A 536,392-nucleotide genomic window follows, 5' to 3' on the forward strand; every position below is an offset into this window, starting at 1 on the left:
TTAGCGGGATCTGAAGACTGCTGTTTTATCACACTCTTTTGAGTGTTTTACAGTCATATTCAGCTGTAATAATGAATAAGTAACATTTACATACTGACAGTTTGTTCTGACATCGAAAAGAAATGCAAAACACAGTTGTGTTTAGTTTCTGAATGATTCAGTGTATTTGAACAAATCGGTTGAATGAATCATATAATGACTCAGTTATAGTCATGCTGCATCCAAACTTGCATACTTCCCTACTAGTAGGTGAAAAACAGTACATGACAAAAGAAATATGTCCAAATTCACAGTACACAGTTTTTATAGCCGTCGCTAAATAATTACGCAGTTTCAGATGCAGCCTCAGTCGTGTTTCGTTCCTCAATGAATCAGCATTTGTGAATGCATTGCATGAATGAATGATTCAGTGACTCAGTCATAAAGATCTGATTTGTTCCTGCATGAATCAGATTTAAACGAAATGAAAATGAAAAAGATTTAAACGACTCACTCATAAAGTCATTTATCGCCACCTACTGGTGCATCGATGTAACCTACAGCACTAAAAAATGAGGGGGAAAAGCCATACAGTTTTGAAACGACATTAGGGTGAGTAAATGACAGAATTTTCTTCAATTTTTTGGGCAAACGATTCCTTGAAAAGAGGTTTGTGAAGCTGTTTATGGAAATGACATTTTCACTGCATGAGCTGTTTGTGATTCAAATCTGATTTATAGTTTTGTTGCACACGATTACAGAAGGACATTATGTAGTTTTGTGTGTACCACAGTTTGGCATTTTAGAACCACAGGGTGAGAGTTACCTGTAGAAGTGACAGAAGATGACACAATTTTAAGTGTCATTTTGTTGCTCTTTTTGTTTCTTCCTCATCTTCTTTTGCTCCTTCACAATGGGCATTTTTTCTGGACTGTGTTTCAATCAGCCTTTTTTCTGCTCCTCTCAGCACTCCTCCTCTGCAGGAGACAAACAGCACAACATAAAACCTTCTGCCTCCTGCTACTTCCCCTCTCATCTCATTCTTTTCTTCTTCTCATCCTGGCATTTTGTCATAAGCTGCAGTCGGAATCAAATCCTCCGATTGCCACATCTGCATCAGAAAGGAGGACAGAAGATTATCTGTGTAACAGTACCGTTTTGGATACAACAGGTGCTCAGCAGTAATGCTAAAATCTTTGTTTGGTCTTTGCTGAAGAAATGTTTACCATACAGAAAAGTTTGGAAACTCTAAACTAGGTTTTTACACTTTTCTGAATTATATATGAGTGGTACTTGATACAAAACTCACCAAATTGAAGCTAGGGTGTTGTGATTGGTTGGGAAGGTGGTGCTAGGGTTCTGTGTGGTCGCTAGGGCGTTGCTATGCAGTTGCCGAGTTGTTCTGAATTGCTTTTAACATGTTGTTTGCAGTTGCTCAGGTGTTTTGAATTGCTTTTAACACGTTGTTTGCTGTTGATGAGGTGTTTTGAAAGGTTTTAGCAGGTTGATAGGTTGTTGTTTTGTATGGTCACCAGGGTGATGCTATGCAGTTGCTGAAGAGTTCTGGGTTGCTTTTAATATGTTGCTAAAGTGTTTTGAAACATTTTTAGCTGGTTGTTATGCAATTACAGTGTTCTGTGTGGTTACTAGGGTGTTGCCATGCAGTTGCTTAAGTGCTTTGAGCAGTTTTAACACATTGCTATGCATTTGTTATGGTATTTGTGGTCGCCAGGGTGTTGCTATGTAGTCGCTGAGTTGTTTTGAATTGCTTTTAACATGTTTGCTGTTGATGAGGTGTTTTGAAAGGTTTTTAGCAGGTTGATATGTGGTTACTAAGGTGTTTTGTATGGTCACCAGGGTGATGCTATGCAGTTGCTGAAGAGTTCTGGGTTGCTTTTAATATGTTGCTAAAGTATTTTGAAACGTTTTTAGCTGGTTGTTATGCAATTACAGTGTTCTGTGTGGTCACCAGGGTGTTGTCATGCAGTTGCTTAAGTGCTTTGAGTGGGATTTAACACATTGCTATGCATTTGTTATGGTGTTTGTGGTTGCCAGGGTGTTGCTATGTAGTAGCTGAGTTGTTCTGAATTGTTTTTAACATTTTGCTTTGCAGTTACTTTTTGGGGTGATTACTCACTGGCCCAGATCAAAAATCATTGATGTGGTGCTGGATTAAGTTATGTTCTGAAATGTATTATATGAGTTTGAAGATTGTTCAAATCTCTATCACTAATTATGAGCAATAATAACAGTGATACTTGTCTTAGAAAGCAGTCAAGGTCATTTCTCTGGGCTTTTTCCACTGAGCAGTGTGATACTGAATATATCATTCAAGTTTCTTTGAAATGAAAAATGAAGTCTGTCAGGACCTCATGCATTGGAAGATTTTATACACTATCCTTATGCTACCAATCTTGAACTTTAGCTCATAATGATACTGTGTTATTACAGCGAAAAATGGTTTAAAAAAATACTTATGTTGTTCAGTCAATGAAGTAATTATTTATGTGATATTTGGGGTGAGAAATGTCATGAACTTCACTGCAAAGTTGTTCATTGAGCAAATCGTGAATTATTGAACATTCAATTTTCCAGCCAGCCATACAAAGCAGTACAACATCTAAAGAGCAGTATAGAATCTTGTTGTAAAACATGGTCATGTAACAGGTTTCACTGATTTTTTTCTGCTTTTTTTCATTGAACTGGAAGGGGGAGACAGCGAGTCTCTTGATAATGTGCCTCTGGGCATTTAGACAGCACCTGTAGAGATGTGGCTCCTCAGTGACACCGTCCTCTGTAGACAATAACCTGCTGCAATATGACCTTCAGGCCCCTGAACACAATCTGTGTGTAGCTGTGTTCCAAAACATAGTGAGCTGCCTGGCTGACTACACCCTATTGGTAGGTGTTGATTTTACTGTAAATAATTTTAGTAGAAAAAATGTTAAATGTCAATAGTCAGAAAGAGGGTGTAAAATGGTCACATAAAACTAAATTACAATTGCTTTTGGAAGAAGAAACCAATATTATAAGTGCACCCCAAGGAAAACAAAAATGTATATGATATGATAGAAGATGATACAGACTGTATAGATTGCAACATTTGGGTTCCAGAAGTAAAAACTAAGGAAACTGATTTTGAATGATAACTTTCAAACCTTTAAAGGGTTAGTTCACCTAAAGATGAAAGTTCTGTCATTAAGTACTCGCCCTCATGTCGTCCCAAACCCGTGAGACCTTTGTTCATCTTCAGAACACAAATTAAGATATTTTTGATGAAATCCGAATGTTTCTGAACCACACATAGGCAGCAACGTCATTGCACATTTTGAGGTCCAGAAAGGTATTAAAGACATCGTTAAAATAGTCAACATGACAGTGGTTCAACCTTAATGTTATGAAGTGACCAGAATACTTTTTGTGTGCAAAAACAAAACAAAAATGACTTTATTCAACAATTTGAACTGTTGCCAAAAACAGTTGATGTAGTGAACGCAGTTCAGCACTTCCGTGTTTACGTCCGAACGCTGGCTCAGTATTGGCCGACATTGTACACGTGAGCAGCACGACTCATGCATGTGATGTTGACGCAGGAGCCGGCCAATAATGAGTTGGCATTCGGACGTAAACACGGAAGCGCTGAACTGCGTTCACTATGTCAACTGCAGTGGAATTCCCAATACCCATGATGCTGTACAGAAAATTCCACCAATCAGAGATTTAAAAAAAAGCAGCGCACTCCAAAATATCTCTTTAGCTCCGCCCACTCCCATGAAGCACTGCGAATGACGTAATTGAGTCGATCTCTCTACGCTCTCAAAATACTGAAATGTTTTTATATATGCATATATTGCTATAAACTTAAAATATATTGTTTCATGTTTTTATACTTATAATCAATGTTTGTAAATTAGTAGTTTTATATTTCTCCATTGTTTTTAATTTGTCATTCGCAATGTTTCATGGGATTGTAGTTCTTTCCTTCTCTAAAAGTACACAGTCTTGTACCTTTGTCCGATTTTCAAAACATTTCTTGCTTCAAATCAAAGTTTGTAGTGTTATGATTCACCTCATAGCTGATTGGCTTGGTTCATGGCTTATAACTCTTTAATGAAGACTATTTTAAAAAATGAATAAAAAACAAATACTTCCGGAACCAGCACCGCTGAACAACGGGATTGGCACTGTTGCACTCTATTTACAGTTGCATTTTTGCTTTTTCCACTGAGGGCTTTTGGACAACATCTAAAAAGACAGCTTTAATATCGTAAAAAACTAGTGCATAGAGGTAAGCAAAAAGCCTGTGAAATGTGTTTGGCCTGATGCTTCCTGACTCTTTCACTTTATCAGCAGCTATGGCCTGCCTAGCCCCACTCGTTCTCCATTCCCTTCTTTATCAGTCACTTCTTCTCAGGGGTGGTCAGACTCACCAGCAAACATTCGATCTAACTATACGCCACTGCTGCTACTACTACCTGACACTGATCGAGCCCTGAGAAGATTTGTGAGCGAGTGGAGGAGCGACAGCTGGAGAGGGTGCTGAAAAAATTGAAAAAGAGCTGAAAAAGGAATATTTGGAGACCTTGTCACCAGGAGAAGGACATCATAGGGCAAGGGAGGGAAAACAAATAGTAAACTAGATCTGTGACATTATCTGAAGAAAACATTGCTAGAGTATTGCCGTGTAATTGATAAGAGGTTCTGGGTGGTTGTTAATGTGTTTATTTTTCATCCATTCCTATGTAGTTCTGTATCATATTTCTCTGTGATCTTCTGGTCCCTAGATAAGGTTTGCGGCCCTCATTTTTTAAATCATTAAAAGTAATACACTCCTTATCAAACACCCATAAATAAAGCAGAAAGATATAGAGAGAGAGAGAGACAGCACGAAAGAAGTGGTAATTACATTATCCTCTCACTTTGGATGTCTGATAGAATTAAATTAAGCCGGGCAGCTGTCACCTGTTGGCTGATTTGCGGATGATATTGCTGACGTGATTTGATGCTTAATGATTTTACAGCAATCTACATCTGATAGAGTACCGCCTCTGTAAAAAAACAATTCGGCATCTATGCCTGTTGTTTCTCAAATCTGAATGCCAGCCCCCTCAAAGTTGCATTTTCATGCCTTATTAAACACAGTATGCTAATGAGAGGAATAACTCATCAAGAGGATTTGGAATGGCAGAAAGGAGAAGGAAAAAATAAGCGTTTGAATGATGCATGATTCAGTCTGATTTGTGATGGTCATTGAATGTCACAAATGACAGAGATGAGATCACAGTGAGAATGTCTCAACAGTTTCTCATTGACAGTAATGAGATTAAAAGGAGACTTTTGCTCAAAGTTGGCATAAAATGGAAGTTGTGATTTTTTCCTCACTATTGTGACATATATGTGAGTGAAACAGCTTCTTAAATAAGAAAACAGTTGTAGGGCAGGACTTGATTTTGTCCATTGGGAATTGATTGGATGGTTGTGGTTTTCTATTGGTGGATCTCATGTGAGTGACAGGTTGCCCCACCCTCGCAACAGAAAGCACATCATCAGAGAAGAGAAGAGATGTGAATGCAAGAGGGAGTGGAAGTAATCTTTTATATTATAAAATGGTTAGTTCCTTTCCTTGATTCTGATTGGTCAATAGCTGTGTTTTATTCACGATAAAACACGGCTATGACTGCTTCACCCAACGGTTCTGTGTATCACTACACAACACCCTTAGCAACCACTCTTAGCAACGTAAACTGTATGTTCTCAATTGATATTGTTCATTAAAATGTACTGTATTATGTAGAAGAGTATTGTGAGAAAGAGATCGAGTGAGTGAGTTTATTACCTGCATTCCGATTTAGCATTTTCCTTCAGGTCAGTCCTATGTTCATAATAAAAAATCTGTTTAAATGTTCGATGTATTATCTTGTCCTTTTAACAGTTAAGGGGTTTTCCCGTGACTGACAGCGCTAGTCAAAGCATTTGTCAGTTGCATCTTGTTCCGTGTTCACAACAGTTCAGTCTTTTCAATGTAAAAGTCTTCGCTACTGACTGGCACACTCATAAAGACAATCTTTGCCACCATCTAATGGTGTAATAATGTAACTTCTGTTGCTGTTCACGGTCAGAGACTATTTTTTTCCGGCGGAAGGAAGGCTTTTAGTGACAATTTATGTCATTAAAGTTGCACTGATACATATTTTTGGCTTTAATATTTGTATTGTGTGGTAACCTTTTTATAAAAGCAATAAGGTACTCAAGGCTAGTGCTGTATCGTGAATAAGTCACAGCTGAAGGAGTTGCCCTTATTCACGATACAGCACAGCCTCTCGTACCTTATTGCTTATATAAATACTGTAATATTTCATAAAACAAGAATTTTTCATTTTTTATTTCATGGTGACTTTAAGAAGATATTTCTCCTGATAAAAAAATCTAATCAATTAACCTTGTAATTACTTTGAGAAGTATATTTCGTAACCATTGATATATTTGTAATGTTTAGTTGTTGAAAATCATATACACACAAATGCATGTATCCATCCATATTTTTTCTATAAGCACAAACCCAAAAGATGTCTTTTTTCCTCTCTTACACAACCAATCAAAAAAGACAGGAAATTACCCTTCACCTAAAGCCACTTCTGTTTTGTAAACAACAACAACACTATCTGTCCTGTGTTGCTCATGATGGAGTGCTCCTTAATACATGTGTGTCTTCGTGCATAGCTGTCTGTCTGCCAGTGAGTGTTACACACGTGTGTGTGTACGTTTGTGGGGGCCTCTGGATTGAAGCTCCTATCTCTGGTGTGCAGCTGTGAAGCAGGTCGTAGGGACACATCTCCAGCCTGTAAATATAGCACACACACGTACACGCACAAGCACTGCCAAACCAGATTAACACCCAAATAAATCACCTTCAGAGATGCTCTGCTGAACATAAAGTAGAGGATCAGGCTAAAAAAAACCCTCTCTGTACTGTCCTCACCATCACGGCTCGCTTCTTTATCTCGTCTTAGTTAGTAGTGCATTTTGATAAGTTTGGTTATGAGATGTTTTACTTGTGTTAGAAGTATGTGGCTATTTGTCATGTTGCAGATGTGCAGGGACAATCTCTCTAGAGCAAGTAAAGTTTAAATGGTCTATTCAGTGGTTGTTATGTTAGTAGCCTTCCAGCAGTGGTGTGTGGTGGTGTTTTAAAATGAGGAGGCTCACTAAAACCCCCCGTCATCATGTTTTCAGACCATTTCAAGTTTGATTTTGACATGACATAAAGCAGTGATATCTAAGTGACAGTTGTTTACTTACTTTTTAAGAAGACAGTTGTTTACTCACTTTTTAAGTAGTCTTCCCATTAACGCCGTCTTCATTCGGGCCAATTTGACGAGAATGCGCACAAAAACAAGAGGCAGGATTTATCGCACGAGCCAATCATGTCCAACCATAACCGATCATATCCAATCATAGCGCGATGCCGGCACTGCCTCCTCTCACGTGACTTTCCCCCATTCATTCTCAATTACCCCCCACCAAACCCACCGCACACTTTAGGGGTTCTGCTTTATTTCTATGTAATCAAGGGAGGCACTAGAGATGTAGACTCCCCGCTGTAACTTTACCTGTAGGTGTCGCTGTTGGACAGTGTTTCTTTAGAAAAACGAGTGACTTTTACACTTTTTAATGTCAAATTTTGTAATATTTGCGTTGTTTTATTTTTGTAATATCGATTATTTTCTCATCCAGTTTTTTTGAGGAAAAACCCCTGCCTTCCAGTATGTGGTTTACTCATGCATGGATCAGACCATAGATTGTAAAAAAGATGGACGATGCACCTTCACTCTCTTCCATTGTAGTAACCGAAGCCATTAGTGTGCCAATATGGCGCTGACATCTTGAGTCTCGAGTCTGCGCATAGTGAACTTGGAGCCCGGGGTCCAAGGGTCCCACCCATATTCCCGCAGAATCGGTTAATAAAGCAGAACAACTCATTATGTCGGTGTGAAATAAACAGTTTTGGAAATGTAGAAATGAAAGTTAAAGCTCCAATCTCCTAATAAAGATCCAGAAAAAAGTCTGTTGGTGCTTTAGTGACTACTTTGCTCAGAGAAGCTCTCAATCTCAGCTGTCAATCATGACGTTAAATAGCATGACATGTTTTTATAGCATCACATAACTAAATAAAAACAAACTTATTTAAAGAACAAACACTTTAACTAACATCAGCATGATAAAAACTGCCTAAAATGACCATCTTTGGAAAAAAAAAAATATTTTGATGAGTAATTTGACTGTTTAGTTTGTCTCACGTCCCATTACATTACATTTAAAGGGTGGGGTTTATGACCTGTACTGCATCCAGACACCTGGGGGCGATCGAGATGCTTTGGCTTCACTTTTCAGGACTCGTGTGGCACGCTTGGATCAGACCTGTAAAAATTTTATTGTAACCTTTAGATCACCATGAGTTCCATGTGGCAAAAATGTGGCAAATACTGAGAAAACTAAACAAAAACAAATTGTCATTCCTATTCCTGTTTTAATGTCCCCATGATATGTTTATATTGGATAAAATATAAAATAATTTTATAATAATTTTTAAAAAAAATATTATTTAAAATAATTCCTTATAAAAAGGGCAATTTATAAATATTTTTCCCCCCTTTCTCTTATCAAAATGATACAAACAAAACATGTTTCCCTTGGAAATATTCTTTTAACTGGTAATCAATTTCCATTTTTCTCTCTGTGTCCTCAGTATCACTTTTAATCACATTAGTTGTTTGTAATATCCCTTTAATGGTGATGTATGTAATTTTTTGGACTGTACTAAAGCATAAAATACCATAATATGTTTGCAATACAGCCAGTTATTCTACTTTGAAATAAGCATTCCATGTCGGAATGTCTGTTTTTGTTTTGGTCTGTGTGATTCTGCCCACTGCCAATTTACCTGGGTAGCCAGTTGGCAGAAAACACAACGTATTACAGCCATGAAAGCCTGTAAACGAACTGAGTCAGAGATCGACAATTTTACCTGACCTAAAAAGCCTTGGCAATAAAAACTTTGCAAACGTATACATTAGTTGATCAGCTTACAGTGTAAGGCTTGTTGTTTCCCATTGTCAGTTGCGCACGTTCCTGTTGCGTGTCCTCAATCTGGCAACCCGCGTGAGTGTCGAGTCTGAAGAGGAGGAACAACTCTCTCCAATATTTGAATTCTGACTGCAGTACCCATTTCAAACACCAGCTATCCATATTACACACTACACTTTAACAAAAAGTCATATCCTTAATGACGTCATCCTCCAGGAAGTCACATAATTTTGGAGGGAAGTCAACAGTACAAACGTGAGTAAGCATTAGCAATGTTTTTTTTTTTTTTTTCATTCTCGTTCCCCCAGTGAGCAGTGGTTAACTTGAGCAAGTTACAATTAATACTTTTTAAAGGCCAGAAGAACATCCCAAAGTCTTGTAACAAAGTGGATTTATTCATTCCAAATAATGTGGGTGCTTTTGTGCAGTTAAGCAGCATGTTTGGCAAATTTCACTTCTTGCTACGCTCATCTTGAGCTTCATGTTTTCTCATTCATTGTTTTCCTTCACAAATCCGCCATGAATTTAAAGCCCATGTAAATGCTGCAGCTTGTGTATGAGAGTTAAGAAATGTTTCTGAGGAATTTCGAACACCAGTCACTGATGTAATTACATTTTCTGCTTATGTAATAGTAAGACTTTGCGTTTGAGTTCAGTATTCTTGGCTAAAACCTATGCCTTGCATGATTGCAATTTTCTAAAATGGCTGATTAGCATATATACTGTAACATAAAAACATCCACAGTGTCTTTGAAAGAGCCCCTTTATGTTATATGCCTTGCCCAGATGTCAGAACTACACTACTATGTGGGCAAATGCATCTTTCTTTTTCATGACCATAGCTGGAAAGTATATGCAATTTGCATCAAACTTCTAGAATTCAGTGTAGTGTGCTCTTGCTGCTTATTTTTCACTGTAATGGAGACCTAGAACATTACAATTTAATACAGGGTCACATCATTTTCAGACTCAAACTTCATATGTCTAATTCAGCTAATTACTGCACCAAAATTACATTTCGGCCATGCACAACTGATCACTTGGCTCTCTTTGAGTAAAGAATTTTAATTTTCAACTCATTTTCATGGTCGAGAGGTTAGTTAGTGAATGCGCTGCGTCCAACTGATAAATTATGCTTTTCTAAATTAGATGTTTTAAAAATTGCTTTAGGAAAAAAGGCTCTTATTTCATACCCGAGCACAGATGGTGTCAACCAGAATGAGAACTGGGAAATAAAATAGCTGACAATGGAATTAAATATGCTACACAGAGAGCCAGTATTCAGCAGCTGTAATTGTCTGATTATACTGTATGATTCATTACAAAATACTGCACTCCTTTTATTGCATTTCCTCTAGTTGAATATTTACAATTATTACTATTACTATTATTAGATAATACGTATAGAAAGCCATATTTGCTTATAAGAAGAGAATATTGCTCACCATTATTTTACATGACATTTTGAGATCTGCCTTACTGTAGCAGCAGCATCATTCAGTGATACTGCCAAATGGAAAACCATGGTAATGTTATCTTTAAAAGTCATTCATTATTTTGCCATTCTGTTTTTGTAAGCTTTTGTAAAATTCAAAGGACACCACGGTATGAACATCAGATGGCATTCATATATGAATATCAGTATAGTAATACAATAGTATTTGTGTGCAAGGCAGCACCTCAAGCACTTACAGTAGTTCAGTACTGTAGTGGTACCATGGTACTGTTATATCATATGGTGATATACTGTATAAACCACTGTACTTCAGTACAATGAGTACTGTATTCATGCACCATGGTATTTGACTGATAAAAGATACAAAATACAATTGATGTTTATACCACTGTAGCTTGAATACTATGCACCAAGGTACAGCATTAAAAAGAATATGATGTTACTATAGTTTATGTATGAAATAATACATAGTATTACTATTGTACCAATGTCAAAACATGGTACTAAAGTAACTATGATGCAGCAAAATACATCCTCACTTTCAGCAGAATGAGTGTGTTTCTAAATGCACTGCGTTATTTTCAGACAAATTGCTTTTCTTGAAGCTTCTGATCATTTGGAGACAATAAGACACTCAGCTCAGGTGAGGCTGCAGTGGGGAGAAAAAAAATCAAAATAAAGTAAGAAATTTAGCATGGATTGGATACCACAAATTCCTTTTTTGTTTGTAAAACAAATGCTGATATTACAGTATTAAAAAGGCATTGAGGTTTAACACGATTTGTGGTTTAAAAATGAAATAAAGCCCAAGCGAGCACAGCTTTATTGCAGAGAGAGGAAATTGTGCTCCCCTATCCCCTCGCAGTTCATTTGCAGTCATTCTCCACAAAATCAATTTTCAATTTCCTCCATAGGAAAGCACCTTGCTGTACACGGCAACAGCCATGCTATTTACGCTTCATTAGCCTAGCCCTACATTAGTTTTCTTTTTTGTGAAGATTGTGTACTTTAAAAGCAATTTTGAAATTTTTCACAGCTACGTGACATTACTTAAGCTAATGTCCACTGGGTGATGTTTCGCATGGGTTCTGAATTTCACTTAGTGCCAAGGCAACTTTAGCTAATGTTTTAGCCTAGAGTGCAATACAAGCATTTACTGCTAACTGTGTTCTGTGTCTTTAGTAGAGGTGTTTATTGGATGTGAGTATCAATGACTGTGACATGAATTGTTATAAACTAATGTGTATTTGAGTGTGACATAAGCATGCAAATAAACATGGTAGATAAATAGCTAAGACTTAGAAGATGCTTTTATTGAAGTGACTTGCAACATAGTTATTAAAGGGAGCAACCCAATAAGAGAATTTGCTGAAAGTCTGCATTACCTTGAGAAAGCATTCCCATTCATCTCAATGGCTCATCTCAAATGCGATTTTAAATGACTGATCACTATATGTACATTTACATCCAAATGCACAGCTTTTGAAGAAACATACATTTTGCAAGCATAATGGTGTAGTTACAAGGGCTAACTGGACCTTGCTAACCAGCCAAACCTTGACCTCCTGCTTGGACTGATTTTATAAAAAAAGAAAAAAAAGAAAGAAAGTCCAAATGAGAAAAGGTGTTTTACTTGGCATGCCGCATTTTAAATATTTAACACTGAATTGCAATTATGGAAAAAAGGTGAATTCCTCGGATCTTTTTGTCCTTTGGAACTCTGTCAAGTCTGCTTTTGGTAATTGCTCTGAAATAGATGGGAAAAAGTGCTGGAAGACATTTGGTTTTCAGGAGGAAATTGAGAGTCTTTCTTTCTTTCCTTTTGAGATGCTGAAACGGCAAGAACAGAAATGCACAGATGAGCCCTGATGGTCTATTCAAGTGGGAACATGAAATGGCTTTAAAAAAAGACTATATTTCTGGAAAAGACAGTAGGCTATTGGTAGAAAGTTGAGTCATGTAAGTGCTGTGTTTTGAATTTGGGCTTATTTGAATCAAATTAATGACATGGCATGCTGATTAATTGCATATGCAAATATTTGCAGAGGAAACAATGACATTAATTCAACAAGATTACATTATTGTGGCAGATGCATTAAAAATAGAAGTCAATTTATTGTTGTTTGTTTCCATATCTATTGTCTATAATTTTTTCCTCAGAAGTTGCCCTTTTGTCCATGTGTTGTATATTGAAGTGCATTTCCTCTTAAAAGTGTGGATTTTGTGACCTGAACTGACAGGAAAACCATCTAGCGTTCATTAAATCTGACAAGTAAAGTAAACAAATAAATACATATATGCATACATACATACAAATAAAACATGACAGAAAATGTTACAAGGTTGTCTGCTGTAAGTGAATCAGAAATTTTCTGTAAATAATAAGAGATGCATGCACCGCCTGCTGCATTCATTTCTGTATGCTAGTATGCTCTCTTTTTTTATTATTTTTATAGAAATAAGTTGGTCTCTTTGAGCAGAACCTCCAGGAACAGTTCCTTCCTCATTCAGGCTCTGCTGGTACCAGTTTGCTGTAGATAGAGCCAGCTTATGGCAAGAAAGAGAGACAGAAGACAACAAAAGAGAAGTTCTTAATCCAGGGAAAGCCTGTTGTATTGCTTTGGAGTGGAACAGAGTGAGACATTTTTGGCACATTCTGGGGAGACGCCGCTACATTCTCAGACCCTGCTAAAATAAGACTGCTGAGGTAGTGAAAGAGATGTTTTGAGGCTCTATCAACATTTGTGGCAGAATTTTGATGATCATGGACACAAATTTAACATTTTGTCCCTAAGATCGTTCTTTAAAAAAAATCAAAAATTGTAGTTTAAATAATGCACTCGGAAGTAAAAACTAGGTTATAGAAGCAGATATATGGAGCTCTTTTTTGTTAACACTTGAACTACTTTGTAAACAAGTAACTTGCTTCTTAACTGGTATTGATTCAGGACTCAATCTTCTTTTTATTCAGGTTTTTTGTTTGTTTTCTAGCAATAGTCTCTTTCTGGTCTCTTTGCACATATCAGTTGTCGGGTTCATGACATTGAATTTGAAAGACTGGATGTAACTTTACACAGACAAGGTCAGGAAGCGATTCTATCAAACTAGTATGATGCCAAGACTTGTAATCTTTCAGTTTAAAAGAGCCTTTACATGCCTTTCATTAGATATTGTGTAGGTAAATTTGATTATGCCGTTTAGAGAAGAAGGAACTAAGCACTAATGCTTAAAAAAAATCCAGAACAAATAGAAATCATTACATGAAGATCTACATAAAGAAGTTTTTAAACAATTGTTCAAGGTTCATCCATCCATCCATCCATCCATCCATCTTTTGTCTCTCTCTCTCTTTCTAGGTCCTCCTCTTTATCTAAAGGGCATTATATTCAAATTCACCCACCCGATATCTGAAGAGCACAGCCTGTTTAGGTAAAGCAAAGTGCCTTTGTTAGAGTCTCAAAAGCCACTGAATGGCTAAGCTCAATAATTCAATTTGATAGATTTGTGATTCACTGGTACGATTAAACCCAGGTGATGTGCGCGACTAAAGATCCCAGCCTTTGTGAGCGTTTTGAAATGAAGAGGATCAGAGAGGCGCAGGCTGATCTTGGACCTGTCAGCCCAGCTATGCCATCAGCATTCCTCATTTATCTTTAATGGGCTCTCGCTGACACGGGTCCTGTCAGATCTGACTTCTCAGCTCGGTATTAGCTCAGCCACACTGTTTCAAAGAGAAGCAGGACCTGGAGTGTTTGATCAGGCCTGTCAGGCCGTCGGTACACAAGCGTTGCAGAGCTAGACCTGAAACGAGTTCAGAGGATGTGAGGGGCAGATAGAGCTCCACAAGCATGACCAAGCACAAATTCAGAATGAAAAAAAAAAATCATACCGTAATGGGCATCCCTACATTTACTTGTTTTACCTGTCATACCTGTAGTTTTACAGTATATGACTATTTTAGCATCTACTTTTTGACAATATATTTAGTAAAGACTTAATTGAGAGACACTATACTAATCTATAATAAAATATTTAGATTTATTTTTGTATTTTGTGTCATAATATGTATATATTTTATGTAATATATATATTTATTTATTTGTTTGTGTATTTTCCTTGCAAAACTGTTTATTTGAGCAGGATATATGCCTACTTTTCAATGGACAAAGATGCGTGTGTTATTGTTGTTACACTTTTGTAGTCATACGTTTTGTTTTTCGATAAAATATTCTTTAAATATAGTCAATATTTCAGCATATCAGTCATTAACTTAAGTCAATTTTACTAAAAGGGCATCTAATTTGAGTCAATAAAAATAATATTTCAGTTGATGAGAAATGAATTGAGTGCAAAATTAAACTAAATATTGAATCATTTTATATATTTATTTAAAATATTTGAATATTTGAGCTGGTAGATAACTACCAACTGTCCTATGTTAACAAGCCAAATCTTCACCAATGTGCCTTTTAGTCCCTGCTGGACCTTTAAAGGGTTAGTTCACCCAAAAATGAAAATGATCCTATTATTTACTCACCCTCAAGCCATCCTAGGTGTATATGACTTTCTTCTTTCATCCGAAAACAATCGGAGTTATATTAAATAATATCCGGCTCTTAGTTCAACCAAAAATGAACTATTCCTTTAACTTGTCATTTTACTATAATTTATAATGTTTTGGAAATTGTAATAAGTATCGTGTTTTAGAATTATTCCAGAACTTCTGCAAACATTACGGTGTCACATAAACCTGTAATCACACACCCATCTCTGTTTGAAATCCATTAAAGAACAAAAGCAAATGGTTAAACCATTCACTTCAGTAATGGAACATAAACCTCACAAATGCTCCCTGTATCTAACTCGATTCCTAGGAGCTGGTGTGTTGAATAGTTTCCATGTTTGAAAATGCATTGTACAGCGCTTCCCAACACCTCAATAACTGTGCAATCTTGCAAATTGTATCCAAAACGATTCTCTATGGATGGCGTTTCTTCTTGCAAATCCATTCAATCAGCGAAGCCTTTAGCCTACTGTCTTTATAGAATACTAATGAAACTCAACTTGTTATCATATAAATAAGAGACACAATGGGGACAAATCATAGGTGTTTGTCTATACAGCGCACTGCAACAATCCACTCGCAGGTGAAGACGTTAAAAACATGTTCTTTTGCTGCATAATCACATCCTCCTTCAGTTCTTACTGCTCAGACAGTGGTCGGTGCTTCTGCAAGCTAATAAATATTTTGTTATGAAACGAAAAGTTCAGGAACTTGGTAAAATAATCATTGACGTGCTACAAAAAGTGAGAGATGCCTGTCTCATGAAAATACATAAACCCATCACATCTGTTCTCCCAAGGATAAACTTGTCTTGTAGTGCCTGGGAGAATTGATGGTTTTCAAGCTGCCTTACCCGCATAAATCCTATCTGACATTCATAATTTATTATTTAAAACCTCACAGTTACAATTACAGCCTGTATAATGCAGCTCTAAAAGTCTGCGATCTTTCCTCAAAGCTGTTGAAATGAGGTAGATGTTAACATCCAACGGTGTTGGGGAAAATATTTCAAAATCCCAGCTTCCCAAGCTACTCATACTTTAAAGAACTTCAACTTAAACTACGCATTTGAAAAAGTAGTTAGATATACTACAAGCTACTAAAGAAACATTATTTGCTAGATTTAAGCTATTTAAGGGAGAAGTATCCAAACCCGAATGACTGTCTTTCTTCTGTGGAACAAAAGATGAGATATATCGATATTTTTAAGTGTTTTCCCTTAGCTTTGTGTGAGGAACAGACTGAAATTTTCATTTTTCATCAGCAATCTTCCCCTCAGTGTGCTGTTAACTCAAGAACTGCTGTGACTGGAATGAGTCTGTGAGTTAAAATCAAATGAATCTAAAGGAATCAATCAGTCCATTCATCAGCTGGTTAATTTAAAAGAACCAGCTTAAATGAATGATTCATTTACTGATCCAGTTCCAACTTGCTTCAGAAGACCTATAGCATTTACCGACTTTAATCTGTCCTTTAAAAAAAAAATAAAGCGATGCAGGTTTGGAAAAACATGACGTTGAGTAAATGATTACAGAATTGTATTTTTACATGAACAATTCCATTAACTAAATATTTTGCTAAAAATATATATAAAATGACTCAAATGAATCTGTTGATTGTTTATAGACTGCTTGATTTACATGATCCACGATTCACTAAATTTGAGAATATGACAGATAGGGTGAATTCAGGTTGATTGGGACACTTTTTCCCAGTCATCTCAATGACAAAAAGTGTCCCAATCAACCTGAATTCACCCTATGTGTTTAGGAGAGTGTGGAGTGGAGTAATGATAAATTATGTTTTAAAATATATTAAAATAGAAAGCAGTTATTTTAAATTGTAACACTGTTTCACAGTATTAATGCTTTTACTGTATTTTTGATCAAATAAATGCAGCTTTAAAGGCACAATATGTAGTTTTTCGCCGCTAGAGGTCGCTTATTCAAAACAAAGGCGTAGCTTGATTTTGCGGAATCATGGGAGTTGTTGTCTTCACGTCTACAGCCGGTGGAAAAGAATCCGACGGGACTCGGCCAGAAATCATATTTATGGGTGAGCTAGTGTATTAAAGATTTATTAACATTACTGTAATATGAAGCAGGGTGTGGCTGAAAGCAGTGGAACAAGGCCGCTGGAGCCATTGCTAATGAGAGACGAGCACAACACACAGCTCGAGAGAAGTGGAGCTTTTATTATGCTGCAGATGAGCTCTTTCGCTTCTTCTGGTCATGCGTATGTGGGGCAACATAGCGCTGTTTTATCATATATACACATTTGTGTGTTGAAAGTTGTTATAATGCTACTTCGCTTGGCGGCTACTGTGAGACACTTGTTGCACACTGCAGTAAGCTAGATCGATATTAGGCATGGTAAAACATGGTATTCGCGGTAAATCAAGAAAACAAGATTTAAACAGTAAGACTTACTGTGTTGAGCTATATAACAATGATTAGTTTTCTGTCGATGTTGACAGTTGCTCACCTGTCTAATAAAACACAAAATGTATTAAAGTGTCTTTGGTGTTTCCATGGTTTCTACAAAATAAAACTGGAAATCGAGGGTAACGCAGGTATGATATCATTGAAAGGGTGATGCTCGAACACGGTCCGTGTCCTGGTTAAAATTGCTTATTTCTCTGGATTTAAACATTCTTGGAAACATTTGGGATAATGTAAGTACACAAATCAATAAAATATATAACACTGTACTAGTGGTTTTTGGATATTTTAATCCAAAAATCTTACATAATTTTATATATTGTGCCTTTAATTGATGAGCATAAGAGATTTTTTTTTAATTAAAAAATCTTTTGAACAGTAGTGTCATTTATGCCACTACATTTAGTTAGCAACTTTAAGACCCTGACAGGCCCACTCGTTAGCTGATTTTCTTCTTGTTTTGTCGTCCACCCCTCTGGTTATACAGTCGATCTTCGCTGCTGCTGTGGCAGTTCCCTTCATATTTATAACTTTCACAATTTCACCCCTTCACACAGAAACCAATAACAAATTCAGCGGGAGAAGCCCATGATTCAATTCCCTTTAATATTGTCTTATTACCCACACCGCTGGGGTGTCAGTGCTTAGAGAGGGGGCGGCGCTCATTCCCTGACCTTGTTTGATGAAGTCACAAAGGACAGTAGGTGGCGGCAACCTCGGTTACTCAATGACACTGTGATGAAACCCGACCCCGAAAAGCATCATCGACCGGCAGATTTAAATGACATCAGAGCAGCGAGACACTCCAGCTCCGGCAGGGCAGAAAGCTCGACGGACGCTCTGGTCATTTTTCAAGGGCAGCGAAGTGTGATGAGGAGAAGAGGTGTGAGAAATTGCAGTGCTAAGAACACAGGAGGGGAGGATGTAGACTCCATCCTCAAGAGAACAGACCCTCACCTCAGATTTTTTGTCACAATGAACTATATAGTTCAGATTCATATGGAAGACTACTTACCAAAGCACCAAAATGGTTTAGGTGAGTAAATAATGTACTAGCCAGTTTGAAAATAATATCTTAAAATCACAATGAAATCAAAATTGACAATCCATGTTTTTTTTATGGAATATTGGAATTTATTATGAATGATTTATCTGTGCACAAAAATATATGTGCCTGCATAATATTTAATCAAAATAACTTCCACTTCCTGCTTGCATTCACATCTCTTCTCTGATGATGTGTTTACTGGCGCGAGGGCGGGGCAACCTGTCACTGACATGAGATCCACTAATAGTAAACCACAACCATCCAATCAATTCCCCATGGACAAAATCAAGTCCCACCTACATTTGTACTTGTTTGAGAAGCCGTTTGTCAACTAATGCAACTTCCATTTCATGCTGAATATAAGGAAATGCAAAGCAGCTTTTCCTAAGCAGCTAACAACATTAGGCTGGTTTATGATGTATTTTGTTTCATAAATATCCAGTTTTCAAGTTGAATCACATCACAAAACAACAAAAATAGTGAGAAAAGAGCCTTACAGTTCAGTGTTGTTATTGTTAACTAAAACCACAAACTAAAACTCTTAAAGATATGATTTTGGTAACTGAAAAAATAAAATAAAATAAAATAAAAATAATATAAAAAAAATATATATAAATAAAGTATAAATATTAGATAAAAACCTAAAAGCCTTGGCAACTAACTGAAATAAGTTTAAGTACACTCAAAAAATATTTAAACCTATTTTAAGATTTACGAATTTCAATTGTATAGTAAAATTGAAATTGAATTGAATAATCCTCATATATTATTAGGGGCCAAGCACCGAAGGTGCGCAGGCACCTATTGTATCTGTTGGCGTTCTTTTTTTTTTTTTTTCGCTCTGGAAGTCTATGGCAGCCCATAGAACCGTATGGTAAAAAGTTGTGAAATTTGGCACACAGTTAGAGGACAGTCTAAGCTATGTCCATAGCAAATTTGGAGTCTCTAACTCAATCCTTCTAGCGCCACCAGCTGTCCAAAGTTGCACTTATGTTTATATTAATAACTTTTGAACCGTAAGGGATAGAAACAAAATTCTTTTTTCCTCTGTCCACCCTATGACGTCATTTTCCGTCATGAAAAATTGTCCGCCGTTTTGAATTTTCTAAAAAACGTACTTTTTCGAACTCCTCCTAGGCCGTTACTCTGATTTTCACGAAAATTGAACCAGATCATCTTCAGACCATGCCGACAAAAAGTTATGGAATTCAAGTTGATTTCTCAAACCGTTTTCGCAACACGCAAACAAATTGTACGTAGCGCTTGAAAAAATAGACATAAGGCTGTATCTCTGCAACGCTTTATCGTATTCAGACCAAACTTGGTACATGCTATCACAAGCATGTCCTGAGGCAACATGCAGCGTTTCGGCGCAGCGCCACCTACTGGTCTGGAGATACGAAAAATGGGTATTTTTGCTTATAACTTCTGATAGGTTTGTCCAAGAATCATCTCGTTGGATTCAGGGCATCATGCCGAGTCGAATGATATCCAATTTTCCCATATCGGCCATTTTGAATTTTGTGCTAAAATGCTGTATTTTACGAATGCATTAGCGTATCGTTACGAAACTCGGTATGGGTCATCAGGACAATGCCCTGAAGGAGGCTGAGAAGTTTCGGACCAGCGCCACCTAGTGGAGAATTTTTTATCCATATGCTTATAAGTTTTGATCTGGTTGACTTTTTTTCACGGGACTCACGTTTTAGGACTCCTGAATCCTTGACGAGTCCAACGATACCAAACATTATAGGTTTTGACTTACGGTTTGTGCGGCGTGTTGATTTAGCGCTTAAAAAACGATTGCAAATATCTTCGAAACTGTTAGTCCGATCAAGACGAAACCAGCATAGGAAACACAAAACCTAAGCTGGTTAACTATATGTCACAAAATTTCGATAGGAAGTGGCAAAAAAATCAAAACAAATTTGTTCATGGGTCATTTTTTATGATCTCATACATATAAATGTCTATAACTCCAAAACAAAATGAGATATTTGCACCAAATTTGACACACACATGTATGGGGTCACCCTGAGGACACATAAAAAAATTGGTTGGATTGTGCCTCTTGGTGGCGCTATAATTGAACAAAACATGAAATTTCCATTAACTACAATACAGTATTATGATATAAAATGCTATATTATATGAATGCATTGATGTACCATTACGAAACTCAGGATGTGCCATCGGCACCATGCTCTGAAGGAACACAATAGGTTTTGAGACAGCGCCTCCTTGTGGTCAAATGTTATAATGAAATTTTAAAAAATGCTAATATATTTATATAAATGTGGCCTTTTTTAATTAGACTGATCTTAACTAATTCTGTGGGTCATGCTGAGAACATTGATGCCAATTTTGCCACAGTCAGCCAAACTTCCTGTGAGTCATTTTGATTTTCTTTAAAATCATACTTTTTCTAACTACTCTTAAACCGTTGTTCCAATTTTCACCAAAATCAAATCGTATCATCTTTAGACCATGCTGGTAAAATGTTTTGGATTTTGTGTTGATAGACGAAACCTTATTCATTTACCACAGCAACAAATTAGAGGCTTAATGCCAAAATGACTCTTGAGGCTGTATCTCTGCAATGCTTTTACATATTGACACCAAACTTTGCGAGTGTCATTGTCACCTCACTCTGACCATACCTCATTAATTTAATCACAGTGCCACCTATTGGTCAAAAGTGATAAACCAGTAAATCTTTATTATTGACTGTATTTGTGATTTTTCAGCTCTTTTGCCTAAAATGATCTAAATAGGTATTATTGCTCACTGATGCACTTGGTCTGATGCCCACAGCCGTGTTGGCTGGCTGGTTGTGCCTTATTTGTGCTTGGCCCCGTAATTGCTGCTTGCAGCTATATTTCATATTATGACTTGAGAAATTTAAATGAGTAAGAGAAACTAGAGCTTAAGGTGGTATGTCATTCTGAGAGGTGTTTAGAGCTCACAGGATGCGCTACCACTCTTTTTACATCCTTTATTGAGGTTTTTACATCCTTTATAAAGGTGGTAGTTCATTCTGAGAGGTGTTTAGAGCTGACAAGATGTGCTACCACTCTTTTTACATCCTTTATTAAGGTGGTAGTTCATTCTGAGAGGTGTTTAGAGCTGACAAGATGCGCTTAACCCTCTTTTTATGTCTTTATTAAGGTGGTTGTTCATTCTGAGAGGTGTTTAGAGCTCACAGGATGCGCTACCACTCTTTTTACATCCTTTATTGAGGTTTTTACATCCTTTATTAGGGTGGTAGTTCATTCTGAGAGGTGTTTAGAGCTGACAAGATGTGCTACCCCTCTTTTTACATCCTTTATTGAGGTTTTTACATCCTTTATTAAGGTGGTAGTTCATTCTGAGAGGTGTTTAGAGCTCACAGGATGCACTACCCCTCTTTTTACACCCTTTATTGAGGTTTTTACATCCTTTATTAAGGTGTTAGTTCATTCTGAGAGGTGTTTAGAGCTGATAAGATGCACTACCCCTTTTTTTACATCCTTTATTGAGGTTTTTACATCCTTTATTAAGGTGGTAGTTCATTCTGAGAGGTGTTTAGAGCTCACAGGATGCACTACCCCTCTTTTTACATCCTTTATTGAGGTTTTTACGTCTTTTATTAAGGTGGTAGTTCAATCTGAGAGGTGTTTAGAGCTGACAGGATGCACTACCACTCTTTTTACATCCTTTATTGAGGTTTTTACATCCTTTATTAAGGTGGTAGTTTATTCTGAGAGGTGTTTAGAGCTCACAGGATGCGCTACCCTGCTTTTTACATCCTTTATTGAGGTTTTTACATCCTTTATTTATAAAACATTTTGTATAAAAGTGAATGGACCATTTCAGTTAAGATTTATGCAAAATGTTTTATTAAGCTGTAGTTTCTTTTACTGATGCACTTGGTCTGATGCCCACAGCCGTGTTGGCTGGCTGGTTGTGCCTTATTTGTGCTTGGCCCCGTAATTGCTGCTTGCAGCTATATTTCATATTATGACTTGAGAAATTTAAATGAGTAAGAGAAACTAGAGCTTAAGGTGGTATGTCATTCTGAGAGGTGTTTAGAGCTCACAGGATGCGCTACCACTCTTTTTACATCCTTTATTGAGGTTTTTACATCCTTTATAAAGGTGGTAGTTCATTCTGAGAGGTGTTTAGAGCTGACAAGATGTGCTACCACTCTTTTTACATCCTTTATTAAGGTGGTAGTTCATTCTGAGAGGTGTTTAGAGCTGACAAGATGCGCTTAACCCTCTTTTTATGTCTTTATTAAGGTGGTTGTTCATTCTGAGAGGTGTTTAGAGCTCACAGGATGCGCTACCACTCTTTTTACATCCTTTATTGAGGTTTTTACATCCTTTATTAGGGTGGTAGTTCATTCTGAGAGGTGTTTAGAGCTGACAAGATGTGCTACCCCTCTTTTTACATCCTTTATTGAGGTTTTTACATCCTTTATTAAGGTGGTAGTTCATTCTGAGAGGTGTTTAGAGCTCACAGGATGCACTACCCCTCTTTTTACACCCTTTATTGAGGTTTTTACATCCTTTATTAAGGTGTTAGTTCATTCTGAGAGGTGTTTAGAGCTGATAAGATGCACTACCCCTTTTTTTACATCCTTTATTGAGGTTTTTACATCCTTTATTAAGGTGGTAGTTCATTCTGAGAGGTGTTTAGAGCTCACAGGATGCACTACCCCTCTTTTTACATCCTTTATTGAGGTTTTTACGTCTTTTATTAAGGTGGTAGTTCAATCTGAGAGGTGTTTAGAGCTGACAGGATGCACTACCACTCTTTTTACATCCTTTATTGAGGTTTTTACATCCTTTATTAAGGTGGTAGTTTATTCTGAGAGGTGTTTAGAGCTCACAGGATGCGCTACCCTGCTTTTTACATCCTTTATTGAGGTTTTTACATCCTTTATTTATAAAACATTTTGTATAAAAGTGAATGGACCATTTCAGTTAAGATTTATGCAAAATGTTTTATTAAGCTGTAGTTTCTTTTACTCATTCAAAATTCTTAATTCATAACATGAATCAATTCAATTTGATGGAATTTTACTATAAAATTTACATTTGTAAGCTAAATAGAACTATTTAAACTAAATATGAGCTAACTGAAAACAACTAATTTAATAATTCAAATAAATCAATAGCTATTTTTTTATGCCATCAGGGAATCAAATCAAAATCATACTAACTGTTAGTGTCAGTGATTGTCACACATCTTCTCAAAACTTTTTTCTCACTGGGAAATGTTTCATGTTCAATTTTCATATTTCTACTCTTCCATGTGGTGTTTCAATACAAAAATATGATGAAGCGTTTGTTTTAGTGCAAGATCCCACAAAGATGAAGTGCAAATGCACAAAAGAAAAACAGCTGAATATGGAAAACAATATGTGTGATGAGTAATGTACAGTCATCTGGTCATTATCACAAAATAAATCCAGCAGAGAGATCTTGCTGACTGCAACCCGCTTATCACATGGCTACTTAGCAAATAATAAACAAATGCTCATTAATTATTAATGTGGAGTTAAAATAACTTCAATATGTGAGAGGAAAGAGACTGTGGAGTGATACGAGAGATGTGCTATGGAGGAAACCAAATATACAATCTAATAAAATATGTATTCAATGAAATAATGTAAAATTCAGTTTCATCCCCTCTTTAGGTCACTGTAAAATGATGAGTGTGTGAAGTGCTGTAATTGGATCTTCTTAGAGACCTTTCGGAGGACTCGTGCACCATACAATTTAATCTAGTCACTTTGCAACCATCAGCCCGTCAACAAAAACATTTCATCAACGGTTTTTGGAGCGCCACAAAACAAGCCACATGTATTTACACAATTAAATTAGCACGTCCGTCTTTGAGAGGCAATTACTTTGGGAATGGTAATGCCTGGCAAAATTGTTGCCTAATCATAGCAGATGCATCACGACTCGAATCAGACGCTGACCTTCACAGTCGGCTTACACGACTTAAAATTAATCACAAAAGATTGTGTTCAAAGAAAATTGCTATCTTGTGGCACATGCAATTATTGTGTTGCAGAACCATTATCAAAGTGACCTTATACAACACGGCAAAATGCTGCTCTTGTCGCCTTTTATTGGAGGTGTGAAAAGCTCGCCGGAGCCACTGTGTAATTGTATGTATGCTTATACAACGTGGCACTTACACACTGGACCAAAGAGTGTATATCAGGGAAGCACGAACCTTTGGCAATTTTGCTAAATTACATTGTGCTTTTTGTCATCTAACCCATGTGATTGGCCCTGTTAGAGGAATAGCAAATAATGACAGAAATGTACTGAGAAATGATACTATTAGAGGGTATCTGGGCCGTGCTGTTTCGAGTTATCTTGGCTGTCTGAGGAAAAGGGATTGGAGTTTGGCTTTGATTTGTCTGGACATGTGATTGGCCATCAGACCTGGTCCAGCTGTCTCTTTAGATGTTATGTGTATAATGTGGGTTCAAGCCGAGGTGGTGCTGCCCAGAGGCTTTAATAATATCATGATGATCATCATCATCATCTTTGTTCTGCAATGAGCTGGAAACAAGAACATTGGCTTTGCCACAGCGATTGTCTGTATTATTTAGAGCCAGTTTTGTCTTTTCCAATCATCTTATGCAGTATTATCCAGTGCTGGGAAAGCAAAAGTTTGGAGTCTGTAGGATTTTTTAATGTTTTTTTAAAGAAGTCTTTTATGCTTACCCGGGATGCATTTATTGGTTCAAAAATTATGGTAAAAACAGTAATGTAACAAGATTTCAATACAGTATGTTTCGTCCTTTTACGAGATGTTAATAACAATTGGTTTTGTTCCATTACAAGATTTTAGTGATGGTCGGTTTTTTTCCATTATAAGATTTCAATGACGGTTGTTTTTTGTTTTTTCGATACGAGATTTCAACGATTGTCGGTTTTGTTCTGTTACGAAATTTCAATGATGGTCGATTTTTTCCGGTTAGGAGATTTCAGTGATGGCCGGTTTTGTTCGATTACGAGATTTCAATGACGGTCAGTTTTTTTCCCTCACGAAATTTCAATGACAGTCAGTTTTGTTTTGTTACGAAATTTCAATGATGGCCGGTTTTGTTCGGTTACGAAATCTCGATGACAGTTTTTTTCCCTCACGAAATTTCAACGACAGTTTTGTTTTGTTACGAGATTTCAAAGGTCGGTTTTGTTTGGGTTGATTTCAAATATCAACAATGTCCAACAGCGTAGTTCAAATACCACTTACTGCACCTTTAATGACAGTTGGTTTTGTTCCATTACGAGATTTCAGTGATTGTCGGTTTTGAATGGTTATGAGATCTCAATGACGGTAGGTTTTCAGTGTCAGTCAGTTTTTTTCTGTTATGAGATTTCAAAAACAGTCGGTTTTGTTTCGTTACGAGCTTTCAGTGACGGTCGGTTTTATTCGGTTACAAAATTTCAATGACGTCTGTTTTGTTTTGTTATGCGATTTCAATGCTGGTCGGTTTTGTTTGGTTATGATATCTCAATGACGGTAGGTTTTCAGTCTCAGTCAGTTTTGTTCTGTTATGAGATTTCAAAGATGGTCGGTTTTGTTACTTTGTTCTTTTATGAAATTTCAAAGACAGTCGGTTTTGTTTTTTTTACAAGATTTTAACGATTGTCGGTTTTGTTTTGTTACGAAATCTCATTTATGGTCGGTTTTATTTCGTTACGAGATTTCACCGATTGTCGGTTTTGTTCGGTTACGCGATTTCAATGATTGTTGGTTTTGTTCTGTTATGAAACTGTTACAAGATTTTGGTGATAACCAGTTTTGTTCAATTACGAGAACCTTAAATGGATGCTGCCTTATTGGGAGAATAAAAACCCACCCTTCACCTTCCCCTAACCCTACCCAATAAACACTTTTAATATTATTAAACACTCATTCGCAGTTTATTTCCACTTTTAGAACATTATTTTGATTTTTATTGAAAATAAATGCGAACTCTGCAAAAGGCAGATTCGAACCCGCGTTGATCGCGTTAAAGGCCATGTCTGTGAACCTTACTTGCTACTGTTGCGCCACTGAAGATGTTGAACTCCATGAGTTTTTTTTTTTAAAACCTGAGTGGCCCAACCAGACATCGGTGGGCAGAGGTAGTGTAAATAGCGTTTGACAACAAAGGACGCTATTTTCACTTAGTGTAAATAGACACTCCGTTTTTATTTTTCAGATACCATATATTTTGACAATCAAATACAAGGATTATGCAAGGATTAGTGTTTACTACTACTGTTGTTGTTGTTGTTATTGTTATTGTTATTATTATTTTTATATTATTGTTGTTGTCATTATTATTATGCACAGGTTACAGACATACATTTAAAACATGGTGTGTATTGAAATCTTTTTGCGAAATTATTTAAAAAATATTTTGTAACAATATAAAATTAATAATTTTATTCAGTAAGGATGTGTTAAACTGATAACAAGTGATAGTAAAGGCTTATATTGTTAGAAAAGATTTCTGTTTTGAATAAATTCTGTTCTTTTTAACCTTTTATTCATCAATGAATCCTGAAAAAATTATCGCAGGTTCCAAAAGATATTAAGCAGCACAACTGTTTCCAACACTGATAATAAAACAGCTTTGCATCACAGAAATAAATAATATTTTAAAGTATATTAAAATAGAAAACCAATTTTTTTTAAATTGTAATAATATTTCACAATATTACTGTTTTTCTGTATTTTTGATCAAATAAATGCAGGCTTGATGGGCATATGAGACTTCTTTCAAAAACATAAAAAAATGGTAATGAAAAAAAAATAGAGTGCTTCCATGTAAATTGTAAGAACTAAACAAAGTACTATATTATTTGTGATGTTAAACTAACTAACTAACTACCTGTAATGTAGGGATTATTTTTTGCCCCAGGGTTACACCCCTTATTTTCTGGGGTTCATTTTAACCCTTTATTCAGTACAGTTTATGGCGACTGTACTGGGGCGTTGGGCAGTATGTGATGTGCTGTATGGACTATTTTACACCAGGGTTACACCCCTTATTTTCTGGGGTTTATGTTAACCCTTTATACAGTATAGCTTATTGCGACTGTACTGGGGCGTTAGGACCCACACAGGCAACAGGTTGATCAGACCCACTGGCCTTTCTAACACCTCTTCCTGTAGCTACCCAGTCTCCCAGAAGGTCTCCCATTCAGACATAGACCGGGCTCAACCCTGCTTAGCTTCAGTGGGTGTGCAGGTGAAAGCTTAAGGTTGACCGCTGCAGGCGGTCTATATATGGTTATATATTGATACAACATTTAGACATGAAGACAAAATAAGTAATTTGTAAAATTCAGAAAGTTGTGTTATTTCATGTGTTTTGTTCAATATTAATACAGGGGGAGATCTGTTAGTGTTTAATGTTATATTAATTTAGAATTGAAAATGTTTTTTGGTATGTCTGAGTTTTTGGGGTTACCATTGTGCTGAAGAGTAGAGCCTGTGGTTAGGATTAAATACTTACAAACATATGTTATTTATGTAAAAACATAAAAGGTTATGATTGGCTTTTTGCTGAATGGTTTAATAAATGCAGGTGTGCTTGTGCTATTGTTAACTAAATGTATAAAACGTATGTAATGTTAAAATTCACAACATATAAAAGGTATATTGCTGTGTGTATGTATTATTTATATCAGTGTTCTCAAATTCGAATTTTGGAGAGCCACAGCTCTGCACAGTTTTGTTCCAACCCTAATCAAACACACCTGATCCAGCAAATCAAGGTCTTCAGGACTTCTAGAAACTGTTTAGGGCAGAAACAAGAAACAAGATTTTTTCTTACCACATTGGCAGATAATTTTGCTTGTTTTAAGCAAAAACTCACTCCATTATGATTTTTCTTCCCCCCAGAATACAAGAAAAACATCATGTTATTTTATTTATCTTATCTACTTATTTAGTCTAGAAACAAGGCAAAAATACTAAATAAGAAAAGCATTTTTTTTTTACAGTATAATACATTTATGTTACAAACCCTATGTTACTGCAACATGAGATCACGCTATATCGCAGAAAAAAGAAAAAAAAAAGCCTCCTAATGTGAAACACAGAGACATCAAGAATCAGCACATGAATCTCAACAATGGTGACAATCAAAAGTGTCATGCCACAATGCATGCTGGGAAAAATAGTACAAAACTCACAGCATGCATCACAGCATGAATAAATTATGCAGCTGAATTGTCCTATTATTTTCTTTAATTCTATTCTATTTTTTGCCGTGGTTTTTGTACTGTCCTTTAGTGGCTTTTGTGATGTCCAGAGTTGATCTGATTGTCGGAATATTTTGTTGTCACCATTGTTGAGATTCATATGCTGATTGCTCATATTTGTGTTTGTCAGCCTAGTTTATTGTTTTCTGCTCATAGTTTTTATTTTCAATCTTTTCATTGATTTTTGTAACACAGTGTGGTCTCATGTTGTAGTAAAACAGGGTTTGTAATTCAGTTGTGTTAATAGTACAACACAATTATTATATTCAAGTGACATCAGTGATTCAGACTACTCCATGACAATTACAAAACCATCAATAGCTAAAAATCATCATCTGGTTTCATTTCTGCTTTCTTTGTTAGTGCAAATTTGTTTTACAAACACACTGTCACAGCAACCAGAGAAGACATTTCATTAGTGTTAATCAAACAATTGTGGAATCATGGAAAATAGTTGAATATACAGTATGTATTTTTCCTATATATATATATATATATAGCAACCATGCCTTAAATCCCTGGTAATAACACCAAATTTGGCACAAACCAAGTCAAAACCCATATCTATAGGAAAAATATATACTATTTATATATAGCAAAATTGCAATAGCCAGTGGTCGTAATGCATTTACAATGTATGGAAAGAGCAGGTTTGACATTTTGATAATATCTCTTGTGTTATTTTGTGTTCCATAGGGAAAAAGTCATAGGGAAATGTTTTGAGTGACAAAATAATTTTCATTGTCCAACTGAGCCATCGTACATGCTGCGAATTGGAGCTCCGTTCCCAGGTCTGTGGATACATGACGAAATTTTGTTAGTTCAATATATCAAATACATAAAACAAAAAAGCACTGGTTTGCATCTACTTAAAGAGCTTTTACTTTACTTTCTTGTCGCTCCTTCATGTAGTTACTTCCCAACTCTAAGATCACCCAACAACATTTCCTTTGTACAGCTCTGTACTGTTTGAGAGTCATTTTCAACCTTTTTTTCCACTTTCTCTCTCTCTCACCTTCAGTCTACTGTACATGTCTGTTTTGCCCCTTGTGGTCTCTCCTTTCCCAGCCTGCCTCAGTCTGCCACTCTCAGAAATCAATGGCGTCTGACTTTCTGAAATATCCCCTTCTCTCTGCTCTCCGTGTAGCTCTGTGAGCACAGGGCCATTTCTAAATCCGCTGACCTCCACTTGTATCAGAATCCACCACCATCTGCAAGGCCCGCAGCCTTCTCAGTCCTACAGTCGTGCGCAGCCTACCTCCGAGCGTCTCCAAACAGCCCTGACTCTCTGCCAAGAGCCTCCGCCAACACCAGAGCCTGACAGACAGGGGCACCTCCCGTCTCTCTGACCGCTTTCCCAGCTTTCAAGGTCGGAGAGAGAGGAAAAATCTCTGTACTTGACCCAAATTGGTCGCAATCTCGTGCCACTCAGTGTAATGTTGCCATTATGTGCCAAATGGGTAACCTTTACAGATTAAATGTGGAATTCCCAGTGGATGTCTGTTTCCTTGTTGCGAGCCCAGATTTAAAATTGAATTTGAAATGATTGACATTAACGGATTGGCAGAGTAAGGATTCCAAATTGTCTTACAAATGACTCTGAACAGATTGTCATTCATAAAGGCAGACTAATGTATTCTAATGTAATCTACTTTATCATGGCCTTAACTGTAATGTCTAAAATGCATTTTCATATTGCTTTTTCTAAATCTATTAAGTATTAAACTTTGGGGTGTAACTCCTCCTACATTCTTCTCCAGAGATGAATGATGCTTAAATCATAAGCTAGAATATTAAAAGTAATCAAGCACTCAGAACCCACTAGGATTGTGGCGACCATCACCACGTTTCCCTCAGAAAAGGTATAAATCGAACTGTTGTTATGATTTTGGTTACTGTACTGAATGACAGCTGATCTGATCATACTAACTCCATCATCACCGGGGCATTTACTCCATTTAACTCAGCCTGCAGGTTTGTGTTAATGTCACGACCATTAGTTAATCATGCTGGATAAGGTTGCAGTGTGTGCCAGCCAGCCCTGCCCTTGTCTGATGCCATCATGTCAAGTTATACAAAATATGAATGCAGAATACGAATCATAATATGTATATTTTACAGTGAATATAGTAAAAAATATAGTAAAAAGTATAATATTGTGAAATATTACTACAATTCAAAATAACTTTTATATTTGAATATAGATTAAAATGTAAAATATGCCTGTGATGGCAAAGTTGAATTTTTATTTTCACTACTCCAGGCTTCAGTGTCACATGATCCTTCAGAAATCATTCTAATATGCTGATTTGCTGCTCAAGAAACTTATCAATGTGGAAAACAGTTGTGCTGCTCAATATTTATATTGAAACAGTGAAACTTTTTTCAGGATTCTTTGATGAATAGTTCAAAAGAACAGACTTTACTGGAAATAGAAATCTGTTTTTTACATTATAAATGTTTTTCACTTTTAACACCAAACTCTTGAACCGTAGTGTATATATGTGTATATTACATGTCAGTGTTGGGGAAAGTTACTTTTAAAAGTAATGCATTACAATATTGTGTTAGCCCCCTAAAAAGCGTTACTTAGTTACTTTTTATGGAAAGTAATGCGTTACATTACTTAAATGTGTTACTTTTTGTCATCTGGGCTGGGCTGTTTGTTTGTTGGTTTGTTTTTATAACAACATATAAGTTCTACTTTAGGTAAATGTAAAGGCCCTTTCACACAGAAAGTGAAATGAATAAGCCTGTAGGAAATGCAAATTCACGCCTTTACAGTAGAGGGCGCAGTTCAAACAAACAAGCCTTTCAGCTGTGCTACCATTCTGGAATACAGAAGAATAGGATGCAGAAGTAAATGAGTAAATGTATGTTCACATTTAGTCTAGAGCTAGTCTAGAATACCCATCATGTTCACACAGCGCACACAACGCCTCTGCACTTACTCCCGATTTTTCTCAACATAAGGACAGGAGAACTGTGAGTCAATTCATGGGAAAACAAAGTAACTTGTGTTACTTATTTGAAAAAGTAATCTGATTACGTAACTCATGTTACATGTAATGCGTTACCCCCAACAATATTAAATGTAAACATCACTACATTCACATTTTTATGAAAGGGAAGCTGATCTTCCCATGCAGTCTTAAAGCAATTAATACTCTTGTTAAAGGTTCATTCAATTGTGGTTATTTAGTATATTTTTCTTCATCTGTTCAAGCCTGTAATCTATAATTAAAGCAAGATCAATCAAACGCAATTCCACATGTGATTTTCTATGAGATCAAAGCATCAATTTCTTGATTTTCCCAGCCTCCCCAAGCGCAGCAGTGCAGTCCAATCTTCTGACAACCTTGGGTGTGCTTTACTTTGAATGATACCGCTGGCAGCAGCTCTCCATAGGTTCCTCACATATACCACAGGTGTGAAAAAATAATGTTTATAAACAGTGTTAATAATTCATCGGTGCTGACCTGCCTCGCAATGGCCTTGCTGCGAGAGGGGGATTAATAATTTGTGGATGTGAGAGAAAAAGCCCGCCGGCAGACAGAACTGACTGACAGACGCTATGAAGTGATCGCTGCGTCAGACAGACCGGAGTACCGGACCACTGCAGCCTTCTAGCGATGGACCGACCACCATTACAGCACCGCCTGTGGCTGGAGCGCTGCATTTTTAACCTCTTGTAGTTTCTCAAACCAACTGAGAAACCCTTGGAATACGATTGTGTGTCTAAAACACTTTGCTTTTTTTTTTTCAGTATTTTTTTTTTTTTCAGTAAATAAAATTTGCAAAGTCTAAAGCCCAGGAACACAGTCCCAGATGAAAGATTGCCATCGTGAAACAATCGTGCCGATTTCTGTGATCGTGTAATCAGTGGTCCTATGTCATACAGTGAAGAGGTTCAAAGACTGCTGTTTTCCCGATCTTGCGACCAGTCTTGCGACGATAGCCTACGATTATTTTCTGACAGTGTCAGAAATTCAGCATGATCATCTCACAGTGTGTTTGCTGCTCTGACCTACGTCTACTGACCAGCCAATAAAAATGCGACATGAAATCAAAGGGACATAACACTTAAAACTGCTTACCTCAAGCTCTTTTCCATTCTTCTTTGGCAGCTTCCTTTTTTTTCATTACACATAAAAACTACAACTGCCAAAGTGTGATTCAACATAGTGTTTTGTTTACCAGTAACGCATGCTGATGACGTTTTATTCTTCTATAGAAACTTGCATCGTAGCCTACGAGTCAACAGGTGTCATGATCGTACAGTCTACATGCATGTCATACCCAAGTTTAGTAGATCCATGTCATACAGTGTGATAAAGTAATGATCTTAAAGGATTGCCAAAATCGTGCAGTGTATCCCGGGCTTTAAAGGGAAGTAGCTATGTGAGTTTGAGCTTGGCCTACATCATGGCCTACATCATTTCCCTTAAAGGGATAGTTCACCCAAAAATGTCAATTCTGTCATCATTTACTCACCATCAAGTTGTTCCAAACAAATCCAAAACAGTTGATCAACCCCATTGACTTCCATAGTATTTATTTTTTATTTTTTTCCATACTATGGAAGTCAATGGGGTTTTGTTACCGACATTCTTCAAAATATCTTCTTTTGTGTTCAGCAGAAGGTTCATACAGGTTTGGAACTACTTGAGGGTGAGTAAATGATAGAATTTTCATTTTGTAATGAACTATCCCTTTAATTTAAGTCATTATTCAATGAAAATCATGATTGAATTAATTTTTTATGGTACCTTTTTGTCCTTTTCATGGCTTTTGGTAGCCACCACTCCCAATGCACTTTTGTTGTAAATTGCAGTGAGTTTTTTTTATTTTTTTATTTTTTAAGGAGTGAGCTCTTGCTTTAATTTGAATCAAGATGTGCTTGTTAGTCTTGCTGCAGTGAAATTAGAATTTAAGCATAGCACGCACTTCTTTTTTTAAGAAGAATCTTTTACCTCTTCATTTTAACGAGTAACGCTTTTCCAGCTCATGAAGGAGCATAATTGCTGTGTTGTGTGTGAAATAGCCAGAACAGTTATAATGGTTAGTCCTCAACACAGAGAACACTTCACCTATTAGCCCACACAACAGGCTAACAACACACTGATGTTTATTCAAGGATTACATCTCTTTACTGTGGCCGGAAACAAATTTGGTACACATGCTCTTTTTTCATTCCAGTCAAAATTACTTTTTTTTTTAAGAAAAACAGCCCCTGCTGAGTCTTGTGGAAAATTACTTTGGTGTGAAAATTACCCATACAGTAGGTATATCTTATATTAGCTAGTGCTAATCATTCAAGTACAGTGGCTTTGTGCACACGCTGCCCATGAGTTTAGGTAATTGTTGGGAACGCTGTAGTTTGCTACAGTTTACTATAAGGTTACCACTGTGGTGAACAGTAGAGCCTGTGGTTAGGTTTATTGATGTCCGTTCCATAAATGAAAGAATCTTTTGTACAGGTTCTTTTTAGTGAATTGTTTGAGTCTTGTTCAGCAAATTGGGCTGAGCTGTCTGAAACAGTTCATAGCTCAAACCAATACAGATCTGCAAATTATGTAATTGAAAGTCATTTTTGATGTGTTAGATAATTATTCCAACTCAAAATGAGCCAATGTCTCAAAGTATATGATCTTATGGGGCCGGTTTTCACCATCTCATTCTGCACTCTGGTTAGCCTCACTGAGAACAGTCTTTTGGAGATACACGACATGCTGAGAACTGCCTGCCGATGATTCATAAAGAGGGCAAAATGTATGTTCATGATGTCTTTTGCTGAAAAGCATGTTTGGAAATATAACAGTGATCCAATGGCAGTAGTTCTCGAGTCAACAGCAGTGCAATGATATAAGTTCTCTCTTGAGTCAAGAGTCGGTTAATGGTTATAAGTAATGAGTAAATGAGTCACCAGTATACTGAACTGAGGAAACGGTTCGCAAAAAATGTCTGCCAAAAATGATGAGCTGTTGATACAGCATGTGGAAACCGAGCAGTTTAAAGAAGGAGAAATTAAGCAATTTTATGTAAAAAGCTGAGTTGATCAAGACTAGTTTATTCATTTCATATGCCTTAGACTTGTAAAACGTCTTTACATAATCATTGGGTGCTTTAATTATAGAATTGTGTAGATGTGATGTTGTTATGATTACAAAAACAAACCAGTTCAATGAAACGAACTGGGGTGTGTTTCCTGTACAACGACATAACTCACTGCTTTACTACCATAGTATGATGCACTGTTGAACAAATCAATTAGCTAATCACGACTGTTTCCTGAAACCGTATTGTCTCAAACCTGTCGTTCAGCCAAGTTGGTGAATGATGTCACGCAGGTGGCAGTAATAACTTCTTTAAATGAATCCGTTTGAGATTGAATTAATGCTAGATTTTTTGCTATAAACTACAGACATGGCATCTGAGGACTAATTCCCATTTTTCTCAGTTATTTTACTTTATTTCCAGATTCAATCATAGGATCATTCTTATGTACTAGAGCACGTACACACATGCGCGCTCTTCAAAAACGGTGCTTAAAATCTCTTGACAAACTAAAATATGTAAATGACATTTGTATATATTGGAAATAAAAGATATACATTGTGCTTATTGTCAGCTTGTTTATTTTGCTCAAAATAATGATTTTTTAAATCCACAATGTCATACAAACAAGAAACTATCCTTCTAACCACAGCTGGAGAACTATCACTCCAACCACACAAGTTTGCAAATGTTCACTTGAACTGTGGTTTCAGGAAACACCAAATCATTGAATTACGTTAGTAATGATACAACTTGCAATGTTAATTGGTTAACAATGCTTTTGGGAAATGCACCTCTGTCTGATAAAACTAGCTTGAGGAAGGAAAAAAAAAAATTCTCTACATTAACTAGATTGAGAAGAAAAAAACAAAACAAAAAAACAAACAAACAAACAAACAAAGAGTCTTAGTAAAGCTGCATGTATGAAACATGCTATGAACATTTCACGGTTTTCAAATCCTGATAAGTGCATCCTCAGCGTAACCACAGGCTCTACTGTTCACTACAATGGTAACTTTCAACACTGCAACAACAGAAGCCCCTTTAAATCTATAGCATAACAGAAGATCTACATCTGGAAAGCTACGGGCAAGACGTATATGGTGTGCTTGAGGAGACCTGCTGCACAAGCCAGCAGCTAACCTGAAGCTTTCGCCTGTACACCCAGTAAAGCTAAGCAGGCTTGAGCCTGGTTAGTACCTGGATGGGAGAGCTCCTGGGAAAACTAGGTTACTGCTGGAAGAGGTGTTAAACTTGCGATAGATGTGAAACTCGCGATAGCCAACGAGAGCGAGCAAGTTTCACCAACCAGATGTTGCGTGCTTCTATAGCTGAAACTTGACGGCCAGAAACAAGCCACAAAAATGGAGTATTGAGAAAAAAAGATGATGATTGAAACTGCTCTTATGTCTGTGGTCTCCCACAATTTTAAAATTGGTTAAGATTTGAAAATTTTCTAGTGTCCCAGGCCTTAGATGAAATCAACCGAAGATCTCAGCAGAGGATGATTAAACAACTCCACAAACAGCATTACCAGTTTCACTTATTACTGACCAGTTTGACTTTATTTCTCTCATACATCTACAGAAGTTTTTCTTGAGATTATTGAGGTTTAAATGTTGATGTTTTATTGAAAATGTTTCATTTGAAGTCACCATTATCGAGATCAGTGGTTGCTTTTAGTTGGGCTCTTGACCCTTGACCATATGTTTTTTTTTTTTCTTTTTTCCTGGCTGCTGTAACTGAGTGTTTGTAAGACACTTGTTATGGAGAAAAAAAGCTAAAAGAAATTGTGACCAGGTGTTGTTGGTTATGTTTGGATAAAGACATAGTTATCACATAGCGAGCTGAACCCTGGTCTTCAAAGTCTGATCTTTGATTATATGATTGTGTTAGTTTTGTATTATCGATTATAATAACCCTGATATTTTACAACATCTCTGACACTGTTAAAATAATTTAAAGGACTTTTAAAGGTTATTTTGAAAAACAAATTCAAACTATTTCAGCATTTAAACACAGACATCAAGAATCAGCATATGAATCTCAACAATGGTGACAATCAACATAAAGCCTATTGCAGTGCATGCTGGGTACAACCAAACAAACTCATCCATGGCTCCCAGCATGCATTGTGGCGTGAATAAATTATGCAGCTGAATTATCATACTATTTTATTTTATTCTTACTTTTTGCTTTTATTTTTTGTTGTTTTTTGTTTTTTTTTTGTGACTTTTTAGTATCTTGTTTTGTGATGTTCAGAGTTGATCTATGTTATTGATTGTTACTATAGTGAATGATAGTGTGATTTCAGACACAGTCTCTGAGTGTCGACTCTGAGCACTGTTAATATACAGTATTTTGCTGTAGACTATATTGTCCAGACAATGAAAAACAGTTTTACAGTGTATATACAAATAAAATTGCTAGTAAAGTACTGTAGATTTTATAAGTTTTTGCAATTGTACTGTAAAAAAAAAAAAAGCCTTGTTTTTACTGAGTTTACAGTATTGGAAAACACAAAAATTACTGTAAACAAACATCATACTGTATTTCTAGTGCATATGTACTATGAAGGCACCCAGCATGCAATGCAGCACAGCAGTAGAGTTCTTTTGATACATGTTGGTTTTATCTGTGCTGCTGAACTTGTTTTCACATTTAACAGTTTATGTTGCTGGTTTATGTCGCATGTTCGTTTTTTTTTTTTTTTTTTTTTTTGGTTTGTTTTTTTAATGTATTTGTTGAGTGTCACCATTTGACTTGGCTTGACCAGGTCCATTAGGTCTAAGATCCCAAGCAAAGGAAACATTAATCACAATTATGGTGACTTCAAAACTGTGCCAGAAAGTCCAGGGCCACTTTTTAGTCCCAGTCCGCCCCTGGGGAAACTGATTTGTAAACAATTAGTTACTTATTAGTTTCAGTAAGATGTAATTAAAATAGAAAACAGGAGTAAAAATTAGAAAGATGTTGTGCTGTTTTCTATCAGATATCCTCTGCTTATATACTGTATATGACATCAAAGGTTATTTCTGTACTTGGCAGTCTGGAGTGGATCTCAGAAGACTCGTATGCCTTTATGAGTCTCTGTTGTAGTCTGGGTCTTGACTACTTAAAGAAGCACCTTCACCCTTCAGAGTTCTTGTTGTCTTTGATGTCGGTCCTGTTCATGTGGGCAGAGGAGATGAACACAGTCTACTGAGCGCATGGCCCATGCAATGGCCTTTTGTCTATCAGAACTATCAAAATCATTTTCTATCAGCTTTTTTTTTTTTTTTTTTAATTTTTTTACATCTTGACTTTCTTTTTAATAGTACATTATATGCAGTATGCGAATGTTTTAAACAGTATCGTTTTAATGTAGTCATATGACCTCACTGCATTGTGTATTACGTGTTCAGTCTATGGGCACGTAGTGTTTCTTTACAGTCTATGGCCTGGCATCATAATACAGCATTTTTTGTCAGTTTCGCAGATCCGTGTGAACGGGGATCATTTTGACAATGTTGTCGTCTGTATGCGGAATGCAAAGGAAAAACTTTTTCATTTTTAGTACATAATTGTCCTGTAAACGGACCCTAAATGTTAAAAATCTTGTTGGATTTTGCATCCAGTTCATGCAATGCATTGGAAATGGAAGGTCAAGTCGAGTGCCTTGCATTGTGGGATACAGCATCCCATCTATTTTAAATGAAATGATTAAACGAAATAAAATCCTCCCATGTGTGTAAAATTTTCAGACACAGATGGCACTGTTTCCGCAGAATGACCCCATAACAGTTTAGTTTCCACAGTGTCCGATTGTAAAGTGCTGCAGATGTTCAGCTGTCATTATTGGAGACTGAGGGATAGTAAACCAGAAACAGAACTTCAGCGCTGGAGGAAAGTTGCTGTTCAACATTTTGGTCCCTTTATTTATGTTATCACAATTCCAAGCAACAGAACCACCATGGTCATGAAATCACCAGCTCTACATACCACTTTGCTAGACAAATAATTGATAAATAATCATTGAAAAAAAAATTAAAATTAAAAATACACATAGTGGTCAAACAAAAAGCAGGCAGTGAATTCAATAAAATTAAAAAAGATTAAAAAAAAAAAAAAAAAAAAAAGTGCCATTGCCTTTGTTTTCAGTGAAACATTCATATATTCTTCTGCAAAATACATTTCAGCATTTCAGAAACAAATATCACAGTCAAGTCACAGTTTTCGTGCAAAACTCTTGGATTTACAGTTAAATTCACTTGCTTTTTATCACACTGAAAACATGTAGATGCAGAGTTTCGGAAAGCTTGAGGAGAAAAGCTTCTCAACCAAATTCTGGTTTAGAAAAAAAGTTGTTGTGTTCAGTTGCCAGCTGTTTATTAGTCAAAATGGAGCTACACAATGTTCCTGATATGCATCTTGTCTATGGTTTGGTGGCAGTCCTTCAGTTTAATGTGAGAGTATGGCACTTCAAATCAAATGATGCAACAGGATTTACAAATACTGTAGATACAAATAAATGGGGGTGAATCTCACAAAAAAGTTCCAGGACATATTTTACAAAAAAAAAAAAAAAAAAGTACATGATTTTATATAAATTCTTGTTTTTTTTTTTTTTTCCCCTTCCATAAAGCAAATTTTTAAGTCTTTATTTTTTTTATTTTTGACAATGTGATTTTTTTTTTTTTGGCCTTCCAGTAGACAATTAACAATTAGGCAATTAATGGTCCTAAAATAGCCTCTATTTTCTTGATTCTAAATATAATTTCTTATTATATATACAGTAGTATATCATTATTTGTGAGATTCACCCTTGGAGGTAACAGACATAAAGTGCAAATGACAAACAGAAAATACTTTAGATACATTTTTAATCTTTAACGTTCACTGCCTACTAGAAACCAAAATGGCAACATCTAGTTTTAGTAGAATAAACACTAAAAGAAAAGACAGAAACGGCAATAGAACAAATATTACCCAAAACTTTCCAACTTTCGAAAATCTTTACGCTGGTCTGTAGGCGAGCGGCGTACGTGTGTGAGAAAGCAGGCAGAGTGAAAACGCACCAAAGGGAGGAACCACGAAAATCATCAGAATAACAAAAATATCCGTCCTCACGTTTCTCTGCAAATTTGCTTAAGCTTTGTTTTATTTATTTATTATTTTTTGAATTTTCTTTAAATCTGTACAGAGCTCAGGGAAAGTCTATTTGGTTGATCCCAGCTGGCATGTAGAAAGAAGCTTTTTTTCACCGTTGTTCTTTACATTGATGGGTAACATTCAAGGCGTATAGCTAAAAAGGAAAAGGACTGTACAAGATCACTTCACGGTCCAGGATACACGCTCTGATGCTGGACATTGACAGAAGAAGAAAGAAATGGCAAATCATGTTTTGTTTTATTTATACAGTATTTTACAGTGAAGGGTTGAACTTTAGTTTCCTGTTCTCATCACAGAAGCTCAGAGGAAAGACTGAACAATGAGTTTGTGATGAGATGAGATGTCATTCTGAGGAAGAAGAGAAGATTGCTTTGCTTGTTTTTCCCTCTTCTTCACCTTTCGTATGTTCAGAAGGCATTCAAGCTCTCCAGAGCCACCTCGTAACAGAATTTGTACTGCTCCTACACAAAAACAGAAGCGATAGCAAACTGTCATTAGCAGTTCAAAGGCAGACGACGCTCAAGGGACATTTTCCCTATAACCCCTGCATTAATAATGCAGTATGATCATTATACGGTCACTTTTATTAGAGCAAAAACATCTGCTTATAATGGGGAAACAGGGTCAGCAGCCATACCTAGTTAATACATTATATATATATATATATATATATAAAGAAGAAATTAAAGAAGAAATAAAAATATATATAAAGAAGAAATAAATTATTTAAAATTCAAAATAAATTCGTTTTAAAAAATGTATTAAAAATACTATTTTTTTAAAGCGAGTATAAATAACAAATAAACACAACAGAAAATTCTATGAATTTCTATTTATAAAGATTAGTTTCTTTTCGAGGCCCGGAAATCTCCCTCTTACTTCCAGGTTTTTAATGGCCAAGAGTAACCTGATGTTCTATTTTTGTCCAGGATCATATCAGATGCACAGCTGTGGAATTGTTCAGTTTTCTCCAGCTGAGCGAGATGTTTCAAGTGCAATCAGTGGAAAGGTACAGGACAGATGTCTAACTGCGCCTGCAACGGCCTCCAATTGGATGCAAGACGTTCTTTCAGAATTGCAGAAAGTGCAGCTGTCTGTCTCAGGGGTTTGAGGTGAACCAATAATTACACTCTTTTTCTGCCTCAGAGCGATGAAGAGCAGCAGATACGTACGCTGAGGGCACTCGAGGAACTGTTGCTTCAAGTGGAACAAATTTCCTGAGATAACTGACTATCCGTATATGTAACCAGACCACAGCCTTCATCTGGTCTAGAACTTTATGGAACCATATGATGGTAAATAAAAAAATAAAACTGGAGGAGACTGGAACTAGTGTAGAGGAACTACTTGCAAATGACTAACAAAGAAGTAGCCACTCATGTTAACGGCTGTAACATAACAAGTCTATTGGCATTTTTTTAAAAGGCCATTTAATATGTCCAGCCATATAATACTAAATATAAATACACAAAAATAATTATACTAATTTATGTGAGTCAATTGAAAGCATAGTAATGAACAGCAGATATAAGTGTAGCTCACCATCGTCTCCACCATGTTGGCTTTGTTGTTCCTCAGTGTCTTGACTGTGTGGAACACGTCCACAATGTTCTGCTGCTGGATCATCTCACAGATGCTACAGATGGCACAAAACGTCCCGCTGCGTCCTCCACCAGTCCTGAAGAGATCAACAACAATAAGCCATGAGAAACAAATCACACATCCCATAATGTCACAGATAAGCAGAGTTAATATCCCATAAAATCACAGCTTGACTTTATTTACGGCTACATTTCTGAAGACCGTAGGCCTCACAGCTCTAACCTTAAAGCTGAAGTGTGTCATTTTATTTTCATGTTAAAATAGTTTCTCGTATGCCAGTGTAATGTGCAGCCATTGGCAGGTTGATTCCCTTAAACAATACAAACATTGGTGCCATATTATGCACGGTTTAGAAGAAAAGTCTTTATCAGAATTAAGATTACTAAAGCAAAACGGACTGAGGGTTAGTATTTGAGTCTGGATGTCTATTTGAACAGAGGACATTGCCGAAATAACGTTAAATCAAATAACTACCACTGATCACGGGCCAGTTTTACACATGATTGGTATCAGTACAATAATGTGAGATAATCACATAGAGAATCATCTTCAAAGTGAATCGTGCGGTTTGCAGAATGTCAGCATTACTGTGACATTTTTAAATTATTTCTCTCGGGGAAACTGCTCTGCATTCAACAGCTGAACTTTTTTGACAGTGATGGGAAAGTAATGAAGTTGTCAGATCTTTTGTATCTCTCTGGCTTTAATTTGTGACGGTGATAAGATTGTCCTTGGCTCAAAGGCTGTGCGGTTTTATCCTTTAGTCCTTTTAAAGCTGCAGTTTTAATCTATGATTCTGTATCGAATGGTGTAAGGTGCACACAGACTTAGATGAAAAGCTATGAGACACACATCTTGAATGATCAAAATTTGCTGTATTAAACTTGTACAAGCTATAATAAACAGTGTCTTACATATGACAAAACTAAAGAGAAATCAGTCTGACATTAAGTACATATATTGTACAATTGTGATATGATCATAAATGCATTATATTTCAGGTTTATACAGCACATACCATATAACATTGTTCTACTATGTGTTTTTCTCAGTTTTATTAGTCAAATCTGCTCCTTACAGGGTTTCACCAACCAAGACCAACTCATTCATACATTTACATGTTTATGGGTTTGTGCATAATAGCTTTGTGTTGTGGAGGTCACACTCACAGGCAGTGGACCACCGTGCGTCCATCTCCTCCGTCATACTGCTCCTGCCACTTGGCCAGTCGTCTGACCAGCTGCAGGATGGAGCGTTTGGACAGCGGCGTATCTCTGTACGCTGGCCAACCAATGAACTGGAAATGCTGGACCAGCCGGTAGCCATCTTGAGGCTGGAAGCAGAACAGGAGACGTTTTGAGAACATTTATCCAGAAACCATTAATGTCAACTCATGTTTCACAAAGTACCTACATTTCCTGCCGTTACCGAGACTCGAACCCACGACCTTTGGGTTACAAGTCAGATTCTCTAACCAAAATGCATTTTCATGTTGACTTTAACATTGTATTTGTTTCTCCAATAGCAGTTGGATTAAATAGGCAATATTATGCCCTTTTACAGTTTTGATGTTGTTTTGGGGGTCTGAATAGGTTTTGCTTGAATGTTCAAAAAACACCTATATTTTTCCACATATTTGATATTGTTGCAGCACCTCTCTTCCCAGTCTGTCAGTAACGCTCTGTTTAGTTCCTGTCTCTATGACGCCCCTCCTTCAGAAAAGTACAATGCACTCTGATTGGTCGGCTGGACCAGTGTGTTGTGACTGGTCAGCCACTTTGAGCATGTTTGGGAAATATCACACCCCTCACCATAACCTTTTCAACACACTATTAACGCAAGTAAACCAGGCCTCATTCCTTTTATTTTGCATATGCTTTTGGGCTGGAAGAAAACTCAAGACTACAATAAAGGTGTTTCAGGGAGTTCAGAAACAGTGTGCACTGATATAGAGAATAACTCCCTTTGGACTGACTTTGTGCTTTATAACTTTTCAGACCTTTTTCATGCTCAGACAGAAACATTACACACTAAAGAAAGTTGAACATGTAAAAAAAACCAAAAACATAATAGGTCCTCTTTAAATGGAGTTCAAATTGAGACTTTTGCTTAAGTCTACTAATACTCCGATTGTTCTTCAGATCACAACATGGTCTCAAACTGCACTTAGATCTGCCAAGATACCAAAGTCTACAATCCATTAAAGATCTCAATTTGAACTCATACATTTCTTATCAATCATCTTTCTAGGCCAAATGATCTGAGCTGCTATTCACATATAGCTCTATACTCTTACTGGATGTCAACTATTGACTCATTTATGTCTATTTTTATCTCTCTGTTTTTTAGGAGAAACATCTGAAACAAAGTTGATAGTCAAATTAAAAATAACTGAGAACTCAGTTAATTCTCCTGAGCTTTGAAGGAGCAACCTTGGAACAAGCAACTGCAAGCTGGTAAACGATTGTAAGCATTTTGTCTGGATATATAACACTCACAGTACCTCCAATTCTTGCAGTGACACTGAAAAGCATAAAATAAAACATCAAAACAGAAGCGAAAGCAAACAGAGACGTCAGCTGGATACTACAGTCAGACCGGATCAGCTAAATGAGAGTCATATTACACACAATTTGCCATCGATGGAGCCATTTCATGGCAAATTTGTGATGCTGTGGCACTTATTTATTTTGTGCCGCTATGCTGCGCTGGCAGTGATTAGCTACCCGGTAAACCTCGCCTGTCACCAGCGGTTAAAGAGAATGGGGGGAAGAAAAGAGAAGGGAAGCAGGAGGAGGCGGGATGAGTCTTGGAACACGTCAAGCTTCAGTAATGACTGCTAATGTGCACAAACAGAACGCTAAAGCTGGAAAAGAAGAAAAATGACGATCTGCTGCACAAAACTGATCCATGGCTTATATCAGCTGTGGCAGGATGGTGGTCAAATATTTATATGATTTTTGTGCTCATGCACATGTGGCTGGCAAAACGAATCACGTTCAGAGACGCATGAGATGTGCTGAGTGTTGAAATCATGTGGATTGAGAAGGAATATAAAGTCGTGGCCCCTTTTTGGCTTAACTTAATTTCTCACTTCACTAACTCAGGGTCATAATCTCAGCTGCTGTTGATTTACTGTCGCATTAGGAGTCAAATCAAAGGGACTTAAGTGAATTTTTAGCTGTAGGAGTTTTGCTTTACAAAGCGGTTTTATTTTAGTAAGTCAGTAAGGATTGTTTGACAGTGGACGTTCACCTTTAAAAAGTTTATTTTTTATATTTTTTTTTAAATCAAAACACTAAAGTTTAGTGTTTTTTTGATAATGACAGTACTTTTTGACAAATTGTTTGATACCGATACTAAAAGGGATAATTTGGTCATCTTACTGTTGCTATGGTTTCCTCCTCAGGTGAACGTGACTTCTGTTCACAAGAATCTATTTAGCAGCAGCAAAAAATCTTTTGTTGCTGAAATGTTGTTTGAAAAGTTCTTTATGAAACTGATTATTTAAGAAAGAATTTAGTCAGTCATTATCACAAAATAATCCCCAACGTACACTAAATTGCCAAAAATTTTGGGACGCCTGCCTTTACGTGCACATGAACTTTAATGACATCCCATTCTTAATCCGTAGGGTTTAATATGGAGTTGGCCCACTCTTTGCAGCTCTAACAGGTTTAGGAGTGTGTTTATGGGAATTTTTGACCCATAATTTGTGAGGTCAGGCACTGATGTTGGCGAGAAGGCCACTCCAGAGAACACGTCTCCACTGCTCCAGAGTCCAGTGGCGGCGTGCTTTACACCACTGCATCCGATGCTTTGCATTGCACTTGGTGATGTAAGGCTTGGATGCAGCTGCTCGGCCATGGAAACCCATTCCATGAAGCTCTCTATGCACTGTTCTTGAGCTAATCTGAAGGCCACACGAAGTTTGGAGGTCTGTAGCTATTGACTCTGCAGAAAGTTGGCGACTTCATGCGCTGATCTGCTCTGTGATTTTACGTGGCCTACCACTTTGTGGCTGAGTTGCTGTTGTTCCCAATTGCTTCCACTTTGTTATGATACCACTAACAGTTGACCATGGAATATTTAGTAGTGAGGAAATTTCACGAATGGACTTATTGCACAGGTGGCAACCTATCACGGTACCACGCTTGAATTCACTGAGCTCCTGAGAGCGACTCATTCTTTCACGAATGTTTGTAGAAGCAGTCTGCATGCCTAGGTGCTTGATTTTATACACCTGTGGCCATGGAAGTGGTTGGAACACCTGAATTCAATGATTTGGAGCGGTGTCCCAATACTTTTGGCAATGTAGTGTATCAGGGGTATATCATATTTTGATCAGAAACCAAAATGAAGAGGTGTTTATTTTTTATGTAAATATTATATATGTATGTTCACACATATCATTGCTGTCGGGCGGAAGCATTGTTTCTCCATATTTCGTCATTTCATGTTTATTTTTTTCATGAATCATTACTATTGGTCACCCTTTATATCTGTCTGTGGGTTTTGCAAATATTTAACCAATGAAAAGTATTAAAAGGAGCTTGTGACTAAACCTCATAACTCCACCCGCTTCAATCTTGAATAAAGTTCCTCACACATTTTGGAATGTCTTTGCTTGTTAGCAATGCAACGGTACATAAAGAACTGGTTCTTTGAATAAGTACAATGTTTTCCTTACTCAATAAACATATATATATATATATGAATGAAGGCTAATGTTTTGTGTATTTAAGAAGTGCAAAGAATGTTTCAGTCTAGCATTTGTCATCAAATCATAGCCAATGCTGTCTTAAATACCCTGTGTGTGCATCTTTAATGACATGAGATTTGACATACAATGACATAAAAAACTGAGTGCCCAGATAGCTGCAATAATCTTTATAATCTGTTAGTTGATGAAAATGTAATGCAATGCAATTACTGTCATTCTAACGACGGACAAAACACGCATGTCAGAAAATATTAGTAATATAATGATACATGCAAGTGTCTGACCATATAAAAAGCCACAATATCGACTTTGACAACACAGTGTTTATTTATTTTAAAAATACAGTGATTTTTTTCATTTCCTAAAAAGTTTTATTTTATGATACATAAAATATATTAATAAATATATTAACAATATTACTGTTACATATGTATTTTTGATCAAATAAATGCAGTCTTGGTGAGCACTTCTTTCAAAAACATAAAAAAATCTTACAGACCCAGAACTTTTGAATGGTAGGGTATGTATCAAATTTGCACCGTGGTCTGAAATAAACACTGACACCACTCTGACAGACCTGACTGGAGCTTGTGGATCAGCAAAGGATCAAATGACGGAGTGAGAGGCAAATCAATGAATCAGTCACACAACTGAGTCCCAAAGAGCCATATTAAACATCAACACCCAACAGCGTCTTCCCTGTGCACTGACCCCACTTACCCGTGCCATGTTGCAGATCCTAAAAATGCGATTGATAATGTCCTCATCAATGTCAGCGGAGATGAATTCAACCTGAATGGGGCCGTAGCAGCAGGAGCCTTTCTCTGGCCAGTACTGCATGCAGAGCTGCAGCAGGGGCAAAAATTACAGCAAATAAGTACACTGAACAGAAGTTCACATCCAGACAACGTGACTCAATAATGTACTTAGAGCTCATGAAGCTGAAATCTAAAGAGTGCAGGAGAAATAGAAATAACTCAATAATTTTAAAGTCCACTAATCTGAACTCAAATTGCAGTGTGCCAAAGAAATCTTTTCCAATGATCCCTCACTTACTCACTCAAACTTAAATGAGTCACATCATGATAAATCAAATTTCCTTTGATCTTCTGAGATAAAAGAGTTTGTTATACTATGAAAATATACTGTAACTTTCAGAACTCAAGAAAAAGAATGAAGAACTAAGTGAAAAAAGACCATTTATTGAAACTAAACAACTGAATCATCTCATTCTGAACTTCTGCAAATTTCTGACAGAAAACTAAAATGTAGACAATGATGGAAACAATAATACAATCAGTTTATATTATCATATTAAAAAGTTATATTTCATATACTGTATACTGTATATGAATGTGTATGTTTCATATACACACATACACTACAGATCAAAAGATTTTTACGCTCCCTGAGGCTGCATTTATTTGATCAAAAATACAGTAAAAACTGTAATATTGCAAAATATTACAATTTTCTATTTGAATAAATGTGAAAACAGTTAAATTTTCAGCATCATTACTCCAGTCTTCAGTGTCACATGATTCTTGATTAGCTGCTCAAGAAATATTTCTTATTATTATCAATGCTGAAAACAGTTGTGCTGCTTAATATTTTTGTGGAAACCAATTTTTCAGGATTCTTTGATGAATAGAGAGTTCAAATTAACAGCATTTATTTGAAACAGAAACATTCTGTAACATTATAAATGTCTTTACTGTCAGTTTTGATCAATTTAATGCATCCTTTCTGAATAAAATGCATCCTTTTTGAAAAAAAAAAGAGTAGTGTATATTTTATATAAATTATTATATTAATACATGCATAAAGACTTTTTTGTTTTAGATTGCACTTTTGGATTAGCCCTCCTTTTCGGATTGAGAATCATACCCAAAACACAATCCAACACTACGAGGAAAACAAATCTTATCATCCACCACAAGAATTGCAATAGAATACAAATGGAGGCGAGGGTCAAGTACTTCACATACCTGTGCAGCATCCATTTCATTCAGCATCACAATGGTGGAGCAGTTGTAGTCGAACACTAGCCTCCAGAAGTCGGCCACGGTGTTGGGCAGAGGGTGCTGCGTTACGATGAAGGCTGCCGGCTGTTTGTGGCTCTAGAGCAATCAATAAGAGAACAAGTTAACTCTTCCTTCCAGCACTGAAGATGTGCCTGGACCCAACACATCCCAACGTGCCTCACATGTGTAATGACCAAAACTAAATGGAGACCTGCAGAGGGACAGGAAGCACAGAGACTGAGTGATAACCTTGCCAGGGTATTCATTGACATGGACTGCCGAGTCTCTGTTTGAGACAAACGCACGCACTCTTCTACCACGGGTTGGCCGCTCAATTCATTTGCTGCTTATCTTCTTTTTTTCATCTTGTTGTTCTTTATCTGAGGTGCGTGTCTTCTGTCTTGATTATCCTTTTTGGATGCTGCGTGAAGATGCTGGTTTATGGTACGAGTGTGATTATGATCTATGTGTGGAGATTACGGAGATGTGATCTAATCTTGTATTTGTTAAATTGGCTTGTTTATGAGATTGTCACTGTGTGATCTCCTGGGCGTTCTGCTCCGCTTACCTGAGATTTATCAGAGTGCACTATGGGAAGTGAGGTAATATATTGTTTTTTAGTTATTTACTATAAAAAATTGACTTTAAAAAATACTTCTAAGTTTTAGAAATCTAAAATTCCTTCTTAAGGTCCGTTCACATCAAAAACGATATAATGATAACCATAACTATAATGATAACTATATTGGCGTCCACACCAGCAAACGATAACATTCTGTTTCTAATAAGCGTGAGCAGAAGTTTTGTCGTCTGCCGCTTTAAATGCTTGAGCTCTTTAAAGAAGGATAGATTCTGATTGGCTGTCAGTGTTTTTATCGTTCATCAGCTATCTTTTACTCTGTGCCGTTATGGTTACAGTTGTGGTGTGAAGTCGTTATAGTATATTACACTTTATACAACAGTTCTTTCTTGTTCTCGAATCTGATTAGCTGAGAGCCGTGCGATATTCTCCCAGTATCAGCACTGGTACCGTTTCACCATTTGTATTACTCCGCTTGCGGCGACTGTCATGGCGGTCGAGCAAATCAACCATATTTTTTTATAAATACTACTGTTATTATGCCACGAAATGTAGTTTAAAGAGTTTTTAGGCGAGAATGTAGTTATTTATACTTCAAACATGTGACTCATATATTAACATAGTGCCTATTTTACTATTTGTTTTGACGCTTTCACCGATGCGAGCTCCAGGCCGATAGTGGCCGTTCAGTGCTCATGTAGCCGCAGAGAACAGCTTCATCTTGGTGAGTCCTTCGGGTATTTGCAGCTGGCTCTTATGTAGATAGTGGTTAAAAATATCAGCTATACTAGATTTTTTACATTCAACAATATAGGCCAGGTGACACCTTACAAAGCACTCAAACTTACGTCCATCAGTGCTGCATTGATGTAATTGCTAGACTCGCCATCAACAGAAATGAGGAAAGGCAGGCAGCGGTCCACCGCGAGGACGTCCATGCTGCGGTTCTTATCGTGGTTACGCGGGAGCAGACCCACGCTGCAGTCCTCTGGACGAACACGTGGTGTCACTATATTCAGAGTCTGAGGAAGAAGACATGAAGCACTGTAACATACACCTATAAAACATAGAAAAACAAACTGATCTCTAACATAAAGCTGCTCTTGATCTTACATGGGGAAAAAATGGTGCATTTATAAAAACCGATTCCACTCGCACTGTTGGTCCAACCACAACCAATGCAAATATTTTAGTAAACTGAAGGTCAGTCATTACTTATGTATAAGACACACTGAAGAACATAAAGACATTGAGAGAGAGAGGCAGATGGAAAGAGAGACAGACAGTGAAAAATGGCTTACAAGAGAGAAAGATGCAACGCTAGATAGAAAACGAAAGATCTGGGAGGAAAGAAAGATAGAAACATATTCATCATATTTTATGAGACACCTCACAGATCTGAAGCTTTGCTTCCCCTCAGACGGCAGCAGCTCGCTCATTTCACAGGGAATACAAAACATAAAGGCACCATGAAAAGAAATAGCTCAGCTCTGGGCTTTATGGGGCTCTAGCAGCTCGGCGTTGGCTCGTAAAAATGCGCTTTCTCCCCCGATGTCTGAGTCACTGTGTCTTTACTCACCTGCCTCATCTAAATGCATTAAGGAAGCCACCATGCTTTGCCGATTGACTTATTTAAAAGCACTTTGAATTTAGGAGAAATCATGATGAAATCACACCAGAGAGCTTGATAAAGTTGTTAGAAATAGCTGCGAGGCCTTCAGCCATAATACAGTACTGCCAATCGACAGCAAAAAACCTTGGAGGATTCAGTAAATTAGGCCTCCATGTGGGCTGCTCACTGATTATAGTTTGAGAGCTGCAGGAACACAAAACATAAAGCTTTAAAAACACGTATGCGCCAACTATTTTTAAGACTCAATGTCTCAGTGTCTCAATTGTTCCTCCTAGATTGAAATGAGATTGAATTGAGAGCAAATGGAGGACGATATTCTGAGATATCGGGAGTTCTTCCAGAGGAGATTTTAACAGTTCCACAAGCTATGTTTCCATTCACCTATTTTTAAACAAACGTTGGGATATTGCATGAAAAATGTTGGATGGAAAGCCAAGATGCCAAGCATTCTAAAAATGTGCATAAATGCACGCACTAAATTATGGTGGATAATTTTTTATCTAACAAAAACACATGCATGAATTACATTGGAAACACATTGACTGAATAAATCCCTCGATGCTCAACAAAAAACTCACGTGACTTTGCCTCAACAGAGGATGTGATTGGATAGCTGGACTAATCAGCAGATCAGTTTCATTGCACAGCATCTCAAATGTTGGTTTGGTCATTCTCAAATGCCTGAGCTGAAAGGTTTTATGTGATATTCCAATTTTGTGCATAAGTTAATTTTGTAGCATTAAATGGAAACTTAGCTACAGACTGTGCTCAAATCTGCAATCAAATGTGAGAGATCTCAATATGAACTCAGTCGTTTCTAGTCAAGTTCTTATAAGACCAAATGATCTGAGCTACGCTGTTCACAATAATGTTTTAGGTCTGTACTTTTACTGTATGTCTACAATTGTCTCATTTGTGTCTCCTGAGATAGGAAAGATCAACCTGTAAGAAATAAGCTTTTTGTAATTTAGACACAGTAATGCAGTAATTCTTGTAAAATCATAACAATTTTGTAAAATACATTCAAATGGGATCTCCTTCAAATGGTGTAAGAATTTTTTTTTTTTTTTTTGCAAATACCAGAAGCTATCTACACAAAAAAATACAATGCATTTCTAGTGGAAATGGTTTATCGTGGTCCATTTGTGTAGATTTCTCACCTGAAACTCATCTTTGATCTGGCTGGAGTTGGTCTGAGGGTCCAGTCTGCTGATGTTGTAGTAGATGGCTCTGAATTCACACACTGGGATAGCTGTGTTTCCACATAAACAAGCTTCCAGAATGGCATCATGCACAAACACATACTGCTCCTGCAGAGAGAGGGATACAGATAGAGATCAACACTTACAAAAAAAAATACTATGGTACAGTCATGGTAAGAGATGATACTGTCATGGTGCTTCTGAAATTCAGTATTATGGTGTATGTGTGTGTATATATATATATATATATATATTCTGGTTTGCCTTGTCATTTCTCCGCTGTGTAATAATATTTAACAATCTTACACCTTTTATACATATATATATATATATATATATATATACACAGTATGTGTGTGTGTGTGTATGTATGTGTGTGCTAAAAATACATTTACATTTTATTTAATCAGTTTAGATTTAAAAGTAATGCAATATCAGAAGGCACTTTTTAATTATCTCGCTGATTCTAAATTAGTGTAGCTGCTCGTAGGCCACATGAGAAAACCTCCCTTTGGCATTTTAGTGCTAATTTTTAATAATAAAAACAATAATCACAGCTCTAAAATAATTAAGGGTTTGATTTAAACTTTTACATCTTCAAACCAGCCAATCTACATAATTCATGAACATCCAAACACATATATGTTTCAAAAGCCCAAACTTAAGCTGAGAGTGAACGCCGTACAGCATCATTGCAAATCTCCAGGGAAATATGGAGTCGATACCCCTCACAAACGTTCATATGGAGCAGTGCATGAACATTGACGCATGAAGCGCAGTTTGCTGAAGGGGAATGACTCCTGCCTCAAGGATGTTTTACATGGATTTCAGCATTGCAGCTTCTGATGCTAAAATCCTGCGGCGACAACAGCGTTCCTCAAAACCGCTTCAACTGTGGCCTTAAAAATGAGATCAAGGGGGCACTCAAACACCGTCCCCATCCTGCAGCTAATATTAAACTCCTTCCTAAACCACAGCCTCACATATGGGCTGGAATTATCCATATTTTAGCTCAACAATGCCTCCGGCTTAAAGGTTTGAATGCTAATGTAGGCCTTTGATCCACGCTAAGCTAAAGTCAAGCTGAGCTGACCTCTCGTACCTATTACTCCATAACCTGGTGAGCACTTCTGCAGAGGGCTGAGGACAAAAGACGAGGAAAAAGCCTTTTAAAAGATTAATTGCTGTGTGTTGTGTCTGTGGAGGATTATCTTTGAATGGAGCTGCAGGCTGACACAAAGTGCCTCCCAGAAGCCATTATCACCGCCACTGCGTTTAGTGTTAGTCTTTTAAAAGCATGCTATCCTCACTGCAAAAATGTGTAATATCAGAAGAGATTGAATAAAACAGCATGTTGATTTGATGTAGCGTGTGATTTAGTCATTTAGTCATTTATTATTATAAATGATTTATAATAATAGTAAATTTTATATTGATACAATTAATAAAATGTATATAAAATGTTATTATTATACATAATAATGATTATAATAATTGTACTAAATAATTTTGTACAACAGTAAGAATTTGCTTGAAACTCAAGGCTTAAAGAGTTTTTTTTAAACAGTTAACAATAGTGTCAAAACATGGAATGTAAAATAAACCATTTAATAATTTATATTTATAGTGTATAATAACAGTGCAATACTAATTTTCATTCACCAGTAGGGGGCATGACTTTAAATTCCAATATTCAGTAAATACTGCCTGTCATAGTCTAGGCAATTTCATTTTATGGCTGTTTTGATGTTATAGTGTGGAGATTAATGTAGGGAAAAGAAAGGTTATCTAAGTTTTAAGTTGAAAATAGATGGCTTCAGTATCATCTTCACAGACTGGAGAGCTTAGTAAAAAGCTATGTAAGCGAGTGAGGTTGCAAGTGTTTGACTGACAGTGTTGGAGGTAACGCATTGGGGGTTACGTAATCAGATTACTTTTTCCAAGTAACTAGTAAAGTAATGGATTACTTTCAAATGTAAAACAAAACAAAAAAAACAAAAACAAAACAACTGACAGCTTTGCTGTCCTCATGTTGAGAGAAATCGGGAATAAGTGCAGAGGTGTTGTGTGCCCTGAGTTTTATTCATTTCACTTTTGGTGTGAAAGGGCCTTTACATTTGCCAAAAATATAACTTTTTTTGTTATTAAAAAACAAACAAGCAAGCTCAGCTCAGGTGAGAAAAAGTAATGCAAAAGTAACATAACACATTAATTAAAAGTAACACAATAAAACACAATATTGTAACGCATTACTTTTAAAAGTAACTTTTCCCAACACTGATGATTGAGAAGTACAATAGTGAAAGAGATAGTAAATGACTGTGAGTGAAACTAAGAAAAGTTTAGTGAGTGAATAATTAAGAAAGTGAACAAATTAATAATTTAGCAAATGAGTAAATAAGTAAATGAGTGAGTACAAACTCTGAGGTGAAGTACACGATCATGCGAAATATATGGTTAAACAGTGCTGTTCAAGGCTGTAGGGCTGCTCACCTCGGTCTGGACCATGTTGACTCTCTGTGAGCGCAGCTCTCTGATGCAGTTGAAGATGTCCACCACACCCTCACTCTCTGCCATGTCCAACATAATGTCCACTGCAATGAAACAGCCTGTTCTTCCAGCACCAGCACTGCGGAAAATACAGAAGTTCAGGCTTATGTGATTCTTCTAACCGCATGATAACCTTCCACCAGCTCCATTTCTGATGTAAGACTACATTGTGATGGAGAGGACAGATTTAAATTCTCATTTTAAAATATTAAATGAAAAGACAAATTAATAAATTCATATTAAATTATTTAAAACGTTATATTTTATATTAATTTATATTAAGACAATATTAATAAATAACAGCAAAAATTTAATTCATTCATTCATTGTTATTATTACAGCTGAAAAGCAAAAATGCATTTGGTTTGGTGTCGTGGTGGACATTTTCCATTGAATACTATAGTTTTATTTTCTATTAATGATATATATATATATATTGAAGCCTTCCTCAGTCAAAAATGAGAAAACGATACTGAATGAATGCTCTCCGCACATAGTATATGTTCATCAAATTATATATATATATATATATATATATATATAAACCTCTAAACCTAACCTACAGGAACTGATTTAGCTTTTCTTTTTTTTTTTCTTTTTTTTTATGTGTTTATGAAGGCATGTGTATTTAAGGCATTCTTCTCACAGAAACTGCTGGTCTCCACAATGTACATGATTTAAGGTTTTACTATGCTTCTGGGGACATTTGGTCCTCACAACATGGGTAAAACCTGACCCACACACACAACACATTCGTAAGGCTGAGATTTCTGCTAGGATCCAAATGTTAGGTGTTAAGAAAACAAGGTTCTGGCAGACCAAGATGCTTGTGTGTGTGAGAAAGACCATTTGGACAGAAGATGTGCTATCAGTCACTCTAAAACGACTCGCACACACAAATACAGAGCAACTCCACGGTGCCACAGATTGGCCGTCACTCACAGTGATTAATGGTGCGAGTGGTAAACAACTGACAAAAAGAAAGCAAGGGACGGAGAGGGAGAGACAGGGAGGATGTCCTTTATATCTCACATCCTCTGTCAAAAATTGCCATAAGATACTAAGTGTTCATTAGTTCAATGCGCTACATTGCTTTTAATCAAAGGGCAAAAAATGACAAATTTCATCTTTAAACAAAGGATAAATACTTGCTTGCGTTCCTTTTTAAGGAATAATACATCAAATTTTCTGTCATTTACTCACCCTCATGTTTTAAACCTGTAAGACTTTCTTTCTTCAGTGGAACACAAAAACATATGTTTAGTAGAATGTCTTGGCTGCTCTTTCAAGTACAATGGAAGTAAATGACAGACACTAAAGAGTAGCAAAAATGACAATAGAGCTTCATAAAAGCACCATAACAGTAGTCCATATTATTCATACACTGTATTATAAGTCCTCGGACGTCGTATGATAGCTTTTTGTTACTGTCCAAAATGTAACATTATTCACTGGTAATCTTTTCCCCTGTAGATCTCAAATTTTATATGCACTTTTGTATAGTACAGTTAAATATGGTATATCTGTTTGAACAGGTTTGAAAACCTGTTGCGAGCAGCCAGGACATTCTGCTAAAACTCCTTTCATGTTCCATGGAAGTAAAGAACATTTGTAACGTTCTGAAAAACTAGCTTGAATCAAAATCTTAATCTCTACACCAGGAGCACTTGACACTTGGGCTAATCCGCTCTGGAAGTTTCTTTGTCACATCTGCTTCGTCTCTGGGATCGTAAGGCCGATTGCAAATTTACACTGCCACTTCACAGTCTCCTGCTGTCACCTTTCATTCCCAAACCTTCTTCGCACACGTCCCCCAATTACTCCCCACAATTCTGAGAGCGTTTCTGTCTATCCATGTGTCCATGTTGCAGACAGATTCATGGGTGAATGTCTATCCATGTGCCGAAATGTTCTACATTGGTGAATGTGTGAGAGCACATGAATATGTGTGAAAATCATCTTTTCTCTTGTAACTCCCTGGGTTCTTTTCCTGTTACATGAAAAATGAGTTATGCTGACAGAAAGTGTTCTTCTGGACTGCCAAACATTTCAGACAAAATAAATGTCCTAATTACCTAATTTCACATTAAAACAGTTTCAATTTGTTCTGATCTTTTACTTAAGACTCATGGGAATAAAATAGCAACAGTATCTGTGTTCAACACAAACACAATAATCCTGTACTCATACTCTCGTTTATCAGTAAATGACGGAGAAAGACCTTCTGAAGGGTAATGTTTGTATGGTGGTATTTAACATTATGGAAGCTCGAGACCAGAAAATTAAAACACTTGTGAGTGGCAGTGTTATTTTAATATCATTTATATACTATTACAATACTTATTAATATTTTGAATTAGCTTTTATTTTTTATATTTTCATTTCAATTTTAGTTTTAGTAAATTTGTTACGTTTCATTTTTATTACTTTAGGTGCGTCCCAATTCGCGTACTTATGCACTATTCTATGATGTTTTTAAGTACAAATAGTGCAAGTAGTGCGTTCACACAGAAAATTCCAAAAAGAAAAAGTGCACTTTAAATACCCGGATGATGCACTAAATTAACGGAAAAAACAATGTGTGGAATGTTGGACACTTCATGCACTCAACTGTTGCAGCTTTAATTACGTAGCGGAGGGGGAGGGGGTATCGGACTCCGTTGTTAAATGACAAAATAACCTTATACAATTCACGCACTACATGGATGAGTACATAGTGCATAAGTACATAGTGTATGATTGCATAGTGTATAGTGCGTCATTTGGGACGCAACTTTTGTTTTATTTTATATTTCTTTCTTGCTTTAATTCATTTTTATGTTTCAGATTTAGTCATTTTAGCACTTAAATTTACACTTTAAATTGATGTTTGTTTTTCATCTAATATTTATTTTAATTTTATTTCTAATAATTAAAATGACTTTTAATAGATTTACCCTAGCAAGTTTTATTCTAAAATTTGAGCAAATTCAAAATTATTTATTTTTATTTTTTAAATATAAAATCATTATTTATTATTTATTATATACTGACATCCATAATAAAAATAACACTTTATGACATCACCTTGAAGACCAGCCCAAACTAAGACTAGTAAACAAACCTACAGCATTTGAAAATATTACAGTATATTTCTAGCAGCCACTGAAGGGAGTATGTTTGATTTAAATAATCAATGGATCTCTCATTGTAGATTCATAATCACACAACAGCCCAACTTTACACCAGAACCTTACAGTAAATAAGAAGAGTGAGAAAGTTACAGACAGGAAAAAAACAAAACAAGATAAGAGCACACCTGCAGTGCACCACGATAGGCCCTGCGTCTGGAGGATTGAGGAACTTGACCTGGCGGATGAAGCCCAGCAGGCCTGTGGCGTAGCAGGGAACGCCGTGATCGGGCCAGCTGGTGAAATGGAACTGCCGGATTTCCCGAATCTCGTGATGACCCTTCTGCAAACAAGAGCATGTGGTGAGCTTAATATCTACAGGTGTCATCATCTGAGGGTAACGGGTATGTGATTATGGTAGAAGATGGGTAGGATTACGACACCCAATAAGTGCATGCCAATAACAATCAACACCATGTGGTGTATTTTGCAGTGTATACAGTGTAAACACCATGGTATATTACAAGGCTCAACAATATGGATGATACGGTTTTGGATAAAAAAAAAAAAATTAAAAAATTATGTCAAGGTGACACTGTAACTTTTATAATTTTTGTGATTTTCCTCAAAATGAGTGTAGAAAATGCACTGAAAAGTCAGTCAGGGCCTTGGTCAATGTTTGAACCATGGCACAACTACACACGTGGTTCGATCTGTGCGAGCACTGAGGCTTTTCCACACACAGTGTTGTGTTACAGTAGAAACCTTTTCCCATTACTTCCTTACTAGCACTTAATGCTCTGATAAGCTTTTAATTATAATTTGGGATTGAGAGCGCTGTAATCCGTGCCTGGAGGTGCTGATACCACCAAGCGAGGACTCGTGTAGCCGTTTAACGCAGCTTGTGTGCACGTGTGTGTCTGGAGAGTCGTAACTGAGCTGCTATAGATGACGAGAGGTACTGAAAGCTGGGAAAAAAAAAAGGAATACGCTCTGACGTCTAACACTTGGGGATGAAATGCATACCTAGACACACAAGGGCACTCAAGAATGATCTTAAGAAAGAGTAAGAGTTATTCTTTTTTTGTGAGAAAAATATCCTTTTGAAACTTTATACATTAAAATAACGAGCTTCCGGCAGACGACCACACATACTGTGCAAGTTGACTTGTGCCACAAGAGTAACCCCTGGTGCCATGTATGACGTAGGATGTAGAAGTAACGCAAGCTTAGACGCCTCTCGCGGTCCAAACAAAGAGAGCTGGGCAGCAAACTCAAGCTCCTCTTTTCTTATATCGAAATCGTCCAACATTTGTCTTTAAATATTCTTGTTGTAGACTTCTAATTCCTGACCGGTGTTTTGTTTTGCTTTGTTTTTACTCTTCCGCAGCAAATCGATGCATACGGCCATCTGTTATAGTTAATAAAGTTTTAAATATGGATATTTTTCTTATAAAAACCCATCGCTTCGCTTCAGAAGGCCTTTATTAACCCCCTGGAGCTGTATGGATTCTTTTTATAATTGATGGATGTATTTTTTTCAAAATGTGGCCCCCAGTTCACTACCATTATAAAGCTTGGAAGAGCCAAGATATTTTGAAATATATCTCCGATTGTGTTCATCTGAAAGAAGATAGTCATATACACCTAGGATGGCTTGAGGGTGAGTAAATCATGGGATCATTTTCATTTTTAGATGAACTATACCTTTAAGGAGAAATTTCGATGGCCTTTTCTCTGGAGAAATATCTTAAAATTGAAGAGACTTAAGCAAAAGTCCCTGTTTGATATCCATTTGATCTCATTGCTGTCTAAGCGAAACCAAAAAACATCTCTTGTCATTTCTGCTCCCACTCATTATGAAGCACAACTATGCGCTGGGAGGAGGATGTACCCTAACAACTCTCTTTTAAAGTTGAGGAAGCGTTTAAGAGGCAGCAGCCTCGTGAGACAGATGGATTGAGTGATTTAAGAAAGTTGCTGATGACATGCTGTTCCATACCGCGCTCTCCCCCTCAAAAACGACTCCCAAACACTAATTTCACCCACTATCAAAGCTTCCCTACATCTGTTCTGTTTGGATTACAACATTCAACAAGAAAACTCTACCGGTCCTAAGAGCTTTCTTTGCAGTTTGCTTTCATTGCAAAATATTGTCTGTTGGCTTATGTTAAGATCTTGTAAAGTTTGTTTGTTAGAATATTGTGGTTAGTTTTTTTTTTTTTTTTTTTTTTTAATTTATGCAGATCTGACGTCAAGCTGTTCCTGTATAATAAGAACATTAAAAGTGAGAGATGCATAATGGGCTTAAACACAAGCTGATGGCTCATATGGTATGGATGAACATAAGATTGGATGAAGAGATGCATGCAGACAGAACTGTTTTTCAGATGCATGCAGACAGTGCTGTTTCAAAAGTTTATATTTTTCAATGTGATGTACTTGTACAATGTAATGCATGAGTTTTCATATCTTGAATCATGTTTATTTTAACTATCCCATTGACAGTTTTAATTGTTAAGAAATGGTTTTATAAATAAATAAATATTTTAATTTATAGTAATTAATCAATATTTTCTTTTTTAATATTTTATTTTATTTTCTATAAATGCTATAACATCACATACAGGCACTATATTATCTACCACCTCCCTGGAAATTCCATTTTTGAAGCATTTATATCTAAACTGACACAAAGAAACTGAGCAATCTGAGAGACATTTCATTTAAATGGGATATGGATGGAGGATGAGTTTTTACCTTTTGAACAGTAAAAGTCCTGATCACATATTCTGCAAGAGGTTCCGTTTCGATCAGCGTAACTTTGATGTCTCCGTACACCTCGGTCTCATCAGGCCAATACCGGACACATTTCACCTTTACGGACACACAGAAACCCACATGTACACATTATAACACAACACCTGCATCTTAATTTGTCTCAGTATTACTCTATTTTACAGCAAGGTCTAAGTCAAATTGGCATTTGCAGAAACAGTATTATCAAACAAGTCCCTGATGACATTTGAAAACACAGAGAGGTGTAATTGGCCACCTGTCAGAGAGGATGTTATCTCTGAATGAACAACCCCTGTGGTCTGAGTTCACTGGAGCCAATCATTGAACACCGCTCAATTATACTCAACGTGACATCAAACAGCTCTCGTTGGGATAGTGTGAAGGACTTATGCACCTAATTGTGCTCGATTTTAGGATGTCCTCCAAAATGTTTGACTCACTCGTTTAAAGTTTCCTTTATACAGAAACTTCCTGCTTTATGATTTGTGCTTGCATTTACATTAATTGATAGATCATTCTCACAAACCATGCTTATAAATGTATTTAAATATGACATGTTTTGTGGGATTCACCACACAGTGAAGATGAGTGAAACCCACAACCTTGATGTCACTTTCTATGCCTTATTCTTTGAGATACAGAAACATATTGCACGTTTGCATGGATTTCTTACAAGATGTTACTTCTAAAATATTCCTACCTTACAGATTTCTATATTTGCATGTTGCATTTAATGTCGACACACTCCGTTTAACCGCTAGACCGTAGTTAAATGTGTAGCAATTGGAGGAGCGCTTTGTAAATAACATTCTTAATCCTGTGATATTTATTAAGGAAAGAGATAATTACAAGAACCCTACCCTGCCCTACTTCCACCAGGTTGGTTACCATGACGATACTAGCAGAATTCTCTTGCCAAATCATCCTCCAGAAATCCCTCACGGTCTCCTGCATGGGGCCTACAAGAGAGGAGGAGGGACAAATTTAGAAGCAAACCACCACCAAGACCATGAAACACTCACAAAACAACTAGAAATAAGATGCAATGTTTCTTTATGGAATCACAAACAGTTCCTGAGGGAAAGAGCATCGCAGATGTCAACAGTAGTTCATGCTAGTATATCCTGAGATGGTTGACCAATACAGGTTAAGTTAATTAAGCAGAATGGTGGAATACAGCACACCAACAGTAAAAGCTACTTTAAAACTAATCTAATGTAGTTATTATTGCAATTTTACAGTTGTAGTATAAAATCAAATTACTTTTAATTAATTACTAATTTTTTAAAAGTTTCACATAAATAGTATTATTGCAATCTATTTCTTATTTTTGTTTAATATTTTTTATTTAATATAAAAAATACAGTGTATATGTGGCCTATGAAAAATCTATTTTTAATTTATTCAATGCAGATGCACAAACTCCAGTAAAAAACTAGTTAGCTACAATGACAATGATTAACTACTCTGAGACTATTTAAGCAGGCAATTTTATATCATTTCCAGCAATGCTTGTCTGATATTTAACAGTGCTTACCTTGCATACAAACAAAATGATCTCAATTAGGGTGACATTTCACTTAATTTACAAATATTTTACACTAAATACAACTAATAGAACCAGAAAACAACCTACTTTATAAATCAGAAGCCTATGAAGCACAAAATAAACTGCATGCACAAACAATGTGGCTCAGAGTACTTTTAGTTAGCATTCAAAACACAACATATAGTCTTGAGAAATCATGAGAAATCAAATTGGCATTGATTTTTGACATATAAGAGATCTTTGTGCCATTAAAACATCCTCTTCATTAAAAAATAAAGCTTGTTTAATCAAGCTCCAAAAATGGCTTGTTTTGATTTTGAGGGATCTGTGATGTCACATGGGCAAATACATTTGCATATGACTGCCTCCAGAGCAAGATATTGACGAATCCATTCATCAATCTATACATCATTGCACCATAGGCCCCTCCCACTGGTATTTAGTAGCTTAATGGCTGAAATTTGCCTACATTGGATGTAAGCATCGCATCAAAAGCATATAGAAAACATTATAATTACTGACGCTGTCTACACTGGATACAGTATACAGATGCGCGTTCAGTTTGTGACATGCTCCATTCACTTGAGTCTGTTGACAACAGGACAAATGGAAGAGTGAACGAATATTGCTTTGACGCGTCCAGTTTAAACAGCTCCTTTGTGTAATGGAAACTTTTGTTTAAAGATGAAGCAGCCAACTGTATTGGATCTGACAGCAGCTGCATCACAAACTGCATCGAAGGTAAATGTTTTCATAATGCTTTGTCTGTAAGTGGTGTTTTTTCTGCATACATATATTTGGGTTTTTTTTGTGCAAAAAACTTTACTAACATTATAAATGAACCTTAAAATGACAAAAAATCCACGTCATGATCCCTTTAAGCTAGGATGTTCTAATTAATAATACTTTTTATTTTGGATATAGCGACATAGATGTGTAGATTGCGTCAGAAGAATTCTCTTGGTTTCAATGAAATGCCTTTGTTAATTACCTTGCGTGGCTATGTAGTGCCTTGGTCTGTGGTAGCCCTGGGAAACAGAATAAAAAAGGAAGATGAAAATTATTCAAATGAAACTAATTTCTATACCTGCACAACCCACATGCAACAATGAACTTGCTTAAAGACTTTGTTTGAATCCAATTCAGCACTCAATGAGACATTATAATTTCACCTTTGTGATGTCTTGGGTTCATTAGCATTTTAACCACTGTGAAACAAACTGGCAACCAATGTAGCTTTGCTCCTGTCAAGCTTTAAAAGCACGGCTGCAGTTTACGACCGGGTCTGTGGTACGACGGAGAACATAATTGTTTTATTATCAGGAATGAGATTGGGTGGCCTGATTATAGCTGCTGCGGGGCGAGAAGCCTCGCGCTGAAGCATATCTGCACATGTTTACTTCCCATTTTGTAATGATCACAATCATATCGACTGTGTCATTATGGTGTTTAGATCAAGTTAGTGGATTTAGAGCAGCCAGGGAAGCACTTTCATTTGAGCTGTCGCTAGCTGCGGACATGGAGCAAAGAGTCATTTGCAGCAACTCAGAAGAGCGTTTAAGCGCAGAAATCCACCGTATCCTTCATTCGTTGTAAGCGAGGCTCTCAGGAGTGTAACACATAAATGATGCATTAATCTATTAAGCCCTTCTTTGACAGCAAAGAGTGAAGTTGTTCTGACATTTTAAGGTGGTTACGCAATACACACACTTTAAAGGTCATAAATACTATATTCAAACTTGAAGATCATTATTTCTTTATCAGTATATACTAAGCTTGTTTGACGTTTTAGTCAACATGAAGAAACAAACATATAATGTAATTGATTTTTTATTTTTAAAAGAAGTCTCTTATGCTCAAATAGTAAAAAACAGTTAAAAAAAACAGTAAAACAGTAATATTGTGAAAGATTTTTTACATTTACGTTTTCTATTTTAATTAGAATTTTAAAATTTCATTTATTCCTGTGATGCAAAGCTGAATTTTCAGCATCATTACTCATCAGTGTCGCATGATCCTTCAGAAATCAATCTAATATGATTTGTTGCTCAAGAAACATTTCCTTTTATTATCAATGTTAAAAAAAGTTGTGCCGCTTAATAATTTTGTGGAAACCATCATTTTTTTCAGGATTCTTTGAGAAATAGACAGCTCAAAGGAAAATCAATGCAGTTTGGCGTTATTTGAAGTTCAGAAAATACACAGTCATGTTTGGGTGAATGTGAATGTTAGTACAACATGTTCCTGGATCAACATCTTTGTTGATCCTGGAACAACATTCCAACCAACCAATCAGATTTGAGGATTACGTTTACAGTTAATGTCATGTTTAGGCTTACAACCAAGGTTAGGTGCTTCTACATCAGTGTTATTAACCTATCATTTCCCCCTGATTTTAGGTTTAGGACTAAATTTTTAGACAGGAATGTTGTTCCAGGATCAATAAAATATGTTACTTGGCAAAATCACAATGACTGTCATTATCTGCTGGATGCAAATGCATCATACTCACGTCTATATAGTTGGCGTTTATGTAGTCAGAATGGGGGTCTCCCTCCAGCAGTTGCAGTCTGACACGAGTGTGATCGTCTGTGGGGTCAAATATTCACAGAAGAGCCGGTCTAAAGTTACACATACACTTTAAAGGGGAGCTACACACACATGAGCTGTCCAGGAAACAACTGTTGTATTGACAATGTCATTTACATTTTTGAGTGTGAAAAAAATTACTTTTGGGCAGATAAAAATGACAAACTATACAAACAAATTTGCAGATTTAAATATGTTTTTGTTTTTCACTAGGGTCAACAAGAATGTCAGTTTAAGTATACCACTTTAATATATTAGGCATGAGTTCTATGCCAGCAATCCATTTCAACAAAAGACAACACATTTAGTGTGATTTACCAATGGGGAAAATGAATTATATGTTTTTTTGAAAAGACCTGCAAACCTCAGCATAAATTACAATCTTTTTTAAAAATATCTATAATGATGGGGAACACTTTTTTTTTTTTTTTTTAAACACTTGTTTCTAAGCAACTCAAGTCTGGATGCCCCAAGTTCAGCATTTCACTCTGAATTAACAATGAGGATCAGACCATTTTCCCCATCCAAAGAAGTGGATGTACAGTTGGCCAATGATGTAATTGATTTAATTACTCCAGGACCGCCAATCTTCATCTTGTCTTCGCTATAAACACTTGACCTGCACATGTTTAGCATAGTCACAGTGTCTTTCCACCCTTGAAAGGTGAAGCTGCATGTCTTGGCAATTACGACGACACTTCTGGAAAAGGGGAAGAGGGTGGAAACGGAAAGAGAGGAGGGGTAAAGGAAAGGTCTGACACTAGCTCCGCAAACCCGCGTGGCGTTCTGCTTTGATCACATGGAGAATGCAAATGCGCTGTTGAGGCATGTCGACTCCAAGCCAGCGGATGTTCTCTGATGGCAGGCAGCTCCACAGAATCCCTCCAGATTTCTCTCCGTCTTTCAGTTTATTTCATTCCAAGGAGAAGCAGGTCTGTGTCTAGAGTTGTAAGCGGGTCGTGAAGGTTGTTTACTTTCAGACAGCCCCTCCTTCCTGTCCAAACCTGCTGCATTTCTTATTCGATCTGCTCAAAATTCACCAACTTATATTTTTTAACTTCAGACTTTCTTTATTTACTCCTTCTCTCTCGCTCGCCTCACAAACATCTCTGCTGTCTCTCACCGGTGCTTTCGTCTGTCTGCTGACCTCTCTGCTCCCCAAAAGGAAACATGCTTGAAGGAAGCAGAAAAGAGGGAAATGGAGGGATGTGGAAAGAGAGCGAGATGGGGCTAATTAGACGCCACTGAGTCAGTTGTCATAACAGCAGGGTTCTTCTCCGCAGTGAGGGGCCAGACACAAAGCTCTAATTGGGAGAGAATGTCCGGACTACAGACGAGTGCCGTGACGCATAGGTACAGTAGTTCTGAGTCAACCCTGCAAAACTATCCAGATGTCTGGATGATCACCTGAGAGACGTTACAGTGACGTATGATGATGAGTAGGGTTGTATCAAAGATTGAACTTTGTACTCTGCACTGTTTGCACCACAGACATAAGTCAATGATACCTCAAAACATACAGTTATTAGAGAATAGGTGTGTTTTTACTTTTCTGTGTGGTTAGAGGTACATTTCTAGACTTCTTTTCGCCTGGCAGCCTATAAAACAGGCCAGCAGCATAACAATGTGCTAGCAACCAACCACAGGACACTCCAGCAACCGCATAGCAACACCCTAGCAACCACCCAGAGCACCCTAGAAATTTCAAAGCAACACTCTACACTCCAAAAAAAGAGGGAAAAAAAAGAAAGAAAGAAAAAAAAAAGGCTGCCAAGTTGGGTTGAAAATGGACAAACCCAGCAATTGGGTTGTTTTAACCCAGTGTTTGGGTTAAATGTTTGCCCAACCTGCTGGGTAGTTTTATTTAACTCAACTATTGATTAAAAATTACTGTATTGCTTGCTTAAATATAAAATGAACCCAAAGTATGTTGGAAATGAACCCAAAGTATGTTGGAAATTAACATTTATTAATATCTTTAATAAATTAACATTTATTAATACGTTTAATGAATAATTATTAAACAATAAACATTTACTAAATTGCTTATTAATAAATGTTCACCTTTTGATTAATATTGTTGCCTCTAGTAATTATGTGTCTGATTTTTAATTTCCAACCTATTTTTGGGTTCATTTTAAGCCAGCCATATAGTAATTTTTAAACAATAGTTGGGTTAAATAAAACTGCCCAGCAGGTTGGGCAAACATTTAACCCAACCGCTGGGTTAAAACAACCCAATCGCTGAGTTTGTCCATTTTCAGCCCAACTTGGGTTGTTTTTAACCCAGCATTTTTTAGAGTGTAGTGATGCAACAACATAACACAACACGTGGCATTAGGCTAAAATCTCAGACATGATGGATTTCAGGTGCAATGTTGACATTAAAAATCTTCTCTTTTTATGCACCTCATCATAAAAGTAACTGAAACAGAACCTGGTACAACCTGGTACTTTTGTTTGTTTAAAAGTACCGCCCCAAAAATGTTAGCAGTCTCTTAATCAGCGCTCTTAAACCCGCGTCCTCTCTGCTGCTCTTATATATAACCTCGGTTTGTCGTCAGCTGGCCCCAGTGCATTATACACCTAAACAGCCTATTAAATCCCTGCTTGGCAGAAAAGAGGTTCCTGTGTCAAATGGGCCAAGTGCTGTCGCACACACCTCGTGGCGTGAGAGCGAGGCACTCTAATCCAGTTTAATCCATTTCCATCCGCTCTAGGATAAGACGCTCTGCTCATGAAGTCTACCTGAGAGGGTTTTAGAAAGAAGCAGAAGTGTTTATGCGAACGCTTGAGCTTTGAGAGCTTGGTGTTAGGACAAGTGTCATCCTAATCTGAAAGAGATTCATTTCGGATGGTTAATTTGCACCAACGGCAGAAAGGATCTATTTAGCCACATACACAGGACTTCTTATTAAAGAAATTAATTTCCATTTGTTATTTGCATCGTTTTGAAACCTCAGATTGCAATGAAGTGATCCTATTAGTTTAAATAACTAGCTAAAGGATAGAAACATTACAAGTGAAACCCATTTAACATCTCAATTTGTTTCTCCTAGACAATAATGAGATTAAATGGAGCTCAAATGGAGAGTTTTTTACGTTTTGAACGTTAAACTGAGAAAACGACCCCATCTCACATGTCTTTTCTAGAGATCTCTTTAATATCCCAAATGTTTTTTCTCTTTGGAAAAGGGCCCACATAATCTCACAAAAACTGTTCTTCTGCAATCACAAGGCAGAGATTTGTTGATAGGCAGGTGAAAAGTTGATACTTGAATGAAGCATACGTGCGTTTTCTGAGCTATGAAAGAGCAACCTCTAAAGATGATGCCTAAATCGACTAATCATTTTAATGTAAATAAGGTATGAATCTGACTAGATGTTTATTCTTGGTTAAGAGCATTAATCGATGACGATAAACAAACAAACAAAACCGAGGGCATAATACACTACACAGCTCATGTGAATGCTAATACTCTAGCTTTGGTCAATAAATCAGAGGACTTTTTTTTTTCTTTTTTCAAAAAGACTTCAAGGGAACCTGATGATTCTGGCAGCACTACGTGAAGGGAATAAATGTCAAAATTTGAGGAGCTCAGAGAGAAGAAATGAGAAGGTGTCTTCATCCAGATACACGGATCCACACATGCAGAGCACTTAAAAGAGCAAGACACGCTCTCTTCTGTGTTTGGACTAATGAAGACGAACAACCTGGACATTTATTATTCAGCGGGTGCCTTACCTTGCATATTTTAACCTCAGATCCACAAAGGCAATGATACTAACTGGTTAAAATGAGTGACGGTTTGGATAATGAGCCAATGTGTGCTGGTTATCCGTTGGGGGTTTCATCCCTCTTCGTGGGATGATTGTGTGATGTTAGTGTTAACTACATGAATTGCATCATGTGAGTTTTATTCTGTAAAAGAACTGAATTTAGCTCATACTAAGACATAAAGGATTATTTCCTCTGCACTACAAGTAAAACTTACAAATAAAGTGACAGCAAAATGATGCTGCCAAAAATAAAGATGATGTCTTTATGTGCACGTGCTCACCCTCATGTTGTTCCAAACCTATATGACTTCTGTTCAAATTAACATTGGACCCATTGACTTTCACTGCAACACTGATGCATTTTTCAAAATATCTTTTTTGGAAGTTAGACATGTAGGTAAGTAAATGATGACAGAACATTCATTTTTGGGTGCACTATCCCTTTAACTATTCCCCCTCATTCTGGCAAATATCTAAGGCAGCATTGCATGTATCTTTTGTTGATAAGGCAATCCCAAAATTGTGATCTTACAAATAAGAAGTTTATTCAAGTGTGCTAAAAGTATACTTCTTTCAAACTAAAAATATAGGAACATTCCTGTGATGCCTATGCCAATTTTCTTCTGCTTTAAAGATCTGAGGTTCATCTCCCAGAGAATGTTTATAACTTGAAATTCAACATTAAATTCATTAAATTCCTGTAAAATACTTCAATTTCAACTAAGTACAGAGTTGCTATCTTGTTTTTTTTTTTGTTTTTTTTTAGGTGCTGTTTTAACATTCCATTACCAAGCTCTCTCGTTTCTCTTTCTGTCGTGTTCTCTGTGATGTCATTGTCCTCTGTTTTGGGATCAGACCCTTAGGTATGCTGTGACTCATCCGTTCTCTTTCAAACCTGCTGCCAAAGCATTTACTGCAATCTCAGTCCAAACAGAGCGTGCGAAGGGGCTCAACAGCATGCATCTGTCAAACGCCCTATGCCAAATTATAGTATGCTCACTGTCTGTATAAAACTCCCTCCCGACCATAATTGACGAAATATAATAATGAGGAATCATTTGGAAAAGATACAAAAATCTCAGTGTACACAGAGAAGAAGAAATTGGTTTTGAAGGTGAGCAGGAGTAAATACGAGCCATTCGTCCCAATCCCCCCACCACCCCCTTCTCATTCTCTGATATGTAAATGTTTGCCAATAACAGTTTATTTTGGGTGTAGAGTCTCGTGAATTATAGATGACCATATGGGCTTGAATGGCTGACACTGCCTGCTGAAACACTGAAGGGATGAGCGAGACCGGACAGATGTCTCTAATTGAAACGGCTTTCCTCATCTCCCATAAATTGTCAAAGTTAATCAAGGAATGCACGGCCAATTTTGTTTGTGGGTTAATTTTTTTCTTGGCTCAGTTTGTAAGACATCGCTCCAATTTGGGGTGGTTAAACATGCATTCACATAATGAAATTATTCACAAAACAACTTCCTCCTTTGGCTGGTTGACTTGAGACTTTTCAGTTACTTAAAAATCCATTATCCAAGTCCAAATGCAATGCAGTTTGATATTAAATGTATAGTCACAAGTTAGTTGTTATCATATACAGTAGGATGGGAACTATTTTTGGCTGTTTTTTGTGGTACTCTTCTAGTCAGTATAAGCTAGCTATTTAGCTATTAATGGAATGTTATGTTAAATGCAGTATATTATTACAGGCTAAAGTCACAGTTACAAGCAAACCAACGCCCTAGGCGCCTGTTGTTAAATAAATCCATCACCCTCATCTCCTTTTTTTCACCATTTTTCCACAAAAATGATCCTTTGTACTGATGAACAGCCTGATGGACAGTTTTCATTAGCAACTTGTATAATTAAATGGGCTTAACTAATAGCAAATTCATCATAATACCCGCTGGCCATCAGTGACTGACAGGTTATTTCATTTAGCCTACTGTTTCATCTCATTTTAAGAGCACTGTGGCAGTGACAAGTAAATGATGTAGAAGAAATATATGTCAACATCTAGATATTACTGAATGCTGCTACATAACAAAAGAATCACCAAAGTGTACAATGGCAATACCATGTTTTGACATTCGAAAGTATTCTTTGAAATACCTTGGGAACACCTTTTTGTTGGAAGTGGTACAATATTGTGCAATAATGTGGTTTTTGGACATGGTACTACCTTAAAGGGGTCCTTGTTTATGACTTCACTTTTTTAACTTTAGTTAGTGTGTAATGTTGCTATTTGAGCATAAACAACATCTGCAAAGTTACAATGCTCAAAGTTCAATGCAAAGGGAGATATTTTCTTGTACAGAAATCACTTTTTAAGGACAAGCTTCTTCCTATGTTGGTGACATCACAAACCCCAAAATTTACATAAACCACACCCCGAGAACACGCAACAAAGGGGGTGAGGCCATGTTGGGCTGCTTTAGAGCAGAGGAAGAGTTGTTGTAGTAGAGTGTTGTTGCCATGCTGTCATTTTACGCCGGACTGCTTCACAAACGAGGGTCAATTCAATGCTGGATTTGCAAAAAAGATTAACATGACGGCACATGCTATTTGACTTGAATCAACTCCACAGCAACTACATAAATGTATCCACTAACCGTTCAGAAACATCCAGTTTCATTCTAAAAGTTGTAACTTCTTCCTGAGTCTCTCCATCAGTGTCGACTCCGGTTTGAACAATGTAAGGCTGAACACTGTTACTGACAATCCTCATTTTAGCTGCGTGAGATTCTCCAGCTTTGTTGTTGTTGAGCAACTGAAGCGCAAGCTGTTAAAGCTCCGCCCTCTTCTGGTAAGGAGGCCAGGAGCAGCAGCTCATTTGCATTTTCTGCTCACACCCAAAGAGGGGCAAATTTAACAAGCTTTAATACATGATCTGTGGGGTATTTTGAGCTGAAACTTCACAGACACATTCTGGGGACACCAGAGACTTATATTACATCTTGTAAAAAGGGCATTATAGGTCAAAAGCACCATGATATTACTATCTGATATCCTGATAAGGTGCAGTTATCTAGGTAAAAGAACCCCAGAATTTTAGAACAGTATTTAGAATCCTTGTTGTTTCAGTACTCACAAGCGATGATGTTACCGTAGCGATTCTTGTTGCGGTTCTCATCTTTCTTGGCAGTTTCCCATGGGGCCGTTTGTCCCTCGGCCAGACCCTGGAATCAAATCAAGAATATTTTCAAATCCAAATGTTCATCCATTATAGAGACTGTAGTGCATATGTATATACTTATATAGCTAAAAGACATATTATAAGTTAAACTTTTCACACTTTGAGGTGCTTTTCTGAAATAACAGGTCAGGTTAGGTGCCTCTTTTTCTTTGATATCACTGAAAGACTCTTGTGTGTAGAAGAGTCTGGTAATTGTAGAGTCATTCTTTAGCCTTGGGGCAAAGACAAGACTCTGAAATGTCAGACAAGAGTGCTGAATGGTGGCCACTTAAAGCCGTAGTCCAATCTTCATCCTGTCCACCACACACACAAGACAAGCCATTTACTGTGACAGATCAAGAGAAACAACAGCAGTCTGCAAAGTGTCTGCATTAAAGAAAGTCTTCATGGACAAAGTGATTCAAAACAAGCACATTTTAAAGATGAATTGGAGGGTTGATGGCGCAGTTAACTGAAGGCCTGTGAAATAACAGAAACAGACAATTTCCATAATTGATATTGTTATTGACACGAGCTCACACACTGTCAGTCAAAGAACTCATTATAAATTCATTACCAGTTTGTATAATTAAGCGGGTTTAACTAATAGCAAATTCATCATAGTACTGCCGGCCATCAGCAACTGACAGGCTATTTCATTTGGCCCACTGTTTCATCTCATTTTAATACTGACAACCATATCTTTTAGGAAAATATAATGTCAATAACCAGATATCACATAGTGAATGTGCTGCTGCATTAATAAAAAGTAATACTAATTACCTATATAAGAAAAAAATGCAAGTATTAAAATATTGATTTATTTACAAAATTTAAAAATAATTTAATTATATAATTAAATTTAATTTAAATATAAAAACCAGAAATCAGATAATGACTTGTTGCATTAATAAAAAAAATAAATACTGGATGTATGGATGGATGGATGCATTTTATAAATAAAATGTATTTCATTTTAATTTTTTATAAGAATGAATTGTGATGCTTCATTAAGAAAAGTATGTCAATACTAAAAAATAAAAATACAAAAAGTGATATAAAATTAAAAAGTAAAATTAGTATTATTAAAATAAAATATTTTATGTATATATATATAGAGCTCAAAATTCATAGATCTTTTTATATATAATATTTTATATAAAATGTTATAACACAAATTTTTTTATAACATACATAAAAAGATCTATTTTTGTTCCATCATGAATCACTTTTCATAGAGCGGATTTTAACTAGTAGACAGTTTTGGTTGGGTGAATCGATCTGAATCAGATGGGGTCATGTATGTAGAAGAAACTTCTCTCTCCCAAGGCTGTATGATGCATCCCATCTGGAACTAGTGAAGCATAGAAGCCTGAACATACAGACCGTATCATCTCTGTTGTACTGTTCCTTCATGTGCATTAAACATGATCTGGCACCTGTGAAAATCGAAACCTTACAAAGCCTCATTTTTGTTGAACCTCTCTTTCATGTGTGAAATAAACATGAACTGGCAACCCTTCCAATAAATCAGTCACATTTCACTGCAGGGATACTGGGATCTGGCAACTCTGTCCATGGTCTCATTATAATCGCGGTACATTCAGGGTAACTGAGTCAGTTATAGCCAAACTCTCTGTCTGCCTGACAGAATGTGATGCTAAAACTGTTTGAGGGCTTCTTAATGATACATTTTGAGACATCCGGAGAGAATCACTACACAAAAGGCCTTAAACTTCTGTCTTCTGGCAGTGAGCTAAACTTAGTCTTCATTTGTTCTGTACCGGATTCCTCATCCACCCTCCAAAATTGTTCTCACCGGAGCCTCTCTCGTCTTGTGATCTTCTGTTTTTGATACTATTAATACTTCATAGAAGTGATGAGAAGACATTGAACAATAAAACGAACCTCCTTATGTGTGTGGGCACAAAGACAGCAGACACACTGTCAGACCTCTTCCTATACTCCACATGATAACCATCATTTTCATCTCCAATACCAAATATTTCATAATCCTCTTCACCATCTACACTTTCTACTGTTCATCACTTGTTATTTTGTTGCATTATGTGATGCCATTCTCACATTAAACGTGCCTTAAGTGTTCAAATACTTTATGGGGCCACTGTAACCTTCTCTGTATTTATACGTACCATTAACTTTTTCGTACAATTTCACTTTTTCTTCTCACTCTAACATGAGCACAGATGCAGGATCACACATCTGTCAGGCTGAGATTAATGATGCGATTGTGCTGACATACCCACACAGGTGGCCGTCATCAGCTTTTACCAACATGATCAGATCTGCATCATTCACTTCTTGTCCATCATATCTCATTCGTATCCTCTCCATCCCTTCTGTCTCAAATCTATTTGTTTGTCCCACTTTACATATCATGTGAAATTAGAAGGGAAAGATACTAATGCTCTCAAAAAAAAAAAAAAAAAAAAAAAAAAATCATAGCATAGGAAACCTTGTATCTCCAAAAAAAGCAGTAAAGCATAGCATCCAGTTAGAATATATATATATATATATATATATATATATATATATACACACACACTACAACCACTAATTTTAAATGATAATATGTCAAATTTAAAATATGAACTTAAATTAAATGTTCTTGTCTACTTATGAATCGTGAAGTCCAGATTCAAAGCATTTTATAACACCTATCTGTCATGTGAGTGGATTTTAATTCATTAGCTAATTAGCTCGTCACTCTATTTGAAAGTGTTAAAAGGCAAAGTTAAATTATTGAGTACCAGTAACATTAAAATCTCATTTGCAGTAAAAACCAGTTCTAAATTCACAGTAAAACATGCATTATGGGAAACGCAGTATTTGCCGCTAATGTGCTCTCGCTCATATCAGCCAGTCACAAGCCAGTAAGCAAACACTCCATTCAACTCAGTGTAAATGTATTGAGTTTCTCCTCCTTCACTGCATATTAGGAAAAATGACTTATTTTCGGCGGCAAGGATAGAGATGGGCTGATGCAAAAAGCTGCCAACTTCATTTGCAGGAGGCTGAGAGGAACTTGTGAGGCAAATCAGGTTAGAAGAGAGAGGCGATAACAAAAAGGCGTTATAAAAACGTCTGCCTTGATGAATGACCCCTTAAACATGGAGGCACGAGCTCTGGTGCTATCAGACTGCCTATGACAGGCATGAGCTGCCAGCAATACATCTATCTCATGTTTACCTCTACAATTCAGATGGCCCAAAGCAGCCTATATGGCTGGCCTAATCCTATTCCAATTGTGAAATTAGGCTAGACATATCCTAACTCTTAATAATCAAGTGATCCTGAGAAAGAGAAGAGGTTATGGCTGACCTCTTTAAAGTCTAGATCTCCTTTAGGCATGGTGTGGAGCCACATTATCCTGAAGGCTAGATTTCTGGCATTTGTAATGTTATTTGTGAATAAGTAAACTGGACCAAATAGATTCCACAAACTGTGTACTGCAATTTGTTATATGCATTCTGTTGTCTCTGAATAGTAAATCAGATGATGACAGACATAAATGTGAGTCATTCTTTATAAATGAGAGTTTCTTCTTTAAAAAATGCAAGTCTTTGCCCTTTTAAAGATGTTCTTAATCCAGGTGATTGAAAATTTGGACGCAGAGAGCATCCAACCCTCTTTAATTCACTGATATCTCTTGTTGCCAGAGCTATTCATCAAGACTGGGTCTGAATACACAATAATAAGCGAAATATGATTTACTCATACTTAAATAAAGTTCTCTGCTGAATCATGTTTATACACTCCTTTGATAGCCTACCTAAGACTATTCCTACATTGTTAAGCATGCTCCAAATAACTGATTCCAGACAAGAATCCATATTAGAATTATGAATAATTTGTTTGCAAGCAAAAATATTCCAAATATGCCAACAATGCTTTCCAAGCATCACTAAAAATCTAATAAGTATGATCATACTACAGTAGTTACTACATGAAAACCATCGCTCACATCTTGGGGGGCCAAAAGATTGAAAGTATTTTATTTTTCAAGAAACACAACTCACTCAAATTAAAGGAACATATGGCACAAAAATGCAAAATTACATCATCTTTTACTCATCTTCACAACGTTTTGGTCTGCTGGTCACACAAAAACTACTTTATAGCCTCAGAAGACTTCTATATAGCTCAATATCCAATTTTAAGGTGCTTTTTTGATGCTTTAAAGCTTCACTCCCAATTCATTTTAATTGCAAGAACAAGAACGGCCAGATATCTCAATCTTGTGTTTCACAGACGAAAGAAAGGGTTTGGAATGACACGACGGTGAGTAAATGATGACAGAATTGTCATTTCTGGGGGGTGAACAACCCCTTAATGAAAACAAATCACAAAGTAAAACTGGAACTTACACAAAGCAGCTACTTCAAAGCCACAATTGGTAGGAAATACTTTCAGAGGAAAAATAAATGACCTTATCAAAAGTCCATTTTGATAATCTCTCTGTTGTTAGCGGTATCTTTCCTCTAGCACAATTCAAGTTCTAAACAAACAGTGCCAATGCACGCTTTCCAATCGTAAAACAGTTTACCCAATTAAAACATCTGAACCTGAATAATGGAGAAAATCCACACACATACACAAAAAACACATCTTTCCTTTCAAATGACAAGGAGACAATCTAACAGAAGCAATTTCTATGTTGTTGACCTTCGTGAATAAGCAAAGGAATTTTATTAAAGCGAGCAAATCGTGTGTAGAGACTGCAGAGATAAGTTATCCTTCAAACTCGAGGTTAGCATGCTTTTTTAAAACTAGAGTACGACATGCTATTGACACAAAGGTCTTTGCATATTCCTACCCATAAAGGTTTAGACAGTGAAAGATAATTGGTTTTATTGTCACGGGGGTTGATGTTTTGTGAACCACTGTGTGTGCAGATTTTTCCAAGATGAGTTTTGTATCTCACGTGACCTTTTCTGAACAAAATGCCAGCATGTCATCGAGATCCACAGACCTGCTTTTTTTAATAAGCACAGAGGCGCTTCAATTAGTTATTCAAATGTTTAAGAAAGAAAACAATATATATATATATAAAAAAACACATTGAAAGCTAGCAAAAATTAATTATGGAATGATTAAAAAAAAACATGTTTGACATTTTAATAACCCCCTCAATAAAACAGTTTTAAGATTCATTTCACATCAATATTTTTGGGCTTACTGTGCATAGAGGCAAAAACAAATTTCATAGCTGCACGGCTGTTATAATTACCACAGAGAGGCTTGGTCTAACAAATTCAGTGTATTAAAAAGTAAGCAAATTATATTTGAGAGCTACAGCAGAGAAAAATTTTCAGCAAAGTCTCAAATAAAGATATTGTATGGCTTCATTCATGTATTATCGTAAGACTTAAATATTGCATGCAAATCACTGTCAATATTCTTTAATCTACTTTTGTGTTTGGGAAGAAAGAAAGCCATTTTGAAAGCTTCATTCTTGTTGATGTCAATCACTCAAGCTCAGCACACAGATTTCGTTCTTACCTCATACTCCTCTTTAAACCCGTAACCCTGCCCACACTTCATCTGGGTGATGTGTTGGAGCAAGTCTGCCACTCTGATGGCCGGTTGGAACTGGCCCGCCTGGTAGGACATCTCCACCGACTCACAGCCTCCATATGGGTACGTCTGGATGGTCATCGAGGGCTGGGACATCTCACTGTGGCTGCCATCTGTGGAGGAACAATTCAAAATCCTTGAGTACCCATCACCAATGTCCAATTGCCAACTGGAAGGTTGCTGGTTTGATCCCCGAGCCATGAGCAAGGCACCAATCCCTGCAACCTGATATCATGAAGAAGCGCACCTGAGGGAACATTTTTGCAAAATACATACCAATACGTACATATCACTGCAGTTTCCAACAGAAAAAAACACTAGAGGCAGTAAAACAGCAAAAACTTTTAATCGTTTTCATACACAGTTATGATTACAGGGTCAGATTATGGATTAATAAAGACTTGTTTTCACATTGAGAGAGAGAGAGAGAGAGAGAGAGAGAGAGATCACCTGAGCGAGCATTACCTGTGTCTGATATAACATTGATTCCTCAGGTCGATGTCCATAACATTATGTCCATTATAAAAATCTGTTTGAATGTCCGCTAAGGAAAGCGATCTTTGTATTTGTCCTTTTCACAGTGCTAAATTGACGTCCTTTGTTTACAAAAGTCCTTTTCAATTTATAAGTCTCTCGAGTCGACTGACTCATTCACTCGTAAAGTTTGCCGCCATCTAATTTTGTATTAATGTAACTTTCACTCAATCCATGTTACGCACTAATGGACCCTTTCTTAATACTAAATACAACATGTTATTTATATAAAAAAATATTTATTGAACAACAATATTTAGATTAACAACACTAGCCATTATAAACGACAATAGGAAATAAACACAATTGTACAATTTATTCAAAGGTACAAAAGCAGTGCTCTACAGGATGTAAGTTAAATATAGCCTTCATATTAAATTATTAATTTTAACATAGCCCAATTTGATTTGCTCAGGAACAAGTAATAGATTAATAAGACCAACGATTGCCCATTTTATGTACCCAAAATGAATATTATCTTATGTTTAACCACTATAAGAGCCAGCGGCAAATCCCAGAAGCACTGGCCGAGATGAAGCTGTACTCGGTGGGTACACGAGCACTGAACGACCGCTGACGGCCTGGAGCTCACATCTCCGAAAATGTCTAAACAAATAGGTGCTATGATTAAAGATGAGCCACATACTGTATTTCAGGTCTAAACAACTACATTCTCGCCTAAAAACTTGTAAAACTACAGTTTGTGGTACAACAAGTGTAGTATTTGTAAAAGATATGGTGGATTTGCTAGGCCGCCATGACATTCGCTTCAAGCGGAGTGATACAAATGGTGAAAAGGTCTCCTACCTCTGTTATCACTAGAATATCGCACAGCTCTCAGGCAATCAGATTCAAGAACCAGAAAGAAGTGTATATATATATATATATATATATATATACACATACATTTAAATATAATATATATGCTAGCTTATAGATGAGCACAAAGCAAACAGACGTGGACTAAAATACACTAAACTTCATTTAGTTTTTATGGGGAGTTTAATTAACCTAATCAATCACAGCACACAGATACCACATAATCTGTAGAACTGCTCAAAAAAAAAAATGACAAAAAAAAAAGAAAAAACACAAACTCGCAGTCCAGGATATTATGTTGCTCTCAAAAAAAGCACAACTTTGTTTACTGTGCACTAATACCTCTCAATCAAGACCAAACCCCTGAAAGCTCAGCTTAGACCTAGACTACTGTGTCACAGACTTCAGCAGACACTTATAGATGACAATACACTGAGATGCAGACAGTGCGTCCTTGCAAACTCTTTTATTAGAATAAGACTGGGAAGTAGTTTATTGATGTTAATGAGTTCATTACCTAGAGGAATGGGGGAAGCAAATGATGGAGAATTTTTTCATATGGCCTCCTTTAACCAGCTAAAGCATCATTCAGATGCATAGAGGGATGGAATATTACTCAACAAATTATTAATGTGGCTATTTGCATCTTAATCGCCTTGAAAATTCATTATACACTTTAAAGTAATTCTGGGGCTAAAAAATTTATAATCCACACCAAATATCTACGATTTCGACATGGCAAAATATGAGTAATTTTGCATGACGTGTTAGTGCCGTAGCATTTCTAGCGCCAGAAGCAAAAAGTTGAAAGTATTAGCGGAGACAATGTATTATGAAGAAAACGATTATGCCAGAATTGTAGCTTCAGGAGGGTCTTTTTAAAGGGCACAAATAGTAACCAGCAGAGAGATGCTGAGGCTGCTCAATGAAACTGAACGAGTTCACAACCAGCGCAAAAAAACAACAATTTATATCTTACTGATCAGTGCACTTTGATGTTTGTTTAGCCTTCAAAACCTAGTTGCCTACATAGGCAGCTACTTATAATGCAGCAAAGAGTTTCAGTTCCTATTGACTTGGAATGGGATCTGAAACTGTTTAGTTACCAACATTCTTCAAAATATCTTCTTTTACATTCTATAGAAGAGAAAAAGTCTGGAATGACAGGAGGGTGAGTAAACAATAATAAGGGTTCATTTTTGGGTGAACTATCCATTTAAGCTACTTATTTACAGAGACCAATTATTATTATTATTATTTTTTTTTTACAGATTATCACACTTTTCCAACAATAAATGGTTGATCTCTAAAGAACAGCACCCAGCAATGCTATTACACCAAGCTAACAATTAAAGCCATCAGCCAAACATTCTCAAGTGAGAAAAGCGTAGCATTTTACGCTTAAAAGTAAAACAGATTTAAATAAAGACATTTTTTTCTTCAAAAACTTTGTTAAAGCACACTATCATGCACAAAATCGTGATATTTAAACATTCCAAGTCATTCCAAATATGATATTCATATTGGATTAGGCAAATTCATAGTGGAAAAATATGTGCTTATGACTTAGATGGCAACATACAAACAGTAAAAGAGAAAAAGAAAGTGTGTGATAGAGAAGTATACACTAGAGACTCTAAGGTCTCTCAATTTACTGCCCCTCCTTCTGCCTTTCTCCTTCCCTCTATCGCTATCAATTTTTTCTTAATTAATTATTCAAGTGTTTTTGTCTCAGCAGCATGAAGCGAATCCCAGAGTGGCGGCCCAGTGGGTGTATTATGTTGTTAAAACAATGCATCTGCTACATCCAACCCAGAGAAATATCGAAGAACTAAAAAAGGTCAGCTGCACATTGTAGGTGATCTTGTATATGAGACAAGTTATATATGTAGATTATGGATAAACTGTTAGATTTTGTAGTTTTGAATGTTTTGACAGTTATGAGTTGATACAGTACAGTTCATAAAAAAATTATACTAAACCATTAGCAGATTCTACTGTGAGGTAATTTGGGATTTGTTTAGTCCTACAAACACCTTAGGATGATGGGAACATAAAACCATGTCCAAAAACCCATATGGAAAGACAATATAAATAAAGAACAAGATTCTTATGTCCGTCCTTAAAGGTAAAGTGTGTATTTTCTGTTTCAAACAGTAAAATAAATAGATTTTTAAATTTTCTGAAAAATGTCTTTAATTGTGTGAATGTTGTGAAAAATGAAAAAAAAATTTCATAGAAGTTTCTGACTTATATCTGCATGGGTAACCACTATCCATGTGCATAAAAGTACTGGGAAAAATGTCTTTATTTATATTTCTTGAAATGATAAAACAATATAAATACTGTTCAAAATGAATGAAGGTAGAGTGAGTGATGTGATGTGATGTGATGTGATGAACTAGACAGCTTTTTGAACTTGAGGAGAACTGACTTCATTCAATAAAAATATTAAATAAGAATCATCGATCTGAGAGACATACAGATAATGTGTTTGGTGGTGTCTCATGCATTTAATGCACATGCTACAGCACAACTCAATATTACAATGCGTGTATCGAACTATATTATTAAGCGTACTATAGTTCATGTCATATATCGAGTAAAAGACAGAGAGAAAGATGTATGCCAAGTAACTATTCTATTTTCTCATTTCAGTTCTGTTCTATAATGGCTTCTTTCATTTGAGCATGAACTCTTTGTGGCTACTGCATTATGTGCGTTCAGATGTAAACAGCTAAAATCACATTAAAGCTCAATTATCGGCATGCACAATTACAATACAATAAACTACTATGGTGTTTGCCATTAACAATAATTACCTGACAACTCACAATAAAGCAAAGGTGTCTAAATAATGACATTGCAAATTACTTTCAAATGTCAAATGTGAATGGGTCTTGTGTGGCTGTGGTTATATAGAAGAAAATACATGTATACGTACACAGTGCTGTCAGGTAAAAAGAAATTAAAGTCATTATTATTATTTGCAAAATAGTATAATAAGCATTACCACTGGCATTGCTGCAACACATAAAACATGCAATATGAAGTTTTGCTATTTCAAACTTTTTGTCCTTGGCTACAAATACCGCATGTCAAACAACTGTCTCGTTTGTGTCTATTTTCTATTTTTAACACACTCCATTAAGTCTTGTGGGCCACACTGTAAACCCTAATAAGTTGCCAGAACTCAAAAAAAGTTGAATAAGATTTATACATTTAACTTAAAATTATCAGGTTATCTCAATGTAAATATTGTGCTAGCTATAACAAACTAATTCAGAAAATGCCAACTTGCTAATTTGCTAACATGTTAACAATACCATGGTATAACACTTACTGAATGAGTACAGCGACTTAAAACATGTAACTACCTGCTCTCTAACCAAGCAGCATGCGCCACTTGTCACCATGATGGTAACTCTCCAAAAAACCCACATGAAACTCTTCTGAATTAGCATAACAAAACATTAATCACTACTAAATCTCCCTTACCATTAATCTTGCACAAAAACCATTATATAACTCTTAATTTTAGAATTTACTCTCCCTTTTGAGTGCCATGAGCAAAGCATGCTGGGAAATAGAAATACCAGCCCAGTTTCAGTTAAACTTAAGTTAGTCTAAACGAAAAGAAATGAGTTCATACATCTCAAAACAATGAAACAGTTCAGTTTAAATATGTCAGTGCTGTGAACTCAAAAGAAAAAGAAAGATCTAAATACTCATAACAGTTAATTTAACTGAACTAATTTGTTTAATTTAAGTTTGTCCTACTCAAACCAATTAAGTATTTTGAGCGTTAGGGTTTACAGTGAATGAAAGAGCAACCTCTGAGCAATGTTATTACGCTGAATGTCATTACGCTGAGTTAAGCTGGAGTCGACAGGCGTCTTTCAGATAACCAGCAGAATCAAGCCTGTCCCTTAATGGGTTATCCATTTCCAGCCTCTTAAAAACTATTGTTTCTCCATGAAACAGAACCCTTGTCTCTCTCTCTTCATTCCCATCTCTGGTCCTCCATTCTGTGTTTTTTTTTTTCTTTCGTTTCCATCGATCCTACAGATATCTACCCTCCTCTACAACATCTAAATCCTTTACTTTTTATCTTGCTCTAATACACTGCACATGCACCTTTTCTCTACCATTATCCTCTCTTTCAAACACAATGTCCTCTCTCTCAGGTGTAAAAAATGTTCACCATTGGACTACTAATCAGATGCACTGATGATCATCATCTCTGCGTGGGTTACTGGAGAAATGATTTTAAGAAACAGTCGGCTCGAGTCTTCCCTGACAGTTCCTGTATGCGATTACCAGGGCGTTCACCCCGCAACATGATCGATAGCCTGTAAATGAACTGGAAGCCTCACATAATAGGCAGGTTTATAAATGATTAGGGGCCGCCAGTCCTTCTCAACCTCGTAATCTCAGAGACATCGTTTCGGCAGGGAGCATCTCAAGAACAGAAATATGACCGTCTCCGCTCGGAGCGAGTGATGGAGTCTGTAAAACAGAATGAAAAGGCCTTCTTCCTCATTTAATGCCCCATTCTTTTATCTGCACTGGTGGCTGTATTTCCTGCTATCTTCTCTCCATCTCACTATCTTTACCCTCCACTCGATTTCACCTTTTCAATTCTTCTTTACACAATCCCTTCTTATTACAGTGATTGTTAGACACTAGAATCCATTCAACCTTGGTAGATTATTTTAATCTCACTGTGACTGCACATGCGTATTGGCTGGTCCAGCCTGAAAAATGCAGTTTTTGTTATGATTTGAGCATTTAGAAACAAAATTTATGAGACAGTTGTTGTCAGATTAAACATAAGCTTGGTGAACAGTTTTGGAGAATTTGATGTTTGCCCCATTTCAAAGAGATACAGAAGCTGTACTTGCATGACTGAAATAGCTGCCCGAGAGGAGTTTAAAAGATGGCCGCCAAGTGAAATGACTTGTCTTAAAGGGACTTTGTCTATAGCCATAAAGACAGTTTCGTATTATGTGTTAATTCCTATGCACAGCAATACAGGAGCACAATACACCGAAAACACTACCTTTCAAAAGTTCAGAGTCAGTAAGATTTTGTTTTTAAAGAAATAATAGGACTTTTACTTTGTCAAATAAATGCTGTTCTTTCTTCAGAATCCTGAAAAAACATATATCATGGTTTCCACAAAAATATTAAGCAGCACAGCTATTTTTCACATTGATAATAATAAGAAGTGTTACTTGAGCTGCAAATCAGCATATTAGAATGATTTCTGAAGGATCATGTGACACTGAAGACTGAAGAGTAATGATGCTGAAAATTCAGCTTTGCATCACAGGAATAAATTACATTTTACAATATTCAAAAATAGAAAATAGTTATTTTAAACTAAAATAATAATTATATATTTTTAATCAAATAAATGCAGCCTTGGTAAGAATAAGAGACTTCTTTAAAAAAAAAAAAAAAAAAAAAAAAAACCTTTAAAAATCTTACCAAGCACAAACTTTTGAATGGGAGTGCATATACAATAGACAATACTGTATATAATATTTATACAGAATCAAAGCCTGAAATCTAAACACTACTTTGGCTTGCGAGTGCCTAGTATTTGCTATAGCATATCTTCTGACATGCCAGTGTCCACTCTAAGTTTTATTCTTTTCCTCTGATCCATTCCTTTCTTCCTCCATCCCAATCCTCCATTAACTCCTTCTCATTGCAGTTCATCTCTCCTCCTCCATCACTCCCTATTGCGCTCCCTCAATTTCAGATTTTCTACTCTTATTTGTCCGATCATCTCTTGGCATCACTGCGTCAGGTTGGGAAGAATCTCTCAGACAAGAGCTTTGAATGATTGTTGCATATTCCACGTCCAGTTTACAAATATCTCACAGTCCAAATTTACTGCTTCAATTGATAAATGCCTAAATCAAGTACCCTAGTGCTTGATGTTTTTTTTATCCACTTTGCTCTCTCTCTGCTTTAATACACCACCTGTGTGATCGCCTTGCACTAAGGAAGCCATCTCCACCTTCATAACCTCTGTAAATGCGTTTGCTCTCAGTGGTTTATTGGCGTTGAGTGCGTACGTGTATGGGGGAGTCACAGTCTTCACTGCTGAGTGTATCTTAAAATGAGAGTTTTCAAAGTCCTACTAGGAGCTGCCTGGATCAGAGGTGCGTGTTTAGAGACCCCTGCATCTGAGCCTTTTAGAGTGAACCTTTGAAATGAGCTTTCGGACTGACTCTAAGCCCCGAGCCCGCCAAGATATCTATCAGAAATCCCTTTTCAAAAGCTGCCTGTAAAGAACGCTTTCAATATCTTCTGAAGAATGAGCTTTGGCGTGACCAGGAAAAACTTGAAAATGTCAGCAGTTGAGCTGAAATACTGTAGTTTACTGTAACTACTAAAGTGAGTCCCTGGTATGTTTTCATTCATCAGACAATAGTCAGCGAAGGCCATGTAAAATGTCCAAATCAAACCCATTTGACATCAGTGGTTATTTCTGTGTTGATGGTGGGTTATTGCTGTAAATTTGGGACATTGATAAAATACAATTACTGTTTGATTTTACAATTCACAAAACATTGTAAAGGGCCACTTTGCAAGTGTTTCTCAACGCTTTCAATTAGGGATGCACTGATACCGATACTAGTATCGGTATCGGCCCGATACCAAGCTTGTGTACTTGTACTTGTACTCGTAAAAATACCCCCGATACCAAAGACTGATACGTCACGTGACGTAACTGACAAAATTTTCCATGCACAGAGACACCGGCGGCAGCAGCAGAAACAATGTCCTCAAGGGAGTTGAAATACTTCAAATTAATGACAACACACACATTGTGAACTGCACGCTTTCAATCACAATTCGTTAATGATTAGTGAAGGCGGGATAGGCAGAATCGTGCTGAATGACACACACCAGAAGCGCTCTCTCTCTCACGCGCGCTCTCTCTTTCTTGCGCATGATCCCAGTTCTCTCAGACAGCGCGCGATCAGTTCTCCTTGCGCCTGAATGGTCAAATGCACACATAGTTGTCAAAATGTCCATCGTGTGGAGTATCTCACGTAAATACAGTCGGTTATGGCTTAAGTGGACGTATTGGGTGAAACATTTGGGTGAAAACAGGATATGTGTCAGTATCCATGGATTCGGTCTTAAAGGGACCGTAGCCTATATTCGTCATTAATGTTAATAAAACAACAAAATATGTTAAATAAATGTATACATGGTAAATAAACCTACTGTATCTGAAAAACAAGTTTATTTAATTTGTATCTCTATAGTATTTGTTGTATTGTTTGTAATTTGTTTGTAAATTTCTTTTTATATAACAACAATTATATATATATATATATATATATATATATATATTGGTAATTATGCCCCTATGCCCTGAAATTTTTGTTCTTTAAGTTTGTGACAAGCACACAAAAATTATAAATTTTTTCATTATTTTCATTAATAATAAAGAAGCTGTCCTACATTCATTAGTCTCACTGTGTTGTGCTTGGAAAACATCACCAAAAAAATAAAAAAATAAAAAGAGAGAGAGAAAGAAATTAATAAATGTACAGGCATCGGGATCGGTATCAGCAAGTACTAGAAAAAAAATATCGGTACTCGTACTCGGTCCTTAAAAAATGGTATCGTGCATCCCTTCTTTCAGTGAATCAAGTGCTGCTGAGATTAAGAACTGGAAATTATAAATAATGACGAAAAATTGTGATAACTGGAAAGAAAGAAAGAAAACTGGAAACATACAAATGAATTTTCAAATGAAAAAAGAAAGATAGAATGAAAGGATGGATGAAAAGAAAGAGGGAAGGAAGGAAGAACAAATTAATTAAAAAAATGAATGGCAGAAAGGAAGGAAGGAAGGAAGGAAGGAAGGAAGGACAAATAAACAAATATATTAACAAATGAATAAAAGAACAAAGACAAAAAGGAAAGAATAGAAGGAAGGAAGGAAGGAAGGAACAGAAAAGAAAGAAGGAAGGAAGAAAGAAAGAAAAGAAAAAGGGAATGAATTAATGAACAATCAAAAGAAGGAAAGAAGGAAGGAAGGAGCAAACAACTGAATGAAAGACTAAAAGAAAGAAAGAAAGAATGAAAGAATGAATTAGTGAATGAAAGAACAAACAAACAACAAAGAACAGAAGAAAAAACAAATGAACAAAAAAAAATTGAAAGGAAGGAAGAAAACAAATGGACTAATAAATTAACAGGTTAATGAAAGAACAAAGAAAAAAAGAAAGAAGAGAAGAAATGAAGGATGTATGGATATGTCTTTATTATGAGCTATTGCCATTGGTTGTGAAATGGTCAAACTGTCTTTGAAAACATGTGTCTGTGTCTGTGTGTCTCTGTGTGTGTGTGTGTGTGTGTGTGTGTGTGTGTGTGTGTGTGTGTGTGTGTGTGTGTGCGTGTGCGTGTGAGTGAGCAAAACTCTCTGTCACACCAATCTGCCAAATCTGAAAATTAGCATTCCGACAGCTAACGATCTGATTCAAATCACTTTCCACACATTGGGATATAAACATAGACTTTGTTTGAACTGACAGAGGGCTTTCATTCCTCTAATCTTGCTCAGCGTGGGACGGACGCATCAGCGTGTGGAGGACGCCGCCGACTCTTCACTTAAACCACATTTAGCTGCCGCAAAATTACAAGCTGCAATTAGTTTGATCGGATGGGAGCGAAAGTCTACAGCGCCTGCTTTTGACTTCAAAGGTCAATGTTCTGATCTTTCATCATCTAAACTTTATGACTCAGAGATGTTTCACAGATACACATGCAGGTTTGGAATGGAACTGCACACTTGATAGTGATTCGCCTCTGAATATTCATTTTGTCTAAGATCAGCTTCCTCCTACATTCAGATCAAAAGATACAGAAGAACGCTTTAACGTAATCCACATCTGTAGGACTGAACAGCGTGATTTATAATAAGTAGAGGAGGAAAAGTGTCTTACCTATAGATGCTGTGGCAGGGACTGGCTCCTTAGAAACTGCAATTAAAATCAGAACAAAACTGAAACCCAATTTTTGCTTTGACACAAACGCAACACAGCTATTGTTGTAGAGTATTTCTTTCTTATGCTGTTGTTAAACGTTGTTATCATGAATCACTCTTTTCAGTCAGATCTTTTCAGTGAATCACTTGATCCAGTTCACAAAACCAATCTGGATGATTTGGTTCTTGAGTCTGGTATAATCTATGGTATTATCTATTATCATAATGCTTTTTTTGAAGTATGATAGCTTTTTTTGAAGCAGGATTTTTTTCCATATAGTGGATTTCAATGGCAACCAACAGGTTGAAGGTCCAAACTGCAGTTTCGTTGCAGCTTCAAAGGGCTCTACACGATCCCAGATGAGAAATAAGGGTCTTATCTAGTGAAATGATTGGCCATTTTCAAAAAAAAAAAAAAAATTATACACTTTTTAACCACAAATGCTCATCTTGCACTAGCTCTGCGATGCATCACGCATTATGTAATCACGTTGGAAAGGTCAAGCGTGATGTAAGTGGAAGTACCGAGCAAGTGTTTACAAAGCGAACATGCAAAGAAAAGGCAGAGAAAATGAGATGGAGTTTTTCGCCCTACCGTGGTACTTCCACACGTGACATTTCCAATGTGATTACGTAATGCGTGGCGCATCGCAGAGCTAGTGCGAGACGAGCATTTGTGGTTAAAAAGTATATACATTGTTTTGTTTTTTTTGAAAATTCCTCAGCTGGGATCATGTAAAGCTCTTTGAAGCTGCATTAAAACTGCAATTTGGACCTTCAACCCATTGGTTGTCATTGAAGTCCACTATATGGAGAAAAATCCTGGAATGTTTTCCTCAAAAACCTTAATTTCTTTTCAGCTGAAGAAAGAAAGACATAAACATCTTGGATGACATGGGGGTGAGTAAATTATGAGGAAATTTTAATTCTGAAGTGAACTAATCCTTTAACTACTATGCCACACGGACCTAGTCAACACAGAACGCTACATACCTGAGTAGTAAGAGTTGAGAAGGGTTTTGCTCTGAAGGGCTTTACCCTGAATGGAGAAGGAGCATGGAGAAGAGGAGGCTGGGAAAGAGAGAGGAGAACACTTAGACAATGACTTTACATACACAGCAGAATACACAGAGTTTTAAAACACTACATCACGTTTCGATTAATAGCAGGGCCGCATTGTGACAGTATCAGTGACTTCAGAATACTAGATTTTTTAGGTCACTTTCTGCAAAGGAGACAGATATCTCACTAATAGACTGCATCTTGCCATAGTCGGCAGGACCTTTAAATGTCACAGACTATTTTGAACATATTCTAGATCAGTATGTATTTTTCTGAATGATGTCTGATTTTTGAAAACTCACACACAGAGGATTTGATGAAGGTCACAAAAACACACTCTGAGCATCACACACTCCAGTAAACTTTACTCTTCTCAGCTGATGGAGCCCATCCTTTTTACTTTCCATTTTAATCGCCTATCACTCCAGATCTCCATTTACACAAATCCCCACATCTCACATGTGTCGGCGCATACGCGTTCACTCACATAAGGATCTCTACAGAAAATGCTTTCACAGCAAAAGCTCATGGGCCAGTGAGGTGAGATCGAGAGCGTCTGGATGAGAGAAGCGTGGAAGGTTAGAAGCAGGTGTCTCTGTGTTCATTTAAATGGTAATACAGCTAAAATGCTGAGTGTGTAGGCTGGGATCGCTATGATCTCTATCTCACACATCTTACACTGAATCATCTTCAAAAAGCCCTGATATAAATATATATATATAATGTGTGATTGTAACTGTGGAGCCGGTGAGAGGAAGGTCTGGATATAAACGAGAAAAATGTCAGTTACAATATGAGATATAAAAGCCCACAAGAATTTGGTGCCCATATTGGAAGACACGTCATTCACAAAGTTCTATTCTCTACACCAAAGGTTTTCCTCCCGGAATCAAAGCAAAAAATGTGAAAAAAGCAGTCGATTCCACCTGGGCCTTGTCATGCACATAGAAACAAATATAAAACTCACAGAAAAATAAATAGGAACAAAAACACAGTAAAGCCAGCTGTGGACTAGTGGTTAGTACACATGGTCTGACCGGTTAAGTGACCTATAACGTTAAAAAAAGAAAAGAAAAAAGAAACACTTGTACTAAAAGAGATACTTTGATTAGTCTATATTTAATAACTTTTGTAATGTCAAGATCATAAGGAAAAATAGGATGTGCACTGCAAAAACAAAGTAAAAATAAATAAATAAAATTAAGCAAATAAAAAAAAAAAAACATTTTCTTAATCATACTTTGTTTTGTTTTTCCAGTAATATCATAAGAGTACACTCTAAAAAGTAATTCAGGGGACCTGTGACCAAAACTTAAATAAATGCATAGTTGCAAGTTAAGTTAATTCTATCAATTGTTTTAATTAAACCTTTTAAGTTGCAAACATTATTTTGTTGACTTCTGTTGACATAATAATGTTGATCATTACATCAAATTAATATTGTCTGTTATTTAAACTCAATAACAGTATAACTTTCTGCGTTAATTGGCTTTTTAATATAATTAAGTTGTAGTAACATAATGAAATTGTCTTGATAACTTCGGAAATTAGGCAGTGGATTTCTAGTTCCCAGCATGCTTTGCATAGGACTGGATAAGGAAAATAAATGGTGAAATTAAGTGTTAATTTATTTGTTTTTAGTGAAGGGAAAGACCTGTTAGTGTTTAATGCTGTTATGTGTGAAGAGTTTCTGTAATGTTGAAGTTTTTGTGGTTATCATTGTGCTGAAGAGTAGATACATGAAGATACACACTACATTGACTCTATAAGCAATGACTGCGCTAATGCCAGTGACAAGTAATATCTTACTTGTTCACTAAATATACATGTTAAATAAGTTAGCATGTGCTATGATAGCTGTTGACTTGAACTGAAATAGATCAGATTAATTGGTTCCAGGTACAACTCAGGTAATTGGAGCAACTTTTCTTGAGTAATCGACCTAATTTGTAGCATAAACTGTGTTAATGCTACAAATGATTAATTTCCTCTAACTCAGTGTAGCTTGTTGGTTGAACGTAACTTCACTCAAAGTTGTCATAACTCAAAAAAAAAAAAAAATGCAAACTATTGCATCAATTTTTTTGTAGAGCCAACACATTATTTTTTAGTGTATGAATGAGTAAATTTATCTTATTGTAAGAATATATTTGCCTGAAAAACAGGACAAAATATTAGGAAAATGATTTTTACATATAAAAATATTTAGTCAGAAATTACCTGCTGCATTTAGCACTCTTTTTTTAAAAAAAGAACTGCTTACAAACAGCGATGAGCTGGGTTGAGTTCTAGATTGTTTTGCTCCAGCGCCACAGCTGAGATTCATGTCTATAATAAAGAGCCCGCACTTGTGCAATAATAGTGACTCTCAGACCATTAGATAAACAACAGATAAAATAACAGTCTCCAATTACTCCGTGCCTGTAATGATCCGAAATAAACATACCAACAAACTGCATTTGCACATCAACTGACCAATGACATTCAAAAGAGCTGAGAAACACTAAACATGCAGAACACATTGCCAATCAGTGTTGATTTTAAAGGAAATAAATGTGATCATTATGCATAATGACATTCTCTCTCTCTCTATGCATCTTGCTCTTACTCTCCGTTGCCTCCTCTTCTTCCTGCTCCATTCAAATTATTCTGTACACAAAGGCCACAGTGACATTTTGTGCAGAAAGCGACTCAGAAAGACCCATCCTAATTACAGCCCCTTCACAGCATGCCAGAGCCCACTTAAAACTGAGAATGAAAGCAAGAGAAAGAAAAAAACGCCTAGTCCAAATGCCACTTGCTATTCTTCTCCAGCGCCTCTTAAAGCAGCACGTCAATAGCGAAGTCTCTTGATATGTAGAACGCTTCGGTCCATGCTGTTTAGTGACAAAATAGCTCTCTGTGGTTAGCAATGCTCAGATCTGTGACTGGCAGGTGTGAGACGGTAGCGTCCCAGCATTTGGTTTCCTGATGGACGCTTAGTACAGACAATCAAGGAGAATGGTGAGTTGAGTTAAAATGACAGATTGTTGACCCCTTTTGACACCTTTTAGAGCTTCCAGAGCTCATCACCATGATGGTGGGACGTGCAGGAGGTTTGTGCGATTGCAGTAATGAGTCCTGAGATTGGCGCACACACACAGCGGTGCTTCAGAAGACTGTGGTATTTGGGGAACGTGGCTATTTTATGACCTTTGGACTTTGACTTTTGAGATTAGTGGAAAAGAGCAAGAAGTGCTCTAAAGAGAAACAGTGTAAAATGTCGGACTGAATATGAAGCTATTGCTGTATATTTCAAAATACCTTCTGATGTTCATTTGTGTTTGTTTTCTGCTATAACTAGTAGTAAAGAGGAAGAGGAAAAATGACATTTCAAAAGTCATTCATTCATTCATTCATTCATTCATTTGTTAATGCCAACTTTCCTCTCTAACTCATGTTGTTATCAGAGCACAGGTACATTTGAAATAAACAGGTTATATGAAAAAACAGGGCAGCACAATAATGTCACAGCACAATATTTGCTGAACTCACAGAATCCGTTGAGGTCCTGGTTGCTGGTGGAGAACGGATCGTCCTTGTGTAATGTGCTGACTTTTCCTGTGCTTTTATCCGCTGTGCCTACGGGTCCCATCTCTCTCTGCGTACTGCTGCTGGCTGTCTCCTTCTGTTTTTTAGCTAGTTTCCTTCAAATTCATCCACAACAGGACAAGTTTATACACATGATCAAAAGGGGAAACTTCAGTGTGTCGTTGCAATGCTTTTGGCTAGAGCAAACTGTTTCACTGTTTTCCAAGCATGCTTACTGTAAATGTGTGAAAGTAATGATTTTTTTTTTTTTTTTTTTTTTTTTTGACAAATGTAGGTTATTAAAATCAGTTATAAACTTAGTTACTGCCAGACTTGTCAGTTTTAGGTTAGACATATATGCAAAACATAATAAGAGCGCTAAACCAAAGCACTGCCAAAACACTGCTGAAAAATTGACATACAAGATATACAAGACAAACACACACTGACAGACACTGGGCACATAGTGGAAAAGAAGTGAGAATGGCTTTTGCCTATTCAAATGGCATTGACTGCAAGATTTCTGTAATATAATATAAAAAAAATTCTGCAGTGATATTTGCCAGTAAGAGATAAAGAGAGGAAAAAAAAAAATCAAACCTCAATTCAAAAGAGAGAAAACTCAAAACCTTGCCATGCAGAACAAAGCCAATTGGACACTATAGTCTATTGATCAGGAAAAACTTGTACATAAACTCATTCCCTTGTAGACACTGCAAACAAATACATTAATATATTTTACAACAGTTGCAAGATGCTATATATATATATATATATATATATATATATATATATATATATATATATATATTTCAACAGTTCTATATATGGCCATTGACACTGGATAATAGATGCAATATTTAATTACCTACAGATTGTACTGCTCCTTGAAAGCATTTTAACCTGATTAAAACTGTGGCATGTGACCTAGCTGTTAGTCCTCACATTAAGAGACACATTAAGCTCTATTGTTCAAATCTGTTTGCAACATGTACTGATCTTATCCCACCTCTTCACCTTTAATTCCTTGCCTTATTATCCATATAAAAATAAATAAAACAAAATAAAATAAAATAGAAAAAATCTATAGCAGTTTTTATAAAGGCAGCACACTTCTGCTGGTCTTTGATTTTTGATTTGTCTGGCAGTTCATAAGCTGGAGTCTCCCCACACGTTAGTACACAAAACTTCAAGGAAGATATTAGTGTCAGCGATGGATTGGAGTCATCCAATAAAATGACTCTTTGATTCTCTAGGTCCCACAGAACACCATTTGACCTCAATATGTGCTCCCTTCTCTTACGGGGCCGTGCTGATAATAACTCTTTGTTTTGTTATTTTCTCTGCTGGGAATTTAAAAAAAATCAAATAAAGTTTCAGCTTCCAGAGAAACCAGGCCAACCTTTTAAATTGGGGCCATTTTACCTAGGTTGGAAAATAAATTCAGTAACATTGGTTTTTAGTGACTGAGGATCAAAAGAGGACAAAAACTGTTCAGAAGCAGGTCTCAACATCAAGAAGCAATAAGAGAAGGGTCACGACTTTCCAATTAAGCAGCCAAGCATCAATGTGATGGCTATAGTGCTGAGATTTCACTGTATAAACTGCAACACACAAACTCTACACCAAAACCTAGTGTGCTCTCTACCTAGACAGCACTTTCAGATAAAAGCATCAACAAACTATCAGCTCGTCGCACTACGTGTGCTGAAGGTCACAGCCATAAAAAAATAAAACTCACTGAATATTGCAGTAATGGGTCTCATTTCAAGTGCCACAGAATCTGGACATATTGTAAGTGGCATAAACTATAGATAATCCTTATTTAATGAATGTCAGAGAAGCACTTCATTAAAAGTGAAGGCTTTACTATAGTTAGGGCACCATAAACAGTCTTTATAGCACCAACTTTGTTAATGGCATATTGTAAAAGAGAGAGAGAGAGAGAGAGAGAGAGAGAGAGAGAGAGAGAGAGGTGGGGAACAAGAGAGACATAGCTGTAAAATAGAGATATGGTATGAGGTATGAAAAATTTGTATCAATTTTAGTGACCAAAATAATCACGGTTATAAGTTTATATCGAAAACCAACAAACAACAAATAAAATTAGGAGCACTATGCAATTTTTGCTTTTCATAAACATTAACAATGACAGCCACACTTTTAATTAACAAAAAATGTTGGTTGGGTGGCTTATGACATAAAATATTATACTAACATGAACATACTACATGTTTAAATAAAGTTTTATAAAATTATAAACCTCACATTTCAGCCTTTAAACCATTTTTAAGAAAAGGGATGAATCAAAATGATTAATGATTATATGTATTTTGCTCCATGAATAATTCTAGATAGCTTATTATCCAATTATATTATTATTATATTATTGCTTTGATTTTTAGAATGCACACTGGTTAAAATTTACAACAGTGCATAAAAAATTCTGTACGATTTTCACATCAAAGTAGGGCTGTAAATACGGTTTTAATGATAATTAAAGTATGAAATTGTAACACTAACCGTTGAGAATTTTGGTAACACTTTACGTTAAGGTGACGTAGTTACACGTTACTACATGTACTTACTATAGTAATAACAGTAAATTATGCATAATTATGAGTAACTAACCCTAAACCAAACCCTAACCGTAACTCTATATTAAGTACATGTAGTTAATTAATATTACTCAGTACTTATTTGAGTAATTACAATGTAACTACGTCACCTAAAAATAAAGTGTAACCAGAATTTTATCATGGTTTATCATCAAACCAGTAACCGTTTCATCTCTACTGTAAATTTTTTTTTTTTTTTTTTTTTTCAGGGTAAATTTTTCTCTTCATTCATGCTTGAAATTCACCAAATGTTCATTGATACAGAATTCACACTTGGTTGAGCTAAAACTAGAATGGTGGAAACAGCACAAAACATATGCATTTGTGACATAAAAACATCCAAAGGCAAGGCAGCAAGCCAGGAAGTGCATGTCAAAGCAGTATTAGTAAGCATGCAGAACATCTCAAAATGACCTTTACACTATCCCCTATTTTTCAGTTGCATGTACGCGCAAGGTTGCAGTAGGTTAACTTGTAGGGCAAGGCATTAGCCAGGACAAGGTCATGGGTTTGCTTCCCAGGGAACAAAGTGTTAAAATTGTATTAGCTTCTTCGAATGTCACATTGTATGAAAGCATCTGCCAAATGTGTAAATGCATGCACACACAAATTTAAACATGCTGATAAATCAGGAATTAACATTAACAGCATGATGTATTATGAGTGCTATGTTACTATACCATCCTAAAATCATAGTACATTAAAAATAGTAAGCTAAAAAGCGGACAGTGGTATTGGTTTTATAACAGTATATGCTTACACTAATACGTAATATCTTAGTACATACTTAAAAGTATGAGATTACATATTGTAAGTTTTTATCAAAACTTTTACAATGTGAAAGAGATCTTTGCTAATGGTAAACTCAGTTTGTGAATGGGCAAGGGCAAAAGTGGATCACTGATTGCAATACTAAATCCAAATGTGATGACCTCAACATGCTGAAAACATCACTTAATTATGCCCATAACATAACCTCATCGAAACTGAGAAGGACTCGCTCTCCGGATTTGGGGAATATATTGGCGTCACGGCTAGCTTTAGCCTGTAGCTGTCTGTTTATGCCCTTCAGATGATATCCTTTTGAAAGAGCTCCTCCTGGCTGTGTTCCCACTTTCATCTATATTTCAGGAGCGGGGAGAGAGCAGTGAGAATGTACATAGTAGTCCGACTGTGAATCTGAGCTTTTAAATCCTTTAACGCGTGAGGTAAACATCCTGCAGCTAGGCTCTGTTGCACACAGTGCAAATTAAACAATCCCGCACAGTAAAATGCTGAGGCAGGCATAACAGTCGAGGTAATAGTAAATACTTTAAGCGTAACGGAAAAGTAATAAAAAGTAGAGGTGGAGTCCGCAGACCAAAGGGAATAAGATAACAGTGGAGCCACATCAAGTTATGTGCACATGAGGGCAATTTATAACTGTAGGCCTGCTAATATTTCAATGCAAACCGAAAAACTGTAGGTATATAGCACATAAAATAGTTTATGGGTGTAAAATTACTTTGTTTGTCGGAACATGGAAGAATAGCGAAGTTAAAACATTGGTGCAACGTGTGATGAGGTATAAAACTGACTCAACAGTTTACTTCACATTAAAGTTCTCTTCATTTCCAAAAGCTTTGTTCGTCATGGCAAAGTTAAGAGACTTTTGGTCCTAAGATTAATTGTCACTTAACTCTAACTTGATTTTCATTTAATTCTTTCATTCTCTCACCTTTTTCTTTTAATGAACTAAGAAAGTTTTAAAATACTTCTCAGAAAGTGGCAAAGGTACTTAATAGGAAAGCATAAATTTAAGACAGGGATTGTTGATTAGATGTTCTGTATTTAATGCTACTTACAGGTAATAAGAGTAGGAATACGCATTTCTTCTGGAGCAGCAAGATGAGGACAAAAAAATAAATAAAATAAAATAAAATAAAAATTGAGCAATTGTCAAATAAAATATAACAACATAAAATATTAAAGTATCAGTGAAAATATCACAAAATAATAACATAAAATATCAATATAATATGTTAAATAAATAAAATATAATAAAATAAAATATAAAAATTAAAATAACATGAAAATTAAAACAAAATAAAATATAAAAAGTATTAGTGAAAATTTCACAAAATAGAAAAATAAAATAAAATAATAACAAAACAAAGGAACAAAAAAGACAAACACATTGATTAGTGATCAGTATTATAAATAAAGAGATATTTAATGCTAAAACTAGTAAAAAACTTGCCACTGTTTCATGTGCTAATGACCACGTAATGTTTTAATTAAACTAAAGAGTGCTACACAGCTTCATGTAGATAAGCTATGGATTTCTGCTACCTGAGGCTGACTGTGTTGCTCATTTCAGGTAAATTTATGTTCCTCTGCATCAGTAATAGATAGTAATAGTAAAATGACCATTAAGCGATAAATGAAATATATGAAACTGCACATCTGGCTCCCCTTCAAGTGAATAAATGTGTGAAAGGGAACAAAGAGAAGGAAGCGTGTGTGTATACTGTATACATACAGGGTATAATGGGGCTAAAGGCACACCTCAACAAAAATGTGCTTTTCACTACTACCACAGTGTTTGACTGCAGAAAATATACACATTTGTATTGGATATTGATGGAGCAACAGGTTTTGTGTGAAAATAAATGGTTTGTTTTGTTTAAAAACTTATGAGGTGTATGAGGTGGCAAGCTTGGTCTTTTACCCCACACACGGGCTAAAAGGCTCACCAGCATGGGGCAAAAAGCACAAATGCTTGATACAAATACTTTAGCTAAAGTAATATGGTTTGAATAATATCCAAGATAATACTTGTTCAAAACAAATTTTTACTATTTTCTGTTTATTTTGATAAATAAAAGAATTTATTTTTGTTCAATAATCATACTGTCATTAAAATATGTTGATTTTAAAAACAGAAAATTATTTTAAAAAGTAAAGCTTCTGAAAGCATTAAATGAGATCCCATAAAAATGTTACATAGCTTTACGGTAATAAAAGTAAATATGATATTTTATTATATGATATAATGTGAGGTTTTATTATAAATATGGTGATTATCTCTAAGGTGGACACCCAACTTAATATATGATATCTACCATCTGAATCTAACCATGTCATGTCAACAAATGGAAAAGTCAGCCAGCCGGTTATTATCATGTTAATTATTGTGCCTTTCGCCCCAAAAGCAGGTGTGCTTTTTACGCCAAATACCATATTTTTACATATTCCTCAGTTATTGAAAAACTGTTGCTTTAATTACCTTGAACAAAAATTACATTAACAAGACCTTTGATTCAAAATAGTCAATTTTATTGATTCTCATTTGCTAAATAAATCTACAACACTTTTAAAAACATTAAATATTGGATAAAATTAGCGCAGACTCAACTTTGCGTTGCTGTCTGTGATCACGTCAAGGATCAGCCAAATTTCCACATGCACAGTCAATAGTGGTTGTTAAAAGTGCTGAGGTGAATTTTTGTGCCATCTAGTGTTTTAAAGGTGTGCCTTTAAATGCACCTTTTACCCTGGTGTGCCTTTAGCCCTGTTGTACCCTACTGATGGGAGTGTGTTTGGACAGCTAAAGGGATGGACAGGAATGGTGGGTGTTTCACAGACATATTGTAGCTCTGTTTTCTGTTATGAGCTTAACAGAGACAGAAAGAGAAAGGAGGAGGAAAAGAGACAACAAAAGCAGTTGGCGAACACATCACGCTTTTGCTACTCCAAAATGAGGCCTTGTCATCAACGTTTCTTAGTGTTGACGTCTCTGTGGACCGGTTCTTTCCAGGTAAAGACAGGAGGATATGATATACAGCAAGCCAGGACAGCAATAGCAGCCTGATATGATAATAAAGACCAGATGGTGTGTTAATGGCAATTCGATTAACTGTAATATTGGTGATGACATGCAAGTGAAGTTGTCAATTAGCGACTTCGTGGCCGTCTGCTTCCTGACTGCACTCACTGCTTTTTATCATTCTCCTGGAACATATCTTCCAGAATTTTTTTTTTTTTTTGCAATTTACAAATAACCTTCAGATTTGTCACTTTGTGCAAATCTTTATGCTTGAACAAACCCATTAAAGGAATCATGTATTAGCCTGTTTTCACGCTAACAATTGACAAACAATCTTTAAATTTAGCCACTTTAATTTTTTTTTTTAATAATAGAAATTAAGTTTGTTTTTTCACACTAATGTTATAAAAATATCCTTCACAATTTGCCACTTACTGTAGCACAAAACAAACCTACCAAAGTAATGATGTTTCAGCCTGAGTTATCGCATTTACTGTAAACAATATGCAAATATCTTTCAAAAGTTCCCAGCATGTATAAACCTTCATGATGATATGAACCTGCTTAAGAAATCATATACTAGCCCGAGTTATTAACATGTATTTCACACTAACGATTTGCAAATAATCTTCAAAACCCGCCACTTAGCACAAATTTTTACAATGATACAAACCCGTATAATCATGCATCATCCTGTCAGAGTTACTCTTTGGCACATAGAGCTGCATTAAGTCACACACACACTAAATCCCGTCTGTACGCTTCCTGTATCATAAAAGCAAGCTATAGCACCCAAACTGCTCGCTTTATCGCTAAAGCAGCACCAAAGTAAATATATTTAATGACCCTGTGACTTCTCTGTAGGCAATAAAAACACAGTTTGGATATGGGCCGTTATGGCAAATGTGTTTTGCGGCGGGCTGACGGTGCTAAAACAGATGCAAACGGTCGATGCATTCGGCGGCATGCATATGCAGCGGGGGCATCCATCTTTGGCCATTTCATCTCAATGGCCCTTTAAAATGGCCTGCTGACATTGTTCTGATGATATTAATAAAAGAGAGCGAAGTGAAGAGCACCACGGCGGGCGAAGGTGGCCATAAATATTAATAGAGTAGAACTGCGAGGAGCTCGCAGCATAAGTGGCCTCTTTATTATTTTTTTGGGCTCTCCCATGATTTATCATCATTTCTGGTGTGAGGAGAAAGTGAGATACCCACAGTGATGTTACACGCCTGTATTGTGACTTTACATAGGAAAGAGGGAGGGTGAGGGAAAACAAGAAAATGTTTGTTAACTTGACAAAGGTTGGTTTGTTTAACAAACTGCCAAAGATTTTGTACAACTTTATTTCAGCTAATGACTGTAAAAAAGACGCTCTGGTTTATTAGATCATAAAATTGTTCACTCATCCATTCAGGCTTGAAAGCATACGCACAATCATTAGCTGACAAGCATTAGGAAGTGTGCACACATGGATAGACGCGCACACCTACTCTATTGAATTTCTATCTATCTATCTATCTATCTATCTATCTATCTATCTACACCTGTCTGGCTGTCTGTCTAGATAGATAGTATATAGCACCATGGTAGCTAAATCTGACATCCTCAGAAGTAAAAATGTATATATCAGAAGTATTATATTATTATTTTTATATATGTAATGATATCAGATGGCAATACCCTGGTACTTTGCTATATACCACAGTACTAAATGATTATCATGTTCACATATTATGGAATTTACATGACACTACATGGTGTAGACCAGGTGCGTTCCTCTGACGAGGCAAGGGAGGCAGTGTCTCCTCAAAAAAACTGGATAAGAAAATAATTGATATTACTAAAATATAACAACACAAATATTACAAAATGTGACATAAAAAAGAGTTAAGGTCACTCGTTTTTATAAAGTAACACTGTCCAATAGCAATACCTGCAGGTGAAGTTACAGCGAGAGGCACGCCTCCTCTCCCCTCATTGACTTTTAACAGAGCCCCCAAAGATTGCGGTGGGTTTAGTGGGGGGTAACTGAGAATGAATGGAGGAAAGTCATGTCAGAGGAGGCAATGCCTCCATCGCACTATGATTGAATATGATTGGTTCATGCCATAAATCCCGCCTCTTGTTTTCGTGTGCGTTCCGCATTTGCAAATCGGCCTGAATGAAGACATTAATAGGAACACTAACTAAAAAGTAAGTAAACAAGCCAATTGACACGTCAAAATCAAACTCGAAATGGCCTGAAACATTATGACTGTGGGGTTTTTAGTGCACATTCAGCTTGGGGAAATTAAAGATACATCTTTGTGTCTGTGACCAGTGTTTAAGCTTGATGACTGCTGAAAATAAGTTGACTATTAAAAAGAAAAGCTGAACAATAGTTCACAAATAATATATATTGTTTAATTGTTACTGCCTTTAGTTATTATTTTGGAATAAATGTAAAAAAGCATAAAAACACAAATTTACATTTGATATATATATATATAAAATTGAGGACTTTGCCTCCTCATTTTAAAATACCACCGCACACCACTGGTGTAGACCATGTACTATACTACCATACACCAACTACCATGGTACATGACCAAAACATGTTTTTACCTTGGTAAATGTCCAAAAACAAAGTATTACCATGCAATAATATGTACCAGATTATAGTAACAATTATGTTAGTGTTTGCATGGAACTCCAAGGTACTTCAAATGGTACCAATTAATTGTGCCTGTATTATTTAGAAATACTATGGTACTTTCATATGCACCATATCATTAAATCTCTCTCTCTCTCTCTCTCTCTCTCTATATATATATGTTAAGTACCGAGAAAACCGAGTCCTGATCCGATACTTGTATTTTCCTAGTGCTTGGTTATTTGTACAATAAGCAGAATAAATGCAACAAAAAGAAAAAAGTGGAGATAAGGATTAGAAAGCATGAAGCTCGCAGTGTCAGAATGCCAGCCAGTCAATCCAAAGCAAGACAGTCTGACGGTAAATGAAACTAAACATATACAAAAAATATAGTGTTTTATGCTATCACATTGCCCTCCTGTAGCAATCATCTATTATTTATGTCAAATTGCTTTATGTCTAGGTCTGCCATTGATTGAAACCACAGATGTGCAAGAGCATCACTTCTGAGTGTTGAGTGCAGGGCCTCACTGAAATCTCTGTGCCCGTGTGTGTGTGTGTGTGTGTGTGTGGGTGGGTGTTTAATGGTCTGGGACTGAGTAGTGTCCGAACGAATTCTGTCCAAGATTGACTCCCTCATCGCTCCATCATAATGCTGACCAAGGTAGAAATAGACCAACACTTTGTGAAATAGCTGTGCTGCCTATGCATATGATTACACACTGAATCATCACATCCATCTTTTTTCAGCAGGGCCAATCATAAGCCACTATATTTCACATATAATATATCTGCACCTCATGAGAACTCTTAGCAATGAAGCACTGATCTGGAATCAGATAATGCCTCTTATGCACTTCTCGCTTCATGCTAAAAAGTAAAACGGATCCAAAACCAGGAAATCTGATTGAAGGTATATTTAAAGGGGTCATGTCACAAAAAGTCCAATCTTCCTCAATATTTCGGAATAATAGGGTTCTGCGCAAATGAAGGATCCAAACATTAGGAAAGTTTATTTTTAACAAGGTATTTAAGCGTTCAGGCGGAACAAGAGCAGATCATTTCAGCATGGATTGTTCTATGAATCTGTCACAAAGAGTCTGCAAAGATGATGATACTGAAAGATGGGGCAGAGCCAATTATTTTACCTGACAAATGCACTGATACTTATTTCACCTGCAAAGTTGGTAACCAATAAAAACAGAGAATACGTCACCGTCTTTGCAGATTCTTTGTACTGTGGAAATAAATAATTGTGGAAAAAAAAACTTTTACTTTAATTTGCAAGAAAACATGACTAAAGTACTGTTGGAACCTCTGAAGTGAAATTTACAGAAAAAGATATGAAACTTTTGTGTGTGCAAGAGGAAGTTTTGATAATACTTTACTTAAAGCCTTTATGTACATTATAATGCATTATAAAGGTATTCATAATGTAAGTTATAATGCATTATACCTTTTCATAAATAATTGGAACCAAAGTTAAAATGCATTCTAATATTTCTAGATTTCTTGTTACATCTGAAATTGGTTGTTTGTCATGTGTTTTAATGCATTATACTTTCTAAAGGTGTAACATAAGTATGATAATGTATTATAACTGTGGTTACAATTATTCATGAGACCATAAAATGTATTATACGGTGCATTACAATGCATTGGAGTGCTACCAAATTTTTGTTTGTGTTAGAAATTTTTATGTGCAGATTCAAACATTTTAGATATTAGATATACATGAACTGCACATTTTAATATTATTTTGGTTTGGTTTGTTTTTTTCAGGAAAACAGCATTTCAGTGCCTTGAAACACAAGACAGAAATTGCTATTAAAAGGGGCTGATGCATGTCAGCTTATGGAATATTGCTATAAATATTTCAGTGCTGGTATGTTTAAGGATTTCAAAGAGACCTTATTTTTAATATTGATTTATGGTGCTACAACATTCTATTTAACAGGCTAAAAAGAAAACCCACAACGCATCGGTTTCCAAAGAGCCACTTTAAAGCCTATACGATTCCAACAAGAAAATGCACCATAAACCATAAATCGTTTACCTGTTACTGTTGCCCTCTGTAATCCAAGCCAAACGACCCTAAGCACTGCCATTATAATGTCTTCTCAGTAATGTTGCAGTTGTGTGGATTTTGTAAGATTACAGAAAAGACCTGGCAACCTCAGAGCTTTAAGCTAAATCCTCTATACAGTTGGCTGTGTAGGTGGCTTGGCGTGGGAGTAATCATCCTTTGCCTTCATGAACATAACATATTAGCTTAACAGCGTAGTGCGGCACACGAGGCAGGGTTGTGACAGTATTAAAGAGGAATAATTACCAGCTAGCCCGGATTGTTGTATAAAGTGTCGTTTGAAGCCACTCTCTGAGCGAACAAGAGCAAATGAAGTGCCCTTTTCACTGTAATTGTTGCACCATGGGACATATGCTAATGCTATTTATGAGAAGGTGATCTAACAGGCAACAGGATTCACTATAGAAATTAAACTTATTTTAATATGGTAATGTAGTGACATTTGAACCGCCCTTAAATTTCCTGGCACAAATCACTGCAGATTTCTCTAACATTTAACAGCAACAATGCACAACAACAAGCAATTAAAATAAGAGTGAGAATGCAGAAAAAAGCACATTAAACACAGGCCACACTGATAGCGAGCAAAAGCGTAATACTTTCACAATTAACACCAACAACCACCGTTGCTCTGCTCCAAAACCTAGTGAACTGCCTACGGAGTCAACATTTTAAGGACGCTCAACAGCCTTATAAGACTCCTTGTTTTTAATGAGTCATTGATGTGTCCTTCACATCATGTATACATTCAATGCAATCCCAGAATGTATCATGAGCTCATTAAAAAAATAAATCTAAAATGGCAATGAAATTGACAATTTTTTCAGTATTGAATAAAAAATATGAGCTATTTTAGGCTATTTAGAGTATTGCATGGTAAATTCTATTGAAATAAACATTCTGTATGACACATGGAGTTTTTGCATATGTACAACGTTCCAAATCAATCAGCTGTTTTAGATGGCAGGTGGCTAAGTAGGCAGTAGGCAGTGAGGCAGCTCACTAGGTTTGGGAACAGAGCTTATATTTCATCACTAATACAAACAAATCAAGATGATAGTTTCCGTGCATGTGCCAAAATGTAAATGGCAAAAACAAGCTAAAAAAATTATTTAAAATAAACGAAGATACGTGTATAACATGACACAAATGGGATCAAATAAAACAGAATGGTGTGCGAATGGGCTCAGGATGCGTACTGTGGCTAGAATTAAACATACAATACCCCACACTTAGAGTTCTCCAGGTGTGGATTTCTCTAGCAGACGTAGCCCAGAGGAGAAGAAATAAAAGACAGGGTATGAGTCTAGAGGTTAAGTAACATACGCTCACACACGCACACACACTAACATTACCTCTTCATACTTCACAGCATATAATACAGCATCTGAGGGTTTCCTGTGTGGTAGGCCAAACAGTGAGTGTATATATTGCGCTGCATGCAACTCATAGTGAGTTTTGACTAGCTGAAATGGAGAAGCTTGAGTGAGCAGTGAGAGCTGAGATGGAAATGTTACGTTGTCCCATGCCTCACATATAAACGTTTCAGCTTAGCACTTATTATACATCAATCTACATTATAAATTTAAAAAAAAACTGCACCATAGCCAGTATACCTAAAAAATGCAGGTATATGACCAGTATACATCTGATGTGAGGTTAGTTTTGAAGTGTCAAGGACATGTCTCGGTCACATTTCACCCCAAAATCAAAAGGAAAAATAAGGACCTTTCAAGACAATTAAAGGATTAGTTCACTTCAGAATTTTAATTTCCTGATAATTTACTCACCCCCATGTCATCCTAGATGTTTATGTCTTTCCTTCTTCAGTCGAAAAGAAATTAAGGTTTTTGAGGAAAACATTCCAGGATTTTTCTCCATATAGTGGACTTCAAGAGGGTAGAACGGGTTGAAGGTCCAAATTGCAGTTTAAATGCAGCTTTAAAGGGCTCTACACGATCCCAGACGAGTAATAACGGTCTTGTCTAGTGAAACGATCGGCCATTTTCTAAAAAGATTTTTTATACTTTTAACCACAAATACTCGTCTTGCACTAGCTCTGTGATTTGCCAAGTTTTATGCAATCACGTTGGAAAGGTCACGTGTGACGTAGGTGAAAGTACCACGGTAGGGCGAAAAACTCATTTTGTCCTACAACTTCAAAATCGTCCAACGTTGCTTTTTTGTAAAGGCTGTTTGTCTTACTGTAGTCTTTTCACATTCGCTTTGTAAACACTTGCTCCGTACTTCCGCCTATGTCACACGCTGCACTGAAACTGTAATTTGGACCTTCAACCCGTTGTACCCTGTTAAAGTCCACTATATGGGGATCCTGCAATGTTATCCTCGAAAACCTTAATTTCTTTTCGACTGAAGAAAGAAAGACATAAACATCTTGGATGACATGGGGGTGAGTAAATTATCAGGAAATTTTAATTCTGAAGTGAACTAATCCTTTAAGATTTGTATTTATTTATTTTTTAATAAGGATGAAATTCCCATTACTGCAGCACAAAAAAACAAAACAAAAAAACATCTAATTCTCATTAAGGTAATGTGGAGAAAAATATTAATATATAAATATTTAAAATATACTGTATATATAAATGAAAAATATTAATCTATGCATGATAATGGTAAAGTGCTAATGTATTCTGTGTATTTAAAAATTAATGTATTTAAAAATTAATAAACAATCACCATAATAATGCAAATTTCTCATTTCTAACATTGAAATGTTACAGTAATGAGAAAATGTTTTTAATCATCATGAAAATTGTCACAATGCAAAAAATAACCCATAAAAGGCTTTTTTTTATTACAAATACTTTGATTTGGGTTGAAATGTGACCTAGACCTGTTCTTGACAGCTTTTATTAGACAAGGAAAAATATGGCCTCTTGCACATAACAGGTAACATACAGAAATGTGAAACAGCACATTAGACTTCATGAAGTACCTTCACCCATCCATGTACAGTATGTTTAGGTATCCAAACTGAACGGCACCAGAGCCAAATCTCCTGTGACTCAATGCAAGACGGCAGCCACAATTCCAACTTTTAAAAGATATGCGAGCCATCCATTATTAATTACAATCTATCCTAGGCTTGGTCAAAGACGCCTGAGGGGACATTTTATTACCAAGTAAAACATCAATTTGCCATTAGACTCAGCTTGTCCACTCCATTCATCCTTGTATTATTAGTTTAAAAATGAAGTCCATCTCTCCTGCCTTTAAAAAAAACATGCTTTACACAAGCTCTGAGAGATAAAAAAGCATAGCTTATGAGCTCGCAAGCATTTTTGACGCCACAGAAATAATTCATGGTGACTGAAAGACATGTAAAATGCTGCAATGCATGAGACATCATTGCCTGACTTAAGTGCTGGTGTCAGTGGCTAAAATATGAATGATCAAAAGTAGTTGAGGGATAAGCAATTTTGTCTTTTCTCCCGAAAACAAAATGCGTTAGTGAGCAACTAGAGAGCAGACATCTACAATCATCGTAAATTGAATTCTTCAGTTCTCTGATGCTAAAAATGCACAATTCTAGTGCCCTAGAATTGGTTCCATATCCCTAGATGCCTCCCTAAATGGCAGAATTTTTACTCAAAATTCACCTCAACATATTTGAAAACGAAAAATGTGAGTTATCTATTGACATGGCTGATCTTATAAACAGCAAACTGAACATAGATGACATTGTGGCATGATAATCAGAAAATAAAGTTCCAACTGAATTTCTGAATTTGTATTGAGGTGGAAAACAAGATGCAGAATTGCAACACTGCCTGATATACTAGTCTTTTACAGACTTTTACTAGTACAGAAAGGTACTTAAAATGGTAATTAAAAACTACTTTTAAAAGGTACTGAAAATATTTAATCCAATGGGCCCTATTTTAACGATCTAAGCGCATGGTCTAAAGGTGCTTTTGCTAGTTTAACGACAGAAAAAATAGTTGGTGCGTCAGGCACATGATCCAAAGGGTTGTACCTAGTTTCTTAATGAGTCATTGGTGTGTTTTGGGCATAACATGCAATAAACCAATCAGTGTCATCTCCCATTCCCTTTAAAAGCCAGTTGCTCTTGCACCATGGCAGATTGCTATTTACATGGCGGAATATAGACACCCTCAACCTGACGAGTCCGTTTGAATATATGTGTGTATTGCCACGATTGGTCAAATAATTTCATTCGTCATTACAGCAAATAGGTAATGCAGTGACTATCCATTATGACAGGCATTTTTATCTTTATGTACACAATAATAATCTTTTACATTGTAATCCTTTTATTTTTAATATTTGACATGTTTGTGTGCTGCTGCACGTCCCTGTGTGTGTAACAAGCAGAGTGTACGCGCTTTGTGCACCCGCATATAGGCGCATATTAATGTGCTCTTTAAATAACAAAAATTAAAAAATTAAAAAATACTGTGCCGTCATTTTCAGTTGCCTCAAAATAGCAACACGCCAACAATGCGCCTGAACACACTTCGTTTTCAGACCAGCACACCCATGGCGAACAGATGGGCGCGACTGCATTTGCTATTTAAACAATGTGGCGCTGGATGTGACAATGATATCTGTGTCAGGCTGAAACTAGCAAAAAACACTTGTGTCGTGTCTGGCGTCGCAGTGCGCCGGGTGCATGATAGGGCCCAATATGTGCCTGTGCTATATATTTTTTTGTGTTTGCTAGCTCAGCAAACTCTAACTGACTGCCTTAAAAGGTAGTTGCCTACATAGATATCATAAAGGGAAGCAGCTCACTAGGGTTCAGAACACAATCCTACAATACACTTGTGTCTAAATGTATGCATGATAGCTATGAAGTTTTCAAACCAACCACAGTCTGAGCTATTTATGTGAATCCAGACTTGGGGAACTATTGTATTTGCATATAACTTCTGCCACTGTGACTCCCACGCATCAGAAAACTGACAAAAAAGCACAAGCTATTATTGCAATATTCAAGCTTCAAGTTTCTGCCTTATGAATAGAAGTGCCCTTCCTTCATCGACTGTGGAAGATGAACACCTACTAAGGCCATTCATGGCTAACCTTTTGATTCCCACTCTTTTAATAGCGAGATCTATCATTAAGTTTCAATTCACACTGCTCCAGACAGTGATGCATTAACAATGGTGCTGTCAAGCACCCCTTTACAATTCATGGTAATTAGAGCTTAATGATTTAGCTGGTGGTTTTAACCACTATTGTATTTCCGACTGTGGCTTGTATTGGCAATGTGCTGTGCACTCTATAAGGTCCCCGTCATCACCTTGCCCTTGTGAACAATCAAACAGGTTTACTTAATCAACTATTTGAGTAAAGCAGCATGAGTGTGGACCCTAACTATGCCATGAAGAACAGGAATGGTGTGTCACAGTGGGATTCGGGTGTGATCTAAAGGTAATTTACTACTGCCCTTGTAGTACTGGACAATGTGCAAATTATATAATGCCTTTCAAGGATGTCAACTTTTTAAAAGAATTTTCCATTGGTTCCCAGCATGCAATACACTTCATTTCACCATCTCGGTTAACTATAGACCCAATATAGTCCGACTATGAGTAACCCACTTCTAGTCAAAATAACTTTTAATTTAGTTACGTGTCATTTTTGCCAAAATAACTTGCGAGATGTATGATATTCCATCATGTAAGCAAAGTCAACAGTGATTACAAGGTGTTTGGCTTCATTTCTTTGACTAGTCTATTCTTTGATGACATTCAAAATTATGCTTGCTGGGTTCTTAAATGTGTAATCCATGTTTTTAAAATGTTAAAATATCTTCTCCAATTATAAGTAAGATAAGTATGAGTCAATTATAAGTAAGATTTGAGTAAGTAAGGACTCAAGAAGGACTGTGTAACAGTATATTGAATTAGGTCTTAAAGTGACAGCAGCCTAATAAACCTGCTGCAGTCTGTTAATCAAAGAACAAAAGGAAAAGTGAAAATCACTTACTGCTTTTAGACTGAATAACTTTAGTAACTTCAATTGCAACAATTAATCTGTTTTTTTGTTTTACAATGAAGACTATCCAGTGTTTTTACATTTGATTTCTGTAATATTTCTTTACTGAATACTACGACAAATATAACAAACTTGAAGCACTGTTTGTATAATTTGTATCCATATTCTATTGTATTTATTTGTGCAACTACTTGTAATTTGTTTGTTTGATCTCGTTTGATTACTGACTGTTTACTGAATTTAATTCAAAGTTTGAAATCAAGCTTCCTTGTGCTATGTGTAAACAAAATTACCCAACTGTAAAAACACAAATACACTGAGTGAGCAAACATTTAGGTGAGATAATAGTAATGCTATGATCAATGTTTATATGTGAATAAAAGGCTAAATTAAAATCTGTTTATCATATTAAGCAATCGTGTCTGTTCTGAAAACTTGGATTAAACCGCTCGATTCATATGTATTACTATTATATTGATTGACTAGATTTTCAATGGATGGACCATTCCCCGTGGTGTCCAAAATCATATTAAGTATCGATATTTTTCAAGGTATCGTATTGAAGTTAGAAATTCCAGTATCATGACAACACTAGAATATGGTATATTTGTTATAATATTAATATTCCTAAATATTAATAATGCAAAATGAGGCATGTATACAATTTCTAAAATATTTAACCCTATTTACTGAAAATTCAGAAAAATCACACAATGGTCAAATATCGGCTTATTGATGGCTGAAATATCAGTTTATTGCTGACAGGATCTTTTCAGCCGCATCCCATTTATCTCAATCTCTAGTTTTGACTTCAATTTAAAGGGTTCAAGCCTTAAATAGCAGGTCAGACAAACACCCCTGTAATTCCTGCCTAGACTAAATAAACTGTTTCACAGACAGACGAGGAGTGTAGAGCTGCGTGAGTGCTGGTGTGCGGCAGGGATGGCAGAGGCACTATGGGAAGTGGTGGGCTCTTGTAAGGCACAATGATATGAGGGGGTGTGTTGGGGGGTTGGCGGTAAAGTAGGTGAGAGGAAGTGATGTAATGAAAGAAAGCCAGTGTGCATGTTTCACCAGGAGACACAAAAGCTGGTTATGTCAAAAGCAATGCTAACTAACACCCTCAAATTCCCCTGAAAAGAAATGTGCCTCAACTATTGTACATTCAAACATGAGCAACTGTATATGCATACATTCTATTATTCATTGTAATGTTAAGCTAAAAGTGTGTGTGTAAGCGGTACCTGCGTTTGAAGGTGAGAAGAACACCCAGGAGAATGATGACAAACATGAGGATTCCCGCAATGACGCCTGCCATCTTTACAGTGCTGTCCACCTGTTTTTCAGGCTCTATGTCATTGGAATTCTGGGTAGATGCACCTTTAAAGCAACAAGTACATCACAAAGAAGAGAAAGGGTCTTTAACTAAGACAAGAGCTGTCAAGAGTGCTCTACAGCGACACACACAAAACCAACACATACAAGAATCAAATGAAAACACATAAAAATGAAGTCCATTCAAGCACGTCCCACATTCACACACTTTCATATGCACAATCAGCCCAAATGAAACAAATTCAAAAGACACACACATTCAAAATTAAATTAAATGCATTTAAATTTAGACAAAACAAATGCACAAGTGACACTGATCATTACTGTGTGGCGGGTCTATGGCAAAGGGGAATCGTTTATTGAATGGCATTAATTAACAGGCAACAGACAAAAAAAAAAAAAAAAAAAGACCTTAAGGAGTCTTTTAAATACTGGATCACTGTCGTGAAATGAAACACTTTAGGGCCTTTGGATTTTGGGTTAGAGAATGCAAATAAACCAAAAGACAATTCAATGCGAGAAATGCAGGCATGAAATATGGATACAAGAATGATTAGCCAAACAAAAAGAGGATGAAGGCAGAGAACGAGGGTAGAGATTCATGCAGATGTACAGTATGTGCGTGTTTGTGTACATATGGGTGTTGCATACTCGCATGCACCACATCTTGCAGGACGTTTTGTTGACGATAAATTGTTATTTTAATATCTGTATAAAATCTGTACAACCATGCATGACTTTTAGAAAATACTGTTCAGATTAGCGTGGCTCCACACCAAACGGCTCATCTACCTTCATCAGGCATGTAATTCTACTGTGAAATTGCCATTATTTCTATGAAAGAATTTCAGCTGCTTGCTGTTGCCGTAATTCACTGTTGAAAAGATCATAATCATCTTGTTGATTTGATTTTTTGCATTTTATTTTCAAAACATGAACTAAATGAAACATTCCACCATATAATAATCTACATCAATCTTAATAATGCAAAGAAGAAAGGTTGTATAGACTTCAAAAAACGTATAGATATAAATAAATGGTTGCATAAAATATCTACAGATACACAAACCTTAGAAAAGCATGTAATCCCTGCCTTCAATGATTAAACAATTATGTTATTTTTACCTTCATTTTGCATTTAAGGGAATATTTTTTAACCTGCCAGTGAGACATCTTTAACAATCTGCTGCATATTAACACATTGATCTCTCCATGTGGGTGGTTTGCTTTCATGTAAGCTCAATCATTTGATTTATTTATTTCCCTCAAACCGTACAGTTCTTTTAAGCATGAGAAGATTAAACATTCAACCAAAAAGACATTTCTGGAACTGTATGCTGAAAACCTAAACCTAAAAAAAAAAAAAAAAAAAAAAAAGTCCTTTTATTAATCAGTATTTTTGGCTTGTTTTGCAGTCCAAAAAATGTAAATATATAAACGCCAATGGTGTAAAACTCGTTCAAGAAATATTCACTGAAAAAAGTCTCACTATTTTATGGAGTTGGGCTTCTCAAGTAAATTTCTCTTATTTTATAGATGTTCAGATATTTTCGCAAGAAAACATGGCATAAATACTGCGCATATGTGCTGACAGTGATTTGCAGGGACCTAACAATCAGATATCATTCATTTCTAGTGAGTTTGCAATCTAAGGGAGCATTCACACAGAATGCATTTTTGCGGTTGGAAATGTGAGACGCAGGTCAGTGGAGCGAAAAAAAAGAAGCAGCAAGGTTTAGATACGTGTTTTGCACGAGATTCTGCAAAAAGACGCGAGACACAAGCGCAATTGCTAAAGACATCCATCTAATGTCTGTTTACATTCAAAAACAATGGAAAAGTAGCGCAGTGGAATGGAAAAATGCATTCTGTGTGAACTGGCCCTAAAGCAACATAAGCAAACCCCTAATGCTGGGTCACGGTTGCGATGTCAGATATGCGATTTTGACTTCTAAATTCTTGTCATGTCATGGACAAGAAACATGTCCGTCTTTAAAGATTTGCATGATGTCACTGAAAAGGTGGAACACTGACTTCCGGAAACAAACAATGGCTACCGAAGTGGCGTGTTAGCTTAATGGTAATTTCAGTAATCACCAGGTTGCTGAAGAGCCTCTGCTCTCATTCGCCAACATTTATCGTTTTTCACTCTGTCGTGATAGTCCCTCAACGAAACATCATAAAGGCAGGAGTATTGTTGCCATAGCTCCACCTTTCCTTCATCACATAATTCCATCTAGCAGTAGGGTTACCAGGTTTTCACAACAAAACCCACCCCTTTGCTACTGAAATCTAGCCCAAAACTTGCCCAATCATGTTTCAGTGGAGGGTCCACCAGTAAAAATCGCGTACTGAGGAGTAAAATCCGCGTTTTTGGCGGGGTTCCCCAGCAAAATTTGCATTCCAGGGGCTAAATATCATGTTATTTAGGGTCGCTTCAACCTGCAGACATGAAAAACAACCCGTAGGAACAGTGTTAAAGTAGCCCAATTCCGCGAAAAAAACTGCAGACTTGGCAACACTGCCTAGCGGCACCAATAGCATCATCTCTCTTTCATTTCTCCCTGTTTGAAAGCTGTGTATGGAAGAGCTTCTATGCTCCTATTGATCAATGTCACAGATGTGACATTGGAGGACCAAAAAAACATGCTAGTCTTTCTGTTGGGACGTCGTGAAGCATCGCAGACATGGTGACGGTTGTTGTCCACTATGACACACTATACGAGATGAGATTCTTGTGTCCCAACGCATTGTCATTTACGAATCATGACGACAACCTACGTCAAATGAATCATGCCAAAATTGGGCTGATATTGTGTGGTCTGAACACGGCAAGCAATCACATATATCTGGGACTGTACTTTGAAAACGATCACAACTTTAGTTTCTTCTGACCTTTGAAAGAACACTGAGCCAATCTCTTCTAACCTGGAGTGTTTTCTAGCCAAACACTTTTTTAGATCCATCTAGAGCTGTCAGAAGGTGAAGGCAGCGCTATGGATGGCCTACGCGGATGGACTATGTGCTCTCTTTTGACTCTATCAATGTGGTAACTGAACTCCATGTCCTCCAGTCTGCTCTGATCTGATTGGGTTCAACAGTTCATGATCCACACACACAAACACATTCACACACATCCTAATAGACACTTTCGCCATGATGTTCTTTCAGCCTATTTTCTGATATCATCCTCCCGACCAGTACTATCTTCACGGCAACAATATTAATCTTGACCATCCAATTGACTCATTTTACCAACCCTTTAGGACATCACAAAATCATTTCTCATAGAGCTCTATATGCCAGGATACACCTAAAAAACAGATGAATTTTTAGCACATACATTTAAAATACTGATCAATTTCAATTTGTGTCCAATCTACCCTCAAAATGCCATCTGGATAGAAAATGTCCCTCCACCATAATACCATCTACTTCTGACCAGTAATAGCAAGCATCATAGTAAATCATAGTTTCAGTAGTTTGTCTTGAAGTAAAATCTATTGGCCAATAGGGGAAAATCCCTTTGATGTGTTGCAAGAAAACAGATTTTCAAGATGAAGTGTGTAGTTTCTGCACTGCTAGCTTATCCAAGCTAAAATTGCAAAGACAATGTTTCCTAATACAATTCCACAATGTAAAAGATGGCCAATAAAGTATGGAAACATTACACACTTCAGCTTTAAATTGTGATTTTTACAACAGTTCATTCCATACCACCCACAACCTAGTAAGGCAATGAAATAGCGATTCTATGTGTTTATATTTGTATCATTTTGACATATTACTGGTTCTAATGGCTCTCACACCTATCTGAATCATAAGGATTTTAGCAATCATGCAAAAGTGCTCTTATAAGACATATGCTATTTCCTGCCCAGCATAAGATAATACAGAAAAACACAAACTGCCCTTGATTAGAAACACTCGCCATGCATTTCCCTTCACCCACTCTACAAGCTCTGCTTGTATGCCCAATGAAAATATGCGAGTATGCAAATCCTTTCATTTTGATAGGGTAAAATTAAGTATCAAAGAGGAATTATTATCAAAGCCCATCATATTAAAACTTAATCCCTACCATATACAGGGGGCGTTGGAGTGGGTGCGTTTTCATTGCCGACATTTTGCGATACTCTGTGGTTCTGTTAGCATGTGAAAAAGATACTTTTGTATAACTTTATTTAAAGCAGGTCTGTAGGCCGAGGGATTATGCAAGGGTTTATGGGGGTGCATATCACTGCTGATATCTCCACGGCTATTGTTCGTCAGTCGACAGGATTACAGATGCATCGTTGGATGCATCTAACAGGATTATAATCTCAAATGGACTCAGATTAAGATTAGGCATTCATGTAAACAACCCATGATGCTAATGGCTCAAAAAAGCATCCCCCTTTACCAAATACAGAGGTTAAAGGGTGGATTTTAAATACATTTGACTTAAAATCCCCTTTGTTTCTAATTCACAAGTGTATTTGGGTTTAAGCATTGCTGGTCCTTTTTGTTAAATTGTGTTAAATTCCAGATGGGAGCATTGAGAAACAAAGGGTATTTATGTAAACTGCCAATTGATTTCAAGCTCAAAGTGTACATGAATAATGCATGATGTGTTGTGTCTGTTTCTTTTGCTTGTTTTTGGAACTGTTGGGATAATGCAGAAAACACAACTATGTTTTGCTTTTTAATGGTTAGTGAATATTACTGAAAAGTGTGTTTGTACTGTCCTTCTTTACAATAAATGTCTGATATTTTGCTATGTGTGCATATTCAAGTTTCAATTAAGTGTGCAATTACTTTTTGGGGCCAGTGTGCACTCAAACTGAACTCTCAAAACATAATTATGATCCTTATAACTGCATGTCAAAATATATATTTAAAATGTAAAATGATGACTTTAATCTGCATAATTCAGACGATTAAGCATTGTAACGGTTCACTAGCTGGCTAAAAGTCAACTATCTCCTGTGCAACGCAGATATCCTGCAAGACCCTTCAGAAATGTAAGACATTTTAGTGCAAGCAATTTGTAATTTCAGTCAGGGCAATTGAACATTTTGTATGTGACTGTAGAGTGAAATGGAGAAGCAATGAGACGTGGACCATATTGCACTGGAACTAAAGAGCTGAAACCTGTGCATGTGTGTGTGTGCATGTGTGCAAGGGCTTGACATCTGATCTGAACAACAAAATCTATCCTTCAGTATATAATAGAAGAATTATATGAACATACAATAAGCAAATATAACATAATTGTAAACACACTCAATACTTCCACACACAGGAATATATATCTGGAATAGTAAACACACACAAACATCCAAGCATACTAATGTACACAAAAACATGCTGGCAAACACACTCACATGCACACACACACACACACACACACACACACACACACACACACACACACACACCGGTTAGGCTGGCAGGGTCAGAGTGTATGACTGGGGTCATGTTGGGTGAAGCGGTCACATGTAAGGGGTGGAGTGTTGAGGTAAGGCAACATATATCACTTTACGCTCACATTTTGCTCAGAAACTTATTAAGCTCTACTGAATTATATCTTTATGCATATCCAAACATTTAAATAATGGTCTGAATTAATAAAAAATAAATAAAAAAATAAAAAAGGATTAGTTTATATATATATATATATATATATATATATATATATAAACTAATCCTGATTATATATATATATATATATACACACACACACACACACACGCATATAAAGCCAGCCATAAAAAGTATATATATTTTCCCCAGTAAACAACAGCTCATTTAAAACAAGATTGTAATTTCTAAGAAGGCAGTATTCTTTAAAAAGGAATAATTGAAATAATGAAATCAGTTTTTCAGAGCATAACAAGGTCATGAGCAAAACTATAGTACAGAGGGGATATCTGTTGTTTTTAAACATGAAATATTAATATTTAATGTGATCATTTATAACATGTGGGCGGCACTGTACATTCTCAGGGTCTCAAATTACAATAGTGTCAATGAAGTCAATGAGAACCAGCTAGACTGTTTAGTGGACCAGACATGCAAAAAATGCATTAAGATGACGATGGAGAAAAGCAGATTAAAGGAAAAAGGTCTGGGGGAAAAAAAAAACAAAAGAACAAAAAGAGAGAAGGAAACAACAGCGGAAGAAATGTGGATGAAAAGAACAAAGAAGAAAGAAAAGTTTGACTATGGTATAATATTCACCTTCACTGGGAATGACAAGTATGTAGGGCGTGGTATTTTGTCCCCTACCTATTACCACTAAGACAAGGTTTTACGTTCCAGGCCGGCATGCATGAGAGAAAAGAAGGAAAGAAAAAATAGTCTAAAGAATTATGCTTTCAACTTGATCATCTGAGCTTCCTTCGAGTGAGTAACATTTGGCTGGAAAGGAAACTGAAATGTATAGGATACAACAGGTAGGCTAATTCTGAAGGGAAAATTAGTTTTATTCCAGAATCATCTAATGGAACCGACAGGATAGACATAAGAGTTAGAGAAAATCTTATAAATAGATTTTTTTTTTCTTTTCATATGAATGCTATTTTTTTTTCCAAGTTGAGGCCTTATGTGGCTTTGGAAAATTGTTCTATTCTGATTCTCCAATTGTATGAAAACTGAAAAGAATAAGAAAGATGTAATCAAAAATGCTTTGAAATAAATACATTTAGGGGGAATGCACTAAGACTGAATTGCGTCTACTGTCGTTTATTTGCATTTGCATTGTTTTAGCACTTGATTCGATAAAGTAATTATAGTGACTGTGCTAATGACACTAGACAATTTGTGCTGAATTCAAAACTGCATATCACAATTCCCCATCTTGTATGTCAGCTCAGAGTACTAAGATGTGGAGGATGCAGCAGATTTCTGCATTTTGACATACTTAACTGGTACAATAAATGACTGCCCCACCACTGTGACTCAGAATTGGTTCTTTAAAATACAAAAAGTGCACTCTGTGATCACTAGAAAATGGAGGCAAACATATCTTAATGATATTTCGCTTACCGCTTACTTTACGTGGGAGGTAATATTTCCACATTAATCATACCAGAAACAAAGCACTGGGTTTCATGAATGAGGCACAATCTTAAATCAGTCTAATGCACACAGTAGTGTGTTGCATTTAAAAAGTAATTGAAATTACTTAATTTAAATACAGTGCAGTGCTATTGCATTCTCATGAAACTAGATTTTAGGTAGTAAATGAATAATATGCAGAGGTTTTGCTTAAACAGCATGTGCAAAAATCACGCAACCGTTTTAGTGAATTCACCCTGTAATCTAAACCTATTAAAAACTCCAACATTAAAACACAAGGAAAGGTCGAGAAACCTCAATTGTCTGTATTAAAGGCATCACAAAGTTTCTAAAGCAGAAACACAAAAGTAATTGGTTTTTTACAATCATAAGAACCCAACTCAGGACGGATCTATCTGGGATATGAAAGGAAAACAGGCCATGAAAGAAAAAAGAAAAAAAGCCTGACATGAAGCAAAATAAAATGAGTTCAGCAAAACAAACAAACAAACAGGTGTGGGCAGAAGCAAGCTTATTGAATAAGATGGAGAAAAAGCCAAAAGGTATGAAAGAAACCTGGAAAAGAAAGAATGGGAAAGTAAAAAATGCGATGAGTCTGTAGCGCTGCACGGCTATAGTGTCTCTTTATCCGTGATGTCCATTAAATAATAGAAAGTCTCTTGTGATTGCTCTGTTCCTGGAAGTGATTATGTAAAAGGGTCTTTTTACGTAGAGAGGGGGAAATGAAATGGAGCAAAAGAAACTGAACAAAATTGTTGGCCAGAGGCAGATAATCATGCAGGTAAAATAAAATGGGATTTCAGATTTTTCAATGAAACCGGGAGCGCTAATCTCAGTCTGATGCAACTGAGGTTTTTCAGACAATGAAAAAGACTTCGTCCTTTTTTTTTTTTTTTTTTTCTACCTCATCATGTTTAGTAATGGGTTCCACTAACATCAAAGGTCTAATAAGAATACAGAGGAAATAACATTTCTAATATTACATCTGCTTAATTCCAACCAAAACATGACTTGAGTTTCATTGAGTGTGTTGGGCTACAGGAACTTAAATTATACGGAACTATCCAAATATCAACCCAGCCAAAGAACTTTTTCAAAGCATGTCTCATCTGAATATACAAAGACACAAGCAAAATAAGTGAATAAATCAATAATAATAATAATAATAAAATGTGTCATTCATACAAGCTAACAATAAGTGAAACAATTCTCATACCTTTGGTAGCTAGTCGCACACAGTTGATTTTGGTTTCCTGGAAGAAGAGAGGAAAGTTTGTGTTTTAATTAAATGTCAAAATGAAACTGTATTGAGGAACATTGTTTTTGTCAAGCTACAGTGATCTTAGTAATTGCAACACAATGAAGTGCGGGTTATTTTCATCATGAGGTGCGTGACATTAAGAAACAGTTAATTATATAACCGCATTTCTAATGATAGTGAAGGATTCACACTGCATTTGTTTGCTGAGGTCAGAACAGAGAGAAGCCAACATTATTTACTTTTCACATGCATGTAAAGTCACTACAGCTAAGTTAAATAAAGGCATTTAAAAAGATATTTCACCCAAAAATGAAAATTCTGTCATTAATTATTCACCCTCATGTCGTTACAAACCCCTAAGACTTTTGTTTATCTTCAGAACACAAATGAAGATATTTTTAATGAAATCTGAGACCTTCATGTCCCTCCATAGACAGCTACACAACTACCATTTGGACGCTTCAAAAGGATCATAAAGAGACCGTAAAACTAATCCATATGAATTGACTGGTTTAGTCCAAATTTTCTGAAGAGACTCAATATGCTGAACAGATTTAATTTGGGCTTTTATTCAAATATAAACATTCATCAACACACAGTGTTATGTTATCAGTTATGGTAAATGGAAGCTCAAGCATGTTCGCATGACGTGCAAGAACCAATGAGGTTCATTCTCATGTGTTATGCAGCACGTTTGAGCTTCCACAAGAACCAATGAGGTTTGTTCTCGTATGTCAAGCAGATTTGCTTGAGCTTCTGTTTATGTTCGCTGATCAATGTTTATGGTGAACAAAAGCCTAAATTAAATCTGTTCATCATATTAAGCGATCGAGTCTCTTCAGAAAATTTGGACTAAACCGCTCAATTCATATGAATTAATATTATGATCTCTTTATGAACTTTTTGAAGTGTCAAAGTGGTAGTTGCATAGCTGTCAATAGAGGGACAGAAATAGCTCAGATTTCATTAAAAATATCTTCATTTGTGTTCCGAAGACAAACTAAAGTCTTACAGGTTTGGAACAACATGAGGGTGAGTAAATGATGGCAGAATTTTCAGTTTTGGGTGAACTAACCCTTTAAGGTGTTAAAACTTGTACAATTATACCACATACTACCTGTTTTGATCCTAATCATTTAAATAATAATATGAATAAAACTGTTTATTTAGGTGACAAAACATTTTTCTATTCTATTCTATTCTATTCTATTCTATTCTAAAGCATTCATGGCTGCCTGGAATGCCAGTTATGATGATAAAAATCTCACTTGCATCCTTCGAATGCAATGTGTGGCGTGACAGGTGTTAATTAGTCGGCAGATTTCAGTGTGAAGTCTGCATGGAAGTTTAGAGCTCTGAGACAGGAAGCCAGATGCTACCATGTGTTTCTGTGAGCGTTTACAACAGCCACTTGTTTTGAATAGATCTGCTGTCCTTGTGCATCTCATCTCAGTAGGCACGTAAACAATAATGCCTTCACATCACAGGGCCTTGAAAGGTTTTGCTAATATCAATATTTCATTAAGTTATATTGTATAGCAGCCTGTGTTAAACATCTGAAAAGTGTGCCAATCTCAGCGTTGCCACAGTGGGCTCTATAGCATAAATTGTTTTCTTCTATGCTCATCTTTCTCTTTTAGGTAAACTACTGTCATGGCGGAGCAACAGTTTGATGAGAATCTTGCTAGCTAGCTACCGGAAAAAAACATCTGGTTTAATAGCACAGACATTTGAAGGTAAATCTATCGTTTGTTACCAACACAGCAATGCAAGAACGAGCATTAAGTTGCATTTGCAATGCAGTAGCTGAGCATTCACATCTGTATTTGCACACATGCCCAGAGTATGCTTCTACCCTAATAAGAGCATTACAGGTTGCATCTGCTAAATGACAGCCTACTATAAATAAACCTCACAAACACATATTTTTCGAAATTCACAGCTATTTTTTTGCTTTATTTTAGCACCACTCAATATCACTTTGCTGTATTCTGTATAAATCGTTCAAATTAATCTGCAAACTGATTCTTATGTGGGAAAAAAAAAAAAAAAAAAAAAAAAAACGACTAAAAATAGTTTGTTACCATGGTAAATACTTGGTCTTTGCTGTTTTTGTTACAAAAGTAACACATGGAATAAAAGTCGATGCTATATGTAGTATGTGATCACTAAAAAGCTGCTAAAATGTTGTTAGGGTATTCTGGGTGGTTGCCACATGGTTACTTACTGGCCCAAGTCAAAAGAGTCAATCCTAGAGTCTATGATATTCTGACCTCTAGCTAGCTAGATATGGCCCCAGTCCCTCAATCAATGTAAGTCTAGGGGATCTATCGTCCGCCAGCTGAAAAACATACATCTGGTTGCTTAGAAAAGTAAAAGCACACATCTTCTCAACAGGATCTGAGGTATCATTTGCATGTTTGAAGGTAAGGGGCTTGAATAAACGACTAACACTAACCTAGCAGTAATAAAGCTCGGCTTAGAAAACACCACTAATAAATCAATCAGAAAAAGCATATTGAAGAGGCAATACAGGCAGTCTCTCTCCTAGCATTTATTTTATAACTTCACTGTGCCATTATCAGTGCCACTCTTCAGAAATATTAAAAGTCCCCTTGGCAACACTTCATTGCACATATCAATTTGGCTCACGGGAATCAAAACCAGTTGCTCAAATACATCCAATGCTGATGAATGCAAACACAACACCGACCTCAACTCACACTGTCGACACTGAAAAATTAACCGTCAATGCAGTGGAAAAGGGCAACCACTAACATGTGACCTTGCTGTCAGTGGCGGTTTGTCCCATCTGATTGTGGCATTGAAGCAGAGGGTGGATTGACACAGCGAGGCAAAGAGGGGTCCATATGTGAGCAGACCATCTGTCTGTCACAGACTGCTATCGGACATGCAGGGTCAAACACACTGGCCAACGTAAAATGGGTGAAAATAATACTGTTCGAGTTTTAAGAGGATTGTGTATGCATGGAGGGAGGGAGGTATATATATATTTGGAAGTATCATAGTACAGTGATGATATCAGATGGTAATAGTACACTACCATTCAAAAGTTTGTGGTCAGATTCATTTATTTTGAAAGAAATTAATACTTGTATTCAGCAAGGATGCATTAAATTGATCAAAAATTACAGTAAAGACATTTATAATCTTACAAAATATTTCTACTCCAAATAAATGCAGTTCTTTTTTAACTGTCTATTCATAAAAATAAAAAAAAATGTATACCTACAAAAATATGAATATTAATATTAAAAGCACAACTGTTTTCAACATTTATAATAATAAGAAATTTTACCTGAGCAGCAAATTAGCATATTAGAATGATTTCTGAAGGATCATGTGACACTGAAGACTGGAGTAATGATGCTGAAATCACCGGAATAAATTACATTTTAGAATAAATTCCAATACAAACAGTTATTTTTTTTATGTTATTATTGTAACAATATTTCAAATTATTACTGTTTATACTATAAAAAAATCTTACTGAATCAAAACATTTTAACAGTAGTGGTATGGTTCTCTGAAATATACCAAGATTCTGAAATTCTATGGTACTTCCAAGAATACCATGATTGTACCACGGTACTGTTGGTGAACTAAATAATAAATAAGGTGAACTAAATAATAAATCATCAATCGTCGTGGTAAATAAATTTCAGTACCATGGTACATGGTACAAAATTCTGATACCATCACTGAACCATGTTACCGCTCCAGTACGTTTTGTAAGAGAAAGGGTGAGAGGAAGGAGGTGAGGGCCGCATGGTAACGGTGCTTCATTTCTGAGTGCAGCCCGAGCATTGGGACTTGGGGAATGGAATAATAGGAGGGGGTCTCGGCTGATGGGAAACATCACTACAGGAAGTGACAGCTGAGCTATACTGTCTGCCCCTCCAGTCAAATAATTCACTGACAGACTGTCAAAGGCTTTTTACGATGACTGTGTAATGACGGAGAGAGAAAGGCCAAGAAAGATGAAGAAAGAGGAATGAAAAAGAACAAATCTTTGCTGCAAGGTGAGAAAAGAGACTTCATGTAAACATTTAACTCAATTATTACTGTTAGGCTACAATATTACTGTTAGCAGATCGCATATCAATACTGGATTTTCTAAAGGAAAGGTAAGCGGTGCAGGTCCGTGCAATGATGCTAAAGTGCTGTGGCTCGTTGTCAGGATGTCGCTAAGGTATGCCGAGTTGCTCTTAGCACATTGCTCTGCGGTTGCTATGGTGGTTATAATGTTCTGAAACAAATTGGAAGCAAAAAAGAGAAATGAAAAAAGAATGGGACATGCATGACAGTTTGGAAAGAAAGTGAAAGCAAAAAGAGAGAAAATAAGCTAACTCTCCACAGACCAATCCAACCGACTGCACTTTACTAAGCTTGAATGACAAGTTTGCATTGATGTGTTTAAAAAGAACATGGGACTCTTATGACAAATGCTTAATGGTTAGCCAGAGAAGTTAAAGAATATGGATTTCGCGTCACTGTCCAGCTTTTTGCCATGCCTTCTAGAGCTAATCCATATGACAGCAGATTTACAGTCAATACGTTTTTCTAGTTGGTAACTCACTCAATTTTGAAGCATGTTATGGATTAGTTAGCCATTACAGCAGTTTTCTTGACACACTGGCCACAATTCTCTCCTGATGACAACAGCTACTGCTGGAACCCAGGAACACATGTCTATCTATTAACTAGGTCAACAAGTGCAAACATATTGTTTTCTGCCAAAAACCACAAAGCAACCACCCAGAACTCACTACAATCACTAACAATGCCATAACAATGACAAAGCAACATTTAAACCATTAGCAATTATATCTTGTCAGCGAGACTTGAGCTCTTTTGACTTGAGCCAGTAAGAAACTTTCTAATAATCAACCAGAACAGCGAGTTTTGGTTGAACAGGGTAACAGGGCAGTGAGTTCTGCACGGGCAAGCACTACTTGTTTTTTGTTTAACCAAAAGTAAAAATCTAGTTGTTTTCTATTTTTAAAATCTATTTATTTGTCATAATCAACTGTTGCATGTTGCACAAACAGGCTGATCAAAAAACATCATTTCCTAGAAGACGAACAAGAGAGAGATAAACAAAATCACAAATGAAAGTGTATCACAATTTAAGCTGAGTTCACCCAGTTTCCGCAGCATTTTAAACAGATTGTGAAATGGATGCTTATAATTATGAATTATGAACATGGGTATGAATGATTACAACAACCTCCTGAGGCAATCATCTACACATTAGGGGCTCGGGAGGAAAAACGCTCCAGTGAGAATGAATAAAAGAAACGTGCAGTACAAAATGACAAAAGAAAAGTGGCATCAGCCAGTCGTCTGGAGGTATTTGAGACAGCGGCGCTACTATTTCAGGAGCTGTTGCTTTCGAGAGTAACACCTCCAGTCTGGTGAAGTATTAGCAAGAGGGTTAGGCAAAAGAAACCAAAAAACAAAACAAAGAAACAATGACACGAGTTGCTTTTGCTGTCTATAGTGTTTCCATTCATACAGAGCACTGTTTTTCATAAAGAACAAAGGAAAGCATGACAGCTGAGTGTAGCGTTAGGTGTAAATGAAGAAAGAAACGGCAAGAGATTCACAAAAAAACGTGTGAAACAAGTGCGAGACGCTTCAAAAACACTCCCAACCGCCACAAGAGAGAAATGTTTTTGTCTCCATCTAAGAGTATCAATGTTATCAGACGCTGATGAACTGTGCAGAACAACAGGAAGAGGGTGATACACTAATTAACCCTTGATTAAGGCTACTCCTATTTCATTTATGTAATTAAGAAGCAATTAATCATATTCATGAATATATGAATACTGCAAAGTATTTCATTGCACTTGTAACCAGCCCTACTCGACCTGCTCCAAGCAGGATTCGAACCGGCGTCTCTGGCATGGGAGGGGGGCATGCTAACAAGGACGCTAAAGACCGCAGTCTCTAGTGTCAGCTGCTTGTGCACCTTTTGAGGCCAAGGGAGTGAGGTTTACTCACACAGCTCTTACTAGCTGGCCTCCATTACATGCACCCCCAAACCTCACTCCCATCCGGGTCACGGCACCAATATAACCGGTCTTACTCGACCAGCTTCAAGCGGGATTTGAACCGTCGTCTCCGGCATGGGAGGTGGGCATTTTAACAAGGACACTAAAGACTGCAGTCTTGAGCATCAGTCGCTCGTGCGCCTCTTGAGGTCAAAGGAGTGAGATTTACTTACACAGCTCTTACTAGCTGGCCTCCGTTACACAATGACCAAATGAAAACTCTATTCAGTTTTTAAATGCAAACTATTATTCCTATTCTAATTATTATTATTGAAATTCTAAAGAGCATCTTGTAAGGATTTGCACTGTAATCTGACCTTTTCTTACAATTTGATTTAGAAATAGTGCTGCTAAATAAATATTTCTTAAATAATTATCTTAATTTATGTGACATGCCAACTGACCATTTAACACTTGACCAGGGGGGAAACATTTTTAAAACCTTTTTTTAATGAAGTAGTCCAATAATAGCTGCCACACTCCAACAAACAGTGGTTTCACCTTTGACAGGTCGTGGCATTTAAATGCAAGTTGCTTTCCTCTAGAGTGTTTGTTCCTATTAGAGATACACGTCAGTGGAAACAAAGTGCCACAAACTTGTCCTTTCACCTGCCACACACCAAAGACAGGACGTGCTTTGCGGGTTCCATTTTGTTAAAAGCTGCATGTGTCTGTTTCAATCTCTGTCTAGTGTGAGTTCAGCCACTTAAACGAGTGAGTGCCTCTTCACAACTCTGTATCCCTCTTTCAGAACAAAAGACGCCTGCAGCGGCAATTACTTGCTCTTTTAGCCTGAGCGTCTGCGGTCCTGTTCACAAACACACCGGAGGGACAAAAGCAAGCAGAGGAATCCTAATTTAGCTTAGAACAGTTTGAGACCACTATTCCCTTGACTGTCCCTCCCTCTCTCGCCATCTTTGGCAAGACCGATGTGATAAAGTTTATCAAAAACGACCTGGTGCTATTAGCAGTGCCAGAAGAAACTCTGTGGGCAGCGGCGCTCTGAGATGCCATCGTTTATGGACTGCTGCTACACTGTGAGAACAAGAAACAGCAGTATTTTTTGTCTTTAAAGGTCGACTTGAAGATGCAGAGGAAGCAATCTATGATTGGCTTAAGAAGAGATAAGAAAAAGTATTTTAACATCCCCAAAATTACATACTTCATCTTTAAGCTAATGAAAAAGCCTTTAAAAGGCATGCTGGCATTTCGCCTCTACGGAAAGTGATAATGATGACTAGCAAATTTAATGTGGACTACAGTTCCCTGCTCATGCTGACATTATGGAGCAAAGATCGTTCATTAGAGAGCATTGCATTGTATTACTCATTAGAAATGATGTTCTGCTTTTGTGAAGTAACTTTTACAGTGACCCCAACAAGTACTTGGAGATTTAATTGACACTTAAACATCTCTAAATGTTTAGATACATTAGGATACAAAGAAATGTGCACTTGGTGCAATATTTTGTTATGCAATGTAATCACATTTAGACATTATTAAGTGTCACTTTATTGTCCCAATACATTTTGGGGACACTTTTTTATGCATAAATATCATTTACAAAACCGCACCAAATGCATCAAATCAATAAATGAATTTACTAATGGCAACTGCTACATCAAGCCAGTTTGAATAGCTATCAATATGACAGGTAATCTCAACACTGAATTGCATTGTGAATTTATTTGTTACTTTGTGGAGCGTAATAGAAAAAAAAAAAAAATCAAATGGCACACATTTATACCGAGCGTTTCTCGAACACACTTGGAACAAGGTAAGTTGAAAACAAATCTGAACTACCAACCTAAATCCATATTTTATGCATGAATCTCCAATCAAATTATCTGGGTCACGGTCTGAGGTTGTTTTTGAGTGCTTTTCTCCAGCCGCCTGAGACTGAGAGATTGAATTGAATCAAATCCAATCAAATCGGGAACCACATACTTCAAAACGCAGAGCAATGCAGCAGGCCCAAGCGGAGCCTTTACAGAGCGCATTATGCCTGCTAAACGCTAATATGTGAAATTTATATATCTAAATATTATTAAAATATCTTTATATATATATATATATATATATATATATATATATATATACAGACACTGTAAAACCCGATAAGTTACAGTAACTCAAACCATTTGAGGAAACTGAATGCCTTAAACCATTTAAGTTTTAAAACCAAGATGTATAAGTACTGTAAACTCATATACATGAAGTTAAATTCACTTATATTTTAGTGTTGGTTTAGTCAATCATTAGAGTAAACTCAACTTAAAGATTTTAAGTTTATTCCACTGATATAGATTGAATTCAGGTAACAAATCTAACTAAGTCTTAAAAACGATATAGCTACTTAAATGGTTCGAGGAAACCGATTGCCTTAAATGGTTTAAGTTCACCAAACTTAAAGTAATAAAGTTACATAAGACTAAGCAAAAACTAACATTGGTACAAAGCAATGACAGAACAGGAGATATATATATATATATATATATATATATATATATAATTAAATTATAAAAATAGTTTTAAATAGTCAGTTTTAATCTGGGGTGAAATATGACCCAGCCAGGATTCGTGAGATTCACTAATCAATACTCAAGAGTCAACCGTTATCAAGAACAATGAACTGGTAAATGAATTAAGCAGTAAATGAAATACTCACCCCATTGGCTTTGCTCAGGGCCTGAAAGTAAATACTGTAGCTTTTGGCTGGTGACAGCGGTGCGTTCCAGTAGCCATTATATGTCTTGTTGTCTCCTATAGTAAAGGGCTGTACTACAGCAAGGCTAACAGGGGGAAGTTCGGCAGCAAAATAGTGAGGTGAATCCAAGATGGAGGCGTTTCTGAAACTAACAGGAATGGAGAAACACTCCAACACATCAGTGGCTCTGCGAACTTTCTTCTTCCGTTCCTCTTGAACCACCACTTGATAAGCACTGGAGAAAAAATAAGTTGCATTAATGTACTAAATATCAAAACAAGGACCTAATATGTCATAATTGTAGTTAGGTTCTGATGAGGCCTCAGAAATATTAATGAAGAGGCTCAATTCAAATATGTTTTTTTAAGTAAAACATGAAACCTCTTCACAACACATTTAATTTCTGTAACATACTGCTGAGTGAAACAAGATATTCAATAAAAAAACAGTAGGACATGACTTGATTTAATCCACTGGGAATTACAAAAACTACTTTTTGTCTTAAGAATAACATGCACTGATGAGTTGTGCACAATAAGACCAGCAGCATGTATTAGGAAAAGTAAAAAGATTTCATATTTCTTTAAGCACATGTTTAAGCATACTGCAGCCTCTTGATTTGGGAAATATCTTCAGCTAGTGATGGCACATCCAAAAAACAGAGAGGCAGTTGTGCCCGAGGCAATTTAATGAGCCATTAAAACCATCAAGAACATCTCTTCCCGTAGCTTTCTAAGAATCACAGAAGGCCCTGTCAACCATCAAGAATTCTCTAACGCTAACAACTAGCTGCTAAACATCTCTATTAAACTCTTTTTTGGGAAGAAAAAAAAAACTTTTTAAACCTGCATGAGACCCAAAAAATACACAGCTTCTCCTCATGAGAGAAAACTATGAAGCAGGCGATGCGGTAGAGTGCCAGCAGAGGGAAATCTCTACTACGGTAATTAGCTCGAGGGGAGGTGTGCATGGGGCTTTTTGAAAGTGCTCATCATGGGGAAGGATTGAAGAGAGGCATGTGTGTGTTTCAGTACACGGTGAATAGATAAGGACATTTTTTGAGCTCCCTGTGCTAATAGTACTTGTTTGCAATTATGTGGTCTTACGCCAAGAACATACTTCCCAATTATGTGCAATTAGGGAAATGTATGTTTCGCCGAAAAGACGTGGCAAATTATCCTAGCCTCTAATCTGGCATCTTTCATAAGGGATAATTTCCCATGACCAAAGAGGCCTGCCTGCTTTTCTCTTTCAAATACACAGGATCTCCATTTCAAACTAATGGCTTTAAGTGCACACTGGATGTTGTGTGTTGTGCGTCCGCTGTAACCCCGGTCGAAAGCTTCTGTAATTATAAACAATTTTCAGTTGCGTATTTTTCATAAAGACACTTATGGATTGCCAGGGTCATATGCTTTATACAGCACACTAACAATGGAAAAACATCACTAACAGTAGCAAAATTATTTTCCCACTTGCTTATTATAAAACCTGCATCAGTTTTGTAGGTTTTGGTTTTTACCCTTAAATATATATTAAATATAAATATTCCAAAATGAACACCAATTATAAAAATAATTTATAATATAATATAATATAATATAATATAATATAATATAGTATAATATAATATAATAATGCCCAATACAAAAACAACTCAGAATAGTGCATGCAATCAAATAATTGTCATAATTACTGATGGGCTCCCATTGCACATCAACTGTGCTGTTCTTCCAAGTCAGTGGCGACTTGCAATTTCGAGAATTTGCCAAAATCTGCTGCACATTCACAGACTGAATTTCCACACAGAGAAAGACTCTGTTTGCGTGCCAAAACACAGCCAAATGGACCAGGATCCCCTTGAAGGCTTAGCATACAAATGATGCTTATTTGAATGACTGCATTTAAAAACCCTCAGGACCCCGAGTGAATCAACAGTAATGCACTTCTTCATTCAGACGATGTGCTGGACCCCTCTTGGATGATTGGAGAGAGGAATCATGGGTAATTTAGTGTATTCTTGCCTTTTAACATGCTTCGTATCTGTCTGCAAATTTAAAAAGAATTCTTAAAGGATTTTTGTTTTTTTTAGTTTGACACAATCAGCATGTCAACGAGTATCTGCAGCTGATGTTTGGTCCAGCATGCTTAAGGGGACAAACTTTCAGACTCCTAACATCATTCATTTATTAACAGCAAATTACAATTTTAAATTTGCTCATCATATCCTGTCTTCTCTATATTCACATTTGAATAAGTACTTTCTTAGATAATGTGTTAATTGCATATAACATCAATCAATGTAAAAGCAAAATACTTTGGACTGGCCAGTGGCATGATGAGAGGCAAACTCACCTGACAGGGGCCCCTCGTGACTGGGCGGGTTTTAAAAGGACGGTGATTGTTGTGTCCGTCTCATTGAGCGGAGAGTCGGTCTCATATTCAGGCATGGATGGAGCTGCAGACACAGAATCTTGTTAAAGGACACAGATTATAAAGAAATAAAGGATATAAAGAAAGTACGTACTGTATAGCTCAGAAGACCTCATTTCAAGTGACAAGGACAAATGGATGAGAAACAGATGTCTAAAAAGCTTTTTTTTTTTCGGTTTATGTAACACAAGCATGAATTAACTGTATTTGCAAGTATACAGTAGTGGCCAAAAGTGATGTCCAGCCTACGAAATGTGACATCCTCACCAAATATTATATATTAATATAAATGATTATATAATATGATTTTGTAAGCATATTGCATAGTTGTGTTTGGTGCCAATGGTTTTATTTGTGATAACACAATGGAACATGCCAAATTGTGTGGACATTTTTTGGCCAGGCTGTCAAACAATGAAATTATGAACACATGCAAGAACAAGACAGAACTAACGAAATATTAATATCTGATTATACTGTAGTCAATGTATGCTTTTTTCTGTGAGCTTTTTGTTTTTCTATGCAATTTAAATTTCTATGCAATGGCTGTTTTTATAAACTGTGGTATACGTCAAAATTGTTGTCTGTGGCAATCAACAGCATGTTACAGAATTTAGAGTTTAGCTTATAATGAAGCCTGAACTCAGCTGCCATTCAAACACACAGAACTATGTTTTAATATTATGTATAATTAATATTCATGCTTTTGTAAAAACATTCATTTCACAGTATTTACTCCTATGAGAAAGTATACCGTTTGGAAGCCTGACTCAGAGGTCATTACCATGTAATCATACTGAAAATGTCACTCTCTCATTACAGTGTTTAGATTCAGTGAACAATACGGTTTTAATAAATGGTGTTTGGCGTGCTGCACAAATGCCACGTCATTATGAAACGGAACGAACTGACAGCCGCAGGCCACAGAAATTGGGCTGAACTTGTGGAGGATGTTGTTTACGATTCATGTTCTCATTATTCCGTTCACTTTACATTAACTGTATTCCAATGATATTTATGCCAATAACACAACACGCTAATGAGATTTTCGCTCCAGCAAAGCTTCTTTAAGATACAAGAAAAAGTCAAAATGACAAAACTAATTATGCAAATTTTAGAAATGCAAGAGATAATTATGTAAGCAATCAAATTAAGCTTATTTAACCCCATCAGTTCATGTTCCCTGAAATAATTTCATACATTATCATCAGTCTGTCCAACGTGAATACTTCATCTCCATAAAGAACAAATGTCTGTCACATTAACTCAATTAAACTGGAACTTGAGGGTCTGTTTTACTACAATTGTGCATAATTACCACTTCGCATACCCAACAATCTGAGCTGAACCCTTGCCTGAAACTCTCACCTGCGATCTTGGTGGCTATACGGGTGGTTACGGGTGGGCCAAAGCCTTTGTTGGTGCTAGCTTTCAGAGTGAAGTAGTACGTGGTGCCAGGATATAATCCAACGAAGAGATGATGTGTCTCATTTTGGAGTTTGAAGACCCGGCCACGTTGTGTTGTCAAATCTGCACTGGGGTCCAAGGAGCCAAGAGCCTTATAGGTGATCTAATGAAAGAGTCCATTCGATTATTACAATGATACCTTACATTATGACATAGTTTGTTTGCCATTATGACATTCCAAACCCGAATGACTTTCTCTCTTCCATAAAATGCAAAGGAAAAGGTTTTGAAAGCATGTATTGACCAAAAGCTGTCAAACTTCAAAGAGAATAAAAATAAAAAATTTAAAAAGCTTACATATATATATATATATATAAGCTTTAGATTAGGGTCCAATTCTTACTATTAAAGCCATTAGAGGTCGCAAAACAAAGGCGTACCTTTATGATGCCTTGAATTCGCGGAATCATGGGAGGTGCTGTCTTCACCTCAAAGAATCGGGATGGGACTTGGGCAGAAATCATGTTCATGGATGAGATTATTAACGCTACTGTAGTATGAAGCAGAGCAGGGCCAAGTGCTGTGGAAGTGGAACAAGGGCACTGGAGCGATTGCTAATGAAAGACGAGCGCGACACACGTCTCGAGAGCAGCAGAAATTTTATTATGCCACAGACGAGCACTTCTGCTTCTTCTGGTCAAGTGTATGTGGGGTAACGCAGCGCTGTTTTATCATATTAGATACATTTGTTGTTATAGTGCTACTCTGCGTTCGCTTTGCGGCTACTATGAGACACTTGTTGCACGCTGCAGTAAGCTAGATCGATATTAGGCATGGTAAAACATGGTACTCACGGTAAATCAAGAAAATGAGATTTAAACAGTAAGACTTACTGTATTGAGCTATATAACAATGATTAGTTTTCTGTTGATGAATGTATCCAAACAGTTGCTCACCTGTCTAATAAAACACATAAAGTATTAAAGCGTCTTTGGTGTTTCCATGGTTTCTACAAAATTAAACCGGAAGTCAAGGGTAACGGGGGTATGATGTCATTATTGGCGACGCAAGGACACGGTCCATGTCCTGGTTAAAATTGTTAAAATTGAAACATTCTTGGAAACATTTGGGATAATGTAAGTACACAAGTCAACAAAATATATAACACTATTCTAGGGGTTTTTGGATATTTTAATCCAAAAATCTTACATACTGTGCCTTTAACTAACTATTAACTAAGACTTTTGCCTCAATAATATCCTAATTACTGCTTATTAATAGTTGGTAATGTAGTTGTTAAGTTTAGGTATTGTGTAGGAATTAAGTAGGATTAAGGGATGTCAAATATGGTCATGCAGAATAAGGTATTAATATGTGCTTTATAAGTACTAATAAACAGCCAATATCCTAGTAATATGCATGCTAATAAGCAACTAGTTAATAGTGAGAATTGGACACTAAACTAAAGTGTTATATATATATATATATATTATATGCCAAAGTGCTTTCAATGAAAAAATAAAACACTGTTTAAAACATCTTTTGTTTCACTGAAGAGAGAAAGTCCTAGGTTTGGAGCAAGATGAGGCTAAGCAAATAACAGAGTTTTCTTTTTTGGGTGAATTTTTCCTTTAAGTATAATTTTTCTTAATAGCATCAACCTTTTGAAACATGAAGAGTAATTTAGCACTGAACATTTTTGTTTTACTGGATCTCTTTCAGTTACTTTGGCTTTTCTGCATTTCTGTTCTCTCTAAATATTTGAGAGAATTTCAGTGACTAGAAATGCAACCCAAAAACAATATTATGATTACAATGAATAACAAGCACATTCAGTGCACTGCGCTGTAAATACAAGCTGCCTATTAAATCACTTTTACGAGGAACTGCTTCAAACATGTAAATTTTGGAAAACAATATCCAGTTAAGAATTAACATGGCCCAAAACAATTACCAAACTAGGCTACAGATAACCATTATCATGCTAAGATGCACATACGTCACATCTCAGAGGAGGCTGATGGAAATTGATGGCCACAGTGTATATGGGTAATCAAAACATTTTAGCCCTGACGTTTCACACTTCATAACTCCATTCCACAATTCAAATCAAATAAATTGACAGCTGGGTGCCTGGCAGGCCCGCTGCCTAAAAGCTTTTCATGCATAGTGGAGTGATTCAGAATGCCCTCTAAACACTCTCACTCATACACACAAACACACACACACACACACACACACACACACACACACACACACACACACATCCGTGACTGTCCACTGACCACAGGCAACAAAACAGTCAGGAGATCTGCACAAATCTGCACATTCAAACCAAATATCACTCCAGAAAATCCACACACAGACACAAACATGAGAGAAAGACTTTTCAGACATCAACATAAGACTTGTTGTCATTCTAGTGATTCTGAAATTAAAATAATGACATCTACATGCTGCTTTTATGTCAATTTTGGAGCTTGGAACCCTTGGTATATACACTACCACTATATACAGTGTGTATATATAAAACATATATAAGACATGCAGTAGGTTTTCCTTTTCAAACTAGTATCAGTTTAAACTTTCATGCTTGTTGTTTGATTTCATGTCAAAGGATTGTTTATACTGGCATATTTTTTATGCTTTCCAGCGGCAGAGTTTTGATTTAATATGCTATCATGTTTCATGTTCGGTCAGTAAATCACACAGTGCCACTGAGGTGTGGCGGAGCAGCCTGATGTAATATACTGCCAAACACAAGTTTACATGTTATGGATTATAAATCAGTCTTAATAGAGAATTACAGCCTGAATTTTGCTTTTAGAGCTGACAATTTACTGTATGTGGACTGAAATGTTTAAACCCGCCTGTTTGGAGAAACAGGTATTTCTCTCTCACACTGTTATAATCAAAACGCTCAATTCAAGACAAAATCCCATTATTAATTTTGCTCTTAAGTCCAGTTTGGCCTTGCAAACTTACCAGTTTGATAGTTAGATACTTTGTTTTAAATTCACAGGTTTTCCTGTAAATGAAAGGGCATTAGAGATTGATAGCAGGCCTTTTATTAAAGGGGCTTTTAAAATATCATCTATTGCCTTTGGCGTAGCTCCTCTGTAAATTTGTGCCCTTGTTCGGTGTTAATATACTCAGCCAACAGCGCGTCCTATTGTTCTTTACAGCCCAATGAAACAGAAAGCGTGAGTTGGCTGAAGGGTATTGTTCATGTAATATAAAGGCAGCTGGATAATTCAGCTGTAAACTGCACACAGGATGTTATGATACAAGTTTATACATACAATTACAAAGTATCATATTTCATTTTGAACAGTCTATCATTTGTTTTAACCTTACAAAATGTTTTGCTTAAAATATGTTTTAAAATGACATTTATTTTGTCATCTTAAGTGTCAAAAATAGTCAGACAGAAAGACAGACAGACAGACGATAGATAGATAGATAGATAGATAGATAGATAGATAGATAGATAGATAGATAGATAGTTAGTTAGATGCAGATAGACTGCAGATGTTATAGTGAGTTTGAATGTGTATTTTCCATCTTAAAAAGAGAACACTTGGTCACTCAATTTATTATATGTCATTAAAATGTACTAATACCAGTCATTTCACTTTTGACAATGTGTCCTGCACAAAATTGAGCAATTTTTCAATATTCCAGTCACTAAATGGAGAGAGAGAAAAAAACAAAACAAAACAAAACAAAAAAACCCATAAGAGCTCAAAGGCCAGCATGGAGATCAATAGACCTCCAATTACTCTGTCATCACTTAAATGTCCTGATGGGGAAAAAACACAAGGGATGATCAATCCTGTAGAAGACTGAAAGTATGAAATGAAGAGGCGAGGATGGGGGGATCTATCTCTCGTTCTCGTCTGTCCTCCCTCTCACTTTTCAGACTGTGTTGTCAGGGGAGACAGGAAGTGTTGGCCAGGGGGCATTTGATGCCACGCGACAGGCTGCTAAAAGTGGCCTAATGCACTACTGAACGCACTGTGGCTCTCTGTTAAAAGAGCCGCTTGAGTTTAATTGACCACAGCTGATTTGAAAAGGGTTCATTTCCCAGTTCAGTTTGGCAGGGGAGATGGGAATACGAAAAAAACAGCCCTGTTTGTGGGAGATATTGGATTTATGGCTACTTTGCTTCAGCAATAAGAAGAAAAAAAAAGAGAGAAATGCTGTTCCAAAACGTAATGTGCTGCCTTTTAAGGCAGAATTTTATGGCATCATACTGTATGTGCACTAGCAACAGAAAGGTTCCAAAGGCAACTTAAGTACGCTGCCTCTTAAGGTACCTTGTTTTGGCCAAATGCATTGTGATGAAAAATACAAAGCTAAATAAATTAATAAATAATCACTAAAATAATTCTGTGTACTTAAAGTTGAGGATTATACCCATTATTTGTGTTTATTTTTATGTTTTATGCTTATTACAGTATACCATGGCATTAGCAACACGCTCAAGTCATCTCAAGTCTTATGAGTCGCTGCCTATATAAATTGTTCCTAAAAGTAGGCAGCTCACGACACTTTGGTACAGGGATAAAGTCTCTTATGAGACTGTCATACAGTATTCCTTTTTGTCATGTAAAAAATAAAACTACAGTGACAAAAAAAGGGCACAAACAAACAAACAAACAAACAAACGTGCAACCACATTTACATACATCTGTCACAGAAAAGTACATAAATGAAGCTCAATGCAATTAAACATCTAAAATTCATCCTGTATAGACATTCAACCCTTCAGAAAAGATTGTAAGAACTTAAAATCCAAGGCAACTCTTATCAAAGGTTATACAAGCAGATATGTAAAATGCAAAACTAAAAACCCATGCTGGATTGGTTAGTAATTCCTCGGCAGGAGCCTCGTTGAAGCCAGCCATCTCCTGAGATTTACAGTTGGTAAACAGACATGCTGAGAAGTCAGAATATTTAGTATTTTGTAAGTTTGAGGGTGAGTTATGAGAGTTTGGGATGCCAGAAAAAAAATAGGTTACACAACATTTGGTGTAGAGAATAATATATTATATTCCAGTCAATTCTGCAGGCATAAAATAAAATAAAAAATAGAAAAACAAACAGCACTATACAAATAGTACTAATATAATAGTAGTAACAATCTCATTTAATCAGACTTAAAGGGATAGTTCACCCAAAAAAATGAAAATTCTGTCATCATTTACTCACCCTCAGGTTGTTTCTTTCTTCTGTTGAACACAAAAGAATATATATTGAAGAATGTTGGTAATCAAACAGTTGACTGTCTGGTTACCTACATTCTTTATAATATATAAAATAAAGAAACTCATACAGGTTTGGAACAACATAAAGGTGAGTAAATCATGACAGAATTTTCATTTTTGGGTGAACTATCCCTTTAAAGTCCACATTACTGCCAAATGCCCACTGATGATCAACTACAACACAATGTGTTTTTTTACACAGGGTTTGGGGGATTGAGTCCGGGGACTGAATTTCATAGGGGGACGGAGTTCCAGTGCAAAATGTAGAGGATCATTTTGTCCCCCAGTGAATCTTGGCAATTTCCTCACTGGTTTCACATGATGTTTAATGGTGAATAAACCTTAAAATAATGATAACAGACGAATAATGGTGCAAACAGGTGTACAACAATCAGAAATTAGCAGAAAATATCTACAGACTTTGTGATACAAATTTCTGTCCCCCTAAAAGTAAAAAGTACACATTACTTTACATATGTGACTCAGAAAAAGGCAGAATGCACAATATGCTCATGAATATTGTGTTTGCTTGCTACTAAAACTCTGAATATCTTTCAAAGATGCCATAGACCTGACAAACCCAGTGACTACAGATCATTACGTCAACCTGGTACCTTGTCAACACGACTTCTTTCCTGCCGACTACTAGCAATGATACACTAATGTCTGCTGTTTTGGACAAAACAAGGGTACTTGAATCTCACCGTCTCATGATACACGACAAATGGTAAATAAAAACCGCACTCTCAACATTAACCCAGATTTAGACCTCCCTCCAGCTGTCTCTAGACCACACGTGCAGGACCGTGAGCCCATTAACCGGGTTTAGCTGCTCTAGAGAGCTAGGGGTTACTGCTTCTCTTAACTCGAGTGCTTGCAACTCCACCGTTTATTGATGGAAATGAAAACAACACCATGACGGGAGGGGGGTGGGATGTGCACAGGTTTTCCTCCATCCCGTAAGGGCAGAACAGGCTGTTTATCTTCGTTAGAGGTGAAAACCTTCCCCACTACATCAGCACACAGAACGACAGCTCCTTAGTTTGACTTATTTAGAGAAAAAAATAAGTTTTTTTTACTTACAAAAAACTTTTATAGTGGTACCATGGTACATCAATGCCAAATAATAATACCATGGCATTGAATTATAATTTTTTCCTATTTGAAAATATTTTAAAATACAATTTATTTCTGTGACGCAAAGCTGTATTTTCAGCATCATTACTCCAGTCTTCAGTGTCACATGATTCTTCAGAAATAATTATAATATGCTGATTTGCTGCTCAAGAAACATTTCTTATTATTATCAATGTTGAAAACAGCTTAATATTGTTTGTGGAAACCACATTTTTTTACGATTCTTTGATGAATGGAAAGTTGAACAGAATAGCATTTATATGAAATAGAAATCTTTTGTAAGATTATAAATGTCTTTACTGTCACATCATTGCTGAATAAAAACATTTGAACGGCAGTATACATGCCAATACTATGGTAATTACCTAAAAATCATGAATTACCGTGGTATCATGACCCTTACAAAGAAGTACATGGTACATTGATGGTATCTGATGGTAATATGGTACTTTGAAATATACAACATTACTGGTTTTTACATGGTACTCCATGGTACTTTTTTAAGAATATCATGGTGCTACCATGCAAGATGTCTAAAATACCATGATAGTACCATGGTACTTTTTTTGCAAGTAGTGCAAAAAGCCATGGTATGATACCATTGTACATTTTTGTTAATGAATATTCATAATCCATGGTATTTACGTGATTCTTCATGTAAAGGGTAATACAATGGTATATAGTGCAGTATAACTTAAAAAACGATGTGAAACTATGCTACAATGGTGCAAAAACATGGTATAAAAATATGGTACACTCAAAATCAAATTTCATCATTTTTATGTGTGTTTAAACATAAATAACAGTACCCGCAGAGAGTGTCAATATCCCTGTCCATCACTCCTCCAAAGCAAAAACCACCAGACATGTTCCCTCTGTAAACAAAGTGGGTGGTTTGTTTCCATGTAACTCCAGACAGGAAGCCATCAGAAACGGCATACGAGACACAGCGGAGGGGGAAGACATCACGTCATCGCAAACTCACAACATGTCACGCAAATTAAACAAAACAAAGATCAAGAACTAAACACCCGGAGTGTGTAGAAATGTTCCGCTATTTACTCTTCCTCATTTGCATGGAGATAAAGAAAAATAAAGAAGCAGGAGGACAAAAGACACCTTCCTTTTACACATCTCAGTGTTGATTAATAAGGAGCTGTTGAGGATCTTCTCTGTCTTACTTTCCCTGAGCTTTTCATATGCACACTCTTATTTTGTCAGCAAAGCAATTAATTTCTGAAAGGCTTTGATGGTTTGATAACAGGAGGCTGTTGTGCAGAGAAATGAAGGGAGAGGAAACATACAGAGAGAGAGAGAGAGAGAGAGAGAGAGAGAGAGAGGGGAGGGGGGTGTTTGATCAAAAGTATGGATTTTGATGCAGGACACATCCCAGGTACACAGAAACTGATCTGAAATCCACTGCAATGTGTGTATCATACTTTGCAGGCAGCTGAGCTGTTCTTATAAGCAAAGATCAATGAACCACCCAGGACTTCATTGCATACAGTATATCTATGTGTGGCTGGTAACCAGAAGGTTGCTGGTTCATGCTCACATTAACTAAAATTAATGTACCATGGTTTTAATATATAGTACTACCCAGGTAGAATACTATGGTACAGTAGAAGTTTTAGAGATATATTTAATAATTTAATAAATGTATAGTTACATTTATAATGTATGTAAATTGATTATTGGTTATTTTTATATAAAAATATGGTAACACTTTATTTTAGGGTCGTTTAACTAGTTGCTTATTAGCATGAATATTACTAGAATATTGGCAGTTTATTAGTACTTATAAAGCACATATTAATGCCTTATTCTGCATGACCTTATTCTACATTCTTAATCCTACCCAATACCTAAACTTAACAACTAATTTACTAACTATTAATAAGCAGTAAATTAGGAGTTTATTGAGGGAAAAGTCGTAGTTAATAGTGAATACATGTTCCCTATACTAAAGTGTTACCAAAAATATATACAAATTTATATATTGTATTGTTATAAAGTCATAATCTATCAATCTATCTATCTATCTATCAATTACATAACACATATAGCAATTAAAGCAATACATATTTATGTTATACTATATATATGTATATCAACATGTTCTCCAACCAATACGCCTATCTAGGTCGTTTGTCACTTCCCTGAAATACAACCCATAGGAACATTTACTAAAGTTGCGCCCCATCGACAACATATTTCGGGTTTCGCATAGCTCAATTGGCAGAGCATTGTAATATATAACAATATGCAATCATGTGATCATGCGATCGTGGGTTCGATCCCAGGGAATGCATGTGCTCATAAAGTGTATGTGCACTATAAATCACTAAGGGTAGGTTTAGGGGTGGGGTTGGTGTAGACATTAATAAAAAAAGATGAGTTTTGCTAAATGGAAATAGGACAAATGGTGTAAAAAGTCCACAGATTGCATTTAAATGAACACGCATTTAGATTGGTAACGACAGTCATACGTCATTTCATGACAACAGACGTAACACGACACTGTCATTATTTTTACGCCGGCTAGAGGGCGCATGACTTTAAAACGTAAATATAGGTCGTAATAAGGTGGTTGAAAAACGACCTATAGGGTAGTTTTTTTTGGGAGGACAGTCTCATGTATATAGTGCATATGATATATACAATACTACATATAAAAAATGTTTAAAATATTAATGCTATCATATACAGTATATTGCAAATAACTTTATCACACTATCAAAAACAAAATAAAAAAAAACGTAGCAATTTTTAATGTTTTTATTGCTATTTGTTGTACCTCTATTTTATTTCCTTCTTCGTGAGTTTAGACTTTTCTAAAGCTGTGAATCAAGAAACTTGCTTGTCACAAACAGGGTATTTTTGTGAGCCTTCCACTTCATTCATCTCCGCACCTTCCCTTTCCTCCCTCTGAGCTCTTTGTCCTAAGTCTAATTTGTCTGAATCACTAAAAGCGAGGAGATGAGGCATACGGCTGCTCAGATCTCCCGGATAATTCTATTGGACGCTTCTAATTAAATCAATGAGGGCTATTATAGCAATTATCTGGCCAAATGGGACTGCATTGTGTCCGCTCGATACATTTAGTAAATTCTGTCAATCTTCTTATCACCAAGATGGCACATGCAGTAACCCCATTTTAATGATGCACCTGAATATGCGCAATCTCTCGCATGTGGTTTGTCGTCCTCATCAAATCAAAGAGATTGTGAGGCTCTTTTGTGCCTCCAACCCACTCAAACACACAAATTAAAGCAAAATCTAGCTGTAATTTGTTTTTGTCATGCTCTGACTTCATTTCTCTGATTGTAATGCAGATATTCTATGCATTGATTGACTAATAAATAATTAGTTCTAAAGAGTATATATATATATATATATATATATATATACACACATATAATTTGCAATATTTTTGCCAAAATGTATACTGCTGCCTAATTTTACCACAGAATTACACAAAGAAGATACACTGTACTTTGTGTTAACAAATCACCATTGTGCCCTTGAGCCAGGGACTTAACCTCAGTTATTTTATAATATTATTTTATAATATTATAATATATTTTATTTTATTGTGTGTCAATATAGGAAAAAACATTCAAGATGCTCAAAACCTTCACCTCTGCTGTAGATCTTTATAAATACACACGCACACACACACACACACACATATATATATATATATACACACACACACACACACACAAACACACACACACACACAAGCAAATAAAATAAAATAATAATCTATATTATATACAATATTTTCATAAACATATTTTATTATTTAAAAAATAAATACATTTATATACAAAAATATATAAAATATATATTTAACATTTTCTCACCTCATAGAGAGTAATGGCTCCATTAGTTTCATTCGGGGCCTTCCATTGCATGAAGATTTTCTCCTCGTATGGGCCTGTCTGGACGGACTCCATAGGAATGGGGCCAGGAACTAGTGTAGACACACAAACACACATTCAAACACATTTAGCGATCTAGGTTACATTTAAACATGTTTAGTCAACAGTATTGTGTCTATAATTCAAATACTCCACCATTACATCAACACCTTGATACAAAACGTAATTGTTTTGAGAACAGGGATGACGTAGGGTGACAGAAATGGCTTGTGTTGCTGGGTAGAAGGTAAAGTGAGGCGAGCAGAGATTGGCTGACTAAAGAAGTAAAACTATGTCAAACACACCTCAGCCGCAATATTCGAAGTGTGAATTGTAACAGCTTTGCTACCCTTCGGTACCGAGAGGTGTTAACAAGTGCTACGAGTACCACTGCGCGCATATGCGTGTGTCTATTTGCATATTTTTGTGCGCACGTCCCCTCTGGCACACACTGCAAGTTTTCCAAATATACTTGCTAGAACATCATTAACACCCTAAAAACCTGTTTTCAAGATGTCATCATCCATACACAGCTTCATCCTGCTCTCATATGCCAGCATAGCATTTTCAAAGATGCTATGACTTGACAATTTTATAAATCAACATGCAAATGTGCTAATTTGCACCAGTTTGACAATAGCCAATACATTATGTTAACTTGAGGCTATAGTTGTCTTTCATTTCTCAGTCTGAGTTAGTGTCTTTGACTTGACTGTTAGCGATGACACACTAATGAGTCAGACTGTTCCTGACAGTGTGTGCAAAAAGAGCTAATGACTTAGCTAAAAGGCCGTTTAGTCCAACTTAGCAGCCCTAGCGCTGTTGTTTGCTTTGCACTTAGTCGTGGCTAATTGGGAGGGCAGATTAAAGAGATGAGCGTAGCAGGGCCGTAACGGGGCGAACGCGAGAGGCACCCTGGGCACAAACAGATTAGCTGGCGGTCATCGAAGAAAAGAACTAAAACATCTATTGTTCATGCAGCATTTCATTTACACGGAAACAACACATAAACCTAAACCTTTGACACTATTATTGTTAGGCAAGCACTGCTTTTTCCATGAGGAAAAGCTAATCTAGCTGTACTTTTATTTCCACTATATATTTATTTCACAAAAGATAACGTTTCTTCAATCCCATTCCATTCTTTCTGTTTAATTCTTTTGCATGTAACTAAGTTCATCTTCAAAATGTACCAAGGTTGAGATGTTTGCCCTCAATCATTATTAAAAGCTGAATAGTCTTTGGCATTTATTCTTCAATGGGAAAAGATTTGAGCTAATCTAACATCTTAAAATACAAACACTTTTACTGTGAGCTTTACAACTGAGATCTGAGAGGATGCATTATTAACTTCTTTTAGCCACAATGCTCCAAAGTTTGGAATAGTCTACCAATTGAAGTAAAAGCATTCATATTTTTAAAAGAGAAGGTCAAGACATATCTTTTTCAAGTTCCTTATCAATATAACAATATGGAAGTGAAGTTGTGTGTAAGTCAGTTTTGTTTTATTTTATCTTCGGATTCTTTTATCGTTGTTTTATTTATTTTATATTGATATTGAGGTCAAACTATTCTTTATTTTACATTCTGAACCTTTTATAGTTGTTTTCGAATATTTTTATATTGATATCGTGTGATTGTATTATTTGATTTTATGCTTGTGAAGCATTTTGAGTTGCATTTTATGTATGAAAAGTGCTATACATGTTTTTTATTATTATTATTATTATTATTATTATTAAATCATGAAAATCATTCCACAAAATTATTCATTCCCCCAAAAGTTTCACCGTTACCGAACAACAATTTAATGTGCATATGAGTTTTAGTTAAATATTGATTGATTTAACAACAGTACTGGTTTGCTTTATAGGTAGAAATAACTTTCCTGAACTAATCAACTGAGAACAACTGCAAACATTATGTTTCACTATAAAAATGATATGAATATAATCAAAATTAGAGTGAATACAGATCATTTGTCATTGGCGTTGTACTTTTATTTTGGAAATCTCACTTATGCCGAGAAAGAATTCAAATTCTCATTGAAATAATCTCATCTCATATCATGCTTTTTGATTAATTCTATCACGACCAAGTTCCTCTTCAAAAGGTAGCGAGGTTGAGATATTTGCCCTCAAACGCTATTAAAAGCTGAACAGTCACTGCCATTTATTCTTCAATGGGAAAAGAATTGAGCTAATCAAAGAAAAGGTGAAAAACACTCTCTCACTGAGGTGCTGATGTCAGATATTGTACTGCAAAGTGAGGCCAGTTAAATTATATTTCCAACAATTCTTCAAATAGCTTGATTGGGCACTAGCCAACAAGCATATTAAATCACTGTTACAATGAAATATAATTAGATCCAGTCTTCCGTCCACTATCTTTTCCACTATATAACCATGCCTGTGCGTGGAATTCTACTTTACATATTAATCCAGCTGATTAGCTTCTTGTGGGGAGACTTTGAGTGATGTTTCATTAAGTTTGAGGTGCAGGAAACAATTTTTCCTCTTTTATGCTTGCCCCTCTCAAGATACAAATATCTTTTAATAGGTTTCTTAATTGTCACACGTTCCATTTTTCTCTGAACCTTACTGATCAGTTTAATCTCTGAATAAATCACGAACAACATACTCGCTCTTTTCCTGTTTATGCTTGTTTACGGGCGAGCAGGTTTCCGTAGGTACAGGGTTCTGCGTTGTTGTTGACCTTATAAGGTAAAAATTGTCTGCAGTCCTCATGTTAATTTCACCCTCCTGCAATTATCACCATATAAGGTTACACAGAGAGACAAAACTGCTTCACTATTGATATGTTGCAGCTGTCTGTCAATTTGCTAACACAAAGGACAGCAATTATAGGTTTTCATATGCAAAAAAAACATAAAAAAGGAAAAACATCAGTGCGGCAGACAAGAGCAGATACTGAATAACCAAAAGAGTTCTATCCATATCAAAACAGACTCATCAGAACATGAAAATGAAAATCTGAAAGAAAATGAGATGAGTTTGAATTATACGCTATAATCTAATAATCTAAGGCCTGACAACAGGCTTTATTTTCACACGGTTTTATAGCACAGCATTAAAAACAAGCTGGGAGAAATTAATTGTAAATGGAGGCTGAGAGCTTCCCTCTGGGAAATTTTCAAATTAAGCGCCGCTTGCAAACCTTCTCTCCGTCTGAGAAACATTGTGTCTTTTCACAGACTGTGAAGCTTTAACATGCTCCACGATAGGATTTCCTTTTAACTGCAACACATCAATGAAACAGATGGATTAAAGGAGGATGGCTTTCATCATCTTCGTTTCATATTTGTTGCTTTTCTTTAGGAAGAGCAGGGCAGTACTATGGTCTAACAATTCTGTTTCCATTTACTTCTCTGAGTGAATCTGACTTTTATACAGACCTGAAGTAATCTCCAAATACACAATGCTGACAATCTAATATCTTTTAATACAAACACTTTCACTGTGAGCATTACAACTGCTGAGATCTGAGAGGATGCATTATTAAAACATGAAAATCATTTCTACAGCCAATGTTCACAAAAGTATGAAAGTATAGTAAGTAATTAAGCAGAAATAACTTTCCTGAACTAATCAACAACTGCACCAAACTGTTAATAGTACTAGGAAATATAATCTAAATTAAGAGTGAATACAGATCATTTGTCTATGGTATTTTTTAAAATATGATTTAGCCCCTCACAAAAATCAACATTACTGTCTAGAGAAAGGAAAAATGCTAAATACAAAAACTTGGGGTTAAGTGTCCCACTTTACCTGCTTCTAGTTATTTAATTATTGATTTTTTTTTTTTTTTTTTTTTTTAAGAAATGAATTATTCAGGATGCATTACATTGGTCAAAAGTGACCAATACATTTACAAATCTCTATTTTAAATAAATGCTGTTCTTTTGAAATGTCTATTTATCAAAGAATCCTGAAAAAAAAGTGTCGATGTTTTCACACAAGTATATAGTAATAAGAAATGTTTCTTGATCATTAGAATGATTACAATTAGGGTGAGAGTAAATTTTAGATTTTAATAATATTTCCCAATATTACCATTTTTGATCAAATAAATGCAGTCTTGGTGAGCAAAAGACATTTTTTTAAACATTAAAAAATCTTACCGACCCCAAACATTTGAATAATGTATACCTATGTAAATAATCAAACTCGATACTACAGGCAACTAAAACTTAGGTTTATACAAACTTGACCACAGCCAAAAACTAAACTAAATTTTAAAAAAAAAATGATTCTCTTTTAGGAATAAGTGTTGCCAATAAATTTGCATAAAACTATGTGTGTGTATACTGTACATTCACACATATAGTTTTATAAGCAATTAAACAACCCCAGAAGCAATTGCAAATCTGATACTCTAATTACAAAATGACATCAGTGAGATTATAGTTTAATTAAAGGCAAAAAGCTTTTTTTTTCTTTTGTTGTCACTAAAAACAGGACTTTTCTTTGTTCTTTTCATATTTGTTCTTTGTTCTAATCAATGCTCTTATAACATCTAAAAAATACTGAAAGTCAGTGAAAAGCAGTAAGACTCCATCTTAGGCTATAAATGAAACAAAGAACAGCATTTGCCAGCTTTTAAACCACTTATAAATAGTTTATTTTTGACCACAGCACAAAAGTAAGATGTTTTGAATGACCTCTATTGAATAGTACTTTCCAAAAGATCACTGAATTTCCATCGCTGCACTCTGACAAAGCTTCAGGATTGCATTCAGCCGGAAAGAACATGTGAGCGTTTCAATACAAAGACTTGATAAACAAAACCAAAGGCCCTTCAATCCTCAAGAACTGGAAGTAAGAGTCATTAAAACATGGGATAATTTAAATAATAGGCTGGGATTCCCAATTTCACATTTGAGGATGTGGAAATGGCCAAGGCATGTTGTGAAACTAACTTGCCAAAAGCTACAACTGTCAACATTAGCATTAGTCCCTGATGCAAAATATTGGCTATATGAAAGGATGTTCTCACCTGCTGTGTTTTATTTCACTGTACAGAAGCATTAACCTCCAGCTTTTCTGTACATGTGCCATTCTTCCAGCGAAGGTTAGTAGTTAATACACTTGTTTAATTCAAATATCTAGTGAGATTAAATGCCGGAAACCAGTGTTAATGATTTCTGTACCTAACAAAGCTCCATTTAAAAGGTTTCTCAAACAACCTTCAAGTAAAAAGATATCATTTCAATGAGAAGAAGATAATCAATGTATTTTTAATGCTCACAATGCTCACAACAGGCTAAACCTGTGTTTTGGTATTAAAAATCAAGAAAATAACAATTGCTATTCAATTTCAAATATAGCTGTTTTGAGAGTTTTGCTGTCAGTATACAAATAGAAATATATATTCCCATTCTCCGGAATGAGAATGGGAATACAACATTGGTTAAATGTTAACATTCAAATAAATGCACAAGTTTCATTAGAGAGAGAACGAGTATGAAGATCTTTAGAAAAAAAATGTTAGTAAATGTTAACAACACAATAGTTGTACCTTGCAATCAATTTCCTACTAACTGTTTCTTTTATGTTTCTCATAGCACTCCACGGTCTCTTTCTTTTCACAATATAAAATAATTTCCACTTAAATCAATATTACATGTCCATTTATTTATTTGTTTATTTATTGTTAAGTACGTAGCCATGGTAATGTTCAGTCAGGTCTTCTTTTATAACTTCTTTTACAAGAAATGAACCATGTGAACCATGTAAACATGATTAATGCATTTGTAATTTGTTTAATTTGTAATGAGACAAAATGGATTCAATTGTAGACAAGAAAAAAAAAATATTTTGAATGTTTGTTCACTTATCTGTGAACTCAATTTGACAGCATTGACAGCAACACTAAATTTAAAGTGGTTCTTGATTATGATTTCACTTTTTTAACTTAAGTTGGTGTTGCTGTTTGATCATTAACAACATCTGCAAAGTTACAATGCTCAAAGTTCAATGCAAAGGGAGATATTTTCTTTTACAGAAATCGCTTTTTAAGGACTACAACAAATGGCTGGTAGGGACTACAACAAGCTTCTTCCCGGGTTGGTGACATCACAACCCCCAAAATTTACATAAACCCTGCCCCCGAGAACACGCAACAAAGAGGGTGAGGCCATGTTGGGCTGCTTTAGAGCAGAGGAAGAGTTGCTGTAGTAGAGTGTTGTTGCCATGCCGTCATTTTACGCCGGACTGCTTCACAAACGAAGGTCAATTCAATGCTGGATTTGCACAAAAGATTAACATGACGGCAGATGCTAGTTAATTAGTTGAATCAACTCAACAGAAACTGCATATATTTATGCACTAAACATTCAGAAATGTCCAGATGCATTCTAAAAGTTGTAACTTCTTCCTGAGTCTCTCCATCAGTGTCCGGCTCCAGTTTGAACAATGTAAGGCTGAACACCGTTACTGACAATCCTCATTTTGGCTGCGTGAGACTCTCCAGCTTTGTTGTTGTTGAGCAACCGAATCGTGTATCAATTTACAACCGGATAGACAGTATGGCATGTTGTGTTGTCCATCTGCTAAAGGTTGATGGTTTCAGAAATGAAGTCATAAGTGATCATCAGTAATGTGATTACTGTTAAGACACAGTAATTAGTGAAGTAATCTCATTATAAACTGGAAAGTCAAGGTGCAGATTGTGGAGGGTTTGGTGGGTCTGACCCCCCTTTATTAAAGCCGGAATCCCACAGGAAGTAACAATAAAAGGTTTGGTATCTTACAACATCTATCCTATTCCATCATCTCGTTTAATCAAACTCACCGTCTTCCTCTGTCTGTTTGACGATCTCCTCGCTCTCCTTGCTGCCCTCAGGGTTGGCCAGCACCAGCCGTAGTCTGACCGTCACGAAAGGCCTGAGTCCCCTCAGAGTGTAATGAGAGGAGGTTGGGATCAGCTCCTCAGCGGCAAACTCCTGCTGGTTGAACACATACTGGTACTGTACGGTCAGGTTAAAACTGTGGCAGCGTGTCACAGCATATCCAAAGGTCTCCCACTGCAGGGTCAGCTGACGGGCACGGATGTCCACCACGTTCACGTTCTGGGGACCGTTGACTGGATCTGTGGGGAGAAACAGGAAGAAAGGGAAGATCAGAGATAAATTTGACGGGACATTTTGATTACAAGGTCATCTTGACATTGGGCCAATATACCAGAACAATTATCAAAAGAGATATTTTTCCTCTTTTCCTTGTTCCATACTCTACCAACAGACATGTTGAATGGATAATGTACATTTTGTATGTAATATATGTACACAACATTTCAAACGTTTGGGGTTGGTAATATTTTTTAATGTCTTCTTGAAAGAAGCCTCTTATGCTCATCAAGGCTGCATTTATTTGATCAAAAATACAGTAAATAAGTAATATTGTGAAATATTATTAAAATTTAAGATACATTTCTATTTGAATATATTTAAAAATGTGATTTATTTCTATGACTTCAAAGCTCAATCATTACTCCAGTCTTCAGTGTCACATGATCCTTTAGAAATCATTCTTATATGCTGATTTGGCGATCAAGAAACATTTCTTATTTTCATCAGTGTTGAAAACAGTTGTGCTGTTTAATATTTTTTGTGGAAACCATGATAGAAGTTCAGAAGAACAGCATTTTTGTGACAGTGTAATGTTGGTTTTGAACAATTTAATGCATACTTGCTGAATAAAATATTAATTTCCCAAATTTTTGAATGGTAGTGTATATATTTTAAAAAGTATAATGTCTAAAAACAACTAATTGGAACTCATTAAATATTATAATCACATGGTTCTCTGAAATACTTGATTCTGACTGATCAGTTGTTGCAGTTTGCAGTCAAATTTCTATACAATCCTCCTCATAAAACAAAATAATTGTAAATAACTGTAATCAATATTTCACACCATTATTTATATGGTAAGTATGGTTATGTGAGATAATAGATGGTCATAAGACAGAGTCATTTTCATAAACAAACCATAATGACTGTCTCACTGCACAGTTAACTTACAGCATAGGCATCCCTTATAGCTCAGCATTATTTGGACAACATGTTCTTTAGATGTCATCAAAGAGCTTTGAAAAACAGTTTCAGTGGAGCACCACTTTTTTAATAATCAAAATTGCAAGAACTTTGAACAAATAAATACTAAAACTAAGCATTACAACTATCCTCTGTTGTATATGAGATCCTAGAACAATATTGAGTAATAAAACAAACAGTATCAGAGGCTCGCCAGTGGATCCAGTGGGGTTGTTGGACAAAATCTTGCACACTAATTCCTCTAGATTAGAAGAAAAGCATAAAAGAGGCATGCGACTGGTTTTTGACTTTGGCCTTGGATGAATCTTAAGGGAGCAGAATGTGAAAAGGAGTTTTAACGTCTTAAGATAGTTTACATCGTGGCAGCTCTCTTAGGGCGCTTTCATTCTCAAAGTTCTTAGAGTTTTTGTGTGCAGAGCAATTTGAGCATTGTGAGAATTGTGTCACGTCTAGGACAGACATCAGCGTTTTTCAGCTTCAATGGCTCAGTCATCAGTGGTTCCTACACATGGGAGTCTTAGACTTACAAAGTTTGAACTGCATTGTGTTCAACTGCATTGTGTTCAAGATCAAGAAAACCAGACAGATTGGTAGGAAAGTCAAACAAAAAAAGAAAGAAAGAAAGATCCATAACTGCTTTGTTGTCTGTTATTAATAGTAAACAGGAAGGCAAAGCCTCATTTTAGGCCCTCTGTGGGACATTTGCACTGTTGGTAAACTCTTTTGCTTAATCTTCGCTGAGCAAATTACTGAAAAACAACAACAAATGACCCCAAACCCCAAATCTTTTATTCCTGAAAGCCAGATTACAGCTAATCTATGTTTAATCAGAGTTGGTTCTTATCTAAAGGTGTCATCTAAGCAGATTTGAGACTGTAAATCCTACATGGCTAAGCCTCACTAGAATGGCTATAAAAGTAGAGACATATGTCCAACAGAGCAATATTTAGTCTCTCGGCCAGCGAGGGTCCATGCCCAACATGTAGCCCCCTGTTGAGGGGAGGTGTTGGAGGGGTAGGGGATTTGCCTGGTGGACAGGTGAGGGGTAACAGTATCATCATTAATCTGACAGAAAGAGGTGAATATGTAAGAGCATTAGCAACACGCTAATGCGCGGCCGCGGGGTACGCCGTGGTGCCATAGGTGGGCTTTTGGAGCCTGGATGAGGGCTGGTATAGTTTAGCACGGGGAGATGCTGATGGATGGCGAGCGTAGAGGGTCATTAATCGCAGACGTTGGGGAGAATTGCATAAGAGAAATCAATCTTCAGTACTGCTGCTGCGCTGCTTTGGCGCGATCTCTTCAGACCCAAACGCCCCGCAACATTTATCACACCTCCACCATCCCTCTCGCTCTCTCTGGAACGAGAGAGGAAACTGCAAGCAATAAACATATCAATAGGTGTCCACCATACCCAGCTGCGTGGGTTTTTTTAAACTGAGATATTCAGATGAGGGAAAAACAGAGGCAGGGAATGAACAACAACAGAAAAACAACAACAGTAAAAAAATGAAATAAAACAAAATGGCTCATTCGCATAATGAAATAGTATCATATATCGGCCAACAGCCACTCTGCTTTCTAGATATCAGTATAGAGCATTGAAAACGACATTTTTCCAAATAAAAGCATTTTTAACAGTTATTTGCTGTATAAAACAAATGGAAAAACAACTGTAAAAAATAAGATAAAATAAAACAAAATAAAAAGGAAAGATAAATAAAATAAAAAAATGAATAAAAAATTATTTATATAGTAAAATGATTTTAAAAATTAAAAAAACAATGATTTACTGAATTATTTAAAAATTACTTAATACCCATTAATACTTAATTACATGTTTTTAAAATTTGTTAAATAAAAATAAAAAATACTTAATTACAATAACACAATACAACACAACACACAACATAATGAGAACAAGATTTTTTTTATGTAACTGTGGGCCGAGGCCATATGAGGCGTTGGGAGTCTAGCAGAAAACAAGAACCAGCAGGCTGACAGATGTATTATCACAGTCCTAAAGAGTCTTTTCTTGAGTGAAAATGTTCTGATATTTGTTCAAGGTTGCATTTTGCCTTCAAAACTCTCTAACCTTCCCTCGCACCATCAGTTACATAAAAACATGACCAACTTTCAAAAACATCTCCATCCAGTTGAAGAAAAAACCCATCAAAGGTTAAAAGTCAGTGTAGATGGACACAAAATACTGTATATAAGCTTTGCTCCAAAACCCAGTGAGCTGCTTTGCTGTATATTGCCAAAGACTGCTGCCTTGATATAAACAAAGACAAGATATCAGTCATAAGGGTGCAATTCAAGATTATCTCAATAGAGCATGACAGGTGACTAATAATGAAACTGATCCCACACATGATGCCTTGAAATGCTGTCTTGGTAGGCATCTCACAAGGATTTGGAACAAAGCTATAATCATTGCAAAAAAAGAAAAAGAAAGTGTTCACAGCACATAACACAATTAAAGAATATTGGATGTGGACAGGAAGTATGCATTGTGTGCCATTAATGCATTTATAGTATTTGATATCCAAAGTCTCCTGAAGACTCGAGTCACCCCATGCAGTGACATGACTCAAATCAATTAGATTAACACTGGGAACAGATGTTGGGTCGTTTCTCTCCAGAGTGTTTTTTAATTACTGTCTGTTTTTTGTTGATGCAGTAAACAATACTTAGCATTTAACTCTGGATGTAACTTTAAAACTTCTCTCTTCAATTAGGTGATGCATATGAAACTGTTGTACTTTGCGCAGCGTGAAGCGAGAGTTTGTGAATCACGCTGGGACTTGACGTTTATGTCGGGTTACATTTACAGCTACGGCTGCAGAAGTCACAAACACTGAAGACAATTGACATCATATAGAAGTTCCTCATACATACTGGTTGAGCATAAGCAGTTTTCACCTTCACTACAACACTGAGCACTAAAACACTAAGCAAAGCAAAGTTCTGCCATACTGTGCTACTGCATTTTAGCCAAGGGCATGCTGAAGGATCCAGTGTCACTGTGTGGCAAAGTTGAACATTTTAAAGGGCGTTATATAAGAGGAAAACTCGATTTTCATGAGGATACTGGAAAGGATGCTTCCTTAAAGTGCTGTGTTGCAATTTCCCACGATTCAGTACATTCAGTATGTGAATAGAGGAAAGAAGTGGAATTTAAAGGGATAGTTCACCCAAAAATGATAATTTTGCCATCATTTACTCAACCTTTTGTGTTCCACAGAAGAAATAAATTCATACAGGTTTGGAACGACAAGAGGGTGTGTAAGTGGTTTCATCATTTTTGGGTGAGCTATTTCTTCGAGCGGCAGCAGCTGGCAACATCAGCAACAGTTTCAAAGGCAACAAAATACATTTGGTTTGAAGACGTTGCGATTTCACACTGATGATCTTGAGGGAAAAAAGTGGAAGGGGAACAGGGGAAATGGAGAGATAGACTCGGCAGATCAAAAGGAATATACTCTCTGTGAGGCCGACACTGCCGTCTGTCTGGTTGTCCCTTTGTGGGTTTGCTGTTGTTGTGGTTTATCCTGTAGTACACAATAACCTCCAACAGCCACTATACTGTCTATTCCATAGTGCTTGCATTTATCTAAACAAATTAACCCTTGATTACATCCTTTTTCCTTTCCCTTTTCTACCTAACTTAAAATGTATCAGCACTGTGGTAGTACTGGACATGTTTCATAAAAATATGATTTTTTTTCTTTTATTTTTTGGAACATGTATCATAATGGTACTATGGTAATACCATGATATACACTACCATTCAAAATTTTTGAGTCAGTTACAAAAAAAAAAAAAAAATAATGTTACAAAATGTTCAAATAAATGCTGTTCTTTTGATCTTCCTATTAATCAAAAAACCCTGAAAAAATGTATCACAGTTTTCACAAAAATATTAAGCACATCACAACTGTTTTCAACATTGATAATAATCATTCTTAAACAGCAAATCAGCATATTACAATGATTTCTGAAGGATCATGTGACACTGAAGACTGCAGTAATGATGCTGAAAATTCAGCTTTGCATCACAGGAATAAATTACATTTTAAATGTACTAAAATAGAAAAAAGTTATTTTAAATTATAAAAATATTTCATAATATTACTGTTTTCCTGTATTTTTGATCAAATAAATGCAGCCTTGATGAGCAAAAGAGACTCCTTTCAAAAACATTGTACTTACCCCAAACTTTCCAACAGTGTTATTGGTTAATACTTACATTTTTGTATATGAATATGGTAATCATTCAGTAGCTTACTATATATTAAAATATTATGGTATTATCATCAGGTACCATTAGAAATCACATTTTTAAAAAGTTCTCTCTTGCTTATCTTTGTTCTTTCCTTCTATATTTGTAAAAAATAAAATGATCTACCTCTTCAAATCCCCAAATAACTGAGATTGCTTTGTCAACCAAACAATTCACTGAAAGACAGGAAGACAAATCCACACTGAACACTGAATACAAAGAAAGAAAGCTGAAGAAAATGCTGCCACAACTGAAAGATGTTGAGAACAGCAGTTGGTCTGAAAGGGGAGAAGCAGCCTTTGCATTGACAAAAAAAAAAAAAAAAAAAAATTATATTATTTTTTACAGAGAACAACTACAACAAGCCAGTGTGAAGTAAGGTGATGTACTCTGTTGTTCTCAGGTTACCTCATTGCCATGGGAACTTCTGAGATGATTAGAGGAGGTCGGATGGATTTTCTCACTTTACAACACAATATTTCAGATGACCCAACTTGATATCATTGTCATCTGATCTGAAGACAGTGTTGTGGCCTGTAGTTCAGATGTTTAATTGTCCTACAAACATTTTCATTGGTTTCACCACCACAATAATTTTTATATTTTAAGAAACATATTTTATATGCCTCAAATTAAATTAATTTCACAAAGCTCACACTAATTTAAGTTTTAAATTTGCAATAAAAGTTGAAAATGACCCAACAATAATGTAAATATGAAGTCATAATGAAACCAAAGGTAATGCAAAATATTAGTGATTTTTGGATATTACTGATTTTTTAAGTCAGTCTTATAATATTGAAGGTCATATAATATTGAATTGAATATTTGAAGATTTTCTTGTCAGATGCTGAGTACAATTTCCCACAATTGCAGAAAACAGCCATTTTAACTTTCATCCACTGGTGCTTGGTGGTCATAAATGGGTTAAAAATGGACATGGAGCAGAGAGATGCATTGCTTCTATAAAAATAAACAACAAAAATGGAAGAAAATCTGTAGAGAGAAAAAACAAAACAAAAACAATACACACAGAGGGGTTATAAAACAAAAAGCCATAAGACACCCTCACACAATCCATTCCCCAAAGATGCCTCCAAGTCTGTCTTGTTATTGTTCAGTCTTCAACTGGTTGCTGGACAGGGAAAAAGCAATCACCCTTCCCTCTTCCCTAGTCAATCATAAGCTCCAGGATTCCAATCATTTAAACCTTCCAAGATCAAAACAGTGTGAACTGCCTCGCTCTCCACTTCCTGCCGTAATGACTTCATGCAACGAGGATCATGATATATCAAACGGCGGGCGGCGAGGAGAAGAGCAGATCGGTGGGAGTTGGGATAAGAGTGGAGGGGAAAAGTGCTTATATTCATGAACTCCGCAGGAGGTTTCAGGACATTATAGAAAGAATGGGAGTGCTTGTAAGCAATCTATTGCAAAAGGGGGGAGACGGAGGGCGATTGTGAAGAGACTTGGAGAGCTTTTGAATCAGAAAAGGTTGGAGCACGCAACAAAAAAGACGTACGAGAGCTTGCTTGGTGGTCGCTGGTGTGTTTTTGTGTGGATTTCTGGGGTGTGAACAAAGTTTAACTAACATTTAGAACTCCAATTCTACAGACCAAGAAACTGAACAATCACATTCTGAACCCACAAAGCAATTCTGCATGCTTGTGCATGACAATTTGACTGTCGTATAAAACAAAATTGAGCTTTGTCTCCTCACAGAGGTGATTGCTCCTTTGCTTTTTGTTCAGGGTTGAAGTGATTTCTGGCCTAGGCTTCATGAAAAGCCAGGAAATAAGCAACTTAAATTACTACAAGAAAACTGTGAAAGCTGTTCACTGCAAAAAAAAAAAAAAATAAATAAGCCAGTCACATGCATATACAGTATCAGCCCACTGTGATGCAAAGATGAGAATAAATCCAAAACATCACATTATTCAACCCATTTACATGCATATTCAATGTCACACTATTTAATTCCATCATCATGATTGTTTTCTCTACACTGCAAAAAGACATTATAATTAGCATAAAGATATTAATGCACACATGCGTAATCTTCTCAACATATGCTTGGCAAACAGAAAGTATAATTAACATAGATGCTTTATGGCTCAATATAGTGTTGTCAAAAGTACTGGTACTTCGGTACCAAGTCGGTACTTAAATTTTGAAAACGTGACGATACCAGCATTTCTGTAGTATCGTGCCGAGTATCCGGGTACATTCGGTACCCACTGATAGGGCTGTGCCAGTATTTTACGTGAATATGACACGAAATAGGCTAACAGGTTAGCAGTTAAATGTGACATCGCAGCTATGGAAACATTTTGGTTCATGCCGAATGAGAGAGGTATGTGAGTCCATACATTTAAGCTTTGCCGGCCTTGTATTCTGTTTTGCGAATCGCGATCTTGTCACCCGATGAGCAGAGAATTGAATGATATTCCATTAGCTATTCCACTGAACATGGAATCTCTGTTTCTTTTCCCAAATCTTCACTCACACAGGGGATTATAAACGTTTCTTCCTTTGGTTCGCTTTTAATTTGGCCTATTATATTTGCATTCTTTACTGTGGTAAAGTAGAAAAAACACAGTAGGACAGAAACCTTTTTGCTTGCATGTCAATTTGTATTTAACACAGTTTGTGCTTGTTATTAGACTTCATAAGGTGCGTCAAGTTTATTTGTATAGCGTGTTTCACACACGCCGGTGATTTTTACTTTCGCTTTCTCTGGCAGCACAAAATCAAACATAGCCTGAATGTCTGAAGATAAAACTCGCTCTTCAGACCTTTTACAACAAGTGTCAGTTGCTTGTAACATCAGGAGATAACATGAAGATATTATTAAAGAGATATGGTCTCTTTTTTCTGCTCGTGTCCCACATCCCTCTCAAAGCGCAGAGCGGCTATATGATGCATCTTTGTGTGGAAATAAAAAACAAATGTTTTTTAGAATAATACTTCAATTTCTTATTATTTAGGTTACCATTATTTACTGATATTTATTTCACAGTTTTACGGGCTGTAGTGTGTCGTTTCACTGAAGGAATAGCTCAAATAAACACGCACGTCTGTTTCAAAATAGATGTTTTTAGCATTTGTTTATTTCTTTTTTCATATTTCAAAATTTATTCCATTGAGGTATATATACACACACAAACATAAACACACACGCTCCAAATATTTATATGTATGATTACCATCATATTTAATATGTTTTTAAAAATAGGCTAGTTAAATAAAATAGTAAAATAGTTTCAACAGATTTTCCTGTGGTACCGAAATTGGTACAGAGAACCGTAAAATTTTAATGGTATTGGTACCGACTACTGGAATTTTGGTACCGTGACAGCACTACTTTAATACAGAGGTTCTCAAACTTTTCCATTCCAAGACCCACCGAGACATGTATAATCTATCTCAAGACCCAACAAAATATTTGAGATGGGGGGTGGTCTAGAAGTACTTCATCTTAATCAAAAGTTTTATATGACAGAATTGAGTATTTAATAATAATAATAATTTTATTTTAAAGTAAAACTGTAAAATTTCAATACTAATATTTATATTTTAATTTCTTCATTTTCAGATGTTAAATGTATATGAGTGTCTGGATATGAACTGTAATGCACGCTGTGAGAGTTGTTAAGCTCATGGCGGTGTTCAGCACAGAAAACGCTCTCATGCTCGTTGCGTGTGTGTACACGTGAAATGCTTTTTGCAGACTGAGACATATTTTCCATATGTGCTGGTAGGTATCCAAATGTAAACAAAGGAATGCAAACAACAAACTCTTATGACCATGTCTCTGAGAGACAACAGCGCTGTGCTTCCATTGGAAACAAGTAGCGCATGTATATCTATAATTAAATTGCAGCCTTTGCAATTTGAAAATCTAAGCACTAAGCAATATCATGATTAGCTCTGTGACCCACAATTTGAAAACCCTTGATTCAATTAACTGCATTAAATTTGCATATCAGCTTATGACACACTTTGCACTATTTCTTGGCAAGCACAGTATGCAAATTGTCATGCATCATTGACCTATGTTCTTTGCAAAAATGTGTAGTATACTGTATCCCAGAATGCACTGCGCTCAACTTGACCTTCCATTTCTAGAGTGTCAAATGAAAACTAAACTCATTTAATTGGGCTAGAGATGGGTCGAGATAGTCGACTAGTTGATTAGTTAGGTCAAGTAGTTTATCTAAGTTTTCTCTTCAAAAATTCACAACAAAAGCCAAACCAAAGACTTGACTACAATAAGAGGACATCTTCAGAACATGGCTGCATTTCATTCAGCTCACTGTTAGACTGAAAAACTAAAAACTAAGGAATTTGTGCATAAAAGTGCAGATTGTGTCATTTCAGCAAACATCTCATTAGTTGTTATTATTTCTGAAGAAATAATGTACTTAGGGACAAATACTTCAGCTGCAATGGTGCTAGTATGAAGTTACATGATATAAATTTTAATTGGCCGTTCAATCAAAGGCTGAAAAAGGTTACAATATTGCTATTCCCCTCCTATCGAGAGAGAAAGACCTTTCTGTCTCAGATGACCTCGACTGGAAAAGGCCAAGGAGCACATTGCTATGCGTGAATTATGAAGTCACTCTGAGCAGTCTGAGTCTCAAAGGACCCAAACGCCTCAGTAGATAGTAGATCTGTGATATTAACTCAAAGCTCTAAAAGAGTAATAAAAATCAATTGTAAAAAATGATTGCATCTTTATAGCAGTATCTTTGTTACAATCCACCAAAATGTGTGAAGGAAAAAACTCTGGGTTTTCAGAATCGCAGCTCAATTTTCCTTATGATGTAAAATTGTTGAATAAAGTGCAATGAACAGAAACTACAGCAGACCCATAAAGTATTTGGACACTTGTATGCCATTGCGTTAGATACTGAATGTGATATAGAATGGTGTAGTCTTTTTCATGAACAAATGACTCTCACAAGTCTTTTTAGTGAATCAAAAACATATGGTGACCGGTCTCACCCAATTCCCAAAACAAATGACTCTTATGAGCCGGTTCTTTTAATCAATAGTTCAAATAGACAAGTTACCAGTTTGAATCAGTCAGAAAGACTGTTTTCTTAAATTCAAAAGTATGCTTATGCTCATTTTCTTTTTGAAAAAATGCCACTTGGTTTGCTATTTGTATTTTATATCTAATGCAATGACATTTGCAAGTGTCCATATACTTCTGGAGTGACTGTAAGTTGTAACTTATACCACTTTGATTTTATTCAAAACATTTCATGCTGTTTACAGTGCATGCAGCATTAATAATAACATTATACGGTTTTGAAATGTTTTACAAGCCAACAACAAACAGAATTTCATTTTCACTGCATTCTATTTATTCCTGTCTGCTGAGAAGGAAACTTTCACATTTCTTTGTTTCCCCTTCTCTGTCATTTTTGGACACACTTTAATGGTTGTGCCCAACGTCGTGTATTTTGGAGGTGTTTCTGGAAGCCTGAATGAGGGGGGCAGCTCCACCTGTCAGCCTCCTCTGGTCAGCATGCTATCTGCAGCCATGCATGTCAAGACAGGGTGACAGCTCCAAAGGGAACTAAAGAAGAGGGCTGTGCTCGCTTTTCCCTTCCAACTCTCTTTCTTCACATTGTTTTCCTGCTCTCCAGTCAAACCGCTCGTCATCCAGCCATTCCCCTCAAGGTAAGCCCCCCATCTAGCATCTCTCTCAGTCATTTGGAGATCTAACTCTCTAATCCCTGCACAGATCTGTTGATCTTTAAACAAAAGGTCGATTCAGGCAAAAGCAACATGAACAAAATGCACCATTAAAATGAAAGAGAACACCAGCTGATATGTCTTACGAAACATCATCCTCTGTGAATACATTTCACTTTTCCAGACAAAAAAATCTGACAGTGCAGCAAAACTCTCCACTTGCAGCCCCCCATGCTGCACCGCCTCGTCTGCATCTCTCTTTTAACTCTTCTTCCAGTTCTTTCATCAAACTGAGATCATTACATTTAAGATAGGTTGCCTGGAAACAATTCACAGAAGAGTTGACGATTAAATCATTGTTACTCTTTTAATGTACTGCAGTGAACGTACCACCCAAGTCTGCCTGCGCTGGTTAATAATGATTCCTCATTTTTTGCATGCTGAGAATCTGACATTGTCATTGACAGCTTATGTACCTGCTCGCTAACGTCTCATTTTATAATGTGGCGCACCAAAACCCATAGTGCATCTGGTTGACGGGTCCAAATATAGTCATGCAGAGTAGAACGGAAGACATATATAGAGAAAGAAAGACTAAAAATGTTACTTTATCAATGTGGATGAAGCCAAATTTATCATTCCCTGCTAACTTCCCTGCTGATTTCATGGTTGATCTAATGAATAAAAATGGCATCATTTCATTTTTAAATTCATAACATTTTTAACAGTGGTGTTAGCTAAGGTGATCATCACAATTATATATTTCAAAGGTGTAATTAGGGATTTGAAGATATTAAAGGCAAAATAGCAAAATACATTTGGTACTAATGTTCATTTTTGAATAAATCTGAAGAATTCAAAGTCTACCTTTCAAAAGAGACCAAAACCATGCATATAATCCAAATGGTTCAAGAACAGCATGCAATTTACTTTGGGTATGCCATTTTAGGTGTTTTAGGCACATTTTACAGGAATGCTAAGGGGTAAATAAATGTTCACCTTTTGATTATTACTGTGTTGTTACTTGAGTAATTCTGTGTGTAATTTTAATTTTCAGCATATTTTCGGTTTATTTTAAGCCAGCAGTATAGTAATTTTGGTAACACTTTATTTTAGGGTCTTTTAACTAGTTGCTTATTAGCATGCATATTACTAGAATATTGCCTATTTATTAGTAATTATTAAGCACATATTAATGCCTTATTCTGCATGACCTTATTCTACATTCTTAATCCTACCCAATACCTAAACTTAACATCTAACTTACTAACTATTAATAAGCAGTAAATTAGGAGTTTATTGAGGGAAAAGTCATAGTTAATAGTGAATGTTCACATGTTCCCTATACTAAAGTGTTACCACTAATTCTTGATTCATTATTGTTTTTTACTAATATTTATAAGACCATAGCAAATCATTTTTGCAAACTTAGCCAGCTATCTATATTAGCCAGCTAATTATCTTGGTGAAAAATGAAAAGAATTGGAATCAGTAATGTAGAATAAATCACAGAAAATAAAACTTTTAAATTTGCAAGGCATAAAAAAATTTAGATGTACAAGATCAATGAGTGAAAACTTTTCAGTGGCAACGCAGGTCTAGGTCAGTAGGACATCCTTATAGTTGAGCCCTATTAAATGACTTATTGACTGGAATTATGGACTGTTTTCAAAATAATTGCTGTTTTCACTGCATTTTTGATCAAATAATGCAGTCTTGGTGAGCATAAGAGACTTTGAAAAACACTGGAAAATCTTAATGACCCCGAACTTTTGAACAGTGTAGATCTAGAGACTCAATTTCCGCACTAATTTGGGAAGAGGAATGCTGCAAACAAGCTCATTTTAAAGCAACTGATAATGACCCCAAGATTACTGAAAGCCTTCATCTGACAAGCAAAGCTGCATTATTCATGGACGAGTAATTAATGCCACCCTCTTCTTCTCTCTCTCTCAAATTTTTTCATTATTCTATGTTTGTAGGCCCATCAAAATGGAAAGATGGCCTAAGGCCAGGCCTACAAAAAAACATGATTCCAGTCTCGAAAAACATCTGGCTGTCAGAGAGGCTAATGTGAACACAGTGCTGTAAGTCCGAATCACAGTGGGATATAACCTAGAGCTACATCACAAAGTCTGCTTCTCCTGTAGATACGGGGGTCCTTTGGGGGCTATTTTTGGTATTGGAACTCATAATCATGAGAAGTTCATTAAACGTCACCCAAAGCTAAACACAGCCTCCGTATGTTGGTGCCCAGTGGGCGCTACTCTCCCAACAAGCAAACCGCCTCGTCCTCCCTCTATAAGACGTTCAAATTAATTAAGGAAAAGTACATTTTCCTCTCATTTCCATTACTGAAACAGTGGCTGTATTTCCAAATTATTTGAAATTCTTCATTTATCTCCTTCTCTCTAGAGCAGTCTTGTGTGAGACTGAGATATCTGTGGCTATTTGCAGCAATTACACTCATAATTCTCCTTGTTTGATATATTGTCATCTATTTCATTTCCAGCATTTTATTTTAATATGCAATGCAAACAAATAAAAGCTTGACAACCACTTTGGAGAGAAAAAAAATAATTTCATTTAAACAACAGTGCAACTAGGAGAAAAAAAATGGACTGCGGATCATTTTTAACATGGTTTCCCGCTCTCTTTCCAATGTGTTTACAATAACCATTCTATATTTGTCCCTTGTAGTAAACATATTGATTTATTCATTGTTAATGTTTGATTTATGTCCACAGATGCCAGTTAAATCCAATTTGTTTGAAATCAACAAATGTGGTAAATCCACATTTCCCATGATCCAGAGGGATTGCTGTGATTCTGTTTTGAAGTATTCCATGTTAATATATAGAGGCAGGATATGAATAACAACGGTATTTGAGGGGAATTGGATTCCGCTGAGGATCCGATTGGGTCACTTTTGTTGAACAAAAGAAAAATTAATATTTATGCTGGATGTTTTTCTTCTCCTCCTCTTCTCTCCTCAGTATTTCTCCCTCTGTTTCTCACCCAAGTCTTATGTTCAAGTCAAAACAAATTCACAATAACATTCATTAGTTTCTTCAAAATGAATCTTTGAATAATATCACCTGATATTACTGAGTACCAACTCTTACCAGAAACCCCCAAAACTTAAGAATAGGGGAATAAAACCAAATAATATACAACAAACAATATATCTGCTACTCAGGGGACGAGTTAAAATAATGAGTTTTTTTAATCAGGAATTCCTAAGGTTCAATATAAGTCACTGATTACCACAAAAAGTCATTTTAACAGACAAAAATCACATTTGCAATTATTAGAGCAGAATAAAGGATTTACAAAACAATGATATTGTGTATTACAATTTAAAATGACTGCTTTCTATTTGAAAATATTTTAAAATGAATTTTCAGCATCATTTACTCCAGTCTTCAGTGTCACATGATCCTTCAGAAATCATTCTAATATGCTGATTTGCTGCTCAAGAATTGTGATCAATGTTGAAAACAGCTTACTTTTTTGTTGAAACCGTGAATCCTTTTTCAGGATTCTTTTAAGAATAGAAAGTTTAAATGAACAGAATTTATTTAAAAATATTTTTTTATATAATTTTATTTGTATGTATATTTATATTTATAAGTATATAATTTACATATTGTCAAAGACTTAAACACAAAATATAATATATTTTATTGATATAAAAATATAAATATTAATATAATGCTAGTGTGATAAAAATCACTTACCAACCTTGTCTTTTGTAAGTTATGTGCAATATTTCAACTCCCGTCATGACCATCTAAAGCCAATAAACCTGGTAACTTTCAAATGATATGTGCAAACACTGTTTACATGGAGAAAAATCACAGGAATTGTCAATTCATCCACCTAGAAAAGTAGTCCCACAACCTAAAAGATAATTTAGAGACAATTCAAAAATAACAAAAATAATTTTTTGCATATTTCTTTTAAACCCTCTTAAAAGCATCAATAGGCTTCCATAGTAAGTGCATTACTGTACAGTTTTTGCTTGTTTTTACAAACTGAGGGACACTTCATAATTATTCTCTGTGCTAATCGTCTATGGCATGTTACACATGCTGTCAACAGAGCTTAGGTTGTTTTGAACCCGGAGCATTCCTTTAAATACAAGTCTTTTAGGAGCTCAATCCCTTCAGTCCCACTCATTCGGAAAGAGAGATTGTGATGACAGAGTGAGAGGGGAACTACTACAGCTGATGTAAAATACAGAACAGCAACTGTATTGTAATTCAGAGAACATCTCCCAGAGGGCAATCTGAGGGTGTGATCAACCATCAAAAACTCGAGCAGACATACAATGTATTCTGATGTTGCTCAGGGGGGCGGGAGGATACCGTGTTTGGCAAATGGTGTGTGATGGGGCCTCAAACGTGGCACAAGAGAGATTTACAGCTCCTGTTAGTATACTGTGAGCACTTAAAGTACACAAGCTTACTGCATTACAGAAACAGGTGTAGAAAGGCCTTATGCATGCTAAGAGGTCTGTAATATTATATGGACATACTTTTAAAGGCACAGTTCACCTGAAAATGACATTCTATCATCATTTACTCAGCCTTATGTTGCTCCAAACCCATATGATTTTCCAAGTCTTTTGAAGCTATAGCTTTGTGAAGAACAGACCAAATTATATATATATATACATTCTCTAAAACTGTTCTGCTCTGCCATAGCACTCAAATTATATTTGCATACATTTGAATACGACACATCAAGATGCATGTCAATATTAACCAATGAGGTTTGATATCAGTGACTTAGTGTTCATTTTCTTCATTTATTTCTTTTTTTTAATTTAGTCTTAGTCTTGGTATTAGTTCTGTGTCAATCAAACAAACAGTTGAGGGTAGCTATTGACTTCCAATGACTTCCATTGACTTCCACAGTAGGAAAAAAAATACTATGGATGTCAATGGCTACCGTCAACTTTCTTACCAACATTCTTTAAAATATCTTCTTTTGTGTTCAACAGAAGAAAGAAACACCAGTTTGGAACAACATGAGGGTGAGTAAATGATGACAAAATTTCCATTTTTGGGTGAACTATCCCTTTAAACATAATCCCTGCCATAGGCTCCGCTGCCAAGGCCTCACAAAACCAAATCAACTTTAGAATCACAAAAAACAAAGTTTCTATCTCTCTTTCTTTCCACACTTGTCTATCTCCATCCTCTCTCTCTGCCCCCTGTGCATTATTCACCATCTCTGCACCGTGACCGCCCGACGTGCTAGGAAAGACAATACAGCGTATCTATGTGCCTGCTCTGTTCCGATACAGAAATCTCCTCTACTTTTCTCTCCTGCCTCATTAGCTTGCCTTATTAAAAAGAGACAATTCACTTTAAGAAAGCTGGATGCATAGAACATTTTTCTTAAATAACAACATCTCTAATATACACCACCACAAAGAAAACTACAGTGATCAAGAAATAAAAATGTCCATGCTTTATAAATGTAAGGTGGTTACTAGGTGATCATTATTAGATCATTATTACTACAAACATGTACAGTAGCTCCGCCCCCAAACTCATGCCATTGACTAAACAACAAACAAACAATGTTTTTGTCACAGAACACTCTTCAGGCAGTTAACATAGAAATGTCTTACATGAAGTTGTCTATGCACATGATAACTGTGGTATTAACATTAAAAATACTGCACCACTACCAAGACAGTCAACTTTTATTACCATTCTGTCACTGTAAGGTTCCACTCACATTTTATCATGCAACTGCATTTTATCCTAAAGTTGAAAATCCATTACAAAAACCTCCCACTGATAATGATAAGGCTGTGTTTTCCTTTACTGGGCAAACTCCTATTTTCATTCAGTTAAGACAATAGTGCACAGGTATGTCATCCGCTGACGTCCAGTGATACATGACAAAAGTCCCATTGAGACTGTAATTGGTTTCCATGAGGTCATTTTAGTATCTACAGGAGCTAATAGGTGATTTTATTGCTGCCTGAAATTAAAATGTCCCCCTTTTTACACCCATTATGCAGGGAAAAAAGTCTATGCTGATTTACCTACACCTGTTTGATTTAATTCCCATCTGAATTGCCAACTCTGAGTTTAAGAGGAAATGGGCAAAACATTTTTGAAACTCATCTTTGACTTCCGATAAGTGCCACAGGGCTACTATTTGAAACTTAGCCTGATAATGAGAAACTGGATATTTGGCACAAAATTGGCTTGTTTCAGAACAAATAAAATTGTATTAATTTTAATTAATTTTAAATCAAGTACATGAAAAAATTTCAACATAGACTCATTGGAAAAATGTGCCTCTAACTACATTTTTTCACAAAAAAACGCATTACAAACCACTCTTTTTTCCTGGTTTGATAAAATGACATTGAATTACAGGTATTAAACATTAAACATTAGACATTAAAGGTATCAGCCATAGATACCCACTGATTCCATACAAACAGTGCTAAAGACAGTAAAGGACATTTCAAGCTGCCTGAATCTCTGCATATATATAATATCATTAACTGATGGAATGCAGAGTGCAGATATCTCAGAGCATATTCGTTCATAATGTTAGGACATAAGCCAGAAGACACATTAGGCCCTCTAACTCAGAAATATGTTGGTAATTAACTCGTAAAGCGGAGGTGTTTTAAAATGTCGTAAATTTAACAAAAAAGAGTCCCAAAGGCCACAGCAAATCAAAGAGGTTCTTTATGACAGGCTTTATCTCAAGGTTTCAGGCTAGAGAGGGGACGGTAATTGACCTTAGACATGTGTGCGTGTGTGTGGACGTCCTGCTTTTCCACAAAAAGCAGAAAAGGATGATTAAGAACGGTCCTTTACAGGTAGAGTAAATTTGCTTTAAGATCTCAGTGTAGAATTTATAGCGAGGGATGAAAAGATGAGATATTGCCACTGAGAGCTTTTTTTTTTTTTTTGAAAAACTGCTGTATTAAATATTAAGAGCAGCACAGTCACTTCAATGGATATTCAGCAATTAAGAACACACACATTATCACCTCCATCTTCCTGCCCCTGCAGAGGATAAAGATTTATCATGAGCGATGTGGAAATATATTCAAATAAATACACTTTGCTGGAGAGTCAAGCAGAGGACTAAAGTCTATCCATCATTTGTACTGGATGGAAGAGAAAGAATGGACTGACGAGAGATCTTCACACCTGAATATGTCTGTGCCACAGAGGGTGATAGAGCAGGACAAAAAACAAAATGGCAGAGGGGAAGATGTAGAATGGTACAAAGAAAGCAGGCGTGGAAGGAAGGAAGGAAGGAAGGAAGGAAGGAAGGAAGGAAGGAAGGAAGGAAGGAAGGAAGGAAGACTAAATTAATGACAAAATTAAATGGATGTATTAATAAACAAAAAAAGACAGCATGATAGGACAGAAGGAAAAAAGAAAAATGGAAGAAAGAGCAATATTATTTATCTTTCCGTATGAATCCTGCTATTAAGTCTGTGAAACTGCAGATATTTCCCTGAAGGATTGCAGCAGTGCTGTGGATGAGAGGCTGAACTGCAGGAAAGTTATTGTAATAGATCCCAACTGTCAACAGCATTTTCATCTTATCCAAAACTTCCTCCACGCGAACAATATTAATATTACTGAGTCAATATCAGATGGATATTGGGTGCCTTTCTTTGATCATGGCCTACTTGAGAGGCCAGATTAGTTGGCATAAATCTGAGGTATACTGGAATAGATAACCTATCTATAGTAATATTGTGAAATATTATTACAATTTAAAATAACTGTTTTACACTTGAATATATTTTAAATGTAATTTATTCCTTTGATGACAAAGATCATTTTTAGCAGCCATTACTCCAGTATCACATGATCCTTCAAAAATCATTCTAATATGGTGTTTAAGAAACATTTCTTGATATTATCAATGCTGAAAACAGTTGTGCTGCTTAACATTTTTTGTGGAAACCACAACGCTTTTTTAAAGTATTCTTTGACGAATCTAAAGATGACAAAAAACAGCATTTATTCAAAATAGATCTTTTGTATCAATGTAAAATTCTTTACTGTTCAAATTTTGATCAATTTAATGGATTCTTGCTAAATAAAAGTATTAATTTATTTTAAAATTACATTTAAAATTTAAATTAGAAACAAACGAACAGTGACTTTCTACAAACTTTAATGGGGAAACAGAAAAATACATAATCAATGCTCGGGTTTCTATGGTTTAACACACTTTTAAAGGCCCTGGAATGCCCAGCATTTTTCAATGTGTTGACGTAATTTCCACTGAAACAGGAACAAAGGGCGGGGCATATCGAACAGCTCCTCCCTTTTTTTTAAATAGCCAATAGCGTTTAGTTTATATCACAGCTCAACCAGAGCTGTTGAGCTTGGTAAAGCCTCAGTTTCCTTCTAATATCTATCCGTTTCTCCTCCTAATCCTCCAAATCGCTTTAAAATACAGCATTCTGTGCAGAATTCAAATGGTTCCAACATGTTTTTGTGATCTGCGCCGACTTGCGCATATCATCTGCTCCATGCTATCGTGTCTCTGGACCGGAGCAGACTGTGTGTGCGCTGCGGCGGTTCGCATGACACTAACGTGAAACCAGACTTCATTCACCTCAATGGAAAGCATATTTACACTGTCTGAATCGTTCCCTATCCCCTACATAGTGCACTATGTGCCATTCACCATGTAGAAAACAGTAAATGTGTGAACAAGTGACTGATATTAGCCACAGCTTCAGCGTTTATTTGTAATGTAGGAGACGAGAAGCTATAGATTCTAGAGAGCATTTGATTGGACAGAAAATCTGATGTCATCATGTCATGTGCAAGTGAAAGACTGTAAGTTCTGAACGCTTAAGGCTATACATATTCGTACTAAAAGCCAAAAAATTTTAATTTCATGGTGACTTTATATAAAATTCTCTAGCGTGTGTCAGTTTGACACCCTGCATTGACTCATGGGTAATAATAACTGAAGCATGTCCAATACCAAAACAAGAGCCCTGAAGAGTGTGTGCTCATCCTTTGTCATGACCCAGTAACTTTCCTGCATCACACACACAAACACACACACTCACTTCCTCAAGCAGGCCTCACCTGACCAGCACCTCCACACCTGTCTGCTCTAATCAGTGCTGTGTGACAGATGCGCACCACTGTGTGTGCGCGCATGCGTGTGTGACAGGTAGACAGTGCCGTCACTTCATAAACACATGTTCTTTCCGTCACGCTTCACCTCTCGCCAATCCCTCTGTCTGTCCTGTCCTCTCATTCCTAAAATGCCTCCCTGCCTGATGCGATGAAAGCTGACAGTGGATTTCACATTGATCTCCACACACAAACGTGGCTCACGAGGCTTTGATGGGTGCTGCAATCAGCCTTATCATTGCGTTCTTTGACCTCTCCCGCTCTTATTTTCCCTGAAACTCTCCTGCTATATCAGCAATTTTAGACAGTGTGGATCTTTAATAAAGCTGTAGACATTTTTTTTGTGGTACCTGAATGCCAACTGGACCCTTATACTCCAAAAGTTGAAGAACCCGTTGTGCTGCGGGCAAGAGTCAGAATCATGTGAGTTAGAAGCGTGGCTTCCAGCTCATTAGGTGGGCTGCAGCTTGAATCTCAAGGGCAGCGTGTCACCGGTGACAGCAGCGGTTTTGTTCCATTAAAGAAGGAGTATGAAGGTAAAACACAAACATTAGGTGTTGCAGGGTCTGTGTTTGTAGGGTCTTGTACAATATAAAGTGGGGACATTGCTTGTAAACATACACACAGGAAAATTAAAGAGAATGCATTATGCAGTTGCTAAGGTGTTGTGAATGATTGACAGGTCATTGCTATGTGGTTGCTAAGTTGTTCTGATTATTGTTACAGGGTTGGGGGTGTACAAATCCCTGCACTAAGTATAGCAGCCGTATTGTTTACATGTAATAGCATCCTTGAATTTCTGAGTAAATATTGAAACAGAAACTCAAGATGTATGTGTGTGTGTTTCTGTACGCATACAATGACACCCTCCAGTCTGCTGGTGTATTTTAAAGAGGACACACTTCTGTGTGACTGTATTAGCATACCAATAGAGCTCCTGTGCTGCAGAGCGGAGGAGAAAAATTGAATTGGAAGGACAAGGAAGATCAGTGCTGTCGGCTGGAAGCAACTTCATTGGATCAGAAATGTGTGCGAGTGTGTGTATATATTTAATAGACGGCTACCTGCGGTGAGCTGGCATGAACACACTGATTATGCAGAACAGTCTCACCTGGACAAGTAAAAATGTGAAACAAGCACACACACACATACATACACAACACACACACATATGCATGGCTAAATACTCTAGAACAATTAAAAAAAAAACAAAAAAAAAAACAAAAAAAGAACAGAAAAGGGATGGTGAAAATTCTTTCATCAACACACCTTCAACTTTACTACACATTTTTTGCTTTAATACAACCAGAAGTGCAGTGCACATCACACCAGAACAGGGATTTTTAACTACTTTTTTGAAATATGGATTGTCCAAATCAAATTGTGACATTTTCAAGGTAATCTTCACATCTAGCACTTTCGAAGCCTAACATGTTATAAAAAACAGAGGCCAAATTTGAAGGGAACAGAGTTGTGCAAAATTCAGAATTGAAGAATTGGCTCCCTTTCAATTCATGACTTGAAATGAGTTGAATCAATCAGACAATCAGTCAATCAATCGAACAATCAATCAATCAATTAATCAGTCAATCAGTCATTTAATCAGTCGTCAGTCAATCAATCAATCAATCAATCAGTCAGTCAGTCATTCATTCATTCATTCATTCATTCATTCATTCAGTCAGTCAGTCAGTCAGTCAATCAATCAGTCAGTCAGTCAGTCAGTCAGTCAATCAATTACTCAGTCAATCAATCAATCGGTCAGTCAGTCAGTCAGTCAATCAATCAATCAATCGGTCAGTCAGTCAGTCAATCAATCAACCAACTATCTGTCTATCTGTCTGTCCTTGTAACTTCAAGATTTTTAAACTTTTTTCAAAAAAGTATTTGTCAAGCCAACATTCAAGTTTAACAAGTTTGTCTTGACAAAGTTTGTTTTTCTTTGACTAGGAATCTAAAAGTAACTCTCAATTCAATTCTGAATGACCCCGGACATCCATCAGTTTCAAGCTGAACTTATGCGAGACAATGTGTGAGCACTTGCACATGCACATACATGTATGCATGCTCATGTCAAAGAATGAAAACATCTGAGGAAGTAAGGTGGAGGAAAAGAGAATGAGGGAGTGTGAGAGGAGAGAAAGGAACCCCTCTGGATCTCTCCCACTGTGTCATCAATGACAATCACCTGGATCTCACTCTCACACACACAGTGACTTCCATCACCTGGATCACAGACTTCCCTACTTCCTAGGGCTCTCTCATCTGCTCCCATCATCTCATTATCTGTCACTTTATCAGATCAAGAGTGTCTCTGTCTATTTGAGCACCGCTCCACATGCCACCCTACTGCGCTCATAATTACGACCGAAAATTTTCCCACCTATAGCCTTTGTCTTTTCTCCTGCTCCCCGCCATCTTTCTGTGGTGGAAATGTAACAATCTCAATTATCATTACAACTAACACCTTCACCCCCTCATAAATCATATCAAATCATCCCAGTCTCTCCCTACATCTCATCAGGAAACTAGACAATAACATGTTCTCATTTTGCCACTTTGCTATCTTTTCTTTGTAGGTATCTACTACTGACTGATAAAGAGTACTTAAGTGCTGTCTATTCACTCACCCTGCCATTACTCCAGTCTTCAGTGTCACATGATCCTTCAGAAATCATTCTTTATGCTGATTTGCTACTCAAGAAACATTTCTTATTATTATCAATGTTAAAAAACAAAACAAAAACAAAACAAAAACAAAAAAAAAACAGTTGTGCTGCTTAATATTTGTGTGGAAAACGTGATACATTTTTTCCAGAATTGTTTGATAAAAAGAAAGTTCAAAAGAACAGCATTTATTTTGAATAAAATCTTTGGTAACAATGTCTTTACTGACAATTTTGACAAATACAAAGTTCTAGCATGAAACTCTAATGGGCAGGCTAATAGGTCCTTTAACTCAACCTGCTCGTAATCACATCGTTATCTATAGGACACTGATGATTGGTTCCTGCTGTATTAGTAGCCAATGAGCTGCGTGCTCAATCTTTAAATACATGAGTAGCATTTGCCTTAGCAGTGCAGCGCGCTTCAGAAACCCTCCACCTTCCCAAGCTCCACCTGTATAGATCTGCTACGGGTAACTCATGTACGCTATATTGTGCAGCAGCAGCATGTCTTACTTGCTCACAGCAGCGTGTCGTGTATGTATTGGCAGTAGCAAGTCCTGTACTTGCTCTGCAGCAGCAGCAGCTATAATCACCAGCAGCAGCAGCAATAAAAGCAGCAGCATACCCATGTCATACCCATTACCATGCCAAACACTCCGAGAGTTGTCATGACAGAAATTTAATGCATCCTTGCTCAATAAAAGTATTAATTTCTTTTCTTTTCTTCAAAAAACAAAAGATCTTACCGTCCTCAAACATATGAACGGTAATGTACTGTACGAATAGTTGATAAAACAGTCCATTTTAATATATATGTAGTGCTGGGAAAAATCCTAACAGTTCGTTATTAAAAAAAAAAAAAAAAAAAAAAAATATATATATATATATATATATATATATACATTAACTTCAAAATACTAGCTGTACATATTGTTTTTTGAGTTATTGTTTTTTTCATGTTATGTAAATTAATTCTAAATAAAGGCTTGTTAAAATTCAACAAAACTCAAAAACATCATACGCAAATATTACACAAGCTTCTGGAAATTCAATAAACTTTCAAGTAACATTCAAATAATTATTATATTAAACAAAAAAAACAAAAACATTAAGAAGGGCTCAATTAGATCTCACAATTACAGTATAAAATAGCATCTCTTCCAGGTCCTGGGTTCCAGTTCTACCTCTCCCACCACTACTTTCATATATACACTATAATTTCCTATAAATAAAAGACATAAATAAATAAAATTTTAACTCTACTTATTATTCCATCTTAATCTCTTTCTTTTATCATAGAAAGTTACCATGTATGAGACTTCTAAACCTTTGCTTTGAGTCTACATAGCTCATTTCTACAATTTAACCACCAATAACACACAGCTCCTGCTTTTACAGTAAGAAACTATAACACTCTTAGATGCTTTAGGTGAACAAACACATTGCACTTAATCACAGTGATTGAGTTTCCTTTGTAGAATGAGAGAAACACTGAAGAGCAACAACCAGAAACATGTATGTTATTGTTAAACTGTCCAAACATTGATCGATTACATTGCTCATCTCTTCGTATTGTGTTCTGTATACAGACACTTACCAGCACATTTGGTCCGAGTGATAAGGGGCGGTCCCGGAGGTCCAGTGCCACCCTCCCCAGGTCGGGTCAGAAGAACTTTAATTTCATACTCCACATCTGGGTCCAAATGCCATAGCTTGTAAGTTGGCGCATCTACGACATGAGTCTCGGCCCAGTTTCCTGTGGTGGTGCGGTACTCCACCTCTTTCAGGATGATGGGGCCATCGCCGATGATGGAGTTGGCGTTTGGTTTGATCCACAAGTAGGTAGCACCAACTGCGAGAAGCTCAGGAGGAGCAATGGGTGTGGGGGGCGCTGAAGAAGAAGAAAGAAAGTTTACATCAGGTGAGTTTGGTTATCATCAACAATCTTTAATTATCACCACACAACCAACTTTCATGCATCAGAATCATAGAATGGCAAGTCTTTTTGCCATTTTATAACTATGCTGCCTTCAAGTCCTTCTGGGAAGTTACAAATTAGGATGTCATAATTATTGAAATGTGTTGATTGACAGAATCAAAAATATTTGCTGGGTTTCATATTTCTTTTTTCTCTTTTTTTTGTACTTCACAACGAAAAGCTTTTTATGATCAGTACCAAATAGCTTTAATATATGAACAAATCCATATTTAAAAGAGGTGGGAGAAGCAGTAAAAAGAAATAAAGTGACTGCACTGAAATTCACGAGCCATCTTGGGCAATAATTTTTCAGCAAATTTAAAAAGTTGTTGAAAGAGCAATTAAGGGCTGTAGCGAGTAATCTCACTTCACTATTACACTGCATTCAGCCATCATTTCATTTGCTTTTGTAGTGCAAAATGGTGAGAGGAAAATGAAGGCTGGAATTACAGCGAAGCGTGCGGCCGAAGCTTTGGAGCTCATTAAGGGATATCAGACAGACTTGCTTGGCCGGCAGAATTGTTAGAATAAATGGAATGAAACGTTTCCTGGAATCCCAGTTGAGAAGGTGGGCTATAGCTTTTCCCTAAACACTTAGCTAAGCTCTCTCTCTCTTCCTCTCTCTCCATCTCTTCTAACCCACTCACATTAAATCCACTGGAGACAGCTTATGGCTTGCACTGCATTAACTTCCTGTCTCTGCCTGTCTCTTCCTTCTTTGTCTGATTGCCGTTGAGCACCTCAGATTTACCCTCAAACCTGTGAAAGGTAAACAATATTCCTTTGTTCCTTCCATCTTTCCTTCCTTCCTTTTTCCCGTCTTTCTGCTCATTTTCTTCCTGCTTTCTTTCCTTCCTTACTCCTTACCTTCCTTCCACTCTTGTTTTCCTCTTTTTAGGATACTTTCCTTATCCCTTCTTCCTTCATTCCTTTCTTCCCTCCTCCCTCCCTTTCTTCATTTCTTCTCTCCTTTTCCTTCATTCCATCCTTTCTTTCTCCCTTTAATCATTATTCTTTCCTTTCTCTCTTTTCTTCACGTCTTCCTTTAATAATTTCTTTTATTCTTTTCTTCACTCCTTCCTTTCTTTTCTTCTATTCTTCCTTACTTTCTTTCCCTTCTCCCTTTTTCTTCGTCTCCCTTGTCCTTCCTTCCTTCCTACCTTCTTTTCTTTCTTTCTTTGTTTTTCTTTCTTTCTTTCTTTCTTTCTTCTTCTTTCTTCCTTCCTCTCTTGATTTCTTCCTTCCATCTTTCCTTCCTTCTGCTTATTTTCTTCCTGCTTTCTTTCCTTCCTTACTCCCTTCCTTCCTTCCAATCTTGTTTTCCTCCTTTAGGATACTTTCCTTATCCCTTCTTCCTTCATTCCTTTCTTCCTTTCTGTCTCTCTTTTTCCTTCATTTCATCTTTCCTTTCTCCCTTTAATTTTCCTTATTTCCTTTCCCTCTTTTCTTCATTTTTTCCATTACTAATTTATTTATCATTTTTTCTTTACTCCTTCCTTTTTTTCCTCTTTTCTTCAATTCTTCCTCATTTCTTTCCCTTCTCCCTTTTGCTTAATGTCTTCCTTTTTTCTTCCTTCCTCCACTGCTCCCTTTTTCCTTCCTTCCTTCCTTATTCCTTCCACTCTTGATTCCTTCCTTCCTTCCTTTCTCATATACCGATGCTCTAGCAACCTCTCAGAGCAACTTAGTAATGACCTGGCAACCACCCAGCCACCCAAACTAACATTTTCTTCATAAAATGTAAAAATTCAATCAGTTCAAACATTATTGTTTCCAAATTCATATTTTATGTCCCTAATGCAAAAAAATAAAAAATAATAAATCTAATTCATTTACTTTATTTTATTCTTTTTGTTTTATTTCTCCGTTCCTGCCTCCCATCTTCTAATCGTCTTCTTGGCACTCTCTCTCAGCAGGAGAGGGGGCAGACAGACACTAATCCAGGGTTAGAGGTGAGTAGCGGTGCATGAAGGGTTCATCCGAGCATGGAAGAGCCACCCAGGCCCACTCTAATGAGAGGCTGCTGTCTCTACTGTGCCATGTAATCAACTGAGCCAGATTACCAAAGCCCATTTACCCACAGCTGATAACCACTGACTCCCTCAGCTGCCCGGAAAGGATACGCTCTGGCTCAGAGAAGAGAGTTTAGACGTGACCCGTCAACCTCCGAAGCTTAAGAGTGTTTAGTGCTTGAAATGAAAATGAAGGTGGGAGAAAATAAAAACGATAACAGGAAGGAAGGTGGAATAATAAAAAGTAAACAGAGATTACCAGAAAAAAAGACAAGAAATGAGGGAGAGCAATAAGTAGAAGAACTTTGTATTTTACATTTTCTGCAGAAACTGTCTACTTATAAAAGTCTCTATGATATTTTGGTTTTTAGACTCAAGACTCATTTAATGTAAATTTAAATAATTTTGCTCATTTTATTGTCTTAGAAGACTAATATACATGAGCTATAATTTGCTTTAAGCCCCAGTAATAATGACTGCAAAACATATCTTAAACACTTTAGTGTGAAATGAGATATTGCTCATGGACAATGTCTTATTTATCATATGAATGAACTCCAGCGTGTTGTTCATCAAGGTAGCTGTCACATATAAATTGCAGTTTTGAAATAGTGCTTTTGTTCAAACCATTAATACACTTCCATCGTTTAATGCACTTTCAACAGTCTTTATGTCAGCACATTGTCCTGGCGTGGGCATTTATGGTCCTGCAGTTGATAAACTCAGCGATTAGTGGAGTGTTTTTGGATTGCACATTTATGATTGCAGCTGGATTGAAATGAGATTTGGATGCTGTTGATGACTGGCTGAATCTTGATGATTGCTTGCTGATGATTGGCTGAGTGTTATTGTACTCCGGATGATTGACAAACTATTTTGAGCTTCCAGCCCGATGGTGTGTATATATAATGTTTTTGTTGATTAGCACAGTGGTTTGTGGCTACGTCGCTAGAGAGATCAACAGATGTTCAATATGGGAAAGTTAAAACATCTGATGTCTATTAAATACATCGTAGTGCCATTCGGGTCACTTATTACTTAGGATGAAGCAACAATTTTGACAAAGAAATAAGATATTTTAGTATCATGACAAACAGCAGCTAATAATTGAAAGAGCAAGAAGAAGTGAGGGAATGCTTGTATATAAATACTCTGGTAGAAAAAAGCAAATATCAGAATGACACAAAGGCTTTAGTTCATCTCAGCAATTTCTTAAATTCTCTAGTTCTGGTGTCAGTATATTCTCTCAAATATTATGATACACACAAGATGAGAATAAATAAGGAAATATGCTAGGCTCAGACAGACTAGACACACACAGTGCCACACAGTATGGATCCAGATAACAAAAGTAGCATTACCCATTCACCAGTGGTCCCTTTCACTCCAGGAAAAACCCATTTCCTACAGACATAAGAGGTTTCCTGCACACACTATTTCAAGTGTATAAGTTTATGTGCATGAGAGAGCACAATTCTAAACACTCTCTCACATCTTTTCTTATCAAATTCCCTTGATACGTAAAGTTCATTCCTATTTCCACTGACACTTTGCCATACGTTCAGGAATATTAGCAGCAATGTGGTTATTGGAGTCGGCTCGAAGCCCCCGTGCAGGTGTGTTTGTGTCCATGTGTCCAAGCACCCCTGTAATTTTATCCTTTATCACCTAGTGTCCACAGGGAGGGTTTAAAACCAGCTGGATTTGCGAGAAATCTCCAGAAATCCGACCCCGCTATCTGATCAAAGCCCACCGGGTCTGTCTGATAGCGGAGCTGGGGGAGAGAAAGATGAGATCCACCGTCAAATGGGAATTTGTAGCTGTGAAACAACAATAATTGCAATCTGGTTTTTCACCTGTCGGAACAACCAATTCAGCAGAGACCAAGAAATAGAGAGAGAATATGGCTACAGTATGAGAAAGCTAGATTTAATCTATAACTGGAGTGTTTCTTAATAGCCACATTTCAACTGATGCATAAACAGAAAAAACAAAACAAATGAAATTTCTACATGAAAAAGTTAGTTCAGGCAAGAATTTAAAAAACAAAGTTAATTCTATATTATTACTCAATTCAAGCTTGTAGAAATTATGCTTTAATTTCTACAAGCTTGAATTGAGTACTAATATAGAATTTACTATACTAGATATAACGGTATAAAATTAAGTAAAACCTATTCAACTTTTCTGATATTGGTGTTCCCATTATAGTAACTTGCAATTTTTGACATCTGGAGTTCATTTTCTGCTCAACACGACACATTCATATATTCAAAAACGATCTATCGAATGTTACCATCATTGTGTACCCAGTATTGAAGTCTCTGTGTTCAGGTGAGTCCCCCATTTCATCTATTTTGTAGATATGGTGTCTACACAATTTCTATTGTATAATTTCTTTAGGGAAGCATATACTTTAAAAGCATGGTTTAATTCAATGTTAAAAAGTTAATTTTGTTAAATTTACTTAACTTAGTTAAGTAGATTTTACTTAATTCTATATGTGAAATTAAATAAATTAAGTAATATTTACTTAATTTCTTTATGAATGTTAAGTTCAATAGTAAGTAGATTTTACTTGATAATAACAGGTAAGTTGTACAGAGCATTAGCAGTAAAAATTAATTAAAATTTGTTCATTCGTGCAAATCGTTACAAGGATTTTATCAAGTAAATCCTGGGTCAATGACGTGACAGGTAATTTTTTTGTCCAAAGGCCTTAATTATAATAAAAACAAAGATATGACATCCAAAGTATGTAAGGTAGTACAACTAGATCTCTTTTATTGAATCCAAAAGGTTTTAATTATATTTTGCTACATATAAAAGTATTTTAAAGATTTTGAAGTGTCAAAAGGTCATTTGGTTTAACCATCCAAAGGCCAAAACAGCCACTTCATTTGTAATTAAAATATCTTAAAATGTAATAAATATATATATATTTTTATTCTAGCATGATTTTATAATATCGTATATCAACATGGTGCAAAATGGTATTAAAATTATGTGTAGAAGTAATTTCTTTGTTATGAGAAAGAATGTCCAGGAAAAATGAATTTCATTTATGTCATTCGGAGTAACCGATATAAAGGGAGCATTTTGGATCAAGTCATGAAGTCAATATCATGTGACAGGATGTGACATCATTCAGACACCTGCAAAGGACCACATGGTCGTGAAGCAAAGTAACTAACTCTCTTTTAACTGTTTGAAAAATTAATGTTTTCACTTGTTCACACGCATGTCCCGAAACATCAGGTCATTCGGTACAACCGATATAAAACATGGAAAATGTTGTAATATTTTAAAAAACTTGTATTAAATATACAATTTTTGATTGTCCTTTTGCTAACTAGCTAGCAAGCTAACCAACTAGCTAGGTAGATATCAGCCTGTTAGCATTGTTTGAAAATATCGTTATTCGGTGTAACCATTTTTTTTTTTTTTTAATCTTACTGACCCCATACATAAAATATTGTCAAAAGGCTTTTTTATTTCATTCAGTTGTATCACCCAGCTCTGATACACAAACAAACACAATCCTTAAACCTCAATTTAGCATCATGTCAAGCTTTTCCACATAAGATCAATTGTTGTGTTTATCATTGAAAAACAATGTTGTTGTACAACCAGAAATCGCATCAGTAACAACAAAAATCCTATTGAGCAACATCCTCAGTTTCGATTTAGGAATTGCATGATATTATGCCAAAAACCACACCACCAGAACAACTGCAAAACTCTCAATAGGACTAGCAAGCTCTCTGCACACCTATACATCAGACCTAAGCAGCACCCACAAAGATCCTACATCCTCCATACCTGCAGTCTCATGGGAAACACTTCTGAGTGACTTAGACAGTTGTTTCGACTCATTCTCTTTATTGTCTGGATCAAACCTCGGAAGAATGGCTCAGGGGAACCGGATGAGAGATGCCAGGAGAGATGCTGTCTGTGCCTTTGACCTGACCCTTATCCCTTGATGCAGTATCTCTTTGGAGGTTTGATTCTCTTTGTCAGGGCGAGGAACTACATTTCCCCCTTTTTCTTCCTTCCATCTAAAAACTAATTCCCTTCTATTTTTTTATAGTTGTGCATTGGTCTTAGAAAGGTTTCTGCTGAATGCCCTTGCAGAATGCTTAATCAAAACACCATATTGAGCACTGTGGAAGAGCAGGGAACAAGAAAATACAGAGGAGGAACACTGTAAACATACAAGCGCAGTAAGAACAGCGTGAGAGGAGTGAAGGCTCTTCAAACCCTCTTTCTGAAGAAGTACATTCAGGTCTGGACAAATAAAAGCAATGCACGGGGAACGGATGACAAGAAAGGGAGAGAGTGAAAATAAGGGAGGAGGTGTCTTTCGCTAGACTGAATTCACAAACCCAGCGCTGTTCAAAGGAGGCATGCTGAGGACACCTGTGCATAAAATTCAAAATTCTGCTCCAAAAAATCTCTGGACTCAGTGAGACGTAAATCACGCACGCACACACACACACACACACACACACACACAAAATCTCTGTTCCAAAACCTAGTGAGCTGTCTTACTGTCTGTCTACTGCCTTCATAGACCGAAACCTAACTGAAAAGGAGCCCTTATAAGGCCTGAAACATATGCAAACACAGACATGAAATACAAAACTGACTGCAGAAGAAGACAATTGACATTAATTTTCACTAAAATTAAAGGATTAGTCCACTTTCAAATAAAAATTTCCTGATAATTTACTCACCCCCATGTCATCCAAGATGTCCATGTCCTTCTTTCTTCAGTCGAAAAGAAATTAAGGTTTTTAATGAAAACATTCCAGGATTTTTCTCCTTATAGTGGACTTCAATGGTCTCCAAACGGTTGAAGGTCAAAATTACAATTTTAGTGCAGCTTCAAAGGGCTTTAAATGATACCAGACGAGGAATAAGGGTCTTATCTAGCGAAACAATCAGTCATTTTCGAAAAAAAATCTAAATGTATATGCTTTATAGGCACAAATGATAGCATCACAAGTGCTTCCACCAGACTGAAGAAAGAAGGACATGGACATCTTGGATGACATGGGGGTGAGTAAATTATCAGGAAATTTTTTTTTGAAAGTGAACTATTCCTTTAACTAAAGAGTGGGTCCCACTTTATATTAGGTGACCTTAACTACTATGTACTTACATTTAAAAAACGGAAACTTTTGAAAACTGGTTTTAAAATGCACGTTTTTGAAAACAATACGTTATTGTCTCCGTGTAAACTACAAAAACGCGAAAGTGACATCGCTAACTACTGACCTGGCATATATAATATACAGCGTCTTTAGTCGTTTTCGCGGATCTGTTTGAATGGGGATTGTTTTATTTTTAGTACATCGCTGTCAAGTAAACGTACCCTTAGATTACCACAATGCTTTCTGGGATTGCATTATTCATAAAGTATATGCATAATTCTTCCTTAGAAATTATCGTTATTGTAGAAGCCACATAATTGTGTTTTTAAGTCAGTTCACTATGCAGCCTTCTTGGCTATTTTCTACTTAGGTAATATGCATATAAGTACAACATGAAGAAAGGTCAAAATCTCCTAAACTGTTTTATTTAAAAAAATTCAGTTGAGCAATAACATCTAACAACAATGGTATAATAAATTAATCATAAATGACTTTCAGTGTGTTCTAGAGAAAAACATGGGCTCTTTTAACTGAAAGGAGTAACTTAAATTTATACAGCCGCCGTATTGAGTGTTATGATTCTTCCCATTTATTATTCTACAAATGGTCCGTCTCATATTTCTTATACTCTCTCTGCAGCCTCTGTATCGGTAGCTCACCTGCAATGCCTTAAAGTGCTGTCTAGGTAGGCAGCTCACAAGGTTTTGGAACAGAACTACTGTATTCCTATGACTTGGAGATTCTGTGTCCAAGAGCTATGTATTTCAATGCACATATACGGCGTATACTTTGAAGTGCCGGGTACTTGGAGAGCAGTGCATCAAACTAAATAAATAAATATTCACACAGACAAATAAAGTGACTGTGAGTGTTTGAAGTGCTAACTCCTCGGCTCCTGCTTATCTGGGCTGTAGTATTACTGCGCTCTAATCCATCTCTGTAGTGAAGCCCACTCGCAGGCAGGCTACGGACACACACACAGACTTCCAAAATCCTTCACTAATACTTCTCTCTGTCTGTGTGTAGATAACTCAGTGCATCACCATCACACACATAAACACCTCTCTCAAAAAATGCACACAGACCAGACAGAATTGCTTTGAAACTCTACATGCTCAATCTGTATTTCTATCCAATATCCTGAAACCACACACGAGCTCTGTTCCAAAACCTAGTGAGCTACCTACTTAGATAACTGCCTCCTAAGGCAACTAACATGGAACCTCATAAATAACTGATTTGGAACACTCTACACAGGCCGAAAAATACTCACGTCACAAAGCAGAACACAAGAAATGTGACTCTTAATTGATTCCAATAGTTTGATATTAGCATGTCGCTTAGCTAATGGTGTAATATTTTAATAAGCATGAAAAATGCACAAATATGGTTTTTAATTAGACTGAGCTCTTTTTATTAACACTTTGCAATACTGATTAAAATATGAGTATATTTATATATAAATAAATAAATAAAAAATAAATTGTATATATACACCGATCAGGCATAACATTATGACCACCTTCCTAATATTGTGTTGGTCCCTCTTTTGTTCCCAAATCAGCCCTGACCCATCGAGGCATGGACTCCACTAGACCCCTGAAGGTGTGCTGTGGTATCTGGCACCAAGATGTTAGCAGCAGATCCTTTAAGTTGCATGGTTCATCAGACCAGGCCACCTTCTTCCATTGCTCCGTGGTCCAGTTCTGATGCTCCACTGTTGGCGCTTTTGGCGGTGGACGGAGTCAGCAATGGCACCTTGACTAGTCTGCGGCTATGCAGCCCCATACGCAACAAACTGTGATGCACTGTGTATTCTGACACCTTTCTATCAGAACCAGCATTAACTTTTTGAGCAATTTGAGCTACAGTAGCTCGTCTGTTGGATCGGACCACACGGGCCAGCCTTCGCTCCCCACGTGCATCAATGAGCCTTGGCTACCCATGACCCTGTCGCCGGTTCACCACTGTTCCTTCCTTGGACCACTTTTGATAGATACTGACCACTGCAGACCGGGAACACCCCACAAGAGCTGCACATTTTTCCTGCTTCTAACACATCAGTTTTGAGGACAAAATGTTCACTTGCTGCCTAATATATCCCACCCATTAACAGGTGCCGTGATGAAGAGATAATCAGTGTTATTCACTTCACCTGTCAGTGCTCATAATGTTATGCCTGATCGGTGTATATATATATATATATATATATATATAAAAAATAGAATAATTGTGTCATGTCAATTAATTGCCAAAAAAACAGAAATTAAAAGTGAATTGAGAAAAATTCTGCAGTCTACTGCACTCTTTTACAGTAGGTTAATATTCCCTACATGTCCTTCATCAACTACACGGACATCATACTAAACAGAGACTATAGAGAATCGATCCAGATTACGCCCTGGAGTACAGTCCCAGATTACAGCTGTCACCTGTCATTAGCACCTCTACCCGAGGCCATCCCTCTGTCTATGAATCCATTAGCTATATCAACACTATATTATTCTTTTTCATTCACCCTCACATGAAAGGTCCAGTGCTGACCAGCAGCATATCAATAAGGCCATACTGGACAGACCTTGCTATTATTCTGCTGATGTGAGTCTGTGGGGAGAGTGTGGTGTGGAGGGCCCTGGGGGGCTCCTGTCTTGTCAGAGGCAGAGAGGGGTTTCATGAACCACGGGGACGCCAAGACCTACATATTAACTAGCCTAGCGCACATCGTGAGGTTACAGCGCACAGGCCCGGGATTCAATGAGAGATAGTGAAAATTCAAGAAAAGGTGGTTATATCTACATTAGAATACTCAATTCAGTCAGTCAGATCATTTTATATCTATGATGAACCAGATAAAACGGTTCCCTCCAAAATCCCAATTTAACCCATTGATTTTTTAATAACCTGTGCAAAAAAAACATGTGCATACTTTCTCCTAGAACGAACTAAAACTTTTATTTCTCCCACATCTCTCACCCTCTGACACTGTGATGCAAATGTGTATAAATGGGCTAATAAGGCACAGAGGGTTTTGGGTTAAAATTGCATCAGGGTGAGATTGTGAGAGGACATGAGAGAGTGAAAAGCGACTGTCAGAAAGAATATTACTTAACACAGATTAGCATACATTAAATATGAAAAACGGGAGAGGTTTGACACCACATAGGCTTGGAGTAGAGATAAAGAAAACAGAAAAGGAAGAGAAAAAAGAAAAAGATGATAATGCAGGCAGATGAAAATTATTGTATGTCGAAATATGTCTGAGACAGAAACTAAGAATAATGACAGGATAGTGCTGCCCACAGGAAAGATAAATCACAAAAGACATCTCAATTGTTTCTCACAGACTATATTAAATAGAGAGCAAATTGAGAGGTCTACTTTTTCCTCCTGAAAAAAGTAATCATCTGCTTATGTTTGTCTTCTGGAATTTCATAAGAGATCTCAATAACGTCTCAGAATGTGTTTAATTTGCCAAAGAAAGCCAAAGAAAAACAGATCTCAGTGGCCACATACACACTGCAGGTAAATTCTGTTGTCAGTTCATCTTTCGGTGCTTTAGTCCCATTGTGTACACACACAGTTCAGAAATTTACAGGCGTGACAAACGCATTTTACAACCGTATTAACTACTAAAAAATGCAGGGAGTGACAAACACATTCACAGTACAAAAATTCTACGCAGTGTGTACAGAACCAAACTGAACAGATAACTCATTTAAACCCGAATCAGAGATGTGTCTCTCTTCTGTATGTGCACACTGCAAGAAAACCACAGGGAAAGTGGTACGAGCCTTGACTCATTTGTGTTGCCAGATCTTGCTAGAAAAATAAGACAGCGAACAAGAATAAGCCCATAATAAACTGAGATAAATCAAAATGCTTTATATTCAAAACAAGACCAAAATATCGCAACCCACACCTCCACAAACCTGATCGCTTTACGAACCAAACCCAAAGCCCAAAAACACTTATAAAAAGTGGCCATGGCAACATTTCAAGAGCATGCTCTGCAAAGCAAACATTAACAAAACACAACGTCTCGGTAGACGTTGGTTTAGTAAAAATTGCGGAACATGATGAGTCTTTAGTTGCCGTAATATTACTTTGTCAAAAATAGCGGATAACAAACACATGAGATGCCAGAATGTTGCTATGGTTACCATCCTGTCAATCACTGCAATTTTCGGGAGTGAGTCGTGTTCCGTACACACACGGGACTCCTTATTTAAATGCGGTTGTCACTCCTGAAAAGTTACAGTGTGCACATGGCCAATATGAACTCGGCAACATTTCTCATAACATCCTTCAGATCTGACCTGCTATCCACATTCACTTTATAGCTCTGTACACAACAATTATCTTATTTGTCTCTATATTTATTTGCCTAAACTAACTTTAGAAGAAACATCTAAAGCCGCTTTTCCACCATCGGGCCGAACAGTTCTTAGAATGGTAAGGAACGGTTCCTGTTGTGTTTCCACTTGAGCCTGGTATGGCCCGGCACTATTACAAACCGTTCTCGGACCGGAATTCTCGGCACTGTGTCTAACTGTGCTGAACTGTGGTAGAATGGTAGAATCCGTGAAGTGACGTCGCCACTCAGGATTGGTCAAATATATGATCATCCTCCATAACTTGGTCATTATTTACATCTCATATTATCAGTAAACTGTTGCATAACCACGGCAACGACTGATGCTTTTATCCAAAGAGCGGCCGTTATCAGCCCCACAGTGGAAAATGAAACTGTAACCGTACCAGCTGGCCCGGATCGGCATGGAATGGAATGGTTACGCAATAAGAACCATTCGGCTGACGGTGGAAAATCAGCTTAAGAAAAAGTTAAAATTTTAAACTACATTTGCATTTCCTTGCAAGGCAGTAAAAGTACAGTGTTTAAGTTGTTAAGGTAAGTTTAGGTTTATATATATATATACATAAAGGATGCCTCATCATTATGCAAGAATGTCAAACCAATCACAATTCAGTATGCAAATAAGTGTTAGAAAGAAAACCAATATAAATGTCTCATTCATTCATTCATTCATTCATATGTCAAAAGATTCAGGCTCAATTAGTTGCAGAAGTTTAATATTAAGGTTAGGAGTTTAGAACAAACTTAAGAAAAAGCTAATAATTAAACTACATTTGCATTTCCTTGCAAGGCAGTAAAAGTACAGTGTTTAAGTTGTTAAGGTAAGTTTAGGTTTCAGGTTTTGGATATATATATATATATATATATATATATAAAGGAAGCCTCATCATTATGCAAGAATGTCAAACCAATCACAATTCAGTATGCAAATAAGTGTTAGAAAGAAGACCAATATAAATGTCTCATTTATTCATTCATTCATTCATATGTCAAAAGATTCAGGATCAATTAGTTGCAGAAGTTTAATATTAAGGTTAGGAGTTTAGAACAAACTAACAAGATTGTTTGAAGAATATCTACACCACTGCATTCCAAGTACTCTAATAAAACATAATTGTGAACTCATTAAAACTCCTGAGCTATGAAAGAGCAACCTGTGAGCAATAAACTGTTACTGTGGCTGAGAAAGCAATCAAAAAAGGGGACACGTGCATGCATAAGGGAAACATATTTACAAAGAAAATCCCAAGAGAGTCAAAGCAAACAAGAATAAAACAGCGATATGAGAAGAAAATGACAAATAATGGGACTTTCTCCATGGTCACCAGTAGCAACATACCCTCATATCACAATTACTACCACTCTGACTGTCTTTGTCGCTATCTCTCTCTCCTTGCCATCAGCCGGTGGTTATTAATGACCCCTGCACCCTTCTGTGAGCACCCCATTTATAAAACTCACTGTTTTAATCTCTCTCGGTGTGTGTTACTCCCCCGCGCTCCCTCAGCCTCCAAACACACTCATACATTCAGCGGCTGACACCTTTCTGGAGGATTGAGAAGGCAATGGCCAGCACTTACAGTTCATTCACCTGCCCAAAACTGAGCACACTTTCTCGTATTTACACACAATCCTTCCCTCTCTCTTTTTCTGTCAGTTGCGTAACCAGTTATACAACTCATCCACAATGTTCCTTAAACTCCCATAAGTCTTTTATGGTGTTTCCCTGCTTTTTGAAACTTGATTGATGTGTTAATGCACATTAAATATGAGCTGTGTTAAGATTCTTGTGAACTTTCTATTCATCAAAAAAAAAAAAAAAAAAATCCTGAGAAAACATTGTATTACAATTTCCACAAAAATGTTAATTTGCTGTTAATTTACTCACCCTCAGGCCATCCAATATGTATCTGTCTTTTTTTTCTTCAGTAGAACTGTAAAGAAGATTTTTAGCTGAAACCGTGGTCCTTGGTGATTTATATAATGCAAGTCAATGGATACCGTCACTTTAAGAGTAAAAAAATGCATATAAAGGCAAAACAAAATGAATACCAGTGGCTCCTGATGATACATTTAGGTCTTATGAAGCAAAACAGTCAGTCTGTGCAAGAAGCTGCACAAATAATGCTGTAAATAATGTGCAGTTTCTTGCACAGACTGATCATTTTACTTCATAAGACCTCAGTGGAGTCTGGAGCCATGGGTATTCATTCTGTTTTGCCTGTATATGTTTTTGTTTTACTTTTAAAGTGACCATAGCCATTGACTTGCATTATATGAATCACCAAGGGCCACGGTTTCAGCTAAAAATCTTCTTTACTGTTCTACAGAAGAAAAAAAAAACACACACACACCTACATCTTGGATGGCCTGGGGGTGAGTAAATTTTCATTTTTGGGTGAACTATACCTTTAAGAAATGTTTTTTTGAACATAAAATCAGCATATTAGAATGATTTTTGGAGGATCATGTGACACTGAAACCTGGAATATGAAAATTTAGCTTTGCCATCAAATAATAAATTACATTTTAAAAACAGATAATAATTGGCCAACAAGGTATGAGGTACTTAATCAGGCATGATTTTACTTCTCCAGTAAATTAATTTTGCATTAAGAACGTTATTTTTCTACAGGTCCACTTAGTCGTCTGCATTTCTTCAGCTATAGCGGGTCAAGCTTTTGGCCTTTCGAGCTCAGCTAACATGAAAAGTTACGCCCCCAGCAAGTTCTCTTTATTAATTGTCAGTGTCTGGCTGGAACGGTGCCACTCATGCCATACACGCTGCTGCCGCCACCCCCTCCCCCTGGACTGAATCCCTGGCACTGCATGCATTAATTAATGCATATTTCATTTAGCATGCCTGTGCTGTGCAGCATATTGCCTTGCACTCTATTCATTTCCCCAGGGAAATGATGTTGTACATCACCCCTCTGCTGGCTCTCCTAATCACACACATATCCAGACGCATCCACACACCTCTGAATTCCCAGGAAGACACTGGAACCTCTAAACACCTGAGGCGCTCACAGCCTGAGGGATATTGCCCCATCGCGAAACACCCCTCCCAGGACATGCTCGGTAAGGCCAGATGGCAGTGATCGCTGGCAAAATAAGCAACAAACATGCCGCTCGAGTAATCATGCAGCCACTATAAGTGACACCTCTGTTAGCGTCTATATTTGGCATGTTAATCAGACACATACTAATACAACAAAGATTGGTCATTACTGTACAAGAAAATCTGTTTTGTTGAGTTACAGAAAATAGTCAATATGTAAATGATAATACTCTAAATCAATATACAATTTAACATACTGAACTACTGTATATTACTTGGTAGAAAAAATTGTTTATCGTAACTATAATTAATAATAATAGTTATTTAATGAACATGGTCATCTTATTTCATGTTGTTGCAAACATTTCATAAAATCAATAAACCATTAGAAGTAAAAATTATTTTTACCATAGTTAAGAGGTTTAAAGTTGATTTTGTGCCCAAGAAAAAAACCCTGTTTGGGTTCCTTTGTTTAGGTTCACTGAATATTGAATTGATATATTAATTTAAGCACATTTCTAATAAATAAGATTTATATAAAATGCTAATCAGTGCTGAAGCGTTAATTTAACACAGATATCCTCGACACACACTTAGTTTGACTTTGAAAATTTGAGGGGAAAAAAGTGGATACTGTACGTATCAGTCTAAATTCAGACTTTAAAAATTTTGTGCTACAAATAAATTTTACGCAGAAACAAAGGGGTGATGTTGAATTTGAATTTTGTAAAAAAAAAAAAAAAAAAAAAAAAAAATTAACAAAACCATTTTACTATGGTTAAGGGGATGCATCAATTTCAAAAATGTGTAATTTTGCACATCCCTAATTTGGTGTAGCTACTCTGAAATACAAAATGTGATCTGACCGTTCATTTACATATTAGTGAGCTTTAATTAAATTTGCTATTTCAAGCTTAAACACTTGAAATGACACATTTGACAACAGCCTTGAAAACAGTTTAACTGCATGCCTCACATTGTATCACAAGATAATATTATGTTGAACTTACTAGCATACTTGCAAATGCTCAATAGATAACTCTACTATCCTTTATAAATATAGCTTCATAAGATGACCATGATAAGAGATTGTGTCTATTTGTATTTGAAATCCATATCATGAAAGCTATCAAACAATAAATCAAACACTGTTGAAAAGTTTGGGGAGAATGTTCAGAATGTTCTTGAAAGAAGTATATGCCCATCAAGGCGGCATACAGTATATTTGATTTAAAAAAATGCAGTAAAAACAGTAATATTGTGAAACATAATATATTTTAAAATGTAAATATTATATTATATTATATGCTGATTTACTGCTCAAGAAACATTGATTATTATCAATGTTAAAAACAGTTGCTGTTTAATTATGTTGAGGAAAACGATTTTATTAACTTTTCTTTAATTAACAGAAATTCAAAAGAAAGAAAAAAAACATTTATTTGAAAAAATTTTTTAAATGTTGATACCGCCACTTGAAAGCATCCTTGCTGAATAAAAGTATTAATTTAATAGTCTAATAGTCTAATAATGAATAATGAATCACATCACGTATACAGTTTAAAATGTACATATTTAATTTATGAACAGTATATGCAAACTATTCAAGGTATTAATAAGCAATTGAATGAATGATGATTGTTGTTTGACTGAAGTTTTTACTTGGTTCTTGGGATAAAGTTTCTATTATTTTCCTTTTTGATACTGGGACAAGCAGGTCTTGAAACTGTCCCGCAGTGTTCACTCTAGCAGCGACAGCAATGCTAAATCATCTGCAAAGAGAAGCTTTAGATTCGCTATCATGCTGGGTACACCTGGGAACTCGGGTGGTTCCAACTGTAATGCAGGTTTGTCAGGCCTTAAACTTACTTTTACTGTCTGAGTCAAAGATTCATTTCTTTTTGAACGGTGCTTTGATAATAATACACAAGTATTACTATATTATAACCATATATACACACACACACACAATTATAGAGTAGTCATATGACTTCTCGAAGTTCAACCAATGTTGCTAGTTTGAGACGGGACAATCTGTTTAGTCTAATAATGGCAGAAGGGGTTTGAGAAACCTATTTGAAAATATTAATTATTTCTGCAATTTCACTAGTGACTAGTGCCACACGAATTACACACTTCACCCTAAATGAATAGTCAATTAAATCTTAAATCCACCAATTATTGCTCAGTCTACCTTAAACATAATTTTTTTAGTCATCTCATTAGTATTCATAGACATTCATTCATTTTTTTGCATTTCAATATACATTGATATATCAAATATAAACATATCGACGACTTTTTATGCATGACTTCATGGTACCCTGTGTTTAGGTTCAAAGAATATCGAACAGGTAGATTAATTTTAGCGTATTTCTAATAAACGAGATTTATTAAATATGCTTAACAGTGCTGAAACGTTTATTTGAAAAAAACTTTGAAAAACGTTAATATATTGCGTATCTGTCTAAATTCAAAATGAACAAATTGTATGCTACAAATGCACTTTACATAGAAATAGAGGGGTGATGTTGAATTATTGGCCAAAAGATTTTCTAGTACTTTATAAAAAGCCAATTTAACTAATCTATTGCTATCTGAAATTAATAATAACACCTTCTAATAAAGGCTAAGGACAATTAGCACTGATGTCTCTGCAGGGATTAAAGGGTTTAATCATGTCTTTTTCCAAAAACAGCAGTGAGAAACTGTTGGATTTGAACTATTTCTACTTTTTCTTTCCAAGTGCCATATGGGCAGACATGCTTGAGTCCCAGGCAAAGCTTATCAGGGGTAAAGAGCACCACTAAAGGTGTTTTTGGCCATGCTAATCACACACAGCACAGCTACAGCCAAACAGATGATAGCAATTCTCTCAAATCCAGTGACCACAGCCACACGCTAACAAGCCTTGCAGAAATGGACCAACAGTTTTTGTTATTTCTGCTTAAGTGGTACAATGTCTCTGTAGTGAAGCTGAGGCTCTACCCCATTATCTTAAGAAACAGAGAGAATCAAGGCCTCTGTACTAGTTGTTAGCAATGCTAGCTGAAATAATGAACACTCTGTGGGTAACAATTCAGGAGGAATCCTGCTGCTGATGGTTGAAGCCAGTCATAAGTGCTATATTGTGGGCTGTGGGTTTGTGTGTGTGTGTGCGTGCGTGTGTGTGTGTGTGTGTGTTTGTGTCTGTGTGTGTGTGTGTGTTTTGGTGAGCATCTTACAGCGTGCACACCAGCATTTGAAAGCCAATGTCCCTGAACAATAGGCCACATTTATGAAATGTGAGTTACAGTAATTTGCATAAAATCAAAGTAAACTTTCTGCATACATATACGTTTTTCAGGGAACAGGCAAGAATGCAAAACGTAAATGTAAATATATTTGCATCATTATAGAAAAATCCTTGTTTTCATTTAATTATTTCAGCTTGATTTTTCAAATAAAGCAATTAAAATGGTCAAGAAGCGCAATGAACAAATGCTAAACTAAATCAAATTTTACTTAAAACTTAACTAAACTTGATAAAAATTATAAATTACACTGTACAATAATAATAGTAAACTGTTGTTGCGATATTTTATTTAAAATATATAATGTATATAAAACAAAATGATGAATATTATTAATATTAATAATAATAGTTGTTTGGTTATATTTAAAACATACTATTACAGTGCAAATGTTAATATAAAAATGTAATATAAATTTGTTATTAAATATTCATTTCATTTAATATTAATTTTAAAAAAAATTATACAATTACGAAATATATATTTTTATTAACATTTGCACTTTTTTTTAATATAGCCAAACAACTAGCCAACAAACCTTCTTTTTCCTTTGCTGTGATTGGCTAATCAACATGAGGAGGATGGCTCTTGTCTTAGATACTGCCTGTCAGCCAACAGAATTGAGTAGATTTTAATGTGGCCAAGTATCAGCCAGACTGATGAAAATTGTTTTCGACTATTGAAGAGCTTATCAAATACTATATGAAAACAAGACAATTTCATAGGCCCAAAAGTAATTGGATTATTATTACAAATTCCCAATGGCCGTTTGGAAAGGGCAAATCCTTTAGAACCATTTGCATACATGCTTTCAGGTGTCCATACGCACCTTTGACGCTCAGCTCAGCATAGTTGGACACTCCAGATCCTCCATCGGAACGAATCACGCAGCGGTAACGGCTGGTGCTCCGCTGTGACGTGTCCGTTACGCTAACGGTGGCGGAGAATCGCCGATGGTTCACCACTCGGGTTACCATGAGAGACGTGTCTTTACCGTTCCATTGCTGAAAGACAGGAAAATAATCATCGTTGCAATACCTTATAACTGATAATAAGCACACATAATATGTTTAAAAGATATTTTACAAGATGGTCCATAGTGTCACATCAAGACAGATGCACAAGCTCTGAAAACACAGTGTGAACTGGTGTTATATCTTCATGTCTCAGAGCTGTAGCACAGGATTGATGGAGGCTTATAGTCTCCAGCCAAGGGAAAAAGTAATTTTATCCTAGACTTCATGGACACTGACACTGGCTTAGAAATCTTGCTGACAAAAATCTCCAACAAGTTATTAAGTTTCCTCAAGCGATGTGTCTCGAGACCAAGGTTCAAAACCTCCCAATGCAAATGGTATGAATGTTACACGCACACACATAATAGAGATGCTTAGAGATTTAAAAAAACATGTTGAGCATGTATAATCAAACCAGGTTTGGTGTTAATGCTTCTATAGGTCTGTTGTTGTTCCTTTGTGTGGGATTATATGTGTGTGAGGTTGTGTGCATAACTCACCTGTAGCCAGAGTTTGTCATGTTGTGACCATTTGCCTCCAGCAATACACTGGAAGGTTGCATTCTGTCCCACATTCACCTCAACATTCTGCAGCCGCAGAAAATGTGGTGTCTTGCCTATTAAACAAAACACATATATCTTCAAAAAACATCCTATAGCGCCCATGAAAATGAAATAAACCACACAGACAGCAACTCTAAAACAGCAATGAACAACGAACATGTTCCACTAACATTTGATAATCACAAAGTGTTCAAAAACTTTTTAATTTTGATTAGTATACTGTTTTTGGCATATAATTTTAACTTTTCATACCTAAAAAACATCTTTTTGTCAAATGTTTAGCTTATAAAGTGTACTTGTGCTATCTTTCCTTACAAAATATCAAAACAGGCATCTTTTATTGTATTTAATGCAATGACATTCTGTTTTTTTAAGTGTCCAAATGCTCTTTTGAGCTCTTGTATATGTTTTATACATGGTTTCTGTCTGTTTTTTCTGATTGTACATTTAAAATCACCATCTGAAAACAAGAAATTGGATGGAGCTTTCATTGTATTCAATAATATTTGCAATAGACGTTCTCTCCTTTGCATGTACAGGTGCATAGAGGTTTACAGATGCCATTTGTCTTTTAACAGCACTAGCTGAACTCACTACAGCAGTCTCCACTCACACTCCCTGCCAGCTTTATTATCTGTGAATGTGAAAAGTCCAGTAACAAACATTACTTGAACTCGTCAACAGCTCGTCACAATTACTAGGCGACAAGAGCAATCTTTTATAGGCTAGACCATTCCATTTAACAACACTGGACATTGGTTCGACCAATAGCTGTGTCCATGCCTTCGAAGTCCACGTCCTTTGAAGGATGCAGCCTCTGAATGCAATAGGTCATCTGAATGAAGGCGTGATATGCTTTTCACTACCCATTTTACCTCTGTAATTGGACATAATTTTCAACATGAAAAAAAATGCTTTTGAAAAAAATATCAAGTCAAATTTTTTTCTGGAATAACATGCAATAATGAATCATACACATTTTGACCTCTTTAATACGAATTAACCTAATTTCCTCACTGGCACTAATGGCCTTGCATTAATGACAGAGAGATCTAGGACAATGGAAGTCAAAGGCTAAAGTTCTCCTGTCACAACAAGAATGATGGGGGCCTGAAGTCTGAGCACTCAGCTCTACAATCTGTCTCCCTCTCTCTCTCTCTCATCCACAGACTTGCTTGTTTGCTGGCCTTTTCCATCTCTGTTCAACCCTCGATCCACATGAAGTGCTTTTCACAGTAGTTGACAGACTGAACTCCTACAGCGTAGCCAAGACTGTGAAAGTAAGCAGGCGCTGTGTGTGTGCGTGTGTGTGTGTGTGTGTGTGTGTGTACTCACGGCAAGGGTGGGCCAAAACGTGTATCTCATCCACTGCGATGAACCCAGGATGCCCTTGTACAGATACTGCCTCAAAAATAACCTAAATGAGAGAAGAGGGGAGAGGAAACCAAGCGTTTAAATCAAGTCAGCTTTTTTCAGACTGAACTAAGGTGGTCTATTTATTTCAGGCAAGAAAAGGATTGAAAATATTCAAATTGGCAAGTCAACAGAAAAAATCTGTGCTAGCATAAACTGCTTAGACTAGTCTTACAAGTTAGTCACATAATTTAACTTTAACTTTAAGTCAGTTACATAAAAAGGTAGATTGGTCTGATTTGAATCTGAAAAGTAAGAGTTATTAATTGCTAGTTGGCCAGACTAGTCTTAACTTAGCTGCTATGTTTATGCAACTGGCCCCTGTTCACACCAAGGACACCAACTATAACGATAACGGCACAGAGGAATGATCTCGTTGGAATCACTTTCAGAATGAATGATTAAAATATTGACAGCCAATCAGAGTCAACCAAACCATAAAAAGTTCCAGCAAGACAATATAATCTGATAATCTGCACTGAAAGTCTCAAGTGCACACATATGGGACTGGCATGGTTTGCATGGCATACTGTACATGCCATGTGGTGAAGACATGTGTGGTCTGAACAATGCCCTCTCTCTCAGAGCTGCCAAACGCTGGCACTAGAATGCCAAAACCTGGACACAGGACGCACTCGAGTCCCTGGCTTTCCAAAAAGGCCTCACTGTGACCAGTCAAGAGGCTGAATCGTATTGCCCAGATTCAATTCTCACCATGTTATTCAGGGTGAGACTGTAGAGACTAAAGGTGTGTGTTTGCACAAACCACAACCAGAGAATTTCCCCTTTCAGATCAGAAATGTTGGGGAAACTACTTTCAGTAGCTTTAGCTTTGTGTTGTTATTTAAATTGGTTCTCGAATCCCAACCTTACAAGAGAGAATTGTGAATATCCATGCTCAAGAAAGTCATACCTGTTTGGAACAACATGAGGTTGAGCAAATAATGACAGTATTTTCAATTTTGAATGAGCAAACCCTTTGCATTGTAATTTTATCAGCCTTGCTCCTACTCAAGGACATTGCTGCATTCATAATTTATTCACATTATGGCAGACTCAAATGATCTTTAAAATTGTCATGACATGGGAAAAAGACCTGCTTTTTTAAAATGTACCATAACAAGTTCAAAAAGAGACAGAATTCATTTGCCTTTTTTCCTTTTGCATATCATAAAACTTTACCCTTTAAACACTGTCACGTTGAAAGTGGCACCCCACTATTTAAAATGTATCACGGTAGGAAACAAGTCAATTAACCCAGAGATTCGTTTTGGCAAAATTGGCCACTTATCTGGCAAATTCGTTGCTCTAATCAAACTCTTAGTGGGATATTTTTCGGTATAGTTTATGCTCCCAGGGGCAGATTTTCTAGTAGATATTAGTTCTCGATATTTAGCATGCAATTTAATAAGTTCAACTCAGCAAGAGAAGCGAGTGCTTTGAAAAACTTTAAATGCCGTTTGGTGTACACAAACTGGGAACAAGCACGCAGAGTGTGAATCTCACAGTTTTTGTCGAGAACAGGTCTGGGTCATATTTCAACAAAATAAGAAATATAAAATTGAATTTTAATATTTTATTATAAATTGTAAAATGCCATTTTTATTGTAAAAAAATCTTAAATTTTAAAAAACAAATCGAAATCAAAATTATAATATTTATAATATGCAATTACTACCATAAACTATATACTAAATAAATAAATAAATGTATATTATTGTTATATATACTTATTGATTATATTTACTTGCAAATGTTTTTGAGAGATTCACCCCAAAAGCACAAATACACACACACATGCACAAAAGCTCTGATATTGCCTGCTGATCAAATAGATGCCCTCAGCAAATATTGCCTTTAGCAAATATTAGTCTGCTGTTTGCCAAGATAAGTTCAGTATTCCCAGCACAGGCTAAATATTTGCTCTTCTCATTAGTTAATTCAATTACACTGCTAATCTTATGAGGGTATTTCAATCCACAAATTGACGGATGAATCTATAGACAGAAAGAAGGAAGAGAATAAGAGGCAGAGAGAGAGAGAGATCTGGGTATAAAGAGTGAGGTAATAAGCAAAAAGACAGATCTAAAATTAACAGCTAAAAGCTTATTCACCAGGGCCATTTGTGGGTGAGATCAGGGGACAGTGATTGCGGTGGTAATTGGAGTAGAGAGCAATCTACTGCCCCTCTCTGCAGTTCAATTGGAGCCATTCACCACGAATATAAGGCAGAAAATAAACTTTAGTCGATTTCAGTGGCCAAGGGGACAAAATTTGCAGTATATTTAGCTGCTGTTCTATGCCTGCTATGGGGCTCATTCTGCTAAAAAATGACCAAGAGAAGAGGGCAATCATTTACTTCACTTCTATTGTAAGTGCATAAGTGTCAATAAATTTTTTTTTATTTAAACCAAGATTCCTGTTTACATATGCAGATTCTCTGAAACCCATGACTTTGGTATTGTTATCATCATACTTACCTGGTAGGAGTTGGGCCAAAAGGTGCTGATGGCGAGTTCAGCCTTCACCCAGCCTTCAGTGACGGGTGCTGAGGCATTCCAGATAGGATTCCCCTGTGGTCCACCATCCACTTTTATGTAGACATTGAGGGTTCCGGGACTCGTCCCATCCCGGCTGGACAAAGAGTAGTGGAAGTCTATGCAGTGGGTGTCATTCTCTTTAAGTGTGGGGAGAAGCAGGTGAGCCTTCTGACCTGATGCACGACCCGAAGCATTCACCATCATGAAGGAACCTAGAAGAGGAAAACATAGTGTACAATAGGTCAAACAAACTCTCAGAAACTTAACTTAAAATTGTAAGCAATAGAATAGAATAGAGTAGAATAGAATAGAATAGAATAGAATAGAATAGACACTCGCCACCCAACCCCCCCAAAAAAAACTCTTACTGAAAAGGATGTTTTGAATAGAATACAGTAGAGTAGAGTAGAGTAGAACAGAATAGAATACAGTAGAGTAGAATTAAATAGAATAGAATAAAATAGAATAGAATAGAATAGAATAGACACCCCCCGCCCAACCCCCCAAAAAAGAACTCTTACTGAAAAGGATGTTTTGAATAGAAAAGAGTAGAGTAGAACAGAACAGAATAGAACAGAATAGAATAGAATAGAATAGAATAGAATAGAATACAGTAGAGTAGAGTAGAATAGACACCCCCTGGCCAACCCCAAAAAAAGAACTCTGAAAAGGATGTTTTGAATAGAATAGACTAGAGAAGAGTAGAGTAGAGTATAATAGAATAGAATAGACACCCCCGCCCCACCCCAAAAAAGAACTCTTACTGAAAAGGATGTTTTGAATAGAGTAGCGTAGAGTAGAATAGAATAGAATAGAACAGAATAGACACCCCCTGGCCAACCCCAAAAAATAACTCTGAAAAGGATGTTTTGAATAGAGTAGCGTAGAGTAGCGTATAGCCTATAGAATAGAGTACAGTAGAGTAGATTAGAATAGAATAGAACAGAATAGACACCCCCGACCACCCCAAAAAAAGAACTCTGGAAAGGATGTTTTGAATAGAATAGAATAGAATAGAATAGAATAGAATAGAATTGACATCCCCACCCAACCCCAAAAAAGAACTCTTACTGAAAAGGATGTTTTGAATAGAGTAACGTAGAGTAGCGTATAGAATAGAGTACAGTACAGTACAGTACAATAGAATAGAATAGAATAGACACCCCCACCCCACCCCAAAAAAGAACTCTTACTGAGAAGAATGTTTTGATTTTCAGTATCTTATACTCTTTTTACACACTGAAGGCTGCACTGTCATTTTACACAACACAATCATGTTCATGGTCTTTTGTGCCTTTGTAAGCAGAATACAGCACATAACTGGGTAACTGCCTGCTATAAAACCACATTGAGACTGTAAGTGCTGAGACACTATTTATGAAATGATTCTGCAGACACCTTTACATCTGTTTTACTCCAATTTTATGGGACAATGTGCTATATTACAGCCGTATGAGTGGTTTTGTACAAGTCTCTACTAACAATGGCGCTGCATTAGAAAAAAGAAAGAGTGCAGGGCTTTAGAGGATACAAAAATCATAAAAAAAAAAAGGTGCCAATCACTCATCTTCTTCAGGGAAAAGCATTTAGTTAAGCTAAAGGCCCAAAGGTGGCATTTTTGTATAAATTATAATAATTAATTTTGAGTTCTTGAAAAATCCTCACAAAAGACTTCAACTCATTCATGTCGGTTAAAAGGTTTTAGCCTTAACAAAGGTGACAGCCTAGTTATCAATCTAAACTCTGGCTATTCAATAGCGTTTTTACAGCAATTATAGTGCTGCCCTGTTCATGACTAGGTGACGCAAAGACCTTAGGAACATTTCAGAAGCTGTGTGCATATGCAGGTCCTTTCGCTAGGGACTATTCTAAGCTGTGACATGCAAATATAGTCAATATATCGCAAAAATGTCATTTCATTTCGAGCTACTTCTGAATGCCTGCCAATGCAGAACCAGGCTTTTTGGATCCAGATTGTGTATATACATCAAGCTATGTGCATATGTTAAGGGCTAGGTTAAAACATCACCTACGTAGGTCAAAATCAGCCCCAATTTTCCTGACACCTTTCTGCCTGGCTGTGCTAAATCACCATGCATAATTTGCTAGGTGAGCAGAGGAAGCCATTGCCATAACACCCTATTCATCACAAGTATTATCTAAGACATGACCACAAGACCCGGGCGCATCACAGCTATCAATCAACACAACCTTGAGCCCTGGGATGAGGCCAATCAATTCCGCACACTGATCCAATCTAGCGAAGGCCCCCTAAACAGCAGGCTGGTAGTGAACTCGCCTGATTGCATTTCATATTCAACCCTCTCGGCCCACGTGCATTTTCCATCAGGTATTCCGAGCAGACATCTATATATTCCCTACCGTTGATGATTGCCAATATATATGTTCGGGCAAAACGAGGCCTTTGAACTGAGAGGCAATTTAGACCGAACCTACAAGCATGCAATCAGTACTACCACGGTCAATACGAGTGTCCTCAATCACACCATCGGCCGCTTCAGTAGATTACACTGTCTTAAGCTGAGCTAATGTGAAATGGGATGTAATGGTTCTATGATAAATAATTCAACACGTTTTATTCCAGGTGGACTGTTGGATGCACAAATCACTCTTGATAAATCAGCCCGCACAAGCATGACAACACTACAAACATGGCTGTGATTGGCACAGTCTTGCGGTGGGACTTTGCATGAGAATTTCAAATGGAAATTAGTGTTTACATCACGAAGAATGCAATGTTGCCGCAGCTCTCGCAGGAAAACCGATTAAAACATGTAGCCTCTAAATTGCTTCAATGATATTACCTGATTTCAATTATTTCCTGGAGTCCCAATGCATTGGAGACACTCACATTCACTGTACATTTCATTTCTAAATGAGTTCTGGGGTGAATCAAAATATTATTCAAAGTCATTTTTTATATTTTGAGAAATACTTGAGCATGATATACACCTTGTTATGCGCATTCTCAAGGGGCAACACTATCTGGATGATAATTCTTTTTCCTAGAACTGTGGGCACAGATAAACACAGATCAATGATGAAGATTTCTCTCAATACTTACTGCAGAATGAAAACGGCTTCTGGAGTAAAACGCAGCACTTGGCAATCGCCTTTACTAAAATCGATAGCAATATGAGAGTCTTTCTCAGCTATCAGCAAACGCGCCATCAAAATAGAGTCCTCAGAAGCTTCACGGAATCACAGCTACACTACTGGTGATTTAATGTTGTTGACATCAACTAATAACCAGCACATGGTTTTCGAGACCAACGACGAGACAGATCCATTACTGTTTTTCTAGGACAGCGCAACAGTCTGTAAAGCATCTTCATAGGGGCCACACAAGACAACCCGATAAGGTATCGCTTCAGTGCCGCTTGGTTGACAGCTGTCACCTCTGCGTTAATATGAAGAGATGTTATGTGAATTCATTTATGTCTAAACGCCCTTGATTGGAAGATTTATCGGTTCAAACATCTGAGACGCAGTTTTAGAATGCCGTGCAATTCACATCAATCTTCGAGACGCCTGGCCCTTGTGCGGCAATTTCAACTCATTTTCTCTGAGAGGATTCTTCTGCGCGTGGCTGCAAAGTACCGAGAGGACTTGCCGGTGAAAGTCATTATTCCCTCTGAGTATTTCCACAGGGAGCTCTTTGCACTAAATGTCACATTCCCGCCATCATAATATGATCCCCACATGACAAATAGCAAAAACTCTGCAAGTTGTCAGTTTAATATGCAATTATGGCAGGTCTTTGTACTTTGGGCCCTCTGCTGCTTGGTCTGATAAAGTCACGACATTCCTCATTTCTGCCTGGCAGTTTTATCCCGGGAACAATAAAGTACTTATTTACCACTGAGCCAAGCAAGGGCGGTAATCTGCAACGTACCATGGAAAAGCTAATACGTTGAGAGGAAAAACACAGGGAGGAATAAAAAGGAAGTGAGGAAAGAGCCTCAATAGGTGTGACAGCATATATCGTAGACCATGGATTGTGCTGTGCATCCGCAAAAAATTCAGACAGTACAAAAACATTAAAAATATATACATGCATTCAAAACATTGGGTTCAGTAAGATTTTTTTTTTTAAATAAATTAATACTTTTATTCAGCAAGGTAGCATACAATTGATCAAAAGTGTCAGTACAGACATTTATAATGTTACAAAATATTTCTATTTCAAATAAATGCTGTTCTTTTGAACTTTATATTCATCAAAGAATCCTAGGGGGAGAGTATCAGTTTCTACAAAAATAATAAAGGGCTAGTTTACCCAAAAAAGAAATTTCTTTCATTAATTACTCACCCTCGTGTCGTGACTTTCGTTCATCTTCGGAATGCAAATGAAGAACTTTTGATGAAATCTGAGAGCTTTTTGTCCTATATTGCAACTTTGACGCTTCAAAAAGTTCATAAAGAGATTGTAAAACTAATCCATATGAATTGAGCGGGTTAGTCCAAATTTTATGAAGAGACTCGAATGCATTTTATGATGAAAAGATTTAATTTAGGCTTTTACTCACATATACATGTGTCACATATTATATATCACATATACTCACATATACTCACATATTACATATCACATATACACATAAACATTGGTCAGCGAACATAAAACAAAAGCTCAACCGAACCTGAATGACGCTCAAGAAAAATTACAATTGCAATTGTGTAGGCTGTCTAGGGAGGGACAAAAAGCTCTCAGATTTCATCAGAAAGATCTTCATTTGCGTTCTGAAGATGAATGGGTTTGGAACGACACAAGGGTAAGTAATTAATGACAGAATTTTCATTTTTGGGTGAACTAACCCCTTTGATAATAATAAGAAATGTTTCTTGAGCAGCAAATCAGCATATTAGAATGATTTCAGAACAATCATGTGACACTGAAGACTGGAGTAATGATGCTGAAAATACAGCTTTGATCACAGGAATAAATTTCATTATAACATATATTCAAATATAAAACAGTTCTTTTAAATAACATTTTACAGTATTACTCTTTTTACTGTCCTTTTGATCAAATAAATGCAGCATAAGAGACTTGCCAAAATCTTACCAACCTCAGAGATTTAAATGGTAGTGCATTTATTGAAATATTAAATCAAGTAATACTTATTTTTCATCTTTGAACCACTTTTGTCTTCTTTGAGCCCACTGTGTTTTAATTGAGGTCAAGTAGCGTGAATGTGAGGGGGAGAATTGCAAAATGCAGGCGAAAAGTCACATGATAGGATTGGCTGATTACACTGTGAATTAGATAATTCCCACCTATCATGTTCACAACTGATCCGCAAATGACCTGAGAGGGTTAAAGTGGTGGAAATGGACAGACTAATTACAAAGTAAACAATTCACCCACTCGGACATTACATTTTGAGTCACATCCGAATGAACCTGAAATTACTTATGAAACACACAATGAGTCAGTTTGTAGTGACTTCTCAGCTTGGTTAAAGGGGACCTATTATGCCCCTTTTTACAAGATGAAATATAAGTCTCTGGTCTACAGAACATTTATTATACCATGTTGTAAATGCCCATTTTTGAGTGGAAGGAAAAACATGCTGTTTTGTGCATGTATCTTTAAATGCAAATGAGCTGCTGCTGCTCCCCACCCCGCTTTCCAGAAGAGGGCGGAGTCTACAGCTCTTGCCTCTGATACATCTGTTTGGTTTTGATTATCATCTCTATCGCGATCACACTCACGTGACATTGCAGTTCTTCGTTATCATGAAAGTTTATTATCTGCATGTGTTTTAAAGCCATATCAGTCTAAACTTCTGATATATGGTTTTCTGAGGGCACACACACGAAGCACGTGCACAGAAAACTGGCTGTCAGATGGCTGACAGAAACATTGCAAATAAAATTCTGTGATGATGCAAGTTTGAGTAGTGTGCAGTATTTACTTTATAATAAATTACTTAATAGATGTGTAAACATCAGATGCATCTGGAACATTAATTTACATAAAACTAAATAAAAACCCACACAGTTTGCCTCCTCATATCAGAAGTCCACTATACAGCCCTGTTTCGGAGGAAATGGTGATGTGTCAGCTGCAAACATTTCATTTGGAGCAGCTGCGAGTGAGAGAAGATGCGTGTCTGATGCCCTCCCCCCAATGACAGGCTGCAGATGGGCCGACCCATTATAAACGCATACATACTTTTCATAGGGGTCCCAAGAGCACAGTGGATCTGCGCTGTGGCCCATTTGACACATTCAAGCACAGTAAATTCCCAAAATCCCTCCTCACCTCATCCAGGGTGTATATGTGAAAGTCAGTGTAAAAGGAATGGAATGGATGCTTTTATGGCAGAGAGGCAGGATGGGAGACAGTTGGGTACTTCAGCCAGGCCCCATATGTTTGCTGTCCTGGATGTGTAATGGACCTTCATGATGTGACACTATCCATGTCCTTTCCTCCTCTCCGAAGCCCTCATTATTACTTCTCACACATGCATGCCCATTTTCCATCTCAACCAGAGCAGAAACAGCCTCGCCCTGCTTGTCGCGCCAAATGATACGTGATTGGCGTAGAGTCAACAAGACCCACCGGCTGTATGCCGCAATTCGTCATGGCCCTTTGAAATCACGCCAGCTTTTACTTCCGATTTCCTTTTCCCATGAGCTCTCACGGCTATTTTCAAGCAGACAGTGGACAGTGTCACAAACCCCCTAGACTGTGATAATCTGATAAGTGGAAAATCAATAATTGAAGTGTCATTATCAGAATGAAGAAGCCACGGTTGGGCACGTTAATGCAAATCAGTGAATCAGCCAATGGCAAATCCAATAGATACAACTTCATCTGTGGTTAAGGATTCCAGCTCACACTTTCTGCTTCACTAGACTTTTTCTGATTGGCTACAGAAGACTATTTAAATTAAGGGTAAATGCATATGTAAATAGGGAGCCCACCAACTGTTATTTAACAGAACAGACATCTAATTAATATTACACAATAAGGATGAGTTTTGAAAACATACAGTGGACCCAAGAAGTATTTGGACACTTAAAGGGATAGTTCACCTGAAAAAAATTCTGTCATTTACTCACCCACCTGTATGATTTGCTTTCTTCTGCGGAACAAAAAAAGAATATATTTTTAATAATGTTGATGTCCAAACAACATTGGACCCCATTGACTTTCATTGTATGGACAAAAAAAGGCACTGATACATTATCTACAGTATCTTCTTTTGCGCTTTTCAGAAGAAAGATAGTCATAAAGGTTTGGAACAACATGAGGGTGAATAAATAATAATAGAATTGTCATTTTGAGGTGAACTATCTGTTTAAGCCACATTTACATCATTGCATTATAAAACAAAATATCAAACTAAGTGGCATCTACCAAAAAAAATCTGCATGATTTTTAAATGCGATTTAGTTTTAATAACTGGTGAGCAGTGATTTTTAGTAAATATATGAAATCACAAGGCCTTTCTTTATAATAAATGTCACTTGGTTTTTGTAATAATGCAAGGATATTCATCCATTTTTAAGTCTTTCCGGATACTTTTTGTGGACACTGTGCATGCATATTTCAAGAATGCTGGTCCAATCTGTTATGTTTATTTTGGCATTCTTTTGAATGTTGCTTTCTAAAACTGGGCATCTTGGCATTTGAATTACTATACAGTTATTTGAAATGCTGAAATCTGCATTTCAGCATGGAAAAGAAAAAGGATTCATCTGTTTCTTATTCTACTACATTTGTGTGTTCATTTTGGAACAAAGGATGGCCTTGTTATCAGTTCCTAGTCTCAATCTCTATCAAACTAAGTGGCATCTACCAAAAAATTCTTCATGATTTTCTCAGAACTTTTTAAATGCCATTTAATTTTAATAACTGGTGATAAGCAGTGATTTTTAGTAAATATATGAAATCACAAGTTTATCACATACACTATGAACATGTTCCAATAGTGTTTGAGAAAATACAAAGGTCCAAGTACTCTTTTTTAACTTAATTTTAACTTTCTGTAAAACTGCTTAAGTGGCTTTTCTTTATAAAAAAAAAAAAAAAAAATGTCACTTGGTTTGTGTAATAATGCAATGATTTTTATACATTTTTGAGTCTTTCCAGATACTTTTTGTGGCAGCAGATTTCAAAAATGCTGGTACAATTTGTTATGCTTATTTTGAATGTTGCTTTCTGAAACTGGACATCTTGGAATTTGAATTACTATACGGTTATTTGAAAAGGATTCTTCTGCTTCTTATTCTACTACTTGTGTGTGTTCATTTTGGAACAAAGGATGGCCTTTTATCAGTTCCTAGTAAAGTCTCCCTCAGTGGGCAAGTAGTTGAATTAGACTCAGGTTGCCTCAAATTGATCGTAGTCTGGCTATTTATTATTAGCATCTAAAAGGAAAGGACTGAAAAGATCCAAAGGTGGTCAAATTGCCTGGTGAGATCATAGCTAGACTAACAAGGGAGAGGAAGAAGAAATACAAGAGGTAGAAAGATAAAGGCAGATGCAAGAAAATCCAATAATGTCTAAAAACACATTCTAAATAGATACACATCTCCATGTCAAAGCTTCATATTTGCTGCGAAATGATCCGGAATAATGAATCTCAGTTGACAGACTGCAGATATGTGCATGAATGTGGAACCATCGAAAACAAAAAATAAACTGTCTAAAGTGGTGCAATTGTGACAGTATTTTCAGAAGCAGAGAAAGACAATTTCAACTCAAGTTCCATTTATACTCAAGTAACAAGTAAATTTAGCTGTAGGTGAACAGATTTTTGTCAAATTATGAGTTGTATTGGACAGAGAACCTGCTTGCTCCAAATTCACAGTAGCCCTGGCCCTACTATTGCCGGCCCACGTCCAGGTTCATGACATGAACAGGTGGCCGAGAAGAGGGGCACAACAGCGGCGCCCTGCTGGCAGTGTGCAACGAGGTGAACTTGATGCTTATTGCACCTTGTCACGCCGCCATATACCTAGTATCACTTCTATTTTGTGCTGAGACTGGTCTTTCCCGTGCATAGACCAGGTGTCCATGAGTTCCAGGCATGGTACAAAAGGAGAGCATAGTTAGGGGTGGATGATAACCTGGTCGAAAAGATAAACTTCTAGAAATTGTGAACTTTTAAATAAAGACTTCTATAACAGTTGAGCAAAAAAAAAAAAAAAACCATTACCGTAGTATTAACCTCAGCAAGGTTCATCCTGCCTTAGATACTGCTCCTAACACTACAAAGCTTTCCTACTAGCACCTACTTAATAGTGTGAATTAAGTGAATTACTCTTATAAAATAATTAGTGCTGTCAATCAATTAAAAAAAAATAACTAATCACACATTTTTTCTGTACCTAACATTATAGTTTTTAATATATTTTTATATTGTAATAATTTTACAATTAATCTCCAAATTAATGTAGAAAAAACAAAGAAAGTATATTTTAAATATTTGATCTAACAGGTAGGAAATATACAGAAATTGAATAAAGGTTTATTAGGCTGCTGTCACTTTAAGACAAGAAGCACATGACATGGATCTGATACAGATTCAATGTCCCCACAACTCTTTATGGTCATTTAAGACTTTATTTAACTAATTTAAGACTGTGCTTATGAGGATACTTGACAAAGCGGGCATTTTGGCATAATTGTTTTTTTCCGTTCAAGTGCGAAAGAGAATTGCATGCGTTAACGCGTTAATTCTGACAGCACTAGAAAAATTTTTTTATTGCATATAAACCATGAAATTATATGTAGTGTGTATAATTTATATATACACACAGTACATATAAATTCTGGTTTATATGCAATAGAATAAATATAATGAATTTATGGGGGAAAACGCTTTAGAATCGAAGCAAACATTTAATCACGTTCACCTAAAAGGAAAAAAAAAAAGATTGTATAAACAAGAATTTTTCCACTGCAATGTATACTGACTGTTTAAAAAATTAAATAAAAAAATTTGGGGAAAAAGAAAGAAAAGCTGACTTCAGTCAGTGAGTCACATTTGTTTATAAAGCACATTTAAAAACAAGTGAAAAAGAAGTGTATAGTCCAATATATATTGTCATCGACCAAAACTGTGATAGGTTTGCTTATATCATCCACCACTTATCATTGCTCTGCACATCTTGACACCTACAGAGATTTGTCTTGCCAGTTTGCTAGAGATATCTTGGCTTCTGTTAACTGTTATGGTGGGCAGAAGTCCGTAGCTGCTTAAGTAGTCCCTGTTACTGCTCCCTCGAGAGCAATTGGACACTCTCGCCTATGCTGCTGCTATAAAATATTTCCAGCTGAACTCTTCAACCTCACAGAGGGAAGTGCAGTCCTGGGCCCTTGAGAGTGAGCCACAAGCGATTTTGTCAGCCGGCTATTTGAGGTTGTCCGTATGCTTTCACACAGGGATGGCCACTGAAAGCCAAGCTGAGGCACTCAAATCCCAGCGACAGACAAGACGTTCACGAATAACAATCAGGATGGGTCCACCTTGGGTGAAAATGAAAACAGAAGCAGCTTTCGTAAAGTTGGAAATAAGACGTGTCCGATGTCCACAGGGTTTTCCTGAGGAGCGTTATGAAGGGTGTCGGAGCAGCAGGAGGAAGATCAGTGCAATGTCTGGATAAGGAAATCTTCCTTCTGCCTTTTAAAGAAATTTCTAGGTCATTTACATCTTAATACAGTCTATAACAGTATTCCGTGGCCTACTACTGATCAGTCAGTTTGGCAAATCAGAAACAAATGGAAAACATGTTTACAGAAACACATACAATGGTTGTCGAGTCTGTGACTTGGACTCGAATTGCACTTAAAAAAAACACTTGCGACTTGACTTGGACTCTTGGACAACTGACTCAAGACTTGACTTGAACTGAACTGAATTAAAGACAGAAACCCAAGTCATTTTAGTACGGCATTCCCATTACGTTCTCTTTTTACTACCCCACATGACAGCATGAAATACCACATTTTACTATTCATTCCACATTCATTCATTCTCTACAGTATCAATATGTGCTGCAGCTGCAAATATCACAACAATTCATCTCTAAACACAACAAAACAGTATTATACACATGACACAACTGAAATCATGCATGTTCATCACTGGCCTGTATGGACAGACACTTCCATGTGCATTTTATGACCCTGTCTGATTCATTTCCACACATCAGTTTGTTGATTCGGGATGTGTTATTGTGTTATATATGATAGATTTAAAGTAATAGAACTATTACTAAAAATGAACAAAAACTTGAAACTTGACTTGGACCCCAAAGACTTGAGATTTGAAAAGAAAACTTGAAGTAGGATGACTATGGCACTCTTTCGAATTAAAAAGCCTTTATTATCAGATGGCTATATACACAAAAATCTAAAAACTCTCCAACACATTTCGGCCCATGCCTCCCTCAGGGAGAGCAACACAACAAACTCAGCAACAGGTGAAAGCAGTATCATTCATTAAGAAATCTGATTAGTTAACAATTGTCATGTGACCAACATCTCTTTACAACATTTAACATTCACCAATACTATTTACAGTATTTCCAAACTCAAAAACACCACTTCACATATCAATGTGAACATATCAATTACGTCAAAAACGTAACTTACGCAACGCCATGACTAATTACGCTACGTGCTACGTTATACGTCACGTAAGTTACGCTTTAGACGCAAGTACAATCCGTATGGCCGTTTGGCTAGAAGCTAGTTATTTTAAATTATAACATGTTAAATATGGATATTTTTCTTACACAAACGCATCACTTCACTTCAGAAGGCCTTTATTAACCTCCCGGAGCCGTGTGGAGTACGTTTATGATGGATGGATGTACTTTCTTGAGCTTCAAACTCATGAACCCCATTCACTGCCATTATAAAGCTTGGAAGCGTCAGGGTGTTTATTAATATAACTCTGATTGTATTCATCTGAAAAAAGAAAGTCATATACACCTTGAGGGTGAGTAAAGCTTGGGGTAATTTTCATTTTAAAGTGAACTAATTCTTTAAGAATTTATTAAATTAAAAACATTACATTTAAAACTAGATTTAAAGATTTAAATTAAATTAAGTTAAATAAATGATTAGATTAAATTAAATTAAATTAATTTTAAACATCCAAGAATAATTTTTTAATATACACATCCTGAAAGGTGCAAAGATAGGTAGATCTGTTACAGAGCTAGACAAGCCAACAAAGCTGTAGGGCATAAAGTATAAATAAGTATAAATAAAAGCCAAAAATAAAGGGTAAGAAAGATTCTCTCGCCTAGATGGTGGCATCAAGATTACTTAGTAGAGTGTATTAGTCAGTGAAAGGGAAGTGCACTTGGCAGAAATCAGGGTGTATGGCATAGGGGATAATGACCTACAACTGGAACATCGCCCAGTGCTCTGTTCTGCTTCAGTGGTGGCATGGAGAGCATCACGAGCCTGGGGTTTACAGCACTTCAGGACACACACACACACACACACACACAGTCATGATACAATGGTTCACCTGGAACCTTACACTTCGTTGGACACGCTGCATCATGCAACTGACAAGGGCTAAAAACACAGTGTGTACTGATATCGATCCAGACATGCCTGCACACACACACTTTTTTAGTAGCCTCTCTGCTCACACACACATGTGTGTGTCCTTTATTAGTGTCAACAGATACACTCGGTGGTGTAAACCAACAAAGCGCTAACCTTTTGCTGGTTGCTGTGTGTTGGATGTGCCCGAGATCATCTACTAATGATGAGGTCACAGACACCAACACAATAAAAACTTCAGCTGAGAAACTTTGGTACTGAAAACAACATTTTATTGCTCAGAGATTGCTGTTGGACATTTCAAGATATGTTTCAATATTTTCTCAGGTGTTTATTTTGATACAACAAGAATTTGATGAGAAATGTTGAGTTCATATTGAGATTTCTGACTTCTTAAAGGGGACCTATAATGCCTCTTGTACAAGATGTAATATAAGTCTCTGGTGTCCCCAGAATGTGTTTGTGAAGTTTCAGCTCAAAATACCCCACAGATCATTTATTATAGCTTGTCAAATTTGCCCCTATTTGGGTCTGAGCAAAAACACACCGTTTTTGTGTGTGTCTCTTTAAATGCAAATGAGCTGCTGCTCCCGGCCCCCCTTTCCAGAAGAGGGTGGAGCTTTAACAGCTTGTGCGTCGGTTGCTCAACAACAACAAAGCTGGAGAATCTCACGCAGCCAAAATGAGGATCGTCAGTAACAGTGTTCAACCTTACATTGTTCAAACCGGAGTCGGACACTGATGGAGAGACTTAGGAAGAAGTTACAACTTTTAGAATGAAACTGGACATTTCTGAATAAATGTATGTAGCTGCTGTGGAGTTCAACTCATCGACTAGCATGTGCCGTCATGTTAATCGACCCTGGTTTGTGAAGCAGTCCGGTGTAAAATGACAGCATGGCAACAACACTCTACTACAACAACACTTCCTCTTCTCTAAAGCAGCCCGACATGGCCTCACCCCCTTTGTTGCATGTTCCTGGAGCAGGGTTTATGTAAATTTTGGGGTTTGTGATTCACCTACATGGGAAGAAGCTCGTTGTAGTCCCTACCAGCCATTTGTTGTAGTCCTTAAAAAGCGATTTCTAAAAATATCTCCCTTTGCAATGAACTTTGAGCATCGTAACTTTGCAGATGTTGTTTATGCTCAAACAGCAACATTACACACTAACTAAAGAATTTTGTATCTTAGTAGAATTTTTGTACAATTTGAGACATTGTTGAGAAACATGAAACATCTGAGAATCCTTCCATTGAAAATCACTCCATCTGATCTCACTGCTGTCAAAGAGAAACAACTGAGATAGTAAAGAGATCTCATTTGAGATTCTTCTTTCTTACATTGGTACTGCAGAGAAAAATAAAAATAAGAGCTTTTACAAAAAAAAAAAAAAAAAAAAAGCATCTCTTTTGCTTTTCACTAAATTTAGACATCAAAAAATTAATATAACTGAAAGAGATTGAGGCAGAAGCAAAGTTTTGGTTATCTGCCATCACATTAGCTAATTTTAGATTGTGACAGAACAAATAGGACAAAAGGAAAAAAGGAGGCAGGCCTTTCATACCAGAGGCTATCTATCATTAAAAACCCTACTGGGTATAAAAATATCCCTGAGCAACAAAACTGTCATTGGTCCTGTAGGCTTGTCATTTATCAAACTCTGGCCAATTGTTGTGAGGCCAGGAGGGAAAATGGGAATTCTGGGAGACATTTATCCTGTTTTGGGGCAGGATGCTGTTTTTGTCTCTCTCTCTCTCTTTCTTCTTCCTCTGGTTTGATGTTAGTGATTTCTCTTCACAGGTATCTAGAGTGAGAAGCAGAAACCCAAGGGAAAATATGACACCAGCAGAATGTACGTTATCCTATCTTTCAACAGCATTGCATTTTCTAGCTTGTGAATAGAACAATAGTAGAGGTCAAAGGCAATTAAAGGAGCGTTACATTTTAAAATTTAACATTACATTATAAAATTTAACGTTACATTATTATGTTACTCCTAAAAAGGTAACTAAGTACTAAGCTTTTGTAATGGGAACAATCTAGTTTTGTCACATTGTCGCCTATAATTACAGGGCTGATATGGTGTTAGATGCCTACATGACTACATGACTACTTTATGAAAAAAGAGACTGCATTTATCAGTAAGTACATTTACAATTCTTCATTTAGCAGACCATTTTATCCAAAAATGACTTACAAATGAAGAACATCACAAGCAATTTGTCATAAAAGCCAACAATATTCATGCTATACAAATAAGTTGAATTAATAGACAAGTAGCAAATATTACTTGTTTTCAAATTGCAAATTTGTTTTTTCTGCCACTAAATAAAAAAATAAAAAAGGTAATTGTGAACTTTTTATCTCACAATTCAGACTAAAGTCAGAATTACATGATATAAAGTCAGAATTGTTATAAAGTCAGAATTGCAAGATATAAAGTCACAATTCTGACTTTTTCTCGCAATTGCGAGTTTTTATCACGCAATTCTGACTTTATAACTTGCAATTCTGACTTTTTTTCTCAGAATTATGAGATATAAATTCACAATTCCGAGTTATAAAGTTGCAAGATATAAACTTGCAATTCTGACTTTTTTCTCAGAATTGTGAGTTTATATCACAATTCTGACTTTATTACATGCAATTGCGAGTTTATATCATGCAATTCTGACTTTATAACTCGCAATTCTGACTTTATAACTCACAATTGTGAGTTTATATCTCACAATTCTGAGAAAAAAAGTCAGAACTGAGATATAAACTCTCAATTGCAAGAAAAAAAAAGTCGCAATTACCTTTTTTTATTTTTTATTTCATGGTGGAAACAAGCTTCCATAGTTTATAACATTGTTAATAATAGTAAAAAAAAAAATAATAATTTTTCTTGAGCAGCAAATCAACATATTAGAATGATTTCTGAAGGATCATGTGACACTGAAAACTGGAGTAATTCAGCTTTGCCATCACAGGAATACATTTTAAAATTTATTCAAACAAAAAACAGTTATTTTAAATTCTAATAATGTTTCACACTATTATTGTTTTTAATATATTTTTTGATCAAATTGCTCTAGATGGTACTTGGAATGTGGCTCTTGGCTCTAGTGATAAATTGCTTCTGATGTTCCTCTTATGTAAGTCGCTTCGGATAAGAGTGTCTGGCGAATGACAAAATGTAAATGTTTTATGTGTGTACAGTGGATACCTGAAGCCTGATCTGAAGATACAGTAACATCCAACCATGTGCCGCCTTTTTGCGTCAAATCTCAAATCTCGAGGCTTGATGCAAAATTTCCACCATCATATAATTCAAAGAGCTTTCAGGGCTCAATCCAGGTGTCTACACTACAGAACAGAAAGGAAAAGAGTGGACAACTGTCCAAAGGTAATATTTAGTGTGCATTAGCCTGTCCAGATGATTTCCATCAAACGGTCATGGCAGCACACAGATTCACTGTTATTTATATATAAAACAACAAATATTACAAATTGGAGTCTAATATAACACAGGCAAGACAGTATGCTATGTATAGTTAACACTGGGCCTTGTGCACTAATCCATAAGTGATCAAATCATGACCATAATTAGCTAATGGCTCCAGCAGGCATCTCTCATGAAGAATGCATGTAACCACAACTCTAATGATATTCTGTCAGGGAGCTTGGAGGAACGGAGAGCGAGAGAAGGTGCAAGATACACTCACACATTGAAATAAATCACCTGTCTGCCTTAAACAAATGCACAAGCGTAATAAATATCAATATTGCAGATTTATGTTCTTCAGACATAATTAGATCTTGAACAGTGATGTAATTCTCAGCAAACACACATTATTTTGTTCTTTACTGACTCTTGAGGATGAGAACACTTTCATTTTACATATATTTCAATACAAATATAATCGCTGATTCAATTTAGGAGGAAAGTGTTCTGAATACAATTGTAATCTCAACAACAAACATCTTGATGTGTTCAGAGGTACATGACAGCTTGTTAAAAATCAAATGAATAACAGAGAGAGTGTTGTTAATCTCCTTTTCATTCTTTTAAATTAATCTGGAATAAAATAAAATATAAACATTAGATGAAAACTTAAACATAATGAAAACATAAAACATACGTCGAAGTACTAAAACTAGCACTAAAATAAAGATAAATTAAAGGTATATAGCAATATTAAAAAAACAAACTAATAAAATAGCCTATACAAAAGCATAACAAAATATCTAAACAAACTAAAATGAAAATGAAAAATGAAAATACAGAAAATAACACTGCCAAGAGATTAAATCAGGCTTAAAATCAACATTAAAGGTCATTCACAACCTAAAAGTTAAATAAAATATTCAACAAGAAAAAAAAAGCCAGCGTTTCATACCAGGGATGCATTGAGACTTTCTGAAGGGTGAACTTTTGATTTCCTCGTTCAAAAGCCTTTTCAAAAGTGCATGCTAAGTCCTTTACTACATTTGTTAATAGTTGAACAACAGTTTTACTGACCTTTCACTACATGAATTAACAGAATTAAAATGGATTGTGAATGAAGTTTCATGTTGACATGATTTCCAGAGTACTCCAACTTAAACTCAATGCAACAGGCTATAAAGACCACATGCAAAAAAAAAAAGAAAAAAAGAAAAAATTACATTTCTTGCTCTTATCAAACATTTTTGTCTCTCAAGTTATCCAGACACACTTTCAACGCTTAGAAGATTTGAGGATTAGGCTGACAGGAGAAGATGAAAAAACAGCCAGCCCTAAGCGAAAAGGTGTGGTGGTATTATTATTATTTTTTTAAACTCCTCCACATCCCCTGGATTTGACATGGTGAAGATAGAAGTAATAAGCACTCACACTCTCTCTCTCAATCACTATAACCATCAGAGCAGGAACGAGAAAGAGGAAAGAGAAAAGAGAGGAATTCAGTTGTAAAAAAGTAGGTCAAATGATACTTTATCTTTGATAGAGGTGAGGAAAGAGAATGGAAGTGATACGGAAGTACTGACAGACCACGTGCCGCTGTGCAGGAAGTCTTGAGGACCAATGAAAAGGCTTCTTGAAGTAGATGCACTGCACTTATTTCCTTAGAATAACCCGTGAGGGCCTCCATTTGCTAAAATCAAAGGAAATAGAAAATAACAGCTGTATCTAGCCCAGCTTTTATTGTGCATGACTAAAACCCTGTTACAGAGGATTTAGTAAAGCCTTGGTTATACTCGCATATTATCACATTTTTTAAGGATGCACAATTTGAAGTAGCTGGAACAACAAAATTAGCACACTATAAGCACATCACCATGTGTAATGAAACATGTATGTTAGTAGTAACAAATCTAAGATATATGATTTAACAGGCAGATAAATTACAGTAACAATAACGCTAATATAATAATTATATTAAAAGCTGAAGTTTTTAATACAACCAAATCATAAGAAATGCCACATGTACAATACTTCAAATGATTTCAAATACAGTAAAATCTTGCAAAAAATAGGTTTTCAACTATGTTGTCGAGGTCAACATCAAACAATGTTTGCAATTTTTATTTACAGTTGGATTTATGGTTCCCTATTTCGGTAATAACTGTCTCTTCAACTGTCGTAGACTTTTATATATATATATATTCATATTTCATATTTTTTCACTGTTATTTTGAGTTTTTACTTTTCTGTTGTAATGGCTGATTGTTTGTCTTTGTCATTTTGTATGTTAAACTATATCAAAACAACAATAAAAAATGTATAAAAAAAACTGTTTGCATTTTACTTCCGTAACGTGATTATTTCCATATATAATAGGATATTCAAAAAAAAGTAAAAATAAAAATAAAAAAAATAAAAAATAAAATTAATATACAGCAGGCATTGATTTTATTAATTAGGAAATTATTGGATCGTGAAATGAGGGGAGGGGTTGAAAAATACAGTAAGATGTCTTGGTGATGTTAGCAAAAAAGGTATGGAGTGGAACAAAATATTTATATTTTGATTATAAATAGAGTGCAAAATTTCCAAGTACACCAAGACAGGCTAAGAACTGCAATGGGGCAAATACATTAGCATTGGATGGTGAAATGTTTGCTAAACCTGTAAAACAAAGGAGAAGTGCTCATTTAATATCAGAGGAAGCTTTAACTGAGACAAATAGAACTAGTAATTTTCTGCAAAATATCAAAGATGACATCTCAGTCTTTCCCCAAAGGCTGCAAGCCTCCCAAATGCAGGCTTTCTCTGTGAAACGAGAATGATTCAAAGCACACTGAGGCAGTTGACCTTCCGCTAACACAATACAACAAATGTGGGAAAGAGAGAGAGGGTGAGAGATAGAGAGAGGTAAGAAATAAGTGTGGGGGGGAGCAGATGCATAATTGTCCCCAAGGTAGAAGCAAAAGTGAAATCTGTTGTTGGTTTGGCAAAAGAAAAGGTCAGTGCTTTCAGAGGGCCTATTCAATATCACACATACGCCCAGCCTGGTGGTTTTGGACGGCCACTCTTGAATCAAGCTTTTAGATGAGCCTTCATTGTTCCCTGAGGGCTGGAGAGAAATGCTCCATCAACAAAGGCCACGCCAGGGTCTGATTGCAAGGAGGACAAAGAGAGCATTCAGCTGGAACCACCATATTATATCTGCTGATAAGCAACAGTTACAGTCTAAACACACACATGTGCATGAACACACACAGAAGAAGATAACCAGGCTAACAAAATGGTAAGGCAGGACAAAGACTTACGATAAATGACTTGTGGCAAGCCTTATAGAATGAGGTTTGTGTTGTGATATAGGATGCTGCTGTTGGTCTTGTACAGAGATCAAGAACAGAGATCTAAGGGCAAAATAAATGCTCCTTTCTGCTGGAAACACTATTTCTGTGCTTTGAACTCCCATAATGAAGTTGTAATACAATCAGCAAGTCTTTCTAAAAAAGAGTAGGGAGAAAAAAGAGGCCGGATGGTGTCCTTTTCTGGCAAAGCCAGAAAAGGAGTTTGACTGTTTTGTTTGGCCTTCCTGGCTTTCTGTACTACAAACCCAACTACACTCACACACGCAATATACACATAATAGGAACTTAAAAGCCTTGTGGTCGTTCTATAATGAATAGTCATTAAGCATTACGTTACATGAGGCAGTAAGCGAGACATAACAACAGGTGCAAAACAGGAACAGCCTAATGCGCATAGCAAACATTAAGTATATCTGATGAGATGAGGTTGCTCTGAATCACTGAATAGATGACCGCACATCAATTGAATTCCATATTAATGCACCAATTTAGCTAAACCGCCTACTTTCATGCTGATAAATTATATTACTTAGAACGAAGAATTGTTATATTTTTAGAAAGTTTTTAAGATGTTCATACACAAAAGATGCTTTGCAGATGATACCCTCTTTCACATTTAACCCAAAACCATAAGAAATTGAAAGAATATATTTTTTATGAAAGTAATATATATATATATATATATATGAAAATAATATATATTATTATATAATATATATTAATAATAAAAAATAATATAATATATAATAATAAAAAATAAATGAAAATTATATATATATATATATATATATATTCCCCCCCCCCCTCCACAAATTCACATTACTGTAATGCAGTTTACTTTTGAGTTTTTATTTTTTTTAATCATTACATTAGATTTGTATTAGTCTAATACGATAATATTTTATACTTATATATTACCTAGAAATATAATATACTTTTTAAAAAATCAACATAAAGGAACAACAACAAATATTACCATGAAGTTTAATTACTTAAAGTTTCCATATGCTGTTTTAAAGATTTTGTTTTGGAGATCATCAACCCTTACCAATTCCAGTATGAATCCTCATCCTTTTGAAGTGGAGGCAAAGTGACTTTGCAGCGCTGAAAGCAGTATCTTCTCGACATGTCGACAACACAAACGAGTGATGGCTGATCTCAAAGCACTGCTTTATGAAGCTTCGAAGCGTCATAAATCTTTAGTTTCGAATCAGTGGTTCGGAGCGTGAAAGTCATGTGATTTCAGTAAACGAGGCTTCGTTACGTCATAAGTGTTTCAAAATTTTAAGGTTGAACCACTGTAGTCACATGAACTGTTTTAAATACGTCTTTAGTAGCTTTCTGGGCATTGAAAGTGTTAATTATTTTGCTGGCGATGCAGGCCTCACTGAGCCATCGGATTTCATCAAAAATATCTTAATTTGTGTTCCGAAGATGAACAAAGGTCTTAATGGGTGTAGAACAACATGAGGGTGAGTAATTAATGACAGAATTTTCATTTTTGGGTGAACTAACCCTCTAAGTAATGAGAACTTGGGTGGGAAATATGCTTAATATTGCCATGAAAATAATGTAGCTAAGCAAAATCTTATTTCTTTCTTTTGATTTATGGGATGAGATATATGACCCAGACATGTTCTTCAGATTCTAGAACTATACACATAATATCAGGGATGCAAATCAAATTGGTGACCTACTTATTGAGGCCTAAATCTCGGTCTGAGCAAGGTACAAGGTGGGAAATAAGAATAATAATGGCATGGAAATAATGTCAATGTAATTTAAATGGTTCTAAAAATTGTGAAATTTGACCTCTTAATTCTTTCTTTTAATTTTTGGGTTGATATATGTCCCGGACATTTTTGTGAGTTGCAACAGTATATCCGGGCAGCAAGATCAAATTGGTGATTTACTGTGTAGCAGGTACTGTGGCCTAAATCCCAGTCTGAGCAAGGTACATACCGGCAATTAGTGTCTTGTTGGGTCTGAAAACCACCAGACAAATGGCAAAGTCACTAACTAACACTTCCTAAATACAGCCTTTGCCACAAACTGGACCCAAATTTTCTTGGCGAGAGACTGAGGTAACGTCACTTTAGCTCCAGGATCAGTATAGATCTACTGGGTTCAACTGTTCCGAGTCGAAGCTCTCTTGCGGTATTTAATTTCAGCTGTAAAGTGGCCCTCTCAGCGCCTGGAGCTCTGCTGTCTGCTTCACAATCTGTGGAAAGAGACAGTAGAACATTTCTGCTCTCTCTCATTCTCTCTCGTTTTTATTCCCGCTCTCATTAAGCATGCCTTGCAGTGCCTCATATGTCACCCTGCATTTATTAAGTCACCATCAAATTAATTATGCCCTTCTCTCTGCCAGCCCAATGTAATCTTTCTGGTCACATTATTTCAGATTAAACTATTCCAGTGAAGAAATGGCTCCCATGAATGAAATTTGGTGGAACATAAGGTGCATTGTCTCATAAAATCATTTCAAACAGATGTAATGTGAAGAGAGTTAACTGATTTGGTGAGGACAATTTGCTGAATTGTGATAGCATGCTTACGAACAAGAGGCGAAAAAAATCAGAACAGATGTTCAAAAGAGAGATTTTAAAGGGACAGTTAACCCAAAGGAACTAAAAACACTTTCATATTTTACTCAATCATAGTGGTATATTTCTGAAAGTGGGAAAGAGCATTTGGCAAAAGTAACACAAAAATATACTAATATATAACTTTCCATAAAAATGAATAGTTTAACACAATTAGTTACTTTTTAATAGTAATTCAGTAATGTAATGTGCTAGTTAACACCACACAGTATTTTGCACAGAAAACCTGAAACTGTCAACAGCAGTTGTGTGATTCATCGCCCATGTTTGCAATACTCTAAATTAGCAAGCCACTTTATTACACTTAATTACAATGCAGAATATTTTCCTTTGTTTATTTAAAAAAAAAAAAAAAAAAAAAAAAAACTCACCACTAATACAACAAATAATGAGCAACAATTCCCCATCTCTGTGAATAAATCTTGTTTGCATCATCTTGATAAGCGTTAACGATGTATATAGCAATTTTAATATCTTGGTTAACAAATGCACATGCAAACCATTTAAAACAGACTCAACTAAGTCCAACAGAGGAACAGATTCATAGGCCTGTCTGCTCTGTCAAAGGATTTGCATTCAGTTCTTTCAAACCTGATCAATTAAATACAGGTGCTGGTCATATAATTAGAATATCATCAAAAAGTTGATTTATTTCACTAATTCCATTCAAAAAGTGAAACTTGTATATTATATTCATTCATTACACACAGATTGAAATATTTCAAATGTTTATTTCTTTTAATTTTGATGATTATAACTGACAACTAAGGAAAATCCCAAATTCAGTATCTCAGAAAATTAGAATATTGTGAAAAGGTTCAATATTGAAGACACCTGGTGCCACACTCTAATCAGCTAATAAACTCAAAACACCTGCAAAGGCCTTTAAATGGTCTCTCAGTCTAGTTCTGTAGGCTACACAATCATGGGGAAGACTGCTGACTTGACAGTTGTCCAAAAGACGACCATTGACACCTTGCACAAGGAGGGCAAGACACAAAAGGTCATTGCAAAAGAGGCTGGCTGTTCACAGAGCTCTGTGTCCAAGCACATTAATAGAGAGGCGAAGGGAAGGAAAAGATGTGGTAGAAAAAAGTGTACAAGCAATAGGGATAACCGCACCCTGGAGAGGATTGTGAAACAAAACCCATTCAAAAATGTGGGGGAGATTCACAAAGAGTGGACTGCAGCTGGAGTCAGTGCTTCAAGAACCACTACGCACAGACGTATGCAAGACATGGGTTTCAGCTGTCGTGTCAAGCCACTCTTGAACAACAGACAGCGTCAGAAGCGTCTCGCCTGGGCTAAAGACAAAAAGGACTGGACTGCTGCTGAGTGGTCCAAAGTTATGTTCTCTGATGAAAGTAAATTTTGCATTTCCTTTGGAAATAAAGGTCCCAGAGTCTGGAGGAAGAGAGGAGAGGCACACAATCCACATTGCTTGAGGTCCAGTGTAAAGTTTCCACGGTCAGTGATGGTTTGGGGTGCCATGTCATCTGCTGGTGTTGGTCCACTGTGTTTTCTGAGGTCCAAGGTCAACGTAGCCGTATACCAGGAAGTTTTAGAGCACTTCATGCTTCCTGCTGCTGACCAACTTTATGGAATAATAGGTGAGTGAGCTCTTTTATGACAAAGGCAAACCTTATTCCTCATAATGATTAAAATTTGGATATTATTTCATTTAATTTTGATTTCATGAATTGACCTGTTCACCCTTCAGTTTTTTAAAGCTTGGGAGCCTAAATCCACTTTGCATTAGAATCTGTGTGTCTAAAAGTTTGTGTGTGTATTTGTGTGTCCCTGTGCTATTGAATTTGACAGACATGCAAACTTGAAGGCCCTGTGATCGCCTGTCAGAAACACATAGTGTCTCTCTGCTCGTACAGCACCTCATAAAGTGAAATGCTTCATCTTTCCGTCTTCCCTTTATCCCTCAATACGCCCATTTTTCATTGTCCCCATATCGCTCACATTCTCATCTCCTCTATGTAGTAATCCTTTTATCTCTGTGCTTGGATAATACAATTTTCTGATCATTTGTTGGGATGAAGAGTTTCTGTTATCCATCACTTGTAACGAAGGCCAGAAGTTTGTTGTCTGGTGACGACCTTGAGCGGTGTATTGTTGTGTGGTCGTTTTTTCCCTTGTACACATAGAGGAAACAGAGATGGGTAACCATAAGTCAATGCCATTGTTCGACCAGCAGAGCATTTAAAAGCCATTGTTGTCAGGAGCAATGTAGCCCCAGAGAGAAATGCAGAGAGTTGGTAGGTTTTCATGGCGATATATCAGTAAGCTTAATGCAGCACTACCTCAGTAAGAGCAAATCAGTAGTCTTGATCATGCTTTAAGAATAGCAAGGTCTATCAGAATAGCAAGACACTGCTGTAATCATACTGTAATGCATCACATAGGTCATTCAGTTCTTAAGCTTGATGCTGTATGGGAGTTCTGCAGACGTGTAATGTCTATGTCTACACAGAGCTGTATATTTAAAGAGGTAAGTTCCAGTGTTCTTGCACAGAAAACATGGAATTAAAATTGTGGTTTATATTATAATTATATATTATAGCTAATACATTGTAAATAATATCCTATTGAATATATTAATGTATATTAATGTATTAAATATATTATAAAGATGTATTGAAAATGTATTGTCACTATAGAAATGTCCATGTATGTTCATTTTGTAGAAAACATCTCTCTTGAAATAGTTACTAATCATTATCCAGTGCTCATAAATGACTGGAAAAGTCATGGAAATTCATTGGTTAAAAGATGTAGCAACCTGGAAGTTTATTTCAGACATGTAAACATTATGCATAATGGAAAAGTAATTTAAAAAGTTTTCCAGACCTGGAAATGCCATCAAAAGTAATGAAAATTTCTATAGTCAATACATTTTTTTTTCTTCAGTGTTAAAAACAAAAACTAAACTTCATCTATTAAAACTAAACAGCAAAAACAACTCATTAAAATGGATCAGAAAACCAAAAAATTACCACCCAGTTGTGAGAATGGAAAACATTAAAAACAAAACTATACTAACATACCTCAGGGATGCTAATTAAATAATAAAAATGCATGATAAGTAATCTTCAAATCCCAAATCACTCTTTGATGAGGAGAGACATTGCGTGTTTCTGACAGGTGATCACAGGGCCTTCAAGTCTGCAATGTCACACAGAATCTAATGCAAAGTGAATTTAGGCTCCCAAGCTTAAAAAAAACTGAACGGTGAACAGGTCAATTCATGAAATCAAAATGAAATGAAATCATATCCAAATTTTAGATCATTAAAGCATTAACATCATGAGGAATCAGATATTACATGACATCAGTGCCTATTGGGTAATTATAAACTTGGCCCATCCAGTTGTGAGAATAGAAAACATTAAAAACAAAGCTGATGTTTTTCAAAAGAACTATACTAAGGTCATAAGTACACCTCAGGGATTGCATGATAAAATTGCATGATAAAACCTCTACTAAAATCCCAAATCGGTCTTCGCTGAGGAGGGAGGCGTGAACAAGCAACCAAACAGAGCAGACATGGGCAAAAAACATCCTGTTTTCCTGCCGAGAACAGATGCGTGTTTTTGTCCTGTTAATCACAAGCTCCGATTCTTGACCCAAGTTGCTCGACAGCATTCTGTCCCACCGAGTGAGTGTGAGCGTGTGTGTGAGTCTGAAAGTGTGAATGCATCACTAGGAGTGTGTTCACCGAGGCATGTAAACCAGAGCAGAGACATGTAAGTCAGCAGAGGGCCCGAGCAAGGCTTTAATGAAAGCAGCGTGTCAGCGGAAGGTGTGATGAATTCAGGAGACATGGGAGGGGAGACAGAGAAAGCAGAGGGAAGAAAAAGCAAGAGGGAAGATCGAGGCAGTGGGAGAAGGGAAGAGCGGAGGGCTCTTAGCAGTCGGGTCCCCAGTGTGAGAGCGTGATTCCGGCAGCTCGCGGCAGGAGACTCTTAGAGGCTGTAGCTTTGCTTTATTGGAGCCTGGAAATCAGTAAACAAGACTGATGTGTGTTGGGATAGGCTGCTAAATCCACTACTTCACTCTCCATCATCTGCTTCTATCTGTCTTTTTCTGTCTATCGCTCTCTATTTCTGTCTATTTTCTCTTTTGGCCTGTCAATCTCATTCATGGCAGTATGCTGCTGAATACCCAGCTTCCCTCATTCTCTCTCTCTCTCTCTCTCTCTCTCTCTCTCTCTCTCTCTCTCTCTCTCTGAGTAACATCTGAACATAGTCCAAAACCACATAGTTCAAAACCACCTCCTCAGTATTTCCAAATTACCAGAAAAGACTTTATTACCACTTTAAAATGCAGAACATCACTAGGCCTACTATTACTTCCAGCTCAAACTCGGGAGAAGGGATGCAGAATTTGGAGGGAAAAAAATCTAATAACTGCAATTTTTCTGATTAAAAATTGTGATTGCATCAATTCAAAAAAGCTCCAGGTTTGCTGCACTTGTTTCCAGGGCTGCACAACTTGTCCAAAAATGTTGCTATTATATATCAACATGACTATAATAATTATTATTATTGTTGTTGTTGTTTTTGTATAAATAAAACTAAACAAAATAAGAAATATAGTAATATTTCATTGTAATGCAATATGCATATAGGTTTATAGCCAAGCAAACTGAGGCACTAAATGTCACCTAAACATTAACTCTCTTAAATGAACATTTCTTTTTAGTGAATCTGTTCACTTGACAGTTAATTTAAATGCACCAGTTCATTAAAACGGTACTGATGTGTGTGCCCATGCATTTTAGTGATATACTGTATATACACACAAATATACAGTATATATATATATATATATATATATATATATATATATACATATCTTATTCAATTTTGCTGTTTGATCACTATGCTTTCACTCAACTATATAAATGACGTGTTGTCTAGTTATATTAGTGGCATTTTGTGAATAAATCTGCTCATTAATCATCTTAATTAAGATTCTCAATGTTTTTGTGTCAGAACAATAATCTGAAAAGTAAATTAATTCATTAGCTTGTAGTGTAACATGACTGTAGTTTAACTACTTTAAATTATGAGCAACTCAAAGATTCACTCAACACTGGTTTTTATGTGTGTCTATATGATTAAGTGAATGTGTAAGTGGGTGTATGCAAGTGCTTGCCTAGAGCTCCTTCCCTGTCAATTTCTTTTCAATTGCAACCTTTTCCGCCCCACTTTCTAATCTTGGAGGACAGAAATCAGACACACAATCAAGCACTGCTGCCCATGAGAGCCCTCGAATCATCAAGAAGAACAAAAAAAAAAGGATGAAAAAGTAAAAGCGAAAGGCTACAAATGCCATTTACCCTCGTCAACCATCTGTAACACGCACATTAAACCCTGACAACCTATAATTCAGAACTCAATTACCATTCCAAAAAGTGCACAGTATGCAGAGGGACTTTGGACACCCAAGTGGACGGCTGCATGGAAATCATCTGTCATGATTAAATGACAGCACTTTTGATTGGCTCTGATTTGTTGACAGCTCTGGCCAATCAGAGCACAGAAATAGTAGGACAAATATCAGAAAAACATGAGAAACAAAGACAGAAACAGTGAAAGAACATTCAAAAATATGCCATGGGCTTTCATCTGTCTATCAAAGGCAGTGTAAATACATCTGAAAATAAATGGCCTCTGTGAGTTCATTAGGTCCATAAAAGATTTCAAGAAGTTTTATAAATAAAAGAAATAGAGAAGCTAGAAACGCAGTCTAAACCATTCAAAAAGATACTTAGTTTTTCCTTCAAGGAACAAACTAGCGACCCCAAATCTCACAGACTAAAATTTTAAGCTTAGATTTAAAGGGATATTTGACCCAAAAAGGAAAATTCTGTTATCTTGTACTCATGTAGCTCCAAAAAAATTTTTTATAATTTATATAATTTTTTTTTTTTTCTTTCTACCTTGGAACACAAAAGCAGATGTTCAAAAAAATATATGAATACTCTTGTAGGGGTTTAATCAGAAACTTTCCCAAATCACATTACTGCCTAAAATCAGATGTTTTTGGCATCAAAGGCACTATTGAGTTTGACTACATAAAATAACTCTAACTAAAAGTACCGGTGCACATTCCCTCGCTTAATGTTTTGGAGTGTGGCATCGGAGGGATGATTGGTCTCCTCTCTGAGTGCAATAAGAGCGTGTGCACCTGGCCACAACATCTCATTCACAGATGTATTTTCCCTGGAGGAGCTTGTCTCTGAAGCCCTCAGAGAGCGGCAGTAATGAGAGGAATGGATTGTATTGATGCTAGTGACCCGTGGTCCACGGAGGAATAAAATGAAACAGTGGCGACTGACAGGCTTCATTACACTTCCTGTAAGAACACATTAAGGTGCCCTCATCCCCACCTGAGTCGCCTTTCTCTATCTATCTCCTACCTTTTCTTGCTCTGCCCTTAGGAAAAACAAAGCACAAATGAGCAAATTATTCTCCTAGGTAGCAATGAGACTAAATGGAGAGCAAAAGGAGATATGTGTTTAAATCCAGGAGATTTCTTCAGATAAAAATATCCATCCTTATAATCTCACAGACACTGTTGGCACTCTTGCCAAGATACTGAAGTCAACATTTAAAAATCTCAGTATGACCTAAATGTTGCTCATCAAACTCTTTTAAGATCATATTAGGGCTGCCCCCTAATAGACAAGTAAATATCAGTAAAGGAGACGAGGCTTAGCTGACCAAAAATGTGTTAAACGGTTAATCGCAGAAAAAAAAAAAACTCCACAGGAAGTGGCAGTCACGCAGTCCGTGAGGGACAGATCGTTAACGGCGTGCTCTTGTGGTAATTACAATATGTCAGGCAGGAAATCCAAACATTCGCCTATCGACCTCAAATATGGCTTATCATTTGAAACATGTAAGTAGTAGCAACTTTACATGGCTGCTCGCTCTAACATTAACCTAAATAAATATGCGCCATTCTTCTTTCGCCGCTTCCTTTTTATTTTTAGCACACATAAAAACTACAACTGCCAAAGTGTGATTCAGCATAGTGTTTTGTTTACCAGTAACGCATGCTGATGACGTTTTATTCTTTTATAGAAACTTGCATCGTAGCCTACGAGTCAACAGGTGTCATGATCGTACAGTCTACATGCATGTCATACCCAAGTTTAGTAGATCCATGTCATACAGTGTGATAAAGTAATGATCTCATAGGATTGCTAAAATCATGCAATGTATCCCGGGCTTTAGGCAAGTCCTTTTACTCAGCGGCCATCTTTGTAACGCCTCTCGGGCAGCTGTTTCAGTAGAGCTCCTATCTCTTTGAATGTGGGAACATCTCAACATTCTCCAAAGCTTTTCAGCTTACTATTAAATTTCATATTAGAAATCACCACTGAAATCTGACAACAATTGTCCCATAAATCAAATCAAAAATAAATTTGCTGGACCAGCAAATGCGCATGTGCAGTCCTAAGCGTGCGTCTCAGACTGTTTCTATAGCAACCGGAGCTTCTAATGGTGGCTGCAGTGATGCAATGACTTCACCAATCAGCGACTGGCTGTTTTATTTAGAAGGCGGGATTTATTCCATCATATTGCGTGTTGCACTTTCTCCCATTAATAGTAATATGAGTGTGCCATCTTTGTATATCTAAAGTCTTTGATTAGTTCTCCTGAGCTATAAAAAGGCAACCTATGAGCAATACAATTTTCCTGTGGGCACACTCTTCAAATTGCTACTTTTCATCAGGTCTTTTGCATCCTGGGTGTAATTCACTGAACACTGTATTAAGTGCCGCCTACAATCAGAGAGGAGAGACTGATATCGGTGCGTCTCCACGGGGCTTAATGACGGAAGGATCATGCCGCGGCCCAATTTCCTCCCCTGATTAGACAATCAGATCCTGATGACATCAACACGCGCAGATGGTGCTTCTTCAGCCGTTTATTTATTAATGAGTGCTTGTGTATTTTTATCAGATGGGGCCTGATGCTAGTGCCCCCAATAGAGAAAAATTACTAGACTTTGATGTTTTCGGCTAGATTTTGTTTGATGCTGTTGACGACCTCATTTCCTCAAAACAGTGCGTCTCAACTGGTTTTGCTTCAGGACCCAGATTTTACTTTGGGCATCAAGTGGCGACTTAATACAGCGTCCTAAACAGGAATCACTTTATAAAGCATTGCACCCATTCTGGCATAGTTCCTTGAAAGGAACACACTACCCCCCAAAATTGTCATTTATAAGGATGTAGCATCTTTCCAATGGAGTGTCTGGAAGCCGGAGTGCTTCGGTGTCAAATGTAGTGTGTAGGGAGCAAATGGGGTTAAATAAGCTGACGGGGAGAGACGCAGTTGTGTAGCTGACTCTATTGTCTTTAAGAGTGCTGTGAGACAGAGGTTGTTGAGCGCTGCAGGAGATGGCTGAGTGAGAGTGACAGCGAACTTGATTGCCATTTGTCTCACTGTGGACTACTGCCGAGCTTCCGAGGGAGACAGACTGAGAGAGAAAGAGATAGACTTCGAGGCAGACTGGAGGCCAAAGTGCCTTCTCTTTACAGGGTTTGAAATGAACTTTTTCACTCACCAGCCAATTTAGCTGCTAAGTTAGCTGACATTCAAAATTTCTACTAGTCAAAACAAAAATATAAGAAATAAACTCTTAAACATGCGGCATTTATGAGAATGGGTTGGAAAAAGTGGTTCTCTCGCCGAGACTCTGACATCTCACATGCGGGCCTATTGCACATCGGTCGCGTCATTCTGTACTCGCGTTCTCAAGTTCAAAGCGGCAGTCCAAAACAGTGAATCACCATACAGGACAAAGTTCACTTCAAGAAAGAACAAAGTTGCATCAACGAGTTTGAATTAAGGTATTTGAAAAAACTGAGCAAACAGAAAGAATAAGGGTGAAGAGGCGTTTCTTTCAGTGTGCGACCCTTTATACACTTGTTTTGCTAATGTTTGAGGCTCCTTTTAGGGGAAGGGCTCTGATAGTGATGCCATGCAATGTGATAGAACATAATTTATGAATCATAACTAGTGTGTTGATGCGTTACCAGCCACAGTGGATTTTCACACGCATTTGGCGGGTTTACAGGTGTTAATTTAAACCCTGCTCCATATAACAAGAGGCCAATGGAGAGAAGAATGAGGGGGGAAATATAAATAAAATGAAGGAGAGACTGAAATGTGACCGAAGAAAATAGATCTTGGGAATGGCGGAGGAGTTTGATAAAGGAACTGATCACCCAAAAATGAAAATGTACTTATTTTCTCACCCTCATGTCATTCCGAAACAGTATATTTGTTTCTCCATGTAACACTAAAAGAAGAAATGTTGAAGCAGCTCTTTTTTCACACATCAACTGACCATGTCTATCAAAAACATACCATGAATCTACTTTTAATGCTTAAATTTTGGTCTGTTCCTCACACTATCATCTACAGTAGCTTCAGAAGACTGGCAATATAGTGCATAAATCTATATAAAGCGTAACAGTGTCCTACCCATTTTTTCTGTGGCACTGGTTGCAGAAATATTTTTCCCAATAATTTTTCCTATAGGGATTTTTAAAAAGTCTTTGTTTGAAGAGTTATATGCCATGAACCAAACCAAACAGCTACTAGGTAAATCACACCATAACAAACTTTGATATGAAGCAAAAAAAGTACTAAACAGGAAGAACTACAAGCATTTCGAATTGCATAATTGTTTTAAAAAAGACATAAATTTAAAACTATTGATTTAATAATGCTGATTATGTATATTGCAAGAATATATATGGGATTTTTACTTCTGGAACTCAAATGATGCACTCTATAATGCATTTTAATGGTGTTTTATGTCAGTTTGGAGCATCACAGATGTGCTCCAAGTTAAAAAAAAAAAAAAAAACAGCACATTGGTCTGAAACAACAATAATGGCAATTTTTATTTTTGAGTGAAAAGTCTTCAACAGAAGAGAAAGAGAGAAAGAAAACAGGAAAAAGTGAGGCATGTAGGTATATCCCATACCTGTGGGAACGGCCGCGTCCATGGAGGGTCTCTCCCAGGTGTTGACTTGCTCCCAGGCGAAGCCATTAGTCCCCAACGCCACGCTGTAGCCACAATTACTGTAGTGCTCTTCAAACGAACAGCTGCCTACAGAACACACACGAGAGGGAAGATGGCATATGTCAACATGATTAAGCCACGGAGTGCCATCATTACTTCATCTTCGCTAAAAACACGATTTTCCACCGCATTAAGCTTTATGCTAGCCGGGAGCTAAGGATTAGAAACCCAGGATGAAATAGCACTAATTAAATGTACTCATTTTAACACGTCTTGTATCGTAGCTTTGAGAGAGGGTTTATTATAAGCAGTAAGGTGCAAGAGGGTGTGCTGTATTGTGAATATATACTAAAGGGCCAATACTATATATAACGTGCAGCAGAGTGACACAATGCAGCAAAGCCTTGACTTACTGCTTTTATGAAATGGTTACTACATAATAAAAAATATTATGATCACAGATTTTTATTAAAATATTGCTTTATCAAGAAAATTGATATTTCTCTGAATATTTATTTATCATTGTAGTATTTATTGCTGTATTTAACTTAATTCTGACAAATTCCGATTTTTTAAAGATCATTATATTAGATTATTTTAATCTCATTGAAATTACAAACGTCCATACACATTATGATAATGATAATTTGACAAAATGTGAAACTGTGGTTTATTTATTTATTTATTTTTTAATTTTAAAAAACGTAAAAATATTATTTTCTTCATGCAAAAATAATTCAGTGTAAATTTTTGCAGGCATTTGTGTGCTAATAAACAGGTTTTTACATTAAATTACTATACTATGACTGGAATACTGTATTGACCAATCAGCATCTAGGGCGGGAACTATCTGTTTTATAAAAACCTATTTATACTTCTTGTTTCCTTTCAGACTATTTTCTTTCCTGAATCTTTGTAGGATGGACTGAAAATGTCATACAGCCTTATTCGATTGGACGTTGTTTCTGTACGACACAACGCGGAAATCGCTTTAGCTTGTGTGCACGTTAAGCGCTCAGATTCAACATGATGAAACTTCTGCCTGCAGGATACTTACATTTACATTTCTGCATATTTCAAGGACCAAATATTCACTGCCGTCTTAATTTGCCCCTGCGTATTAGGCTACACAAGAGGATTAAAATGATACAAAAATAATTAATTTGCCACGAGTGCCGAAAGGCAATGAATCCTACAATACCGGCAAGATTCGCAAACCACATCAAAGGTATTCTCAAAGAAATCGCACAACCGTAAAAAACAACAATTGTAAAATATTCAGAATTTTCCAGGGGGAGCGATCGAAGGGCCTAGTGATCTATTGAAGGAAAGAATTAACCAGTCAAAGACGTGATTTTGTGGAACACGTCTGCCCGCTGGGGTTCAGTTCAGACAGCAGCTGAAGAAGAAATGAGGTCTCATGAAGTTTATGTAACCCTCGGTTCCTAATTGACTTTGAAGTGTGCACACATTCATATTGCCACCCTGCTTGTCCTCAGCCTACACTGGGAAAAGAAGACATTTTCATACTCCGAATCAAAAAGTGTCAAACAATTAGCATAGCATAACAGTGCATATTTTTGTACTGAATTTTGGGTTTGTTGAGGGATGTTTAGGTATTCGTACACATTCGATTACATACAAAAACACTATCATTTATAACATATAAAGTAAAAGCAAGATGACAATATAAGTTATAACCATAATTAAACTAAACTACACCTGTTCTCTCTTAATGCAGCATATATTCTCTGGCTCTGTAGGATCTTACAACAGTTCCTACACAAGCGATTTATAGATTATCATGACAGAATATGCTATGCTAACACAAGCTCTTGAAACTCCACCCTCTTCTTGGGAGCAATGGCTCATTTGCATTTAAAGGGACACACACAAAAACTGAGCGTTTTTGCTCACCCTTAAAAAGTGACAAATTTAACATGCTATAAACAATTATCTGTGAGGTATTTTGAGCTAAAATCTCACATACACACTCTGGAGACATCAAGTAGCATTATATGACCCCTTTAAAAACTCAACACAAATCCATTGCAGGACTTTAATTGATCAATAAATAATGAAGAAACTTTCACTGTAAAGGCCTTTATAAATGGCAAATTTGTTTGTAAATGAAATTCAAATGAGGCTAATAAAAGGTAAGTAATTTGCATTCTTTGTATGGCTCACAAAAGCTCAATCAGTATAAAATATACAGTAAGTGAAACAATATTATGGTAAAACAAAAATATTTCACTCATTCATTCTATAGAAATCACACAGAACATACAGTAGACAAAAGGTTCAGTGGGGTTCTATATATGGGTTCTATTTATGCCAAAAGGTTCTATATAAGGAGAAATGTCTTAAATTACTGTATAATACTTTCATGTTTAATTGGTTATTTCCAATTTTCCTAGTGATAAAGTACGTTTGTACAGTATCTACTGTCAACAGTGACCAAGATAACTACCAAAAATCAGTGTATTGAAATAACCCGATTTACACACAAATCAGTAACCTGGCAATGCAAGTAAACCGCGTTTACAAGACTGTATTAAAAAAATCAGGTTATTCCCCAATGGTGACGTCAAAACGTAAGCATCTATTTTACTCAGAGTATTCTATTTGTTATGTGAGTTGTAATGTTAAATAAAGCATTAAAAACCACAGAGTATTTCAAAATGTTTCATTCTCCTCTCATATCTGAAGTTTCTACAACTGTAGCACTTGTCCTTTGGCTCCACGAGATGAGAACACATTTTTTATATTTCTTGGGTCAAGAAAAAGTCAGAATTTGCAATATATTTCCCCTCCACTGTGAAACACTCGCTGTGGCTGGATGCGTTCAAATCTGCCAAATAAAGACGCTTTCTTGTCACATATCACACATGCGCACTTCAATAAGCCGATAGAACGCAGGTTATGATGTTTACATGCTGGGCAAAATCAAGGTAATGGGCAAAAATCTAACTCTGTCAATCAGTTTATTCTGCGTTTATGATCTTACGCTGAAAGAAAGGAAAATGGTTTAACGCGTTTACATGACCACACACGTTGCCGGTTTAAGCATAATCATTTAAGAATGTGCATGTAAGTATACTCACTGTCTATCCAAAAGTATGGAAATGTACTAAACTGGGCTAGTACCATCCCTAACTTGCAAATATTTACAAATACTAATGAGATCACATTGCACACACACTCGCACGCAGTATCTCTTCTCTAATTAATGTTGCCTACCAAATTGATCCATTATTGATAAGTTGCCCCACAGCAGACAAGCAAGACTTTCCAGCTCATCAGTGGCAGACATGGCCTCGTCCTTCACATCTGCTGCTCACTGCTCCACACCTCTCACAGCTCGCTGGCATATGCCCTACCGCTGGCACGCTGTCAATACGATGTTTATCGAACACAGCGCTCGTGCTATCGGGAGCGCTTGATGAACTTAGAGATGATTTCACGGCTCAGGAAAGGAAGAAGTTAGATTTGGGGCAGATGTGGAAGAGGTGGATGGGTAACATCTGCTAGATTAAAAGAAGGATTTGTTTACACTCTTAAAAAAATAACTGCCGTGTACAGAAACAGAGGTGTCAGGGTCTTTACTATTCTCTTAATAATAACATGAATACATATGTCTTATAATGCCACTAATTTGCAAAATATAATAAACTAACCACTCTTACAAAAAAGTACTGTGCAGAAAGACTGAATGACAGACAGATAGATGGACAGATGGAATAAAAACATATATGGATGAAAACCTTTGCTATAATGGCTACAAAACAACTTGATACTTGCCTAACTTTACTAAAACATGAACTAACTTAACTAAGGGAAGGAGAATTAAATGTTTTCAGCTACAGTTTTCTTCCTTTAAGATCTTATTTAATAGATATTGACGTTACGTTCATGTTTGAGGGTTTAATTGCATTAGTCATAAGCATATGCTGTGTCTTTCTTGGCCCTCACCAGCGGCATTTCCAGTCGAGCAGACAAATAGACGGTTTGAAACTAAAGTGATTATGTCTACCTCACTGAGCACAGATAATAGCTCAGATATCTGTTGTTAATGCAGTGTTCAAAGTGATGTTTAAAATCTCATCATCTGTATAAAGTTTATTTTCAGTTTCACATTTAAAGGGGACCTATTATGCCCCTTTTCACAAGATGTAATATAAGTCTCTGGTGTCCCCAGAATGTGTCTTTGGAATTTCAGCTCAAATTACCCCACAGATCATTTATTATAGCTTGTCAAATTTGCCCCTATTTGCGTGTGAGCAAAAACACGCATGCCCGCTTTCCAGAAGACGCCGGAGCTTTAACAGCTCACGCTTCGGTTGCTCAACAACAACAAAGCTGGAGAATCTCACGCAGCCAAAATGACGATTGTCAGTAACAGTGTTCAGCCCTGGGTGGAAACAAGCAGATTAAGGGGCGGTAATAAGCCAAAATGAAAGGGGGTCATTTCTACCAAAGTACACTTTTCTCCATCCTAGAGAACATATAAGACAACATTCTAAACTCACAACGTTAAAAAATGGAAATCATCATTCATTTGTCGTTTCTCTAATTAAAATGGACCAAAAGAAATCTATTTTTATACATTGTTTAAGTTGGTTATTGATTTACATATTTTTCCTGTGTTCTAAATTAGGGTTGTCAAAAGTACCGACTTCGGTACTGAAATTTTAAAAATGGGATGCTAAGTTTGAGCGCTGTTAAATGGATTCGTAAACACCTCTGATTGGCCATCGTTTTCACGGCTCATCGGATATGTCTGTGATTGGCTACAATGATCAACACACAGGAGCGTTTGAAAGCACACAGAAGTGTTTGAATTTGAAAGCGGGAGTGTTTGAAAGCAGGCGTCTATCAGCGGACTGGTCCACGATAGACGCCTGCTTTCAATTGCTCCCGTGTGTATCTGTGTAAGCGTTTGGTGAATTGATGACTATTTACAACGTTTTTGAAGCGTTGATCATTGAAGCCAATCACAGACATATCCGATGAGCCGTGAACACAATGGCCAATCAGAAGTGTTTACGAATCTGCTCAACAGCGCTCAAAGCATCACATTTATAAAATTTCAGTACCGACTTAGTACCGAAGTCTGTACTTTTGACAACTCTATTCTCGATATCATTTTCCATCTTGTCAGGCATTTGTAAAAATCCTTTTACTTACAAAAACCAGTTCCTAATGCCCTCTTTTAGAAAGTGACTTTTTTTTTCCCTTTTTTTTTTAGGTATTAGTTTGTCTCACACTAACTATATAGGTATAAATCAATTTATATAGGTATGTATATGTGTGTGTGTGTGTGTGTCTATGCGTGTGTGTATACATATATAAACTATAAAACCCTCTATGTTTAGCTCTTTATTTCCATCCTGTTCATGTTGTTGCCTTTAGAAATACTACCTTAAATATAAGCATATTCATTTTATAAAAAGTCAGAACATGACCCAGAGGATTTTTGTCAATATTATTGATAACTAGAGACATCTGCTGTTGTGATTATGGAGTTCACAGGGAGAAAATCAACCCCCCTCCCCACCCCCAGAAGCAGACAACTCCAATCAGATCAGACTAGAGCATGAACCAGGAGCAAGCGGGCCAATTTAATCCATGAAACGCACATTCACACACACACATTCATTTTGAAGGCAACCTGGCATGGCTTGTCGCTCTGAATTAAGCAAGAACGGCCTGACTCGAGCGTACAACAAGAAAGGAAACTCCACATCACACGCTCACTTGTTTCCCGTCTCCCAACACCTTTTAGCACACAAACACGTACAGCGGCTCTCTAGCGAGCTTGTCACTCATTCAATGTAGCAGCTCCGTCAACCTGAGCTAATGCAACTTTTTCCACCTCACCTGCCGCCTTTAACCTTGTCCGCTCGGGCCACAGAATCCATTGTGCGCCGCAAATCTCTCCCATCCATCATCTGTGCTACAGGTGCAGCCGTGCCTGCCGGACAGATGCTGATTTCCTAGTTTCACTTACAACAGAAGGACAAAGAGGTGCCAGTCCACCCACGCCAGAGCGGATATTTACCACCCTACCCGATGCCAACTTCCTAATTGTTCAAACTCATTCATACGTCCACATGTATTAGCTGTACACACCTCAGTGATTCCTTCATTTAGTACACACTACACCCACACAAAGACAGCAGGACTTGGGTCCTCCAAGAACAGGCATCCAACAGACATTCACACTTTCTTCAGCGCGAGTGGGAAGTGTCATGTTGCTCGAGTAGGTTTTCGCACCTTTAAAATGCTACAAGGATTACGGGGTTCTTTACCCCGCACCACTCCCATGGATCCACACGTTGTGTGACTAAAAATCACATTTTACACCTTCAGTTGCAACACTCTGGAGTTAAATATCAGCATTAGAAAAGCAGTTTTGACTGGACATTCAGTGCCAAACCACTTTCCCCCACAGACCAAGTGAAAATGCAACATGCCTTTGCCAAATACTCAATTCTCACCTTTTACAATACCCTACCGTTCTGCCGACAAACGGCGTGTTTATTCCTATACAGAGCTTTTTTGTTGAATAACTGGTAATTAACCAGTTACCAAATGTTTGTGTTTCAAAAACTCTGGGAATTTGATTAGTGCTAAAAGGTGACTCAACTGAACTTGGGAAGTCTTCTCTTGACCTGGTTTGTTCATTCACACTATCTCCAGCTGGAATAAAACTTCCTACGGATATGGGATTCATACAGCTATTATGCCGCCTTCACGTGTTATCGGAATTATCATAAAGTTTCCTAGTTAAAACTTGGACATTAGCACCCTCTCAAATCATATTTACCACTGGGAAGCTGGGGGATAATTTTGACGCCCAAGTTCCCGAGTTTGGCGGGCCATAAACTTTAAACATGGCGGAGGGGAGAACAATTGCTGCTGTGGCTGGTATTCTTTATTAGTTTTTTCCACAAAAGCTACATCACCTTGTCATTAAAGTGCATTTTAAATTTATGAATAATCATTCAAAGCATATTGTATGTTCTATACACAGTGAAAATAGCCTGTATTCGACCGAAATTCCAAAATTGTCGTCAAGCTGACAATCTAGATAGCGTGGAATGTCTATATGGTTGTCAATGAATGAAACGCTAAATATCATTTTGGTCCTAATAATATTTTCCCAATAAATAATAATATTAATTATTAATTATATTTTCTCCGTGATTCCTGTTCTTTCCGACACCAAAGCACCTGAATGCGACAAGTTTGTAATCTCGCTTCAGAAGTGGGAAGTAGGACATTTTCCAAAAGCATGCGAAGGCAGCATTATTCTTACTTTCCCACTGGGCTGAATAAGCCCGATGCTTAACCTTAAAACCTCATGTTACTGTAAATCTCTTTCTTAATATATTTTTCCTTAGTTTATAACAATAATACTATAGTACAATATAATATTTGACGTATAGGCACATGATACTTCCCTGCAGAAAAGTAAACATATTAGACCAGTTTGTACTAGCTTAAATTCCAAGATGGACAGGTTTTACAAATATAAGCTGGTCAAGCTGGCTATTATTGCATGACCAGCTTTACCAGTTTAGCCATGCATGATCACCTTGACCAGCACAAAAGTGCCCAAAACATACTATATATTCTGGTAACCAGGCAGAAAAAAAATTAAGCCATTGACTAGTCAAACTATCTTATTTTTTTAATATATATATATATTTTTTTTTTGTACATATTTAGTTGTGATTTTGCTCTACTGTAGGTAACAACTTCTTTTTTATATATATATTAACTTAGTATCAATATAGTAAATCTTACTTTATACTGAAAATGTAAAGAAGGATTGCTCATGCAAAACTTGCCACCATGATGCTAAGCTATTTGTCAGGACATTGCTAAGATGTTCTACTGTAGGTGGTTTTAATGCATAATTAAATGTGACCACTTATTAAGGTGCGGTGACATTCACCATTGTTCAGCGAATTTTTGCAGGTGAAATTACATTTCAATAGCAATCCATACAATCAGGAATTTCAGTGAAAGACTGATATAAGCAAAGATTTCAAAGATTTTACGAGATACATGCCAAAGAAATTATGCTTGCCTAAGAAAATACTACTAATTAATGTTTGCTGCGTAAATACCTGTTACACCGTGTCCTCACCAGATGTGCCACGACACACGATAAAAGGCATCTTTTCCATGTTAAGCAGTGTTTTTGTCCTAACTAGCCGCGACGGTGACACGCAATAATTCTATTTTAGAAACGGTTTCTGTTTTTCTGCGATGTTGCGGCTGAAACAACAGCACAAAGTATGGCAATGATAATCTCAGGTACTGTTTATGTGCTTTATTTAATGTTAAAAGCGTCTAAAGTGAGTTTGAATATGATTTTGTGTGTCTTTTATAGCTGTACTGAAAGCAACAATTGACAATTCACCTCAGATCTTCAAAATAAAGAAAAGGAAACAAGAATGTTCAAACTGTCAACTCATTGTGAACAGACAAGTGTATTCTATGACAAAGATTGTTTCAGTAACTCAGTATGTGTTTTTAATAATGTTAAAATTGTGTAATATTCATGAATTTGATTATGTACTTATCCATTTCGTTGCGATTGATGGGAGCTTGCCGAGAGAGCCCGCCCACGCGCTCTTCTGATTGGCTGTAATTTTTGATTAACTTTATTGCGTCTAATAGTCGTGTCGAGTCTGGTGTGGACAGACAAATTGTTTGTTGCTGGAATCTTATCGCATCAAGTCTGGTTAGGACACGGTGTTACTCCTTCCTGGTGATGTGTATTTGTCAGTCAGTCAGTTTTACTTTTCCACCTCATTTTATGAAGTTCCCCCATGCAGACAGACAGACTCACAGTCTCAATACTGTATGTCCTTGGAAGTTAATTATTTTTTTTTCCCTCCGCAGAGGCCAAGTGGAAGTTGGCAGCCAAAACAGCAGAATTCACATTTAGGAAAGGTAGAGCTGCCTCAGGTAACTCAGAACACACCTCAGGAGACTCTCTCTCTGATTAAAAATGACAAATGTTCCAGTGCTGCACTTTAGGTCTTAAAAATTTGCCAATAAAAATTATTAGCTGCCACAAACTGCATGTCCTGCAGTTTTTCTTCCCTTAAAAAATGATTACTAGAGAAATGAAAGCTCATTCGGGCAGTAAAACACGTCTGCGTGTGCAACTCTAAACAACTGTTTCTGCCGCTTTGGACGGGTCATAAATAAAAAACGTCCTCCCGCTCTCTCGCTCGTCCCGTGGGCGGCAATGAGAGGACATACATGCGCACACAGACACCAAATGTCCTCACAAATTTCAAATGTCATATACCATCTAATCTCACAGATTTTTATGATCATACTATATATTCAGCATCTTCTACAAATTACTAAATTACAATTGTTTTTGTAAATGTTATGAGTCTCAAGAAGTGTCAAACGTTACCCCAAAATTTACAAAAAAACTACAATATAATATCTTTGTATCTGTTTGAGACATTAATTCCATCACAAATAAGCAAATTTCCCCCACGTTCTCATTATTGTAATGCATTTTTATTATTCTCAAAGGTTTTTCTTTTTCTCAAAGGTAAATCTTGTAGTTGATTTTCGCTACTTAAATACTTTTATTTTATTTTATTTTATTTATTTATTTCTTATTATGACAGAAATGTTCATGACAGGTTTCATAAGATTTTTATTACTGAGCCACTCACACAAACACACACCCTCATTCACACAGCAGCTTTAATATGTCCGTACATTGCCATCCATCTCTGTCTGTTCCAAACAGCTCAACTGCTATCACTGGCTCATACACACACACACACACACACACACACAAACATGCCAGAGGAATACACGCTTCAAAGAGCTGTTAAACTTCCCATTTAAGGGTTTTCAGCCCAGGAGGCAAAGGTTCTCTGGGGTCATACTATACTCTCACATGCAAACACAGTGTCTCCAACCCTTTTTGTCTTAAGAAACTCCTAACCCAAAGTATTTGGAGTGTAACTCTCCCCACACCAATTGTGCTGCGAACATGAATGATACCTTAAATTATGCATCTTGGTATGGAGACAATAAAACAGGTGAACAAACATCCCAAAGAAGTGCACCGAATGTAAAAAGTGGTAAAAATTAAAGAAGGCATCAAAACAATTTTAATAAACAGACCAATGCATATAATTAACAGCAAACACTAGTATGACTAATATGGTCACCTATATATCATACTGTACATTCCTTTTGTCAGCCCATTTCTCTGTCTATACCACCCTTGACCATTCTCTAATATAGTATTGTCAAAAGTACCAACTTCGGTACCAAGTTGGTACTGAAATTTTAAAAATGTGACGATACCAGCATTTCCCCCTAGCATTTTGAGCGGATTCTTAAACAACTCTGATTGGCCATTGTGTTCACGCGCTCTACATATATGTCTGCGATTGGCTACAATGATCAATGCTTCAAAAACATGTTGTAAATAGACATCTTTGACGCTCTTCACCAAGCGCTTACACAGATACACATGGGAGCGTTTGAAAGCAGGCATGTATCAGCGGACCCTAATATATCCGCTGATAGACGGATTTGCTGATATACCCCTGCTTTCAAATGCTCCCGTGTGTATCTGTGTAAGCGCTCAGTGAAGAGCGTCAAAGATGTCTATGTTTTTGAAGCGTTGATCATTGTAGCCAATCACAGACATATCTGTTGAGCGTGTGAACACAATGGCCAATCAGAGGTGTTTAAGAATCTGCCCAACAGTGCTCAAAATGCTAGAGGGAAATGCTGGTATTGTCACATTTTTAAAATTTCAGTACCGACTTAGTACTGAAGTCAGTATTTTTGACAACACTATAATAGCAGCTCTCTATAAACATCCCAACCGCAGAACACTACCTGCGGCAATGCAACACTGCTCTGAAACCCCATGCACTCTGTACAAGCCATAATGGATCTCTGTGTCTGAAAACTGCAAACGTATAGTGAGTGTTTTCAGCACTGCGGTTTGTTAGGTTTAATGTCACGCTGAAGCTTCAGGGTCATGCATGCCTCTTGGGAAATTTTCACCCGGGGAGATGCTTGTTACCTGTTCGACAAAACCTATCAGCACAAAAAAAGAAAAAGAAAAAAAAAATGACTGAAGTGGCACAGCGAAGCTCTGAAAGACAGTGGAGACATAAAAATATTGAGAGCGTTTTAGGAGGAACACTAAAAGCATTGTCAAAGTGCACTTCAAAGTGCCCTTCTGCACGGGGTTTGAACTGAACACGCTCATTTGAAATACTCCCGGCACCCAGGCTGTCAAAAACCCAAGAGTGTGAAATACCAGAGAGGAAAAAAAAATGAAAGTTCAAGTGCTGAGTGAGAAATGAATGTCAGAGATCTTCACCTGCATGACTGTTCTCGAGGAAAGCTCATAGTAACATGCTTAACTGCGCAATTTGCATGAAGTTTTACATCAAAAGGTGTGATATATTGCAGTTTATAGTGCGATAATTTAACTGCTCTTTCATGCCAAGGTGCAAAGATTAAAGTTCACCCAAAAAATATTTTCATGCATCACAAAAAAATAAGACTTTTGGTTACACTTTATTTTAAGGTGACATTGTTACAGTGTAATTACACAAACAAGTACTAAGTTATATATTAATTAACTGCATGTACTTACTATAGGGTTAAGGTTAGGGTTACGGCTTGGTTTAGGGTTAGTTACTTGTAATTATGCCTAATATGCTGTTATTACTGGAGTAAGTACATGAAACGCGCAACACCTTAAAGTAAAGTGTTACCGACATTTTCCATAAAAAACAGAACTCCATAAAAGCACCATAAGATGCTATAGTATATTCCAAATGTTCTGAAGGTACGCAACAAGTTTGTGTTAAGGAAAAACTTCCCTTATTCTTCACATTGAGGTACAAAAATTTATATTTGGGGAAAGGAGAACTGCAAGGGCAATATTTTCAGTAAATAACCTGAATTTTGGTCTGTTCCTCAAACAGAGCTATCAGCTGGCTTCATAAAACTTTGAGACTATTTTTAAAGCAGACAGATGTGAACAATATTATTATTAATTATTATTAATAATAATAAAGTAATACATAAATAAACAAGTATATAATAACATTTTCATTTATAGGTTATCTATTTCTTTAAATATCAGAAAAAAGATGCTCTGTCAGTTGTAATAGTTATTTGACAGTCTGGAAGACGTTGTCTAGCTAGCTGCTTGCTAATTTCTACTTAGTTTCATTTTACATTAAAAAAGAAAAAAACTGAATAAAACATTTGTGTGTGTGTGCATGTGTGTGATTGTCAATTTGACACTTATTAATGCAAATATGCAAGTAAAATGGAAACGTATTCTCATTTACTTCTTTAAAAGTTGTCGGTCAGCCTCAAGTGAGGTGTTAGTGAAAGTGGCTAATGAAAAATTTTCAGAGGGAAACAGAGGCAGTAAATTAGCATACAAAAACATATTTCAATTGCCAATCTAATTTAGCACCCAGTGGCCTCTGGTGGGAGTGGTGTGTGTATTAGTATTCTACAAGGCTATTTGTTTGTGTGTGTGCGCGCTTGTGTTTACCGTTCTCTGGCTGTGATTGTCAGTATTCTAGTCCAGTGCCGCTTGCTGAATTCTCAGCTGCATCAGGTCCCCGGCACTGTGATTAAATTTGTGTATCTATGTGCTTGTGTGTATACGCAACAGCTTTTATGCAGATGTTAAAGCAATAATTAAACTGCTACATTAACAGTACTGTACGAACACCACGCAATAATAATGAGAAAGAGTTAACGTCACGTCAGTGTGTTTTTGTGCGAGTGCGTTCGGGAGAAACACTGGCACATTTCTGAGCTGATCCTTGCTTGAGGATTGCTATATTTTTCAAGCTTAACTCCCACTCTTTTTGTCTTTCTATCACTCTTTCCATCCCTCTCTCTCAGGTGCTCATTATAGGTCCATCTACTGCTCCGTCCGCTCTGCAGGGATGCCCACTAAAATCCTTCTCTTCCTGTCTTAGCCCCTCTCTCCCCTCTGTCTGACTCCCTCCTCTCTTATTTCCCTCCTTTCACCCTTATCGCTGCCTGCAGAGGGAGTCGTGCTGTCCTGGGGTGAGGAGAGAAAGGCGGGAAAAGGCACAGAAATGAACTAAGAAATAGGCTGGATTCATTTATGAATCTTTGTGTTGCTTCAAACCTGTATTATTTTTGTTTTTTCTTCTGAGGAATGCAAAAGATTATGTTTAGGACAATGTTCAAAAGCATGTTTTTGAATTTATTTGAAGAAAACTACAGTAAAAACATTTAATTTAAAATAACTGTTTTCTATTTGAATATATTTTAAAATGTAATTAATTTCTGTGATAGCAAAGCTGAATTTTCAGCATCATTACTCCACTAGTGCTGCTTAATTTTTTAGAGGAAACCTAAACACTTCTTTAGGATTATATGATGAATAGAAAGTTCAAAAGAACACTTATATGAAATAGAAATCTTTTGTAACATTATAAATGTGTTTACTGTGTTTAATGCATACTTGCAGAAGTATTTTATTCAGAAAAAAAATTTAAAAAACTGACCTCAAACTTTTTAACGGTAGTGTATATAAAATAATATTAAAAATGTACAAAAAAAAAAAAAATTAATGCGCATCTGTAAATAACTGTTATATGAACAAGTCTGTAAAGTTTAACAAACTTTAAGTGTTTCATTTAAAGATGAACATCACTGAAAGTAAGTGAATCAGATGTTGATTCAGTGGTGATGATTCACCACTTGGAATGAATCAGTTAATTTAGTGAAGAATTCATCAGAACGAATTAAACAGGCAACTCCTGTGTTTGAGTCATTCAAAGAACCGGTCATTTATTCATTCATAAGAGTCATTTGTAGTCAAACTTTGTGACACAAGCACACACTCACACAAAACTGGTCTTCATGCAGCCTGTAAGCACAGTTCAATAGAAAAACATGTTGTCTTGCCTTTACTCTGTGGTACAGTATTTTTTTTTTTTATCATATCACATTTGATTCAGCCTTAAAGTGACAAGTGATTTAGACAATCTGTCCCTTTAAGGCCTGAAGAAAAGAAGTCAGTCAAACTGAAAGGAAAGCTTCAGAAAGATCTGCATGGAGCAACATTTCAGTAAGTTCAGTACAAAGCGGAGCCATAAAACATATGGGTGAGTGAAGGAGAGGAGAAAGAGGACAGTCGGATGATAGAGAAGTGTTGGATAGAGTGATTAGTGAAACGAGAGCAGTAACGTGTGCTGTCATCCTCACCATATCCCATAAGACCGTTCTTCTCATCAGCATGGAGGAGCTCAGATGAAATTGAATTCATTTGGCCCTCTCTCTCTCTCTCTCTCTTTCTCTCTGAGGTGGGAAAGCAATGATCCATGTAATTATTGTATATTATGGGAGGATTCCCAGTCAAGCAAAACATCTAATCTTACAGTAATCCACTGCCCCTTACACACACACACACACACACAGAGACACAAACACACATTTTGAATGTCACTCTCTGGAATAATCTGCCACTGGATATTCTAAATGGACTGGGTCGCTGTCAAATTCATGTATATGTTAACTAGATTGATAGACTCTTCACCTGTCCTTCATTGACTGTCAGGCTCTGTTTGCGTGTGACCTTCAGAATGAAGCGTGCATGCAAACGGTTCATTATCATCTGGATTGGTGGCATGTGATGGCAGATTTTGTGCAGGGACCAGAAAACGCACACACACGGCTCCACGCTCCTGTAACCTGTCATGAATATTTAGCAGACGTTCTGATTTCTTGCCGTTTAGCCAAGCTCTGCTGATATGACATTTTATTACTTTGCCAATATAAACTCACGCGCACACACCCAAACACACACACAATACGGTTAGGTAAACAATACTATCACTGTCAGCACAACTTTAGGTCCGCACGGAATCTGTCACACATTTTCTACATTTTCGGTGCTGATTGTGGCGGAAACTGTGGAATTCTGTGGAATGGATTTAGATATGGAAAAATATGGTAAACAGAATTTTACCCTTCTATTGGTAGCTGAAAGCATCATCGAAATTAGCCAAGATAAACAAACACAGAGAATTACACTCTTAAAAATAAAGGTTTCAAAAGGGGGTTTTCGTGGTGATGCCATAAGAACCATTTTGTTTCCCAAAAGAACTTTTCAGTGAACATAAACTTATTTTCATATTGTGAAGAACATTTTAATAATCTAAAGAACTTTATTCCACTATAAACAACCTTTTGTGCAACTGAAAGGTTCTATGGGTATTGTTTCAAAGTGCTAAAATTAAATTTACATATATTTTCCAAAGACTCCAAAGTGAAAAAATTGTCAAAAATGAGGGGGAAAAAAAACTGTCTACCACAAAATAATGGCAAGAAAATTGAGTTGTCCCCGCAGACTGTACACAAACATACAGCACAATCTGTGTAGTCTGAATCACAACAAATTACTTTTATGAATCGGATCTTATAATGAACCAAAAACCCAGCAGCAGATCAGAATCAGTCTGACAAATCCTTCATCGAATGAATTCACTGAAACAGTCAAAGTGGTTACTGAATCAACTCACTTACATATTACTTTCAATGAAGTTTGATGGATATGAATCTGATAAGAATCTGAGGTGTGGGGGGGGTCACAGTTTCCATAAAAATATTTTTTTCAACATTGATAACATACTCTAATAAATGCTGGGTTGTTTCAACCCATGTTTGGGTTTAAAAATTTAATTTACAAATTTAAACCAACGGTTGGGTTTGTCCATATTTGACCCAAACATGGGTTGAAACAAACCATTTTTTAGAGTGTAAGTTATGTTCATGAGCAGCAAATCGGCATATTAGAATGATTTCAGAAGGATCATGTGACAATAGCTATGTTTAAGTCAACCTGTTTTTATGCGCATTTTGAAGTATCGCATCAGAAACGAGTGATGGAAATGCCAAATTTCGAAGGAAAAAATTTTTTTTACACAAAAATCTTTTTACACTCACTTGAGGTGGTTTTTGACGTGTGCGAAAAGAGTTAATGCGAATAATGGAAGATGGAAACGCATTTGCCGAATAAATTCTGATGTTGTTTACTAGGTTACCAATACCACCTTCATCTGCTCTAACAACTTGATGGAAACGCACCTTGATGGAAACGCTTGTTTGTTTGTTGTTGTTGTTGTCATTTTGTTTTTTGCAAACATTGAAAAGATTCGCTTCACATTTGGATGGAAACCCAGCTACTGAAGACTGCATTAATGATGCAGAAAATTCAGCATTACCATCACAAGGAATAAATTACACATTAAAATATATTAATAAAAATAAAAATTTAATTATTTGAAATTGTAATAATATTTCACACTATTACTGTTATTTTTTACTGTACATTTAACTACTGTATTTTTATTTAAAAAGCCTCTGTGAGCATCAATCATGAAAAGCAAAGTGAGAAAAAAGGCTGAAAACACCCCAAAAAACCAAGTCTGAAGAAGCTTAGCCATCCAATTCAAAAGTATGCACTCAGTACTCTTTCTATTCACTGTTTTCAGCACTCCTACCTTCCTCACCACACATAGCACCTGTTCAGACAGCAGATTTCTCCAACCCACAGACTCATGATCTCAGCCAAACGTGGAACACTGATCCAGAACCAGTCCCGCTGATCTCTGTGGAAATGACTCCGCTCTATTAGCGCTTCACTTTAGTGGAATCATTGCGGGATGGTTTCTAGCTGGCTATGGGCTGATGCTGATGCTACTGATGAATTACACTCATTTTTTGGAACACTATCAAGATTTAAAAGTTAAAATGGAAAATGGACAGACAAAAAAAAAAAAGAAAACATACCGATCAGACGGTCACATTGACGGACAAAGGAAGCCAGTAGCTTGGGTGTGGGGTTAGTGGGGGGAGTGTGTCATGTGCACATGAACAAATCCACACACACCTGGGGTCATCCTGCCCAGTGCAAAGCATAAAGAGGTCATGTCTCGCTCGGAGAGAGTGAAGGTGTATTGAGGCATTGCTATAGGCTGCAGGCTTCCTATAAACACCTAGAAGAGGGTTTATGGGTTTGGACAGGTATGACACATGCACACACACACACAGCTGATCCATGCTAAGAAATATTGCCTGCAAACAAAAACTTAATTGAGGTCACAAGCATACACGTCTATCTGAATGGCATCAGCCCATGAGCTGCACTGAATATGAAGTGCGTACTAATCGTAGCAGTTCATTTGAATTGTTGCAAGACTATACGAAATCCATGTTTGCCTTTAGTTGTAAATGACCTTGCGGTACTATAGGAGCACTTGGAACTCGTTGCCTAACAAGCAATTCATTACACAGCAATTAGACACCATATTAATTAGCAGTTTAGATATGTACCCCTGTTAAGTGACTCGTCATCATGTGATTAGTACTTCCTTCAAGTAAAATGCCCACTTAGGAACACATTTAGACACACTCTGAGTAGATAAGTGCACACACACACACACAAACTCTATATGCTGATAATGACAAAAACACTTGTATGGGCTGAAACATAACTGCTAGCACACACACAACACGAGTCTCCAAAGGCCTCATCAGTCACCACATACTCAATGATTGGGGAAGGGGAGAGATAGATAGAAAACTATCCAATTTCCTCCGTCTTCTGTAAATGTGCCCTTTAAGAGGATCCAGACGCTCATTTAGGCCTTCAGTATAGCTAACAAGCTCATCTTACACTACGGTAGGGCTGGGCGATATGGCCAAAAATATTATCACAATATTTTTTCCATATCATACGATACTGATATTTATCACAGTATTCATTTACCATTAATGGGGAAGGAAATGCTTTCCACAGATTTGTTAGACCATATTTGTAGTTTGTTTTCCCTAAATTCTGTGTTTTCCATTTTATTTTATTTTTGGGGGGATTCTGTGTTTTATGATTTAATACAAATTAACAATTTAATCAAGCTTTTAAAATATAATCAAATGAAAATATAACAATTTACAACAAAACATTGCATTTTTATTTTTTGTCAGATAAGATGCTGCATAACAGAACTGTATACATTTAAAACATGGATGAAAAAAATATCTTGGTTGTATGATATTCCTTAGGAATAATAATATTATTATTACTTTGAGAAGTACATTTTAATATACAGTAGTGATATATTTCTGTCATAATTTCTTGAAGTTAAACCAAACTTTTATTTTGACGGTTTGCCGTGAAGATCTTTCAGTTTTAGTTTTAGGGTATGTTTACACGAAAACGATGTACTAAAAACTGAAAAGTTTTTTCTTTGTGCAGATGACAACATTATCAAAACAATCCCTGTTCACAAGGATCCACGAAAATGACTAAAAACACTGTATTATGCATGCCAGACATGTAGTTGCCGAAGTCACTTCGTAAAGAAAGACATACGCATATACGCATTCTTTTACAGAGCACTGGCGCCAAACTCGCATGTCTAGCCACCTTATTTTTACAGTTTGTCCTTCGATATTCTTCTCATTATTTTCCTATAGCGCCTTATAAATCGGAAGTCTCACACATTCACAGAAAACGCCTTATCTTCACGTTGAAAAATAAGGTGGATAGACTAAATCGTTTTCAAGAACGCGCACTTTGAAACCTGTTTTCAAAAGTTTGCATTTTCAGGCCACAAAAATGCTGTTGCCGTGTTGTAAATGAACAGCCAAAATGCATTAAAAAAATGTCCATGTCATGTAAACAGCCCCTTAGTTTTAGTGTGTATTTGACGGTAGTTTTTCTCAAATGAAATGGTAAAAGGCTCTCAAAGCTCTCAAAGCTTACAAACATTAACAAATTTATTTGAATTATTGCTACCACAAATCTAAAAGCACTGTGATTAACTGAAAAATAAACCAGAGAGGTGTGAGTGTGTGATTTGTAGAAATCTTGCCATTTCATTCCATTGAATGCTCCAATTTTCCAATCAACTAGCGGTTTACTCAAGCGAGGGATGCTGAGGAGGCCTGTCGAAGGTTGTGTGTTCAGCTACATCTTCAGATATCCCAACCATACAGTTTAATGCACAACAAGCCAACCTTTAAATGGGACAGATATTTCCCTGTCAGCTCCTATATGTCAAGAGCACCTCAGACATCCATAGTCATTTGGGTAATATATCTCAGCAAGGCAGGCTGAACCAAAACTAAATCACCCATAATGTCTTTCTCTGGAGTGGCCAAGCATTGAATTTCCACATATCAGGATCACAGCACAATTATGGCACATTTAGACATTTTGTGAAAGATACCTTTTCTTTTTCTTTTTTTTTTACTCTTAAAGCAGGACTATATGGAAACTATATGAAAATCAGCAGATGGACAGCATAAAGACCCGCAGTGGGAATAAAATGTGGTTCTGTGAGCACGTCAAAGGCAAAAAAAAGTCCACTGGCCCAAAATACACAGATGTTCGAGACAAAAATGACAAGAATGATGAATGGCTCCATCTTAAAATTCACAGGAGTTACAAGAAACACTTTCTGAGTCTACCATTCAAAAAGTTCTCCTTTCTGACTCCTTACAGCTATAAAAGAGAGAGAAATAACTCAAGCACTGTTATCCTAAGATCACTGGAATCTAAAGGACATTTTCTCTACAACTCATCTTCCTCACAGGCAGCCACACAAAATGGATGGTAATTAAAATAACAGAGAATTCTAAGTTTAGATTTTTATATTTTAGCAGTTTGGTTTAGTTACTCACCAAATGCATTGCATTCGGTCAGATTTTTTTTTTAAAGAAGTCTCTTATGCTAACCCAGACTGCATTTATTTGATCAAAAATACAGAAAAAAACAGCAATATTGTTACAATTTAATAGAATTATTTTTTATTTGAATATATTTTGAAAATTTCATTTATTCCTGTGATTACTCCAGTCTTCAGTGTCACATGATCCTTCAGAAATCATTCTAATATGCTGATTTCTTGCTCAAGAAACATTTCTCATTATCAATGTTGAAAACAGTCGTGCTGCTTTATATTTCATATTAGCCTTTATTTGAAACAGAAACCTTTTCTATTTCAATTTAATGCATCCATGCTGAATAAAAAAAAATCTTACTGACAAGATTTTTGAACCATAGTGTATGGCTATGGTATTATCTTCAATGCAAGTATAATTTTGCCCATTTTATCATCTATCATGATTTAAGGTATCATTTATATCTGTAGCACAAAAGTTTCATTCTTAGCATACAAGATTTGTTCAAAGGTTTCTAAAAAAAAAAAAAACAATAAATGAGTGAATTTGCCCTTTTTTCTCTCTTTTTGCTTCCTTTTCTTTGGTCTATAGAGCTGAAAGATTGACTGGCAGATGAAGTATACAAGTCTGTGTCTGTTGGCAGGGAACAGTGGTTCAGTTCAGTTCATTTCAGTGGCCCTTGTGACCTCAAAGTGCTGTCAGCAGTTTTAGGGTCCAACATTGACAGACTGACACATAGAAACACACACACACATACACACACACACTTAAACGCTCAATCTGAACATACCCTATACAAAACAACACCTCCAGGAAAGAGATATGGAGCAAACTTGTCTCGATCGTGTCAAGCCAGTCAGACCTACACAAACATATGTGTTTGACAGAAAGCACTTATAATGTCTCTAATGCCCCAAGAAATATGTCTCTTTCTGTCTCTTGCACTTTCATGTTTTATAGTTCATACTTTTAAACTACCAAGCATCCATCCTTCACATCAGCAAACACTACTGAATGCAGTGAAGATGCACAACATACAACAACGTCATTTGATCTGTTCAAATCACCCACAAATCAACAATAAAAAGAAAAGAGCTGAATAAAGAAGAATTACACACAAATTTGTGAAAAGAAATGATATTAGTACTGTGATGTTTGTGTGTCCTTCAAGCAAATAATGGGCTTTACTACCCTGAGATCAAAGTCAATTTGTACGATCAGTTAAACAGGCGTCCAACTGTTTCTTTTATTTGACTGCAAATACAGAAATACAGCTTTTGTTGATTTGAAAAACACTTGCTCAATATTCAGCACCATTCATTATCATAGCAGAAAAGAAGCCATCTGAATTATGACTTAAAAACAGTGATTCATCAGTCTAATAAAATAAAATGAAAAAGAAATAAAGGCAAGGATGTTGGAATGGAATGGAATGGAATGGAATGGATGGAAGGAAAACGGATGGATGGATAGAAGTATGGGGAAGAAAAATGGACAGATAGATGGAAAAATGGGGAAGAAAAATGGATGGATGGATGGATGGATGGATGGATGGATCAATGGGGGAAGGAAAACAGATGGATTGACAGATAGGGAAGGAAAACGGATGGATGGATGGATGGATGGATGGATGGATGGATGGATGGATGGATGGATGGATGGATGGGGGAAGGAAAACAGATGGATGGATGGACAGACAGGGAAGGAAAACGGATGGATGGATGGACAGACAGAAAGACGGATAGACTGATGGATGGATAGACAGACAGACAGGAAGTAAGCATGGATGGATGGATGAACTGAAGAAAGCGTATCGCTGAAATAAGTTTGTTTGACATTGTGTGAAAGTTGCAAAAACTCCAGCAGCACTTGTATTGTGATTGTGACAAATAGATTCATTATTCCATATTGAATTCCTCTGCATGAGTATATGAGATTCCTGAAAATAGTAACACAAACAAAGGATCAGATAGCTGCGGTCTTTACTGGTCCCTGCTAGCATGAGACCAGGAGGACCATCTTATTCCCCTGCCAATCTTAAAGAGGAAGCTTTTAAACACTAAACAAATTGTATATTCAAGGTCACACGCTTAATTTCTGGGTTCATTTGAGCTGCTGTGCTCTTCCAAACCTTGTCTACAGCAATAGCGGAGTGTGTTTATGGCTGCGTGTGTATGTTGATCGGAGCTGTGATGGCTCATTAAGCAGTACGTTCTGTAGGGGTGGGCACAAGGCCTTGTCCTCCTGAATTCAGCAGCCGAGTCCAGCAGTTTTTTCCAGCCATTACCTCCTCCAGTACTAGACTTACACATTAACATACAAGAGCTTTTTATGACAATTCTTTCCCCTACACTGAACATGTGTTTGTGGGTAAAGAACGGCCAGTAACGCAGAAGGACACTCCAATGCCTCCCACTGTCTGATGGACGGCAACGATTTGCTCCATTTGCACCTGTGAGCAGGTAATAAATGAGGAGGTTCGCAGAGAGCTTTTACCCACAAGGACAAAGACAGCAATTTTCACCCTGAGAGAGGAGAGTTTACCTTGCACTACTACACACACATACACGATTGAACCAGCTGCGTTGCACCATGTGGACCATAATGGCCTCAAAATATGTGTGCATGAGTGTGACAAAATGTGTGTGTATCCATGTCCATTACAGCTTACATGGCTCTTTTTAGGGTCCATAAGGTGCACTGACCACTTTCTGGTACTTACAACGAAATAGAAAAAAAAATATTTAAAGAAATATTTTATCAAAAATGTACATTCATTAATTTGAGTAATTGTGTAGGTAAAAAAAAAAAATATTTTTTTTTTAATTCATATTAAAAATAATCTATTTAAATTGATATAAGTAGTGAAATAAAATAAATAAATACATTAGTAATAAAAAATATTATAAATTAACAAATCAATAAAAACACACATTGTCAATATATAAACTCAACTGAATAATGACTAAAGCTCAATTAGTTATAAAAATAAATAAATGAACACAAATTTGGAATCTCACTTAATATGTTGAATATCATGTACAGTCAATTTTTACACAAGTTCTTTAACAGCAACCACTCTTACAATAAACATTCAATCATGTTCCTAAAAGGCTACATGCACTAATTTTGCAATTAAACAGCAATGAAATTTAGTTAATTAACTATAATAATAATCTAGCACCATTAACATTAATGTATTAACAATTAGCATGCTAATTCTCAGAGAAAATGTGAAGAAAAGGCTGATGAAAATATCCCAAACCAGTGACCGCCTTTGAAAGGTACTTCTTTAAAGTGTTCTACAGATTGTATCTTCTTTGACCGCCAGTGTCACTCCTCTCTATTAGCATTCGTCTCCAGCTAATTTAAATGCTAATATATCCTAGCCTTTTCTCTGCGTGATAAAGCTAACAATCGACACTGGAGGCCTTTTTGTAGCTGAGCTATGAGGCAATTAGCTCAAATAGTATAACCATATACAGCAAGAGGAATATAATAATAAAAAAGCGATCTGACTGCCCTAGCAGAAAACGCAGGAAAAAATGTAGAAAGTGAAAGAGTGCTGGGAAGAGTGACAGTGAGCGGTCAGAGAACAATTTCATAGTTTTGTGGACTCCAATTGGACTGCCTGTGATAAGACAGAGGTTAAAGGTGAATGCCTCAGAGTAGAGGAAAAGATAGACTCAAACATTACTATCATGAAGTCAAAGATAGAGGGCGAGAGAGAGCAATTTCCTGTTTGTGATTTTATAATGTAATGCAGGGCAGTTTTGTCATGGTTAAAACATATTTCGGAAAAGGCATTTACAGATAACCTATGCAGAGGATAGAAGAGTTTTCTTTGATAATAGGGATAGTGGAACATGATGGGATATGCAAATGAGGTGCATATACAGGCCTACCATGAGTTCCAATTATAGAACTATAGACAGAACAGTAGACAGCGTGATAGACAGAATGATAGAATGAACAAGAAATAAACAGAACTAACGATAGAGATGGAACGATATAATGACTTATATAGAGATGGAACAAAAGAGAACGATAGAGAGATTGAACAAAAGAGAGAATGATAAAGAGAACAAAAGAGAACGATTGAACGAACGAACAAATGAAGGAACGAAAGAGAAAACAACTGAACGAAGGATCGAAATATATAATAGAAAGATGGAACAAAAGAGAGAGCGATATATAGTTGGAACAGATTAGAGATGGAACAAACTAGATAACAGTAGGGATATGGAATAAAAAACAATTAATCAGACAAACAATCGAAGGAATAAAAGAGAGAACAATAGAGAGATGAAGCAAAAGAGAGAACTAAAGAGAGAATGACAGAGAGATGGAACAAAATAGATAATGATAGATGGAATGAACGAATGAACGTATGAACCATAGACAGGCAGACAGGCAGACAGACAGACAGACAGACAGATAGACAGATACACTATATTGCCAAAAGTATTGGGACACCCCTCCAAATCATTGAATTCAGGTGTTCCAACCACTTCCATGGCCACAGGTGTATAAAATCAAGCACCTAGGCATGCAGACTGCTTCTACAAACATTCGTGAAAGAATGGGTCACTCTCAGGAGCTCAGTGAATTCAAGCGTGGTACCGTGATAAGTTGCCACCTGTGCAATAAGTCCATTCATGAAATTTCCTCACTACTAAATATTCCACGGTCAACTGTTAGTGGTATCATAACAAAGTGGAAGCAATTGGGAACAACAGCAACTCAGCCACAAAGTGGTAGGCCACGTAAAATCACAGAGCAGGTCAGCGCATGCTGAGGCACACAGTGCGCAGAAGTCGCCAACTTTCTGCAGAGTCAATAGCTACAGATCTCCAAACTTCATGTGGCCTTCAGATTAGCTCAAGAACAGTGCGTAGAGAGCTTCATGGAATGGGTTTCCATTAGGGGTGACCCTGAATAGTCGACAATTCGATGCTTTGATAGGAGGAGCCTGATTTGACTACCAATCTCACAGTCGAATCTTCGCAGAGGTGTTATGAAATGAGATATGGGGGTGCTCAATATCTAATTTTACATAGACGTAGGCCTACTGGTTCTCTCCCAATAGGTTAATATACAGCCTATTATGATAATGCTATGAATAAAAATGTGAAAAGAAAGAAGCTTTTAATAAATATTTTTAATGTGCGTGAATAAATCCAACCACCCCTGTGACAGATTTAAGTTTCACTTTCCATGATCCGTGACCAACAGAGGGCATCTTAGTGGCAGGGATTTAATCTTTAACAATGTCTGGGATAAGAAAATCTAAAGTGTAGAATTGGATGCACTTTGAAATGGTAAAAGATGATCCAAAAAACGTATATACAAGTTGTGCCAACAGCTCATGTCCTACCACTCAACAACGACAAACACTGCGGCGCGTTTCTGCCGGCCAACGTTAACGAGCTGACTAGCGCACTATTTGCAAAGACTCAAACGGACACAGGCAGATCGTGTGAAAGAATGGATTTTTTTCTCTCAATCATGTAGGGTACAAGTGATTTCAAAACATGTCAGCCGGTTCTAATTATATTTTTGGATGCTGTGAATGTTTAGCTAAAAAGACTGCCACTCCAGTTTAGCGTTTATTGTCTCTGCAGTTAAAAAGACAAAGATGACAATTCTGGCTATACTTTCGTTATTTTAATACTTTCTTTAATTTTAATTTATTTATTGATCACTCTGGGTTATCTAATTTAACTATTTGAGGCTTGTGTTTTGATGTTCCCCTGCACTTCAGGCATTTTGCAGTTGTGACTTGATTATGACTATTAAATTTTTTTAAAATATTTTTATTTATTAGAATGGTATATTCTGTTCTAATTCCAGTCTGTAAATTAAATTTTTATTGTTTTTCGGTGCATCGATGTTGCGCTGTAGAGTTAAAGCTTGCTTGCACAGGCAATTTAACCGATTTAATTTGATTTGCCGACATGTGAAATGCATATCTATCTGCAGTGTGGCCTTTCTGCAGTTATTTATATATATTTTTAAGGTTTATTGATCCAAAATGTTTTTATTCATTTTCTTCTATATATTTGTGTGGTGTTCTGTACATCGTGGCTGTGAATGTTTATCCGCATTGTCTTTCATTTCAGTTTAAAAAATATAAAATCATTGTCAGTTTCGGCTATTACTTGACAGGCAGTTTGGTCGCTTTATTAGAAAGTTGTTTCTCTGTGCTGTGTTTAAAAGAAAATAAAAGTTGTCTTAAGGCACGGGTATAGGCCTTACTTCATTTTCCGCGTCCCGCTCCATCTCGTGCACAGTTGAGCGTGCAAGCCTTTCAAAGTAGCCTAGCGGAAAGAGTTTGTGCGCAATATCTATTGGACTGCTGTTTTCAAGCACAACCTCCCGTTTGCACAACCTCCAGATTCCCATAAACACACTCCTAAACCTTGTGGAAAGCCTTCCCAGAAGAGTTGAGGCTGTTATAGCTGCAAAGGGCGGGCCAACTCCATATTAAACCCTACGGATTAAGAATGGGATGTCATTAAAGTTCATGTGCACGTAAAGGCAGGCATCCCAAAACTTTTGGCAATATAGTGTAGAAAGATAGATAGATAGATAGATAGATAGATAGAGACAGAGAGACAGACAGACAGACAGACAGACAGATAGATAGATAGATAGATAGATAGATAGATAGATAGATAGATAGATAGAGACAAAGAGACAGACAGACAGACAGACAGACAGACAGATAGATAGATAGATAGATAGATAGATAGATAGATAGACAGAGACAGAGAGACAGACAGATAGACAGATAGATAGATAGATAGATAGAGAGCACAACAAATGCTTATCTACAGAAAAAATCTGAATAAATAACACGAAAAGCCCATCTGGAAGTCACATATGCATGTATCTGCATCCGTGCGGGTATTTCAAAGCATTTCGGCATTTCAAAGAGAAATAACTGTCCTGTAATCATAGCCATCCTTTGCTCAACTAGATTGTTGTATTAAATATTCAGAACTGGACAGACTGCATAAAAACCAGAAGAAAAATTATTCATAATGCAGGTAACACTCACATAGGGACCCCTGGATGAAAGGAAATGTCATTTGTCACTGGCCTTTTTTCATCTTTCATAGCCTGTTGGCCATCCAACCATTAAATAAGCATTATTAATTTATTTATTAATTAAAATGCCCGTAGTCTCACCATGGTGGGCCGAGGGTACAGCCTTACGTGTTATTTGCAGCTTAGGGGCCCACAGAGACAAATCAGACCAAGAGAGAGAGACTTAATGAGAACAAATAGGTTGAGAATGCAAATGGTCGTTCCCTCAACTGCACTCTGCCACCAGTCACATCTCTCTGCATATTACAGCTTCAGGGCACCCTGGTGGAACCAATGTGTGTGTGTGGATGTCAGCGGGCTTTGCGAGAGCTCCTCCTGTGGTGTTACTCATTACTGAGCAGAGAAACTAGTGCTTGTGACTTTTACACCAGATGATGACACACACACACACACACACACACACACACACAGATGCACACATACACACACTTTCTGCTGATATTCAAGAAGCAATTAAGCTCTTCTCAGCACTGCTTCCTGACTTGATATCCTCAGTATTACCTGAACTTCTCATCACTGTGGGTCACACACACACACACACACACACACGTTTGTTTTTCTTTTGTGGTAGGGATTTTTTATTGACGTTTATTGTTTTATACTGAGATATTTTTCTATCCCCTAACCCTACCCTTCAAATCCCATATATATATATATATATATATATATATATATAAAATTTATAATATATACAGTACACTAGACATACACTACCATTCAAAAGTTTGGGGTTGATAAGATTTTTTCATGTTTTTGTCACTTATGCTCACCAAGGCTGAATTTATTTGATCAAAATTACAGTAAAAACAGGAATATTGTTAAATATAACTATTCAAAATAACTTTTTTTATTTTAATATATTTTAATTGTAATTTATTCCTGTGATGCAAAGCTGAATTTTCAGCATAATCTTCAGTGTCACATGATCAGAAATCATTCTAATATACTGCTTAGGAAACACTGCTTATTTTCATCAATGTTGTTTTAAACAGTTGTGCTGCTAATATTTTTGTGAAATTTATTTAAATAATTTTTGCCAGGATGTAAAAGTCTTTACTATGGAAGCTTGTTTCCGCCACTGAATAAAAAAAAATAAAAAGGGTAATTGTGACCTTTTATCTCTCAATTCTTACTTTTTTTCTCGCAATTGCGAGTTTGCATCTCACAATTCTGACTTTTTTCTCAGAATTGTGAGTTTATATCACACAATTCTGACTTTATATCTCGCATTTCTGACTTTATATCACGCAATTCTGACATTATAACTCGCAATTGTGAGTTTATATCTCGCAATTCTGAGAAAAAAAGTCAGAATTGTGAGATATAAACTTGCAATTGCGGGAAAAAAGTCAGAATTGTGAGATTAAAAAGTCGTGATTACCTTTTTTTGTTTTTTTATTTCATGGCAGAAACAAGCTTCCATACTTTACTGTTACTGATCCTGTTAGTATCATTAAAAAAAAATTCTTACTATCCCAACAGCTATAAACAAAAAGTCAATAGGTCTCATTCGCTAATAATTTTTGTAAACATATAAAGTTGTGTTCTGTGAGCAATACTAATAATACTAATAATACTAATGTACACCTTAGCAAAGACCACAAAAAGTGCACAAATAACATACATACAAAGGACACACTGACCTTGCGGAAGCAGAACAGCAGCACCGGTTCCACATGCAGTGCAGGTTCGAGACAAACACCCGTAGGGTCAAGTGTCCAGAGTATTCATCGCAACTACATAAACACACTCAACGTCCTTGAAAACACATGAGCAGTGAAATGAAAAATAAAGCAGAAAAACAAAAGGCAGGTGATCTACTTCTACAGCAGCCTGCTCTTCTGTGGTTCGTCAGCTGGCATCAAGAACATCGGTACCCTGTGGCAAACGGGGCAACGGCAGGACCACTGAGGCAGAACGAAGGTTGTGTGTGTTTTTCAGAGCATAACGGAGGTCATGGGGTGCCAGACCGAGCTGTGTAGGTTATGATCAGTGTCAGCGTGTGTGTGCAGCGTGTGTTTGTGTGTTTTCACACTCCAGGGGCCAGGGTTGATCGAGTAAAATGCTTCCAGGGCCAGCGGGGGGAATGGTAGCATTCCATTAGGAGCTGAGTAGCGGGCACATTTGCCCTGATCTATCATTAGTCTGACAGGCAAGACTAATCAAGTGCCTGCACATACAAATGAAGATCTCCCCCTGTGGCCCTCTGAAGTCTCTGGGCATGAGAGAGCGTGTGCTGGCATGCCTTTCGCACCATGCTGCTGTTGCCTAATCTCACTGGTCAACTGCATTTCAACTAATGCTATAAAGAACACATGCAGTTACAAGCAGACAAACCAAAGTACTTTCATCATAAATAACTTTCATTAAAGCTGAAGCATGTCAGTTCTGCTCCACTACCAAAGAGACTTCAAAAGAGACTTCCCAAACATTCTACAGCTGCCAGTGTTCAGCAAACAGGTAGTCCTGCCCTAAATTCACAACACTGGCTGTTCAGAAAGCCAACCAAAAAATGTTACACGTTAACGCGTGATTAATTCAAAATAATTTAATGCAAATAAATTACTGAAGCACGTGAAATTGCATCACTAACCCTAAATTGGATGTTTTTCATACTGACCATCTACAATGGTGCAAGCACCTGTAACCCTGGTAGGAGGAAATTTCTATTCCAACCCTTTAACCCGATTTTGCTTCTCTGTTTGTGACCAAATCATTTTAAGCCACTGAACTCCGGGAAAGTTTTCAGTCCAATGATCGAGTAAGCAAATTCATTCAAACAATAGGATGATTACATCAGAGATGGCAGAGAGAATAGAGACTTGCATTGCTTTTTCAGTGAAGTATTCATTCCAGTGTGTGTTTATTTACTCTGCATCGGTATCGACTCCGAGACCGCCATTTTTTGCCGGATCTGGTATCGGTCTGACAAGACCGATCCAAATCCAATTTTGTGGATTATCATTTTCATTTACAAATACAATGTTTTTTTGTTTGTTTTTTCTTGTATACTGCCTTATTTATTATGGTTCAGGCCAGAACAAATTATCTTTTTTCAATTTTATAGCTGTGGTTTCAAATATACTGAATATACTAAATATAACATCCTTCAATATGCATCCAGACAGTAAGCCCTGTAAGCATAAATGCAGCCTAGAGTGCTCGGGTCGTGGGTTTTAGCTGTTAGATTGGCGCCATGCGAATGCGTGACTCACCAGCATGCAACATGTCATTAGCGTACGAGATCCACTTTCCCTTGTCACACTCCCTGTGCACTGTTGACAGACTGAGGCTGAAACCAGGCGACACTTCGAGTAAACTCAATTAGTCTCCCCGCCATTATGACACGCATCAAAAATAAAAGAAAATATTTACATAGTGCCTTGGACCAATTACACACTGGTGTGGGGGAAGGGGGAAAGCGGCATTACCATATAATTTGCATGAAGCTTTAACTTGTTTTTAACAGGTGACATTTTGATGTAACTTGTACACGACAGAGGGGCGAGAGAGTGAGTTTATATGAGGGTTTGTCATTGCACATTTACACATCCTTTCCAACAAATGAAAAAAGTCTGTGATCAGGGACATAGAAAAGTGGAGGGACACATATAGAACTTAACAGCTTGACTCATGAATATTAATTATGTGTTGCAATGTCTGTCCAGTAATCCTAAGAAAAAGCACTGCATAGTAAAATTGAGACTTTAACTTCATTTCTGGCCTAAAAAACTCATTTGTGCATAAATGCATTCCAAAATTGCATCAAAACGCACCTAGTCTATACACCTAATCTCATTGCTGTCTTGGAGAAACAATTGAGATATAGTAGTGATCTCATTTTTGATTTTTCTTTCTTGGCTAACTCTCTCTGTGTACTTTATGACAGACCATCACGGCATTCACCACCAAGAACGAATGAAGATATATTAAATACAATGTGTTATGGCTTTATGACAGCCATCCAACAATATTGCAATGTACAGATGACACATCAAACACAGAACTAATAATAAACCTCTGAGGCTATGATACTGACTCCGCTCATAAACAGAGGACATTCATACACACACACATCTGCAGAAATAGTGTCCTTGATACAATGTTACAATTGCATTAATGAAAACAGTGAGGGATCAAGCACACATACAAGGACAACAGACTTTTATAATGTCACAGTGTCATTTATGAGCAGCGATGAGGAACATACGATACAGGTTTTATTAAAAGTTTATATATTATTCTACTCGACACTAAATATTTGCAGAGAGCCCCAGCTGTCTTACATGCAAAACTTGAGCAAAACTCACCACCATAATGCTAGGGTGTAGTGAATGTTTGCCAGGGCATCGCTATCCAACACCACTTTTCAGCTTTGCCGCTGCAACATTGCTGAATCTACAAAGTTATATAAAAAATGTGATAACTCGTGCCAACTCTTATAAATTAAAAACATACAGCACAACCAGTGTAGTCCGATTTATGAACAAAATATTATGAACCAAATATTTTAAGTGAATCAAAAAAGGATAGTGTGACCAAGTTTAACACACAAAAAAAAGACTCTTATGAGCTGACTCTTAAAAGTAATTCAAACAAACAAATAAAGTCTAGTGTACTCTTATTCACAAACAAATGAAGCAGGTTGTTTTAAGTGAATTAGAACATACAGTACAAGAAGTGCAATTCAACTCAATACAAATGACTCTTAAGCATCAAATCTCTTAAGTGAATCAAAATGTTGTCAGAAGCAAATTATTTGTATCAGCCAAATAAAATGTGAATCAAATCATAAAGCAACTAGTGTAGTACAATTAAAAAACAAATGACTCTAATGAGCCAGTTTCTTTTAATGAATCACTCAAAAAGGTTGGAGTCAGTCAGATGATTCTGGCCTTAGACTTGTGGGTTTGTACAAAGAGGTTTACATAGTGACGACATCTCAGATCATTATCTAGTCTCGTGTATACTACATTTAGTCAAGGCGGCTAAACTGCCTCCATGCCATAAATATGGTAGAACCATCACTTCTACCACTAAAGATTGCTTTATAAATAATCTTCCTGATCATTTTCATCGCCTTAGCATACCAGACAGCTTAGAAGACCTCGATGTTGCAACAGAAACTATTGCCTCTGTCTTTTCCAGCACATTAGACTCAGTTGCTCCTTTGCGTTTAAAAAAGATTAAGGAAATTAATCCAATGCCATGGTACAATGACCACACTCGGGCCCTAAAGTTAGCAGCCAGAAAAATGGAGCGCAGCTGGAAGAAATCAAAACTAGAAGTATTTCGTATTTCGTGGAGAGAGAGAATGATTGAGTACAGAAAGGCCTTAAAATCTGCTAGATCTGCCTATTTTTCAAAACTCTTAGAAGAAAATAAACACAACCCTAGGTATTTATTTGATACAGTGGCTAAATTAACAAGAAATAAAGCTTCAACTTCTGATGTTTCCAAAGAGCACAGCAGTAATGACTTTATGAACTTCTTTACTTGCAAGATTGATAATATTAGAGAAAAAATAATAACCATGCAACCGTCTACTACAGTATCGTGTCAGATAGTGCATTGTAGTGTCCCTGAGGAAAAATTCAATTCATTTACTGCTTTAGGAGAGGAAGAATTGTCTAAACTTGTTAAATCATCAAAATCAACAACATGTATGTTAGACCCTATACCGACTAAGCTATTGAAAGAAATGCTTCCAGAGGTCATAGACCCTCTTCTCAATATCGTCAATTCATCTTTATCATTAGGATACGTACCAAAAACTTTTAAGCTGGCTATTATTAAACCTCTTATTAAAAAACCACAACTTGATCCTAGAGAATTAGTCAATTACAGGCCGATCTCAAATCTCACTTTTCTGTCAAAAATACTAGAAAAGGCAGTATCATCACAGCTATGTTCCTTTTTAGAAAGAAATGGTATCTGTGAGGATTTCCAGTCAGGATTTAGACCGTACCATAGTACTGAGACTGCTCTCATTAGAGTTACTAATGATTTGCTCTTATCATCAGATCGTGGTTGTATCTCTCTATTAGTGTTACTGGATCTTAGTGCAGCATTTGACACTATTGATCACAATATTCTTTTAAATAGACTCGAAAATTATGTTGGCATTAGTGGAATTGCATTGTCATGGTTCAAATCATACTTATCTGACCGTTATCAGTTTGTAGTAGTAAACGAAGACATGTCATATCGATCACAAGTTCAATATGGAGTACCACAAGGCTCAGTACTAGGACCGTTACTGTTCACTCTGTACATGCTACCCTTGGGAGATATCATTAGGAAGCATGGCGTTAGTTTTCACTGTTACGCTGATGATACTCAGCTCTATATTTCTTCGCGCCCTGACGAAACTTACCAATTCACAAAATTAACGGAGTGCATAGCTGATATAAAAAATTGGATGACCAGTAATTTCCTACTACTAAATTCAGAAAAAACAGAGATTCTAATTTTTGGACCAAAAACTTCTTCACGTAATAACCTAGAATATTGTCTAACACTTGATGGCTGCTCTGTTAAGTCTTCGTCGTCAGTTAGGAACCTAGGTGTGCTCTTTGATACCAATCTTTCATTTGAAGGCCATGTTACTAGCATCTGTAAAACCGCATTCTTCCATCTTAAAAATATATCTAAACTACGACATATGCTCTCAATGAAAAATGCAGAACAGTTAGTTCATGCGTTCATGACCTCAAGGCTAGATTACTGTAACGCTCTACTGGGTGGTTGTTCTGCTCGCCTGATAAATAAACTACAGCTCGTACAAAATGCAGCAGCTAGAGTTCTTACTAGAACCAGGAAGTATGACCATATTAGCCCAGTTCTGTCAACACTGCATTGGCTTCCTGTTAAACATCGTATAGATTTTAAAATCTTGCTAATTACTTACAAAGCACTAAATGGTTTAGCTCCCCAGTACCTGAGCGAGCTCCTAATTCATTATAGTCCTTCACGTCTATTGCGATCTCAGAATTCAGGCCAGCTGATAATACCTAGAATATCAAAATCAACTGCAGGTGGTAGATCCTTCTCCTATTTGGCACCTAAACTCTGGAACAATCTTCCTAGCATTGTTCGGGAAGCAGACACACTCTGTCAGTTTAAATCTAGACTAAAAACGCATCTCTTTAACCTGGCATACACATAACACATTACCAATTTATATTTCCAAATCCGTTAAAGGATTATTAGGCTGCATAAATTAGGTCAGCCGGAACCGGGAACACTTCCTATAACACCTGATGTACTCGTTACATCAGAAGAAGAATGGCATCTACGCTAATATTAGTCTTTCTGTTTATCCCGAGGTTCACCGTAGTCAACCGGATCCGGGCCGTATCCAGGTGAGACCAAGGACCTGCACCTTGACACGACCACAACGCAGCCCTGAAGTATCAGCAGAGATTGAGTCAACTAGATCATCCCCTGTGAAGGCCTCATCGACACGACAGCCACGACACAGTTCCTCAACAACCGTCCATACCGGCGTGATGAATACGATCCTCAATTGGATGGAACTGAAATAAATACTTTTAATGTTGCGATCCTATTGGACTTATGATAGCAACCTGAATTGTAACAAAGCACTGTTGGCCAGAGGAGAACTGGCACCCCGACTAAGCCTGGTTTCTCCCAAGGTTTTTTTCTCCATTTTAACACCAATTTGCCACTTGTCTGCCACCTGATGTCACCTGATGGAGTTTGGGTTCCTTGCCGCTGTCGCCTCTGGCTTGCTTAGTTGGGGACACTTGACTTGACATTTTGATATTCAACAGTGCTTTTGATCTGCCTGCATTGACACTATTCTTTAAGAGCTGCTGTGCAGTCAAACAATGTACCAGTTATCAATGTAAAGCTGCTTTGACACAATCTACATTGTAAAAAGCGCTATATAAATAAAGGTGACTTGACTTGACTTGACATAGCAAGCACCACAAATAATATAGGAAAGAATTATGCTTATGTCACATGAGGAGTTTTAAAAGATTGATGTTTTCCTCTTTATTCCCTCCCACCATCCGCATTCACTTTATATCCTCAGCTCTTTCATATAACATATTTACAGTGCCGATGAAGGAGAGTTAGCCATTATAGCGGCTGGAAGCCTGGCACGCTAAAGCTTCATCAAATAAACCGCAGGTATGAAAAGACAATAATGATGATAAATCAACTAATGGCTGGGGGGTATTGACCAGACACAGGTGCACACAAGGCCTATGAAAGGAAGAGGAGAGATAGATGATACGGTGGATAGAGACAGAATGCAGGTCTGATGGGGGCAAATTACGGCTAATGGTATTTTAGTTTTCTTTCCCACCTGATTCTATTTGTCCATGATTCTATTTCACTGGACAGTATAACTCACCCTCGGTGTCTAATAGACTGCGGGGAGAGCCGAGAGGAACAGCACACCAGGCAAGAATAGTGCACTCCTGGAATATCTAAGTTTTTCTAGACATTTATTAACCAAACTGATCATTTCAAGGAATTTCAAGCTAAATCTATACCAATATCAATATTAGTTAGAACTCTGCCCTGTCAAATTTAAAGTTGAAATGTGTAATTTTTTCTTGCTACTAGTGTCACCAAATTAAATTTTCGAAAATAATTCCTGTTTTCAAACAGTTTTTAAACAATACACCCATCTCCATTGGTTGGACAAACAGATAGCCCCACCTTAAACTCATGCTATTGGTTGATCTAGTATGTGCTGGGCTGGTCAGGATGATTTAATTGCTCCCAAGAGCTAGTATAAGCATTTTGGGGGGAAATAAACCTACAGATTGCTTACTTGTATCTCTGAATATTAAGCTGGGATAGTAAAAAGTATTATTTTATGCATTTATTTTTTTTTTTATCTTTTCCAAAGCATTAACAAATACCTTTATACAATTGCATGTTGCATGCAGTCTTAAAAAAACAGCAATTAGTGTGCATTAAAAACACAACGTATAGTAAAAACTGTGATGGAGACGTGTCTTATTGCTAGTGAGAAATAGACATCTGTGGTACTAAATTAACTCTAAATGAAACTTAATTTAAAAAAAAAAAGAGTCGGCGGATAAATATAAAATGGTTCAATGCATTAGTTCGGTTTGACGAAACACTGTATGATCTCCTGCTAGCTTAACTAACAGCAAAAAAAAGTCAAAACACTCGCAAGATACTGCCAATCAACACAACACAATCAAATATTGTATTTGGGGATTTGCAGGGAGGATAAGAGGAGAGGGCAGAAACAGCGAAACACCAGCAGCATTCATCATATTCTGCCACCTTCATGCTGATAGAGAAAATTAATAGCTTCTTAATCGGGGAGTACAAACCAACCCCCTGCAAATACTTTCTAAAGCATTTAAATCACTTTCAAACATACTGCAACTCTTTTGCCATTTTAGAAAATCTTTCACTTACAGCCAGAGATAACAAAATATAAAAGTGGTGTAAACTAGTCCACCTCCATAACTATTACTCCCAATGTTCCTATTAACAGCATTAATGTGTAGATTGCTTTTAGAATGTGTATATTGGTATATAGAAATACAAGGTTTGACTCCAATGTATTCAATATGTATTTTAAGCTACACCACAGCTTCAAAAATAAATTAATAGTATATATTCAGCTGCACTCTAAAAAGATGGCATCTCGGCAAGCCACATTCAAAGAAAAACATTATATTAAAGCAGTAAAAAAGACCTTGTGTTATATGCAAAACTCTCTGAAGTTGTTGCCTTGTGTGGTTCAACACAACCGCAAGTCCAAGAGCGCCTATACACTCAGGAAGATCTTATTTCAAACCCTGAGCACCACCTCAGATCAATGTCACAGTGTCCTTGAGTAACTCAATGAATTCCCAGGGGCATTTCCAGGTACTTGCGCCAGTAAGGTCAAACTATTTGAGTGAAACCTTACGTAAAAAAAAAAAAAAAATATATATATATATATATATATATATATATATACACACACATTATGTATCTATATATAAAAAGAGAAAGAGAAAAAAATGACTAAATTTCCATTCAAATGACTGAGGACCGGCGTTCCACGAAATTCCACCCCACAATTCAACAAGCGGCCTAATGCTCTGCCATTTCAAATAATGATGGGTGCTTTGCTGGATTTAGGTCAAAAGTCATCATTTTAATACTTCCCATTAGCAACGATCAAGGAAAACGGTCTGCACAAAGGAGTTCCTGTTGGGTTCTGGCATCTCACTGTCATGTCGAAGGCGTAACTCATCCATCATTTTTACGATAGCTTTGGTTTTCACATAATTAATGGCCGTCAGCAGGATGTAAATGTGTGAAGATGAAAGAAAGGGAAAACATTTAAATTAACACTGTCACTTTGAACAATGGCAAGCTGGAAAAGACGATTGCGTTCGCATTCGCAGGAGATGAAGTAGCCACCAGAAAATGAGAAAAGCGGAGCATTTATCTCTGAGCACAGACACAATCGATGTATGAACATTGGAGTTTACCTTAAAAACAATCCAATGCGTCTGAGAGTCACACATTTTGCTGACATTTTCAATATTCATTTTAATATGATTATGTAGAGATTCATGATTCAAAGAGAATTCTGGGAGGCAGAGCGTGACACAGGATGAGCTATGGATGTATAATGACGTATAATGAGGATTTGAGCTACAATGTACATAGTTTGATGTTTCTCTCTCTTTGTGGTTTTTAGTACTTTGGAAAATAATATAGTAGGGCTGGGCGATATGGCAAAAAAATTAAATCTCGTTTTTTTCAGAATGACAGACCGATTCACGATTTCGTTTTTTTTTTTTTTACTGTTTAACTAGTCAACTTAAAAACTACAATATGATTCAAGTAACATTTTCTTTATTAACAATCTGGTTAAAAAAAAAGTTCCATTACAAGTGCACCACACATGAAGTGATCAACATGGTGTAAATGTAAAACAATTTGTTAAATAAATATGCCAGAAAATATGCCTGAAATAAATAACACCAGTAATAGGCTATTATTAACAGCAAATGCTTTGTAAAAACAGAAAACAACAGCAGCTTTCAGCCTGTCACCATCATGCATACATGAAATATCAAACATACAGTAGTAGTCCTTTACAGGGTTTTTTTTGTCGTATTGTTTTTATGTTTGGCGCACTCGTGTCTCGCGTCTTTTGCAGCATCTCACCCATGAAACAGCATTCTAAAAACACGACGGTCAAGTTCAAAAAGTTCAACTTGCGTTTAATAACTTTGCCTTTTTTTTCTCATTCCACTGCCTGCGTCTCATTTTTATAACGCAATAACGCATTTCTGAACGAAAAGCCGCTTAAGAATAGTGATGTGTTCTACGTTCATAGAGCGTCACACGAGAGCGGTTAATCAGGCGCGCCGGCGCCATCATGAGCTCGGATCATTTTCTTCTCTTAACGGTTATCATTGCTGTATTGTCAACATGTCTAATTGTAAAGCTCGCTAACATTTTTATTCAAAATCGCGATTTCTCGATTTCAAAAATAATAAAATCGAGGCAAAACATTAAATTCGAATTAATTGAAAAAAATCGGAAAAATCACCCAGCTCTATAATAAAGTAGACCAGTCTTTTTTTTCTTTTTGGACTGATATTTTCAGTGGCATGTAGGCCCTTTTTTCAAGGCTTACCACAGTACAAGGATGCAAATTTCTGCAAGGTTCTGACCCCCACCAATACCACAATCATTAGTTATCCAACTTTCCACCATGTAATGGTTCTTTGTTATCTAGTTTGTTGCTCACGACACATTTCAAAGAATTTTTCCTCGCTTTCTCATTTCAACCCTTTTACTATGGCCTCCTTTCATCCTTTAACACAGTGCTCTAGTGGATGACCTTTTCACAATGTCCAAATAATGCAACAAAGTGTGAATCCACTCTAGCCAATCGCCATTAACCACACCAATTAAAAGCGTTTTTAATCTTCCACTGGGGAACAAAGCCTCCTTCTCGAATTGCCAACAGTATCTGTTGGATGTCCACCACAGCCCTTAAAGGTTAATGGTGTCTCCGTAGAAGGAAATGTAAGGAGAATGAATGCATGTGGGTCTTGTTACTCGTCTCTCCCTTCCCTTGACTTCTGACAGAGCCCTGACATAAGAGCCACCCAGTTCATTATGTTCAGCCCACTGTGCTCTGAAAATATTCCTGCCCTTGCCATCTTCTTGGTCACGTTTTCTTGCACTCACTCCTGTTTATACAAGGAATTAAAGTCAACATGAACTAGCTGTGACAACTTCCGTAATGTGAGATATTTCAGAGTGAAGTAGATTATTATATAAGGAAAAAACACAGCAAAAAATGGCTATTTTCATAGCTAAGTTTTTGCAAATAGCAAACTTGGCGGACTGAACAACAGGTGGATGAAAAAGCTAAGCAACAACAGCTGTTTTTAGTCATTGAGAAGCAGTGTGAGTGAAATAATGACAGTAAAACAAACTGCATTACAAAAGCACAGCACTTTCAGCTTGGAGCTGGATCAGCCAATTAATCGTACTTCATCTCAATACATTTGCCCACACGTTTCCTTCTGTGAATAAACTGCATGGTGCGGGGCAAAATGTGGCAGACAGTTGGGTTTCTAATGGCTAATGAGGGGGCTTGGATAAACAGTGATTTACGAGGGTTTGAATTTATCTCATGAGTCTGGACAACTAAGGTTGTTCATTTGTTATCCTATTTATTAGATTGACAGGATTAATTGTGTACTAAAGGTTAAAATACTTTCTCCAATCTTACACATTTTGAGGTCAGGGTGGTCGACTACTTGTCAACAAACAAATAGTAGGGTAATAAGTTTAATTAGTGAGTTTATCTATAGTTTCTTTCAATATATATATATATATATATATGTATAAATATATATATATATATATATATACTTTAAAACGTTTACACATTACACAACACTATAAACTCAAGAAACATTTCTTATATTATCATCTGTTGAAAACAGATGTGCTGCTTAATATTTTTGCAGAAACTGTGATATACTACCATTCAAAAGTTTAGGGTAAGTTTAAAAAAAAAAAATCAATATATTGACTCACCATGGATGCATTAAATTGATCAAAAGTGACAGTAAAGATATTTATAATAATGTTACAAAATATTTCTTTTTCAAATAAATGCTGTTCTTTTGAAAATTTTCTATTCATCAAATATATTCTGAAAAAGTATCATGATTTCAACAAAAATTAAGCAGCAAAAACAACACTGATAATAATGAGAACTGTTAATAATAATTTTAATAATAATAATAATAATAACAATAAATTACATTTTAAAATATAACAGTTATTTTAAATTGTAATAATATTTCACAATATTACTGTTTTTACTGTATATTTTAACAAATGTAGCCTTGGTGAGAATAAGATACTTTCAAAAACCTTTAAAAATATCTTAATTTTTTTTTTCTTATTCTTTCGGCAGGTAGTGTAGTGTATATACAGTACGTTCCTTTCCAATACAATCTCACACTCAAAAGACAAAAGTTTCACACTCATTCATCATAGCTAGAACACAAACTTCCTAAATCTACAAGTTTGAGTGAACTTTAGCACACTAAACTTGGCAGACCCAGAGATCTTCACTAGTCAGTGAGGACTAAAACTTCATTTTCAGCAATAAATGGAGAAACAGCTGGATTTGGGATAATTACCACATATTACAAATGAACAGCCAGAGCCAGAATGGGGTCCTTTCCAACACCTTTCCAACGCTATTCAAATCAAGATTCGCTTAGAACTACATGCAATCTGTCTTCATGGTAAGAGATTTAATTATCAAATGAATCAAATCTTAACTGACAATCAAGACACTCTTCGTCTCAATCCAATTAGTCTAAATTTATTGATGGATTCATTGATGGCAATTACCGCATTTGTGTGCGCACACACATCTGTGCAGGTTTCTTTGACAATGTTCCTCTCCATGAGAGAACTGTAGAGTAAACAGAAGGACAGGATATTTCTCAATGCCAGCCATATGATGTTTTCTCAGCTCTCCAGATCTGCACCGTCTGAATCATTCTGCCAACACCTTCCTTTTTCTCTCTCTCTCTCATCCACCTCTTGAATAACCCTCTGCCAGAAAACCTGAGCCTCATCCTCTTTATCTCAACCCTCCCATACCTCATTCCCTCTCTGAGGAACATCTACCCCCAATTCACTTCAATCCTGCTTACAAACATTGAGTTTCTGCTGTGTCCAAGTCCTCCAGGGAAGTTTGGACTTACGAGCTCAGGAGTCATAATTACGACGTGCATTTTTTCGCTCTCTTTTAAGCTTACTGACAAACAAACAAAGCTTTTTAGCACTACTGCAACAAAATAAAGAGCAAAGGATGTTCATTAGGTGTGTAAATGATACATTATGTACTTTATCCTTCTCGTGCTGCAACCAAGAAAGATGGCAAATATAGTTTTGCTCACACAAGACTGGCGTCTCATAAACAGAATAGCTTTATTGCTGTTCTTCACAAAATGAGTGTAAATACGATCACATGACTTGAATGTAGTAACAACACACATTATCTCCATTGGCTACAATCTAGTGTTGTCATGATACCAAAATTTCAGTAGCCTGTATCAATACCAGTAAAATTTCAGTTATCAGTACTAATTTGCAAACCATGTGCAAATTCATAAATCAACGCCATTGCTGAGTATTTTCTGTTTAAAACTGCAGTGATCTAAAGACACAATTGTGCAGCATTTACTTCCGTAAGTTAACTGAGTGGATCTCTGAGCTTGTACGAGTGAGTGGAGGCGGGGCTAATTAGCATATTCATAGATCCGCGTATATTAAATGAAGCAAGCGTGTAGAGTTACGTTCAGGGTATTTTAAGGCATGAAGTAAAAAAAAATTTCACAGGAATTTTTTTTTTTAAATATGTTACTTTGGTGATCAAAGATTAGTTTTAAGGGATTGACTACAGGGGGGCTTTAAGTAATAATACATTTAAAAAAATTCAGACTTAATACTACACAATGAATGTTTTATACATCATGTTTTTAATAACAATGATTCGCAAACATGCAGAGCTCATGCGGAATTAACTGGATTTTGACTTATTTAAAAGCCTCTAATTGCCCATTGCATTCACGCTTGTCTGTGATTGGCTACAATGCTCAATGCTGCAAAAACACGTACTTGGTACTTGGTTCTACCGGAATATCATAAAAGCTGGTATCGTTGCATTTTTAAAACTCAAGTATCGACTTGGTATCAAAGTACAAGTACTTTTGACAACACTACTAAATTCATAAAACAGGTTCTAGTCCTGGATGCTGATTGGTCAACATAACAAGCTCAGAACTCAGAACTTGGAGAAACATTCCAAGAATTCTAAAAACGCAATATAGTAACAACTCTGACACAAAACGTTTGCCATATTCTGTCATGCCAGGGACATCTTCGAGTGGAAGGAAGGATAGTAATACATTTGCATAATAAAATGTAATGTTTTAATTATCATATTACTTTTTATTAGCAATAAAACACTCAAGGCCTTGCTGTATTATAAATACAGAAATTGCAGGTACCTCTTTGTGTATATATCCACAATACAGTGCAGCATCATGTAATTAATTGCACAATTATTAATTAAAACCTGCAGTTCTAGCTAAAATCTAATTTTAAGAGTCATGTTTGAAGCCAAAATAAGCCAACCTGTGACAGGACATCAATTACTGCACCAGGTCCAATTTTTCTAAGCTCACAGACTACATAATTTGATGAAAGAACTGTTAATTGCGATTTATTATTATTAACAATAACCTTTTTATGCTTCACACTGTGCTTAACATCCCTTTACAATTTAGTAAAATCAAAAAGCATTTTTGCTGTCTTTTTCTGTGTCTCTCTCCCTCCCCTCTTTTTTTCTTTGGCCTAAGTGGGAACCTCTTAGCATGCTTTCTTTTAGACACTTACGGCTGTGAATAGAAATCCGTCCCCCTGCTTGTGCTCTCAGGACAGAGAAGTATAAGGTATCACATTCAAATGAGTCCCTCGCTGATTTTGTCCAAAGCTCTTTATTGCTCTATTGATTCTGAGAGCGTTACGATGACAGCGCTGCATGATTTGATGGGGCGTCAAATGAGTCTGTGTCTCTTTAATGACGCTGTAATTGAGCCTCACACACTACGGCAACAAAACAGCTCAATCTCCAACCCACGCAGAGGTAAAAAAAAAAAAAAGAATGATAGGCCAGATATTAATAATAATTATTAATAATTTCATCCGGAAATGTTTTAAGAAAGTGCTGTATTGGTAAGCAGATGGTGAGCAGTTGCAAAGTGGTTCACATTTTAAAACACCTAATATCGGTGAATACTAATGTGCAATGCAATCGATTCAATTCATTCTCATGAATCAGTTTAAAATCTTAAATTATTCAAAATTCAGATTCACATTAAATACAAAAAAATATTTACAATATGTATTCTGTCCACATTTATACATACATACATATATATATATATATATATAAAATCATTTTAAAAATATGAATATGACATAAAATATATTAAAAACATTTTCCTCTGTCTTTCTTTGACATTGTCTTTTTTTTTCTCCCACAGGAGCAGTGTCTCTTTCAACCTCTCCCTCTTTCTTTCTACTCTTAAACTCTCATGAATCTTTCAGGAAGAATGTCTGTAAATCCGGCCTTGCACACACAGTAGAAAAAAATATAATTACTTTTTATCACACATTAAATCCCCCGACACCCTGGACATCAGAGAGGGTCTTTCTGCCCATCCAGAATGAGCATGACCCTGCTGGAGAGTGCTGACTGAAGGGGAACGGATGTTTGTGCCCTGGAGAAATGAATGAAAGAAGAGTGGAAGATCTTGCTTTCATGTTGTCTCTTAGCCTAAGACTAGATCACAGTCACATGCTTAATTAATTTAACGTCAGTGACATATTATACGAAACCTATCTGAGAATAAGATACATGTCAAATCACAGGGGGGAAAAAAAGAAATGTATAATTAGTTAGGCTGGGACTTCATTGTATCCAGCTGGAATTAATGAAATATTAAAAAATAGTCTCCATATGACTTGGTTGAGGGTTTGGTGACCAGCAAAAAAGTATTAAAAAAACAATAAACTTGGTGACATCAGCTGAAAATGAAAGTCATTTCAGAGGCTGATCAATTTGATGAAACATTGCGCAGACAAACGTTGGAAATAATAAACCAATAAACTGTGTACTAAAACAGTGACCATGGTCCATTTTTGATTTCATGTTGACTTTAAGGAGCTATTTAAAGGGATAGTTCACCAAAAATAAAAATTCTGTCATCATTTGCTCACCCTCAAGTTGTTCCAAACCTGTATAAATTTCTTTGTTCTGCTGAACAAAGGAAGAATATGGGTAACCAAACAGTTGTGGGGCACCATTGACTTCCATAGTATAGAAAAAAAAGAATATGGAAGTCAGTGGTGCCCACAATTGTTTGGTTACAAACATTCTTCAAAATATCTTCTTTGTGTTGAGCAGAACAAAGACATTTATACAGGTTTGGAACAACTTGAGGGTGCGTAAATGATGACAGAATTTTCATTTCTGGGTGAACTATCTCTTTAAGGGGGTTGATTAAATAATAAATAAAAATAAACAATAATAAAAAAATAAATAAAAAAAAACACTTCCGTACCTCATACACTTTCTCTGTATGAGAAAAGGAACTTTATTTCCCACTAAAAAAAGTCTCCTTTTGTGTTTCACAAGAGAAAATGTGTTTTGAGTGACATCAAATACACCAAGTGAGCAGACTTTCTCTTTTTAGGTGAACTGCGCCTTTAAATACTGACTAAATGTGGCTCCAGATAACTCCTCGGATATTAAACATGGCTGCTCTAGAGGTTTTCTCTTTCTGTACAGTATGAAGAGGAGACGTCTCATTTATAGTGGACTTGGCCCGCACTCCAGTATTGAGCTGTCATTTAGTCAGCCAAATAGAATAAGTGGGGAGGATTAGACCAGCACAGTCATGCAGATAACACCTCTGACAGTCTTCCTTTCTCTCTCGCTCTCGCTCGAATACTAAACAGGCCACTGAGTGACAGCTTGTCAGAGGGCAAGAGTGGAGTGCTGAAACCTGGCAACCCAAGAGCAGGGCGATAACAAGCAGGTCAAAGAAAACAATTACGGCCCTGGCGCTTTCTAATGGACACACGGGAAATAATCATGTTCCTGTGTGTGTGCGTGTGTGTGTATGTGCGTCTGTGTGTGAAATCCATTATGTCCCGACAGCCCTTGCAAAGTCATTTGTTGGTCCTCTCAGGTGTCTCATTTTTTCGACCACTTCAAGTGTTGTTTTTTCCCCCTCCCCTCCTCTCTCTCTTTTCTGTCTATCTCTCAGTTGCGGCTCTCAGCGTTTCATTTCTCCCTGATTTCTCGCATTGTTTATCCACCCCCTCAGACGTGCTTTCCATCTCGGTTTAGAGCGGCAATCACAACAAAACATGGAGCAGTCACAGTACGGCAAGTCGTTTTGTTTCCATACATGTTGAGGCTTTCAGACTCGCCTGCTCATTTAGCCCTGGCAGCCTCGACGAGAATTCACTCACGATATATGTGGCGGTTTCTCTCAGTGAAGTTTAAAAAGTCTTTTTCTTTCCTTTTAAATTTCATTTATCATTTGTTCCAACTTTACTCATGGGTTTTTACTATTTTTTACTCTTGTTTGACTCAGAGAGAGATGGGGTTATAGCACAGGGGCGGCCATTAGACATGGGTGAAGTGTCTCATTCAAGGGCTCAGACAAAGTGGTCGGAGAAGGAATGAGCTTTCTGCTCATTATATGGAGCTTTTACCCACTAGGCCGTGTGTTCAAGGCTCATCTATGCCGTTTCTAATGTCTGTAAATCAGAGTGTTGGCAAATATTTGAAAAAAAGAACACATTCAGGAAGTAGACTGTGTTGATGTGGACATCATTTTGCATCTTAATTAAGCAAAAATAATTCAGTCAAATTCAGTTATAAAGCAAAATCTTGTCAAATACAATCAACATTTCTTAAAGGGTTAGTTCACCCAAAAATGAAAATTCTGTCATTAATTACTCACTCTCATGTCATTCCACACCCGTAGACCTTCAATCATCTTCAGAACACAAATTAAGATATTTTTGATGAAATCCGGGAGGTATATGACTCGTCCAATTTATCCGACACTTTCAAGGTCCAGAAAGGTACTAAAGACATCGTTAAAACAGTCACGAGACTGCAGTGGTTCAACCTTAATTTTATGAAGCGACAAGAATACTTTTTGTGCGCAAAAATAAAACAAAAATAACAACTTTATTCAACAATCTCTTCTCTTCCCTGTCATTATCCTTACATAGTTGCCGCATTAAGCACAGTGAAGGCTTCTGTGTTTACGTCCGAATGCCGGCTCAGTATTGGCCAGAGCTGATCACGTGAGCAGCACGACGCATACGTGTGATGCTGATGCAGGAGCCGGCCAATAATGAGTCAGCGTTCTGATGCAGAACCTGGAAGCGCTGGATGTAAACAACATATAAGAATGACATAATAGAGAAGATATTGTTGAATAAAGTTGTTATTTTTGTTTTGTTTTTGCGCACAAAAAAATAAAATTAAGGTTGAACCACTGCAGTTACGTCGACTGTTTTAACGATGTCTTTAGTACCTTTCTGGACCTTGAAAGTGTCGGATAAATTGCTGTTATATACCTCTCGGATTTCATCAAAAATATCTTAATTTGTGTTCTGAAGATGAACGAAGGTCTTACGGGTGTGGAACAACATGAGGGTGAGTAATTAGTGACAGAATTTTCAATTTTGGGTGAACTAACCTTTTAATACGCTTTCCTGGTCTTATAGCAAAAGCTTTATCAGTACTCATTGCTCCAAAAGCAAAAAAAAAAAAAAAAAAAAAAAAATCATTAAAATCATTAAAATGTCCGCCTCTAAAATTACTTTGATTGGATTGTGAAAAGTGGTTCTAAATGACGATTGAATGTCAGTCGAAAATTGATTGCAATGGTAAAAATGTCCCACACCTGTTTTTCTCATTGAATGTTCAGTTTAAATTGGAAATACATCACATAACGGAAGTAAAATCATTTGCAAACATTTTATGTTGAGCCTCAAAAATCTAAACTAATTTTTGTGGGGGAAAAAATTATATAAAAAGTTAACCTCCAAGGTTAAAATTAATATATTTACATTTTGACATATGCATTAACATACTTTGTTATGCATGTATATACACATGTAAATATATGTAAAAATGTAAATATATTCAACAGTACAAATTAAATATACCATATAGATGTTATTATAGTCCAGGCTTACCAAAAACAATTTTTTTTTTTACTATTAAAAAAAAAACATTTTTTACTATAAAATTAAGGGGATCATTTCCCCATCTCTACAGGGAGTCCTTGACGTGAAAAAGTTTGATGACCCCTGAGTGTGGACAATTAATCTTATGTAGACATTGTGAAATATTAAACATATGAATGCATATGAATTCATAACCATATATTGTACAATCTATTCAAAACTATTGGGTTTAAATGCATTAAATACTAAGTGAATGCAGTTAGTGAGTTAATCTGTCCTTCAGAGAGATAGCAAAGATAGCCAAGATAGCCAAATATTATATATATATATATATATATATATATACGAACTCCTAAATGCCTCATGCTGAAGGATTTATTTAAATTAATCTAGAAGCCCAAAGAAACACACGCACACTGAGTGAACTGGATTATCCAGTAGTCTGGCAGTTTCTGGATTAGCTAGGCAGTGCACAGATGATAAGAGACTTCACTGAGCTGCAAATGAGTAGCTGTCAGAGAGCAGGAGACAGACAGAGAGAGAGGGGGAGACAAATCCACAGCTCCCTCAGGGTATATGATCTCTCATTAGTTTTAATTAATCATTCTTATTAATAATAGGCGTCTCCTCGCAACCTCGACAAAATTAAAAATTCTGCCAGGCAAAAAAACAGATGCATCTGAGTTAGATAAACTAAACTCGTCCTGCAATAAATTATCATGCTGCTGCTAAAACAGACAGGGCCTGGGGCTGAATTTGTATGGGTGGGCCACCTCATCTCAGGCCCTGATAAATAAACTCAGGATATATCACAGGACCACAGAGAGCTCTCGGCATCACAGGTCCTGAGACATCCTTTATGGATGTTTTTTTAATTTAAATGATTCTTTTTTTTTTTTAAATGAACCATTTTGCCATACAAACAGTGAAACTGAAAGAAAGCTATATTCACAAGCAAGCTTTTGTTATCATTTACAAAAAGAGCACCAAAAAGTACTATGGTAATACAATGATACTCTTTGAAGTACATTTAAATACCACGTTAATGCCATGGTACTTGAATATAGTACTTATTTAGGACCAAGATATACACTACCAGTCAAAAGTCTGGACTCACTTAACTGAGCTGAGTTTCTCATGATCTAAAGCAGGGGTGGCGAACTCCGGTCCTGGAGAGCCTTAGTCCTGCAGAGTTTCGCTCCAACCCTGATAAAAACTCACCTGCCTATAGCTTTCTAGCAACCCTTCAGGCCTTGATTAGCTTGTTCAGGTGTGTTTGATTAGGGCTGGAGCTGAACTCTGCAGGACAGTGGCTCTCCAGGACCAAAGTTAGCCACCCCTGATCTAGGGGTGTGCGATATAACGATTTTTGATCGTGGACGATTAAAATGTCTCCACGATCTGCTTATGAAGAAATATCGTAGTATTGTGCTACAGTGCTTTCTATCAGTTGCAGTTCCAGCGCCTCCGTCTCAGCATACTGTTCAACGTGACGTACATTCACATCACATTTTAACGCAGCGGTAGAGTAATATTCGCGGAACACTTCAATCCACAAAAGTTCATTATTTCATGTGCCTTGCCAGTTAAACTTTTCTTTCGCGTGCTGATGCGCTGTTCTGATATGCGTTTTTCAGAGCGCGTTCACGCGAAGCGCACAGGCACTAAAAGCCTGTCAAACAGCGCCTGATTAGCTACTAAGTAATCTTTAGAGTCCGATTGCTCTAATACTGTCAAATACACACAAAGTTTACATAAACACAGTTGGTTATGTCTAAAGTGAAATGAAACATTTGAGAGAAGATTGGATGCGTGGCTGTATATTAGATATACGTGCAGGTCTTTAAAGTGACAGAGCAGCCTAATATTAACCATGCGGTCGCTTGTCCTTAAAGGGATAGTTCACTGTAATGTTGTTTCAAAACTGTATTAATTTCTTAAAATAAAATAAAATATTTTGGAGAATGTGGGTTAGCTGGACAGTTGCTGGTCTCTATTGACTTCCATAGTAGGAAAAACATAGTCACTGTGGACCAGCAATTGTCTGGTCACATTCTTCAAAATAACTTTTTGCTCTTGACTGAGAACTTTAATACATTAGCTTTATTAAGAATCAATGTATAATTTATACAGTGAAGTCTAGTGTTATATTTTTATATTTGTTCATTTAATTTTTTACTTGAATGCTACTGTTACTACTGAATACATCTACTGTAGCTGAAAAAATAAATCACTTTATTTAATTTGTATAATGTGTAGCCTATGTTTTTCTTCTTTTTTAATAACAAAGATAAAATTAATAACAAATAACACAAAAAATAATGACAAAGATTTTTATCTTCGCCACTTTGGCCTAAATGTGTGCCATTTTTAATTTTATTTTATATTTTGTTATTTTGTAAGACTTTGTTTTTAAAATAGGGAAATTAGTTTGGCTGCTCATAATAACTTTTGTTAACTCTACAATAAGTAAATCCACTTCACCAGCTAATTATTCTTTGACAACGATGCCATAGAAATATACAGGGCTACCGCAAAAACAGAAGTTCAAAGACAAAATTCTAAAAGATGGCTGTGCATACGTTTCTCTGGCACATAAGGTCTATAGTGTATGTATACATACCGTTTTGTTGTCTGTTTTAAATCCGCAGCTAAAGTGTCCCGCTTTGTGCAGCGTGCATTCTCACATGTCAAAACAAACTCGACAAGGTGTCAGTGATTTGGCCTCTAGAGGTCGCTTTTGTACTGTATAATGACAGCGGACACTTTTCAGCCGCTCCAGCAATGGACAGGGGAAAACTATCGGTATGGATTTTTGCCGATAACCAATTGCTGGCAAAACCGATCACTTGGTCGACCTCTACTCTCATCACAAAAAGACAGACAACTTTTACAGAGAAGACTGCTGAAACTGTGACATCTGACAACAGAAAGATGACAAGGAACACTGAGAGTTAGACATGTCAGGTCTGCCCTCTTTGGCTCTCAGCTGCCAGCTGAAGATATTCAATTAAATGCCAAATGGAAAACTTTCAGTGGGATAACTGCCACTTTTAAATCAATTATGGCACACTCAACCACTTTGCCCATAGGCATAAGACAGTCAGATCTACTGCACCAGTTGCGCACTAAAACAGCTTTTAAATGAAGTAAACATCAATAAAATACAAGAGACATCCATCAATATGCTGAATAAATGTAATGGAAGCGTTTAGTCCCGTATGCCCTGAAGGACCCATGGTACAGTAATGGAATCAGACAGTAATGCCATGGTACTTTGATATATATATATATATATATATATATAATGGTACTAAATGACTACTATACTCACATACCATAGTATGTACATGCTACTTCAAAGAATACCATGTGCACAAGTCCAAAAAAAGATGCATTTTTTGTCATAGTCTTTTTATGTTGATAGCCTTGCTTTCATTTTCCTCAGACTGGTGAATAAAGATAGGCCTATACTTGTCAAGCTGTTCACTGAAGCACAGAGAAAGTCTTGTTGGCCCTGCCAAAATTACAAGCAAAGATAGAATGGAACACAAATTATCCTCGCAACAAGAGCCAGGCTACAGACGTGACACTAAAAAAGCACTGAAATGTAAAAACACTGGTCTGGGGGCTTATTAAATGAACATGTCAAGCCATGAAAGATATTACAGAAGCATGTCGTATTTGCTCAACAGGTCGACAGCACATGAGAAGCGTGAAACAATCAAAGCTAAGAGATATTTCTAAAAGTCATCTGAAATTGTCTTGGTTTCATTTGCCAAGCCCTGAAAGAGAATTAGTGAATACGGTTTTAATATCTGTCCATTGTGGTTGTCTGTTGATTAACTTTATTGTCTAAATGTTAGTTTTTTACCCACAGACCTCAAGCCAAAAACTGAACTACACAAACAGCAGAAAAAAAACGTATTAAACAAATATAATAATCCAATAATTATCGGCATACTTAACCTTTATGCTGAACTTAACATTCTATATATTGATTAAAATGATTTTTGTGGCATGTTGTGGCAACATCTCTGCTTCCATCCATCTAACTTGTACAATTGAGTAAAAATGGAAGAAATTATTGTGTCTGTGTTCTCACAGTTTCAACTCAATTTTCTACATCCATAATCAAATTCAAAGTGGTTGAACAAGTGCAAGGAACTTATCACCACAGGTTGCAATATTTGAATCACTTTAATTTAAGGTTGCAATTAAAAAGTTTTCGATTGTTGTGTTTTACAGTGATTCAGGACAAGTTCTAATAGAATTTATTGGGTTCATTTCAACATTAAAACTGCTATTTGACTTTTCTAACCTTCCAGTTAAATTAAAATAGACAGTTCTAGTCAATAATTTCTTCCAAGCACATCTGAAAACTTGCTTAGTTCTTTTCATAAATCCTCCCCATCAATTAACTGCATCATTATTGTTATAATTTAGCTCTTCACTGTTTTCTTTGAACACTGCGGGTTATTCACGACAAAGAAAAGATAATTTTCAAAAAAATATTATCATATTCAAAACAAAAGAAACGGAGAAATCTTTCCTGTTCTAGGACAATTTCTCACCGACCCACGATTCAACCAGTGATGCTGCGGTTCCCGGTTTGGATGTGCCCAGAGCGCCACCCGCCGGCGGAAAGATGAACTGCAGCCATTTCAGGACGGAACGGACGCGGTGGCTGATTCCCTCACTCTATACGAGACTATTTTAAGATCTCATCGCCGAGCTCAACAATTCCCTTGAAACCGATCACTGATAAATGAGAAACTTTATATTAAATTATCCCAAACACAAATTACTATTAGCTATAATTATGAGCGTACTAAGTAGGCTAGTACGCATAAGTGACTGAGTAAACTTTTGTTTATCCAGTCTGAGGTAGCACATACAAATATACAGCCATATATATATATATATATATATGTGTGTGTGTGTGTGTGTGTGTGTGTGTGTGTAATATGTAAGGATGTATATATATATATATATATATATATATATATCAGTCGTCTTGATAAACTTGTCTCCGCATGCAAGTACTGAGGTAAATATGATAGGGCTCCGTTATAAAAAGGTATGATTTGACTATAAAAAGTCACAAACGATAAATAAAGCAAACACCAAATCTGGTAGAATTCATTTTCATCGAACACTGACGTTATAACATTAAGTTACATCTCCCTTCAGAACACCGTCATTAATAAACAAGATACAATTATTAAAGTTTCATCCCGTCTTGGGTTACGGCATTCAAACCTCGCGTAACCTCCGCAAAGTGGCCAAAAGAAAGAGAACGGAATGCAAACTTGCCTGGAAAGAACTCTCCAAATGTGAGTTGAACATGAAAAACAAGCAGCAGAAGGGCGAAGTAGTTCCTTTGGTCCATTCTTGCGGTCACTACTTCACATACTCGCTGTCCGTCCGTGCGCGAGAGAGCTGACTTCTCTGACGGTTTCCCGGCATTGGTGATGTAGCGCGCGCGACTCAAGCCGGCAGTCGACAGCTGTCTGATTGTTGGGTTTCTGTACTGCTACGACAGGGTGTATGGGGAGGAGAGTGGGTGCGAATGAACGAGAAGAGGGTTCCAATATCCCCCAGGTCCTTAGACCTGCCTGCCAGCCCGTTCTGACACGAAATACTGGTGAGGTGATGGTTTACATACTACAGCGCGCGCTGAAGACGCTCCGGTAGCACACTACGCGATACGGTGCGCACTTGCGCGGTGCCTAAAAGTAATTCTACACTCTCTAAGCAATGAGTGAGGGAGGTTCTAGGACACTCTAGCTTCTTTGTTTACCGTGTTGTTATTTACAATACAGTGGCCACAAAAGTGTTTGGACACTTAAGCCACACTTTAATGTGGGATTATATAAAATATCAAACCAAGTAGCATCTATTTCAAAGATAGCAGAAGCAAACTTTTCATGCTAAATGTCTCACAAAAAATAATTTTAATTGTCTAAATAATAGATACAGGCATATTGCTCAAAATGAATATAAAAAGTAAATGGAGACTTTATATGGAGCCAAACTTTATATGTTTACATACACATGCAAACACACACCTATACATTTATATACATATATACATTATACGTGTGTGTGTGTGTGTTTTGTGATACAGTATTACATTTTGATATCTATATAGATATCAAAATGTAATACTGTATCACAAAACCTCACCACCATACTATTATAAGGCTAGGCAGATAGATTTGAGACGCAAAAGCACAGTTAGTCGGAGCATAACTGATTTGCAGATGGAACTTGTTTGATATTTGTATCAACTATCAAATTGCTTTTTGTTGCCACTGTCTCTATATTGTACAGTCTACAGCATATCCAACACAACCTTTGACTTCACACAATCCCCAAATGCATTATTGTGAGATGTGTTCTGTGCATGTGTGAGCAAGAGAACACAAGATCTAGTTGAGGAATGCTCATGGTCAACTCCATGGTTCATTTACAAGATGGAAACTCCCTGAGTGGGCAGATTTCAGTTACAGTGTTTTATGGTTAGGCCTAATTTATGAATTCATTATTTAGTGATGTGGAAATCAATGCCTCATTAACACAGAAAGGTGCCCTTTCATCCTTCATACCAACCCACACTAGTCCATGAACCTTCACTCCACTCTCAATCTTCTATGCTCATCCCATCCTATAGGTTTCAGTTGCAAAGGCATTTTTTTTTTTTTTTTTTAAATCAATCTCTGAATTAAAACAGAACAGCTATCAACGATGCAGGTTAGTAGGCACATTATGTATTTGGTGTGTCTTATTAATAGTGCTTATTAAAATGGCGATAAAACCGAAGTAGCAACAAATCTTTTCTTCCATATTGTGACATACATCCAAGTAAAATGGATTATCGAAATTAAAAAGAAATGTAGGATGGGGTCTTGAGTCCATCAGTTGTAGATTGGATGGAGGCAGAACTGAATGCAAGCTGGCTCTCAAATGTGAGAAAGAGGCAGGATTAAGCAGACCAAATTATTAGAAAAGTCAGCAGAGAAAAGTCTGTTGTTTCACCGGAAGATCGAGTTATGATATTTTGGGCAAAAAACTTATTTAAATTATAACACATACATGCATGAATCATTCACAATAAGATCAATAACAAGCATTTAGAAATCAGATATGGTGAAATTTCATTTGATGCCAAAATACATGCCAAATATTATTTTTTTCTGTCCAAAATATATCAAATATTTACTAAATATATGTTGGAAGCGATAAAAAAAACTGAAATTATATTTTCTGTTTAAATGCCAAAATATAGTACAAAGTACTCAAAGAGGCAAGAAAATACATTTTCCAAATCTTTTTTGGTAAATGCAATATGGATTTTTTTTCTTTTTTTATAATCTATTTTGGACAATATACTTGTAATATTTTGTGCTGTCAAATCGATTAATCGCATCTAACATAAAAGTTTGTGTTTATCTGTATATATAATATATGCACACACATATATTATGTAAACACAAACTTTGATGTTAGATGTGATTAATCACAATTAATCGATTTGACAGCACTAAAAAATCAATAAAATACATTCATTTTTAAAGATTTAGTTATGTAAATAAATTTCAACATATTAGCAATACTTTTGAACATTTGTATATTTTGAAATATGTCTAAAAAAAAAAAAAAAACATCTGAAAATATATTTTATGCTGTATGGGAAAATATCATTATTCTTATTGCTCATACTTACTGTTTTGTCCAGCAAGCACCTATAGCACTGTGGTAAACACTACTCATAATGCCTTAGCAGCAGGGTGCGAATTAAGAGGGGGACGGGGGGTTTGGAGGGGTCTGAGAGAGCACATCTCAAATGTACTTCCTTACAACTTTAAATCAATGTGCACCCCATGGCCCCAGTCGGCAACTCCTCATCTCATAACTCTGCAAGATAGCGTGAACTTATTTCCATGCTAAATAGAATGGCTTCAGATCAGTATTGCAATAAGAGGACAAGAGTCAACTGCGCGTAGTTTCTCCCCTTTCCTCTGAATGCACACAGACACAGTGTGATATTCAGTGTGATACTGTTCTCAAAAAAAAAAAGCTTAGAAAGGTAAAATAACGTGGAGCGGTTTCAAGCTTATGACAATGATAAACTGTAATATTGAGCACATGTCACTGCTTCATACAAAATAATTGATTATGATTGACACCCAATTCAAGGCATTTGACCATAACCATAGAATCAAAAGTTCTGCAGTTAAACTCATCATGAAATCAAAATTGACCATTCTTATTTTTTATGTAATATTGCAGTTTATTATAAATGATTTATCCATGCACAACATTATTGTTAATTTCATGTGCCTCATAAACTTTAATCAAAATAACTTCCACTCCCTATTGCAGCAACATCTCTTCTTCTCTTCTCTGATGACGTGTTTACTGGCGTGAGGGCGGGACAACCTGTCACTCACATGAAATCCACCAATAGCAAACCACAACCATCCAATCAATTCCTCATGGACAAAATCAAGTCCCACCCTACATTTTTTCTTCGTCACAATAGGGAAGAAAATCTATCGCAACTTCCATTTCATGACGACTTTAAGTCAATCATATATATATATATATATACACACATACATATATAGCACTCAAATTATTATGCTGATACTATCACTTGTTATGAAAAAATCTGTATTAAATGAGAGAATAGCAAAATATAAGCATTTTCATCTAGTGGTCTTTGACTTTTGTACCCCCACTCTATACATATATTTAACTTAACGGCAGAAGCAGAACTAGTGTCAGGCAGCAGAGTTAATAAACACAGGAGGGGGCAGTGGATTGAAAAGCTCCATACTGAAGGTGCAAATCATTCTGTTGCTACGAGAGGTGGGAAGCCGTCCCCCCCACACACATCTGCCAATAGTTACAGCCACCTGGAGGTCTTGCCTGTAGCATGAATGTGTGTGTAATATGTACACTGTGCCCAAAGGTTTCAACCATTTACCAAACTAATCCCAATCATTGGAAAGGTCATAAAAACTGTTATAAGCTTGATTGTCCCCCATCAAATGCATGCAATGTGCAAGCCTCTCTTCTTTTGCACATATGCAGTGAACATCTCTCGGTTAGTCGATAGATTGAATTGGACGGCTCAAAGCCTGCTGGGTCGAGTTGGACGATTTAAGAGGCACTCCTAAGAAGAAAAAAAGTGTGAACCATAATGATATTTCTTTGGGCGGTATTGGAAAGTGGTGAAAATGGTAAGAAAGTGAATTAGCTACTGTATTTTTATGAGTTAAAAAAAGAGCTTTCTAATCACCAGAGAGATGGACTGGCTATTAAGGATTCAATATGTCTGGCAAACTAGAGGGCAAGAAAGATTTTTGTGTGGTGTTAAATTCATGCATTATGTATAAATATTAGTTCTCAACTTATTGATTCATCTATACGCCTGGAATCTTCAACAACCTCCAAATGCAAATTATAAAAGTTATAGATAAAAGTTTCTTGATGTGGTAAGCATGCATGACGCAGAAGCAGAATCAACTAGACAGTTTTTATTTATAATCCAAAATACGTAGGAGAACACAGGAAAGAACGCAAACCACATAAATCATATACGAGGACCGACAAGGGACTGAACATAACTAATGAAACCGGAACTAAACAGAGCAGAACGACAGGAACTAAGGGAACAGAACAGAAGTAGAAGACCATAATCGTGACACTTCAAGTGATATAATTTGTAATGTAATTTTTTTATAGCCAAGCTACTGTATTTTACACAATATTAGGGAGATTCTTTAACAATGGGCACTTTTATGATTAAAAAAAAAAACAGATTTCATTTTACATTTTGTTATATAAAGGACACATTAAAACTTTGCTACCTAGTAAATGCATTTTGTTTGTTTTTTGCAGATTGTTTTGCAGACGTGAACATCTTAAGCTTTTAAAATCCATGAAAATATTTAATAATATATAATATATAAATAATATAAATAATTTTCAAACAATAAATATTGGTCTATGGTCATTTTACTCTTTGACTACAATAGTTTTGATAATTAGAGAGTAAAGTAACCATGGACCATATTAATAATTATTGCTCGAAAGTGACATCCCTCAGCAATGAGATAATTTCCATCACAACCAACAGTTTTATATGATGTATACATTCAAATTAAACTAACTAAACTAGTCCACAGAGTTAAGAGTGCCTAGGTGAAGAAACATCCATTAGTTCAGATAACAGACTGATGCATCTCCATGCTTACTAAAATGCAAAGTTTATCCACCTCTAAGACTTCATCATTGACAGTTTATTGGCTATATTGAAAAGCTTATCTTTGTGATTATTTTTGGACTGCATGAGGTTTTTTTCAATATTGATTCATATTTTTATAATACAAAGGCTGTTGTTTACTGAAGCTCCTCAGGTAATATTCATTTTCACTCTCGTCGCAAATAGGCCCCACAACCTTCAAAACTCCTCCAGAACTTCATTTTAATTCTTCCCGCACACCGTGTCCTAACACTTTCTCTCCTTCATTAAATACACTAGACAGCACAACAGGAAATTGTGGTCAGTCAGATCAGATACTCCAGCACCCAGGAAGTTATTGGAAACCAGCATTTGGATTGGAGGTTGGTTTATTGGGATATTATGGCTGTGATGTGAAGCTCGTAAATCACTCATTGGGACCTTCAAATGCCTCTTATCATAATCACAGGAACACTGACATTGAATTAAATTCTCCATCTGTTTAAAGGGATAGCTCAATCAAAATTAAAAATCAGTTATTATTTACACACACTCATGTCATTCCAAAGCTGTAGGACTTTTGTGTTCCACAAAAAAATAAAGTCATACAAATCTTTTTGGGTCAACTATCCATTTAACATCATTTGTTACAGTAATATTCTTGAGTCAGTGAGAAAACAAAGACTTCAAGTGTTTGTAAACTGTTTGATGAAGTGGAAAAAAAAAACTTACCAACCTTCAACTTCCAAATTAATTAACTAACTCTGCTGGTGTCAAGGTAAACAAACAAAAACAGTTGTAATTACAAATGAAGTTTAATCTAGTTACAATAATTTTACTTAATATTAGGGTGTTTCTTCAATTGTGGGCACATTTATGTCCCAATCTCTGATTAAAAATAGCAGATTTCATTTTTTAATGTAAGAAAAAGTAATAATAATAATGAAAAAAAAAAAAAATCCCCCTTTTAACTTTCCTTACATAAAGGACATTAAAATGAACACGACACAATTTTCAACTAAAAACAGAAAACTTTTTAAGCATTTTGGTCGTTCATTTATACAACAATGGCATTTTGGTGGCCTGAAAATGCAAATTTTTCGAGTTGTTATCGTGATGTCTTGACTAATTATAACCTATTTCACTATTGTATGATATTTATTGTTTAATGTTTATTACATTAAGTGCACAAACAACTGGAAACACAACCATGCCTAAAAATGTATTTTTTTTTTTTTTTTTATAACGATAAGGATTGTTGCAACATACTATGTTCTGTAAAAGTAATTTAATATTAATTTTACACAATAATAGCAATGTGGTATAATATATAGGCTATTATTACTATTATAAATTTTTAATAAATTAATTGTCATGCTAAGTACACACAAACATCATTAATTTGGAAGCAAAAAACATACCTTATATAATATAAGCTAAGCTAGCAGGCTTAACTAAACAGTAACTAAGCTAACTAAACAGTAATTTCACAACAGTTATATACTAGTATATGAATCATGTAATTTAAAGACATTAATGGCCATATAACACAATTAAAACTATATAAATCATAATGTGATTTTGCAGGAATTATAATCAGGTGCTAAAAATACTACCCATTAAAAGTCAGTTGAACCAATGGGATCACTCGGGGTCCTAAAGGAGACCCGATTCTTGGGGGGACTCGATTTTTCACCACACCAGCATGCATATATGTATTATGCGTTCAGTCTATAGGCATGCACGTTTGGATGTGTGTATGTGCGCAGGCATAGTCTTTCTTTACAAAGTGGCATCAACTACTTGTCTGGCGTGCATAATACAGCGTTTTAGTCATTTTTGCAGATCCGTGTGAATGGGGATCGTTTTGATAATGGTGTCATCTGTACAAATAAAAAACGTTATTTTTTAGTACATTTTTGTCATGTAAACGTTCCCTTACTCTTGAGCGAAGTTATGGTTAAAGTGAAATTCTGTCATTGTTTTCCCAAAAATAAAAGAAAGTCATACATATTTGAAACAACATAAAGGTGAGATTTTAGTTTTTCTAAGAAAATGTTTGTTTGTTTATTTATCCATGTCTTTTTAGATAACTGGTATCAATCTCAGACAAAATAATTTGCCAGGTCTATGGAAACCCTACTTAGAGGTTGTTCCGCATTATTAAGCAAGTCACAGTTCTCATGCAATGTGGGGAGGAAGAAAGATCTTTCTGAAGATGAAAAGCATGAAATGGTGCAATGTTGTGCAAAAGGCATGAAAACAACTAATATTGTGTGAAAACTGAATGGAGATTATCGAATTATCATAAGATTTGTGAGTGATTTAGAGCACAGCAGAACTCGGTCAGTTAAAGGCTTGTTAATGAAAGTTCCTGTCAAAAAAATTAATTGTATTAAAAGGGCAGCTATAAAAAAAAGTCAGTGTTGAGCAGCAAACAGGTATTTGAAGCTGCTGGTGTCTCTGGAGTCTCAAGAAGCTCTCCATGCAGGCTGGCAGTTGTGCGTAAAGATGCATTTCAGCCACTCCAAACCAAAGCTCACAAAGAGAAACATTTACAGTGGCTTTAGAAATACATGAAGACTCATTTTTAAATAGTTTTATTCACTGACTAATGCCGTACTACAATGGATGGTCTAAATGGATGGATTTCTGGATGGTTGGTGAATGGCCACCACGTTCCAACAAGACTGCGATGTCAGCAAGGAGCTAGCAGGTGATGATTTGGGCTGGAATATTGGGAAATGAGATGGAAGGTCCCTTTAGGGTCTCTGAGGGTATTAAAATGACTTTTGCAAGATATGTGGAGTTCATAAATGCCCATTTTCAGCTATGGTATAAAAAGGAGGATAGTGCCTTCTGAAATGCAATGCACTATGCACTATCCCATGCTGCAAAAAAACACCACAGCAATAAAACTGTTTGAAAATGTATTTCTACACCCACTGTAAATGTTTCTCTTTGTGAGGTTTGGTTAGTGGTGGCTAAAATGCATCTCTACGCACAACTGCCAGCCTGCATGGAGAGCTTCTTGAGACTCCAGAGACACCAGCAGCTTCAAATACCTGTTTGCTGCTTAACACTGGCTTTTTTTTTTTATAGCTGCCCTTTTAATACAATTAATTTTTTGACAGAAACTTTCATTAACAAGCCTTTATCTGACCGAGTTCTGCTGTGCTCTAAATCACTCACAAATATTATGATAATTCGATAATCTCCATTCAGTTTTCACACAATATTAGTTGTTTTCATGCCTTTTGCACAACATTGGACCATTTCATGCTTTTCATCTTCAGAAAGGTCTTTCTTCCTCCCCACATTGCATGAGAACTGTGACTTGCTTAATAATGTGGAACAACCTCTAAGTAGAGTTTCCATAGACCTGGCAAATTATTTTGTCTGAGATTGATACCAGTTATCTAAAAAGACATGGATAAATAAACAAACAAACATTTTCTTTGAAAAACTAAAATCTGAATGTTTATTGTACTGAAATCTGTCACTTGCATAATTATTTGGAACGCGGTGTATTTTATTTTAATAAACTATTCATTTTATGACCAAGAGCTGCTTGTTAGGCCTAATATTCTTGGGTCAATGAGCATACAAAGATTTCAATGGTTTGTAAACTGTTTGACAAAGCGGAAAGAACTATAGACCCAATCATGACCGAACTACAACTTCCAATTCAATTAACTAACTCCACTGACATCAAGCTAAACAAGCACGTACACAAACAGTCGTAATTGGGAGTGAAGTTTAATCAAACCAACTTTTGTTTAATGAAGCTCTGTATTAACGGTCACTGACTTTAATCGATTACACAGCTGTAAAACTTAGGAAACTTCATCTTGTTTGCCTTGCGTCGGGATATTAGTCCCTCCGTTCCAGGGCAGATACCGCTGCGTAACTTCACATGGGCGCATTGCTCCCTCCCATGACTTCTCTTTCAATTAAAACTGCTCAAACAACGTCTCTCCCTGTGGAGCCGCTTAATGAGATGACTAATGTGTGTAATATCAGCTTCACCTCAGCGCTGGAGAAGTGCTTCACTACTGGCCTTTTAATACCAACGCATGTGTGCTTGAGAGACTCGGGACCCCCTGCTGTTTGCAAGAAGCGCGAGCTCCCGGGACAAAGACCTCTTGTGGAAATGAAGCGACTTTCCTCTGAACTCATCTGATGTCATGACCGCATCTCAAGGATGCAGATGATGACCTAAAGACCTCATTGTTAGTTCAAAGTGTTTAGGGGAAGGTAAGTGGTGGAGAAGGGAAGTGTAGAGTGAAACTTGAGCGAATATGGAAGCCCATTACTCATCTAAAGAACTGCTGGGATCAATTTTGATGCACTACCTTGGACATAATTTAATGATTGCATGATCAATAGTCATAATCTCATGTGCTGAGCACATTAAGAGCCTATCATTTGGAAAGCACCATAGGCCATGGACGAGGACTGGGCTGAAAAGAGTCTGAAAACACAACTAACACACACAATATTCTTTGTAAGTGCACATGGCAGTTAATATATTTTTGATTCAATCAAACAGTAGCTGAATATGGCCAATTATGGATAATTTGGTGAGTACTTCCCAAAAGACCAAGATTAGATTTCAATTTTACAAAGAAAATTGATAAATTAAAGGAGATCTATCAAGGCAATGGAATTGAAAAATAAAAATATTAAAGGGATAGGTTACTTCATAAGGAAATTCTGTCATTATTACTCACCCTTCATTTGCTCCAAACCTGTATGACTTTCTTTCTTCTGAGGAACACAAAAGAACGTTGGTGTCCAAACACTGGACCCCATTGGCTTTCATTGCATTGCCAAAAAACATTAATATCTTCTTTCGTGTTCCATAGAAGAATAAATTATAGAATTGTCATTTTTTGGGTGCTTCCCATTTTTTTGGTGTGCTATCCCGAACTATCCATTTAAGACTTAAACCGACAATATTCACATGATTTATAAGGTGATTTATGCTAGAAAAACCAAAGGGAATTGATAAAAAAATTGTGTTTTTCATGCTGGTTGGGATGTTGTGATAGGAGCAGTGCTGCCAATTTAGTGATTTTGTCGCTAGATTTAGCCACTTCCTCGCCCCTTTTGAGACTTTTTTCAAAAGCCTAGGGACAAATCTAGCAACTTCTTGGACAAACCTTATCTAGATTGAATGACTCGCCCCCGTGAACTATATTTATATTAATATAGATCAGTGGACTCGCCATATGACATCATCTAGCGACATTTAGTGACCAGTTTTAGCTACTTTCAGCTGAGCAATTGGCAATTGGCAACATTGGATAGGAGAAAGAATTTGAACATTTAAAAAAAAAAAAAACATTTTAATAATTACACACAGACAACCATTAACTATTCCATAATGACTATAACCATCCAGCAAAGAAACAAAAACAAAAAAAATTACAAAAAAAATTACAAAATGTATTTAGAACAAGAAAAAGTAGGAGGTGGAAGAATAAAAGAAATTTCCATTACCATGTTTAAATGCAACCTCACATAACTTCTTTGTACACGTCTGGATTTTAGCAGTCTCTGCCGTGGGAATTAAGATTTTAACTATATGAATAATTCATGTGTTCAAGCACATTTAAAAATATTCATCTGTGCAGTGGAAGCAGTGAATAGGATGTTTGCTATCTTGTCTCTGTGTGTATATGCTCTAAAGTTTGTGAACTTGTGTAATTTCAGGTAAATATTTGCCAGATGATGTCAATTCTCTGAACCTAGTTAAAATGATTGCCTGTCAGTTCTCATAACTTTCATGAATACAATTTTCTGGAATTTCATACAAATATAATAGCCTCTTTTCACTTGTACTCATGGAAAATAGGACAAACAATTAAATAATCTTGGCAATCAGGCTTTGGACGTCAAACCTCATACAAAGGACCTGAGAGTTAATTTGCATTCTGAATGGAGTGTTAAATCTCACATTGTCCGTGTCACAAAGACAGCTTTCTTTCATCTGTGAAGTCAAATCTTCCCTTGACTGCATTATATATTTAGTTTTGTGGTTTTTGGTTGATGTCTGTTAAGCTTTGAGCTCATCTGTATGCTAGTCTACTCATAAAAGCTGACTAAACTATCTTTTGGCACATATATTTAAAATTAGCATTTTTTTCTTTTCCAATAAAATGGACTAAAAATACTGATGATGCATCATAGATTTAAGAAATGGAAGGTAAATTCTGTCTGTATTGAACCACTACACAACCCATACAGGTTCTGAATTTATAATGGCATGTCAAAACACATATATGGTTTTCATTCATCTTTCTTAGAGCGCTAGACGGTGCACCATAGCCTACGCACACAGACAACACCGCATTTGTCTGCATTTTATCCCAAACAATACCTCGAAACCTTCGGGGAGACGAGGGGAGAGAAGTGCACAAGTGTAATATAAGAGGAGATGAAAAATAAATAGCATTTTTATATGATTTTCCACCCCTCCACATCAGTTTTATAAAAGTGGTGCAATGGGATGCTATGAGAGGCTTCTCTAGTAAAAGGTATTGGGAGTGCAGAGTAATAATTTTCTTTCTCTGGCCGCTCAACATTGATCTGTGCTAGTGAAATCATCTCTGGGCTGTTATTAAATCATCATAGCACAGCGGTACACCACACACACACACACACACACACACACACACACACACACACACACACAGCTATGCAGAGACAACAATATCTTAATATTTTACATCATTACACCGGTAGAATAGAAATTAATTTCAGGATCTAAATTGTGCAGTTTGTTTATCATAGTAAATAAAACATAACTTGTGACATAACCTATGTTTATCATATAAATATTATAATTTTCAATTTTGCACACTACTATTCAAAAGTTTATTAAGATTTTTATGTATATTTTAATGTTTTTGAAATAAGTCTCTTTTGCTCACCAAGGCTACATTTATTTGATCAAAATACAATAAAAACAGTAATAGTGTGAAATATTATTATGAACTTAAGTTTTTAAGTTGAAGTAGATAGAAATCAATTTGAAGATATTTTAAAATGTAATTTATTCCTGTGATGCAAAGCTGAATTTTCAGCATCATTAGTGTTACATGATCCTTCAGAAATCATTCTTATATGCTGATTTGCTGCTCAAGAAACATTTCTTATTATTATCAATGTTGAAAACAGTTGTGCATACACACACATACGTGTTGAGTGTATTGTATATATGATTCAAAGCTGGTTGTCCAATTATCAATTTCCAATGCAAACTTTACATTATTTTATTTTATTTATGTTTCACTTTTATTCACTAAAATATTTTACAAAATGCACCAAGAGAATGTGTAATACATACAATAAATAGTTCACAGTCAGAACTGTTGAAAAGTAGGTTTTAGGAATTAACAAATTGGCTTGAGACAAGTCAAGTAACAGGTCACAGACTGTTTAAAAAGCTGTTGAACAGCTAAGTAACCCGAGAAAGATCCAGTTTTTACCTATATGAGGAAGTAGCACAGCTGCAATCAATTGGCTTCTGTAGTGTTAACATATATGCGTACATGTGTATATATGCGTCTCAATGTTTTCACTTTGCACACAAGACACACCACACAAGGAGCTTGCGAAGGCAGCGTCCTCTGCTAATCCAATGCTAATACTAATCTCCTCACTGAGAAATACCCGCTCACACCTCTCCCTATGACTTCTGCGCAACGAGAGACGTTTCCAGTTGCCTACGGAAGAGAGACGTCAAACTGTGTGACTGAAAGAAAGACGAGGGAAGGCTTGAGAAAAGATAAAATCCCTCCTGAAGGAACGGGGAAAAAAAAAATCCTAGTTTGACAGTTAGGCCGGCTAAGAACGGTTTGGCTCAGAGCGTTTTTGTCGTGAAACTTTGGAGAGATGGATTTGGAGATGAAAGGTGAATGGCGAGACACAGCATTTTGTAGCTGAGAAAACATGTTTTTCAATGGAAGCAATCACAATGAGGATTTACAAGATTTTCTCTTTGATCTTTACTATTGTCAATAATAGGGCACATAAATGGCAACCCTTATTCTGTATTTCATCATGTCGAGAGGTCAGGCAAGGATAGTCCAGTAGAAAACACACTGCAGGGCTTTTGGAGCTGACAGAAACCTGGCCTTGAAAATCCCCCTCTTAGTCCTCGCTCCCTGTGAAAAGTGTCTTCATCATTAAATAAGGGCCAATGACACACACATGGCCAGTCACCTCCATGGCTAAGCAGATAATGGATTAACAGATTATCCCATCTGAGCTGTGCTGTTGCGGCTTAGACGAGTTCGCAGTTCGTCAACATCCAGGCAGGTCAAGTCATCATAAAGGACGGATAATGACAAATGACAAAACGCTAGCACTGACTAGGAAGAGCTTTAGAGAAGATTAGGGCTGTCAATAGATTTAAATAATTAACTGGGAGTAATTTGTACACAGTAAAAAATTATTTTATAACTTTTGTTCTTTTGTCAAATCAACTTTATTTGTGGTTCAGATAACATAATATTTTGAGTTTCTATTTATTAAACCAATCTCCATTGTATTTACTCAAATTTTTCATTTCAATGAACTCAAAATTTTAAGGCAACCAGGTAACTTACTTTTTTAAGTTAAACCAACAATTTTTTTTACAGTGTAGAATTTGCTTAAGTTTGCCACATATTTCCTTCCAAAATGCAGTGCCTTTGGGTTTTAGTGCATTCAGGTCAACATGAAATCAAAAAGGACTTGGTTTACTTTATGCATTCCTACTCTTATTGTGCACATCATTCCATTATTGTGCATTTCTGCAGCACAGGAATCGTGGGTTCGGGTTTTTGATACCAATCTTTCATTTGAAAGCCATGTTTCTAGCATCTGTAAAACCGCATTCTTCATCTTAAAAATGTATCTAAACTACGACATATGCTCTCAATGACAAATGCAGAACAGTTAGTTCTGTGCGTTCATGACCTCAAGGCTAGATTACTGTAACGCTCTACTGGGTGGTTGTCCTGCTCGCTTGATAAATAAACTACAGCTCGTACAAAATGCAGCAGCTAGAACCAGGAAGTATGACCATATTAGCCCAGTTCTGTCAACACTGCATTGGCTTCCTGTTAAACATCATATAGATTTTAAAATCTTGCTAATTACTTACAAAGCACTAAATGGTTTAGCTCCCCAGTACCTGAGCGAGCTCTTAATGCATTATAGTCCTTCACGTCTATTGCGATCTCAAAATTCAGGCCAGTTGATAATACCTAGAATATCAAAATCAACCGCAGGAGGTAGATCCTTCTCCTGTTTGGCACCGAAACTCTGGAACAATCTTCCTAGCATTGTTCGGGAAGCAGACACACTCTGTCAGTTTAAATCTAGACTAAAAACGCATCTCTTTAACCTGGCATACACATAACACATTGTCAATTTATGTTTTCAAATCCGTTAAAGGATTGTTAGGGGCCGTTCACACAGAACGCGTCTTTGCGCCTAAAAACGCGAGACGCAGCGTTCAGGAATGTTTTTTTTAAAAAGCGCAGCGTAGAACGCGAGGGTCTCGAGACGCGCTTTTGAGGCGTGATGCAATAACGACAATAACGGAAATAACAGAAATAGGCAAACAGCAGAATTGATAGAAACGAGTTTTGACATGGAAAAAAAGAAAATAAGATAATAATGAGCGCCTCCTCCGCCATGTTGGCATCAAATAAAACAGTTGTCATGCCAACTTGCTACTGTAAACAGAAGCTTGCAACGCTTGCCCCGCCTCCGAGTTCTTCTGATTGGTCCACTGTTTTGGAACTGACATTGATGAGCGGTGTTGCGTGTAAAAGTTGAAATTCTTTTAACTTGACACGGCGTCTTAAAAACGCAGCGCTCATGTGCGAGGTGCTGCAAAAGATGTGAGACGCGAGCGTAACGGTCATGCACGTCCATCAAGGGCGTGTTTACATAGAAAAACAATGGGAAAGTAGCGCATTGGAACAGAAAAACGCGTTCTGTGTGAACGGCCGCTTAGGCTGCATAAAATTAGGTCAGCCGGAACCGGGAACACTTCCTATAACACCAGATGTACTCGTTACATCAGAAGAAGAATGGCATCTACGCTAATATTAGTCTCTCTGTTTATCCCGAGGTTTACCGTAGTCAGCCGGATCCGGGCCGTATCCAGGTGAGTTTGAGGACCTGCGCCTTGACACGACCACAACGCAGCCCTGAAGTGTCAGCAGAGATTGAGTCAACTAGATCATCCACTGTGAAGGCCTCATCGACACGACAGCCAGTGGCACAGTTCCTCAACAAACCGTCCATACCGGCGTGATGAATACGATCCTCAACTGGATGGAACTGGAATAAATACTTTGACTGTTGTGATCCCATCGGACTTATGATAGCTGCCTGAATCATAATAAAGCACTGTTCACTGTTGTCCAGAGGAGAACTGGCCCCCTAACTGAGCCTGGTTTCTCCCAAGGTTTTTTTCTCCATTTTAACACCTGTTTGCCACCTGATGTCACCTGTTGGAGTTTGGGTTCCTTGCCGCTGTTGCCTTTGGCTTGCTTAGTTGGGGACACTTGACATTTGATATTCAACAGTGTTTTGATCTGCCTGCATTGACACCATTGTATGCAAACTAAACTGAGCTGGATGATGACATCACTGTTTACTCCAGTGCTGGTATAGATAAATTAACTAAATTAATAACTATTGATTCTTGCAACAGAATGAATCAATACTGAATCTACTTAAGATGGATAATGACACCATGTTCTTTAAGAGCTGCTGTGCAGCCAAAATTATATCCCAGCTATCACTGTAAAGCTGCTTTGACACAATCTGCATTGTTAAAAATCGCTATATAAATAAAGGTGACTTGAGTTGACTTCGATTCCCAGAAATGCATGAACTTGAAAAAATGTGTGCTTTGAATGCAATGCAAGTCGCTTTGGGTAGAATGCATATATGCATAAACATAAAGTCAATTTTTCTTTATAATCTTTCATTAAATGTAAACATTGGACAATAGTTAAGACAGCAATTTACTAAATTACTATTTAAAATAATATATTTGGGCTCAGTTTCACAGACAGGACTTAGATTAAGCCAGGATTAGGCTTTAGTTCAATTAGGACATTTAAATAGCTTTTATAATCATGCCTTAGGAAAAAAAACATTACTGGTGTGAATCTTGAGACAAAACTATGGCACTGACATATTTTAAGATATGTTAGTGCAAGTTGCTTTCAGTTAAAACAACTCAAACATGCATTTTAGTCTGAGACTAGGCTTAAGCCTTGTCTGTGAAACCAGGGATTGAAGAACATCACCACTAGGATACGTCAAAAAGCAATGCAAGCAGCAACCATACGATGGGGGAAAAAAAAAAAAATCAATGGTCGAGAACTCGTACAGCAGGCTAAATTGCATCATACACGCCTGACCCAAAACATCAAATGACTTTTAAATTTGCATTTAAAAAGGCTTTCCTCCATCATTAACTGATAAGCGAAAGTCTTTCGGCGATAAAGAAGCCTACAGCACTGTTTTAAACACAAACACCTGCGCTGGTCTCCTTATTATAACCAGTCCTTAGGAATCACACAGAACAGCCATTTTAAAGTCAAATTAGGTAAAAGCATTACAATTTTAAATATGTGTAAAATATTTTTTGTAAAATATTTAGTTTCCATTATGTTACATTACATTAATCTACTTACTATACTGTATTTTTAGATATATTATTTATTTAATTATTAATTATTTATAACTTATTTATTTTAAAACATTTAATTTAAATCACAGATTTCTTTTAATCACAAAATTATTTATTTATTCATTTTAATCAAATGTATTCATTTAAAAAAAAAAAAATTCATTTAAACAATTAATCCAAATTTGGTTTGTTAGTTAGTTCTTATTTCTTATATTTTATTTTTTGACACAGTTTTTCTCCAAACTTTTCCATGGACTGAAATCTCCTAAAATAAATTACACTTATTTAATCATTTAATTGATCATTCAATTAATCTCAAATGCTAATTTACTACCATTTGAACACCCCAAGTATACAAACAGACACTTCACAACATTTGAAACAGTTGAACAGTGAGAACAAACTAGCTCTTCTCACCATTCTAGCGTTCATAGCAGTGCGGCTGTCGCTCCACATGATTTCTGCCAATGCCAGTCCCCAAGGGAAGAACCTTAACATGGGCTTGCTCTCTATTCATCCCACTTGCTACCCCCTGGCGGTACAGAGACAACTGGGCATGTTAAAGCCAGAACGAGCAAACAGAACATTATCTCGGATCCACGGATCACAGCCGAGCACAAAAGCCTCAGGAGCAGCAGGGAGGATATGGCAGTCTGTGGCCAGAAGGCAGTCTGTGGAGCAGGAGCGGGCCGTCACTCACTGCTGCTTCTAAGTACCATATGCTAATGCTTTATGGCCTATCTCTGTATGATTCTGTCTCTGCTCAAAGTGTATATATTTTAGCAGTGTAACGGTTCAAATTTCCTATGGCTCATTTTGTATTTCGGTTCAGTTTGCATTTGGTTCTCAGTTCTATTACATTTAACTTTGAAAGTGAAAAAATGGCTCAACCACCATAATATATTTGGCATCAGTGTTGTTGACAAATGTTGGCGCATTTACATTATTCATACTTTTAGCACAAGTTTTTGTTCAAAGCAACTGAAAGGCGCTGTTTACACCTGGTATTAAGATGCATTTTGGTCGATCGAAGTAGACGAGGGAGACACATACCCGTTTACACCTGGTATTTTAATCCATCTCTTTTGTCCACTTTCAACCACTTCTGTCCGGATTTCTTCGAGGGGAGGGTCTATGGGCGGACAAAATAAGCTTGCACAATTTACATGAACGCACCCGGAGACGACGGAAAAACATGGAGAGCATCAGCTTTCATTTCTGCTCTAACAACTGCAAGACCACGGCAAATGTGGTGAGGCGTGTTAAAAATCAGGAATGTTGAGAGAACATCGTGATTGGTACGTTTTTCACCTTTAAACCAAACTTGGGTTTTCAGCAACAAATTTTAAATCCCGCACTACCACTAAAATGTTTACTTATTAGGTCAGTCGGTGGAGAGTAGGCGGTGTTTACACTACAAAAGCAATTTGGTCAAATGCATTTTCGACTACCTCTGGAAGTGGTCAAAAGTGGACAAGCTCAAAATGTTTTACATCCTGTTTACACCTGTGTTTAGCGTCGTCAACCAAATCCCATCTTAATACCAGGTGTACAGGGCCAAAAGTAAGGAAAAACACAAGCAATTAAACATAAATGAGCCAACAATGTTAGAGGTGAAGCAATTTAGTTTATTTCAGGGAGCAATCCAATGACAAAAAAACTCTACAAGACCCCTGAAGGTGTCCTGTGGCAGCAGATCCTTCAAATCCTGTAGGTTGCCAGGTGGAGCCACCTTGGATCGAACTTACTGGTCCAGCAAATCCCATGGATGCTCAAGTAGATTGAGATCTGGGGAATTTGAAGGCCAGGGCAACACCTTGAACTCTTCATCATGTTCCTCAAATCATTCCTGAATAGGGCTGGGATAAAATAGTGATAGGGCAATATATCGTTGTCCTTCTCCGTGCAATACAAGAATCTATACACTGGAGCCAAATATTGATATAAATAGATTTCCCTGCTCCCGGCGTCGCTACTTCATGGCTTTGCGAGGTGGCGCTCAACACATGAATGAGGGAAACATGAACATAAGTTAACTAGCCTAAGAAAAAGAGGTCTTTAATGGGATGGCGGACAACAGTGCGAGTAAAATAATGCCCCCCAAGTCCAAAGTCTGGAAAACCTGCACTTAACCTTTTCACAGGTATTTTGTTTTCATAGTTAGACAGATATCGTGATGTATCTTTATAGGATTGTCTAGCAATTCGCAGAATTGCTGTATCGGGATATTATCGGTATCGTGAGCCATGTATCATGTGTCGTATCGTGAGGTACCCTGTGATTCCCACCCCTATTCCTGAACAATGTGTGCAGTGTGGCAGGGAGTATTATCCTGCTGAAAGAGGCCACTTCCACCAGGGAACACCACTGTCATGAAGGGGTGTACCTGGTCTGCAACAGTACTTAGGTACAGTAGGTGGCACCTGTCAAATTTATGTCCACATGAATGGCCGGACCCAGTGTTTCCCAGTAGAACATTCCCAAGAGCATCACATTCCCTCCACCGGCTTGTCATTGTCCCACAGTGCATCCTGGTGCCATCACTTCCCCAGGTAAATGGCACACACGTATGCGGCCATAAACAAAAATGGGTCTCATCTGACCAGGCTACCTTCTTCCACTCCTCCAAGGTCCAGTTTCGATGCTTGTGTGCCCACTGTATGCGCTTTTGGCGGTGGACAGGGGTCATCATAAGCACTCTGGATGATCTGCAGCTACGCAGCCCCATACGCAGCAGGGTGCGATGCACTGTGTGTTGTGACACATTCCTCCCATAACAATCATTCAAATTTTGTGAGACTTGTGCCACAATAGACCTTCTTTTGGCTCGGATCAGACGGGATAGCCTTCATTGCCCTTGAGCGTCGATGAGCCTTGGGAGTCCAGCACCCTGTCCCTGGTTTGTGGTTTGTCCCTCCTTGGACCACTGTTGGTTACAGACCACTACTGACTGGGAGAAACCCACAAGCTTTGCAGTTTTAGAGATACTCTAAACTTGTCGCCTTGCCATAACAATTTGGCCCTTGTCAAAGTCCCTCAAAACTTTATTTGTTGCCAATTTCTTCTGCATCCAACACGTTGATTACGAGAACTGATTGTTTGCTTACCATCTAATCTACCCAAACCTTAATGTGTGGCCATGTTAGGAGATGATCAACGATATTCGCTTCATTTCTTTGACTGGTCATAATATATTTGTTCACCAGTTTATAAATTTCCCAGTCATCTCAATGGCAAAAAGTATCTCAATTCACCCTTTATTTATTTTTTTGTCATTTCGTTATATAGTCTTTATTTTATATTGGATATTGAAAGTTTTTATTAATGAGAAATCTGTGAACATTTATGTGTGTGTGATTATGTTAATTTATGCAAATATTAGAAAGTTCAAAATTTGAGACTGAGTCCCATTATCAGCAAGAATGTGATGAGAATAATCGTGACTGATTAATTTAATCTATTTATTTATTTATTGCACTTGACTACACCCCAACTCTTTATGCATGTGTGCCCATGGTTAAGCTTTGATTATTTATCTGTTACCTCTTTTTCTCTCCTTCCTCTTTCTGATACCTAGACTTCATCTGTGTACTTGAAGAAACTCATTGCTGCACAGACTCTGCGGTAGTCTTGACATGTAGGGAATTGCTCAGTCAACTAAAACTAAATACATTGACAAACAAGAAAAAGACTTCCTCCTCCGGACAGGATAAAAAAAAAAAAAAAATCTCTATCTCTGTAAACGGAATGCACATTTCTTTTTAACCGAAATGAAGCTTCTTTCCATCATAAGATGCAGTACATTTGCAAACAGTCCTGGCTAGAGGCGCATATGAGAGAGACACTATCAAACCTGGGGATTCATGCATAAAACTTTGCATAGATTTCCCTTAAAATGTCTGTGTATGCACAAAAGTTATGTTTTTTGAGCTGCTCTCCATACAAATGAAAATGCTAGACCAATATGATTCAGCCTTTCTTCCAAATTATGAGAGGGAGTCCTAATGTATATTTGATAGTGTCTTTGTAAAATGCAAGATCAATAACACTGACCGTTTCATTTGTTTTTCTATTTTCTTTATTGCACTCATAAGTTAGAATAGTCTTTCCCAATCCCAACTAATTTAGGGCTAAAAGCTGAATATATTGCTCTTCAATATTTTTTGATAATGTTGAGGGTAAAAAAAAAATGATGCACAGAATATCAGATATTGTCTGGTTTTGTTTCAGACATCCTGTTGTTCTAGGTAAAGCAAAAAAAATAACTTGTTTTAGGCATATGATACATTACCTGTAATATTTAGTTAGTGACAGGAAAAACACAAGGCAAGGAAGGTTACACTACAAAGTACACTTAAAGTTGTAATGTCAGAGATTGTATCAGTGACTGAAATATTACATCACAGTGCTACCACTACACGAGTCCTGATGACACAATCAGTCACCGCAGGAGACACAGAGAGATCTGATCACAAACTTATCATGACCACTTTAAAGAACCACCACTTCAAGGTGAACCGAATGAATGAATCTGCCTTGTGCTACTCTCAAGACCACAGCAAGACTCAGTAAAGGACAAATGGAAGAATGCAACCTGTAGACCAATAATGCACTTCCTAGTGTCATGGTTAGAGGGGATGGAGAAGAGTTAATGTAAGTGGTTGAGACAAGAAAATGACCGCAAACACCATGTTTTGATTCACATGGTGCCCTTGGTAAAATCAAATAAGGCACCAACACACACACAAACACATTCACCTGCTGAAACTCTGTGGATTATTATTGTTTTCTTATCTACCAGAAAACTGGATGGATTGACGGACGGACGATAGATAGGGAAGTGAAACAGATGGATGGATGGATGGATGGATGGATGGATGGATGGATAGGGAAGCAAAATGGATGGATGGATGGATGGATGGATGGATGGGGAAGCAAAATGGATGGATGGATGGATGGATGGATGGGGAAGCAAAATGGATGGATGGATGGATGGATGGATGGATGGATGGATGGGGAAGCAAAATGGATGGATGGATGGATGGATGGGGAAGCAGGATGGATGGGGAAGCAAGATGGATGGATGGATGGATGGATGGATGGGGAAGCAAAATGGATGGATGGATGGATGGATGGAATTTGTTATTGTGCCAATCAATAGATAACAGACTGGCTGTGTTTTGTAATTTTGTCAACCAATAGAATGATAGATAGAACGATAGATAAAATGATAGACCGATAGATAGAACGATAGATAGAATGATATAAAGAACGATAGATAGATAGAACGATAGATAGATAGCAAATCCTAATAACAATCCAAAAATAGCTCAATAAACCAAGAGCAGAAAAAATATCCAACTTACCAACAGAATCCATCTAAAATGCTGAAAATTACAACAAACCTGACGCAACTCACAGTACTGAGCTACAAACATATACCAGACCATTGAAAAAACACACACAGGTGATCAAAGGTGGTTTAAAAAACAGTCAGTTTTCTGGGGAAGGACCTCTAGTGGAGGGAAGGTGGAATAACATGCTCAGATGTGACACACATCATGACTAACTTTAGCAATAAAGACAACGGTAAATCTTTTTAACAGAGTCTGAAAGCATCTCAGTTGATGAAAATATGGCAGGTTGCATAGTTATAATTTCCTCAAATCAAAAACAATTGCTTTAGCCATACCGCTGTGTCAGCTTTTACCTCATAAAGCCCAATAGAGTTCAGAGAAGATTGTTGTTTTCAGTATCAGAATGAAAACACTTAAACCATGGAAGTTATGTCATTTTATTACACGGCTCTCTGGAATTCTTGTTTCTTATTGGTCATATGTGGCAGGCAACCAATTCCTTCTCGGCAGGGTTGGATGCTCAGTTGAAATCAATATTGAATATTTTGTAGCAAAATAACTGAACAAATGAACATTCCTCACTGATGTAACAAAAGATTATGTTATTTTTAGAATGAATCTGAAGCACATTTAAATACTTTCCGTAAACCAGATTGTTGCATTTTCACTTATTTTTTAGACTCTATGTCTAGACATTTCACTCACACTATTTTCCTTTCCTTCTGGCGGACACATGATTCTTCACAAAGATCATGTGGGTGACTGGATGAGACGCTGCAGTCCTACAGATTAATTCATTTTTGCATTCATTCAGAGGCTTATCAATGTATAGTGTGTAATCACTCAGAAGCAGATGAAGGAAAATCAATCTATAAAGTGTTGCAGATCTAATGGCCTCTCCTTTGTTATGCAGTTTCTACGAATGCTGTCCTGTAGTGTCAAATAGGGTGTCCGTGCATTAATGTGAAGTCTCTCTTGGTGATGCAACAACAACGAATGTTTCCCTGTCTAAATAAGGCACAGTGTGTCTAGACCTGCCTGTTTCAATCTACAATCAGAATGAAGACTTCCAGATTGAATCTACAGTAGATGTGTAGCTTGGATTTAGATAGTTTAGAATACAAATAATTTGATATCAAAGCTGAACTTTATTTAACATCATGACTCATGTCAGCTTCACATGGTCTTTGTAAGAATAGAGAAAAATATGTGTACTTTTATATAAAACTGTACTGATTATGTTAACCATGTTTTGCTGGCTCTTATATTGCAGTCCATGCAATTAAAGAGTAACAATTTCCCAATTAAAGTGCAATATATGGCTTGCAAGACTGATGACAACATAGTGGCAATCCAGAAAAACATTGCTTCCTTCATTAGAGGACAGTAAAACAAATTTAGCAAACATTAGCAGAGAAGTGTGAAGTGAATATACTAGCATCATTTATTTTTATATTTTATAATTCAATTTGTTGTTATCTATGAACTGCCATTAAAGTCTAAGATATCAAGTAGAAACATCCCACATCCAACTTTGGATGGAATCAGTGTTATTTTAGTATTATTTATTTAGCCTACGATTCTAGTTTTTATTAATATTTTGAATTAGATTTATTTTTTTATTTATATTTTCAGTTTTCATTTTAAATTAATTTTTAGTAATTCATTGTGGTTTTTGACATTTTTCTTTCTTTCTTTCTTTCTTTTTTTTTTTTTTTTTTTAAATATTACTATTTAGGTTTCATTTAATTTTAGTTCAGTTTTAATTTATTTACTATTACTCAACAGGCGAGTAAGGTCTTAAGAACTAGTCTGACCAACTAGCATTTAGAGCTAATCAAATGATACCAATCTAATTTTTTTATGTAACTGACTTATGTAATTGAAAAAAAGTTATGACCAGTCTTAAGGGGAAAAATTAGATAACTAGTCTAACTTGTAAGACTAGTCTAAGCAGTTTTTGTAACCGGCCACTGGTGGTTAAAGGTGCAAAGAGCAATTTCGGAAAAACACTCATAAAAGATTGGACCGAGCACCACAACACACTTATAGCCAATCAGCAGTAGGGGGCGTGTCTACTCATGATGGGGGAGGAGACAGTGTGAGAAAGAGGGAGATTTGAAGAAAGACTGTAGAAGGAGAAATGGCTGAGAGACATATAAAAGAGAAAAGGTCAGAGGAATATCACTGGAAAAAGGCTATGATCAGGCAAGAGATTTAGGACCCACATTAATACATTAGAAAAGATTTCCAAGATTTCCTACAGACCTAAACAGGAAGGCCTGAAAATGGACGCCGAGGTTGTGTTGTTTCTGCTGTGAGTAACATTGATTTTGAGTGAGTGCTGCTGGTGACTAACAACAAACTCTTGCTTGTATATACTTGTGTGCTGTATGTTAATTTTTTTTTTTGATCTTCCTTGTCGTTCGTTCATCATCTTTGCATCATCTTTGCAAAGCTTCTGCTATGATAAAGAGACATCCACTATTGCATCGCGTGTTGGTGCATTTTGGGGGCGGAGCAATGAAGGGAGGGTGTGTTTGTTTGGGTTGGTTTCAAATATCAACAATGATTCTCAGAAATCGCTTACCGCACCTTTAAGTAAGCGTTCTTTATTTGACAGGCTTTCATCTTAAAATGATCCCATATCCTCTGCACGGAAAGTGGGTTTTAAAATGAATTGGGAATATTGCAAATGTAAATGCTACTCCAAGCAGGTGACAGATTCAACTGTGTGTCACGGTTCGACCGTCAAACTTGTTCTAAATACAGATGGCCTTTCGAAAAGCAAAGCTTTAACTTTACATGTGACAAGGATTGTCAAACCCTTCCTGTGACAGTATGGGAGGACAGGAAAAAAACAAAAATTAAACTAACATACAAGAATAGTCCTCATTATAATGGAACGCCCCACCAAAAGTGTCACTACCTCCGTCTGTTGAGGAGCAGGACACATTGGTGTGACAAGGGGGTCTCGCGTATTTTCAAAGTTGTTTACAGTCATTGTTGCTGCGCCTCTCAGCTCTCTCGCAATGTTTCGCTGTGACAGTTGACTCAGCCCTGCGCACACCGGTTATATTTGGGCTCTTGAATGTCACAAAGAAATTGTGCGGATATATCATCCCTTCGTGTACAGCCACAAAGCCACCTAAAGCTGCAGGATGCGCATAGCCCGTGTGCTGCCTTTTACCGACGACTCGCAGAGATCTGCAGGGAACACGGGGTCGACGGATCAAGTGTCCTTCAAGTTTGCTCGAATAGTTCAGCGGAAAGAAATTAAGACACATAGGAATACAAACAGAGAGATGGAAAGAGATCCAGAGAATGCGGCACAGGCAGATTGATGCGTGGGTAGCCATTGTTTAACCTGATAGCAGTGAGTGACCCATGAAATGTTCCTGCAAGCTGCTAAATGAGGCCCAGGCAGAATCTCTACATCTGTGGAATGGATTCAAATAGTAAAATGTGCTCAAAATATCCCAAATACATCATAAAAGAAGAGGCGGGGGATGTATAGAGCTTTGTGAATGACAGGCGGTCCAATTCTGCTGAGCTTTCAGTGGGCGCAGATTCTGTGTGGGCCATCATCTAGGAAAACTTCAACAGATTAGATAATATGTCTCAATACCCTTGACTTATTAAATATTTAAGCAAACAAAAAAAATCAGCTGTTTTTCACAGCAGAAACCCCTTCTATTGTTTAAGCTTTGATAATAGCAGCAAAACTGAAAATAAAAGTAGGCCTACCAAACATTTGTTTGGTAACACTTTTCAATAAGGGTCCATTTCTTAACAAAGGGCAATGAACTAACAACATGATCAATTTTTACATCATAAATCTACTGTATCCATAGAGACTTTTATATATGAAACATATATTAGTCTTTACTATATTTTATTCAGCAAAGATGCATTAAACCGATCAAAAGTGACAGTAAAGTCAAGACTTTTTAAAAAAAATCTATTTCAAATAAATTGTCTTTCTATTTTTCTAAAAACTATATCATGTTTTTATGTATTATTATTAATGTGGATGTTGAAAACATCAATAAAGGATCAGGGGACATTAAAGACTGGAGTATTGTTTAATAATATCTGAATTTATATATATATATATATATATATATATATATGGCTCATTGACGAATAAGGTTTTTAAAAGTGTAAAAAAACATAATGGAGATATAATTAATTTTGAAGTTTTATTAAGTGTTAACAATGAGATTGTGTTTTGTTTTTTTATCAATTGACACTGCTTTTGTCATTTTTTACAAGATTGACAAAATTTGTCACCAAAAAAGTCATTCAGTTTAATCAAAATTTCGGTTTTACCGAATGATGATATTTTCAAACAATGCTAACAGACTGATATCTAGCTAGCTAGCCAGTAAAAGGACAATCAAACATTTTATATTCAGTACGAGTTTTTAAAATATTACATTTTCCATGTTTTATAGCGGTTGTACCGAATGACCTGATGTTTTGGGACATGCGTATAAGCAAGTGAAAACATGAATTGTTTAAATAGTAAAAGAGAGATACTTTGCTTCACAACCATGTTGTCCTTTGCCGGTGTCTTAATGATGTCACATCCTGTCACATGATATTGACCGCATGACTTGATTCAAAGTGGTCCCTTTTATATTAGTTACTCTGAATAACATCAATGAAATTCATTTTTACGGACATTCTTTCTCATAATAAGGCAACGACTTCTACACATAATTTTAATACCATTTTGCACTATGTTGATATATGATGTTATAAAATCATGCCAGAATAAAAAATATATACATTTATTACAATTTAAGATATTTTAATTACAAATGAAATGGCTGTATTGACCTTTGGACGGTTAAACCAAGTGACCTTTTGACACTTCAAAATCTTTAAAATACCTTTATATGTAGCAAAATATAATTAAAACCTTTTGGATTCAATAAAAGAGATCTAGTTGTACTACCTTACATACTTTTATTATTTTTAAGGCCTTATATATATATATATATATATATATATATATATATATATATATTGTAGCATGCTCAAATTTCTCATTCATTCTCAAGTAAAATGCATATGAATTTTTCAACTAACCAGGCGCTGGATTTTCCCGCAATGTAAGCGTTTACTTTCAAGTGTTTGCCTGGGAATTCCCTGTAAACGAGGCATAAATTCACAATAACATTACAAAGCTGAAATCACTCTGAGTAAAGTATTAATGTATTTTTGCCTATAAAAGAACATAAAATCTGAGACATTTGAGATCTAAACTTAACTGTGCTGAACATCCAGAGTCTAGACTAACTCCGAAGGATCTCAAGAGTCGAGATGTTTTTCAGTTTGACTGCAGCACTTGGTAACAGTCATCTTTCTTAATCTATGGCCGACATTTCACCCAGGAGGGAAGTGTTAAGTGTAATCCCACTCAGCAAGACCCCAAGAGCAGCTGCTTCACAGAAAATCATGCCCATTATGTTTGACATTTCTCATCAGCCTCTCACAGTAAAACCACGGGAGAAGTCTTGTGAGGTTCTTATATATTTATTCCAGTTATTTATTAATTACTTTGTGCTTTCACAGGGGTGTCATTTCATGGAACATTCAGCTTTACCACAAAAGCCCTTGGCCATTTTGTGGTGTACCGTGTTTTATGAATCTCTGACAGATACTTTCAGGTTACAACATGTACTTTCTGCTGCAGACATAGTGCTTCCAACAAACTTTCAATCATTAAAGTTGAACAAAACTTACATTCTGTGGCCTTCCATTGATTACCACAAACAAATTAAACTGGCCTCTCACTTATAAAAAAGACAATGAACTGGTGGGCTTAAAAGCACAGCTCAAATTTTTGTTAAAGCACTTACAAATAATACTTCAGTGTAAATCTGTAAATTGTCTAAATTATGCAATTATTGGTAAGACTACTTTTCAAAAGACCTCTTTTTTACTGACCAACCTTGTTTTTACAAATTTTAAAGGTACACTATGTAAGTTTTCTGTTCAAAATTAACACAATTTAAATAATGAGCCAATACACATCAATCACTGGCTTATCTGTCATATCCATCACCACACCTGTCACTTTGACGTTGTATGGTGTTGGAGTGGCATAAGTTAGTCATCACAAAGAACGAGAAAGGTTGACACGGAGCAGCTAAATCTCCAACCTATGGGGGAATCACCTGTTTTAAACAAACGCTGAACAGAGGAAAGTTTGCTGGCCAAAAGAGAACGCGACAGAGCTCGTAATAATACAAGAATCAACATCGGCAATGATGGCGAGAACTGGATTTGAAATGTTGTAAAAGTGATGCGGAGATGTAAGGTATTTTATTGAACAGATAAATATGTAGCTCTCTAACAGAGTTCACTATAAAGCATTATCTATTGTGAAGGTTTATTTTATTATGGTTTTTGTAGTGCTTTGCTGGAGTTTATTTTTAAGGAAGTACCGTGTCTATTATTGGGTAAAGCTACAGTAATGTCTTTAGCTAGTCAGCTTGAGATCCTTTCCATCTTAAAGGGTTAGTTCACCCAAAAATGAAAATTCTGTCATTAATTACTCACCCTCGTGTCATTTTACACTCGTAAGACCTTCGTTAATCTTCGGAACGCAAATTGAGATATTTTTGTTTAAATCCGATGGCTCAGTGAGGCCTACATAGGGAAGCAATGACATTTCCTCTCTCAAGATCCATTAATGTACTAAAAACAAATTTAAATCAGTTCATGTGAGTACAGTGGTTCAGTACTAATATTATAAAGCGACGAGAATATTTTTGGTGCGCCAAAAAAACAAAATAACAAATTATTTAGTGATGGCCAATTTCAAAACACTGCTTCAGGAAGCTTCGGAGCATAATGAATCAGCGTGTCGAATCCGCAGTTCGGAGCGCCAAAGTCACGTGATTTCAGCAGTTTGGCGGTTTGACACGCGATCCGAATCATGATTCGAAACGCTGATTCATTATGCTCTGAATCTTCCTGAAGCAGTGTTTTGAAATCGGCCATCACTAAATAAGTCGTTATTTTGTTTTTTTGGCGTACCAAAAATATTCTCGTCGCTTTATAATATTAATATTGAACCACTGTACTCACATGAACTGATTTAAATATGTTTTTAGTATCTTTATGGATCTTGAGAGAGGAAATGTCATTGCTCCCTATGTAGGCCTCACGGAGCCATCGGATTTAAACAAAAATATCTTAATTTGTGTTCCGAAGATCAACAAAGGTCTTACGGGTGTAAAACGACACGAGGGTGAGTAATTAATGACAGAATTTTCATTTTTGGGTAAACTAACCCTTTAACTGGTTATATCTCTTAAGCCTAGTAATGAATGTTTTATGAACAGTATGATAACCATATTCATCCGCACAGTCTTCACCTCGTCTTCACCTCACAGCCGGTGGAAAAGAATCGGGATGGGACTCGGGCAGAAACCATGTTCATGGATTTGATTATTAACGTTACTGTAGTATGAAGCAAATCAAGAAAACGAGATTCAAACAGTAAGACTAAACGTGTTGAGCTATATAACAATGATTATTTTTCTGTCTATAAATGTATCCAAACAGTTGTTCCCTTGTCTAATAAAACATAAAATATATTAAAGCGTCTTTGGTGATTCCATGGTTTCTACAAAATAAAACCAGAAATCAAGGGTAACGCAGGTATGATGTCATTGATAGGTGACTCACGGACATGGTCCATGTCCTGGTTAAAATTTAAACATTCTTGGAAACATCTGGGATAATGTAAGTACACAAGTCAACAAAATATATAACACTGTTCTAGTGGTTTTTAGATATTTTTGGATTAAAATATCCAAAAACCACTAGAACAGTGTTATATATTTTTATTTTATTTTATTTTTTATTTTAAAAAATATTCACTGCACTAGAATCACTGAGATCATGGGTTTATTTCCAGGGAATTAAAACATATTTTTAAAAAAATAAATAAAAAATAAAGCATGAGTAAAGGAAGTGAAAATCCTTGCCTATTTGGCATCATATGTTGTTTCAAAACAAAACCACTGAACAAGAGATAGAGGTCTGTGTGAAGTAAATGTAATTTCTTCCTGTAAGAAGTAATAGCAGGAGGGAGAACGAGAAAGATGGAAGCGGAAATACAAGAGAAATAGAGTGATAATGAACAAAAAAGATCACTGAAAGAAAAAAAAAAACATTGACTTTTTGGAGTTTGACAGACGTAAGGGAACACAAAATACTCCATATAGCTTGTGTGTCATAATAAACGTCTTCTGTATGAAACGGTCTCATGCATTTTCTGGTCCTTTTTAGAGTTTGACAGATGTGGTAATAGCGGTGTACAGAGAAAATAACAGCAGGTTGGAACAACAGGATTTTTGTGTGTGTGTGTGGTTGGCACTGGGGTTGTGATAGTCTTTTCTTCCCTATTGTGACATATATCGGAGTGAAACAGCATCTCGAACAAGAAAAAATGTAGGGCGAGACTTGATTTTTTTGTGAATGGGGAATTGATTGGATGGTTGGATGTTGTGGTTTGCTATTGGTGCATCTCATGTGAGCGACAGGTTGCCCCGCCCTTGCATCAATAAACACATCATCAGAGATGTTGCTGCAAGAGGCATGGGAATTTAATTTGATTAAAGATTACAAGGACACGTGAATTAAAAAGTAATGATGTGCTTGGATTAATCATTTATAATAAATACTGCAATATTTCATAAAAAAACAAAAAAAAAAAACAAGAATTGTCCATTTTGATTTCATGGTGACTTTAAGGAACTGCAGGGGGTTTGTGAGATAATGAAAAGCTAATAATTAATTATTCATAAAAATGTAAAACTAAAATAACTTTTAAATAAAATCTATCAAAATAAAGCAATTATTTTTAAAAAGATTTTGTTCAACTGCACGTCAGCTGAATATTTATTGAAATATTAACTTCAAATCTCAGGGGGTACTTCAAGAAAAAATTTTGTCAGGGGTTTGACTGACAAAAAATGTTTGGGAACATTTGAACATTTGTATGAAAATGACATTTGATCTAGTTTTTTTTTTTTTTTTTTAAATAATCGATTTTGATGAAGGCAGACACCTCACTGTTTTTCATTCATTTAATAAAAAATTATGATAACAGATATTATGTCCTCTCCAGACATACTTCATATTCAGAGCACAAAGTCTAGCTCACGCTCCTACAGTCATCAATAAACTGCATTTACAACACATTTTACTGCTGTACGAGGTAGAGCAAGACTTTTATCCATTAGGAATTGATTGTGAAAAGTGGGTGTTGCATAACATAAATCAATGAATCATTTAGAATAAGTAAATGGGGACAATTTTGATTTCAAAGGCAAAATAATGTCCCAAAAACCAACAGCTGGTAGTAAACTGCCATTTATTCAGTGAATAAATGTATATAAATATTCATATGTTTAAAGAAAGAAAAAAAAAAACAAGCCCTGTCTGTAAATCCCTCTTAGATACGTCTAGTGACAACACCAGAAACAAGTAACCACCTTGCCATCTACAGGCCAAAATATATAATATGGATTACAAATGTGTAAAGGAACATGAGGTGCACTTTAGTACTCAGACACAGTAATATACAACTATATTCTCCACAGTCCAGCTGAGAACATCTACATTAGCAAAGCAAGCTTTTTGGCCAATCAAACAAACAGTTAACACTCCTCTTTATCGTTCTGTCCTGAATCTTTGGCCATCTTGTCTTTCAGATACTTGATTTTGAGTGAATAGTACTCTTCCTGAAGCTCCAGGACTCTTTCCTGTCTGCGCAGCACAGACATCTCCAGATCGCTCTTTCCTGCTGATTGCGTAGGCGGGGGTGAAACAGTCTCTGCGGTGTTTGATTGGCTGTCGTTTGCACTGTTAACAGGCTGAGCGTCCAACATCGGTGCAATCTCAGCTGGAATAACGTATTTCTCCTCTTCCTCCTCCTCATCTTCCTCCTGTGAGATTGCACTTTCATTCTCGGTTTCAGCTCTGTGAGAGGACAAAGCTGTTAAATTAACAAAATGGTGATTGGCAAATATATTACACATGAAAATTCTGTCACCCTCACGTTATTCCAAACCCATAGGTTGTTTAATAGTAGCCTATGGATTGTTGTGCTCACCAAAGCTGAATTTATTTGATCAAAAATACAGTAAAAACTGTAATAATGTGAAATATTACAATTTAACAGGTTTATACAGGTTTTCTATTTTTAATACATTTTGAAATGTAATTTATTCCTGTGATCAAAGCTGAATTTTCAGCATCATTACTCCAGTGTCACATGATCCTTCAGAAATCATTCTAATATGCCAATTTCCTGCTCAATTATTATCTCAGTAACTACTAAATTACTTTTAATGCTCAGTTATTTATAATGGTTCTTATTATTGTCAATGTTGAAAACAATTAATAGTTTTTGTGAAAACTGTGATGCACTTTTTTTTAGGATTCTTTGATGAATAAAAAGTTTAAAAGAACAGAATTTATTTCAAATAGAAATATTTTGAAGCATTATAAATGCCTTTACTGTCACTTTTGAACATCCCTGCTGAATAAAAGTATTAATTTCTTTTTCTTTTCTTTTCTTTAATCTTACTTTTTTAACCCCATTTTTGAATGGTAGTGTATCAGGGTCTCCACAAAAATATGAAGCTAAAAAACTATTCAGTTAATTTGTATCTTTCCTATATTGTATTTGACAATATTATATTGTATTTGAGAAAATAATGGCCATTTTCTTTTTGGATGAACTATCCCTTTAAAGCCGGGTTCACACTGTATGATTTTAGCCACAGTTTGGCCGTCTGAGACAAATTTTGCAAATCCTAAAAGATTCCACTGAACCTAGTCTAAAAGTCTTTGATCACTAGTTTGACATGTTCGCCGACAGCTGATTAAAGACCATTGTGATCAAATTTTACCTCTGATGAAATTGTGCCAGTGTCAGAAGAAAGTTGAGGTGCAGTCCTGCAGTGTGACTTCTTCTATGACAACCGTCAAATCAAAAACCAATAGAAGCGCAGAACCTGATGACACAATTAGTGTGACGACAACAAACCACCACTTGTTTTTTTCCCCAGTTTTCTTCTCAAGAAAAGCCATGATTAACACGAGATTGTTTTTCTTTCCTAGCCACCATTTCAATCCCGCATATGTAATGTAGCTAGCAGTCACCGAACGTGTCACGGATTGATGATGTAAAACTCTGGGCGAGTCTTCTTGCGTTTGTCTGTTTTTAACGAATCTTACAGTCTGATATTAATGACAACTGACACCTTACAAGTGTGACATGGCTTACAGCAGGGATCACGTTCGTACAGTCTGACAAACAACAGTCGTAAAGGACTATTATAAATCGTACAGTGTGTTGTGCACCCGGCTTAACGCATCTTATTTAAACCCATTCTGCAGAATTATGACAATTTTCCCCAAAAAAAGGGGAAACTTTTGTTCACGTGTACAACATTATCATGCTTCCATTTAGAAAGTTGGACATGATTAGAAAGGGCACTGAGGTATAGGAAATAAAACAGGAAAACAGAGTTCTGTGGTCATACCCTGGCGAGGCGTACGGTGTCATGCAGCTAGTGCTGGGAAAAGTAGAGTGTCCTTGGTTGTGATGAGCGTGTCTGTAGTAAGATGGATGTGAAGGCAGAGATGTAGGCAGGGACGGCCGGTGGATAAACTCCCTTAAGAGGTTTCCTTGAAACTCCATCATCTCCTTCCACATGGCCATCAGACTCGCCTGTTCCTCCTTCTGTTCTTCTCTGGCTTCCCTTCGCAACCGTTCCTCGTACTCCCTCTGGTTCTGCACATGGAGAGGGTCTTGATCTCTTACGGAGTCAGAAATGGAATGTTTTTTGGCCTTCTTCCTCGCAGGTTGAGGGACAACTAAAAATAAGAGCACGCAACAGTCAGTTAGCATGTTCATATCATGATTCACAAACGTTTTTTGTCCGTTGACCCAAAATATTTTTAAGCACAGATTTTAAGTTAAAATTTCAATCAATATATATTTGCATGTTCTATGATGTCGATTAATGGTCACGTCATGCAGTTAGACAAATAAAATATTAAATTTTTTGGGTAAGTGTTTTGTCTTATTTTATTTTTAAATTATTTTAATTTCACATTTTTATAATTTAAATAATGCCTTGCTTTTCTAGTCTAAACAGCAGTTTGGGAAACCCAAATCTATCAGTTTTTTTTTTATTATTATTAATTCAAAAAGATCTGCAAAACATATTTGTATTAAAAATGCAAAATAACCATATAACCATAGGGTTGCAAAGGGGTGGAAAATTTCCAGTACTTTCCCTGGAAACTTTCCAGAAACTTTCCATGGGAAGTTAAGCTGGGGAATTTTGGAAATATTCCAAGTTGGAAACTTGACAAGAATATACAGGAATTCATTAGAAATTTGGGGTAATTTATACAAACTGTTTCATAAACAAAGATAAATATAAACATTTTGATTGCAGAGTGACCAGGAGCTGACGAGAGGGTGTCTGAATCTGAATGGAAGCAGAGGAACTCTTGCCTGGGGTTGCTTGTTTTGAGCCACTGGGAAACTTTGGGCACTTGGCTATATGCTGCTGCATCTTTGTGGCATTCTTATTAACATAGGTCTTTGCACAGTATATGCAAATGTACACAGCCTTTCCTTCTACAATGGATGAGGTGAAATGTATCCAAACATCAGATGGTGCACGTGGCATTGCTCTGTAGAATAAGATTAGAAAAAAACTTGTAAAAAAAACACTAATGCAATGCCATGCACGCGCACACACACACACACACACATATATATCATGAATAGATCAACACTCCTCAATCAAACTATAACATGCGTTCTTGTATAACAGAAGACTGGCTAGCAAAAGGCAGAAGAAACCGCACAGCTAGTTAGCACCATGATAGCTAGCCTCTTAAACTGTCAATGAAATGGTGTTAGCTAGCTTACATTTAGCATATCTGATTTAGTAGCTAGATAACTACTGTATAAACATTTTGATAGTATTTTCTAGCTAAACTTTAATACCATAGATCAAATACCCTAGTAATGTCATTAAAACTTACTTGACTGGATGCAGTCCTTGGGCTCAAATGAAGTAGTTTGGTTTCAGTAGTCCTGCTGTAGTGTGCAGGATTCTAGAAATGATCTGTGCATGTGATGGAGGAATGCACAGGGCATGCAGGGGGCGTGGCCTCAACAGCCCTGCAGTGAGTAGTTTGCATGTGATTGAGAAATGGGAAATTCAGCTGAATTTGCATTAAATCTGGTTGTTTTAACCAAGGTTATACTGCTAGATGTTTTTTTCAACTACATTTAAGTTCCCTGTTATAGGCTAACCTGCAATTTTGAAAATTTCCAGTTAATTCCCATATATTCTCGTTAATTCCCATGGAAAGTTTCCAACTTTGAAAATTCCCAGAATTATGCAACCCTAAATATATCGGAGATGACGATAACTGGGCACTACTTGTGGACTTAAACATGCAAACGAGGTCGTATGGCAACAAAATGGCATACTACATTCTGTTTACATTACATACTGCATACTTACAAACTATTTTGTACAAATTTGTGCACATTACATAGTGTACACTATGCAATAGTAGGTATAAAGCTAGTATTGTAAGCAAAACACAGCCTCCTCTTGACTTATTTTTTGTTTGGTCAATTTAAAATGTAAATCGTTATATGACAATAAAGTAGCATACTATCGTGCGGACTGTTCTATTCAACATACTGTTATAACAGCACGCATCAAGGCACCTTCTGTCATGTCATCCGTCTCCGCGTCATCGTGAGTGATGGACACCTCGATGTCAGTGGATCTGCTCTCATGTCGCGCGTCCTCGATGGATGTACTCTGGGGCTCTTCGAGTTTCACGTTATTATTAAGTGTTAAAGTGTTTGTAAGACGGTTGCTGCCCCATATGGACTTGCAGAGATCATAATAATTCCAGTACACTCTACCGTGCCCGCTGTTTTTGTGATGCTCGTGAATTTTCAGGAACTTCTGCTTGAGTGTTTTCAGTTTGGTGGTGACCTGTCGCTTGGTTCTGTGGATGCCTTGTGCCCGAAGGAGCCTCGATATTTCGGCGTAAATAAGAGAATCGCGAACGGTTCCGCTGATTTGCCTACTGATTTCTTCGTCCTGTCGGATGTACAGCAGCGCCCTCGTCTCGGTGTCCGTCCAGTTTCTCTCTGCTGACATTTCCTCATACATTTCGCGGTGTGGAAACCTTGGGGAATCACGCAGAGAGTTCATTAACACAAAACATCAGTTGATTCGAGACTCGCGCGTCACGTAGGCCTGCAAGTACATGACGTATGTACGTCACTCGTTCTGAACTTTGTGATTGGCTCAGACTGTCGGGCCGCGGGAGCCCTCTAGTGTCAGAGCGTATTTGCGTAACAAATTATGAACAACAAAAACAAAGAGAGCCAACGAATGATTAATAACTGATTATGTTGTAGTCAGTGTATGCTTTTCCCTGAGAGTTTGCATTTTTTGCCAGATAATTTTGTCAGATAAATACCTTACCCACGTTTAGTGTTTAGTTCTTCCCACATATTTAAAACGAAAACAAAAACATTTTCCTCATATTTTGATAGTTTCGTCGAACTTGTAGGCTCATTAAAATAAAATATCCCTTCCGGTCATGACTTTTGGCCACTACTGTAGTTCAGCAACAAAATTAAGAGCAAAACCATTCGTACTGCGCTAAGAGTAGTCGACAATAAAGTTAAAGGATATCAGGAACATTATGCAGAAATCCAGGTAAATCTACATTTATTTTCCTATAAGAATGTGAATCCTTAGAGCCCAGTTCATTCAGCTGCCAAAATTGACTGTCTTGCACATAAATTATCATCTAATATCAAATATCATCTAAACTTGGTTTATGGTTGGACCAGAGCTCTCCAGATCTGGAGAAATGAGCCTGAAAACGATGTCACACGTGATCTTCTGAAGCAAGCACAGTGTCAAGTCCTACAAATAAAGAAAAACAAATTTGAGAATTGATAAATTGTGTTTTATTGTTGTGTAAATGCTAAGGCACTGACTCTAGAACAGACCAACAGCTGATTGGTCAAACCAACAAATAAAAATAAATTACAGACAGTCACTGGAGAAAAAAAAAAAAAAAGTACAAAAGGTTTTTGTGGAATAACATACAATGAAGAGTTTTCTCTAAACTTAAAATATGGAGTTTGTATAAACAAACATATTTTTTTTCAAAACATATTTAAGAGAACATTCCAGAGCTATAATACAAAGCACCAACTGCAAAGAGATCAACAGTGTTGGACATCAGAGATCGAGTTAGATGAAGGCAAAAGAAGATAAGTGGATAAAATAAACAAGGTTTGTATAAGAATAAAAATTAATACCAAATTAACCGTTGATACTGAGAAATGCAGATACAGCTTGCTATATCACTACACTGGGCACATGATTTAAAAAAAAAAAAATAATTTCACTGCCACCCCTTTTGGTATGTGACCAATAAAAGTTACTTAGCTGATAAACAAGCAGAACTAAATAATACAATTATAACAGCAACAACTGTTAAACAGTGTTAAACAAGATATTGTACACCACACACACATGACAATGGAAAAATCCATCACCAAATTTAACACTTAAAATTTTATAATGCACTGTAAACATAATACATAATTAATTGAGAAGTGTAGATACCACACATCTGAATATAGAGCTGCACAGAGCTTTTGCAGGATGGTTGCAAAACTTTAAAATTACCTTTGTTTTGGTTCACCAAACACGCACGCACGTGTAAATTTGCCCAGTACATTGTGCCAGTATATGATCTGAATTAAAAAAAAAAAAAAAAAAAAAAAAAAAATCACTAATATAATCAAATTATTAAATTTTCCTTTCATATTGCTACAGAATATGAGGGGATATAAACGATTGGGAGATTCCTTTAAAAACTTGAGACGGCGACTCATCTACTGCAAAATTGATAGTCACATGACTCTTGATTGAGAAAGCAACAGCTACAGAATATCTCTGTAATACAGAAACGATTCATAATGAAAGCATGATGCGAATCATGAAAAAACATGATAAATGTTTCTTTGATTCAGTACAAATCATTTAAAGGGTTAGTTCACCCAAAAATTAAATTTCTGTTATTAATTACTCACCCTCATGTCATTCCATACCCGTAAGACCTTCGTTCATCTTCGGAACACAAATTAAGATATTTTTGATGAAATCAGAGAGTTTCTGAACCACACATAGGCAGCAACATCATTTCACCTTTTGAGGTCCAGAAAGGTATTAAAGACATCGTTAAAATAGTCAACATGACAGTGGTTCAACCTCAATGTTATGAAAAGATCTGAATATTTTTTGTGCGCAAAAACAAAACAAAAATAGCGACTAACAATTTGAACTGTTGTCATACGCAGTTGACGACAGTGCAGGCTTCCGTGTTCTACGTCAGAACGGCAACTCGTTATTGGCAGGCTCCTGCGTCAGCATCACATGCATGCGTCGTGGTGCTCATATGTACAGTGTGGGCCAATACTGAGCCGGCGTTCGGACGTAAACAAGGAAGCCTGCACTGCGTTCAATACGTCAACTGCGTATGACAACAGTTCAAACTGTTAAATAAAGCGGTTATTTTTGTTTTGGCGCACAAGAAGTATTCTCATCGCTTCATAACATGATAGTTGAACCACTGTAGTCACGTTGACTATTTTAACAATGTCTTTAATACTTTTCTGGACGTCAAAAGGTACAATGACATTGCTGCCTATGTGTGGTTCAGAAACCCTCATATTTCATCAAAATATCTTAATTTGTGTTCCGAAGATGAATGAAGGTCTTACGGGTGTGAAACGACATGAGGGTGGCTAATTAATGACAGAAATTTCATTTTGGGGTGCACTAACCCTTTAAGTTTATACTGATCTCCCTGATCTTCAGAAAACCTGGTGTAGTAAACCCCACATGGGGTTGATGAAAAATCAGTCATCTTACATGAGCTGCATGTGATGTTTTTGGCTTTGCTGTTATTGTTCTGTGACATAATTAATGTGCTTGATTCTAAACTGATAAGAGACTGATTGTTGTCGCATCTCTCTCTACATCCTGGAGTCGTTGAGCAGCACATAGGAAGAGTTTTTGGCTTTTTTATTGGGTCTGTAACGAGACCGGGCGTCCCACAGGTCAGAGACTCGCCCTCTCGCTAACCACATCCTGGAGGCGTTTGAGCAGCACGTCGTCGCTCTCTTGCCGGAGGCACTTAGATGGAGACTCGGTCTCGTCGCCATCCATTGTGAACGCCCGCTTCTTGCTCACCCCACCCTGACGGATCATCTGGTTTATGTCGCTCAGTTCCTGAAGAGAAAGAGCAAATAGAAGGCTTTAACCACAGCCATAACTGAAAAACTATCTACAGTAAAACCAAAATTTATTCAGACACCTTGAACATTATTCATTAATACAGTTTATTTACTATAGTTTAAAAAATGGTAATAAAATATGACAAGATCTCAGAGTTAAACTGTATCAGAAAAAAAATGAATCTTAATTATGTCAGATAACACTTAAGCAAAACATGGTCAGGTCAAAGTGTCTGAATAATTTATGGTTCCAAATTTTTATCAGTTTTACTGGTAGTCCACTGTATGAAGAATTTTTAGGTATAATATGTCACAGTTTACTTTATTTTGCTATCCTCAATTACATAAATGAACTATAGTGTCAGGCACCCACTAGTAAAAATACATAAAAAAAAATGTCTGAATAATTTTTGGTTTGACTGTATATTATGGAGGTCATTAGGAGTTTGCAAAAAAAAAAAAAAAAAAAAAAAAAAAAAGGATAGTGATCTGACATGAAAACTGAATTTTAAATTTAATAAAAATGTAATAATCAGTAATAGTGACTATAATAATACCCAGTTGCATTGTGTGTATTTCATTGTTTGGACATATCTCGAATCATCTTAATTGTGTTCGACAGAAGACAGACATACAGGTTTGGAATGACATGAGGATCAATAAATGATGGCAATTTAATTTTTTTCAAGAATTATTCCTTTAATGGAGTTATTACTGTTGATGCGCATCCTTAAGTTTGACTAACCTTTGATGGGCTGCCGGTGAACTTGTACGTGTAGGCACTGGGGGTGAGACTTGAGCCATTTTTATGAGGAGAGACGAAGATGGAGTGTCTCTGAGACACACGGCGAGGAGAGAGAGGCTGAGCCCGAACCGATGGGAATGGAGATAATGGAGGAGCCTCCATCTTTACAGAGAAACAGAGAGAAAGAGTGAAATACTTGTTTCCAAACAGTCTAAAAAGTACAGTAAAAGATCATTTTCAAATTAACAAAGCAATACGCCAACCTTGTTATCAAGTGTAGAATGTGCATATTTGAGAGCGAATGATTTCATCTTTAACACGTAAACAGAGTTATAAAACTGGATGAGGTCTCCTCTTTCCTCTGATTCGCTGTCACCCTCTGTTCTGTCAGCCTGTTCCGTCCTCTCATTGGCTGTTAACAGAAACGTACAAATAAAAACATTGTATAAGTAAGATTTTTTTTTTGAAAGACGTATACAGTAAAAACAGTAATGTGAAATATTTTTATAATATAAAATACAGGTTTTCTATTTTAATACATTTTGAAATGTAATTTATTCCTGTGATGCAAAGCTGAATTTTCAGCATCATTACTCCAGTCTTCAGTGTCACATGATCCTTCAGAAATCATTCTAATATGCTGATTTTCTGCTCAAGAAACATTTCTTATTTTTGTCAATGTTGAAAACAGTTGTGCTGCTTTCATTTTTTTTTTTAAAAACATAAAACATTTTTTCAGCATTCTTGGAAGCAAGCGGACAATAATAATTGTCTTTACTGTCATTTTTGATCAATTTAATGTGTCCTTGCTGAATAAATGTATTAATTACTTGGAAGGGGAAAAAAAAAAAAAAAAAAAAAAAAACCTTACTGACTCTAAAACTTATGAACAAAAATATATTGTGCTTCAAAAAAAAAAAAAAAAAAATTTTTTTAAAAAAGCCAAAGAGACATCTGGGACTTTGTCCACATCGTCCTTACACTGGTCTGCTGGCGGATCCACTTCCATGTTCTCATCTGCCTGCTGCTCTCTGGGACGCCTCTTCAGTAAAACACTGCGGTACACCTAAAAACACACAAACAGGATGTTGTGGATGCCTCATTTGTGCTCTCATCACAGCTCAAATTCCAAGCATTTCGACATTAGGAAGCTGGGGCACGCAGCCATTTTGTACCTTTATGAATGACATTTATGTGGAATTCCACATCACAGGTTTGAAAAAACAAAGACTGTTGATACTCACGTGACTGTGGGCCTGAGGTTGGGTTCGGTAGCATTTCATAATGTCCTGAAAAGTGTGCTCTTCTTTTGTGATCTGCAATAAATAAAAAAAGAAAATTTAAATGAAATTGTTATATCTTCATCTGACGATTTAGAGAATTCAACAATAAACATATTCAAAAGTTTTAATATTTTTTTGTTAAAGCTGCGGTCCGGCATTTGCTGCATGCTCGAATTTTCCACGGAAATCCACCAGGTCGCTCTTATTATAAAACATTATAACGAGCTTACCGTTGTGAATCGAGTTAAGATAACGAGATAGTTTTGAACACTGGCTGGATATGTACTTGCTCAAAAATTGATTTTGGATAATTTTTAACCAAAAACTGCAGCTTTAAAGAACTGAAAACTTATTCAGCAAAGATGCATTAATCTGATAAAATGTTACAGTAAAGACATAATGTTGCAAAATACTTATATTTCAAATGAATGCTGTTCTTTTAAACTTTCTATTCATTAAAAAATCCTGGAAAAAATGTATGTTTTGTTTTCCACAAAAACTGCACAACTGTTTTCAACATTGATAATATTAAGAAATGTTTCTTGAGCAGCAAATCAGCATATAAGAATCATTTCTGAAGGATCATATGACACTGAAGACTGGAGTAATTCAGCTTTGCATCACAGAAATAAAATTACATTTTAAAATATATTAATTTATTTTAAATTGTAATAATATTTCACAATCTTACTGTTTATACTGTATTTTTGATCAAATAATTGCAGTCTTGGTCAGCATAGGAGATTTCTTTCAAAAGCCTTCATCTCTACATTTCTAGTTCTGCATCTAAAAGATGTACCTTTGATATGATGTAGACGGCACAGAGCAGCAGCTGGTCCAGGTGTCTGTCCTTCATCAGGTCAGTGCAGTGCAGCAGAGAATGCTCGAAGCACGTCCAGATCTTCCCTCGAAGCTCTGATGAGATATCCAGCTTCAGACACAGATCTCGCAGACGCACGCTGGCTAAATGATACACCTGAAAGGACGAGCAACAGAATATATGCGCCTCAGCTAACAAAGATCTTCATTCAATACCAATAGATGGTATAAGTCAGCAAAAAACACTCTTCCTCACCTTCCTGAAGAATAGTGCGAGGGATCCAGTGCGGCGGGGTTTGTTTGCAGCCAGAGGCTGTGTGTCGGAGCTGGCGGCGGGAGCTGCAGTTCGGCTGGGGGAGGCAGTCAGTAAGAGTTGGGCAGTGAGAGGGTTCATCTCATTGGCCTGAAGTTGGATGACTGTGATGCCGCCCGCCTCATTTTTCATCACTAAAAGATGCGAAACACCAGTACATCAACAACAAAATCAAACAAATATCTTTTTTGGGAAATGTTTTGCTTGCTTAACAAGAGCCAAAAAAAAAAAAAAAAAAGTAGTACTTGGCAGGGGAATAGTTAGCTGCTGGCCATTTACGGTTGCCATGGAGAGGACAGTCGCTGTGGTGGTGGTGTTCTGGTTGTTCTCCATGGCGTTGGGAATGATTTTGATGGGAGTGACTGAGATTCTTTTCACTGGGGACTGTGGCGGAAGGTCGTCACCAAACAAACGTCTCTTAGCGCTGCCAGCCGCTGGAGAGCTGTAGCGGTCGTGGAGAGAGATGGGAGATTGAGGGACGTCTAAGAGAAAGGAGAGAAGTATTATTCAAATATTCAATATATCAAGAGTATTCAACATTCAAAAACAGCATTAAGATGGAGGGGTTTTTTTTTGGCTTTTTTGTGGTTTTAAGTCTATGTTTGTTAGCTTTGAGGTCATCTGTAAGTTTGAAAAAAATTAAATAAATACAAATGAAAAAAAAAAAAAAAAAGTAAGTATTAATATATACACAACTATATGTGCATTTTAGAATGGTAAATGGACCAAATATATGCATAAACATTTTCTGCAAAAGCATCATAGAGGCCAACCTCATTTTTAAGATGTATAGTACCTTTGCGTGCGCTGGAGCCCAGACCTGTGCGGACCTCCCTGATGCGAGGGTGGATGATGGGGGATAGCGCCACCAATGGCAGGTGAGTGGGACCACCTGCATTGTTGCCCGTGTCAAAATTACTGGGAAAATTCACCTAAGCAGCGCACACACACACAAAAAACATAATATCTGTTATTTCAATGACACCAATGATGCTTATTGAGGAATTTACAATCTGTTCACCCTACAAAGCAGTTTGTGAGTGTATGTATACCTCTTCCACAGTAGGTATTTTATTGTTAGCTTTGTTAAGCGCGTTCCACAGGGCCGAGTCTCTAGTCCAGGCTTTGCTTTCCAGCACCTGCTCCTCGATACTGTTCAAATGCTTCACCATGTCTCGGGACAAACCCTCCTCAGAGCGGATGAACACCTCAATCACCTACACAAACACATCATGAACATTTACTTAGCGTTTCAGTTTCCTTTAAACGCACTTAACAATTTGTTTTGATCTTTAGAGACACATTCATATCTACACTGCAATGTGATGCAATAGTACACTAAAAACACTACCAAGGCTAAAACCACATCCTAAAACTGAAGTGTACCTCTGCAAGCGGATAATATGCACTATGCGGTTCAACGTATCACAAAACTCACGGTTTGGATCATATGATTTTTGAGTCATGGATTGGATCAGTGTTCGGATCAGCAAAAAAAAAAAAAAAAAAATCAGCACGTGTGCCAACTACAATCCGTTTAACTCCTAGCTGACACCGCTCAGTACCTTGTAAAAGTAGAAAGGCTGGATCTGAAAGATTTCCAGTATCCATGGGAAGGTTCTTTGAGAGCTGTACGCAAACAGCACCACTTCCAGACAGCACGCCAACAGAGAGCAATGGAGCACCTCCTGCTCCAACAGGACCTGATAGAGATCAGGAGGAGAGAGGAAGAGGTGACAATCTCACGCAAAAGCAGAAAATATAGAGCATCGAATAATATTTGGCAAAATCCATTTTCCTCTCTCTGTTTAGTAATATAAACAGAAGTGAAAAGTTTAAATTTAGTAGAACACTATTTATATTATTTAGCAGGCACAAGGACTTACCGCCATATCTTTGCCCTGTAATCTCTTCATCTCCAGAGTCATGATATTTTCCAGGATCTTGAAGTACAAGATCTCTGCCAGCTTCAGACGATTCTCTGCAAAATCTACACACAAGAATCTGTACTTAGTTGCATTATAAAATGTGAGGCTTTTCACAACAGTTTACTCTATTAAACATCTTTTTTAGATGTGTAGCATATCTGACCCATATGTGCTCCTGGCAGGTCATCTGTGGGTTTGGTGTAGGCCTGTTTAAATATCTCTCCCATGGTTTTCACTCGGTTCAGAATGGATTCAGAGGGATTTCTAGAGCAGGAACTATAAAAACATGGTGAAAATAAAACACAAAATCTCTATAAGAAAACAGGCCAAAGCCTGAGGGTCATCCGTGTCTAATTTATATAAAAAAAATAAATAAATAAATAAAAAATAAAAAAATCAAACTATTTGTGCATGGATGGTTTAGGTTTTGATACTTACTTAAAGATTTGGACCAGAGCATCACTTGGTGCATTTCGTAGGCCGGACACCATGCTCTGCAGTCGGCTCACACTTTGGGTGGCTGAGGAAACAGGGGTGACCAGCACCTCTTTCTCCTTCAAATACCGTCGACCCGTTAGAGGTGTAGAGGGAGCAAGGGACCGTGTCTACAGAAAAACACAACAGGAAAGGTCAAAAGACATACACCACCATTCAAAAGTTCAGGGTCAGAAAGTTTTTATTAAAGGAATTAATACAGGTAATAAAAAGAAATGTTTCTTGAGCAGCAAATCAACATATTAGAATGATTTCTGAAGGATCATGTGACACTGAAGACTGGAGTAATGATGCTGAAAATACAGCTTTGCATCACAGGAATAAATCACATTCTATAATATATTGAAATACTGTAGACCTGTATTTTTGATCAAATAAATGCAGCCTTGGTGAGAGACTTTTTTTTTTTTAACTTTAAAAATCTCACCAACCCCAAACTTAGATTAAATATCACTCTATATGAAATACTAAATATGTACTCTAAGTTTGACAATCAGAATGTTAAAATGTTACTCTAAATGTAGCAACAGTGAGAGAAAGCTTCAGTACCTTCTCAAAGTGCTGCTGAAGGTTGTTCTCCACCTGCATGCGGGCGGATAGTTGACCTGACGGAGGCTCAGCGGTGGATTTGCGAGGTGTGCCGATCTCCTCATCTGCATCAGCCCCCAAAAACACTCGTTCGTCAAAATCCCCAACAGTCAAAACATATTCCTCATACTCACGATTTATGGCTTTACTGAAAAGACAAAAATATTCATATACAGGTGCATACTGAAAAAAGGCATTCAATTTAATATGCGTTTATGTGCATTTTGTATTTAAATACATTTCATGACATATGCTTACTTGTTGTCTTGGAAATTTGGGGTGTCCAGTAATTCAGTCAGAGTGTCAGCATCACCTTTTAATATCTAAGAAAAAAAAAAGGGATTAAACTGTGAATGTGGTAAGCATGAACAAGCTGTAAACCAGCAATCATATTGTTCTTGCAGTGTAGATTGTTTGTAAAAGTGTGTATTCCTCACTTTTTTCTCAAACAGTGTCTTTATGTAGGGTTTAAAGTAGTGCTCCTTTATGCCTTTGGCCTCCACCACCAACCCATCATGCAGTTCACACAACTTGTCAATGACACATGGCATCTCCTCCAAGTTTTCTGTGTCCTTTGGCAGTCCTACACAAAGTGAGCAACAGACTCTCAACGAAGCATTTACATTTTTCACAGACACACAGTTTACATATTTTTCACAGACACAAATCAACCTACAAGAGTCTCTAACTGAATCTGATAAAACACACAATACAGTGATATGATGAGTGTAAGAGATTTGTTCAGTATTGCTGTAGTGTGTTGTAAAAGGTTTTAAACCACTAAAAGTCAGTTGACAATCAAAATAATGCAAGTGCCCCAAATTATGTAAGATAGAAACATATTGCTTCAGAAAATCTGATTATAAATTAATCTTTTAAAACCATCTGAAATGAAACTCAAGTTTTTAGTTCATGTTTTAGTCCTAAATTTTGGCATCTGTATGCTAGTGTACTCCTAAAAGTTGACTAAATAAAGTGGACTGAAACTGTCAAGTGTGTTATAGTCACATAAACGAATAGCTATTGGGGGACAAACACTTTGATATGTTCTGTTGCTTGCCACAATTAACAGGTAGTACAAGAAAATAGAGATCAGAACATTTCATCTAGTCATTAATTAGTAGTTATAATAAGTTGTACTGTTTTAAATTCATTACAACTTCATCTATTCAGTCAACAACACATTAACTAGTGCTGTCAAATCGATTAATTGCGATTAATCACATCTAACATAAAAGTTTGTCTTTAGATAATATATGTGTGTATATATATTATTACATATATTTGTGTGTGTGTGTCTACTTAACTATATTTTGGGGACAATTTTGTACCCAGAAGTGATCAAAACCTGACAACATCTCTAAAAACCTCCCTTTAGGGACGTCCTCATTTGTAAAACTGGTTTAAAATAAAAGTAATTAAAGGTTTTAAAAAAAAAAAAAAAAAAAAGTATTATATAATAATCATGATTAATCGATTTGACAGCACTAACATTAACTTTACAAATAATCAAAAATATTTCAAAACCAAGTGCGCTACCTTGGCTAGTAACTCCTCTAACGCAATCAATGGGCTCACTTGAAACTTGCTCTGCCTTTTCAAGGATAATGATTTGCAAACAGAAAATCAACAGTCAATCAAGGAAACATATTCTCTCACAGCAAGGTGAAGGGAACTTTACCTCTGAAGTACTGATTGATGAGATCTTTCTTGTTGGAGCACATGAGAGCGTTGCAAAACACCAGATCCAGACAGCAGAGCAGAAGGTGATAGGAGTTTACCAGGTCATCTCCAATCATGCGGAAATTACCTGAAATAAGGTAGAAATCATGTCATTAGTTTACTATGGGATTCAGATAAGTCAACAAGAAAGTTTTGGACAAATCTGTCAAATATGTCTGTAGATTAAAATACACTACTGTTCAAAAGTTTGGGGTCATTAAGATAAAATGAATGTTGTTATTCAGCAAGGACATCATGGTCTAAATAAAAATATTTGGCAACACCACTTTTTTCTCCATTGATAAGAAGAAATGTTTCTTGAGAATCAAATCAACATATTAGAATGACTTCTGAAGGATCATGTGACACTGAAGACTGGAGTAATGATGCTGAAAATTCAGCTTTGCATCACAGGAATAATTTACATTTGAAAATATTCAAATTGAAAAGTGTTTTTTTAAATTAAAATAATATTTTTTCTGTTTTTTCTGTATTTTTGATCAATTAAATGCAGCCTTGGTGAGCATGAGAGACTTCATGCATTCAGTTGTTTGATGCTAAACCTTCACACAATTTATGCATTTATTATTACTGTGAATTAATTAACTGATTTCTTTTATGTTGTTAATAGCAAGCATTATTTGACAGACTGTGCCAGTACTCTTATTTAAACTATACTGATGGTCTATGGTTCAAACAGGGGAGGCTTCTTTCAGTCAGCTTACCTTTTGTATACACAAAGAGAGTCCAACAGAACTTGAAGACGTCACTGATGTGGCATGGAAGACGCCTACAAAAAAATAAATATATTTGTTGCCATTTTCTTTTTCAAAGAAAGCTGAGAAAGCAGATAAAAGGCAGGCAGATTTACCGGTGTTTGCGGCTTCTAGGCAGGCGAGGAGGTTCGCCCTGAGGATTCTGAAACATGTCCAGAAATATTGGCTCAAATTTACGAAAAATAACTGTCGACACTTCAAAGTTGCGCTCTAGTCGACCTATGCGACTCCGGAAATCCTGAGAGAGGTTCGACATGTCAGACCATTTCTTCATCTTGCTGAAGAACTGGATCAAACTAGAGGAAAAAAAGCATAACACTCACATCTTAACATACACACCTCCATTTATGCATGAAATAAATGCTCTTGACATTGATCATATTGTTTCTCTTCTTATTCTTTAAAACTAAAACTTTTCCATTATATAAACTAAAATTTCAACAGAAGATCCATGTCTGTTTGAGGTCCTTACCTGAGCTTTGCTGAGCGCAGGATCCTTGTAAGGGAAACGCAGTTGCCCTCCATCACGCCTCGTCCCACAGTAGGGATAGAGCTCTTCCTACAGGCAGCATACAGAGAACAGGCCAGCCAGTGCACAACATCACCCTGAGACAACCAAACACATGACACAAATTAAGATATACAAGGAAATATATCTCATACAGCTGAATTAACCCCTTAAAGCCTAATTAACCACATTTGATAAATTAATGTCCTCTAAATTACCAACATGATCCAAACTTCTTGTACACAATCTTCTACATGCCTCTTGCCCTCTAATTGATGGCTCAAACTTTAGAAAGTAAAAGGCCTTTTAGTATAATGCTAAATAAATGTCCACCTTCAGGTCGTGGTACACGTGTCTTTCTGCTATGTATTATTTTTATTAAGTAACAGAAGTATTTTATATAGTAATATTTCAAGATGAACATTTTCTGGACTGAAACAACTCAGGTTTACTTGATCATAAATCAAAATTTCTTTCTGAAAAACTGATGCATTTTTCCCTCCTCGCTTATGAGCTCCATATTCTCACTATATCATACAATATTAGCCATAAAAGCATGAAATATAAAACACTTGTGCATTTATTTTTTTTTGCATTTTGTCTAAAAGTTCAATAAACTGTTCAGTTAAAAATATATATATTTTCTGTATTTGCAGAATTAAGCTTGAATAATGACCACCACCACTATACATTTATAGAAAATGTACTTAGTATAGCATCTGACAGATCTCTCATCTAGCTGCCAATAAGAAATGTGTCTTTCCCAGCATTTCCTTTAAAATGACTGTGAAATGAATGTATTTTCGTTGTACATGTTACGTGGCATATCAGTGAAGCATCTGCCATTTTTTGTTTGAAAATGGTATAACGTTGACATATTTTTGGATATTGACCGTGGTATCATTTGAGTACCATGGCAAAAAAGTACTGTGGTGATACCATGGTAAAGCAATGGAATCAGATGACAATACTACGTGACTTTGAAATTCATGTAGCAAAATACCATGGTACGTTACTACTATGGTATTTTGTGTTCTATGGTAGAACCATGGTATTCTTAGAAGTGCCATGTAAATAACAGTATATTTTATGGTACGCCAAGGTACTTCAGTGAACACCAGTGTGAATCCCGTACTTGTTGTGATCTCTTTAGTTAGGGACTTTAAATGAAGCTTTACTGACTGGTACTGGTTATTTTGACTATATATCTGCACGAAAACCAAGGTGAATTGAAGGCAGAGCGCGACATGTCAGCTGTTCCTGTCATTTGGTTGTTGTGTGAATGTGAATTAAAGTCGAACCTCTAGCGTGTAAGTGTTCCAGATGGAGCTGAAGTTCTGAAGCGCTTCTGCTGCCGTCTCCTCGTCCATGTTGAGCTCTTGACAAAGCGCCTCGAGATTCCTCCGTATCGAGCCATCGGCCGATTTAACCGACTCCGAATCCGTTTCATCTCCCCGCATTGCTAGAATCCGTAAAAATCCGTTAATATCCAAAGAAAAGTGTTTGGATGAAACACGGAGTTGACCCGGAGCTCCGCCGACCTCCTGATGCTATCCCACAATGCCGAGACATACGAATGGCGCGAAAACGGGCTCCTCTCAGCCAATGGGAGAACAGGATGAGATGGCGTCATTTACAACCATAGACATTAATGTCTATGTTTACAACAACAAAGACGACAGCGAGGTAGCATGGAGGATTTAAAATACCATAGTGTTTACCAATATACTATACAAAATGTAAAGGATATAAATACAATCTGTTTTACTTTTGTTCTTTACTTATGTAATATTCTGTAACGCTTAGTACAGAAATGTAATATTGAGAATTGTCTATGCAATACTATTTGTGAATTTCACAACTCCTTTTTTTGTTTGCTCATTTGATCTTATATTGTAAGTTACTAATTGACATTTATCCGTCGATACTTTAGCTATACTTAAATACATTTATTTCTTATATTTACATATAGTATTTGTTATGTGTAATTATTATATGCTACACAATGAATATCAGAAAAACTACATATTAAAATTAGAATCTAGAAAAAAGCCTGGATATTTAATAAAAAATATATGTATATATTGGCATACAACAACTAACTGATCAACATCAGACTTATTGACTTGAAAGTTGAAAGTCATCTTTTATTGCACAATAAAAGATCACATACCATGGTTTGAATTTATATGATTGGTCCACATTGGTGTACAGGAGCTATTTGAACAAAACAAACAAAATATCCCAAAATAATAATAATAATAATAATAAAAAAAATCAAATAAAAACACCCACAACTCTCAGCATTGCTGCAGATTTCATACCAAGAGTATAAGATCACTTTTTTTTGTTTTGTGTAATCATCCGAATATAGTGCACTTGCTTCAAATGTAACTACAAACTTACAGTACTTCCTTGTCATGAACACTGACCATTATTAGTTGTATCAAATCCATTCAATGTTATTCAACAAGAGCTTGAGGAACAGAACTTCCAACACAGGCTCAATAGAGATGAAAGCGCAGTTCTACATGGTACATGATTCTCTAATGTGCCTTGAACATTAAGGACTTGACCCCGGATTTTATTCTGTCTGGCTAAGCAGCTCTGTTATAAGAAACACTCCATAGTAGCCTGCCTTGCTTCAAATGCTGTAACTGGGTGTTATTAGCAGGTCCTGGCATGCAAACACTGACAGTGGCCAAGCAAAATCCAGTCTCCTGCTACGTGCATATTTAAAAGCATTGGAAATATTGAAAGCAGACAGAGTCTGACCAAATGACACTGGCATATGGTACCCAACGATTCCCAATTCTCTTCTTCCCCATCGGAAATGCACTATGCAAAGCTACTAAAATAATCTCCCTTTGATTAATCCATGAAAAATGGAGGTAGGGGCTGATGGGAAAGGCTTTTTGCACTCAGAGTATCCAGGAGCAATTATCCAGAGACATATTTATACACATGGATACAATCAACATTGCCATTTTCGGAACAGTTCAGCTTTTTATGGAAAGTAAAATGAATCAGTGTTGAAATCCAATATAGGAGAACATCCAAAACCTGGAGACAGCAAGTTTATGTACATGTTGCAATACACAAGGAGACAACGTTGAGACAGTAAAACACAATAAATACAGGTAAAATTTGAAATTGATCAGAGTTTTGGATGAATTACCAAACCATTTCAGCTGGGGGAGAAAGACAAAAATGGGTATCTGGAGTGTTATTAGGACATAGAATTGAATATATATATTCATTGATCTTCAAATGGGCCCAGATACTGCACCACTGAGACTTTCTTTTCAAACAACTGGAGTGTTTTTGAGTTTCCAACAATATTGTTGGGGTTTCAAACTATACATTTCCAACAAACGGTACATTTATAAAATCAATACACTTAAAACCAGCAATGCAGCATTCTCACCCTAACAGTCTGAACTCTCCAATTGTACATATACTGGCTGTGCTTCTCCTTGAATTGTTGAAGGCCTTTAACGGAATTACGAACTTATCAAAACGTCAAAAAGCGAGGGTAATGTAATCATCCAGACGTCTAGACAAGGTCTGTGGGTTTTTGTTCACCAGATGTTACTGAGAAAGCAGTGTAGGGACAATAGAAAAAGATCAGAGCTAAGCTTTCAGACTAACAATGAGACATTTTTGAAAGTCAAATAGACTTTGTGCTTTGCAATACTGTTTTGAACGAATTAAGAGAGGAAATAGACCTGGTGATGCTATTTGAAAAGTATTACGACTTGAAAAGCACTTCAGAGTCCAGCATCTGTACAACTAGAGCGTCTGCATTTGAACTTGTATGACCGAGACTGCTTCCCAAAACGTTGACACTGTACACGAGTACTTTGATATATATTTTCCAACATAAAGATGTAACAAACATCCACATATAAAACGCTAAATAAGGCATTGCAAAGTGAACACAATAAGATAGATGTGATGAGAAAGGGGAAATGTCGTATTAGGTGAATCTGGCAAAGTAAAAAGTGAAATAAAAGCAAAATAAATTACATTATGGTGTCACAAATAGTGTGACAAGGCAACAACAGCATGTTTTTTGAAGGTGACCATGATTTTTTTTGTTTAGACAAGAAATATACAGTACAGGTTTACATAGGTCAAAATGTACAGGAAGTGACATGTGCAAGCGTGCGCATGCGTCCACACAAACACACAAACAAACAAGACGGAACACAATTACAGGTAAACATTCACCAAAAAGACTGTGCAAAAACGTTTTCACATCCGAAAACTGAAAAAAATGAGTAAGATGAGAAGGTGGAAAATGACTACTCCCACAAAAGAGAGACCCTGTTGCGATCGGGGGATAAAACAAGTTAAATTATCTCTGGTTATCAACTAGTGTGAAATATTTCAAATAAAAAAACACTAGTGCTGATTTTTTTCTTTACACGTCCCCCCCAATATGAGACATACTGGCAAGGAAAAAAATAACATTGTTTGTGTGCTTGTAAACAAAAGTAACAGCAATATACAGCTAGTTAGATTTACATGTTTTCAAAAATCTCGGTAGGTTTTACTTTACAGTATTTTCAAATGAACCAGAGAAATGAAACCCATGAGGAGAACGAGACGGTCTGATGTCTTTCTGTCAACCCCATCAACCCACAGGGCTTTAGTGAATGCAAAAAAAGGAGATTTGCAAAGATATTTTTGTCTTATTTTTGGTGAAGAAATATATCACCCAAAACAAAACTTTCTGGCATCATTTACTCGCTTCCAAACCTGTGTGACTTGCTTTCGAGAGATGCACTTTTCCATTTAACAAAAGCACAATGACCAGGGCTTATCAAGCTCCAAGAAGGACAAAAACACACAATGAAAGTAGTCCCAATTAATTATGTACTATATTCCCAGTCACACAATAGCTTTGCATGAGGAAAAGTAGTTTTATGGTGTAGTTGCATGGTTATTTTTGAAGCTTGACAGCCACTTTATGCTTTCATTGTATGGAAAAGCGCAATGTGAGCACTATGCTTTTGTGCTCCACAGAAGAAAGTCAGTCGTACATGTTTGAATGACATGACTAAATGATGACAGTGGACTATCCCTTAGAATTCACTAAAACACAGTTCTCAAAAACGCTTTGCGTCAGGCTTTTATTTTGTACGCCCTTGTACCAAAACCTTTTAGAACAGAGTCTCATCTATGGCACTAACACTTCGCCCTTGGACTTGCAGCGCCCCCAAGTATATATAACCATCTATAAAAATGATTAGTACTATCCCAACGGGGGCCCCTTATCAAAGCGACAATGTGGAAACGATACCAAAAACAGTAAGACAAACAAAACAAAAGATAACTCAATCTCAGGATTGTTCTTTGCCATCAACTTCAAGCCTTGCTCTTTTTGAGTTTCCATTGCACTCACCATGTTGCACTCATGCCATCTATAGCTTTGTAAAAGATTTAGGTTAAAATCTTCACTAAAATGAATACATAGCAGCAAGCAACTAAGAACAAAATACTGTGGTCCATCAAGAATGTATCAGACGCAGCACTGCTGGTAATCTACCAATGGGATGAGTGTTTCCTTTACATTATTCTGAGAAATGTTTCAAAACACGAATCTAGGTCTTATGCAACTAGAAGAGCATGATCCGAACCACCATTATGGACTGAGACTGCCGTCTGTTTTTTGCACAATACCAACATCCTACCACTTTCTGAGAATCTGCGAAAGATGCTAGTGAATAACACCTAATCGAGGGGGGAAAAATGCTGGGGTCACTAAGAGCGTTCTCAGTCAATAGACAGAATCGTCTGAGTATCCATTCCCATGATGCAAAAGGAACACACTAACACCAATGATGATGTTGTCCCTTTGTAGGACCTCTGAGCGTTTGCATGCTTCAAGTGTCTATTTCTTTAGCACACACCCAGAAGGTAGAGTAGATGTCAGTGAAATTACAAGGGCAGATCTATAAACAATACATTGATAATCAAAGTCCTATACACAAACTTTTACCGACACGACACACACAAAAGTACTGCGGCCCAAACGTGAGGATGCATTCTAGTCTCCACCATCACATGGGCCTTGAGCATCTTGCTCAGGTTCCTCTCCCATTTCGTTTTTTTCCTTTTCTTCAGTACTTTTATCCTCAGAAGGATCTTTTATATGGTCAGAAGGATCTTTGACCAGAGCCAAATTTACATCATGTCCATCTTCTTCCATTCCGCCCTCTTGGCTCTTTCGTTCGGGTGTCTGTTCGACTTTAACCCCCTTCGATTCCTCGCCGTCCATCTGCACACCAACGTTTCCACTTCCCTCCACCGGTCCTTCCTCCCTGACCTTCTTCCTCTTCCTCTTAGGGCTGCCCGTGCTGTCTGCTGCAGGCATAGCGGGCAGCGCCATTATACTGCCTGGTGGCAAGAACATATGCGGATACAACAAACTATGCGACATTCCCGGGATTAGGAAGGGGTTAAAGGTCAAATGGCTGCCGGTGCTTGTGATGCTACTACTACTACTGTTGCTAGTGGCCGCAGCCGTTGACACCGAAGCGGACACTTTCTTCTCTTCCCCTCCTTGCTTTGCATCCTCCTTATTCCAGTTCTCCGTGCTCATCGGAGAGCTTGCGTTATCCCGCTGAGGTACAGTATCCGAACTATCCGCCGGGCTTGAGGTTGAGGTTACGGTTGCAGAGTTCGTAGAAGTCACACTCGCTGTAGTGGAGGATGCGGTTGCGGTGGATGTAGTGGATGTCGCTGTGGACAGCGACTGACTCATCATCCCACTCATGTGAGCGCTATACATGGGCGGCTGAACGGCCGCCATGCCGTGGAGCATCATGGGCAGCATGCCGAGTCCATTCTTGGCATCATCTCCTGATGATACGGCAGCGGCGAAACCATGAGGAAAGCCCATGATACCAGTTAGCGGGATGCCAGGGACATTGCGGAGACTGGGTAAACTAACCAGATCCATACTGCTAATAAGCCCACCGTTCATGAAGAGCGGACCCATGCCAGAGGGGAGCTCGGGGGCTTTGGGCATCTCGCTGCGGGGTCGCCTGCCTCTTCTGCGTGGACCGGGATCCCGACACACGGGTCCAGTGAGGATGCGTGTGAATTTGCCCTCCGGTAGAAAACCCTGGGATATGAAAACAGTAAGTGTTAAATTCATTCAGTATAGCAAAGTTTATATTAATAATGTGTATGTTAAATTTGGACATTTTAAGATTTAATTAATTACTATTCTTGATTCTGATTGGTCAATTGCAGAATTCATAAACTTGAATGGATTTCAGTGAAATACACAGACACTTAAGCAGATAAAAACAACACTTTTTAAATTATAAAACAAATAATTTTTCAATTATTTATATAACAAATTTAGACTTACCCTACTTACTCTAATAACATATTAATATAAAATAGAGTATTGCAGACTATAGCATAGACTATTACAGACATCCTTATGAGGGATTTCATGCAGATGACACAAAATGAACACAAAATCTGTGAAATGGTATCAAGAGATTAGCAGACATTTAGCAAATGCTTTTCATTCAAGCCAAACTATAAGGATTTTGTGGTGCTTGAGAAAGACTGATCTTATTACAATTCAGTCTCAACTCTACTCTGAATCTTTAAACTTAGGATATGTTCAGTTATACTGTATTAAACTACATATTTCCAGGTGGCTTCAGTGCAACAGCCTCTGATCCACAGCTTGCAGTTTCCAGTCTCTTTCTAGACAGAATATGTTTGACTCACTGAATGCTTCACCACATCCGCCCAATCAGGAGCCACAGAGTATTCTGAATTTGCATCCAGCCATCGGGAGAGCTCTTTAATGGCTGGAGCCATAGCGCCTCCAAGCTGCAACCAGAGGAATTGTAGCATTAAAATTCAATGAAATCAAACTGAGGAAAAAAATAAATAAAAAATGGTATACATGTTTTGTTACCCTGCGGCCTGTGTTTCTGTGCACTACTGGGACTCTCTCCTCTCCAGTTAGAGAGCTGACGTCGAGCTTGGTGGGGTCTTTGCAGCGATGCCTTCTCTGCTTTGGACGCTCCAAGAAACTGTGCAACATGCTCACATTCTGAGACTAAGAAAGAAGTACAATATAAATAAGGTTATAGTAATGTGTTAAATGTCAATTATATTATTTATATTAAGGTGTATATAAGCTGTATACACTAAACATTCACATTCAGGATCATTCAAATATCTTTCTGAATGAATAAATAGTTTGTCAACCTTTTTTAAAGCACCTTAAAGTACACAAAAATAAAGAGACTATACCATTAAAGTCAACATGAAACAGCAATTGCATCTATTTTAGTAGTAATGTGAAGTACTACTAAGAAATGTACTAATTTTATCCAATGGGAATTGAATGGATCGTGTAAACTAGGGAATAACGTGCACGGAATTATGGCCAATAACAAAAGCAACATTCAGAAATAGGGTCAGTTTTCATTTCATGTTGTCTATAAACAAGAATATTTTTAATTCTCAAACAAAAATGCCACAGAAATATTACTTTTTAGTCTAACAAAATGAAACCGTTACATTTCTAACTAACCGATGGAAAAGCGGAAAGCTCCATGTTGTAGTTGGGGTTTTGTCGGAGCCATTCCATTAGGCCTTTATTGGCCGTTTCCCTGTCCACGCTCACATTCAGGGCCTCTGAGGCTGGAGGAGGAGCTGGAGATGATGCTGGAGGGTGAGTAGGAAGTGTAGTCGGGGTGGATGGAGGGCATTCTGACTGAGAGGATGTTGAGGACACAACAGGCTGGCTGATGCTCTCTGACCCACACTGTGTAATATACAAAGATAAACAACAATAGACAGTTATATTAATAATTCATATTTATTTATATTAAAATTATTAATAATACATTAAATTAATAATATTATTAATATTAAATATATTAAATAATATTAAATATTCATTAATAACATTAAATCAATAATAAATAGTATTAAGTTAATATTAACTAATTTAATTAATTTATTTATTTTAGTGTCATATCAGCATCAAAGGCTATTTTCATGGCAAGATTAAAGTTTAAAATAAAAGTTTCTTTTAAAATAAGCTTCTTTAAAAAAAAAAAAAAAAAAAAAAAAAAATCACAGTAATTCATATTTAAATTTATTCCTGGTAAAATGTTTGAAAAAACATCCAAAAAAGTACTTTCTGAAAAAATGCTGTTGTTACTAGGCCATCTTAATAGTGATATATACTTTTTACTCCAAAAAGCACAAAAAAGCAACATAAAAGCAGCCCATACGACTTTTGATGAAGACTTTAATCTTTGCTGGTGCCTTTTTTTTTTTTTTTTTTTACTTTTTTGAGCTTGGCAAGATAAATGACCATCCACTTTCTGTGAAGTAGAAGAGAGCAGTAGATTCTGCCAAACATCTGCTTTTATGTTTCACAAAACAAATACTATGAGGCTAGAATGACATGGGGACATTTTCCTTTTTGTGTGTCCTACTGTATCCATTTCAGTGATATGTGGTTCCACAAACCTGTTGTTCAGGCAAGTTCATGGCTCGTCCCTTCATAAAGCCGAGATCAGGAGTCTCTACATTTCTTCTTCGTCCTCTCCTCCGTCTCAACATTGAATCATCACGACGAAGACTGCCGTTGACAATCTGCCCTGTGACAGGGTGAATCAAGCCAGCCTGCAAAATGCCAGCCATATCTAATCCCAGTGAGCCTTGTATGGAGCCTATCCCTGTTATTTTGTGGGGTGCTGACTGGACAGTGTGGCTCATATGACTGATTGGCCCACTGTCTCCACCAACTGTTAGCTCTGTTGGTTTGGAGAGGTCAATAGCAGTATCCTGCCAGCCATTAAGGAGGAGAGTGTTAGCACGATGAGGCACGCCAACCTGAATCTTTTCTCCAAGATGGCTTGGTTTGGCAAGAACTTCTGCCTCGAATTCAAACCCACGTCTGGGACGTTTGAGCTCAGGGAGAAATGCTGGGGCAACTAACCTCTCCTGTTGGCACAAGAGTTGTAAATACATACATTATATATATATATATACACACACTACATTTTTAATGACTTTTCCATGACATCTCATTAATTTCCATGACTTTTCAGGCCTTATAATCACACTTTGGAAATTCTTTGATGTTTACAGGTTTTTCATTTAATTTATTTCAAGATATTTCCAAAACTTGCTTTGAATTTAAGACATTTCAATACTTTTTAAGGATTTGCAGACACCTTGAAAAACATCCTGTCTGTGGATTGATCTTACCTTTGGTAAGTGGGGTACTGTGTGTGTGAGGTTGAAGTTAAGGCTCTGAGATATAGGCATTCTGGTAGGCAGAAATCCTGCCCTCTGGTGGGCACTACTGGGCATGCAAGTGTTAGCCAATGCGGTGGGAGACTCGTACTGTTGACTAGAGGAAGGCCACTTCCCCTTTAAGATAGTATGGCAGATACTATCAATACGGTTGATGATCACTCTGTCCTGTAGACAGCAAAAACACAAGACACAGTATATAAAATGGGTCAAACTGACACATCTCTAGTGGTATGCTGTGGGCTGAAACCAATTTCAAGACAAGATGTTCTGTAGAATATTCAATATCTATTTTCAGTATAACTAATTAATGAAGCATGGTAAAAGATGATAATCCAAGCAGGAAACAATCACTAACATGACAATACCTTAGGCCACTCTGAGAAGGAGAAGAGTGCTTTCTCCTGTAAAAGCTGAGCAATGGTTGGTTCCCTTATTTCATGGACATTGTCTGCCATCTCGCACATGGGCAGCGCAAAGCGTGGTGCATCAACATCTCCCAATAATGCTAAAAAAGAGAAATCAGTATTAAAAGCACGCTGCGAGAGAAAGAGACTAATTCCTTTCTTTTTTTTTCCTTTGGGTTTTAAAAACATAGTGAGAAACAATCATTTATCAGCATGTAATTTGTCTGAATAAGTATATATAAGAAAATATTAAGTATTCCATAAACCAAATCTGTCTAGTGTTCGTCAACAATTAGAAATAATTTTCAATATTTCAACAGTCAGGGGTAATTTTTTAAAACTGGTCTTATGGTACCAAACAAGTGAGCTTAGTTAGTTAGTTTGCTGGTCTAAACCTGTTCAAGCTGATCTGGTTTGCTAGTTTTTGGACACTTGGAGAACAGCTGTCCAATAATATAGCCAAGCTGAACACCAGCTTGGCCAGGCTAAAGGATTAGCAAGACAAGCTTACACCAGCTAAGAAGAGCAAATGAGAAAGCTGTTTTTCTCCAAAATGGGAAACAGCCCAAACTGCCATTACTAGTTTTGGAAAAAAAGTAGCAAAGTATTAAGAAGCACAAATGTGGTCAACAGACCTGGAATTACTACATACGTCAGTATTCAACAGAATCAAGAACCAAACATAAAAAAGGTAGAAAGCTGAAGTCTACAGCCACAATACCTGGTGTCTTTGCACCTTCGTCTTTTATCTTGTCCTTTACATCCAAAACCTCAGTCTGCTCAAGGTGAGGGGTCTGCGTAGTGCTGTCTGGCTCAGGCTTCACATCTGACACCACTGGATCCATGAGGAACTCTTGTTTTGGGACTGCATCAAGGACTGGAGATACAGAGGTGTCAGGTAAGGTAGTTGGAGATGATGGGAGTGAAGAAGGCAAAGGGTAATCTGTTGAGAGAGTAGTGTTAGTTAGATTGCACTCTTCTATTGGCTCTGACAGTTCTTTGCAGGATTCTTCAGAGGGTTCTTCCACCAAGTGCTGTTCAGCTGCGTCTTGCTGAAACCCTTCACAAGGTTCCTGCAGGGTCTCGTCACAAGTCAAATCATAAGACTCCTCTAAAGGCACTTTTTCTGGCTCTCTTAGAGGCTTTACATAAGATTCTTCCAAGGCCACTTCACAAGGATCTTTCAAGTCTCCTTCATTGGAATCATCAAATGTCACCTTGCAGTCCCCTTTCTGGGATTCCTCAAGACAATTTTCCCTTGGAGACTCTATTGAAGGCATCTTGTCAATTTCATCTTGAGAATCCTTAGTCTTCGAACTGTCTGGAGAAAGGTCTTCTTTCTCAAAATGGAACCCTATGCTTTCAGCTCCTTCTCCTGGACTGGGAACACCATGTGTGATGTTGGAATCGCTAAGCTTGTCCTCTTGATCCTCACTGATGGGATCTGCCTGGTCAAGACTCACATCCGGGAGACCAAGAGGTGGTGGAACAAATTCTGGAAGACTGGCTGATAGATCTGTCTGATCCACAGACGTCTCTCCAACATTAAGGTCTTTGAACAACATAAAGCTCGGAGCCAGTGGCTCGACAGGGTTGCTTTGAGAGTCCGAACTGGGCATGCTCAAACAGTCAGTTAGCGTTTCATCACCCTCCCGTCCATCGTCTGGCTGAGGAGCATCCAGAAAGCTGGGTTCCAAAGCTTGTGCTCCCAAAATGGGATCAGTCTCGTTGAACATGTCAGAGGTTTCAACATGGTCTGAGCTTTCCCATGGAGTTTGAAGTTCATCGAGTTCCACAGAAGGAGCCATTAAGCCAGTCTCCTCTGAGGAACCTTGCTCTCCCACGAGAACATCGCTGCGAAGTTTCCCAGCTATGGAGTCCGCCATGTCTCCTTGAGCCCCATTTAGCTCCCCTTGCACACCATATGAATTTAGCATATTCTGCCCACCAGTTGCAGAATTGAACGGGAATCCGTTGAAGGCCTCTTTACCAGATTTGCTATGTAGTGTGTCTGATGTCAAGCCTTCATGTTGTAAAGACCCCAACTCCAGTGAGTCATCCAATGGAGGGCAGTCCAAAAATCCATCTCTGTTTCCTGTACCTATCCCCAGGGAACTTCCTGGCTCTGACGCCACCACTTCTGTGGGTTGGTGATGCCCATGTGTATGGACAAGTTGTGTTGGCGTGTGGGGTGAATGTGTGTGGTGATACTCCAGAGGTTGTGGGGACTGACAATGTCCGAGGTTGGCATCATACAAGCAGCAATGATGGTGGGGCAAGCCTGGGACTGGATATCTGTGGTTTTCTTTATGAACATAGTTCCGATGGGCCTCCAGGAAGGATAGTTGTGGGTCATTGAGGATGTAGAAGTCAGTTCGACTCAAGCCATGCTTAGCGACACCAATGAGAAGATCACGGTCATGTTTGCCACACTCCCACCAGACAGGCAAGTACAGACTAGGGCGACAAAGCTGCAGTCGTGACCCCAGGAGTGGGTGCCGCAATACTTGTTCACGGACCTTTCTCAAAAGCTCGATACGGTATAATGTTCGGGCAGCTCGCTCTTCTGTAATGGGTTCCACCAACAGCGAAGAATCAACGGTACCTACACAAGACAAGAATTTGTGTATACATTATGACAGATTGAGCTGTTATTAATATTCTCATCGAACTATCAACTCTAATATCCATTTTACCTTCATCTTTTCTAGGCGGTAGTCTACATGCAGTGCGACACATTGAAACAAAACTGTGGAAATATCTCTCCAAACTTTCGTCTGTCTTCCTCTCCAATCGAGCAAGGGCACGGAACTGGCCCCAGTCAAAGGTTTTCTTCTCTGGGTCATACACTACTCCAAACGAGGACACTGTGCGATAGAAGTCAGCCTGTTCACGACGTGTCCACCTGTGTTAAGGGCAATATGTTATCTCAGCAGAACATAAACCTTAAAATCTGTCTGAATTAACAGATTTTCAACATACACTATTATATTAACCTTTTACCTGATGCAGTACCAAAATACTATTCTTCCAATGTTCATCATGACCTTGCAACACGTTTCAGTGTTTATACTGTCCACCAGGATTTTATGCTAGCCAATAATCCTCTGAAGGGTTTGCTGTTGTTGCTACTGCTAACTACTCAGTCTTGTGAAAGCCCTGTATAATTAGTCTGGTTTCAGGTTCACTTCACCTCAATCAGGAGTTCACGTTTTAAAAACATCAAGATAGGGTGCATTGAAATTGATTTTTTTAATGTGACAGGGTATGTTAAAATCACAATGCTCTGGTGGGATGCTCAAAAACAGCATAGCTGTGATGTTTTAAAGTAAATGCATTAAAAGGAAAAAAATTCTTATTGCGCTAACTGCTTAACAAAGAAAACCCTGAGATCTTGTGTGCTTGTTGTTTATCATGATCATGTCAACATGACCTGTACCATTAGTACCATTTTCAACTACAATTTTCCCAAAATAAGCTGATTTTCCACTTGCAATTTTGAAAAAAAAAAAAAAAAGCATGACAGATTAAAAAATTTGATTTTATTTTGATAAAATGACTAAACAATAAAACTGCCGCCACATGACCTACCTTCGTTGCCACTCCAAAAAGAGCGGGTCAGGCTCAGTTGTGCAGTGCCTAAACTCTCCAATTTGCCATGCCACAGGTGCAATTCCATCGTGTAAGAGGAAATCATGACGAAGCGGCTCACGCCGTGTGTAACGCTGATATGCAGTAATGAGGCGGCGTAGACGTGCTGTAAGAGCCGAGCCTGCCGGCCACTGTATCCGCCCCTGTTCCATCATCTCTGTAATTAGGTCTCCTGCAAGAGATGCTACAAAGCCCCCTTTAAAAGAAATGGTACTTTAGACTCAACCTGAAGTAAGATCATCTTAAGGGGCGTTCACATTAGGTTTTGTGTTGGGATTCATAGGGATGCAAATGCAGTTCAATAAAAAAAAAAAAAAAAAATATTCGCCTTTTGCTGCATAATACTTTCAGTTTAGAGAACTCTGACATAATTTTTAAAATTATAATATCTGACCAATAGAGGATTCAAAATGACATCCAGTCTGAAAATGAAAGAAAAAAAAAAAAAAAAATTCTCAGCAGGGTCCAAAACGAACACAAAAAGCTTTGGCAAGTAAATAAAACAGAGTTACAATCTGCATATGAGATGCAAATGGTCTACTAAGGAATAGGAGCTGTTGTGTATCATTGAAGAAGGGTAGGATATCAGAATGTTTATTGTCTTAAAACTTCCGAACCTTCCGAAGATAAAGTGTTATTTCTGCAGGTAACAAAATGTCCTCATATTTGGCACAAAAATACAAGAGAATGCAAAATATTATAGTGTAAAAATATTTATGGCTGATAAATTTTCTCAATTTATCCAGTATTGTAAGTAATTTAGAATATATTCAAAATAGAATTCCTGGAGTGTGACATCATATCCTGTTGTTTAAGTTTGATGTGGGGTGCAAAATTCTTTGCATGCAGAAAAGCTAGTGTGATCACCCCTTAACAGTATTAACAAACAATTAAAGGTTCAGTTACAACAGTAACAGTTACATTTCAAAACATACATGAATGAATAAATACACAAGCAAGGTTTCAATACCTGTCACCGTAGTGTCATTTTTCCCTGTTTCTTCTGACATGGGCTCCTCCTTTGTAAAAGAAAACTTCATTTAAATTAACATTCTGAGCATTTGGTTCAAACGCTTAGCCAAATTCATCTGACCTCATTCTTTTGACTTCCTATTATTACCTTGATCTCTACTTTCTCTTCTAATTCCTCAGACTTCATGTCGTTTTCCTCTTTAATTTCATCACTCTTACTGATACTGCACAAGAAGAAACGTGTGTTTATGGTTGTAAGAGTCAAAAGGTGCAATTGTTATATTCCCACATACAGCTATGTTATCTCAGCTGCTCATTTCAAAGGATATTACCTATCAGGTGCATCTGAAGCAGTTTCTGCTCCACCTTGTTCTACCGTCAGTGAAGTGACATCAGGCATTCCCACCCGCTCCAAGAAGCACAGAGCAGGGTCTGCACGCATGGCATTATACCGCTCATACCCTACATGGGACACAAGGACAAGTTAGTGCACATGATGAAAGCAAGAGGAAGTCAATAGGAACCATATGGACATTTAAAAGCATAAAAAAATGCTTTAAATGCATTCAAATGCATCATATCTCTACTAAAAATTAAAAAAATGACCTGTATGTATTTGTGTCTGCACAGATTTCCATTGCTATACTGCATATACATGAGAACTGCATCACAAAACTGGGTGTGACGGTTGCACTCATTCTTCTATGATGATGTCTTACCATGTTTGTGAACCCCAATAAGCAGAGATTTATCCGCCTCAGCATCCCACCATATAGTAGGGATCTCAATGTAGTCGATATCAGGCAGTGTTACCTCCAGTTTACTGCAGCAAACACACAGATCCTTACATATTAGGCCACTCTACAATGACAACTGTTTTATACAGAACTCTGAGTATTCATGAGGTTAAAATGGATTGTGGGTCATGTAGTACCTGGCTGGGATCCCTTCAAGAGCCTGATCAGCAGCCTCCCCCAGCACTTCAACCTTCAGATAGTACAGCATCCGCACCCTCAGTAGCACCCTGTTCATGACAGGATACATGATGATCACACAATTATAACTCGTATATAAATTGCAATATGTCTGATCTCATAATATTGTACTGAAATAATAACAAATATATTTTTATTACTGGCAGGATGTAGGAAAATGTTAATTATGCATACTAACGTTACAATATCTACATGTTTATCTGCATGCATTACATACAGAATGTAATTTTGAAGATGCTTGTATTCTTTATGAAGTCTTACTTGTTGCAGTGTTGTTTGAGGTGTTTCTTGTAGCTGTCGTCCTGAAGCACGACCTCTGGGTTACAGTGGACCAGCCAGTCGGCACTCTTTAGCTCAGGTGGACTCAACTGGTTCTTCAGCTTCTTGCCTTTACGACCCCGTGGGACAGGAGCAGACAGACCTGGACAGGTGAAACGCAGGTATTTCATGATAAATCTTTATGGGTTTTTTATGAATTTTTTTTTTGGTCATTATGCAACATGAAATATGTGAAAGCATTCACGATGAAACTATTTCAAAGTTTAAAAAAAAAAAAAAAGTTGTGGATGTATTTACTATTAAATGTGGACATATAATAAGATTATTATTTACTTTTGTTTAATTATTACTGGTAAATTAATAAATTGAAACCAAATTAAAGTGATGGTCAATTTAATTATTAATTGAATTGGTAGCAATCAAATTAAACTGTGAATTTAAAAATTTTAAACAAAAGTATTATTTATTAATCAATGAATTAAGTATATTTAATTATTTTTGCCATTTTTTTACATTTTAAAATTTAATAAAAAACCATTAAAAAAAAAATCAGAGACCTGCACACGTATTGTGCAATATTAATATTAATGTTAAAGATTCATTTATTGTTCTATTTAAATGTCAATTGATTATGGCTAATCCTAAATAAAGTCATCCTAAAGGAATTCATGCAAAACAAAATGACTGAGGGTGTGAACATATCAATTAATAACCTGAGTGGTTTTGCAGTGCTTGATTATGTCCGTCTTTAGTGGGTGTGATCAGATCCCAGATGAAGCTTTTAATTTTGTCGTCTCCTTTATAATGGCGAACACAGTAGACCAGAAGAGCCCTGCACAGCACCTCCATGTCTCGCTCCGACAGGTGCCATTTAAAACGCCCATGATTGAGAATATCCTTCCAGCGACCCCACCTGTACAATCAACAAAGACGTTTCATCAGAGTCTGAGATGTATAACTTGAAAACAGCCTAATTTATGGTTCCAATATTTATTATATGGTCTGTTTGATCTGCAAATGAAACGTGAGATGAAAAATTTCCTTTAGTTTTTTTTTCTAACAATACTTGTTTAAAAACAGTCATTTGATTAAAAGTCTGTTGTAGGGCAACAGAAGGTGACCCAGAAGGAATGAGTGGGCAGCCAAAAGCAAATGAAGCACTGACCCAAAAATAAGAAGGTTTTTCTCCACTCTGAAGCACTCTGCTCGGAGGTAGCGTCTGTTGCGATCACTGAGACGTCTTGTGCGACAGGGACGTTCTTCTGAGTCGCTATCCAGTTCAGAGAACTCCATCAGTTCATCGTCCTCAAATGAATTATAGTGACGCGTCTGCTTCCGTACGCGAGGTGTGTCGATCACCAGACTCTCCTGGTAGAGACAGAGACATGAGTCAGAAAGTGTTGCCGTCTCAATATTTTTCTCCTTAAATGTCAGCAATATGCAAACAGTCTAGAGCGCACACATTCACTATCACACATTAATGCAAGCCATCTGTTTTGACTCAGCTGATATTCAAATGACCCCACATTTTCTCTCTCTCTGGTGAAGTCTATGAGCTGATTCTCTGGCATAACACCACCTGAGTCACAGTGAGCTCATATGCAAAGCTTCAGCTTTTAAACCTTCACGCTTTTTACCTTTTCTGCCTTGGAGTCAATTTCCAGTTCAGCAATTTTGGCCCACTTCTGCCAGAAGTTTGGATCATCCAGAGAGATGTCTGTACGGTTCCCTGAAGACACAAAGCTAGCCTGGAATTGGTAAACAATAAAGGATTATAAGCGCTTATCAAGATAGATATCACATATGTCAAAGACTGTGTTTTACTAATACATCTTTTGCATTTGCATGACTTTTCCAGCTCATCTGCAATATTTACAAACAAAACAATTAGAGATACCAAGACAAAATGTTGATCATTAGATTTGATCCATAACATGTCTCAGTAAAAATTTTTACAGATCTCAAAGTACCAATCTAACAGTCCAAGACATTTATATAGAAAGATGGATTGTGGATGTGTAGACATGTACATGAACTACAGATCAAAAGTTTGTGGTCAGTAAGACTTTTTTTTTTTTTTTAAGAAATTAATACTTTGCAAGAATGCATTAAATTGATCAAAAGTGACAGTAAAGACATTCATAATTAAAAGATTTCTATTTCAAATAAATGCTGTTCTTCTTAACCATTCATCAAAAAAAAAAAAAAAAAAAAAAGTATCATGGTTTCCACAATAATATTAAGCAACCCAACTGTTTTCAAGATTGACAACAGAAATGTTTCTTGAGCAGCAAATCAGCATATCAGAATGACTTCAGCTTTGAGTCACAGGAATAAATTATATTTTAAAATATAAAACAAAACAGTATTATTGTTTTACTGTATTTTTGATCAAATAAAAGCAGCCTTGGTGAGCATAAGATACCTTCAACAACATTAAAAAAAAAAAAAACTTACTGACCCCAAACTTTTAACTGGTAGTGTATACCGAAATGTATACCTTGGCAAAAGTTGATCCCTTCCCCTCAGACTGGATTGTGATGGTCTGTGTGCGTCGCTGCAGGATCTGATCAATATCCTCCTCGCAAAATTTAGATCCCTCATCTTCCTCATCCATGAGCGCCCCATAAGCCCCCTTCCTGAGAAGATCTTCTACCTCCATCTTAGACAGTTGCTGAACCTGAAACAGGAAGGTACAGTAATTAGCCAATCCTGTCCTAGTCAGTGTAGCAAGTCATGGCATAAACTAAATATAACACTTCTGAGGAAGAAATACGATTTTGCAATTGATGTCTATGTGCCAACCGTCGTGTACTTTTCAATAACTGTCTGCCCAGGGTTCAAAATTAAAACTCAACAAACATAAGCAGCAAATTTGTCTGCAAAACATTCTTTAAAATAATCCTACTGAAACTGCTGAATTGAATTTATTTATTTTTGACATGAACAAACAAAATCAAAGATATACACAGTCTCCTAAAAGCTCACTGGCATTTTCATTTCTAACTGTTTTATCTCAGTGGAAAAAAAAGCTTAACTTTTCAAAATTACAATGGGTCTTGACGTTTTCTTTACATGTGTTTCTTGGAGGGACTGTACAGCAGGGATTCCAGACGTGTTTTTGTCAGCTGAAACCCTTAGGCCTAAAATATTTATTTAAAGTTCCCTAGAGATTTTAAGTTAATATTTCAATAATTTAACAACACATTCATAATTACTGTACACTTGCTGCAATTTTTTTTATTTTTATAATTTAATTAATTATTAGCTAAAGCTTTTCATCACCCCCAGGGGTTCACAGACCCCAGTTTGGGAAATATATAAATTTCTTTCTTTCTTTTTCTTTTTAGTTTTAGGCTGATACATTTGATCAATTCAACACCGGCAGATGTGGGAAAAAAAAGTTAAATGTTGTTGGTCCCTCACCCCATTGAGACTGCCCTTGCGGTTGATGTCTTGCAGAACAGCCTTGTCCAATCCCAGTTTCAGACTGGCCTTGTCAAACATCTCCCTCTCGTATGAGTTTCGTGTGATAAGTCGATACACTTTCACCGCTTTGCTTTGACCGATCCGGTGGCAGCGAGCTTGAGCCTATGGAATTCAAAGTATGTTTATAACAAAAATGACATTTGTGTTTTTTGGAAAGCCTTGTGTTCATAAAAGGTTTTTTATATACGGGATGGAAATCGCTAAAGGAAAGAGTCAGTTAAACAGTTATATAAAAGATACTGCGCATTCACCTGCAAGTCGTTCTGTGGGTTCCAGTCTGAGTCGAAAATTATACAGGTGTCGGCAGCGGTAAGGTTGATGCCTAGACCTCCTGCTCGTGTACAGAGGAGGAACACGAATCGGTCGGAGTCCACCTTACTGAAGCGATCGATGGCAGCCTGCCGTAGATTCCCTCGAACTCTCCCATCAATCCGTTCGTATGTATACCTACACGCACCGTACAAATTTCAAATGAGAAGAAAATTCCTTTTTGCATTTACCCTACTCTTTCTCCATCATAGTTGTCATATTTCAGCCGGTTTTAGGGTTTTTTAACTAGTTGCTTATTAGCATGCATATTATTAGAATATTGGCTGTTTATTAGTACATATTAAGCACATATTAATGCCTTATTCTGCATGACCTTATCCTACATTCTTAAACCTACCCAATACCTAAACTTAACAACTACCTTACTAACTATTAATAAGAAGTAAATTAGGAGTTTATTGAGGGAAAAGTCATAGTTAATAGTGAATATGTGTTCCCTATACTAAAGTGTTACCTTTTAGACATACGTTTTAAAATATTGTGATGAATGTAATCTTTTAAGCTCACTAAGACTGCTTTAATTTGATCTAAAAAATACAGTAAAAAAAATTTAATTACTGTGAAATATTATTACAATTTAAAATAACTGTTTTCTATTTGAATACATGTCAAAATGTAATTTATTCCTGTGATGCAAAGCTGAATTTTCTGCATCATTACTAAAGTCTTCATGATCCTTTAGAAATCATTCTAATATGCTGATTAATTCTTATTACTATCAAGGTTGTCAATTTAAATATTAATTTCTTTCAAAAACATAAACCTTACTGTCCCCAAACGTATGAACAGTAGTGTATATTTACATTAAATGTACATAAATATTGTACTGAATAGAAAAAACTAGAGTGAACAAAAAGTATTCATGGCACATTTTACTGCCGCAATGTGATGCATTTCCGAGGGAAGCAAAATAATTCTATGAAAAAGAAAACTTTTTTTTTTTCCTTTGGAATGATGTAACAATAAGACATAGGGTTCCCATGTTTTGACCAACGAATTTCCATGTTTTGGAAATTTTAGAAATGAGCATAACTAGAATTTTTGGTAACACTTCAGTTCTCACTATTCTCCAGTTCTCACTATTAACCAGTTGCTTATTAGCATGCATATTACTAGAATATTGGCTGTTTATTAGTACTTATAAAGCACATTTTAATGTCTTATTCTGCATGACCATATTCTACATCCCTTAATCCTACCCAATACCTAAACTTAACAACTACCTTACTAACTTATTAATAAGCAGTAATTAGGAGCTTATTGAGGCAAAAGTTGTAGTTAATAGTTAATAGTAAGAACTGGACCCTTATCTAAAGTGTGAACGATTTTTTTATATGCATTACAGAAATTGCTATGAAATTCCACAACCATTCTAGAACTCGAAATATCAATTTTAAAATTCTGTTTTTCATGACTATCCTTGAAAAAAAGCAACAAGTGACGTGAACCAGGTTATTTCATGTTGACATTCTATTTTCAGTCTATTTTCTCATTCATTTACGGTCTCAAAAACAGCGGAACATTTTTTATAGAAGTATGACTAATATCACTGGATAACAACCAGCTGTCTCACCTCCTCTGAATGAGGTAGTCCTCCAGTATATCAAGGCATCGAACCATCTGGGAAAACACCAGCACTTTATGTCCTCCGGCCAGCAGTTTGGGCAGCAACTTGTCGATAAGCACTAGTTTACCAGCGGCCTGGATCATTGCCTGCAGCTGAAAATCCACAGCGTCAGAACTGTAGGTTTTCTTGAAGCTCTCAAGAATCTTTTCTTCAGCGCCTGACAGAAGGAAAATGAGAGACTGTGTCAGCACTACAAATTAGAGGTGTGACTACTATGTAGAGAACTGCAAATGAGATATTTCATGAATTGCCAGATGTCACCTGTAATGAGGTATGGGTGATTGCAGCATTTGCGAAGCTCCATCATTGTGTTGATGAGGTTGGGCATGTTGTGCTGGTTCGCTCCCTTGGCAAGGAAGGCAAAGTTTTTCTCCAGAATGGCGCGGTAGTATTTCTTTTGAATGTTAGTGAGCTCCACCTCGATGATTGTCTCTTCTTTAGGGGCCAGATTCTTCTCCACATCATCCTTCAGTCTCCTCAACATCATGGGCTTCAGAATGGCTTGCAGTTTCTTTACCTGTGGGCATGTTAATGTTTCTCAGGTTAAAGCTGGGCACATTTATTATCACCTAAATCAACAATAATCAGGCCATGTTGCCTGATACAGAGTGCTGCAGTAATGAGTCCTAAAACCTGGAAATAAGTTGGCACTTTTGCACTTCTGGTTCCAATCGTCCTAAAGTCAATGGGTTTCTGGTTAAATGCTTAAAATAAAGTCTGTGGTTAACACAAACTTAAGATATTTTCACGTTTTATTCTATGACATAAAATACATCAGTAATTCCCCACTGGTGTTACCAAAAAAGGTCTTAAAAAGGTGGCTGATAACAAGTGGCTAAATGAGTGGCTAAACATCATTGCGGTGAACAGGAAAAATCATGGACTCACTAGTCCACTTGCCTGGTTGTGTTTAAAGACTGAAAGAATTGTTAGAAGCTTTAACAGTGGTGACACTGAAGTCATGTGACCGTGGTGTAGTTCATTTATAGCCTAATATTAACTTTTCATTTCTGCCGATTTCATTTAGGCTTCTAAACTCATAAAAGTTGTGTTCATTTGTGAAGATTATCTTAAATCATAAATGTTTCATGGTCACAGAGCTTATTTTCTGCACAAATCCAAAAGTCAATGGAAAAATCCTATTGGCTTTTTGTTGAGGGAACCATGGTGATGCTGACTTTCAGGTTGGCCTACAAAAATATATCATCCCTGCAGCACTTTATTTGGCTATTTTGAGTTTATCAGCATTGGCTGCTTAGGATGTTAGCAAGGATGCTATCTACTATCCTCTAGGTGGCTCGGATAATTGGAGGTGAAGGTGTATAGAGGTTTATCTAGTCCATACTGCCCTTTAGGCAAGATCACAAACTTACTATCAAGCATTTGAGGATTAGTTCTCACCTGCTCCTCCGTCTTTAGGTCTCCGAACTCCTCCAGGAATGTAGTCTCGGAAGGGAACTGTGAGGGCTCGAGAAAGTTAAGCAGACTAAAGAGTTCCTCAACTGAGTTCTGCAAAGGGGTTCCTGTGAGAAGGACTTTATGTTCCTTGAGGGAGAAAAGACAGAGAAACATTAAGTTCAGCCAACTGATTCACTAAAAAAAGAATGTACATTTTTAAGATATCTATATACTAACTTTCTCAAGCGATTGTATACTTTTATTTTTGGACTTTTTAATACTTTTATTTATATGGATGGTGAAAGATAGCACAGGAAATTATGGAGAGAAGATGGAGGAACAAGACTGGGAAATATTAAGCTGGATTTTATCTAGTCTCACCCATTTTGACTCCAACAAAAGGGTATATTTCTATACCATGGACGAAAAAAGTATTTGGACACTGAAGTCTCACTTAATAAATGAATGCATTAGATACAAAATATCAAACCAAGTGACATTTATTTACACTTTCTGGTTGTCATTCACTATTGCATCATGTGTCCAAATACTTTTTGGGGCTACTGTACATCAAAATGCATCTGTGGACACCTAATCAGCTGTGAGAGGTTTTTTTTTTTTTTTTTTTTTTTAGAAAAAACAGCACTGCGTCAAATGTAGTCAGTGATATGTAAAGTGAGTGAGATGAGATTACTCATTCTGTGTCCAGAGAGGATGTGCGTATGTAAATGTAGTGAAGCAGAACTCGGCAGCTAAATGAGATGTGTGCAAGAGAGATGGCACAGTAGTTTAGCTCGCAAATGGCTTTACTTCCCCTTTTCTGCATTTAAACCTGAACTATATGAATCAGTTGTAGATAGAGCAGTAGATATTATAAATATACATACTATGACACATTTACCCTATTACAAAAATGTCTGGACAAGTTTCCTGGTCCACAAATGAGCAAATAAATAAATAAAAACAAGCATATTAAACTGACCAGGTTCATGAGTTTGAGCCCCTCCAGCAGTTTACAGTTGCGGTTTTTTAGGCGATGGGCCTCGTCAATCACCACACAGCGCCAGTTAATCTTCTTCAGCTCTGGACAGTCAGCCATTATCATTTCAAATGTAGTGATCACGCCATGAAACTTAAACTGACCAGACAGGATGTTTCCCTGAAGGAGCAAGAGAAAGAATATAAAGTCTACAACACCCCATCACTGTGGTAAAATAAGTGTAAAGTAAGGTCAGACATTAACTAGGGTTTGTGCCACATAGTGAAGTCCTGTGTTTTTTACACTACCATTCAAATATTTGAGATCAGTAAGATTTTTTTAATGTTTTTGAAACTTCCTTATGTTCACAAAGGCTGCATTTAATTGATCAAAAATACAGTAAAAACAGTAATATTGTGAAAAATTATTACAATTCAAAATAACTGTTTTCTATTTGAATACATGAAAATGTAATTTATTCCCGTGATAGCAAAGCTGAACTTTCAGCATCATTACTCCAGTCTTCAGTGTCACATGATCCTTTAAAAATCATTCTAATAGGCTGATTTGCTGCTCAAGAAACATCTCTTATAATTACCAACGTTGAAACAGTTGTTCTGCTTAATATTTTTGTGGAAACCATGATCATTTTTTTTTCAGGATTCTTTGATAAATAGAAAATAACAACATTTATTTGAAACAGAAACAAAATGTTTTCTTTCCTGTCACTTTTGATCAATTTAATAAATCCTTAGTGAATAAAATATATTTCTTGAAATATTTCTTTGGTTATGTTGATGAATCCTACCATACTGTGCTTCTGCTCAACCAACTACTGAGCCTGAAATCACAACTCAAAATGAATCACTCTGTTTGACCCACCTGTTCATCTCGGTAGTACGTCTCATACTGCATGATCATCTGCCGACTGATTTGGCTGCCGTGATAGACAATGACATTCATTTCAGTCCATGTGCGGAATTCTCTCTCCCAGTTGGTGATGGTGGAGAGTGGGGCGATGATGAGGAAAGGTCCTCTCAGACCCATGAGGAAAATCTCAAAGAGGAACGTGATGGACTGGATGGTCTTCCCCAGCCCCATCTCATCAGCCAGAATACAGTTTTTCCTACATCAAGAGAAACATGATCAGGTGTTCATTAATCACGTCAGATTGCAGTTTTGAGGAAAAGTATTTGGAATCAGCCGCATAAACATCTTTCTGCTGTGTGAAATTGTGATCACTATCACTAATCATGTTATTTTTTTAATATATATTTATTATTAGGACTTTTATTAGGTAACACACAAGATTATGAGATTAATAATAAATAATAATAAATATGCTTATTGTTTCTAATTGCATTTGCTTAGAGCTAGGGCTGTTAATTAATAAAAAAAATGTATTTCATTATTTGCTGGTAAATTAACCAAATTCACCACATCACATTTATTAATTATAATATAATATTTGCTGAGAAATGTCTTCAGGTAAAAGATAAAGACATTGCATTGTTTTAGACAACATTATTATTTAAACACAAAAAGTGGTAATTAATAATTAATGATTTGAATTATTAAAAGTCCTAGTTTTTATTATTTTCAATTTAAAATTAAACTTAAAAAAACATTATATTACTTTAATGATTGGCCTTAGTTTAATAATTAAATAGTGACTTTATACCTTAAACTAGGATCATAATTTTGTGTAGACCCTACAACAGCTGATATTAAAAGTCTCTTTCACCTGTTGTACCAGTTGAAAAGAAGCCAGTTCATTCCCTCTAACTGGTATTCTCGGAGCTGGTTCCCATTCCTGTATTCTCTGGACTTCTCCAGTTTTTGCCACTGTTCTGGCAGAGGCCTTTCCTGTGTTATTACAAAAGACAAAAGAAGTGCCACTTCCTTCAAGATACATTCTATAATGAAGAATGAACATGTTTGTCTAATACACAGAGCAGAACCATGTGATCATAATAACGTAAACATACACACTGGAAACATCCAATAAATTTTATCTTATAAGAAAAAATGGAAAACAAATACCATTCATTTGCAATTTGAGTGCTTACCACCTGTTTAATTTCTGGAATTTTCTTGAGGTCTTCAAACTCTCGGATTTTCACAGGGTCAACATCTTCCTGTAGCTCCCAAGTACTCTCCTCATATGACAAAGAGCACCATTTCACCAGGTAGTGTGTAACTTCCTGTCATGCAAAAAAACCAAACCTCAAAAGACTGGCACTACAAGCACAGGTTTGTTTTCAAGAGATCATTTGAAGAGTGCCTCACCTCTCCTGTTTCTGTATCGGTGGTGATAGCGATCTCTAAAACCCGATCAACCTCAATATAATCTGGATTAAAAAGGTCTTCATCCGGCTGAGGAGAAACACAACATCATCTCAAGCATATTTACGCAAATAATACACATGTAGACAGGAAAGCGGTCTATGACCGAAGCCATAGATTTAAAGGTGAAGTACTTGCACAAAATTTTCCACATGGATTTCAGCTTTTACATCATAATTATATTTGATGCATTTCCTGGTTATAACTTTAAATGAGCAACAAACAAACTGCAGCATGTTTTGGCAGACAAACCTCTGTGAAAATGTGCTTCATTTGTGCCTGCTTGTTTCTGAAGCGCTTGATTTTTTGGTGTATGCGTGGGTCCTTCTCCAGTTCCTCCAAGGTCGCCCATTTACAGTGCAGATAGGAGCTGGCAACAATGAGAAAATGCTTTCATAGCTAACAATGTGCTATAAACAACACTGAATGCATTTATCCTGCATGCATTTGATTAGTAAATAGTATTGTGTTTGTGACAATATGTCCTTGTAGCATTTCTCCATCCATATTTGTGTTTATCACACAAAACTTGTAAAGAACATGTCTAAGTCGCATTTAAACTCAAAATCAAAAGAAAGAAATAAGAAATTATATTCTGCATAAATAAAATGAAGCTTTTTTTAGGATCATTAACATCAATTTTCTGTATTGAGGTATTACTGACATGAAAATTAAGCACATATCCACTGTGCCTGCATCAATACTGTAACGCAAAAATAAAAACGATATATTACTTAAATTGTAAATTATTTATACATTATGGTAAATTTAAAGGATTAGTTCACTTCAGAATTCAAATTTCCTGATAATTTACTCACGCCCATGTCATCCAAGATGTTTATGTCTTTCTTTCTTCAGTCAAAAAGAAAATAAGGTTTTTGAGGAAAACATTCCAGGATTTTTCTCCATATAGTGGACTTCAACAGTTACCAATGGGTTGAAGGCCCATATTGCAGTTTCAATGCAGCTTCAAAGGGCTCTACACGATCCCAGACGAGGAATAATAAAGGAATAAATATCTAGCGAAACGATCGGTCATTTTCTAAAAAAATAAATAAAAATTATATACTTTTTAACCACAAATGCTCATCTTGCACTAGCTCTGCAATGTGCCATGCATTAGGTAATCACGTTGGAAAGGTCACGTGTGACATAGGTGTATCTAATTTTCTCCTCCAACTTCAAAATCGTCCGACATTGTTGTTTTACCTTTTTTTTGTAAAGACCGTTTGACTCAGTCTTTGCAAGTTTGCTTCGTAAACACTTGCTCGGTACTTCCGCTTACGTCACGCGTGACCTTTCCAACGTGATTACGTAGTGTGTGGTGCATCGAAGAGCTAGTTCAAGATGAGCTTTTGTGGTTAAAAAGTATTTAATTTTTTATTTTTTTTAGAAAATGACAGATCGTTTCTCTAGATAAGACCCTTATTTCTCAGCTGGGATCATGTAGAGCCCTTTGAAGCTGCATTGAAACTGCAATTTGGACCTTCAACCCATTGGTAGCCATTGAGGTCCACTATATGAAGAAAAATCCTGGAATGTTTTCCTCAAAACCGTAATTTCTTTTCGACCGAAGAAAGAAAGACATAAACATCTTGGATTACATGGGGGGGTGAGTAAATTATCAGGAAATTCGAATTCTGAAGTGAACTAATCCTTTAAGCAAAACATATGTCTTTTTTTTTTTCTTTTATAACTTACAAAAAATACACCAGAAAAAGATCTTGTTGTAAATCCCCCCATTGGTCATTCAGGAAATCATTTCATGAGGCAGAGTGTATTACCACTCTACCAGATGGATAATTTAATGCATAAATGATTTGAAGTAATGCATTACACAATAAAGGTGAGTTATGCATTTGCTCTGACAGCTTGACAAAGCTGAGTGTTCGACAGTTTGAGAGCCCAAAAAGGAAACAGCAGTTTGAGTCACATGAGTACACTTACAAATTTCTGTACTTGACGTAAAACTCCTCCAACTCTTCTGGTGGTTCATCAGGGGATGTCTAAATGAAAACCACAGATCAAACACTCAAACACAGAGAATATTCTTTTTAGGCAGATGTTATTTGCAGTGTAAAGAATAGTTTATGCTGCAGTACTGCAATTAGGTGTATTCAGTACTCTTTTAGCACCATGGTGTAAATCAATGATTTAATAATATAGGTGGTGGTGGTTAAGGTTTAAGAATCAATCATTGAACAACACATTTTGAACAAACACATTTAATATAAACTTCATGGCTATATAAGAAATATTGTTGCTTAATTTTAACATGTAATCTGATCCCTTTACCTCTTTCTTGACCGTTCGCACTGAAAGTATTTTCTCAATAATATTAGCCTCATCTTCAGGGGGTTCCTGGAAAGAAAGAAGGTGAGAATTATTTCAGTGTGTGTTTGCTCCGCCCCTCCAGAAGTAGGGCAGGTCTGTGGTGTGGCATAATGGCAGATGTTGCCACGGTTACCTCGGCCTGCCAGGCAAGGGTAGAGGAAGACATGGCGGCAATTCGGCCCGCGCCCAAAACAGCAATGGTCTCCCCGTCATCATCCACGACCTTGAAATCAAGATCTTCGTTGTACTTCCGCCGTTTCACTTGACGCCCTGATCGCCTCTTCTGCACAGAAAAGGAAGGAAGGAAGGAAAAAAAGAAAAAGAGGAATGAATAATTTTTTGTTTGTATATATATATATATGAATTTCACCATTATATTATGCTGTATGGCAGATATTCAATTTGAGATTTTCTAAAGATTTAATAGCATACGTTTAACAGAATTTTAAATGAATAAACATTTTTCGTGGTAATCAATAATATGCCACTGTAACTTGTACTAATCCAGAAAAATAAGAAAGTTCTATTTAACCTGGAATATTTCTTTAAATTCAAAACTTTGAACATGATCTTAAATATTTTGTATTTGTGTAAATAAACTGCATGATGCATAAGTATTCAGCACAGGAGAAACCCAGGAGGCCTGATGTAGATTGGTTCAGGAGAACTCACAGTGTTATCCATAGGGTCGGTGCTTTCCTCACCGCCGGTGGCGAGCGTGCAGAGAGAGGCTGTGTCATCACTCTCCACCATCTCAAGTACAGCATCACTTTTCCTCTTTCCCTTCTTCTTCTTCTCCGGAGGCATGGCACCCTGCTCTCTGCATAACAGCGACAAATGCTCTTAAAATCCATCTTACCGCCACAGTTTTGCACAGGTTGACAAATCTTATAGCAAACCACGCAAGGGCTTCTTTGACTGACAAATAACAGGCCATATTATGGTACAAAACACCAACATCTGCTGTGCAGACGCTTCCTGGGTTATAAGTGGGCAACTTACACAAGCAGTACAAGAGTTTTGCTGGAGCACAACACTTGAATAAAATTGCATCATTTCATGCTTTACATTTGGAGAGATAAGTGTTGAGAGGGAACTAAAAAAGTGGATAAGGAAATTTAAAATGTTTAAAAATCATAAAAGATGATTGGGGCTAGATGGTCATTTTTAAGAGCCATAATTGTGGCATAGACTGCTTATTTGCAACTCTAGGGCAAATTACGCATTTGAGCACCTTATGAATGCATGCACAAAACTGTACCGGTATTTATCCAAATACACTAGAAAAATAACCAAAAGTTCAAATAGCCCTTCACATGATTGCAGGTTTCATTTTTTGACCTTGGTTTCAAATTGGAAACCCATAAGCACCTACATTCACCTTGTAACGCCCACAATCCTTGTATCACATTTCACCAGATCAAGATATGAAAAGGTCTGTAATTGAGTGTAGCAAGAACAGCGCTGAGATGATACATGCAAAACTGTGTCACATACAAAAGATGCAATCTACTGAAATTAGACTGTTTTGTCAGTTGATATTTGTTAGTCAGAAACCAAAAATGACTTACTGACATAAAGCTAGTTTGCTGCCTGCCATTAAGATGTCTCTTAGTAAACTAGGCACCAAGTGTCCTTAATATACCTGCCATTATGGTCTTGTTATAAAGCACATATTGAACTTTTTTTGTTAGATCAAAAAAGTCTTGCTTGCTTGTCTCGGTTGTGTCTGTATATTCACAGACCCAAAAATGACAATTCTGTTATCTTTTAACCAACTCACTTTGGCTTCCTCCCTCTTTTGGAGGGTGGATGTGTTGCAGTGTTCTTGGGCTGTGATTTCACTTTCACATCTTGACCTTTCTTGACCTTTTTGACCTCCTTTTGACCTTTCGCCTCCCTCTTATGATCCTTTTGTTCCTTCACCGCCTTTGACTTTCTTGGAAGAAGCTCCTTCCCTTCCTTTTGCTCCCTTCTCTTTGGTTTAGCATTGCTCTCTCCATCTTTGTTCCACTCGGACTCTTTCTTGTCTTTTTTCCTTCGTTTCTTCTTCACCCTAGTCCCACCCCCTCCATCATCCTCCTCACTGTTGATTGATGAAGGGCGGAGACTGTGACCGCTGGCAGCAGACCCTGCCTTTGTGTGAGCCATGCAATGATTGGGCGGCCCTCCGATAATCCGTAACTGTTCTTTGCCCAAGTGGCCGATGGGAAATGTAGTTTGTGCGTTTTGGTCAGAGACATTCGAGGCAGCAGCGGATGGAGTGTGCTTTAGTACATGGGCGGCAGACATCTGGAAAAACAGAAAACAGATTAGAATTCGCTCCTCTAATTAAACACTATTTGTGTTTAATGAAACAGACAGATCTAAGACTGTCCCATCCAGTTTAAACCATCTGGTTATCAATAGAACATATGTTATGTGCACTTTCATGCTGCTTTATAATATATTATATATATATATATATATATATATATATATATATAGAGAGAGAGAGAGAGAGAGAGAGAGAGCTAAAATGAACTAAATAAGAGATTCGAGTCCACTTTCAAGGCCATGGACAATGTGATTGCAAAAAGAAATGTTTTTTTCCCCACTTGTTTTATTTTTTAATCCACTCACAGACATTTTAAAGAGCACTCAAGTTTTAAAGGGGTCCTTGATTGTGATTTCACGTTTTTAACTTTAGTTAGTGTGCAATGTTGTTGTTTGAGCATAAACAACATCTGCAAAGTTAAACGCAAAGGGAGATATTTTCTTTTACAGAAATCGCTTTTTAAGGACTACAACAAACAGGCTGGTAGGGACTACAACGAGCTTCTTCCCAGGTTGGTGACATCACAAACCCCAAAATTTACATAAACCCTGCCCTTGAGAACACGCAACAAAGGGTTTGTTGTTGTTGAGCAACTGAACAGCTTTGTTGTTGTTGAGCAACTGAAGCGCGAGCTGTTAAAGCTCTGCCCTCTTCAGGAAAGCGGCCCAGAAGCAGCAGCTCATTTGCATTTAAAGGGACACACACAAAAATGGCATGTTTTTGCTCACACCTAAATAGGGGCAAATTCGACAAGCTATAATAAATGATCTGTGGGGTATTTTGAGCTAAAACTTCACAAACACATTCTGGGGACACCAGAGACATATTACATCTTGTGAAAAGATGCATAATAGGTCTCCTTTAAAACACCCTAAGCTGTTTTTATCAGCTACCCTGTAATACAGGCTATTTTTTAATGGCACAAAGTGAGTGAGCTTTATAATGTATGGAAAAATCTCTTCACCTTAGTGCAGTCATGAGACACCCAAGCAATTAGACATTATAGGGCAGATTAAACTAAAAGTGTTCTTCTACTTCTAAAGAAAAACACATTCATGAATTTAACAGAATTCACTGCAGTCTGTGAGCTTTGGGTTTCTGGTGCACATTTAGCCCCATACCTCTTATTCCACAAAGCACGTTTATTTTTATCTGCGCCCAGTGTTGCAGTGCACACGTGGAACAGCGTGTATGTGCAGACACACACACACTCCCCGACAGAGCATGCGACTGCAGGCAGGTATGGGGATAATGTCAATGAATCACATGCTTTCCAAAGCAAGCGGGCTGGAATCAGGGCCGTCGTCATGGCAACAGGCTCGGGACCAAGCTGTGGGAAGCGGGAACGTAAACACGCAGTCTCCGTGGTAACCCTTTCCTCTCTCGGGTCTAAAAAGCATCAACATCATTGTTCTTGAAGGTAATATTAGCAATATCTACATGGGTGAAAAAACATTACTTTTTGTACTTAACTTCACTTTACAGACACATGAACACACTCTTTTCACTTTTGCCCTTACATTGACCTTTTTGTGAATGCTCTCTCTATGCATCACACACATACGCACGCAAACCCAATGCACGGAAGCGTGCATATATTCCCTCTCACATAAGCATGCGCAAACACTGCAGACTATTCCCGTGACGTGCTGCAGTATGCATGCTTGCCAGGCAAATCTGCCAACCGCAAGCACACACACATACACACGTTGCAATCAAATTCCCTATGAATCAATACCAACTCCCAACTCCCAAACGCGACAGCTGCAGTTCAGTCAATGCCAGATCCAAACCCGAACACACCTTGCTCAAACGTGCTTTATAAAACATGCACACACATCACTCCTACTAACATGCATTCACCTCTCTACCAAATGCAGTTAAGCTAATTGCACTAAGCATAATCATTAATTAATTTATTGTTTTGTCCTTTAACTAGTCTGTGCAACTGTAAAGCTCCTAAATTACAAAAAAAGTCATTGTTTTGCTCATGGATTCAGACAAAAGCCAAATAAATCGCACACTTGGATGGCCACAGGCAGATGCATAGGACATCATCTATTGAATGGAAAGATGATGTGTTCTTGTGTTAAAAACACCTAGACAGAGAAGAGAAAACAGGGGTCTCAAGAAAAGTTGACTAAAGACTATTTTTAACCCGACATGTCATCTACTATAGCACTACAACATGTAGTGCTCATGGCAGGTAAAAACAGCAATATTGCAAAATATTATTACAATTCAAAATAACTGTTTTGTTTTAATATATTTTAAAATAATTTATTCCTGTGATGCAAAGCTGAATTTTCAGCATCATTACTCCAGTCTTCAGTGTCACATATGCTGATCTGCTGCTCAAGAAACATTGATAATAATAAATGTTTAAAACAGCTGTGCTGATTAATATTTTTGTGGAAACCATTATAAATGTTTTCAGGATTCTTTGATGAATAGAAATGAACAACATTTATTTGAAATAGCTATGATGTTACAAAAGATTTCTGTCTTTTCTGCAACATTTGATCAATTTAGTGCACCCTTGCTAAATAACCGACCACAAACTTTGAATGGTAGTGTAGATGTATAAAATAGTTTCTTACTTTTGTAAATAAATTCATATATAGGCAAAATTTGTATTTGTCAACAAAATTTACAGGGGTCTTTAGATCAAAGGATCATGAGAAACATGAATTTAGAAAAAAGTTTTGAATGCAAATCATTTTGCGTTTGGATAAACATGAAATCAGTGATCGAAACAGTGGTCATTTTTCTAAAAGACTGCTTGCAAAGCCTCCTTTGACTTATTAATCACTTTTTATAAACTGCAGTGATTTCAAATTGGTCAAAAATCAAATAAAAGTTTTTTTAAGCTGGTGTGAATCCCTGCTGGTTTTTCAGAAAGGCCTGACAATGAAGCTCTCAGGGCATTTAGGAAGTGCCTTTTGAATCACTCGTCTCACAGTGAGGGAATAATAAAAATAAATTGGGCTACTTTGATTTGACACCACAAAAATTCAAATCAAAATGTAGATCAGATCATTTGCACGACACTGACATGTTAGAGTCTCTCAGTGTGAAAATGTTTCTTTGGCCTTTTTTAATCTCTTATGACATCAATAATCTGCTGGTGTCCCCGACGTGCTTCTATTGTAAATGCAGTGAAATTCAGATGGTCACAGTTTCAAAGCAATGAACACATGAATCCTGTTGAACACTATATACAACTGACAATGTGTCAGAGAGGTTTATCACTTCCAAGTTTACTGCTTCACTGCTATACTGACTACATACAACCATTCTTTACTTCACGAGATCCCAGCGCTGAGTCTAGATCCTCTGCGCCTGTCAGTAGACCAAAAGCCTCCCAGATCCGGCTGACAATCCGACAGCTCCACAGAAGTGTCCTCGGGTGGTTTTCCACATGAAGGTGAAAAAAGCTGTACACTTCTTGAAACCAGGAAGGACTTACTACAACACACCAAGTATAACATTGATATTTATTTACTGACGCAGCAATAGTTATCAAGAGACAGAAGAATTTAGAGTGATGCTGACAATGATTTATGTTCTGCCTAACTGATGCATGATCACAATGCTGGCTGTGATTTATTCACAACTCATAAATGTCACAACTGATTCTTTGTACTAATTACTATGGTCTCAAAAGTGTGGAAACAGACAGGCACACTGGAATACACAGACATGCCTGATCCATGATAAAAGGCAATTGACCAAAATGTTTAAAGTACTGTATTGTGGATTATTTTAGTGCACAAGTAAATTTTCATCAAGAACTCTTTTCTACCCCCCTAAATCTTGACTAACTAAAATTTACCACACAAATAAATACACATTAAAGGGTTAGTTCACCCCAAAATGAAAATGGAAGCTCAAATATGCTGTATAACACAAAGAATGAACCTCATTGGTTACGCAGTAGGGATGTCAATTTACAAAAAAATCCCATGATCGATCATCGTTTAAATTAACGATCAATTAATCGATTAATCGTTAGCCTTAATACTGCAATATGCCTCTACTGCAGTGGCATATAGTCAACAGCATGACAGGGTGCACAAATGCTGCTCAACGCCATGTTCCTCACCAAATGAATGAGAAGAGTTTAAATCTAACTAAAGAACTAGTAGGATTGTAAAATGAGTCGATGTTATTGATCATTTATTAAACTACTTTTTTTTTTGTGATTCTTTATTTATTAAACATTTTAAGTTTATAACTATTTACAACAGAGCCCAAGATCCACCCACAATCATTAAACTACTTTTTTAATTATCAAATATAACGACTAATACAACATGTCACCAACGCCGCCTCAGATGCGTGCTTGTCAGAATGTGTACTGTTGTGGACGCGCTCTTCCTGGAACAACGTGCTGAAAACGTCAACTAAAGCCATTGAATTCACAACAATTTATTAAAATAGTGTTCTCATTAATGTTTTGTAATATGTTTGAGCTGCATGCGCTGTAGAATGGTCCCAAACATAACTCCGGCACGCTCGCTTAATTTTTCCTCGTGTCTGCTTTACATGTTTCGGGGTTGAGCAGCACACACGTGCATGAACCTGCTTAATCGACAATCAACAAGTTTTATCAATTTAATGTATTATCGACAAGTCGATTTATCGCGATCCCTATTACGCAGCACATTGGAGCTTCCGGAAGAGGTTTGTTCTCGTGCGTCATTCATTCGGTTGAGCATCTGTTTATGTTCGCTGATCAATGTTTATATGCGAGTAATTACATCTGTTCATCATAAAAAGCGATCGAGTCTCTACAGAAAATTTGGACTAAACTGCTCATGGATTAGTTTTCCGATTTCTTTATGAACTTTTTGAAGCGTCAAAGATCAAGTTGCAAAGGCATTCAATGGAGAAAAGCTCTTGGATTTCATCAAAAAGATCTTGATTTGTGTTCCGAAGATGAATGAAAGTCTTACGGGTTTGGAACGACATGAGGGTAATTAATGACAGAATTTCATTTTGGGGTGAACTAACCCTTTAAAGACGTATTTAAATACTGATTTCACACTCCAATGCATTGAACTCAAAGCATATTGTGGTTAGGGCTGATCCGAATACCATTTCACGAGTTTACACTTACAAATAATCAGATAGTAAATAGTATGCGTAATAGTATGCGTATTTGGCGTGCTGTCCGAGGAGAGGGCTCCGAGTTCAGTATTTGGCCCGAACCCAAAGTACTCCCCCCGTATTCTGGTTAGGAAAGTAACCAGGCAAGTGTGAGGAGACGGGGCGGTGGAGGGATGCTGTAAAACTGTCGAGGAATATGGGTGAGTCGAATGTGTCTATATGCTTTCTATATGTGTCTATATGCTTTCACTCATGCTGATTGGGTAGATATGTTGATTACTGATTGCTAACAGCTGGCTGAAATGGCGTGATGATTAGTCAGATTATTTGAATCTCCTCCCGAATTTTGTTAATAAAACATCATTTTTTGAGCTTCGAAGCTCGGTAGTAATCAGCACCGAATATTCAAAGCTTCGGCAGGAGGGGGCTGAAGATATTCTTCTCTCTAATAAAGGCATGTGTAACGAGTAGAAATATGGTGTGGCCTCTTTAAGAGCTGCACGCTCCCGGTTGAACCGTGTCGAACGACTCGAGCGCCGCATGTATGCGGGTTATTTCTGTTTTTCTGTTGCTCATTTAAATTTATTTTCTTTATTAAGTAACGCTGTAGACGGCATAACATTTGCGACGGACAATTACACGTGTTTCATGGGGAATAAAGCGCCAGTTGTGAAATGTCAATCGCCTCTGTTAAGTCTGTGTGGTATCAATAACTCAAACTAAATGAGCTAACGTTATCCCTATTTGCTCCGTAGACAAAGCGTTAAAACAGGAATCTCTGTGTGTCTGTCTGCCTGTTCGCATTTTGATTATGTCGAGAACACGTTCAGAATTAATAAACTTTTAATAAACTACAGAACAGCGTGAGCCGGAAGCGGCGCGCCTCACGCGGGCAGGGCTTAAATGCTACGAGAACGGACACTGCACTAGTGATATAAAACACAGGTCTGTTAAGAGCAATACTTTTAAAAAGGTAGCCTAACATTTTTCTGACAAACAAATCGCTCCAAAATCAGAAATTAGCATCACAGTAATTACTGACACAGTAAAGGGTAGGCTATAAAAGATGAATGAAAAATAAATGAACGAACGGTAATAAATAAAGAACACGCTGTTCCGGTAAAATCTCACGTTTTAGTTTTAACAAGCTCCTATATTTCGCAGTAGATTCATTTAGACTGATAATAATGGGTAAAAAGGCTATTACATTTTGTTTCTATTCTATTTTCCACAATGTAAAAACAGCGCAGCTTAACCCAAAATACAAGCTCTGCAGTTGTGCGCTTCAGACAGAGAATACTCTAGTTGCAGGGAACACATTAGAGGGCTAAGAAGACAATTTATATTTATTAAGTATAACAAGGTTGGGTTCCTTAAACTGTCCATCATATTAAAAACAGCTAGGCTATATAAGATAATTGTAAAAAAGAGTATTGTATTTCGCCATATTTTGTAGTGTAAACATATTTAAGCGCGAATGAGAACCGTTTTGCGAGGGGCATGCCAGATGTGCAAAAAAAAAAACAAATATTCCAATCCCAAAATTGAAAATCGAATACCAACCTACCAAACGAATATTCGAATATTCTGGTCCAGCCCTAATTTTGGTAACGTTTAGCATGTGGGTGTTGTTAGCCTGAAAATCAAAACAAGCTGGAAGAGAGATTGCATCGAGATGTGCAACACAAATTGAAAGGCAAATCATGAAAACTGCACAGTGAATATCTTTCTACACAATGCTACACCTCACTTTCATTTCATAGGACATTGCTAGAGAATATCATTGATTCCCAATCAAACATTAACAAAGCAAAACTGTACACAAAGTTAAACATTATCATCATCTCAACATCCTCATCTAGAAGTATCAGATGAATGGAGGTTAATCAACTGAATTTTCTGAGTACTTATCAGACATGTGCAGGTCCACACAGGGGATTTCCACAGATTTCAAACTCACATCACACATTTATTCCTTGCACTCGCTCTTAGCTCTGTTTAACACTTTACTATGTTTAAATAAATTCCATGGATTACATTACATACAAGAAAGTTACATAAAATATGATAGATATTCTTGAAGACATGAGTATATCATGTTTTATGTAACTTTCTCAGATCTAGGAAAAATACACTACTTGATAATTTTGCAAATGTACTTAATGTTGCATCAAATAATATTTACCAGCATTTAGTGGGACACAGAACAACAGTTAGATTCAATTATACATGCCAGTATTAAGAGGAACTGAGTCATTATTTTACAAATATCCATTGATTATTTGTTGTTCATCTGTAAAACAATTAAGTATTCATACATTTCCAAAAATGCTACAGAAAAGGAATAACATTACTGTAAATAACATTAAATGTTTAGGAGTTGCCAGAAACCATTAGTTATTAGTTTATAATTTAGTTTATTGCATAAGACCTTGCTTAACTAAATGCACCTTCATGCACACTTTAATACTTTTCTAAGAAATTGAGTAGTAGTAGTAGTAGTTAACACTCAATGGTTTTGAAAATTTGTTCATTTAATTTGTTTTTAAATTACTGTATTAACCTACATCCCAGATGACTCTCTATATGATTTTCTTGTGATATCACCAGCATAAAAAGCTAAATACGGATGTAAAATGACAACACTGAAGAGTGTTTACAATGTATAAAAAACAAGGTTTCTAAAAATTGGCATAAAAAAAGGGTAAAAGCCTGTGCTAATAAATCTTCGGTATGCTTGATATTAATATGCAGTACGACACTGAAGTAGTAAGTGATGTAGACTATGTAGTCAAAGGAGATGAATTGGAGATGCATGCTAATACCAGGTCCTGACTTACCACTTGTGATTGAATCACCAAAAATGAGTGTTAATACCAAGTGTATACAGAGCCAATATTTAATAGGAGAGTTATATGCTAACACTGTAATATAACAGGCACAGATGGTGCACATTAATTAGACATGTAGCAGTAATGTCAACTAAATACCAATGTGACTATTGCCAAAATTACAAAGTTAAATTTCAAGTCAACTTCTTGCAACTTTGTGTGCAAAATTTACACTGGTTTTAATTCATATCATGTAAGTGCTGCAGACAGCATATTTGCAGCACATGCCAACAGATATTAAATTCAAAATCTTAGCATTTACCTATAGGACAGCAATCATTGCACCAGCCAGTCTGCACAGACAGTACCTGCTCTTCTAGAGAGAGTCTGACTCGAGCATCAACTGAGAGCAGGAGTCACAGCGGTGTTGTGGTCAGTTTGGTCAAACAGACACTGAAAAACTGCCTGGTTGTTAACTGTCATTATAAAAACTCTAATTCTTCTTGAAAGGAAAACTTCTAAATCTACCACCAGTGTTTTCAATGATATCTTCCACACATTTGATGCTTCAAATCTGCCTTGAGTCAAAAGTCACTGAGACCTGAAAAGTACCTGAGATTATAAAATGGATAGATTCTGATACTGAATGAGTCACATCCAAAGCCACATAAAATGCAGATATGAACACATCTGCACATTCTATATAACATGGCAAAATGCTTTGATGCTTAGCAGCTATAAACACCCTGCAGCCGACAGAATTGTTTATTTAAGAACACACCTTAGCCGTGCTTCAATCACTTCAACGCACGGCCTTTCGTGGCATTTTGTTTGAATTTATCAAGTCAAAAGTCATCAAAATGAAGACTAGAATCTGAGTCTATTTACACACATTTAATTCTAATTCTGGAAAAAAATACATTGAATTCAAGAGTAAAACTTCTCAATCAAAAGGGCAAAAGGACATTGTCTTAACTAGTCTTAAAAGTTAAGTCATTAATTTTTTTTTCTGCTTAAGACTGCTCCTAACTTTTTAAAATTGATTTGAATAGGAAACGTAAGACTGACTGCCTCTCAGCTAACTAGTTCTAACTAGTTCTTAAGACACAGTCTTAACATTGTGGCTAAGTTTATGCAACTGCACCCTGGTTCTTAAATGCCCACATTGAAAAAAACACAAACGAGAACGTTTGAATATCTTGTTTCTCATAGGTAGCAACAGCTATGTTTCCATCCAAAGTTCCAAATTTAACTTATGTGCAAAATTGGAATATCGCATAAAACATCTGCTTTTCCAGCTTTTCCATCCCATATGTTCAAGGGAACAAAATCGTCACTTCCTGGGAAATTGGATAACCATAATAAAAATGGAATTTGCTGCACCGTAGCTCTTTTTTCCTACATCATAAATGACTTGCGTATCAGCGCACAGACGAAATGCAATAAACGCTGTCATGTTATCTTTCATTCGGATGCTGGTGTTTGTGTATGCAATCATGTGAGACAGTTCTGGGAGGTCATTATACCAAACCATTTTGATGACAGACTTTGGGTCAGACATTTCAGATCGACCAAACCAACATTTGAGAAGCTGTGCGATGAGATTGGTTCACTGGTTAGTCTAGTTATCCAATCACATCCTCTGTTGAGTCAAAGTCACGTGAGTTTTTTGTTGCACATCGAGGGATTTATTCGGTAAATGTGTTTCCATTGTAGTTTACGCTAGGGCTGGACGAAAATAAAAATCTCGATTAATTGAATATTTCACCTCGATTAGGATTAATGAAGGATTATTTTGTTTTTGTGGGGTTTTTTATATTTTGCCCTCATAGTTCACTGACAAGGTTTGTAATGTAAACATGCTTGACTATTAAAGGTGGGATATTTTTTCCTAATGCAAAAAGTGTGCCCACTTTCAGCAGTTATTTTATCTATGGTTTGTAACATTTACAAACTTACAGATTTCTGCTCGTTGTAAATCAGATACAGATAAAGTAGCACAGTACCAGTACATTTATTTGTATGTATTAATGAGAGAGCGACTGCCTGTGTGAATTAGTCATACCATATCATATTAATTATGAAGCTGTGGGTTGTAAGTAGTTTCTTCAAAAGTAGAAAAATATATGCTATAACTTTTAAGTTTCTAAGCTACTTTAGTGATAAATCACAGGACAGCGTTGACAACGAGTTTCTGTGCTCTTCTCTGTGCACGCAATCTTCACGTGATGCGCAAGCTACTGTCTGTATGAGTGTCTCAATATAATGATACACATCCAATGGTCTAAAATTGCTTGAATGTCCAAACTGGCAAGCCTTTAAACACATACAACTGACAAACTTTCGTGAGGAAGTAAGCGAAAGTGATTTCACTTCTTGCGCGCTGTCTGTGTGTGTTGACTCGGCATTTGAATTCGCCTCCGTGTTGCTTCCATGCCGCTGACTGGACAGGGCGGAGTCACGTGACTACACACGCGGTAGTATGTTTTTAAGGGGGAAGTTTTAACAGGATTAAGAAACCAAAATAACCGACATGGGAAAATTACATTGGTTAGAGGTTCTGAATTTCGGTTAGATTACTTTTCGATGAATCGTCCAGCTCTAGTTTACGCTCATGTCTTCTTATCATATAAAAATATGTATCCACCTCAATTGAGCACATCTTGACATCCAGCGTTTTGTATGCGATATCCCAAAATGCGCATAAAATGTGGATAGTAACATGGCTGTTGAGATTAAATGGAGAGCAAAATGAAGAAAAATATTTTCAGAAGCTTCAGAAGAGACCTAAACAACAAACTCTGCTCAGATTTGCCTGAAATCAAAATCCAGAGATCTCATTATGAACAATTTCTCATCAAATTCTTCCATGAGCAGATAATCTGAGCTATGCTATCCACATTAATTGCATAGATCTATACACATACTATATGGCAACAATTTTCTCCTTTGTTTATATTTTTACTTATCCTAAAGAATTGTACGACACAAAGTTGATACTGGGACACATCACAAAAACTTGATACTGCAATGCAACATAACATCTGAAAACTCAAAAATCTCCTGGACTGTGGAAAAAAAAAAAAAAAAAACAACCTCTGAGCACCAAAACTATCTTTAGGGAGGAACCAATGTTATCAAAAACTGCCACAAGCTTTCTTCACATTTTTGCATGCAACCTATCGTAAATATAGTCTCAGGTGTATTGCACTAGTGAAAGTTGGTATCAGGCTAAGTTTAGCTACCTAAGAAGCTAAGTGATGGAAAAAAAACCCAAGCAACACTATAAATATTAAAGTAAAAAAAGTAGGATAAACAAGACTGAGGATCGTTCTGAAGTATAGCTATAGTGCAAGGACTAAAAATTATGCTAATGACGATAAAAGTGTGAGACGTTGTGAGAGAGACAGATAGAGGGAACTCTCACACAGTGTCTGACAGCAACACATGTGATACACTGACCTGCTTGTCCTTCTTTTGTATTTTCATTGTTTCTTGATCTTTGTGTCTGCGTCTGGAATACAGAGATATAAGGAGTCATGAATATAGAAATTATGCAACAAAGCATAAAAAAACTGATAAAATAATTTAGAAAAAAGCATTAAGAATGTGATTCAAAATCAGAATGCACAACAAAATTTAAAGGCAGTTCAGTCATCTTAGTCATTGCATTCTTGTGACAATAAATAAATAGTGGGAAAAGTGCGTATTATGAAGAAGACTACAGTAGACAATAATAATGGTTAAGATATACAATATATAAGATATACAAAATGTAAATAATATAAATAAATGTATTGTTATTCAACACTAACTATACATAACTATTGTTCAAGGTTTATATGGCATTGGGGTACAACAATAAGTAATGAGTCAGCTTTGCACAACATGATACCAAGACATCACTTTATAACAGCTAAAGTGTTCTGTCAAATGAATGACTTGCATTAATAGCAGGTTATAACAACTTAAACTACTTTGCACTTTTGCAGCCTATTTAATTAACTGCAATCTCTTAATGAGTTTGATTAAAATATTTTGAAATAGAATATGAAATCGAATACATGCTAACTAACCCAAGGATTGTTACACTACTAGTTAGACATGTGTCAATCTACATGTGGTGCACTGAATTAAAAATAAAAAGTTTTTACAGTAATGCAACATTATTAGTGACATAAATCCATAATAATCACATAACTACATCATAAACCAGGTGGGACGGGACCCCTGATACTAACTAACCCTTGCTTTAGGTAAGACAGCTGTCAATCTACCTGTGATGCACTGTAATTATATTAAAAAGAAATTAAATTTTGAAATTTTTAACTAACCTATTGCTTGCCATAATACAAGTGTCAATCTACCGGTCACTACCTGTCTACCTGACACTAATGCAACATCATTATTGATAAATCCATATTAATTTTAAAAGGGTTACATTATAAACCAGGAGGGTCCCTTGATATTAACTAACCTATCCCTTGAGTTACGATGGATGTCAATCTACATGTGGTGCATTGTCATTGAATTAAAAATAAAAACATTTTGTCACAAAAATGCAACATTATTAGTGTCATAAATCCATAATAATCACATAATTACATCATAAACCAGGTGAGGCCCCTGAAACTAACTAATGTAACCCACTGCTTGAGGTAAGACAGCTGTCAATCTACCTGTGATGCACTGTAATTATATTAAAAAGAAAAAGTGTTTAACTAAAGCAACATTATTAGCGACAAATCCCTATGAACATGTTCTACGTTTATAAGGCGATACACCATAAACCAGATGGGCCCCGGTGAAACTAACTAACCCATTCCTTGAGTTAAGAAAGATCAATCTACCTGTGGTGCATTGACATTAAATTAAAATTATAAAGATATAAAGATGTTACATAATGTAATTCAACATTATTAGTGACATAAACCAATAATAACCACATAATTACATCATAAATCTGGTGAGACCCCAAATACAACCTAAGATATTGACTGAGGTAAGACAGGTGTCAATCTACCGGTCATGCATTATAATTGTATACAAAAGAAAAAGCATAAATGTTGACACTAACGCAACATCATTAGTGATATAAATATTTGCAAACATATTAATTTCAGAAGGGTTACGTTATAAGCCAGGTGGGCCCCTTGATAATAACTAACCCATTCCTGGAGTTAAGACAGGTGTCAATGAAGCTGTGAGGCATTTTCAATGTATAAAAAAAGGAAAAGCATAAAGTTGTTAAAGTAATACAACATTATTAATGACAAAAATCAATAAATAACACGTTAATTTCAATAGGGATTATAGCACAAACCAGGGGTTGAAGTAAACCACATGAGTGCTAGAAGTTACATTGTTCCTACTACTTGATAGCAGTCATGGGATGCTTTGTGCCTCAACAGATGCCAAACTTGCCTCATAAAACACTCTTATAAAAACACTAACATCGTGTCCCATATACATTAGCTCCTGTAGGGCGCTAGCCAGCGTGCTAACCGTAATGTCACGGCAACGGTGCTCTATATTTCAAGCGTTACACGCGTGAAGAGCCACTCAAACTCCGCGGAGGGACCGTCAAACGCGACCTCACCTACCTGGACACGCCGGCTCCGGACATCAGTTAGCGCAAAAACCTACGCGTTCCTCTCTCCGCATTTATTTCCAAGGACACTAAACGCCATGACAGTTTAGAAAAATGCATAAAAAATTAGAGGGGGTGGGAGTCGGGGAAGGGAAAAAAACTCAGAGCAATTTCTTTAATCCTAACGCACAAGAGCAGTTCATTCATGAGGGGATGCGAGAGTTTGACGCGTCCGCGCGCCACCTACCCCATGCAGTTTTGCGCACGACGCGTTAAAATTAAAAAGTTTAAAGATGTGCTTACCTAAAATGGCTACTGCGGCAGCCAAAATACAAACAGCTATTATTTGGTGAAGTTTAGCGCTGGCCGCCTGCTACAACAGCCTAACTTGCGTTTAGGCCCGTATTCTGCCGTTCGCCATTGGACGCTTCTAAGCGCAGCTGGGCAGCTGGACGTTCCTATTGGCCAGCGAGCTGTCACGCAAGCGACGCTGCGCTAAGCTTGTCTGAGAGACACATATCGCCAGCGACCATTGTGTACTTTTAGCTCCTTGTGTGGATGTGGATGTTTTTGCTGTAAATCAAGAGATTTTTCTATTTCATTTCTTCACCGATGACCGAAAGCACGCGCTGGATCATACGCGTTTGTCGCGTCGCGTCCGGAGTGCAAAGGCAACGTTCTGGGGTTTATTTTTCTTCTAGCCTGCATCCACCAATCATGATGCTTTTTACTCCATCATTACGGCGCCTGAGAGAGAGAGGAAAAAAATGTAACATTCCACGTCTTTGCTCATGTTTCATATCCCGGATGTGAGAATAGCAGGGGTTATAATGAAGCGTGTGGGTGAAGCTGCATATGTCCTTGTGATGTGTTCGGTTTCCTGAAGCTCTTTTGAGTATTCCGAATCTGTGTTTGACTTAGACAGAAATTCACGTTGTGCATCAAACAGTCTAGGATATGCCGTTGCTGTAATTCAGGCGTATTTGTCTTGCACTAACCAAAAAGTACTATGGTACTATCATGGTATCATTGTTTGGACGTAGTGTCATGGTCTTCTGGACATCTAATAATACGTATTCATTGAGTACCATCCATGTGTAGTAAATAGCATGGTGTAAGACTATGGTATCAGACGTTAATACTATAGTACTTTGAAATATACCATGGTACATCTCCAGAATAGCTTGGTAATGTCACTGTGTATAAAAATCCTGGTAACACCATGGTGCTTCTTGACACTTTTTTGTTAGGAATAACAAAAATGGCATCATATAAATACACTACCACTCAAAAGTTTGGGGTCAGTTAGTTTGTTTTGAAATAAATTAATACTTTTATTCAGCACAGATGCATCACGTTGAGGAAAATTGCTGTAAAGACATATATTACAAAAAATATATTTCAAATAACTGCTGGTCTTTTGAACTTTTTATTTCAAATATTATTACAGAATATTAGAATGATTTCTGAAGGATCATGTGACACTGAAGACTGGTGTAATGATGCTGAAAATTCAGCTTTGTCATCACCGGAATAAATTACATTGTAAAAATATATTCAATTAGAACAGTTAAGTTTAAATTGTAATAATACTTCACAATATTCCTCTTTAATGTATTTTTGATCAAATAAATGCAGCCTTGTTGAGTAGACAAGACTTCTTTCAAAAACATAAAAAAAATAGGTTACACTTTATTTTAAGGTGTCTGTGTTACAGTGTAATTATACATTTAAGTATTGAGTAATAATAATTAACTGCATGTACTTACTATAGGGTTAAGGTTAGGATGAGGGTTTGGCTTAGGTAGGGTTAATTGCATGTAATTACGCATGATTTATTACTACAGTAATTACATGTAACGTGTAACAATGACACTGTAAAATAAAGTGTTACCAAAAAATCTTTCCGTAGTGTATATGTTACCGGCAGTGTGTGAAATCCGGCATTGTATAGAATGCCTAGGGAATATATAGAATGCCTGAAGTTTGTAGGGAAAGTATGCAAAATGCATCTCTAAATTTACTCTCCTAATTAGTGTTGTCAAAAGTACCGATTTCAGTACCAATTTTAAAATTGTGGCGGATTCATAAACACCTCTGATTGGTCATTGTGTTGATGCGCTCATCAGCTATGTCTCTGATTGGCTACAATGATCAACGCTTTAAAAACATGTTGTAAATAGACATCAGTGACGCTCTTCATTGAGCGCTTACGCAGATACACACGGGAGTGTTTGAAAGCAGGTGTCTATCAGCAGACCGTCCGCTGATAGATGCCTGCTTTCAAACGCTCCCGCTTTCAAATTCAAACACTTCCATGTGCTTTCAAACGCTCTTGTTCGTTGATCATTGTAGCCAATCACAGACATATCCGATGAGGGCATGTACACAGAGGACAGTCAGAGGTGTTTATGAATCTGCTCAAAGCATTACACTTTTTTAAAATTTCTGTTGGTACTTTTGACAACGCTACTCCTAATGCAGTCCCTTGCAAAGCATGCTGGGAACTATGGATCCACTGCCCAGTTAGTTATGTCAACATTAATTTGTGCATTTCACTCAGCAATGTTAAGTTGACTTAACAAGCACTTAAGTAAAGATGACAATACTCATTATAAGTAGAAACAACTAAATTAAGTTGTTGTAGCTACATGAGTTTTTAAAGTAATGTAAACAAAACTAACAACAGTGAAAGTTCATTTTTTTGAGTGATTGCACTTTTTGCATGTAATAAAACATTTTACTTTTTCAGTCTCACCTCCTTTCTTTTAAAGTATGTGTGGATGCTAATTCTGTCTAGTGTCTTGACTAAATTCCTATACTATTACTTTATTCTGTCCCATATGAGCATTAAACCTGCTGGCTGTTACACTATAACATTATTCCAGATAAAACTCTATTTCATAAATGTATGTATGCATATGGAACTTGTACAATTGTAAAAGTTTGCAACCTTGCAAAACTTTCCAGGAAATGACACAAAAGCTGAATTTGGCATCTTCCATTAACGGTTTTTGGCTTTTTTAGTTACATGGGGACTGCTGAGCCAAACAACCTTATTTATAAAACTCCGCCAAGAGCATTGTAGATAAACTCTGCTGAAATGACTCTAGGAGCACACTGTAAAGAGACCTTCGGCTCTCAGCAATTGTTCATTTATAAATGATTCATTTTTTATTAATTTTTTTTTACATGCAATTGACATTTTTATGCTTGGCAGACACTTTCTTTTTATAGAACGTGCATATCCTATACTACTAATATTGTAATAAACTATTACAAAGCAAGTAGTTTAGGATGCAAGTTATTTTTCCTCAACATATATTGAAGTGCACTAAATGAGTAATTGGGTAGCACTTTATTTTACAGTCTTGTTGCGCGTGTACATACTATAGCAATTACAATAACTGGGTTATAACTTGGTACTAACCCTGAACCTATCCCTAAACCTAACATTAACCCATGTAGTTATCTTATATTACCAGTACTTTCTTGGGTAACTACACTGCAAGTACACATACTGTAAAATAAAGTGGAACCAGTAAGTGCAGATTGCAACAGAGCACACTGTAGTATACTGTTATTCCACTTTCTTGACTCATTATATTATCAGGCTGCTAAAACTGAAACTTTTTATACATAATATGATAAGAAAAAAGCATAAAGACGACAATAGTATGCCACTCACTGAATAAAAACAATGTAGCATACTATGGTTTGAAATGTTTATGCATACTTTTTCACATACTATTTTTTTTTAAAAGTTGTAGGTATGTAACGCATACTTCACTGCATGCATAATAGTCAAGGACAAATCCGCCTGAAGAACCTGGAGTTAAAGTGTCTCACTCAAGGCCACAGAAGTCATGGATCATGGCTCACAGAGATCAGACCACCCTGTGTTTTATCTCTACGACATCACACTACCTCCTATAATGGAACCACTCACTTTCATTGACACAAATGCACATTTAATTTAATTTGCACATTAGCGTAATATTAAGGGCAAATACATGGAATACCTCTGTTGAGTCTGTTTTTAAGGGATAGTGTTCATTCAGCGCTGCAGTGAAAGGATGTTCCCCTCGTGTGTGTTCACCTGCACACGTCTCACTTTCACACTGATTGAGGTTCCTCACAGCAGCTGATTTCCAAACCATCTGTTCTATCACTGCACATATGGTAAACTGACTGGAAGAGATGGAAGCAAAGAAAGAAGGAACGAATTATGAAGTCAAGTTCCCATCTGTATGTCCTTCGACCATGTCTAACAAAATAGAAATTTTGTTTCATTTAAAATCTTGAAGCCTAGCAAAATGTTTAAATTTTAATTATTAAAATGCATATGAAATTATTATTAACATAATATGAGTATTATAATTGATCAATAATAATATAATTAACAATATCAATTAATAATTAAAACATTTAAATGATAGAGATCATTTTTTTCTTTGTTTTTTTGCATTATAATCCTGCTCACAGACTAAATATCAGTATTATAGTTTTTAATCAATATTTTTGAATGTTTTTATTTTTATATTTTATTATAATTTTAGTTAAAGTTTTAATTATTTTGTTGTCATTCTTTTGTTTTGTCTATATAGTTCTTATTTCAGTTTTAGTTATTTTAGTACATCAAGTTAAACTAAATGACTAAACCTTTTTTTTGTATGTTATTTTATTTGAGTTAATGTTAATTTTTATTTCAAGCAACAAAATTCTTTTTTTTTAATGGTTTTAGTATCAGTTAACTATAATTACCACACTAAATATGCAGATCAGCTGACACTTTTCAAGCTAAAAAAAAAGTTTGTTAGGTTTCAAATTAATTATACAATATATACAGTATATTGATCCAAATTAATACTAAACATGTTGTGGAACGTGTTCATAGTTGGTTCACCTGTGGTTACATCGGTGTGAACTTCAGGAGAAATGCCTTCATACATCCACTAAAATACTAAAAACACCAGCTGATTAAAACAACAGCAAAAATGATGAAGAAAAATTAATGAAGAGAAAATTCAAGTGTCCAAATACGTTTGGGGCCAGATGACATTTGGATTATGTTTATATGCATATTTTGTTACAGTGCTGAAGAGGTTGAGAATGTGCAGGTAAGAGGACATACATGAAGGAAATTATCAGGGCATCTGGCTAGGAGCACGTAACAAATCCCTCAAGCTCCCTGCCTCTCCTTCATTGGCTCTGAGCCCAGAGTGTCTCTGACAGGAGTTGAAGAAGTTGCTTCAAGAATATTCAAACCATAATCACTTCTGCAGTTCATTTTGCCATACTACAAAATTCATTTTTCTCTTTCTTTCTTTGTGTTCTCAAGCCTAAACCTCAAATCCAACATCCAGGTGGAACCAGACGCAAGTGTGATGATAATGTACAACCAGCAGGGGGCAGATGTGGCATATTATTTTAGAAAGTAGAGAAGAGCAGGGTCATTTGTCAAACGTTTCACTCCAGTGAAAATTTCTCAAGGCAGGTTTATTTTTTTGAAGTCAATTTCCATATAGACACACAATCCTTAAGGTCTTGAGCTACTGACACATCCACCATTACTGTCCAAGAAAAAAATGTACAGTATAACAGGGCATGATTTCACACCACATACAATCTACAAGTACAAAATACATATTCCACAACATATCTGTATTAAAACAATAATTTATCGCTTTAAAAAAAAAAATCATGAATGAGCAAATAGAAAAGTAACAGTATATTACTAATAATAGTGTGTTATATGTATTTTTTATCATATAAATGCAGCCATGGTGAGGGTGAGAGACTTCTTTCAAAAACATTTAAAAAATCATACAGACTCCATTCTTTTGAACAGTAGCGTAATAAAGCATGTGACAACTTGCTTAAATATAAATGAGACAAATATTCTAAGGACGCAGTTCCACCACTTAGATTCACTTGCATTATGTTCACTACATTACAAAAATATGATCTTGAATTTTAGTTTGGAGGACAGAATTCACAAAAATTATGCCATCCTATATTTGCCTGTCCATCTCTCTACAAACCCCAGAATAATCTAAACTCAGTTTGTAGACCCCATCGCCCCATTAAAAGGAATCATTCCTCCTTCAACACAAGACTGTGTTTGAAAATATGTGGCAAGCACTACGGTTTAATTCAGACGAGTCATTGGGGGTCTTGGCCAAGCGTCCCACGAGCGTATTCACAGGATATTTAATGGACTTGTACAGTTTGCACGGAAACAGTTCCAAGTTTTTCAGTTCATCCACACTTGCCAAATGTTTAGAGCGGCCAAGAAAATATGGAAGAATTCTGAATTTACAGCTTTGATGTGTTTCCTGCCTGGTGTGACAGAGGAGAGAAATGACAAGGGAGTATGTGTGTATGTGTGTTTGTGTGTGTGAGAGACTCATATGAACAAAAATGGGAGGAGAAAAGGAGAGAGAGTGAGAAAAGTTACAGCCGACGAGGGAACATTGTGAGACCGGCTCAGTACAGGATGAGTGAAGTAGGAGAAAGCTACAGTCGCATTTGATGCATTCAGTCGCTTTGCTTTTCACCCTGTACAAGCAGCTTCTCAGAATCAGGTGTCATTTCTGCCTGCTGGAGAAACACACGCTATCAGGAGTCAACAGACATCTGCTGCTTCAACACACACGCACACATGCACACATGCACTCCGCTGCAGAGATGAGACCAAATGTGTGTTTGCTTAGTTGTCAGACGTAACCCAGCTCTGGAATAGAAGAGCTCTGAACCAGGTAAGACAAACTATTATAACTACAGACCTTGTTGCATGTGTAGATACATAGTATTTTGAGTTGTACTGCTTTGTTTTCACTTTTTTAGACAATTGTTTTTCACTGAAAATGTGAAATTATAGTGTTTTTTCAGAGTAATATGAAAATTAGAATGCTTAAAACTTATGATATGTGTAATTGTTTGGATATTTACTAACATTTTTACTACTACATGCTCAGCCAGTTTGGGGCGGGACTATCTGTTTGCCTGACAAATGGCAGATGAGGGTAAACCTGTTTGAAAACAATCACTGAACAAATGATTTCACATTGAAAGTGAACACGAAATTAAAATGGACCTTGTTTATTTTCCTAAAGCATGTTTATCACTATCAGCGCCATGTTCTCAAAAGACACCTGGGTCAAGGCTGTCAGAATCTCCCCTGCTGCCCTGTGTTTGTTTTGCTAAATTAACCTCAAACAGACATCTTTGTGTATCAGTGGTCATCTGCAGCATTTGGACAGGGATGAGGTTCACTGCACAGGTTGGTTAAAAGAAAAAAGCCTCAGGCTAAAAACTGGACGCTCTTTTCTCAGTCTGGGGTTGATGTTTATTTTTGCAGCTGCTGGCACGTGTTCTTGGAAAAATGGCAAGTAATAGATCTGTAAGCTAGTGAGAGAAAGGAACAGGGATGTATTCAGGTGATTAGCCTTCGGAAAAAAAATGAACAATTAGCAGACATCAAAATATGCAGTAATGTTGAGCATTGTTAACCAAGTTTAAGTTAAAATCAAATAAGAATAGATACATGTTAAAAACTGTAGATTATGACTTGCACCCCAGTCTGTAACAATTAAAACCAAACAGAAATTGAGTTTACAGTAATGTACGTACTGGACATTAGATTAATGATACCTTCACGTTCTTTCTTGAATCTCTTACTTCCCACTTCTGAAGTCTTGATTATGCGCTTGTCGCATTCAAGTGCTTTGTTGTCGGAAAGAACAGGAATCATGGAGAATACCAAGTTTATTCTTGCCTATTTATTTGGAAAATCTTTTTAGAGTCCCATGATTGACAACCACCACGCTATCTAGATAATAAGCTGGCTGACGATTCTGGAATATGTGCTATTTTCTCTGTGTATAAAACATACAATACGCTTCAAATGATTATTCATATTTGTAAATTTGCACTACTTTAACAACAAGACAAGGCGATGTAGCTGTTGTGAAAAAAAACTAATAAAGAATACCAACCCCAGCAGCGATCGTTCTCCCCTCAGCCATGTTTAAAGTTTATGGCCCACCCAACTCAGGAACTTGGGTATCAAAATTATCCACAAGCTTCCCAGCTGTAAATACGACTTGAAAGGGGGTTCATGTCCAATTTTTAACTAGTAAACTCGTATTTACAATAATTCTGATTGTGAAGGCAGCATAAGTCTTTTTAAAGGGATAGTTCACCCAAAAATGAAAATTTTGTCATTTCTTACTCACCCTCAAATGGTTCCAAATCTATATGTTTCTTTCTTCTGTTGAACACAAAGTAAGATATTTTAGAGAATGTGGGTAACCAGACAGTTGATGGCATTTTTCCATAGTAGGAAAAAAAAAACCAATATGGAAGTCAATAGGTGCCATCAACTGTCTGGTTACCCACATTCTTCAAAATATCATCTTTTGGGTTCAACAGAAGAAATTAACTCATACAGGTTTGGAACAACATTAGGATGAATAAATGATGACAAAATTTTTATCTTTGAGTGAACTATCCCTTTAACACAATGTCTCATGGCAATATTTTAATAACACTCTGTATTTTGGTTCCAAAGTAAGTGCATTACTGTAAACACATTTGTTTGTTCATATGAACTGAGTGAAGAGTCTAAATTATTTTCTGTGGTAACCAACAGCGTGAGACTCTGATAGGGCTTAACCTGCAACACTGCTTTAAAGGCAAATCTTCTTTAAAGGCAATGAAAGAGACTACAAGCGTTTCCAAGAAGACAAATGATGTTTAATGGAGCTCTTTGTCATGGTTTAATACAAACCAGCGGTTGTGGAAAAAACCCTCAGACAGGTTCCTCTGCCCTCGAAGAATGAGTTCACAGAGAGGCTCCTCATGATTTTCAATTTATATTTCTACACAGTCCAGTTTAGCTCATCCCTCCATTCTCCTGACTTCCCCACCTCTCTCTCCCTGATGGCCCTTTGTGGGAATCTGAAACTCAAATCCCTGTTACAAGACTGCCCCGAAAACCGTGACACTATGAAAATCGAGCGATCTCAAGATGCAGATTCTCCCTCTCTCTCAATCTCTTTTATTTCTTACACTTGTCTCCCTTTGTTGGCTTTGATTCCATTTGGATACAACACCCTTTGAAGGAATCTGGGAATCTAGAATTCCAATTAAAAACACCAGTTGCTTCATGGAAAGGCAAATAAGTCGACAGCCATTGATGGCCGTGTTACAGGATTGTCATGTTACATTAAGAAACTTGTCAAAGATTTGAAGACATGCTAGCTGTGCTTATGTTATATATCAGAGAGTGTGCACAGGTCTGTAATTGGTTACCCTAAATAAGGCAAAAACAGCTTCCACCTTTCCACAGAGACATTTTATGGATTATAATATACACTGCCCATCTGAAAAAAAGTTGCTGTTTGGATTTAAATAGGCAAATACTTAAGAGTCTATGACTGGATCATTATTGCTGTGATTATTATGTTTCTAGCTTATTATTTGTTTGGGAACAGTTCTTTTAAAAGTCTTTGGGATGTGCTGGAGTAGTCTTTACAGAGTGCTTGACTCTTGCATTGTCAGTACAAGATCTTGACCAAAAATTGATGTACCTCTTGATGGAAAGAGCATCACAACATTTATTTCCATCAAGAGGTACATCGATTTTCAGTCAAGATCTTGTACTGACAATGCAGTCTGTAAAGTCTACTCTAGCACATCCCAAAGACTTTCAATGAATTTAAGTTCTGGACTCAGAGGTGCCAGTTCATGTGTGAAAATCATTCCCAACCATTCTCTCACAATTTGGGCCTGATGAATCTTGGCTTTGTCTTCCTGAAATATGGCCATGATGTGTCTTCCTACATGGTTGTTTAAGAAATGAAAAGCTACACACTCCATCAATTATGGTTAATAGAACTGTTCCCAAACACATAACATGCTAGAAACGTAATAATCACCGCAATAATGATCCAGTTATGGACTCTTAAGCATTTGCCTATTTAAATCCTAACAGCGACTCAGCAGTGTATGATATAAGAGCATTCATGGATTAACTGTTATTGTGATGCCAAATACAAGATACCCTTTTTGACCCAAGCACAATACTGAACAAATATGTAATTTATTTACATTGCTATAACAAATGCATTGTTATTTGGCATGTCTTCTCGTGAACAAACATGTATTGCACTGGCAGACACAATGAACAAGAATCCAATTTTCTGCAGTTGATTAGTTGCGTCTGGACGAATGTGAGTTCTCAGAACAGCCATAACTGCTTCTTCAACATCTGTGTGAGTTGGTGGGGCTTTCCCAAGAAGTGATCGTCTCAGAAGTGATGTTGTCTTCGCTTTTGCCTGTGAGAATTGAACACGCCCGTTTAATCTAATTTAAACCCTCAACATAAACATTCTAATTCACCAAATGCTTAGTAAATCAATTGCTTTCCTGTTCGGGAAATATATGCAAAGATTCCCATTTCATTACCGTAAAAAAAAACTCTTCCGTCCTGTTTATATATGACCATATGTGTATATTCAACCGTGTCTCACACTATCTACACCCATGCACATAGACAACTTCTCAAAGTCAACTGATGGTCTGCTTCAGATAGCACATGCCCAGGCACAAAAACACCATCTGTATGAAACCTTTATCATTGGCTCACCAGCTCAATCAGGAACTGGTGGAAAGGGTTAGTTCATCAAAATAAAATTTCAGAGGCTATATGGTGGACTGCATGATCCTAGACATAGAAAAAGAGAAAAGGAGTACATATTTCAGTCTGTAAATTGCCACATTCATGCTATATGCCATCAGGGGGTGAGCCGTTTTCATATCTGTTACATACATTAATGCCAAGCAGGAGAGCTGGAAGCTGAGACGTTTTTCTTCGATCAGATATGAAATGCAATTTCCATATATTTATATTACCTACAAAAGTACTGGAATGTGAGCAGATTACATTGTTAAAAGGTGTGGCATGGGTACGCACAGAAAGTGAAAGCGTATGTGCGAGAGAAGCAAGACGAACAGTGTTTTCATAACATCTAGTCATTGACTTCAGTGGTGGTACACCCTGCTGAGATACCCACATATCCAATATGCTCTCATCCCCAAAGAACTCACCCTTTTTTGCAATGCTTTATTCGTTTACACAAGAAAAACAAAAGGAGAGAAGTGCAGGAAGTGCAGAAAAAGGAGGGATTTGCACATCAAACATGCAGCCAGAAGTACAATCGCTCTGGTGGAAGAACTTAAAGAGAGGTGGACCCAGGTGGACCGAAGCCAGAGCGGAAAGCCCCACTTTGTAAAAACACACCAGCAAAAGTAGTTCCATCCGCAAGAACGAAGAGCTACTAATTGTGAGGACTATCAGAGAGGGCATATCATAATATCAAGAGTTGAGAAGGTTCATAAGTTCTTCAAAATCTTAGGTTAGGTTTGGCAAAGCTCTGTACAAAACTACACATTTTCAAAATCTAGGTTGGGTTTAGTTATGTCTACCTGACACCCATCAGACACGCTACTCTTAATCATATGTGGATGCTAAGTACAACCTTGACAGATTTTTAACAAATAAACACAAGCCAATGATACATTGCTCACAGCAATCATTATGAAACCTGACATGTAATTGTCTTGAAATTTACAGTAAAGTTCTTACAAACCTGCTGAAATAATCAGCTTAAGTTTAAGGTGATCTCACAGTCTGGACAAGCTGGTGTTTAGCCGGTCAGAAAGCTGGTCCTGAAATCCAAAACCAGCCAACAGCCTGGCTGGACCAGGTTAGGAGACCAGCAAACCAGCTTAGGCTGGTTTAAACCATTTTTCAGCAGGGAAAATTGGTGCTTTGACTGTTAGCGCCAGCAATATGCTAAAACATTCATATTTAAAATAAAAATCACCTTCACTACTAAAATATCAAGGCTAAAAACAAAAAATAAATGGAGATAATCTAGTCGACCTCAGTAATTGTTGAACGTCTTTATTGCAGTATTGCTTATGATTAAAAAAGTAGGCATGAAACGGAATTTGTGATCATCTTTTCTTCCCTATTGTGATGTATATCCGAGTGAAATTGCTTCTTGAAAGAGAAAAAAAAATTAGGACGAAAACTTTGTCCATGGGGAATTGTTTGTATGGTTGGATGTTGTGGTTTGCTATTGGTGGATCTCATGTGAGTGACAGGTTGCCCCGCCCTAGCATCAGTAAACACGTCATTAGAGAAGAGATGATGGAAGAAAAAGGGGAAGTTTTTTTGCTTAAAGATTACGAGGGACATGTTTTAAAAAAAAATAACGATGTGCATGGAATAATAATAAACACTGCAAAAATAAGAAATAATAAAAATAAGAATTGTCTATTTTGATTTCACTGTGACTTTAACCTTCAAACCTCTTCTGAAATTACTATTAATTCAACTGCATATAAAATTAGCTTGAAAATAATATTTGAGGACTGTAAAACGTGACCTCAAAACCCACAAACAAGTCTGTCTTTTTGAAAAATGACATGACTTGGAAGTGTACTAGGAACATCTCTGTAAACTATTACAGTGGAAAGAAAGAGAAGGATACTGAAAGAGAGAGAGAAACAAGAACAGACAGAGAGTGAAGAGTAATTACGCTTACACTGGTCATGGCCTTCTTTACCGACTGCCCTCTCACACACTTAAGCTCATATGGCACACACAAACAGGATGTACAGCCCCCTAAAGCTCTGGGATCTATTAAAACTCAACTCAAAAGCAGCCAGAGCAAAAAATAAATAAATAAAAAGAATCCTTAATTGAACCTTTTGTTGCTGCTTTGAAGACTCTCTTGCACTTTCAAGTGGCCACTGGTTTGCCGCCGAGATGCAAGGTAGTCATTTGGATTTGTTTACACTCTAAGAGCAGAGCTAAAGACATTCAGTGCTCTAACCACGTAATGCATTTCCTCTGTTAATCATATAAATCTTGACATCTGAAGGCATTCATGCTGTTCTGCATTTGAGGACAGTCATTTTTGTCAGTGAAGTGCAATTTGGGTGTTTCAAACATTTTCTGTTTTTGATACTTGCTTATGGAAAAATACATATTGAAATATAAATGATAGAAAATAGAAGAGTTTTCATTCAAAAAGGCCAAACAATCGCCTATATGTTTGATATAAAATTAAAATCCATCAACACTTTTAGGAAACTATTGGCAAAGGATGTGTCCAAGCAGCATTAAACCCTTTTTGACCTGATGACAGTTTACAGAACAAACCATCTAGCCACAAACCCTTCCACCTAAATTCATCTTGTGAACATCTGCTGAATAATCCAAAACCTCATATATGGTTTGGATTGGACAGCTGCTTCTCCAGTGTCTTGCCATCCATACTTCATGCCATCCAAGAAAGCATTCAAGCCAATGTTCAATCTTCACCAGAAACCAGCCAAGGAGGTGAGGGAGTTCAAAGTGGTTTAGGTAAAATGGAGGCAATGCCTCACAGAGAAATACTGGATGAAATGTTAGCCCACATCCTCTGGCAACAACCTATATTCTCATTGGCTCAAAACTTTTTTATTTCACTATTTTTCTTAGTTGTTACAGTAACACAAAGCACTGTATTTACATTACTGGACAAAATAATCCATATAGACTGGACTGAAATAATAACTACAAAATAAAGCTATTCAGAGGAGATTTAGATGTCTGGTGACCTTAAACTCTCGAGACACTAACCAATTTCGTGGCTGTTGCAACCTTCCAGACAGGCTAAAATACTAAATCCATACTTTACTCCTGGTAGTTAACCAACTTCACAAAGCACATGGAAAAATGTCTGTCTAGTTTCAACTCTTGCACAGCCATTTCAAGAAATACTGAACGTCATACACTAAGTACACCCATAAGAAATCTATTAGACTTATAAACTTATTGCCAATACACAAAAATTCCCTTGTGTGCATGAAAGCTTAAAAGCTTAAAAACATTGTTTGCATGTAGCCAATCTCAGTAAACAACAGTATTGCTATCACTAACTCTGGGCTTTTATATTCCTAGATTTACATGGACAAGAAAAACAGCTCCATAAATAATTCTAATCATGAGATAGCCGATCAGTATTACTATCAGGAGAATACATGGGAACCTCTTTTGGCGTAGTGGAAATATGGGACAAAAATCAGGAACTGATTATTGAGAGACAAGGTCATGAATCATCATATGACCGAAAGAAGGAAAAATAGGAAGATGCAACATCTGGCGAAAACATTCCATTCAACCACCAAACATCAGGAGCTCTTATATAAAGACCATCTCCATTAGCCACGAACATGTTAAGTTTTGCCACATTTTGGGTTTAAGGAGGAATTACGAGCAAGTTTGTTGTAATAACATGTGGTTTTAGGTTAAATTAACACGGGTTTACAATCTACCCACATTCTTATGCCCTCTTAACAACTGCCTTCATTTACTGACTGTTAACATTTATGATTGTGCATGTTTGAACAAAAAAGAAAAGACCAGAGAACAGAGAAAGAGATGGGAAAATTGTGCAACACAGCCTTGTTATTATTATTAAATAGGCATTTGAACATAAAATTTGTGCATGGTTGATTATCACAAATAAATGTCCAGGCCACATTTCACCATATTTTCAAAATAAATAATATAACAATAATATAAAAAATATTTTATCTTAATATTTTTAATATTAAGATAAAATTAATTATTATTTTAAATTATATTTTACATACAGAAACTGGCTACTTTTAGAACCAATAAAAGCCTCCATTTCATATGAAATAATATTGTGTGTATTTATATATTTTAGAAATATTATAACAGTAATATAGTTAAATAATAGAATAATGTACATGTAAAACAAAATCAATTTAAAATTTCCAGACTATTCTAAAAAGAGTCAACAGAGTTTGTAAACATTTGTAGGTCTAAAGTACATGTTTAGAAGCTGCCCACATTGATATTTTACATATATATTCGTGTATATTCGAACATTAAAAAACTGTATGAGTGCACTTGACATACAACTACCTATGAATCCTAATGCGATCATCTTGAATTGTGAGTGAAAGCACATGAGTATGTGCAGGGGCCTCTGGGGTCCCAATGTGATGCAGTGGAAAAAAGCATTCTTAACAATTACATCTGACCTCTCTGTGATTTATACAACCTTTCTGAAGCATGCACACTCACTCACTCATATATCACACACAACACCATATACATCACTGAGAAGCAGAGGGGCCAAACGTCCCTCAGAAAACATAAACAAACCCATGTGAGCAGACAACCCTGTTTCCTTGCACATGTGTTTACTGTCTTTACCCACTTCACACTGATTTTACAGGTGCAGTTAACTGACAAGTTTGCCAAACTTTACAAAAACAATGGTTTCTGTCTAGTGTCATCTATTTATGACAATGTTTACAGGCCATGTACAAATTTTGTCCAATCATGCTGTCTAAATTGAGAATGCCTCTCCCTAATGCATGGAGTTTCCACTTGCCCTCATGTTTTACGCAAAAATCAAGATTTCTAACTTCACTATGACTAATTAGTGATACTATACCCGACCAGCAAAGGATAGCATGGAGTACAGAAAGAAGTACAATAGAAGAGAAGTAAAAACGCCTAGATATGTTTATACTCTCCCAAACAAAATGCTCACTGCAGAGCCATGGGTGGAGCGTGAAGTCCAGGTCCCCCTTTCTAGATGTAATTTGGGCGTAACGGGTGGAGCTAGAAGGTCCAACCACACCCTAACCCTACACATAACTCTATCCTTCCACCCATTAGATCCACAGAAGTGGAGCTGGACTAGGTCAAGCTCAACCCATGACATCCAGAGGCAGGGAGCTGGAAGTCATCTGGCTCTGCAGTGAGCACCACTTGAACAAAAGTTGAACAAACAAGATGCAGAGATCTTCTTACCTCCTCGCGCATGAGTCCTCATGAAGTGCACATCCATTTTTGTTGTTTCCACCTTTTTCTTCTGTTGTTTTTCCTTGCCATGTATTTTCCATCTTCTTTAACTAGTTCTTGAAAGAAACAACACAATTGTCATCGCCAACTAGTGGACTCACAAATGCAGACAATTCCATGAGCAAGTGTGCATGTTACAAACGAACAAAAAAGGTGCATTGCATTTCAGATCAACTGAGTCAAGAAGTACATGTTAAAAATCATAGCTGATAGTTGTGTCCCAACTATCAACTATAGGCTGCATCCAAAATCGCATACTTTCCTACTATATAGTAGGCAAAAAACAGTATGTGACAAAAGAAGTATGTCTGAATTCACAGTACTCATAAAAGGGTAGGCAAAAAATACCCAAAACCTACTGCTTCAGGAGAGATTCTGAAGTGTGCATACGATGGACACTTTACTATCCCATGATGCCAAGAACCGACATAACTGACGCTGGTAGGTCACATGATAATGACAACATGGCGAATGTAGTACGTCCAGATTACATTCATACTACACACACACACACACTATATAGAACATACTTTTTAGTGGTCGTGTAGTATTTACTTATTCAAAATAAGTACCTACTCAAGCAAATTCGGATGCAGTCTGTGTACTTATGCAATAAGTACTAAACAGTGTAGTGTATGAATTTGTCATTCAACATCAGAGTCTGATAGCCCCTCCCCCTCTGCTACGTAAAGCTGCAACAGTTCAGTGCATGAAGTGTCCAACATTTCACACTTTGTTTTAACAGTGCATCATCCGGATATATAAAGTGTACTGTTTCTTTTTGGAAATTTCAGCGTGAACACACTACTTGCACTAATTATACTACAAAACAGAATAGTGCATAAGTATGCAAATTGGGATGCACCTGATATCTTTTCAGGTTCACTCATACTAAGCGAAGCCCCTTGCATTGTGGTATACAGTATTCCTTGCAGTGGTTGTATGCTGCACATTTCAGTGAATGTCATTGAGGTTTTTCTGTGCATACAGAAAATCTATACTCAGTACATACTGCAAAAACAGTTTGCTTTTGTGAACAATGCCATGGTTTTGCCCAGCTGTGAAGCTGTAAACTTACATAAAATATGTAAACACAGAAATGAAAATTGCTTTGGTCAAACCAAAGGTCTTTAAACATAATCAAGCACAATATATGCCTTAACACTTCATAACTTGATTTTGACCATCATTTTCAGCTTTCATGTTTAACATAACAAGGCTTCCTGCAGCTGTGGACAGATTGGTTACTATCCTAGTAAGCTGTATTTTAGTAGTATGCATCATATGAAAAAGAAATTGCTATCTTCTTGTATTGTGGTAGGTCCTCAGATGGCTGTGATTAAAAAACAAAAATAAATGGTTTGTGATTTTTCCTTTGCTAGTCTGTCAAATTCCTCTTTTTCCCAAAGCAACCCTCTCTCTGTACTCCTCGCTCTCCACTCACGTTGCTCTCTTTTTCATTACTGCAATAAAAACATGTTTCTGTCATCTAATATGGCCAAACTTGGACCACGTGTGATGTGTGTGTACTCATAATAACTTACATGACTGATGGGCGTAACTCCCCTGTTAATCTCTGCACAAGAGCCCTTAAACACAAAGTTATTTAGCACCTTTACTAATTCATGACCTCCACATAGTACCTCATAAGTCTTATTAAATGCTAGAGGTAGTGAGCTTACTTGTGCAGAACTGCTATAGTCTTGTGGGTTGCAGTTGTAAAGTTGTGTTTGCTAGTCATTAGGCAGATCACTTAGAAAAAATCAGGACAGTTTGAGGTAGCATTCATGATATCAGCATGAATGATGAGTTAAACTGCAAAGATTAATATTTACGTTTAGGGGCCTGTTTTAATCCCCAACCCAAGTGTGAACAATAACTAGTGATCTTTGCCTTAAGCCGTGTTTCCACCACAGGAACTTTCCCCAGGAACTAGGGACTTTGGGGTGGTACTCGGTGTGTTTCAACCGCAGGGACCAGGGTCTAAATGAATATTCCCCCTCAGAAAGTCCCTGATTGCTGGGTAGTACTTTCTCAAAGTTCAGGAACATTCAGGGGTGGGACTTGGGAATTTTGATTGGTTGACTCCACGCAGCACTTTATTTCAACCACCATTTTTAAAAGTCTGTTGCGGTGCGTACAGTAAGAGTTGTTTGCTATTCGAATAAACAATGGAGTTTAAAAATTACGACCGATGGGCCGACGATGAGGTTCAGGGTTTATTAAGCTTATATGCGGAGGACGAAATCCATCGGGAAGTGGAAAGTCGTACGCAGTCCTACGTCACCGGACTAATCTTCTGGGTACTTTAGACCGCGATGGAAACGCAGAGGGCAACAGGTCTGGGGGGAAAAGTTCCTGGGACAAATTGTTCCGGGTAATTTCGCTGGAAACAAGGCTTAAGTAAGCACCGCATAAAACTCCCATTATAGGTCCTGCTCTGTTGTATGTGTGTTTATTGGGTAATAATATTTCAAACAGCAGAATAAATGTGATGAATTTTCGCAACAAAGCTTCAACTCAACTTTATTCAGTTAATGTTCTGTGTGCTGTCATCCATGGCTTTGTTCCAGTATGGATTGATAGGGGTGATGTGTTTGTGTGTGGGTGTGTATTGAGCTCTATGGGGTTTGCTCTGAGGGGGGCAGAGTTCATTTACAGCTAAGATCCCCCAAGATCTCTCTTTTGAAAGTTGCTTAGGAGTGAAATCTATGACTCAAGCACTATTCAGCAGGGATTCAGTTCCAGATAACAGCAGAATCATAAACAATGAGAAACAAAAGGCAGAACGAAAATTGTGCAATCAAGGAGCTCACAAATCACTCTTAATACACAACATACGGTAGGGTTCACATAAATCCACATGGAAATGCTTTCGATTTTTCTCACGTTAGAGATATTTTGTGGTCTTCAAAGTTTTGTCCGAGACCCTGTGAATTCAAGCGAAGGCCTGACCCTGACTAAGCTACATTCCAAGCTAGTTCTTGGCTATAATGTATGGATATTTGGTTGATAGGTCTGTTTCTTGTTATGAGTAAGTTCTCTGCAATGTGCAGTTTGATAAAGCTTATTAAATTCTGTTAATGCATATTATATTGATGGTTGCAGTATATTTGTGTGCACAGACCAGCAAGGTTCAACTCCCATCTGGGTCACGGAAATAGGCAGGTTACATATCAGCATGTTAATGAGTGTCATTAAAAACTCATTACTAAACATTTAGCTAAGAGAGAGGATGCTGAGGGACTTCAAAAGATGCTGAGGATTGAGTTTCTTCTCACATGAGGTGGTAGTTTCATGGTTAATGATCTAGGCTAATGATTGTAGATTCAGTGGGATAGTGCCTGTAATACCTGCATGACTTTCTTTCTTCTGAAGAACACAAATATATATTTATATTTTCAACAACGTTTAGGGGTATTTTTGGTCCACAAAATGAGAGTCAATGGGGTCCAATGTTGTTTAAACACCATCATTCTTTAAAATATATTTTTTGTATTCTGCTGTTTTTATAAAATATCTGGCAAAATACTTGGTTTTCACTGAATTACCTGTACAGAAGTTTTCATATCAATCATTACATTCGTTATGTCCTGTTACTTCCTACAAAATCCATCCCCAGCCAATGACCTAGATTGTGAACCTTCCCCCCTTCAATGGCATCATTACCCTGTGCTTTTCTTGATCCACAGTTTTGTGTGCTCTGGACTAGCTATCTATTCCCTTTGGCGCAAAATCCCATGAGTCCCCTGGGCAAATGATCGATGGCAATCAGGCTGTTTCCAGTAAGATTTACATACTTGACTGCTTAGAGCTATCTGTATATGTTAACACATAAGCCATGTTCAATTATCCCATGGCTGAAAATATACAAAAAGCCAAATTTTTGTGCTTTTTTTTTTTTTTTTTTGTAATGACAGCCATCATACCCTGAATCACAGTTCAAGCCAGTAAATCCACAATACCTCCCCTCTACACCCTTCTGTTTTTCTTCCTCCTGCCAAAAAACAAATGGAAAAAAGTCTTAGTATGGCAGTTTCTCATGCTAGACATGATCCTTGAGCTAATATTTTGATTGGCCAGCCTTCAGATGTCTTACTGTGCATCCCACTGAGAATGATGTGTGTATATATATAAATAAATAAATGCATATTCAGGACACAGATAGGACTATATGTTATTTGCAAATAAGTATATTATTATGCTTATCAAATGTACGTTTCTTAAACAATTTGTCTTAAAGGAATAGTTCACCCAACATTATCATCAACATTGTAATTATTTACTCACCTGTATGTTGTTGTACACATAGTTTGGAACGCAATGAGGGTATGATGACAGAATTTTCATTTTTGGGTGAACTATCCCTTTAACTGTTTGTGTAAATTTAATTAAAATGGTGATATAATTTATTGTAATGCATCTCTGTGATCTGTTGACATGTAAACCCAAACATTTACAAGATTCTCTCTTCTTCTCGCATATATTGCGTCTGGTGTTTATGTCCTCAAGGAAATTCCAAAATTCTTTAGTTTTCATTGCATCTGGATTCCCACCACTACTTTTGGAGAATGAAAATTGGTTTTAGCGCGGTTTGGGGAAAAACAATCCAAAACAACAACAGTGTGCTGTTTTTGGTTAACCTCAGTGCCATTTTCTCGAAGGAGTTTCAACATTTCAACACTGTTTCATGGGCAGGCACATATTAACAACACTTGAAATTTGTAGGCTACTTTTTTGACGAGTGAAAGCACACAACACCCTCTGCGTGCTCTTAAAATAGTATAATGGCACTATCACGTCCAAAAAAAAAAAAAAAAAAAACTTGGTATAAGTACCATGGCCAAAAATGGTACATTTGTTACAGACATAATACGTTACATTAAATCGCAAAACTTGTTGAGGAGATTATCACTTTTCTTACGATTTTTGCCTGGCAGTTGATAAAATAGGGTGGAGTATACACAATTTCAGACATAATATTGCCAGTTACCTTTGTCTATTTTGCTCTTCCAACGAAAACAGTTCCACCACATGAAAAGCAGAATTACCGTTGCAACACACAGTAGTGGAGATTCGTTCCTGAATGAATCAGTGTTTTGAACGAATCGAACGAGTGAATGATTCAATGACTCACTTGTAAAAAAAAAAAATCGTTTCTGAATGAATCTGAATGTATTTGGAAGAATTGAACAAATTCATATCATTAAAACAGTCTTGTCGCCAACTACTGGGCTATCGATAATTATATAACATATTGCATTTGCATCCATCCATCTTACAATACATTCAAATATCACTGTATGTAATTAAATCTTGACATTCAGTGAGTCCGAGTTCATGAGTCTTTTTGAATGATTCATTAATTCGCGAATCAATCTGTCTGTGGTTATGCAGGACAACTCGAGGCGGACAACTCGATGGAAATTTCTCGGTAAACAACGCTTTAATCTTATCACATTTAATTCAGACTGCAAACTATGGTAAAATATGACTTATTTTGCCGCGTGGCTGTAGATTCAACAGCGGTGGTTCGCCGCCTCTAAAAAGCTGTGTAGGAAAAACAGCTGACAAAAAGGCTCTTTTTTGGGAGATATCGAGATCTCTAGATCGTTTAAATAAAGATCCAGATTAACTGGAAAATCAATATTTTTACCCAGCGCTAAAAAAAGATTAACAGACTTATTGAATTTTATATTAATAGACTTAACGTTATATTATATTGAACCCGAGTCATATCGTAGAATCCAAGGTTTCTTTTGAGGTAACGTTAGTAAACAACTACCCTGAACTCCTTAGCAACGCCATAGCAACCACCCATAACATTTTTACAGGCAAGCAATACTTATTTTCTTCGAAAAAAAGTACTTTAGTTATTTTAAAGTCTCATTGGCTGCACTTGTCATGGTAGCATGGATAGCATCCGTCAGAACATTGTTTCCATGGTTCTTACAAACATGGTTTTCTGAAACTCCCTGCTCATCTACCCCCCATAGTTCTTCATCTACCTCACAGATCTCTCTCTTCCTCTTGTAGGAAAAGGAACATGAGTTACTGTCCTGTAGAGAATGATAACTGCCTCTGCGTTTGCAATCAAGACATCTCTCTCTGTCCCTTTCCTGTCTTCTCTCTCTCTTCTTCATACTTTCTTCCTCTCACTACTCCGCTCTGTCTCTCTCTTGTGTGCCACTGTCAACAAAAACGTTTCCTTGAGCCAAACAGGTGCAAAAGCCATAAATGAAGATCACAACCAACATGGACTTGGACTCATGCATCAGTTGCGAGTTTGCAGTGGTGGGTTTAAGTGAACCAAATGATTAGAGAAGTCCTGCATACATCACCAGAGAGAAATTTGACATTTTCCCTGGAAGGTCCAGTTATGGCCATTTTATTAAACATTACAAGGTCAAAAAATGAAACATGCACGGATAAATTGTCTACAATAAGATCTATAACCTGCATTTAGAAAATAGATAGGGAGAATTTTCATTTCACAATGACTTTAAGTGTCTTTTTGGGGCCACTGTAGGTGTTTTGGGGCCTCAGTGTCTGAGGAATGTTCAAAAACTGTGTACAATAACAGAGGACGGAAGAATTATTGGATGAGGAGAGACAGAACAGAGACATGGACATTTCTCATCGAGGAGGACGGGGTGGCTGTCACTGAGGTTGAATAATGAGGAGTTCGTTAGGGACAGCTTTATGTTCAGCAGATGTGTGTGTAACACGTGTGTGCATGTGTGACAGTGACAATAATTTGTCCTGATCCTTTCTAGTTTTCTTTATTTTTTTCTCTTTAGTTTTGCTTTTATTATTGTGACCGTATAGTAAGGGTTGCCAGGTTTTCACAACAAAACTAGCCCAAAACTAGCCCAATCGTTTTCCGTGAACAATGTGAACAAAAACAATTTGCAAAAATCTCTGCCACAATAAAGTGTTGTGAATGGCTGCAAGAAGAATGTTGCTATGCAGGTGCTAGGATGTTCTGAGATACATGGTTGGGCGTTGCCATGCAGATGATAACATGTTCTATTTGTGAGTGCGTTGCTATGTGGTTGCTAGGCTGTTGCCAACGTGTTGCTATGCAGTTGCTAACTGCTTTGTGTATGTTGTAGGTGGGGGCGAGATGTCAGTAAAGCTGAAGTTTGATTTTCCGGCTGACGGGGGCATGGTGCAGAGGAGCCGCTCCTTCACTGGAGTAAACGCACTCGGTGGCCGGAGAAGGTAAGCAAGTATTGTTTGTGTTTGAGACAAGATGATGTGTTGTTTCCATCCGCGTCAGACTGTATTACTTGACTTTTCGTAAGACAAATGTCCTCAAAGCAGGGGCCATGGAATCTGACGAAAATCATGACTCTTGTTCACTGGAATTTATGCCATGAGGACATCTTGGGGAGGTCTTGTTTCAAAATTTTGCACGAAACAAAACATTTGTGAGGAGTCTGAATCTTTCCTGCAATAAAGCCATGCATGTTGTTATTGTTAACTAAAGTAAGGGTGTGTCTCAATCAGTTCCCTAGCTCGCGAGCTCGTGAATCAGTATATCGTGTACACAAATTCGGGCACTGGTAAGGACAGTAAAGGATGCTGGTTCACTACATATTGGGACACTGATGACTCTATTTCTGGCGACATGACAACATTTTTTGTCGACAACATCATTACTGGTATTTATTAACAACAGCAGATCTGATATCTTTCTGACATTACTTGTAATGTTATTTAAAGTACATTATGATAAATGCTTTGCTTGTTACATATATGTGCAACATCTCAGACGTAAATGAATTATAAATGTTAGCTAGATTGTGTTCGTATTACCTGTCTAACAATGTATGTTTATGTTGAAAAATAATAAATAATGGTTCCTGTTTTAAAAACATATATCACATGTCGTTATCCTGTATAAGGACTACAACAAACAGCTGGTAGGGACTACAACAAGCAACTTCCTGGGTTAGTGACATCACTAACCCTCAAATTTACATAATTACATACATAATACTGCCCCTGAGAACATGCAACAAAGGGGGTGAGGCCATGTTGGGCTGCTTTAGAGAAGAGGAAGAGTTGTTGTAGTAGAGTGTTGATGCCATGCCGTCATTTTACGCCAGACTGCTTCACAAACGAAGGTCAATTCAACACTGGATTTGCACAAAAGATTAACATGACGGCAAATGCTAGTCGATGAGTTGAATCGACTCCACAGCAACTACATAAATTTATCCACTAACCATTCAGAAACATCCAGTTGCATTCTAAAAGTTGAAACTTCTTCCTGAGTCTCTCCATCAGTGTCCGACTCCGGTTTGAACAATGTAAGGCTGAACACCGTTACTGACAATCCTCATTTTGGCTGCGTGAGATTCTCCAGCTTTGTTGTTGTTGAGCAACCGAAGCGCAAGCTGTTAAAGCTCCGCCCTCTTCTGGAAAGTGGGCCGGGAGCAGCAGCTCATTTGCATTTAAAGGGACACACAAAAACGGCGTGTTTTTGCTCACACCCAAATAGGGGCAAGTTTGATAAGCTATAATAAATGATCTGTGGGGTATTTTGAGCTGAAACTTCACAGACACATTCTGGGGACACCAGAGACTTATATTACATCTTGTAAAAGGGGCATTATAGGTCCCCTTTAAAATAAAGGCTGAAATAGAAAATAAATATTATGTTCCAAATTAGTCACAGGCTCCATATCAGTTAGGATGCGGCCTTTGTAGGGAATCTCACTGGGTTTTGGAGCTTAGCTTATATTGGATGTGGTTTACAATTTTTCTGTGATTGCTTATAGTTCTAATTCGCCATTCCACACAATCCGAAACGTAAACAAGCATGCGTTATTATGTAACAGCAGTAGTTATTTCAAGAACCAAAGGTCCTGAGAGGATGCACGGTTCGGATTCAAGCACAAGCATCCTCTGAAAGCAGTGTGACAGCTTACATAAGTAAACACAGCTGCCTCTGTGTGTGTGTGTATGTGTATGTGTATGTGTATGTGTATGTGTATGCATTTTTGCAAGTTTTTATTTTGTCACAATAGCATTACATTCCTGCATTCCCATCCAAGTAAAATACTGAAACTAAATGATTGCAGACAAAGGCCAAAACAACTTCACAGGCGTATCCGCCTGCTTTCAATTTGTAAACTCTTTATTATATGGCAGAAGCTTCACAAAAGTGCATTGTGAGAAAATGCTTTTTAAGCATGCAATCGCTTAGTAAACTCATATTAATCATTGCTGTCAGCTACGATCCTGTTAAGATCATGGATTTACAGTTATAAAGATTTCAACCACTCTTTTGTCTTTTGTAGACTGAGTAGATTGGATAATTTTGAAAACATTTTTTAAAAATCAGGCAATATCATCTTAAGTATGAGGGCTGACTGACCTCTTCCTGACCCCAGACTGATAGTTTTGTTTTTATCATTTGGAGGTTATATTTATTTTTTATAATAATATGTTTTATATTATATTTATTTATTCTTGAAAATACTTATTCTATTTTTTCCATTTCTGATACCAGTTTTGTTTTACCCTAATTGGCAGTTGGGTGATCAGTAGTCAAATGAGCACTGCAATTTTATGTCGATTTTCGCAAAAAAAAAAAAGAAAAAAAAAATTCAGATTGCTTATCTTGAGACTATGAACATGTGATCAAGCCACGTTCTTCCTCAGATGTAAATTCAAGGCTTATTCCTCACAGCACGAATGATTACAAAAACTATAAAAAGTAGCTTATATAACCTGATGAAGCTTGGTGCTTTGTTTTATTGAGGTGATGGGGACATTTACATGTTAACGTGGATGATTACCGTAGGAATGTGCAGAAACGGCAGAATCATACAGTTTTGAATGATGTCTTACTCTTATCTGTATGACCAAAAATGACGTATTTTAAGTTATTTCCGTTGTTATCAGGAAATAGTGCAAGGGATCATTTCTTCTTATTTCTTTTTAAGTAGAAAATCAAATTACCAGAAGGTACACGGACCCCAATTCCAGAATTGGAATCAATTTTCGATTCCCAACCCTAGTTTTAAAATACATTAAAAGATGTTAGGAGAGCTCTTTATTCAAGCTCTTTATTCCTGAGAAAAAGGGCATTACTTGTGTCATTGTCCACTGAGGGACCTCGAGTTACAGCGGAGATGTCAGTGATGGAGCCAGGAAGGAATATACCGATGTGAGAGCCAAAGCTTGTGTTATTAGTGACCCCCAGAGCAGCGCAGAGGAATGCCTTCCCTAAGAGAGTTTATTTACATTGCAGAGTCATTGAGTTTATGATGTGTAAGCATACACTGTCAGAACATCGCTGAAATATGTAGATTGTATTGTGGGTGTAACTAAAATGGGATGTGAGGATTAAATTCAGAATATAAAAACATATACTACTGTTCAAAATGTTTGGAATTTCTAAAACAAATGTTGGTTTTGGAAAGAAATCGATACTTCTGTTGACCAAAGTAGTATTTAGTTTACCAAAAATACCTTCAAAAACATTATTAATGTTCAAAATGATTATAGTTTGAAATAACCACAATACGATCATGAAAACCACCATTTTCAGCAGCATTACTATAAGAAAACAGTTTTAGGAAAGTGCTAATTTGGTACTAGAGAAGCTGTTCTTATTCTCTTGGCCAACTGAAACTATTGTGCTATTTAATGAAGTGTGGAAATGGCAATGCAACGTCTTTTTTTCAGTTTTTGAATTATTACATGCACTTGTGAAGTTAAATTATGGGTTCAGAAATGGCCAAAAGAAACAGCTTTCCCTATAAATTCATTATTCAGTTCTTTTAAGAGATGAAGTTTCTGCGCAACCCAAATGCGCATCAAAGTTTTAGTAAAAGGCAAAATGCAAATCAAATAGGCAGAAAAACATAAAGATTGGATCATGGTAAATGATTAGAGAGACTATTATGGATGGATAAGTCTAAGTATGAGGTCTTGAGCTGCTTATAACTGTCTTTATTGTCATTTTTATTGATTATTGACAGTGATTTAATAGTGATTTCAAATGTTGAACTGTCATACACCACCATTCAAAAGTTTGGAGTCAGTAAGATTTGGAGTCTCTTATGCTTTTAATTGCATTTAATTGATCAAAAATACAGTAAAAACAGTAATATTGTGAATGTTTATTGTTATTTAAAATGAATGTTTTCTATTTTTAAATATATTTAAAAAATTAATTTATTCCTGTGATGACAAAGCTGAATTTTCAGCATCATTTTTCCAGTCTTTAGTGTCACATGATCCTTCAGAAATCATTCAAATATGCTGATTTGATGAAAACAAAGAACAGCATTTATTTAAAATAAAAATCTTTTATAACAATATAAATGTCTTTACTGTCTCTTTTAATCAATTTAATGTGCCTTTGTTCAATTAATATCTTTAAAATTGGACAATAGTGTATATAACACTATTTTATTTAGTAATTTAATCTTTTTTCAACATCTCTACCATTCCATCTCACCCTGCAGACTTTCCTCGGCTCGTAGCTCTCTCCGCACAAAAGTCATAGCAGGGAAATCTCCCAGAATTCCCTCTTCGAGTCGGGTTGGCAGCAGCGTCTGGGGGCAACAGCCTGAGCAGGTGGACAGAATCTTCCAGGCTTTGAGGAAAGGGCTCAAGTATGTGCAGTCATTGTAGTAGAGTAAAGAATCCATTCGTGGACTGCACACACTAGTCTTGTGAATGTTAATGGCATCTCATCCTGTATAGGGACTACTTGGAAAACCATCAAACTGAGCTGGACTTCCTATCATCCCAGCAGAGAGACACAAAGAGGAACTCCAGACTGGTGAGACTTTGTACTAAGAATAACTTTAACTAGTTCTAATCCAGCTTTTCATGTATTTTATTATTATTATTATTATTATTTTTACACAGTTTGTAAAGTTAATATAAAATAATAAATTAAAAAAAAACATTTCTTCATTTCTCAGGGCTTTTTCTATGACCTGGAAAAGGTACGTTGTCATTAAAGAATGCTAATATCCAATAATTTGAGTGTTGTTTCCCTAACAAAAACATATTTTTGGGATTTGTACCATATAGTTTATTTTAAAAAATGGTATTTAAAACCAAAGTTTACAAAATGTAATCTTTTATGTTCTGCTTGCTAACAACAGGAAATACGAGCCTTAGAAAGATACATACGGCGCTTAGAGTTTCAGATTAGTAAGGTAACACAACCTGAAAATACTAATAAATAATTTGATTATGTATGAACACTGGTCAGATTTGTTAAGAATAAACCTATATCATGTGAATGTGGATGTCAACAGGTTGAAGAGCTGTATGAGTCCTACTGTATCCAGTGGCGGCTGTGCCAAGGCGCTTTGAACATGAAGAGAGCGTTCTCTCTGTCCCCGTCTTCACGACAATCTAGAGAGAGTTTACTAGAGCTGAACCGCAACCACAGACACAGCTTGGAGGTAAAGTCCTCTCTTGGACACCATGCACACACAATGAACTACAAGTAAGCTATTTGTGTGGTCATTTTCCCAACAAGCGTAAACACTGTGGCTCGGTGGCTTTTTCAAAACATCCTGGCCAACCCAACATAACAAAACTGACTTAACCGCACTTTGCTTTTCCTGTGTTAGCGAATGATATCTAACCAGTGCATTGATTAAAAAGAACCTGTAACATCTCACTTCAGAAATGTCTCTGTTTAACACTCATCTCTACCTGCAGGACATGTGTGCAATGGAAGGAGAACTGGAAATCTTGCTGGGAGAGCTACAAATCAAAATGAAAGGTACACAGCACTTCACATATGCAGGAATTTAAACTTCAGATGAACGTTAGTCTCCTAAACAAGCTAATGTTTTCTCTCTTTTGTTGAGGCAGGGTTGATAGGCTTTGCCCGGCTTTGTCCTGGAGATCAGTATGAGGTAAGGAGGTTTAACCCAACATCCTGTTGCTGGACCAGTTATTGTTGTTATACACTTAAAGGGATAGTTCACCCAAAAATGATAGTTCTGTCATCATTACCTCACCCTCATGTCTTTCCAAACCTGTATGACTTTCTTTCTTCTGTGAAACACAAAAGGAGACTTTTAGCAGAATGTGCATGGTCTCCCAAAATGACAAAAAGCACAATGAAAATATATGACTGGAAGATAGAAAGTCAGACAGGTCTTAAACGACATGAGGGTAAATAAATAATCACAGAACTATCCCTTTAATACATAAAAGCAAAACAGACATAGAGGCATTTGATCCAAGACTCTTAATCCAAGACTCACTGCTCTATCAGCATATGAAAGACACAAATGCATTATGGTGCTTTTATGTTAAAATATTAGGCAGAAATGACACATTTCACCAGCTATTCGGATTACATTTTTAAGGCCAGGTTTCCAGTGACTTCATGCACAATGGAATGTGGTCACAGGAGCCATCGACTGGCTGATGCACGAGACCACACATTCACATGCAGTCGAAAAGTATTTGGAAAATTTAGACAGTGCATGAATTTCATTGTTTTAGATATCAAAATATATGCAAACATTATACTAGACATAAGAGAAAGTGATTTTTAAGTTCCTCACATTAACTAAGGACATGTTCATTTAACTATGGATGATTCACAACAATTTTCAACATTCTTTCTTGATTTTGAACACTACATCTATTGTTTTGTTTTTGTTTTTCATTTAAAACCTTTTTTTTTTTTTGCAAAATGTTTTTTGCTTGTAAAGTGTGATTATGCTATTTTTCTTTAATATTAATGCCACTTGGTTTGATATTTTGTTATATAATGCAGTGAAATTCAGTTGCTTACACTATGTTTGGGTTCAGTAAGATTTTTTTTTTTTCTTGAGAGAGAGATTTTATTCTTTTATTCAGTAAGGACATATTAAATTGATAAAAAAAAGTGACAATATTAAAAAAGATTTCTATTTCAAGTAAATGCTGTTCTTTTGAACTTCCTATTCATCAAAGAATCCTGAAGAAAAATGTACAATGGTTTCCTCAAAAATATTAAGCAGCACAACCGTTTTCAACATTGATAATAAGAATAAATGTTTCTTGAGCAGTAAATCGGCATATTAGCATGATTTCTGAAGTATCATGTCATGTGACACTGAAGACTGAAGTAATGGCTGATGAAAATGGCTGATCAGAGGCGGCCTTTGCAATTCAGAGGCCCATTTTTAAAGAAGTCACAGTTGGAGGCCCCCCAATGAGAAAAAAGCGACTACAATTACGTTATTATCTCTGTTATATTTAACAATGTTATCTCATATTTCACTCTTAATATTCTATTTATAAACGCATTCTATCTCTTTAACCAGAACTATAGTTACAGTCACGCCCGAAAACAAAAAGAGCATTCAAGCTTCGTCACTTTCTCAGCCCGTCACTAAAATGAAATGATACTAAATAGGCAAAACTTTGTCTTAACGAGTGAGTCATTGAATCATTCAGTCAATTCGTTCAAAATGGCTGATTCATTCAGGGACAAAGCAAGAGACTTGCATTTATGAGTCGTTGAGGCATTATAGACGCAGATTCATTCACTAACGAAACTGAAACTGTGACACGCAATGGCTCTACTGTTTGGAATTTTTGTTGGCAAAATCGAGGAAAAACAGACAATATTGACAATATTGTGTCTAAAATGTAAGTCACGTTAATATTAACTCACTGTTTATTGAACTGTTGTATTAAATCGGTATCACATTTGCAAACATGCTGATATTCAGGAAAACAGCACTCTTGTTCATAAATATTAAAAACAAGAACTTATACATACAGAGACATTTTTTTGCAACATATCTTAGATTTTGGAGGCATTTTTATTCATTTTGGTGGCATTTTTGACCCATGCCCCCTTTAATTTCTGACCATGGTGTGTGCGTGGCGTGATTAGGCTCTTTTTCAAGCACAGTCAGAGGTCCCTTCTGTTGCAAGGCAGCAGGCAAAACAGCAAAAGCCACTACTGATGTAAAGTCAGCTTTACCATCACCATAAATAAATAATAATTTAATTTCAAATAGGAAACAGTTATTTTAAAATGTTATATTATATCACAATTTTTTATCGTATATTTGATCAAATAAATAAACTTTTGAACGGTAGTTCAGAGTGTCTAAATACATTTTGGGATCATTGTACACGTTTTACACACACACACATCGAACGTCTCGTTCTGTGTAGGTGTTGATCCGGCTGGGCCGTCAGAGATGGAGAATCAGGGGGCGAATCCAGACAGATGACCGACAGCTGTGGGACGAAGAAGAGATGGTCTTCCTCCCTCACATCCATGGGAACTTTGAGATCAAGGTGAGATCGTCCACGTATACTCACACACACACCTGCGCAAATACCACTTCCTGTCAGGGTCGCCTGTGGGGGTTGTGATGACAGAAGGTTCCAGGCCTTTTGTTTATATACTGTTTGTTAGATCCAAATAGATTTTCATAAGCCAGAAGAAACCACCCACAGACCCCTGAGAGAGAATGATAGAGATGTTTAACAGACTGTCTGAAGCTTTTTAACTAGTGAAATAATGCTTATAAAAGGTTTGATTGTCTGAAATTGATTCCATCCCTGAAAATACAGACATGGAGCCACACTAATTCAGACGAAAATAATAATTTCCTCTTTCTCCTCTCTCCTTCTCAAATTAGTGGCACTTGCTAAGGCAAGCGGCTTATTGAGGAGAGGTGTGCTGTTACTTTTATAAGTGATTGGACTGTTTGCCTGATCAATGATGAAACGGGAAAAAAAATACCCAAAACTAGTAAGCAACCACATAGCAACTCGCTGATAAGCAATATGCTAGTAAAGATGCTTAGGAGGATATCATGGTTTTATTATGGTACTTTTTGACACTGCTTTTTTAGTGCCAACAGTACAGCCCACCCTGAGAGACCTTTGGCCCACCTTACATCTTGAAATGGAAAGTTAAAAAAATTACATCAGACATTCTTAAACTTGTCATAGGCCCACAATATTTGCAGAAACTGAAGAGTAGGCAAGCATGTTTTTTCACCCTGCGGTCTCTTGTCCTGTAGGTAACCGAGGTCAAGGGGTTGAGCTCTATCCTGGTCGGCATGGTAACGTGCAGGAGTGCAGATTTTTTCACAGCACGGCCACAGATGATGGTTGTGGACATAACAGAACTGGGGACCATCAAGCTACAGCTAGAGGTGGTTTGGAAGTAAGTGCATGTGTGGCATTTACAAGACAGACAAACATTTATAAAGTGCTAAAAAAAGCTGCTATATACTTAAAAAGAGAATAACAGGCGCACTTTAAGACATCATTGAACAGGTTTAATATCAGTGATATCAAACTATTGACTTTTGCGCATATCTCTTACACTACTGTATGAAAGTTTGGGTTTTTAAACAATACTTTTATATAGCAAGGGTGCATTAAATTGATCAGTAACAGTAAAGACTTTTACATTTTAACAAACAATATCTATTTTAAATAAACACTGTTCATTTGAACTTCCTATTCATCAAAGAATCCTGAAAAAATGCATCAGGGTTTCCACAAAAATATTAAGCAGCACAATCGTTTTCAACACTGATAATCAGAATAAATGTTTCTTGAGCAGCAAATCAGCATATTAGAATGACTTCTGAATGATCATGTGACACTGAAGACTGGAGTAATGATGCTTGAAATTCAGCTTTGAATCAACGAAATATATCCCAGCCACTTTTACAGTGAGGTTACCGTTCGTAGGGATAGCTCAGATGCCGTGACAGCATGCTTGATGAATAGTTTAATGTTCTAGCATCTGGATTTCACAGACATGTTGAAAACAGTAAGAGTGCTATTCACAGCATATTTTAGACCACTTTTTCATGTAATTGAGTAGACAAGACACTGATCTCACACACAAACACACCCCCTGAAAGTGCAGCTTTGCTATCAGCTAACACACACCAGCTGTGGAAGAACAGCTGACTGCAGAGAGATGGATAAATAGACCATCGCTACCCCATCCCTTTCACACACACCGATCAAATTACATCGGTCTTTACACAGTCCAGGTGGAAAAGATTTTTCATAGCCTCTTTTTACAGCGTCACTAAATTAAACACATCTCACAGCCTGTTCAGCATCACCATGCTTTAGTGTGTGTGTGAGACTGTGACTGTGTGTGTAGGTGCGTGCGTGTGTGTGTGTGTGTGTGTTAGTTCACTGCTGTCACCTCATTTCCTCTGGTTCTGCTTAGTCTCTGTTCACAGTGTCACTCTTCATCAACCAGTGATGACAAACACACACTGCCACTCCACACATCATGTGTAATCAGAACCTGAGCGAGTTTTATTCATGCCATTTTTGTAGTCTTTCTTCTTTATCGAGTAAAACAATGAATGTCAGCTAGTATGTTTAAAAAAAAAAAAAAAAAACATGGTTTAGAGCAAAAGAAAACTATATTTAGATATATAATATCAGTCTCTATTTAGTATGAAAATAACTGAAGGAAAGAAGACCAATCACAATTCAGTTGGAAAGTTAGATTGCAATGAAGGTTAGATTTTGAGTGCTAAACATTCTGACAAAGTAACTTAATGAGAAATTATTAAATCTTAAATTTATTATGTAGAAATTTACAAAAAGCCAAGATAAATAACACACCTAAAGATGAAACAAATATTTAATTAAAAATATACACTACTATCAAATGTTTGGGATCAGTAAGATTTTTTTAATACTTTTGAAAGAAGTCTCCATGGCTATATTTATTTGACCAAAAAACTAAGTAAAATTTAACATATTATTATATTATTTAATTTAAAATAACTATGTAACCATAATTAATATGATTTATTCCAGTGATGGCAAAGCATCATATTCAGTGTCACAGGATCCTTCAGAAATCATTCTAATGTGCTGATTTGCTGCTCAAAAAACATTTCTTATTATTATCAATGTTGAAAACAGTTGTGCTGCTTTATATTTCTGTGGAAACCGTGATATCGTTTTTCAGGATTTTTTGATAAATGGAAAGCTCAAAAGAACAGCATTTACTTGAAACGAATCTTTTGTAACATTATAAATGTCTTTACTGTCACTTTTGATCAATGTAATGCATCCTTGCTGAATAAAAGTATCATATAATATATATGTTTTATAAATACAGATTTAAAAGTGTAACTTAAAAAACTTGAAAAGCATTCTGAACATCAGTTGGTAGTATATTGTTGGGTACAAGTAAGTATAGGAGTCTCAGGGAGACTCTGAATTATGCTTAAGGATAGGAGTGGGATTATGGGTAAGTTTATGTTTAAGGTTTGAGGGTGGGGTTATGTGTAAGGCTATAGTTAAGGTGGGAGGTTGAGGTTACACCTGCAATTGTGACAATATACGGGTAACAACTAGCTAAATCTGTAGTTAGTTCTAAACACAATGGATATTCCAGTTTAAATCCAAACACCCAATATTTAATCCATGGGCACTACTCTTCTGCAGCATTCTGTTTACTGTCTGTGTCTTTTCATAAAAATCATTGTTATTTTGGACATCTAAGCGCACTAGAGTCCATTTGTCTTGACAGTTTCTTGTTCCCTCACTTTTTCTTCCTTTAGTCCATTTGATAGCTCTGAGGTGAGGCCTCTCACAGCGTCCGCCAGCCGCCAGTCCATCCACAGCAGAAAGGGATCCGTATATAGCTGGACACCTCCCAACACACCCAGTTTCACTGAGAAATACTTTCTAGTGAGTTTGTGACCTACATCCACACACACACTCCCAGCATGACCGCTCATAAAGACTTAAAGGTGAAGTGTGTAATTTCCTATGCTAAAATACATTCTCCTATCCCAGTTTAATGTGCAGAGACAACTATAACTGAAGCCAGGTGTTGACTGTGAGATTTTATCTGTGCTTTTTGATTGTTACGTGACAAGATTGTACAATGTGACCCAAGTGAGATCTTGGGTAAAAGCCAATGCAGACTGTGCAACAATAACATCAAGTTGAAATGGTGCCACACAAACCCAAACAAGATTTTTGCTGATGTTGGCAAGGTTTTCGAGTGTCTGGAGTCGCTAATGACGCCCAAATTGCCCACTTCACCTCATTAAACTCTTGTCTTTGCAGTGAAGAGCTTAAATGTTATCACATGATTTGATCTGTCTTTTTATGCTGTAGTCTATGATGCGTCAGATACAGGATACAGATGGCACTTTTTCCATTGGCTCGCGTGAATCGAGGGGCGTGTCTCTACTCAGCTACCTTGCTGACTCCACCCAGGCACTTAGTCCTCCTGCCTATGAGAAGACAAGCGACCCACCACTCACACGCCACCCTGTTCTAGACACTAAGTTACAGGATGACGATCTACTGAAAACTCCTACAGAAGATGTATGAATATATATATATTTATAATTAAAATATATATATATTTATAATTATAATATATATAATATATATATAATTTTTTGCTGTAGTGGGATTTTAAAAAATATATATATTTTAAATATAAAAAACTATTTAAGATATTAAATATGAAAATATTAAAAATGTGTCATAAATAATGTAATGTTACTGTATTTTTCATATTTTTATTATTAGAAGCAATAGCAGTTTTATAATAAAAGTCATTATACATTTTTTTATATTATTTGTTTTTTGTTATTTATTTAAATGTTATTATATTTTAATATAGTATATTTTAAGAAACCATTATTTAATATTATTATTTATTATTAAAAATATAAATATTTTAAATATAAAAAATTCAAAATACACATTAATGATAATAAATAATATAATGTTAGTAAATATAAATAAATTACTAAAACCAATAGCCACTTTTATAATAAAAATAGAACAATTATGAATATACTTTCTCTAATTTTACTTTATCAATTTTACTTAATTTATTTGTTTTGAGTGAAATGTTATATTTTAATATATTTTTAAGAAACAATCAATTAAGATTTTTTTTGCTTTACATGGACTTTTTTAAATATAAAAATATTTAAAATATATAAAATTAATAATAAATAATGATTTTAATATATTGTTTTATATTTTTATTGTTAAAAGCAATAACCACTTTTATAATTAAAAGAATCAATGTAATAGTTTTATATTATATATTTGTTTAAAAATGAAATGTAATTGTTTTAATATATTATATTTTATATATTAAGAAAATATCTGTTAAGATATGTAACATTTTTTAAAAATAAAAAAGCTAAACAGTATATATAATATTCAGAAATGTCTTCAAATAGCAGGCATATTGAATTTCTTTCCATTTATAACCCTAGGCAGAGGAGAGTGTGGAATGGCCCTCGGAGACTGACACAGCTTCTGCCAGTCCTGCGGGCAGTAAGCGAGACTCCATATTCCTCTTCCACCGCTACAGCACGCCTGACATCCTCAAGCAAAATGGAGCGGTGACCCCTAGCACAGGTGAAGGAGACGCACAAGAGACAATGGCCCCGGATGAGGTCGCTGAAGAGGAGACCTCATTCAAGCAGGGAGTTGAAGACAGACTTCAACTGAAGGACAGAAAAGTGGGCAGAGCACAGAAGAGAGCCGTGGCTAAGAGAGTTAGTTCACTGCTAGAGGAATTGAATACAGCGCTGGAGGAAATGAGCAATGTAGAGACATTAAAGAAACTAGATCTGCAGATACGCCAACTCAATGAGGTCTTGAAGGTGAGATGGGTGGATTGATGGACTGGTAGAGTAATTTTATGAAATTACTATTTACACACACTTTGAAAGAGTTCAAGAAAATATCCGGTACATACTTCACCCCAAAATCAAAAGAAAGAATTTTATTACGCCTTTAAAGTTGTTTAAAGGTTGTAAAGCAAATTAGGTATATTTTAGGAAAACTATATTTAGTTATTATTATTTTTTTACTATTATTTTAAATGATTTTTTGACAGTTAAGCAATTCTACAATGCACGTCTATATATTATTACTATTTTTTTATGTAAATTACTTGCATTAAGTGGGGTAATTTGTGGGGTGAAATTGACCTGAACATGTTTTCATGAGACTGACCCTACACTGTGATGGAGTTCTGATGGAGTTTCTCTATGCATTGTGGATAAATGTCTGTTTGCTGTTGTCTCATTGACTTGTTTTTTTTATCTTTCCTGATGTTAGAAGGACCTCGACCCTCCACAGATGCCCTCATCTCAGACACTAGCAGTAGAGGAAGAGGAAGTGCTGGGCAGTTTCGACTTCCTCTCTGCAGATTGTAATGAAGATGAAATCTCATGTATGGGCAGCATCAGACTCGGGTACACTGGGTAAGTCACATTTTTAGCGGGGCTGTCTGAGTGAATCCCATAATGTCAAAACAATTGCCACAAATTCAAGAGAGAAAAAATAAGAATAAGAATGTAAAATTAAAACTAAATATAGTACAACAAATACTAACATTATGTATAAATACTTTAAAATAAAATAGCTTTTTTTTCTCATTATAGAGCTTAAAATTAAGGGCGGGAATGGTACAAAAAAATAGGATTCATTTTTCTTATGTAAGATTTTTCTTTTTCTTTTTTGGGATTTTGGGGTGAAATATAATTTGGATCTTATATTTGACAAATCTGTTTGTGCAAAACACACATTTTGATCTTCAGCATTGATCCGACCATTTGGCCCGATGAATATAAGTGTATAAATGAATGCAAAAAGGAAAGTTGCTGTGCTAACATGTTAAATTAAGGCTTAAAGTGCCATCTTGTGGATGAAGTGGAGTAATGCATGAAATGTGCATTCTCACATTTATTTGTCAGGTAAAGGTCCGATGCCTAGTATGCATATTATATTATTTTACTTAATTTACAATTGGGTATTTAAATAATACATTATGTTTAATTTACCTTTGCATGGATATCATGATATTGCACAACTTTTTTGCATATATAAATGTAAATGTATAACATGGTTAAAGCTTATAGCAAATATTAATTCAGGTTTAAAGTAAATATATATATATATATATATATATATATATATATATTAAGGCTAAACTTTATTATATTTTATTTTATTTCAGGATTGGTTCATTTAATGAGAAGACCCTGAAAAGCATGGGTCTGTTATCTCAGGATAAGAACTCTCCTTCCTCAGAAGACATGGGTGAAGCACAGGTCAGACAGCGAGGAGACGGTGCAGTAAAGCAGTCACTCAGTACAGGGGTCTACAGTTTGGATCAAGCTCTTGAAACCCACCTCAGTGTGTGTGCAGTGCTGCTGAGGGTGAGGAAGCAGTCTCATCAAACCAGTGTCGATTAATCACACAGTAATTAATATATATTGTTACTTTGTGTAAGTGTGTGCATGGTCAAGTTCTGTCTCCTCCCAGGCATTGAAGCATTCTGACTCCGATCTTGTGCATAAAGACGTCATGGAGGAACTGTCACGCCAAGTTGACGTGCTGGAAAAAATTGGTGCTCTGGCGCAGAGGATAATAGATGAAATCTCAGTGACTGAGCGTAAGTTTTGCAAGACACCAAGCCTTGAATGAGTAGATATACCACTGAGATATCTCTCCTTAGATCCTAATAATTGAGATATATAGATTTCCCACAAACACTAATACTAAAAATTACAGAGTTTATGATTGATTATGACACATTTTCTTTCCCATACCATGTAAGGATAGCACTAGAATATGCATTCATGTGCAATGACTGTTACTTTATACTGTTCGTGGTTTTCTGTGTCAGTGTGAAGCGCTGTAGATGCATTAGTCATGTGTGTGGTTGTGTCTCAGTATTGGCCAGAGCTCCTAAGGGGATTGAAGTATTTTGGAAGGACTGCTGCGAGAGTGACTCGCCTTTCTGCTGCTCCACGGATGGTTTTCTCAGGACACTGCGCAAACATTACATCCACAAAGTCAAAGCCAAACAGCCAGGCCAGACAGATGCAGGTGCGGATGTTCTGTTCTAATGTTCCTTAAAAACTGAATCCACAAACTACTGAAATATTTTACCCAAGGCAGAATGGAATGAAATAAAACAGAATATATTCTAGAATGTTTCTGTATATTCTATTCTCTTTCTTGAGAATCTCATTGAAAAACTTCTTAAGTATTGTTCTAATTACTGCAGGAGAGTTCTGTTCTATTATATCATTGTTGCACAGTTATTTTTTTGAAATACTATTTTTTAAATTTTTAAATAATTTAATAATCTTTGTATAAATAATACTACAAAATACAAAAACAAAATAATACTTAATTGTCTTTTAAATAATCAGATAAACTTTGTATAATAAAATAAAGGTATATTATGTTCGTCCTTTAAAATTTAATAATTAATTTTCAAACAACTAAAATCCATCAATTTGTAAATAAATATATATATATACACATATATATATATATATATGTGTGTGTGTGTGTGTATAGAATAATTGTATATAATTTTATAGTATAATTTACAATAATATTATCATTTTATTATATTTTAATTATATTATTTTAATATATATATTTAAATTTGTAATTATTATTTTATTTTTCTGAAAAATATTTCTGTTCTATTTATTGTTGATCAGAATGAATATCTCTTCAAAATAATACTTGTCTTTGAAATAATCTAATAAACTATAATAAAATAAATGTATATTCTGTTTGTCCTTTAGAATTTAATAATAAATTTTAAAAAAACTAAAAATCAATTTGTAAATATCTAATAATAGTTTATTTTATGTAGAATAATTATATAGAATTTTAAATTTGTATAGAATTTTAAAGTATAATTTACTATAATATTATAATTGTATTATATTTTGATTATATTATTTTATTATATATTGTTATATATTAATATATTATCTTATATTTTTCTGAAGAATATTTATATTGTATTCATTGTTGCTCACAATTAAGATATCTTCAAAGTAATATTTAATTGTCTTTGAAATAATATAATAAACTTTGTATAATAAAGTAAATGTATGGTTTATTAATTGTCATATATTTAATTTTCAAACAACCAAAATATCTAATATTTATTATATATAAAATAATTGTACATATTTTATTTTACTATATTATTGATATATTCAGTGTTCCATCAAAAATTAATTAACATTAAACTAACATCCAAAAATTTGTAAAAAAAAAAAAAAAATTATATAAATAATATTAATATATATATTATATGTATGTATTGTGTTGTCTTTTCTATTTTATTGTTCTTTTAGAATTTCATTCTCACACTACCGAAACAATCTACTAATTTGCAAAGCATGGATGATGTTTGTCGTCTCTTTCTGCTTCCTGATGACCGTTTTCTTTTGTCCTGCAGTTTTCAGTCAGTTGCTGTATCAGGTGCAGTGCAGCTGTATGATGACGTCTGTGACTCTGTGCACTACAGACCGAGTGACAGTGTTTCAGCTCTTAGTCTACCTCAACAGATGGAGAATAAGTGACTTTGGGGAGCACATCTCTCTCCTCTCGAAAGAAGGTAACAGCACAGAGTGTTTGCCTCACTTTAGGATGCAAACGTCACAGAAACTAGTCTAACATACAGTAAATACAGATGCTTCTGTCCTCGATGGTTCACTGTGAGTTTACTGCTTTCAACATCAATCAATCACCCTCAAGGATTTTTCCCAATAGATCTCATTAAGAGACTTCCCTCTGTGTTTCTTCCTCGGATCGGCTTGCTGCAGTGTATCTGATAGCCTGTCTGGAGAGTCCCAAGAGGAGGCGAGCTCTGAAAAAGCTGAAAGGGAAGCGCATCTCTGATCTGCAGCCGACAGGACGTGCCCTCCAGCTCCTGGCTAAGCTACAGACAGACGCCAATCACAAGGTGGCTTCGGCGGCCACGTCCTGCCTCAGCAGGGCCTCGCGGTCCAGATCCTTCAGGACAAAGGTAGAAGAAACCTAAAGGCCCATTCACATCAAGGACGATAACAATATAGTTTTTAAACAATTCTAACTAATAACTATAAAGATAGTTAAGATAATGGCACAGAAGAACAAGATCGTTGGAATCGCTTTCAAAAGATTTTTTACAGCTTATAAAAAATAAAAATACTGACAGCCAATCAGAATCCATCCTAATTTAAAGAGCTTAAGCATTTAATGTGGCCGACAGCATGTGCTTATAATAAACAACGTTTTCGTGTGTTGGTGTGGAACTATATAACTAATATAGTTATATCTTCGTAGTTATCGCTTTTGGTGCGAATGGGCCATCAAACACAAATACTACTCATACCAAATGGTTAAGGAAAGGATCTGTGCAAAAATTATTTAAACCCCAACCAGCTTCATTTTGTTTTTTGCAAAGCTATCTTTCTTATTGTTATCTAATGTAATCACATTCAAGTGTGGATTAAAAGAGCTGAGCTTTTCATGTGATGTAGTTGTGTGGATGTTTTATAGGCAGTGGTTCACTACACGGATCTGTTGAAAAACAGCAACACGCATGTGCGGCTTGAGGCCTGTCTGGCTCTGAAAAGTCTGAAGGTAAGTTCTGCCGTGAAGACAGAAGACCCTACAGAGTTTACATGATTAGTTTAGATGAAGTGGTTTTGTGTTTTCTTAGGCCTCAGAGAGCGCAGAGCAGGTAGCTGAGCTGTGGCGCTCCACAGATGAAGACCTGAGGAACGCGGCGCGGGAGACCGTACTGTCCTTTGGTACGTGACCCTTAAGCTGTAATTACTGCTGTATTTGTCACACTATCACCACATACATGCGCTGTGTCCGAATACAAAGGCTTGCTTTGCTGCCTAGTCAGTCAGTAGACATGTTTCCATCCAACGTTACGAATTTAACTTGTGCGCATAATTGGAATATCGCATAAAACATTTGCTAATAAAGCACGGTTTCCATCTCATGTGTTCAAAAGAACAAAACTTGGGAAATTGGTGGAAAATATTATATGTATTAAAAATTGAAGTTGCTGCAATCTGATTTTTTATGCAATAACCTAAAATTTGCATAAAAATAGGTGGATGGAAATATAGCAAATGACTTTTGAAGGCACCTCCTTATTTCTGAGACCGACTTCCAAAAAATGTCACATCTCATGATCTAGAAAAAATTCAAGTCAGTTTTACAAATAACAAAGCAAATATTTAATGGCTACAATGCTTATTTCTCAATAGAAATTGTGAAATAATGTGTATTATAAGTTTCAGACAGTGCATGTTTTTTCATTCACTGGGTATCATTTATGTTCACACAAGTGCTTATCTTCTTTTCAATGACATGTAATTCATCCCCGTGCTAAATATAATAAGTGCAGAGGTGCCGTCACCATTTTTTGTGTTGTTTCCCAGACTGAGCCCTTGTTCTTTTTTAGGTAAGAAAGGTCACATGGCATTCCAGAGAATGGACCAGATCTATGAGCTACAGGACGAGGCTTACAAGAACCTGGAAACAGAAATCACAATCTTGTAGGAAGATCACAAACTCAATATGTCACCTGATTGGATGGTGCTGAGAGACTGTGAGGTTTTGACTGAATACATTCCATCTGTGTGTACACATATTGCCAAGTATTTAATATGCATTTTATTATTTTCTTTTTGTGTAATTTTAACTTTTTAATTTTAAGTGAAATATTTATGAATAAACTGTCTTCTATATTTCATATGTATCAAAATGAGTAAACATGAAATATATTGATAATAAATGTACATAAGAGAACTCTGACTTGTTCAATAACTGTGTTAAGTAAAGCACTAAAGAAACTTCTCAGTAATAAGCAACCCAAAATCAAATAATGATTCATTTGCTCGCAGCTCCAAACATCTACATCCTACAGTTTGGATTAGTTTACATAAAATTGTAACACTTTTCCATTTTAAACATGAACTAACAATGAAAAATACTTCTAAAGCATTTATTAATCTTAAAGGTCCAGTGTGTAATATTTTAGGAGGATCTATTGACAGAAATGCAGTATAATACAATACAATATAAAAGATAATGAACCGATATGTTTTTATTACCTTAGAATGAGCCATTTCTATCTACACACACCACAGGTCCCCTTACATATTAAGTCGCCATTTTGCGCCACCTTGTTTCTATAGTAGCCCTAAATGGACAAACTGCTCTACAGAGTGCGTTTGCTTGACTGACTACTCTCTGCTGTCTCAGACGACATCTTTGTCCTGTGGCTTTGTCACCGTAGCTTCTCTATATGCTTCGAAAGGGAGGGGTGAGTGGTGGACTGAGCCGTTGGCTGCAATTCGCAACCTCACCACTAGATGCCGCTAAAATTTACACACTGAACCTTTAATTCATATTAATTTTAACATTTACTAAAACGTTTACATTGTTAAAATAAAAAGTTGTATCTGCTAATGTTATTTAATGAACCTGAGCTAATTAATAATGAACAGTTGTATTTTTATCAAGTAACATTAACAAGGATTAATAAATACTGTAACAAATGTATTTCTCATTGTTAGTTAATGTAATATAATATGACCTTATTGTAAAATCTTACCAAATTGTCTTCTACATTCCCAAGCAGTCTAGTTTTTTCATCTTACCAGGAATTGTCTCACAGTATTTTACAAAAAAGCACTGCTCGGGCAAATCTTACAAACACAGGTCATATTTCACATCAACCAAAGAAAAATGTCTGTTTTGTGTGAAGGACATTTTTCAGACTTGGATTTGTTACTGTCATGGTAGTTAAGCACAATTTTCCCATCAAATTCTCATTAATATGATATAATTATGAAATTATATATATATATATATATATATTTTTTTGTGACCAGAACGTTTCTTGACCGCTATGCCAGTCAATTTTCAAAACAAGAACAGAGTATTTTAAAATATGACAAACGATAAACAAACTCTATATTTCAACTTGATTTTTTTTTTTTTTTTTTCTGGTGACGTTTTAAAAACATCTGTATGAATAAACCTTTACCTAGCGAGCAGGTCTATCAAGTAAAACTGCTTTAATGAGACTCACCCTGCGGGTGTAAAGCACTATAAGAATGTATTGCTCAACCAAGAAATTCCCTCAGAGAAATGCATGTTTATCTTGCACAGAATGGATCCAAACAAGTATAATTTCATGACTGATCCACACAGCTGTTCTTAAGTTGTTTATAGCATCACACTGTCAATAAGAAGACAATTTTTCATCTGCACACACACAGCATCTCAACTTAGATCATTAGAAACTTTATTGAATTAAAAGTGGTGACAGCATTTGAGCTGACTCAGCAGTGCAGAAGCACGCCTTCAGCTCAACGTACATGACAAAATTCATCCGCCGTTTATCCGCTTAACACTTGGACTCATACTGATTATTGACACATGAACAGAAACCCAAAATCGCAATATACAAACGTATACACACGCACACATTATCATCTACCCCTTTGGAAAAATTCAGCATCCAGAAATGAAAGAAAGTGCACCGAACACAACGAGAATGGAACCCATGCAAGCTTCAGACGCCGTTCGCCGCGGGGAGGAGACTCAAGTCAGGGAGCGAGGGCGCTTTGTTATGGGTTACAGCAGAGAGCGGTTTTCAACATGGGTATAACGAACTGAAACTTTCCAGCATTCCCCGCGGCTCTTCTACTCACAGTCCGGACTGAGACGGCCCCAGGGTCCGTGCGGAAAACCGAGTCTAGGTGCCAACGATGTTGGGGTCATGTGCTGAGTCCGGCAGTGGAGAATCGTGGCAGTGATACAGAAAGCAGTTTCCCCAGCAGCTGTAGCAGATGAGAAACAGCGCCGCCAGGAAGACTAAGGCACAAATGGTACACGGCTTCCTCTCCAACAGGAAGCTGAGCAGGTAGAAGCCCATGAACATGGAGTGGTTGAACCACAGGGCCGGATTCAACGGTTTGGGGATCAAGAGGACCGGGAGTAACCACTGGAGGCAGTACATGGTCTCTGCGTGTGGGGCCGCCTAGTATGAGCTCAGATATCCGACGTGACGCTACACAATCACAAATCCCCTGTGTATCTGCAAGGGATTAGACACGGTATCCAAATACCAGGCCAGGCCTTTGGAAAAGGAGAGAGAAAGAGAAAACAATTTGACACTCCACTCACACCACCTTATAAGGAACCAAGATCAAAGCATCAGTGTGTATTTTAAGAAATAGTGCAGCTGAAGGCTATTTTTAGTTCCTGGCCTTGAGTCTAACTTCTATCTACGTAAACATGACAGCACCATATTTACTAGTGTTATTTCATCACATGATTCAGAAGAGGAAGATTTAATAGACGTAATTCTGATACTGGAACATTTAGGACATTTTAGTAGCTTAGCATACATTTAAAAGATTTGGGGGTGTTCAACATAAAAAAGAAGCAAAACGCGCATATATATATATATATAAAAAATACATTTTTCCCATTTAGACTGACATTACACTGTTTACATGAAGGATTGACGTTATAATTAATTATGGACATTTCCAATATTTTCAGTTTGTTTTAAATGTATGCTAAATAGATGGCCTAAAACTTCCTTGCTCATTAATCGGATGCTGGAACATTAAGGCTATTTTAATAAATTAGTATGAAAACAATAGCAAAACATTTAGACATTTAATAAAAACACTGTAATTTTCTAGGAAAATAAAAGTTTTCCTATTTATACTGACATTCATTACACTGTTTACACGAAGGATCGACAACTAAAAAAGAAAAAAAAAATGATACAAATGTAATAATTAGTTTGGCATTGTAATTACGTACATTTCCAAATATTTCTCTTTCTGTTTTGAAACCTGATCTTTGCACACCGCTGACATTTTACATGTAATCTAAATTTCCCCATTTATGACTTCCTACACTCCTTACACGAATGATCGACAATAAACACAAACAGAACTAGAAATCTGACAGTAGTGTGGCATTATAATTAATTATGAACATAACCAAAATTTCAGGTTGTGTTTTATATTATGTAATCAAAACAAAACACGTATAAACAATAAAAACATTGTGATGTTAGCGTGTTTGCTAACCGCATATTTAGCATGTGGCTAGGTGTTAGAACGAAAATAAACTTTCCGACCACGAATGTAAACATTTATCATTATGGCAGTCTCACATAAACAAGCTTTGAAACTCAAAAAGACTGAAATGATCATGTTCAGACTTGCCATTCTCTAAATGCAATCCTGATCTCGCATATAAGCCGTCGCCATTGAGTTCTTTAGGTGATTGCGTAGATTTGTGCAACTCTAAGGACCCATCCGACGGCCTGTGTCCCGCTGATGCCTGATGAAAATTCATTCAGTGTTTTCTTTAAGATGTAAATGATCAAAGATTCTCTCTCAGTTTGTTTATTGCATATATACATGCCCTTTTACCAAAGTATTGTGTCCAAAAAATACCATGGTTTTTGTAACAGTCTTTGCCCATCATCAGGTCCTTTTTCTAAATTGGATATAGGGGGTGTTTATTGATGTAGTTGTGCTTAATGTAACTGCAAGGTTGAAAGAAAATATGTGTATCTTTGTTAATAATGCCAGCTATTGTATTGTAATGTGTTTTGCTGACCTATATGCCTACACATTGATGCCCTTGGTCCAACACCTGTTTTTTAGTGCTTATGAAGCATCCATTTGTGCATCCCACACCATTCAGACTGGGAACTAATTTGCCATATATATATATATATATATATATATATATATATATATATATATAACTGAATTGTTTGTTTACCCAGATAGCAAGTGAAGGATACAAAACCCAGCCATACAAACATACACAAATATCAAAACATCAGCATAAAGGCAGAAGGGTAAAAAAGCAGTGGAAATGTTATTCTTTGGAAAGATGGATGAAGAAATATGAGTCTGAACAAATAAATAAATATGCACTGTTCATCTTTTATGTTTCCATGGTAATCTGGAAATTTAATTAGAATTTCTATTCACTACATATCACCAGATCCTGATCATGGGTAGGTTTGGTGTAGGGGATAGAAAATACGGTTTGTACAGTATAAAAACCATTACGCCTATGGAATGTCCCCACAATTCACAAAAACAAACGTGTGTGTGTGTGTGTGTGTGTGTGTGTGTGTGTGTGTGTGTATCTGAAATCCTTGTTTTTGTGGGAACATTTTTTTTTTGTGTAATGTTTTTTGAAAATGCAAAAAATACAGAAAGTTGGTAGAAAGATGGGTAGGTTTAGGGTTAGGGGATATAATACAGTTTGTACAGTATACAAATCATTATGTCTATGGAAAGTCCCCATAAAACATGAAAACCTAACGTGTGTGTGAGTGTGTGTATAATAAAACATATCACTGACTGTAAATAAAATATAATTTAATATAATTTAATATATGAACAAAAACACCAACAGTCTGTCAGAAGCCCTCACAGCATGTAAAATCAATTCTAATAGTTTAATATTTAATTAAATATAACCTATACCCACATCCCTGATCGAGGGTATCTTAACAGACACCATTGAAGCTGATCTAGTGCATACTAAAGGTGCACTTCAGAACTAACATAACGCAAAATGTGCCTCGACAGCTCTGGACTGTGTCGTTTTTTAACGATGAATAATCTGACATGTTTTTTCATTTGTGTTTAATGCTGAAAATGACAGTGTTTCCATCGCGCATGGCTAAATCTCCCCTCGAGATCTCCGTGGAGTCTTCCTGTCAGCATCCCACCGTTACTATGATATCTGTGGAGCGATCGCGCCTGAAGGTAAGTACGCGTTCTCTTGCTTACCAATAACATAAAGGACCCGAAAAAACATATTAGGAGGTGTTTATCGCACGATACACTTGTATTTTTATTAAAGCTGGTTGTTAAATATTCAAACAAAAACATGAAACTATTGAGGTGTTACAAGGTCACATCTGAAGCTATAAACGCACCGAACGCGTTAATGTGAGCTTACACAGGTAAATAACAGTCGATTTTCGTCGCCTAGTTATTATCGCTGTCAAGAATTGAGATTTTACGCGTGGGGTGAAGTCAGGTAAAACGGGCCACTCTCTGGTAAATCATCTGGAGCAGAATTAGATGTCTCTGCACATTGTCCAGAACGCTGTTTGTGGTCTCTATTATTCGTTATACATATGTCGCAAAAACAAATGCTTAAGCCCAAGATGTCATTTAAATGACAGAAGTCCTCCTCCTTGTCAACACGTTCAGCCTTCAGGTAAAACAGGCCAGAGAATCCAGCAAAACCATCTTTGTGAACAAAGAAACAAATATCCTGTTGTAAATTATAATATTTATTTCTAATTTAGTGTATGTGTATGTGCACATTTATGGACAGCGAAATATAGGCTACTGTTGCTTTAAGGGGGAACTGTCTATTTTAAATAATTTTCAAAGAAGAATTTTAACATCAGACAGTTGATTGATGGTAAATGTTAAGATAATTTTCGTATCGAGGTTGGTCTCACGCGACGCAAACTGCAGTTATTTGCGTCCACTTGTGGTAACATTTAAAAATGTTGGATGAACATCCAACTAAAATGTTTTAGAAAAAAACTTCCATGAACAATGTATAAATAATGTTTTTGTGCCAACGTTTTGAGAACATTACTGAAGACCAGATAATTTGAATGTCTAATAACATTACTGGAAGAATGTTAGCTCACAACATTGAGAGAACCTTGCCAGAACGTTAGTCAAAGTTCAGAGTAGGCCCACTATATAAAATTACATCAGTTTTTTCTCTTCTTATGTAGAGAAATAATTTATGATACATTACTTTTGGATATTCAGTAGTTTATATATATATATATATATATATATATATATATATATATAACCCTATTAGTGTAAAAAAAAAAAAAAAGCATGTAATCTTAAATTATTCAAATCCATTTACCCACAAAAACATATATTATTGTGGCAATTGTTTAAAATAGCTTGAGTGATTAAATGTTGATTAAATTCAGTGTTATTATTTAATACATTAATGAAACCACTAAATCAATACCAGAGCAGAGTTACGTTGCTAATGTGACATTTTAATCCTTTAACTGTAAACACACATAAAACCATGTGAGATCACTAAAATGTCCACGCCAAGCATGTACACCACAGTATACTGCAAGGACAATCCTCTGGAGATAACTGGGTTTTATACCACTTGTTCAAAGGCACAATGTTGATATAGCCGGCTCTTGGATTGGCCTCGGCAGAATATAATCTGTAGCCTAACCTTTTGGTACCAATCTCAAGTTTTATTTTATTTACAGTGCCACACCTCCCAACTTTGACATGTTTCCAAAGAGAAATACAAGTTGATTGTCAATCCATAAGCAATGCAAACAATGCCTCCTCTTGTTGATACACACGGTTTTGAATACCAGTATTATCAGTTTGATAACTTTTGTCAGACATGGGCTGAAGGTAATCTGAATTTTTGAAAACAGTTTGTATGGTGATTACTGAAACCACATTCAGCAGATTTACCAGGGCTGCCTGCCAACTTTTGAGTTTAGCTTGGAGTGAGAATTATGGATGGAAGTGGTTGATTCGATTCATAAGCTTGCGATTCGATTCTGATCTTGATAAATATGTAATATAGTGCATATATTTAGCAAAATGCTCCTCTCTAGAGTTAATTTTTCTAGCTAACTAACATGTTATATGGTTATTGATTGGCTTTACATGACATATTGTTCTCAAGCTGTTTTATTCACGTCTTTCCATGGTTGAAACACTCATTGAACGATTACATGAGACATGATTCATTTCAGAAAGCTGTACTGTATCTTTCAATATACCTTCTGATGTTCATTCATGTTTATTTGGTGCTATAACTAGTAATAAAGAGGAAGAACTGAGGCGCTACAGCGATCTGCCACGCCACATTAAAGAGCACCAAAATGCATTTATTGTTTGAATTTTGTAATAAAATTGACAGAATTTGAGAAAATGAATGTGAGAAAATAGATGTGTGGCATGAGAGCGCGAGAACAGTGTAATTTGCTTGATACCCCGTTTACACTAGTGCGTTTTTGTTTTAAAAGGTGTATGAACGGTCATGTGACATGTGTTTTCGGTTGTGTAGTGTAGACGGAGATCGTTTCTGAAATGCTGTGGATATGCCAGTGTAGACAAGGATCGTTTAAATGAAAATGCACTAGTGTAAACGGGGTCTGAGTGAGTCTCATGCTGAATGCGCAAGAGTTGGCAGCCCTGGATTTACAGTAGTACAGTTATTTTGTTTACAGTGATATACCCCAATTTTGAGATATGTCACAGGCTGCCATGTTTTATTTTTTTAATATTTTTTGTCAAAAAGCGGGGACTTTGTGGGGAAAAAAATTAAAACGCACCCAAAAAAACTGATGTCCTTTGGAATGGATGTCCTCTCATTTGAATGAGTTATTTGTTGTTTTTAAACATTTCAAAGACATCTATTTTATGCCTTTATTGTTCATAATATAGGCCATATTTTCTTTTGAAGGTGAAACAAGAGGCATTTGATTCATCATGAGTGCAAGAGTTCAGTGTCGATGGAGTCTCTGAACGCCGTGGAGCTCCGTGAACTGGGGGATGGGAGCAGGCGAGAACCTCCTCAGGCCTCCTCAGGACCGCGGCCTGCCACTGGCATCGAAAATGCGTCGTTTGAGGACGAGGATCCGGGAACGAGGATCCGGGTTACCTCCAGAACATCTGGAACTGGCTTCACCTCTCTCGATTATCAGTCAAATCCGTTGCCTATTCAGAGAGAAGTGCCGTCACCACGCTCCGAAGAAGAACCTGAGCTCGAGTATAACGACCATTCGGTGGACTACGGGTTCATTTTCGCACTAATTTTCCTTGTAAGCGGAATCATATTAGTGGTAATTGCATATACGATCCCAAGAGAGGCTAAAGTCAACCCGGACCAAGTGACAGCACGCCAGATGGAGAAACTAGAGATGTACTACGCACAACTCGGTTCTCACCTCGACAAATGTATTATTGCGGGACTTGGTTTGCTTACTCTGGGAGGAATGCTCTTATCAGTTTTATTAATGGTGTCTATATGCAAAGGGGAACTGTATCGCCGAAGAACTTTCGCTAGAAGACCCATGAAATCTTATGGATCCATTAATATGAGGATGAGGCAGTTAGCTGAAGGTGATGGAAGGGAGACTCTCGTGGAATGTGAACCTAACGTCACCACAGATGTCGTGAACGGTAATCAAGTTCCTACTGGAACGCTGAACACGTAGCACAACCGAATCACATTGACAAATAGATTTGCATTCCCAAAAGGAAATAGTGCTTGCAAGGCAGCATAAATAACATGTTTATGTAATTGATTATCAGTAAATGGCACATCTCAGAGCCGCGGTTGCTGTTGTCATGACATTCAGCGTCCGTCTTTTTTTGTCTGCTGTGTTGCCAGATCTCAAAAACTTGGTCTCAAAAAAAACAAGCCCAAATAAAGAAACTATCCTCACTAAACATAAGCAAATAATAATAATAGAATTATGAAAATAAGATAATTGCTTACAGGAATAGTCCACCCAAAAAAAATTCTGTCATCATTTACTCACCCTCATGTCATTCCAAACCCGTAAGACTTTCATTCATCCTAAGAACACAAATGAAGATCTTTTTAATGATGTCCCTCCATTGACAGTCTGCTCAACTACCATTTTCAAGCCCCAGAAAGGTAGTAATGACATCATTACAGTAATCCAAGTGACTCCAGTGGTTTAACCTCTATTTTATGAAGTGACGTGAATGCTTTGTTTGTGCAAAAAACATAATGTACCACTTTATTTACAATATCTCCAAATGCGCTTTCACGAGAGCACTACAATGCATGCATGTTATGTTGACGCGAAAGCAGGTGTTGTTGCGTGAACGTGCATTGGAGATTAATATTTTATAAATAAAGTGGTAAATTATGTTTGTTTTGTTTTTTTGCGCAAACAAAGCACTTACGTCGCTTCATAAAATTGAGGTTAAATGACTGGAGTCACGGATTACTTTAATGATGTCTTTACTACCTTTCTGGGGCTTGAAAGTGGTAGTTGCGTAGGCTGTCAATGGAGGGACATTTCAGTAAGCTGTACTGTATCTTTCAACATACCTTCTGATGTTCATTCATGTTCTTTTGGTGCTGTAACTAGTAACAAAGAGGAGACCATTCACCATTGAGAATAAGCTGAAAATAAGCTCAATAAACTGCAACCCATGACTGCCCACATTTATAAGTGACTAAAACAAGCACTGAGTCGCATATAATAGGACATTGCAACACCCAGCAATGCACAAGGATATTATATATATGATTTAATAGAAAACAAATACCATTTATGATTCAGTATGCAAATTAATGCAAGAAAAAAACAAATAACATATATTGCTATGGCATCATCTCTGAAATTTTCAGTAGTACACACTCCAAAAATGAAAGTCAAAGGCAGATTTTCACACTTTAATCTTAAATTTCTTTAAAAAGTCTGCTATTTTCAATAAAACAAAGTTTGAAATGAAAGAAACCTGTTATGGACATGCCCTCCCCATTCTCATTTTACTACAAAATGATTCATTACTGTAATGTGAAAAAATAATTATGTATATATTTTCAAATATAACATATTAATATATATCATAGTAGTAATCATACTGTTTTTTGTTTAGAAAAAAACTGTAAAGGCAAGCGTTATAGTTCTTATAAAACAACATGTAACATGATTTACCATGACTAATTGGCCTTCCGGGTTGACTGAACAGTTTTTTGTCACAATGCCAAAAACAGGCTTCGTTTTCCTTGTGCCAAAATATACATTCTTATTTTTTCCTTTTAAGTCTGGGGTAAAATGTGACATGTTTTCATATACCTGTTCATGCTGCCCTGCAAGCACTGTCAACATTTTAAGTTGTGGTTGTAGGCAAACACGCAAAACACATAATGTAACGGTGCAAAAAGAGATGCTAAGGACTCAAAAGACAAGTGAATGAAAGCACAACGGTGAAGCTTCATAATAACGTAACATGCTGCAGAACAAACCGCCATCAGCTACTTTACAAAACTTGAAATAAATGTCTGTATAATCTATAACATCACTAAAGACACTATGAGTGGAATATATACAAGCTATTATTATCCAAGGATGCAATATGCCTTAAGACTTTACAAATGTTCACTGTCAACACAAACATTGGCTTATTTGTATTTGTATACTGTTTGTGTTTTGTATATGTGTCACACACTTACTCGTTGTCATCAACCCACGTTCTTGGATTAGAGGACAATGTACTGCAACCAAGGGAATAGACATATGAATGCTTAATGTTTTAAACAAGATATCTATTTTACAGTATCTATCATTATGGTACTTTAGTAGATTTGTGCTAACAATTAACAAAAATGTGAAGTTTTACTGTAATGGTGCAATATGCATAGATTCCAATAGAGAAATATATATTTCCATATCAATGTTCAGGTCGCAAAGTTGTTGTCTTCTCAATGACACAACAAATATAGGCTACTGTATGCTTTAAAATGCCCCTAATATGCTTTTTCAGATATTACCTTTCGAAATATAGCAGTTTGTGAATGTAAAAGGTCTGCAAAGTTTCAAATATCAAAGAGTTATTGTTTCCTAAAAGAAAGAATCGATTCTGAACTGCCTGAAACGAGTCGTCAGTAATTCCAGTCTCTCTTCCTGCATGCTGGAATTGATTAGGTAAAACCGACGCCATCTTTACTATTCATATCACTCACTATGTATCAAGTGCTGAGGAAGAGCTGAAGTTCAGATATGGTAGTGAGCGTTTTGTTTCCGACACGCGCTATAAGCGGTAGACCAATCACAACAGACTGGGCCATCTGACCAATCAGAGCAGAGTAGGCTCTTGGAAGGGAGGGGTTTAGAGAGACCGAATCTTCGAACGAACCGTTTCACACACTGACAAAAGAGGTGATGTGCAATGCATACTGATGAGAAAATGAAAGTGTTTTTTGACCTTGGATGCATGTAAACCTATTGTAGAAGACTCCAAAACAAAATTAGGAACCATTAAAATAGCACAATAGGGGCACTTTAAGATTATGCTCATCACCCCTTTTAAAATAAAGTCAATGTAATAGCACATAAGCAGGTTACATTTGACATTCATTGTGTACTTGATCCCAGATGAAGCTGCCTGCACCTTGGTCTGGTTTTTCTGCTGAGGTAACTATTTTCTATAAGTACAATATTCAGAGATTGTAATCAAAACTAAGCAGAAACCTAATAAGAGCCGATGTATTACATGTCTTAGATGTAGTAAAGATTACCCTGGCCTGTTATGATATATTTCCGGGTGTGAGGCATCCAAAATACATACTCAGTATATTACTCTGTGCAGAACAGCTTTGTAATGGTATTTATGGAAGTGATAACTAATATAACACTGTGTCTACACAAGATGCGACCATTGTCGCTTGCGTTGCAACAGCTACACTGGACGCGACGCCCGTTGCAAAGCATTTGTCCTTCGTGTCAGTACGTCATAAATAAAACGAGCCATCAGTTTACTGTTGGAGATGTGTCTCGCGTCGCGCCGTATCGAGTGTAGACAACATCACTGATTAGAACTGGTTCTAGTGTCTTTTGTCGCATCGTGCCGCTCGCGTCCGGTGTAGACACGGTGTAAGAGTTTCAAAAGTGCACTTGATTAACGTCTTAAAACATGATTTTAAGGATCAGAATGCAAGTGAGTCACTGTAAAATTAAGGTTAGCTTAAAAAACGAAAACACAAAGTAACAATTTAACAAGAATTTGTCACTGTTACACTAAATCTAATGGTTAATGAGAGCACATTGTATCCGAGAGAGATAGAATATTGTTACAGACCATAATTTATTTCACATTCCAGCGTATTAAATATTCTTTACACTATATATTTACTAAAGTCTAAAGATTGTTCGAACTTTACTATATACTGTCCTTTGGTGGTGTATAAAGTGTGATGCGTTCACTTGCTGCTTGATGCATCACTAACTTAAGTGCTGTTTAAATGCTGATTAAAGTGAAATGGACTTCTTGTAAAGTTTCTTTGACGCCATCATGTTTCTCATCGCATCCCTAAATTATAGTGAATATATCTGTCATTTATTAACTGTAAGATGTTGGTTATGGTGTGATGTAAAATTATAAGGAGAACGGGACGTGGTGAAATGCTTTTATGTCTTCAATTGTGTAAAATATTGTCTTGTAAGCACAGAGGATCTAGTATTGAGCACACTAAGCATTTATCTTACACCAAATCTGTGCTCTTGGTCACATTGCTCATGCACAAGCCCATAAATGAATGTGAATGCCGTTAAAATACCTTATGAAATGTTGTAACACTTTTTTAACACGACAACCTGAACGGAGCAAGTCACATTGACTGTATTAAGAGTGAAATACTAGCGTACTTACACTATTGTTTAAATGTTTGGCATCAGTAAGATTTTTTAAATTAAGAAATTAATACTTTCATTCAGCAAGGATGCATTACATTGATCAAAAGTGACAGTAAAGAACAAAAATAATTTTCAACTTTCTATTCATCAAAGAATCCTGAAAATTATGGTTTCCACAAATAATATTAAGCAGAACAAATTGATAATAATAAGAAATGTTTCTTGAGCAGCAAATCAGCATATTAGAATCATTTCTGAAGATCATGTGACACTGAAGACTGGAGTAATGATGCTGAAAATTCAGCTTTGATCACAGAAATAAATTACAATTCAAATAGAAAACAGTTATTTTAAATTGTACTAATAATTCACATATTTACAGTATTTTGATCAAATAAATGCAGCCTTGATGAGCATAAGAGACTTCTTTCAAAAACATTTTAAAATCTTAGCAAACCAAAATTTTTGAACAGTAGTGTACTTAAAAACAGCCTCACCCTATTGCATGTTATATTCAGCGAGTGGGATCCAAAAGTCCTGAATAAATGTGATTATTTAAATACAACTGTGTACTGCACATTTCATCAAACGTAGTAGGTCATCTGTGTATTCCATGCATACAAAAATGTGCAAATATTGTAGTATGGTAGTATGCTATTCAAATGAGCACAATTATGGGGCTTGTATAGTTGTTTGGGCTGATTAGAAGCAGCTGCTCATCTTTGTTACTAAATTATCATCATTGTACAATCTGTGAAGGTTAATCATGGAGTCAGGCTATGAAGAGTTCCTAGAAATCCTCGGGAATTACAAACACAAGTGCAGCTTTCTAACACTGCAGAGGCTTAATGATGTGCATAATACTTGTGTGAGCCAAACAGACTGTTATATATTCAAATTAAATGCAGTACCATGGTACTTTTGGGCCTTTTCACTCTGTTTTTTAATGTAGAGAGCGGGGGTGTTTGAATTGCATGTGTATAATGTGAGCTGTGCATTTTAAGTCTGTAACCACTTCATGTGTGTTCAAAGCAAATGTGTCACCTTTTTATACTGTTTCCATGCGTGAAATAAATCTTTTTTGTTGCGATACCTGTTTGATTTAATTGATACATGGAATGTAGAGGAATCGCATGGGATAGTATTTGGGCAAAAGTATCACTTTAAAAAGTCTGAATATCATTGCACAAGATAACAAAAGACCCATTTATTTCATTAAAAATGTAGCACAAGCACACTTTTCAAGCAAAACATTTCATATTTTAAAGAGGTTTGTTAACGATAACCTTAGGATGATCAAAGTTAAAGCATTAGTTCACCTCCCCCAAAAATTCTGTCATTAAATACTCACCCTCATGTCATTCCAAAAGACTTTCGTTCATCTTCAGAACACAAATGAAGATCTTTTTGATGAAATCTGAGAGATTTCGGTCTCTAGACAGCTATGCAACTACCACTTTGGCGCTTCAAAAAGTTCATAAAGAGATTGTAAAACTAATCCATATGGATTGAGTGGTTTTGTCCAAATTTTTTGAAAAGACTCGATCACTTTATATGATGAACGTATTTAATTTAGGCTTTTATTCACATATAAACATTGATCAGCAAACATAAACAGAAGCTCAACTTAACCTGCTTAACACGCAAGAACAAACCTAACTGGTTCTTGCTGAAGCTCAAACATTCTGCGTAACATGAGAATGAAATGAAAATGAACCTCATTGGTTCTTGCTGAAGCTCAAACGTGCTGCGTAACACGAGAATGAACCTCATTGGTTCTTGCGGAAGCTCAAACGTGCTGCGTAACACGAGAATGAACCTCATTGGTTCTTGCTGAAGCTCAAACGTGCTGCGTAACACGAGAATGAACCTCATTGGTTCTTGCTGAAGCTCAAACGTGCTGCGTAACACGAGAATGAACCTCATTGGTTCTTGCGGAAGCTCAAACGTGTTGCGTAACACGAGAATGAACCTCATTGGTTCTTGCGGAAGCTCAAACGTGCTGCGTAACACGAGAATGAACCTCATTGGTTCTTGCGGAAGCTCAAAAGTGCTGCGTAACACACGAGAATGAACCTCATTGGTTCTCGCATGTCAAGCAAACATGCTTGAGCTTCCGTTTAACACAACTGATGTGTGAGTTGATGAATGTTTTTGTAAATAAAAGCCTAAATTAAATCTGTTCATCATATAAAGTGATCGAGTCTCTTCAGAAAATTTGGACTATAAACCGCTCAATTCATATGGATTAGTTTTACGATTTCTTTATGACCTTTTTGGAGCATCAAAGTGTCAGTTGTGTAGCTGTCTATGGAGGGACAGAAAGCTCTCAGATTTCATCAAAAAGACCTTCATTTGTGTTTCAAAGATGAACGAAAGTCTTAGATTTGGAACGACATGAGGGTGAGTAAATAATGACAGAATTTTCATTTTTGGGTGAACTAACCCTTAAAGTTTTAAAGTGTTTGGGCATTTTCCCTTTAAATGTGAAGCACAGAAGTATTTTCACTCTATTGTGACTAACAGCTCTTTATCTTCTAAATTCCCTAAACAAATAAGCACTTGATTCTCACAGTGATATCTGCTACTTTAGTGCAGTCATGTCTAGAGGACACCCTAGAGAGTGTCTTTATCTCTGGCAGTAAAGGACAGTCATTGCGGGCATCATGACTCACTGTGGCCATTACTGGCATTGATTTCCACTACATCTGCTGCTGGTGCTGCTTTCCCACATCCTTCTCACTGAAGCAACCATCTCCAGAAACTTTGGATTCATCTATTGATACTTTAAAGAGACTAATGAGCAAGTTCAATGCAGCTGCATGTAGGAGAAAAGCCCTCACACAAATCCACAATCCACTTGTGATGCATCCTGAATCATAATCACACAGAGTTTGTTCGTTGGCCAGAGGAGAAGTGGCTCCCTGACTGAGCCTGGTTTCGCCCCAAGGTTTTTTTTTTCCATTCGGTCACCTGATTGAGTTTGGGTTCCTTGCTACTGTCACCTCTGGCTTGCTTAGTTGGGGACACTTAATATTCAACAATATTATTGATTAATATTATACTGACACTATATGATTAGAACTGAACTGAGCTGGATGATGACATCACTGTTTCTGCAGAACTGCTTTACAGATGAAATTAACTAATGTAATAATTGATGATCTTTATAACGGAACTGAATCAACACTGAAGAGATTTCAGCTGAATAATGACACTATTTTCTTTTAGAGCTGCTGTCCAGGCGAAATGAATTCGAGTAATTTTCCTGTTATCACTGAAATAAAAATTAATAAAAACTATACACATTAAAAATCCTATCATAATAAAGGCAAAAATGCCAAAAATAAATCTATAAAAAAATGACAAAACCACACAACAAAATGAAAACTAAAAAAGGTAAAATAAAAAAAATAAAAAATAATAATAAATAAAACAAAATCAATAATTAATAAACTATAACAGTATCTCAATTATACTAAAATAACATTTTATTTTTATTATAACCTTATTTTTTTACATTTTATTGTTAATTTTATTTCTTAATCATCTGTTATTATTATTATTATTATTATGTATAACACTTTGAATTACCATTGTGTATGAAATGTGCTGTATAAAAAAACTTGCCTTGCCTTTAATATCAGACAGAGATCAATCACATGAGAGAAATGGGACAGAATAAAAGCAGTTTAATTTACCAATGCAGAATGAGTCAGTAGCAAAAAGAACATGGAATTATAAGTAATGTTTTTTTTTTTTTGTCATTGTCAAAATGAAAACGAGTTGTGCTATATATTTTTTAAGGAATTCTGTTTCACAACAGTTTATTCAAACACAAAGTGCATATGACTGCAGAGCAGTGAGAGTTATGGGATGTTGCATAAGTGCGTCCTCCTTATTCTACATGAACATGTCATCATAGCCTGGTGGGGGCATGTGGTCAGGGTCTGGCCTGAAGGATAAAGCCAAACAGAAGACATTAGAGGTGAGGATATGATGTAAAATGAGGTAAGTGCAGTTTTACAGCTGAACTCAGATCATTGGCAGCAATAAAGATCCCATTAAAGCTCTTACCCGGGTCTGTGTCGCCCAACCGGACCGAAGGGGTCAAAGCGGGCACCAGGGGGCACAGCGCCTGGAGGGAGGACTCCAGAGGAGGGGTCAAACCCTGAGCGAGGAAACCCGGCACGTAATGGATCGACGATCATTCCTCCTGTCCTTCCCCTGGAGAAAGAACCAAGAGACAAGACCTATTAATAATTCAGTGCGCAAGGTCGTTCTTTGAATGTGCACTCATTCATTTTAATTTCTAATTGTCCTTTGATATCTTTTATTCTTACTACTTTCTCCAACTGTGTTATTCTACATAAGGTTGGTCCAAAAATCTCAGGGTGCTTTCACACTGGCAGTTTAGTTTGCATGAACAAATGGTGATGTAAAAGCTGTCATGCGGACCCGGGAGTGCACCGGGGTACCGAACCAGAGACTTCCTGTAGGAGGTGGTCTGAGTTCAGCTGCACTGGAACTGTGGTGCGAAAGCAACTCGGCTGTGTAGAAAATCGCCCCCCATACCCTTAAATAGGGCACTATTTGAGGGGGACAGCCTTTAGTAGTGGTGTCCAAAGCTATAGTGGATGTTATCAAGTGCACTCATTCAATCCCATAATGCACCGCAATAATGAGTGTTCAACTGATGTACAATCAATGGCTAGAGAATACCCATAATGCACTATGAGAGTGCTACGTCTCGCCAGAAGATGGCGCCCGCCGCTGAATCACCCATCCATTCATTTTCCAAACCGTCCAATGTGGGTACAGCGTAACATTGTACAGGTATAAATTCCTTTTTTATTGATTATTAAATAGTTTAATAAGGTTTATACATGCTAGTTTAGAGTTCATCTTTTCATTACTACTGGAGCTGCCAGTTTGCTAAGTTTCAAATGATTATTAAACAGCAAGAACAAACTATGCAAAAGCAGCAGCCCTTCCTGCAGCCCATTCACTCACTCGATTTCAATCACTCCTTCAAGTGAACTATTTTAGTGGACTAATGTAGGGATAGGGTGTAGGGGTAATTTCGAACACAGCCTCGGACTCGGGTGCACACTTGTTTAGGAAGTAAAGTAAAGCCCCAGTTATACTTTCCATGTACGCAAGTATTCGTTAGGGTCCGCATGATGTAAAAATCATCATCATCATCATTTTTTGTGACTGTGTGGACAAGTACGCGCGGCCACTAGGCTACAAAAGCACCAACTGCACATGCGCTGGAAAAACAACATGGATGTTGAATTTGAAGAGAGGCTGTGTTAAGAGGTCCGTTGCTTCTGCGAATGTGTGGAACATGTCCATCAAGCGGACCCCAGCATACACTTTCAGTAGTATAAATACAAGTAGTCCGCGTCCGTGCTGTCCGCAGCTGTCCGTGTATGCGTCCGAACTGGAGTATAACCGAGGCTTGACCTGCGCATGAGTTTTAGCCAATGACGACGTCATTAGTTTGACAAAACACATGTAGGGGATGATAATAGTGATAACTTACCTGGGATACGAGCGAGATTGAGTGTGCAATGTAACTGTGCAGAGTGACTGCAATCAGAGCTGCAAATGAACGGCTTGCTGTCTCCACAATGAGTCCGTTTGCAAGCAGCAGAAAGCTACAGAAGCTCATTTCTTTTATCTCACAATTCAGATTTTTTCCTGCAATTGCAAGTTTACATCTTACAATTCAGACTTTTTCTCCATTTGTGAGTTATAAAGTCAAAATTGCGTGATATAAAGTCGCAATTATCTTTTACATTTAATCATTTAGCAGACGCTTTTCTCCAAAGCGACTTACAAATGAGAACAATAGAAGCAATCAAATCAACATGAGGGCAACAGTAAATTGTTTTATTCCGTGGCGGAAACAATCTTCCATAGAAAGTTCATGCGACGCACATACAATAGACGCATTCACTGCTGTGTATAATAGCACCAAATTAATAAAAACATCACAATATATTGACCCGAGTTTTGTCTTCTATCATGCGCTGTGCTCGTTTGTGATGACGCACTGGGGTTCAATAGAATCAAATGTGTGTGAAAGCAGACCAACTCTACGGGGGGCGCCTGGAACAAACGCACTCAGATTCAGGCTGTGGCAAACGTGGCCAGTGTGAAAACCCCCTAAAAAGATTATCTATCTGTACTCTACAGGTCAACATGCATGATGCATTTGCAGATGACTGTTTTGGCAAATAAGTGATGGGATTTCTCACCCAAAAGGGTCCAGATCGGCACCACCTGCGGCGAATGGAGCCATCGGGTCAGGCCTAAAAAAACAACACACAAAGAAAGAAATTTCAGAAGAGGTCTGTTACACTGTTTTGAATATATACATATCGATGTGATATATATTAATGTGTTATATTACTGCATAATATTAATAATACTACCATATATTACTGTATACAAAAGTTTGGAGTCAGTAAGATTTTTTTTTAAGTCTCTTATGCTCACAAAGACTCACAGTTTGATCAAAAATACAGTGAAAAAGTAATATTCTGAAATATTATTACAATTTAAAATAACTGTTCATGTCATCAAAATGTCATTTATTTCTGTGGCAAAGCTGAATTTTGTCACATGACCCTACATTCTTAGATTAATATAAAGTTTTTTCAATATAAAGTCATTTACCTGAAACAGAAATCCTTTGTAACATTCTAAATGTCTTTACTGTCACTTTCGATCAATTTAATGCATTTTTGTTAAATAAAAGTATAAATTTCCTTCAAAAAAATCTTAAAGACAACAAACTTCTGAACGATAGTATATATATATATATATATATGCCTGAATGGCACTGAATTAAATATAATTAATTCAATGAATAATTCATTGTGTCTGATTCCAAGCCATAAAATGACAAAATAACGCAAGGGTTGTTTGATTGATCAATTTTCAGTATGTACATTAATCTGTGAATCTCCATATGCAGAATGTGACTCAGCTCAGTGTTTTGAAAGGCTACAGGCTCTTTGGCTTTAACCCGAGACACTTTCTGAGTGGCTGGCAGCAGAGCACGTTTGACTGAATTACATCACGCCCACAGCAACAGCAAGTCGATAAATTGCTGACATCATCAAGAATCTGATAGGGGTCACTGTGAACCCAGGAAGGGGAAATGGAAGACAAACACCGAAATCCATCTCTGGGTTTCTGCCATGACCTTAAGGACACCACTGCGCAGCCTCAATCATTTCTCCCTTCAGACTATTCTTTCTTTTGCCACTTTTTATTGATAGAGACTGCAGAGAAAACAGGAAATCAAGGTCACAACGCAGGCTGCATCTCCCACAGCTCCTTCCTAGTATCTTACAAAAATATATAAATGTTTGAGTGGGTTTCAACCAAACAGACTTTACTAGGTCTCCCAAACCGGCTGTGTTTGATAGAAGTGATGCTGGCATTGGGCATCTCTCACAGTCTGCAGTGCCAGACACACAAAACCCACTACCCTCAGTGCTTCAAAAATAGATACAGCACAGCAGAGAGAGCTCTCGCTTGGAAATATTAAACAAGACAGAGGACATGAGCTGACATCTACACACACACAACTCACTCTCAAACTCCCAGCACACACCATAACGTCCTTCACACACAAACACATTCATTTACAGATGAACTTTAACTTGACAAACTTGCAGGCAAACTCACAGAGAGATCTATTTGAATCTATTAGAGTTAATATATAGTTCCTAATCAAGGTAAAGTTGGCATGAAATGGAAGTTACGATAGTCTTATCTTCTTCATTGCGACGTATGTGAAATGATTTCTTGAACAAGAACAAATGTAGGGCGGGACTTGTTCATCAATAATTGATTGGATGGTTGTGGTTTGCTATTGGTGGATCTCATGTGAGTGACAGGTTGTCCCGACCTCACACCACCAAGAGATGTTGCTGCAAGAGGGAGGGGAAGTTATTTTGATTAAATATTATGAGGGCACATGATTTTAAAAAAAAAAATAATGATGTGCACAGGAGATTGTTTATATTAACACTGCTATATTCCATAAAAAATAGAATTGTCTACTTTGATATGGTTGAACTTGTAATAAGTCATCATGTTCTTTGGGATTTGATCACGCTGGTTCACTGTTCTCAGAACAGAATGCAGCATCAGTTTTAAGAATGACACATTTAAATATATCAACATTTAACCATTAAATAAATAAATGATATTGCATTCTATAAATTTGTCTTTTTCTTTCATGAAATAAAAAAATCTTAGTTTCATTCTTCTAGTAAACAATCTTATGAAATTAGAAGACTATTTCATCATACTTTTGTTTATATGTTCCATTTTCATTTAATTAAATTTTTCATTTTCAGTTACATTTTTAGTAATTTTGTTGTTTTTTATGACTATTTTTATTGATTTTTATCTCAGTTTTAGTTTAGATTTATTTAGTACTAAACTAAATGAAAATGTGAAATAGCTGAAAGTTTATATATATATATATATATATATATATAAAAACATTTTCATTTCATGAAATAAATGTTGAGTGAATTTATATATATATATATATATATATATATATATATATATATATATATATACACACACACATACACACACACATATATATATATATATATATATATATATATTTGTTTTTTGTTTTTTTTCAGTTAACATTTATTTTATTTCAAAGAATGAAAATGTTTTCATATGGTTTTCATTTGTTTCAGTTATAATAATACACAAGCGCATGGGACAGACCCTCCAAATAAGGTCCTTATTTCTTATTTTAGCTGTGTTTTTAAACAATACATACCACAAAAATGAAATTATTCAGTGTGCATATTTTCACCATGTGCTTATTGCCGCCAAAAAGAAGTCAGGATCACCTGAGGTGGTAACCATAGCAACAGCTGGCTGCTCGAGTGCAAATCTCCACAGACTTCATCTGAAAATTACCTCTAGAAATTCCTCTAAAAAGTTGATACCCTTGAAAACCAATGAATAATTTGCATGAAAACAAGACTGAGAGAATGAATGTTCACCAGTTAGGAGGCTGTCTGTTTGAAGGGCCTCTGGTCGGGATCAGGAGAGGATCACGGTGAGGGTCCCTTAAGTTTGAGGTTCTTTCACTTTCTTTCTTCTTCTCTGTCTTTCCTTGACGCTCCTCTTTTTTAGTGGGCAGCAGTGAGGACTTTAGCTTCGCGGCCAACTCATCTGTGTTCTTAAACACACTGAAAGCAAGACATTGAGCAAGATTAATACATTAGAAAATTTACCTATCCATGTTTTTGAAGATGTTATTGTTATATCTTATGATTTATGATGGCTAAAGAACATTTTTAATATTGCCACCATCACAAACATGTTGGCATTGAGCTTTTTTCCTAGAGAAAGCTTGAATATGTTCAGAAAACTATGGAAAAACTAATCATTTTTGAGGATTCTCAGATGAGCAGAAAGTACTGCATTTATCAGTTTTAATTTGTAACATTTAAAATGTTTTAATGTATTTCTCATCAAATTAGGCCATGCTTGGCAAATAAAAACTATAAATGTCTTTAAAAAAATATCTACAACTGTTCACAAGTTTGGAAATGTTTATATCTGCCAATGTGAATTTTATTAATCTAAATAAGGCTGCATTTTTGTGCACATTATTTCTTCATTCTTCTGTGCTGAGCTGTTAAAAACATCCTATAATAATCAAAATCAAAATTTGTGCCATATTACACTCTCTTAACATGGGTCTTGCCTGAAAGGTCAGAAAATGCTGTAAAAGTATATATGAGTAATGACAGCTTGCACTAATGACAGATGGACACCATAAAAACCATGAAATTGCACCAAATAAATTGACAAACCTCTCATACGTCTGCAGATTGGCCTCTTCAACATACTCACTGACGTTAACTGTGAGATCGGTTACTTTTTCTGTCGTGGAGTCCTGCAAAAGATTGCAAAAAATATTGAAAACCATCTAACACTATTCTGTCATCTGTGACGACAAGCACCGCATGTAATTCAACTTAATTACCATTAAATTGAAGATCAGGGTTGAATCCACTGTGAAGGCTTTGAGCAGTAGGTTTGACCTGTCATCATTTGATCTGTATCTGAGTGCATACAGCTCTTTGCTTTCATTCCAGCCGGGTGGAAGCAGTTCGGACTTCCTCTCTTCATCTTTAGGCTATGTGGAAAATCGATCATTTATAATCAGGCAAATGTCTGTGATACCTTGCGCCACCAAAACAAAACAGTAAAGCATTTGCTGCAAATGCCTGTTGGCTTTATATTTTATCTAATGCAATGACAATCAGACATTTTTAAAAATGTGAAATAATTGTTTTTTTGTAAGACATTTCAGTAAGGATACATGACTGCTTATTTTTATAACAGATTATCATCAGTCATCATTCACTTACCTCATCTCCAATGCCAAGACACTTATAGCCACTTTTCACTATTTCCCAGTGTACAAAACAGATCAGAGCATCTTGAGAACAGGTTATAGAGTTTGATACGCAGTTGAATAGCAGCTCCAGTCCAGCCATCTTTAAACAGACTGATATTCAGCAGAAATGAAACCAAAACAAACAGCGGTCTGTGTAAAAATAAAGAGCGACTTCACCCTGAATGCATGGCGTATGAACGCTGCAGATCTGACAGTAATATTCCGTTAGAATTTTAATGTTACGTGCGTTTTGAAAGAACTATAGGTTTATTTAAATGTAAATTTTATGAATGTTTACTTCAAATTTTGTTGGTCATGCAGAAGCGGTCCGACGAGAAATATTCCCGACTGGAAACAACTGGCCGAACGTTAATTCCGTTGATGGTAAAAGCGATAGAACACTTTTGGAAAATAGATTTTGATATAATATCTAAGTTTTGATTTATAACATTCTTTGACACTAATCCGAAACATTCCTGAAATATATAATATAGCATCCGTTATATTAATTACATGCATTTAAGCCAGTAGTTTACTTCGGAAATGTTTGTTTGCCTGAAAATGACTATTTTGTCTGTGGAGTTTGTGTGCTGTTCTACAAAAGATCACAGTGTAAGTATAACAACTTTTATTTATTTATGCATTACCATGTTAGAGTGCTTTCTTGTAACAGGAACAGTCAGTGTTGGGTGTAATTAATTACTAAGTAATCTAATTACTGTAATTTAAAGGGTTAGTTCACCCAAAAATGAAATTTCTGTCATTTATTACTCACCCTCATGTTGTTCCACACCTGTAAGACCTTCGTTCATCTTCGGAACACAAATGAAGATATTTTTGATGAAATCAGAGAGTTTTTTTTTTATCCCCCATAGGAAGCAATGTAATTAACACATTCAGTGTCCAGAAAAGTAGTAAAAACATCGTTAAAATAGTCAATGTGACTACAGTGGTTCAACCTTAATGTTATGAAGTGTCGAGAATACTTTTTGTGTGCAAAAACAAAACAAAACTAGCGACTTTATTCAACAATTTCTTCTCTCCCCTGTCATTCTCCTACACTGTTTACGTTCAGCGCTTCCAGGTTCTACGTCAGAACGCCGACTCAGTATTGGCCGACGCGGTACACGTGAGCAACACGACACATGCGTGTGCTGCTGACGCAGGAGCCGGCCAATAATGAGTAATTAGTAATAAGTAATCCAATACTTTTTAGAAAGAGTAATTAGTACAGTAATCTAATTACACTGTTGAGCTGGCTACAGTATATATAGTTTCTCTTTTTGTCACTATACTGTTTGTTAATGAGCTTTTTGATAAATTCATAATTAATTAATTTATTTATTAATTAAATAGTAATAATAATTTTGGTTACACTTTATTTTAAGGTGACATAGTTACATTGTACTTACTGAAATAAGTACTAAGTATTATTAACTACATGCAATTATAGAGTTGTTAGGATTAGTTACTTGTAATTATGCATAATTTACTGTTATTACTATAGTAAGTACATGTAGTAACCTGTAACTATGTCACCTTAAAATAAGGTGTTACCATAATTTTTATTTGTTATTTATTTATATGTATTTATTATGTATATGATATTTGCAGGCTGCAGTAGGATGAGAGAGTAAACACTATATAGCAAAAAGCTAAAAGAATCACTCCTAGCAATACTTGATCACAATGATCACAATGCAGTGCATTAGATCCCTTCAATTGATCATTTTAATATTTGTTGTGCTTCCAAAATCATGAAATAATGAAAAGAATTATGTTCATTGTTCATGTTCATGGCTTTACTTGACATTCTCAAGCTAAGAATAATGATAACAGCAGCATCTGGTTTGACTTACAGTGTATTGAAAACACATTGCACAGAAGCTTACTTCAGAGAGCAGGCCTGCCATCTAATCAATGCTTCAGTGTTGCTTACATTCAATTACAGCACTTAAAAGAGACCTTTTAACTTTTATTTAAAGACTATACACATAGAGATTCACTGCTGCTTTGACATTTTCTGCTTTGACAGAATTTCTGTGACTATAAACAATACTGTATTAAACAAAATGCTGTATATAACTATAAACCACAATGTACTGAAAATATGATCACTGAAGTGCACTGTTGATTTGTGCATATGAAGAAGATACTGTATTACATAAATTAAAGTATTTCATGTAGTCTGAAAAATACATTATTGTACAAATGTTTGGAGTCAGTAAGATTTTATTAGCTTTTTAGTTAAAACAAATTAATATTTTTATTTAGCAGGGATGCATTATATTGATAAAAAGTGACAGTAAAGAGGTTTATATTGTCAGAAAGATTTCTATATCAAATAATTGCTGTTCTTCTGAACTTTTTTCATTAAAGAATCCTGAAAAATGTTTCTCTGTTTCCACGAAAATATTAAGCAGTGCAGCTGTTTTCAATATGTAATAAGAAATATAATAAGAAATGTTTCTTGAGCAGCAAATAAGCATATTAGAATGATTTCTGAAGGATCAAGACTGGAGTAATGATGCTGAAAATTTAGCTTTGCATCACGGAAATGAATTACATTTTAAAATATTTTCAAATAGAAAACAGTTATTTCACAAAATTTCTGTTTTTACTGTATTTTTGACCAAATAAATGCTGTCTTGGTGAGCAGAAGAGTCTTAAAAAATTGTATCGACCCCATACTTTTGAATGGTAGTGTTCTTAATAATTAACATATCAAAAAATGTGTATAGCATTTTACACAGTGCAGAAACACTTCTGACATTTCATGTCAGCTCTCAGTTTGTTCTCAAGGGATCTTTGAAAAGTGTCCTTTTGCCATTATGGCCTCCAGATGTCTGTTTGATGGCAACAGCAATCAAGAGCCTGTACGTCAGCTCAGTGTCCTCCCTGAATGATGGCACTCAAGGTTCAAGGGGTAATGAATCATGGCTCCCCCTCATAGAAAGGTTTATTACCTCATCATTACAGTAATAGTACTGCCCGTCTATATTACTCTATGTCTGCACTGCTGTGCTGTGTACTCAAAAGTATCTGCTTTAATGAAAAGTGATATATCAGTATGTGATGTCTTGCTAGTTTTTTGACATCATATGTTCCACTTTGCTGCTTAGTTTAACCAAAACTGTCTGACCAACATGTAAAGCAATCAACATTTTTTTGGCTTCTTTTTTTTTTTCATTTTGATGTGCTGTTCAAGAGAAGAATAGAGGTTGCTGTTACTTTTATTAGCAATGTGACTTATGATTTTTGCTGACATACACTCTTAGTTCTAATATGTAATATTTAGGTACTAATATGTACACTGTTGGTACCAATATGTAATTTTAAGGTACAAATATGCATTCTTTAGGTACAAAGGTGTACCTGTTGAAAGGGTACTGCCCTAGTGACAGCGTTTGTACCTTTTTTTCTGAGATTGTATGATAATGTGAAAATCTGAAGGAGCTATATTTAGAGGCAAGAATATGCAAATCACCTATGAACCACCTAGAAATGACCTAGTAACCACTGAGAACACCCTAACGACATTGAAAATTACTAAAACAGCAATGTCCTGGCAACCACCCACAACAAACTGATACATCTAGCATGTATCAGTTTTTTCTCTCGCCATAGACATGCAGGAAAACACAAAACAGGTGTTTTCATTACCATGTTAAAGACTGTAGGTATTCAGCTTGGAAAGATTAGATCAGTTCAGATCTCAAAGTCTTGAGGATTTACTGTAAACCTGATAGGTATGAAGTTCTAGAGCCAGCTGTCTTGAAGGCATATGTTGACTTCAGATCACATACAGAACATAAGGTCTAAAATCTCATAGTTTCAGTAGGTTTGTCCACACAGGTTCAGGTTTGTCTGAGAATAAGGCCACCATGTGTGAAGGTTTTCCACTGGTTACCTAATGAGGTCCAGACATGAAGCATCGTTATCATGAAATACGAGCTATTCAGTTGCACATCAAAGCCGGACCAGCTCCATGAAGTTACTTATCACAACACAGTCGTGATAAAACATACAAACAAGCTGTATTATGAAGAGTCATCTGACAGTTAGTACTTCCATATTTTATTTTATTTTATTTTTCTAGCATTGTGCCATACATCTGCACAAGTTTAGATACAAAAACATTTCTGTAACCATAAATTATGGTTATTTTGTAATGGTTTTACTGCATGACAAAATTATAATAATGTGGTTGCTAGTAGCATTGTAGTAAAATCAAACATTACCAAAGAATGCATGAAATCCTAAAAGCATTGCCTTAAAACCACACATGCAAATACACATGCAACAGAGTTATAAAATACAGACAGACAGACAGACAGACAGACAGACGGATAGACAGACAGACACAGATGGATAGACACAGACGGATAGACAGATAGTGAGATGGATAGACAGACAGACAGACAGACAGACAGACGGATAGACAGACAGACAGATGGATAGATGGATAGGCAGACAGACACAGATGGATAGACAAAGACGGACAGACAGACAGACACAGATGGATAGACACAGACGGATAGATAGACAGATGGACAGACAGACATACAGACAGACAGACAGACAGACAGATAGACAGACATACAGACAGATAGACAGACAGACAAACACAGATGGATAGACAGATGGACAGACAGACAGACAGATGGACAGACAGACAGACAGACAGACAAACAGATAGACAGACATACAGACAGATAGATAGACAGACAGATGGACAGACAGACAGACGGATGGGTAGACAGACACAGATGGATAGACAGATGGACGGACAGACAGACAGACAGACAGACAGACAGACAGACAGACAGATAGATAGATAGATAGATAGATAGATAGATGGATAGATGATTGTTAGCGTGCTTTATGATTGTTAGCGTGCTTTGGCTGCTCTTGTCCTGTTGAGCAGATTACACACACAGTCCGTCTGGAGCATATGGTCCTTGTTTGGGATGCCCTGCTACTTTTATATATGTGAGCTAAAGTCTGTAAGCACTTGAACTTATTTTCTTTGCACCTCAGAGCGAGTCTCCACTTTGTGTCTTTCTCTTTTACAGACAGACACTGCTAGACCATTACATACAACCTGTCAATCAGCTGACATCGTTAAACTGTCTATTAAACTTGGTTGTTTATAAATGTCTGACAGGAGTGTAAATTGGCCCCTGAATGATTTTATGAATAAAATTAATAATCAAACAGATATTAATAATAAAACATAATAGAAAACATCATTCTACATCATATTCGGCTTCAGATATTTGACAGGAATATGATGTCTTCAAAACTCACTCCCAGATTCCATCTGTGGAATATTGAAGGAATGTGTTTCATGCATTCCATACATTCTACACTCCGGACTTTAAATAGAGTGTCAGTCATCATTATGTGTGTGTTTTAAGGTCAGCTGATGAATGAGTTCAGGCTAAAGGGAAACAAGAAGGTGACCAGGTCAGTGTTAAATGAAACTGCTTGCTTTAAAAGTCAGTAGTAGTACCTTACTTTTTTGGCAGAGGCTAATCAATCTTCCTGCGAGGAATAAAATAGATATATTTGAAATTTTGCATATATAGCAACACTGTAAAGTCATGTTTGGTCTTTTGTTTTCTAGTAAAAATATCCATTCATCTAAACAATATCTAAACATAATTTTTTTTATTACTTTTTTTTACTTTTAGAAAATATATCTTGAATAATTTTCTCCCATTGGGAAACTGCATATTTTGCATATTTTTTTATCCTTCCCCCCCAGTGAAAATATCTAAACATCCTTAAAGGTGCAATGTGTAATTTTTAGGAGGATTTATTGACAGAAATGCAATATAATATACATAACTATGTTTTCAGTGGTGTATAAAGACCTAACATAATGTTTTTATTACCTTAGAATGAGCCATTTCTATCTACATACACCGCAGGTCACCTTACAAGTTAAGTCGCCATTTTGTGCCGGCATGTTTCTACAGCAGCCCTAAACGAACAAACTGCTCTACAGAGCACATTTGCTTGACTGGCTACTCTCTGTTGTCTCAGACGACGACATGTTTGTCCTGTGTTGGCCACCATAGCTTCTCTATATTGCAAACCTCGCTGCTAGATGCCACTAAATTTACACACTGCACCTTTAAAACAAGATAAAACTTCCTGCAAAACAAAATAGCTTTTTTTTTTAGAAAATATAACTTGATATAAATATAAATATAACATTTTTTAAGAATTACGAAGTGTTGTGATGTTTATGCATATAAAATGTCACTTGTATGTAACTACTTCTAATGTTCTTTTGTCCTTTTATTAGCTTGACAGGCCAAGGTCACAATAAGCTTTCATTTTATGGAGAAGAGCTGCGCATTTCTCCAAAACATCTTATTTTGTTTCATCCTGCAGGAATTGGAACAACATGAGGGTGAGTAAACAATGACACAATTTTCATTTTCCTCCTAAAATAAAGCATGCATTACAGCAGTCCTGTATAAAACATGATCTCTGTCAAAGGAAATGTTAAAGGGAAAAGTGATTTGATGATAAAAGGTGTAATAAAAAGTAAGAATATCTGGTTTGAAAACAACTGTAGATATGATATCTGTGTCTTTATCTTCTGATGAGATTGAGTACCAAGTACTTGTGGAGGGGAGCTGCCCCTCTCAGTACATCCATAACAGCCTCAAAGAAAACCAGAGAGAGACAATCCAACAAACGAGAACCAGCAGGGAAGAGGGCTCCCCGGCATCACAACAGACCCAGGGCTGACGGCGAGCTTTGAATTCATTGGAGTTACACTGATTGGAAGAGAGCGCAACAGAGACGTGTAGTGTCACTGCCTCATGGCGTGCCTCAGAACGGCCAGTATCTTACCCGCTGCATCTGGTGCATATTTAGTTGGATGTCATGAGCGCAACGGCGCCTATCCCCCCTCCATGCACTTTCAGCCCAGTTATCAAACACAGAGCCAATTCAAGAGTTCACAACCTTACTGGGGCTGCACACCTCAGCGCTTGTTTGGTGACATCAGCCTGTATGTGTGCATGACACCGTACCTACACCAGATGAGAGTGGCACAACATGACAAAAGCAAGTAGAACCCATTATAATCAGCGATGCTGTCTACACTGGATGTGGCATGGCCCGACATGACAGTAAACTGATGCCCTGTTCTATTTCTGACACTCTCCAAGCACTCGCGCTACTTCTAACATGAAGAACAAATGGATTTGCAATGGTCGCTTTGTAGCGTCCAGTATAGACAGCCACAAGCTGTTGCGGTGCGTCCAGTGTAGACACGGTGTAAGTAGATTTCAGTAGCTGTCATATGGTGCATAACTTCAGTTATTGTAAGTCACCCAGAGAAGCTGTAGGCTTCAATATCATTGTACAGTAATGGTATCAGATGCTAATACCATGATAGTTTGAAATACACCATGGTTCCATCTGATACGTCTGCCACAGTTAAACTTCAAACCCGAATAAGTTGGGCTAACTCAAAAAATTTGAGGTAATCAGTTATATAAAAATGTTTGAGTTATGATGTTCCCAATTTTAAGTAAGCAGAACTATCAAGTTTTGAGTTTGTAGTACTCATGCATGTTAATTGTATGAGTTAGCTAACTCATACATTTTGATAGCAATTAACATAAAAGATGTAGTTAATTAACTTTTTTATTTTAAGTTCTTGCAAATCAAATGAGTTATTTACTTCACTGTAAACCCTATTGAGAACATAGTGATATTAAATCAATATTAGTTAGTTATTGTTTTTACATTTTTATTTAAAAAGGCCAAAAGCTTTAAATAAATGCACTGGAAATGGAAGCAGTAAGGAGAAAACATAAAGAAGGATCTAACTACATACAAAAGGAATTTTAAAGTGTGTTGTAAACAGCCCTCTTACCAATTTGGAAGCAATAGTAGCCCAATTACCCACAAAAGCTGTTTTCACTGGCATGTGTATTTATGTCTGGTCATTTTCAGTCTAATTCCTTCATGTGTTTTTTGTGGAACGTTTGCTGTTTGTTAAGACAGATCTAAAAACTGGAGATGGCAGTCACAATATATGCATATGCTCACCCTTTTTTCCCACAGATCTTTAATGATACCTTCATCTTTATATTATAAAATAAACAAACCCAGCCTCAAAGTTCTGGAGAACAGGAAGGAGATCTGCATGATTCAGGGCACCACAACCACAGCAAACTGCAATCTGTATTCCACTGTGTTTGGAAAAATAAACCTAGGTCTTCTAAACCATGTAAATATAGAGGGATGAAATAGTTAGGCTAAGGATTATGGTTTGACGGAAAGGTCAAAAGTTGAGTTTTCCCTCAGCTATGCGACATTAAAGTTGAAATACACGCGAAACAACATCCTGAATCGAGGACAATTACTCAACAGCTGAAAAGTAAATTGGACAGATGTTTGTGGAGATCAGGTGATGTGGGCAGGGTGAGCATCATGCTGTTAGCGATGAGTTTCCATGAGGCAGGGAGGGAGGCCGGCTCTCTTTCAGAGGCAGTCTTTCAGGCAGATGTTACGGAACCTGTTCCTTGTCGAGATGCATTGGCAACTTTTGGCTGTCCTCTCGCTGTTTTGTCAGACGCTTGTATTGACGGTAGCTGTGAGAAAACGAAGTGGTAAGACAACTTTTATCAATTGATCATTTCTATTTCATTCAGTATCTGCTTATAAAAGAAATGCTTATTTGCAAAATAATCAAATATATACCTATACAAAAAAAAGTACCAAAAGTTCCTCCTATAGTTTTTGGACATAGTATTCTTGGAAGTACCTTGGAGTACTTTTATATGCACCGTGGTATTGCAATTCATGTGCCGTGGTAATTTTTTGTAACAGTGACTTCAATATATGCACCAATACCCAAATATTGCATATTTATTTACAAAAATGTTTATTTTTTTATGGAAAGAATACACTCTTAAAAATAAAGGTTTCAAGTTTTCACAGTGATGCCATAAAAGAACCATTTTGGGTTCCATAAAGAACCTTTCAGCGATCAGTTCTTAAAAAGAACCATTTTTTCTTAGTGTGAAAAGCATTTTAGTGATCTTAAGAACCTTTTTCCACTATAAAGAAACTTTTGTGGAATGGAAAGATTCTATGGATGTTTCTTCATGGAACCATCAATGCCAATAAAGAACCTTTATTTTAAGAGTGCATAGTTCTGTATCCCAAATCTGATTGGATGAGCAGGTTCAATAGCTGAGTTATGTGATTACACGTGTGATTATCAGTTGAGTTTTATATGAATGTGAGGAATTGCTACGTTGCTTAGCAATTTTATTAATTTAAAAAAAAATTTTTTGTGTGTGTTGTAAACAGCCCTCGCCATTTGTCGCCATTTAATTAAAGTAAGTTGCTATGTGTTGCAGTAATTCCCTGGGTTTTTTTCTGAGGCTTATTACATTAATATGCCATATTTCTGTATTGTGTTAGTTGATGTGTTTTGGCATCCTGTTGAACGATGTAACTGAATAACCTACTGAATTAGCATTATAGGTGTGCTTCACTGAAAGTGTTTGTGACTGTTTTAAATCCTTCATCTATATGGGATGTGTCCAATTGGGAGACAGATCTGACAGCTGAATGGAGTTGATAGTGCTGTTTTTATGAGTCTATGTGTGATATAGATGAGGGTCTTACAGCATCAGTTAAGTGCTGCTAATAATAGAAGATTTCTCTCATTACTGCGATTTGTTGACATCTTGTAACTCATGTTCCTTTTCCTACAAGAAGAAGAGAGAGATCTGTGAGGTAGATGAACTGTGTGAGGGGTAGATGAGCAGGGAGTAACAGAAAACCATGGAAACAATGTTCTGACAGCTTCTATCCATGCAAATATACTATCCATATACTATTCTATCCATTTAAAATAACTAAAGTACTTATATAGAAGAAAATGACTGTAAAAAAAAGTTCTGGGTGGTTGCTATGGCGTTGCTAAGGCGTTCAGGGGGGTTGTTTACTACCTCAAAAGACACCCTCGTTTTTATGATATGACTCGGGTCCATCATTCAATGTGCTGGATAAAAATATTGATTATCCAGCTAATCGGGATCTTTATTTAAAAAATTCTAAGCTACTGTGTGATTTTTAAAGGGTTAGTTCACCCAGAAATGAAAATTCTGTCATTAATTACACAACCTCATGTCGTTCCACACCTGTAAGACCTTCGTTCATCTTCAGAACACAAATTAAGATATTTTTCATAAAATCTGTTGGCTCAGTGAGGCCTGCATTGCCAGCAAGATTATTTCTTTTTTCAATGCCCAACAATATCTAGTGATGGGCGATTTCAAAACACCGCTTCATGAAGCTTCAAAGCTTTACGAATCTTTTGTTTCGAACTGCCAAAGTCATATGATTTCAGTAAACAAGGCTTCGTTACACCATAAGTGTTTCGAAATTTCAATGGTTCACCACTAGGGGGCGTGACTTTGGCAGTTTGATACACGCTCCGAACCACTGATTTGAAACAAAAGATTCGTAAAGCTTCGAAGCTTCATGAAGCAGTGTTTTGAAATCGCCCATCACTAGATATTGTTGAATAAAGTCGTTATTTTGTGTTTTTGGTGCACAAAAAGTATACTCGTCGCTTCATAACATTAAGGTTAAACCACTGTAGTCACATGAACTATTTTAAATACGTCTTTAGCACCTTTCTGAGCATCTGAAAGTGTTAATTGTCTTGCTGTCAATGCAGGCCTCACTGAGCTATTGGATTTTATGAAAAATATCTTAATTTGTGTTCCGAAGATGAACGAAGGTCTTATGGGTGTGGAACGACATGAGGGTGAGTAATTAAAGACAAAGTTTTCATTTTTGGGTGAACTAACTCTTTAATGATCCCTAAGTTTATAACAATTCAAAATATGTTTTATTTAATATTAAGGGTGCAACCTAATGTGTGCAAAAAGAAAAGATATTTATTGTTTATGTTTTATTTTGATTGAAAATCACAGCAAGGTCATTTAATTCAGACTTGTCTAAAGGCCAAAGGCAATATTGAGTGATTGCGCAAACTTCACCATATGAAAATACTTTTGATACAGCATGATAGTCATTATACATCAATCTGCAACATTGCTAAAAAAAACATTAAAGACAAATATTTTTTTAGGGCGATTTTGCTGTGCATTTAGACAAATATTTTTACTGGTGGTGTTTGTTGCAATTTAGCATTTTTGTTTGTTTGTTTTTTCCTTTTTAGTGTATGTTTTAAGTGTATCTGGTGCATTTTGTTTCACAACTACTGAGGCTTCAGTTTATCCCGCATGAAAACTTTGTTTCCAGAGGTTCATTTATAGGCATCCAATGTTTCAATTGGATAGGATTGTATGATTGTGGAGTTACATTTTACTTAGTAGAAGTTAATAATAACAACATATGTTTTTTATTATAGATTATATAGTTATATAGAACTGATATTGTGGCTTATTGCTGTGACTAATGAAATACTACACTTCTTCTCTAAGTGTTAGAATGAAACATCCATGAATTTCCCAACATGAACAGTGTTATGAAAGTCTGAAACTTGAGCTCTAAACAAAAAGAACATTTCTATCTGAATATTATATTTGATTTTGCCAGGTATGGTTTTTATCTAGTATTAGTTAAGATTTGTAAGGTCAGCACGTATAATTTTGCAGCTGATGTCTTATCCATGATGTGGCTTCATATTTATGTGCATATTTCCTGCAGAACGTGACTGAAATATAGACCATTTGGTAATAAACGGTGATGTACAGCAGTAATATCTATCAGCTGATTTACCACTGATTTTCCAGAATAGTCACAAAGCTTTAGATCTAATTTTTGAGCCTCTACATTAGTATGCATTGCTTTAGGTTTTCACAAAATTACACTTGATAAGTCATTTTTTTATATAAATAACAAATGATTTACCCAAACTAGCCCTAATTTATTTGTAGAACTAGAAAATAAAAAGTGAAATACAAAAGAACAGAGATATCCTAGGGAGCAGAAGCATGCAGAATTTTCAGGCTCAATCATTAGAGAGCACATTCACTCCTCCATAAGCATAGAAGTATCTGGCCTTCATTTCTTATTTGTATTTCCCCCCATATTTTCTCAATTTCATTTGATTGACATCCATGTAGAAAATCTAGAAGAATATAATGATGAGAATGCAGCGGATGCATCTCGGCTTGGCTCACCAATGTCTTTTTAGACAGCGGTGTCTCTCTTTATTTCCCTAATGAAGGACATGAAGATGAGAACCATCTGCCCCTTTCCTCACATCTCCCCCTGTGAACCCTCTCAGTGGCTCAGAGTGACACAACACACGCAGACAAGAGCCTTCAATCTCCAGTCTCTGGCTTTGGCATTAGTTGGATGTAAACATGCATGCACTCTGTACATTGAGAACACATTTTGCGAAAAGAAAAAGAGAGACAGAGAGAGTAGATAGTTATTTAGCTGATGCTTTTATACAGTTGACTTACAGTGACAAACTCAGTCCAGGGTTAAGTGCCTTGCTCAAGGGTACAATGGCGAAAGCCACTTTCTTTAAAGGGATCGAACCAGTAACTTTGTTTACTGGCCCTGACCTTTGACCGCTAAGGCTACAGTTGTAGTTGCTCATCCCTGATGGTTTTAGCCATGGATAGTTATAATGATCGAACAAACCAAAAAGTGGCCAAAAATATATTGCTTTTAATTTACTTTTACTTATATTTAATTATGTATTTTATTTGTATAAATGTATGTTGTCCAATAAATTTTTTTCCAATACAGTTGCAAGAAAAAGTATGTGAACCACTTGCAGAATCTGTGAAAATGTTAATAATTTTAACAAAATAAGGGAGATAATACAAAATGCATGTTATTTTTTATTTAGTACTGTCCTGAGTAAGATATTTTACATAAAAGATGTTTACATGTAATCCATAAGACAAAAAAAATAGCTAAATTTATTAAAATAACCCCGTTCATAAGTATGTGAACCACTGATTCTTAATACTGTGTGTGGTTACCTGGATGATCTACGACTGTTTTTTTGTTTTGTGATGGTTCTTCATGAGTCTCTTGTTTGTTCTGAGCAGTTAAACTGAGATCTGTTCTTCAGAAAAAATCTCCAGGTCCTGCAGATTCTTCAGTTTTCCAGCATTTTTTGCATATTTGAACCCTTTACAGCAGTGACTGAATGATTTTGAGATCCATCTTTTCACACTGAGGACAACTGAGGGACTCAAACACAACTATTAAAAAAGGTTCAAACATTCACTGATGCTCCAGAAAAAAAACATGATGCATTAAGAGATGGGGGGTGAAAACATGATTTGTATGATCTTTCTTATTTTGTTAAAATTTTGCACATTTTCACAGATTCTGCAAGTGGTTCACATACTTTTCTTGCAACTGTACATTTTGCATTTTAAGATTGGAAATATATTTTCATGAATAGGACATTTTGCAATATATTTTTATTTCAAAGTTATTTTCAATTTGAAATATATATATGAAATATATTTTGATTAGAAAACAAGTTAATGTTTGTCGGAAATATTTTGCTAAAATAGATATATATTTGCATTTTAAGTTATTTATTCATATATTTTAAAATCTATATAGCAAAATATTTTTGACAAACATTAATTTTATCTGATCAAAATATATTTCATATTATATATATATATATATATATATATATATATATATATATATATATATATATATATATATATATACATATTTGAAAGTTATTTTAAATTTAAAAAAGTACATTTTCTTTAGCTGCACTTTTTACAATAAATATATAATTCATATCATATAGGGTGCTCTGGGTAGTTGCTAGTTAAACGAGTCTCTTTCAAATGAGTCTCTTTTTTATTTCTTTTTTTGCTTTTATTTTCTACCAGAAGAAATTCTGAAGTCTGATTGCATCATTAATCACCATTAACCATGACAATTCCCACATCAAAATTCAAATCTGTACTGCGCTGCCAAAATGCATGCAGAAATATACTTTCTCGAGTTTAGCCAGGTGACAGAAAGAAATCCAGCCCTTTCCAAGCAGCCAAAGAGATGACATGCCTGCTTATGGTCTTTAGAATGTCATCTCAAAGCCCCAAATGTCAGTGCAGAAGGTGTAATGTGTCAGAGAATATGACTGCACATAAATCCCAATCCACAGTCCTAGACACGTTCTCTTGCGATGCTACGTTACCTGTTTACTAATGATCATTTGAAATGTTTTTCAGAGAGCTGGAGACCGGACTGCAGGAGCTGTCAGGAGTGTTCGAAGGAAAATGGCTGTCTGCGCTGCTCTGAGCGGCTCTTCCTTTTCCTGAACAGAGATGGCATGAGTCACCACGGCTCTTGTCTTCACTCCTGCCCCTCTGGACACTTTGGCCTCCGGGGCAAAGATCTCAACCGCTGCATGAGTGAGTCCATCCATACATAGCAAAACAGTGTACAATAATATATAAACGTCCAGAGCTGAAAGTACTACAATATAATAATAGACCCTTTTCACAGACTGTGATGACAACTGTGAAAAAAAAAAAAAAAATGTATGTACATTTATAACACTATACTTAATATTATATTACCGTTGAATCAAATTACAAAAAACCAGTTAACGCTGCTGTGAGGGTGTTTCTAATACAGTGGCTATGGAAGTGACGGTAAAAATGACATCTTTCTCTCTTCTGACTGCCGTTTTCAATCGCTCTCTATTTTTTTCCTCTTTTTGAAAGTTATGAAAACACTATTGTGGAGTTTTTCTTTTGCTATTTGTGCAAATGGAAACGCAAAAAATATATTTATTAAAGTCTCTCATGACGACTTCCGCTTCTGAGAAACCCGGAAATGTGAAAAGGGTCTATAATAAAAATAATAATAATAATAATAATAATAATGTTTTAAAACAATAGGTCCTTAACATTAAATCTGAATTTATCATATTTATTTGTTTATTTAAAATATTTTTAAAAGGAATTCTGTTGGATAATAATAAAAATATATATTAATATTAATAATAATTTGTATTTATTTATTTACAAAAACCTATTTAAGTTTGTTTTTGGGGCAATTCATCTCTTTGAACTTGATATCTTGAGAAAGCCTGTAATAATACCACACACCTTCTACATGACTGTAATCCTAATACATATATCCCCCAGAATGCAAAGCTCCAGAGTGTGAGAGGTGCTTCAACAAGGACTTTTGCACCAAGTGCAAGGGAGGATATCTGCTCTTCAAAGGCAAATGCTTTAAAAGCTGTCCAGAGGGCACATTTCCTCAGTCCACAGACTGCGTGGGTAAGAGCTTTACTCGTTTTCAGAACTTCTTTATGGGTAGATGCCATTAAACTCTCATTATCATACTGAAAGAAACCTATCAGTCATGTTTTATAGGAACAATTACATCAAGATGTTTTCTCATGTGTGGCAATAAAAAGCAGCAGGTTTGGGCTTAGAGAAAATTTCTGGTTGCATTTACTAGGGTATTTACATGCCATTAACTTGATGTTGTGCAAAAACAGCTTACTTACTTGCTTTGATAAAAAAGATCAAGTCATGTCGCATTTCATTATATAGCACACTAGATACAATAGTTTTTATTTGAATCCAAACACAGGAACTCACATAGGAATAAACGCTAACCACTTTAACTAATAAACGAGAACTGACAAGGGACTGAACATAACAGAGAGTATAAATACAAGGTGAAAATAATGAAAGACAGGTGCAAATTATAAGTAACCATAGAAATAAATGAGAACATAATCAGTAACCCAGGAAACTGAAACTAAACAGAGCAGGGAAACAGGAACTAAAGGAAACAAAACAGAATATCAAAATAAGAGTCCATAACCGTGACAACAGAAGGCAATAGAGTTATTATTCAACTCAAGTCAGTTCAGTGTGTTGATTCACAGTTCAATAACAATGTCGATGTTGCAGACCTCATCAGATCAGGAATAGTTCACCCAAATTGACATTTTGCAGAGTGAGTACAGATTGGTAATGCAGTTTGCTTATATCTCTTTGGACTCCAGAAGGATGTGTGTTCCGTGTCTTTGGCGTCTGGGGTGAATGGAGCCCGTGTCAGCACAATGGCCTGAGCTGTGGTGTCAGATGGGGGCAGCAGAGCAGGACCCTTGAGCTGTCCAGCAACACGCCTGAAGAGACTGAAGCGTTATGTCCACTTCAGACTGAGAGCAGAAAGTGCCGGATGAAGAAAAGGTGTCCAAAAGGTGAGTAATATTTTTAGTATTGTTCATGCCAGTTGCAGAATTTCATTCAGTAGTTGATATGACATTATAAAGCACAGTGATCCTCTTTAAATCTCCACATCGAGTCTTTCTAGTAGCAGCTCGCTGTCCAATGATTTACACTTTACATTAAACACAAGATCCAAACATTGTAACTTAAAAGAGTTGAAATGGTTCCTTGTCCTTGACCAAATTTGGGAAATTGTGTTTTGTTTCCTGTAAGAGCCATTATGTTGTATTAATTTTCTGTTGTAATTACATTTTTGCCACTGGGTGGAGTGCGAGTCTAATTAGTATATGTAGCCAGAGAGTAAAGCCGCGTTGCCACAGCAGGAACTTTCTCCAGGAACTAGGGGTGGTACTGGACCGCAGGAACCAGGGTCTAAATGAAGTTCTGAGTAAAATTTTCCCCTCAGAAAGTCCCTGCTCGCAAGGTAGTACTTTTTCAAAGTTCAGGAACTTTCAGGGGTGGGACTTGGGCGCTGAAAATGCTGATTGGTTGAGTTCACGCAACATTTTGATTGGTTGACTCCACGCAGCATTTTATTTCAACCACCATTTTTAAAAGTCTGTTGCGGTGCAAGCAGTAAGAGTTGTTTGCTATTCGAATCAACAATGGAGTTTAAAAAATACAACTGATGGACCGATGACGAGGTTCAGGCTTATATATGCGGAGGACAAAATCCAGCGGGAACTGGAAAGTCAAGCACAGTCTTACGTCACCAGACTCTTCTTCACGTTACGATGGAAACGCAGACAGCAACAGGTCTGGGGGAAAAAAGTTCCTGGGACAAATTGTTCCAGGTAATTTCATTGGAAAAGTAGTCTTGCATAGCCCAGTATTGCCAAGTCGTGGTTTTCCTGCGGAATTGGGCTACTTTTAAGCTGTTGCCACAGGTTAATTTTTTTCTGCGGGTTGATTTCCACCCCCGTATGTATGATTTTTGCACTCCAACACCCTTAAAACAACACCCAGAAGTACAAATTCAATGGAGAATTCGGCCGCCCAATGTAGAAAATCGCTTTGGGCTTTTTTTGGCCTACTTTTGACAGGTCATTGGGCTACTTTTGTTGCACAGACCTGGCAACCCTGGCATAGTCAGACCTTCATACTGACGGCAGAAGGTCTGGACTCCATTGCAGCTTTCATTGGCCAAGGACCGCCCAGGGGCCGTCTGACTGACATGTAAAGCAACCAATCACAGTTAATTTTGTTCCGCGTCATGTTTAGGGGAGTGAAAATATAAAGTCAATGTCCCTACAGTAACAGACCGGCATGATAATAAATTATTCATTCAGGAACATATTTTTGAAAATCCAGCATTTAGTTGATCCTGGTAAGCGTTCATTGTCACAGTTGTAAACACATTAAAGAACGCGACACACACGCCTCTGGGAAATCCTGTAGAATTCAACCAATCAAATGACGACTTTTGAAACTCCTGAAGTGTTTCCCATTTTGTGTGCCATATGCATCAGATGTTCAGTCAATGGTCTGTGAGCGTGACGTCTGAGACTAGAGGGTAAGAGATGTCAGGTGTAATGTGTTACAGGATCAGCAAAATATGTTGATCCAGGAACACGTCTTATATGGCAAGATCACGGTGACCATTACATAAGCAGGTGGAAGCAAGCTTTGGGATTTACTATATGTTTGTGCATCGGAACTGTAAGTTTAAGAGGACTTTTACAAGCTTTGTGATTAAAAAAGGTTGATAAAAGCATTACTGGAATGGAAGCGTTTCTTATTTAGATCTCACATGTCAGAAACAACCCTACAACACCTGGTAACACAACAAAATGGTTATGTCACTTCATTTCCATTTGATGCTCTACTGGAAATCATTTGTTTGTAGCAGTAATCATCACTGGCAGATCAGATGTCTGGTGGCATTAGGAAAACGAGACGTGATATTTTCTCTGTCACCTTCAGCCGCCCTTAATGGCAGCCATGTGTGATGGAAAGACTTCATGACATTTCATTCTATTTCTATCATTATAATTTCATTGGCTGTTGTTTTCATTTGACACTGTGGTTCGGAATGGCATACTACATACTATTTTGGGGAGAATATAGGGTGCAAATTTTATATGTATGCGTGCACTGACTTGCAAAATATAAAATGAATACAATATAAAATAATACATAATGCATAGGAATACTGTATCCTACAATGCAATGCGCTCAACTTGATATTAAATTTCTAGTATGATGAAAAAAATAAAGTAATATCAGCATTTTGTTTTTATTTTTAACATCTCCTTGACTCATTGGGCGACAAAAACATTTTAATTGGATTAATAATGGAAAATAATATATTATATATATATATATATATATATATATATATATATATATATATATATATTATATTGCAAAATTATACTTTTATATTATTGTAAAAAATATATATAATGTTAAATAATATTTTCATACACTTTTCAAATTTTTGGGGTCAGTAAGATTTTTTTTAAGAAATTAATACTGTTATTCAGCATGGATTTATTAAATTGATCAAAAGGGACAATAAAGGCATTTACAATGTTTCAAAAGATTTTTATTTCAAATAATGCTGTTCTTTTGAACGTTCTATTTATGTTTCCACAAAAATATGAAGCAGCAGAAGTGTTTTCAGCATTGATAATTATAAGGAATGTTTTTTGAGCAGCAAATCAGCATATTAGAATTGTTTCTGAAGGATCATGTGACACTGAAGACTGTTTTGATCACAGGAATAAAGTACATTTTAAAATATATTCAATAGAAAACAGTTCTATTAAATTATAAAAGGATCTCACAAATTTATTACTGTTTTTACTGTATTTTTGATAAATAAATGCAGCCTTGGCGAGGAAAAGAGACTTCATTCACACCAAACCTTTGAATAATATAATATAATATAATAATCAGGGATAAACATTAGTAAAACAGAATTCAACAGAAAATCTACTCAAATAGAGTAACTAGTATTTCTACTGTTACTATCTACCTCAGATGTTCTCCATCAGATCGATTGTGGTTTATCTCTGAAGTTGTCACCTCAAAGACTTACTCGTGGTGTGACCAATGAGAACCCGATGAATTAATTTAGTGCTAGGATGTCCTTTAGATTAACAGAAGATCATTTCCTTTCTTCTCAAGTTTCTTTTTCTTGTATAACCCAGAGAGCTAATGAAAGTCAGGCTGCACATCTCAGAGCGGATCACAGCAGAAGATTTGCCAGTGTTTTCTTTTAGGACCCTACAGGTGACCCAAACTTACCTGACTAAATCATAACACAAAAACCTCTGATCATAACTTGGAGATTTATGTTGGTTTTGGGATTAAAGGGTGGGGTGGGCTTAAACCAGATGATTCAGGGCTGTAAATATTGGCTTTTAGTTCTATGTGTGCACATAAGCGGAGAAAATGAAAAGATAGGAAGCTTTAATCGTAGCAGGTAAAAAGCAGGGCAGAGTTAGGCAATAATGAATAACAACAGATATAAGCCTGAAAGAGAACCAAGAAGAGAAAACAAGAAAAATTATGGAGAATGTGATGTTCTTGCCAGGCTGTGGTGTTTTCCAGACCACAGACCCGGTTCCTTAGGCAATAATAACTGTTTACTCCAGTTTTATGATGCCCTTATTATTTCCCCTTTAAAAAGACAAACATGGGTTATGATTTGGTTTAGCTAACAAAAATGTTGAATAAATACTCGTAAGCACCCACCTCTGCACACTATTTGTTCCGCTTTGACTCCAGCATATTTTTTTTTCAGCTCTTCTTTAAGAATGACAATACATACCACCCTGAAGCTCCTCTGTTGTTGATTCTGAATCTTAAAGTCAAGCCAGACATGAACATTTTTTAAGTTCTGTAAGAAACTTGACACACCATTCTCAGGTTATGAGCTGTCAGGGAGATATTGACCACTAACACAAAAGTTATACAAAAATGAATCCTTGCTTTCAGGAGGTAGAATTAAAAATAAGGCAATGAGAGTCAACAGCTTCCTCTCGTTTTATAAAGATACTACTACTACTACTAATAATAATAACAATAACATGAGGCATATATGTGAATACTACATTTTATTTTATGCTGATATTCCTTCACATCGTAATGTGAACATTTTATTTTATATATATATATATATATATTTTTTTTTTTTACATATATTTTTTCTTTTCTTTTCTTTTCTTTTCTTTTCTTTTCTTTTCTTTTCTTTTCCTGGCAGTGAAAAGGGGGTGAGATCAAGCTAGAACATGTTATTGCAAAAATTGACATTTTTGTACATAATTGTAAGCTGACTTATATATATATATTTCTGCTTTTTTAATAAACTCTTTGTTCAAGGTATTCAGGACAGGTATTTCAAACATTGTTTTATTTTACCAGGAAAGGAGTGATTTTGATGCACAAAGTTGTTTTTATTGTCTCTCATAACAAAAATCTTTTATTTAAACCCATGAAAATGCAGATCCTGTTGCAAATAATAGTGAAAAATCACTTTTTAAAACTGTTGTTCCATTATTACCCCTTAGCAGATTTTGACTCTTATGGTTCCACTGCTTACATTAGTGAACTTGGATATGATTCACTGTCTTATATGGTTTTATCTTGACAGATAAAAGGACAAATGAAAGGAGAGAAGAAAGAAGAAAGGCACAGAAAATGTTGAAGCTCTCACCCGTCACAGAACCTCCATGGGGAATGTAAAGTTCTGGAACGGAAGTCACTTTTATTCCTTCCTTAGTAATATATAAACAGTTTTTATAAACAAAATATTTTTGTATAAATATTTTAATTTTAATATTGCTACTTTAATAATCAGGATCTGAGATTGCACATCTTTTTTAATGCAGATCTATGAAGTTTTGTGTACATTATTTTGTTTGCATTTATTTTATTGACAAGTTGGGGAAGCTGTTACCCAATACTACCGCTTGGCTTAAACCCCCGGTACAGTGTGGTTTAACAAAGACAAGATCCATGTTGGACTATGACACTGTACATCTGATGAGTAACAGACGAACAGCTTCATGTGGTTTGGGCTGTATCTCCACAGCTTTCTGTACATGCCTCGGGCTGTTCTGTGTTTTCCAACTACATACTCTCCTAATATTTGCACTTCTTCACTATAATTGTATTAGAGTAAAAAAAATAAAAAAGACACAGAAAAGAGATGGCAAAGATCATGACCTTGCACTCCATTTATTCAAGGTGCATTCACGCCATATTGTAATTACTGTAATTACGTGATTTCAACTTGTAAAAAGCGTTCATGTCCTCGTAGAGCTCGTAATTACAACTTGTAAGCTGTGAATTTTCTAAGAGCTCCTACTTATACCATCTCAAAATTATGGTAATTATGACATGGCGTGAACGCAGCATCAGTCCCATAGATATATGTTGCCTCTTTAGCAGTTGACTGAGTGCCTGCAACTGTAGTTAGACTCATGTATGAATATCTATATCTGCTATAGACTTTAGCAGATGATTCTTACTGTGAGTGACGACATGTCTGGAGCCGTCAAATGTGCCTCCATAGCAGTAGCGGCTCCTGACCATAAAATTCAGGTAGGGCAGATTCTCGGTCTTAGTGCTAATTTATGATAAACATTTCTTAGTATTGCCTTAAGTATTCATTGTCTCTGAATGTTGATTTAGAATGTTATAAGTTGTGGAGCATAGACTGTAAAAAAAGATGGACGATGCACCTTACTGAAGCCGTCAGTGTGTCAATATGGCGCTGACATCTTGAGTCTCGAGTCTGTGCATAGTGAACTTGGAGCCTGAGTATGCGCAGTAGTGAGCGCGAAGTGGAGCCGCGATATCAAGGTCCCGCCCACACTCCCGCAGAATCAGTTAATACAGTTTACTGCAGAACACAATATGTCGGTGTGAAATAAACAGTTCTGGAAATGTAGAAATTAAAGTAAAAAAAAAAAAAAGAAAAGTCAGTTGGTGTTTAAAATGCATTATAATGGCCATTAATTTACATGGTTCATATACTATAACTGAAGCTATAGGTTGTGAAATCAAGCATTTCTCATTCTTACTGTTTTTTTGTTAGCTTACTAGCATAGCATACATCTACCCAATGAGCCTGCTAGCTTATATTATATTAGGTATTTTTTTTTCTTCCAATATCTGTTTCCAGTTTGTTTTATTATGCAATACATAGGCATTCATTTTATATTTTAAGCATGTTGTTTGTGCACTTAATGTAATAAACATCATATAAAAGTAAAATAGGTTATAATTAGTCAAGACTTCATGATAACAACTTTTAATCAGGGATTACCGCCTGGGTCCTAAAGGAGACCCAAATCCAGGGGAGGACTCGATTTCTCATGACACCGGTTTTGACCGGTCCATTATGGTGGACGGCTTATGTATTGCGGCCCATAAGCTGCGTCTTATTTCGGATGCTGCGTCCTCGAGAGGTCGCATTTGAAGGCTGCAAACGTCATCAAGGATGTCTTATTTAAGAAAAGTAACCGTAATAAAATTGACTGTTATTCCTCGTGAGGTGTAAAATACTATAATTTCTTTCTTACTTTGCAATCTAATGGTTACTTTTCTTAAATGCGACCACCTCGATGACGTATGCAGCCTTCAAATGCGACCTCCGGAGGACTCAGCCTTCGAAATGAGACTCAGCAAATTAAACCGCCACTAATGAGCATTCTATGTATATACATATCTATGGTGGCATCTATGTGTACATATCTATGATCAGTCCCATGTCACATTGGAATCAAGCCATGTGATTGGCTCTGGGGATGTCATGTGACCCAATGAGTGGCACAGATTTATTCTTCAGTAATCAAAGTGATAAATTATTTATTTTTTATGTACATTTCTAAGATAACTTGCCACCAGTGTGAATTCTTTTTCTAAAGGCTGAAATTAAATATGGGCTGAAATTAAATATTGTATTATTTTCTTAGAGCCTCAGCAGTACCATTAAACTCATTGTTTCATTTTTTTCCCTTCGTAACTGATTTTCTTCCCCTTGTGAAAACTGAAATGTTCTATGCTGCTTTTGATTTGAGATGGATGGGAATGTGCTGAAATGAATGTGATTTATTTGCACTTCTCCCCCACAGTACTCTCTCAACGGTTGGATTGTATTTACTGGAAACATCACAGTTTTGCTCTCAGCAATTAGACCCAAAGGAAGAATTACTGTTTTCATAACATGAGGAGTTATGAAAATTATACAGATGAGAATGGGATATTTTTTTTTTTTTAGTGCCGCATGATATGAGAAGAAAAGCTTTTTCTGAAAATAATTGCAGATGTTAACCTTGACTTTTTATTTTATTTTAACTTGTGTTGGCTAACTTGTGTGGCCTTACATGAACATTTGCCATAATATGATGTTTTATTACAAAAAAAAAAAAAAAAGTAACTTTAGCATTTGGTGCAGTGGTGTATTTTTGGTAGTTCTATACTTTTAACACAAATTCAGATATAAGCTGTTGGGTAAGTGAACACAAACCCACTCTGGGATTCATAAAGGTTGAATCTATATAATAATGGTAGATTTCAATCCTGTGTTGTCTGACAATATTTTTCAAAAGGGGTTTTTTTTTTTACAACCTTTTTTTACGAAAAATTAATTAAAATGCCTGTTTTTATTTCACCTTTTCAGTTTTTGCTGATTCATGTATAATTTTTCCATAAATGTTTAATAAATAATTTTTGTTGAAGAACGATTAAATTACTATTTTTCTCATGTTCGTGTCAATAAACAGCAGGTGCTTACAGTGACATCTCTGTCCATTTAGTGTGACAACATGCCCCGCTATAGGGGCACAAAAAGTCAATTACAGTGCTCAATAGCTTTTGCAGTCAAGACTTAAGGGTTAAGACAGAAACTGACTTTTAAAAATGAGAAATATTTGCTGGAGTAAAAAGTGTGAAAATGTCAATAACCATTAGTGTGTATGATTCAGCCAATTTCTAAATTCCTTAGTGATTTATAATAGTCCAAATCCACCCTGATTACTGTAGCTTTGAAAGAAAATCCATTCTTTTTCAGCATTAAACTAGTATTGAATAACATAGACCTGCTTTTAGGGTCCTGTTTTTAAAAAAGGACAATGTTCAGGGCATTAAACCACATTCAATCTAAGTGAAAAGCTTAATATATATATAGGAAGGAGAAAAAAACATTTACCTGCCTTGCTCTCAGAGTGTCGTTGTTCCATATTCATCCACTAGATTGCAGTGTTCACCTGATAAAAATACATATGCAATGCATTAAAGTCAGTCTTCTGTTGGAAATGAACATCAAGCAGGCTGTTTCCACATCTCAACAGAGGCACCAAGTTCAGAGGTCATCCGCTCAGCGCAGGGTCACCAGCTCCCAATGAAACTTCACAACAAACCTTAAACATCTCTGTGGGAGTCTCAGAGAAAACATGCCAAATAAAATGTGAAGTGACACATTATATGATGTGCTGTGAGGTTGATACTGAGTGAACAGCATTGAACCTGACACATGTCTTCTTAAGAATGCAAACACCCTCTTTTTTCTAAGATTTATGAGTCCATATGATTAAAGCACCTCTGGTTGAACTGTTATTAGTGGTGTTTGCTAAAGAAGCATTGCTTGGGGTTATGTGATTTCTCTAACAATATATGCTACAACAGTGAATGATGCTGTCTGTAAGTTGCGCTTATTCAGGTGTCTCTGTGTGCTTTTGTTAAATTGATCAGATGTCTGTAACCTTTTAACCCTACACACACATGCACACACCCACCATGTGTTAACTGTCAACAAACGGTGCTATTAATATACACCCTAATTTAATACATATGTTTGAAGTTCTGGATGGCTGCTAGGTGGTTGCTCAATGCCTCAAAATTTCTGTGATATTGTGTCTAGATATGGCCTGTTTTTTATTAGTTGTTTATTATTATTATTAATTTTATTATCCACCAGGCAAAAATCATAAATCCATTCATTTAGAAAAGAAAAAAGATTTTAATATTTCAATAGGCCTACCTATTCACATGTTCGCGGTTCTCTGATGTCGGTTAAGGTCACATGACATGCAGGTAAACAAATAAATTATATATATATATTTTAGTTATTTCATCTTTTTTAGTCTTTTATTTTTGAACTAACGAGATTATTCAAAAAGGGAGGGACCTCAGTGAACGAACCAACAATATGAACAATACGAGAACGAACGATTCATTTTTCTTAAATGATTCGTTTAAAAGCACAGATTCGTTCACTAACGAAACAATGCTGCTTTCTACCCAGAACATTTCTTGAGTCTTGAGCGAGTTACAGTACATTGTTTTCTACAGTTAAAGTGAAGGTAGGTAACGTTAAATTACTAGGTAGGCTACTTAACATCTTATTCACTGGGGAAATTGTAGGCCGCTGAAATTAAATAGGCCTACACTACGTCTACCGAATCTTAGATTAAAAAAACAAAACAAAACAAAACAAAAAATGTTTTGAAAGAAGTGTCTTATGCTCACTAAGGCTGCATTTATTAGATCTGGTGCTCAAGAAACTTTTATTAATATTATCAATGTTGAAAACAGTTGTTTAATATTTTTGTGGAAACCGTGATACATTTTTTGATGAATAGAAAGTTCATAAGAACGGCTTTTATTTGAAATATAAATGTTTTGTAACATTATAAAAGTCTTTACTGTCATATTTGATCAATTTATTGTGTCCTTGCTGAATAAAAGTATTAATTTCTTTTTTAAAACAAAACTTACCTCAAACCTTTGAACGGTAGTGTATCAGAGTTTCCACAAAAATATTAAGAAGCTAAAACTGTTTTCAACACTGATGATAATAATAAATGTTTCTTGAGCAGTAAATCAACATATTAGAATTATTTCTGAAGGATCATGTGACACTCAAGACTGGAGTAATGATGCTGAAAATTCAGCTTTGCATCACAGAAATAAATTACATTTTAAGATATATTCAAATAGAAAACAGTTCTATTAAATTGTAGTAATTTTTCACATTATTACTGTTTTTACTGTATTTTTGATCAAATAAATGCAGCCTTGATGTGCATAAGAGACTTCTTTCAAAACCATAAAAAATCTTAAAGGGTTAGTTTACCCTCACCTTCATGTCCTTTCACACCTTCGTTCATCTTCAGAACACAAATTAAGATATTCTGATGAAATCCGAGAGTTTCAAGGTCCAGAAAAGTAGTAAAAACATTGTTAAAATAGTCAACGTGACTACAGTGGTTCAACCTTAAAGGGTTAGTTCACCCAAAAATGAACCGCTGATTCGAAACACTGATTCATAACGCTCCGAAGCTTCCTGAAGCAGTGTTTTGAAATCGGCCATCACTATATAAGTCGTTATTTTGTTTTTTTGGCGCACCAAAACTATTCTCGTCGCTTTATAATATTAGTATTGAACCACTGTACTCACATGAACTGATTTAAATATGTTTTTAGTACATTAATGGATCTTGAGAGAGGAAATGTCATTGCTGGCTATGGAGCCTCACTGAGCCATCGGATTTCAACAAAAACATCTTAATTTGTGTTCCGAAGATTAACGAAGGTCTTATGGGTGTGGAAAGACATAAGGGGGAGTAATAAATGACATTATTTTCATTTTTGGGTGAACTAACCCTTTAATGTTATGAAGCAACGAGAATATTTTTTGTGCGCAAAAACAAAACAAAAATAAAGACTTTATTCAACACATTTGTCAACAAATGCAATGCAACGTAAATAGGGTAGGAGGATGACAGGGGAGAGATGAATTTGTTGAAAAAAGTCGTTATTTTTGTTCTGTTTTTGCGCACAAAAAGTATTCTTGTTTCTTCATAATATTAAGGTTGAACCACTGTAGCCACATCGACTATTTTAATGATGTTTTTACTAGGGATGCACCGATTCGCCTTTTTCGCTTCCAATACCGATTCCGATACCTGGGATTCAGTATCGGCCGATACTGATCTGATCCGATATTCAAGTAATAAGAAAAGTGCTAAATTACCTAATAAACTGTATGCCTCGCTTAGGGCTGTGACGGTCACCGGCGGTAGTGTGGCGTGTATATAATTTTTTTGATATTCATTCATGTTTATTTCCTTCTGTAAAGTAGTAAAGAGGAAGAGATGATCGTGTTCACTCACGATCCTCAAAAAGTGTTGAGATGAGATGAAAACTGAAAAGTGACGCAGACTTTGTTTAACTTTTTTTTCATAATACTTTCTTTTCATAATATAAATAAATGCATAGCCTAGGCCTATTTGTTTATCCTATAAGTTTGTGAATAAACATGAAAATGTGGACGAAATCAGAAGCTATTAAATGTCTTATAATTAAAATATAAAAAAATTAAAATGATGCAGCAACATATGATAGATAGGACAGAACAAAAAAATGCTATTAACAATCTTTCATTGTGCAAAAGTATTATAACATGAACGGTTCCCAGACAGAGCGGCACAAAGCGCTTATGCGCATCCCGTGTGCAGAATGATGCGCTTAAGCACCTTGTAGTCGCAGCGGCAGCGCTCCGCATTGAAAAGTTCAAAGCACAAAGTGAAGATATATTGATGCGTATTGTATTACCGGTATCTTGATTAAGTATAATAATAGAAACATTGATTGCTTTCAATGGAGGATAAAAAAACCTCGCGGATTTCATCAAAAATATCTTAATTTGTGTTCTGAAGATGAACGAAGGTCTTACGGTGTGGAACGACATGAGGGTGAGTAATAAATACCAGAAATTTCATTTTTGGGTGAACTAACCCTTTAAAGATTCCAAACTTTTGAACAGTAGTGTGTAATATATATTTACGATTTATGTAGCTCTTACGTACTTATGGCAAATGAGGAAAAAGTAAATCGTTAAAATATATATACATAAATTTAGATTACATATAGGTCTAACTTTGGCATTTAGAAGATTGCGCAAATGCATGCACATATAGGCTCAATGAACACACTCATACACAGACAGTAATTCAAAGCCTCTGTCCAACTATGGGAATACAGACATTAACAAATTTTTATCATTGCTCACCCTTGTGTTGCTTTTAGGGCAACATTCTAGAAAATGTTTTCCCATTGTCAAACTGCAAAGTGCGAAACAACCCCTCTGGGACATTGTCAGCTTTGACCTGAACAGACATCAATCGCAGTCTGCCCTTTTTTGGGGGGTTAGGACGTTATGTTGTGTGTGTTTATGTTTGTGTGCATATGTGAAAGAGAGAATGCTGCGGACAGCGTTCATGATCCAGTTGTGCTGCAGTCTGTAAATTACATCTCTCTAGGGAGCAGCGCTCTTAGCTGCAGGAAGTTTCCTACTCAAAGGAGGATTAATGAGGGAAGTTTGAACACTGCACAGACACCAGACCCTTAGAAACTCTGACCGTAGTTAAACATGCCCCCTTAAACCTCACATGCTCTCTCCTCTGAGGACGCTGCATGATGCAGATTGAGTTTCTATGTTCTGAAACATTGTAGTTAGTCATTTAGCAGACTTTTTGACATATATTGCCAGGTTTAGTGTGATTCTTAATTGAATTGATATGATTTTTAAAAGTTCAAAGGTGGCTACTCGTGTGATATTGCTCATTTAGACACTGCCACAATAGAGCAAAAGTAAACTAAAACTGAACAAATATCTCCCTGGTGTTTTGTGAGCTGGTACTGGGTATTACTTCAATACCATCATCATGTCATCACAAACACCACAAGGAGTGGACGGAATATTCATCTAAATGTAAAATGATACTTTCCTCAGCATAAATATTAATCTTACTATTTATGCAAGCTATTTTACAGCTCTGATGTCTTGCTGAGTTTAAGCAAATAGTATGCCACTTGGTTTCATTTGAATAAATAGGTTTTGCATGATACTGTTGGTAGTATAATGAAAACCGTATACTGTATGATACAAACATGCATTCTTTGCAAATCACATATTGACTTGTGGTCACATCTTTCTTTTTAATTATGGTATTTTTCCCTGAAGTCTATTTATAGTGCTAGTTAAGCTTCCTTGCGACAGAAGAAGTCATAATTTAGTCTTCTTGAGCATTTTACACCCTTTTTTTTGATCCATTGCATTAAAAAAAAGCCGTTTTTGCTTTTGTATCAACAAGCAAATTACCTGTGTTTTGATTGGCTAACCCCTTTGAATGTGAAATGAGCAACAATGATGATTATATTACTTACAGGTTAGGGGGTTTCTGTCAGGTCCAGTGTAGTTTGCAGTGCTCCATCCTTCAGCCCCATTTTCAGATCTGATAATTTTGCAAAAAAATGATATATAAAATTGATTAATCACTGAAAATGTCATCCATGAAAATTTCCTGGCCATTCTTGCAGTTTCGTTTGAATACATGATTTTTTTGATACAGTAATTTTCAGTTCTGGAAATAAAAATAAATTTGTGATTGTAAATGTTAGGAACTAAACCGTTTACATCTTAACCAACTTCAAATACATTTGAGATTATTTTAGATGTTTTATTTATTATTATATTCATGTACAATCAGCATCTAAACATCAGGGAAAACTCACTTAGAATAATTATAATCAAATTTTCTTATAAATCTAAGCACACAAATCAAAATGCCGCTCAGGTTGCACAATTTAATTGTAGCTGAACATAAGATGAGAGATATTAAACATGTCCTGCCATTCCTGAACACTTTTATCTCAGATGTTGATTGCTATGACACGTTCGTTGTTTTCAGATCAACAGAGCACATGTAAGTGTAGCTTTTCCACATAAAATTAATGATTTGCTGAATGATATATTAAAGGACATATAGTGTGTACAACATCACGTTTAAATTGCTGATACTGCACTCCTCCAGATAAGATTGATTGCTTTTTCGCTGAAACTGTTTATATTTTCTCTCTTGGTATATTTAGAAGGTCATTCCTTAAAGCTTAAACACATTTCTCGTTGGCTCGGTTTTTGAGATTGCAAATCTGGTCCATGTTGCCAGCTCCAGTGGTCACTCCAAAGGAAACAAAGCTTGTAGGGACGTGTTTACGAGTGGTTCTGATTTCGTAGAAACGTACTGCAATCTCATAAGAAAAACAGAGATAAGATAGGATTTACGCAGACCTCGAACGCAGCCAGAAATCCAAATGGCAACACTCGACAAGTAGTTTAAACACCCCAGCCTTAATTTGTTTAAGAGGAACTGATGGAATCGCAACAGTAACATGTTGATTGTTGGCTTTCAGGAGATAATTGCGATTCACAATCAAGTGCCTACTGGTTGATAAAACAGCACCAGAGGCTAAAATAAACAGAATAATCAAAAAGAGTTATTAAGAAGACAAGCCTGAGATTGCAATTAAATTTCAATGGGTTCATGTTGTCATGGGAACTGAGCGCTGTGTTTATGTGAAGACTCTAAAATTGTCAACCATGACAGGCATTTTGCTTGTGACCTTCTGAAGTTGCTCCCGTTAAAATGTCCAGCTTTTGCCAGAAAACAAGATGTCCAAGCTAGGGTTCACAGTCATTTCATCCATATGCATGTTTTATGTTAAAGACCTGGTCCAATAAACACAATGAACGATGAGAGAGACAGGCAAAGGACAAAAGCTACAGTGAAATAACGATAAAAACATCAGGTGTTAGCATCTTACTTCTATTATATTGTCTTGCATTATACACGGGTCATTCCTATTGCATTATTATATTTCCATTTCCCCATCATAAATGCCTTAATATACAAACCCGATTCCAAAAAAGTTGGGACACTGTACAAATTGTGAATAAAAAAGGAATGCAATAATTTACAAATGTCATAAACTTATATTTTATTCACAATAGAATATAGATAACATATCAAATGTTGAAAGTGAGACATTTTGAAATGTCATGCCAAATATTGGCTCATTTTGGATTTCATGATAGCTACACATTCCAAAAAAGTTGGGACAGGTAGCAATAAGAGGCCGGAAAAGTTAAATGTACATATAAGGAATAGCTGGAGGACCAATTTGCAACTTATTTTTAGTTTATCAGAGAAAAATTGCAAAGAGTTTGAAGTTATCATCATCTACAGTGCGTAATATCATCCAAAGTTTCAGAGAATCTGGAACAATCTCTGTGAGTAAGGGTCATGGCCGGAAAACCATACTGGATGCCCGTGATCTTCGGGCCCTTAGACGGCACTGCATCACATACAGGAATGCTACTGTAATGGAAATCACAACATGGGCTCAGGAATACTTCCTGAAAACATTGTCAGTGAACACAATCCACCGTGCCATTCGCCCTTGCCGGCTAAAACTCTATAGGTCAAAAAGGAAGCCATATCTAAACATGATCCAGAAGCGCAGGCGTTTTCTCTGGGCCAAGGCTCATTTAAAATGGACTGTGGCAAAGTGGAAAACTGTTCTGTGGTCAGACAAATCAAAATTTGAAGTTCTTTTTGGAAAACTGGGACGCCATGTCATCCGGACTAAAGAGGACAAGGACAACCCAAGTTGTTATCAGCGCTCAGTTCAGAAGCCTGCATCTCTGATGGTATGGGGTTGCATGAGTGCGTGTGGCATGGGCAGCTTACACATCTGGAAAGGCACCATCAATGCTGAAAGGTATATCCAAGTTCTAGAACAACATATGCTCCCATCCAGACGTCGTCTCTTTCAGGGAAGTCTGCCCTTTTTTGCCCTCCCCCTTGCATTTTCCAACATGACAATGCCAGACCACATACTGCATCAATTACAACATCATGGCTGCATAGAAGAAGGATCCGGGTACTGAAATGGCCAGCCTGCAGTCCAGATCTTTCACCTATAGAAAACATTTGGCGCATCATAAAGAGGAAGATGTGACAAAGAAGACCTAAGACAGTTGAGCAACTAGAAGCCTGTATTAGACAAGAATGGGACAACATTCCTATTCCTAAACTTGAGCAACTTGTCTCCTCAGTCCCCAGACGTTTGCAGACTGTTATAAAAAGAAGAGGAGATGCCACACAGTGGTAAACATGGCCTTGTCCCAACTTTTTTGAGATGTGTTGATGCCATGAAATTTAAAATCAACTTATTTTTCCCTTAAAATGATACATTTTCTCATTTTAAACATTTGATATGTCATCTATGTTGTATTCTGAATAAAATATTGAAATTTGAAACTTCCACATCATTGCATTCCTTTTTTATTCACAATTTGTACAGTGTCCCAACTTTTTTGGAATCAGGTTTGTACAGGATAAAACATTAAAAGACCCATTATTTTCTTTTTAACATTTTAAATAAGTTCAGTTCCTTGATTTGAGCGGATGTTGCTATTCTTACTACCATAAAAAAAAATCTTTATCGGATTGTATGTAAATGAAAATATGTTTTCTTGGGAATAATTTTTCCTGAGTCTTCAATTTTACTTTCCATCTTGTCAGTCTTTTGTAAAACTCCTTTAACTAACACAAACCAGTTTCTAATAACATCATCCTTCAGTGACATAATTTTAGTTGGAAATCCAGTTTAAACATCTGTAATATTAGCAATTGATCCGATGAATTCTGTGATGTTTTCTGCCATTTTGTTTGTGTCACTCATCTTGTTTGATAAACTTACAGAAATCAATTTAATAATATCAAACTGAACTGAACTTTAAGTTCTTCAAGACATCCTCAGGTATATCATGCTGTTTGACATCCTGTTAATTTAATTTCAATTGTGTAAATAATGATATATTAAGTAAAGTTGAAGTGTCTGAGTTTGATTAGAGCATATTTCTGAAAGCCTAAAAGCCTTTAACACATATGAATTCAAAATTGACTATTCTTATTTTTTTTTATGGAATAATGCGGTATTTATTATAAATGATTTATCCATGCACGTTATTATTTTTAAAAATTCATGTGCCTCGTAATCTTTAATCAAAATAACTTCCCCTCCCTCTTGCCCCTCCCTTCTCTCCACTGATGATGTGTTTACTGGTGTGAGGGCGGGGCAACCTGTCACTCACTTGAGATCAAACAATAGCAAACCACAACCATCCAATCAATTATTGATGCACAAAATCAAGTCAACTTCAACTTTTCATGAGGACTTTAAAGGGTTAGTTTACCCAAGAATGAAAATTCTGTCATTAATTACTCACCCTCATGCCGTTCCACACCCATAAGACCTTCGTTCATCTTCGAAAAAAAAACAAATAAAGATATTTTTGATGAAATCCAAGAAGTATATGACTCCTCCATAGACAGCAATTTAATTTTTCATCAAAAATATCTGTGTGGAACAACATGAGGGTGAGTAATAAATGACAGAATTTTCATTTTTGGGTGAACTAACCCTTTAAAGGTATGCTATGAAATTCTGGGCTCTCTAATGCCATCTTTGGTTTTTTGCAAGTTTACTTGCAGAGAAATGTTTTGTCAGTATGCTCTTCTATGTACATGTATCTGATGGTTTTAGGTACCCAGTTGCCTGTGATCTCTATACCTACACTAGGAAGAAATCCTCCGTACATTTATATTACAGTAGTCAACATTTGAAGTGGATCAAAACCTTTCACCAAAGTTGTCCTAAAACCTTCTTCTTAGAACAACTTAGTTCTTAGGACAACTATGATGAACTTTTTTAATCCACTACAAATGTTGACTACTATATAATAACACAAGCATATTCATTCAAGTTAACAAGTTCAAGTTAATGAGATTATCCTACAGGGAGTTTTATAAAAAAAAATATATATATATATATTTTCAAGGACAAGGAAAAGGTCAACACTTATTAGGCAGCTCTTGTATTTCATATCTCATCTTTATGTTGTCACATATCATATATATACAGCCTAATTGCAATGCCATCAAGCCCCTGAAGAAGTTTTAGGTCAAAACTGCAGCTAAGGTTTCCCCAGGAGTATTAGACCACTCTAGATCACGTACATGATTAAACAAGCATGAAAATGAGATTGAAAACACGTTCTAGCTCTCTGGCTGCAGTCATCACCTTGACTTGCTTCAAGCTGAGGATAATGATTAAAATGCAATCCACAGCAATTAGCTATATAGCTACTCGGTTTCAAAATATATCAGCCAATTTGTCAAGATTTCATCATATCTGAATGATTGGGCCAAATAGCGTCCAGTTGATTGAACTTTCTGGGAACTGAGATATGCATCAGGGTATTGGGTGACTAATTGTTGGGGTTTCCTTGGCAATAAAATTGGACTTGCGTAACAATATGCGATCACAAGGTAGAGATCAGCTTTTTGACCTCTTTTTTTACACATTTTGGGCTTGTTTTATTTAAACATTTTACTGTTTACAGCTGTTCTTTGACTGCCAACCCTAAATGTGTTTATATTCAGAGTGCATGAAGATGCATCACACTAGGTTTGACCTGATGATTATTGGTTGGTTCTCATGTTTTTTAACAAATTGGGATCATATGGGTTTCAGAAGTCTTTGAATGTTACGTACGAACCTGGCGGACCTACTTTTTAATTACTACTATGTTGCTTTTTGTCTTTTCAGAACTTGCAAGTCTGGTACGAAACGTGGTAAAAAAAAAAAAAAAAAACAGTGTAAACAGTGCTAAACATGCAGATTTGGAATGACATGAAGGTGAATAAATGATGACAGAAATTACAATTTTGGATGAAATGAGAACAACAGGCAAGACCGTAGCAAACGCGACATAGGCAGTTGTCTAGGGCGTAAAAAGACAGGGGGGCTCCGCACAAAAGGGCATGTCCTTTTCTCCCTCAAACAAAAGCAAGAGCACCCTCAGCTGATACTGTAATAATATCAGAGCGTGAAATATAGAGCGTCAAATGGTTTATATTTAGTGTTTTTGCACTGTTGAGCAATGAAGCCAATCACAGACATATCTGTTGAGCTCTTGAACTCAGTGACCAATCAGAGGTGTTTAAGTTAGTCAGAATCTACTCACCGCTCAAAGCTGGAGTTTTTGTTCAGTGCTGACAGACTCTGACTTTGTTCAGTTCTGCACACTCACGAATCCTCTCATAACAAACAAAGTGTAGACATAATGCATGTAAGAGGACCTGTTTACACCTGGTATTAAGATGTGTTTTGGTTGATAACAAGTAGATGAGGGAGAGTAATCTTTAATCAAAATAACTTCTCCCTCTTGCCCCTCCCTTCTCTCATCTGATGATGTGTTTACTGGTGCGAGGGCGGGGCAACCTGTCACTCACGTGAGATCCACCAATAACAAACCACAACCATCCAATCAATTATTGATGGACAAAATCAAGTCAACTTCAACTTTTCATGAGGACTTTAAAGGGTTAGTTTACCCCAAAATGAAAATTCTGTCATTAATTACTCACCCTCATGTCGTTCCACACCTGTAAGACCTTCGTTTATCTTCGGAACACAAATTATGATATTTTTGATGAAATCTGAGAGGTATATGACTCCTCCATAGACAGCTTTTTTATTTCTGCTCTGACAGCTGCAAGACCATGGCGGACACTGTGAGTGCGTGTTAGAAATCAGGAATGGTGAGTGAACATTGTGGTACGTTTTCATCTTCAAACCAAACTTGGGTCTTCAGCCGACAAAGTTTAAATCCCATCTGGCTACCATGCTTCCCATAATGTTTAGGTCAGTAGGAGGAGAGTAGGTGGTCTTTAGTGGCTGTTCGAACGCATTCGACCACATGAGTGTTTACATTACGAAAGCAATCCAGTCGAATGCGTTTTCGACTACCTCTGGAAGTGGTCGAAAGTGAACAAGCTCAAAACATTTTAGACCCAGTTTACACCTGTATTTAGCGTCGTCCACTTGTGATCGGAATGACCAAAATGCATCTTAATACCAGGTGGAAACAGGGTCTGAGATTCATTGTGCAGTGTAGACAGCTTCAGTGATTATAATGTAACTTTGTGAGATTGTGATGAACTGAGATGAGTGGCAGCTTTTTAATTATTTAAAATGGAGCGCACTTTGCTTGCGTTTATTCCAATTAACATCTTTTTAGTACTTTAGATTACAGTATGTTTGCAATAACAATGTTGACATTAACAAAAAAATTAATAGTTGACAACATGTTTTGTTGGACTAATTTAAACACTGCCTGCATCATGACGTGATTTTAATACATCACCATAACGTGTGAATTATGCATGGCAGTGCAGTTAGGTATTAGTTTTGCAATTAGCATTCGCCACTTAAACTATGCTCTGGAAAAAGTAAATTTTCATGGCAGATGTTGATGTGTGTACTATTCTGAAATAGCTTTTTTTAGAACCTCTTTACTGGCAACACTGACACTGTGGGCCGTTTTTGCTTGTTTTAATCTGGAAGTGCAGTGAATTTCTTTTCTAAACGTAAGCTTCTGTAATGTATTTCAGTTATATTGCTACTTGCTTTTACTTGGCCAAAAAACTCCAAAGTGTTTTCTTTCAAAAGAAACCATGACTAGGAATGTAGTCTAAAGCATTCATGAATTGCAATCATTTAAGTATTTAATTTTCCAGTGTATGCTCAAAAATGGGGATGACAGGTAAGAGGCTAGTTTATTGCACTTTTTCGTCGATTTGTAGTTTGTTTAATTCTGGTGTGATTCCTTTTTCCAGATTTTTTGTTGTTGTTTATTATCACCATTTATCCATATTTATGTTACCGTTTATCCCTATTCATGTTATATTATAGTAAATTGCAGTTCATATGAAAGATAAGCATTTGCAGTAATTTTTGGGGAGTGGAGTTGGCTTGTCTATCTAAAATCTCACCTAGGGCACCAAAAGAGCCTGGCTCGGCCCTGGATAGCAAGGAGATGATTCATTTATTTATTGAGCTTTGCAATTCTAACACTTTAATAAGATCTCCTTTTAAAGCCTGCTCAGCAAAATATAAATTTCTGTTCAGCCTAATGAAGGGTTTTATGAGGTCTTTAATGCATTTCCATGGGCAATCATAAACGCTACTGATTCATCGCAGGGGAAGTGAATTAATCATCCTTATCATCACACTCAGACAGCCCAAACTGAGTGGCTGTCATACTGTTCTGATGGTTTTATTTTTGTAAGGCTTCAAGAGTGAGTGTGTGTGTATTTGTGCAGGTGGAGAACATTACTGAGAGAGTGAGGCACGTTTTGACCTAATCTTTGAAAATGAGAGAGAACAAGGGCGAAAAAGAAAGCACGGGTTGCCAAAAAAATTATGGTTTATACATCAGTATTGTTTTCAGTTCGTCTAATCTTTCAGACATAAATGCTGTCTGAATAAATCTTCACACATGTTTGATCTCTCAAAGAGTGAATTTTATGTAGGAGAAATGGCCAATATGTAAGCAAATATCCACTTAATTAGTTTTCAAATTTCACCATTTATCACCTTTGGAGTCACAACAAAAAATTTGTGTGCGTACGTTTCTGACACATGGTGGCAATTTTAGGGGTTTCTCAAACATTTTAGCCGTATTGGTGAGGTAATTCCTTTGAAACCAGTATCGGTACAACAAACCTCGCATATGTAAGCATGACCTAAATGTCATATGTGCTTCAAAATCACTGTTGTATTTCAACAAAGCACGCTTTGATTCAACAGAGGCTGAAAGAGGAAAATTAACCTTTAGGATAATTTACTATTATCATCATCTGTACTATACAAACAATGTCGTAACTTGGAACCACGGACGCATGCATGATAAATCAGCAGATTACTGATAAATTATGCAGCCAATTGCTAGCTGGAAGCTAGCGGTCCCTTTAGGCATGATAAGAGCTTTCATTATGAGTACCAGCAGTGTTAATACTGCAATGTCAAGACGTAAGACCCCCCAAAAACATAACATAACATTTCCCCCAGCAATTACCTTGTGTGGGAGTAGTTTTGGTCATGCCTCAAAGTTTGCCTTGTGCGACAGACTAGCAAGGTTATGTGTGCAATTCAGAAATCAAGTTAGAATAATTATTTTATTATTAAATTATTATATAATTTATGTAGCACCTTTAAAGCTGGTTTCTCAAGGCACTTACACAGAAAACAGACAAATGATGAAAACAAAAACAAACCTGCATAATAAGAGAATAAAATAAAAACAATACTAAAAATATATCTTAAGATGTTAGATTTAAATATTAATTTTTTTTTACAATTTATTAAATAAAATAAATTAAATGAAATTTAAATTTAAATAGAATGAAATTTCATTGACAAACAAACAAACACATCATATGGGGAATTTCTTAACCATTAAAGGCACAATATGTAATTTTTTGCCACTAGAGGTCGCCCATTCAAAACAAATGCGTAGCTCAATGACGCCTTGATTTACAGCTGGTGGAAAAGAATCTGACGGGACTCGGGCAGAAATCATGTTCATGGATGAGATTGTTAACATTACTGTAGTATGAAGCAACAGGGCTGAGTGCTGTGAGAGCAGAAACGAGGCTGCTGGAACGATTGCTAAAGAACAGTTGAACTTTTATTATGCTGCAGACAACCATTTTTCCTTCTTCCGGTCATGCGTATGTGGGATAACGCAGTGCTGTTTTATCAAATTAGATACATTTGTGTGTTATGCTACTCTGTGCGTTCGCTCGGTGGCTACTATGAGACACTTGTTGCACACTGCAGTAAGCTAGATCGATATTAGGTAAAACATGGTACTCAAGAAAAGTCGATGAATGTATTTAAACAGTTGCTCACCTGTCTAATAAATCACATAATATATTAAAGTGTCTTTGGTGTTTCCATGGTTTCTGCAAAATAAAACCTGAAATTGAGGGTAACGCGGGTATGATGTTATTAATTGGCAACGCACGGTCCGTGTCCTGGTTAAATTGTTAAAATTTAAACATTCTTGGAAACATTTGGTATAATGTAAGTACACAAGTCAACAAAATATATAACACTGTTCTAGGGGTTTTTGGATATTTTAATTAAAAAATCTTACATATTGTGCATTTAAATGACCTCAATAATCAATATTTGAAATGCCAAATATAAAGTTGTGTCAGTCTTTTAAAAGGAGCTTTACGTAAAAATGGCAGAGGAACATCAGTGAAAACAGCTTACATCACCATCTGCACAATGCAGGACAACCAATCACAGGGATCGATCATTGTCTGACAAATTGCATTTGAGACATTTCATCACATCCTTGACCTGTACATCAACCCTTTTAATTGACTTAATGAATATATTTTCTGGGTGTGAAACATCATATTAGGTTTATTTCTACAAAATCAGGTCTCTATGATTCATATATGCCTTACATAACCGCTCTGTAAATCACAAACCATTTACACAATTAATGCAATTAAATCCTACAGTTTGAGGGATGACAGGGGCTCCATAAAAGGACAACACTGGAACTGTCCAAAAAGATGAGTGAATTTTCAGGGCAGATGATTTCTGACAGGGAGCTGTTTTTCTCTCCCCTGGTCATTTCTGGTCTGAATTAGGCTCTTTCTGTTGTTGTAGAACAAAAATTCTACATTAGGTAACTAAATCTAGTCTAGCCCTTACAAACCCAGCGGCCCTGACCGAATCAGGCCAACAGCCAAAGCAATACTCACAGACATGGCTGTTGTATTGTATAATGTGACATTTCCTGATTGAAGGGTAAGTGGGCGGCTGACAAATAACATGAACTTATGTTCAACATCAAGATTTTAGGTTAAAGTAATTTGAATGTGTGAGGGAAAATATATAATTTACATGATTTGTAATCAGGTCGTTTTCAGGTGCTATTTATGTGCTGTGTGTTTCTGACTTACTTGTGATATAATCAACAGGATACTGAACTCAAATCGCATTATTTGATGTTTATCATAGATTTAACACAGTTTAGTGTGAAATGCAGAATTAAAAAAAAAAAAGATTTAGGGGCCGTTGACTACACCGTTTTCAACTAAAAATGCATTTTGGCTGTTTGTTTACACGAGAACAGCGTTTTGGGGGACTGAAAACGAAATGCGCATGCATATTACGTGTTTAGTCTATAGGCGTGTACTGTTTCTTTACAAAGTGACATCGCCAACTATTGGCCTGGCAGCATAATACAGCGTTTTTGGTCGTTTTCGCGGTTCTATGTGAACAGTTCTATGTTTTGACGACGTTGTCATCTGTATGCAAATTAAAAATCTTTCGTTTTTAGTATATCGTTGTCGTGTAAACGTACCCTTATTTTAAATGTTTGTTTTTCATTGGCATACCGGCCAATGTTGCATTTGCAATTTGCATTATATTTTATTAAAATTAAAATGTCATGCTTTCAGTGTCTATATGTATTTTTTTCTAAAATGCTTCTTTTGAGTTTTTTTGACCACATGGTTCAAACTTTCTTATATGCCACAGAAAAAAAACATTTTCGTTGTATATATATATATAGAGAGAGAGATTTAAAATGTCAAAAAAACACTATACATTTTTAAATGATAATAAAATAACTTTTCCTTAAATTTTCTGGCATGTTTCCTGAGAATAACCTGACAACCTTTTTTTAGTTCATCTAAATATTCCTGCGGCGTAACAAATCACCAAAGTACACTGTGTAGTCTCTCAATTAATACAGCATGATCTCATAAAAATTGCATACATAAAATTATAAAACTGTTTTAAAAAATGCTGTTCATAATAGTTTTAGATAGCGTATAGCGTGTTAACTGCCCAGTTTACTCTTATTAAACTACATAACATTTAAAGGGTATTAAAATGTTGTCAATCCATGGCAATTACAGGTCAGGATTATGCTGGAAATGGTTCAAAACTCTGATCCGTATCGTAAAAGAGCCGTGTCAATCTTGCCAAGCACCTCACATAAAACTGAGTTGGAGTCTCAATAAAACACAGCTATCCTTGAGTGGAGCAGAGCTATGTGCAATGTGTGAAAACAAACATCAGATCAATCCGGCTGCGGTATTCCCAAAGGAAAGGTGAATAGCTACGTGTAAAGTTTCACCTTCGGAAAAGGGCCCTTAAGTTTCAGTAATTGTGAGGAGCATTCTGGCATTGGCCCTCTCTCTCGTGTGTTTCCCATGAGAATGATTTCAGTCGGGGCAAAGAGTCACTCAGTTTGACCTCTATCCCCAAGAGCACAGCCTCACCACAAACTGAACCAAAATAAGAATTATGTAAAAATAAACAAGTGGGTAAGGGGCATAGTGCATTAAAAAGTCTCATGAAAAGTAACATCAATCTGCAGACTGAAAAAAGCTTGCAGAACATTTGTATGTAATCAAAAAATGAAGTTGTACTTGTACAACCACTTAAAATGACAAATTGCCATTTCTGCTTCAGAATCCCATCTTAAAATATTTAATATATATAATATTTTATTCTGAATGACTGCAGATCAACTGAATTTGGCCAAACTGTCAAGCTGTGAACTTTTTTAATGTGTGCATCACTCATCTTCAAAGCAGGATTGTGCAAAATTCAGAATTGAAGAACTGGCTCCCTTTTAAAGTGTAATTTTCGATTTAACTAGCCTTTGGATTTATCTGTCTGTCTGTCTATTTATCTCTGTCTTTCTGTCAATCCACCCATCCATCCATCCATCCATCCACCCACTTATTCATCCACCGTCCGTCCATCCATCCATCCATCCACCATCCATCCACTTGTCCATCCATCCATCCATCCACCCACCCACTTATCCATCCTCCATCCATCCATCCACTTGTCCATCCATCCACCCATCCATCCTTCCTTCCGTCCATCCGTCCGTCCATCCATTCATCCATCCATCCATCCATCCATCCATCCATCCACTTATCCATCAATTCATCCATCCATCCATCCATCCTTCCTTCCGTCCATTCCTTCCATCCACCCACCCACTTATCCATCCACCATCTATCCACTTATCCATCCATCCACTTATCCATCCACCATCCATTCACTTAACCTTCCGTCTGTCCATCCATCCATCCATCCACCCACCCACTTATCCATCCACCGTCCATCCACTTATCCATCCATCCATCCATCCATCCATCCACCCTCTTATCCATCCATCCATCCATCCTTCCTTCCGTCCATTCCTTCCATCCACCCACCCACTTATCCATCCATCCATCCATCCACCCATCCATCCATCCACCCACTTATTCATCCACCGTCCGTCCGTCCATCCATCCATCCATTTATTCTTCCGTCCGTCCATCCATCCATCCATCCATCCATCCATCCATCCATCCTCCATCCATCCACTTGTCCATCCCTCCATCCATCCACCCATCCATCCTTCCTTCCGTCCATCCGTCCGTCCATCCATTCATCCATCCATCCACTTATCCATCAATTCATCCATCCATCCATCCATCCATCCTTCCTTCTGTCCATTCCTTCCATCCACCCACCCACTTATCCATCCACCATCTATCCACTTATCCATCCATCCACTTATCCATCCACCATCCATTCACTTAACCTTCCGTCTGTCCATCCATCCATCCATCCATCCATCCACCCACCCACTTATCCATCAACCGTCCATCCACTTATCCATCCATCCATCCATCCTTCCTTCCGTCCGTCCATTCCTTCCATCCACCCACCCACTTATCCATCCACCATCTATCCACTTATCCATCCATCCTTCTGTCCATCCTTACGTCTGTCCATCCATCCATCCATCCATCCAAAATTCACTTCCTTTTAATTCTACTTCCTAACATTCAAAATTAAATTACAATTCTGCATCTGTTTTCCTACCTCAGTTCAAATTCCGGAATTGAATTAGAATTCCAAAGGCACTCCAAATCCCTTTTTGAATGGTGCAGAACTATACCACAAAATACTACTTTAGAAATAATTGTTGTTGTTGTTAATGAGCAAAATTTGACCCATAATCAATTTTAGAACAAGGAGAATAAACTCTCTCTATCCTTCAGACTGTGGGGGTGAGGAGGAGACGAGAGACAGAATGTGTGTTAATAGACCTCCCTCAGCCTCCCCCCGCTCCTCCACACACTCCCTCGCTCCCAGATAAGAGGACAGAACTCTCTCACTCTGGTCATTTCACACACCGCTCTGGGATAGGAAGGAAAGTTCTCCTCTTTTGTTTACTTTTCTCTCGTGTTAAGAGCCTACAGATTGGGAGACTCATTTAGACGGGCTGTCTCTGTTTCTCCTTGAATTCTTTCATTCTTTTCATTCTTCTTATCTATCTGTGAGAGTCTGTTGTAGTTACTCAAGGGTCAGTGCCTGTGCCCAGTTCCTCAGGGAAACCTCGTGGAAACCAGGAACTTCTCCAGCATCAAAGGTCCTGCAGCCAAGAACGCAGTCCAACTGTGAAGGAAAGAAGAGAAAAGAGTCAAAAAAGCCTCTTCATCTCCATCCAACCATGTTTTCCTTCATCAAAAGAGCGTGAGCTACTGAGTTGGCGCTTTCTCTTGACCACAGGTGGCCTTTCCTTTTGCTCTCGCTGCCATGAGGTTTGCCAGAGGTGGTTGGCATTTGGCACTGCTGCTGGCGTCGCTTGGCCTGGTGAGTTCCGGAAACGGGAACGGTCAGGGGAGACGCGGAGGAGGCGAGAGGCGGAGAAAGCTTCACCGGGTGCAGCACGGCCAGTGCAGCTACACCTTCATCCTTCCGGAGATGGAGAGCTGTCAAGGTGGAGTGGACCAGACCAGCGTGGTTCAGCGTGACTCCCCGCCGGCGGACGGTGAGTGGTCCGCTCAGAAGCTGCATCATCTGGAGACGGCCATGGAAAACAACACACAGTGGCTGCAGAAGGTGAGAATGACTTTATAATGAGACACAGGTGACTGGCGTCATTACGTCCTTCACTTCCTCAAACCTGGTAGTATTTCAGTAGAGGTGTAATGCTGCCTCAGGTCATGTTGGGAATGATTGTATTTACGAGTTGCACACATTTTTCAAAGCTTGAAGTCTGAAGCATGCTGATTACAAAATCATGGCAGAAGCAATTGGTGTTTATCATAATTAAGTTTAAATTGTTTATGTTGACGGTGCAGTTTAGATTGTACACAATTTGGCATTCTAATGATAAAGAATAGTGGAAACACTTACCAGAAAATGCTACTCATTTTTCCGGTTTATGAAGCAACAGGCTTGTTCAACAAAACTACACTTCCCATCATTCTCTGTGGCAACACTAGAACACTAAAATACAAGATAATACATAAATTACTCAATCCACATCCTTTGGTGCACTAGTGCCAAAAAAGCTTCCTGTCTTCGAGGAAAAGGCAAAACAAATATGAAGTTGACCAATATTATAAATCTACTCAGACCTTGAACATCATAATTATGACTTAAACTCATAAATAGGACTTCCCAGGAGAACTTGAAGGCAGCCTAACACTGCATTGATGCATTGCGATCTGACAAGCATCAGAATGTAATGATTGATTATAATTACTATAACAATATTCAGTGAATTCTGCATTAATTTCTTATCCCAAATACAATTACTGAGCCTACAATTTCTTGTGTAAAGTGAAAAGTTAATTGTCTGAAAAGTAAATTTAAAAATGTTAAAGTAAATTACCCCTTTAGTGTGTCTTCAGTATAATAAAATAATGACAAAGCTGCAGATTTTATGATGCATTGCATCATTTAATAAATGATCATAATCAAAATGAATGCCAGTCAGAGCAAACATTTACACCCCTTCTTCAGATGTAAAAACCTGTAGCACATTTATATTCAGATGGGTGAACTGTTGCAGATGCTGGCCAAATGGCCAGATGTAGATGTTGGCTGAGTTGGTTTGAGAAGCTGAGCAATGCAAATACATTTATCAAAATAGAATGGAAAGAAAGATCTGGTTGAACACTCAATTCTGCATTGTTTCCAAAAACACAACCTGTTGAAAGCGACTCATTCATTTGACGGATTCCAAAACCTCCAATGCTTTTGGAACTGTCATGTGTGATTCCCATTAACAGAACTCTATATGCAATTTCAGCTAAGTGCATTGACTAAGCACCATTTCAAACATCAAAGTGAGCTTGCAAGAACTTTCACATCTGAATAAATAGATCAAACACTCATTTCGCTAATAATAGAGAAGTGGCAATTAAACAGGAGCCAGATGACAAAAGCAGAGAAGCATTTGATCTGCATAAGTGACTGCAGAATGATGTATTACTCCATTCAAATGTGAAGAATGCAAGTCTTGATTGGCACTTCAAGGGAACTTTGCTCGGTGACATTAATTGAGCTAATGAATAGATGAAGTGCTGCGATGTAGAGTGAAAGTTGGCCGTGTGTGCGCATGTTTTGCATCTGTGTCTATGTGTTCAGCGCACCACCCAAGTTGACAATCAATACAGCTCAAAGAGAGACAGCTTGCACCTCTACAGGAAAGAGACGTGACCCTTGACTCTGTTTAAGAAGAGGTCAGATTGCGATAAGTGTCAGTTTATTATTAACACTTGCTGCTTTCATTGCATTCATGCCTTTATGAATTAAATTGGTGGTAAATAACAAGGAGCATGAAATGCTTAAAAACAGGCCTATATAATCAACTCAATAAAGCTTTCATTTAATTAACTCAGGATGCAAGTATAAAAATTATAACCAAATTTACGCATTTAGACACAGTGAGGTCCAAAAGTCAGTGACCATCTTAAGCAGAAAAATGTAGGATTTTGAAAATTATAAAAGCTGTGATTTCTAAGTAATTTCTGAAATTAATGTACATTTTTTGCTGATATTGTAATATGTAATGGAGAAAAGTATTCAAACAGAAACATGCAAAAAGAAGAGCTTTGACCCCACTGTATATAACTTAAAATTTAATATAAAAAATGTACATACGTGTAAATATGAATATTTAAAACTCTTTATAAACTATCAATTTAAACAGGCCCCTCACTGTACTGACTTGAATGTTAGGTATTCTGCAAGCTTATTAAAATCCTTTGAGGGCCTGGTACATGTGTTGCTCTGGCTCTGTAATTGGGCAAAATGTTTATGGAGGAGGAGTGTTTAGTTTACAGGCAAATGACTGAAACTAAACGGATATGCTCTTTTAGATTGCTCCTGCTGCTCACCCCTTACCTGATAACTGCATTCACAAGCAATGGGAGACATGCCATGTATTAACAGGAAGGAGAGGGGAGGGGAGAGGGGAGGGGGGCCGTATATAGACTATAGGAGTATATGGAAAGCATGAGGAGCCATTTGAAGTCTTTGCTTATTTTTTGTGTAATGGCCATGGACCAAATATCTCCCTGGAAAAGAGTTCTTCAAAGGCCAAGGGATTAGCGATAGTACGTCCCATTTAGAGCAGCTTGAGATATGGCAAAGCCTCAGACCCCTTTGAGTGGGAGCCTCACTGGATGCAGAATAACAAGAAAAGAACCTTCTAAACTTCAATTCACAACATTTTGGCTTAATGCTTTGATTGTTATAAAAAAAAATGTTGGAGCTTGAGGAAAAGAAGAAATTGTTAATGTGAAGCTGAGAAAAACATCTTCATATAACAACATTTTAGCCGTTTTTAAATAATTTGCACTCATTTATTCTTTATCTAATTCTGTGCATTAATGGTGGAGATTTTGCAGTGACTTTTTCTGCATGTTACATCGTTATACCAGTAGGTGGCGACACTGCGACAGGTGACTGTATTTATGAGTGATTCTTTGAATCATTCATCAACTGATGATTCATTTAGGAATGAAACAAGTGACTGTCTTTATAGCTGCATCCCAATTCAGAGGCTGCATCCTTCGAAGTCCATATTTGAAGGCAGATTGTGTCACGGTGGCGTGATCAGGGTTGTCCCAATTTGAAGTCTCCTGCAAATGCGGCTTTGAAACGCATCCTTCGTTTCGCGGGCAATGAAGGATACAACAGATGGATCCTATCCTACCCCAGAATTCATTGCACGGTGGTGACATCTAATGTATCAAAAAAAAAAGAAAAAAAAAAGCGGTTCAAATGTCTTACCAAGATGCAATTTTATATAGTCTATGCTCTTTATTATGAACATACTGTAAATGCAACAAGGTGAACATATTTAAACAGGTTTTGAACCCTGTTTTGTTATTTGGCAGTAGAATATAAAAAGTCCACAAACGTTACTACTGCTCATCAATGACAACTGTCAGTTGCTAGGAGATTAGAACAGTCCTCCGTTAGCTAGACCGTCCTATTTAACAATGCTTGGTCCGAACTTTCGCGGCCTTCGAAGGTGTGGCCTTTGAAGTCTGAGTTGTTCGAAGGATGCAGCCTCTGAATTGGCATGCAGCTTATGAGTCATTGAATCATTCATTCAACTGATTCGTTCAAAAACACGGATTCTGCTTTCAACAACGTAACACCACTGCGTTCTTCTGCTGCTTTGTTTAGAACTACCTTTGTTTTTATATATATATATATATATATATATATATATATATACTAGTTTTATGCTTAAATCAAATGCAACTCTCCTCAATAAGCTGCAAGATTTGAGGTATGATTCATGTCTGTAGCGCAAATTGTGCAGGACAAGGACGCACCAAAGTTTAATACTTATTGTTAGGGGTTTGTTGAAATCCCTAACCCTAAGTTTGAGCAATAATAATTATGTTGCTTGCCTAATTATTGGCAATAAAACATGTTGCCAATGGTCAGCAGGCCTCACAATTGAAACAAGACCTGCAATTTAGTAACGGCTGTACATTCATCACTCTGCAATCAATGCTCTTTTCCAAGGACGCTGTAAAAACAACATTTAGAGCCAAACTTTAAACTGTTTGAGCAAAGGTGGCTCAATTATTACTTTATAAAAGAGCCACTTAGAAAATGAAAGTTAGAAAGTAAATACTAAAAGAAGAAAACAACAGTAAAACTTCTCAGCATGTGATTGGTTTTAGTACGTGCTGTTCCTCCTAATGCAACATTACATTAACAAGCCTCTAGCGTCTTGGCTAATGTTTTTTTTTTTTCTTCTTCTTCTTCTTTTTTCTTTGGCCCATTGTGCATATCATTCCTCACTGGAGAAATGAGAGAGATAGACAGAATGAAGGATCGCTGGAGGAGAGGATGGGAAAACTCGAAGCCTGCTGAGTTTATAATGTCTCGGCACTGTCTTTAATGATCCTGTAAAACGCAGTTGCAGGGCTTCCTTGGGAGTCGAGCGGGGGCTGGACTGGTGATTACTCCCGCTATCGACATGCCGAATCTGAGCCGTACACATCAAACGCTCACTCAGCACACATTATCCTGCGAAGAATGTTCTCTGAGAGCTCGAAATAAAAGTCTTACCCTTGTGGGAGACTCACAAATGTTAGCGAATCTGATTGTTGCATTGATTGTGACCTAACTTTTGGTCCAGAACAAATGTAATGCCATTTTTGATTAGTCGTACGTTCACTCGAGTCTGCTGTAAAAATCTATGAACATTTTTGACAACTATGAATGATTCCTTAAACCAAATGCCTTCAAATTGCATTTAATTATTTTAATATCCTCTTTGAACTCTAAACGTTCTGGATCTCTGCAGAAGTCCAGTGGCACAGCAAGACATTGAGTTCGGATAATACTCACAACGGGAGTGATGTGTTAAATGTGTGTGTTCTTGTCTCTGATAAATGTCGTCTCTATTTATGCATGCTCGTATATTGAGTTTGGCTCAGATCACAGCAGAAGGCTTCGCTTTGTTAAACAAACATTGTGCTCGTGTTTATCATTCTTGGGGAAGTGTCTTTGAGAGCAAAGAGAGATGCCGGGCTTGGAGAAGAGCTGGACGTGGGTTCGCTTGTGTTGCTTTCACTGACATCAGTCAACATTAGGAGATCTCCCCTGGAGCCAGAACTCCTACAGAGCGACAACAAGCCTCACTGATAGCACTGAACTTTAACTTTTCAGACGCTTTGGCAGCAGCATTGTATGCACTCCATCTAATGAACACATTCAGCTGTCAATATTAGTGAAATACTGCTAAGATATGGAGACCTTACATTGTTGTTTTGCTTCCTAATTGAAGATCTAAAAGTAGATGTTTGCAGTTTCTAGAAAAATGTAAGTGGTGTTTGCTTGTGCAAAAACACTGTCATGGTGATATAAGGTGTTGCTATGCAGTTGTTATGGTATTTTTATCATAACAGTCACACTGGAATGATATAGTCACGTTTACAGGAAATAAAGTTGCAATTATGAGATATATATGCCGGAATTTTGAGCCATAAGGTCATTTTGAGCTTTCACAGTTTTCAATTGTCTGTAAGTAAAAAGAAAAATAACATGTTATTAAAAACAGTAACTGGTTTTATGAAGAAAATTCTAAAAGTAACATGTAACTTTCAGAAATTAAATTCTTATAGTAGCAACTGTGATAAACGTTCTTATACGATAAGTTAATGTTAAATGTGTTTTGTGTTGCATTTGTACGTTTGTATGTGGTTTGACTTTGAACTAGTGTGAGTCTCCTGACTCAAAATCAGATTTTAGGCTCAATTATGGAATATGGAAGCAAATGACAGCATTTGTAGAACTGAAAACGCTGTTTTTTGGCTTGGCCAAAAGGATTTCATTTGTCCGTCCTTGAATGTACTTTTACTATTCCCTTTTGCACAGCAGATGCCTTTCAATGTAAAACAAGCCCTTCGTCAAATACAAATGACTCATTTTTAAACTATGATTCATCTTTTGGCCTGTTAATCTTCTAAAACATCTTAAAGAGTTAGTTTACCCAAAAATGAAAATTCTGTCATTTATTACTCACCCTCATGCCGTTCCACACCCGTAAGACCTTCGTTCATCTTCAGAACACAAATTAAGATATTTTTGTTGAAATCCGATGGCTCAGTGAGGCCTGCATAGCCATATCCTCTCTCAAGATCCATTAATGTACTAAAAACATATTTAAATCAGTTCATGTGAGTACAGTGGTTAAATATTAATATTATAAAGCGACGAGAATATTTTTGGTGCGCCAAAAAAACAAAATAACGACTTTATATAGTGATGGCTGATTTCAAAACACTGCTTCAGGAAGCTTCGGAGCGTTATGAATCAGCGTATCGAATCATGATTTGGATCGCGTGTCAAACTGCTGAAATCACGTGAAACCACTGATTCGATACGCTGATTCATAACGTTCCGAAGCTTCCTGAAGCAGTGTTTTGAAATCGGCCATCACTATATAAGTCTTTTTTTTTTTTTTTTTTTTTTTTGGCGCACCAAAAATATTCTCGTCGCTTTATAATATTAATATTGAACCACTGTACTCACATGAACTGATTTAAATATGTTTTTAGTACATTAATGGAACTTGAGAGAGGAAATGTCATTGCTGGCTATGCAGGCCTCACTGAGCCATCGGATATACCGAAGATTAACGAAGGTCTTACAGATATGGAACAGCATGAGGGCGAGTAATAAATTACATAATTTTCATTTTTGGGTGAACTAACCCTTTAACTGATCATATTCTTTTACATTTTGAAGAATAAACCATGGTACAGTGCTAATTAGAACATACAGCAATTATTTCCTCTACATACTTGATAAATGTGGTACTGCATTGATTTTGCTATGTGAATATTGACATTATTCTACTTCATGGACTTTGTCATGGCATTTAACTACACAATCATGCTATAATATCATAATCTTATGCTCTAATCATGCTTATATCCTGGAGTTTGTCTCAGTAATGGTAAGGGGCCAAAAGCAAACATTGTTCAAGTAAGCATGTTCTTTGTCTAGCATCACAAGTGTCCGGAGACATGAGGTTATGGGTTCTTGAGTCAGCACTTCTCATTCTTTGCTCTTGTGCATGCATCTACATTCAACATCATGTTAGTCCTGTAAAAGCTAAAAAACAATCTTGTTTTTGCAGTTTCAGTTAGTAACACTAGATGCACAGAAACTGCACACTTAAAGCCGGGTGTAAACAATTTTTGCTGTTGTACGAGCTCGCAGACAATATTTTTTCAATTGTAAAAATCGCGTCAATCATTGGTGCTCCAATGGTCGTGGGTCACATCATGTGAGAGGAATCATGAGCCAAGCCGAGTACCTTGTGCGACCACCTCCCAAGCTTCCCGTTAATATTTAAACATGTTTAAAAAAATTTGGGGAGTCGGCCTGAATTTGACACTCCCCTATTTCCAAGTCATACAACATACATACATCATAAAACCATATTATAAAGGCTACTAGTAACCCTATAGCATGCGCATACAGAATGACCATGCTGTTCTCTGCTATTCACCTAATCATTTACACAGCCGTCTTTGTATTTATTTTTCGTTTTCTATCAGAAGCTATAGCGGCAATATTGAAAACTCAAATCTCTGTGTTTAGCACCATAGCTCATATGATTGGCGCTGGCTCGCCATGCAGTACAGTTGTGCCGTGTATACCAGCTGCTTTGACATAATTATCACGTTAACTGACTTGTAATGTGTGCAATGGCTCTCAAGCTTCCAAGTGTCTAAACTTGCACAGTGAATGCCCGTCTTAAAATGTACACGCAATGTAAAAAATGCCTTGAGACTACAATGAAAGTAAATATGTTACATGTAAAGTAACATGTTGTGTACTAAAACTAATGCATTCTTTAATTTTCACCTCTTCAAGTTAAAGGCTCCAGTAAGACTGAACCTCAAACACCAAATTCCATCCCACACCTGGAACTATAGCTGACTCTAATTCCAGACCAGTGGCTCATTGGTCTTCTTTCAGTTGAGTTCTGCAGATTACAGATGAGTGATTAGAGTCTTGAGGTTTTCTGTTTGTTCTTATGTGGCTCAGGGTTTTGTCTTGGGTTGATCAAAGGCATTTTTCTAAGTCAACTCATACTAACTGGTAGCAGCAACTTACCCCCACCACCACCGCATATGCAGTAGCCTAAAACTGTGATAACTGTCTTCCTCGATTTCCTTTAAAAACCTAAAAAGGCATAATAATAACTAATAATAACAAAAGCGCAAGATAATAAATGTACATCCTGTTTTAGGGTCAAACATGGAGATCACATGGAAATAAATGCTTTCAACCTATCCTGTCCCCACTTGAGAACCCATTAGTGTTGCAACCCTCAACAAGCACAAAAAAAGGAAAACCCTCAAGTACTGGACCATCTGTTGTGCTTTTCCTTGTGCCGAGTTACAGTTCTGTTCTTTTACAGTGTCTTGTTACACTTCTGTTTTTTTATCGTCGATGTGAAGGACTTTCGTATAAAATTCCAGTTTGGGCAGGTTCAGCCAGAATTTCCAACGGCACATTACACAATTGCAATAATCCATTATATGGAATAAAATTGATGCTTTTACAAGAGATGCTACAGATGGGACTCTTATACCATTACCAAATATTGTAAAACTCATGCGTTTCTATGGCTGCACATCAATAACAAACACATTTATAGATGGCTTTTCCATTACTAACGCTGCTATCTATCCATCCATCCATCCATCTATCTATCTATCTATCTATCTATCTATCTATCTATCTATCTATCTATCTATCCATCTATCCATCCATCCATCCATCCATCCATAAAAATATATGCATAAAAATATATCCATTTATAAATGTATGAGACCACACTAAAATTCTGGAATTCAAAATCTACTTTAAACCTTGAAATAAACAGCTTTAAGGTAATATAAATACATAATTTAATTATGCTGGGGAAAAAATTACATATTTAAAAAAAATGTAAATCATATTATTTTTTTATCACGGTTAAGCAGATGATGCCAAACCAAAGTAATGAAATTATTTATAAATATTTATTTATATTTATTATATTATATAAATTATTTATATTTATAAATTATTATTAATAATATGCCTGTTTCATTTCTTTAATCAAAATGTTTCAAACATACATATTTTCATCTAAATATTGTTTTTCCTGTGTCTTCAATATCACTTTCCACCCTAGTATTTTTGTTGTTGTTGTTGTTGTTGTTGTTATACCCCTTTAAATAAGAAAAGCCAGTTGCTAATGACATCATCCTCCAGGAAGTGACATCATTTTGGAGGGAAATCAGCACAGCAAAAACAAAGGCTGCGTCCGAAATCTCATATTCTCTTGAGTTTATATATAAGGTGCTTATTTTGAATAAGTAATTCATTCACGAGCGCTAAAAAAGTACGTTCTATATTATATAAGAGTGTGTAGTATGAATGTAATCCGGACGTACTACATTCGTCATGTTGTCATTATCATGTGATCTACCACTACCATTTACAAATCCTCTCCTGTGGCCTCATGGCATAGTAAAGTGTCCATCGTTGAGTACTGTGTATTCGGACATACTACTTTTGTCACATACTGTTTTTCACCTACTATATAGTAGGGAAGTATGCTATTTCGGATGCAGCCTTTGTAATTCCTGTGATGTTTTGTGATATATTAGATGGTTTGTGTCACTCTAAAATAAATACCCATCTTGTTTCATTACAGAAATCAGTTTAAAAATATCAAAATGTCAAAACATTAGCTTCAAGCTGCCATCATCATAACTGTCAATCCCTCTACCTCTTCAGTTCCATCCTTGAATAAATCCTGTTAGTCTAGATGTTTAGACCAAATGACGCACGTTTTTTAGCCATTTAGCCAATCGGCCTTCAGTCTCGTGTCGTCCATGTGGATGTTCCTTGGCCCTGAGCATTAGCCCTCAGTGTGTTTGTTTATGTTAGCTCAGAGAGAGAGAGAGGAACCACAGTTCTCGCTGCACAGCTGCACTCCCGTCTGCCACAGGGTCAACAGCCACTCTCTGATTGGCTGCAGCTCGAGCTGAATTGCAAAGAAAACATGGTTGTCTTCTAGAGGAGCAGTAACTTTGATAATCATAATTGATGGTAGAGTCTGGCTCAATCAAATATAGTCTTAACCTATCCACCTCTGAGTAATCATAGGCCCAATATTAGAAAATGCTAATTAAGCAGCAGTTTTTTGGAGTGTCTTGTTTATAGCATTAGAAATTTTAATAGAATTACATGATTACTGATTCATTAATAGTATTAAATCATATCAATATTTGCTGAGAAAGTGGGCAATGATTAGAGGCATTATTCTGGCATGAAATAGATGAAAAGTTGCTTCAAATGTCAAACTATTGTTTGTTTTATTTTGTTATATATATATATATAATTTTAAGCTGAAGCACCAAAATTACTAACCAGTAATAAATAAAAGCTAAAACTAAACTAAAATAAAATAAATAAAACCTAAAAAGTAATAAAAAAAAAATAAAAAAAATAAAAATAGAAGCAAATTCTTAATATAAAATAAAAACTACAATAGTATTAAAAAAAAAGTACTAAAGAAACACTGGTCCATTGTGCTGTGGCAATTTGTGAGTCCATGATGATGCAAAGTCAGCTTTTGCACAAACAGAACTTTATTTGTTTAGCTGAACATCATGAACTTCACACTCACATGATGGATGGAACAACCTTTAAGCTATTAAAACAAACAAGGTTCTCATCAATATTAACTAACTTTAACGATTTAAACACTAACATTTCACTAACATTACACAAACAAACGTAAATTGACAATACACTCTTCCCTGAATATAACAGAAACAATTGCACAACAGTCTGATAACAAAAATGAACAATGAGCTAGAAATGCATTGCATCATAATCCACTGCCACAGTCCAATTTCAATGAATCAATTGATTCGGTTAAGAAACACAAATGATTCATTCAAATCAGCAGTCCTCAAGTTTGAATAATTTTGTTGATGTTATACTGTCAGTTGCAGATCGTTTTCAACCGTATCTGATTGCATTACCAGAAATGGCGACTTTATGCAATAAAAGTGTAAAATATGACATGATATGATATACACTATTTCCCTTTTTTGTATTCTAGCGAGTATAATTTATTGCTTTCTTCTCCAAAGGTCTCCTTGGCAGATTGCATTATCAGACTGTGTTGTAAAACATACATTTACTTTGACAGGCAAATCGTATATTTCACATCTTTTAGCACAACTCTGGATTTTATATTTGTTTTCCATAATCTTTAAAGCCTCACCATCTGTGATGGGTTTACAGATGATAAAGTCATAACCAAATCCCTGTAATCGTAAATTTGGCTTACCACTAGTCCTTTTTGGCTTATTTATGAATTCTAGTCTGAAGACGGAAGCTAATTCTGGTGTTTAATCCAAGCGGGAACAATTTACAACAGTTAACAATGAAAATTGCAGTTCCAAAAGTGATTTTTAAAATATGATGTTGGACCATAACATTGTATAAGAATTTATAGATGCAAGAGGCCGTGGCTAGTGGTCATATATGTTATTCTAGTGGACATCTCTCAGTTTGAGGTTATCATACATTGAATTTTGACTACAAAAGCTAATTTCCATCATTATTGGATCATCCACACATCATCTTCCACAAAATACAGGTATATCATATAATCTGTGTGGTGGGCATTTTTTTTCAGTAACTCTTTCTGCAGGTTACATTAATATGCCAGTAGGTGGCGACAAGGGAGTATATTTATGAATGAATCTTTAAATTCCTATTCATTCAAAACACATTCAGGCTGTGTCTGAAATCGCCCCCTATAAATAGAGCACTATTTAAGGGGACAGCCATTTGTAGTGGTGTCCAAAACCATAGTGGATGTTATCGAGTGCACTCATTCAATCCCATACTGCACCGCAATAACGAGTGTACACTCAACGGCTAGAGAATACCCATAATGCACTGTGAGGGAATGAATTCACGTGTCTTGCCAGAAGATGGCACCCACAGCTGAATCATCCATCCATTTTCCAAACCGCCGGTCAAATGTGGGTACAGCTTAATACCATACAGGTACAAATTCCTTTTTAATTGATTAATAAATAGTTTAATAAGGTTTATACATGCTAGTTTCCATGACAGAGTTCAAGATAAATCTTTTCATTACTACTGGAGCTGCCAGTTTGCTAAGTTTTAATTGATTATTAAACAGCAAGAACAAACTATGCGAAATTTACTCGCTCGTTTTTATTCACTCCTTCAAGTGGACTATATTAGTGGAGTAATGTAGGGAATAGTGAATGATGGTATAGTGGGTGATTTCGAACACAGCTTTATTCTGTGATTGACTCACTACATGAGTAAGTCATTGAATCATTCATTCAACTTATTTGTTCAAAATGATTCAGGAACAGAATGCCGCTACTAGGTTTGTTTGAAACTATTTATTGGCTACAAAAACAGACAAAATAACTGGTGATATTGTGTGTAAAATGTATTCAATTACTCAAATTTTATTCAATTCTTACTGCATTTAACTTCTAGTATATTAACGACTTTTTGAGGAAACTAAAAACAATTCGTGAAACAGTAAAAACAGTTGAAGCAGTTTTTTTTCTTTTCTTCTTTTTTTTTTTTTTTTTAACGAAATTAGACTTGAAACCTATAGGCCTGGTTAGTCCTTCTCCATGTGACAACTAGCCCCAGTCTCTTTATATAGTATCAATTTGGAAATATTGTTTAGTCATCATAGTATCTGGTTGTGTATGAGTCAGTGGGAAGAATCTGTGCAAACATCAGTGCTGTAGAAGTCTCCAGTGGCTGTGACAGTGGGGCGGCTCGCTGCAGCCATGCTGATTGAATTAGCAATAGGATGTTCTCAGACCCAGGGCTATTTTTGGGGCATTCAGTACAGGAGAATAGAGGCAGGATCTTTGTGTTCTTTAAAAGCGTCTCTGTGTTTTCTGTGTGTGTAGATTCTCGATGACCTCACTGTGAATGTTTGAGCAATTGGGTTGTAATGTAAAGGGAAAATTGGAGATATTCCAGACTCCACACATATGTATATGAGCATACACACAGGCGCACTCAACAGGGTTCCCCCTTTGACATCAGGCCAAACACTTCAGCTATTGAGGGACACATAACATCCCACTCTTTCCTTTTCTGAGTATCCGGTCTCTGTCTGGACACTGCCTGTGTGATGAATGTTAATCGTATGCATATAGTACAAAAACATATGATGCATTATTAATGACCAATGATTATCTAATTGCTGTTGTCACATCAACACATGATTTTGAGAGCATTATTATTGTTTACAAATTACTTTAGCATATTTAACTGTCATAATGACAAGCTGGAAATATTCCTGTGAGCACATTCCTGTCCCGTCACAGCACACTGTCATAATGGATTAGTGGCTCGATGCCACCATACACAGCATGACCATCAACACAGTCATTCTTATGCACTGTTAATTTCCCATTTACAATAAATTGACACTCTGAGACCCTTTTGAAAAGGTCTAGTGAAAGATGCCTATTGGAATTTCTATCATAATTTGGAACCAATCCTAAAGGAAATTCTCTTGTAGAATTTCAGTGTAGCACAAAACTAGGTCATTTAGGGCACGTAGTTCCCAAAAAAGGAGTATTACATTTTAAATACCCCTGTAGAGCATTAAAAAGCAGTCTTTTAGGATTTTGTGCATTTTTACTCTACAAACTTTACAGTATTAGTATAAAGTATTAGTTCAACCTAAAATGAGGGTGTGTAAATGATGACAGATTTTATATTTTTGGGTGAAATATTCCTTTAAGGTTCTGATAAAGACTTTCTGTTTATACATGTACACTACTGTTCAAAAGTTTGGGGTCGGTAAGATTTGTGAATGTTTTTGAAATCTCTTATCTCTTAAGTTAGTGTTCAATGTTGTGTTATGTTGGGATTATATGTTAGTTTTGTAGGGTTATTATCTGCCCTGGTGCTGGCTCTGGTGCATGCATGCATTTACCTTTTCTGTATCAATTGAAATGATCAATGACTGACATTTGTGACATCGATTAGCTTTTGTATGGTGAGTGGGTGGAGAAAACGAAAAGGCAGGTGGAAAAATCAATATGCCTCTTTAGCAAAGAGCCGAAATTATGAAAAGCGAGTATAGACTCAACAGCACAGCCTTTGTTCATCTGTTTTTAGTTTAAAAGCGAGATGTATGAGATGATTGTTGCAGGAATTATTCCCCGTGGGTCAGCCCCGGTTCTGCTCATTGTGGCCTCGTTCAAACTACAATTTAGTTCACTTGTTCCAAGTATTAACACAAACCTTCAACTCAGGAAGTCCTTGTGACTAAAGCAGTCCTGCCAAATTTAGCTCAAATCTAGTCATGTTAATCATGTTAGTCATGTTATTTGTTGTGCTCTTTGACCCTGAGTTTCTGTCTTAACACACAATGTCAAACTAAGGCATGAAAGGTCACGTTTGTCCAGTCAAGTTTGAGAGCAGTGAGGCATGCTGGGATCTTAAAGTGGAAAGATAACATGATAAAATTGAAACTGGCAGCACACAGGGGTCTGTATAAATATCTTGTCTACCGAGCCATATTTCTCACACCTACAGATTTACAAAATCTAATCCATAAAAGGATGTTCAAAACTCCGAATCCCGGAATATTAATAAATGGAAGGGGAAAAAAAGCTCTGTAGCTGGAATATTTTCAGTTTTTCCTAATAAAATCTAGAAGGCAGACACTGTTTGCAGACTTTAAACAATACATTATAAACACATATTTAAAAATATTTATGGAATGAATGTTTTTAGAATGAGGTTATATTTATGAAGACTTAGCAATGGCGCTGGATGACCTTTTTTTTTGTTTGTTTGTTATGGGATGTTTTAAAGTTGAGCAATCCTAAAACAATGGCAAATAGAAAGTGTCATGTATTATTTGTAATGAATACAGAATCTAACTGAAACACATTAGCTAAGTTCCGAATGGAATACTGGCATACTGATTATGGCATTAGTATGCTACTGTAAATTGTGGCCTGATTCCGTTATAGTTAATTCAGTGAAAGGCCTCCAATTATCCTCTTGGAAATAATTGAGCATTTTTAGTTATTTTTCATTTTTAGATCCAATTTTTGGTTGTAATCTTTGAATGATGTTTGGAATTGCATATTACTACACTACACTCAAAAAATAAACTTTTACCATTGTTAGTTTCAATCAAGCCATGCTTGTTCACATTACTTAAAAACTCATGTTAATTTAACTCACTTAATTTAACTGAGTTGTTTCTACTAAAAATGAGTATTGTCAGCTTTACTTTAGGGTTAGTTCAACCAAAAATGAAAATAATGTCATTTATTACTCACCCTCATGTCGTTCTACACCCGTAAGACCTTCGTTCATCTCCGGAATACAAATTAATTTTTGATGAAATCTGATGGCTCAGTGCGGCCTCTATTGACAGCAATGTCACTGAACCGCTACTAAAGACATATTTAAAACAGTTCATGTGAGCTCAGTGGTTCAACCTTAATATTATAAAGTGACGAAAATACTTTTTGTGCACCAAAAAAACAAAATAACGACTTTACAACAATATCTAGTGATGGCCGATTTTAAAACACTGCTTTGAAGCTTCTTGAATCTTTTGTTTTGAATCAGTTGTTTGAAACGTGATTTCAGCAGTTTGGCAGTTTGATACGCGATCCGAATCATGATTCGATACGCTGATTCATAACGCTCCGAAGCTTCCTGAAGCAGTGTTTTGAAATCGGCCATCACTATATAAGTCGTTATTTGATACGCAATCTGAATCACTGATTCGAAACAAAGGATTCGTTAAGCAATAGAGGCCTCACAGAGCCATCGGATTTCATCAAGAATATCTTAATTTGTGTTCCGAAGATGAACGAAGGTCTTACCGGTGTGGAACGACATGAGGGTGAGTAATTAATGACATTATTTTCAGTTTTGGGTGAACTAACCCTTTAAGTAAATCCAACAATTCATTTTTTGAGTGTGCTCTTACGGTGTCTGTAGTATATATACTATGCATAGTATGCTAATTTTATGTGTGTAGAATATCTGAATTAAATATGGCAAAATATACTGTATTTCACAATCACAATGCAATGTATTCACCTTAATGTTTTATTTCTATTTTGCTTTTTATAATTGAACTGTAACTATTATCAGCCATTTTAATCTTTTTTTTTTTCATGACTCATTATTTGATTGGGCTTTCAGAAGTTTTTACATAAAATTTTATTAAAATACAAAAGAACCATATTTATTTTCGAAGTGATAACTAGATTCCACGAGCTAAAATTATTTGATTTAATGTAATTTATTCATTCATTTAATTTGATTCATTCATATATTTAATTTGATTTATTAAATGTCAATATTTAATTTATTGTTGGATACTGCATTTTGTTTACACATACAATACAGTAGGCAGTATACAGTGTGCTGTGTGTAAGTGAATACTGCATTCCATACTAAATGTAGCCTGTATGTATAGTATGCCTGCATTCTGAAATTTGCATATTGTTCACAATATATCTACTTCAAAAGTAGTATGGTAGTATGCAAACATACTGTAGCTCTCCAGTAAATATGTATAACGTCACAGCTGAAGACAGACCCTTGACCACCTGTGCTTGAATCTGGGATTTTCTGCTTGTCAAAACAGTCAGTAAGTTTACATATTTTTTTTATAAGGGTGGAAAACCCTTCTTGTATAGACCACACATATTTTATGGAAAAGATTCCAGAAGGACCCTAGACAGAACCGGCACGTTTCTCGACAGAGCCTGTCAGAAATGTTTCTATATAGTGTGTTCCACCGAATATCCTGCTAAAATGCATACGAAAGATCAGTATCACTATTATTATGTAAAAGATGAAAATAATCAAGATACACATTCCCATTCACCCTCACAAAGAAAAACAGTTTCCCTCTGCAGGTCATCTACCCTGTCAGACCTAATTCGACATGATTTGTTGTAAAATCTGGTGTGGTGACCCCTAAAAGCACCAAAGTGAACAGTATGAACTACAGTTAAGGGTGAACAAAGGCTCTTCCTTTTTGAAAACCTCTGCCAAAATGAATAAAGCAAAAGACAGTAAATATAATTGACTCGTGTCAGACTCGTAGCTTGCGTATTAAACTTCACTGTTCACATTTGTGAATAATTCCTCAAATTGTGTGACTTCTTTTCAAAGCGACCGGGTCTAGAATTTTTGCTTGGCAGATGATAAACTGGGTGAAAATATCCTGCAGACCAAACCATATCCTGCAAACCATACATTCAAGGAGGGACTCGAGCAGTATCACATACTCTTTTGACTCATCTAGCTATAGCAACACCCTAGCAACTGCATAGCAACACCCTGGTAACCATCCACAACACCTTAGTGTAGAGTTGCACCACTCATTTTCTTCATTGCTGTGTTTTCACTGCATGGAAACAAAATGCACATGTTAAATTAATTAAAGATACATTCTATGAAAATAAGTTGTAATATCTTATCCAGTGTAAGTAAATCTCAAGTAAAGTTTTTTTTAAAGTTTTTTTTTTTCCCCAAAATGTTTAGATTAGACAATATCAATACTTTGACTTATGTGTCATAGTAACGTTGTGATTGACAGTTGGGTCAGTATATGATGAATTCCTGACTTCTTGGGCAAAACACTGAACTGGGGCCAACACTTATTCACAGCTCTGTGATTAGAAACTTGGCAGTAATGTATCTCCTCCTCCATTATTATTATTATTATTATTATTTTTTTTACTGAACTTAAGAATAAAGTCTTTCAGATTAAAAACAATATTTGGGCTTTCCAGGCCTATATCAGTTGATGTCCAAGCAAATCCTGACAGGAAAAATAGAACTTAAGTTACACATCAGCCTTTATTTCACAGCCACTAAAATCTGATCGACATGCAGAATGACACTGGCTATTTCTGACAGTCTTAAACCCAGTTTATAATGACAGCGAGAAACATGACACAATAAAACTAGAACATTCCCGTTATAATTCATGAGGTTGTCTACACTGCAGACTGCGTTTTTGCCGTGTAAACATGCGGTAAATCTCGGATTCCAAGATCATTTGATGAGTGAACACAATCAAATGTGTTAAAAAGGCTAAACATTGACAGCAATTTTCCAGTGAATTTGTGTTGTTTTAGTCTGTTAAAGTTACATGAAAGGGATAGTTCTGCCAAAAATGAAAATTATATAATCATTTACTCACCCTCATGTCCTTCCAAACCCGCATGTCTCGAAAAAGGAGAAATTTATAGCACAATGTTCAACTGGTGAAAGTGAAGGTTGACCACAATTGTCAAGCACAATTTTCACTGAAAAATATCAGTCTGTTCCTCACACAAAGCTGTCCGATGACTTCAGAAGACCTGAAATAGTGCACACATCATATGGACTAATGTTATTATGCTTTTTGAAGTTTGTCAGCCCCTAGTGACCATTGCATTGTATAATAAAGAGCAGTGTGAACATTCTTCTAAACCTCATCTTTCATGTTCCACAGTCAAGTCACCTTTATTTCTGTAGCGCTTTATACAATACAGATTGTTTCAAAGCAGCTTTGCAGTGATAACAGGAAAATTATTCAATGAGGTAAACAGAGTTCATTTCAGCTGTACAGCAGCTCTAAAAGAATATAACGTCATTGTTCAGCTGAAGTCAGTTCAGTGTTGATTCAGTTCCATTCTAAAGATAATCAATTATTACATTAGTTCATTAGTTCTATAAAGCAGCTCTGCAGAAAACAGTGATGTCATGATCCAGCTCAGTTCTCATCCAGTAGTGTCTGTGAAAGAAAGGTTTGAAATTGACCGTTTGCAAAGACCCTCCCCCTTTAGTTACTGTTGCTACGTCCGACAAGCCATGCAGCTCTCACGCCACCACCAGTGTTGCCAAGTCCACGGTTTTCCCGCGGAGTTGGGCTACTACTGCCGGGGGTTGTTTTTCATGTCCACGGGTTGAAGTGACCCCAAATAACATGATATTTAGCCCCTGGAATGCCAATGTTAACGGGGAACCCCGCCAGAAATGCGGATTTTACCTCTCGGAATGCGATTTTTACCGGGGGACCCTCCTGAAACGCGATTGGGCTAGTTTTGAGTATTAAATGGGCGGGTTTTGTTGTGAAAACCTGGCAACCCTGGCCACCACACATCGGCTGCATCCGAAAACTTAAAAATGCTGCATTCGGAGGACGCATTCCAAGGTAGGAGGGCATCGAGGCACGTACGAATCCAAAGTTAGCTTCACTTCCTGTCTCATGAGATGCCTTCATCTGATGGATTTTTGAAGGCAGCTTAGATGTATCCTTTGCTGCCTTTGACATCCCACATTCCTGTGCTTTCTATTCTGTCACAGTTGAGCTAAAAAAATAAAATAAAGATGGCTTCTGAAAGTTGCGGTTGGTCATCAGTTTGTGTGTAAATGTAAGTTTTTGACCAATGTTTTCCACTTTTGATGTCATTTCTAGTGAGAAATTACTATTGTAGTAATAAAACATTCGCTTAGTTATCATCAAAGCTTGTGCAATTTTGCTGTAGATCATTAAACCGATATGCTGCCTCAGAAGTCTGTCCAAAATCAGTTTTTACCTTTTTGTGGCTCTTTAATGTGTCGTGACAGATCGCTGTTGTAGCGCCTCAGTTCAAGCGGCTCGTGAACTGATCATCTCTTCCTACTAGTTAATTTATAGCAAACATAAACATGAATGAACATCAGAAGGAATGTTGTTTCAACAGCGGAAAGACGTCAGTACACCATTTTTCAAGTTCAAGTCCACCGACGTCCACCTAACTCCCCTGACTGCTTTGTCGGACAAAACGGCGATTTCTGCGTTATGATTGGTTAGATCGCCTGTCAATCAAACTCCCGGCGAAGGGTCAAACTGACATTTTAGTAAGTAAATGATGATGAAATTCTCACTTTTGGCTGAACTAACCTATTTTGAAATATAAATTTTAAACACATCTTGGCTTTTGAGCATTTCTACAGTATCTTTCGAACATGAACTACAGCAAATTTGTATGGTCCATTAGTTTTAACCAAACATTTTCTTAGCATATTTCTATCTGTTTAGAAAGAGATTTGAGAATCCTCCTGTCTGTTATGCTCAATAATCCTCATTAGGAAATGAATACCTTACAATAATCCACTCCACCAGCCTGCCATAAACAAATTGTGCGGTTTGTGTCCTGGGAGGCTTTGCTAAGTGTGTCTAGTAATACCCCTGCAGGATGAATAAGAAGAGTAGATTGAAAACTAAACGTTATGCTGGGCCTGGAATCAGAGAGGGTGGAAGAAAGCTGCTGATTGTTTTGTAGATTGGCCAGTTTCTCGTGGTGTGTGGTGGATGTCAGATGAGGGGTCCGAGATGTCAGAGACAGAGTCTGGATTAAAGGAGATTTAGTCGATGTGGAGGTGCAGACGTCCTGCAGGGAGAGAGCTACATGCTCGGATGTTTGCTTTGTTACTGGTTTAATGAGAAGGTTAATCAAGTAATCTCTCTGTGTTCTTGTCGTTCTCTCTTTCTGAGATGTTCTTGTGGTAGAGGTTGCGAGTTAAACTGGTTCTTTGGTTTAGAAAGAAAACAGCATTCACAACACATTTTAGTTCTACAATGATAAAAAAAAATGTAATATAAGACTTTATTTTATCCATTGGGAATGGATTACATCAAGAAAAAAGTGGTGGCAGACCTGAATGTGAGTACAGAGGAGTTTGACATCACCCGAAAAAGAAAATTGTTTCAGAGGCAGAGAAAGTTATTACATTTTGATGAAAGATTATGAAGACAAACAGTTTTTTTCTTTAAAATAACGTACACTGATGAATCTTACGCAATAAGTTCAGGAACATGTTTAATAAAGTAAATATAGAGTTTATTTTGATTTCATGTTGACCTAAGAGTGTATCGTCTCTCTTATTCTGTTGGTGAAAATAGATTCTGAAGGATGTTTATTTTGCTTTTAAAACAGATATTGATACTGATACTAAATTTATCATTTAGTAATGATTATATAATTTATTTATGGGTGTGCTATAAATCACCTTTTTTTAGCTAAATGACAAAACAGTAAAACAAAATGTCCATTATAAGAGGTTGTGAATAAATACTGGAATTTATGCAGCAGTTATTTGCATTTTATTTAAAGCTTATGAAACAGACATATATATATATATATATATATATGAAGAGTTCAGATGCAAAAGCCTCTAAGTGCCGTCTGAAATTTTCTTCTAAAATGAACATTTTTATCAAGCTTGTATGTTTATGTTCAGTTATTTAACTTTAATGGCAATGAAAGGGACCTATTAATTGCCATTAAAGTGAAATTACTGAACCTAAATATACAAGCTTGATAAAAATGTTCATTTTAGAAGAAAATTTCAGATGGCACTTAGAGGCTTTTGCATCTGAACTCTTCATACATATATATATATATATATATATATATATACTTGCATGCCGATTTTCTTCAACCCTTCTTATCAGAAGACGCTCCTGTCGAGGTGTTAACTTCCGTGGATGACCTGGACGTCTCTGTGAGATGGTTGCTGTTCCATCTTTTTTAAATTTTTGTACCACTTTTGCTACAGTATTCTGACTGATAAGTAAAGCTTTTCTTGTAGCCTTCACCTTTCTAGTGTAAAGAAATTATTTTCTTTCTCAGGTCTTGTGACATTTCTCTTCCATGTGGTGCCATTGCTGACAGCATGAAATGGGAAGGGGTTTTAACACCCTTTTATAGTCAACTGTCTGCTGGACACCTGTGTAATGAATAATTAGACTCACCTGTGGTTGAATTCTTGTTAAATTAGACATATGTAGTCTAAAATTTAGCTTTGCTCCAGAGACTTTCAGTGGGGTGTACTCATTTTTGCATCACCCTAATTTGAGTACAACTGAAAATGTTGTTCTCTAAGTTATATCATTAACCTTACTTTCATGTTATAAGTTAAACAGATGTTAAATTGTTTTTGTGTTCATTGAGATATTGTTTAAAATGTTACTTTTCAAAGGGGGTGTACTCATTTACGCTGAGCACTGTATGTATATATACATATATTCAGCAGCACATCTGTTTATTGAGTACCAAATTATCACATTAAAACTATATATATATATATATATATAATTACTACAGTTTTTTCAAGCCTTGTAATTCAATATTTGTCCTCATTTAACCCATAATATAGTCTAGTGGCTGAAAATCTGGGCTGTTAACAGAAAAGTTATAGGTTCAAACCCCATAAGTGTTGATCTATTACCAATGTTCCCTTGAGCAAAACACTTAACCCCAGGTTGCTCCGTAAGTGTACTCTAAATCTCCTTGTCAGCTAAATGACAAAATAGTAACTAGTTTTAAAACAAAACTATGATTCATTGTCATTGTGAGAGGCCATCACGAAATGCTTACTGGAATTCATGCTGTTATGTTTTTGCAAATGATGTAATCTGAATGAATCTTTATGAAGCAAACAACCCAACACTTTCTTTCTGAAGTGATCTCTTGTAAACATCTGCGGTACATATGAATGATTGTCCATGTCGTGACTGCATGCAGATTGCCATGACTCAGCAACTCAGACTCCGAAGCACTTTACCTTCACGTTGGTGGTGACTTACAGTACATTCTGTAAGGAGACATCACAGGAAGCTCCAGTCAAATTTAAATGAAACATCTGGTTTTGGTTAATGCTCGTAAAGCTGATCCAACTGAATCCAGATCAGCGTTCCCAAGCTGAACTCGTCCTGTGTGATTTTAATCCAAGGCAGGAAGCTTGGGTCAATTAATCGGTCAGGGCACACTGCGTCTTTGGGGAGTCAACAGCAACAGAAGAAAACCCAACTTTTTGCATTCTTGTTTACGTTAATTAATTTTTCTAAACCAACCATCATGTCTTAATTATGACTATAATAAACAGAAGCGTAAATGTCAGGGCATCGAGTGTGCTTTGAAGCACTTGAAATTGAAATATCACTATTATATATTTCTAACACACTGTCTCTACATCTTTATTCTGATGGACCACATCAAGCACATAACTTTCCCTCAGGGTTTAACCTGTTTATTTCCATTGTGATAAAATTACCCTTCATTAGTCCTTCTCTGGGGTCTATGCAGTCTTGGTGATGCCATATTTATTTTTGCAGAGCTCAGAGTCTTTTGGGACTAAGAGGGTCACTATACCGCACCTTTGCCTGGCACTAGATCTTCTCCCTGAGGAGTTAAAAAAACACTGTGTTTGATAAACTTTCCAGCTCTTGAGTCCACACTGTTGAGTGCTTCACAAAAGGGAGCATCGAGGACACATCACATCCACAAAAGGGGCCCTTGTAAGCACCCTTCTGAATCATGCAATGACAAATGGACCTTTATAGTTACATGCGAAGACCATGAGACTGGAAATCCAAATAATATGTGACCATATGCAACAAATCTTGTTCATTCTTCTACATATTCACCAAACACATGAGAACCAATGAAGTTTATGCATGTTTTCCTCTTCCTTCTGTTAAGACATGTATTGTGCTTTGAGGGTCAATCCAAAATTTTCAGTTGAACCAAAAATGAAAAGTCTGTCATTAATTACTCACCCTCATGTTGCTCTGAACCCGTAAGACTTTCATTTCACACAAATGAAGATCTATTTAATAAAATCTAAAAAGCTTTCTGTGACAGTTCACACAACTGACACTTTGATGCTTCAAAAAGTACATAAAGAGATCGTAAAACTAATCCATATGAATTGAGCGGTTTAGTCTAAATTTTCTCGTTCTCGATCACTTTATTTGATGAACAGATTGAATTTAGGCTTTTATTCACATATAAACATTGATCAGCGAACATAAACAGAAGCTCAAACGAACCTGCTTAATGTGCGAGAACAAACCTCTTCTGGAAGCTTAAACATGCTGCGTAACAAGCGAGAATGAACCTCATTGGTTGTTGCACGTAAAGCAAACATGCTTGAGCTTCCGTTGATGAATGTTTATATGTGAATAAAAGCCTAAATTAAATCTGTTCATCATAAAAAGCTATTGAGTCTCTTCAGAAAATTTGGACTAAACCGCTCGATTCATATGGATTAGTTTTATGATCTCTTTATGATATTTTTGATGCGTCAAAGTTTCAATTGCGTAGCTGTCCATGGAGGCACAGAAAGCTCTCAGATTTCATCAAAAAGATCTTCGTTTGTGTTCCGAGGATAAATGAAAGTCTTACGGGTTTCGAACGACTTGAGGGTGAGTAAATAATGACAGAATTATCATTTTTGTGTGAATTTTTCTTGAAGAAAAATATCTTTATTTTCTCTCCTTTACTCAACAGTTAGAAAACTACATCCAGCAGAAGACGGGGATGGTGCATATTCAAGCTGATGCTGTCCATAACCAGACGGCCACTATGCTGGAGATCGGTACCAATCTGCTCAGCCAGACCGCTGCGCAAACCAGAAAACTCAATGTGGTTGAGGCCAAGGTAATCACATTTCACAACATAGAAATGCAGGAATGCATACTTCATCAGTGTCATTAAATACAACGAGTGCATATACTGTACATACATATATAAAATAACATCAGTCAGTAAGATTTTTTTTAAAGAAATTAATACTTGTATTAAGCAAGGATAAATTAAACTGATCAAAAGTGACAGTAAAGACATTTACAATGTTACAAAATATTTCTATTCATCATCAAAGAATCTTGAAGAAAAATGTATCACGGTTTCCACAAAAATATGAAACAGCACAACCGTTCTCAACATTGATAATAATAAGAAATGTTTCTTGAGCAGAAAATCAGCATATGATTTCTGAGGGATCATGTGACACTGAAGACTGTAGTAATAATGCTGAAAATTCAGCTTTACATCATAGGAATGAATTACATTTCAATAAATATATTTAAACAGAAAACAGTTTTAAATTGTACTAATATTTCCAAATATATCACTGAGGTACAAAGGATATATATGTATATATATACAGTGCCCTCCACTAATATCGGCACCCTTGGTAAATATGAGCAAAGGCGGCTGTGAAAATAAATCTGCATTGTTTATCATTTTGATCTTTTATTTAAAAAAATCACAAAATTGTATTCTTTCATTGAAGGACAACAATTGAAAGTGGGGGGAAACTCACATTATAAAATAAAAATAAATGTTTATCTCTAGTTCACGTTGGCCACAATTATTGGCACCCAATTATTGCAACGTCCTTTTCCCAAGATAACAGCTCTGAGTGTTCTTCTATAATGCCTGATGAGTTTGAAGAACACCTGACAAGAGATCAGAGACCATTCCTTCATGCAGAATCTCTCCAGATCCTTCAGATTCCAGCTCCATGTTGGTGGTGCTTCTCTTCAGTTCACTCCATTCATTTTCTTTAGGGTTCAGGTCAGGGGACTGGGATGGTCATGGCAGAAGCTTCATTTTGTGCTCAGTGACACATTTTTGTGATGGATTTGATGTTTGTTTTGGATCATTGTCCTGATGGATGATCCAACCATGGCCCATTATTGGATTTCTAGCAGAAGCGGTCAGGTTTTGATTTTTTATCTGTTGGTATTTGATAGAATCCATGATACCATGTATCTGAACAAGATGTCCAGGACCTCCAGCAGAAAAATAGGCCCACAACTTTAAATATCCAGCGGTATATTTAACTGTGGACATGGGGTACTTTTTATCCCTGTGTGCACCAAACCCATCTGGTGGGTTTGCTGCCAAAAAGCTATTTTTTTTTAGTTTCATCTGACCATAGAAGCCGGTCACGTTTGAAGTTCCAGTCGTGTCTGACAACTGAATATGCTGGAGTTTGTTTGGAACTTCTTAATTATTGCCCTGATAGTGGAAATGGGGATTTTCAATGCTTTAGCTATTTTCTTACAGACACTTTCTATTTTGTGAAGCTCAACAATCTTTTGCTGCACATCAGAACTATATTCTTTGGTTTTACTCATTGTGATGAATGATTAAGGGAATTTGGCCTTTGTGTTTCCTCATGTTTATACTCCTGTGGAACAGGAAGTCATGGCTGGACAATTTCATGTTCATGATCACCCTGGTGTGCTAAAAAAATGTAAATATGAATGGGAATATACTTTAGAGATATTTTACTTATAAGAATTTCTAGGGGTGCCAATAATTGTGGCCAACATGAACTAGAGAAAAACATTTATTTCATAATGTGATTTTCCCCCCACTTTCAATTGTTGTCCTTCAATGAAAGGTTAGAATTTTGTGAATGTTTTGAATGAAAGATCAAAAGAATAAACAATGCAGATTTATTTTCACAGCTGCCCTTGCTTATATTTACCAAGAGTGCCAATATTAGTGGAGGGCACTGTATATGTATTTACTTTTGTCATTTTTTTTCCATTATTCTTTTTATTGTATTCCATCTGAAGGTTCTGAACCAGACATCAAGAATTGCAATTCAGTTATTAGAGAATTCACTGTCAACAAACAAACTGGAGAAGGAACTCTTAACGCAGATTTCAGAAATCTCAAAACTTCGCGACAAGAACAGGTAAGACTTTTTTTATTTAATTATTGTCTTTGTTTATTTCTCTTATTTCTTTTTTTTTTTCACAAAGCCCAAGAGCAATCTACACTAAAAACTGTAAATGAACTGTTTTAGTCAAGTTAAAGAGGTTATTTAATGTGACTGTTTCAACCCAAACAATATATGTCAATGGCTGGTCCTAAAAAGCATTGAGATGGAGAGAAATTCACCAAACTCTTCTACATTCATTTTATAGCTCTATACTCCTACTCTATTCTCTAATTTTTTAGATTTTATGTCTCCCATGATATTGCAGTAGGAGAAACATCAAAGGCAAAACTGATACTTGAAAGAATCATAACTGAGGACTCCATTATGTAATTGTGCTCATTACAACTCCACACAATCACAGAGCAATAAGATCTTCCAAGATCTTCCAAGTCATTTTTAAGGGTCAGATCACATCTGCAACTGTAGCGTAGAGCAACTTTTGTCTCTCATGTTCTCAAAACTATATTTTCCCATAGTCGGCCAGCTCTGAGAGCACAGCAGGGGGAAAGGCTTTGTAAAGGGAAATAATCAGCCACTTAATTGATTGTTTGTAATGTTTAATAACTACGGAGTAAGCACAGCACACAAAGCAGACCCCAGGCAAGTTTCCTTTGCACACTTCCAGAGCTTGACAAAGGGTTTTCCCAGAAAGCTTTGTACTCGGCTCTCGCTAGATTAAACAGATAACGCTTGTTGTCATTCAACTTTGACGACCAATTGAACTGTGTTTCCAGTGATGTTTTGGTAGCTGCATGGGGGCATCAGACGTAATTATAGCAGACCGCTGCGTTACAGACAGAGTCAGAGCTATTCAATATTTCATGTTTGCTTGTATGAGTGAGAACAGAAAGTTTTCGACCTTTCCAAGGCGACTTACAACTGTGCAAGTGAAAGTGTTCGTAATTGCTCCCAGAATTGATGCGGGTTTAGCGAGGGTCAGCTTCATAGTATAATAACAGCAAACAATTGCTCAGCATTGTGTACACATTACAAACTCTGGCAAGGGATTTCAACCGTCCTTGCCAATCGATTGTGCGAAAACTATTTGTGTAATCAATCATGAACAATTTATAAACATATAAGCATTGAGAACCACTAGCAACAAAAGCATGTTTAATGACTATATCTACTGTAATTTAACAAAGCAAGCATTCAGTTACATGCTCGATGGAGTTTTGATTTGCTTTCCAGTTATTTTCGGCCTCAAACCCTCGGGTGGTGTTATTTTTCAGCATTCACACACTCACTCACTAAATCACACACAGATTGAAGTCGGCAGGATTTTGTGGAGTTCCTCAGGAACTCGTTTTTGTAGCAGTGGCTCATTGTTGTGCGGCTGTAAATTGTTTTGACAGCAGGCATGATTGATTCATGCTATCTCCTCTGATCCAGACACTAAATCATGAACCTACATAAAGCTCAGCTGAGCACTGATGGAAATCTGTATCTCCATTTCCCAAAGGCGTAAAGTTCAGTAGACTTATTTCACATGACACTGCAACCCTCTAGACAGTAGCAGGCAAACAGCTAGAGTAACAATCTAACAATAGTTGGCCATTTCAAGAAGACACTTTATATAAGCTGTAAATGTATGCTTAAAAAGTTGTTGGATAAGAAACTGCAGAATTAACTACATTTTTACATTGCTAGGGTGTTCTGGGTGGTTGAATGTGGTTTTTAGGATTTTCCTCGATAAAATGATTACAATAGCTCAATCTTCTCAATATAAAGTGTTCGATATAATGTTTATGCGCTTATACAAATAATGCTGTGCATACGTGTTGCAGACCATCGCTTTGGTGCCAGTTCCAATTTGACTGATAAGCATTGCCATTTCTGTTGCACGCCAAAAGCGGAACAAAACTGAGCTTCTCGTTTGAACCCGTGCCACACGGAGCGGTTAACAGCTCAGCTCAAAACACATCGCTGTTCGAGCTAAGAGCGTATGCATTTACTCGCTGACTGCCTCAATCACGTGACCACTAAACAGCGCTGTGAGATCCTTGTGATTTAAACTAGTTTAAAGCTGGATGATTCAGCACTGACATTCTCAACAACACTGATGCAGAAAACAGGAAAAACATTGAGCTACATCGATACAGTTAGAAGGCTTTTCAATTCATAAATCACCAGTATTTCCCATGGATTCACTCTAGTAACACTAACGGAAACCATGGTATTGTGGCATAAATGTGGGATATTCATATTGAATTTTATTATATTATTAATGTAGACATTAAAGTCCCCCTGAAATCAAAATTTATGTTTTCTAGCTTTTATTGTGAATATGTTAGCCTTAAGGTTATGAATAAGCTGGTGTGTTCCAAAACAATGACAAAATCCGCATTTAGGAGATATAAGCATTCAAAACTTACAGTCTCTCACTTCCGCTAAAATGGATCACGGATTTTCATGACATCATTGCGGACTTCAGCTTCAGAGACATGATAGCACAGAGTGGATCATATCCCAGAGTTAACGCAGACCACAAAATGTATCAAACCCATTTGAATTCTGCACCGAGTGCTTTATTTTAAAGTGATATGGAGAAGATTTGGAGGAGAAACAGTTAGAGATTAGAAGGAAACTGAGGCTTTACCGAGCTCAACAATTCTGGCCGAGCTGTGATATAAACGAAACGCTATTGGCTATTTTAAAAAAGGGGAGGAGTTGTTCGATATGTCTCGCCCTGTCTTCCTGTTTTAGTTAAAATAACACAATGAAAAATGCCGTTGATGTTCCAAGGCACTTCAGTGTGTATTAAAGGTATAATGGAATATAATTACAGCATTTTTTGTTATTAAACTGTAGCAGTTTTTCTGTTTTTCATCATAAACAATAATATACATAATAAACAATATAGTTACTATTTACCATGATAGTGAGGTGCAGTGCATGGATTTACCTGTAGTTAACGTGATCTAAAATTTTACCCTATAAAATTTTACTTTATAAAAACAAGGGTGTTACCATTTTTACAGATTTACCTGTCTGGTTTCAACCACTTTCACTCAGGAGTGAAAATCTGCTAATAATAATAAACTAAGAAACTAAGAAATAAAGATTTGACATCATGATTAATTATTGATATCGACTGATATGAAAAATATTGCCCAGCCCTATATTCCAGCCAAGGGTATTCTAAAAGTAATATCACACTTCTTCTCAACAAAGCATATGTTTTAAGGTCAATTTCATGTCTGTAGCACAAATGGCGAGGGACGGGTTAAGAGGCAAAATGTAATACTTAATAAATGTTTTGAAACAAACCCCTAATGGTTGCAAACACCTTTAATTAGTTCTCCATCCTAATGTAAAAGTCCCAAGGTAGAGGCCCATTTGGCATTCATTCCTGTTCTCTCTAGGAATTTTGCAGAAACATCTGGACATACTTTGAAAAGGTTTCTCTTTTGACTTGAATACATTATATGCTGTTTCCACCAGTCGTTTGGAGAGTAAGGTCTTAGTCCTGGAGTCGCAGCAGAGGACAGAGTTGGAGGACATGAGGAAGGAGAAAGAGCGACTGCAGGACCTGGTGAAGAAACAGACAGCCGCCATTACGGCTCTGGAGAGACAGCTGAGAGCGGCCAGCAGCAACAACTCAGCCCTGCAAAGACAGCATCAGCAGCTCATGAAGTCTGTGCACACGCTTATTGGCATGGTGTCTTCTGGGACAGGTAAGAATACACACCTTTAACAAAATATACTTAAACACATCTCTACACACATACTGTCATTTTCATGTTTGCATTCGATTATCATCATAAACTGTGGGATATTAGTCGACAACAACCCAGACTGTCCATCATGCCATAGAAGTGTATGATGTCAAAGCGCATATGTGCTGTTGGTTTCTAGTAGGCCAGGTGTTTCTAGTGTTTCAAGTGTTTCTAGATTCACTTGAAAGTCATGTTATGAAAGCAAAAATGCATTTTGAATACCATTTCATGTCAATTTCAATGTTTGATTAGCTAGTTTGTGGCATCGCTGCAACATTTCACTGTCTGTGAGGAAAGAAAAACGACTCAACACCCGGTTAGAGTACGATGTAAGGCTACTTGTCTGAGAATGACGGTCATGTGTGAATCTTGGGCTTACAACAGCTTTTAAATCTGGTGGCAGATTCTTAACATGACCTGAAAGTTCTGGTTAATTAACTGTGACACTAATGATAAATCGAGCAGCCGTGATTCATGGAGAGAAAGGGGATAAGCTCTCGCTAGTGATGTCTTTGGCAGCGTGCTTTCATGTCTTGGATGAAGTTCACATGCGTCACAACACACACTGATAAGCTAAATCAAGACTGCAGCATTTTATATGGACAGAAGACATGTCAGTTTATAAATGTCTGTGTGGAGGTTCACTCGAAGAACCAATTTATTTTTAAAATAAACTCTCTCTCAGATGAACAAACACATTGTGTTTAATGTTTAAATGACTCATCCCAAAACTAGACCACTATGGACTTTCTATTTGAAAAGTTGAGGACGTGTAACGAGTATAAATCTTGTTTTTTTGACAAGAGAAACCACATCGTTTTGTTGTCTCACACTATGTGGCTAATTCACAAAACAACTTAACATGATGTTTCAACACAAAAACCTGCATCATACTGTATGACTACTAATCATCAGCAGTTCAACTTGACCAGGCGCTAAATGTGCTAAATGTGCTGATTGAGTTTTTTCATATTTTATTTTATTTCCGTCAACATAAGTGCAAAACACAAAATTGAAAGAACTGAATGTTCACCCATAAATTAAAATTCTGTCATCATTTACTCACCCTCAAGTTGTTCTAAACCTGTTTGAGTTCCTATGTTCTGTTGAACACAAAAGAAGATTTTGAAGAATGTGGGTAACTAAACAGCTGCTGGTCCCCATTGAATTCCATAGTATGAAAAAAATACTGTGGAAGTCAATGGGGACCAGAAACTGTTTGGTTACCCACATTCTTCAAAATATCTTCTTTTGTGTTCAACAGAACAAAGAAACTCATACAGGTTTGGAACAACTTGAGGGTGAGTAAATTATGAAAGAATATTAATTTTTGGGTGAACTATCCCTTTAAATATGTTTAGTTAACAATAATAACACTGAAAACAGCTTTATGAATCACAACAGTACAGTAAATATTTTAGTTTATTATACAATGTACAGATGACACATGCTGGATGTACACAAGAGTATCACATCTAGAGTTAACAGCTATGCCACAGTGGCCTTTTCTTGGGTGATTAGCCTATCTTTCTTACCTTCAAATCAAATTCTGAACCCCAGTGTCATTATATTTTTCCTTTACAGGCTTCTCACCAAACGAGCAGCGCTTCCGAGACTGTGCCGAGGCCTATAAATCTGGTCACAACACCAGTGGAGTCTACCACATTTACATCGGAGACATGACGGAGCCAACCAAGGTGTGGGATGCGTTCTTTCACAAGTATGGTGAATCAGTGTGATATATCTTGGCTGTGACATACAGAACGAGGAATGGCGCAAATGTAAGAGAGTGAGACTGAGATGTATCATATGCTTCTGACAGGTCTTTTGTGATATGGTGACAAGTGGAGGTGGCTGGACAGTATTCCAGCGCAGAGCTAATGGAAGTGTGAACTTCCAGAAAGGCTGGAAAGAATACAAACTGGTGAGTGGACATAAAGCCAAAAATCACATAAAGTTTACATGTGAACGTGAAAGACTGTCGAGCAACCACCCAGAACACTGTAGCATCATGCCATCGTACTGACAAATGTTGCTCATTACATTTGTAGACAATGATGAAAATCTTTATTGATTATGTTTAAACAAAATGATGACATTTAAGAAATGTTTTTCTGGGAAGACTTTATTAAAAGCTTGACATAATTCTGATGACAGACTCAAAAACTGGCCAAAGCACAGTGAAGCACTGAGTCTAAAATTGTACGTGACAGATTGGCGCCATTGGCAGTAGATGAAATGTTTGGTACATTGTGTATTTAATAGCAGCACATTTTGCTGATATTTTAAGTGCTTAAATATGCTGAAATGGATTCAAAACTGGCAGAACTCTGTGAAACCGCAGCAGTGGAAATCAATACTGCAATTTTCTACCTTTATTGTTAATCTTGTGCCAGATGACCTTTATTTAAATAGCTGAAAAGGATAAGTCCCTTTTCTGGGAAGCAAGAAATAATAAAAGACTGACAGTGTACCGACTTATTTCAAGAAAACAAAACTGCCAACTTGCGTCTAATGCTGTTTGATTCAAAGTTGGATATGCGATATTACTACTTGATATCTAACCATAAAGTGCTGTCCAATGATAAGAAGATGAAGTACAAAGAAGATCGCAACAGAGATGATCATTTACTTTGTTTTGCACAAGAAACTTAGACTCTTTGATGCATGTTATTTGCTTAAAGTGTTTATCATTAACTATACACCGATCAGGCGTAACATTATGACCACCTTCCTAATATTTTGTTGGTCCCCCTTTTTGCTGCCAAAACAGCCCTGACCCGTAGTGCATCCTGGTGCCATGTGTTCCTTAGGTAAGAGACACACACGCACCTGGCCATCCACGTGATGTAAAAGAAAATGTGATTCATCAGACCAGGCCACCTTCTTCCATTGCTCCGTGGTCCAGTTCTGATGCTCCACGTGCAGTTTTGGAGATGCTCTGACCCAGTGGTCAAGCCATCACAATTTGGCCCTTGTCAAACTCGCTCAAATCCTTACGCTTGCCCATTTTTCCTTCTTCTAACACATCAACTTTAAGGACAAAATGTTTACTTGCTGCCTAATATATCCCACCCACTAACGGGTGCCGTGATGAAGAGATAATCAATGTTATTCACTTCACCTGTCAGTGGTCATAATATTATGCCTGATCGGTGTATACAATCTTATGTTGGAAAATTTCCACTTAACTTCAAATGCAGTTTTATTGCTTTCCCAAATAGGAAGTTTGAAATCCCAACTTTACAAGATGAATAGAACGCAGCATAAGTTTCATTATATGTTGTTCTTACAGGGATTTGGTGATCCTAGTGGAGAGCACTGGTTGGGTAATGAAGCCGTTCACCTGATCACCAGTCAAGCCCAGTACTCCCTCCGAGTGGAACTTAAGGACTGGGAGGAGAACAGGTGCCTATGCACTGTATGACAAATTTCAGCTGGCCAGTGAAAAACAGCAGTACAGGTATCACCTAAATACTGTAACAATTAACATTAGTTTTAGGAGATATTTTAGATTACATCACTTAAAAGTTTTTCTCTTTCTCCAGACTCTCAATAGGGAGCTACAGCGGAACATCAGGACAGCAAAGTAGCTTAGCAGCAAACGGCACAGGCTTCAGCACTCGTGACGCTGACAATGATAAGTGCGTTTGCAAGTGCGCCCTCATGATGACCGGAGGTGAGCTACTGCACATTATCTTATTCAAAAACAGAGATTTAAAATATTAAATATGAAAAGCATTATTAAATGCACTGATGCAATATTGCGAAGTTCTTAAAGAAAAGTAGATAATGTGACCACATTTAACCAGCTATTTTTTTCAATGAATAATGGTACAGCATAAAAAACATAGCTTTTTTTTTATTAATATTGCATTGTATTCGAAGTAATAATGGGCTACACGTGTTTTAGGAAAGTCTGACTAATTTTAGTCATTTGGTTCGTTCAGACATTTCATTTAAATTAAGTCATTAAAAAACGATTTGAAGTTTGATTTATCAATTCATTTGATTCCCCCATTTTACGTCTTAATACTTTAATATTTATTGCAATAATTTTGCAAAATAATACATTTAACCAAAAACTGCTGTTTACATGGATATTTAGTATCTGTTTTAGTTCGAGACGCATTACTACCTTAGGTGTGCATTATTTTCTAATAATTCAATGTACTGGAGTCAATTATTCCGCTTATACTACAGTTATCACACCTCAAGACATTGTTCAGATGTTGTATTTCAAGACATTTGTCAGGTTTTTGTCCTTAAAACGCTCTTGAGTGTAGGATTAATTTCTTACGCATCTCATCCCATGCCTTTGTTGCTAATTCCAAAACGTCATTATAGAACTAGTAACGGAGGCTTAAGCCATTGATAGCAGACTAATACAGTTATTAACGCAGTTATGAGAGAGAGAGATTAAGCGTGTGTGAATTACCCGAGTCTGTGCTTCAAGAACAGTGGCGTTATTACCTCGCTAGTGAGAAATGTCACTGTTTTACTGATAAAATCATCAGAGCATTTCTGTGCGTGTGTTTTTCCATACTAATTTGGAAATAATTTGCTGTTTTTATCTTGTTGTTTACTATATTTATTTGCGTGGTCAATGTCAATGTGGGTTTTGGTTCTTTTGCTGTTGTAGGCTGTAAGGACCTTTGAAATAACTGAAATCATTTGGCGATGTGATATGGAACTGTAATGCGGTCAAGACCTGCCTGGAACTACTTTAGCCGCCCGTTTCCCTGAAAATAATTGCACACCTTAGAACATTGGTCAACCAATAAGATTCAAGCATTCAACAGCCCTGTAGTATAAATCAAAAGAAAGAACAGAGCCTCTGTTTTTAAACAACAATAAAAAAATATATATATATTTTATTCTAGCTTCATGCATTCTTTTTTATCAACACTTAAAGGGTTAGTTCACCCAAAAATGAAAATAATGTCATTAATTACTCACCCTCATGTCGTTCTACACCCGTAAGACCTTCGTTCATCTTCGGAACACAAATTAAGATATTTTGATTAAATCCGATGGCTCAGTGAGGCCTCCATTCACAGCAATGGTACTTCCTTTCTCAAGATCCATAAAGGTACTAAAAACATATTTAAAACAGTTCATGTGAGTTCAGTGGTTCTACCTTAATATTATAAAGTGACAAGAATACTTTTTGTGCACCAAAAAAAAAAAAGACTTTTCAACAATATAGTGATGGGCCGAGTTCAAAACGCTGCTTCGGAGCTTTACGAATCGAATCAGTGACTCAGATCTCCTATCAAACGGCTAAACTGCTGAAATCACGTGACTTTGGCGCTCCGAATCACTGATTCGATTCGTAAAGCTCAGAAGCAGTGTTTTGAAATCGGCCCATCACTATATTGTTGAAAAGTCGTTATTTTGGAGAACAAAAAGTATTCTCGTCGTTTTATAATATTAAGGGCGAACTATTGAACTCGCATTAACTGTTTTAAATATGTTTTTAGTACCTTTATGGATCTTGAGAGAGGAAATACCATTGCTGTGAATGCAGGCCTCACTGAACCATCAGATTTAATCAAAAATATCTTAATTTGTGTTCTGAAGATGAACGAAGGTCTTACGGGTGTAGAACGACATGACGGTGAGTAATAAATGACATTATTTTCATTTTTGGGTGAACTAACCCTTTAAATGCGAGTAAGCAACTTTTCGAACAAAAAGCTGAGAAAATCGTGTTTTTGTCAAAGACGCTGGCTGTGTCTGAAATCGCTTACTCTCTTGAGTAGGTACTATTTTGAAAAAGGATTTACTTCCTGACCTACCAGCGTCGGTTGCGTCGCATCACTGCCATTCGCAAATCCTCTCCCATGGCCTCATGGGATAGTAAAATGTTTATCATATGCTGTGCACTCCAGAATCTCACCAGAAGTAGTAGGTCATCCGGGTACTTTTTGCCTACTCTTTTATGAGTGTTGTGAATTCTATACTTCTTTTGTCACTTACTAGGAAAGTATGCGATTTCAGGTGCAGCCTTTGTCTGAATCAGATTCAGAACGATGATCAAAACATAGATCGAGTAGATGGAGTCATCAACACCCCCAAAGCTTCAGTCAAATAGCTCTTTGTGGGTTTGACATTTTTCTCAGTAACTTTAGGCAGTTTTGATTTATATGCTGCTGAATGTTTGATGATCACGTTAGCTTACTTATGTGTAAACAACTTCTGGTTTACGCAGATCTTCTTCTTTCCCTGAAAAACTCATCAGTGGTGGGGAAAGAGTTAATTTTCATTCATCCCACTGATGAAAACATCACCAGAATTGGAACAAAGACCTTGATCTTAGATTATAAACGGTCATTTGACTTAAAATACTTGTTACATAAAGACTAATCTGATTGTAGATGGGCACTCACCAGCGCTTATTGAACGTAAGCCATCTACATTCATATCCTCTCACTCACATTTCTTCAATTGTGGCCTGGATCTGAAGCCGAAACAGTCACGCAAAATCCCTCTGATCCTCTGCTAATCGAAGAAAACGCAACCCCGTCGCGGAATTATGTAAAACACGTCCAGAGTTCAGACCTGCTTTCAGCGCCCGCTATCCAAACAATTTACTTTATGGCTGCACTCGACTGCAGATCCCACACCTCTGGGCTCCAAGATAAACAGCTTTTTAATAGCGTGCATTGCGATTGATTTTGAAAGTTGTTGGAGTTAATTACGGTCGAACCGGCTGGAGACCTTCGAGTGCCCTGTATGTTTGCATTTCAAATGGTAATCAAAAGATCGAAAGATGGATCCATCTGTGCTGACCGTCCAAACTAAACATGCGTTGAGGGAGGTGATACTGATTTAATCAGGGTTAGATAGACGGTGTCCTCTAAGAAGAGTGAAAGTCTGTTTTTTATTGAAGAATCACAGTTTGCTTTGACAGGTCTTGCTGAGACATCGACCGCACAGTGGGAATAACATACTCTTTGAAACACTGACAGACTGCAGAGAGAAAAATAAAAAGATGTAATATAGAGGAGAGAGATGGGTCAAAGGGTTTGGTTGTTTTGAGGAGATGTAATTTTTAAACCTGTCATTATTTGCTCACCCTCATGTCATTCCAAACCCGTATGACTTTCTTTCTTCTGTGGAATGCAAAATAAAATATTTTGTATAATCTCCAGGTTGCTTTTTTTATTCAGCGTTTTGTAAGTCTGTCAAGCTCCAAAAAGGGGCAAAAAGCAGCTTTAAAGTACTATAAAAATATTCCGTACAAATCATGCATTATATTCCTAAGATTTCTGAAGACATATGATTTATGTGAAAAATATAACAACATTTAGGCTTAGTTTTTAAATACTAAACAATTATAAACTTTATAAGCACTTTTTTAACAAAATTCACAGAAGAATTACCTGAAGAATTAAACATAGATGTAAAATCAAGACTGATATTTTAGTATTTTTTATATACTATTAAAGTTTTTATTAAGATTTTTAATTAGATTTTAGTAATTTTGCTATGTGCTTATGAGATTTTATTAGTGTTTTTAAATTATTACCATTTAGGTTTCATATATTTCACTTTTAGTTTTTATTTATTTCCAGTTAGTAATTTTAGTGCTACAACTTAAACTTGCCACGCTCTAAAAAATGCTGGGTTAAAAACAACCCAAGTTGGGTTAAATATGAACAAACCCAGCGGTTGGGTTAAATGTTTGACCAACCTGCTGGGTAGATTAATTTTTAATCATTGGTTGAGTTAAATAAAACTACCCAGCAGGTTGGGCAAACATTTAACCCAACCACTGGGTTAAAACAACCCATTTGCTAGGTTTGTCCATTTTCAACCCAACTTGTGTTGTTTTTAACCCACCATTTTTTAGAGTGTAATCAAGACCTGTGAGCATTAAATTTTAAAATATTATAAATTTGTTTAAAGTATCTCAATCTCTTCTCACTTGTCATTCATTCAGGCTGGTGGTTTGATGCTTGCGGTCTGTCCAACCTTAATGGAATCTACTACACCGTGGGTCACAACATCCGCAAGCTCAATGGCATTAAGTGGCATCACTTCCGAGGACCCAGCTATTCGCTCCAGTCCACTTCAATGATGATCCGACCAGCTGATTTCTGACGTGAATGAAGCTTGTCATGTTGTCTGAATGACAGGACTTCAAGCAGCTTGCTTTAGGACATAAAAGCAACGAGGTAGAGACAGATAAAGATGTCATTTAATGGATGAATGGTGAAGAATGGAGCTGGAGCGGATAAAAAAGCGATCGGACTGAAAATTCAGCTTCATTCCAAAAATCTTTTTACACATGCAAACATGCTTCACCTTCACAGCTGAATTCATGTGTCGCTCATAACCCAAAACATTCTCAATGATGGCCATGGCGACTTTCGTTGTACTCTCATGGAACATTGTTTGTGGCATGAAAAAATTCCAAAGGAATACCTTTCGAACTTTACGAGACTAAAGGCTCACGAGCCTCACTAGATTCCAGAACTGTTCTGGATGTTCCAGAGGAATATCAGAGGCTCCTTCATGTCTGAGAGGTTTTATACTATTTTGTAAAAGATAATAGCTGTTAACTACTTAGCGAGGTAGTTGACTAAGTAGATACACTACTGTTGAAAAGTTTGGGGTTGGTAAGAATTTTTTTTTTTTAAAGAAAATGCTCACTAGGGCTGCATTTATTTGATAAACAATGTAATAAAATAGCAATATTTTGAAATATTATTTCAATTTTAAATAGCTGTTTTCTATTTGAATGTCATTTAAAATATAATTTATTCCTTGTGATGCAAAGCTGAATTTTCAGCATAATTTACTCCAGTCTTCAGTGTCACATGATCCTTCAGAAATCATTCTAATATGCTGATTTGCTGCTCAAGAAACATTTATTATTATTATCAATGTTGAAAACAGTTGTGCTGCTTAATATTTTTGTGGAAACCATGATACTATTTTTTTTTTTTTTTCAGGATTCTTTGATAAATAAAAAAGTTCAAAAGAACTGCATTTATTTGAATATGTATATATTATTGACCCCAAACTTTTGAACTGTAATGTAGCTAACTAGCAAGACAACTAGTCAGATAGATAGAGACATTGCATCATTTTGTGTGTATTTTTAATAACTGGATATTTTATATATTTTGCATCTTTCTTTTTTAAGTGCTCATTAGGCCCGAAACGTTCTCTACACAGGTATGTGAACACAAACGCTTCTAGCTGCACAAGCTTTGGCCGTCGTTACATTCTGAAATGTGTTAGAACACAATTTAATATGCATCACATTCTTAGCATTGCTGTAAGGGGCACTTTAGTGGGCATTAGCTTAAACGGCCTTGCTTACTGTCTTGGCAGAGCAACAGTTTAAAGAAAATCTTGCTTGGCAAGTTATTTGTATTTGGCATGATTTGAAGGTAACTCTAATGCCCTCTTGAGTACAGAGGTTTGTTTAAAGCAATGCAAAATCAATGTGTTGCATTTGTGTAATTACATAAAGGGTGTTGTTGTACCCATGCGATTTTTATGTTTTATTTGTAAGAGAAAGATACTATATTTTGTTTACTGGTGTTCCATGTAACCTGATGTTCCCATTTGAAAAATATATCATTTTTTTTTAGGAGGATGCACTTTAAGGAGCTCAGTACGAGGATCGTGGTTAGACAGCAGATACGCTGATAGAAGTTGACTGTTCCTACAACTGTACAATATGAACAATGCTATTAGTTGCTGCTGTGGTATATACATGAATACATTCTGAGCATAACCCTTTCAACATGCATTATTACCTTCTGACCATGAACCTTTCATCACATATCATTGCTGTTTGATAATAAACCCTTCAGATCAGTTCTGGAGTCAAACTGGATAACAGCTTTTCAACAGGTCCAGGTTTATTTTACTCTCCTGAACAAGAAGTTGAAGACGCCAAAGGCTTTCCTGTCTTTTTGTGGTTCAGACTTCCTAGTTCATAGTGTTTTTATTTAACTAAAATTCCATTTTTCTGCCAAGAACAGCAGGAGCATATGAAAGACATTCCCCCTTGATCACTCTTTATTCGCTTTGTAAAAATGTCAATTTGTCATGTCATATTAATTCTTTTTTGTTTCGTTTTGTTTTAAGAGGTCTACATGAGCAATAAAGTGCTTCTTATATATCTTTGGTGCATTTTTTGGTCACATGTATCAATCAGTTTCATACTGTATTAGATGATCTAACATTTCGCTGAAGTCAGTGGTAACATCATGCATGATATTTATACTATATTTAAAGAATTTCATTGATTGATCTTTAGGCTATGTTCACACTGTACATTTTTTGGACTGACAACCGCAGGTGTGAGAGTCTCGAAGTGTCCCGTTCACACAGTTCTCGAATACTGTCTGTATGAACATGCAACTTATTCTCTTATCAGTAACCATAGAGACAGTGACCAATATGATATCAAAGTCTTATCACTTTTGACACGACAAGAGTCCAACTGAGTCGCGAGTTTATCCGTCAAATCTTCATTAACCGACATAAGTTTCGATGTAAACAACACGCGCTAGCCGGACACATTTAACCGTTGCACTGGCGTCTCGCGCATCAAGGCATTTGAGTCGCGCATAGAGCACAAAACAAACGGGAGCCGCTCCGGTGGATAACAGTGACTGGATCCAGAACCTTCAGATGACACACAGCTCATATCTCCATTGCTGTAAGTTACTGAAAGTGAAACCACACACGAAACCCCTTTTTTAACCCCTTGAACGTAACCGTGTTAAATACAGCAGGACTGACAACGTAGGCTATTCTGTTGCTGTGTGAACCTGGCCTAATAATCATGCTGCATAGAGGTGCTGATTGCATTATAATGGCGTGACAAAAACGTGTCAAATGTCAAACCCTTCACTAATGAGCTCCTTTTACACTTCTAAGAGCCTCCAAAAAGAATCGGGAAACAGTAAATCATCTATGAAATATTAGAGAATTATATATGGTGCTTGCACATAAGTTTGTCATAATACAAGGCTACTTCAAAATGGCGGTCGATGAAGAAAGATGCTTTTTGGAAACAAATGGTGCAGTTACAACATCTGCCAGCGGGGCAGACTGAGCCACGCTAACCAGGAGAATGTCTATAGCCTATATATTTTTTTTTTTTTACATTTTTAAAAATTATTTATAGGATTTTAACGCATTTATATAACACGAGTAGAGAGAATATGATTCTTCTTGTGAGCACATGCACAAACCCTTGCACTAGTGTTCTAGTCAAGACCACCTAAACCGAGAACAAGACCAATGTGTGCTGAGACCAAAACCATGGCAGGGCGAGACCGAGTCAAGACCAAGACCAGACCAGCACTCTTTAAATTCATCGAAAAGATCCACATTTACTGCCTGAGTGATGTCTTATATTTAATCAATAGGTACAATTAGAATAATAAGACACCATATAGAGCTGTTACCAATCAAATGAAATCACTAACAACAAAAATCAGATGTGGCACAAGTTGCATCTAAATTGATACAATTACAACTGCATAAATAATGTTGAGATTGTTGTTTTAAAAATAACAGTTTAGTATCTATTGAATGTTTGTAATTCAATATCACGTTTTCAATCATATGTTATTTTAATATAAAAATCAAGTACTTTTTTGCAATAATACCTTGAATTTTGTGGGCATTTGTATTCGTTTTGATGACCTTTTTGGCACAATGCCTCATTGAATTCTGACCTGGCACAACAAAAGCAATCAAATTAGAAGTTATTGATTGCATTTGAAGCAGGAACTTTTATATCCAATTGCAGTAAGGATGTTCACAAATAAATCAGACAATGCACCGGCAATTTAGTGATATTCCCGCAGATGTTGTGGTCTTGATTGGTCTTGAATTAAAATCCTGAGTCCTCTTAGTCTAAGTACAAATGCGGTCGAGATTCAAGAGACCAAGGCCTTCAAAAAATGGTCTCGAGACACTACCTTGCACTACAACTATGATCTGTTATGTGTTTCCATTGCGCTGTTTTGTGGTGATGATGTAATCGAAAACAAAAAACAATAAATAAAAGCAAATTTAAGATGTTTGGTCACCTGTGCACAAGATATGTAAGATGCTTGAGACAAAGCTTAATAGATGTACATACCACAAAAAGTACCTAGAAAGCATCCAAACAGAAGCCTATAGAAATTCTGTTCAATTCAAAAAGATAGGATCAATCAAAGATAGGAAATGTTAGACTAGTCAACCTTGCCAACACCATTCAGCAAAAATGGTTCTTGTTTTCATGAGCAGTTATTCTCTAGCTCCATCTGCTGACCAGCCCAGTCACATCAACTCTGTGATATCAATTTACCATGACATATGCCACATCAAAAGACTCAGGACCACAGCATGAACTCTGGTTATTCTAAATGTTTATGAAATATGTATCTATATCTATACCAGTTTCAGCAGGTTTGCAGGTCTGGTTGAAGACTGTGGGTTGTACATATAGGTCAGAGCAGTACTGCATGTCAAATGAATTTGGCTCTTTTATATCATTCACCCTCTCTTGTTCCTTCTCTCTCTCCTTCTCACCCTCCCTTCCTCCTCCGACCTCTATTCTGTCTCTTTTTTTGCTCTGCCCCTCCAGCTTTTGTTCCTCTGCAGAAGCTAGAGGGAAATCTAGGTTATAATGTCTACACAACAGAAAATTATCTTAGGTTATTGCATTTCTGTTTGACTAATCTTTATAATACATATATTTAACAAGATACTAAGACAGGATACCAAAAGATCATATCATTTTGAAGTGCCATAATGATGTTCTTTAAAAATCAGAAGGTCAGACTTCACCAGTAGGGGGCAGATGGTGACAGTGGTTTATTAGAATGGTGAAATGACCAAAGATTACCAGGGTCACTGATGTTGTGCAGTACGTTTTCATTTTCCCATCGTATGTCTTAACAAATTGCATAAAATATGCATAAACATACAAATATTAAAGATTGAAATCATGTATCACAATTAAGTGAGCATAGATGTGAGTTTTAAATAACTGTGCTGGTTTGAGCAGATAGCCTACTGTAATTTTGTCATAGTTGCATTTCTAACATGAAAAGCTGACTATTTATTGAGAAATATTTCAATATTTCCAATATAATAGACGTTTCTTCATTTGTTTCTCTCTTTACTCAAACTGTTTCAAGCAAAAACATTGCTTTAATCGCTAATCATTCAAATTATATCACTTTCCATCCTGGTTGTCTCTTTTGTAATATCCCTTTAAATTACAAAAAGCTGTTTCCTAATGACATCATCCTCCAGGAAGTGACATCATTTTGGAGGGAAAACAACAGTGCAAACATTAGTAGGTATTAGTGGTTTGATTTGATGAGTTCTGTGATGTTTTGTGGTATTTGTCTCACTCTAATATATATCATGGTGTCTGATAAAATTACAGAAATCAGCTTGATAATTTCAAAGTTAACTTTCAGTCCGCAAATGTTCTTGATATTGTGTAAATAAGCAAGTTATGATTGATAAAGCTTGATCAGAGTGTACAATACTTTTAAAAATGTACAGTAAAGCACTTACAATTCACATCTCTTGAAAAGAAAGGTTCCATAATTGGTTTTTAGCAGATATTTGTTTCCCCAAAAAGCATTTCAGTAAATAATACTTAAAATAAACATTTTATTTTCTTCATGTGAAGAACATCTTAATAATCTAAAGAACCTTTTCCACTATAAAGAAACGTTTGTGGAATGGAAAGGTTAAATGGATGTTAAAGGATCTTCATGGAACCATCAATGCCAATAAAGAACCTTTGTTTTTAAGAGTATATGGTAGTGGGTTTGAGCAATTCAGATATGTACTTGTTAAAATGCTTATATTAATTCTTCAATGCAAATTGAGTTATGCGAGCTGTAAAGTTTACATGGTCATAATGGGGTTAAAATATTGCATGTAACTTTGGATTCATAAAGAAGGTTAATTATCAGTCTCATGTCAAATACGTGTTTGTTTGACTTTAGCGTGAAACAGAACCATATATTGTAAACAGAACCATACTTGTTTGACGTGCGAGAACCAATGAGGTTCATTCTTGTGTGTTATGCATCACGTTTGAGCTTCCGCAAGAGCCAATGAGGTTTGTTCTCGCGTGTCAAAGCAAGTAGAGTTGAGCTTCTGTTTATGTTCACTGATCAATGTTTATATGTGAATAAATACCTAAATTCAATCTGTCCATTATATTAGGTGATCAAGTCTCTTTAGAAAATGTGGCCTAACGATTAGTTTTACTATCTCTTTATGAACTTTTTGAAGCGTCAAAGTGGTAGTTATGTGGCTGTCTGTGGAGGGACAGAAAGCTCTCAGATTTTATTAAAAATATCTTAATTTGTGTTTTGAAGATGAAAGAAATTCTTATGGGTTTGGAACGACATGAGGGTGAGTAAATGATGACTATTTCCACCCATTATTTTCATTTTCATTTTTAGGTGGACTATTCCTTTAACCTTAATTTAGTCAGGTAGTAACTAGGAAGTGAACGTAAGCACAATTCACCCTGGGCACCTTGTCACTGATGTCCCATGTGCCATTAACATGGAAAATTGCCTGCAATGTTGGCATGCTAAACACTTTTCCAAAACAGTGGTTGGTAATGCAGCTGTCCCGTCCCATCATTCTTAAAGCAGGGGGTCTGTACATGCACTCGGCTTTAGCTATTCTAGATTGATCGTAAACATTCTAGCTCAGGGGAGGCTGAGGATACCGAGACTATGGTGCTGTTTGAATCTATTTTTGTGTAGTTTAATGTATCACGGCTGCTTTGATGTTAGTCTGTTTTCATGCATTCTTACATACTTGCTGATGCATAATTTTAGAACTGGATAATGAAGTCTTTTATACTGTCTGCTTATGTAAGTGCATTCATTCTAGTATTTAACATGTTGTACATATATTTATCCTTCTTGCAGTATAATGTCAGACATATAAGAGTAAAAAAAATGGCAATTTTACTGGCTAAAAATACCCTCATCTTTTTATTTTACTTAGACATGATAATATGTTTAATGCCATGGTATTCTTTGAAGTACCATGGTTTAAGCATATTTTTTTATTATTATTATTTTGAGATATATATATATATATATATATATATATAATGAAATTCATGCACCATGGTTTATATGGAAAAACATGATACAATGGAAGTACCATACTATTTTAAGTGAAGTTTCTTATAAATGGATGTTATTGGACCATCAGAGTGTATTTAGAAATGTGATGTCACTCTATCATCAATAACTTATTAGCACTTCACCACTGACAAACTGATTCATTAGGGTTGAATTATACATGAACCATATCAGATGAATGTCATAATGAAAATGTTGGATATCTCACTATTTTTAATATATTTTTGCCAATATCTACATTCCTTTTCTTCATATTTCTTCAGAATTGAATAGGAAAGTATGAATTGTTTGCTAATGAATATATATGACGTGTTAGGGTGAATAAATGGATGGTAGTATTTAAATAGCGCTGATGTTCATGTGTGACATCAAAACCACATGACAGTGACAGAATGATGTTTACATTACTGAGATGTATTTGTGTATTATCTATATTTGCCTTTGTCAACAATGAGGCAAAGAAACGTGTGTCCAAGCTGGTTTATTTGCTTTTACATGGATCAGCATAATGGCTGGCTGTTCATTTGAAACACCGTGTACTTGGTAATGTTAATAACCTTGCCTTGGCACATACTGTTTGATAATGAAAATAGCACAGTAGAGCACACATATAATTAAACTGTATGATGAATTAAACATATGTTATGGACTTTTTAAAAAAAACATTAATTCACACTGTGCTGCTGTATGTTTCTATTAGTGTTTGTACGTCGTATTAGGCAATACTAGACATGACACTGTTTTTAAATTTAGCATTTGTCCCCCTCACCTTTCATTACATGTTTCCAGTCTGCTGTCCAAGAGGTTATAAAGTAAATATACGCAGGGGCTATTACAGGCAAATCGATAAATCATTCAAATTATGCGGAGGCCTCTCAAGGGGTGACGTGACTGACTCACACTGTGTCTAACACAAACACAGACCCTGTGATCTCACATGCAGGTGAATCTCACGTCTGTCAAGAACATGTGTGATCAAAAGAAAGAAATAAGAATATATATTACATAAAGAAAATAAAGCCTATTTTTAGGACAATATGTTTTTTTTATGCATTGTGAAATTCTCATTACCTTCTGCAAAAATATTTCATAGTCATTACTGTAATGCAAAAGAGAGAGATTGTTTAGACCATATATTATTCGTACAATTCAGCATGCCTTTAAATGCGTAGTAGTTTGTTTTATTTTAGTATATCTGTGTGTGTAAGCTACATGATTGCATAATTTTAACTGTGTGCAATGCACTATAGACATTTTTCCATTTCTGCTTTCATTTCACAGCTCAGGATAGTCAATGGTGATGGGTTTGGGACTGCATTTGTTCTTATGGTGCCATCAACCAATCAGCATTGTCCATGAAAATACGACAGCATGCAGATCATAGATGTTGGAGGATGTATGGGGCAGCCGAGGAGCTGTAGTTGACATTAGGAATTCTGACAGGTATCTTTCTCCTGGTATTACAGACCTCCTTGGTACAAACTGGTATATGCTTGATTATACGGGTTTGAACTTTGTTTTGCATTTGCAGTTTTTAATTAACAATTGCAGAAGGAGAAAAAGGTCTTTTATGGCTAGAAAATATACTTTATGCAAAAACTTGACCAGTGTGGCGTAACAAACCTCCATCCTCAAGGGGGCGATAGAGGTACCTTCAGATGTCTGTGCAGTTAAACTGTATGTGTTGTTCCCCAAGCAAGCTGCACAAGTCCTGAAAAGTGAAGCCAAATGCGTCTCGATTGCCCCCAGGTGGTTGGTCCCAGTATAGGTCATAAACCCCACCCTCTCCATGTAACGTAATGGGACGTGAGACAAGCTAAACAATTAAATTACACTTCAGATAATTTTTTTTCAAAGATGGTTTCTGTCATGCTGATGTAAGTTCAAGCCTTCGTTTTTTTTTTTTTTTTAATAAGTTAGTTATTTGATGCTATAAAAACGGCGGTGTGACGTCATAATTGACAGCTTCTCTGAGAGAAGTAGTCACTGAGGCACTAACAGACTTTTTTTCAGGATTTTCGGGAGGAGATTGGAGCTTAAACTTTAATTTCTACATTTCCAGAACAGTTTATTTCACACCGACATAATGAGTTGTTCTGCAGTAAACTGTAATAACCGATTCTGCGGGAGTGTGGGCGGGGACTTGATAGTGTGTGACTCCACTTCATGCTCTAGTTGCATACTAGTATACAACTGAAGCTATAGGTTGTGAAATCAAGCATTCCTCATTTTTATTGTTTTTAGTTGGCTTATGTACTAGCATAGCATTTTAGCCTGATTAGCCTGCTAGCTTAGCTTATATTATATTAGGTATGTTTTTTGCCATATAGTTCAAAATTACATGTTTCAGATTAATGATGTTTGTGTGTACTTAGCATGACAATTAGTTTATTAAAAATGTATAATAGTAATATTATATACCATACCACATTGCTATTATTGTGCAAAATGAATATTAAATTACTTTTACAGAACATAGTATGTTGCAACAATCCTTATCCTTATATAAAAAAATACATTTTTAGGCATGGTTGTGTTTCCAGATTGTTTTATTATGCAATACATAGGCATTCATTTTATATTTCGAGCATGTTGTTTGTGCACTTAATGTAATAAACATCGTACAGTAGTGAAATAGGTTATAAAGGAGACCCGATTCCTGGGGGGACTCGATTTCTCATGACAGCGGCTTCACTTTTCTACAATGGAAGAGAGTGGAGGTACATCGTCCATATTTTTTTTTTTTTACAGTCTATGGTTGTTCCAGATTCGTTCAGGAAAATTAAAATGACAATGTATAAAATGCAGCATGATATTAGATGCGGTCCATCAAAAAAAACAAATTATTTGTAGCGCTTTCCTGCAGATTGCTTTTGATCAGTACATTGTGACAGGCTGCAGATTTTATGGAAGAGAATTAGTTTAGTTTTGCATAGGAAGAAATGGTTGTGAAAGGCAAAATCTGTTTGTAAAAGAAAAATCACATGCGTGATAATCTGTCAAATCTCATCAGACGTGTTCAACAAAGCACAATCAGTGACTTCAGTGTGCATGCGGTCGGGGGTCGCGACACGCTCCCGAAGCAGACCTGATTGCATCTATTGATATGAGAAAGAACACGAGAAAGAAAAGCAGTAGACAAAAAAACGGAATCAAGATTCAGAATGAGAAGGGGGAAGATGGGGAGGTGAGAAGGAAAAATTGAGAGGGAGGGTTTATTTTAGAGCATGTTCACGTCTTGAACAGGTGCTGCTGCGTGCTGAGAGTGTCTGAGGACAGTTTGAGTATCTGATCTGAGTCATACACAGATATGACTCACAAACCACACCAGTCCTTATCAACACACATAGAAAGAAAGAGAGAGAGAGAGAGGAGGGACGTCTGGGTGTCTTTTAACACCTTTTGCAGTACCTGGTGACAGTCTCTTATGTAAGCTTTGTATTTTTGGTTTAATTCAGACTCATTGGATGGCTAAATTAGGTGGGCCATGTGGTAAAATGGCATCTACTTCTAGAGCGCTCTGAGAATGCTGAAGCTCTTTTAAGAATATAACTGTAGATCCAAGCGCCAAGCCTTACAAAATGTTCAGTGTTACAGTAATGGTATCAGATGGTAACATCTACTTTGGACTGACATATTTCATACAGTAGCATTTTAATATTTCTGCTCCTCTGAGAAATTTGTTTTATTCTGTTGATTCCTTTGTTAAAGGTAGGGTAGGCAGGCAATTTCGAAGAGGCTAGCTTTGAAAGCATAAGATCCCACCCTCCCTTCAGAGCGCTCTCCAAAACCACGCCTCCTCCAAAAGACAGACAGAGTCTGCAAAGCGTCACGAGAGACGGCGTTAAATCACCTCGTCTCAAAGCACATAACATTACAATAATAATGAATGTAAACAACTTACAGAGCTCTTACTTGTACCACCTGACTGCTGCAGATTCATTTCGGCGTTGATAGTGTTGACATGGAAATACGTATGTTGACAGGACATTTTATCATTCAGACCGAATGCAATGACTGGATGAAATTCTTTTGGTAATGAGACTTCCACAGAATATATATGTACATTTTCTATTAGTCTATTATTGATTCCTATCAGGATGTATTTCAAAGAATACCATGGTATTAACATGGTTAATACCATAATGTTCTTTTATACTTTTTTTTTTTTTTTTTTTGGCTAGGGTAGGTAATAAAAACCATATTAATTTCATGTACCATAGTATTACCATTGTACAAATCCAAAACACCATGTCTACCATGGTATCGGATGCATAGATTATTTTCGGACATATACCATGGTATAACCATGGTAATTTCTGGACCATCTTGGGGTTATAAAAGTGAGTTTTTAATATTTTCATATGCTATGGTCTGTCATGTATTGATATGATTCTTCAAAGAACAGCATGATACATATACAGTATTTAAAAAACTTGATTGATTGATTGATTGTACAGTGCCCAAAAATACATGGTAATTCCATTGTACTCAGTGATACTTTTGTTAGTAAAACTAAAATTAATCTGGCTTGTGAATTGAAATATTCAGTTCATCTGTGTCATACAAAAAAGTAGAGTTGGTATATGAGAGAAAGAGAGAGAAGCAATAAAAGAAAGTAATGCAGCTATATTATGGTGACAGCACGACAAGCTTGTCATACCAAAGCTACTGACAAAGCAGGGTAAAAATATTGTGGTGAATATATAGTTCAAGGGTACATTTTGTAGGTCATGTTGTCTGTTAATAGAACAAAGACAGAAATACAAAGTGACTTCAACTAGCTTATGTCATTCTAATATTATTGCTACGTGGTAACCCATTATTAATAGAGTCCATTCATCATGTTTCAACAACAAAAAAATATAGTTCTTCATTCATAACTTTATCCTGAGGAATTGCTTGATGAGACCGGGTCCAAAACGTGGTACTTTTTGCTAGCATTGGCTAACCACAATGTGTGAACATAAATAACATTTAAAACATAAGCATTTGGTTTTCCTATACATTCAAAGCATCGTTTAGAATGAAATATTACAAAATCAACCATGTTTTTGCTGGTAAGCATAAGCAGAGACAATTAGCGATACAGCTGTGTGCTAACTCTGTGCTAAAATGCAGGGTTGGCTTGTTTACGAGGACCAAACGGAGTGCAAGGACACTAATTGTCTCATCCAAGCTGGTTTCTAATGATACCCAAGCTGTCAAACCACTACTGCTGTGTGCGCTAAAGCTAGTTGCACTGACATGTAGTGCTGTCAATGAAAAGACTGACTACTGTGCAGGGCTAACGTCACAGTGTAGCACAGTGTTGATTAGCCGATTACTCATGGTCTGTTAATGAGACGACTGTGTTAAAGAAGAAATGATTCCATGTGCAGTTCAATCTTTGCGCTAATGCCCCAGTGAGATTAGAAATCCATTCAAGTTATTATTGGAAAACAGAGTTGAATGTCAGCTTGTTGCATTTATTATAAAGCACATTTATTGTAATGTGTTTTTCGATGCTAATAGCTTTATCATTTGGTGTCAAGTCACTGTGAGTTGTTTACGTCTAGGACAACAGAGTCTTAATAGAGTTCTCCGTTGTTACATGTAAAGGATTAGTTCACTTCAGAATTACCTAATTTCCTGATAATTTACTCACCCCCATGTCATCCAAGATGTTCATGTCTTTCTTTCTTCAGTCGAAAAGAAATTATGTTTTTTGAGGAAAACATTCCAGGATTTTTTTTCCATACAGTGGACTTCACTGGGGTACAATGAGTTGAAGGTCTAAACTGCAGTTTCAGTGCAGCTTCAAAGGGCTCTACACAATCCCAGGCGAGGAATAAGGGTTATCTAGCGAAACGATCGGCCATTTTCTAAAAAAAAATACTAATTTATGTACATTTTAACCACAAATGCTCATCTTGCACTAGCACTGCGATGAGCCACGCATTATGTAATCACATTGGAAAGGTCACACGTGACGTAGTACTGAGCAAGTGTTTACAAAGCAATCGTGAAAGTCAAATG

The 536,392-nt window shown here is 36.5% G+C and overlaps 10 protein-coding genes and 3 long non-coding RNA genes across 18 annotated transcripts; 6 read left to right on the top strand and 7 right to left on the bottom strand.

The window, feature by feature from the left end:
- Positions 1-38,790: 38,790 nt before the first annotated feature.
- On the bottom strand, positions 38,791-282,040 carry ptprt (protein tyrosine phosphatase receptor type T). The gene is made up of 33 exons (XM_051897436.1): positions 281,632-282,040; positions 229,034-229,155; positions 196,987-197,258; positions 194,429-194,510; positions 193,031-193,146; positions 192,344-192,518; positions 173,237-173,530; positions 148,546-148,842; positions 141,673-141,782; positions 131,358-131,559; positions 129,912-130,014; positions 127,518-127,791; positions 118,725-118,761; positions 110,356-110,491; positions 96,436-96,465; positions 91,938-92,089; positions 88,335-88,412; positions 87,301-87,336; positions 76,892-77,079; positions 71,285-71,372; positions 64,336-64,412; positions 62,815-62,851; positions 61,130-61,233; positions 60,236-60,352; positions 57,664-57,818; positions 54,309-54,444; positions 51,774-51,923; positions 49,829-50,002; positions 48,365-48,496; positions 47,097-47,222; positions 42,823-42,986; positions 41,594-41,729; positions 38,791-40,512 (listed from the first exon to the last, which is right to left on the bottom strand). Exons 1-33 carry the CDS (start codon positions 281,709-281,711, stop codon positions 40,459-40,461), a joined length of 4,434 nt encoding a protein of 1,477 aa, XP_051753396.1. The 5' UTR covers positions 281,712-282,040; the 3' UTR covers positions 38,791-40,458.
- LOC127514522 (uncharacterized) lies at positions 210,059-213,031 on the top strand. Its single transcript, XR_007930662.1, has 3 exons — positions 210,059-211,467; positions 211,688-211,756; positions 212,817-213,031. It is a non-coding gene; the product is annotated as an uncharacterized LOC127514522 (long non-coding RNA).
- Positions 282,041-312,743: 30,703 nt separating the features above from the next.
- si:dkey-6e2.2 (uncharacterized) lies at positions 312,744-319,459 on the bottom strand. Of its 2 annotated transcripts, XR_007930515.1 has the most exons (4): positions 319,445-319,459; positions 317,420-318,670; positions 315,224-315,557; positions 312,744-313,652 (listed from the first exon to the last, which is right to left on the bottom strand). XR_007930515.1 is itself a non-coding variant. In XM_051895989.1 (3 exons), the coding sequence occupies exons 1-3, from the start codon at positions 317,942-317,944 to the stop codon at positions 313,331-313,333; spliced, it is 1,155 nt and encodes a 384-aa protein (XP_051751949.1). In that variant the 5' UTR covers positions 317,945-317,986; the 3' UTR covers positions 312,744-313,330. The 2 variants fall into 2 exon arrangements, 1 of the variants encoding a protein (XP_051751949.1); XM_051895989.1 differs by lacking the exon at positions 319,445-319,459 and having other exon boundaries at positions 317,446-317,986.
- Positions 319,460-320,480: 1,021 nt separating this feature from the next.
- On the bottom strand, positions 320,481-331,812 carry rbl1 (retinoblastoma-like 1 (p107)). The gene is made up of 22 exons (XM_051895988.1): positions 331,536-331,812; positions 330,199-330,332; positions 329,822-330,022; positions 329,676-329,740; positions 328,910-329,038; positions 327,666-327,811; positions 327,487-327,551; positions 327,190-327,376; positions 326,584-326,750; positions 326,309-326,421; positions 326,104-326,207; positions 325,783-325,920; positions 325,270-325,434; positions 325,014-325,149; positions 324,463-324,699; positions 324,161-324,351; positions 323,885-324,061; positions 323,047-323,118; positions 322,784-322,868; positions 322,066-322,214; positions 321,803-321,964; positions 320,481-321,052 (listed from the first exon to the last, which is right to left on the bottom strand). Exons 1-22 carry the CDS (start codon positions 331,692-331,694, stop codon positions 320,882-320,884), a joined length of 3,153 nt encoding a protein of 1,050 aa, XP_051751948.1. The 5' UTR covers positions 331,695-331,812; the 3' UTR covers positions 320,481-320,881.
- A 540-nt stretch (positions 331,813-332,352) lies between these two features.
- chd6 (chromodomain helicase DNA binding protein 6) lies at positions 332,353-377,913 on the bottom strand. 4 transcript variants are annotated; one of them, XM_051895986.1, is made up of 38 exons: positions 375,515-377,913; positions 373,084-373,135; positions 361,145-361,653; positions 360,034-360,181; positions 359,495-359,644; positions 359,323-359,388; positions 358,975-359,033; positions 357,280-357,397; positions 356,971-357,057; positions 356,751-356,885; positions 356,426-356,547; positions 355,564-355,807; positions 354,685-354,861; positions 353,706-353,849; positions 352,566-352,821; positions 352,251-352,461; positions 350,599-350,794; positions 350,285-350,449; positions 349,359-349,538; positions 348,496-348,606; positions 348,024-348,226; positions 347,572-347,771; positions 346,841-347,000; positions 346,519-346,608; positions 346,304-346,407; positions 345,917-346,046; positions 345,733-345,808; positions 345,583-345,631; positions 344,553-344,808; positions 343,658-343,866; positions 341,683-343,566; positions 340,923-341,062; positions 340,507-340,722; positions 339,763-340,239; positions 338,813-339,046; positions 338,189-338,332; positions 337,996-338,100; positions 332,353-337,369 (listed from the first exon to the last, which is right to left on the bottom strand). In XM_051895986.1, the coding sequence occupies exons 2-38, from the start codon at positions 373,108-373,110 to the stop codon at positions 336,290-336,292; spliced, it is 8,862 nt and encodes a 2,953-aa protein (XP_051751946.1). In that variant the 5' UTR covers positions 373,111-373,135; positions 375,515-377,913; the 3' UTR covers positions 332,353-336,289. The 4 variants fall into 4 exon arrangements, with proteins under 4 accessions (XP_051751946.1, XP_051751944.1, XP_051751945.1 ...); XM_051895984.1 differs by lacking the exon at positions 375,515-377,913 and adding an exon at positions 375,225-375,415 and having other exon boundaries at positions 356,754-356,885; XM_051895985.1 differs by lacking the exon at positions 375,515-377,913 and adding an exon at positions 375,225-375,415 and having other exon boundaries at positions 344,553-344,796.
- A 3,358-nt stretch (positions 377,914-381,271) lies between these two features.
- Positions 381,272-389,774, top strand: LOC127514267 (uncharacterized). Its single transcript, XR_007930591.1, has 2 exons — positions 381,272-381,972; positions 389,235-389,774. It is a non-coding gene; the product is annotated as an uncharacterized LOC127514267 (long non-coding RNA).
- A 6,706-nt stretch (positions 389,775-396,480) lies between these two features.
- On the top strand, positions 396,481-417,812 carry ripor3 (RIPOR family member 3). Its single transcript, XM_051896958.1, has 23 exons — positions 396,481-396,612; positions 398,294-398,402; positions 402,668-402,817; positions 402,909-402,987; positions 403,133-403,156; positions 403,319-403,372; positions 403,475-403,624; positions 403,887-403,950; positions 404,043-404,086; positions 406,359-406,484; positions 407,219-407,364; positions 409,754-409,883; positions 410,319-410,531; positions 411,446-411,838; positions 412,299-412,444; positions 413,200-413,401; positions 413,508-413,637; positions 413,919-414,074; positions 415,459-415,617; positions 415,826-416,028; positions 416,544-416,627; positions 416,707-416,797; positions 417,466-417,812. The coding sequence occupies exons 1-23, from the start codon at positions 396,570-396,572 to the stop codon at positions 417,561-417,563; spliced, it is 2,994 nt and encodes a 997-aa protein (XP_051752918.1). The 5' UTR covers positions 396,481-396,569; the 3' UTR covers positions 417,564-417,812.
- Positions 417,813-419,294: 1,482 nt separating this feature from the next.
- On the bottom strand, positions 419,295-421,423 carry blcap (bladder cancer associated protein). The gene is made up of 2 exons (XM_051896959.1): positions 421,262-421,423; positions 419,295-420,152 (listed from the first exon to the last, which is right to left on the bottom strand). The coding sequence occupies exon 2, from the start codon at positions 420,031-420,033 to the stop codon at positions 419,770-419,772; it is 264 nt and encodes an 87-aa protein (XP_051752919.1). The 5' UTR covers positions 420,034-420,152; positions 421,262-421,423; the 3' UTR covers positions 419,295-419,769.
- Positions 421,424-422,570: 1,147 nt separating this feature from the next.
- On the top strand, positions 422,571-431,587 carry tmem74b (transmembrane protein 74B). The gene is made up of 2 exons (XM_051898245.1): positions 422,571-422,833; positions 425,565-431,587. Exon 2 carries the CDS (start codon positions 425,614-425,616, stop codon positions 426,316-426,318), a length of 705 nt encoding a protein of 234 aa, XP_051754205.1. The 5' UTR covers positions 422,571-422,833; positions 425,565-425,613; the 3' UTR covers positions 426,319-431,587.
- A 2,587-nt stretch (positions 431,588-434,174) lies between these two features.
- Positions 434,175-441,307, bottom strand: psmf1 (proteasome inhibitor subunit 1). Its single transcript, XM_051897783.1, has 7 exons — positions 440,940-441,307; positions 440,552-440,704; positions 440,379-440,461; positions 439,560-439,748; positions 436,764-436,817; positions 434,575-434,724; positions 434,175-434,452 (listed from the first exon to the last, which is right to left on the bottom strand). Exons 1-7 carry the CDS (start codon positions 441,066-441,068, stop codon positions 434,401-434,403), a joined length of 810 nt encoding a protein of 269 aa, XP_051753743.1. The 5' UTR covers positions 441,069-441,307; the 3' UTR covers positions 434,175-434,400.
- Positions 441,308-441,384: 77 nt separating this feature from the next.
- On the top strand, positions 441,385-462,416 carry rspo4 (R-spondin 4). 2 transcript variants are annotated; one of them, XM_051897785.1, is made up of 7 exons: positions 441,385-441,580; positions 446,389-446,437; positions 447,285-447,392; positions 455,221-455,403; positions 456,145-456,282; positions 457,023-457,220; positions 461,849-462,416. In XM_051897785.1, the coding sequence occupies exons 3-7, from the start codon at positions 447,320-447,322 to the stop codon at positions 461,938-461,940; spliced, it is 684 nt and encodes a 227-aa protein (XP_051753745.1). In that variant the 5' UTR covers positions 441,385-441,580; positions 446,389-446,437; positions 447,285-447,319; the 3' UTR covers positions 461,941-462,416. The 2 variants fall into 2 exon arrangements, with proteins under 2 accessions (XP_051753745.1, XP_051753744.1); XM_051897784.1 differs by lacking the exons at positions 441,385-441,580; positions 446,389-446,437; positions 447,285-447,392 and adding an exon at positions 449,457-449,613.
- On the bottom strand, positions 449,455-455,273 carry LOC127514697 (uncharacterized). The gene is made up of 4 exons (XR_007930687.1): positions 455,187-455,273; positions 453,175-453,371; positions 450,641-450,723; positions 449,455-449,595 (listed from the first exon to the last, which is right to left on the bottom strand). It is a non-coding gene; the product is annotated as an uncharacterized LOC127514697 (long non-coding RNA).
- Positions 462,417-484,172: 21,756 nt separating the features above from the next.
- On the top strand, positions 484,173-525,354 carry angpt4 (angiopoietin 4). The gene is given in 10 exon segments (XM_051897887.1): positions 484,173-484,908; positions 509,256-509,405; positions 511,340-511,461; positions 514,933-515,165; positions 516,792-516,904; positions 517,030-517,131; positions 518,503-518,616; positions 518,618-518,670; positions 518,756-518,886; positions 523,156-525,354. Coding segments are annotated over 10 exon segments (1,485 nt in total). The 5' UTR covers positions 484,173-484,602; the 3' UTR covers positions 523,317-525,354.
- Positions 525,355-536,392: the final 11,038 nt, after the last annotated feature.

The sequence above is a fragment of the Ctenopharyngodon idella genome, chromosome 6, assembly GCF_019924925.1.
Source record: "Ctenopharyngodon idella isolate HZGC_01 chromosome 6, HZGC01, whole genome shotgun sequence".
Lineage (NCBI taxonomy): Eukaryota > Metazoa > Chordata > Actinopteri > Cypriniformes > Xenocyprididae > Ctenopharyngodon > Ctenopharyngodon idella.

What these genes read in the sequence shown, in the direction of transcription:
- rbl1 (XM_051895988.1), bottom strand. Translation starts at nt 331,694, where the DNA reads ATGCGGGGAGATGAAACGGATTCGGAGTCGGTTAAATCGGCCGATGGC. An exon ending in GGATCCGCCAGCAGACCAGT is followed by an intron (nt 322,215 to 322,783) that starts GTAAGGACGATG and finishes TTCTGTTAACAG; the next exon opens with CCAATGAGAGGACGGAACAG. An exon ending in ATTCTACACTTGATAACAAG is followed by an intron (nt 321,965 to 322,065) that starts GTTGGCGTATTG and finishes TTCTCTGTAAAG; the next exon opens with ATGGAGGCTCCTCCATTATC.
- rspo4 (XM_051897784.1), top strand. Translation starts at nt 449,457, where the DNA reads ATGAGGCAGGGAGGGAGGCCGGCTCTCTTTCAGAGGCAGTCTTTCAGG. An exon ending in AGATCTCAACCGCTGCATGA is followed by an intron (nt 455,404 to 456,144) that starts GTGAGTCCATCC and finishes TATATCCCCCAG; the next exon opens with AATGCAAAGCTCCAGAGTGT. An exon ending in GAAGAAAAGGTGTCCAAAAG is followed by an intron (nt 457,221 to 461,848) that starts GTGAGTAATATT and finishes TTATCTTGACAG; the next exon opens with ATAAAAGGACAAATGAAAGG.
- ptprt (XM_051897436.1), bottom strand. Translation starts at nt 281,711, where the DNA reads ATGGACCAAAGGAACTACTTCGCCCTTCTGCTGCTTGTTTTTCATGTT. An exon ending in TCACGAGGGGCCCCTGTCAG is followed by an intron (nt 127,792 to 129,911) that starts GTGAGTTTGCCT and finishes TTTTTTCTCCAG; the next exon opens with TGCTTATCAAGTGGTGGTTC. An exon ending in GGATCTGCAACATGGCACGG is followed by an intron (nt 42,987 to 47,096) that starts GTAAGTGGGGTC and finishes TTCTGCTTCCAG; the next exon opens with CCTCAAGATGGCTACCGGCT.
- si:dkey-6e2.2 (XM_051895989.1), bottom strand. Translation starts at nt 317,944, where the DNA reads ATGAACTCTCTGCGTGATTCCCCAAGGTTTCCACACCGCGAAATGTAT. An exon ending in GACGGATGACATGACAGAAG is followed by an intron (nt 315,558 to 317,445) that starts GTGCCTTGATGC and finishes TCTTATTTTTAG; the next exon opens with TTGTCCCTCAACCTGCGAGG. An exon ending in ACACCGTACGCCTCGCCAGG is followed by an intron (nt 313,653 to 315,223) that starts GTATGACCACAG and finishes GTCCTCTCACAG; the next exon opens with AGCTGAAACCGAGAATGAAA.
- psmf1 (XM_051897783.1), bottom strand. Translation starts at nt 441,068, where the DNA reads ATGGCTGGACTGGAGCTGCTATTCAACTGCGTATCAAACTCTATAACC. An exon ending in GTCTTGGCATTGGAGATGAG is followed by an intron (nt 440,705 to 440,939) that starts GTAAGTGAATGA and finishes TTTTCCACATAG; the next exon opens with CCTAAAGATGAAGAGAGGAA. An exon ending in AACAGACAGCCTCCTAACTG is followed by an intron (nt 436,818 to 439,559) that starts GTGAACATTCAT and finishes TTGTTTTTTTAG; the next exon opens with GCCTGACCCGATGGCTCCAT.
- ripor3 (XM_051896958.1), top strand. Translation starts at nt 396,570, where the DNA reads ATGCAGGACAACTCGAGGCGGACAACTCGATGGAAATTTCTCG. An exon ending in GCTTTGAGGAAAGGGCTCAA is followed by an intron (nt 402,818 to 402,908) that starts GTATGTGCAGTC and finishes CATCCTGTATAG; the next exon opens with GGACTACTTGGAAAACCATC. An exon ending in TGAAAACTCCTACAGAAGAT is followed by an intron (nt 410,532 to 411,445) that starts GTATGAATATAT and finishes TTATAACCCTAG; the next exon opens with GCAGAGGAGAGTGTGGAATG.
- chd6 (XM_051895983.1), bottom strand. Translation starts at nt 375,247, where the DNA reads ATGTCCGGAGCCGGCGTGTCCAG. An exon ending in TTGACTCCAAGGCAGAAAAG is followed by an intron (nt 348,227 to 348,495) that starts GTAAAAAGCGTG and finishes TGTCTCTACCAG; the next exon opens with GAGAGTCTGGTGATCGACAC. An exon ending in CAGTACCCCACTTACCAAAG is followed by an intron (nt 340,240 to 340,506) that starts GTAAGATCAATC and finishes TTGTGCCAACAG; the next exon opens with GAGAGGTTAGTTGCCCCAGC.
- blcap (XM_051896959.1), bottom strand. Translation starts at nt 420,033, where the DNA reads ATGTACTGCCTCCAGTGGTTACTCCCGGTCCTCTTGATCCCCAAACCG.
- tmem74b (XM_051898245.1), top strand. Translation starts at nt 425,614, where the DNA reads ATGGAGTCTCTGAACGCCGTGGAGCTCCGTGAACTGGGGGATGGGAGC.